This window comes from Trachypithecus francoisi, unplaced genomic scaffold, assembly GCF_009764315.1.
Source record: "Trachypithecus francoisi isolate TF-2019V2 unplaced genomic scaffold, Tfra_2.0 Contig01579, whole genome shotgun sequence".
Classification (NCBI taxonomy): Eukaryota; Metazoa; Chordata; class Mammalia; order Primates; family Cercopithecidae; genus Trachypithecus; species Trachypithecus francoisi.
Window position 1 is genome coordinate 11,800,538 of NW_022681442.1, and position 552,073 is coordinate 12,352,610.

At 48.5% G+C, this 552,073-nt stretch overlaps 7 protein-coding genes, 3 long non-coding RNA genes and 1 pseudogene across 33 annotated transcripts; 4 read left to right on the forward strand and 7 right to left on the reverse strand.

Annotated features, from left to right (window-relative positions):
• Positions 1-14,585: 14,585 nt before the first annotated feature.
• LOC117069842 lies at positions 14,586-15,436 on the reverse strand (annotated as a pseudogene).
• A 34,227-nt stretch (positions 15,437-49,663) lies between these two features.
• TIAL1 (TIA1 cytotoxic granule associated RNA binding protein like 1) lies at positions 49,664-72,392 on the forward strand. Of its 9 annotated transcripts, none has more exons than XM_033181221.1 (13): positions 49,664-50,258; positions 53,199-53,260; positions 58,744-58,840; positions 64,330-64,479; positions 64,715-64,769; positions 64,931-65,018; positions 66,933-67,008; positions 68,095-68,203; positions 69,348-69,443; positions 69,549-69,633; positions 69,877-70,000; positions 70,330-70,469; positions 71,289-72,392. In XM_033181221.1, the coding sequence occupies exons 3-13, from the start codon at positions 58,829-58,831 to the stop codon at positions 71,413-71,415; spliced, it is 1,062 nt and encodes a 353-aa protein (XP_033037112.1). In that variant the 5' UTR covers positions 49,664-50,258; positions 53,199-53,260; positions 58,744-58,828; the 3' UTR covers positions 71,416-72,392. The 9 variants fall into 9 exon arrangements, with proteins under 9 accessions (XP_033037112.1, XP_033037126.1, XP_033037165.1 ...); XM_033181235.1 differs by having other exon boundaries at positions 64,381-64,479; XM_033181274.1 differs by lacking the exon at positions 53,199-53,260 and adding an exon at positions 66,405-66,472.
• Positions 72,393-101,835: 29,443 nt separating this feature from the next.
• Positions 101,836-144,196, forward strand: RGS10 (regulator of G protein signaling 10). Its single transcript, XM_033181288.1, has 5 exons — positions 101,836-101,994; positions 116,783-116,901; positions 118,411-118,497; positions 128,139-128,282; positions 143,812-144,196. Exons 1-5 carry the CDS (start codon positions 101,946-101,948, stop codon positions 143,956-143,958), a joined length of 546 nt encoding a protein of 181 aa, XP_033037179.1. The 5' UTR covers positions 101,836-101,945; the 3' UTR covers positions 143,959-144,196.
• A 36,131-nt stretch (positions 144,197-180,327) lies between these two features.
• On the reverse strand, positions 180,328-186,392 carry LOC117065912. The gene has a single exon (XM_033181350.1). It carries the CDS (start codon positions 181,664-181,666, stop codon positions 180,623-180,625), a length of 1,044 nt encoding a protein of 347 aa, XP_033037241.1. The 5' UTR covers positions 181,667-186,392; the 3' UTR covers positions 180,328-180,622.
• Positions 186,393-186,536: 144 nt separating this feature from the next.
• GRK5 (G protein-coupled receptor kinase 5) lies at positions 186,537-437,006 on the reverse strand. 6 transcript variants are annotated; one of them, XM_033181314.1, is made up of 17 exons: positions 436,566-437,006; positions 315,596-315,691; positions 262,006-262,118; positions 246,052-246,129; positions 219,329-219,429; positions 217,491-217,583; positions 212,595-212,658; positions 211,502-211,642; positions 206,182-206,372; positions 202,600-202,637; positions 200,267-200,356; positions 198,560-198,768; positions 193,824-193,961; positions 189,369-189,506; positions 188,899-189,030; positions 187,439-187,549; positions 187,052-187,191 (listed from the first exon to the last, which is right to left on the reverse strand). In XM_033181314.1, the coding sequence occupies exons 1-16, from the start codon at positions 436,615-436,617 to the stop codon at positions 187,487-187,489; spliced, it is 1,737 nt and encodes a 578-aa protein (XP_033037205.1). In that variant the 5' UTR covers positions 436,618-437,006; the 3' UTR covers positions 187,052-187,191; positions 187,439-187,486. The 6 variants fall into 6 exon arrangements, with proteins under 6 accessions (XP_033037190.1, XP_033037214.1, XP_033037224.1 ...); XM_033181299.1 differs by lacking the exon at positions 187,439-187,549 and having other exon boundaries at positions 186,537-187,191; XM_033181323.1 differs by lacking the exons at positions 187,439-187,549; positions 436,566-437,006 and adding an exon at positions 337,781-338,033 and having other exon boundaries at positions 186,537-187,191.
• Positions 308,375-309,591, reverse strand: LOC117065925. The gene is made up of 2 exons (XR_004430102.1): positions 309,261-309,591; positions 308,375-309,210 (listed from the first exon to the last, which is right to left on the reverse strand). It is a non-coding gene; the product is annotated as an uncharacterized LOC117065925 (long non-coding RNA).
• LOC117065920 lies at positions 330,104-357,459 on the reverse strand. The gene is made up of 3 exons (XR_004430100.1): positions 353,624-357,459; positions 350,748-351,405; positions 330,104-330,724 (listed from the first exon to the last, which is right to left on the reverse strand). It is a non-coding gene; the product is annotated as an uncharacterized LOC117065920 (long non-coding RNA).
• On the reverse strand, positions 431,780-436,559 carry LOC117065931. The gene is made up of 2 exons (XR_004430108.1): positions 435,885-436,559; positions 431,780-434,454 (listed from the first exon to the last, which is right to left on the reverse strand). It is a non-coding gene; the product is annotated as an uncharacterized LOC117065931 (long non-coding RNA).
• Positions 437,007-463,521: 26,515 nt separating the features above from the next.
• On the forward strand, positions 463,522-474,666 carry PRDX3 (peroxiredoxin 3). Its single transcript, XM_033181485.1, has 7 exons — positions 463,522-463,624; positions 465,229-465,361; positions 468,094-468,235; positions 468,946-469,081; positions 469,937-470,040; positions 473,053-473,218; positions 473,876-474,666. The coding sequence occupies exons 1-7, from the start codon at positions 463,589-463,591 to the stop codon at positions 473,927-473,929; spliced, it is 771 nt and encodes a 256-aa protein (XP_033037376.1). The 5' UTR covers positions 463,522-463,588; the 3' UTR covers positions 473,930-474,666.
• Positions 474,667-476,205: 1,539 nt separating this feature from the next.
• Positions 476,206-506,159, forward strand: SFXN4 (sideroflexin 4). Of its 4 annotated transcripts, XM_033181463.1 has the most exons (15): positions 476,690-476,839; positions 478,164-478,229; positions 480,019-480,093; positions 481,348-481,374; positions 481,478-481,532; positions 482,631-482,656; positions 484,333-484,386; positions 484,470-484,526; positions 484,664-484,729; positions 485,969-486,044; positions 487,555-487,670; positions 496,145-496,230; positions 497,614-497,731; positions 502,379-502,469; positions 505,593-506,159. In XM_033181463.1, exons 1-14 carry the CDS (start codon positions 476,729-476,731, stop codon positions 502,454-502,456), a joined length of 1,011 nt encoding a protein of 336 aa, XP_033037354.1. In that variant the 5' UTR covers positions 476,690-476,728; the 3' UTR covers positions 502,457-502,469; positions 505,593-506,159. The 4 variants fall into 4 exon arrangements, with proteins under 4 accessions (XP_033037361.1, XP_033037368.1, XP_033037345.1 ...); XM_033181454.1 differs by lacking the exon at positions 505,593-506,159 and having other exon boundaries at positions 476,210-476,839; positions 502,379-502,784; XM_033181470.1 differs by lacking the exons at positions 484,664-484,729; positions 505,593-506,159 and having other exon boundaries at positions 476,206-476,839; positions 502,379-502,784.
• A 473-nt stretch (positions 506,160-506,632) lies between these two features.
• DENND10 (DENN domain containing 10) lies at positions 506,633-537,496 on the reverse strand. Of its 8 annotated transcripts, none has more exons than XM_033181394.1 (10): positions 537,370-537,496; positions 536,628-536,867; positions 531,922-532,138; positions 529,063-529,142; positions 524,537-524,685; positions 521,909-522,020; positions 520,172-520,272; positions 515,136-515,243; positions 512,451-512,545; positions 506,633-508,149 (listed from the first exon to the last, which is right to left on the reverse strand). In XM_033181394.1, the coding sequence occupies exons 2-10, from the start codon at positions 536,804-536,806 to the stop codon at positions 507,973-507,975; spliced, it is 1,218 nt and encodes a 405-aa protein (XP_033037285.1). In that variant the 5' UTR covers positions 536,807-536,867; positions 537,370-537,496; the 3' UTR covers positions 506,633-507,972. The 8 variants fall into 8 exon arrangements, with proteins under 8 accessions (XP_033037285.1, XP_033037295.1, XP_033037315.1 ...); XM_033181404.1 differs by having other exon boundaries at positions 536,612-536,867; positions 537,370-537,454; XM_033181424.1 differs by having other exon boundaries at positions 531,922-532,118; positions 536,612-536,867; positions 537,370-537,450.
• Positions 537,497-552,073: the final 14,577 nt, after the last annotated feature.

Genomic DNA, 552,073 nt, shown 5'->3' on the forward strand with positions numbered 1-552,073 from the left:
GCAACCTCTGCCTCCTGGGTTCAATCAATCCTCCCACCTCAGCCTCCGAAGTAGCTGAGACTACAAGCATGCGCCACCATGTCTGGCTAATTTTTGTATTATTATTATTATTATTATTATTATTATTTTGTAGTGATGGAGTTTCACCATGTTGGCCCAGGCTGGTCCTAAACTCCTGAGTTCAAGCCATCCACCTGCCTTGAACCTCTCAAAATGCTGGAATTGCAGACAATGAGCCACCGAGCCCAGCCCAAGACTGACATTTAAATCCATGGACTTTGATTCCAATGAAGGATTTACGAAGGGAGAAAAAAATCTGTGGACTTTAAGTAAAGCAGATTGACCTCCATAATATGGGTGGGCCTCATCCCATCAGTTGAAGGTCTTTAACAGAACAAAGACGAACCTCCCCAGGTAAGAAGTTCTGCCAGCAGACTGCCCCTGCCCCTTCCCTAAATCACTAGTTTGCCCACCTACCCTGCAGACTTTGGATTTGCACCTCCATAATCTTGTGAGTCAAGTCCTTACAACAGATCTCTCTATTTACACATCCTCTTGGTTCTTTTTCTCTGGGAAACTCAGGCTAATATAACTCCTAATGAATTGCATGATCTTCGTGGTGATATCTGACATTATCCGAAGGAAGCTTCCAATCAGAGAGACCTTGAACAGGAACTGGAGATTTAAGCAAGATTCCAAAGCAAAGTCAAGTTTGACTAGATGGAGGAAGAAGGAAGTGCCTTCTGGGTAGGGAAACACATTTGTAAGAGCAAACATATGGAGCTAGGCCCAAGCAGGAGACCAATCTTGGGGTCACAGGTGCTCTGTTACCTTCCCCATAGCAGCTGCCACAGTTGCACCTGGACACTTGTTAGTGGCAGTATGTGTTCAATGCCTGTCTCTCTCCTTAGGCCATAAGCTGGTATTTGGGGCACATATACATTCCTCATGCCTACCTAGTTCCATTCTTCACACGAATTGGTGTTGATTAAATATTATGAAATGAATGAATTCACTTTGCCTTCCTGCTGAATTACAGTCAATAGCAGAATTAATTCCCTACCCTTTTCCAAAAACTGTTACAAAATTGGCAATGATGGTTATGAGAATTGCTTTTTCCTAATGGGGGGTCAATTTTATTATTTTCTATTTCAAAATACATCCTTGTAAACAATTCAGATAATGCATAAAAATACAAAAAAGAGTATCTGTAATCTCATTGCCCAGAGATGAGTTGAGAAATGAAATAACATTAAATTGCCACTGACTGTAAAATGTGGTGTCTTGTTGTTGCCACATTATCGGATCTTTCCTTGCTCCTGAACTGAGACCCTCATATTTATTGAGTGCTTGCTGTGTGTTAGCCAGTGTGTAGGATCTGAAATACAAAGGTAAATAAGGCAAGCATAGGGTATTCCTGGCTTCTGAAAGTATCTAGTTAGTTATCTAGGCCAGGTTGGCGTGGTGGCTCGTGCCTGTAATCCCAGTGCTCTGGAAGACTGAGGCAGGAGAATTGCTTGAATCCAGGAGTTCAAGACCATCCTGGGCAATATGGTGAGACCTCATCTCTATAAAAAATCTTTTAGGCCAGGCACAGTGGCTCACGCCTGTAATCCCAGCACTTTGGGAGGCCGAGGCGGGTGGATGACCTGAGGTCAGGAGTTCGAGACCTGTCTGACCAATACGGTGAAACCCCATCTCTACTAAGAAATGCAAACATTAGCCAGGCATGGTGGCAGGCGCCTATAATCCCAGCTACTTGGGAGGCTGAAGCAGGAGAATCACTTGAACCCGGGAGATGGAGGTTGCAGTGAGCCGAGATCGCGCCATTGTACTCCAGCCTGGGCAACAGAGCAAGACTCTGTCTTGAAAAAAAAAAAAGGGCCAGTTACAGTGGCTCACGCCTATAATCCCAGCACTTTGGGAGGTCAAGGCAGGTGGATCACAAGGTCAGGAGATCGAGACCATCCTGGCTAACATGGTGAAACCCTGTCTCTACCAAAAATACAAAAAATTAGCCAGGCATGGTGGCATGTGTCTGTAGTCCCAGCTACTTGGGAGGCTGTCTCAAAAAAAAGAAAAAAAAATCTTTAAAAAAATTAGCTGAGTGTGGTGGTACACACCAGTAGCCCCAGCTACTCAGGAGGCTGAGGAGGGAGGATGGCTTGAGCCCGAGAAGTGGAGGCTGCAGTCAGCCAAGATTGCACCACTGCACTCCAGCCTGGGTGACAGAGCGAGGCCCTGTCTCAAAAAAAGAGAAAATTTCCTGGAATCAAAGCTTTTACGGACTCTGGTGTTTCTGTGTCATCTCTTGGCTGCTGGACACAGGCTCTTTTTGCTGTGCTTGAAAACACGTTTTTCTTTTCCCAAGCTGTGGTGAACAAACCCCTCAGAACATTTCCCCAAAGCCATTTCCATTTGATAGAAAATGTGTTGTTAGATTTTTGAAGAATTCTTTTCATTACTTCCCCTGGGTCTCTCCGGAAACTTGGCCTCAGTTTAATGATTTTCTTGGTTGTTGTTGTGTCTAAAGATCACATTCTCCTACCAGGGAGCAGCTGTTTACCCTGACAGACCAAACTGGCTTAACTTTATTACTTTTCACTAACAAAAAGAAACATTGTTCTTAGTAAGTAGAAAGAATATTTAACACCATTTTCCTTATTTATGTTTGGTTTGTTTGTTTGTTTGTTTGTTTGTTTTTTAGAGACAGGTTCTCGATCTGTTGCCCATCCTGGAGTGCAGTGGTGGAATCATAACTCACTATACCTTGACCTCCTGTGCTGAAGTAATCCTCCTGCCTCAGCCTCCTGAGTAGCTTGGACTGCAGGCGTGCACCACCACATCCAGTCGATTTTCTTATTTTTCATAGAGGTGAGGTCTCATTATGTTGCTCAAGCTGGTCTCAAACTCCTGGCCTCAAGCAATAGTCCTGCCTCAGCCTCCCAAAGTGTTGGGATTACAGACATGAGTTACCATACTCAGCCTTATATTTTGATTTTTTTAATGTTAATAATTTTTAAGTACATAAACGATATATAAAACATATGCTTGTTAGAAAATGTATTTAAAATTTTAGGCCAGGTGCGGTGGCTCACGCCTGTAATCCCAGCACTGTGGGAGGCCAATGTGGGTGGATCACCTGAGGTCAGGAGTTCAAGACTAGCCTGGCCAACGTGGTGAAACCCCATCTCTACTAAAAATACAAAAAAATTTGCTAGGCATGGTGGCACACACCTGTAATCCCAGCTACTTGGGAAGCTGAGGCAGGAGAATCGCTTGAACCTAGGAGGCGGAGGTTGCAGTGAGCCGAGATCATGCCATTGCACTCCGGCCTGGGCGACAGCAAGACTTTGTCTCAAAAATAAAAAAAATAAAATAAAATATTAAACAATTGAATAAAGGAAGCTTATCATCCAACAAGTCTTGGTCTGGCCTTTTTGTTGCTTTCTTTTTATTTTATTTTGTTTTTATTTTTTTTCCATTGTCAATATTCAATATGATGTTGCTTTCTTTTGTTGTTGTTGTTGTTTTTGTTTTTTCGAGACGGAGTCTCACTGTGTCACCCAGGCTGGAATGAAGCAGTGAGATCTCAGCTCAGTACAACCTCTGCCTCCAGGTTCAAGTGATTGTCCTGTCTCAGTCTCCCAAGTAGCTGAAAGTACAGGTGTGTGCCACCACAACTGGCTAATTGTTGTATTTTGGGTAGAGATAGGGTTTCACCATGTTGGCCAGGCTGGTCTTTAATTCCTGACTTCAAGTGATCCACCTGCCTCGGCCTCCCAAATTGCTGGGATTATAGGCATGAGCCACCACGCTCGGCCCTTTTTAGGGTTGTTCTTACAGGGTATAGGCATGGAGCTTAATGCACTTTCACCTGGGGAAAACTTGTTATGATTTTCCAAAGTTCCTCTGTTCCAGATTAATTTCATTCAAAACCTGTGGATTACAGCTGGGTGAGGTGGCTCATGCCTGTAATCCCAGCACTTTGGGAGACCGAGGTGGAAGGATCTCCTGAGGTCAGAAGTTTGAGACCAGCCTGACCAACATGGTGAAACCCCGTCTCTACTGAAAATACAAAAAAATTAGCCAGGCACGGCGGCGTGTGCCTGTAGTTCCAGCTACTCGGGAGACTGAGGTAGGAGAATAGCTTGAAACCCAGAGGCGGAGGTTGCAGTGAACCAAGATCGCGCCACTGCACTCCAGCCTGGGCGACAGAACAAGACTCCGTCTCAAAAAACAAAACCAAAAACAAAAACAAAACCTGTTGATTACTCATCCAGCTATTCTGTACTGTTGTTTGGCCACAGGATGCCAAGACCTACTCTTGAACTGGAGTGGCAATCTTTGCCCTCAAGGACTCTATACCTGGCGAGGCAGCCTGTGCCCTCAGGGTTAGGACTGGTAGCCCCAGGACTATTTCAGGCCTCAACACTAGGCTGGTAAAGGCACATTTTGAAAACTGGGGATAGTGTTTGCTAGTTAGTGGCAGCTCACTGTATGTGCAAATGGCAGGTGGGTCCAAACGCAAAGACCAAGGTGTGCTTGTGCTGGACTCAGTCGCCAACACGATGTGGGAGAGGAGGCCAGTAATATGGTTCTTTCTCTTTTTTTTGTCTTTATTGTTAACATTAAGGGCAGAACTAGATTCTACAGTTAGAATTTTAGAAAATGTATTGCTTTCTCTCTAGTTACAAAAGCAATTTGTATATACTCTATCAAAGTTGAATGGCTGGATGTGGCGGCTCACACCCGTAACCCCAACACTTTGGGAGGCCAAGGCAGGAGGATTGCTTGAGTCCAGGAGTTTGAGACCAGCCTGGGCAACCTAGGGGGAGATCCTGTATTTACACAAAATAAAATTTTTAAAAAATTAGCCAGTTGGCCAGGCACAGTTGCTCACGCCTATAATTCAAATACTCTGGGAGGCCGAGGTGGGCAGATCACCTGAGGTCAGGAGTTCGAGACCAGCCTGACCAATGTGGTGAAACCCCGTCTCTACTAAAAATGCAAAAAAATTAGCCAGGCATAGTGGCACATGCCTGCTACTCAGAAGGCTGAGGTGGGAGAATCACTTGAACCTGGGAGGCAGAGTGAACTGAGATCACACCACTGCACTCTAGCCTAGGTGACAGAGCAAGATTCCATCTCAAAAAAAAAAAAAAAAAATCAGCCAGGCATGGTGGCATGCACCTGTAGTCCCAGCTACTTGGGAGGCTGAGGCAGGAGGATCACTTAAGCCTGGGAATTCGAGGCTGCAGTAAGCCCTGATTGTGCCACTGCACTCCAGCCTTCCTAACAGAGCAAGACCCTGTCTCAAATAAATAAACAAAAATTAGAAAATACAGAAGTCACAAACAAATGAAAATCTCACAAATGGGTGGGAACTCTTAAGGAGACACGATTAAGGTTGATATTGGGAAGAACTTGCTAACAAGTAGGAGTGAGCTCCTGGTCACCGGCCGTATTAACAGAGCAGAAGACCGGATTGTCTCAACCTCTACAAGGACTTGGGGCTCTGATTTTTGTGATGGGAGCGCCTGTCCTCAGCCTACTGGGTTCTAAACGGCATGTCCCTTTGCCCCCATAGAGCAAGAAAAGGCAGAGTGAAGCAAGGCTGTGCAGAATGGTGTTTGCAGAGTGGGTTATAGGTCTCAGGCTGGGAATGCCACTATTTATTCATTCATTCGTTCATCCATCCACCCAATCTTTAAGTATTTATTGAGTGCCTCCTGTGGGCTGGACACCACACCAAACTCTGGGGATGTTCTGTGAACAACACAAACTCTGACACTTAAATTATACAGATGATAATTTTGGTGCAATTGTTAACACGAAGAAGGAATAGAATAAGATGCCTTGAGAAATTAAATACGGAGGGAACCCTCCAAGTCGGGAGGTCGGGAAGGCATCTTGAGGAAGTCACATGGAAACTGAAGCTTGTTGGATGAGTGGGAGTTAGCTGGGCAGGAAGAGTGTGGGGAGAAACGACGCCACTGCAGGTGTGAAGGTCTGGGCTAAGGGACCTTCAGGGAATGAGACAAGGCCACTGAGAGAGGCACATGCTGAATAGGGCTCTGGTTGATGAAGTAGGCGAGGCCCGGGGAGCCTCTATAGGGATGCAAGAATTTATCCCAAGAGTAATAGGAATCACTTGCAGATTTTATTTATTTATTTATTTATTTTTGAGATGGAGTCTCACTCTGTCGCCCAGGCTGGAGTGCAGTGGTGCGATTTCAGTTCACTGCAATCTCCGCCTCTCGGGTTCAAGCGATTCTCTTGCCTCAGCCTCCTGAGTAGCTGGGATTACAGGTGCCCACCACTAGGCCTGGCTAATTTTTGTATTTTTAGTAGAGACGGGGTTTCGCCATGTTGGCCAGGCTGGTCTCGAACTCCTGACCTCAGGTGATCTGCCTGCCTGGGCCTCCCAAAGTGCTGGGATTATAGGGGTGAGCCACTGCGCCCGGCCCACTTGCAGAATTTTAAGCAGAGGAGTGGCGTGATCAGGTTTGTGTTTTTAAAAAATCATTTGGCTGCCATGTGGAGAATGCCTTGCAGGAGGGTAACATTGGAAGCAGACTCCAGGTTCCCATATAAGTTCAAAGACCAGAGGGCAAGGCAGAGGGGAAAAAAAGGTCAACATGAACGTTTCAGGGAGAGATGATGTGGCTGGGGCAAGAATACGTTTGATTGAATATATATTAGTGTCAGGCACTGTGCTCAGCGATTTACCTGCATGATCTCCTTCAATCCTCACAAACACCTATGAAATAGGTATTATTGGCCAGGCGTGGTGGCTCACGCCTGTAATCCCAGCACTTTGGGAGGCCAAGGCGGGCAGATCACGAGGTCAGGAGATCGAGACCATCCTGGCTAACACGATGAAACCCCGTCTCTACTAAAAATGCAAAAATATTAGCCAGGTGTGGCGGCGGGCGCCTGTAGTCCCAGCTACTTAGGAGGTTGAGGCAGGAGAATGACGTGAACCCGGGAGGCGGAGCTTGCAGTGAGCCGAGATCGTGCCACTGCACTCCAGCCTGGGCGACTGAGCGAGACTCCGTCTCAAAACAGAAAGACAAAAAAAGAGAGAAATAGGTACTATTATGATTGTTGTTTTATAGGGACCACTGAGGCTCAGAGATGTTAAGAAACTTGCCCAAGATCACACAGCTGGTGAATGGAGAGCCAGGATTTGAACTCCTGGGGTTAATTACCAGCCATAACAGCATGCCCCTTGGGCTCAATTATCACCCATACTGGACAGAATCAGATCAACTCAAACTATATTTCAGAGTAAGAAGCAGCAGGCCAGGTGCCATAGCTCACGCTTGTAATCCTAGCACTTTGGAAGTCTGAGTCGGCAGATTGCTTGATCCCAGGAGTTCGAGACCAGCCTAGGTAACAAAGCAAGACCCCCATCTCTACAAAAAACACAAACATTAGCCAGGCAGGATGGCATGCACCTGTAGTCCCAGCTTCTCAGGATGCTGATGTGGGAGGATCACTCGAGCCCAGGAGGTTGAGGCTGCAGTGAGTGCTGGACTCCAGCCTGGGTGACAAAGCGAGACTCTGTCTCAAAAAAAAAAAAAAAGCAACAGAACTTGGTGATAAATGATTAGTTCTACCTAGTATCATTGGGACAGCTATTTCAAAGTGAAAATTTGTTGTAGGTATACCTTAAAGAGAGGAAAGTTGCAGATCAGTAAATTTACACTAAAGTAATAATAATAATAGCAAACATTTACACAGCACTTTCTCTGCGTTACGTAAAGTTCTTCTAAGAGATTAATTCTTAGAGGATTCACTTAATCCTCTTAAGAGCCCTAAGAGGGAGGTGTTATTGGTATCATCCCCATTACACAGACAAGGAAACTGAGGTACATAGAGCTCAAGGAACTTGCCCAAGGTCACACAGTAGCAAGTCTCACAGGTGTATATAAGCCCCGGCAGGCTGGCTGGCTGCAGAGGGTGGCCTTTTAACCACAGGCCATGCAGGTTCCAGGGGCTCCTGCAATGTAATGGTCCCCCTACCTGAGGCCAGACCTCACCAGAGCAACTCATTTCTCTGAGTACAAGAGCCCAGGAGTGGCTGTGTGTGATGGCTCACGCCTGTAATCCCAGCACTTTGGGAGGCCAAGGTGGGCAGATTACTTGAGGCCAGGAGTTCGAGACCAGCCTCGCCAACATGGTGAAACCCTGTCTCTACTAAAATATAAAAGTTAGCCGGGCGTGATGGTGTATGCCTGTAATCCCAGCTATTCAGGTGGCTGAAGCACAAGAATCACTTGAACTCGGACAGCAGAGGTTACAGTGAGCCAAGATTGCGCCGCTGCACTCCACCCTGGGAGACAGTGAGACTCTGCCCAGGAGCTTGGTTTTTCCTCTGAAGTCATGCTACAAACATGGTCAGCAACATATACAATTAGCCTTAGGATTTTTTTTTTTTTTTTTTTTTTTTTTTTTGAGACGGAGTGCTCTGTCCCCCGAGCTGGAGTGCAGTGGCCGGATCTCAGCTCACTGCAAGCTCCGCCTCCCGGGTTCACGCCATTCTCGTGCCTCAGCCTCCCAAGTAGCTGGACTACAGGCATCGCCCGGCTAGTGTACTTAGTAAGACTTTCATGTGTTCCAATGGTCTCGATCTCCTGACCTTGTGATCCGCCCGCCTCGGCCTCCCAAGTGCTGGGATTACAGGCTTGAGCCACCGCGCCCGGCCTTTTTTTTTTTTTTTTTTTTTTTTTTTTGAGATAGAGTCTCACTCAGTCACCCAGGCTGGACTGCAGTGGTGAGATCACAGCTCATGTGTTCAAGCCATCCTCCTACGTCAGCCTCGCAAGTAGCTGGGCCCACAAGTGTACACCACCATGCCTGGCTAATGTTTTTATTTTTTTGTAGAGACAGGATTTCACTATGTTTCCTAGTCTGGTCTCAAACTCCTGGGCTCAAGGACTCTTCCTGCCTTGGCCCCCCAAAGTGCTGGGATTACAGCTATGAGTGCCCATGTCCAGCCCCGCCTGAGAACATTTAAATCATAAACCTTCCAGACTGGCGTACTCAGCCTTCACTCTCTTAGGTAGAAATCCCGAGTCTGCTGTAAGCTGCTCATTGGAATGGCCTAAACTGAAAAAAGGGGTTTCTTTTCCAGATGTTATTTTCTGAATTGGCTGGGAAGGTACTGGTAGGAGGATGAGAGGTTATTTGATAAGGAGTCCACAGGGAGAGTTTTCTCAGGCTTCCGATGAAGTATTTTCGTTTTGCAGATGTGGCCGGCTTGGTGCTTAATAAAGCTTTGCTTAATTTGGATGCCTGTGGAATTATACTTGGAGGGATTGCTATTCAAGGGAACCAGTGGAGGGGCGGCCGTTAGTTCCTCACAAGCTTGGATGTCTTTTTGTAATAGAGAATACAGCTTTCCAAAAAAAATCACAGGCAGCTCCTCGTGAACTGGACTCTGAAGAGGGGAGGACGCTTGGGTGCCTCCTTGGATCCGGCCTCCCTTCTGAGTTGCTGTCACCCCTGGAGCCATCCACGGTGGTCGTTCCTGTTTCAGATCCTTAGAGGTCTCCCCACTGCTCTCGGGTAGAGCCCAAGCTGTTTGCTGGTCCCACCAAGCTCGTCACAGCATCACCCTACTGACCCTGCCAGCTTTCCTCCCAGCTGTCCTGCTCCCCAGTCCCACCTACAATGTCTCACCTTCTGCCAAAATACCCTGTGCAGGTTCCTTCCTGCCAGAAATGCCATTCTCCCTTCTCTTCATCTGGTAAACTCCAGCTCATCCTTCAAGGCCCTGGCAGAAGTTTCTTGGGGAGACTTCTCCATGGACCCCAGGTAGAGGGAATCAACACCCATAGTGCCATGAGTGATCTAGTACAGCCTTATCATGCACAAATTGGTTATGGCCTCGCTAAACAGAGAGGCCAGGGATCAATTTATTGTCTTCAATTTTCTTTCCTTTTTTTTTTTTTTTTCTGAGACAGAGTCTTGCTCTGTCACCCAGGCTTGAGTGTAGTGGCACGATCTCAGCTCACTGCAGCTTTTACCTCTTGGATTCAAGTGATTCTCCTGCCTCAGCCACCTGAGTAGCTGGGATTACAGGCACACACCACCATGCCTGGGTAATTTTTGTATTTCAGTAGAGATAGAGTTTCACCATGTTGGCCAGGCTGACCTCGAACTCCTGACCTCAGGTGATTCACTTGCCTTGACCTCCCAAAGTGCTAGGAATTCAGGTATGAGCCACCGTGCACCCCGCCCGTTTTTCTTTCTTTGCCCTATCTGTGGCCCCTCCATCCAGCACGATGCCTGGAGAGCAGTAGCCATATGGGGGAGGCCACACTTCCCAAGCTGTATCCCACCTATTATTTCATCTTAGCAAGACTGTCCTGACCACAGCCCTAGGGTAAGGTGCCCATGTTTTGGACCATGTGAACCTTGCTTCCCCTATGCCTGGGCTTAGAGTGGATCCTTGGAAGCCAACCCATAGGCTGGCATGTGACCTGTGATGACCTGAGAAAAAAAAGATGAACCATCAGGTTCTGCTTTTAGGCATGTGAACTAAGAGACATGGGAAGAACTGGCAGGAGAAGAGAGAAGGGGTGTGGCTGAGTCACATGAAGAGGAAGGAACAGGAGGAGTGAAGATGTGGGGATGGCTGCCACTGTAGTACCTTGAGCTGCCCTGGCTCCCGGAATGCCCTCCAGCTCTTGTCTCTGGGAAGCTTGGCTGGGCTGTAGCTACTGTTCTTGATTTCTGAGATCAGTTCCCTTTTGTGGTAGCCAGCCTCCAAGATGGACCCATGACCATCGCCTTCTGGTATCGTAGCCTCCCACACTGAATAAGGTAGACTGGCATGACCAATAGGATATTCCAGATGAGATGGTTGTGACTTCTAAGACAAATCATAAAAGATACTGCAGATTCTGCTGTGGTCTCTTGAATCACTACCTCTGAGGAAAGCCAGTCACCATGTTGTGAAGACACTCAAGCAGCCTTGTGGAGAGGCCACATCCAGGAGGAGCTGAGGCCCTCACTGACAATGAGCACCAACTTACTACGCATGTGCGTGAGCCACTGTGGAAGTGGATCCTCCCACCCCAGTCAAGCTAAAACCACTCAGCAAGCTGCTCCCAAATTCCTGATCCACAGAAACCTGTGAGATGGTGTTTGCTGTTTCCTGCAGCTAAGTTTTGGAGTAAAGTATTAGGCAGCAATAGATAACTAATATACTTTTTTGTTTCTTTTCAACAAAAATTCTTTGTATTCGCTTGTGTATAAGCACTTGCTAGTTGCTTACTGCTGACGTGTGGTTGGAGGCCCGACTACATACTAGAGGCAGTTTATGCCCTGGAATTAGCAGCTGCTCCACTAGAAGCATAGAAGAAGAAATCCCTCTCGCGCTCTCTCTCTCTCTATATATATACACACACACACTATATATATGTATACTATATATATTATATAAACCAGTAACACATTACCTAGTTTGGCTGTGTTACCATTATTTATTTTATTTTATTTTTTTGAGATGGGGTCTCAGTCTGTTGCCCAGGCTGGAGTGCAGTGGTGCGATCTTGGCTCGCTGTGACCTCCGCCTCCTGGGTTCAAGCCATTCTCCTGCCTCAGCCTCCCAAGTAGTTGGGATTATAAGCGTGTGCTACCACGCGCAGCTAGTTTTTTATATTTTTAGTAGAGATGGAGTTTCACCATGTTGGCAAGGCTTGTCTCAAACTCCTGACCTCAAGTGATCCACCTGTCTCGGCCTCCCAAAGTGCTGAGATTACAGGTGTGAGCCACCGTGCCTGGCTGTATGTTAACTTTTTTTTTTTTTTTGAGATGAAGTCTCACTCTGTCACCCAGGTCGGAGTACAGTGGCACAATCTTGGCTCACTGCAACCTCCCCTCCCGGGTTCAAGCAATTCTCTGCCTCAGCCTCCTAAGTAACTGGGATTACAGGCACCTGCCACCATGCCCGACTAATTTTTATATTTTTAGTAGAGACAGGGTTTCACTATCTTGGCTAGGCTGGTCTTGAACTCCTGACCTTGTGATCCATCTGCCTCGGCCTCCCAAAGTGCTGGGATTACATGCGTGAACCACAGCGCCTGGCCCTACGTCACACATCTCATTTGACCCTCTTAGCAATTGACATAGATATATTATTCTAGATCTCAGATATAGTTACAGCTACAGATTAGCTTTATCTTGAGAACTTTTGCATTAATGCCCAGATAAAGCACATTTTGCAGTTTTTTTCACTTAAATATAGGATCAATATGTTCATTTATGCAACAAATATTTACTGAGTTCCTACCATGTATAAGAAGTGTGAAGACATAGAAAGAAAGCAAACATTAATCTTGCCTTCAGGGAATTTATAATCTAGTAGGAGCATTAAAACATGCACATAAATATCACCTCTGTTGTGAGGCAATAGAAAAAAAAAACAAGATATACAGAAATAACTAAAATTATGCAGAAACTTCTAAAGCCCTAACCCCTGGGACTGGGCAGTGGCCTTGTCCTGGGTGTGTACTAAAAGCTTTTTTTTTTTTTTTTGGAGATAGAGTTTCACTTTTGTCGCCCAGGCTGGAGCCCAGTGGTGCAATCTCAGCTCACTGCAACCTCCGCCTCCCGGGTTCAAGTGATTCTCCTGCTCAGCTTCCCGAGTAGCTAGGATTACAGGCATGCACCACCACGCCTGGCTAATTTTTTATGTCTTTTTAGTAGAGATTGGTTTTCACCATGTTGGCCAGGCTGGTCTTGAACTCCTGACCTCGTGATCCATCCACCTCGGCCTCCCAAAGTGTTGGGATTACAGGTGTTAGCCACGGCGCCCAGCCCATAATCCCCATTTTACAGACAAAGAAATGGAGGCTGGGAGATATTAATTAAGCCATTCCTACGCTTTTAACTGTATCACTCTATTATCTGCAAAAAAGATAGTAAAGAAAGGTAAAGATTGGTGTCCATGTATTTTCTGTTTTTTAGTATTGTACTTTATTAAATACAAAAATATGCCACAAAATGTATTTAGTGACAACTACCAGAAAAGTACAAAATCATTTAATAACTGGTTTTCTACACCTTGATTTGTCAAGAAACTCATAAGTAAATGGAAGGTATCTAATAAGTACTTACTGCAGTTACTTACTGGAGTGAACAGTTTTGAGAACAAGAAGAAAACCTGTAACTCTGAAAATGGTTTTTTGTTTCTTTTCTTTTTTTTTTTTTTGAGACTGGGTCTCTCTCTGTTGCCTAGGCTGGAATGCAGTGGCGCGATCTTGGCTCACTGCAACCTCCACCTCCCAGGTTCAAGCAATTCTCCTGCCTCAGCCTCCCGGGTAGCTGAGACTACAGGCATGCACCAGCACACCCGGCAAATTTTTTATTTTTAGTAGAGACGAGTTTTCACTATGTTGGCCAGGCTGGTCTCGAATTCCTGACCTCAGGCAATCTGCCTGCCTCGGCCTCCCAAAGCACTGGGATTACAGGCATGAGCCACTGCACCCGGCCTGAAAATTATTTTACATCCCATTCATAGATCTCTTCAAAAGGTCAACTTTAAAAATAAATCACATAAAGAATTGTTTAAACTTGTTTGATGATGCTTCAACTTCAGAACATTTGCAAAGAAATCACATGTAAAAGCAATCATCTCAATACAATTAAATGTTAGTTTAAAAAAAAGTTTCCTTTAAAACAGTGGTTCCCAAAATTTAGCATGCGTCAGAATCTCCTGAGGGAAGCTTGTTAAAATATAGAACGCTGGCCTCCTCCCCAGAGTTTGCTACAAGTTTGCAGGTGGTTCTGATGCTGGTGTGGGCACAACTCTTCGAGAAGCACTGTTTTAAGACCTAGTCTCTAGAATTCAAACTAATAAGCAGTGCTCATATGCCTTTGCTTTTTCTAATAGTAAATAAATAAAAGAACATTTCAGGTAGCTGCATCAAACTTGAAGTCTTTAGACTCCTGAAATGTTCTACTGAAATAGAATATATAATTTATTAATCTTGGCTCACAATCATTCCCATGAGTTCAAAAGACAGAATTACAGGACAGTCCTGAATAATCTAGGACTACATGAAAACATTTATTTACATGTCCTCTACAAAATGCATTTACAAAACACATAGCAACTATTAGGGTATACGGACTTTGTTTCTATCTTCCCCATGCTTCTTCTCTCTAGGAAATCCAATATGAAATTATAAAGAGTACTGTACTGAAGTCTGGGCGCGGTGGCTCACCCCTGTAATACCAGCACTTTGGGCGGCCGAGGTGGGTGGATCACCTGAGGTCAGGAGTTCAAGACCAGCCTGGCCAACATGGTGAAAACTCATCTCTACTAAAATATAAAAATTAGCCAGGCACTGTGGCAGGCACCTGTAATCCCAGCTACTGAAGAGGCTGAGGCAGGAGAATCGTTTGAACCTGGGAGGCGGAGGTTGCAGTGAGCCGAGATGGTGCCACTGCACTCCAGCTTCAGCGACAGAGTGAGACTCTGTCTCAAAAAAAAGAAAGAAAAAAAAAGTACTGTACTCAGAATGAGAACTTCATCTATCAATACACACATAAATAACAGTGAATTGTCATACTCGAGACTCAGATTCAAGAACTTCTTCATCAGGGGAGCAGTAATATTCCACAAAATATATTGGTCCATCTTCGTTTCTAATCATATACTGTAATGAAAGGAAGCCTCAATTATCTGTCTGAATAGATACCTGACAAGACAGGATGAATGCCTTTGTAGAGGGTTGCAGTAAGTAAATCTTGTATCTGTTGACTTGGGTCTGATTATAATGAAATGCTTCCATCAAATCAGAATCTTTGGGGTAGTCAAGGTGAGAACTTCCTACATTTCCAAAAGTAGATAACCTGAAACAAGGCTTGTCAGGAGACATAGTAATTTGTAGGACCTCACTTGTCATATCCAATTCAGAAAAAGCTTCATGGAGCCCCTCTGACTGCAGAATTTTATCAATCACATTAATGCTGTAGAAATTAAAGTCCAGGTCCCTTCAGGTTCCTGTGTATTGATTTTGCAGACTGCCACCACTCCTCCTTCTTCCAGGAACAGCATCAAAGGGTAACCATAACCTTGCTAACACATCCGAAGTGCAGTTCAAGTCTCTGGCATAGGACTTGATCCAAAAATAGATAAACAGTCTAAAAGGACAATTAAATTAATTCGAAAAGTAACAGACTCTTCCTGAACTTTAAGTTCTTGAAATATTACAGCCTGAATAAACGCATTTGCTTGCACACATTTTGCATTTTCCAATGTTACTTTGATTCCATTTTTAGTTGCGAAATATGTGCCACATTTTCGGAAATGACCAGCTTTTAAGATAGTGGAGAGATTCCTAACGTTGTCAAGGCTGGCCACAAGGCTGTACTGATCATTCTCGTCTTGGATCTGTTGGGTCAGGAGGGGCATCGCCCATTGCACATTCGGCCCCGAGGGATGCTCCTGGGGCCTGCTCCTGAAGATCGCAAAACACCTTTGCAGGGGGATCTGGACGCTGGAGAGCCCCTCCCCGCAAATTCCCTGAGGAGGGGCAAGAGCTGCAGGAAACCGCAGAGGAAGTGAAGCAGCTCCTGCCACTCTTCGTATCAGCCCTCCACCTCCCGTTCGAGCATTTTCTCGTAAAGATAATGAAGAGTTAGTTCATCCAAAGATAATGATCAAATTAGTGGAGGGCCTCTTGAAAACAATCTGTTCTAAACTGAAGTCAACTGGGTTCTAGCCACAAGTTGCTTTTACTACTCCTCCCCTTAGACAGTTGGTGGTTTTTGCCAGAGAAGCCCCACTGTTCTCTGTTGGTGCAGTCATTTTTGCACGACTCACCAGGCAGTTTATAGCACAGTTTAGAAACACCAGGGATAGCAGGATTACTAATCATGCTGTCTGCTGATGTAAACTCTATTTGGATACAATAATGTTTTTAAATAACCTCAAATACAATTACCACCATGAGGATGGGGCTGGTTGAATGACTACAGAAATATCATTCAGACAGTTCATTAACTAATTACAGAGCACCACAAACAGAGCCTGCTGCCAGGGAGGGGCCATGGGGATGATTCACAGGGCTGAGCTCAGGGGCCAAAGCGATGTTCAGTTCTTTTCTGGTGCTGGCATCACAAGGTGGCACTCTTGACTGTGAGAGAGAGGCTCTTTCCTCCTCTCCTGTCTCTCTAGCATCTGTGGGAAGGTGCTACGGGAGGCACAGAAATACATGTCAGGGTCACAAGGCTTCAAAAAGCTCTCTTCCTTTCCCTTATCACTCACTGCACTTGTAACTGAAGACAAAGTCTCAGGCCGTGTGCGGTAGCTCCAGTCTGTAATCCCAGCACTTTGGGAGGCCGAGGTGGGTGGATCACCTGAGGTCAGGAGGTCAAGACCAGCCTGGCCAACATGGTGAAACCTCATCTCTACTAAAATACAAAAATTAGCCAGGCATGGTGGCGGGCCCCTATAGCCCCAGCTACTCGGGAAGCTGAGGCAGGAGAATTGCTTGAACCCAGGAGGTGGAGGTTGCAGTGAGCCAAGATTGTGCCACTGCACTCCAGCCTGGGTGACACAGCGAGACTGTGTCTCAGAAAAAAAACAAAAAAACAAACAAACAAAAAAACAAATCTCAGAGAGCTCTGGGCAGGCAGGTTGCTGGTTGCCTATTTAGTTACTGAAGCTGTTGTCTTTTGCTTTCTTGAGGGGTTTGAGCACTGCATGGAAGAAACGTTTATTAGGGACAAATGGGCCCCACTGCCGTGCTGCCTGGGAGCACTTGCCAGAGGATCTTGGGTCTTCACTACACAGGACAGGAGTGACCACCCGCCAGCTGGGCTGGTTGTAGTGCCAGCACGTGGTGGGGTTAAAAAAAATCATTTAAAGTTACAAAAGTGTTTGCAAAGCATATGGGAGCCCTGCTACTTTGGGCAAGCCTCTCTTTGAATCTTGGTTTCTTCAACTGTAGATGGGGTTAGTAGTAGTGGTATCCACCTCAAAGAGTTATTGGATCAAACGATATAAAAAATGTGAAGTGCTTAGTATAATGTTTGGCAAGAAGCCAGGGCTCAGTAAATGTGTAGGCCCTTGTTCTCATTGTCACTGGGCTTCATGTGCACTTACATGTGGCCTTCAGAGGAGAACAGATTCAGATCTCTGTTCCTTAGCCCCAAGCATGCACCTGTCAGCATTCAGGCCCATGGTGATTTGGCCAGCCTTGTAATGATACTAAAGACCGACTACTCAGAATGTTTCTTCTGAACTTTCAAAATCAATGACAGTTGCACACTATCTCCTTTGGAGCAAACGTCCCCCCAGCAGACCCTCTCCCCACCTTGCTTTGAAAAAAAGCATCATTTAAGGGAACTATAACGGAGCTGGCTGGCTGTACTACCTTATTTTTCTATTTCCCTCCAAAGTGAATGCCAGACATTTCTAGGCCAAAGACAGAATTAACATTTCTCAGCCTAGTAAACACACCCATCTGGATTCAACACGGGGAGCACCAGCACTCCAACCGTTTCCTGTAATCAGCTTGAAGGATCCAGGGTATAAGCTTGAAAATTAAATTCTAGAAGTGATATTTCCATCCTGGAAGCTGTTTCAATTACAGTTTCTTGCAGATGAACCTCGGATAAACGGCAAACTTACAAGTCTTGGCGCAGATGTAATGAGTCTGCACGATGGGAACCTGGCCATGCTACAAGGAAGAGGCTGCCTGGAGGCTGAGAACACAATCGCTGGACAGAACGACAAACCTGCACTGAGCACCTGTGGCGCTGCAGACATCCGGTGAGACTCTGAGAACAACAGGGAGCCAAACGTGGGCCCCATCCTCAGAGACTTTTGGTCCAGTGGAGGAGATGTATTACTAGGCCATTTCTATGTAATCGGCTAGGATGGTGCTCAACCCTGGTGCTGTGAAAACATTAGCCCAGCTTGGGGTTGAGGAAGTGATCCCTGAGCTGAATCTCCATAATTAAGTAACAGTGAGTTGTGTGAAGTAAGGTGGAAAGGATATTTGAAGCAGGGGTAAGAGCAAGCAGAGACCCAATAATATGGAACAGGGGTGTGTGTGTGTGTGTGTGTCTATGCATGTGTATCTGAGTCTAGCCAGCCCAGTATTCAAGTACAAGAAAGGGAGTGCCCAGGAATTAGCTGGGTATACCTTTGCCCTTCACCATCATTTTTAGCATCAGAAAGTCCTTCAGAAACTGCCCCAAAATCCTGGGTTCAAGACACCAGATTTTTTTTCTTTTTTTTTTTTTTTGAGATGGAGTTTCGCTCTTGTTGCCCAGGCTGGAGTGCAATGGTGCAATCTTGGCTCACCGCAACCTCCGCCTCCCGGGTTCAAGTGATTCTCCTGCCTCCGCCTCCCTAGTAGCTAGGATTACAGGCATGTGCCACCATGCCCCGCTAATTTTGTATTTTTAGTAGAGACGGGGTTTCTCCATGTTGGTCAGGCTGGTCTCGAACTCCCGACCTCAGGTGATCCGCCCACCTCGGCCTCCCAAAGTTCTAGGGTTACAGGCATGAGCCACCGGACCCGGCAAGACACCAGATTTCTAGGGTGTGAGATTCAGAGCCCAGTGAGTCTTCCCAAGGTTTGCAGAGGCCAATCTTTCGCATTTCTAATCTTTAGATTATAGTGGGGTTGCAGTATTACTAATAGAATTAGGGTTCAGTGGGTGTCCAAACAGCCAGTCCATGGAAGCTGAGGAATCTGAGCCCAGAGGGAAACTTCAGGACACACAGCAATCAATCCTGGAACATCTCTGAGTTTCAGGACAGTTTTGGAGGTCATTAGGGAGGTAGCAGTGGGCTGATCTGATAACAGATGCCACCTTGCTGACTGTTCTTCCAGTATGAAAATGACTTGGGAGCACAACGGAGGCTCCTTTTGAAGGCTGGTCCATGAAGCAGAAGCCTCTGTTCTTTTTTCTTTTTCAGAGACAGGGTCTTGCTCTGTCACCCAGGTTGGAGTGCAGTGGTTTGATCACAGCTCACTGAAGCCTTGAACTCCGCAGCTCACGTGATCTTTCTGCCTCAGCCTCCTGAGTAGCTGGGACTACAGACATGCACCACCACACTCAGCTAATTTCTTATTTAAGAAAAATTGTTTAGAGACAAGTCTTACTCTCCTGTCCAGTCTGGTCTTGAACTCCCACCCTCAAGCGATTCTCCCACCTCAGCTTCCTGAGTAGCTGGGATTACAAACGCAAGCCACCACGCCCAGCCTTGTTCATTTTTTATATGTTGCACAGTGTATTATTCCTTTTTACACTACTGATAAAAACATACCTGAGACTGGGAAGAAAAGGGGGGTTTAATTTGACTTACAGTTTCACATGGCTGGGTTGGTCTCATAATCATGGCGGAGGGCGAAGGGCACTTCTTACATGGCAGCAGCAAGAGAGAATGAGGAAGAAGCAAATGCGGAAACCGCTGATCAAACCATCAGATCTCGTGAGACTTATTCACTATCATGAGAACAGCACAGAAAAGACAAGCCTCCATGATACAATTACCTCCCCCTACCTGGGTCTCTCCCACAACACATGGGAATTCTGGGAGGTACAGTTGAAGTTGAGATTTGAATGGGGACACAGCCAAGTCATATCACACAGTTTGGGTGAAGGATGCTTAATAAGGGAGGGTGCAACATGCAAAAACTGTGACATCTGGCTGCCATCAGCTCCTCCGCCAGCGCCCCAGTGTGGGAATTAGTGGAGTGCCAGACAGTCCTGAGTTCAAGTCAGTCCTAACCTTGCAGTTGTTTGTGAGACTTATACCACTTAATTTCACAAAGTGCCCAATTCCTTGCTGTTTGAATGGGGACAGTCAAGCTTATGGGTAGTTGTGGGTGTCAAATGAATGTACATATGAGGTCTGGCATCACAATGAGTGTTTTAATGGATTTTATCCAGATGCCTCCAGATGCTGTTGGATAAAAGGTTGCAGCTAACAACTGACCTTGATTTTTCTGGCTACTTGGGGGGCAGTGCTACCCTTCAGTTTGAAGGCTCCCCTTAGTGTCACCATGGTGGACGGTGGGGTCAGCCCATCCATAATTACATTCAGAAAACCAGAGGCAGCAGTACCTGAGGGCCTCCAAGTTGATCTTTCCTACTCCTGCTTCTACTAAGCTCTGCCTATGAGGCTTCTCAACCACCTCTCAACACCAAACTATGAGAAAAAGGGCGCCGGCCTAGAAGGGGACATAACTTGAGTTTCTTTTTTGTTTTTTTTTTTTTTTGTGAGACAGGATCTTGCTCTGTTGCCCAGGCTGGAATGCCGTGGAATTATCACAACTTGCCGCAGCCTCCATCTCCCAGGCTCAAATGATCTTCCCATCTCATTCACCTCAGTAGCTGAGACACCAGGTGTGTACCACCACACCCAACTAATTTTTCCTTTTTTGTAAAGACAGAGTCTCACCATGTTGCCCAGGCTTTTCTCAAACTGCTAAACTCAAGTGAAGCTCCTGCTTCAGCCTCCCAAAGTGCTGGGGTTACAGGCGTGAGCCACTGGCCCACTGCACCTAGCACAACCTGGGTTTTCATTCACTGCCACAATAGAACTTGGCACTGAACACTTCTATTGCCTCTCTTGGTTTCAAAATTCCAGAAGGGAAGATTTTAAAATATTTAATGGTGTTATTTTTATTTTAGAAGTAATGCAGATTCATTTAAAAAAGAAAAACCCACCACGAATAGTATAGAATGCTGAAATTGAGTCACTTGACTTCTCCTGGCCTCAGTTTCCTAATCTATAAATGGAAGATAATAGCAATACCTTCCTCTTAGGGTTATTATGTAGATTAAATGGAGAGTAGGAAAGGCGCAATGCCTGGCACAGAACAAACATCTGATATATGGTAGCGATTACCATTATAGCGATTGTATATCCAGAGATGACTTAGAGTTTCTTTCCAAAAATAAGCCATGTTTACAAGAAATACATTTGCACAGAACACTCATACACAGAGAGATGTTATACTTAATGTTCTGCAACTTGCCGTTTTCACTTAACAATAATCTTGAGCATGTTAATGCCTATTAATTCCCCACACTCTTAAAATAATTGGGCAGTATTTTGTTGAATGGATATACTGTAATTTATATGACCAAAGGGGAACATTTAAAATACATAATTACATATTTGCTCAGAGGTTTTATAGTTGAAAATACAGGCAAACAACCATTTGAATAACTCAAACACATTTTCAAAATTTACAAATGTTACGAACTGGACCCATGTTATGTACAAACAGCACTGCTGAGAGACAGACTGGAACCTCAAATCAAAAGCACTGTGGGCCAAAATGGACAAAATCTAATGGGGCAGGTTAAAAGCAGTATAAGTTACTATACTTACTCCAGATTCATTTGGAACAGAATGGAACATTAAAGGAGGTGTAATAGTTGTTTGTTCAAGCTCTTAACTACAATATAAAGGGACCAGTGATTTTACTATTATATTTTCCAACTGGCTTCCCAGCACCTCGAATTCAATCAGTGTCCTGCTGCGCAGAGGTATTTTGAAATGTGCCAAGTTTTAATTGAAGTGGAAGTGCATGAAAGCAGAGTTAATACCAGGAGCAACAGGGAGTCGAATTTATGGAGGAAAACTGTTGCTAGCTCTGCATTTCCACTCCTTTTGGCTGCTGGGGTCAGTTGAAATTGTGACTGTAGACTGGATGGTTGGGAGCTGAGCCACACTGGGTCACAGGTACAGCTGTGGTAATTCTGCCGGGCTTTGGGTTTTCACAAAGAGGCATGCTACAGGGTCCAGCGGCCTAGGCCGAATAGCCCCTGGCATGCCTTTCACCCATTACTATGATGCCTACTGGATGCACCAGGTACTGTGCTGGGACCTAGAGGTACAATGGACAACAGGAGACTGGTGAAGCTTAGATTTTAGTTGGGGAGACTGACACAAACAAGCAAGCAAACAAAATAGATAGAGCTTATATATGAGTCCATTTTCACACTGCTATGAAGACACTACCTGCGACTGGGTAATTTACAAACAAAAGAGTTTAACTGACTCACAGTTCCACATGGCTGGGGAAGCTTACAATCATGGCAGATTGTAATGATTGATCCTCCCATCTCATTCACCTCAGTAGCTGGGACAACAGGTGTGTACCACCACGCCCAACTAATTTTTATTTTTTGTAAAGACAGAGTCTCACCATGTTGCCCAGGCTTGTCTCAAACTGCTGAACTCAAGTGAAGCTCCTGCTTCAGCCTCCCAAAGTGCTGGGGTTACAGGCGTGAGCCACTGGCCCACTGCAGCACTTCACATGTGCTGAAGGGAAAGCAGACACATCTTACTATGGCAAAGCAAGAGAAAGAGAGAGCTCAGGGGAAAATGTCACTTTTTTTTTTCTTTGAGACGGAGTTTCGTTCTTGTTGCCCAGGCTGGAGTGCAACAGCACGATCTTGGCTCACCGTAACCTCCGCCTCCGAGGTTCAAGCGATTCTCCTGCTTCAGCCTCCCCAGCAGCTGGGATTACAGGCATGCACCACCACGCCTGGCTAATTGGGAAACTGCCACTTTTAAAACCATCAGATCTCATGAGACCTCACTATCACGAGAACAGCAAAGAGGAAACTGCCCCCATGATCCAATCACCTCCCACCAGGTTCCTCCCTTGACTTGTGAGAATTACAGTTCGAGATGAGATTTGGGTGGGGACACAGAGCCAAACCATCTCAGTTTATAATTAGCACTGTGAAAGAAATAACCAGTGATGAAATAGAGAGTAACAAGGGGAATAAGGGGAATCCACTTTCCATAGGAAATGAGGAAGGTGACGCTGAGCAGTGATTTGATAGATGAGAACAGCCCAGCTCTGGGAAAGGAACGTAGAAAGAACAAGGGCAAAGGCTTTCGGGTGGGAAAGAGCTTTGTATATTTGATGAACTGGGGGAAAAAAAAAACCCGGGAGGCTACATCAGAGTGGGGAAAAGGAGAAGAAACTAAGGCAATAGGCCATATCCTGCAGGGTTGTATAGACCACAGCAAGGAGTTTGGATTTCATTCTGAATGCTATGGGAGGCCACAGAAGACATTAAGAAAACAGTGGCATAGGCTGATTTCTATCTTTTCAAAAGGATCACTTGACTGCTGTGTGGAGAATGCATTGAAAGGAGGTAGACCAATGGAGAAGACTGCAGTTTCCCTTGCAAAAGATGATGCTGGTGGAGGCAGAGGCTGCAGCAGCAGATGTACAGCTGTTATCAGTCGCCTCCGGCAGGCCAGAGCCTTCGAGAGGCTTCTCCGGTAGGCTCCAGAACACAAAGGTTCTCCAGGGGTTCCCAACTAACTCACTCCCCAGTGATCTCTCAGGCAACTGCCCGGTGCAGAGGTCTGGTGCAATAGGGGTTATGGGACATATTAAGACAGACACCTGTCTTACTGGAGAGACCAAACATCCCCACATAAGGAATTAAATTATAAAATGCCAGGCCTCCGGCATTGGTGACCAAGAGCACTAGAGTTAGAGGAAGGAGAGATGAGTTATCATCACCACCAACACCTGTCTTTGGAACCCTTGGCAAAACTATGAACTCTGTATAATCACCTGGTATAGGAAAGGTCTATACCACCTTTCTTTTCCCCAGCCAGGAATACAGACCAATGCCATCTCCCACACTGAATATACCCAGACCCCTTTGGCAGCTTTAGCTACCCCCAACACACATCTGTTTTTGTTTGTTTGTTTGTTTTGAGACAGAGCCTGGCTCTGTCGCCCAGGCTGGAGTGCAGTGGCGCAATCTCTGCTCACTGCAACCTCTACCTCCCAGGTTCAAGCAATCCCCTTGCCTCAGCCTCCCGAGTAGCTGGGATTATAGGCGCCCCCCACCTGTAATCCCAGCTACCATGCCTAGCTGATTTTTATATTTTTAGTAGAGGCGGGGTTCCATCATGTTGGCCAGGCTCAAGACCACCAGGCTGGTTTGGAACTCCTGACCTCAAGTGATCTGCCTGTCTCGGCCTCCCAAACTGCTGGGATGACAGCCGTGAGCCACCGTGTCTGGCCTACACCTGCTTTTTAAAGAGGTGCTAAAACCCAAATGGATTTTTTTGTTTTTTTAAGACGGAATCTCCCTCTGTCGCCCAGGCTGGAGTGCAGTGGCATGATCTCTGTTCACCACAACCTCCACCTCCCAGGTTCAAGCGATTCTCCCACCTCAGCCTCCAGAGTAGCTGGGATTACAGACATGTGCCACCACACCCAGTCCCAAATGGATTTTTAATGTTTGGCCTATGGTAAAATAGATATTTAAGGTCCAGCTCTCCCTGGTGATTTTTGCCAGCAACCCTCTGATGCAGGTGAACAGAATGCCTACATCACAGGCTCGGGACTAAACAAGTGCTATGTAAATTCAGAGAAGGCAAACCCCTGGGCAAAGCACCTTGGAGAGGCAGGCCTGGGGCTGAGCTTTGACATGTGTTTTAGAAGCTGGATTTGAGGATGCAGGGCATCCAACACATGAAAAAAAAACCACACACACATACACTCAGGAGTGTTCAGGAAACAGTACTGGATTAATCTGGATGGAGTCAGAAGCTTATGTCTTTCACAAGGGGAAAAGCGGTAGAGCTGTGGTACCAAAAAAATAAAAAATCACCCGGGCATAGTGGCTCATGCCTGTAATCCCAGCACTTTGGGAGGCCGAGGCAGGTGGATCATGAGGTCAGGAGATCGAGACCATCCTGGCTAACACAGTGAAATCCCATCTCTACTAAAAATACAAAAAATTAGCTGGGCGTAGTGGTGGGCACCTGTAATCCCAGCTACCTGGGAGGTTGAGGCAGGAGAATGGCATGAACCTGGGAGGCAGAGCTTGCAGTGAGCTGAGATCATGCCACTGCACTCTAGCCCGGGTGACAGAGCAATAGCAATACTCTGTCTCAAAATAAATAAATAAATAAATAAACAAACAAACAAATAAATAAATAAATAAAATCATAAATGCCAGTGTGATTATTTGAAATATAGGTGGTTGGGGGCACCAGGCACAATGGCTTGCACCTATAATCTCAGTACTTTGGGACGCTGAGATGGGAGAATCACTTTAGCCCAGAAGTTCAAGATCAGCCTCAGCAACATAGCAAGACCCTGTCTCTACAAAGAATTTTTTAAAATTAGCCAAGCATAGTGGCATGTGCCTGTAATCCCAGCTACTTGGGGGGCTGAGGTAAGAGGATTGACTGAGACTGCAGTGAGCTATGATTACGTCACTGCACTCCAGCCTGGGGAACAGAGTAGGACCTGTCTCAAAAAAAAAAAAAAAAAGGCTAGGTGTGGTAACCCATACCTGTAATCCCAGCACTTTGGGAGGCTGAGGCAGGTGGATCATTTGAGGTCAGGAGTTTGAGACCAGCCTGGCCAACACGGTGAAACCCCGTCTCTACTAAAAATACAAGAAAAATTAGCCAGGTATGGTAGCGGGTACCTGTAATCCCAGCTACTCAGGAGGCTGAGGTAGGAGAATTGCTTAAACCCGGGAGGCAGAGGTTGCAGAAAGCCCATATTGCACCATTGCACACCAGCCTGGGTGACAGAGCAAGACTCCATCTCAAAAAAAAAAAAAAAGAAAAGAAAAAAGAAAAAGAAAGAAAGAAATATACGTGGTGGGTAGGGAGCCATTCCACTGTTAAGCAGGGTGTGACTTTTCTCTCAGATTGTTTTGAAGACCTTCTCTTTGTCTTTGGTGTTCTCCGGCTTTACTATATTGTGTTGGGTGTGGATTTCTTTTTATTTATTTCACCTAGTATGTATTGTGATTCCCATTGTTATGGACTGAATTGAGAATTGTGTTCCCCTCCCACCACCAAATTCACCTATTGAAGTCCTAACCCCCATGGCCTCAGAATGTGGCTGCATTTGGAGATAGGGTCTTTAAAGAGGTAATTAGATTAAATGAGGTCAGCAGGCTGAGTCCTAATCCAACATGACTGGTGTCCTTATAGAAAGAGATTAAGACACAAACCTACACAGAGGGGAGACCACATGAAGACACAGGGAGAAGACGGCTACCTGCAAGCCAAGGAGAGAGATTCAGAAGAAACCAACCCTGCTGACACCCTGACCTGAGACTTCTAGACTCCCAAGCAGTAAGAAAATTAATGTATGTTGTTCAAGCCACCTAGTCTGTGGTGCTTTGTTAGTTCAGCGCTGGCAAATGGATACCCTGATATCTAAGGATGCGTGTCTTTTACATTCTGTAATGTAAGGATGCATCTAAGGATGCGTGTCTTTTACATTCTGGAAAATTCTCAGCTGTTTCTCTTTGGCTATATTTCCTCTTCAGCTGTTTGGCTCTTGTTCTTTTTCTCTGCCCTCTCCTAGCCTGCAATCTAATGAATATTAAACTTATTCTCTCCTCCCTGCCCCATGACCTCTTCTGTGTTTCCCACCTCCTTCCTGTCCCCGTTGCAGGCAAGGCGATTTCTTCAGATCTCTCCTCCAGTTCACTCATCTTCTCAATATCTGCATCAAATTTGGTGTTTGTTTGTTTAAACAATTGTTTTACATTTTTAAAGTTTCATTTCTTTTTCAAATCTTGCCTTTGGCCAAGTGAAATGGCTATGCCTAATTCTAGCACTTTGGGAGGCTGAGGTGGGAGGATTACTTGAGGCCAGGAATTTGAGACCACCCTGGGCAATATGGTGAAATTCCCCGTAGCTGTAGAAAATTAGCCAGGTTGGCCGGGCGCGGTGGCTCAAGCCTGTAATCCCAGCACTTTGGGAGGCCAAGATGGGCAGATCACGAGGTCAGGAGATCGAGACCATCCTGGCTAACTTGGTGAAACCCCGTCTCTACTAAAAATACAAGAAAAATTAGCCAGGTATGGTAGCGGGTACCTGTAATCCCAGCTACTCAGGAGGCTGAGGTAGGAGAATTGCTTAAACCGGGAGGCAGAGGTTGCAGAAAGCCCATATTGCACCATTGCACACCAGCCTGGGTGACAGAGCAAGACTCCATCTCAAAAAAAAAAAAAAAAGAAAAAGAAAAAGAAAAAAGAAAGAAAGAAATATACGTGGTGGGTAGGGAGCCATTCCACTGTTAAGCAGGGTGTGACTTTTCTCTCAGATTGTTTTGAAGACCTTCTCTTTGTCTTTGGTGTTCTCCGGCTTTACTATATTGTGTTGGGTGTGGATTTCTTTTTATTTATTTCACCTAGTATGTATTGTGATTCCCATTGTTATGGACTGAATTGAGAATTGTGTTCCCCTCCCACCACCAAATTCACCTATGAAGTCCTAACCCCCATGGCCTCAGAATGTGGCTGCATTTGGAGATAGGGTCTTTAAAGAGGTAATTAGATTAAATGAGGTCAGCAGGCTGAGTCCTAATCCAACATGACTGGTGTCCTTATAGAAAGAGATTAAGACACAAACCTACACAGAGGGGAGACCACATGAAGACACAGGGAGAAGACGGCTACCTGCAAGCCAAGGAGAGAGATTCAGAAGAAACCAACCCTGCTGACACCCTGACCTGAGATTCTAGACTCCCAAGCAGTAAGAAAATTAATGTATGTTGTTCAAGCCACCTAGTCTGTGGTGCTTTGTTAGTTCAGCGCTGGCAAATGGATACCCTGATATCTAAGGATGCGTGTCTTTTACATTCTGTAATGTAAGGATGCATCTAAGGATGCGTGTCTTTTACATTCTGGAAAATTCTCAGCTGTTTCTCTTTGGCTATATTTCCTCTTCAGCTGTTGGCTCTTGTTCTTTTTCTCTGCCCTCTCCTAGCCTGCAATCTAATGAATATTAAACTTATTCTCTCCTCCCTGCCCCATGACCTCTTCTGTGTTCCCACCTCCTTCCTGTCCCCGTTGCAGGCAAGGCGATTTCTTCAGATCTCTCCTCCAGTTCACTCATCTTCTCAATATCTGCATCAAATTTGGTGTTTGTTTGTTTAAACAATTGTTTTACATTTTTAAAGTTTCATTTCTTTTTCAAATCTTGCCTTTGGCCAAGTGAAATGGCTATGCCTAATTCTAGCACTTTGGGAGGCTGAGGTGGGAGGATTACTTGAGGCCAGGAATTTGAGACCACCTGGGCAATATGGTGAAATTCCCCGTAGCTGTAGAAAATTAGCCAGGTTGGCCGGGCGCGGTGGCTCAAGCCTGTAATCCCAGCACTTTGGGAGGCCAAGATGGGCAGATCACGAGGTCAGGAGATCGAGACCATCCTGGCTAACTTGGTGAAACCCCGTCTCTACTAAAAAATACAAAAAATTAGCCGGGCGAGGTGGCGGGCACCTATAGTCCCAGCTACTCGGGAGGCTGAGGCAGGAGAATGGCGTAAACCCGGGAGGCGGAGCTTGCAGTGAGCTGAGATCTGGCCACTGCACTCCAGCCTGGGCGACAGAGCGAGACTCCGTCTCAAAAAAAAAAAAAAAAAAAAAAGAAAATTATCCAGGTGATTGTTGGGTGCAGTGGCTGACACCTGTAATCCCAGCACTTTGAGAGGCTGAGGCAGGCAGATCATCTGAGGTCAGGAGTTTGAGACCAGCCTGACCATGGTGAAACCCCATCTCTACTAAAAATACAAACAAATTAGCTGGGTGTGGACCCAGCTACTTGGGAGACTGAGGCAGAATTACTTGAACCCAGGAAGCAAAGATTGCAGTGAACCAAGATCACGCCATTGCACTCCAGCCTGGGCAACAGAACAAGATTCTGTCTCAAAAGAAGAAAAAAGTGTTCATGTAATTAAAGAATAAATACAATTGTTTGGGCACAACGGCTCATGCCTGTAATTCCAGCACTTTGGGAAGCCAAGGGCAGAAGGACTGCAGGCAGTTTGAGACCAGCTTGGGTAACATGGCAAGACCTCCATCTCTCAAAAAAAAAAAAAATTAGCTGGGCATGGTGACACGCACCTGTAATCCCAGCTAGTGGAGGGCTGAGATGGGAGGATCACCTGAGCCCAGGAGGTGAAGATTGCAGAGAGCCATGATTGTACCACTGCACTCCAGCTTGGGCATCAGAGCGAGACCCTGTCTCAAAATAAGTCAATATAATTGCGATAAAGTAGTATTTTAAATAAGAAAATAATAGAAGCACAAACTCAGAACCTCTGGTGGCAAAACAGAAGAGAGAGAAGGAACATATAGATATCAAGTGTGGGTGATACATTCATTCTTAGGTTGGGTGGTGAATTCCTAAGAATTCAATTTATTCTTGACAATGTCATATGTTTTATATGTATACATATAATATATATTATATATATTTATATAATGAGTAACATATTACATCTTGTTTTGAAATAGCATTTTGTTTAGGGGAATCAGAAAGGCCCATATTCAGTCAGACACAGTGGCTCATGCCTGTAATCCCAGCACTTTGGGAGGCTGAGGTGGGCAGTTCACTTGAGGTCAGAAGTTTGAGACCAGCCTGGCCATCATGGTGAAACCCCGTCTCTACTAAAAATACAAAAATTAGCTGGGTGTGGTGGCTTACACCTGTAGTCCCAGCTACATGGGAGGTGGAGATAGGAGAATCACTTGAACCCAAGAGGCAGAGGTTGCAGTGAGCCAAGATTGTGCCATTGCATTCCAGCCTGGGTGACAACAGTGAAACTCCATCTCAAAAAATAGAAAGAAAGAAAGAAAGAAAGAAAGAAAGAAGGAAGGAAGAAAGAAAGAAAGAAAGAAAGAAAGAAAGAAAGAAAGAAAGGAAAGAAAGAAAGAAAGAAAGAAAGAACCATATTCTACCTCTGGCCAATCACATCTACCTAGACCTAGTTCCAAAGCAGGCAATGGAGGGTAAATGGAAGGCCAGCCAAGGGATTGCGGAACGTTCCTCCAAACCCCACTAGAGAGAGTGGATAGGCTGGGCTGGACCCACAGCTGCCTACTGTGCCTGAGTTGATCAAGCTGTGAGGACTGTGTACTGGTTCCAAGGTTGAGGGTTTGCTTCCCTGATGCTCAGATTTCAGTCTCAGATGCTGGTCTGTGATATGGGACAAGTCAGTTTTACAGGGATCCGCCATCGTTTGGAAGAATGGATGCAGAGAGCAAGACCAAGAACAACACATCCCCTGGAGCCACGGCAGAGCTGGTGCAGGTCTCGGGAGGAGAAGGGAGAAGGAGGACACTCACTCTCCAGCGAGGGTGCCAGCTGCCCTTCAGTGCTCCTGTGAGGTGGCATCAGGGGATCCAGGGAGGAAAGCCACACCCTCATCCGAGGTCCCTTTTACTCAGTAATTGTCAGGTGGCCAGTGGAGCCCACTTCAGAGAAACTCCCCTTAACTTGAAATCAGGCATGGGGTGGGAGGAGGACAGGAAGGGGCCCTGTATTCCTGCTTCAAACAAGGCAGTTCCTGTTTAACATTTTATTTATTTTATTTATTTATTTATTTGAGACGGAGTCTTGCTCTGTCGCCCGGGCTGGAGTGCAGTGGCCGGATCTCAGCTCACTGCAAGCTCCGCCTCCCAGGTTCACGCCATTCTCCTGCCTCAGCCTCCCGAGTTGCTGGGACTACAGGCGCCGCCACCTCGCCCGGCTAGTTTTTTGAATTTTTTTTAGTAGAGACGGGGTTTCACCATGTTAGCCAGGATGGTCTCGATCTCCTGACCTTGTGATCCACCCGTCTCGGCCTCCCAAAGTGCTGGGATTATAGGCTTGAGCCACCGCGCCCGGCCAACAAGGCAGTTCCTGTTTAACATTTTAAAAATCATATTAACACAGTTCCTGGAGCCTATAATACATGTTTCCTTGCTTCCTTTCCCTTCCCCTCAAGGAGCCTACCTTCTCTAGGACGAAGAGCTTACCCAAACTTTTTGATCACGACGGGTGTCGAGGTGCCCTTATTCCCCGCTGGGCCAGCAGGCTGGAGGCTGTCTCCTTAGGGACAGAGCTCCCTCTGCTGGCTCACCAGTCACAGCCTTCAGGATGCAGAACAGAGCCCTTCCCCCGGCAACATCAGCTTCAAATAATTGTCATCATAACCTGTGACTATCTGCTTCTCAGAGAGGGCAAACATCTGTTGATATGTAGCTTAATAGTGATAATATGGAGTATGGCAAAGGCTGGAGAGTCAGCCAGGGCCCGGTGCAGCAGTGACCTTTGGCATGCTTCTTAATTTCCTTGAGCCTCACTCTTCTTGTCTTTAAAGAGGATATAATGGATCCGTGTATCAGTCAAGTTACAGTAAGGGAAACACAAATTATGGTACAGATGCTCCTCAGCTTATGGGTTTATCGGGATGCTCCACCTCCCGATAAACCCATTGAATATTGAACATATGCTATATAGGAATTCAACTTTCAATATTTTCGACTGGGTTTATCCCATATAACCCCATTGTAAGCTGAGGCGTGTCCTGAATGCTATTGCTTTTGCACCATCATAAAGTCGAAGAATCATAGTGGGGCACTGTGTGTAGTTGTTTTTTGTTGTTGTTTTGTTTGTTTGTTTTTTCGAGACAGAGTCTCGCTCTGTCGCTAGGCTGGAGTACAGTGGCGCAATCTCGGCTCACGGCAACCTCCACCTCCTGGGTTCAAGTGATTCTCCTGCCTCAGCCTCCTGAGTAGCTGGGATTACAGGCATCCACCACCACACCCAGATAATTTTTGTATTTTTCGTGTAGAAGGGATTTCACCATGTTGGCCAGGATGGTCTCAAATTCCTGACCTCAGGTGATCTGTCTGCCTTGGCCTTCCAAAGTGCTGGGATTACAGGTGTGAGCCACCGCACCAGGCCGTGTAGTTTATATAACAGACAGAATGGGTGAAACCGTTGAACATATGTTGGGGGACTGGGGAAACAAATGGGTATTTGGGGGTTACAGAGAACAACTATAGGAAGCCTGGATGACTCAGAGTGCAGTTTATGCCATGGGTGCAGAGGGGAAAGGAAGGAATGAGGTCCCGAGAACAGTTTTTTCCTGTCCCAAAGGAGATAATAGTGGCCCCCAATGGGCAGAAAGGAAGGCTCAGAGGGACTTACCTGGATCTGACAGGTTGGGCCTGTGAGGGAGGCCTCACACTCTACCCCTCTCGAGGAGCTATGAGGGTGTGTATACAGATTGCTGTGCTCCTTACACAGTGTGTAAGGAGAGGAGCGACCTTACATTACTTTGCTCTGACGCTGCTAATAAAGACATACCCAAGACTGGGTAATTTATAAAGGAAAGAGGTTTAATGGACTCACAGTTCCACATGGCTGGGGAGGCCTCAAAATCACGGCAGAAGGCGAATGAAGAGCAAAGTCACATCTTACACGGTGGCAGGCAAGAGAACTTGTGCAGGGGAACTCCCGTTTATAAAACCATCAGATCTTGTGAGACATATTAACTATCACGAGAAGAGTATGGGGGAAACCGTGATCCAATTATCTCCACCTGGCCCTGCCCTTGACACATGGGGATTATTACAATTCAAGGTTTGGGTGGGGACACAGAGCCAGACCACAGCAGAGCTACATGTCCATCTCAAAAGCCGGGAAGAGCCTCATCGGTGTCTAGCAGGACACAGCCAGCACACTCAGACTGGGGAACTGAAAAGAATGTAATCAAGGGTCTATTTACCAAAGTGCAGGCAGGCCAGCAACAAGGGAGGGCTGGCCCAGCACTCTGAGATTAGTAAGAGCTGGAGCTGTTAACTACCACTCTTAGTTCCATCACATATTCCATGGTGTGAACAATACATAAGACTATTTCTGGTTTTATGCTATTATGGATCGTGTTGCTGTCAACATTAAATATTTATTTTACTAATCCCTTTCCTGAAAATCTTTTGTTATCACTATTGTCTACAGGATAAAACTCAGTGTGACTTATTTGGCTGCATCCTATAGATTGCTAAATATTATTCCATTGTTTAGATGATGTACCACAGTCACTTTTTGTTTTTGTTTTTCTGAGACAGGGCCTTGCTCTGTCTTCCAGGCTGGAGAGCAGTGGCGTGATATGGTTCACTGCAGTTGCAACCTCCCCAGCTCAAATGATCCTCCCACCTCAGCCTCCTGAGCAACCGGGACCACAGGCAAGTGCCAATACACCTGGCTGATTTTTTTTTTCTTTTTCTTTTTTTTTTTTTTGAGATGGAGTCTCACTCTGTCACCCAGGCTGGAGTGCAGTGGCGCGATCTCAGCTCACTACAAGCTCCACCTCCTGGGTTCCCACCATTCTCCTGCCTCAGCCTCCTGAGTAGCTGGGACTACAGGCACCCGCCACCACACCCGGCTAGTTCTTTTGCATTTTTAGTAGAGACGGGGTTTCACCGTGTTAGCCAGGATGGTCTCCATCTGACCTCGTGATCCGCCCTCCTCGGCCTCCCAAAGTGCTGGGATTACAGGTGCGAGCCACCGCTCCCGGCCTTTTCTTTTTCTATAGAGACAGGGAAGGGAAGGACCTTACTAGAGCCTGGTGAGCTGTATAATGACGGCTGCAGGGGTTGTGATATGGGTGCCCTGCCAGCCCACTGTGGCCACCCAGCAGGCAGGAAGCTGGGGGAATACTGTCCTCTCTCTTTTCCCTCCTTCTTGCCAGTATTAGAATAGCCAGGTTACATAGAAAACACTTATGCTAAAAAAAAAAAAAATGCTTGTTGTTTTTCTGCAATTCAAATTGAACTGGGAGTCCTGTGTCTTTCTGGCAAGCCTAGCCAGTCCTCCTCATTGGCTGGACCCAGACAGAAGCCACAGCATGAGAGAACCTATAGGTGCAGCCAAATAAGTCACGTTGAGTTTTATTCTACAGGCAATAGAGATAATCAAAGATTTTCAGGAAAGGGATTAATAAAATAAACACTTTATTATACTTTATGTAATATTCACAGCATCATTATTCATAATAGCATGAAACTAGAAATAATCCGATGTACTTAGAACCACAGCCACATGCAATAACATGAATTTTTTTGTTTTTATTATTTATCAAGAAGGAAGAGACTTTTTTTTTAAAGATGGGCTCTTGCTCTGTTGCCCGGTGATATGGGTTGGTTGTGTCCCCACCTAAAATCGCATCTAGAACTGTAATCCCCACAATCCCCACATGTCAAGGGCGGGACCAGGTGGAGGTAACTGGATCATGAGGGCGGTTTCCCCATGCTGTTCTTGTGATAGTGAGTGAGTCTCACAAGATCTGATGGTTTTATAAGCATCTGGCACTTCCCTGCTGACTCTTATTCTCTCTCCTGCTGTCCTGGGAAGAGATGCCTTCCGCCATGGTTGTAAGGTTCCTGAGGCCTCCCTAGCCATGTGGAACTGTGAGTCAATTCAACTTCTTTTCTTTAAAAATTACTCAGTCTCTCTGGGCACGGTGGCTCACGCCTATAATACCAGAACGTTGGGAGGCTGAGGCAAGTGGGTCACCTGAGGTCAGGAGTTCGAGACCAGCCTGGCCAACATGGCGAAACCCCATCTCTACTAAAAATACAAAAATTAGCTGGGTGTGGTGGCTTACACCTGTAGTCCCAGCTACTCAGAAGGCTGAGGCAGGAGAATGGCGTGAACTCAGGAGGCGGAGATTGCAGTGAGCCGAGATTGTGCCACTGCACTCCATCCTGGGTGACAGAGCAAGACTCTGTCTCAGGAAAAAACAAACAGAAAAACCACCAGAGTTCCATCCATAAGTTACCCAAACAAATCACCTTTTACCAACAAACTGGATTTGTCTGCCTTGTTCTTTGTATCTCTGCTCCGTCTGTGTTTGGGGGTCACTTTGAATATACAGTCGCCTTCATGGAACAGTTTTTTGTTTTTCATTAAAACACGAATGAAATTAAAGAAGGGCCACACATGGACTAATGATGACAGTATGTTGCAATCCAAGGATTGTGATAAAACCAATTTTGTGCACCTGCAGTCCATTTTTTTTTTTTTTAAGGGAAAAGGAGAGACAGACTAGTGGCAATATGGATTCTATTTTGGAATGGGAAGAGACTAATGGCATGACCAAGCGTGGTGGCTCATGCCTGTAATCCCAGCACTTTGGAAGGCAGAGGTAGGAGGAACACTTGAGGTCAGGAGTTCGAGACCAGCCTGGCCAACATGGTGGAACCCCCATCTCTACTAAACATACAAAAATTAGCCAGGTTTGGTGACACGCACCTGTAGTCTCAGTTACTCGGGAGGCTGAAGCAGGAGAAACACTCAAGCTCAGGAAATGGAGGTTGCAGTGAGCCAAGATTGCGCCACTGCACTTCAGCCTGGGCAACAGAGTAAGACCCCATGTCACAGGAAAAAAAAAAAAAAGAATAATGGCGTGAAGAACCAGGAAAGAAAGGCATTCCAATAATCAGTGAAAATGATAGACCAGTAGACCAAGGTAGTAAAAGTAAAGATGGAGAGTGGACAGATTTATATGACAAATGAGAGGGGACATGGGCAGGACTTTGTGATGAAATGAATGTAGGGAAGAAGGCAGATGGTGGAGACGGCTGGTATTTCTAGTTTGTGATAATGATGTCTCATTCATCAATCTAGGGAATGCCTGGGCAGAATTTTGAGGGGGCTAAACAGCCCAGGGGGACAATTCAAAATTCAAGTATGGAGCTCAAGAAATGGAGAGATAGACCAGGCGCGGTGGCTCACACCTGTAATCGCAGCACTTTGGGAGGCTGAGGCAGGCAGATCACAAGGTCAGGAGATCGAGACCATCCTGGCTAACACGGTGAAACCCTGTCTCTGCTAAAAATACAAAAAAAAATTAGCTGGGCGTGGTGGTGGGTGCCTGTAGTCCCAGCTACTCCGGTGGCTGAGGCAGGAGAACGGTGTGAACCCGGGAGGTGGAGCTTGCAGTGAGCTGAGATGGTGCCACTGCACTCCAGCCTGGGTGACACAGGGAGACTCTGTCTCAAAATAATAATAATAATAATAATAATAATAACAAAAGAAATGGAGAGATAAAGACTGGAGAACAATTTGTATGTAATACTGATATCCTCTCTGTCCCTGTATCAGACCCTGGACCAAGCATATCATTCCACTGAATTTTTACAACAATCCTGTGATGCCATTATATATGTGACAGAGGAGGAGACTGACTGACTAAGGAAACACTGAACAGTATTTCTTAAGCTGAAGGGTCCAGGTGAGATCAGAAACTCTTAGGTTTGTAATGGTGCCAGTTGGCAAGGTTACCCAATTTTTCTCTGGCAGTTCTTGACAGCCAGTGCAAAGGAGTGAACAACAACAACAACAACAAGAAACCCTAAAAACTAAGGTTAGGGATTTGTGGTAAAGGATAAGGAGGTGAGAAACCAAGGTAGCCAGTGAGAGTTTCTTTTTTTTTTTTTTCTTTTTGAGACAGAGTTTTGCTCTGTCACCCGGGCTGGGGTGCAGTGGCACGATCTTGGCTCACTGCAACCTCTGCTTCCCAGGTTCAAGTGATTCTCCCCTTCTCAACCTCCCAAGTGGCTAGGATTACATGTGTGCACCACCATGCCCAGTTAATTTTTGTATTTGTAGTAGAGATGGGGTTTCGCCATGTTGGCCAGGCTGGTCCTAAACTCCTGACCTTGGGTGATCCACCCGCCTCAGCCTCTCGAAGTGCTGAGATTATAAAGTTATGAGATTACAAGCGTGAGCCACTGTGCCAGCCCAGTGAGATTTTTTTTTTTTTTTTGAGACGGAGTTTTGCTCAGTCGCCCAGGCTGGAGCGCAGTGGCCACTCTTGGCTAACTGCAAGCTGCACCTCCCGGATTCACGCCATTCTCCTGCCTCAGACTCCCAAGTAGCTGGGACTACAGGTGCCCGCCGCCACGCCCGGCTAATTTTTTGCATTTTTAGTAGAGACGGGGGTTCACCATATTAGCCAGGATGGTCTCGATCTCCTGACCTCGCGATCCTCCTGCCTTGGCCTCCCAAAGTGCTGGGATTACAGGCGTGAGCCAACGTGCCCGGCCGAGAGTTTTTTGACTGATGATGCTGTTAGGTTCCTGGTCTAACAGACTGAAATCAGGGAGCAGTTGAAGGACCATAGGAAGGAGCTCATTAAGACCTTCTAAGGATTTAGCAGATTTCCAGTCCCCAATCATCACAGACCACAGATGTGGGGATTCTGCTTGTCATGTAGATCAGAAACTTGTGATTTTTCTAAACCATTCAAAATGACTTGAATACTACAGCCTCTGACAGCAGAAGCCGAGATTGCTATAGGCTGTGTTTCTGACATATCTGTGACGCTCACTTGTCTTATTTCAAATTTAGACCCGCCTTTCGCCATTTGTGTTTTAGTTGCATGAGTTTTTGAAAGGGGGGCCAGCATGAAGCACGGTATGACAGGAGGAGTTAGTTTTCCCACCAATGCAGCCATGTTGACACTTCTCCTTTTTTTAGATTACTTTTAATTTTATCAAGTCTATGTACCTAGTTTAAAGAATCAAGTAGATCTATAGGGCTTTGTTAGGAGAACCAGAAATTCTTTTCCTGGAACCTCTTCCATTTCCTGTTTCCTGTTCCCTAGGGTTATCTACTCTCAACTATTTTTCTTTTCTTTTTTTCTTTTCTTTTTTTTTTTTTTTTGAGACGGGGTTCTAACTATGTTGCTCAGGCTGGAGCGCAGTGGCATGATCATGGCTCCCTGCAGCCTCAAACTCTTGGGCTCAAATGATCCTCCCACCTCAACCTCCTGAGTAGCTGGGACTACAGGCACATGCCATTGTGCCCAGCTAATTCTTTTTTTCATTATTATCTGTAGAGAACAGGTCTCACTATGTTGCTCAGGCTGGTCTTGAACTCTTGGGCTCAAGTAATACTCCAGCCTTGACCTCCCAAAGTGCTGGGATTATAGGCTTGAGCTATGCTGCCTGGCTACTACTCTCAACTCTTAACTGGATTTTTAGTGTACACCTTCCTATCTTTGAATAATTGCCACAACTTGATTTCTCAACCTTAGGTATTATTGACTTCCCATCATAAAATATAAGAATTTATCTCTCTCTTATTCCTCATCTACCACACGAACTCACACTCCCTGTCCACCCATCCTCCAGTGTGTCCCACATTACAATTTTGATTAGCTCAATAGCCCATGTGTGTTTCTTTTGGTTTTTGTTTTTGAGACAGAGTCTCATTCTGCCGCCCAGGATGGAGTGCAGTGGCATGATCTTGGCTCACTTCAACCTCCACCTCTCGAGTTCAAGAGATTCTCGTGCCTCAGTCTCCCGAGTAGCTGGGATTACAGGCGCCCACCACCATGCATGGCTAATTTTAGTATTTTTAGTAGAGACGAGTTTTTGCCATGTTGGCCAGGCTGGCCTTAAACTCCTGATCTCAAGGGACTGGCCTGCCCTGGCCTCATGTGTATGTTATTATGACCCGGTAAATGCTATCCACAGCTGAGCCAAATAATGCAACACAATTACTTTTCCTTTCCTATATAACTTTCATCTTAAAGAGTTAGTAAATTTCGGCCGGGCGCGGTGGCTCATGCCTGTAATCGCAGCACTTTGGGAGGCCGAGGCCAGCGGATCACAAGGTCAGGAGATCGAGACCATCCCGGTCAACACGGTGAAACCGCATCTCTACTAAAAAAAAATACAAAAAATTAGCCGGGCGTGGTGGCAGGCGCCTGTAGTCTCAGCCACTCAGGAGGCTGAGGCAGGAGAATGGCGTGAACCTGGGAGGTGGAGCTTGCAGTGAGTGAGGTCCCACCACTGCATTCTGGCCTGGGCGATGGAGCGAGACTCCGTCTCAAAAAAAAAAAAAAAAAAAAAAAAAGGCCGGGCACGGTGGCTCACGCCTGTAATCCCAGCACTTTGGGAGGCCGAGGCGGGCAGATGACGAGGTCAGGAGATCGAGACCATCCTGGCTAACATGGTGAAACCCCGTCTCTACTAAAAAAAAAAAATACAAAAAAATTAGCAGGGCGTGGTGGTGGGGGCCTGTACTCCCAGCTACTCGGGAGGCTGAGGCAGGAGAATGGCGTGAACCCAGGAGGCGGAGCTTGTAGTGAGCCGAGATCGCGCCACTGCACTCCAGCCTGGGCGACAGAGCAAGACTCCGCCTCAAAAAAAAAAAAAAAGTAAATTTCTTATTTTCTGTTCACTTGGTTTTCTAGGTACTTATTATTAAGATATCCCCAAATTATCCCTCAGTTGTTTGCTTTCCTTTCAGTAAGATCAAATAAATTAGGTATTTTTAAAATTCAATCTTCTTGAACAAATCTCCATCACAGCCTTTTAAAAAGTAGTGGTATCGGGCGCGGTGGCTCACGCCTGTAATCCCAGCACTTTGGGAGGCTGAGGCGGGAGGATTACGAGGTCAGGAGATCAAGACCCTTCTGGCTAACACAGTGACACTCCCTTTCTACTAAAAATACAGAAAAATTAGCCAGGCATGGTGGCACATGCCTGTAGTCCCAGCTGCTCGGGAGGCTGAGGCAAGAGAATCACTTGAACCCGGGAGGCAGAGGTTGCAGTGAGTTGAGATCCCACTACAGCATCCAGCCTGGGTGACTCTGTCTCAATAAAAAAAAAAAAAAAAAAAAAAATTAGTGGTAAAAAACATATAACACAAAATTTACCATTTTACTCCCTTTTAAGCATATAGTTCAGTGGCTTAAGCACATTGGCATTGCTGTGCAACCACCATCACCATCCATCTTCCAAACTCGTTTCATCTTCCTAAACTGAAGTATCATACTCCCCAGTCCTCTTTCCTCCAATCCCTGGCAACCACCATTCTACTTTCTGTTACTAGGAACTTGACTAGTCTAGGTACCTCATACAAGTGGAATCATATAATACTTGTCCTTTTGTGATTGTACCACTTAGCATAACGTCCTCAGAGTTCCTCCATGTTGTGGCAAGCATCAGAGTTTCCTTCCCTTTAATGGCTGAATACTATTCTACCACAGGCAAATATCAGCATTTGTTTATCCATTCATCCATTGATGGATGCCTGCATTGCTTCCACCTTTCAGTTATTGTGAATAATGCTGCTGTGCACATAAGTTGTCTTAGTCTATTCAGGCTGCTGTAACAAAATACACTAAATGCAATAGCTTCTATTTTATTTTTCTGCCCTCTGAACAAATGGATGCTTTTATTTTTTGTTTTGTTTTTAGAGACGAGAGTCTTGTTCTGTTGCCTAGGCTACAGTGAGGTGGAGCAATGATAGGTCATCGCAGCCTCAAATTCCTGGGCTCAAGTGAGCCTCTTATGTAGCTAGGACTACAGGTGTGCACCACCATGCCTGGATAACTGTTGTTTTTTTCTTCTTTTTGTACAGATGCAGGGCCAGATGGGGGGGCGGGTCTTGCTATGTTGCTCAGGCTAGTCTCTAACTCTTGGTTTCAAGTGATCCTTCTGCACTGATCTCCCAAAGTGCTAGGATTATAGGCATAAGCCACTGTGCCCAGCCTGGATAGCTTCTAAACAATAGAAATTTATTTCTCACAGTTCTGGAGACTGGATGTTCAAGATTAAAGCACCAGAATGATTGGGTTCTGGTGAAAGCTGTTTTCTGGTTTGTGGATGGTTTGAGTGCAGTGACACAATCATGGCTCACTGCAGCCTCGATCTCCTGGGCCCAAGCAATCCTCTCGTCTCAACCTTCTGAGTAGCTGGGACTACAGGCATTCACCACCATGCTTAGCTAATTTTTTTTTTTTTTTGAGATGGAATCTCGCTCTATTGCCCAGGCTGGAGTGCAGTGACAGGATCTAGGCTCACTGCAACTTCCACCTCCTGGGTTCAAGCGATTCTCCTGCCTCTTGAGTAACTGGGATTACAGGCACCTACCACCATGCCTGGATAATTTTTGTATTTTTAGTAGAGACGGGGTTTCACCATATTGGTCAGGCTGGTCTCAAACTCCCAACCTCAGGTGATCTGCCCGCCTCAGCCTCCCAAAGTGCTGGGATTACAGGTGTGAGCCACCACACCTGGCCTAATTTTTTATTTTCTATAGAGATGGGATTTCACTATGTTGCTCTGGCTGATCTCAAACTTCTGGGCTCAAACAATCCTCCCGCCTCAGCCTCCTAAAGTGCTAGGATTATAGGTGTGAACCACTATGCTGGACTTTGGGGTCTTCTTAATAAAAGCACTAATCCCATTCATGAAGGCTCCACCTCCATGACTTAATTACCTCCCAAAGTCCCCACCTCTAATACCATCACCTTGGTTTAGGTTTTAACATATGAATTTTGGGATGACACTCAGAAGATAGCAAAGGAGGTACAAATGTCTCTTTGAGACCCTGCTCTCAATTCTTTTGGGTATATTTCAAGAGGTGGAATTGCTGAATCATATGGAAATTATATTTTCAATTTTTTGAGGAACTGTCATACCGTTTTCCACAGCTGTTAGACCATTTTACATTCCCACCAGCAGTGCACAAAGCACTCTAGTTTCTCCACATCCATGCCAACACTTGCTATTTTCTCTTTTGGGTTAGTAGTAGTCATCCTGGTGGGTGTGATGCTCTTTCCTCTTAGTCGTTTCTTTTCTTTCTTTCTTTCTTTTTTCTTTTCTTTTTTTTTTTTTTTAAGGAGTCTGGCTCTGTTGCCCAGGCTGGAGTGCAGTTGGCTCACTGCAACCTCCACCTCCTGGGTTCAAGGAATTCTCATGCCTGAGCCTCCCAAGTAGCTGGGATTACAGGCATGTGCCACCATGTCCAGCTAATTTTTGTATTTTTAGTAGAGATGGGGTTTCACCATGTTGGCCAAGCGGGTCTCAAACTCCTGACCTCAAGTGATCCACCTGACTCCCAAAGTGCTGGGATTACAGGCGTGAGCCACCACGCCTGGCTCCTTTGGTTGTTTTTTATCAAGTTTTTAGATAGTTCCTCTTCTGACTTCTTACATGTTGGCACCTCCAGGGTTCTCAGTCCACTCCTCGTCCATGCCTTCCCCAGGGAATACTTTCTCTAATACTAAAATTAAACTACGCCTGCAGATTTATTACTCCCAAAGCCAGTCTGAGTGAGCTCCAGACTGCTATATCCATTTATACAATAGACAACTTAAAATACATGCGCCACAAGCAAGTACAAAACCAAATGAACTTTCCCTACAACCTGTTTCTTCTCCCATATTCCCTGACTCAATAAAAGGCCCCAGTCTGGGCCAGGCATGGTGGCTCACGCCTTTAAACCCAGCACTTCGGGAGGCCGAGGTGGGCAGATCAAGAGGTCAGGAGATCGAGACCAGCCTGACCAACATGGTGAAACTAAAAACACAAAAATATTAGCCGGGCATGGTGGCACGCACCTGGAATCCCAGCTACTCAGGAGGCTCAGGCAAGAGAACCACTTGAATCTGGGAGGTGGAGCTTGCAGTGAGCCCAGATCGCACCACTGCACTCTAGCTTGGGTGACAGAGCAAGACACCATCTCAAAAAAAAAAAAAAAAAGCCCCAGTCTGGACAGCCAGCCAAGCCATTAACATGGGTGTTGGCCAGGTGCAGTGGCTCACGCCTGTAATCCCAACACTTTGGGAGGCCAAGGCAGGCAGATCACTTGAGTTCAGGAGTTTGAGACCAACCTGGCCAATATGGTGCAACCCCATCTCTACTAAAAATAGGAAAAAAAAAAAAAAAAAAAAAAAAAGCTAGGTGTGGTGGCGTGTGCCTGTAATCCCAGCTACCAGGGAGGCTGAGGCAGGAGAATTGCTGGAACCTGGGAGACAGAGGCTGCAGTGAGCTGACATCACACTACTATAATACAGCCTGGGCAACAGAGTGAAACTCCATCTCAAACAAACATGGGAGTTATCTCAGTTTCCCCTTTCTCTCATCCTTCTGCCCTGTCCTCTTGTATCCATAATATTCAGACTCTTCTCACTGATACTGCCTAAATCCACTCAATATATACCTCCTTTTCTCTTACTTGGACAGTTGAAATAATCTCCCAGAAGTTCTCTCAGCCTGCTATCTTTCATTCCTATAATACCCCACACTAATGCTTGAGCTATCCTGCTACTATACAGATCTGATGTCACTCCTCTGCTTAAAACTCCTGAATATATATGGAAGAGTGACGGACCAAGAATAGCCAGGACACTTCTAAAGAAGCGCAAGAAGAAGACATACCCTACCAGGATGAGAACTTATTATGAAGCTATAGTTTGGTATTGGCACAGGCATAGACAAGTTGGCCAATGGAGTAGAACAGAGTCCATAATAATAATAAACTCAGTATAGATGAATCTCTGGTATCCCTCATGGCCATGAAGCTGTGCTGCTCAGACCTCCCTCCAAGAGAACCTGTTGCAAGGAGTGTAGTTAGTGGATGGCCTCCAAGTGCTGTGTCTTCATGTCCATGGCAGTATTCAGGTGACTACTCTCCCAGAGCAGGCTCTCCCAGAACTGCTTTCAGCCAATGACTGATATTGTGGAGGTACTGGAGCTAGAATCCGTGGGACTCCTCTAGGGGGCAGTCTTTGCTCTGGGCTCCCCACTGGGCTAGCCACCGCTTTCTCAAAGCCGCACCAAGTCTGAGACAATTCCCATTCAGCCCTCCTTCCTGCCTTCTCTCTTTTCACAGGTGTCCAACCTGAACTACGGGCATCCTGACTATTCCATTTCCCTCCTCCTTTCATTTTTTTTACAAGATTTTCCTTCAGTCCATCTCTTGCACATCTAATTTCTTGTGATCTTCTGCTTAAAGGACTCAAATTGCACAATAACACAGGGAGCATGTTAGATCAACTTAGTAGAGGGTGTTCCACAGAGCTTGAAAACAATGTTTATCCATATAGAAAAATTTAAAATTGGACCCCTACCCTACACATATGCAAAATTTAACTCCAGGTAGATTAATGACTCAAAATATCAAAGTTTTATTTTATTTTTTGAGACAGGGTCTCATTCTGTCACCCAGGCTGGAGGGCAGTGGTGTGATCTGGGCTCACTGCAACCTCCACCTCCCAGGTTCAAGCGATTCTCGTGCCTCAGTCTCCTGGGTAGCTGGGACTACAGGTGTGTGCCACCATGCCTGGCTAATTTTTATATTTGCAGTAGAGATGGAGTTTTGCCATGCTGGCCAGGCTGGTCTTGAACTCCCGATCTCAAGTGATCCATCCACCTCAGCCTCCCGAAGTACTGGGATTATAGGTGTGAGCCACCACACCCAGCTCAAAGTTGCATTTTTTTATTTATATATTTTTTATCCTCCTGGGCTCTCTGAAAATATCAAAGTTTTAAAACTCTTAGTTTCTATGGATGAGTATATTTTATAATGTATAATTTAGACCTTGAGGTAGGGAAACATTTCTTTTTTTTTTTTTTTTTAGACGGAGTCTCGCTCTAGCCCGGGCTGGAGTGCAGTGGCTGGATCTCGGCTCACTGCAAGCTCCGCCTCCAGGGATTACGCCATTCTCCTGCCTCAGCCTCCCGAGTAGCTGGGACTACAGGCGCCCGCCACCTCGCCCGGCTAGTTTTTTGTATATTTTAGTAGAGACAGGGTTTCACCGTGTTAGCCAGGATGGTCTCGATCTCCTGACCTCGTGATCCGCCCGTCTCGGCCTCCCAAAGTGCTGGGATTACAGGCTTGAGCCACCGCGCCCGGCCGGAAACATTTCTTAAACAAAGACACACATACACTCAAGATAAAGAAACTTGACCATTTTAAAATCAAAAGCTTTTGTTCATCAAAACTATTTTATTTTCTTTATTTATTTTGAGATGGAGTCTTGCTCTGTCACCCAGGCTGGAGTGCAGTGGAGCGATCTTGGCTTACTGTAACCTCTGCCTCCCAGGTTCAAGCAATTCTCCCACCTCAGCCACCCAAGTAGCTGGGATTACAGGCACATGCCACCACTCCTGGCTAAGTTTTGTAGAGACGGGGTTTCACCATATTGGCCAGGCTGGTCTTGAACTCCTGACCTCAGGTGATCCACCTGCCTCAGCCTCCCGAAGTGCTGGGATTACAGGTGTGAGCCACCGTGCCTGGCATCAAAAGCATTTTAAAAAGAGAGGGACAAGTTACAAACTAGGAGAAGATATTTGTAATATACATATGTAACAAAGAATTAGCATCAAAAATTCCTAAAAATCGAGAAAAGCACATATAACCTAATAGAAAAATAGGCAAAAGATATCAACGGGCATGTTTCAGAAGAGGAAACACATATGGTTAACAGAATATGAAGAGATGTTCAACTTTATTGAGTAAGTAAAAATTAAGACCACATTGAGCTAATACTTCGATTGTCAGACTACAAAACTAAGTATTGAAGAAAATGTGGATCTGCTCACAGAGCCTCCTAAACGATGCCGATGGGAATACAAATTTGTGCATTCACTTTGGGAAAAATGTTTGACGTTACCTATCAAAATTGAGTGTTCATATACCCTGTTACCTGACAATTTCACTTTTAGGTATAGATCCAAATAGATCAAAGAAAAGCTCTTGCACTCCCTAGTGGTCTAATGGCTGAGGGGTGAAAGGCTCTTCCACAACTATCACAGGAGACACGTACAAGAATGTTCATAGCTGGCTGGGCGCGGTGGCTCACGCCTGTAATCCCAGCACTTTGGGAGGCCGAGGTGGGTGGATCACCTGAGGTCAGGAGTTCGAGACGACCCTGGCCAACATGGTGAAACCTCGCCTCTACTAAAAATACAAAAATTAGCTGGGTGTGGTGATGGGCGCCTGTAATCCCAGCTACTCAGGAGGCTGAGGCAGGAGAATAGCTTGAACGCGGGAGGCGGAGGTTGCAGTGAACCGAGATTGTACCACTGCACTCCAGCCTGGATGACAGAGCAAACTCCATCTCAAAAATAAAAATAATAAAATAAAAAAAAGAAAGAAAAGTTAAAAAGAAAAAGAATGTTCATAGCAGCATTATTCACAGTAGTAAAAACCTGGAAGCAACCCAAATATCCATTAATGAGAAATCAGACAAATGCAGTGTATTTACACACTGTAATATCATATAATAGTCTAAATGAATGAATGATATCCATAAAATATGGCTGAATCTTATGTATGGTACATTAAGTGAAAAGCAGTTTCAAAAGATTACAAGGACATAATTTTTTCCTTTGTAATAGACTTTACTTTTTAGAGCAGTTTTAGGTTTATAGAAGAATTGTGCATGAAGTACAGAGTTCCCATGTGCCCTCTCCCCCATGACAAACATGGTTTCCCGTTATTACTGTTTTATATTAGTGTTAACAAGTGTATCAATTGATAATTGATACATAGACTTCAGTTAATCATAATGTATCAATATTGGTTCATCAATTCCAACAAATGTACAACTGAGGAACCACTATTGATATATTATGATTAACTGAAGTCCATAGTTTACATTAGGACTCACTTTATGTGGCACAGTTCTATGGGTTTTGACAAATGAATACGGTCATGTATCCACTGTTAGAGTACCATAGTGAATAATTTCACTACCAGTAAAAATGCCCTGTGCTTCACCTAATCATCCTTCTCCTTCCCCGATCCCCTGGCAACCACTGAGTTTTGCCTTTTCCAGAGTGTCATATAGTTAATGTTGTAGAGTATACAGCCTTTTCCAACTGGCTTCTCTTGCGATATACACTTAACATTCCTCCATGTCTTTGTGTAGCTTGATAGCTGTATTAGTCTGTTTTCACACTGCTGATAAAGACATATGCCAGACTGGGAAGAAAAAGAGGTTTAATCGCACTTAGAGTTCCACATGGCTGGGAAAGCCTCAGAATCATGGCAGCAGCAAGAGAACATGAGGAAGATGCAAACGCGGAAACCCCCGGTGAAACTCTCAGATCTCGTGAGACTTATTCATTACCACATGAACAGTAAGGGGGGACCGCCCCCATGATTCAAATTATCTCCCCCCGGGTCCCTCCCACAGCATGTGGGAATTATGGGAGAACAATTCAAGATGAGATCGGGTGTGGGTACAGAGTCAAACCGTATCAATAGCTCTTTTTTAAAAAATCACTAAACAATATTTCATTGCATGGATGTACCACCTTGTACGACAGTTTATCCATTCACTTATATCAAGGACATTTTAGTTGTTTTCAGTTTGGGATGATTATGAACAAAGCTGCTGTAAACATTTGTGGACGGGTTGTTTTCAGCTCATGTGGGTAAGTACCTAGGTATTATGTTTAGTTTTGTAAGGAACTGACAGACTGTCCTCCTAAGGGTCTATAACATTTTGCAGTCCAACCTGCAAAGAATGACAGTTCCTGTTGCTTTACATACTCATCAGCACTTGGTGGTGTTAGTGCTTTGGATTTTAACCATAATAATTTCACTACCAGTAAACATGCCCATTTTAACCATTCTAGTGTGTAGTGGGTATATTCTTTTTATTAAGTTAAAAAACAACTCAAATATACATGTATATACAAATGATTTTTAGGACTATATACATGTGGAATAAAACCTTGTAGAAGGAAACCAAGAAATAGTAAAGACAGGATTCAGAAAGTTGGTTACCCCAAGCAAAGGCAGGGGTGTGTGTTAGTGTGTGTAGGAGGCATAGCATAGATACAGATATAAACTCATGTCATTATAACTTTTGAGTGTGGTGGGTTTGTGGCTATAATTAAACTAAATTAATAAAGGTGGGTGAGGCAAACTGAATAATTGTCCACCAAAGATTTCTATGTCCTAATTCCCAGAATTTGGGAATGTTATGCTAAAAGAGCCTTTGCAGATGTGATTGAGAACCTTGAGATGAGATCATCTTGGCCCAAAGTAATCACAGAAGGTTCTTGTAAATGAAAAGGGGTGGCAGGAGAATCACAGTCAAGACAGACGATGTAAGTACAGAAACAGAGAGGAGAGAAGATACTTCTTTCCTTGAAGATGGAGGATGGGGCCAAGAGCCAAGGAAAGCAGGCAGCCTCTGGAAGCTGGAAAAGGCAAGGAACCAGACCTGCCAACACCTTGATTTTAGTCCAGTGTAACTGATTTTGGACTTCTGACTTCCAGAATTGTAAGATAATAAATTCGTGTTGTTTTAAGTATCTAAATTTGCAGTAATTTGTTACAGCATCAACAGGAAACCATGACAGTGGGCCAGGCATGGGTTAATGAATTGGATTATAATTAAATCCAGTTCTACACCTAGGTCCAATTAAAAAAATAGACAAAACCTTTGAGTGGCTCCTCACTGCCTGGAAAAGCTCAAATCCCTCAGCATGAAACAGATTCTTGACAACACAGTTCTACAACGTCCTCTCTAGCTTTAGTTCCCTCCCCCCAAACCCCAACCCCAACCCCAACCCATACATTTTAGCCATGGGTCCTGGCATGAGCCCTTTTGTTGTTCCCGTGGACTCCCATGGGGCTCAACTCCTTTGCCGTGTCTCTATGAAGTCTTTCAGGTTGAAATTTCCTCCCCTGATAATTGACAACATAAGGGCTTGCTGCATGGTTAATTCGGCTTTCAAGATTAGGATTCAGTGGCACGCACAGGCACCGCCACTTGCAGAGGTCGACGTGCACTTAGTACATGTTGGCAGAAGCAACTCTTAAGCCATTACTAACCGGGACAGTTAAGTTCCGGCAATGGACTGAAAAGATCTTTCTTCATCGCCACTCTTCACTAAGCTACAAGACCAAGTACTTTCTCCTGAAGGTACTTAGAGGAGGAAAAAAGCACACCAAGAACTGTTGTAGGGGGTGAGAAGACAAATTCTACAGGGCTGCAGAGCTAGTGTGAACATGGCTTCCCTCATCTTCATCCAAAACTGCGTTCCTAGCCCATATGACTGATGTCTGTGCATGTCTCTGCCCAAGGATTTTTTTTTCTTTTTTTCTTTTCTTTTTTGTTTGTTTGTTTGAGACGGAGTCTCACTCTGTCGCCCAGGCTGGCGTGCAGTGGCCGGATCTCAGCTCACTGCAAGCTCCGCCTCCTGGGTTTACGCCATTCTCCTGCCTCAGCCTCCCGAGTAGCTGGGACTACAGGCGCCCGCCACCTCGCCTGGCTAGTTTTTTTTTTTGTATTTTTTTTAGTAGAGACGGGGTTTCACTGTGTTAGCCAGGATGGTCTCGATCTCCTGACCTCGTGATCCGCCCGTCTCGGCCTCCCAAAGTGCTGGGATTACAGGCTTGAGCCACCGCGCCCGGCCGTGGATTTTTTTTTTCCAACTCCAAGAATACGGGGGGAGTTGGGCAAGTCATTATAATAGAGGACTGCTCTTCTTACCCCATTATCCGATGAGATACTGGATAGGGAAGCCTCTGAAACTTGTAAGGCAATTTGCAAGCAGGCCACCTGCTTGTATTTAACAAACAGGCTAGAAATACCTATGTGTGGGGAAAATGCGTCCCCAAAACACCCCAACCCCTCCGGGTCCCCGCCAGCCCAGCCTCTCTCCTGACTGTCGCGCGAAGCGGCGGTTGACTAACGCGGGCCAGCCGTTCTGATGAACACAGGAGGGCCGGACGGGCCTGCTGGCTCGGACACCACGCGGAGGCAGAGCGCTGCCTGAGCCGCAGTTGAAGAAACCGCTCTCGGGCTGGACGAAGGCGGAGCAGCAGCTCAGACTGGGCCAACAGAAGAGCCTTACAATGCCTGGAGCAGTCCGAGGACAGCCCCCGGCGCGAGGCACTCTGGGACTTGTAGTTCGCTTCCCAGACAGCGCTTTTTCCCACTTGGTCTCCCCGCCTTTCAATGTCGCTTTTATTCTTCCCTTCACCTCCTAGCCCGCCGACTTCCTGGTCGTCGCACGTCCTCAGGTATGACTACACTACCCAGAAGTCTCCCCTTCGTGTCCCAGCGCGGGCGGGCGTCGGCGGTTCCTCTGGACTACAGGTTCCAGAAGTCCTATGCAGAAGTGCTTCCCTCTCTCATTTCCAGGACCACAATTCCCAGAGACTTCGGCTTCACGGCGTTTCTCTTTTTGCCCGATCTCTCCTGGAGCTGGCTGGGCTTCGGCCGGCCAGAGGCCCACAGCAACGACGTGATCCGTCGTGAGCGGGTCCCAGGGTTTCCTCGGCGGCCCTTTTTTCTCTCCCCTCGGTCGTCCCCGTTGCAGGCTGTCGCGGCTGGCCTGAGCGGTGACCTGGCGGGTCGCGCCTGCGCTCTGCCCTGTTTCCTGCCTGGCTGGTGGCGGCGGCCATTTTGTTCATCCTCCTCCTCCTCCTGCTCCTCCTGGTTGGAGCGCAGTGTCCGGAGCGGGCTGGGGGGAGAGAGCCCGAGAGCAGGGTTCGGTACCTTTTCCTCTGTCCCCAGCCGGTGCCCATAGCCCCCCTCCCCTTCCTCCCCACCCCCTCCCCTCCCCAGCCCTGCCCTCCCCCTTGTCCCGGGATCGCTCCGTCGCACCCACCATAATGGAAGACGACGGGCAGCCCCGGACTCTGTGAGTACCCGAGACGAGGGGTGCCAGGCGCCAAGAGGCCCCGGCACCGCGGGACGCTAAGGGAGGGAGCAGGAGAGACTGGGTCGAAGCCGGGACTCTAGGCGGCTCCCTGACCAGGGCGGCGTGGACGCGAAGTGCATTCCTCATCTGTCCCCTTTTCCTTGGGAAGGAAATCCTCCCTTCCCCCAAACACAGTCACTTCCTGGGGTCTGGGGCTTGTCTCGACCTTTTTCTCTGGCGCCCTTTGCATGCCCTCCCTAGGCCGGGTTTCTGCACGGCTGAGGCTGTCAGGCCCAGGAGAACTCCTGCACCCCCTGCGCGTTGGGCACCCTGGGCTGGGCCTGGAGCTGCCGGTGCCCACGGGGAAAGAGCCTGGCGGGGGTGGGATTGGGGGTGGGCCCTGAGGTACTCACTCCTTACACGTCCTCAGCTCGAGTCGCTCCCAGCTCTTCTCCCCAGCTAAGCTCTCGGAGGAAGCAGGACACTCTTTTACCACTCAAGCCCCTTCTCTCTTTATGCCCCACGTGCCCCCGCCCACGCTGTCAGAAACACCCGCCTAGCGCCCGCTACTTTTGAAGTGCATAAGGGATACGTTTTGCTGCCCGAGCATCTTTCCCTTCTTGGATAAAGAAGTTTACTTTGAGCGCTCCCTACGCTAAACTGACAACCAGTTGTTAAACTCCTTTTGCACTCTAGGTGTTGCCTCTTCCTAATCTGTTTGTGCGTCGAAACCGTCAGAGTTGGCTAAAATTATGTCTTCATCCGCTATTTGATGTGTGTCTTCTGAACGCTTTTTCTCCTGTCTTGCTCTTGCTTTTTACCTGAAGCCCAATCTAATGAATGAATTCTATCTTACAACCACTTAATTCTGGTTTCCTTCCTTTCCCAATGAAGACTGATGACTCAGCATTTGCATTCCTTTCTGAGTAGTGTGGCACTCCTTCTGCATCTTTTTTTTTTTAAGTCTGAATAGTTTTTAATTAAATGTTTAAGTTGGGCACCCTAATTTCCCGGCCTCTTCAGGTTCAGCACTCCTACCTTGAGTACCAAGGAGTCAGATCGCTGCTTTGTTTCTCTTGCCTCTCCTGGTATTGATAGGATCATAGTCCACTTGGCTCTGCTGTCTGATGGGGAAATTACTTTTTGGGGAATAGATAAGGTGGATGGGCACTCGAGAAGTTTGACTAGCTTCACATCTCTTCACTCCTACCAAAGAAAGGATGCTCAGTAAAGAAGACAGATGTTCAATATTGATAGAGATTTTTTTGTGTGTGGCCTTGTACGGGAATAAATGTGTTCTCTAACGTCTCACTAAAGAATCCATCCCGTTTTGAGAATCTGAGGCCTACTGAAGCACATCAAATGCTTCAATGAAATGCTTGTTTAGTAGAACGTCTTTGTGTTTTGTGTTGTCTTCCATTTCTGCCTTCTCTCCCTAGAAGAAAGAATTGGGACACACTTAAAATTTGTCCTTCAGGCCAGGCGCGGTGGCTCACACCTGTAATCCCAGCACTTTGGGAGGCCGAGGCGGGCAGATCACGAGGTCAAGAGATCGAGACTATCCTGGCCAACATGGTGAAACTACGTCTCTACTAAAAATACAAAAATTAGCTGGGCGTTGTGGTGCGCACCTGTAGTCTCTGCTACTCAGGAGGCTGAGGCAGGAGAATCGCTTGAACCCAGGAGGTGGAGGTTGCAGTGAGCCAAGATCGCACCACTGCACTCCAGACTGGTGACAGAGCGAGACTCTGTCTGAACAATTAAAAAAAAAAAAAAAAGAAATTTGTCCTTCAACATCTGTTGAAGCCAAGACTTGGTGTTGAGTTACAATGTGTACTTTGATATAAGCATCTGGGAAAGCTAGACTTAAAGACTAGCCAACATGTATTTAACAAAGATAAAAGTTACATCATATCTAAAAATCTGAAGTGTCATCATCACACACTGAATGATTGATAAATACTCATGGCAGGTGTCTCATTTACTGTATTTCTCTGTTCCTTACCAAGAGGAATGTCTGGTTTTGTAGTGCTCAAGAATGTGCTTTTTTGATGTCTTTTATTTATCTTTGCATCTGCCTTGTCTTCATCCCTATCAGTTTCTCCAGGAGACTAATAAGCTAACTTCTTTGTCATTTATTTCCTTCCTCTACCTTCTCTAATCTCTTGTTCTTTCTTTGAAACAGTTAAGTTGTCTATGTTTACGGTTCTCTAAAACTGTGACGTGTGTTCATATGAATAAATAGACATCTTAAGCTCTGTTGTTTTGTATGTCAGTACGTGTTTACTATTCTGTCTTCCTTTTTCCTTCTCCCACCCTTTCCCATGGGGACTTTTTCTTTTTCTTTCTTTCTTTCTTTCTTTTTTTTTTTTTTTAAGAGAAGGACTACTACATCTTCCTAGGTCTTATCCCTGCAGCACTTAGGTCACTGCCTGGAACATAAGAGGTACTCAGTATTTCTACAATGATTGTACTTCTTTCATTAAATTAGTATTAAGTTCTTTTTTAAAAGTCCTGGTTGAACTAAGGTTGTAGGCACACATTACTGTCACACGTGGTGCAGTCTGTTGACTTTGATATATTTTTTAAAACCTTCAAATGTAAAATCTTGAGATAAAAACAAGTGTTTCACAGTTGGGATTTTTATTAGAGTTTAATACAAATAATGCATAGTAGTTTTTCTAAGAGTACGTTTTACATATTCTCAAAGGGTTCTACTAGATATAAGTAACATGATGAAAACTTTGAACATGATTTTAGACATTGATGTCTAGTAGGGTTTTATTTTGTTTATGGAGATCTTATATTTTACATTGTGAGCTATGGATTAGGTTTTTCAAGTGGCCAGTATGTTTTAAAAGAATGTGTTCTTAACAAAGCTTATCTTAAATTGTTTCCTTAAGATGCCTGTGTGTTACTAGTGAGGTTTTTTTCCTGCAGACACACACAAGCTAAGACATATGGTTCTATCTTCAGAAAACAATATGGTGTTTAGAGCCTAGGTAGGTCTTTAAATATTCATTACCTACAGTATTACTAATTTATTTGATGGTATTTAAAGTGGCATAGAATTGCTTTGATGTTGAGCCTAAATTTCTATTTGTCATATAGTTGCTTTAAAGGTCTGTTTTCTGATGTTCTTCATTCTCATTTGACATTTATTTTGGGGTATTATGCATTGAGTAACTTGTGATCTAAAAAAACAAACAAGAGCATGCTGTGTAATACTGGTGTTGGAACTGGACTGTCTGACACCTGCCTTGTGGGACACACGTTTCAGGCTTGGGTTGTGTGTAGCTTTGTAGTGCAGTGATTTGATCCATGGTATATCTGAATCTACAATATGACACTAAATTGTAATAGTTTTTTTTTTTTTTTTTTTTTTGAGGCGGAGTCTCGCTCTGTCGCCCAGACTGGAGTGCAGTGGCCAGATCTCAGCTCACTGCCAGCTCCGCCTCCCGGGTTCCCGCCATTCTCCTGCCTCTGCCTCCCGAGTAGCTGGGACTACAGGCGCCCGCCACCTCGCCCGGCTAGTTTTTGTATTTTTAGTAGAGACGGGGTTTCACCGTGTTAGCCAGGATGGTCTCGATCTCCTGACCTCGTGATCCACCCGTCTTGGCCTCCCAAAGTGCTGGGATTACAGGCTTGAGCCACCGCACCTGGCCATGATAGTGTTTTATTGTACCTTATTTTCTTCGTCTATCTGATGCACCAAAATTGCTAGGAATTCATGTAATACCATGTTATGCAATCCCTTCCTTTAAGGCAGTTCTTTCTTCCTGGAAGTAAGCTAATGATTTAGAGTATAATCTGAATAAGAGCAAAGCAGAAGAAAATTCTATAAAATATTACAAAATTGACTGGCTATACCATGGATTTGTCTATTCTGTTGCTATAATCAAGCCCCTCATTCAAATTCAACTTAATCATATTCTTTGTTTCTTTAAAGTAAGAGTGTGTGTGTGTGTGTGTGTGTGTGTGTGAATATCTCATATATATAGTTGGTCAATTTAGTTGTACCTCCTGCAGCTCTCTTCCATCATGCCTTCTTTCTAAAATGAAATACTGTACTGACAAATTGAACAATTAATTAGAGATCTATTGAAGAATATTATTGCAAAATCTCTTCTTGTATAGGACTTGTCAAGAACAAAAGCAGAACTGTTACGGAAATTTAGGTATAGTTTTTTGTGTGAAAATGCTGATAATTTCAGCCTTGGTAGGGCTACTCTTTTCAGAGTGAGAGCACATTCAGTGTTGAAAAGTGTCATTAGTCTTGTGAAAGGCATGATATTCTTAACTTAAAATTCTGCCCAGTCAGACACAAGAAGTAGTTTGGCAATGTGAACTTCTGCCTACTGTGAAACTGCTAAGTTTCTAGCCTCAAATTGGATTTTAACCCTGATGCTAGGGATAAAGGTGTCATTTTCAGTTTTTAATGCTTCAGTCCCTACAGTTCCTGTTCTTAGAAGACAAAATAGACTCTAAGGTATGCCTCTTTTAAATTTTTTCCTTGAGTTAAAAATCATTCTGGAATTTCCTAAGTGTTTACTCTTTGAATTGACCTCTCAATACAAAAATTGGAGCCATTTGTCTTTTTTCTGTTATTTCGTATATGTTCTTTAGGTAGAAATTATATATTTAAAGACTTGGAACTTTAGGTTGACTACTTCATAACCAGAGCAGAAAGAAAGTGAAGTGTAGAAGCTGTAATTTGGAAAGAATAAAGATATCATTTCAATAAACTACCAAGAGATGATCTTACTAGGTCAGGCATTGAACTTTGTCTTAAATATTTTTGTTAGTATTTACTTTGAGACAGATTATTTTATGATAATGTGAAGGTACTTACAACAGAATAGAATAGTACTTTAAAAGCTATACAATACGTCTCAAGTGTTATGATGCATGAAGGCAAATGTAAATGAAAAAGCAATCTGAAATTTGGGTACAAGAACTCAGTAAAAGAAAAGGCAGTCTGAAATTTGGGTAAAGTTTAGGTGAAATTATATAGTGAATCATGGCTTTTTAATCCTGGTAAATTAAGATATTGTGTGTGTTGTTATGGAAGGTCTTTCATGTTAGTTTTTGAAATTGAGTTTGCTGCTTAACAACTTTGAGTGAAGATAATTTGAAAAATAGGAAACCTTAACACTGGATCTTTTAATAAATATTTCATGACATTCTAAACTTAGATATTAACATTTTCATCTTTGCCTTCAGTGCTAGAAATGTAAATTAATGTATCTAAATATGCCTCTAGAAATTCTTCAAGATCTGTAACTGACAGGAAATAGGTTGACTTGGAATAAGGGTTTATTTTTGTTTTTCAGATGAAGTTTCGCTCTTGTTATCCAGGCTGGAGTGCAATGGCATGATCTCAGCCCACTGCAACCTCCGCCTCCCAGATTCAAGCGATTCTCCTGCATCAGCCTCTCCCAAGTAGCTGGGATTGCAGGCGCCCGCCACCACGCCTGGCTAATTTTTTGTATTTTTAGTAGAGACGGCGTTTCACCATGTTGGCCAGGCTGGTCTTGAACTCCTGACCTCAAGTGATCCACTCTGCCATGGCTTCCCAGAATGTTAGGATTACAGGCGTGAGCCACTGCACCTGGCGTAATAAAGATCTTATTAAACAGTGACAGCTTTTATTGTGACTATTAGATACAGAAGGTAACTAATGCCCATATAGTTTTTCCTGAAGAAATCGATGTTTAAACAGTAATGGAAATAGAAAACTATTTAAAATGTGTTATATTAAAGTGGTAATTCTATTTTAATTTGTTATTAGCTAGCTTCAATACGTGAAAATGAGTTTTATCCATCCTTCTTTTCTCTTAGAAATGAGCTAACTAGTCTTTTAGGCAAGGAACCTAATGTTTAGAAGCTCAAGATCACTTGTTCGTTTTTCTTTTTTTTTTTTTTTTGGAGATGGAGTCTCACTGTGTCCCCCAGGCTGGAGTGCAGTGATGCGATCTTGGCTCACTGCAACCTCCGCCTCCCAGGTTCAAGCGATTCTCCTGCCTCAGCCTCCCAAGTAGCTGGGATTATAGGTGCGCGCCACCACACCTGGCTAATTTTTGTATTTTTAATAGAAATGGGGTTTCACCATGTTGGTCAGGCTGGTCTCGAACTCCTGACCTCATGATCCGCCCGCCTTAGCCTCCCAAAGTGCTGGGATTACAGGCATGAGCCACCGTGCCTGGTCACTTGTTCATTTTTCTTACAGATAGGTCTACTCTGTACAAAAAGAAGTCATTTCAGAGATACAGGCTTACAAACCCCTACGAGTTAAGAAGGGGCAAGCAGTCTATGGCTGGCTCATAACCCAATAACCTTTTACTCCTGCTGGAAAAAGTGTGTCACTACATTTGCCTGCTGATGGATCGGCCCTTTAAATTAGGAGGAAAAGACGGCACAGTGGACGTAAACCAGTTTGTCACTTGTTTAGTCCTCTATTTAAGTAATATTGGATGTGTGTTTCAATTTTAGAGCAGGTACACTAAGGTTATTAGTGCTCATTGCAATAAAATTCTTAACTGGAAAATTGCTACTAATTCTTAATTGGATCTTTTCAGTTTTTTAGGTAACCTAAGCTTTCTCAATTTTTCCCTTTGAGTATTCCATCTTAAAGCATATTGTGTATTTAATGTGGCAACTATGTTGCAAGTCTTATTTTGGTCTTAATACTCAGTTTCCAGATGTAATATATTACAAGTAGAAAAAGAAATTTACTTTCCAGAATGAACTTTGTTAAATTTTACAGATATTATTGGTTTATGAGGTTGTTCATAACGGATGCAAATTTGAGGAATTATGCATAGAATACCAGAAAGACTTAAGTGTTTGGCAATTTATTGAGATAAATTAAGATAAATCAATAGAACAAGACATAAACCAAGGTGGTCTTCTCTGCGTGGTGAAGTAGCATTTTTTCCTTTTCTTTTTTAAACTTTCCTGTATTTTAAATCTTTTACACAAAACACATACATTCAATTTGTAATTAGAAAAAAAAAACCCAAATTTTTAAGTGTCCATAGTCAAAAGTATACCTGGATTTGTCTTAATTTTTCTCTGAATTTCTTAAGAAATCTTTGTATTTGCTTTTTTATCTACATTAAGATATATTTTGTTGGCTGGGCATGATGGCTCACTCCTGTAAATCCCAGCATTTTGGGAGGCCCAGGCGGGTGGATCACTTGAGGTCAGGAGTTTGAGACCAGCCAGGCCAACATGGTGAACCCCCGTCTCTACTAAAAATACAAAAATGAGACGGGCGTGGTGGTGCACGCCTATAGTCCCAGCTACCTGGGAGGCTGAGGCAGGAGAATTGCTTGAACCTGGGAGGCGGAGGTTGCAGTGAGCCGAGGTTGCAGTGAGCCGAGATTGCACTACTGCACTCCAGCCTGGGCGACAGAGTGAGACGCCATCTCAAAAAAATGCATATATATTTTGTTGATTCTGATGCATTTTAGACTAGGAAATTTTATATTTTACCCTGCTCTCCTAAAATGAAATAGTGAAGACATCATTGCAAGTAACCTACTTAGCCAAAACAAAACAACAAAAACCCTCCACCCTCTGTATGTTTTACTATAACTTTACTCTGATTCTGTTCTTTGTTCATGTAATTGCTTTGGTTGGGAGTCTAAGATAAACTCACTTTATGTTTAATATCCTATTACAATCAGGTGTTTTAATGAATTAGTATTTGTTGTATTTGTGTGTGTGTGGTGTGTGTGTGTGTATATGTTATAATATTTTTAATTAGAAATTGTAGTTATCTTGAGACCGGTTTAAAATTTTAACAATTAGAATAAGATGAGAAAATTATATCCAGGATACAGAATAATAATGCCATTGGGGTATACAAGATCACGTTGAATAAGATGAGAAAATTATATCCAGGATACAGAATAATAATCCCATTGGGGTATACAAGATCACGTTGATTTGTTTTTTAAATGTCTTTCAGAGTGGTATTTGAGTGGCCTAAGAACAATTGTTATTTTCCTAAATAAGGGTTAATCTTACTTTCATAGGATCAGGTTTAATTGGAGAAATTTTATTGAAAACAGAGGAAGTTAAAGTGAAATAAAAGGTGACCGGGCGCGATGGCTCACGCCTGTAATTCCAGCACTTTGGGAGGCCAAGGCGGACCGATCACCTGAGGTCAGGTGTTCAATACCTGTCCGACCAATACGATGAAACCCCGTCTCTACTAAGAATACAAAAATTAGTCAGGCATGGTGGCATGCACCTGTAATCCCAGCTACTCGGGAGACTGGGAAAGGAAAATTGTTTGAATCTGGGAGGCGGAGGTTGCAGTGAGCTGAGATCATGCCATTGCACTCCAGCCTGGGCAGGCAGCAAGAGCAAAACTCCATCTCAAAAAAAAGAAAGAAAAGGTGATGAATTAAATGATAACACAGTAGAGCCAGAGCTAAAGGAAAAATTGCTGATAACATATTTTTTTCTTGTGCAGATACGTAGGTAACCTTTCCAGAGATGTGACAGAAGTCCTTATACTTCAGTTGTTCAGTCAGATTGGACCCTGTAAAAGCTGTAAAATGATAACAGAGGTAAGATCTTCCCAGTTCCATGTGCTGACAATTAGCATCATGGGTTGGTTAGCATGATTTTAAAATTGCATTATAAGCCTCAAGTTATTCTGGTGGAGAGATTTGTGTTGTGTTGACTTATTACTTTGCTTTGGCTCACAAACTAGGCTTAGAATGGAGTTTTATTTGAGAGGGCAAAGTTTCTGTGCTGTTAATCTCAAACGGTCATTCTTTGTGGTATGGTTATCTTGAAGTGATTCTGCTTTTAGAACACTATTAGAGCTCATTTCAGAGTGGTGAAAAACTGGAAAGTATTTCATACAATTCCCATAAGAATGTTAACGATTTGGACGGTGTATGTTCATGTGCGGGAACACGAGGTTATGTGTGTGGTGTGCAGTACTGTTTGTTTCTTGTGTCTGTAGCAAATACTTAACCTTTTTATGCTTTCCTGCTAAGACTGTAGCAGCACCCGATGAGTCATGTTTTAGGCTTTTTTTCCTTGTCTTTTTGTTCATTGATCAGCTTTTTTTTTGTTTGTTTTTGTTTTTGTTTATTTACTCTGTACTAGATACTGCAGTAAGTGCTAGAGATACACTGGTGAATAAAGATAGTTCCTTGTCCCATAGAATTGTACAGTTTAGTAGGGAGACAAAGGAGTTAGCAGGCACTTAGGATATAGGATAATAAAGGCTCCAGAAGCAGACAACTTAAAGTGCTGTGGGAACAAATGGGTATCCAGCGCAGCCTGAGGTCAGCGCATGGCTTGTTGGAGGAGTCACTGCCTGGGCGGAAGCCTTAAAAGGATAGTAGTACATACTGGCTAGAAAGGAATTGAGGGAAGAAGGGATTCCAAATAAAGGGAACTTTGATCCAGGTTGGTAGGGAGAGCAGGAGTGCTTAGGGCAGAGAGGGAAAAATAGAACCCATAGCATTGTTGTAGTTTAAAATGGGATTAGTCAGAAGAGATGGCAGAAGTGTATGGAAAGGGCTAGAAACTGTGCTGAGAAGTTTGGTACTGAAACGGAGAACTGTTAAAAACCTTTAAAGTGCTTTGGCCTTTTGATTGTCTTTCCCAGCTAATGACAATCATCATTTTGTTCTGGTGTATTATGTTTTTCCTTCCTGCCTTTAATTATTTGTGCTTTCATCGATCAGAAATTTCCTTTGCACTAGGCACTCTACAAGGTACTGGAGATATAATGGAGAGACAGCCAAATGAGTTCCCCAGGCAAATGGGGATGTAAGCCATGAAGAGAATAAAACCGAATTCTGTGATGATTGGAGGATTGGTGCTATATAGGCTAGGTGATGAGAGATGTCACCTCTTTGAGCTGAGACAAATAACAAGATGGTGCTATCTGTGGTAACAGCTGGAGGCAGAGGAAACAGCAAATACAAAAGTCTTGAGTTGGTAATGAACTTGTGTTTGTAGAATCAAAGACTGATGGCTAGAGTCTGGTGAGGGATGGAGGGAAATGAGTCTAACTAACAGCAGGATTCAGAATCACAGGGCATTATGAGCCATGGCATAGTTTGAGTTTTACTCTGGTCGCAGTGGCAGACCAGTGGAGGGGCTTAAACAGGGGGATGAGGTGCCAAGATTTGCATTTTTAAGCTTACTACTCTATGTAGAGAATGTCTGTTATATGGATAATAGATTATAGCGGGCAAGAGCAGAAGGAGAAAAACCATCTGGATTTACTTCACTAGTCTAGGTAAAAGATGATGGAGGCTTATTCTCAAACGTGCTAGCTGAAGTCAAGATAAGGACAGAGGTTGATAGATTTGGAATATATTTTGGAGGTAGAATTGATAGGACTGGATTGGCTGTGGGACGTAGGGAAAGGAAGAAATCGGGAAATACCCTAAGATTCATGTTAATGCAGTTGCATAGGTGGTAATGCTATTTATTTGCTAAAATGGGGGTGACGTGATGGATGTCACCACAGGGAGCGGTGTTAATCAGGAATTGTGTTTTGGCAATGTTAGATTTAAGACATGAGTTAGACATTGAAGTGGACGTTAGATTAGGCAGTTGGATAAAGTGGTTTGGAATTCTGGAGAGACCAGTGCTGAAGCTTGCAGTGGTATTTGAAGCCATGGGACTAGGTGAGTTCACAGAGAGAGAACGATGGTAAAGAAGAGCACAGAGGCCATGAAGTCTGAGCCCTGGACCAGCTCAACATTTAGAGTTTGCATAAAGGAAGAAAGATCCTACAGTGACGAAACAGGAAAACCAGAGTGTGGTAGGATACAGAGAAGAGAATGTTTAAAGGAGGATGGTGGTCAACTGTAGTGAATTCTGCTTGGAAGTAAAGATTAGGATGGAAAAGGGATCACAAATGCAGCAGAGAGGTCATTGTTGAGCTCAACATACAGTTTCAGTGGCATGGTTGGCTTGGAAGCCGACAGGAGTAGGTTTAGGAGAGAACGCGTTGTGAGGAAGTGGGGAAAGAGTCACTAGAAAATTTTTGAGAAACATTTGATAAAGATTTATTTTAACAGTATTTTTTAAAACCCCATGTATACATATAGCTATTTGAAGGGTAGAGGGACTCGAAATGAATTTTCATAACTTCTGTATTCTAGAACTCTTAGATTTGAACTTGTAAAGTCTCATATTTCTCTGTCTTGACATTTATGTCATCCAACAAAAATTGGTGACAACACTAAATAAGGTAGGGATAAATGATTTTTTTTTTTTTTTTAAGAGACAGGATCTGACTCTGTCGTCTAGGCCGGGTGCAGTGGTGCCATCATGGCTCACTGCAGCCTCCAACTCCTGGGTTCAAGTGATCCTCCCACCTCAGTCTCCCAAGTAGCCGGGACACCACCACTACACTTAGTTCATTTTTAAATGTTTTTGTAGAGATTAATTTCACCGTGTTACCCAGGCTGGTCCTGAACTCCTAGGCTCAAGTGATCCTCCTGCCTCATCCTGCTAAAGTGCTGAGATTATAGGCATGAGCCACTGCACCCAGCCATAATTGATTTTTTTTTTTTTTTTTTTGAGACGGAGTCTCGCTGTGTTGCCCAGGCTGGAGTGCAATGGCATGATCTCGGCTTACCGCAGCCTCGGCCTCCTGGGTTCAAGCGATTCTCCTGCCTCAGCCTCCTGAGTAGCTGGGACTACAGGTGCGTGCCACCAAGCCCCGCTAATTTTTTTTTTTTTTGTATTTTTTAGCAGAGACTGGGTTTCACCATGTTGGCCAGGATGGTCTTGATCTTCTGACCTTGTGAACCGCCCACCTCAGCCTCCCAAAGTGCTGGGGTTATAGGCAGGAGCACTTTTTTTGTTTTTTTTTTGAGACAGAGTCTGGCTGTGTCGCCCAGGCTGGAGTGCAATGGCACAATCTTGGCTCACTGCAACCTCTGCCTTCCAGGTTCAAATGATTCTCCTGCCTCAGCTTCCTGAGTAGCTGGGATTATAGACATCCCACCAAACCCGGCTGATTTTTGGAATTTTTGGTAGAGATGGGGGTCTCACTGTGTTGGTCAGGCTTGTCTCGAACTCCTGACCTCAAGTCATCCAGCTGCCTCAGCAGGTGTGAGCCACTGCGCCCAGCCCATAATTGATTTTTAGGATGTCACTTGGTGGTGTAAATAAGAAGCTTCCAAAGGGTATAAACTCTAATACAGAGTATCTAGCAGCTATTTAGTTTTCTTTCATAAATTTCATTTCAGTATGTGAGAAATCCTTTTTCCCCAATAGTTTTATGATTTTTTTTACTTTAGATGTTATCATAGATTTTAGCTTTCCTTATATAATACAAATATATATTATTGATTCTAAGTCAAAATTTTTTAGAGTTTTAGTATCTCTGATAGTTGGGATGTGACTTAGAAATACATGGTGTCTTAAATTAGGTGAAATGCAGTGTGATGTGAATATATAAAATATGTGATATCAGTGAATATATGTGTATATGTACATGCACGTGCATATGTTGATTGGGAGCTGGCCTGCTATTAGATGGATTTGAAATTGGTATTCACGAGTAGACTAGTTTCCTAAAGTGTATGGGATTGTCATAGATCTACCATTGGACCCCTGTATGTTTTGCTGTGATTATCAGTGTTTTCCTTAGAGATCATTGGGGCAAAAGAGATAGGAGTGAAAGGAAAACTCAACTGGCACAATTGTAGCCTCTTACTTATTTTGATGTCCTTTCTTCAATGAATATTTATGGTAAATGTAATAACTCTTTTACAAGAAGAATTTACATGTGTGTTTTAATTTGAAGTCTTCCCCCATTTCCTTTCTTTACCTCTTAAGAACAGCATTCACGTGGCTACAACAGTAGGATTTTGTATGAGAGCCCATAGTTTTGTTGTCAGTATTAACGATCCCCTTTTTTTCCCTCAAGGAAATGCCTTCTGGTTCCTTTGCCACTATTGTTTAGACGTCTTATTTTGGATTTTTCTTCTAAAACTTTCCTGGAATGAAAAACTGTGGTTGTTGAAAAGATCTTTATTTTATCTGGTATATTTATCCCTTGTAAGTCCAACTAGAATTCCACATTTTAAATATTATTCTTATAGGGCATTTTACATTGAATAATGATAACTGTTTGTAGCCTTACATAAAAATATATACTTGTACAGTTGTGCAGCTCTTCAGTATAGGTTGCAGTTTCATAGAAATTCGTTTCCAGTTTGGTTGTCAGGTGAGAATGTTGCTATAGCTTAGGTAGTACTACTTTCTTCACATCTTTATAAATGTGTTTTAGGTAACTACTGTCAAGCATAGGGTTGCAGAATATATTTAATATAGATTTTTTATATGGTGTTTTTATTATGTAAAATTGTAGCTTTGTCTTGGAATATTTTATTCAGATACATTTTCAGAACCTCTTTTCTTGATCACTGCTGTTGTTTCTCTGATCTTTGGAAAACCAAATTCAAAGTATATAGAATCTTCAGTACATTAGACTATTTTGGAAGGTAGGGAATTCATTTCAGTCGCTGGTTGTAAAGCTTAAATTTTCCTGTTTTTATTTTCATTCTTTCCATATCTAGAAAAGAAATCAATAAAATTCAGTCTTTGTAGCAGTATAGAATTCCATCATTTGTAGTATTGATCCTAATTTTGATCAGGAGTAGTTTATAAAGTTGGTTCATTCTGTATTTCTGTATCCTGGGATACCACTTATAGAGGATTATGATGCATAAGTAGAACATATTTTAAAAATAATGTTGGAGAAGGAAAGCAATGGTAAGGAGTGGTCCTCATCAGATCTGAGTTTGAGGTTTTGTTTGGTTTAATATAAGCTTCTATTTTATGTTTAACAGACTTCACCAGAATTCTTTATTTTCATTTAATACTGATGCTCGTGATTCTACAACTGCTTTTATAGTTCCGTTTGAGTTCAGTAGTATTCTGAGGTGCAAAGTCAGGTTTAGCTTTAAATCTTATTTTAAAAGTGTTAGGCTTTCATAAGCTTATGCAGTCTCACCTTGTACATTCCTAGCTATCAGTAATGTTTTTTCCTGGATTTTCTTCTCAGCAACCCGATAGCAGAAGGGTCAACTCTTCTGTTGGATTTTCTGTTTTGCAGCATACAAGCAATGACCCATATTGCTTTGTGGAATTTTATGAACACAGAGATGCAGCTGCTGCATTAGCTGCTATGAATGGGAGAAAAATTTTGGGAAAGGTAAGATATTAGGATGATGGCACCTTATGAGTACATATATTTGCATGTCAAACTAGTTTGTATTTTTTCTAGGCAAATTTTTGAACAGATACTCGGCTGCTGAGTGATGGTTTTGCTTTATTCAGCTTAGTGCTTTTACAAAAATAGCCCTGCTTGATAAATGATTTGATAAGTGGTAAGTGTTCTAACTCATGACATGCCTAATAATTTTATTAAATATAATCTTTATTTTTAGGAGGTCAAAGTAAACTGGGCAACCACACCAAGTAGCCAGAAAAAAGATACTTCCAGTAAGTACTCCTGCTGCATTTTACTGTGGAAGAGTTCTGAAATTATCCAGGAAGCATTACCAGCTTAAATAGGGTTTTTTTTTCCCTCCTCTAGAGTTGCCTTAAAAAGGTTTTAGTGGCTGACTTCTTAAGTATTTGATTACCAAATGCTCTGATTTCAGATCACTTCCATGTGTTTGTTGGGGATTTGAGTCCAGAAATTACAACAGAAGATATCAAATCAGCATTTGCCCCCTTTGGTAAAATATCGTAAGTATCATAATCAGTACTACACTCAGTTGTGATAGGCAGAATTGTATATGATTAACTTGTAATTGAATTAAGATTTTCTTTCTCTAGTTAGTATGGTTTTGTTTTGTTTTGTTATTTTTTATTTATTTATTTTGGTTTGTTTTGAGTAGTGAATGTTGTTGAAAATGTTAATGTCATTTCAGTGTCTTGGGGTCTCGTTTTCATCTAATCCTGTGTATAATATGTTAAAAAAATTTAAGTGATTCTGTTTGTTATCTTTGAAGCAGATGTTTGAATGGTAAAACTTATAAAGTCCAGCTTTTTTGTCATGTGTTTTCAAAATTTGGTGGTTTAGGATAATGAGTTAATCAAAAGTAAATGTGATTTATACTGTGTAAGAGTTCAATAACTTTTATAGGAGGAATTTATAAATGGGAGAGTAGGTAAATCCTTGAATATATTGTGATTAAATTGGAAATGTTCATGTTTTATTATGATAAATGTGTTTTTGATATTTTAGCTGTAAGTGAAAAGTACTGTTATACTATTAAAATGTTTCAATGTATGAGTCATAAATGTGGGTTTAATTAGATGTTTTTTGTTAGTGATATTTGATTCTACTAGTTAAGAGGCAAATGTGGTTTGATTTTTAACAACATTTATGCTCAGATTTTACTGTTGTTACTTGGTAAAAAAAATATATTGGAAAACTAAAAATGATTATGAATTGTAGAAAATGTTTATCATAATTTATCTTTCTGATTAAAATCAGTTTATTTTGTATATTTCCTGTAGATTTAAATTAAACATCTTAGTACTACTTTACAGGAAAGTGTTTCAACTAAGAACAACAATATTTTCTCTATTCAATTTGTTGTTCTATAGACTTAATTTCTTTAAAAGATTTAATTCTTAACTTTCTGTTTTGATATTTGCTTTGCTTTTTAATCTAAATGTGGTAAGTAGTACTATTTTAAAAATCAATATAAAAATAATACAGGTTGCTGTTTTTCAATCTTTATTTATACCTGAGACCTGCAGTTTTTCTTAAGTCCAAGTCACAATTAAAAGTAATAGCATTCTGGTTATTTTGCAGAATTGCTCATAAGAATGGACAGGATCTTGAAGGCTAACTGCAAGGAACTGTGCACACTGGAACTCAGTTGTAGATTTTTTTTCTCATTTCTATTTATTCTTATTATACATTATTTATATATACATATTTTAGTATTTACATTTTAACATTCTATATTCAGTGGAGTTCTATATTTCCAATCATTTAACTTACTCACTAAAATTTCTGTGTAAATTTGTTGTTTTCGTACTGGTGTGCTTAGCATTGTTGTTAGTTTTTTATTCTCCTTTCTTAAATTTCTGAAAATGTCAATTTTTCAAAATTTACAGCTGCCCAAACTCCAAAATGATGGTAGAGAATTGACCAAGAAAAATAAAGAAATCTGTTAACAGGCCATGTATGCCTTTTTAATTCCTATTTTTTCCTCTTTTTCAATTTTTTAATATTTCATATATTTTGTATCACTAGGCAGAAGACATTTAACTATTTAGAGATTGCATGGTAAAGTAGTTAGTATTGTTACAGTAATTTATAGAATCAGTAAACCTTAGAGGACACTAGTAAATAGAGTATTAGAAAGGGAAACTGTTGTTCCTATTAATCTTCAAATTTGAGCATTTAGTTTAGAAAGCACAGGCTATTTGATTAGGTTGCATGTTTATTACATGTTTTTGTCCTACTGCTTTTTTCTAACAGGTAAAGAAGCATTAGGGAGAGTTCAGGAATGGTTGTAGTTAATTAGGGCTAACTGGAATTTTATTTTAAAAATGCTCACAATACAGTGTGTGTGGTTCCTTTTAGTTTTTATTTTGAGGGTGGCTCTTACTTCCCTCATTTAGCTGTGCTTCTTTTCACAGGGATGCCCGGGTAGTTAAAGACATGGCAACTGGAAAATCCAAAGGCTATGGTTTTGTATCTTTTTATAACAAACTGGTACGTTCTTCCATTTCAATTTATATTTTTTAATACTAAATTTAGTCATTAGTTACTTAATGTATTGCATCTGAAACTTGAGTATACTTGAATGTTAACTGCAAACACAACTTTTATGTAATGCTATGTATGTTTAAATAATAGAGTATAATTTCATTCTTTCATAAACTCAAAAATAAATAGCTAGAAAAAGAATGATTATACTATAAGGAAGATATTTAAAATTGTGTTTGTACATTGGTAAAGGTCAGATGAATTTAGAAGTAAAGCCCAAGTCTAGGACAGATGAGCTAATCTGAGAATTTAGAGAGTAGGTAAATTATATTCAGTTTTAACCGTGAAAATCTCAGTTTTAACTCTTCCTTTTAAATTATTATTGATACTCTTATATGACTGGGATATTAGTGACTACAGCAAATTATATAAATAAAAATTTAAGCAATTCATCTTGATTTTTGTATATATTCTTTGTAGAAGAGGTACCAAAGTAAGCATTTGTGTTAACTGTAACATTAAATAATAGAGTGGGCTTTGATTTTAAAGCAGTTTCAATAACTTAAATCACCTTTTTTTTTTGTTGAGATAGTCTCACTCTGTTGCCCAGGCTGGAGTCCAGTGGCGCCATCTCAGCCCACTGCAACCTCCGCCTCCCGGGTTCAAGCAATTCTGCTGCCTCAGCCTCCCGAGTAGCTGGGATTACAGGCATGTGCCACTAAACCCAGCTAATTTTTATATTTTTAGTAGAGACATGGTTTCACTTGTGTTGGCCAGGCTAGTCTCAAACTCCTGACCTCAAGTGATCCTCCTGCCTTGGCCTCCCAAAGTGCTGGGATTACAGGTCATCTACATTTTATTGAAGTGGTAAGATAAAGGGCCAGAGTATCTGTTTTAGCTTAGATTGAATCACTCAAGTTCAAATCATTTTCTAGTTGGTAATAGTTCAGTTTTGTTTTGTTTAGGATGTTTAGTGAATTCATCTACTGATTTGTTTTGGATCCAGCAGTGCCGATGCTTTATTTAATCGTACTGAGTCTTATTTATCACTATTTTCTTTGTGATTGTACTTTCTTTCTTTTTTATCCATAGGATGCAGAAAATGCGATTGTGCATATGGGAGGTCAGTGGTTGGGTGGTCGTCAAATCCGAACCAACTGGGCCACACGTAAACCACCTGCACCTAAAAGTACACAAGAAAGTAAGATATATCCACTGTGTGTGTTAAAATTATAGATTCTTCACAAAATCATGTATCATGTATTCATCTAGTCTCAATTTCTGATTTATTTATTTAAGAGACAGGATCTGGCTCTGTTGCCCAGGCTGGAGTGTGGTGGCGTGATCTTGGTTCACTGTGGCCTGAAACTCCTGGGTATAAGTGATCCTTTCACCTCAGCCTCCTGAGTAACTGGGACTACAGGGACGTGCCACCATGCCCAGCTAATTTTTAAATTTTTAATAGAGACAGGGTCTGGTTATGTTGTCCAGGCTGCACTTAGTATTTAATTAGTGTTGCAAGACGCTAATTATTTCACTTTATATTTCGTTATCTGTAAATAATTGGGCTATGATATAAGTATTTTTGGAGCTGTGAATCACCTGATTTTTTTTTTTTTTTTTTTTTTTTTTTGAGGCGGAGTCTCGCTCTGTCTCCCGGACTGGAGTGCAGTGGCCAGATCTCAGCTCACTGCAAGCTCCGCCTCCCGAGTTTACGCCATTCTCCTGCCTCAGAATCACCTGATTTTATAGATCAAGTCTGTGTCAAATCATAGCATCAATAAAAATTATATTTTCTCCTCCCATTGAGGTATATCTTTTTTTTTTTTTTTTTTAAGGCAGAGTCTCACTCTGTCACCCAGGCTGGAGTGCAGTGGTGTGATCTCAGTTCACTGCAACCTTTGCCTCCCAGGTTTAAGTGATTCTCCTGCCTCAGCCTCCTGAGTGGCTGGGATCACAGGGGTGTGCCACCACACCCAGCCAATTTCTGCATTTTTAGTAGAGATAGGGTTTCACCGTATTGGTCAGGCTGGTCTGGAGCTCCTGACCTCGTGATCCACCCACCTCAGTCTCCCAAAGTGCTGGGATTATAGGTGTGAGCCACTGCACCCTGCCTTAATTTTTGAATTTTTAGTAGAGACAGGGTTTCGTCATGATGGCCAGGCTGGTGTCGAACTCCTGACCTCACGTGATCCGCCCACCTCAGCCTCCCAGAGTGCTGGGATTACAGGCGTGAGCCACTGCGCCCGGCCTGAGGCATATCTTAATAGTATATAGTAATTAACAAAAGATAGTTTTATAGTACCATATAACAGTCAACGTTTTTGTTTTGTTTCTGCATACAGACAACACTAAGCAGTTGAGATTTGAAGATGTAGTAAACCAGTCAAGTCCAAAAAATTGTACTGTGTACTGTGGAGGAATTGCGTCTGGGTTAACAGGTACAATGTTTGGTTTTCTAATCACCTCTGAGGAGCTTCATCACTATTCTTATGAATTTCATGATACACATCAGCCATGTTTTATTTGTATGTTTTGTTTTATAGATCAGCTTATGAGACAGACATTCTCACCATTTGGACAAATTATGGAAATAAGAGTTTTCCCAGAAAAGGGCTATTCATTTGTCAGGTAACACTCTACTTGAAATATCATTATTACTCATACATTTGATTCATTCCTTTCACTTACGTTCCCCAGGGTATCAGTGTCTGTTATTTTAGTGCTTCTTTGCAATATAGAAGTTTAAGCTACCTACCATTTATTTTAGAAAAAAGTACCAACTTGCAGGTATAAACTGATGAGTCTCCATGTTACTTACTGTGTTAGGTTCTTAAAAAATAAAAGACAAAACCTATCATTTTTCTTTCTTAGATTTTCAACCCATGAAAGTGCAGCCCATGCCATTGTTTCGGTGAACGGTACTACGATTGAAGGACATGTGGTTAAATGCTATTGGGGTAAAGAATCTCCTGATATGACTAAAAACTTCCAACAGGTAATTCGATTTTTCATAGCACTTTTTAAGTTTCCATCTTACATATCACATAAAAAGCTTTGGAAACTCTGTAAAATAAACAATAAAATAAAGCATATAGCTACTTTCAGTTGATTGTATTTCAAAATTGATTATTTGCGGTATTAACTGAATCTTAATACTTTCTTTTCACAGGTGTCACCACCCCAATAAACTTAGACAATGATAAATAACAGAGTCCTATTCACATAAGGGTGCTTACTTAGTTTTTCTCTTCCTTGTCTCCCACTCTTTCTTCATATACGGTGTTTCTTACGTGTTCCCTAAAACAATAATTTGCTTTTTCCTAGGTCGACTATAGTCAGTGGGGCCAATGGAGCCAAGTGTATGGAAACCCACAACAGTATGGACAGTATATGGCAAATGGGTGGCAAGTACCGCCTTATGGAGTATACGGGCAACCATGGAATCAACAAGGATTTGGAGTAGAGTAAGTTGTTTGGGTTTTTCCAGTATGGAAATACATGGTTCTGACAAAATAAATAAAAGTGTGGTTTCCTAAGGAGAATCTATTTTAATTATATACTTTGAGCTATTTGGCATTATGAGCATTATAGAAACAAATCTAACAAAATATGATTTATGAGGCTAAGGAATTACTTCTCATTACCTAGGTGGAAAGGAGGGGGATTGGGATAACATTTAGTGTGTCCTATGATCCCTGTAAGCGGTTGGTAGAATTTGATTTACATTTCTGATACACTTTTATTTATTTTTGCATGTGAAAGATCTTTGTCCAGGTATATGCAGAAGTTTGATGGTTTTATGCCTATGTGGTATGTGTGAGAAATCTGAGGTTTGTATGATACAAAGTAACTGCCTTTTTTTTTTTTTTCTTTTTGTTGATAAGAGTGGGTTCCTCCTTTGTAATTCCCCCACCCAGGGCCAGCCCATACCTTTATTTTCTGATTTCTTCCTTTGAGAGTCTTTCCAACATGAACTTGTATTTTTAAAATTTGTTATGTAATAGATGATGTGTTGAATCATTCACAATTTTTAAAAAATTAGTTTGCAGATACTCCTTAGACATCATTGTGCTAAGTTGTGGTTATCTTAAAAATATCGAAGACTAATACTGGAATATGTATTCTACATATATATCATGTATTTCTTTGATCTATCTATTTGTTGTAGGTGTGTTGATTTCTGGTTTTCTATTCTGTGATTAGGCTCTGCTTGATTTTTGTGTAAATACATATGTGATTTTTTCTTTCTTGTGTTTGCTGAAGATTTTTTTTTTTCTTCCAAGTCAATCACCTTCTGCTGCTTGGATGGGTGGATTTGGTGCTCAGCCTCCCCAAGGACAAGCTCCTCCCCCTGTAATACCTCCTCCTAACCAAGCTGGATATGGTATGGCAAGTTACCAAACACAGTGAGCCGGGACTCTTAAAAAAAAATTGTAATTCATGATAGGCTTCGATTTCCTGTGACACTTTGAAGACATGAAAGTAGACATCGGAAAATGAAAATATTTATTTTAAAAATTGAAATGTTTGGAACCTTTAGCACAGATTTGCTTTGGTGAAGGACACATGTCTTCTAGTTCTGCCTTTTTAAGTTTTTGTTCATGATGGATATGAACATGATTTTTCTTTGTGTACAAAAACTAAAATAAAGTCAATAAAGACAATTCTGACTACAAATTTTGATATAATAGGAAAAATGGCTAATACATTTTGATTCTTAGATACTATTCCATTTTTATCTTGCTGTTCAGTATTTTAACTCACTGTGTTTTTAAAAGAGCAAAAAAGGGAGGATCGTGAAAACCTGGGAATCACATATAAGTTCATCTTGAATCCTGATACTCCCCTCCCCTTCCCTGAGGTGGACCACATTTGAAGTCAGCAGAGAAAAAGTGTGATATTCAGAAGAAATGCGTGATTTTGGAGTCGCTTTGGAGGAATATTTTCTTTCTCTATGCCTAAAGAAACTGAAGCCAGACTGAAGTTTTGCACCCTAAAAAGGAACAGCATTGTTTGAGTTACTTGAGCAAATGTCGGTGGTCCACGTTAAACATATTTTTAAAACTTCCAAAAGTGTCGATTATTAAAATTGTAGTATATTACATTTCATTTTGGGGGGAAATTCCAAGTATGGTGTTTGTATTAAAGTCAGACAGTCATACTTGTGCTTTTACATGAAGTTTAAATGATACACATTGTAAATATTCAATAACTACAGTGTTTAAAAAGCATGCTTCAACATAGAAGTAGCAGCAATGTAATCATTTGAAGTAACACTTAACACACTCCACTGCATTGAATGCAGTGGATTGATCAGAATGTTAAGACTGACATTTCCAAGGTTGGCTACTATGTAAAATTAAAATTACACAAATTGTGCAGAAAAAGCCTTAATTTTAATTTCATACATATCTTTGATGCATTAGTATGTTCTAAAATGTCACTGGGAATTAGTTTTGTTTTTTTGTTTTGTTTTGTTTTGTTTTTTGCTTCACATTACTTGGTATGTAAATACCTTGATTAAAACCTTATAAACCAATTTCAAGGTTACTATAAGTTGTATAGTACAGGTGTTTTTTAAAAATCTTGGGGTGTTTTTAAAAATTAAGATATATTTTGCCCAATAATTTTTTTAACAAGATTGCTAAAAACATCTTATTTAGACACTTCAATGTACCAATTTATAATTGGATATTCAGTTTAAATAGTACACAGAGTTGTGGCTTTTATTTTCAATTAATTTTTTCCTTGTGGGCAGTGTGCATGGTATCACAAGCCTGAGCAGAGGCTTAAGTTGTATGTGTGCAGAGTTTGTAAAGGAATCAGTTGGAAGATGCAGAAGACTGAGGTTTGCTTTCAAGGTATTTTTCAGGCTGTGTGGGTAAAATTTGCCTCAAATTTCTATCAAACAGGAATGTAAAATAGATAAAATCCTATGTATTTGAATTGTCAGAGCTAGGGAGTGCAAATGTCTTGGCAATGTATTCAAAATACTGGCCTGGGCACCAAAGAGTGCCTTTTACAGTTACGTAGTAAGATGCAATTGGTACCCACAAATAACTTTTCTAAACATTTGAAGTCTTACAGTTAGCTTTAAAATAATGATGATTTTATAAATTGGTGATCACAATAATTTTGGTATTACTTTCCTCCTTTTCTCACTTAGCAATATAGCCAAATGTATTCAACATAAAAATTCATAGGGTCTGAAGTTCATAGTTGGGCCAAATTTTTTTATGGCACCTTAGTTTTTACCATAATGGTCATCTATTACACTCTTCTGTTATAAAATATACCCTTATTTCTTTTGTTTATAGTATCTTTGAGGAATGTTTTTGGAAAAGTTAATTTATATTTTATAGGGAGAACACTCAATAAATTATGTTAACTGTGCCCCCGAGTTAAAAATTTTATGAATATATGTGAAACTTGAACAACTGAAGACTTTTTTTAATTGATAAAATTAAAAATGCTTAGTATGCCTGTTTTGGTCTGCCAGTAAATTAAGTAGCTTATTGAGATAACTAACAGCTAAATATAGCTGTAGTGTTTCCTGACTGTATATTCTATGATTTAATAAAAATTATCCAGACTAGTTATATTGCCACAGTAAACATGTGACTGAAGTGTCCTTCATCTTAATCTGAAAGAGGGCAAAATTTCATGATCAGTTAATGGGAGTTATTTCATATTAAGTGTTTTTTTTTTTTTTTTTTTTTTTTTTTTATATAGAGTCTTGCCTTGTCACCAGGCTGGAGTACAGTAGCAAGAACTTGGCTCACTGCAACCTCCGCTTCCCAGGTTCAAGCGATTCTCCTGCCTCAGCCTCCTGAGTAGCTAGGATTATAGTCACGTGCCACCAGCTAATTTTTTTGTATTTTTAGTAGAGATGGAGTTTCACCCTGTTGGCCAGGATGGTCTCAATCTCCTGACCTTGTGATCCGCCCACCTCAGTCTCCCAAAGTGCTGGGATTACAGGTGTGAGCCACAGCGTCCGGCCTTTTTTTTTTTTTTTTTGAGACGGTGGCTTGCTCTGTTGCCAGGCTGGAGTGCAGTGGTGCCATCTCGGGTCACTGCAACCTCCACCTCTCGGGTTCAAGCGATTCTCCTGCCTCAGCCTCCCAAGTAGATGCGACTACAGATGCACGCCACCATGTCCGGCTAATTTTTGTATTTTTAGTAGAGACAGGGTTTCACCATGTTGGCCAGGATGGTCTCAATCTCCTGACCTCATTATCCACCCGCCTTGGCCTCCCAAGGTGCTGGGATTACAGGCATGAGCCACTGCACCCGGCCATTAAGTGGTTTTTAAAATACAAAGCTACTTATCCAAATGAAATGTACCATTTAAAAACTATGACTGGGCCGGACACAGTGACTCAGCCTGACCAACATGGTGAAACCCCATCTCCACTAAAAATACAAAATTACAGGCGTGGTGACCCGTGCCTGTAATCCCAGCTACTCGGGAGGCTGAGGCAGGGTAACCGCTTGAACCCAGGAGGCGGAGGTTGCAGTGAGCCAAGATTGCGCTATTGCACTCCAGCCTGGGAAATCAAGCGAGACTCAGTCTCAAAAAAAAGAAAACAAAAAGTGCAACTGTAGCCAGCCATGGTGGTTCACACCTGTAATCCCAGCACTTTGGGAGGCCGAGGCAGGTGGTAGATCACCTAAGGTCAGGAATTCGAGACCAGCCTGGCCAACATGGTAAAACCCCGCTTCTACTACAGATAAAAAAGTTAGCTGGGTGTGTTGGTGAGCGCCTGTAGTCCCAGCGACTTGGGAGGCTGAGGCAGGAGAATTGCTTGAACCTGGGAGGTGGAGGTTGCAGTGAGCCGAAATTGCACCACTGCACTCCAGCCTGGGCGAGAGAGTGAGACTACCTTTCAAAAAAAAAAGTACGGCTATTAACTTGACCCAATGCTATCTTGATCCAGTTTAAGCCTAAGAATCGTTGCTCTCCACCCCATTCATCAAAAACATCAGCAGAGATTTTTTTGGCATGCAAGGAAATGTTTCTTATTTCATAATTATTTTGAGATTTATTTTGGTGATGTGTTTCTGACTGCCATATTCTTTGTTCTAATAATTTCTCTACTAGTATTTCCACCCCCTTCCCCCGTGCCATTCCCACTTGATTTTTATGTCTGCTGGCAGTGAGAGGCTAAAATGGCCAACTTAAGCCAAAGCTGTAAACAACAGTTGAAGTAAGTCTTTCAATAAAGACTAGACTATATGATAAGTGGCTTTTTCTTATTGTCGTTTATTACATAATTATTCTTCCAGGCTGCTATGAAATAAGCAACTAGGTTTTAAGTTTTCAGGAAGTTATGTGGAGTATGTATGTAGTCAGGACCTATTTCCATGTTCTATGTAAGTGTTAACATGTCCATTAGCTTTGTTGAATTAAAATTATCTCTGGATATGAAGGAGTAGAAATTTGCATCCTTCTAAAAATGCATGCTCTGTTTCATATTAATATGGTTAAATTCATTAATTTGGAGTCCTCAGATATGGGAACTAATTTTACTGTCTGGGTTACTCTTTGGTAGTATCTATGAGTAAAGATTATGCTTGACAAAAATAATTTAATAAATGTTTTAGGTACTGACTAGTATGTCCAAATTAAATTTTCCCCATTAAAAGTTAGCATTTGGGCTTCTACTTAATACATTATAAACATTGACTTTGCAATTTTATTACGTATTGGAAAGATGCAAAACCTATTTCCTTTAGACTTTTACTAGTTTTTATAAGCCTTCACTCTTACGTGGTCTAAATGAGGGTTTTGCTTAAATGTGTGTTCTGCTATGTTCAGTAATAAAATGTTCTAGTAATTGGCCAGGCACAGTGACTCACACCTGTAATCCCAGCAATTTGGGAGGCCAAGGTGGGCAGATCACTTGATGTTGGGAGTTCGATACCAGCTTGGCCAGCATGGCAAAAACCCATCTCTATTAAAAATACACAAATTAGCCAGATGTGGTGGGTGTGCCTGTGATCCCAGTTACTCGGGAGGCTAAGGCAGGAGAATCGCTCGAAGCTGGGAGGCGGAGTTTGCAGTGTGCTGAGATTACATCACTACATCTGTTTGGGCAACAGAGCAAGACTCTGTCCCAAAAATTAAAATATTATAGTGATTATGTTTAAATAGGTTGCTGTAAATTAGATTGACACATCAATTCCATTTCCAAACAAGGAAATTATGTGAATATAACTTAAACTTTTTTTTTGAGATGGAGTTTCGCTCTTGTTGTCCAGGCTGGAGTGCAATGGCGCAATCTCAGCTCATTGCAACCTCCGCCTCCCGGGTTCAAGTGATTCTTCTGTCTCAGCGTCCTGAGTGGCTGGGATTACAGGCGCCTGCCACTACGCCCAGCTAATTTTTGGTATTTTTAGTAGAAACGGGGTTTCACCATGTTGACCAGGCTGGTCTTAAATTCCTGACCTCAGGTGATCCACCCGCCTCGGCCTCCCAAAGTGCTGGGATTACAGGCGTGAGCCACCTCACTCGGCCAACTTAAACATTTTGTTGTTCCAGCTGGGCATGATGTGGCTCATGCCTGTGACCCCAGCACTTTGGGAGGTTAAGGTGGGAGAATCTCTTGAGCCCAAGAGTTCGAGGCTACAGTGAGTCATGATTGTGCCACTCCAGCCTGGGTAACAAGAGTATGAAACTCTGTCTCTAAAATACAATAAAAAAAATTTGAAATGCAATAGTAGTATGAAACCTGGGCTCCTATTTTCTACTTACTGATTTTATTTTGAAAGGTAGCGCAGATAGGCCAGGTACTATAATTCATAAGGTACTTTGTGCAAATATTTCTTTTATGGGCAAAGATGACTTTTGGTTTTGGAATTTCTAAATGTGAAAGAAATTTAATTTATATTTAGGAAATAGGAGTAGATGAAATCTGTGTATAATTTGTTATTTTTATTTTAAGGGGAAAAAAGGCATTGATAGCAATTGATGTTTTTATAGAATTAAGCTTTTGTGGCCGGGCGCAGTGGCTTACATTTGTAATCCCAGCACTTTGGGAGGCCAAGGTGGACTGATCAAGAGGTCAAGAGATCGAGACCATCCTGGCTACCACAGTGAAACCCTGTCTCTACTAAAAATACAAAAAATTAGCCGGGTGTGGTGGCGGGTGCCTATAGTCCCAGCTACTCGGGAGGCTGAGGCAGGAGAATGGCTTGAACCCAGGAGGCAGAACTGGCAGTGAGCCCAGACCATGCCACTGCACTCCAGCCTGGGTGACAGAGTGAGACTCCGTCTCCAAAAAAAAAAAAAAAACTACTTTTATTTGGGGGAAGAGAGAGATATAATCTATATAACTTTGATGGTTTGGTTTTATTTTTATTTATTTATTTTTTTTTTTGAGATGGAGTCTGGCTCTGTCGCCCAGGCTGGAGTGCTGTGGCCGGATCTCAGCTCACTGCAAGCTCCGCCTCCCGGGTTCACGCCATTCTCCTGCCTCAGCCTCCCGAGTAGCTGGGACTACAGGCGCCCGCCACCTCGCCCGGCTAATTTTTTATATTTTTTTTTAGTAGAGACGGGGTTTCACCGTGTTAGCCAGGATGGTCTCGATCTCCTGACCTCGTGATCCGCCCGTCTCGGCCTCCCAAAGTGCTGGGATTACAGGCTTGAGCCACCGCGCCCGGCCTGTGGTTTGGTTTTTAAACGAAAATATCAGAGTAACAACTGACAAAAGAAGTATATTCAATAAATTATTTCCTTTCGAACTCAAAATACATATGCTGAATTTTGTCTTTTCCAATTTATTGCACTTTTAAGATTTCACTAACCATTGTTTCTCTGAGATGTTCCCCTGGGAGTGATCCATATCTAATAACATCTTGGAGTCAGCTTGGAAAGTTTGCAAACATGAATAAAACTGAAGTGCTTTTGGATAGCGTTAGAGGAAATCCAGGGCGACTATGCTGGAAAGTAATCTCAGGAGTGAACTGTCCAGTTGTTGATCTTCCAGTGGGGCTTAGCTTGCCCATGGGTCTCCTCTTTTCACTTTCCTTCCTTCTTGGGAACTGACAAGAGTTTTGCAAAGAGCCTGGTTGTCATGGTGCTATAGAATTATGGCATTGTTAAGGTAAACCAGATTTTGCTGTATAAAATCAGCAGATACCATAACTTGCCCAAGTGTAATTTTTTTTCCTCGTCCTTTATCTTTCTTCCTTAGGTTTTGGTATACCAGCAAAGAGAAGTCTGAAACCGTCTAGACAAAAAAAGCATGAAATACGTAGCCATATGCAACTGTGTGTGTTCTGAGAATTATTGTATAAATTTCAGGTTTTCACATTCAGTTCACTTTACTGGTTACAAGAGTTGAGTTGTTCCATATTGGGTTTGTATGATTGCATTTGGTCATAAAAATAAAGCTAATGTGTAAGTCTTAACAGCTTTTTTAAAAATGAGAACTACCCATTTAATCATCTTAGCTTGCTACCTTTTGAAAAGGACTAAACTTGAAAAACATTTTTAATTTTCTCTGACTAGGTTATATTTTAGCAGATGGCATAACTCATACTTTGTTTAATAAGGGTTCAGACGGGGGAAAAAGTGACGAAGGATGATGAAGGAGGGATAAAGTCCTTGATTCAGGAGCACATTGACGTGAGACTAGACAATCCTGGGCAGGTATAGTAAGCCATGAATGGATAATCGGGTGGGGTGTTGATATGTAATATGTCCTGGTTTAAGACTGCACACTTTATCAAGACTAGATGACTTACCAGGAGACTTACCAGCCTATTGAAAATAAAATATTACCAACACGTTTGCTGATAGATGGCCCTGATAGTTTCTTTTCAGTTTCCTTTAAGGTATAAGTTTTTATTTAGCAATATGGGTTCTGCTTGTGTATTAGAATGTTGAGCAAATGGTACTGTTTTACAATAGCTACTTTTGAGCATTTTCAGTAAAATGACAGGGATTAGGACGTCCTTTAAAATCCACATTTATTATACCCAGGGTTATATTTTATTTTTTAAAAATGGATAACTTCATTCCTTGGTTGAAGCTCCCCAAGGGCAGGGAACTTGGTTTGTTAACCACAAATTCTAGTACTTGTAACAGTTCTTGGCATGTGGTAGGTGTTCAGCAAATGTTAAATGCATTAATATGATAAAGGAGATGAAAGTAACATGTATTTTAGTCTCCCTCTTGAAACCAGAACATTACTTTGTGTTCTATTTGAGTAGAACTTGATCAGAATTGGTGGGGTGCTTGTGAAAATGTAGATTCTGAGACTCTGCAGTTGTGGTTGAAGGTAGTCTGAAATAAAATTAATTGGTCTGGCGGGGCACTGGTGGCTCACACCTGAAATCCCAGCACTTACGGAGGCCAAGTCAGGTGGATCACTTGAAGCCAGGAGTTCGAGACCTGCCTGGCCAACATGGCACAACCCCGTCTCTACTAAAAATACAAAAATTAGCCGAGCATAGTGGCACACGCCTGTAGTCCCAGCTACTCGGAAGGCTGAGGCAGGAGAATCACTTGAACCTGAGAGGCAGAGATTGCAGTGAGCTGAGATTGCACCGCTATACTCCAGCCTGGGCAACAGAACGAGACTCTATTTCAAAAAAAATAATAAACTGGGGCCGGGCGTGGTGACTCATGCCTGTAATTCCAGCACTCTGGGAGGCCGAGGTGGGTAGATCACCTGAGGTCAGGAGTTCGAGACCAGCCTGGCCAACATGGTGAAACCCCGTATCTACTGAAAATACAAAAAAACTAGCCAGGCATGGTGGTGTATGCCTGTAATCCCAGCTGCTCAGGAGGCTGAGACAGGAGAATTGCTTGAATCTGGGAGGTGGAGTTCGCAGTGAGCCGAGATTGTGTCACTGCACTCCAGCCTGGGCAACAGGGCGAGACTCCATCCCCCCAAAAAAAAAAAATTGCCTGGGTTCAGTGGCTCATGCCTGTAATCCCAGCACTTTGGGAGGCCAAGACAAGCAGATCACTTGAGGCCAGGAGTTCAAGACCAGCCTAGCCAACATGGCAAAACCCCATCTCTACTAAAAATACAAAAATTAGCTGGGCATGGTGGCACATGCCTGCAGTCCCAACTAGTCTAGAGGCTGAGTCAGGAGAATTGCCTGAACTTGGGAGGTGGAGGTTTCAGTGAGCTGAGATCGCACCACTGCGCTCCAGCCTAGGTAACAGAGTGAGACTCCATTTCAAAAAGAAATTTAAAAAGTAATTAAATTAATTGGCCTAGATTTCTTTTTTCTTCCTGGCTTGGGAGATTAAACCTGCTAGTCATGGTTACACATTTTTTCACAAAAACTAGGTTTTGGGTTTTTTTTCCAAAAGTACAGATTTTTTTTAAAACCTAGGTTTTTTTGTAGTTAATGTTATCCATTACTGGTATGCAGTGTAGTTTGCCAAGCATCTTTCAGCAGTGCTTAGGCCTGGGCACAGTGGCTTACACTTGTAATCCAGCGCTTTGGGAAACTGAGGTGGGAGGATTGCTTGAGGCCAGGAGTTCAAGGCCAGTCTGGACAATGTAGTAAGACCGTCTTAAAAAAAAAAAAAAAAAAAGCCAGGCATGGTGGCATGCCCCTGTGGGTCCCAGCTACTAGGGAGGCTGAGGTGGCAGGATTGTTTGAGCCCAGGATTTCAAGGCTGCAGTGAGCCCTGGTTGTGCCACTGCACTCCAGCCTGGACGACAGAGCGAGCCTCTGTCTCAAAACAAGAACAAAGATGATTAGGATGCACTCCTAATGGGAATGTGCTGGGTGTGTGCCAGGTAGGAACCATAACTACTTCTGTATATCATTCTTCAAGAATGTGGGTGATTCTAGGCCATGTTTTAGGAAGAGGGGCTGCTAGCATAGCAGAACTGGTTTCTGGACAGGCAGCATCTGAGTATAACGGACAAAAATGGAACTAGCCATGGGAAGTGACACAGTTGAGATTCTCAAAGTGGAAATATATATATATATATGTATGTAGCACAGACATCTGAAGCCAGCATGTGCTTCAGCATATTTGCTGATAAACTAGTTAGATTAGAAGGAAGTTTCTTAATTGTTTAAGTGAGAATAAGATAAGTTATAAAAGACTTGTAGCAATCCTAGGAAAACAGTAGGCAGTTTAAGTGTTGATGTTTGACTGTTTGATATTCCCCATGTGAAGGCTACTTAAAGTAGTATGTTATTTAGAATTTGGTTTGCCCTTTTTGGGGGGCTGGAGTGCAGTGGTGTGATTATGGCTCACTACTGCCTTGATCTTCTGGGCCCAAACAATCCTCCCAACGCAGCCCCCCAAGTAGCTGGGACTACAAAGGCACACCACCATGCCCAGCTAATGTTTTATTTATTTTTTTTGTAGAGACAGGGTCTCCATATGTTGCCCAGGCTAGTCTTGAACTCCTGGGCTCAAGCAGTCCTCTTGTCCCAGCCTCCCGAAGTGTTGGAAATACAGGTGTGAGCCACCATGCCTGGCCAGTTTGCCCTTGTATCATGAAGGATAAATGTTTCTTGAATGCCTTATATATTGTTTTTGTTTGTTTGTTTGTTTAGACACAGTCTCCATTTGTTGCCCAGGCTGGAGTGCGATCTTGGCTCACTGCAACCTCCACCTCCTGGGTTCAAGTGATTCCCCTGCCTCAATCTCCCAAGTAGCTGGGATTACAGGCACCTGACACCACGCCTGGCTACTTTTTGCATTTTTGGTAGAGATAGGGTTTCACCATATTGGCCAGGCTGGTCTTGAACGCCTGACCTCAAGTGATCCACCCACCTCAGCCTCTTTCAAAGTGTTAGGATTACAAGTGTGAGCCACTGCACCTGGCCATATATTTTGTATTCCTAATCTGGTTAGGTCTTAAATTAGTACTGTGGTTCTATTTGTGCTGTCAAGTATGAAGATTTTAATTTTTAATATACTTGGAAGTTGCCTACATTTATTCACAGCTATTTATAGGCTTACTCAAATTTACTAACTCTTTCAAGAAAATGCTTTGTTTTGATATTAGTTTTGCTGATGATTGTATTATACTTACTAAAGTGGTTACAAAATGGAAAATCGGAAACAAGAACAAAAAACATAAATGGATCACTTTATGGTTCTTCTTACCCTAGTCTAAACCAACATCTAACCGGGCATGGTGACTCATGCCTGTAATTACAGTCCTTTGGGAGGCCGAGGCAGGCAGATCTCTTGAAGTCAGGAGTTCAAGACCACCCTGGCCATCATGGTGAAACCCCGTCTCTACTAAAAATAAAAAAATTAGCCAGGCCTGGTGGCGTACACCTGTAATCCCAGGTATTCAGGAGGCTGAGGAAGGAGAATCACTTGAACTGAGGAGGCGGAAGTTGCGGTGAGCCAAGATCATGCCATTGCACTCCAGCCTGGGCAACAGAGCGAGACTCTGTCTCAAAAGAAAACAAAACAGGCCAGGCGCGGTGGCTCAAGCCTGTAATCCCAGCACTTTGGGAGGCCGAGACGGGTGGATCACGAGGTCAGGAGATCGAGACCATCCTGGCTAACACGGTGAAACCCCGTCTCTACTAAAAATAAAAAAATTAGCCAGGCCTGGTGGCGTACACCTGTAATCCCAGGTATTCAGGAGGCTGAGGAAGGAGAATCACTTGAACTGAGGAGGCGGAAGTTGCGGTGAGCCAAGATCATGCCATTGCACTCCAGCCTGGGCAACAGAGCGAGACTCTGTCTCAAAAGAAAACAAAACAGGCCAGGCGCGGTGGCTCAAGCCTGTAATCCCAGCACTTTGGGAGGCCGAGACGGGTGGATCACGAGGTCAGGAGATCGAGACCATCCTGGCTAACACGGTGAAACCCCGTCTCTACTAAAAAAATACAAAAAATTAGCCAGGCGAGATGGCAGGCGCCTGTAGTCCCAGCTACTCGGGAGGCTGAGGCAGGAGAATGGCGTAAACCCGGGAGGCGGAGCTTGCAGTGAGCCGAGATCGCGCCACTGCACTCCAGCCTGGGTGACAGAGCGAGACTCCGTCTCAAAAAACAAAAACAAAAACAAACCAACATCTTCATCCAGACTACTACAGTATCTTCCCATCTGGCCTCTACCATATATATATACTTGAAAAATTAAAATATTACACAGAAAAGTATACATCATACGTGTACAGCTCTGAATTTTCTTTTCTTTTCCTTTTTTTTTTTTTTTTTTTTTTTTTGAGACGGAGTCTTGCTCTGTCTCCTGGCTGGGGTGCAGTGGCCGGATCTCAGCTCACTGCAAGCTCCGCCTCCCGGGTTTATGCCATTCTCCTGCCTAAGCCTCCGGAGTAGCTGGGACTACAGGCGCCCGCCACCTCGCCCGGCTAGTTTTTTGCATTTTTAGTAGAGACGAGGTTTCACCGTGTTAGCCAGGATGGTCTCGATCTCCTGACCTCGTGATCCGCCATCTCGGCTCCCAAAGTGCTGGATTACAGCTTGAGCCACCGCGCCCGCCCTTTTTCCTTTTTTTTTTTTTTGACTGAGTCTCACTCTGTCGTCCAGGTTGGAGTGCAGTGGTGCGATCTCGGCTCACTGCAACCTTCACCTCCCAGGTTCCAGCAGTTCTCCTGCCTCAGCCTCTCAAGTATCTGGGATTACAGGCACATGCCACCATGCCCAGCTAATTTTTTTGTATTTTAGTAGAGACAGGGTTTCACCTTGTTGCCCAGGCTGGTCGTGAACTCCTGAACTCAGGCAATCCACCCACCTCAGCTTCCCAAAGTGCTGGGATTACAGGCGTGAGCCACTACCCTGGCCTGAATTTTCATAAAGTGAACGCATTCATGTAAATGGTAGCCAGATCAGGAAATATGACCATTGCCAGTAGCCTGCAAGACAGAATCTTGCTCTGTCACCCAGGCTGGAGTGCAGTGGTGTGATCTCAGCTCACTGCAACCTCTGTCTCCCAGATTCAAGCGATTCTCCTGCCTTGGGCTCCTGAGTAGCTGGGACTACAGGTGTGAGCCACCATGCCCAGCCAATTTTTGTCTTTTTAGTAGAGTTGGAGTTTCGCCATGTTGATCAGGTGAGTCTTGAGCTCCTGGTCTCAAGCAATCCACCTGCCTCACCCTCCCAAAGTTCTGGGATTATAGGCATGAGCCATCGGGCCTGGCCCCAAATGCTGATTCTTCTAAAGTTATTTCAAGCATGATTTATGTGGCACACCAATAAATTGGCCCAACTATTTTATAACTGTCTCATACGCCCCTCCCTACTTCCCAGCATTTCACAAGTTATCACCCACCTTATTCTGCTAGTTTTCACCAATAGCTTTTGGCAGTTTCCAAAAACCAATTAGGTCCACAAAATATTGTTCTAAAAATGTCCAAGAGAATGTGAGTGACATTCCAAAGACGTTTGGGAGAAGTCCTGGGCAGTGGCAGCTGCCCAGTTGACTCAGTGGAGTGTGAGTGATTACACTGAATGGGACAACACTTGTTACAGTGTGATTATTTAAAACAAACAACCCACTCACCCCAGAACAGTGTTAACATGTTATACTCACACCTTACATGTGTGGGTGTCTGTGGAGTGTGCGTGCACATGTACACTTTTTTCTTTTCAGAGGACATTTTTATATCTAGATTTGAAGTTTTTTTTGTTTTTTTTTTTTTTTTTGAGACAGCATCTCACTCTGTCACCCCTGCTGGAGTGCAGTGGCATGATATGGGCTCACTGCAACCTCCACCGCTCCGGTTCAAGTGATTCTCCTGCCTCAGCCTCCCGAGTATCTGAGATTAGAGGTGCAAGCCACTACGCCCAGCTAATTTTTGTATTTTTAGCAAAGGGTTTCACCATGTTGGTCAGGCTGGTCTCGAACTCCTGACCTCAGGTGATCCACCCACCTTGGTCTCCAAAGTGCTGGGATTACAGGTGTGAGCCATCTCGCCCAGCCTGTATCTAGATTTGAAAGAAGAACTGGGTGAAGATTTTTGGAAATCGTAAACTCCTTTTTCCTTAACATTTAAAAATAACACAAGAGAGTGGCTCATGCCTGTAATCCCAGCATTTTGGGAAGACGAAGCAGGTGGATCACTTGAGGTCAGAAGTTTGAGGCCAGCCTGGCCAACATGAGGCTGAGGCAGGAGAATTGCTTGAATCCAGAAATTGGAGGTTGTAGTGAGCTGAAATCACACCACTGCACTCCAGCCTGGATGACAGAGAGAGACGGCGTCTAAAAAAAAAAAAAAAAAGAAAAAAATAGAAGGAGGGAGCAATTTACAAAGCAAACACCTGAAACTGATTTTTTAAAAATATCTTTTTTTTTTTTTCTCATGGGTTTGGGTGCAGTTGTGTAAAGATTTGTCACCAGGAGCCCAGAGATCTGAATTCTAGCCTTGCTTTTTCACTTTCACCTCTGCTGTTGAGCAGTTCTCCAAATCTGAGACTCAGTTTCTCCAGCAATAAATTCCTATATCACAAGGTTTAGTGAGCATCCAAAGAATATATCTGTGAGTGGTACTTTTCAGTCCATGAAGAACCGTCATTTCACTTACAGTTGGTGTTCCGCCTGCCATTAGAGGCAACCTGGGGTGGTGATTAAGGCCCCTCCAAGGTGTTGTTTAATAAGAACAGCATTTAAAATAGTTCTTGGGTCCAGGCATGGTGGCTCACACCTATAATCCCAACATTTTGTGGGGCTGAGACAGGAGGATTACTTGAAGCCAGGAGTTTGAGACCAGCCTGGGCAACAAAACGAGGACCCCATCTCTACAAAAGTAAAACAGCCTGGCGTGGTGGCATGTGCCTATAGTCCCAGCCACTTAGAGGGCAGAGGTGGGAGGAACGCTGGAGCCCAGGAGGTTGAGGCTGCAGTGACCTATGATTGAGCCACTGCACTCCAGCTTGCGGGGTAGAGCAAGACTCCATTTCTAAAACAATGTTAAAAATTAAAACATAAGATAAAACAGTGCCAAGTACATAGTAAGTACTCAGTGAAATTTAGCTGTTACTGTTATTGGTGATACCACCAAGTCCTCTCTTTTGTTATTGACTAGGCAAGTGGTGACGACTAGAATTTTAAAAAAGTTTTGTTTTCATTAAAATAATATATCTGTATAATAGTCTAAAAAGTCAAAGTGTACTAAAAGTCTTATGAAAAAACAGCACTCCCAGCTGGGTGCGGTGACTCTCGCCTGTAATCCTAACAATTTGGGAGGCCGAGGTGGGCGGATCATGAAGGTCAGGAGTTCAAGACCAGCCTGGCCAACAATACAAAAAATTAACCGGGCATGGTGGTGTGCACCTGTAATCCCAGCTACTCAGGAGGCCGAGGCAGGAGGATCGCTTGAACCCGGGAGGTAGAGGTTGCAGTGAGGCGAGATCACACCATTGCACTCCAGCCTGGGCAATAGAGTAAGACTCCATCTCAAAAACAAAACAAAATGAAAGAGACAAAACAAAACAAAAAACCCTAGCACTCCCTTTCACCCTCCCCTCCCAGGCCTACTCCTCAAAAGTTACCCATTTTCATTCTCAGCTGTTTCTCCTAGTATTTGTCTCCATTTATCTGAGCAATATGCATATGTTACTGAATCTCTTTTTTTTTTTTGAGACAGAGTCTCACTCTGTCGCCCAGGCTGGAGTGCAGTAGCGTGATCTCTGCTCACTGCAAGTTTCGCCTCCCGGGTTTCCACCATTCTCCTCCTCAGCCTCCCGCGTAGCTGGGACTACAGGCGCCTGCCACCATGCCTGGCTAATTTTGTTGTTGTTGTTGTATTTTTAGTAGAGATGGGGTTTCACTGTGTTAGCCAGGATGATCTTGAGCTCCTGACCTTGTGATCTGCCCGCCTTGGCCTCCCAAAGTGCTGGGATTACAGGCGTGAGCCACCGCACCTGGCCTGATTCTTCTTTTCTTTTCTTTTCTCTTCTCTTCTCTCTTTTCTTTTCTTTTCTCTTCTTTTCTTTCTTTCTTTCTTTTCTCTTCTTTTCTTTCTTTCTTTTCTCTTCTTTTTTTCGTTCTTTTCCTTCCTTCCTTCTTCCTCCCTCCCTCCCTCCCTCCCTTCCTTCCTTCCTTCCTTCCTTCCCAGTACCTGTAACTGGGATTACAGGTACAAGCCATCACATCTGGCTAATTTTTGTATTTTTAGTAGAGACGGGATTTTGCCATGTTGCCCAGGCTGGTCTCAAACTTCTGGCCTCAAGTGATCCACCCGCCTAGGCCTTCTAAAGTGCTGGGATTACAGGCGTGAGCCACCATGCCTGGCAGAATCATATGGTTTTCAATACAGTTTTTCAAATTCAGGGTCATCAAAGGAGGCTTCTGGAGGCTTCTCTCATGCTTCCCCCAGCACCGGCTGCCATAGTCCCACTGCACTCCTGTTACCCTGACCAGGACTCTGCTGCTCTCCCAGGTTGGGCCCTTGTTCTCTGGAGCCTGTGCTGCCCTCTCTTTTTGCATTTACTCCTTCTATTTTTTCAGATGAGGACTTCGTCTGTCACCCAGGCTGCAGTGCCGTGGCATGATCTCGGCTCACTGCAGCCTCAACCTCCAGGGCTCAAGCAATCCTTGAGGCCACCTCAGCCCCCACCGCACCCCCCAAACCCCCGCCCTAGGAGGAGCTGGGACTGCAGGTACGCACCACCACGCGGAGCTAATGTTTGTGTTTTTGTTTTGGAGACACGGGGTCTTACTATGTTGCCCAGGCTGGTCTCGAACTCCTGGGCTCAAGCCATCCACCTGTGCTGAAATTACACTGCGCCGGATTTTTTTTTTTTTTTTTCAGGATATCCCTCAAGCTTTCTACCTTTCCAGAAAGTCCAGTGACATTTTGATTTCTGATCCTTTGTGTGTGACCTGTTTTTGCTCTTTGTAAATTAACAGTTTTGTTGAGATAGAATTTATATACCAAAAAACTTGCCTATGTAGAGCACACAATTAAATGGTTCCTAATGTATTTATGGGGTTGTGAAACCATCAGCATAATCTAATTTTGGAACTTCGTCATGATCCAAAAAGAAACCATGTACCTATTACAGTCACTCCCCTTCTTCCCTTGTTCCCAGCTTAGGCGATTGAGAATTTACTTTTTGTCGCTACGGATTCGCCTATTCTGGACTTGGCATAAATGGAATCACGCAGCATGGGATGTTCTCTGTCATGCTCTTTCACTTAGCGTAACATTTTCAAGGTTGAGAGCATGAAGGACGCTCCACTCCAAAATATGCCTAATTGGTATATCGATTATTTCCAGTTGCAAGTCTTGGAGAAATGGTGGCTTCAGAAAGGACCAGCTGACCTGCCTCTTCCTGCATGCAGCAAGTGGTAAAGATTCCTCTGGGAGGGGACCCCTCTCCAAACCAGAGAGAGAAAATAGCCCTTATCACCAGAGACTGGAACTGAGGACGGCAATGGACCTGAATAAACGTACTTCATGAACACTTGTCTTCCGCCTTTTTTTTTTTTGAGACGGAGTCTCGCTCTGTCGCCCAGGCTGGAGTGCAGTGGCCGGATCTCAGCTCACTGCAAGCTCCGCCTCCCAGGTTTACGCCATTCTCCTGCCTCAGCCTCCCGAGTAGCTGGGACTACAGGCGCCTTTCACCTCGCCTGGCTAGTTTTTTGTATTTTTTAGTAGAGACGGGGTTTCACCAGGTTAGCCAGGATGGTCTCGATCTCCTGACCTCGTGATCCACCCGTCTCAGCCTCCCAAAGTACTGGGATTACAGGCTTGAGCCACCGCGCCCAGCCCCTATCTTCCGCCTTTTTACACCCCCTCCTGTACCTCCTGGTGGATCTCCTAGAACATTTTATCACCCTTGCCAGATTTTCTTTGTCCTGTTTTTTCCTCCTCAAATTTATTGTTCTTTGTCTAAAAAGTATAAAAGCATCTTGCTCTGCAGAGTCTAAGTGATGCAGAAAAAAAAGCATCTTGCTTTAGCCACTTCAGACTCGAGTCTCTTGTGAAGATCTCCATGGACATGCCAAACTAATAAAATGTGTATACTTCGCTCTTGTTAATCAGCTTGGTGTCAGTTTGGTTTCTAGATCTAGCTGAAGAGTCCACTAAGAGCGAAAAGGGGGATTAAAGGTGACCACTGGCTCCCCCGCGAGGCTCATCCATGGTGTAGCATATATCAGTATCGCATTCCTTTTTACGGTTGAGTAATACTCCATGGAATAGACGGAGAGCTACCACGTTTGTTTATGCATCGTCAGTTGATGGACATGGGTTGTTTATGCTTTTCTGCTACGGACCTTTGTGTACAAGTTTTAGCGTGGACATATGTTTTCATTTATCTAGAGGACACATGAAGAAGTGGAATTGCTGAGTGATATGGTAACTCCACATGGAGCTTTTTGAGGAACTGCCCAAGTGTTTTCCAAAGGGGCTGCATCATTTTCCATTTTCAACGCATATATAATTTTACAAACAGGGTATTGAGATAAAATGACATACAGTGGAATGCACATATATAAACTATATAAGTTTTGACATGTGTACACTTACAAAACAATCACCACAGTCAAGATAGTGAACACATCGACTCAAAATAACCCTTGTGCCTCTTTGAAATCCGTCCTTCCAGCTGGGTGCAGTGGCTCACGCCTGTAATCCCAGCACTTTGAGAGGCCGAGGCAGGCAGATCACTTGAGGCCAGGAATTCGAGACCACCCTGGCCAACATGGGGAAACCCTATCTCTTAAAAATACAAAAATTAGCTGGGCTGGGCACGATGGCTCACGCCTGTAATCCCAGCACTTTGGGAGGTCAAGGTGGGCAATCACTTGAGGTCAGGAGTTTGAGACCAGCCTGGCCAACATGGTGAAACCCTGTCTCTACTAAAAGTAGAAAAATTAGCTAGGCATATTGGCGCACACGTGTAATCCTAGCTACTCGGGAGGCTGAGGCAGGAGAATTGCTTGAACCCAGGAGGCAAGATTGCAGTGAGCCGAGATGGTGCCACTGCACTCCAGCCTGGGTGACGGCGTGAGACTCTGTCTCAAAAAAAAAAAAAAAAAAAACTAACTGGGCGTGGTGGCACATGCCTGTAATCCCAGCTACTCAGGAGGCTGAAGCAGGAGAATCGCTTGAACCTGGGAGGCAGAGTTTGCAGTGAGCTGAGATCACGCCACTGGCACTGCCCCCAGCCTGGGTGACAGAACGAGATTCTGTCTCAAAAAAACAAAAAGAAATCCATTTTTCCCATCACTCCCCTACCCCTACTCCCCATTCTCCTCCAAACAACCACTGATCTGTTTCTGTTACTGTAGTTTAGTTTGCATTTTCTAGAATTTTACATAAATGAAATCATACAGTATATATCTTTTTATGGTCTTTTTTTTTCATTGAGAGTAATTATTTTGAGATTCACCTATATTTTTGAATGTGTCAATAATTCATTCTTTTGTATGTTTATACCACAATTTGTTTATCCTTGCAGCTGCTGACGGACATTGGGTTGTTTCCAGGTTATGACAACTCAAGCTGGTGTGAACACTCATGTAGGAGTCTTTGTATGGACACATGTTTTCACTTTTCTTGGGTGAAATACCTAAGAGTGGAATGTTTGGATGATATGATAGGTGTATACTTCACTTTTTAAGAAACTTCTAAGCCACCTTTGAGAGTGGCCACACCATTTAGTATTCCCACCACCAATGTGCTCTTTCTAAGTTTTTTTTGGGAATTATCTTTGTTTGGAAATGTCATGCAGGTGCACCTTGTTGTAGATCTGACATTGTGCCCATTATGGGCTCTTTCCATTTGGAGATGAATTTTCTTCAGTCTGGGAAATTCTTTCTCTCCTCTCCTCTCCTCTCCTCTCCTCTCTTCTTTTCTTTTCTTTTCTTTCAGATGGAGTCTTGCTATGTTGCCCAGCCTGGAGTGCTGTGACTATTTCATAGGTAAGATCATAGCACACTACAGCCTCAAACTCCTGAGCTTAAGCAGTCCTGCTGCCCCAGCCTTCTGAGTAGCTGGTACTACAGTTCACACCACCATGCCCATCTCAGTCTGGGCAATTTTCTTGAATTATATCTTTAATTTTCTCTTTAACATTTTCTCTGTAATATCTTTCTGGAACTCCTATTACTTGAACGGATTCTCCAATCTTTCTTCCTTTCTCTCCTTTTGTACATTTCTTCATCTGCTCTAATTTTCAGGAGATTTCTTCACCTTTATCTTCAAACTCCTGTATTGAAACGTTTTGTTTCTACTTCATTTTTATATTCCAATCTTTCTTCTTTTATGAATGGATGAAATAGCTTCTCTCTCTCCCTCTCTGAGCTAGTTAGAGTATTTTTAAAGATTCATGCCTACTCTCTCTCGTCTTTCACCTGAATTCCTATTTTCTGTTTCTCTCTGTCTCTCTCATTAGAGACGTTCCTTAAATATCTGTGGTCTTTGCATAGTCCTCATTCTTGAGAAGGAGGTGTCCAAAGCTCTTTGGAACTGTGTGTGTGAAAGAGGCATGTGGATTGTGTATCCCTCTGCAGTTGGCCAGTGCTAACTCTGGAGAATGTTAACTGTTAATTTCCATTGTGTTTTTGTTTTGGTTTTTATGTTTATTTTTGGAGAGATTAATTTTTTTTCTAGTACATCTGGCTGCTGGGGAAGGGGCTGAGGAAGAAGGGGCTCCCAATCCTTTGTGCAGACCTAGGCTTAACGCTCTCTTTGACGCCCACAGCTCATCTGCACCCTTAGCTCAGCCAGTGGTTCATAAGTCCAGAGCTTCTGTGCCTCACCATTTCCCAAGATAATTATTTCCTAAGGTAGGTGGCGGGGAACTGAAGCCTCCTTATATAGACTTCTATCAATTCCCCCTTTTCAGTCCTTGCCTGTCCTCTTCTCTGAGGTCTGTGCCTTCCGGTCAGGAGCTCCTCTGAGGCTCTGCGGGGTGAACTGGCTTGTTCTCACTGTCACACCCTGCCTGCATTTAGGTTGTAACTCCTTCCTCTTGTTAAGTGTTTCTGCTTCGCCATCTCCTTTCCAATTGGCTGAAATCTCTCACCCATTATTGTCTCCTTTTTCTTTTCTTTTTTTTTCTTTTTTTTTTTTACGGAGTTTCGCTCTTGTTGCCCAGGCTGGAGTGTAATGGCGCAATCTTGGCTCACTGCAACCTCCACCTCCCAGGATCAAGCGATTCTCCTGCCTCAGCCTCCCGAGTAGCTGGGATTACACCTCCCGAGTAGCTGGGATTACAGGCACGCACCACCATGCCGTTAATCTTGTATTTTTAGTAGAGATGGGGCTTCTCCATGTTGGTCAGGCTGGTCTTGAACTCCCAACCTCAGGTGATGTGCCCGTCTTGGCCTCCCAAGTACTGGGATTACAGGCATGAGCCACCGCGCCTGGCCATGTTGTCTCCTTTTACATACACCTTGCCCAGATGGGTTTATACCTTATTTTATTTTTGTAGAGGCAAGGTCTCACTATGTTACCCAGGCTGATCTCAAACTCCTGAGCTCAGTGATCCTCCTGCCTGGACCTCCCAAGGTTGGGATTACAGGTGTGATCCGTGCCTAGCCTCTACCTTATTTTTTCATTATTATTATTATTATTTGAGATGGAGTTTCACTCTGTGTCCAGGGCTGGAGTACAGTGGAATGATCTTGGCTCATTGCAACCTCTGCCTCCTGGGTTCAAGCGATTCTTGTGCCTCAGCCTCCTGAGTGGCTGGGATTACAGGCACACACCACCACACCTGGCTAATTTTTGTATTTTTTTGTATTTTTAGTAGAGACAGGGTTTCACCATGTTGGCCAGGCTGGTCTTGAACTTCTGGCCTCATGTGATCCGCCCACCTCGGCCTCCCAAAGTGCTGAGATTGCAGGCATGAGCCACCATGCCCAGCCTTAATGCCTTTTTTATCATCTTAGTGGAGTTTGGGGAGAGAGGAGATAAGTATTCCTTCTCTTGATTCATCAGCACATTTTTGTTGAGTGTTTACTCTGTGACAGACACTCTTCTAGGTGCTAGGACAGCAGGGAAAAAAACAGTGACAATTCCCTGCCTCCACTGAGCCCACATGCAAGGGAGCATGTAATGCAGCGGATGTGGGCTGCAGGGAGAGGCAAGCAGTGGACATACTAAGTGAATCATAGTCTGTTAGAGGGCCATTCATGCTTTGGAGAAATGTGGCAGGGATGGAAATAAAAGGTGTGAAAGTGCAGGGGGAGGGGCTGCTATTTTAAACAGGATGGATGGATGAGAGACCTCACTGAGAAGGTGACATTTGGATAAAGACCTGGAGAAACTGGAGGACGATGCTATGCATGTGCCAGGGAGGAGTGTTCCAGACAGAAGGGACTTACGTGGGTCATGAGGAGGGAATGCATGGAGGAGTTTCAGGGATGAGGAGGAGCCCTGTGGCGGGGTGAAGGAGTAAGTGGGAAGGCCAGGAGTGGAAGGATTGGAGACTCAACTATGTGGGACCTTGCAGGTCTCTGCATGACCATGGGCAACCTCTCTGGGCAACGTGGGGAGCAGCTACAGAATTTTGAGCAGAGGGTTGACATGGTGAGATGTCCCTGGTTTTGAAAGGATCACTCTGGTTGCTGGGTTTGGAATAGGTGATGGCAAGGTCGCCCTTAGGAGGCACCTGTGGTACTCCAGGCAGGAGATGGTGGCTTGGGCAAGGGTGACTACAGTGCAGATGGAGATGATGGCTTGGGCAAGGGTGATTGCAGTGGAGATGGAGACAGTGGGAAGTGAGGGATTCTGCATGTATTTCGAAGGATTACTTGATCACTAGTCAAGAGGCATGAGAAATGATCCCAAGACAATTGTCTGAGCAACTGGAAGGTTGAAGTTGCTTTTAATGGAGGTGGAAGAGTTGTTCTGTTTGGATGTATTCCTTTTCAGGTGTGCCATCAGACGTCCAAGAGGAGATATCAGGTTGGAGATAGAAAGGTGGGAGTCCTGCCCCTTTTCAGCAGGAAGTAGCCAGAAAGAGTCATCATCCAACACTCCCTAACAGCAGTTAGGGTTACCACTTCTGAGGGGGGAATGATACAGGAGTTAAGAAGAAATTACTCAGATAGTGAGGGTATGGGAGTCCTCAGTGAGGTTTTCCTTTTTAAGAAAGCAACCCTAAAATCACTTCCTATCAAAGAGCAGCCTGTAAAATCAAACTGCAGACATAGACAAGCAAGCTGGATGCTGGCACGGGTGAATGCCGGCAGGAAGAAAGCTACCTGGGACTAGGCATGTTCAAAATGGCGGCTCCATCTTCCCTTGTCTTTGCCAGCCACATGTATATAAGGAGCAGACAGGATGTCACCAGTCAAGTGGAAAACTCATTTGTGTAATAGCGTTAGGGTGGGGTGGCCAGCCTTCCCTGTGCGCTATGTAAACGTCACATCTGATCCAACCAGTCTGTGGGCCCTACGTAAATCAGACACCGCCTTCTCAAGCCTGCCTATAAAATCCGGTGAGAACCCCCCACTGGCTGGTCTTTCCTTTCGGAAGCCCCTTTCCCTCCTAGAGAGAGAACTGTTCTCCTTCTCTTTCTCCTGCCTATTAAACTTTCCGCTCCTTAGCCCCCTGCCCCCCAAAAAAGGTGGGAGTCCTGAGATGGGAAAAGGGTATTTGATATAAACTTTGGATGATAACAATGTACCAGTGTAGGTTCCTTGATTGTACAAATGTACCTCTCTGGTGTGGGAGGTCATATGCTATGAGACGCTATGCGTGTTTGGGGCAGGAGGCACGTGGAACTCTACTGTCTGTTCAGTTTTGCTGTGAACCTAAAATTGCTCTAAAAATAAAATTTACTTTTGCCAGGCATGGTGGCTCACTTAATCTCAGCACTCTGGGAAGCCAAGGTGGGCGGATCACGAGATCAGGAGATGGAGACAGCCTGGCCAACATGGTGAAATCCCGTCTCTACTAAAATACAAAAATTTAGCCAGGTGTGGTGGTGCACACCTGTAATCCCAGCTACTTGGGAGGCTGAGGCAGGGGAATTGCTTGAACCCGGGAGGCAGAGGTTGCAGTGAGCCAAGACTGTGCCACTGCATTCCAGCCTGGGTGACAGAGCGAGACTGGGTCTCAAAAAAATAAAAATAAAAGTAAAATAATAATATAATAACATTTACTTTAAAAAACATAGTATTATAAAAATCTAGCCGGCTGGGCATGGTGGCTCACGCCTGTAATCCCAACACTTTAGGAGGCCGAGGCGGACGGATCACCTGAGGTCGGGAGTTTGAGACCAGCCTGAACAACATGGAGAAACCCCGTCTCTACTAAAAATACAAAATGAGCCGGGTATGGTGGCGCATGCCTGTAATCCCGGCTACTCGGGAGGCTGAGGCAGGAGAATTGCTTGAACCTGGGAGGAGGAGGTTGCAGTGAGCCGAGATCGAGCCATTGCACTCCAGCCAGGGCAACAAGAGCGAAACTCTGTCTCAAAAAAAAAAAAAAAAAAAAGTAGCCATGCGTGGTAGCATGTGCCTGTAGTCCCAGATTATACCACTGCACACTCCAGCCTGGGCAACAAGAGCGAAACTCCAGCTAAAAAAAAAAAAAAAAAAAATTAGCCATGCATAGTGGCACGTGCCTGTAGTCCCAGATTACACGACTGCACCCTCCAGCCTGGGCAACAAGAGCAAAACTCCAGCTAAAAAAAAAAAAAATTAGCCATGCATGGTGGCATGTGCCTGTAGTCCCAGCTACTTAGGAGGCTAAGGAAGGAGGATCGCTTGAACCCAGAAATTCCAGATGAGCCTGGGCAACAAAGGGAGACAGATCCCCATCTCTGCAATAAATAAATAAAAATTAGAGCTAGGCGTGCTAGTGTACGCCTGTGGTCCCAGCTACTGAAGAGGACTGAGGTGGGAGGAGAGAATTGCTTGAGCCTGGGAGGTGGAGGCTGCAGTGAGCCGTGATTGCACCATTGCATTCCAGCCTGGGTGACATTATGAGACTCTGTCTCAAACAGACAAACCAGATAAAGAGTGCTGTACCAGGAAAACTGCCTGCCCAGGAGTCGGGAAACCTAGTATCACATCGTAGCTAAACACAAGTTCAGCTGCTGTCTGAGCCTCAGTTTCCTGATCTGCAGCATAATATGCTGATCTCCAAGGATCCTCCAGCTGTGATATGCCAGGAATGTGGGACTTGAAGTGCAAGAGAGATCAAAGATGGGAAAGGCAGCCAGTGTCTGCTTGCTCCTTCCATGGGAAATTAAGAGTTTTAAGAAAGCAAAACCAATGTTGTAAAAATGAAGGCTCACCCAGGAGTGGGTAGCAGTGAGCTATGATTGTACCACTGCACTCTAGCCTGGATGACAGATGGAGACCCTGACTCTTTGTTTTTATTTTTGTTTTTTGAGATGGAGTCTCACTCTGTCACCAGGCTGGAGTGCAGTGGTGTGATCTCAGCTCACTGCAGCCTCCACCTCCCTAGTTCAAGTGATCCTCCTGTCTCAGCCTCCCGAGTAGCTGGGATTACAGGCACGTGCCAGCACGTCCAGCTAATTTTTGTATTTTTAGTAGAGACAGAGTTTCACCATGTTGGCCAGGATGGTCTCAATCTCCTGACCTCATGATCTGCCCCCGTCGGCCTCCCAAAGTGCTGGGATTACAGGCACGAGACACCTCGCCCAGTGAGACTCTGACTCTTAAAAAAAGCTGGAGTGGGGGGAGTTGGGCGGGGACCAGATGCTATAGCTCACACCTGTAATCCCAGCACTTTGGGAGGCCAAGGTAGGAGATCAGGAGTTTGTGACCATCCTGGGCAGCATAGCAAGACCCCATCTCTACAAAAATAAATGAATGATGGCTAGGCACAGTAGCTCACACCTGTAATGCCAGCACTTTGGGAGGCTGAGGGGCAGATCACGAGGTCAGGATTTCGAGACCAGCCTGACCAACATGGTGAAACCCTGTCTCTACTAAAAATACAAAAATTAGCCGGGCATAGTGGCATGTGCCTGTAATCCCAGCTACTCAGGAGGCTAAGGTAGGAGAACCACTTGAACCTGGGAGGCAGAGGTTACCATGAGCTGAGATTGCGCCACTGCACTCCAGCCTGGGGGACAGAGCGAGACTCTATTTCCAATAAATAAATAATAAATAAATAAAATTAAAAATAAAAAAAGAATGAATAAATGCATACATACGTACATATATACATAAGTAGCAGGGTATGGTGGTGCACTCCTGTAGCCCTAGTTACTCAGGAAGCTGAGGTAGGAGGATTGCTTGAGCTCAGAAATTCAAGGCTGCAGTGGGCCATGATCACAGCACGACACTCCAGCCTGGGCAACAGAACAAGTCCCTGTCTCTGAAAAACAAAACACAAAACCACAACAGAAATGAAGCCTTATATATTTTTGTGGCATTAAACCCAGCAGAGATTTCAACTAGTCTCTAATTAGTGATTTTTCTCTGATTTAAAAGCACATACACTGCAGAAGTTTGCAAAACAGGAAAATGTAATGATGAAAAGTAAAATAACCCATTATCCTATCATCTAGAGATACAGTCTAGTAATATTTAGGTGTAATTAACTGCTAGCTCTCTATGTATAAACATACCATATTCTCCTCTTCCTCAACACTGAAAATTTTCTGTGTATTTGTATCCTGATTTTTTCAATGAGAGCTTCGTCTAAGATTCTTTCATTTTTCTCTTTGCACCAGTTTTTTCCACCAAGTTCCAAAGATTTTTCACAGTTTTTTACAACTGTTAAATATTCTATCACAAGAATAGGTTATACCTTAGTCATTCTCTTAGTGGGCATTTTTAGCTACTGTAAATAACACTGATAAAAAGAAGTGTTATGTTGTTTGATTGTGCACGTAAATGTTTGCATCATTTGTTTTTCTTTTGGCACAAATTACCAGTTACAGAATTATTCACTAGTCCAAGAGGTATAAACATTTTGAAGACTCTTACATATGTTGTCAAATACATATCTTAACAAATCTGCTTCTCTTCCTTCTAGATAGTTGCAACAATTTACTTTCCCTCCTTCACAGCGTAGTAACACTGACAGTGTTACTAACCCTGCCAATTTCCTATAACTGAAAATAAATCCACTTTTGACTGGCTGTATGATAAAGTTTATCATTTATTAAAACATCACTGTAGGGGGAGTAAGAGTAATTAAAATTCCAGTAATTTTTTTGTGTGCCTACATGTGCTGGGCACTATGCCAGATGCTTTTTTGTTTATTGCTATCGAACACCACTTGCTTGGAGTGTAGGTGACACCTCTCCTTGCCCTGACCCTTGAGGCTGCGATGTGTTTGAGGACTCAGGTGGTGTGTCCACACAGCTGGTTGCTGTTTGCTCAGGATTAGTACCCAGGTCTCTTGACTTTAAGTTGGCCACTTACTCATTTTACTATAGCTTGTCTGCCTCAACTGGCCTAGAATTGTTATATAAACTCTGGTGATGAGAGGCTCTAAAATGTATTCACAGCTTACCAATTTTTTAGTTTCTGGGTAGAATGAAAATATTGAACTCCAAAGCCAGTAATCCCTCTGAAATCTTGCATTACCAGAAGACATCCGGGTCTCTTGCTTCTTGCCTGATGTGAACGCCCTTGAACCAAAAGTGAGATCAGCAGGGGCAGAAAGGGGCTAAACTGCTTATCCTCTTCTTCTGCACACTGGCTACCACAGTTTGTTTGTGAAGGCTTGACTTAGGAGGCTAAGGAGGGAAGATCACTTGAGAGCCCAGAAGTCAGAAATCAGCCTGGACAACATAGTGAGACTCTTGTGTCTACAAAAAAAAAAAAAAAAGCTTCAGAAAGTGCATGCTGGACTTACAGGAAAAATGCCATTTGGATGGTGAGCACCTTCAATCCAGTGCAAATCACGGTTGGAACTTAATCGTGTGTGTGTGTATGTGCGCATTTGGCAAGTTTTAGGAGTTAGGAGGCTTTATACTTTTATACGTGGTTTTTTGCACAGTGCACTTTGAAAACTGGCTTTTGAAACTTTAGACACGTAAAACAGTTATTTACAGCAATTTCATGAGGACAATCTTTCAATGTCCCAGGCAAAAATTTTAAACTGTGTACATTAAACGTTAACCATGCATTTTTTTTTTTTTTTTTTTTTTTGAGATGGAGTCTTGCTCAGTCACCCAGGCTGGAGTGCAATGGCTAGAGCACAGTTCACTGCAACTTCTGCCTCCTGGGTTCAAGCAATTCTCCTGCCTCAGCCTGCTGAGTAGCTGGGATTATGGATGCCCGCCACTATGCCCAGCTAGTTTTGTATTTTTAGTAGAGATGAGGTTTCACCATGTTGGTCAGGCTGGTCTCGAACTCGGGACCTCAGGTGATCGGCCTGCCTTGGCCTCCCAAAGTGCTAGGATTACAGGCATGAGCCACCACGCCCGGTCTTTTCCCCCTTTTTTTGGAGACAGAGTCTTGCTCTGTCACCCAGGCTGGAGTGCAGTGGTGAGATCTCGGCTCACTGCAACTTCCTCCTTCAGATCTTGGCTCACTGCAACCTCCTTCTCCGGGGCTCAAGTGATTCTCCTGCCTCAGCCTCCTAAGTAGCTGGGGTTACAGGTGCCTGCCACCAGGCCTGGCTAATTTTTGTATTTTTAGTAGAGATGGGGCTTCACCATGTTAGCCAGGCTGGTCTTGAACTCCTGACCTCAGGCAATCCGCCTGCCTCCACCTCCCAAAAGTGCTGGGATTACAGATGTCAGCCACAGCGTCCCGCCTTAACTATGCATCTTAATTTTTGTACTTACTATCTGATGTGCTAACAGGACAGTAAAAGTGATTTAAGGCTGCTATATTTTCCCTTTATTTAAGAGATGCCTGGGATTCTCAGCTCAGGAGGGATTCATAGCATGTTTTAAGCCACACCAGTGTTTTTCAGGAGACGCTAGGGTGGACTTGGCAACTAGCATAACATTGAGCTGCTGTGCCTAACTTTTACCCCTGTGTGCCAGTGTGCTTATTTCCTGTTAGGATTACTTGTAATTTCGTCTCAGGGAAGTTTTCTGGGTGGGTGCGTTGCACCAATTCCCTTGTTATTGTTATAAGAATGCAGTGATAGCCGGGCGCGGTGGCTCCAGCCTGTAATCCCAGCACTTTGGGAGGCCGAGACGGGCGGATCACAAGGTCAGGAGATCGAGACCATCCTGGCTAACACGGTGAAACCCCATCTCTACTAAAAAAATACAAAAACTAGCCGGGCGAGGTGGCGGGCGCCTGTAGTCCCAGCTACTTAGGAGGCTGAGGCAGGAGAATGGCGTAAACCCGGGAGGTGGAGCTTGCAGTGAGCTGAGATCCGGCCACTGCACTCCAGCCTGGGAGACAGAGCCAGACTCCGTCTGAAAAAAAAAAAAAAAAAAAAAAAAAAAAAGAATGCAGTGACCTCACTTGGATCCAGGACTCTGCCAGGATTTAAAATCCTGCTCTTCCGAAAGGTGAAACTCTTACCTATAGTTAAGTATCACAGCTTGATCCCATTACAATGAGATGGAAGTTTGTCTGGGCCCGGAGCAGGCCAACAACAGCAGTTTTAAAAGCAGAACGCCCCCCGCTGGGTCTAACCCTGTTCTTGGTCACCGCGTTCGCTTCAGGAGCCTGGAAATCCTCTTGTGGCAGAAGTGGGAGAGTGCTTGGAAATGCCTTGAGGAAAACGACTTTTAAGGGGGAATAGCGGGGAGCAAAACACGAAGCAACCACCGGACACACTTGGGGTGCAACTGGGGCTGTGGGGTGGGTAGACGGAGAGGGAAAGTGAGCAGAACTGGAAGCTCAGAATAGAAGATACAAAAGAAAGTGCCAAGTAGTGAAAAAAAACTGCAAAAGGACGGGGGGGATGGGGGGGAGGGCGGCTGGGGAACAGTTTAGAAAAATAGCAATTAGTACAGCTAAAAATAAAGACCAATTTAGAGACAAAGCCAGAGACACAAGGAGAAAAATAAAACTCGCCAGAAAGACAATTTCTTGCAAACCAAATGTTCAAGAAAATGGGGGCTAATGACATCCCCTCTGGGGCTGCTCTGTAGAAGAAATGAAATAATAGGAGACCGTGGAGCGCGCAGCGCCCAGCAGGTGACGCCGTGGGGGCCTGAGTGGTCCCGGTCGTGGAGCCTGAAGGCCCTACCAGAGGCTGTGCCCACGTGTCCCCATAGTTCGAGAAGTGTCCCGAGAGTGCGGTATGCGGGACAGAGCACCGCCCGGCGCTGGAAGCGGGGGGTTCCTGCGGAATTCTCTCAGGTCTCCCCGAGTCCTGGCGCCCGCGCGGCACAGCCAGGGGAGAGGGCGCCCACCCGCGGCAGCTCGGCTAGCTCAGCGCAGCGGCCCTGGGGACGACCCACACGCATTCGCGGGGCGGGAAGGCGCAGCACCCACGAAGTCGGGGAGCAGCCAGGCCCCGGCAGGCGGGGATCCTGGTGACGAGGAGGCAAAGGCCACGGGCCGGGTCGCGCCTGAACTCTACAGAATAGCGAGGCCTCGGTTTCCCGGCCTGTGACCCAGGAGGGGACTCCGCCTGCCACGCGCGAAGGCTCGCTGAGAGCCCCGAAGCGCGGTGCGCCCGCGGCGCCGTGCCCGTTTCTCCCGGGCTGCAGGGAGAAGGCGGGAGACCGCGATGGGCGCGGGAGCTTGAAGCTGGGCGGGGCCGGCCGGGGCGGCATCTCGGGCGAGGGCCAGGGACCCCGGGACGCGCTAACCGCTTCTGCTGGGCTACTAAGTTCCCGACGACGCGGGCTCCCTCTGGGCCAGTGCACCCCATCCCAGGCGCAGGATAGACTCCTGGCGATCGGGGGTCACCCCGAGCTGCCCTGCCCCGCCCGGGCACCCCGGAGCGGAACCGCGAGCCCCCACCGGCGGGGGCGGGCAGGGCGCACGGAGCGCGCCACGCGGCGCCTGGCTAGGAGGAGGGCGGCGGGCGGGGACCTAGCGCTCCGGGGCGGTGCTGAGCCCGCTCCTCCTCCTCGCCCTCCTCCTCCTCCTCGCCTTCCTCCGGCTCAGCCGCCGCGCCGCCGGGCTGCTCCTGCTTCCTCCCCGGGCGCCCGCGGCGATGTTCAACCGCGCCGTGAGCCGGCTGAGCAGGAAGCGGCCACCGTCAGGTAAGCGGCTCCAGGGGCCCGCGGGCTGGGGGTCGGGGCGCCTCTTCGCCCGCCCGGCCTCCTGCCCTCCCTCCTGTGCTCGGGCGCGGCTCGGCGGTACCTCCCAGACTGGAGCCCGGGCCGACCGCACCACTTCTCCCCGCTGGGTCCCGCACCTTCGCTGTCCCAGCAGCGACGGGAGCGCAGAGCTCCTCCGGGCGCCCCGGGGAGGAAGTTTGGCTGAAAGAGGAACAGCCACAGTTTTCTTTTTAGTGATGGTCTGGGAGAAAAAGGAGCGCCCAAATTCCCCAAACTTTGGAGGTGACATGGGGCTCCAGATTCTGAAAGCAGAACGGCGCGCGGGCTTCTCCCTCAGTGGCCCTCTCCGCCTCCGTTGCGGGCGTGGGTGGAAGGGTGCCGAGCGCCCGGGGGAGCACGGGGGGACCTGGGCATCCGACTGTGCGTCTGGGCCTGGGGCGCCGGGGGCCTTCGCTTCTGCAGCAAGGAGCCGAAAGATGCGATCGCGAGGGTGACGGAACCCCAGGATGGAGAAGGGCACCTCTGCGGTCCGTGCCTGCGAAGTTCTGACATTACGAAGGATTCGCCTTGGCTGTCACTCTGGGCCAGCCTGAGCCACGATCTGGGGCAACTTGATAGGGCAAAGACCCCACGGTGAAGGTGGAGCCAGGCCCTTGGTTCTGGTCCTTCTACCCTTTGGCTCATCACAATAGCTACGACCTGTACAGGCCTTCGGGTGCGCCAAGGGCTTTCTCCACCGCGTTGGGTGGACTCTCCCTTCACCCCTAGGACACCCTGGTGCGCGAGAAGGGAACGGAAGCCAGGCGCTGTTAGGTAACTTGCCCCAGTCACACCCAGCAGGTGATGGGGAGCCTTTCAAACCCAGGTTCACCTGACTCTGGAGTTCGGAGGCTTTGCCGGGCTTCCCACGCCAAGATTCACTTCTGCTTGGCGCTCAGAGTCCGAACACGTTGGTGCATTTCCTTTCTGCTCCTGATATTTTATGAGGGACATTGTGGTTTAGAGACTGGGACCAGACTGGCTAGATCCGAATCTCACCTTCGCCATATTCACCAGCCATGGGACCTCTCTGCAGAATAAGGGTCTGCAAGATGGGAATAACAGTAGCTACTCGCCTTTTTAAGCACTTAATTGGAACCTGTCTCCCATCCATCAAGTTTTGCAAATTATTGTATTTAATATGTAGGATTTCGTAGGGTTGTTGTAATGATCTTACATTGTTGCCCGGCACGTACTAAGTGCTCCATTAGCGTTAGTGGGCATGTAAACCTTTTTGTGTTGCATGTGAGTAAAAGAATTCCCTTGTGGGTGTTAATGTTAACTATTCTCTATGGTTGGCACAGGCCTGTGGAGTGCTGCTCAGAGCCTGGACTCGAATTAAACTCTTGGTTCTAACCTTGACTCTGTCATTCAGCAACACTAGGCAAATTACCTGATCTCTCTGTGCCCCTGTTTCAATGATGTGCTGGAACTGGCTCAAACTGGCTTGCAAGAGCCACTTACTAAATATTCAGAAAGTTTGGGAACTGGTTGCTAAACCTTAGGTAGCTTGAAAGTAGTTATGATGGGATATTTACATAATGAAAATCAACAAAGCTAAAAATGAAGGCTTCATTTTGACTCAGGAGAGCTGATTTCTAGCACACCTCTGAATCACTTTCTCCATCTGCAAAGTGGGTTTCATAGGATTATGGGGTTACTCAAAACCACATGAAGCCCCTAGTACAATGTGTGGCACTTAATAAATGTGTAATAATTATTAGGTTTTTCTCCCTTTTGCCTATTATAAATACAGCTGCTATGAATAGCCCTATACACATTACTTATTACTTTAGATTACTTTTGGGTTGAAGACTGACAAATACAACCATTGTATCCTGGGAGATACATGGATTTGGGGTGATTTTGCATGTAGCCATGTTGCACCCCAAAAAGACTGAATGCAGTTTTAGGGAATAAATTGTTTCAGGGCAACAAATTTTAAGCCTCATGAAATGTGGTTACATCACTGATAAAAAAGCAGTCTCAGGCCGAGCGCAGTGGCTCACACCTGTGATCCCAGTACTTTGGGAGGCTGAGGCAGGAGAATTGCTTGAGCTCAGGAGTTCCAGATAAGCCTGGGAAACGTGGCAAAACCCCGTCTCTACAAAAATAAAAAAAAAAAAAATTAGCCAGGCATGGTGGTGCGTGCCTATAGTCCCAGCTCCTTAGATGGCTGAGATGAGAGGATGAGCCTGAGAGGCTTGAGCCTGGGAGGTTAAGGCCGCAGTGAGCTTAGATCCTGCGACTGCACTTCACCCTGGGTAACAGAGTGAGACTCAAAGAAAAGGAAGGAAGAAGGAAGGAAGGAAGGAAGGAAGAAAGAAAGAAAGAAACATCAGCCACTAAACATTGTGGATTGGTACTGGATGCCTCGACTCCAGTAGCCTGATTTTCTTTGGAATTGTAGGTGTAGGGTCTTTCCCCATTATGGAAAATAACGGAAGTTCTTACCTGACTGGTCATCACCACCAAGCCGTGGGCAAAGAAGAAGCCTAGTGAGAAAGGGGTCGTTTGGGCCTGGAGGCGGAGGTACTGAGAAGACAGCCAAGTGATTTTTGGGACCCTGTACTGATTTTTTTTTTTTTTTTGTAATTTTGAATTTTTTTTTTTTTTTTTTTTTGAGACGGAGTCTGCCTCTGTCACCCAGGCTGGAGTGCTGTGGCCGGATCTCAGCTCACTGCAAGCTCCGCCTCCCGGGTTTACGCCATTCTCCTGCCTCAGCCTCCCGAGTAGCTGGGACTACAGGCGCCCGCCACCTCACCCGGCTAGTTTTTTGTATTTTTTAGTAGAGACGGGGTTTCACCATATTAGCCAGGATGGTCTCGATCTCCTGACCTTGTGATCCGCCCGTCTCGGCCTCCCAAAGTGCTGGGATTACAGGCTTGAGCCACCGCGCCCGGCCTGAATTATTTTTCTTAAAGAGGATTCTCAAATTGTATAAACTTCAGGTTCCACAAAAGCTGGAGCTGCTCCTGCAGGACCCCTGATTTGGTCCTGGTTGTGGTCCTGCCTTCCCCAGCACTTTCTATTTTACACTTTTCCTACCTTTCAGCAAAATCTCACTGGAGACACTGTCTTTCTGCGGAGGATTTGGAGTTCCTAACCCCTCCTTCCAAGGTTCAGAGTGGGATTTCCTTAGTCTTCTTCCTGAGGTTTCTCAAAGTGTGTTCCACCCGTCCTGTGGGTTCAGGAGGGCCTGGATAAAGTCCAGCTTCTCAGGCCTCGCCCAGACCCACTGATTCAATCTTGGGGACGGTAGGTAGGTGGGAGGGTAGGGTGTGTCTTTGACAAGCACCCCAGGGAATTCTCAGGCCAGTGAAATGTGAGGGTCCCCCAACAGGATTCTGTCCACTCACCCTGCCCAGTTATCAACCTTGCATTGTTGGTAATTGAAATATGCCCATCTGAGATGCCAAGCTGAAGCCACCTGACTCCCTACCCCTGCAGCTGCACCCAGGGGTGACCTCTTAGGGGAATTCCCACCCTGCCAGGCAGGCATCGGCCTTCCCCTCAGGCCTGTCATGCAGGATCCCATTAAACCCTTGGGAACAGTTTTAAGTTTATGGCTGAGCTTGTTTTATTTCAAGATGACAGTTTGCATAGCAATTTAATGTCTTTGTTTTAACAACCCAGCTGCAGGGTAGCCTTGGCAGCTGGGGCAACTTTCTCTGCAGAACATCACTGGCCCAGGCCTGCGGGGAAAGAGGTGCCAGCTGACGGGTGTTGTTTTCTGTAGGTATGGTCAAGCCCATGAGCCAGCTGAGCCTCTGGGACCTGCTCTGGTCACCACCTAGTGCAGCCCATAGCCTGGTGGGTGTGAGGTGCTCACTGTGTTTTATCTGCATTGGCTGATTTGTATTTGATGTGATGCCGCCTTTCTTCATGGTTAGAAAATGTAGATGCCTGGCATGGCCATTTCCTAGGGCTTCCTGGGTGAAGTGAGTCACTTCCCTCCCTGGGTTGAGTGAGTCCCCGGACGCTGGGCTCTGGGAACCTGCTGCTTAAACTGCACTAAATTTATGCCCCCAAGTTTCTTCTGCTTCCCCCAGATAGCTCTTCGCTGCAGCAGCCCGGGGGTGGCAGCAGGAGCGGAGGAGGCCCTGGCAGGCAGAAGCAGTGGCCCCTTGATAAGAGCTGTCAGGCGGCATCCGCTGGAGTGAGACAGTCCCTTGCAGACTTGTGGGGACAAAATTTCCCTTCCAAGCAAGTTCCCATCTGTCTAGAGCCCTGCTAAGCACCCTCAGGTCCACCTCGCTGCCCCACTGCCCAGTGGGGGGCCACTTATCTGACTGAGTCCTTCCCAGCCCCATTTTTCTTGCTCCCTAGTCTACCCTGGAGGGACTGGACAATACCCGCTCTGTGCCTTTGCTCCCCCAGATGTCCTTTGTCCTGTCCCAAAGCCTGGGTCTCCCTGCTCCAGTAGACCCAACCTTCGAGGCCTCGCTGTCTCCCACCCTTGGCACTTGACAGAGCAGCTTGTCTGAGCAGGAGGAAACCTTTTCATTTCTCCCTGGAGGGCTGCAGAGGCCACTAAGGGGCAGGGACTTGTCCAGAGCCACCCATTGCAGAGGGGCAGAGAACTCAAGTCTTGGACCCAAGTCCACGGCCACCTAAACACAACAACCGTTTAGCGACTTTGCTAAAATATGTTTAGAGAATGAATGTGGAGCTGACAACTTTCCTCCCTTCCTCCATCCCTCTCTCCTTTCCTTCCCTCCCTCTGTCCCTTCCTCCCTCCCTCCCTTCTTTCCTCCCATCCTTCTTTTCTCTAGTCAGGACGTTAGAAACAAACAAAGCAATCATCAAACACCTTTATCATTTCACATAGAAACGGACATTTTAACACCCCCAATAGTAGGAAAGATATAATCTCAGGTAAAGAGCTGTCCAGGCCGGGCGCGGTGGCTCAAGCCTGTAATCCCAGCACTTTGGGAGGCCGAGACCGGCGGATCACGAGGTCAGGAGATCGAGACCATCCTGGCTAACACAGTGAAACCCCGTCTCTACTAAAAAATACAAAAAACAAGCCGGGCGCAGTGACGGGCGCCTGTAGTCCCAGCAACTCGGGAGGCTGAGGCAGGAGAATGGCTTAAACCCAGGAGGCGGAGCTTGCAGTGAGCTGAGATCCGGCCACAGCACTCCAGCCTGGGCGGCAGAGCGAGACTCCGTCTCAAAAAAAAAAAAAAAAAAAAAAAAAAAAAGAGCTGTCCTGATCCTCTAGAATCTTCTAGAGGTTGTCGCTCCTGGGGAGAGACACTGGGTACCCGAGGAGAGAGGTGTGAGGAAGACTAATTCACCACACTCCCTTTTGTATGTCCTGAACTGCGATCTTTTTCAAAGCAAAAACAAAACAAGCAACCCAAGACTGTCCTTACTCTACCAGCACAGCTCGCTTGGGAAATATTTCCTTGTCTTCCTTCTCGTTTATTCGTGGACTAGTGAAGAACACTTCCGACCAGTCCATGGCACTGTGGGCAGGCGACCACCGGGGAACTTCTGGCCTCCTCTCCTCAATTCATTTTAAGTTCCATGAGAAAATGGGCCCCACCTTTCATTTCTGGCATCTTTCTCTGTGTTTCTCTCTCCCGCCAGAAAACCTGGGGTTGAATCCCAGCTCATCCACTTCCTTGCTTGCTTCTTTGTAGCAAATTTTTTATCTCACTGTGTCTCCGTTTCCTGATGTATAAAATGGGGCCCATGAGGAAACCAGCTTCCAAGGATTGTTGTAAAGTTTCGAGACTTGTAAGTGCTCAGTAAATGTCAACTTTTTTTTTTTTTTGAGATGGAGTTTCACTCTAGTTGCCCAGGTTGGAGTGCAATGGCATGATCTCGGCTCACTGCAACTTCTGCCTCCTGGGTTCAAGCCATTCTCTTGCCTGAGCCTCCTGAATAACTGGGATTACAGGCATGCACCACCACGCCGCCTAATTTTGTATTTTTAGGTTTCTCCACACTGGTCAGGCTGGTCTCAAACTCCTGACCTCAGGTGATCTGCCCCCCTCGGCCTCCCAAAGTGCTGAGTTTACAGGCGTGAGCCACCACACCCGGCCTCAACTATTTTTAATAGCTATCCGTCCTCCTTTCTGTGCCCTCTACCCTTAGCCTGGTGCCCAACTTTGCTCATTCCTTAGCAAATATTTATCACTATAAAATATATACTTGAGTACCAGACATCATGCTGACCCTGAGGAAGACGCAGCCCTTGCTTTCAAGAAATGCACCATCCACCTGACTGACCTTGGAGGAAAACGTCATTTACTTTGCCTCCAGGGAGGGTGCAGGACAGATTGAGCAGAGTAGGAGAGTGAGGGCAGCTTTACGCAGAAATGTCAGGCCCCAGAGGACACACAGGGGCTTCTGGAAGTGGAGAAAATCGATGACAGGGTCTTTGTTTTCAGGCTAGGGCTGCTGGGCCATTTTCATTTTTCTGGCCTTTGCCTAGAAAGTAGAGAGTCTAGGGAGACTACAAATAACAGTTTGGCGTTCTTATTTCCTTCCCTCTGGTAGAAACTGGAAACCAGTGGCCATCTGTTGTTTAGTCCACTTAAAAGAGGATGTTGAGGCTTGTTTTTTCTTCGGACCCAAGGGTGCTCGGGAGCCCTCCAGTCTCTGCCTTTCTCACACAAGGCGTCTCTTGGAAGGCAGTGGATTGTTGGTCTGCGTGGAACTTCTCAGGTGGACCCCAGAGCATGGAACGTAAGGAATGGCCCCTACCCCTTTCCATGTCGGCAGTCGCCTTGGCCCTGGGTGGGGCAGGGGCTGGGAAGAATGTGCTGTGAGGACACAGAGGTGCACAGGTGACTTTGGAAGGGCCAGAAGGAACACTTGGCTTTCTGTGAGGCCGGTGCCCTCGTGTGAAAATGCCACGATGCCCTTTCTGAGTGGAGACAACCCTCTTTCATCTGCTTTCCTTCTCCTGACTTGGATGCTGGCTATTACTATGATTATTGAAAAACTTTTTTCACTTTTGATGTTATTTCCTGCTAACCGCGGTTCAATCAAATCTCCCCAGCAGGGGAATTGCATGCAGGCGGGGTAGTTATTCTCAGCAGCTAGATACTGGAGCCGATAAACACTTAAGTAATATTTAGAGACGATGTTTCCATGACCCAGTTTCTCTGGAGCCTTACACAGATCACCAGTTGTAACAAAATGACTCTCTGATTCTAAATTGGGAGGACTTTTTAAAAAATGTAATACACTTGATGTGGCACAGGTGACAAGAGGTTTTAAATAAGTTTTGTGGGGTGTGTACTTTCTTTGAAACTTCATTACAAAATAGAGTATTTTAAAGGTGCACGCCTGTGCATGTGAGTTGTACCAAACCACTTTGGAATTTAGGGTTAATATCTCTGCCTTTTCCTGGACTTGAATGTTTAATAGCCTGTGAGTTTGAGGGAGTCCTTAGGACAAACCTTCTGAGGATGTAAGTTGACTCTGCTGTTGAGGAAACTGGATAGTGAGATATTACTAAAATATTATTTGACTTGGAGAAATTGTCTATGCAGGATAATTACACAGACCTTCCTGCAGATTAACGGCAGAAATCCATGCTGTGAACATTCATCTCTGATGAGTGTTACAGATGCCTTTTGAGTATGGATTTCCAAGGAATTAATGTCTGGAGAAGGTCTCTGTTAGATATGACATCATAGCATCTATAAATAATGCATCATAAAATAAGCTCCAAGCAACCAGCCCCAGCCATCTGCACTGTGATGCTTCACCCATCCTTGAAATAATGGCTTTTACTGACGCCAGAAGCCACATAGGACAGCATAAGCATAAATGGAAAACGGATATACATTGTGTTTGTGTGCTAGATGATTCCACCTGGTCTTATGTGACTTTTTTTTTTTTTTCCCTGCATGGATTGGACTCTTACCCAGTTTTCTGTTTTTTTCCCCAAAGTGTGATTGTTCTTGGTCTCTTAAAGGCTGTTGTGTTCTGGTCTCTGAGTACAAAGATCAGCAGATATAAAAACTAAAAATGGCAGTAGAGCCTTTGGTAAAGAGCATGTACTCTGGAGCAGGAGCACCTGGATTTTGATTTCCCATTTTCTAGCTGGGACCCTTGTGAGTTACTGTGCTTCAGTTTCTTCATCTGCAAAGTGGAAATAATACTAACCACATCAGTAGGTTATTGTGAGAACTGAATTATTTAATTCAGGTAAAAGCCTGGAACAGTACCCAGCACGTTGTAAATCATTTGCAAGTTTTTCTTTTTATTTTTTGAGACAGAGTCTTGCTCTGTCACCAGGCTGGAGTGCAGTGGCATGATCTCGGCTCACTGCAACCTCCGCCTCCCGCGTTCATGCAATCCTCCTGCTTCAGCCTCCCTAGTAGCTGGAACTACAGGTGTGCACCACCACACCTGGCTAATTTTTTGTATTTTTGTATACATGGGGTTTTATCATGTTGGCCAGGATGGTCTCGACCTCTTGACCTCGTGATCCGCCCGGCCTCTCCAAGTGCTGGGATTACAGGCATAAGCCACTGCACCAACCTTTTTTTATTTTTTTTTTGAGACAGTCTCGCTCTGTCATCTAGGCTGGAGTGTAGTGGCACAATCTCGACTCACTGCAACCTCTGCCTCCTGGGTTCAAGTGATTCTTCTGCCTCAGCTTCCCAAGTAGCTGGGACTATAGGCACCCACCACCACACCCGGCTAATTTTATATTTTTAGTAGAGACGGGGTTTCACCGTGTTGGCCAGGCTGGTCTTGAACTCCTGACCTCATGATCTGCCCGCCTCAGCCTCCCAAAGTGCTGGGATTACAGGCATGAGCCACGGCGCCTAGCCTTTTTTTTTTTTTTTTTTTAAAGACAGATTCTTGTTCTGTTGCCCAGGTTGGAGTGCAGTGGTGTAATCTCAGCTCACTGCAACCTCTGCCTTCCAGGTTCAAGTGATTCTCCTGTCTTAGCCTCCCGTGTAGCTGGGGATTACAGGAGTGCACCACCACACCCGGCTAATTTTTGTATTTTTTGTAGAGACATGGTTTTGCCATATTGCCCAGGCTAGTCTTGAATGCCTGGCCTCAAGTGATCCACCCACCTCAGCCTCCCAAAGTGCTGGGATTACAGGTGTGAGCCACCATGCCTGGCCCATTTGAAGTATTAACCATTATTATTAGCTAATGACAGATTAGTCTGAAAATAAATTTGCTGAAAAATATGCATTTTTGCATGCAAAACATTTGAAGATCTAAAATGATTTAAAGAGCCTAGAAGCTAAGAAAACAAAACAAAACACCAAAAACTTTTATTCAAAAGTTTTATTCAAAACTTTTATTGCAAAACTGTTTTATAGCTGAACTAAACAATGACAACAAAAATCAAACAGCATGATAAAATTGAAACAGACAAATGTCACAGGCAGGTCTTCCCTAGCTGGAGAGATCGTAAAACTGCTGAGAACATGCTTGACATTTTTTCCACCTATTCATATCAGTCCTGCTTTCTTGTGTAATCTGTCTGAAACGGAAGCTTTTATCAATAAAAAGGGATAGAAGAATATTGGAACTTTGTGGATCCAGGTACCAGAAGTTGGGCACCTGGGAAATCTTGGTTTTGCTTTATTCTTAAGTTCAGAAGTAAACCTGTTTTGCTATTGAGAAAGAGTATTTATTTCTTCTAATATTACTAGACTGGTTGTAACATTTATGTATGTATGTATGTATGTATGCATGCATGTATGTATTTACTTACTTACTTTAACCTGCTTCCCCTTCCCCCTTGGTTGTAACTTTTTTTCTTTTTTCTTTTTTTTTCCCCTGAGACAGAGTCTTTCTCTGTCACCCAGGCTGGAGTGCAGTGGTGCAATCTCAGCTCACTGCAGCCTCCGCCTCCCGGGTTCAAGCAATTCTCCTGCCTCAGCCTCCTGAGTAGCTAGGATTACCGGCACGTGCCACCACGCCCAGTTAATTTTTGTGTTCCATGTTGGCCAGGCAGGTCTTGAACTCCTGACCTTGCGATCTGTCAGCCTCAGCCTCCTAAAGTGCTGGGATTATAGGCATGAGCCACTGCGCTGGGCCTCTTTTCTTTTTTTTATGATTTTGTTTGTTTGTTTTTTTGTTTTATTGAGACAGCATCTGGCTCTGTCACCCAGGCTGGAGTGCAGTGACGCATTATCGGCTCACTGTAGTTTCTGCTTCCTGGGCTCGAGCAATCCTTCCACCTCAGCCTCCTGAATAGCTAGGACTACAGGCCCACACCACGATGCCCAGCTAATTTTTTGGGGTTTTTTTGTTTGTTTCTGTTTTGTTTTGTTTGAGACAGAGTCTTGCCTGTCACCCAGGCTGGAGTGCAATGGCACCATCTCGGCTCACTGCAACCTCCACCTCCTGGGTTCAAGCAATTCTCCTGCCTCAGCCTCCCTAGTAGCTGGGATTACAGGTACCCACCACCACACCAGGCTAATTTTTTGTATCTTTAGTAGAGACAGGGTTTCACCATGTTGGCCAGGCTGGTCTCGAACTCCTGACTTTGTGATCTGCCCACCTCATCCTCCCAAAGTGCTGGTGTGAGTCGCCATGCCTGGCCTAATTTTTGTATCTTTTGTGGAGACTTTTTGTTCAAATGAAAACAGACACATAAACCTAATATGCAAAAATGATTAGAGTATGAAATAAAGGGTGGGGGTTGGCGATTGTCTAACAGTGAGGTCAACTCTCTTAACTCTCAGACACTCTGTTGGCTAAATGATAGTCTACTGTGTGTATTTATTTGCAAGACAGTGTGACAGTGAAAACCCAAACATGGTCTGGTTTATTATGGAAAAGAATGTCCAGAGTTTTGGAATCCTTTCAGACCAAGGTTGAAAACTTATGGCCACAGTGGTTCTGCCATGGCAAGAGAAATTTGCAGCTGCCTAGATTGTTCCTGGAACAGTGAACTTGTGTCTCTAGATTTATTTACTTAAGAGAAGATCTGCTGGGGAAATGGAGTAAATTGTCAAACTGTGTTCTCTGGGCAAAGAGCAGAAGAGTAAATTAGTGGAATGTTTGGCAGAATGAACCCTGCTGCAGAAATTTCTTGTAATAATGATCTTTTAATTGGATTTATACTTTGTTGGAAAGAAACTCAGTGTTCAGGAGCTTGCCACTGCGGCATTTACAAAGAGAACAGGGAACTAATTTAATATCCACGAACTGGAGGGTCACTTTAGAAAAGCATCAGCTCCATTTGGTGATGTGTTTAAGTGAGTTTGCTTCATGGTTAGAGGAAAGGATTTGCCCCAAATAATTCTCTTATGTACTCTATTGCCAATGAGCACTGAAGCATGGTCCCTGCCGGGTTTCTGCTTTATTGATGATTGATTGATTGATTAAGACAGGGTCTGTCATCCAGGCTGAAGTACAGTGGCCCAATCATGGATCACTGCAGCCTTGAACTCCTGGGCTCAAGCTATCCTCCCGCCTCAGTCTGTCAAATAGCTGGGACTAAAGGCGCATGCCACTATGCCCAGCTAAGTTTTGTATTTTTTGTACACACAGGATTTCACTATGTTGCCCAGGCTGGTCTCGAACACCTGAGCTCGAGTGATCTGCCCACCTGGGCCTCCCGAAATGCTGGGGTTATAGGTGTGAACCACCGTGCTCAGCCTAGTTTTTAAATATTTTATAGGGATGGGGTCCCACTATGTTGCTCAGGCTGGTCTTGAACTCCTGAGATCAAGCCATCCTCCTGTCTCAGCCTCCCAAGTTGTTTGGATTATAGGCGTGAGCCACTGTGCCCAGCCAGCCTGGTTCTAATTTAGCTCATGTCATCTGGTGAATGTCTAAAATCCTGGTAGTTTCCCCAAGTGCTTGGATTCGGAGTCCCAGGGGGATCAAGAAATCAACATGTATTTTGACCTCCCATAGAACATCAGAGATCACAGGAGCTGTCACTATTCAGTAAGTCCAGTGTGCTCTGATACAGATTTTCTCCAAAACCATTTTTAGCTGTGTGGCTCCCTAGCTGTTTGCAGCAATTAATATTTAGGAGACTTTATTTTTAAAAAAAATCATGTAGAAGTGATTTACTTTGCTAATTTATTTATTTATTTATTTATTGAGACAGAGTCTTGCTCTGTCACCAGGCTGGAGTGCAGTGGCGCGATCTCAGCTCACCGCAACCTCTGCCTCCCGTGTTCAAGCGATTCTCCTGCCTTAGCATCCCAAGTAGCTGGGATTACAGGTATCCACCACCATGCCTGGCTAATTTTTGTATTTTTAGTAGAGACAGGGTTTCACCATTTTGGCCATGATGGTCTCGATCTCTTGACCTTGTGATCTGCCTGCCTCGGCCTCCGAAAGTGCTGGAATTATAGGAGTGAGCCACCAAGCCCGGCCTTGCTGATTTCTTAATTAAAAGTTTATTTTCTCTTAGATTCGAACTTTTCTTTAATAGAAATATGTCTCTAGTTTAAAAAAAAAAGTCAATGAGGAAAAAGTGTTAGTTATGGAAGTAGTTTGCTTGATGGATGGTTATTTTAGGGATGGGGAGAAAGGAACTCACATTTGCTGAGCGTCTGCTGTGTCCCAGGTGTGCTGCTAGGTGCCTAATGAGCTTCCATTTTTGAATCCTTATGATAACCCAAGAGATGGGGGATGATTTTCAAATACACACAAGAATTTTGCCCAAGATCCCATAGTTTTGAATCGAGGAAACTGGTTCTGTTTTGTTTCGTTTCATTTGAGTCGGAGTTTCACTCTTGTCGCCCAGGCTGGAGTGCAGTGGCACAACCTTGGCTCAGTGCAACCTCTGCCTCCCAGGTTCAAGTGATTCCCCTACCTCAGCCTCCCAAGTAGCTGGGACTATAGGCACCCACCACCACACCCGGCTAATTTTTGTATTTTTAGTAGAGACAGGGTTTCACCGTGTTGGCCAGGCTGGTCTTGAACTCCTGACCTCAAGTGATCCACCCGTGTCAGCCCCTTAAAGTGCTGGGATTACAGGCGTGAGCCACCGTGCCTGGCCAGGAAACTGGGTTTTGAACCTGGCCCCATCTGAAGTGACATTCCATGGTTCTTCCTTGACTCCAGGAAGGGATCACATGACACAGAATGAGGCCTGCTTTCACTGTTCCCTCTCCCACAGGTAGGCAAGCGGCTGAAGTGTGTTATTTGGAGATTGCCCATCCCCCACAGGAGACTTCTCAGTGTCTTGAGTCAGAGCGTGCGGTGGAAGATGTGCAGATGCAAAGAGTTTTCATCCATTTTCTCTGTGTACGGAAATGTAAGAGGGTTGCCAAAAACCTCAGGCATCAGGATAAATGATATTTATTTATTTATTTATTATCATTATTTTTAGATGGAATCTTGCTCTGTTGCCCAGGCTGGAGTGCAGTGGTGTGATCTTGGCTCGCTGCAACCTCCGCTTCCTGGGTTCAAGCATTTCTCCTGCCTCAGCCTCCCAAGGAGCTGGGATTACAGGTGCCCGCCACCACACCCAACTCATTTTTGTGTTTTTAGTAGAGATGAGGTTTCACTCCTGACCTCTGGTGATCTGCCTGCCTTGGCCTCCCAAAGTGCTGGGATTACAGGTGTGAGCCATTGCACCCAGCCTATAAATGACATTTAATGCAGTGTTTTAAAAGATCAAAATGAATGCAGAAACATCCGTGATGAACAAAATATCGAAGTTTAAATAAAGTCAGGAAAAAATAACAGTGTAATGCTGAGCCATACTGGACCCTGAAGCAAAAGGAAAAATCAGTATAACTCATCCTGTCTTTATTTAAAATTTGGAAAATTTGGGTATTTTGTTCATCATGGATTTTTTTAGCACAAATTTTGATTTTTTAAAAAAGTATTGCCTGAGAAACTGGGCGCGGTGGCTTATGCCTGTAATCCCAGCACTTTGGGATGCTGAGGTGGGCGGATCACCTGAGGTCAAGAGTTCGAGACCAGCCTGGCCAACATGGTGAAACCCCATCTCTATTAAGAGTACAGAAATTAGCTGGGCGTGTTGCTAATCGCCTATAATCCCAGCTATTCGAGAGGCTGAGGCAGGAGAATTGCTGGAATCTGGGAGGCAGAGGTTGCAGTGAGCTAAGATTGTGCCACTGCACTCCAGACTGGGTGACAGAGTGAGACTCTGTCAAAAACAAACAAACAAACAACAAACAAACAAGCAAACAAAGCTATTGCCTGACATGACATTTATCTTGATGCCTGGGTATTCTGGCAACCCTCTGACATTTTGCACCATCATGTGGATCCAATCCTGCAATGAGTTTTTTAATCTCTATGCCAGGTAATGAACTAGGTGCTGGAGGTACAAGATGAGGACATATAGGAGCCTTCAGACTAGTGGGAGTCAGTCATGTAAATAGTCACAAGAGAGCATCATAATTGTAAGTCTGTGCACAAAGCGCCATGGGGAAGCAGTTGCTGTTGAATCACGGTTCTCTGGGAGGACGGTTTGAGGGCAACTTGAGGGCTGCCGCCGAATTGGCCAGTGGACATGAGAGTAGGGGAAGGATTTGGTGGGAAATGGCAGGTCCCTTCATCCCTCTGAGCCTCAGTTTACCCCCATCTGTAAAATGGAGGAATTAGTAGTACCTGCCTTACAGGGTTGTGTGACAAGAATGAGTCCATCATGTTAAGCAGCTAGAACAGAGCCTGAGACATAACTTGGTTTATATCAGCCGTGATGGTGATGGCAGTACCGACCATTGCATGCAGACTTCTTAAAATGACAGTGTATTTTGGCCACATACGCAGTCTGAACTTTGCTTTGCAGACATCCACGACAGCGATGGTAGCTCCAGCAGCAGCCACCAGAGCCTCAAGAGCACAGCCAAATGGGCGGCATCCCTGGAGAATCTGCTGGAAGACCCGGAAGGCGTGAAAAGATTTAGGGTTTGTCTTTTTCATTGTTAATCCGGATGGATGCCGTATGTGCGGAAGTTCTGATGCGTGCAGGGGAGAAATAGGCCATTTCAGCATTTTGTACCAGCTTAGCACTCTCTATGCTAGCTTGAGAGTTTAGTACTGTCAGTCCCAGCTTGAGGGTGAGACTTTCTCATCTGTCATGACTGTGTTGGCAACGCTGTCACAGATGGGCAGTGTGTTTCTGGTTTTTGTGTAGTGAGGTGGGAGGGGTACAGGGTGGAGGAGAGAGAAGATACCGTGCCCATTGGTGGAGTCTGTATGAGGAATTCTCAGCTCTGGGTCTCTCTGATGTGAAGGCTTGTTCTCTCGTGCTTGGAGGATTCTCAGAATGCATTGTTGACAGAGTGAGAGAGACTGGCAATGCGAACTTGGCGAAGGGACCTCTGAGAGCAGGGCTGATGAATGGGGAACTGTCGATGCCATCCAGAAATAACTTTTCTGACCAGCAGAAGCCCCCAGTGCCAGATGGAAGACCACATGTGTATTTCAAGAATGAGTCCTGGTCACTTCTGTCTTTAAGTCTTGGGTCAGGAATAGGATGAGTCCTCATGCAGTTGGTCCCTGTTGGGGCTCCCAGGGAGGGAGTGGCATGTGGTACTAGGCTTCTAGTTCCTGGTCACCAGGCCACTGGGAGCAGTGTTTGCAACTCAGGAGGTCTCTGCACAGCAGAGTAGCTGGCAGTGCCATGGACTGCCCAAGATCGGCCGTAAGAAAACACACATACCTCCAACTTAAAATAGTTTGTGTCGTGGTGTCTTTACACATGCTTAATGTGTTTTCTTTTCTTTTGTTTAAAAAAAAAAAAAAAGAGCGTGAGTTTAGTGGCATGTACTTTGTTGAAACACTCTCCGGAAGGAACCAATATATCTTCCACTTTAATTTACTTTTTGGTAATTTATTGTCAGCTTAGAAATATGAGTAAATTCCCGCTTCATTTGTACTCTTCTTTACAACGTCAAGACCATTAAGGTCGGCCGGGCGCGGTGGCTCAAGCCTGTAATCCCAGCACTTTGGGAGGCCGAGACGGGCGGATCACGAGGTCAGGAGATCAAGACCATCCTGCCTAACACGGTGAAACCCCGTCTCTACTAAAAATACAAAAACTAGCCAGGCGAGGTGGCGGGCGCCTGTAGTCCCAGCTACTCGGGAGGCTGAGGCAGGAGAATGGCATAAACCCGGGAGGCGGAGCTTGCAGTGAGCTGAGATCCAGCCACTGCACTCCAGCCAGGGCGACAGAGCGAGACTCCGCCTCAAAAAAAAAAAAAAAAAAAGACCATTAAGGTCAAATGCATATGAAATTATAGCTTTAATGTTAAACATACTCATTTGCTTTTCAAAGTAGGATTTTCAATGGGTAATTGGACCATGCTCCTCTGTTGAATTTTGCCAAATCAGTCTTTGAAGGGAAATGCCATTTGTTTTATTATTTTTTTTAGAAGTAGAATACTGTGTGACTCTTTTTCTTTGTATCCACAGGAATTTTTAAAAAAGGAATTCAGTGAAGAGAATGTTTTGTTTTGGCTAGCATGTGAAGATTTTAAGAAAATGCAAGATAAGACACAGGTATTTCCTCCACTCTGTAATCACTTTCTTGATAATCTTTTTCCCTTTCCTTACAAAGTTACAACTGCCTTTCCAATAGATTCCGAAGTTGCCTAAAGAATCCCAATTCATATTAGTTTTGGGGGAAGATTTAAGCTTCAGATTAGGTATCTTGTGTTGATTAAATATTAATCTTTTTAAAAGGGTGAGTTAACCCATTTTTAAATGGAGCTGTTCAAATGGATCAATATTTAAAATAAAAATAACAATTTATGTCATTTAGAGTTCCTCATTGCATAGAATTTTTTTCTTCATGAATAAGTTATGAGGATTTTTCCCCCAGATTTTGATATGTTATCATTTTTGGACATGGTAAAACGATACGTAGATGCGTAATGATAAAAGCACAAGGTGCATCAGAGGGATTGTCAATTATTCAGAATATCGTACTGAGCGTCCCATAGTTGGCGAGCATCCTGTGGAGAAAGTCTCGGACTGTTCTCCTGGGTAGATGCCTCCTCTTTGCCTTCATTCCTAGTGTCAGCTGGTTGGGTATAAGGGAGGGTAGATGAGATTATGGGGAAGGAGGCCTGTGCCCTGGGTGGGTTTATGAGGCCTGGCCCTGCATCTTTCTAAGAGGCTGCTGGCTAAATGCCTGCAGGAGCCAGTAAGTCATGTGAATGAAGGAGGCTTCTGGTGTGAGGCTGGAGGGAATGTTGGGGACTGGGGCCAGCTAAGGACATTCTGTCTGCCTGCACAGGCTGCGGCTGGTGGTTTAGGGCCTGTGGCTGTCTGGGCTTCCCCTGCTTCAGGTTCTGTCTCCGCCAACTTACTGACGGTGATCTCCTAGATCTTTGCTTGCCTTGGGACCCTGGGGCCTTTCTTCCCAAGGCATCTCTTATATTCCACCTAGTGCTGCCTGTTTTTCTAAAGAAGCTGGACATTTGGATCCTTATGTGAAACCAGATGATTTTTAAATGTTGGAACTAATTTTAAAAAAATTTAAAACCTTGCCTGCCAAACAAAACATACCCACGGGCAGATGCGGCTTGTGAGTTGCCAGTTTTTGAGCCTTCGTCTCCAAAAGCTGGAATCCATGGGCCAGGAGCTGTGAGGCGTTTGCAGACAACTGCTTGGAAAATGTACATCATGGGTTTATTCAAAGGCCTTTCAGGGCGCAGACACACATCCCCCCAGATGGCACAGCACGGCCTTTTCTCTGCCACCTTCCTCTCCGGAGGTGGCAAGGGAGGATTCTAAGATGGATTCTCTTTGACTTGAATGTCCCAGGCCCACCTAGAAAGCCATTGCTGGGTGTGACGCTTGCGTTTGGCTTTCTGACTTTTTCTCTCCTCAAGGTCTCCTCTGGATGACGTTGGCCAGAGCCTCCTGGGTGGAGAGGGGCCTCAGGGGAAAGTGAGAAGCAGGTGGTGCGAGATGCTTTGGAATGCTAGGATGCAGGCTGAGGGCCTTCAGAACAAGAGCCTCGTCTTTGTCCTTTGTCCCCAGCACCAAGGACAGGGCCCGGGGACCACCATCGATAAATGCTAGACTGTGCCACTGCTGCGACCAGCCTCACCATAAAATCCTAGCTCAGAGTCAAGCAAGCAAACAGATGTCTATTCCCCTGCCTTATTCTTTCGAGTATTAGAGGTAGGAGGGGCCTGTGGGTGGGCCAGTCCGCCCCTGCTGTGTAGACAAGGAAGTGAGGTCCCCACACCATGGCAGAGCTAGGACTTGAACCAGCTCCCTGAAGTCACCCGTTGTTCTCTGCACCACCATGCTGCTCTGTGCTTCTGTTCAGTTGAATTCCCCAAATCTTTGTGAAGTGCCTGCTTGGTGCCTGGCACTGAACAGGAGGCAGCCCAGGGACAGACAGGTGAGCGGCTCCAGGGAAAGGGTGCCTCGAGCGGAGCAAGCCTGTGCAAGTGCGATGAGTGTAGAGATGGGAAGCGCTTGTGTCGTGGGAGCAAGGCCGGGGCAATGGGGAGGGATCCAGGGGAAGTGGCTTTTTAGCTGAGACTTGGCATGGAGATCGGGAGGGCGTTCCTGGGAGCAGGGACAGTGTGTGGGCAGGCAGGGCTGGCGAGAAGAGCTGAGGGAAGACCACAAGGGATGAGTGGCATGTTTGAGGGGGAGGCCGCTGTGCTGTGCTTCAGGCTGACAGGGCAGCCACACCTGGGAACCTGGGTGCCAAGGTGAGCAGGACTGGAAAGCCCCTGCAGGACTTCAGTGGAGTGGTTGGAAGGAGGGGTCAAACTTTCCATGTGCCGCTTCCAGCCTTTCAGGTCAGGCAGGTCTGGAGTTGGGTTGCTCTGCCCTGTCCACATCCTAAAGAGAGAGCTTCCAGAACGGGCAGTCCCTTTCCATGCCTGTACCCCTGACATCCAGCACAGGACTTCTTTTCTTTTTTTGAGACAGGATCTGACTTTGTTGCCCAGGCTGGAGTGCAGTGGTGCGATCTTGGCTCACTGCAGCTCCTCCTCCTGGGTTCAGGCGATCCTCCTGCCTCAGCCTCCCTAGTAGCTGGGATTACAAGTGTGTGCTACCATGCTTGGCTAATTTTTGTTTTTGAGTAGAGACAGGGTTTCACCATATTTGCCAGGCTGGTCTCGAACTTCTGACCTCAAGTGATCTGCCTGTCTTGGCCTTCCAAAAAGCTAGGATTACAGGTGTGAGCCACTGTGCTCGGCCCAGCATAGGACTTCTTGAAAGTCTGTGTCCTTAAGCCTGGAATGCACCTGGCAATTGCTTTGGTGCAGAGAATGCCACCCTCCTGTCACTGCCTGAGAATGCAGATTGGGTGGAGGCATTGGTGACACCTGGGGTGTTTGGCCTGGAGTGTTTGGGCTCTAGTGTAAGTCATTGTTCCCATTCGAAGATGCAGGGATATGATCTGAGTGGCTAAGCAGCAGCTCGCCCGAGGCTGGGCACAGTGGCTCACACCTGTAATTCTAACACTTTGGGAGGTCGAGGTGGGTGGATCACTTGAGCCCAGAAGTTCGAGACCAGCCTGAGCCACACGGTGAGACCTTGTCTCTACAAAAAAATACAAAAAAAAATTAGCTAGACACGATGGGTTGTGCCTGTAATTGCCTGGGGAGGTCAAGGCTGGAGTGAGGTATGATTGCGCCACTGAACTCCTGCCTGGGTGACAAAATGAGATGCTGTTTCAACAACAACAAAAAATAATTCAGAGCCACATTTCTGACTCCAGGCATTCCCTAGTGAGTCCCACTGCCTAGGAAGTAAAACCAGGCAGTAAGCTCTAAATTACTACAGAAAGTGTGGGGCAGCACAGGCATCGGGAGAAGTTGCCTAACTGAATTTCCTTCTTTGTTTTTGTTTTTGTTTTTGTTTTTGAGGTGGAGTTTTGCTCTTGTCACCCAGGCTGGAGTGTAGTGGTGTGATCTCTGCTCACCGTACCCTCCGCCTCCTGGGTTCAAGTGATTCTTCTGCCTTAGCCTACCGAGTAGCTGGGATTACAGACGTGTGCCACCACGCCTGGCTAATTCTTGTATTTTTAGTAGAGACGGAGTTTCACCATGTTGGCGAGGCTGGTCTCAAACCGCTGACCTCAGATGATCCGCCTGCCTCGGCCTTTCAAAGTGCTGGGACTACAGACGTGAGACACCGCGCCTGGCCAGTTGTTTTTAATCCTCTGTTGTGCACTTAACCTAACTGGATTTCACAGTCAAACTTATCACATCTGTTCCAGCAGGGAGACCATGGGGAGGATTTTTCTCTCTCCAGTTGAGGGGTTGATACAAATCCCACTCTCGCCTCCGTTGTTTTAACACCAACTTTGCGTATCCATGTCATTTACTTGCCTGTCTTCTGGGTGGTTTGTTTTCTGGGATCTGGGAGTGGGGGACCTCTTCTTCCCCACTGTCTCCGAGAGTCTAGACCCATGCCTGACACGTGGTGAACTTCCTTCCTCTTTGTAGGACGAAGGCATTCCATTTCCTGGATCCAAGTCCTCTTCTCTCCTGAGTCATTCCCTCATTTTGGAAACAGCACACGAGAATGACTTCTTCCCTCCAGAATGACTCATGAGAGAAGAGCCCAAAACACAGCCGGCAATAGCTTCCAGAGAAGGGGGTCTGGCAGGTAGATAGGTAAAGACCTTGTTGAGTGGAAATGTTATTTTTTCCCTTACTCTCCTACTTTACTGATAATCCGACAGAGCGTAGAATTCTGGGGTGAAACACACTTAGAAGTTTGAAGACATCGTCCCTTAGTCTTCTTTTTTTTTTTTTTTTTGAGACGGAGTCTCGCTCTGTCGCCCAGGCTGGAGTGCAGTGGCCAGATCTCAGCTCACTGCAAGCTCCGCCTCCCGGGTTCCCGCCATTCTCCTGCCTCAGCCTCCCAAGTAGCTGGGACTACAGGCGCCCGCCAATGCGCCCGGCTAGTTTTTTGTATTTTTTTTAGTAGAGACGGGGTTTCACCGTATTAGCCAGGATGGTCTCGATCTCCTGACCTCGTGATCCGCCCGTCTCGGCCTCCCAAAGTGCTGGGATTACAGGCTTGAGCCACCGCGCCCGGCCTAGTCTTCTACTTTTGTTGAGAATAGGTAATTTATATGTAAACTGTTGTGTTTTTTTTCTTTTTTTCCCTCTCTGGGATAGTACAGGATCTATTTTCTTTTCTTTCCTTTTCTATTTTTCCCTTTCCCTCCCTCCCTCCCTCTCTCTTTCTCTGCCTCTCTCTTTCTTTCTTTTTTTGATGGAGTTTTGCTCTTGTTGCCCAGGCTGGAGTGCAGTGGTATGATCTCGGCTCACTGCAAACTCTGTCTTCCAGATTCAAGCGATTCTCCTGCCTCAGCCTCCCAGGTAGCTGGGATTACAGGCGCCCTCCACCACACCCAGCTAATTTTGTATTTTTTTTTTTTTTTTTTTTTTTTGAGGCGGAGTCTCGCTCTATCGCCCGGACTGGAGTGCAGTGGCCGGATCTCAGCTCACTGCAAGCTCCGCCTCCCGGGTTTACGCCATTCTCCTGCCTCAGCCTCCCAAGTAGCTGGGACTACAGGCGCCCGCCACCTCGCCCGGCTAGTTTTTGTATTTTTAGTAGAGACGGGGTTTCACTGTGTTAGCCAGGATGGTCTCGATCTCCTGACCTCGTGATCCGCCCGTCTCGGCCTCCCAAAGTGCTGGGATTACAGGCTTGAGCCACCGCGCCCGGCCTAATTTTGTATTTTTAATAGAGACGGGGTTTCGCCATGTTGGTCAGGCTGATCTCAAACTCCTGACCTCAGGTGATCCACATGCCCTGGCCTTCCTAAGTGTTGGGATTACAGGTGTGAACTACCACGCCCAGCAATTTTCTTTTCTTTTTGAGACAGGGTCTCACTCTGTCACCCAGGTTGGAATATAGTGAGGTCATGGCTCTTTGCAGCCTGGACCTCCTGGGTTTAAGCAGTCTCACCATGTTGCTTAGGCTTGTCTCAAAAGAAATCCTCTCTCCGGCCGGGTGCGGTGGCTCACGCCTGTAATCCCAGCACTTTGGGAGTCCGAGGTGGGCGGATCACGAGGTCAGGAGATTGAGACCATCCTGGCTAACACGGTGAAACCCCGTCTCTACTAAAAATACAAAAAATTAGCTGGGCGTGGTGGTGGGCACCTGTAGTCCCAGCTACTCGGGAGGCTGAGGCAGGAGAATGGCGTGAACCTGGGAGGTGGAGCTTGCAGTGAGCTGAGATCCGGCCACTGCACTCCAGCCTGGGCGACAGAGTGAGACTCCATCTCAAAAAATAAATAAATAAATAAATAAATACATTTTAAAAAAAGAAATCCTCTCTCCTCAGCCTCCCAAAGTGCTAGGATTACAGGTGTGAGCCACTCCACCTGGTCAGGATCTTTTCATCACTAGTATTCTAAAACTCTTCAGTCAGGGGCTTTGGAGGCAGAGGCGGGGTTCATTCATTGTGTGAATTCTTTGTGGAGCCTTGTAATCTGGAAATGTGTAGTTCCGGGAAATGGTCTTATGTTGTTATTATTATTATCATCATTTTGGTAACTTTTTTTCCTTCCATTGTCTCTGGTCTCTTTTCCAATGATGACCTTTCACCAATGCATTGAGCCCTTAATTTCATGTTTTATTCTTCTAAAAATTTTTTTTTTGGCTTTTGGAGATTTTGACTTTATCTTCAGATCCTCCTATTGAGTTTTTCCTGCTTTTTTGTTTTCTCCAGACAAGGGCCCTCTAGTCTGTTCCTGGGGGGCCACAAGGCTGATATGTTCCTAAACTAAACATATTTCTAATTAACTATATCAGGAGAAGTTTCCTGGGGGGTCTATATTTGGAATTTCCCTGAATCCCTTTATTCTGTTTGGCATCTCATTCTTGCCATCCTCTGTGCCTCTGCTCTGGAGCCTCCCTGGGTCTGTTTCTTTAGAAAAGAAAACTCGACTCTTCTGTTGAAGGTGGGGAGGGAGCCACCTGTCTGCTCAGGGTTGGTGGTCAGGGTGGAGGACCTGGAGGTCTGATGGCTTCTTTCTGCCGCCCTCATCAATTTCATTGGGCTACCTGATGCCCTCGAGCTCCTGCCGTCTCTAGACGCGCTTCTTGTTGGCACCCCCTCCTCACCCGTGCAGGGCCTTGGGTTCGTTCTTCTGGGTCTCTGCAGAGTCATCTGCTGTTCCTCCGACTGCTTCCCATTTCCGGCCAGTTCTTGAAAATATTCTCATATCATTTATTGGATATTTTCTTTGCCTCATTCTCTTTCTGAAATTGATATTAGTAAAGTTAGTGTCTTGATCTTTTCATTTTCCTAGGAATTATCTCCCACATTCCATCTCTGGAAGAAGACGGGGTGGAGAGGAGCCGGAGGCCAGCAGATGGGATGGGAGTGGGGTTCGAGAGCTGGCGTCTGGCTGAGCATTGTCACAGCTGAGGCACTGCCAGGCCTCGAAGAAGGGCCCCAGCCTTGTGGGGTGCCTGGAAGGTGCTCACTGGGGTGCAGGTGCTTCATGGGCAGTCCCCGAGTTGATGAGCCCAGGTGGGACCCTTCTCCAGTGCCTGCCAGGACAGCCTCAGATGCTGGACACTTCAGGTCTCCCAGGGAGAAGGGGGCTCTCTGGTCCAGGCTGTGGCCAGCCACGTGTGTCAGGGCCGTGGAAGAGAAGTCGGCCATCCTTCCAGGCCACAGACACAGAATCAACTCCACCAGCTTTGTTCCTGCCCTGACAGTAGCTAGAATAGGGTTAACAAAGCTCTGGAAAAATCTACCAAAATAGCTCCAGAGACTGGTTCTCTTTTCTGCTCATGTTCCCGGTCTGGACACCAGGCCTTCCCGTGACTGGCCTGTGGTCGCTGTCTCAGGGTTTCCCTTTTCAGTCACACTGCCTAGCTCCGCCGAGATAAGCTGAGCCCTGCAGCCGCTTACGGTCCGCATCTGGTCAGCCAGGGCCTCGACCCCGACACTGTTGTCACACAGACTTGGGAGGGACAGCCGGTGGGAGAAGGCAGGGCTGAGGTCCTCAAGGCTTGTATACCCGCAGTCACTGGAACCTACTTCCTTTCTCCCGGCCCCTTCTGCCCCACCTCAAAGACTCAAGCCATTCATTGCACTTTTCTATTTCAGATTCACTCAAGATATCCTGGATTCATGTGTGTATGTGTGTGCGTGTGTGCACGTGTGTGCGTGTGTGTGTGCATATGAATGTTCAAGGGCAGGGGAGGTCTAAAGTGATTTCTACCCCCAGACCTCTGCATGGAGTTTGCTCATCTGCCTGTCTGAAATTCTCCTTTCATGAAGTGGCTTTAAAACAGGAAGTGGTTTTCCAAAAGCGTCGCTTCCTGACGGAATGGGGGTGGTGGGAGGGAGGCGGTGGCTTCATGGAGCTGGTGGGTCTTAGAGAGGACAGCAGGGCCAGCTCCTAAGTGCCACCCCCTTGGGTCTCGAGGATGGCCCCCAGAGCTGTCCCTTAGACAGTCACGATTGTCTGGAGAGACTCCTGTGTCACTGAGTCTGGCATCGATTCATTGCTCCTATTGACAGTAAAGGCAGGGTGGACAGCATGGCTTTCAGTGTTCACCCAGCCTGGGCCATCTCCCTGCAAGTGCTGGCGAGGCTTGCTTTCTCACAGAACAGGACATGGCCAGGCCGCGGCTTCTCAGGATCTTTTGTCCTCAGTGCCCTGAACTGAAAAAGGGTTCCTCTTCCTTCCTTTCATGCACCAACTATCAAAACCTTCTGGTGGTTTCCTTAAGGGCAGAAGGTTTGCAGAGCTTGGGAGTTCCCAAACCAAGCGCCACAGCACACGTGGAGCCCCAGGTGGGCTCTTGGAGAGAAAGGCAGTTTTCAAGGCCCCCCTGCACACATATGTCATAGCTGTGTGGCTGCATTTTAGAGGCATTTGTTGTCTGCCTTGCTCTGTAGGGTAAGGTCATGCTTTAGAGTCTAACGTTCAGAGAAACAGCCCCATTTTTGCTGTTGGCGAGGTATGAGCACAGGAAGTCTCCTTTCTCTAAAAGAAAACTGAGCCCTCAGGGGAAGTTCTGGAGAAGGCTCCTGCGGCCGCAGCCCCGCCCTGAGGCGTGCTGTCCTAAAGACACAGTTCTTACTGTGAAGTCACCTCCTTACCATCCGTGAGTGCTCCTGAGCCCGCCTCGGTTAGTTTCGGGTGAAACAGGAAGCCAGTACCTATCAGGGCTGCTGCTTCCCAGCAGGACTGCACTCCGGACTTGAGGGCGGGCAGCGAGTGTTTTCTCCACTGCCTGTGCTCAGTATCTCGTTACCTAAAAGGAAATCACCCTGCCTGGGAAGGCCGCAGACTGCACAACCTGGAGGGGCCAATGTGTCTTGCAGAAGTGGAACTGAACAGAATTCAGAGGCCTTGGAGCCAAACAGTCCTAAGGCTCGCAGAAGCTCTCAGATAAGCCACGCCACTTCTCCTGACCTCTGTGTCCTCATGGGGAAAGTGGCACTAACAGGAAAATGCCCTTTGCTGCATGTCCAGGGGATTAAGGAAATGGGATGCCTCCAAGCAGGTGTCTGCAGCCTAGTGGGCACTGGAAAACTGGTAGGGATAGGCGTACGTACTTTCACTTGATTTTTTTTTTTTTTTTTTTTTTTTTGGAGATGGAGTCTCACTGTGTCACCCAGGCTGGAGTTCAGTGGTGCAATCTCAGCTCACTGCAACCTCTGTCTCCTGGGTTCAAGCAATTCTCCTGCTTCAGCCTCCCGAGTAGCTGGGATTACAGGTGTGCACCACCACGCCTGGCTAATTTTTGTGTTTTTAGTAGAGATGAGGTTTCACCATGTTAGCCAGGCTGGTCTCGAACTCCTGACCTCAGGTGATCCACCTGCCTTGGCTTCCCAAAGTTCTGGGATTACAGGCGTGAGCCACTGTGCCCAGCCACAGGATGGTTGTAAACGGTACTGAGTGCTGTCTGCGGGCCAGGATTCTTTCTGTCATGGCTTCTGGATGGTTAATGCAGCAATTTTGTTCCAGGAGATGTGGCTGCGGGGTAGGGGCTTGGCAGTGCAAGTTCTCCCATATAGAAATTCTCTCTAGAGTGGCCTGAGAGCCCCTGGGCTGTGGGGGGTGCCTTTCTCTTGCCACAGCAGCTCCTATGGGCCTGGCTGGATGGGAGAGCAGGGCTCAGGCTGGGAAGGCTGTGTGGGCAGATAGCACACAGGCCCCATCTGTCTCCTCCAGATGCAGGAAAAGGCAAAGGAGATCTACATGACCTTTCTGTCCAGCAAGGCCTCATCACAGGTCAACGTGGAGGGGCAGTCTCGGCTCAACGAGAAGATCCTGGAAGAACCGCACCCTCTGATGTTCCAGAAACTCCAGGACCAGGTAACCTGACTTCCCTGCCTGTGCCTTGATTTGAAAACCTGCATTAATTCCAGGCCTGGAAGAATTTAGTGAAACATCCAGTGTTAGACTCCCGGGAAACCGTCTCATCCGGCCGGGCAGACTGAGGTACATGGAGGGGCCGTGGCTGGGGACAGCGGGGACTGGAATCCTAAGCTCGAGATTTGCCCCACAGGAGTCTCCCCAGGCCTGTTTACTCTTGGTCTACACACAGTTTGGACCGGCAGGTGTATCTGCCTTCTCAATCCAGATTAGAGCGGGGGCTGGAGCTATTTGAGGAGCCTGTACTGAGAAAGCAACCTATAATTGCTGAAGGTAAGAATAGATGGAAAACTCCTATAGCAAGCAGGAGAACTCAAAGTGGCAGGAGAAACAGGCTGTTTCTGTGCAAATATCCAGACACTGCCACATACTTTTAGTGGCCCCATACTGTAAGCTGTTAATAGTTCGTCATGTAGCCCGAGTCATGATGAAAAGGTTAGCATCGGGCAGCATGTTCTATGTGAATTCTGATTCACATTTGGCTATTAAAGGAAACTTGCAGCGGGCCTCCTGGAAGTGGTGACTTTGAGCCAGTAGGAAGGATGCATGGGCATTGATTTGCCGTGGCAAAGGGAGTGGAACGTATGGTGAAAAGGCAGTTTTTGTGACTGTAGCCATATGGGGATATCGACCCCACCCTGGTCCTCAGAATCTTTTCAAAGCTCCCTGAGACACTCTAAAGCGCAGCCAGGGTTGAGAACCTGTACAGACCACTGTGCTCTCGGTATTCTCAATAATGACAACACTAAGTACCATTTCATTTTTGGTTTGGTTTTTGTTCTTTTGTTTTGGAGACAGAGTCTCGCTCTGTCGCCCAGGCTGGAGTGCAGTGGCACAATCTCCACTCACTGCAAGCTCCGCCTCCCGGATTCATGCCATTCTCCTGCCTCGGCCTCCCGAGTAGCTGGGACTAGAGGCGCCCGCCACTTCGCCCGGCTAATTCTTTTGTATTTTTAGTAGAGATGGGGTTTCACCGTGTTAGCCAGGATGGTCTCGATCTCCTGACCTCATGATCCACCCACGTTGGCCTCCCAAAGTGCTGGGATTACAGACGTGAGCCACCACCCCTGGCATTTTTTTTTTTAGACCGAGTCTTACTCTGTCTCCCAGGATGGAGTGCAATGGCTCGATCTTGGTTCACTGCAATCTCCGCCTCCCAGGTTCAAGTGATTCTCTTGCCTCAGCCTCCTGAGTAGCTGGAATTACAGGTGCCCACCACCATGCCCGGCTAATTTTTATATTTTTAATAGAGACCGGGTTTCACCATGTTGGCCAGGTTGGTCTCGAATTCCTGACCTCAAGTGATCCACCCACCTCAGCCTCCCAAAGTACTGGGATTATCAGTGTGAGCCACTGCACCTGGACTTTCTGGGTTTTGTTTTTTTTGAGATGAAGTCTCACTCTGTGGCCCAGGCTGGAGTGCAGTGGCTCCATCTCCACTCACTGCCACATCCACCTCCTGAGTTCAAGCGATTCTCCTGCCTCAGCCTCCCTACCAGCTGGGATTATAGGCCTATACCACCACGCCCGGCTAATTTTTTGTATTTTTAGTAGGGATGGGGTTTCACCATGTTGACTAGGCTGGTCCCGAACTCCTGACCTCAAGTGATCCACCCGCCTTGGCCTCCCAAAGTGCTGGGATTGCAGGCGTGAGCCACCACGCCTGGCCCTAACTACCATTTAGGACTGCCCATTTGAGCCTGATGCCACACTTGGTGTGTACTGTCTCATTTTATCTCCAGTGAGTATTATCATTCTCATTTTGCTGAAGAGAAAAACAAGGTTCAGGGAGATTAAGTGGTTTGTTACCATTAAGTCATGCAGGGAGCAGAAAGTGCTGGAAGCCAGATTCCTTCTCGTCCATCTGCCTTCAAAGACCATGCCCCCCTGTGACCCCTGTGGCCTGTGTTGCTCTGCCAGGCTCCTGGGCAGCCTCTTGATGTTTCTCCAAGCTCGGTGAGGCCCCTGGAGCAGAGGGATTGGAAAGGCTTTGTGAATGCCAGTCATCCGACTTCCCAGGACTGTGGGAGCCAAGGCAGGATGAGGAATGGGAGAGTTCTGACTCCATGCGGTAGCACTGCAGGCTCTGAGAGATCCAGCTCGCCTGCCCAACAGCTCAGAACGGAGCTGGACCTTATGACTAGGCATTCCCCTTCAACTCATTCAGTGGGAGGCTTAGCCAGCACAGAAAGGAAGAAACACAGGGGACAGAGGCTGATTGGTTTTTTTTTTCCTTTTTTTAATGACAAAGAATTTTATTTATTTATTTATTTATTTATTTATTTATTTTTGAGACAGGATGTCCCTCTGTTGCCCAGGTTGGAGCACAGTGGCATGAACATGGCTCACTGCAACCTTGGCCTCCCAGGCTCAAGTGATCCTCCCACCTCAGCCTCCTAAGTAGCCGGGGCCACAGGTGTGCGCCACCATTCCCAGCTAATTTTTGTATTTTTTTTGTAGAGATGAGCTCTCATTATGTTGCCCAGGCTGTTCTTGAACTCCTGAGCTCAGGCGATTCTCCAGACGTGGCCTCCCAAAGTGTTGGGATCATGGGCAAGAGCAACCACGCCAGCCTCAGAAAAATGTTTAAAAATAATTTTTATCCAACTGTAAGCATCACACATGCTCAAGAAAAAAAACTTGGAAAACAAAAATATAAAGAAGAAATCATTTCTTTATTGCATGATTGCACACTTGGAGATAACCACCAAATAACATTTGATCTGTAGACTTTCCATCTTTTTTTCTATAAATAACACGTATGCACATGCCCCTAACAGATGTGGCCTAATAAATGTAATAATAATATATGTGTTTATGCACACCAAACAGATGTGCAGTCCAAACTGTTGAATGTAAAGCAAGTACTGTTATACTCTGTTGTTAAAAGCCTTTTCTTGGAAGGTTGGGCTCAGTTGCTCATGCCTGTAATCCCAGCACTTTGGGAGGCCAAGGCGGGTGGATCACCTACGGTCAGGAGTTCCAGACCAGCCTGGACAACATGACGAAAACCCCTCTCTGCTAAAAATACAAAAATTAGCCAGGTGTGGTGTTGGGCGCCTGTAATCCCAGCTAATCCCAGCTACTCGGGAGGCTGAGGCAGGAGAATTGCTTGAGCCTGGGAGGCTGAGGCTGCACTGAGGCGAGATAGTGCCACTGCACTCCAGCCTGGGCAACAGAGTGAGACTCCATCTCAAAAAAAAAAAAAAAGAAAAAAAGAGTGTTTTAATTGGATAGAGAGAAAGAGCCATGAACTTTCCTTCCAAGGCATAACTGGGTGAAAACAAGGTATTTGGAATCAGAGCCAATTTCACAGTGAGTCTCCAGGTGAACGGCCCCTGGGTTCCATTTTCCTTTGAAAACTCTGTCTTTCTGGGTCCTTGCTGTAACTGTCAAAATGCGTGCTCAGCACTAGCCCCGGTTTTTTTGTTGCAAAGGCTCCCTTGAGAGCTCTGTTTTCCTGAGTGAAGGAGATTGAAGCTGAGGGGAACATGTTTGGAGCCACAAGATTTCACGGAACTTTCAAAAGCCTCTCCCGCGGCTTTGGCTTTGCTGAGCGCTGCTGGGCTTCATGGTGGAGGCGCAGAGCAGCACCCGTGTGTTCAGCACCGCGCCCTGGGACTTAGCTCCTCATCACCACGTGCGTGTCGGGCTCCGCTGCTCTCTGAGCTTCTAGGAGGGCAGCTCTGACTTTGTAGGGCGCAGCTGGAACCTAGAAGGACGGGAAAATCTTCCCTGAGCCCCAGGCTGGATGAGCCCACTCCCATGCACCCTGTTTAAAGGAGAGCTTCAAGAGTTTTCAGTCAGGTCCTGTTTATTCTTGCTTTGCACACAGTTCTAACAGGTTTTTTGGTTCATAGCAGATTTGAAGTTGTGGTAGAGACTATGGAGGGATGAGCAGCAAGAGGTGACCACTGACAGCTAGGGAGGACACAGAAATGACACTGAGCACAAGCACGGCACCGAGGCCTGAGCCCCTGGGCGTGGGGACCTCCAATGCCACATGCCACACCATGGGCATCCCTGTGCTATTGGACAGTGACATGATAAGTGAGCCTGGTGACCCCAAACCATCCAGTAGAAGTTAAATTGAGGTCAGCATATTATGTGAAGAATGCATTATTCATTTTAATGAGCACTTCATCACAAACATTTTTTTTTGGAGACATAGTCTCGTTCTGTCACCCAGGCTGGAGTACAATGGTGCCATCTCTGCTCACTGCAGCCTCCGCCTCCCAGGTTCAAGTGATTCTCCTGCCTCAGCCTCCTGAGTAGCTGGGATTACAGGCGTGTGCCACCAGGCTAGGCTAATTTTTGTATTTTTAGTAGAGATGGCATCTGACCATGTTGGCCAGGTTGGTCTCAAACTCCTGACCTCAAGTGATCCACCCGCCTCGGCCTCCCAAACTACTGAGATTACAGGTGTGAGCTACTGTGTCCAGCCAAAGGCATCTTAAGAGAAGCTTGAGGGGCTTAAAACTTTGCTACCTGGGAAATTCATGTAAGCGGCAAGATGGTTCTCTGATTTAATTCAGTTCTACAAGCTTGGTGTGCCCAGTCCTTTGGTGGCCAAGCCAGGAGAGGCAAAAGGTGGTACTGTGGGTATTTCCCTAGTACGTTAGCCTAGAGTCAGAGGCTGCTGTTGGACAAATTTAGGTTGGAGGAAGCAGGAAGGAAGGGGGCTACCTTACAAAAAAATTCTTCAGGGAATTACAGTTCCTTACAGTGTCTTTTCTTTAAAAACATCTATTCCGGCCGGGCGCGGTGGCTCCTGCCTGTAATCCCAGCACTTTGGGAGGCCGAGTTGGGCAGATCACGAGGTCAGGATATCAAGACCATCCTGGCTAACACAGTGAAACCCCGTCTCTACTAAAAATACAAAAAATTAGCCGGGGTGGTGGCGGGCGCCTGTAGTCCCAGCTACTCGGGAGGCTGAGGCAGGAGAATGGCGTGAACCTGGGAGGCGGAGGTTGCAGTGAACCGAGATTGCACCACTGCACTTTAGCCTGGGTGACAGAGTGAGACTCCATCTCATAAAACAAACAAACAAACAAAAACATCTATTCCTGGGAGATTTGATTCAGTCCTGGTTGGTCTGCTGGTTTGTGGATTTGTTGTTTTATTCATTCCTTAATGCTACAATTATGAATTGAGGCCCTACTCTATACCAGGGACTGTGCTAGGAACTGTGTGTACAACAGGGAAATCAGCATCCACCCCACCAAGGAGGGCAGAGAAAGATCAATGCTAAGAAGGAAATGCAGCAGGAGATGGGCTGAGAGGGACTGGGAGGGGCCTGCTAGGGTCAGTGCTCAAGGAGGGCTCCCTGGAGAGGTGACTGGGACCTGAATGGCAAGTGGGATCTGGATGAGAGGACCTGGGAGCCAGGACCTTCCAAGGAGAGGCAAGCGCAAAGGACCCCAGGCAGGGGTAGCAGGTACGTTGGGGGTCAGTGTTGTCATCGGAATGCAGCAAATGAGGGGGTGGGGGAAGCTCAGGTGGGAGGGACTGGCTGAGTCAGGCCCCAAGGCTGTGGCAGACAGTTTAATTGCAGGGATGTGAACAGTGGCTGTTTATAGAATGTGCTGGTTGGGCTGGTAACTCTTGGACCTCTTAGAGCCTGAGCACCTTGGCTCAGGTCCCTAGCTCAGGGCTGTGCCTGTCCCACACCAGCTGGGCAAGAGAAGGTGGATGGCTCAGTGCGGAGCCAGCTCTATTACTAGAAAGTCAGCTGTGAAACCCTGACCTCCTGACCTTGGCTCACCATTTGTATGGTGGGTGGGAGTGGCCTGACCTCTGCCCCTCCCCACTTTCCCCTTCCCCCCTCCCCCTGTCCAATACTCGCTGGATATGGAGCTGCCAGATTCATCACCGTTGTGACAGTACATGAGCTTGGCCCTGAGCACCAGAGGCAGAAGTGGGGGCTTCTAGTCCAGCCTTGCCTCTGTCTGACCCCAGGAGGGTTCTGTTTCTTACTATGGCTTCCAAGTCCTCATCTGTAATATGGGGCTTTGGGCAAATCCTCTGCTACCTCTCTGAGTTGTGCTGCAAAGCAGTGTATGAGCGTTCAACGCCCTGGTGTTAAAAAGTCTCTCTCTGATAACCACAATCTTATTTCCTTAGATCTCACTCCCCCTGCTGCCCCTACCCCAACTTCTTTGACTTTATTTATTTATTTTTGTTGAGTCAGGGTCTCACTCTGTCACCCAGGCTGGAATACAGTGGTGTGATCTTGGCTCACTGCAGCCTTGACCTCCTGGGCTCAAGCAATCCTTCCACCTCAGCCTTCCAAGTAGCTGATACTGCAGGCAAGTGTCACCAGGCTCAGCTATTTTTTTATTTTTATTTTTTGTAAAGATGGGGTCTCACTGTGTTGCTCAGGCTGGTCTCCAACTCCTGGCCTCAAGCAATCCTCCCGTCTTGGCCTCCCAAAGTGTTGGGAATGGAGGCATAAGCCACTGTGCCCAGCCTTCTTTCACTTTAGAATTTAGTTACTGTGAGATTGCAGGCAAGACTTGCTCCCTCTCTGTGCCTGGCTTTTCTCATTTGTGAAGCGGGGGTATTCATGAACTGACCTCAAGTGATGTGCCCACCTCAGCCTCCCAAAGTGCTGGGATTACAGGCATGAACCTCTGTGCCCCGCCTATTTTAATTTTTTTTATGCTGGGGCTCCCCCTGTCATCCAGGCTGGAATACAGTGGCACCATCATGGCTCACTGTACCCTTGACCTCCCAGGCTCAAGCCATCCTCTAACCTCAGACTGCCGAGTAGCTGGGACTATAGGCGTGTGCCACCACGCTTGGCTAATTTTTAAAATATATTTTTCTAGGGGTGGGGTCTTACTATGTTGCCCAGGCCAGTCTTGAACTCCTGGGCTCAAGCAGTCCTCCAGCCTTGGCCTCCTAAAGTGTTGCTGTGATTACAGGCGTGAACTACAGTGTCTGGCCTAAAATTATCTTAAATTGTTAAATTAGTACATGCTCATTGTTAAAATAAAAAAAATTCATGTGTCCAGGAAGGTATGAAGTGAAAAGTTAAGATCCCCCAGTGTTGCCCCTCCCTCTCTCTCCCTAGCGGGAAATCAATGCCATCATTGGTCCTTTCAGGCTCTACTCAAACATTGAAGAATGGAACACATTAAAGTCTGCTCAGTGACTTACAGTTGTTTCATATGAAAGATTTAAAACAAAGTTCTCCTCTGGCATATTTCTTAGCCCCAGTTTACACATCTTTCTTGCTCAGAAGCCTTTGGCTTAAGTTCTATAGCACAGCATGGTCTGGAACAGCCATGAGCTTGATGAAGATGGAAAGGTCCAGATCATTGCACATGGCAGCTTCGTGGCTTTCTCAGTCCATGGAAGAGAAGGGCATAGGTTTGGGGGAGTGGGGTGCTCATTCTTCTTCCATGAATATCACAGGTCCCCATGCCTACTCTTAAAAGCAGATTTTGGGCCGGGCGCAGTGGCTCATGCCTATAATCCCAGCACTTTGGGAGGCCGAGGCAGGTGGGTCAGCTGAGGTCAGGAGTTCGAGACTAGCCTGGCCAATATGGTGAAACCTCATCTCTATGAATAATACAAAAAAATTAGCTGGGCGTGGTGGTGTACACCTGTAATCTCAGCTACTCAGGAGGCTGAGGCAGGAGAATCACTTGAACCCAGGAGGCGGAGGTTGCAGTGAGCCGAGATCGTGCCATTGCACTCCAGCCTGAGTGACAAGAGTGAAACTCCATCTCAAAATAAATAAATAAATAAATAAGCAGATTTTGTGTCTATTAGGATGCCTTCCCCAGGCTTTGGTTCTGGTGCTAAACTCTAGCCTGGAAAAGCAGAGATGAGGTGGCCTTCTCCACTCAAAAAGAAGTCCTTAGCCTCTGGTGCTTACAAAAAAAAATGGAAAACCAGCACTTTGGGAGGCTGAGGTGGGTGGATCACCTGAGGTCAGGAGTTTGAGACCAGCCTGGCCAATGTGGTGAAACCCTGTCTCCACTAAAAATACAAAAATTAGCTGCACATGGTTGCATGTGCCTATAATCCCGGCTACTTGGGAGGCTGGGGCAGGAGAATCGATTGTACCTGGAAGGGAGAGGTTGCAGTGAGCTGAGATCATACCACTCCACTCCAGCCTGGGTGACAGAGTGAAACTCTGTCTCAAAAAAAAAAAAAAAAAGGAAAAGGCTTGGGTGAGATGCCAGCGCCAGCGCTCCCAGCCACATCCTTGACAGAGAAAGGAGCCGTGAATGGGGTCCCTTTTTAGCAATGCAGTTTCTTTTGAGTTTCCCCAGAAAGTAAGAGGTGAGAAATGCTTCCTTTTTCAACATAAGTAAGAGGGGTGGACCAGCTATTGAGGGCCTGGGAGGGTGAGAGAGGGGCTGTCCGGCCTGTGGCGGACATTTGGGGGCCCATTCTCTACCCTTCTCTATTATTTCTCCAAACGGGACCTGGGCCTGAGTGCCCCTGCATGACCCTGCTCCCCTCTCCTGGGTGGTGGCAGAAGCTGTGGTGGTGGCCAGAGCAAGGGACTTAGGATGTGTCAGTCTTATGGGTGCCAGGTGACATTTGCTCCAAAAGATCAAACGCAGGGCAGAAATGGGTATTTTCCAGCATGCTCCGCCAGAAAAGGCAGGTGTGGTTTTTTATTCAAACGGAAGGGAGGTTGGCTGTCTGTGTACACCATCGCCATCTGCCTCACAAGGGTCAGGGCGGGAAGGGCAGTATTCGAGATACTTTGAGATGCTTCTTGCAACTTTAAAATGGTATTTGGTGCTGGGCACGGTGGCTCACGCTTGTAATCCCAGCACTTTGGGTGGCTGAGGCGGGAGGATGATGAGGTCAGGAGATTGAGACCATCCTGGCCAACATGGTGAAACCCCATCTCTACTAAAAATACAAAAATTAGCTGGATGTGGTGGCACATGCTTGTAATCCCAGCTACCTGGGGGGCTGAGGCAGGAGAGTTGCTTGAATCAGGGAGTTGGAAGTTGCAGTGAGCCGAGATCGCGCCACTGCACTCCAGCCTGGCGACAGAGTGAGACTCTGTCTCAGAAAAAAAAAAAAAAAAGGCATTTGGGGGAAGAGGAGGGGAGAGTGGCACTCAGAGGAGCATTCAACTCCCCTTCTGATGGCAAAAGGCAAAATTAAAATGCCTTCACCCCCAGCAGAAAGTGAGTCATGTCATTTGGGCCTAGAATTGGAGTCCTATGGACTGCAGAAAAAAGCGAACCATCGGCTCCACACGTGTGACGGCACTGAACCCATGAGCTTGGGAGGGGATTTCATCCAAGCAAGGTCTCTCTGATCCTGTTGTGTCCAGACTCCTTGTGGATTTCCAATCCCACCCCTGGCACACTGTCATCTCTGGCTGGTCTGTCTATGAAGCTGGAGCGCCATGCAACACAACAGAACCTTCTGTGTGGCCCGTCCTGGTGCCCTGGGGCAAGGGCTGACTTGAGCTGCTTCGTCTGCTCATCTGCTCTCTGCCAGCTGCCCTCAGACCTCCTCCTGCTGCAGCCCGTTCCCACTTGAAAGGGAGGTGGTCTTTGCTTGAGGGGGTGGGTACATGCCTGTTTGCGCCTTGCCCCAACAGCCTTGTCAATGCCCAGCCACTTCTGAGGGCTGGAGGGACAGGAGATTCCTTTTTTCTCCCTTTGTGTCTCCTCGCATGGGTACACAAGCCCGTCTGTAGTCCATGTGTGTGGAGAGAGGACGCATTCTAGAGCCACAATTCAGAGACGGCGGTGTTTCCACCTTCTTTCAGCGATTTTCATGTAAAAATGAAACCAAGTTCTTAAAGCAAATATGATATCCCACTAATTAAACTTGCATTGCCTTAAGGAATGATGTTTTCTTCTCGTGCCTGAAATAACATGGTGGAGGGTTTTGAAGAGAAGAGAGGATGCGTGTTTTGTTTAGGTCTTCTGTACTTGTCTTCTGAGAAGTGTTAAAATACTTATTAGGCTTGAAATGCAATGAATGGAGACAGACGCAACATTCACAGAGGGGCCTCCAAGGCTGGTTGAGCTCCTCGTTTTTACACAGCTGAGTATGCGTCAGGGGGACGTCCTTTCCTGGAGCGGCACATTTTGAACAGTCTGAAGTTGGAGCACTGCATGGATATTTTCCTTCCAGGAAGGCAAATCCTGCTTCATCATGGCCATGTCTGGGATCTGGAGAGGAGGTGGTTTGGTGATATAAAGACCTGGTTTTGCAGGACGGTTATACAAAGTTGCACATCTGCAGGAAGCCTCCCTCCTCGTTTTTGTCCGAATCTCACTTCCAGCAGCCTGTAGGACTGGATCCCAAGGCAACGATACTAAACAGTTTACAGTCCAGGCCTGCAGCTCGCAGATGTGGGGCTGCCAAAACCCCAAACCTTGCTGAGCCACAGCTGTCTTGGCCAAAAAAATTTTTTAAAAAGATACAGAATGCAGCTCAGCAGCCAACTTGAGTTTTCCGCTTCACCAGCAGCCGCTCGTTGGATGGATGGCTGCCTCAGCTCTGCTCCCGTGTCTTCCAGTCACCTGCAGCCTCCCACTTAGCCCAGATGGCTCCATTTTCTTCTTTCTCTTCCTTATGGACACTTAAGGAGTCTGACCATGTTGTTCAGGTGCCCATCACAGTCTAACCCTGGTGAGGTCATTTCTCCCCCTCAGGGAGCCCTGCTTGTTGGAACTGTCTGGGACCCCTAGGCCCATCTCATTTTCTGTGTTTGAGCAGGGGTGAGGTAAAATCAAAAAGATGACTCGATGAGCCTCCTTGGGCTGTTGTAAGCAATGACCCCAAGCCAAGTGGCTTCAAACAGCAGAAACGCATTCGCTCAGCAGAAACATTGAAAATCTGACATCACGGTGTTGGCAGGGCCCTGTTCTCCAAAAGGCTCTGGTGGGCGGTGGCGGGGGGGTGTTGGGGTACTTTCTTGCCCCTTCAGCTCCCAGACTGCTGGTGGCTGCTGGCACTCCTTAGCGCTCCTTGGCTCATGGCTGCATCACCGATGTCTGCCTCTGCCTTCACATACCTTCTTCCCTCAGTGTGTCTCTCTGTGTCCCCTCCTCTTCTGATAAGGACACCCAGTCCTTGGATTTAGGGCCTACCCTAAATGCAGGGTGATTTCATTTTGAGACCCTTTTCCAACCCTCTTTTCAAATGAGGTCAATTCTGAGAATCCAGGTGAACATAAGTTTAGGGGAGCACCACTTACCCCACTACTGACCTTTAGGGACATTTCTTTCTCACTTAGACACATGGATACACTCTTAAATAATGTATTTGGAGCCAGGTGCGATGGCTCATGCCTGTAATCCCAGCACTTTGGGAGGCCTAGGAGGGTGGATCACCTGAGGTCAGGAGTTTGAGACCAGCTTGGTCAACATGGTGAAACCCCGTCTCTACTTAGCTGGGTGTGGTGGCGCACGCCTGTAATCACAGCTACTCAGGAGGCAGAAGTGGGAGAATCGCTTGAACCCGGGAGGCGGAGGTTGCAGTGAGCCAAGATTGCGCCACTGCAGTCCAGCCTGGGTGACAGAGTGGGACTCCATCTCAAAGAAACAAACAGCAAAAACAAAAAAGAACGTATTTGGGATCATTGTTTTTAGACAGGGTGTGTTTTTAAAATTTAGTATCAGTCATTTAACATTCATGGGCAGTTTTCCATGTTACTCTCTTTGCAGCCCTCGTTTTTTTTTGTCCTGCCATGCGAGTGGCAGATGGCCTCATGGTCAGGAGTAGGGGCTCTGGAGCCTGCCAGAGCTGGCCTCCCGCCCTTCTCTTTTGTTCACTGTTATGAGTTGACCTGTGCTCCCCTCCCTAATTCATATGTTGAAGTCCTAAACCCCAGAATGTGACTTTATTTAGAGATAGACCTTTAAAGGGGTAATTAACATTAAACGAGGACATGGAGGTGGGCCCTAATCCAATCTGACTGGTATCCTTGTAAGAAGAGGAGGTAAGGATACACATGCACTGGGGAGAACCCTTGAAGACGCAGGGAAAAGGTGTGGTCTGCAAGCCAAGGAGAGCGGCCTCAGGAGAAACCAACCCTGACGGCATCTTGACCTTGGACTTCTAGCCTCCGGAACTGTGAGGAACCCCTAAGCCCCTCGTGTCCTCCTCTGTCAAATCAGGGTCTTCAGAGTGCTGGAGGGAGGACTGAAGGAAAGAATGCCCACACGCTGCCTAGCGCGGGGCTGGAGGGCACAGCAGCTGGGTACTAGCTGGATTCATTTCCCCAGCCTCTGCTGCTGCGCAGCGAACGGTTTCTGTTCAGTCAGTGGTAAACATTTACTGGACCCCAGTTACAGCTCTTTTCCCTATGACAGATGAGGTTCTGGCCAGTACCTGGGCACACTATCTCTGGCCGCTTTCTTGGAAGAAAGTTGTAGGTGCTTTTTTTTTTTTTTTTTTTTGAGACAGGGTCTGACTCTATCACCCAGGATGGAGTACAATGGCGTGATCCTAGCTCACTGCAGCCTCAACCTCCCCAGGCTTAGGTGATCCTCCCACTTCAGCCTCTTTAGTAGCTGGGACTGCAGGTGGGTGCCACCAAGCCCCGCTAATTTTTATATTTTTAGTAGAGACAGGATTTTGCTATCCCCTCCTCAGCCTCCCAGAGTGCTGGGGTTTCAGGCATGAGCCACCGCGCCCGGCCTTAGTTGCATTCTCCATCCTCTAAGTCACCTTTGCTGAGCCCCATCCCAGGAGCACCCTGTTACTGCATGCTCCTGAGCCAGGCCCAGGGGGTCCTTGGCCGGTGGCAGTCAGAAGTCTGCCTGCGCACCCCATGTCGAGCAGTCGGGCTTCCCACAGCCCAGGCACATGCAGGCTTTGGGAGTGACATCCTCTCTTTCTCGAGCCTGTCTGGGTCCAACGGCCACAGCCACCTCCTAGTCACTGCAGCAGCATGGGAGATGGGCAAGGGCTCTCAGAGGACAAAACCTCTGCCTGAGGGACTTCTGTACTTGTAGGGCATTTCACACCTGCCCCAGTAGGGAGTGGCCCTTATGCTCTTAATAAATAGTTTGCAGCCCCCTCCCCTCAGGCTTGCTGGCAGCCTCCCGATCTCAGGGTCGAGTCCTGCCAGCCCGGTGCAGTCCCTGAGCTTCCTCCCAGCTGAAGCAGCCCTCCTTCCCTCCCCCTCCTCCTCTGCCCTAGGTGCCCCCAACGCCAGCCTTTTTTCTTCTCTACTTTGAAGTCTGAGCCTCAGAGCCACTACAGGCAAACAGGATGTTCCTCTCCCACGCGCAAAGACTTCACACGAGATGTCTGGGTCGCACCGCATCCTGCTCAGAGTGGCAGGTCCCATCTGCGTGGACCTGGGGTGGGAGTGGGCACAGGACTGAGGCTGGGTGCCAGCCGGGACCCTGGTGCCACTGGTTTCATTAGTCACATTTGGGCATTCATTGCAAACTTTGAACTAGGTAAGCCTCGAAAAGTTTTCCTTGGGGGCTCTTGTGCTTGGAAGGGCTGAATAAGGCAGGTGGTGACGCTTGCTTAGCACCTTGGTGGGACACCCTGAAGGAGTAATGGTGTTTCTCATCCCCCACCTCACCCCCGGCTATGATTTTTGTATCTTCTGGGATTAAATTTTTTTTTTTTTCTGTAAACCTCAGAAAATTACAGTCACACCTGGAATTACAGGATGGCTACAAGATAGATGACTGCTCTAGCGTGGCATGGGACAGGGCCTTAAGGAGGCAGGGCCTTGCTGAGCAGCTGGACAACTCGGGCAATACTAGAAGGGCACCAGGAGACGGGCAGGCGCTAGTTTAACAGTTTAAAGAAAACCTAAAGTCCCAGGTCTTTCTCTGGGTTGTGGACTCTGTTTATAGCACAGTGACTCAGGCGGTTCTGCTGTGGTTGAAGCCATCTTGGGAAGATGAAGGTGTAAAATTTGAGGGTTCCAGTTCCCTCCTGAAGCACCTCCTATCTGCCAAGCAGATGTTCTGAGTCCTTTGAGTCCCTCAGATGTTTATTTATTTTTTATTTTATTTTATTTATTTATTTTTTTGAGACAGAGTCTCGCTCTGTTGCCCAGGCTGGAGTGCAGTGGTGTGATCTCAGCTCACTGCAGCCTCTGCCTCCCAGGTTCAAGTGATTCTTCTGCCTCAGCCTCCCAAGTAGCTGGGGTTACAGGCATGTGCCACCACGCTTGGCTAATTTTTGTATTTTTAGTAGAGACGGGGGTTTCACCATGTTGGCCAGGCTGGTCTTGAACTCCTGACCTCGAGTGATCCACCTGCCTCCACCTCCCAAAGTGCTGAGATTACAGGTGTGATCCACTGTGCCCGGCCCCCTCAGATGTTTCATTTATAAAATAGTGTATGTGTGTTGGGAGAGGGCAGCCTTAAAATATGTCAGGGTTTTACCATCCACTTGACAGCCCCGTCTGGCAGTCAGCGACATTCTAGACATCTCTGGAACTTTCCACTTGGTTGTTCCGTGTACCAGGGTGAACTGTGTGGATTTTTAGTTGCAGAGTATACTGAAAGTTAAGTGGAAAGGTCTGAGAGGGAGAGAGAGAGAGAGAAAGATGAGGGGTAGGAAAGAGATCAACAGCTGGAAAAGGCTTTGTGCTTCTCCTTTCCCTGCCCCTTTCCTGGGACAAGGGAGGAGGGCAGATGGCACAGGATTGGGTAGGAGTGGGGGAAGATGAATGCTGGTCACAAGGACCATGGCCCAGCAGAGGTTCAGTGGCGGCCAAAGGAAGCTACGGTGCCTGTGGGCAGCCTTCTGAGTGTCTGCTGTACCGGCAGGGGCAGCTCTCTAATCTGGGGCACTTCAGCTCTGTCCAGTGTCTTCTTCGCTCACCTGACATACCTTAGACTTGTTTCATTCTAGGGATGTGCTCCCCAGCCTGTCTGATGGCACAGATGTTGGCCTGCTGCAGCTGGCTGCTCTGTTCTTTATTTGGGGCCTGTTCCCGTGCTAAGATCATAGTTTGACTGTCCTGCCCTGCAGTGAGCATGCCTCATTTTGACTCTTGGCACAATAATAGGTTTGTTTGAGATCTCGGATGCCAGACTTACTGGGAGTCTTAACAATACTGGCATCATATGATATATCAGTGATCTTTTTAACACCACTGCCTCTACAGAAATGGTTTCTATCCGGCTGCCTTAAGCTCTTGGAGAAATACGTCCTTGTGTTATCTAGGCAAATAAAGGGGAGAGTCTTGAAGGACTTCTTGGTACAAGGGTCTGAATTAGTGCTGTGTGAATCTATATTTCCGTGGAAAATAAAGGCATATTTGTTCATGTGACTGTGTATATATTCCATTGAGATGATTGCATAATGACCAAAAATCTCCAGGAAATCTGCCTTGTCTAGCAGATGGCTTATTTGAGCTTTCTTAGTGTGTTCTTTGCACGTATTAGTATTCTTTGGCACATGGTAGGTATCTAATACTTACTTGATGAGATGATTTATGGCCTGGATTAGCCTCAGCCTTGAGATTCTTTTTTCTTTTCCTCTGTAGATCTTTAATCTCATGAAGTACGACAGCTACAGCCGCTTCTTAAAGTCTGACTTGTTTTTAAAACACAAGCGAACCGAGGAAGAGGAAGAAGATTCGCCTGATGCTCAAACTGCAGCTAAAAGAGCTTCCAGAATTTATAACACATGAGCCTCCAAAGAGCCAGGACTGGCAGCTTTAAGAAGCAAAGGAACTTCCTCTCAGGACCGTGCAGGGTTTATCATTGCTTTGTTATTTGTAAGGACTGAAATGTACAAAACCCTTCCATGGGATATGTGTGTTTTATTAACTGCTTCACCAGTAAATTTTGCATGATGGCTAAGCTAACATAAAAAAATAATAACTTGGAAGTTTTAGTTCACAAAACAGAGATTCCTTCAACACTGGACACGTTGAGCATTTTGTAGCTTAATTAAGCCTCGTGTAAGGCCGCAGGGTGAAACACATCACTACCTTTTACCTTGTAAGTGTTTGCTCTACCTCTCTGGTGAGTGGATGCATGTCCACACGTCACTTGGTAAATTAACTCAAGCATGCGTTGATCCGGCAAACCCAGGCTACTGGGGATATTGTCTGCCAGTCGCCTTTTGGGTTAAATATTTCTCGAGAGCAAGTTCAGGGCTGGAAAAAGAAAATGAATCACTGACAGCCTCTAAAGATTTGGGAAACTTGTGTGTGAGTGTCATCAAAGGGTTATTATTTCTTGTGTGTGGGTTGGTCCCGGTTTTGACCACAACCCGTGACATTTCATGCAACGCAGATAAATAGTTCATCTTGACAGAAACAAGATCTCAACCAGGAAGGAAAAGACCCACAAGTGGGAAATTGTTCAGGGTCCCCCTGGCGAGTCAAGGTGTTGTTGAACGGCATTGTAGCACAGGCACGTGCCGAGGGTGGAGTTGGTGAGGCTCTTCCTTTCTCCTGTACCCATCGCAGACACATCATAATCCTTTCCTCTTTGCTCCCACAGAACTTACTAACTCTGGCTTGAGACTTCAACAGGAAAAATAAATGCTGCCTTTCAGCCTGCTCTTCTTGGGTGGGGAGACGGCGAATGGGCCACGCTTGGGCCCGGCTGTCCCCGCCAGCCCAGGAACTCCACTTTTAGAGCAGAGCCTACCAGGGCCAAGGTCAGGCTCAGTTCCCTTCAGTGAATTGTTCCTGCTATTTGTAAGGGGTTGGGTGCTGCCACCAGGCCTTTTCCAGGATGTTTGCTAAGCCCTTTCTATTTGTACAAAGTGACCAGCTTCTGTTGCGTATGAGTCTCCCAACTCAGACTTTCCTGTTTGCAAAATTCCCTAGTGTTGAAGGTGGCTGTATAATTTATCAATCAAACTAGGACACTTTTCTGAGAGAAGAGGGGTTGAGCTTAATAATTAGACTGGGATAATGGCTATTACAAGCCCTAATCTGGTTCTATTCTGGGTCGCAGTTACCCTACTGATGGCTGTCCCCGACATGAGCTCTTGGGCAGCCACCCGGATTCCCTAGCCTCGCTGTCTAGACGCTGTGGTCAAATGTTTCCTGCCTTTCCATCCAGGGCCTGGGAAAGGGATGGCCTTCAGGGAGCTGTTCACCGCCAAGCACTAAATAACCCAACGACATTCATCAGAAACAGCAAACACAGGCTTCTCCACCCTCCTCAGGTACTTCCCAGACAGGCCTACTCTGCACCTGTCTTCTCTCTGCCTATTTCCAGAACCTAGGAAGGAGATGGTGATACTGAGAATGACACCCAAGGGCCCCGTGATCAGAGAAATTCAGTTCATTGTCAAGCAGAGCAGATTGGCGCTTTATATATGTATGTATGTATGTATTTATTTTTGAGACAGAGTCTTGCTCTGTCACCCAGGCTGGAGTGTAGTGGCTCGATCTTGGCTCACTGCAGTCTCTGCCTCATGGGTTAAAGCGATTCTTCTGCCTCAGCCTCCTGAGTAGCTGGGATTACAGGCACATACCACCATGCCCAGCTGATTTTTGTATTTTTAGTAGAGACGGGGTTTCACCATGTTCGTCAGGCTGATCTTGAACTGACCTCATGATCCTCCCGCCTTAGCCTCCCAAAGTGCTGGGATTACAGGCATGAGCCACCGCACCAGGCCTATTTTTTAATTTTTGAGATGGAGTGTCACTCAGTCTCCCAGGCTGGAGTTCAGTGGCATGATCTCAGTGCAACCTCCGCCTCCCAGGTTCAAGTGATTCTTGTGCCTCAGCCTCCCAAGTAGCTGGGATTATAGGCACCCACCACCATGCCCAGCTAATTTTTGCATTTTTAGTGGAGTCGGGTTTTCGCCATGTTGGCCAGGCTGGTCTTGAACTCCTGACTTCAAGTGATCTGCCCCCTCAGCCTTCCAAAGTGCTAGGATTACAGGTGTGAGCCACCGTGCCTGGCTAGATTGATGCATTTTTAAAGAGTAAAGATTAAAAACAACACAGGTTCTCTAGCTCAGCTTTCAGTTTATTAACCGAATGCAGTTCAGTTATTCAGGGATGCAGGGGCAACTCACTGCACCACTGCAGACGTAGGGAGTCTTCAGGGTGACCTGACTGGCTGCCTTTGGAGAGCCTGTCGTGGGCAGGTCTCAGAGACTGAAGGTGGGCTAGGAAGCCGCTCTCTGGCTTTTCCCCTTTTACCAATGGGCGCAGAGACCCTTTGAGATAGCCGTCTCTTTCTAAGAGTTTGAATAAAACAAATAGCCAGTGTTAGCCAGAAGATCAGCCATTAAAAGAATATTCTTCCCCCTGCCCCTACTTAGGAGTTGCCTGAAAAGCTGAAAGGCAGCGGGGTGGTGAGCCTCAGAGCTTAATCACTGCTTACTCCTACTAGTGTGAACTCACGCCACTCCGTCTGGCTTACTCCTGCCTGATCGCCTACATCTATGCCAGTCGCAGCACTGAGGCATATGCAGAATTTAGTGTCCTGAAGCAATTGCAAACATGAAGCTGAAGTGTAGGGGATCCACATAGCTAAACAAATGCTTTTACCCAGCCCTTTGCTTTCATCCCTATGCCCATCCATTCATTGATTAGGGTTGAAATTGTGTCTTCGGCTGCGTGTGGCGGCTCACACCTGTAATCCCAGCACTTTGGGAGGCCGAGGTGGGTGGATCACCTGAGGTCAGGAGTTTGAGACCAGCCTGGCCAACATGGTGAAACTCTGTCTCTACTAAAAATACAAATATTGGCCGTGCATGACTGCACATGCCAGTAATCCGGCTACTCAGGAGGTAGAGGCAGGAGAATCACCTGAATCAGGAGGCGAAGGTTGCAGTGAGCTGCACTCCAGCCTGGGTGACAGAGCAAAACTCTGTCTCAAAAAAAAAAAAAAAAGAAATTGTGTCTTCAATGTGCCAGGGACTGTGCTAGGTGCCAAGATTCAGGGGGGCAATAAAGCAGCAGTGACGAGCTGTGCTCCAGCGGGGTTTACAGATGTATGAAAATACAGGTTTTCTTACCATTCAGGCCTAATGAGGCCAACAGGTCAGGAGACAACTGCCATTGGAGAGACAATTTGTTACTCACAGTTCCTAAGCAGAGGCGGCATGCAATAATCACGCAGGGCCACGTGGGGGAAGCACCAGGGTCAGGAGGCAGCCCAAGGGGAAAACATGGGCAAGAGCCTTTACTGTGGTTTCTTTGGAAAAGGCAAGCAGGGTAAACAGGCTTCAGATGGGCTGGTTTGAGTCATTTCAGCAGGTTCTGGGGTATAGGGACTGTCCCTAGTTGTCTGGCCAGACTCTGGGGTGCTTAAGGCAGATGGGTAATGGCCTCCAGTGTGACAGCCTGATCAAGGAGGCATCTGGGTTACATCTCTGGATTCATGGCTTTGCACATTAAAGGCACACTCAGTTGTTTACTATCTCTAGGAATTAGGGGGCCCTGCCTGGGAGGGGCAGTGTCTCCAGTGTCAGCAAGGCCCCAAGTGAGCATTGGAATAAAAAGACATGCTAGAGGCCTGGCACAGTGGCTCACGCCTGTAATCTCAGCACTTTGGGAGGTCAGGGCAGGCAGATCACCTAAGATCAGGAGTTTGAGACCAGCCTGGTCAACATGGTGAAACTCCGTCTCTACTAAAAATACAAAAATTAGCTGGTGTGGTGGCACACACCTGTAATCCCAGCTACTAGGGAGCCTCAGGCAGGAGAATCACTGGAACCTGTGAGGCAGATGTTGCAGTGAGCCGAGATCATGGCACTGCACCCCAGCCTGGGCCACAGAGCGAGACTCCGTCTGAAAAAAAAAAAAAAATGACATGCTTAATACAGCCATCTGCAGGGGTCTCAGACTCCCAGCCAGCAGGGCCGTAGATGCATTTTGCTGTTTCATGGGGTGTAAGTTTTAAATCTTTTTGCAAATGCCTGAGGCAGAGTGTGATTGTAATCTCTAGTTGGCTGCAGGTCCCACCGTTCCCTATTGCCTTACCTTAGACCACTCCCATATTTGTGTTATCTGCTGGCTCCATAGTTTGTACTCTGATTTCTAGTTCCCATGTGCAGAGAGCACAGCCTGGATGGCCTTTGCAGTCATTCATTATACCTCCAAATCCACTCTGCTTACTTGCTGGCTTTCTGAGAGTAAGTTGCACACCGTTTCTAACCTTGGTCCTGCACTGCCCCACCTTCTCAATTGCAGAACTCCCCTCTGAGGTGTGAGGGGAGTCACATCACACTTGTGGAACCCCTTTCCAAGTGCTTCTTTCCCATCATGTCATCGCAAACCCTTAAAAAGTGGGGGGACAGCTATTCCTCCTGTTTTAGAGATGGGAACACCAAAATGGATGACATGACACCTGAGCACATGCTTGTGAGTGGCAGAGGCTGCGACAGGAGCCAAACCTTCTGTCTTCTACCCAGCTCCCTTTTTGGTCCATCCTTTGCCTGGACAGGGCCCCTGAGAAGTCCAGGGCTGGGGTGAACATTGGCCTTTTGGGAAAGATGCTCATCCACTCACACAACAGATATTTAATGTGCACCTACTACATCCAGGTCAAATACTAGACACAGGAATGTAGGGGTGAAAGAATGAGGCATTAACCCTACTCTTGGAGAGCAACTGGCCAGGAGAGGACATGAGGTCTGCACCAACAACTGCCATCAGAAAGAAAGTGACCAGCCCCTGGGAGAGGGACCGATGGCTGGTTGGGCTCATCTCTTCAGTTTACGAGTGGGGTTGTTTTGCCTTTCCCATAAATGTCAGGATGTTAAGCTTCATGTTGACACTGGCAGTGAAGTGATTCTTTCAAACAATGTGAGCATGAGTGCTCTGTTCTTCAGGGGATAAGCTTTTTACTTCAGTTTTAAGTGAACTCCAGACAATAAAGTGACAGTCAGTTAGCTAAGTTCCCCTCATGGCTTGCTAATGAGGACACGTGTCCTTTTGTGTGTGATAGAACTAAGGGCTGGCCGGGCGCGGTGGCTCAAGCCTGTAATCCCAGCACTTTGGGAGGCCGAGACGGGCGGATCACGAGGTCAGGAGATCGAGACCATCCTGGCTAACAGGGTGAAACCCCGTCTCTACTAAAAATACAAAAAACTAGCCGGGCGAGGTGGCGGGCGCCTGTAGTCCCAGCTACTCCGGAGGCTGAGGCAGGAGAATGGCGTAAAACCCGGGAGGCGGAGCTTGCAGTGAGCTGAGATCCGGCCACTGCACTCCAGCCCGGGCGAAAGAGCAAGACTCCGTCTCAAAAAAAAAAAAAAAAAAAAAAGAACTAAGGGCTGATTAATTGGTACCCAACTCTCAGGCCATGGCTCTGAATTTGGGAGGATGCTTTGTTTACAAGCTTTGCAAACTACTCATGACTCACATTCTGTCATTATTTACTTTCATTTTGGCTGCAGATGTTCTAGAACTTGCATTTGTTTAAGTGCGAAATGGTCTTGTAACATTAGCTTCCAGGATTTTAAAAACTGTTTTCTTCACCAGGTTAGTTGCGTCCAATGCAGTGAGTCCTGTAAAAAGTCTGGTGCCCGGGCAGGGAGGGAAGAAGCTTCATGCACAGCCGGAGCCAGGGGTAGAATCACTGTGTTGAAATGGTCCCTAAACCTTGGGCAGAGCCCAGGCCGTCCCTTGGATTGCCACAGACACTATAAGCTTTGCAAGTTCTAAGTTGCCCAAGTCTCTGAGTGCAGATCAGGAGCTTGAACAACTTTGCACTTGCAGGTGAGAGTCTCAGGGTGAGGGTCTTGCATGGGTGCCCTGTGCTGCACGCTTGTCTAGAGGAGCCCTTTTCCTGATGCCCACAAGGCCACTGGGTAGGGGCAGCTGGAAGTGGCCTGATAGTCTCCTCTGTCCTGCAGTTCGACATCTGATCATCAGTAAGTCCTCTAGATTCTTCTCCAAAATATAGCTTCACCGTGTCCATGCCTCCGGTCTCTGTGGCCACGGGCCCTGACCAGGTCACCTCATCTCTTGCCCGGAGGATCCTCCTCCTAGCTAGTCTGTCTGCCTCACTCCACACCCCTGCTCCTCATCTTCATCTAGTATCCTTTTTTTTTTTTAAGAGACAGGGTCTCAGTCTGTTGCCCAAAGGGGAGGGCAGTAGTGTGATCGTAACTCACTGCAGCCTCAAACTCCTGGGCTCCAGTGATCCTCCCACCTCAGCCTCCTGAGTAGCTGGTGCTATAGGCACACACCACCACACCTGGCTAATTTGTTTTATACATACACACACACACACATATATATATATATGTTTGTTTGTTTGTTTTTTATAGATGGGGTCCCCCTATGTGGCCCAGGCTGGTCTTGAACTCCTCACCCTAAGCGATCCTCCAGCCTTGGCCTCCTAGAGTGCTGGGATTATAGATGTGAGTCATTGGGTCTGGTCTAGTATCCAGCTTTTAAAAGAACAAACCTGGCCATACTGCTCACTCTGCTTAAGCCCCTTTTGTGCCCTTGTTCTCAATGTAAAAATTCAGATCATAACCGAGGCCTGGGAGATGTAACTCAGCCCCACCTCACCCTCCATCCTCCGCAGTTGGCCCTTCGCAGCCTCGCAGGCCTGAAGCCGACTGGGAGCAAGGCAGGATATTGCTTCCCGCAGCCTTTGCCTGGGCCACGGCCAATGCACAGAGTGGCTTCCTCCTGACCCTGGTGTGGCCCGCCCCTTCTCATCCTTCAGGTCTCAGGCTCTGTGTTAGCTCCTGAGGAGGGGACCAAATCCCTCGAGGCAGCCCCTCCTCCCTCATGCTCCTGCACAGCCCCTTCAGAGCCCAGGTCTGACTGTTAGCAGTTTGGGCCTCTCCCAACAAGAACAGGGACCAGGTCTCTTTCCTGTGCTCCCAGCAGCCAGCCTGGTGCCTGGCCCGGGGTAGCCACAAGCAGGCACTCCAGAAATGTTCCTGGAGTGAGCAAATTAATACCACATGGGTCAGGATCTAAAATTTTGGTTGACCTCATTCACAGCCTGCCACTCCAGGGTTGCCCATTGGTCATGGCCGATCCAGGTCATTGTCACAAAAACACAGATCGGAGGCCAGGTGCAGTGGCTCATTCCTGTTATCCCAGCACTTTGGGAGGCTGAGATGGGCAGATCACTTGAGGTCAGGAATTCTAGACCAGCCTGGTCAACATGGTGAAACCCCATCTCTACTAAAAATATAAAAATTAGCTGGCAGTGGTGGTAGATGTCTGTAATCCCAGCTACTTGAGAGGCTGAGGCAGGAGAATTGCTTGAACCTGGGAGGCAGAGGTTGCAGTGAGCCAAGACTGTGCTACTGCACTACAGCCTGGGTGACAGAGTGAGACTTTGGCTCAAAACAAAAACAAAAACAAAAACAGATTAGAGGGAGAGAAGCCCACCCTTTCATGAGCACCTCCCCTGTGCGCAGGAGGTGTGACTTCCACTGTGTCAGTGGAGAAGTGAGCTCCAGCAGCATTGAACCTGCACTAGGCCAGCACGACTCATAGTTAATGGGGCTAGGATTGGAACCCAGGTCTTTTGGATCCCCACAGCCCACTATCCATCACTACGCCAGGCTGGGCTTATCCAGCTCAGGAAAATCTTTGGTCATTCCAGCTAGAAAATGTGACTGTGTCTCTGTTCTCCCAGAGAGAAGGCTGCTACCCAGCCAGTCTCGTCCCATTCTAGCCTTTCTTCTATGGGATACACAGAGAACCCCGGTCCCAGTCAGGGAGACAGAGTCAATGCTTCTTTAAAAAGCCTCGTTTGTGTCTGCAACCAGTTTTGCTTTTTGTTTTTTTTGTTTTTTGTTTTTATCCTTTAGGAATATATCATGAGCATCTTTCCACGCCAATAAACATAATTATATACAATCCAAAAAAAAAAGTCCTGTTTTGAGATTATCTAGGAAAGATAAATGTTTCCCTTGTGCTAATTCCAGCACCGTTTATATGCTGCTTTGCAACACAGGCAAACTGTTTTCTTCTTCTTTAAGCATTTAAACTCTGTTTTTTAAACTGTTATGGCATGCACATCGCGAAGAGTAACAGATGTCTGCCTGGTAGACTTGTTTCCCAGGAAAAGAATCTGCTGCTTCTTGGTCTCCAGAGGAAGGATGACTTTGCAAGTATGTGGCTTTCGGTCTCCTGCTGCCCCTCTCACCCCCATAAGAATGGGGGAAGAAATAGAGCGCCGCAGGCTGCCTCATAAATATCTGTGTCTACAGATCCTGGCTGATTGCAGAGGCAGAGGTGAGACTCTGAACTCCCAGGAGGCTGTCCCTGTCCCTCCTAGAGGGAGTATTTCTCTTTTTTCCTAAGGGAGCGGGGTCACTCATCATGACTTAAAAACATGAAAATGTGGGTCCACCTTTACTAAATTTGCAGGTTTCCCCAGAACCTTAGCACTAAAAGAACTACTGACAGCTGGGCGCGGTGGCTCAAGCCTGTAATCCCAGCACTTTGGGAGGCCGAGACGGGCGGATCACGAGGTCAGGAGATCGAGACCATCCTGGCTAACACGGTGAAACCCCATCTCTACTAAAAATGCAAAAAACTAGCCGGGCGAGGTGGCGGGCACCTGTAGTCCCAGCTACTCGGGAGGCTGAGGCAGGAGAATGGCGTGAACCTGGAGGCGGAGCTTGCAGTGAGCAGAGATCCAGCCACTGCACTCCAGCCCGGGCGACAGAGCAAGACTCCGTCTCAAAAAAAAAAAAAAAAAAAAAGAACTACTGACAACTATCATCATCATTATTATTTTTGAGACGGAGTCACGCTCTATCACCCAGACTGGAGCGCAGTGGTATGATCTTGGCTCACTGCAACCTCTGCTTCTGGGTTCAATAAATTCTCCTGCCTCAGCCTCCTGGTAGCTGGGATTACAGGTGTGCGCCACCATGCCGGCCAATTCCTGTAGTTTTAGAAGAGACGGGGTTTCACCATGTTGGCCAGGCTGGTCTCAAACTCCTGACTTCAGGTGATCCGCCCACCTCAGCCTTTCAAAGTGCTGGGATTACAGACATGAGCCACTGTGCCTAGCTTCATTGTTTGTTTATTATTATTATTTTACTGTTGGTTAGCATGAGAATTGTGGTTATGTTCATGTCATGAAGTTCAACTGCCTAAATTTTATCCCAGCTCCCTCACTTATTAGCCCTGTGAGCTTGCATAAGCCACCACGGATGTTTTCAAGCTCAAATTTTCTCATGTATTAGATGGGATAATATTGGTCCCTATGCCTTAGTCTGTTTCAGCTGCTGTAACAAAATACCTGGGTAACTTATAAACAACAGATATTTATTGCTCACAGTTCTGGAGGCTGGGAAGCCCAAGATTAAAGACACTGACAGATGAGGTGTTTGGTGACAGCCTGTTTCTCATCAGTGGTGACTTTTATGTCCTCACATGCTGGGCACATGCTCGGCTGGAAAGGACAAGCAAGTTCCCTAGGGTCTCTGGGTACTGATTCCCATTCATTCAGGTGTCGACCCAGAGCCTTCATGACCTAATCACCCGCAAAAGGCCCTGCCTCTTTTCTTCTCTCTTTCTTTCTTTCTTTCTTTTCTTTCTTTCTTTCTTTCTTTCTTTCTTTCTCTCTCTTTCTTTCTTTCTTTCTTTCTCTTTCCTTCTTTCTCTCTTTCTCTCTTTTTTCTTTCTTTCCCTTTCTTTCTCTCTCTCCCTCCCTCCCTTCCTCCCTCCATCCCTTCTTGCTTGCTTGCTTGATGGAGTCTTGCTCTGTCACCCAGACTGGAGTGCAGTGGCATGATATGCGCTCACTGCAACCTCTGCCTCCTGGGTTCAAGCAATTCTCCTGCCTCAATCTGCTGAATAGCTGGGATTACAGGCATGCACCACTACCCATGGCTAATTTTTGTATTTTTGGTAGACAGGAGGTTTTGCCATGTTGGCCAGGGTGGTCTCGAACTCCTGACCTCAAGTGATCCACCCGCCTTGGCCTCCCAAAGTGCTGGGATTACAGATGTAAGCCACCATGCCCCAGCTGGCCCTGCCTCTTAATATCATCACACTGGAGATTAAGTTTCAACATGTGAATTTTGGGCAGGGGTGGGGGGCGGCACTACATAAAATCCAATGAGATAATACATGCAATGCGCACAGCACAGTGCCTTGCACACAGCAGCTTAATAAACCTTGGTGATTATTATGAGGCCACCAAACCAGGGAGAGGTCGTGTGATCTGCCTAAGGTGTGCAGGGAAGGGTAGCAGATTCCTGGCTGGGTGTGACTCCTGGCTCCTTGCCTGGGACTCTTTCACTGTCCCCCCAATCCCCCGCACACACATGCACACGATGTTACCCTGCGTTCAGGTCGCTGATGGATGGGCAGCCAGCTGGACCTGAATGTCATTCAAATGATTGCAGGCTCGAAACCAGGGGTGGGCGGGGGGCTTTCAGGAGAGAGTTAGGGCCCAGAAGGGGACATGCAGGCGGAAGCCAGAGAAGTGAGAGGGAAATCTGGGTGGTGAGTGCCCCAGCAGTGTAATATGGCTCCATTTCCAACCTGGAGCCAGGTTGTTGCCTCTCCAGACATTTTGCGTCCGAAGGAAGGGGAAGGGAATTCAGTAGACACTCTTTGGAGGAGCCTCTTGGACCTTGGTGACATTTTCTTGACAAGAACCATGGTTTCCCAGGGCAGAGCTGCCCACATGCTTTTCTGGGAGGCCCCGGGCTCCCCAGGCTCCTTGGAGTAGAAGGAAGTCTGGGGACCCCCGAGAGCCTGCCTGAAATTCCTGGCTTGAGCTCACGGGGGAGCTGGTGAGCTGTGGAGGGAGGGAGCTCCCGGGCTTCTCGCGGGTCCCTGCAGCACGGGAGGACCCCCCAAGGCCCTGGGCACCCATCTGGTCAGACCGTTCCCCCCACCAACTTTTCTCCTTCTCTCCCCCAGAAGGGTGACCTGGGGAGACCCCTTCCCCAGAGACTGGGACTGGGCAGGAAGGTGGGGCGGCTGCTCCCATCCTTTCTGGTCCCCACGGTTCGGGCAGTTCATCTTCCGGCAGGAAGGTGAGGTTTTGAGGTACTTCCTGGGCTTGCACTGACGTTTTCATCTGCCTCCTTTCATTGGTTTTCGACTACCACCCCTGGACCCACCCCGCCCCACTCTCTACTTCGGCCTTTGCTGGCTCCAAAACCCTCTCAAATATCCCACAAGGGCCATTAGTGGGAGACCTTTGTTCATTTCATTCATTTTTTAAATCAGTGCTATATATATATATTTTTTTTAATGCCCAGAAACAGTGTTTTGATGTGAGTTTATTACTTGAAGAACTGCAGGGTTTTGTGCAACAAACTGCCTGGTACTAAAGTTGTATTAACAAAGAGATCAAGAAATGACTGGCGATGTGCACAGAGGCTTAAAGGTTTAATATGGCTGAGATACTAAACTTCTCTCTTTCCCACCACTTTATTTTATTTTTATTTTTGAGTCAGAGTCTTGCTCTGTCACCCAGGCTGGGTGCAGTGGCATGATCTTGGCTCACTGCAACCTCCACCTCCTGGGTTCTCATGCCTCAGCCTCCCGATTAGCTGGGATTATAGGCGCACACCACAATGCCTGGCTAATTTTGTGTTTTTAGTAGAGATGGGGTTTCACCATGTTGGCTAGGCTGGTCTCAAACTCCTGACCTCAGGTGATCCGCCCAACTCAGCCTCCCAAAGTGCTGGGATTGCAGGCGTGAGGCACTACGCCCAGTCTCCAATCACTTCATTTTAAAAGTGTATCTCCAAATCCTTGTGTTCTACCTCAGGGTGGTTGTTCCAAAATGTTTTATTTCTGAAGCTTCCCAGATAAGAGGCTACAGTTTCACTCGTTCCTCCCTAGCTCACTGAGATGCATTTTCTTCTTCTTCTTTTTTTTTTTTTTTGTGGTGGTGGAAGGAATTTTTTTTTTTTTAACTAAGACATATCTAATTTCAGTAAAGTACACAAATCTTAAGTGGACAGCTCCGTGGATGTCTCCATTTGTCTACACACTCATAACTACCACTGCATTCAGCTATGGAATATTTCTAGCATCTGGGCTGCAGGGTATTTTTGTTGTTATTTTTTGTTTTTTTTGAGACAGAGTCTCATTCTGTTGCCCAGACTAGAGTGCAATGGCACAATCTCGGCTCACTGCAACCCCCGCCTCCCAGGTTCGAGTGATTCTCCTGCCTCAGCCTCCCAAGTAACTCCTGACCTCAAGTGATCTGCCGCCTTAGCCTCCCAGTGGGCTGGGATTAGAGGCATGAGCTGCTGCACCCAGCCTGGGGTGCAGTGTTTTTTTGTTTGTTTTTGTTTTTTTGAGATAGAATCTCACTCTGTCACCCAGGTCGGAGTGCAATGGCATGATCTTGGCTCACTGCAACCTCTGCCTCCCGGGTTCAATCGATTCTCCTGCCTCAGCCTCCTGAGTAGCTGGGACTACAGGCACATGCCACCATCCTTGGCTAATTTTTGTATTTTTAGTGGAGATGGGGTTTCACCATGTTGGCCAGGCTGGTCTTGAACTCCTAACCTCAGGTGAGCCACCCACCTCAGCCTCCCAAAGTGTTGGGATTACAGGTGTGACCCACTGTGCCCGGCAGTTTTTAAGGGACACTGTGTTTGTCTATTTGGGCTGTGGTAACAGAATACCTTAGATTGAATGGCTTAGAAGCAATGGACATTTATTTCTCACAGTCTGGAAGCAGGGAAGTCCATGACCAGGGTGCTGGCAGATTCGGGGTCTAGCAAGGACCAGCTTCCTTCACAGATGGACGTCTTCTCCCTATGTCCTCACATGGTAGAAGGGGTGAGGAAGCTCTCTGGCGCCTCTTTGATAAGGGCACAAATTTCACTGGCCAAGTCTCCAGCCTCATGACCTCCCAAAGGCCCTACCTCTTAATACTTTTGCCTTGGCTTTTAGTTTCAACATGAATTTGGGGGTGAGGACACAAACATTCTGATCATAGCAAGCATCTTCTTGAGAAGTCCACCCAGCGGAACATTCGATGTGAGCCGGGAGCTGTGGTGATGCTGGGGGCGGGGTATTGAGGGTCCTGGGCCTCCCACTGTGCCGTCATGCTGCCGTCCAGCTCTGGTGTCTCAGTTCTCAGCAGATGGATAATCCACAAACCCTGTCCTCACCTCCTCGTCCAGCCGTGTGGAGTGAGAAGAAGGCAGCCCCTCCTCCTCCATGCATGAGCTTTTTGAGGTTGTACTCTGATTTTTCCCCTTAGGGAGATCGGTTACTTCACAAAACCTTCGGCAGCCAAGGTGCCATTTTGCCTATGCCCAGTTCTGTGGCAGAGTTGGGAGGAGTTTCAGTGGAGTTGTCCATATTTTTGTATTCCTACCTATTCAGTGCTGACAAATCATTTTGCTCAGTTTGCCACTAACCCATCACTTTTAACAAACTTTTTATTAGGACAATTTCAAAATATTCCAAAAAGTAAAAATACAACCATAACAAAAGCATTGCCTTGACTTAATAATGAACACTTTGCCATGTTTCATTTCTCTGCTCATATTTTGCTGGCAAACTATTTTAAAGAAAATCAGACATAATGCTTCACCTAAAACAAGGACATTAGGAGTCAGTGGGAATCTAAAACAATCAAACAAGGAAGTAAAAAGCAGAATGGCGGTCCTCAGAGGCTGGGAGGTGGAGAGAATAGGGAGACATTGGACGAAGGATACACGGTTACAGTTAGAAGGAATAAATGATAAGTATTTAAGGTGATGGATGTGTTAATTAACTTGATTCAATCATTCCATGCTCTACACATATATCATATCGTCACTGTTTACCACATGATTATATACAATTATAAAATTGTACAATAAAATGAACAAAATGAACAATAATTCCCAATATCATCTAATATCTACTCAGACTTCCCAAGCTATAGAACATTGTGAAATGTCCTTTTTTAAAAAAATTATTTATTTATTTTGAGACAGAGTCTCACTCTGTCATCAAGGCTGGAGTGCAGTGGTGTGATCTTGGCTCACTGCAACCTCCACCTCCTGGGTTCAAACAATTCTCGTGCCTCAGCCTCCCGAGTAGCTGGAATTACAGGCATGAGCCACCATGCCCAGCTAATTTTTGTATTTTTAGTAGAGATGGGGTTTTACCATGTTGGCCATGATGTTCTCAAACTCGACCTCAAGTGATCCACCCACCTCGGCCTCCCAAAGTGCTGGGATTACAGGCGTGAGCCACTGCACCCGGCTTTTTTATTTTTTTTTAATTGAGGATCATTCACATAGGTGCGGAACATCCATGTGGCTGATCTTAGTGACTCAGTCTCTCGCTCCTCCAGAGGTCAAACTGATACCATATGGCCCATGTCTCTAACCATAAACTACACTGCCTGCATAAACTATCTGGCATGGCCCAGGCCTCAGCATGAAAAGACAGTCTGATTAGACTGGATATTCTGAGGGCCTAGATGTCGTCTCCCAGGAGCCCGTCAAGGGCCAGACCAGTCTATGGAATGTGCAGGGTTTGAACACTCCATGTTTTCTGTATTCAAAGCCACGCACAACAATGTTTTGGGAAACCCTGATAGACACCCATGCTCTAGGGCTGCATTCAGTTAGGTCCTCAGAATGTAAAGGGGGCCAGGCACGCTGGTTCACACCTGTAATCCTAACACTTTGGGAGGCCAAGGCAGGTGGATCACTTGAGGTCAGGAGTTCAAGACCAACATGGCCAACATGACAAAACCCTATCTTTACTAAAAATACAAAAATTAGCCAGGTGTGGTGGTGGGTGCCTGTAATCCCAGCTACTTGGGAGGCTGAGACAGACGAATCACCTGAACCCAGGAGGCAGAGGTTGCTGTGAACCAAGGTTGAGCCACTGCACTCCAGCCTGGGTGACAGAGCAAGACTGTATCTCGCAAAAAAAAAAAAAACATAAAGGGCCCCGGAGGCCAGCCTTCCTACAGTCTGAGTAAAGATAGGTCACCTGACTAAGCGCCATTTTCATGTCTCCAGTGGTTGGAGACCTTATTCGTGGCTCTGTTAGAGGCGGGCAAGTACAGATCCAGCAAGTAAATCTTTGAGAATGTTTCATTCCACAGGAAATATGTAACTCAGCAAGTTTTCTGCTTTTGTTCCCCGCCCCCCGCCCCCACCAGCTTAGCTATTAGAAAATAGAGGCCAAACTCTCTGCCAGTGCCTGACTTGGCTTGGGTGCCTGGAGCTGTTCACACCCTCCCAGTCCCGTGGCCATCTCTGCTCTGTTCCACCCATGTACGTCTGACTTTACAAGTTATTAACCCTCAGGCCACCTCAGGGATTTTCACCATCAGTTTAATGACCGCAGAGGTGGATGAGATCTTTGGGAGCAGCCCTGGCCAGCCCTCCTGGCATAGATGGGAAGCAGGCTGAGGAGGGATGGGGATGCCCATCCTAGCTGACAGGATGGAATGAGGACTGTCTTTGGACTCCCAGTCCAATACTCTGTACTCCTCAAAGCCCTTTCTTGGTCAGGAGCCCCCACCCTCAGGCCCTGGAACCTTTCCCTCAAGCACACTCCAGATAAATCTTGTTGGGGAATAAGGGGCCATTGCAGTTTTAGGGCAAACACAAATGAGCTGTAAAATGTCTCATCCTCAATGTCCCCATATGCGTTAGGAGAAATCCTCTTTGACCAATGTATTAGTCCGTTTTAACACTGCTATAAAGAAATACCTGAAACTGGGTAGTTTATGAAGGAAAGATGTTTAATTGACTCCCAGTACTACCTGGCTGGGAAGCCCTCAGGAAATGTACAATCATGGCCATAGGGGAAGCAAGCACGTCTTACATGGCGGCAGGAGAGAGAAGAGCGTGTGAAGGAGGAACTGCCAAACACTTACAAAACCATCAGATCTCGTGAGGACTCACTATACCGAGAACAGCATGGGGGAACCACCCCCATGATCCAATCACCTCCCTCCCTCCACACATGAGGATTACAGGTCCCTCCCCTGAGACGTGGAGACTGCAATTTGGGATGACATTTGGGTGGGCACACAGAGCCAAAGCATATCAACAGAGGCCACTCTCAGGGAAGACAATGGGAAAAAGCAGGAAAAGAAGGGCTCAACCGCTAATGAGAGATTCATTTCAGTGGCCACTGAATGCCCCTCACCAACGCCGTAGCTGGCCAAGGACATCTCATGTGACAGTCACTGAGCTCCAGGCTGTGCCCGACCCAGAGAGGAGCAAGCCCAGCCCTGCCCTCAAGTTCCTCCAGCAGCTGAGAGGGGAGAGGAATAAGTAACACATCTTCAGGGCATGACTTGCTGCCAGGATGAGTTTAATGGTGTTACTGCAGTTTTTCAGGGATATGGGGTAACACTAATTTTTATTCCCTACTACACCCCACACACATCAAATGAGGCCATTTTCCCCAGGTCTTGATAGGTAGGAGGAGTTTGGGGCTCTTTTTCTATGAAAAATCAATATCTCCTTGGATAATTATTAAAATTATAAGTTGAAGCCAGGTACAGTGGCTCACACCCGTAATCCCAACGTTTTGGGAGGCCGAGGCAGGAGGATTGCTTGAGCCCAAGAATTTGGGACTAGTCCTGGCAATATAGTAAGATGCCATCTCTACAAAAATTAGCTGGTTGTGGTGGCATGCTCCTGTGGTCTCAGCTACTTGGGAGACTGAGGCGGGAGAATTGCTTGAGCCCAGGAGGTCAAGGCTGCAGCAAGCCATGAGCATGCCACTGTACTCCAGCCTGGTCAACAGAGCAAGTCCTTGTCTCAAAAATAAATAAACAAATAAATAAATAAATAAGATTATAAATGGAGACATTGGGACCATTCTATGATCTTTATTCCTTAATAATAGGAAGAATAATAAGAATAACCCTTATGTTTATCAAGTCCTTTCCAGTTCACACATACATTGTTTCCACTAAAACTGAAAATGGCCTGTGGGCCCACAGAGCAGGGAACGTTAGCTCCACTGTCGAGGTGAAGAGGTGGGGTCACAGGCCGAGTGAGTTGCTCAGGTCCCTGGGTGGGAAGTGCTGGCAGAGCCACACCCTGCACCCAGTTTTTATTGGCAGGCCCGGTGAGCAGTGTGTGTCCCAGTTGCCTCCATATTCATGCCTTTCCAGCTCCCTTCTTGAAAGTAACTCGCTGATCAAGTTTAAATCATTTTCCTTGAGATAGTTATCCGCTTAAACATTTTGGGCACCTGCTGTACACCAGGGACGGTGTGGACACTTCTGTGCCACCTCCTCTGACCTCCCAACACCACCACTGACCACTGGGAGTTGGGTTTGTGGGATGGGAAGGCTAAGGTGCCCTTCGGGGAAGGTTTTCTTGGAAAAAAGTCAAACATGGTCTGCTCAGCCTCAGGGGGTAGGAAGGGGGTTCCCGCTCACAAGAGGCATTCCAGCAAAGGCTGAGTGGTCACCTGTCAGGATGTTGTAAGGGGAATTCAGACATCACCGGGGACTGGGCTGGCTGGACCCCGAGGCTTCCTCCAGCTCTGAGAGGCTGTGCATTTACATTTTGGAAGATGCTTCTCAAGAAAGATAGGAACTCCGCCGGGCGTGGTGGTTCACACCTGTAATCTCAGCACTTTGGGAGGCCAAGACAGGTGGATCACCTGAGGTCAGGAGTTCGAGGCTAGACTAGCCAACATGGTGAAACCCCGTCTCTACTAAAAATACAAAAATTAGCCAAGCGTGGTGGTAGGCGCCTGTCATCTCAGCTACTCGGGAGGCTGAGGCAGAAGAATCGCTTGAACCCAGGAGGCGGAGGTTGCAGTGAGCCAATGTTGCACCTCTGCACTCCAGCCTGGGCAATGACAGCAAAACTCCATCTCAAAAAAAAAAAAAAGAAAGAAAGAAAGAAAGAAAAAAAGAAAAAAGAAGTATAGGAACTCAAATCTTCATTTTCACTCTGAGGGAACATAGGAAATAAGCTTGAAAGGGAGATCCAGGAGATTTAAAAAAAAATACTCAAAAAGGCACGATTTGTTTTGATGCTTGTACAGGCGTTTAAGTTTGAATCCAGGAGAGCTTTGAGGACACCATCAAATGAAACAATGGCAGTGGGGTACTAAGTATTAGGCTGCGAGCCTTCCTCTGTTACCAGCTGCCTTTGAAAACCCCATCATTGCCAGCTGGCTTACATCATCCCCGCCCATGGAAGAAAGGCCAGATAAAACTAAATGATACAGGAAGGGGGAGAAGAGGGAAGGGAGAAGTGAAGGGGGTGCTAGGGTGGCTGCCAGGGTGAGGGGCATGGATAGGAGAGAAATGAGGATTTTAATAAACTCCCAAACCAGGCGCAGTGTCTCACGCCTGGAATCCCAGCACTTTGGGAGGCTGAGGTAAGAGGATTGTTTGAGCCCAAGAGCTTGAGACCAGCCCAGAGTGTGAGACCCCTATCTCTACAAAAAATAAAAAATTAGCCGGGCATGAAGGCACATGCCTGTGGTCCCAGCTACTTGGGAGGCTAAGGTGGGAGGATTGTCCGAGCCTGGGAGTTTGAGGCTGCAGTGAGCCATGACTGCACCACTGCACTCCAGCCTGGGTGACAAAGTGAGATCCTGTCTTTCAAAAATAAAAATAAAGGCCGAGCCAGTGGCTTGCACCTATAATCCCAGCACTTTGGGAGGCCGAGGTGGGTGGATCACTTGAGGTCAGGAGTTCGAAACCAGCCTGGCCAACATGGTGAAACCCTGTCTCTACTAAAATGCAAAAATTAGCTGGGCATGGTGGCACACGCCTGTAATCCTAGCTACTCAGGAGGCTGAGACAGGAGAATTGCTTGAACCCAGGAGGCAGAGGTTGCAGTGAGCTGAGATTGTACCACTGCACTCCAGCCTGGGCAACAGAGTGACTCCTTCTAAAAAAATAATAATAATAAAATAAAAATAAAAATGCACTAAAAATAAAAAAGTTAATACATTATCAGAACTTGGTATTGAGCTCTCCTTCAGAGTGTTGGGAAAACAGAAGAAAAAAACACTGGACTGTGCTTTTCCAGCTGCACAACTGCTCGAGACTGAACCATGTGGGTTGCTGGAGCATAGAAGGGTTACTTCATTGATCCTTGGGCTGCGTGAGGAGAGAGGCCTGGGGAACTGCACTAGGGAGGAGTTAGTGCTCGCTGCTGCAGGAGGTGGGGTTAAGAGGCTTCTTATTCCCTTGATTTACCTTAGGAATGGCACTGTCTTTGTGGCTGCAATTCCTGAGGCTCTTCCTTAACGATGACCCCACTCCTTAGATCACAAAGACTTCCCCTTCCAAGTGGCCTCCCTCCAGCCTCACAGCAAGTCTAGAAATAGACACACCAGTATCAATGTGCCCATTCAGCAGACAGAAAAAGCACGACTCAGAGGCATCATGTGACAGCTACGTCAGGGACACGGTGGCATCTGGGCTCGCTTTATCTGACAGTGAATCGGGCACCACTGCCTGCCCCATGGATGCCAGGCTCTGTCCATCTGAACTTGGATCAGATTGAACTTGGAGCTGGTTTGGCTTCACTGTTCCCAGAGCAACTCTCAAGTAACTTTGGAATTCGGGCTGAGTTGCCACTCTGGTTTCTTTCTGTGACTTTCTTTGCTTGTTGTAGGCACTTTTAAAAGACCCATTGGATTGTTTGTGAAAATGAGCGAGAGTACATTTGCCAAAGCATAATGTGGGTGGCGGCATTCTGCTCTCCATTCTGCACACACAAAGAAATGATGCTGCTAATTACATCTGTCCTGTCTGGCTGTACCCGTCTGCCTCTCTGCCTGCCTCAGCACTGTGGCTGTTTACGGTGTTCCCAGCTCAGACGTGAGAGGGAGGAGGGCCAGGGAGTCAAGGGCTGTATTCTTTCCACAGTGTTCACACAGAGGCAAGAAAGGCTGCTGAGGCTGAAGTTCTGATTTCTCCTTTTTTCAGTTGTTGATGGGAGTCGGGGTAGAAAGAGAGGAAGAGGCTGCTTCTTGGAAGCAAATGGTGGAGGGAAGGCGCCTGAATTACAGCTGAGAAATGAAACCTCTACAGTTTAACTTGCAGCAAGTTCAAAGGATGTGTTAGGAAAAATTGCAGGTGCTGATTCTGTGGTATGTGGGGTTTAGATGTAAAAAATAAGTAAACAAACTAACTTGGTAGCTCATCTGAAAGACCGCTTGGCTCATAGATCACCCCTTCCAACAAGAACCCCCTTCTATGGGTCCAAAGGAGGCAAGGACGATGGAAAGAGGCAGACGGAGGGAGAGGGGACGATCACATCTATTTTGGGGGAGAACGTCAAAGGGAACTCCATAAAGACCCGTCCTGTTCACCCAGCTTTCTCTGTAGAAACATAGCTGAGGACTGGATCTGCCATCACATCAGAGATGGGGCAGGAGGAAATAATTTTCTGATGTTCCAGTTTTGCTCAAGTTCAGGCTCTAGAAACCACAGTTTCTTAAGAGGTGGAACCAATTCACTGGACTTTTTTTTTTTTTTTTTTTCTGTGATATAGGAAAAAAGGTTCCAAGATGCTACAAACCCTGCAATACTTTAAGTATCCCAGAGGTCAGCAGTGGGAGGAGGCTGACTGACCTCTTTACTTCTTCAGTTCAGATGCTTAGGGGCAGAGGTCATGTGACACCTGACCACAGAGAGACCTGCAGTGAGCAGGGGGCTCTGGTGCCCAGTCCTGTGACCTTTCCTCTGCACCTTTGGGTCTATGTAGATTGCAATTTCCTGCTCACCCTGTCTGGGGCATCCCCTGCAGTGCTGACTTGTTTAACCGTTGGCTGGTGTGGCCAAGCGTGCAGCACACAGGCTCTCCTGCCCTGAGCATGATTCTACATGAAGCTTTCCAGTGACCTCCCTTTCTGCCATTTATTCTGTGTCTTGCAGAATAGCTTTGATTCACAATGAGTGACAAGGATCTATAGGAATCTGGAATCTGTGGCAAAGAACAACAGGGCAGGGGACAGCATCAAAGGTTAAAAAGACTGGAGGTGCCTTTTTGAGATGGTTTAAGGAATGGACTAGATCCATGGCCTCATAGGGAGAAGTGCAAGCCTTTTGTCATCATCAAGGTATCATGACCATCTCCAAAGTGTGTAGGATGAAGCCGCCTGTAGGAAAGGTGGCGGGAAGAACTGGGAGCCGGAGATGCAATATGCCCATGGGTTTGAAGAGAACCAAGGGCTGGAAAAGACAGGCTTGCAAAGGATCTCAGCTGGAGTAACCTAGCACCATTAACCTGCCCAGCTGCCTCTCTGGGGGAGGCACCCTGCCATTTATGAAGCCAGATGGTGTGTATTATACTCATAAGGAAAACTACAGAACAGAGTTCGAAGGCGTCAACCACTCACCGCAATAAATATAGCAATAAAGGGCTAATATCTAGAGAGTGTAAAAAACGGTCAAACTCTCAAACAACAAGCCAAACAATCCAGTTCGAAAATGGGCAAGAGACATGAAGAAACATTTCATTGAGGAGGATATGCAAATAGAACTGAGCCTGCGAAAAGATGTTCAACATCATCAGCCATTAGGGAAACGCAAATTGAAACCACAGTGAGGCACACCTATCAGAGTGGCTAAAATAAAAAACAGTGACAACACCAAATGCTAGTGAGGATTTGGAAAAACTGGATCACTCTTACATTGCTGGTGGGAATATGAAATGGTAGAGCCACTCTGGAAAATATGTTCACAGTTTCTTTAAAACCTGAACATACAACTACCATGCAACCCAATGGTTGCTTTTCATTTTTTCCGAAGAAGTGAAGATATATGGACTGGCAACAGTGGCTCATGCCTGTAATCCCAGCACTTTGGGAGGCTGAGGCAGGTGGATCACTTGAGCTCAGGAGTTAAGAGACCAGCCTGGGCAACAGGATGAAACCCCATCTCTACAGAAAAAAAAAAAAAAGAAGAAGAAAAAAATATTAGCTGGGTGTGGTGGCACACACCTGCGGTCCCAAGCTACTCGGAAGCCTGAGGTGGGAGGAGCGCTTGAGCACAGACAGTCAAGACTGCAGTGAGCTATTACTGCGCCCCTGCACTCCAGCCTGGGTGACAGTGCAAGACTTTGTCTCAAAAGAAAGAAAGAAAGAAAAAGAAATGAAGATATATGTTCACATTGCTGGGGTTCAGAAACAGATGCTTCAAAATATGGCGTGTTGTACATGCTGAACTGAAAAAGGAGTTTCAAGGTCTCTCTGACTGCTCCACCCCAACCGTTCTCCAAAGCATTGGATTCTCTGAAGTTCCCTTATCTGCCTGAAGTCCGGACCTACCAAAGAAGCAAACAGTGCCCTCTGATCCTTTCTCTGAGTTTTCACGAACTAAACCCACATAGCAAGGAAGGAATTCTCTTTTAACAAACCTGGGTAGACCCAACAGACTTTGCCCCAGATGCTTGTCTGTTCCTCAAGCCCATTGAATTCTCCGTAGGAATCCTTTATTGGCCCTCAGAAAGTTTCTCCTCTCTCCCTTTCCACAACCGACTTTGCCAGCATCCAAGCCTCCATTCTTTCTGTAACCTCAAGATGGTGTCTAAGCTTCTGCACTCTCCCGGGGGTTGGGTCTTTATTCTGAAGGCGCCTGTGTCCCATAAAACTATGATCAAGTAAATTTGTACAACTCTTCTCTAATGAACCTGCCTTTTGTGAGTTGATTCTCCAGAGGACCTTCAGAGGACAAAGAGGAAGTTCCCTTGGCCCCAACAACACAAAACCCTATACGCAAATGCTCACAGTAGCTTTATTTGTTAGAGCCAAAAACTTGGAACAACTCTGATGTCCTTCGCCACATGAATGGTTACACAAGTTGTGTCCATCCATTCCACGAATACTACACAGCAATAAAAAGGAACGAGTTATTGACATGTGCAAAAACCTGGTAAATCTCCAGAGAAAGATGCTGAGTGAAAAAAAGACCATCCTTACAGGGTACACATTGTATGATTCCATTTCAAGAGCTTTCTTTTCTTTTCTTTTCTTTTCTTTTTTTTTTTTGAGATAAGGTCTCAACTCTGTTGCCCAGACTGGAGTGCAGTGATGCAATGATGCTCACTGTAGCCTTGATGTCCCCGGCTCAAATGATCCTCCCACCTCAGCCTCCCTAGTAGCTGGGACCACAGGCATGCCACCATGCCTGGCTAATTTTTTGTGCTTTTTGTAGAGATAGAGTTCAAGGGCATTCTTGAAATGACAACATTTTAGAAATGGAGAACAGATTAGTGGCCACCAGGGGTTAAGGAGGCAGTGGGGGCAGAAGGAAAGTGAGCGTGGTCATGAAACAGCAACAGGAGGGACCCTCGTGGTGACGGACGTGCTCTGTGTGTTGAGTGTCTGTGTCAGTATCCTGGTTTGGTACACATGATGTTGCACCAGAGTTTGGTGAGATGTTGCCCGTGCAGGGAACTGAGTGAAGGGCACAGAGGATTGTTCTCTATTACTTCTTACCACTCATGTGTTGGGGAAAGAGTGGGCATCAAGTTCAGGGGCCCCAACTTTTCTAAGGAGAAACTGTAAAATTTTTATTTCATCAGAGGCTTAAGGCCGTCAGGTGGGGAGGGGCCTAAAGCCTCAGTGAGGGTTGGGTAGAAGTGGGGGTGGCTCCCTCTGGAAATGCCCAAGATACTCACCCAAGAACCTCCAAGCAGGCACGCTGGTAGTACTGGTTTATTCTCCTTATGGGCAAGGTGAGGGCCAGCCTGATGGTGACGTTAGGTCAGCTCGGAGCACACTTTATTCTCAAGCCATGGAGGTCCCACTTCCAAGAGCCTCACCACTTCCTCTCCCTGCTCCCACCACTCCTGGCTAAAGGACAGAGGAGATCCTTCGTCATGGGCTGAGGTTCTAAAGCCTTGCATCAGGCATGTACCTTGCTTCACCGAAATTTCCCTTGGACACGCCCTAGGCAAACACTCTGGTGCAGACCAGCATGACTGGTTTCCCTCTGCCTCCCCGGCTCAGGGGACACATTCTTGGGTCTTAGGGCAAGGGCCTTGCCCAGTGGTTGGCCTCTGTGGAGGGCCTAGGCTGGGTGAAGAACATGTATGGGTAAACATCAGAATGACATGCAGTGGTGAGATGTTTTCACCAAGTGGAGCAGTGAGAGTAGCCGACTGGACTCACATCTCCAGTTTTTACTCACTTAGGGGAAATGTGCTCTCTGTGTGAGATGGGACATGCAATTGTCTGGACCATTAAGACAGGCATTTCTCTTTCTGCAAAGTAGGTACAGCTGAATCTCCTAAGTAGCTGGGACCAAAGGCATGCAACACCATGCCCAGCTAATTGAAAATTTTTTATTTTTTAGAAATAGGGTCTCACTATGTTGCCCAGGCTGGTCTTAAACTCTTGGGCTAAAGTGATCCTCCTGTCACAGCTTCTCAAAGTGCTAGGGTTACAGGTGAGAGGCCATGGGGAGGGGATGAAGGGCTTTGAGAGGCTCGGGGATGCCCAGGTTACCTCCAGCCCAGTCATGCCATCTCCCACCCCAAAATGCCTCTCGGGTGCTTCCCAGAAGGAAGCAAATCTGGCTGTAGGTGACATTTCTCCCTCACTGACATCCGGTTCTTTCACTGATATGGGGTGTGTTCCCTCCAGGCCCTGTCCGAGCCCCTCCAAGTATGATGTATTAATCCGTATTCATGCTGCTGATGCCCTAGACTGGGCAATTTATAAAGATCCACGTGGCTGGGGAAGCCTCACAATCATGGCAGAAGGCAAGGAGGAGCAAAGTCACACCTTACATGGATGGCAACAGGCAAAGAGAGGGCATGTGCAGAGATACTCCCCGTCATAATAACCCCAGATCTTACTATCGTGAGAATAGCCCAGGAAAGATCTGCCTGCATGATTCAATTACTTCCCACTGGGTTCCTCCCACAACATAAGGGAATTCAAGATGAGATTTGGGTGGGGACACAGCCAAACCATATCATATGGGGACATACGAGTATTTCCCTCAGGGTTTGGTGGGGTGTCAGGCAGCACAGCAGGGATGTGGCTCCCAGGGTCCTACTGCACCCCAGCCTTGTAATCACTGGGGAAGTCGAAGCTCAGAGACTTACCTGAGGGGGCCTGGTAGGGGCAGGATCAAGACGGGGATCAGGCTTTTCTTTTTTCTTTTTCTTTTTTGAGACAGAGTCTCACTCTGTCACCCAGGCTGAAGTGCAGTGGCGTGATCTCGGCTCACTGCAGCCTCTGCCTCCTGGGTTCAAGCAATTCTCCTGCCTCAACCTCCCAAGTAGCTAGGACTACAGGCACGTGCCACCATGCCTGGCCAATTTTTTGTATTTTTAGTAGAGACGGGGTTTCACCATATTAGCCAGGATGGTCTTGATCTCCTGACCTCATGATCTGCCCTCCTTGGCCTCCCAAAGTGCTGTGATTACAGGTGAGAGCCACCATGCCCAGCTGGGTATGGGGCTTTTCAATTGCCAAGGCAGCAGTAGGCACTGGACCACCAACAAACAGAAAGAGAAAGTAGCAGAGGTGGTCCCACCTCCGTCTCTCGGGGGCCATCTGCGCCAGCTTCTCTCACTCTTCTGCTTCCCTTGGTGAGTGAGGAGTTCTCCACTTCTGCAGAAAAACTCCTTCCTCTTGGGGCCAAAGGTCCCCTTGCCAAGCAGGTGCTCAGAGCTTTACATTTCTCCCATTAACAAATCAGTTTATTAGTTGAGGAAACAGACTCAAAGTTAAGCGACTTGCCCAAGGTCACACCATCTAGTAAGTGGCAGAGCTGGGATTCAATCCCAGGTCTCTCTGGGTCCAGAGCTGGAGCTCTCAGTGAACATGTATGCCACCTGGAAACCATGGAGGAAGCCTGGAGAGTTGGACATATGTAAGAAGAATGAGCAAAACCCAGGGACTTAACTGTTTAAATTTAATGTTGAGAATTTTTGTATTGCTGGGAAACATAGTCCTTCCTGACCTCATTGAACAGCTGTCAGTGATGGGGTGGACTTAGCGCTTCTACCCTGTGCCCTTTCATGTGGCTTGGCACATTTTCTCTATGTCTGTGTCTTCTTTTCCCTCCCAGACAGTAAGTTCCTTGAAGGCCATGCAAAAGGTCCAGAACTTAGCACTTGGTAGTCCCTCAGTCAATATGTGGTGAATGAATGAGGAAATGGTTACCTGTTAGAATTCTAGAGAGGTATGTTAGAAAGGTCTGAGCAGTCCTCAAGACTACAAGCATATACACAGCCACCATTTCCCCTCTCATGTCCATTGCAGACATCACTAATCAATCAAGTCATTCTTTTTCACCAAGATGCCTGGGAGGTTGCAGCTTCCCGTCCTCTGATGCCCATGGCCAACGGCTGATGCAGAAGGATAACACTCGCTGTTTGACCTCTGAGCTGTAATTTATGCTCTGAAGGTCCTTTTGGAGTTAGGTTGAGGCTGGGCTTCTCATGAAACCACATCTTTCCCCAGCTTCCTCCAGGACCTGTCCTGCTTTCCTCCCTCCCTCAATAAATCACTTGCATCAGAATTTCCATCTCAGGTTCTGCTTCTAGAGAACCTGAGATAAATAGCAACATAAATATCATATTTTGAGTAATCTCTTCTAGAAACACCTTCAAAGACACACCCAGAAATAATATTTTATCAGCAATTAATATTTGGGCATCCCTTATCCCAGTCAAGTTAACATATAAAATTAACCATCACAACGACCACCTTTGTAACTCAGCCCACCTCGGCTTAGCCTAGCACCCACCAAACCATCACCAGTCCTGCCCAACCACAGCCAATCATTTTGCGTTGTTTTATTTTGAAATCCTGGATCTCATGTCGTATCATTGGCAGATATTTCGATGTGCTTCTCCAAAAATCATGAACTTAAAAAAACATAACCACCATACTATTGTGACATCTAAACAGTGGAGTTTCTTATTTATTTAATTTTAATATTTTTATTTTTTTATACACAGGTTTCCTTCAACCAAAAAATTGAGTTATTTAAATATAACACAACACTAAACTCCCCAATAAAAAGAATGATAAATTAGCACTTACTATTTGCAGCATTCCAAGTTCACATCGTGTCTCATTGAAACCATCCACCTGCCCTCTGAAGTAGTGATATGGTTCAGCTGTGTCCCCACCCAAGTCTCACCTCAAATTGTAATCATTTTCACATGTCAAGGGCAGGGCCAGGTGGAAATAATTGAAGCATGGGGTAGTTTCCCCCATACTGTTCTTGTTGTAGTAAGTCTCACAAGATCTGATGGTTTTATAAATGGGAGTTCCCCTGCACAAGCTCTCTTGCCTGCCACCAGGTTAGACGTGCCTTTATTTCTCCTTTGCCTTCCACCATGATTGTGAGACCTCCCCAGCCATGTGGAACTGTGAGTCCATTAAACCTCTTTCCTTTATAAATTACCCAGTCTTGGGTATGTCTTTGTTAGCAGCATGAGAACAAACTAATCCAAGTAGTAACATATTCTTAGGCACTGTCCAAAATTTTAACACCTGCTACCCACATAGTGCCTATCCTTCTTCCCGGGTTTAGTCTATATTTCCTTACATATATTTTTGAAAACTTTTAATTTTGAAATATATTACAAATATACTATCTTATAGGTTCACAACAAGTTGCAAAGTTGGTACAGAGAGGACCCTTGCACTCTTCACCCAGCTTCCCCTAACGCTTGCATCTTACATTGCTAGGATCCAACAGCATGGCCAGGAAATGGACACTGTTCCAACTGGTTCAATGTGTGTGTAGTTTTATGCTATTTTAATACATGTGTGCATTTGTGTAACTGCCACTGCAATCAAGGTACAGAACTGTGCTATCACCACAAAGATCTCTCTCATTCTACTTCTTTATAATCATACCTCCCTCTACCCCACCTATCCCTAGCCCCTCCAATTTGTTCCCTATCTCTGTAACTTTGACATTCTGAGAATGACGTATAAATAGAATCACATGGTATGTGACTTTTTATTTTTCAGACAGCGTCTCACTCTGTCAACCGGGCTAGAATGCAGTACCACAATCGTGGCTCACTGCAGCCTTGAACTCCCGGGCTCAAGTGATCATCCTGCCTCAGCCTTCTGAATAACTGGGACTACAGGTGCATGCCATCACGTCTGGCTAACTTTTTTTTTTTTCTTTTAGAGGCAGGGATCACGTCCGGCTAACTTTTTTTTTTTCTTTTAGAGACAGGGTCTCCCTGTGTTGCCCAGTGTATGTGACCTTTTGAGGCTGACTTCTTTCACTTGGCAGAATTCTCTTGAGCTCCATCCACATTGTTGTGTCTCAATAATTCATTCCTTTTTATTAACTGAGTAGTAGTCCATGGTATGGATGGACCACAGGCTAGTTAACTATTCACCTACTGAAGGACACTTGTTTCTCCCTGCTTTATTGCTTTCTCCTTGGTGTTTTTGACAAGCGTACTATATATTTATTTACGTGTCTTGTTTGTTTTCTCCCCTCCCCCCGTATAATGTAAGCTCCATGAGAGCAGGGACTTTTGCCTAGTTGTATCCCCAGTGATACAACTTTTGCATCGTTGTATCTCTGGGGCCAGGAACAGTGAACGGCATGTAGGAAAGAGCTTAAGAAGCCACTGGTGGAGTGAATGTCGAATGAATTTTGCAGACGAAGAGATCTAATTCCAGGGAATGTAAATACCTTTTCTAAGGTCATTGCACCTGTTGGTTGCAGAGCCTCGTCTTAACCTGCTCTCTTGGCTCCAAGCGCCTCCCCCCCCGCCCAGCCGCATGCGGGTCCCGATCTTTCTTCTCCCTGGCCAAGCGTGGGCAAAGCCGGCTTCTGCTTCTGTGTTTCTTTTGGCTTCAAGGATGCTGGCAGGGTTTTCCAACGGAACTTTACTGACAACCCACAAAGCCCAAAGGGAAATAAACAAGGGAAATCTGAGGGCTTATAAAGTGTTGAGCTTATAAAATAAATTCTTTTCTTTTCTTTTTTTTAAAAAGGGATATTGTATTAGTTTCCTGTGGCTGCTGTAACAAATGACCACAAGCTCAGTGGCTTAAAACAACACCTCCTTATGACCTCACAGTTCTGGAGGCCAAACTCCAAAATCCAGGTGTTGGCAGGGCTGGAGGGCAGCGCTGGCAGGTGGGGAAAGGCGGTTTGTGAACCATAACACTCTTTGACTTATATCATACCAGCATACAGTACATTAATAGCACATTTAACATGTCCGGGTGTGGTGGCTCATGCCTGTAATCCCAGCACTTTGGGAGACCGAGGCAGCAGTGTGGCTGCTCAACTCAGTCGCACTCCACAGTCAGAGAGCGCTGGATCCACAACCCTCGCCCTGCAGCTTCCTCCGTGTGTGGCCTTGGGTGAGTCACTTTAGCAACCAGGTCAGCGTGCCCATCTCCATAGCGGCTGCCACTGCCCACCTTGCCAGGCAGTTGTAACATCACTCGAGACCACAGGAACACAGCCACTGTTTCTTGGCACTTACCACCTCCAGGCCCCTGGTGAAGCGCTCCTGCCAGGTCACCTCATGAAATCCCCATGACGACCTTGCTGGAGGGCTGTTATTGTCCCCATTTTAGAGCAGAGGCGCTGAGACTGAGACACCGCAGCTGAGCCTACTCCCAGATGTTCTCACTTAGCGGTGTCCACCGGGGCCACCACCAGCCTAGTTTTGCAAATTCTTCAGGTGACTGTGGTGAGCAGCAGGGTTGAGAACCTGGGCCCCGGCTTGAAACCATGAAGCACACCCTGTGCTCCCCCAGCCAGTCTGTCCCTCCTCCCTCACTCTGTCCCTCCTCCCTCGCTGTGTTCCCTCCTCCCTCGCTCTGGTCCCTTCTCCCTCACTCTGTTCCCTCCTCCCTCGCTCTGTCCCTCCTCCCTCGCTCTGTTCCCTCCTCCCTCGCTCTGTCCCTCCTCCCTCGCTCTGTTCCCTCCTCCCTCGCTCTGTTCTCGCCTCCCTCGCTCTGTTCCCTCCTCCCTCGCTCTGTCCTTCCTCCCTCACTCTGGTCCCTCCTCCCTCACTCTGGTCCCTCCTCCCTCACTCTGGTCCCTCCTCCCTCACTGTGTTCCCTCCTCCCTCACTCTGGTTCCTCCACCCTCGCTCTGGTCCCTCCTCCCTTGCTCTGTCCCTCCGCCCTTGCTCTTTTCCCTCCTCCCTCTCTCTGTCCCTCCTCCCTCACTCTGGTCCCTCCTCCTTCTCTCGGTTCCCTCTCTCACTCCCTTCCAGGCTCCGCCTTGGGTACCAGGACTGACTTCTGCCATGTACAAGCCAGTGGTCTTGAGACCATGTCTGTGTCTTGTTTACTCAGCCCTCACACGGGCGTGCTAGCTGGCCTGCCTCCCCTGCAAGGGTGCGTAGGGAAGGCAGGGAGTAGTCAGATCTGCCATTCTCTGCCTGCCTCTGACTGAGGCGAGTTGGGGGGCACCCCTCCTCCCTGCTATCCCAGGAGTCTTCGTGACTTCCCCGGCTGTGTGCAGCCCCCTCACTCTCCTGAGACGTGCCTGCTGTCCCAGTGTAAGTGCCCAGCCCACCCTGCTCTGCTGGCCATGGCTGACTCCATGGTGGTTTGAGGGGCACCTTCCCAGCTTGGGCCAGAGGATGTGAACTTGGGAGCTGGGGGCAGATGGGCTGTGGGGCCACCGTGTGTGCTGGGAAGCAGGGAAAGCCATTCTCAGGTGTAGGACGAAGGAGAAACTCAAGAGGCCTGTCGACGGCCGTGGACCCAAGAGAGCTGAGAAAGAGGGCCGGTCAGTTCTCACCAGCCTAGAGTTCCAAGTGAGACTCCAGTGCATTTCCTTTTCTCTGAAGCTCTTTGCACTCACGATGAAGAGACTCAGTGAAAACAGAACCACTCTAGGACTGATGGCAGGGCAGGCAGCAACCCCCCTGACAGAGACCTCAGTGGCAGGAAAATGGTCGCCTCCAACTTCCAAAGAATACTCCATAAAGCTGAGACAGTAGGGCCATTAAAGCCCCCATCCAAGCAGAGGCAAAGGAGCCACTCTCCTCCCAAACCAGGCACCGTGTAGTAACAACTAGAACTCTAGCCACCCAGCCCTGGGCTTTCCCCAAGGAGCCAAGGAGGATGGTGTCCAGCAGGAAAGCTGCTGGTCAGTTTCTGGGCTGCCTTGGGAGTGTGGTTGGTTTCTGGGCCACCTTGAACTCCCTGGGGTAGAACCTGAGAATCTAAATGTTGAACGTGCTTTGGGGCAGGATCTGGTTAAATGGCACATCCTGATTCAGAAGGTGTCAGCGGGGCCTGAGGGTCCACCACCTGACAAGTCCCCAGGAGAGGCTGCTGGTCTGAAGAGCACACCTGGAGAAGCTAGGGCTTAGCTGAGTCTGATGCTCAGGCTGGGCGTGGTGGCTCATGTCTGTAATCCCAGCACTTTGGGAGGCCGAGGTGGATGGATCACTTGAGGTCAGGAGTTTGAGACCAGTCTAGCCAACATGGCAAAACCCCACCTCTATTGAAAATACAAAAATTAGCCAGGCATGGTGGCAGACACCTGTAATCCCAGCTACTTGGGAGACTGAAGCAGGAGAATCACTTGAAGCTGGGAGGTGGAGGTTGCAGTGAGCCAAGATCGCGCCATTGTACTCCAGCCTTGGTGACAAGAGTAAAACTCTGTCTTAAATAAATAAATAAATAAAACAAAACAAAAAAAACAACTGGGAACCCAGGTTGTCCAGCTGCCCACTGGCTCCCTATTTTACAGAAGGAACATTCCTCCCACTGCAAGGCCCAGAGAGCTGGGGGTGCTGGCTGGGTTGAGGACTGTTCTCCCAGCGGAGGAAAGGAAGCCGGCAACACAGAGCAGAAAGCGCACGGACTCTGAAGCCAACTGTGAGTTTCAGCCTCTCATTTGCTTAGTCAACTTGGACAAGACACAGAGACCCTCTGAGTCTCAGTTTATGGAGCGTTGTTTGTGAAGATACTGAGACTTGGGTAGATGGTGACTGTTTATAAACACCACTTCTTGTTTACTAATTGCAAAAGGAAGTGCTTGCAGCCCATACCCAGCTTGGTGCCCTGGCTGTGCCTTGGGAAGCTCTCACTGTGTTACGGGAGCTGTGAGTCACGTGTGAGCAAAGAGGGGCAGCACCCGCTGGCAGGACCATGGCCACGGCCAGGCTCGCTGGGCAGGGTGGATGTCTGGGTGGGTGGTTCCTCCAACAAGCAGACCACAGGGCCTGGCCCAGCAGCGAACTGCTCATGCCTCCTGATGACAGTGCACCTCTGCCTGCCGGGGAAGCTGGCCTGGCCCAGGAACACTGAGGACACCCAGGCTGTTAATTCTCTTGCAAATTACTTAGTTACTCTGAGTGGCTAATGGACCTAACCCGTTTGTTACCTCCTTCCGGGTTAATTCTGACAACTCAGAAAAACAAGCATTTTTAAGAGAAGTTTTTTTGGTGTTTCTCCATTAAAGGAAATATTTGGCTTCTCTTAGAAAAAGCAAAAAACATCCCCAGTGGGTCCCCATGAGGCTGGGTGGGACTTCTCAGTGCCTTACAGGACCTCACAGGAAGGAGGAGGTTTGCTCCCAGAGAAACACACCAGCCTCAAGTGCACGCCTGCAGTGAGCTTGCAGGAGCCTTGGGATGCCCAGGCTAAGAGGAAGGAACCCTCACCCCTTCCACTTAACACTTTCTCCTTCACAGAAATGGATTCTCACTCAGGGACCAGTCTGTGTCTGGAGCTGGGTGGAGAGCCAGCTGCTGCCTTGGGGGCTCACAAGTGGTGGCCGGAGCAGAGCTGGCGGCTAGGTCATGGGGTCACCTGGCTAGAACCTTCTCCCGACAGCGTCCCCTCCCCTGAGCCAGGTCTGGGCGGCATGCAGGTGCGCAGGCGAGTCTGTGTTGGGAGTTGAGCCCTAAGCTCCTCTCCTTTCTGCCGAGGGCTGGGGACAAAATCTCCTTCCAGGGTTCTCTGGTGCCCTGAGGGGACTTCAGCTTTAATTCTAATACTTCTCTCTTACTCCCTGACTCACTGTAGTTATCCAGAAGGAGTAGTAAAAACCTGTTCCAACCTGAGTGTCTTTACCAGATCCTTAATGGCAGAAATGGAGTCACTATGGTGACCAGCATTGGCCCAACCCTTCTACGTAGAGTTCAGAATGCGCACTCTGTCCCACATCATTGCATTGGGTACTGCCACACAGAAGTACTTGAAGGCCAGGGGCTGCCATATCAAAAGCTGTAGACCTTGGTTAAATAACCATCCTCCATTCCTGATTCTGCTGGGCTAAGTGTCACTTGCATAAATACAAGATACCAGGCAAAGGTTTGGACATTCTCTGGGGAAGGTCTGCTCTGCACAGGTGCTCCTTTGTAGAGGCTTATGCTCCACTGGGTCTGTATATGGAGCATATCTTGTTCACAGGACCATGGCCAACCATCCAACCATTCATCCACTTTTCCTCTCTTCTATCCATCTGTCCATCGAGCCATCCATTCATTCATCTATTAATCTATCCATCCACACATCCATCCATCTACCCACCTACTCATCTTTTTATATATCCATCCATCCATCCATCCATCCACCACCACCTACCCACCCTTCTTCCTTCCACCCACTTAACCATCCATCCATCCATTCATCTATCCATCCATCGACTCACCCACCTTTCCTTCCTTCTATCCACTCATCCAATCCATCTACCCACCAACCCATTTTGCTTCCATCCATCTAACCATCTATTCATTCATAGTCATGGATCTTCCTTTCCTTTTCCTTCCTTGCCTGCCTGCCTGCCTGCCTTCCTTCCTCCTTCCTTCCTTCCTTCCTTCCTTCCCACATTCCTTCCCTCCTTCATTCCTTTCTTCTACCCATCCATTCAGTCATCCATCCATCCTAGAACATCTGAATAGCATAACTCCAAGAAGTACTAGAGTACAATGTAAATGGTAACCCCAGTATTTTTCAACCTTCATTCATCCCTTCATTTGTTATTATTATTTTTAGAAATGGCAATTGTTTTTTTTTTTTTTTTTTTGCAACAGAGTCTTGCTCCGTCGCCCAGGCTGGAGTGCAGTGGCATGATCTTGGCTCACTGCAACCTTTGCCTCCCAGGTTCAAGCGATTCCCCTGGCTCAGCCTCCTGAGTAGCTGGGATTATAGGCTCAACAGGTGTGCGCCAGGAGTTCAACTCCTCCTCCTTGAGGCCAGGAGTTCAAGACCAGCTTGGGTAAGATAATGAGATCCCAGTTCTGCAAAAATCTTTAAAAAGTTAGCCGGGTGTGGTTGGACACAGCTGTAATCCTAGCTACTCTGGAGGCTGAAGTGGAAGGATTGCTTGAGCCCAGGAATTAGAGGCTGCAGTGAGCCATGATTGCGCCACTGCACCCCAGCCTGGGTGACAGAGTAAGACCCTGTCTCATAAAGCAAAACAAAACAACAACAAAAAGCCAAAACAAGAGATTATCCTCACACTTTTGTTGTCCAGGAAAACAACATGCTGCAAAAAACCACCTTTCCCCATATGACTTTGCATTAGTCTGTTCTCATGCTGTTAATAAAGACATACCCAAGACTGGGTAATTTATAAAGGAAAGAGGTTCAATGGACTCACAGTTCCACATGGCTGGGGAGGCCTCACAATCATGGTGGAAGGCAAAGGAAGAGCAAAGGCACGTCTTACATGGTGGCAGGCAAGGGAGAGTGTGTGCAGGGGAACTCCCCTTTATAAAACCATCAGATCTCATGAGACTTATTCACTATCATGAGAACAGCATGGGAAAGACCTGTCCCCATGATTCAATTACCTCCCACTGGGTCCCTCCCACAACATGTGGGAATTATGGGAATTACTATTTGAGATTTGGGTGGGGATATAGCCAACCACATCAGACTTCCATAAGGCCCAGGGATGTCCCCCTTATTTATCTATGAAAGGCCAGTCACAGACCCTCCAAATTTCCATTCTTTGCCTCATAAATGATTAGCGGAATGGCCTGTTCCCACTGATCCATGGAAACAAAATGCTTGCTAGCCAGACTTAGGTAAGTTTCACTCCTTCCTCCTGGACCCTAAACTTTGACCAACTCTCAGCCTGAGCCTGCAGGCAGCCCCTCCAGAGCAGAGACCGCCTCAGGGTGACATTTTCTGATCTATTTATCTGATCATATCACCCTTGCATCCCACTTGCCACACCTGGCTCTTTCTAGCCTTGTTCTCTCTACAAAAGAGATCATCTTTCCACCTAACCCTCAAGACCCTTGCAGATGGCATGGTAAATCCTTCTCCATTTTGCAGTGGTCTCCATCCCAGCCCCTGTTGCAATAGCCACTTTCCTCCCTTGCAAAAATCTTTCAAATAGGTCTCTCCCCACTGGGTCTGGATTTGTGTTTTATTTGACACGTGCTTGCAAAGTCAAATCTATAAGACAAGGCACATTTCTGAGCAGACGGGCTTTTATATCTATCTCCCACTCTCCTACCCTGGTGGCTTCCTTCTCCCTATAGGAAACTTTTTTCCTTTTCTTGGTTTATCTCTTCATTAAAAATACAACAGTAGCATTCTATGTTGTATCCTCTTTCCTTTTGTTTAAGAACAGTGGTAGCCAATTGTACCCACCTGCTTCCATTTGCAGGTAAGAGCCTCGCCCTCTTCAGCCCTCTGTGACTCTGAAAAGCCGTCAGCAAGGAGACCAGCGGCTGCTTTGCCCTAAGGGTTCTCGATGAGATGAAAGTGCTCTGTAAATCAGTGGGCCTCAAACTGGAGTGTGCACCTGTCATCTGGGGGGTCCTGTTCATAGATCCTACCCAGACTCCTAACTCAATAGGCTTGGCGCAGGGAGCAGGAATCTGGATCTCTCAGAAGTTCACAGGGCTGCTGCTGCCGCCTGTAGGGGTGAGGGTGTCAGACTTTGAAAACTACTGGTATCAGCTCCCCTCAAGGGCTGGGCAAATGTTGGTGAGTATTAATAAAACTTCTGTACCACAGAATGCAGGACCCGGTTTGACTATAGACCCAGCCTGCCATTCCGTTTGGGCTTTCTTTCTTTTTTTTTTCTTTTTTGGGGACAAAGTCTCACTCTGTCCCCCAGGCTGGAATGCAGTGATGCAATCTCAGATCACTGCAACCTCCGCCTCCCGGGTTCAAAGGATTCTCCTGCCTCAGCTTCCCGAGTAGCTGGGATTACAGGTGCATATCACCACACCCAGCTAATGTTTGTAGTTTTAGTAGAGTCGGGATTCCACTATGTTGGCCAGGCTGGTCCCGAACTCCTGACCTCAGGTGATCTGCCCACCTTGGCCTCCCAAAGTGCTGGGATTAGGCATGAGAAACGGTGCCTGACCAGGTTTGGGGCTTTCTAAGGCCTCTCTACTCAAAGTGTTGTCTGAGGACCAGTGGCTTCACCCAGGAGTACTTAGAAGTGCAGACTGTCCCCTACCCCAGACCCGCCGAGTCAGATTCTAGTTTATCAAGATGCCAAGTGAGTCGGAACTCCTCAAGCGTGACAGGTGCTGCTTCTGCACCTTCTGGTTTACCTGCCAGTAGTGGATGCCTCTAGAGTGCAAACTCTAGAACTCACCCCATGGCCTGCTGAATGGGTTTTTCCTGCTTTTTCCCCCAAGACAGTTAAGCCAAGTCCCCATGACAACTGGCCCACGCCTGGACAATGTTTGGCTTGGCGAACTTCTGGGCAAAGTGGTACCAGGAGCCCTGCCATGCTGTGGTTCAAGGGTCTATTCCCAGGGCCCCAGTTCTCCCTCCTCTTCACGGTCTCTGGGGATGGCAGGTGGATCCCAACGGCCTTAAGGACCATCTCCCAGAGGGCTTCTGGCTTGGAGCTCTCTGGGGCCTGGGGATGATGGCTTTGAGCCTTTCCTGAAAATGAGTTAGATGGAGGTTCTTTTGGTCCCCTCACCAAATCCACGGTTGTCTGGTGTGGACAGGATGAGCATGGGCCTGAAAGGTGTGGAGGTGAGAGGTGGGTGCTCCTCCTGCCCAGCCCACTCCATCTGCCTGGGAAGGGGCCAAAGCTGCTGGGCAGGGCAGTGTAAATGGTGAGGGGGGGGCTGGAGTCATGCGGCTGGAGTTTCTCCCGCTGACACCCTGCTTGTCCCAGGAGAGATGGCAGCTTCTGTCTGCCTGGAGGCTGGCTTGGGCAGTGGAGGCTCAGGAGTGGTGAAAGCCCCAGAGACACAGCTGGGCCCTGCGGGGAGATCCTCCCCGTCCCTGTTCTGAGATCAGAGCATTTCCTGCTCCGCCACTGTGTCTTCTGCCCTTGAAGGCTTCCCATATGGTTGGCAAATCCTCGGCCATGAGTTCCCTCCATTCTTCTATCCTGGGAGAGCCCCTTCCTCATCCCTCCCTCACTGCCAGCCGGCCCCTCTTTCTCTCTGTCCAGTTCCACAGGGTCCCCCAGTAAGCAGATTCTTCCCCAGGCTCCAGGCCTGGCTGGAGTGTGGCTCCAGGCAGGGCTGGGTGTGAATGAGTGTGAGGTCAAGGCCAGGCCTCTGCTCAAAGCCAAGGCCTCTGTGCTAGGTGGCACACGAGTTCCCACTGAATCCTCCAGCAGCCCCATCACTGAGGTGTGATCCCATTTACAGATGAAGACACCGAGGCTCAGAGTGGCCTGTTTATGGTGATATCATCAGTAGGGTGTCGGCTGAGTCCAAGCCCTGCTCATTCTATTTATTGTTGTTTTTTATTTTTACCTTTATTTTAAACATGAACATCTCAGAGTAAGCCCTGCTCATTCTAACAGCTAAGGCGAGCAGGTGGAGGGAGACAGAAGAGGTCTTGGGTCCCAGATCGGGAATCCCCATTCCAAAGTGCAAGGGCCACTGTGCCTCACTGGCTGCCTCATGTTCCAGCATGTGCCTGGCATGGTGAAGCCTGGAGAGCCACAATGGCTCCCTCTGCAGAGCCTGCCTCTTCTGTATAAAACCAGGCGGTGGGACCTACAAACGTGCCGTTTGGTGTCATGGTGCTGGCACTGACTCGAACCCTTGTCGCCCAGCTCCTCCTCGGTGCCAAGTGGCCAGAGCACTTCTAGAACCATTTGCTGGGCTTGAGATCAGAAGCCAATGGCTTGGTAAGAATTCAGGTTTTCTTGGGCTCTGCCCACTGGAGCTGGGCCATCTGTGGGTAGTTCAGGGGGTGGTCGGTGTGGGGTCCGGATTTGGGTGGGTTCCACTGTCAACCTTAGGAAAGGGTTAACCCAAAGGCCACAGGTATCTTGGGGACAGCTGTCGTATGCAGAAGAAACAGAACAAGAGCTCAGCAGCAGGAGAGAGACACCATGCTATTTCAATTAAGGAATTTATTTCTCTTTTAAAAACAACAAGAGTGGTTCCATCTAGATCCAGTGGCACTGTGACATGGTAGACGGAACACACAGAGTTAGAGCAGTGGGAGAATGGAAGCCGCTGCCTTCAGGAGTGACCGCCACCATGGAAGTTTCCATTCATGAATGTCCAAATCTCCCTGAAAAAATTAGAAAGTTTTGGATGCTAGAAGGATTATTATTATTTAACAACACCAACAGCCACTAAACTCTTCTAATTGAGAACACTTGCTTAGGGACTGTTACAAAAATGACTTCTTGATGGACTGGGGAAAGATGTCTAGATTCCACTTCGGGGGAAGTGTCTTTCTCTGCCAGGGAGAGCTGGCTTTTCAAATGTTTTCAATCACTGTCTCTGGCACAAGCCTTTACGTTTAGGCCAGGTGAGACATCCCCGGCCTGTGCAGGGTCTGACTTGCACACGCTGAGCTTCAACAGCTGGGTGGTGCGGGGGGAGGGCAGGTGCAGAAGGGGTCTCTGGGAGAGGAGGCTTTGCGATCATGGTCTATTGTGATCAGGAAGATGGAAGCTCTCTGTGTTCGTAATTCACACAGCGATGTCACTTCCAAATGTACAAATTCGTCATACTCACTATCTTTCCACAGCCAGGGCTAAACAGTTTGAAGATCCCATCTCAGAGTGTTGGGTTATGAAAGCAGGAGACCACCTCTTGGAAATACAGGTATTCAGAAGGATATGCATGCACACCAGGGGACCCCAGAGGACAGCTGAGTGTCACTCAGGCGTTTCCTCTTCTTCTCAGAGATTTCCGATTATCCAGGAAGCCACCGTCCCCTTTGGCAAGGCCTGGGATGCCAGGCTCAAGGAGGTTGCAGTGCCCCCTCCGTTTTGAGGGTAGCGGCTCAGTGTGGAAGTCGATGGGTAGCTGGAACTGACAACCGAGCCTTTGGGGAAAGGACAGGGTGTGGAGGAAGAGGAGGGATTTCTACAGGGGGGCCAGGCTCCCAGGAGAGGCAGGGAGATTTCCCGGCTTCAGGAAGGGAAGGCCTTGGTATCCCCAGGGGCTCACCTGGGCTCTGATCCTACGATGCTGTCAATGCAAAGGCTGTGTGTGTCCCCAGGACTCCCCACCACGATTTGTCTCGGCAGCCGCTTGCCGATGTGTGTATGACCCAGGCCGCACAGCTGTGTCTGTGGGGCAGGCCAGGCCTCCCCGCTCCCGCCCCTCCGAGCAATGCCTTTCAGGAAGCCTCCTGTGGCTGCGCAGGACACAGCAGCAGCGAGCAGCCCTGGAGCCCTGGGTTCCTGGCCAAGGAAGAGGCGAGAATGGGCTGCTGTGGGGTGCGAGTGCATCCTCCGCAAGGCGGGGACTGGGTCTTTTTGCTATTCTGGGTGGTATTCTGGGTGGTATTCTGGGTGCCCCCAAGGGACTCAATAAACACTTGTAGGTCATCATGGTGACCACGGCAGAGGCCGCCTCTGTCCACCAGGGACAGCAGCTCATCTCCTGAAATGCAGATGCAGAGACGCTTCTAAGAGACCCCATGTCTCACCTCGAAGGCAGGGAGTCAGTGAACATCTGGTGAAAACAATGTCATGCCTGGAGCAAGAAAGGCTCTTCGGTGAAGAGCTCAAATGCATTCAAGAGAGTTAAATCCGTTCACTGTCCAAATATGCCTTATCCTGGACAGGTGGATGGGCGGAAGATGTTTGCTTTTCATTTTAAAATACCTTTTCAAAAAATGGCCGCTATAGGCCAGGGACAGTGGCTCACGCCTATCATCTCAGCACTCTGGGAGGTTGAGGCAGGAGAATAGCTTGGGTCCAGGAGTTCGAGGCCAGTCCTTGCAACATGGTAAGACCCCCCGTCTCTACAAAAAAATTTAAAAAATTAGGCTGAGTATGGTGGTGCACGCCTATGGTCCCCGCTACCTGGGAGGCTGAGGCAGGAGGACAGCTTGGGCCCAGGAGTTCAAGGCTGCAGTGAGCCAGGATCATGCCACTGCACTTCAGCCTAGGCAACACAATGAGATCTTGTCTCAAAAAAAAAAAAATGTGGCTACAGAAAACAAGGTTAGAGGAGGGGAAGGGACAGGACTGGGGACTCAGTAGGGAGAAGGGCACTGGTCTAAAGACTTCCTTTCTCTTGCCACAAAGCAATGCATGAGCCAGAAGGAATAGGAGGCTTTAATAGGCCAAGTGACTCTGCCCCCATCTCCTCTGGGCACTCAGGGAGGGCTGGTGGTGAACATGATGGAAGACTGAAGTTATCATAGAACCCACGCACAGGTCTTGTGATAGTGCCACCAGAGCTCTCGTGACTAGAAACATGGTAGCCACACTTCTGTCATCTTTCTTGCTCCTTGGGGATTCTCTACTGCAAACGGACAGGGCACTGGTTTTCAGGAATAAAAAGAGGCTGCTTTCCAACACCAAGAATCCATTTGGTAAGGACTGAGCTGCTATGAACTGGGTAAGAGGAACCAACCTCCTGGATGGGTGGCTGGGGTGGTGGCTTGGGTTGGTGACCGTCCTAGGACGATGGTCCTTCTTTTCATCAAAAAAGGAAGTTCAGCAAGAGCTTGAGGATCTTAAAATACCGTTCAAAGAGCTTTCCACTTCCTTGGAAAACTTGGATATGGCTGTATTTGTTTTGTATTCAGCCCAAGAAAGGTAATGGAAGGAGCCTCATAAAACCAGAGGTGGTCTTGAACAAAAAAATACTGCATTAAAAAGATCTGAGGGAAGCCCAGCTAATTCTTCTCCCCCATTTCTTTGTAAAAGGACCTCAAAATGATCAGTGCCACAGGCCAGGACTCTTTCAGCAGCACGCCCCAGAACCCAGGGGTAGAGTCCGGGGGGAAGGCACGGAAACCGGGCCTCGCGGCTGGTGTGCTCACGACTGTCCTCCCCATGACTCATGCTCCAATGCTGCCTGCGTCACCCAGAAAAATGTGTTTGGGATGATCACCCTCAAAGCCCCGCTGACGGCCACAGCAGGGGTGCTCACACTCCAGGGTCATCAGAGTGATCTGGTGAGCTTTTACAAGATGCAGGTTCTTAGGCACCACTCCCAGGCATTCTCATTCTGTGGTTTGGGGTGGAGCCTGTGAGTCCGCACTTTGACAGGGGGTGCAGGTGCAGCCAGGGCAGGGTCCGCATGGTGAGAGACCCTGGCAGCTGCTGGGTGGCAGAGTCAGATACCAGGGACTCAGCCAGGCAGGGGACAGTGAGATCAAATGTTCACCCTGTCCTGGACGGGAGGTGGGAGCAGACTGGCCCCTGGTCACTTCATGGAGGCAGTAGGAGGTGGCCAGCTGCTCCCTGGGGATGGACAGCCCTGCTACAAGGGTCTAGGGGCTGCCTTCAGAGTCCCCTGGGCTGGTAAAGCCACCAAGTCCTCTGGGTGCTCCTGCCTGAAACTTTGAAGTGTCCGATAGATCTTGCCTCTGCCCCACCTTCCTGGGTGACTTTGTCTTGAGCTCCTGGTGGCCCGGTCTCTCCTTGGGCCTCTCGTTTGCCCGGAGAGACTGCCCCATCCGTGCCACAGGGGCCAGCACATTGGTGGGGCTGTGAAGGTCTCGAAACCCTGTGTACGTTTCAGTGACACGCCAGGTCCCTGGGCCAGCCTCCCTCCCCGCTACAGACTCAGTGGTGCTCCGTTAGGATGAGTGCACGGACTCACCTCCTGATGCTCCCACGGGCCCTGAGGCTTTGGGACACTTGGGGTTTCCTGACGAATCTTTACGATCCTATGCTTCTGTTAAAAATAGAACAAAAATCCCCCAATGCAAGCCTCTTGAAAACAACTGGCTTTAGCAGTCAGGACCTGCTTAGGAGGAAAGAGGCCCATCGCCCCCCTGGCTGTAAACATCTGGATCTGCGTGCCAGCTGCTTCCGGAAGGAAGAACAGACAGAGGTGGGTGCAACGGTGGCTCGGCGTGCCCCTTGAGGAGAAGGGCTCAGCCCAGACGACTCCGAGGGCCCCAGGAGAGGACATTCTGGCTGGGAGGGAGAAGTCCCACGTGTGTCTGGAACATTTAATTCAGATCGTTCCAAGCTGACAGAAGGGTGATATCAATGTGAGGAAATGGCTCCAGGGATAGATGTGGGTAAATACAAGCAATCCTTTAAAGGTGAAGTGTGAATCACTTTCTACATTTAATAAAGACATTTTCTCATTTGAGGCTCTGGAAGTCTTGAGTCACATTTGTTTTTTTTTTTTTTTTGGTAAACCCCTCCCCGCTAAAATGCCTCGGAACACATGGCTTAACAGTGGCTGCACAGAAAATATACACCCTCAAAGTCTCACTTTCTTTAAATACAAATATACAAAATGTAAACTGAGACAGTAGAGAAATTTACAAAACTTTTCTTTAAAAATCATAAAGACAAAATTCAGTTCTAGTTATGACGCTATTAAAATACGTGCAAGTTGTCGTATCCAATTGGATTTCTATTGCAATGTTCACCAAAGACAAATCCAATCCACCCCGGCTGGGGCCGCCTCGGAAAACAGACCTGAGTGGAAATTTCTTTGAGAAACCTCGAGGTTCTACGTCGACGGGATGGACGGCCTCCTTCCCCAGCTCCTGGGGGGCTCCCCTGGCAGCCCCACCAGAGCAGAAGCTCCAGCACTTCCGCTTCTAAGGAGAAGGTCTGGGCTGGCTCCACTGTGGACTTCAAGGCCAGAGCCGAAACTAGCTGCTTCCGGTGGAGTTCGAGCTGACGTGGTTTGAGTTTATGTGGTGATTAAAATTGGTCTTGGAGCTGGGCGAACTCTTGGAATTGTTCTGATGCTGGGGTTGGGGTTGGGGGAGACAGGGGATGGAGAGAACAGAAGTCAGTCTTGGGAGCCCTGGGGAGGGGCAGGGGCTGCCCCCACCAGCTCTAACCCTTGCTTTTCATGGCCTTTGGAAGTCTCCCCTCAAAGCCAGGTGCAAGGGCCACCCCTGGAGGCACAGGGCTTTATCTGGTAAATGGGAAGAGCCAAAGAATTAACAGAACCTCCCATCAGGGTGGAGGCGACCCCCCAATAATATCCACCTTGCTTAAGCCTGCAGGCCTAGGGTTACACTGCCCGAGCTGGAATTCTCAGTCTGCCCCTCCCTCGCAGAGTGGCCTTGGGCATGCAATTCCGTCTCCCAGTTTCCTCTCCTGTAACACGGGAGAAGAGCAGCTTCCGCAAAGGGTGGCTGGGAGGATACAATGGGGCCTCGTATGCAAAGGGCTCTAGCGAGGGCCCACCTGGGAAAGATGCGTGGTCGTTCCCATTCCTCGGGCCCTCCCTCTGCATCCCGTGTGTGATGGGCCCTTCATGTTGCAGAGGGGAGGAGGAGGGAGGCAAGGAACGTTTGCTTCACAGGTGCTGGTGCCCACACCACGCTAAGGGCCGCCACCCATGGCTCTAGGCAGCAGGCATTTCTATCCTGATGTTTCAGGCAGGCAAACTGAGGCAGGAGAGGTTCCGTAAGTTTCCACATAACCAAGAAGTGTCAGGGCTGAGTTTGAACCCGGGTCTGTGAGACTACATGGTAATTTCTCTTTCTAGGACCCAGGGTGTTCTCAGCGTGCCCGGCCGTGAAGGGAGGGAGGTCATTCTTCCTAGAACTTCCATTTTACTTGATGGAAGCATTGAAGTGTTATATTTTTATATTATCACTGGCCTAGTGTGCCTATCCTGGAGCTGGCTCTTTGGCGAAGGGAGGAAGGAGCAGAACCAGGTGGGGGAACCTCCGAGGCTCCAGGATGGGTACACTGGACCACAGCTTCCTCAAGGGCCAGGCCAAGATGGGGTGTATGGTGGCCCCCTTCACGGTGTGGGGTGAGTTGGGGGCCCTTCCCCGGCATTTCCTCCACTGGCTCACACCAGCCCTTACCCAGGGCCAGGCTGTGACTCGTTTCCCAACAGCCCTGTCTCCTCTGGCTGCCAGCTGGAGGGCACAGCACTGGATGGGGGCCATCCCAGGAGCCGGAAGGTTCTGCGGGATCAGCTTCTACCCCCAGTTCTCCCTGAGCTTATGATGTTCAGTCTTTACATGACTGAGGCTTCATAAGGACCAGAGAGGGCAGCGGTTCTCAACCAGGGGTGGCTGTGCCCCCCCAAGGACATTCAGCAATGTCTGGCGCTTTTATGGGCTGTCATGACTGGGGAATGGGGTGTTGCTGCATCTGGTGGGTGGAGGCCAAGCTTGCTGCCTCAAATCCTGTGATGCACAGGACAGCCCTGTGACAAGGAATTAACTGGCCCCAGGTGCCAATAGTGTCAAGGTGGAGAAACCCAGAGGGAGGGTGAATTTGGGCCGGCTCTGCCCTTCTGCCGTGGGGATCCCATCAGCTGCAGTGGGTGTCAGGGGCCTCAGACATATCAGTTACCCTCCAGGCTGCTACTGCCCCAGACTCCCGAGCCCTCCGAGGATCTCTCCTGTGGGTCTTCTGGTTTCCCATGGAAGTGAGCCAGGGGTCTCGGGGCTGGCGCCGGGACTCGCCAGGCACAGGTGTCTCACCTGACGCTTGAAGATTCTCTGGAGCAGCCCTTTCTTTGGCGGCTCCGGAGGGTGATTTCTGTTCAGATCTGGCGAGAGGGTACCATTAGGTCCAAACACGTTCAGCTCCTTAAAGCATTCTGTTTCTATCATCTGGAGGGGCCGTGAGAAAAAACACAGGCCGTCACCTGGGGTGGTCAGGAAGCCCAGCAGCAGAGCCACTGGGGCTGACCCCTCCCCTGGCCTCACCTGCCCATGAGCCACAACCCTTCCAGGTCTCAGGGGCTGGGCGAGGCTCCCCCTCAATGACTGGCCCGTGGTGGCCACAGCTCCCTGCCTGGCCACTGACAGCTTTTATGTGCTGCCTTCATGGAGAAAACAGAAACCACGCGCTCATCCTCCTGCCGCCAAACTCATATTCCTGACGCCTCCTTCCCCCCGTCAGTCCCTCCCTCCCAACCAGTGCCAAGCAAGTGGCCTACCCCGCTCACCTCATTTTGCCATGGGATGGACACAGAACCCGTGGAGAACTTGGAGTAGAAGTCGTCATCTGTGTGGTCCAGATTGACGCCCTTCACAGTGGAGAACTGCTCGATGTCCAGCACGTCCTTACAGTACACAGCGCGGGGCTGCCAGGGGCACAGGGCTGGTCACACATGTGTCCTGCCTGCGGCTCCAGTGGCCCCAAGCCCAGGCCTTGGGGTTTTAACGGGGGAGCAGAGGGGAGTCTGCCCAGGACCCACCCCTAGAACTGCTGTGGGTGGTGGCTGGAGGGCGTGTGGCTCAGGGGCAGGTGAGTCCAGGGGAGGGGTTGGCCCCAGTGGCTTGGCTGGGCTTCCTGTCCACCTCGGATGATGGCCTGTGGTTGTGTTTTGCAGGATCCCTCCAGGTGAGAGTGCCGCCCTCCCTCAGATCCATGAAAGGGACGCTGGCAGGGGTGACACAAGAGCTCGGGGCACCTGGGTGCCCAGTCCAGGGCTCCTTTTGCCATCGCTCCCTTACCAGTATGGGACAGACATGGGCTGCAGTCCCAGCAGCGGGGCTTATGAACTCTGGGGAAGTCTCATATCCCCTGAGGCCTGTGTCCTGTTTCCTTCCCGGCAAAATGGGGACAACAAGGTCCCTCGTTGGGGCTGCTGTCAGTGCTGGCCACCGAGCCTGGCGCCCGTAACTGGGAGCTGGTATTATTATTGTACCAGGGCATATCTTTTACCTTACTCATCCTCAACTGTGCACTGGGGGCCTGCTCTATGCCAGGGCAGAGATGAACCTGGGTGGACCTTGCCCTCTAAGAGTTCAAGGTTGGTGCGGGGAGGCTTCCCAGAGGCCCTGGAGATGAGGCCTTTACACAGACGGCCCCAGGTGGGGTGCCAAGGAATCCCTAGACCTGGTGACACATCTGTCACTGGAGGGTAGAGGCTACCTCCTGCTCACAGTCTCCTGACATGTGGCTAATTCGAAGGCTGTGCATCAGTGCACCAGCTCAGTGAGGGTTCCGCCATGCCAGGAAGGTTCTAGCAATGGTCTCAGGGCTCGGCACTTTCTGGGACTCTCCCCTCCGGTCTGCGCTGGTCTCCAGCTCAAGGCTCGAGGCCATGCTGTCCCCAGCAGAGCAAACCATGGGCCCAAGTGCATGTGGGTGGAAGCAGGGGTGGGGGCAGGGGTGTCCGGGTGCTGAGCTGCCACGCTTCTCTCGTTCCCAAAGCCCGGGGTGCACGCCACCGTGGAACTCAGCGGACTTTTAGCTGGAAGCAGGACCACATCATTCACGCGGTCAGCGCAGAATGAAAACGCAGGGCCCATGTTGCACATTTAGAATTTTAAGATGGCAACAGAGGGCACGGAGCCAGGTGTGGGGCCAGGGTGCCCTAAGGGGTGCCCAGGTCAAGCTCACGAAACTGGCCCTGGGTGGCTTGCAGAGGAATGTTAGAAATGAGCGTATTTTAAAAATCTGTAATGGAACAGGAAGTTATCTTGCACACCCAAACTCCTCTTTCATGGCTATTATTTCCTTGCAAAGGTTTCCTTTTAAAATACGTTGATTTTTATTTTTAAAAAGTGTCAATGGAAGTGAAAAAGATGATGTCACTAACAGCGCTTGTGGTTTAGGAACGTGGCAGCAGCCCTGACAGTGGTGTGGGGACAATTGTGGAGGCTGGTGGGGATGACCATTGGGGGCTGGCAGGGACAACCGTGGGGGCCTGGCGGGGACGACCATCGGGGGCTGGCGGGGATGACTGTGGGGGGCTGGCATGCAGCCTGGGGAGGGCCAGTGGGGAAAAGGCAAAGTCCCCAGCTCACAGTGACTTCACACTCCAGGGCCTGCAGCCTTTGCTCACCTGAGGCCTCAGATGCCAGGAATAGGGGCCCTGGGCCAGAGGGTACACGGTGGGGGGAGGAGGGCACTGGCGGGCTGCTCTGTGCACCTTGTCAGGCTGTGCGCCTTGTGGGGCTCTGCTACCTCATCCTCCTAATGCCCTGATTCGAGATGGCCAGCGTCACTCCCAGAGTGACCAACTGTCCCTGTGTCCTGAGGACACAGGACTTTCAGTGCTAAAAGCAGGACAGTCCCAGGCAAAGCAGGACAGTCAGTCGCCCTGATCCTCAGAGCCGCCTCCTTCCACACGCTGCTTCTGGGGCCCAGAACACTCTTCTCCAGCCGTGCCTGGGTGCACGCACGGAGGCCCTGCTACTCTCCAATCTTCCTTAAGGCTACCTGTTCTCTTCTCTTGTGACTCATATTTCTACTTGTATTTAAGGGGTTTTGCTGACAACCCTCCTCCTTTCCAGACTGGAAGTTCCATGTAGGAAACAACCAACCGTTTTGTGCGCCGTGGGATCTCCCTTGGGGCCTGGCATGGGACCTGGAGTGTGCTGGAAGGTAGAGAAATAGTTCCAATGCCATGACTAATCTCAGCCCATCACCATAGCAACAGGTAGCCCAGAGGCCACAAGGATGGCCACCCGGGTTCCAAACCTTTGCCACACCCCCAATCTGGGTGCCCACATCCTCTCTAATTTCGGACATCAGCCCAGTGGCACAACCATGATGTTCATGCAGTCATGCTATGTGGTTTCCTGGAATACCAAGGAGTGGCCGCTCCCAAAGCCCTCGACACTGAAAACAAACGACAAATAAACAACACACCCCTGCGCGTGGCACTTCTCATAATAGTGACTCTCAACCCTGGCTGCACACTAGAACCAGCTGGGGAGGTTTCAGAACTCCCAAAGCCGAAGTCTTACCCCAGCCTCCCTGGGCGCCGGGTCCAAGGCGAGTGTTGCTCATGCTCCCCCCGCGGTTCCCCAGGCAGCCAGAGTCGAGAGCAATGCTGTGATTACCATTCTCCCCCTGCCTGCTCAAGCTCATCTGGAGATTTGAGTTGGCAGCATTCCGTGACTTTCGCTATTTTTTTTTGAGATGGAGTCTCGCTCTATCGCCCAGGCTGGAGTGCAGTGGCACAATCTCAGCTCACTGCAACCTCTGCCTCCTGGGTTCAAGCGATTCTCCTGCCTCAGCCTCCTGAGTAGCTGGGATTATATGTGCGTGCCACCATGCCCGGTTAATTTTCATATTTTAGTAGAGATGGGGTTTCACCATGTTGGTCAGGCTGGTCTCGAACTCCTAACCTCAGGTTATCCGACTGCCTCAACCTTCCCAAGTGCTGGGATTACAGGCATGAGCCACCACGCCTGGCCCTACTCTTTACATTCTCAGTGGCCCCCATGTTTCTCCAAAAAGCATTCCCTGATTACCCATCACACCCCCCCCGGCCGGACAGGGGCTGTGGTGTGGTTGCCATGGATACTGATCTGCACCCAGCAGCTTCCCAAGCCCGCTGCTGTCCCAGAGGACCAGGGGAACCCCACCTACAGGGGGTGCCAGAGTTCCAAGGACGGTCCCCACCCGTCTCCACTCAGCGCGGTACTGGTAAGTGATAACCACTGGTTCTGCGGGAGGGGGATGCAGAGGCCCCGATTTGTAGCATTTGCAAATTGCTGCTGTGCAGATGCCACCACTGGGATCTACTGTAAGCTGCCGACGCAAAGCCACTGGACACGGAATTGGGAAGAGATGTGCATATGAGCTCTCCGGAGATGCGGTCATTCGCCTGCAGCACACCACTGGTCCCCTGGCCTCCACAGCCCCGGCCCAGCCCCCACTGCCAGCAAGGGGTCATCTGTGGGAGCGTGGCAGGAGCTGAGACACAGCAGGCCTTCCTGGCTTCTGACTCCCTGACTTCACAAAGAGCAGGCCCCGAATTCACAGCTCGTATCCCACACAGATTACCCAGCCTCTGCCTGGTCTGCCTCTCTTGGGCCTCTGATCCAGCTGAGAGCTCATGATTTATTGACCATGCAGGGGACTTTCAAGGACAGTTCTACCTCAGCTGGAATCTTGCCTCACACACCGACTGGTGGACCTGGGGACCTCCTGGGAAGACACGACTCCTTGCAATGTAAGCTGCTGGGGGAGGGGCCTCTTTTGTTCCTGCCTGGCCCAGAACCTGGCGTCTGCAGTAGGTGCTCAACACATGCACGCTGAACTGAACGTGGTGGCCCTCAATGCTCTTGGAAGCATTCCCCGTTCAATTCTCACTTCACCCTCAAATCTCCCAGGCAGGCGGGAGGCGTGAGTGTTACTGGCTTCATTGGTCAGGGAGGAAACGAATGCTTAGAAGGAATCTGTCCCGGACTCCCAGACCCGGGAAAGTGCCCAAGTCTTTGGAAGCCAGTGTGGGCTCCCCGGCCCGTGCCTCTTCTGCACTGCCTGGCGTGAAGTTCATCTGCAGCTTAGGCAAGGAGTGGCTGGGAGGGGACTCTTTGGTCCCCACAAAGACACGATGTGCCCCACACTCTGCACCAGCTCACTGTGAAGCAGCATTGGGGGGCAGCCCTGGGTACCCTGCGAAGGGAGCTGCTGGGGGCTGGGGGGTGTTACTCACGTCTGGAACGAAGGGAGGGTCCAACATCCCGGCTTCTAAGCGCTTGAAGTTCATGTTCCTGAAGAAGGGGTGTCTCTTGACCTCTGCAGCCCCCTCCTCCTGGCAGCCCAGCCTCTGCTTTGCATCTTTGGTGAGCAGCTGAAACAGAGAGCGCCCCATGAAGCCACTGGGCCTCTCCTCCTGCCTGAACCTCCTGCCTCCACAGTGTCTGTGCCATGCACAGGCACCCAAGACATGCCGCCCCATCCTGCAAAGGTCTCGCTTCAGGGCTGCCTCTGAGTCTTGGCATGCATCTGTGCTCACACCTTCACAGCCTGCCTAGATGCCTGATGGGCCAGGGGAGCAGGAATCTTGTGTTTCTCCCAGGACTACAGACCTCGTTCCTGGGTTATGGTGGGCACTCATTAATGGGTGTCGAGTCAATGTCACCTCTTCTGTGTAGGGTAAGCAACAAAAGGTAAGGACTGTGTCGATAGTTCTCTTTTGTTCACATACTCGGCTAATTTGCAGACTTGCACCTCCTGGGGGCGAGCCCCTTCCTGGCAGAGAGAAGACACGGCCGAGGGACTTGGCCTCTAGGAGTGCTCAGACTCACGGGGGGCTAATCATGCTCAGAGGACACATCAAGGTGATACAGATCGGGCACCCCGGGGCCAGGAGGCATGACTGGCTGCCAGCTGGAGGTCAGGGAGCTGCATGGGGAAGGGGTATTTGAGTTGAGTCTTGTAGGACAGATATGGTATGTGGGTATGGGGAGGGGTACACAGGTAGAAGGAACTGCGCCAGCAAAGCAGAGTGGCAGGGCGTGCAGGGTGTCTGGGGAATATCCAAAACACGTCTGACTTAGAGAGCAGGGGGAGGGTGTGGAGATGGGCCAGGGGGAGGGGCTGGTCGGGGGAGATGATGGCGGATCAGAGACGGGGAGGGGGAGGGGCTGGTCGGGGGAGATGATGGCGGATCAGAGACCGGCCAGGGAGAGGGGCTGGTCCGGGGAGATGATGGCGGATCAGAGACCGGGGAAGGAGAGGGGCTGGTCGGGGGAGAACAGAGACCGGGGAAGGAGAGGGGCTGGTCGGGGGAGATGATGGCGGATCAGAGACCGGGGAGGGGGAGGGGCTGGTCGGGGGAGATGATGGCGGATCCTGCAGGCCGGGTCAGGTGGTAGGATTTTCATTGGGAGGTAGAAGGAGCCAGCGATGGCTGAGGTAGGGGAGTGTCTTCATCAGAACCAAGAGGCAGGAGGGTTACCAGGAGAGGAAGAGGCTTTGGGAGCAGACACCTGGGTGAGATGGGATGTGGCTATGAATGAGGCCAGAGGGCTGGACCCACGCAGGGGGCCTCAGCTGGCCGTGGCCGGCCACATGACCGCAGGGCCCCGGCCCCTGACCCGCACCCCCAGCGCCCCAGCCTTGTGATTCTCTCTTCTCCTCTGCCCCACTGAGTGCTGCACCTGTATGCAGTTGGTGTCTACTAAATGTCTGCTTTGTGGCTAAAATCTGGAGGAGCAGCCTGCATGGGGGGAGGGGCACAGCCTTGTTTTTTCCCAGTGCCCCGTGCGCTTTGCTCATATTCATCCCACGTACACTTCCTGCCGGCTGCTGTGGGGCAGGCGCTGCGCTGGCTGGGGATGCTGGGGAGAGTGAGTAGCCAGATCGGCCTCCTGGGTCTCAGGGTCTGGAGGGGGCTGCCCCCCAAACAAAGGAATCGAAGGTGGTATCAGGGCCAGCACCAGGTTCCACCCTTGAAAGGACTAAGCAGAGAGCTCAGTCGCTCACGGCGTCACCCTCTAATGACCCCATGGGCCACCAGGCTGGCAGCTCAGGGTCTGGTGCTCATGCCTCTGCTTCTCTCTCTGGGGGCCTCACTGTTTAACAAAGCTCAAGCATTGGGCTGGGCTGGGCCCAGGTGCTGCACTGTTCTAAGTAGTCCCTCAGAGGCAAGTCTCCTTCTGCAGAGGCTGCAGTGGCTGGCCAGGAAGGTGGCACAAATGAGGGCGAGAAAGGCGAGGGGTGGGCTAGGTGAGCCGGGCCAGGCTATGCGTCAGTTCCTGCCAGGTGGGACGGCAACCAGGGCCTGAGGCTTCTGCTTGTCAAGAGAAGCCAGAAAATCCAGGTTATTATATGAAATCTCCACATTTTAAAATCTTGGCAATGAACCTACCATTTACTTCTTTTGAAGCACCCTGTGCAGGCTGAACCAAACACCCACCTACGTGTTGCCGTTTGAAACCCTGGCATCCGGTCAATGGTTTGCAGCCATGTCGTCAGGTAAGGAGTTTGCAACCATGCTATCAGGTGGACACCAGGAGAAGTAAGAGGAAGAGAAGGTGTGAGCTGGGATGGGTGGGGCAGGCAGAGTGGGCTTCCTGGAAGAGGAGTACAGATGGGCTGGAAGGACAAGTGAGACCAAGATGGCTGAAGGGCAAGAGGGAGCTGGAGGGGAACTAAGGCCCAGTGCTGGGACTGAGCAGAGGCTTGGGGAAGATGGAGGCTGAGGTCTGGGCCCATGGACTGGGCTCAGGGGAAAAAGGTGAGATGTGTGAATTTCTGGGCTCCAGAGGAGGGGGAGCGGCTTCTGTGGCTGCTAAGGTAGAATGGGGGACAGACCTGGGGGCCAGAGATCAGCTTCCTTGCTGATTGTGGAGGGGCCCTTTTGGGTAGGCTGGGCTGGAGCCACCAGAGCCTAGAAATAGCCCTGTGAACCCGGGGCCTGTGAGCTCTCCTGGCAAGTCAGGCTCTGTAGTGTCCTGAGCTGCCGCCAGCTGGAGGGGACAAGGTAGGTCTGGATGCCAGAGATGCTGCAGTCAAGGGCATGAAGGAGGCCTAAGACCAGACTCCCAAGACCCAAGATCATTTGTAAGGGAAGCCACAGCAAGGCCAGAGGCTTCCAGAGGACAGTGGTTTTGTACCCACCGGACAGGTCCTCTGGGAGCAGCAGGCTTTCTCTCAGTGTCCACCAGGGGGCAGCAGAGGGACAGCAGCGCCCTGGTCCAGGGTGCCGCGGGAGATCCCAGCTCCAAAGCCAGGGGCCAAGGTGGGTGACTGGGGTCCGGGGGTGAGACTGGGGCCCTTTCCACCTCGTCATCCTCTTAGTATGTCCCATATCCCTGCTGAGATCTCTCAAGACCTGCTTCTCTGATTGCCTGGCCTTGACCTGGGACATTCGGTGATGCTCTGCCCACGGCTGTCTGACCCTGTCTTCTTTCCCTTGTCTAGTTTTGTCGCACCTGACAGATATCTCCCAATGAGACAGCCAAGTATGGCTCGCACCCACGTTTCCATGTACTCGACCAGTGCTGCACTGCTCCTCTGGTTCCCCCACCCTAGCCCTGGCTGCGATGACGATGTGGCTTTCCCTGAGGCCCCAGCTCACAGCGGGCCAACAGCTGTGGGATTAGGGTATGGGTCTGCTGTACACACAGGCCTTCTTCCCACAGCTCTGTGATGTGAGGATGAGGCTGGTGACAGGAAGGGGCCAAGCACAGGTGTTTGACTGCAGGAGAGGGGCCTCTGGGGTGAGGAGCTGAGCCAGACCCTCCTGGGGCCGCTCGCAGCGCAGCCTCAGGTCTTCCTGAGCAGAAGCACTGCAACTTTTAATCAACTCCCGGGCCTGCTGCTTCCTAAACTCTGGGAGTTGCCTGGGTTGTCAACGCACACGCTGAACCTGCCCCAAAGTCCCTGCAGATGTGGAGGGGTGGGAAGTGTGGTCCCCCCTCCCAGACCCGGCCTGCCCATCTGTGGCTCCGGATACACGGGGCTCCAGGGAAAGAAGAGGAAGTCTGGCTGGCAAGTGTGGAGCTGGGTGCTCTGGCCCTTCCTGTCCTTGTAAGGGTGGCATTAGAGGGCAGCTGCTTGCAGTGGGGGTGCCAGCACAGCTGTGCTGGGGACCATAAGGAGGAGGGCCCCAAGGGGGCACGGCTGGACTTGGGGGCTGAGAGCCAGGCAGGAGCAGGAAGTAGCCATCTCCCCAAAAAGCCACTAGTCCTGGTTCCCAGGAAAGGGCCTGAGGGCCGGTGTCAGGGGGCCCAGGGGCAGGGCGGGCACGGGCAGACTCCACTCCCATATTCCCCACTTCCAATGGCTCCTGTCACTCCTTTATCTGGCTTCCAGTCCCCACATCTGGCCCCACCCACCCAGCTTGTGTAATCATCACTCCCACCATGCCCTGCCTTTGAGTGGGTCAGACCTCACTATCCCTAGACCCCGCCACGCAGGAGCCAGGCTGGCGTGACCAGCAGTCCATCTAGTGGTGGAAAACTTTGTTATAAGATGTTTAAAGACTGAAATCATCACCCCTACCCCCTGCAGCTCTTCGTCTTAAACCAACACCTTGGGATCCAGAGGTGGGAGCAGGAGGCCCAAGGGCAGGGGCAGGGGCTTGACTCAAGGTTGCTTTGTGTCTAGAGCACCAGCTCAGACAACCGCTTCTCCGCCCTGTGCAGACCCCCACAGGCTGGATGTGAGGGTGTTCCACACTGTCCCCCTCACCCCGCTTCCCTTGCTTCCTGGGTGTCCCTGACCCACCCAGACTTTCTCCTGGAAGCCTCCACTGACCACCCCAGTCCGCAGCAAGGAGTGCCCTCAGCTCTAGCTTGCTGGGCTGCACCCGCCACCACACCCTAGCATGCTCAGATCCCTGTCCCTTCAGCCTGTTTGCTGTTTTGGGGACAGACTGCGGCCAGGCCCAGGGAGGGGAGCCCCCAGCTTGAGGGTGACATCTGGCCACCAGGAACTCACCATCTTGCAGATGGACTCGGCCTCCTCGGAGAACTTGCGGGAGTACACCTCTTCGGTCTCCAGGACCCGGCGGTCCACCTCCTCCCGCTTCACCTTCTCCTTGCGGCCACGGAATGGCGACTGGCCCTCGATCATCTCATAGATGAGGCAGCCCAGGCCCCAGTAGTCAGGGCTCAGGCCGTACCTCTGGTTGTTCAGGACCTCTGGAGCTGGGGGCAGAGGAGAGGAGAGAGGAGTGAGGAGTGGGGAGACAGCTGGTGGCGCTGTTCACAGAAGGCCTGGAGGTTCATGGCTGGGACAGTGGCTGCCACCAACTCCTACCCTGCCAACTGCGGTAAATACCACCTTCTCCAGGGAGCCTGCCCTGATGACTCTCCTCTGTGCCCCCGAAGGACTCTGATTGTAGCTTTAGAACTCTGACCACTGTGGATGGAGGTGTCCTGCACTCTTGATGTCCCCTCGCCTAGAACATGAGCTACTTTATTCACTACTGTAACAAGTATGACACCTGTGACACCTGGCCCAGAACAGGTGCTACTGGTATATTTGTTTCAATGAATAAAGGTATATCTACCCAAATTACAGATGATCTTAAATGTATCTGTAATTCAAACAATCTCTTGCTATGTCTTGTCTACCACTTTGATAAAGCGAATTACAGATTCACCATAGAAATACAAAAAAGATAGTTCTGCATCATCAGCACGTATGTCTGGAGGGAAACGCATCCACACACGTGCTGGTTTGCACACGAAAGCCTGGGCAGACAGATGCATGGAACACTCTGCAAAAGGAGACCCAGGCAAATGCACACACAGGTAGGCAGATCTGTCATCCACCCATCCATCATCTATCCCATCCGTCCATCCATCCATCCATCCATCCACCCGCCTACATCCCTATCATTCGTCCATCAGCATTCACGTGGGCACACACACTCTCACACACACACAGACACACACCCCACAGGTTGCCAAATGTCATACAATCTGAAAAGGGCCCTCTAGCACCAGAGACAAAGTACACCTCCCATGCAGCTGCTGTTGGCACCAGCCTGACCAGAGGGTGGCAGCGTGCCTGGTCCTCGGAGCTCTCTGGGGCCCCTGCCTCTCAGGGGAAGGAGGGTAGGCATGTGAAATGCACAGAAGGAAGCCCAGGGCGTGCCCCAAATTGGATGGGGGATTCTAGGGCACAGGACTTAACTCTGGGTCTCTTCCCTGCAACCCCCAGGACTCTGGTCTCAGAGCAGACTAAGGAAAGGCGTCAGGAACCCAAGGCTGCTCTCTACTGGAATCATGCTTGGTGACGCAGCAGCTGTGTGCGCCTCTCATTTGGGGGCTCTTCTGAATCACCTCCTTCCTCTCAAGGGTCTCTCCTCCTAGACCTCTGCTTCAATGTGGCCTCCCCTAGCAGCGCTGTGTGCGAGGTCCCGACCGCTAAGAGTGGCTTGGCTTTGGACACAGGTGGGGCTGGGACCTGGGAGTGCAGAGAGCTCAGAGCAGTCATCACATCTGGGGCCTCTGTGCTCCCCCTCCCCGTGGCTAAGGCCGCCCCCAGCAGCCCCGCAGAGACTGTGACTCTGCGTGTGACCAGCAGTGCACAGAGACAAGCGGCTCTGCGGGCAGGCTCTGGGGGCTCGGCTGGCAGTGAGCAGGGGCGGCCCCAGTGGGTATCGGGGTGCGTTGACAGAGGCAGCCCAGCACTCACCCATGTAGCCAACGGTGCCCACCCGGCCGCGGATCAGGTCTCCGTCGGGGATCTTCACAGCCAAGCCCAGGTCTGAGATCCTAATGTGGCCTGAGGGGGACAGCAGGGTCAGTGCGTTCCCGGGACAGCCGCATGGGCGCCGGGCCTTGCTGTGCGCCCGTGGGCAAGGCACACACGCTCTCGGCACTCTCATCTGTCCGGGGACAACAGGGACCCCAATCTGCCATCTCAGGGTGACCACAGCCCCTTGGGAGAGTGCAGGTGTGGAGGACACAGGAAAACGCCCACTCTTCAGGAGTGGAACATAAAGATGCAATAGGACTCCTGGACCCGGCTGGACGTTGACCAACCCGCCTAGTCAAAGGCCGAACGCGCTTCTTGGAAGGCTGAGGTCACAGAGAATCTTGGCTTGGTTCTGGGATTACTTCATGGGAAAAATGTGAGGTCCTTTTGGCATTCTGCAACAATTTGCTTAAGGGGAAAAAATTATAAAACAATTTGGGAAGCAGCTCCCAGGCCTGCCTTGCTGGTCTCCGGAGGTTGGTTGTTTTTCACTTTAGAGAAACGAGAAGGGAAAATGTCTGGTCTGACCCGGCAGAGCCTGGAGATGAATCTGAGCTCACAGCCCAGCACTGACCCCGAGAGCGGGAGACGCCAAGCTTAGCTCCACTTCGGCCTTTGTCCCTCCCACGGCCCACCTGGGCAGGGTCACAGCCACAACTTACCCCCGCAGGAAGGAGCACATCCCCTTCCCTTCCCTGCCTACAGGCAGCAGGGCCCCATCCCCACCCCTCCAGCCTAGATGTCAACAAGGGCCAGTGTCGAGACTCCATCAGGCTGTAGCTGCATGGACTCCCTGGCTCGGTGGGGGCTGATAGTCGGGACAGCAGAAGAGCAGTGTGGGCTTTGTTCTGAGACCAAGGGAGGCACTGGGCTCATCCAGAGACAGCGGCAGGCCTGGGCCCTCCGACCGCCCCTCCACAGGGCAGTAGCCCATGCAGACCTGTCTTCAGGTCATCAGCGACCTAGTTTCTCCCCTCCCTCTACTGGGGACTGCCAGGGTGTGGGGCCTGCTGGCCTTTCTGCCCTCGGCTCCCCACTGATGCTGCTGGGTGACTCTGGCAGGATGGCTCCCCTGAGGCTCAGTTTTGTCATCTGTAAAATGGGCACAGAGATGCTGTCTTGACCTTCTCTGTGCAGGTGGGAAGATCTAGTCAGATCAAAGGTGTGGAAATCACCCAGGCACAGTGGCTCACGCCTGTAATCTCAACACTTAGGGAGGCTGAGGCGGGCAGATCATTTGAGGTCAGGAGTTTGAGACCAGCCTGGTCAACATGGCAAAACCCCCTTTCTACTAAAAATATAAAAATTAGCCAGGCATGGTGGCACATGCCTGTAATCCCAGCTACTTGGGAGACTGAGGCAGCAGAATAGCTTGAACTGGGGAGGTGGAGGTTGCACTGAGTTGAGATCACGCCATTGGACTCCAGCCTGGGCAACAAGAGTAAAACTACATCTCAAAATAATAATAATAATAATAATACAAAAACTAGTCAGGTGTGGTCGTGCATGCCTGTAATCCCAGCTACTTGGGAGGCTGAGGCAAGAAAATCACTTGAACGTGGGAGGCAGAGGTTGCAGTGAGCTGAGATCATGCCATTGCACTCCAGCCTAAGCAACAGAGTGAGACTCTGTCTCAAAAAAAAAAAAAAAAAAAGGTGTAGGAACTATTTTCCAGGTGTGAAGCTACACAGCTATGAAGGTTACTGGGGCTGTTCTTGCCATTCAGTGCCCACAGCCAAGAGAAAATAATGATGGTAACGCACAAGCATAATGCCTAAGACATTCACAGCTGGCTAGACTGACAAGCAACTCCCTCTCAAGCTGTCGCGTAGGAGCCTCACCACAACCCTCTTCCCTCTGGGTGGGCAGGGCAGGGCAGGACGCTTTGTTTCCATTTCGCAAACAAGATGAAAGGTGGAGAACTTAGTGGAAGTTAAGTATTTGCCCAGCATCTCCGAAATTCTGGACTCCTTGCTCAGTGTGCTGTAGAGACCGCGCCCAGCCAGAAGTTATTTGAACACTTAGAGCCTTATGATCAAAGGGAATTAAAAAAACTCTGAATTTCTATGTCTCTCTGAACACTGCCTGTTCACCAAGCAAGAGCTCTGTCCATGCTCACAGCTTTCTCTCTTCTCCAGGTACCCAGCACTGAGCAGTGGGAGTGGGGCCTGTGGTCAGTCTCTCCAGCCCTCTCTGAGAATCCCTGGGAGGCCCTTTGCTTTCTCTGGGTTGCGATGCTTGCCTCAGCTATCGAGTAGGAAAAGACTTACCATAATCATCTAACAGGATGTTTTCAGGTTTCAGATCTCTGAAAGGAAAAACAACAAGCATCAGAGTGTGGGCATTCTGGGCAGGTAGGATGCACTGGCACCTGGCTGACCCCTCAGGCTAACCAGGCCTAAGTGGCCACAGGGTGTTTCCTTCCCACCTTGTGGCTCAGGCTGTCTGGTCTGAGTCAAAATGATCTTCAGCTCATTTCTCTCCTTCCAGTAATTTAAAGCAACACTGCTGTTTACCACAGGCATTTTCCAACCCTGGAGGGTGACTGGGAAAGTTAGGAAAAGGCCAGTCATGGCCCCTGTTCACACATCAATGACTCTAGGGCTGAGGATACTTCTGGTGGGGTAACAGAGCCCCTCCAAGGCTGGCAAGACCCTGCAGGTCTCAGGAAGCCCTGAAGGCAGAACAGGGCCTGGAGTGAAGGGAGCTACGCAATTGGGAAGAGAGGATCGAAGGGGAGAAGGTGGGGGTACAGGAAAAAGACCCCCTTTGGGATGGGGCCTGTAGGAGACTGGCACATTCCCCAACTCCAGCTACACTACAGTGCTGGAGAAAGCACAGCCATAGGGCACGGTGCAGGTGTGGCTGCCTTATCCTGTCCCTAATGTCTCTTCTCTTGATGATGGAATCTTGCTCACAAGAAGGGGAGCCTCTGCATTCCCAGGATGGGGGGAGAGCCAGCAGAGGAGCTGGTTTTATAGGAAAAAGTCTTCTCTATGGGTAAAAGAACAGCCAACAGGAGTGTGTGCAACTCATTAAGCCATGGGGCAAACACTACACAGGATCTGGATGGAGGCTCCAGTTCTCAACCACTCAGCTTTGTTTATTTAACTGATGGCAGCTGTCCTCAAGCAGAGTGGTTAATGTACCCAAATCCAGCCAGTGAGCCTCATCAAATGATAATTGGTGTTTGTATATCCTTATTTATCACAAAATACTTTTGTTGCTGTTGTTATTTAAACGGCATTCTTTCGATGTGTTAACGATTCCAAATAAGGGCAGGAGCCATCATCTCAACAAGCCGGCTGCCACCAGGCTAGCATGGCAGCTCACTAGTGGGCGCTGGTCAGAACTGAGCCCAGAGAGAGGCCGTGGCAAGTGGTCACAGTCAGGGAGGAGGCACTGTGGTTCTTTTTGCCCCTGGAAGAAGAGAAGCTGGAACTTGGAGGGCTTTCTTTTTTCTTTTTAAATAAAAGGCAATCAAGTAGAGAATTCTTTGTCCAACCCTTAGGGAAAATTTTCCGACTCTTCACTTGAATGAAAACAAAATAGAAACATAAATGGGGGGATGGTATGGGGGGAAGAGCATGTCATCAAGACCATTCTTTCTTGTTTTCAAAACCTTCCTGGTCCCAAGATGAGCTCCATTGTAAAGGTCTTCAGACTGGGCTGTGTGTTGGGGTCTGCCAGAATCAAGCAGGAGGTTCCCTCCTGTCCGAAGTTTTAGGGGTTTGGATTTCTTTGCATCAGGATGCTCTGTCCTGGCATCTTTTGGGATTTCCCTCCCACCTCCCCCTTCTCAATAACTCTTCTCCAAGTTACAGAAGAAAAGCAGCTTCCTCCCCTCCCGAGTATGACTATAGTGACCCACTCCAGATGTCAAAACCCCCAGTTCCAAAGAACTGATTAGAAATGAGAACTACTTGGCTGGGCGCAGTGGCTCATGCCTGTAATCCCAGTACTTTGGGAGGCCAAGGAGGGTGGATCGCGAGGTCAGGAGATCGAGACCATCCTGGCTAACACCGTGAAACCCCGTCTCTACTAAAAATACAAACAATTGGCCGGGCGCGGTGGCTCAAGCCTGTAATCCCAGCACTTTGGGAGGCCGAGACGGGTGGATCACGAGGTCAGGAGATCGACACCATCCTGGCTAACACGGTGAAACCCCGTCTCTACTAAAAAATATAAAAATCTAGCCGGGTGAGGTGGCGGGCGCCTGTAGTCCCAGCTACTCGGGAGGCTGAGGCAGGAGAATGGCGTAAACCCGGGAGGCGGAGCTTGCAGTGAGCTGAGATCCGGCCACTGCACTCCAGCCTGGGCGACAGAGCAAGACTCCGTCTCAAAAAAAAAAAAAAAACTAAAAATACAAACAATTAGCCGGGCATGGTGGTGGGCACCTGTAGTCCCAGCTACTCGGGAGGCTGAGGCAGGAGAATGGCGTGAACCCAGGAGGCAGAGCTTGCAGTGAGATCGCACCACTGCACTCCAGCCTGGGTAACGGAGCAAGACTCCATCTCAAAAAAAAAAAAAAGGAACAGTTATTTTATTTTATTTTGAGACAGAGTCTTGCTCTGTCACCCAGGCTGGAGTGCAGTGATCCTGACTCACTGCAATCTCCAGCTTAAAGCGATTCTTTAGCCTCAGCCTCCCAAGTAGCTAGGACTACAGGCATGTGCCACCACGTCCAGCTACTTTTTGTATTTTTAATAGAGACAGGGTTTCACCATGTTGGCCAGGCTGGTCTCGAACTTCTGACCTCAGGTGATCTGCCTGCCTCAGCCTCACAAAGTGCTGGGATTACAGGTATGAACCACCATACCTGGCCAGAGAAGTTGTTTTAACACTTAGAGGCTTATGGTCAAAGGGAATTTCAAAAAAACTTGTATGTATCCATATATTTGTTTTAGGGCCTTATGGTCAAATGGAATTTCAAAAACTCTTATATGTATCCATATATTTGTTTCAGAGATGTACACTCATCAATGAAAGACTTTCAGGCAAAAAATATTATTAACATTCTGGGGGGATGGAGAGAGTGAAGGAAATGATAGAAAATTCCTCATCACTAAAGAGCTTTCTGTGCATTTTTTGGATAAATGCAGGTGCAAATCAATTCGCGACAGCAACTAGAGATTCCACTGGATCCCCTGAAGAGGGTAATGTAACTGCTCAATTTCAATATAGTAAAAATTGCCACTATTTCAATACGATGGAATATTTCAAATGTCTACTTAAAATGCAGTGTCACAGAGATTTTCAAAATTCTTCCAGAAGGACTGGGAGAAAAATCTGAAGGGCACTGCTCCTTGTAAGTGGAATCTGGACCCCCGGCCCTACAATGTCTAGGTCCCTATAGGATTGGGGTGGGGGGGAGAGGAGGTGAAGACCAGAGTAAGCTGAGGACAGTGTGGGGTGGGACAATGGGCCACTCTATTCTGCTTGTGGGCAGTGACCCCACCCAAGTCTTCCCAGGGCTGATCCCAGATAGCGGCCACCAGGCCCCTTCTGACCTTCCCCGGGTGCTGGGATGGAGGCAACTGGAGGGAGCAATGGTCACGGCCCATTCTCCTTGACTTGAAGGAACAGTCAGTTTCGAGAACATCATTTCACTTGCTTGACTTCCCTAAACTTTGGAGGCTGGAGAACACTAGCCAGAGGGTGGGTGACCTCGCTTCCTCAGTGCCGGGGGCCCCAGGTTCCTGGAGTGGAAAGTCTGTCTGACTCTGCACCCTCCCCTGGTGCTGACCAGGGCTGATTCCCAGAGCGATGGCGACCACCTGCCCGAGGGTGCGGAGGTGCTGGCCCCACCCTCTCGGACTTAGACTTGGAAGGCCTTAGTGCCCTCCACTCACCGGTAGACGGTGTTCTCGCGGTGGAGGTCCTCTAAGCCGCAGAGGATCTCTGCCGCATAAAACAAGGCCCGCTCCTCCTCGAAGCCGGGGTTGCCCATGTTGTAGATGTGGAACTTTAGGTCGCCCCCATTCATGATGGTCAGGACCAAGCACAATGCATCCTTGGTCTCGTAGGCATAGGCGAGGTTGACCTGGGAGCGCAAGAACAGTGCCATGAAGAGGTCATGAAAATGGCCACTCACTTCCGCTTCCCTCCTCAGGATCCTGGGAACTGGGGTGGGAGGGAACAAAGGAGCCTCGCCCTGCTCCCCTGCACCCAGATGGCCTCTGCAGTGACCCTGTCTACGGCCTCTTTGGCTGATAAGGGGCTCACACCAGCTCCTCCTATTCAGTGGCTCAAGGTGAGAAGGCTAAGGTGGGTAGGGCAGGCTGGCACCCCGACCTCCCAGTGAATCCAACAGGATGGCGTCTGTGCTCCCTCCACAGAAGCACATGTGTGCATCAGCTGGAGAAGACTGGATGGTGCCTTGTTGGCTAGTCAGAAAAGCAGGGCTCACCTGCCCTTCTAGCTGTGGAAGCCATTATCACAGGGCCAAGTGAGGGTGAGCTGGAGGGGCAGTGGGGCTTTGGGAAGTGGAACACAGCCTGGTAAAGGCTTTCTCTTGCATGCAGGATGTGCCTGGTTGATGTGGTTTGGCTCTGTGTCCCCACCCAAATCTCATCTCGAATTGTACTCCCATAATTCCCATGTGTTGTGGGAGGGACCTGGTGGGAGATAACGGAATCATGGGGGCAGTTTCTCCCATACTGTTCTTGTGGTAGTGAATATGTCTCACAGATCTGATGGTTTTATAAGGGGAAACCCCTTTCACTTGGTTCTCATTCTTCTCTTGCTATCGCCACGTAAGAAGTGCCTTTCGCCTTCTGCCATGATTGTGGGGCCTCCCTAGTCACGTGGAACTGTAAGTCCTTTAAACCTCTTTCTTTTATAAATTGCCCAGTCTCGGGTATGTCTTTATCAGCAGTGTGAAAACGGACTAACAGAGTAAACTGGTACCAGTGGAGTGAGGCAGTACTGAAAAAAATACCCAAAAACGTAGACACGACTTTGGAACTGGTAACAGGTAGGGGTTGGAACAGTTTGACGGGCTCAGAAGATAGGAAAATGTGAGAAAGTTTGGAACTTTCTAGAGACTTGTTGAATGGCTTTGCCCAAAATGCTGAGAGTGATATGGATAATAAAGTCCATGCTGAGGTGGTCTCAGATGGAAATGAGGAACTTGTTGGGAACTGGAGCAAAGGTGACTCTTGTTACATTTTAGCAAAGAAACTGATGGCATTTTGCCCCTGCCCTATAGATTTGTGAAACTTTGAACTTGAGAGAGATGATTTAGAGTATCTCACAGAGAAATTTATAAGCAACAAGGCATTCAAGGGGTGACATAGGTGCTGTTAAAGACATTCAGTTTTATAAGGGAAGGAGGACATAAAGGTTTGGAAAGTTTGCAGCCTGACAATGCAATAGAAAACAAAATCCCATTTTCTGAGGAGAAACTCAGGCTGGCTGACTAAATTTGCATAAGGAACAAGGAGCTGAAAGTTAATCCCCAAGACCATGGGGAAAATGTTTCCAGGGCATGTCAGAGGTCTTCACAGCAGCCCCTCCCATCACAGGCCCAGAGGCCTAGGAGGAAAAAGTGGTTTTGCAGGCTGGGTCTGGGGTCCCCATGCTGTGTGCAGCTGAGGGACTTGGTGCCCGGTGCCCTGCATCCCAGCTGCTCCATCCGTGGCTGAAATGGGCCAATCTAGAGCTCGAGCCATGGTGGAAGCCCCAAGCCTTGGCAGCTTCCATGTGGTGTTGAGCCTGCGAGTGCACAGAAGTCAAGAATTGAGGTTTGGGAACATCTGCCTAGACTTCAGAAGATGTGTGCAAACACCTGGATGCTCAGGCAGAAGTTTGCTGCAGGGGCAGGGCCCTCATGGAGACCCTCTGCTATGGCAGTGCAGAAGGGAAATGTGGGGTCAGAGCCCCCACATGGAGTTCCTACTGCGGCACGGACTATTGGAGCTGTCAGAAGGGGGCCACCGTCCTCCAGACCCCAGAATGGTAGATCCACTGATAGCTTGCACCGTTTGCCTGGAAAACCTGCAGACACTCAATGCCAGCCCATGAAAGCAGCCAGGAGGGAGATAGTACCCTGCAAAGTCACAGGGATGGAGTTGCCCAAGACCATGGGAACCCACCTCTTGCATCAGCATGATCTGGATATGAGACATGGAGTCAAAGGAGATCATTTCAGAGCTTTAAGATTTGACTGCTCTGCTGGATTTTGGACTTGCATGGGGCCTGTAGCCCCTTTGTTTTGGCCAATTCCATCCATTTGGAACAGCTGTGTTTACCCAATGCCTGTACCCCTATTGTATCTAGGAAGTAACTAACTTGCTTTTGATTTTACAGGCTTGTAGGTGGAAAGGACTTGCCTTGTCTCAGGTGAGACTGTGGACTGTGTATGGACTTTTGAGTTAATGCTGAAATGAGTTAAGATTTTGGGGGACTGTTGGGAAGGCATGACTGGTTTTTAAATGTGAGGTCATGAGATTTGGAAGTGGCCAGGGGTGGAATGATATGGTTTGGCTGTGTCCCCACCCAAATCTCATCTTGAATTGTACTCCCATAATTCCCATGTGTTGTGGGAGGGACCCAGTGGGAGATAATTGAATTGTGGGCAGTTTCTCCCATACTGTTCTCGTGGTAGTGTATAAGTCTCACGAGATCTGATGGTTTTATAAGGGGAAACCACTCTCACTTGGTTCTCATTCTTCTCTTGCCACCGCCATGTAAGAAGTGCCTTTTGCATTCCACCATGATTGTGAGGCCTCCCCAGCCACGTGGAACTGTAAGTCCTTCAAACCTCTTTCTTTTGAAATTGCTTGGTCTCAGGTATGTCTTCATCAGCAGTGTGAAAATGGACTAATACACTGGTTCACCTGGCAAGGGGCCACCAAGAGAGAGGGGTCTAGCCCTCTGCTGGTGGAGTCCAGACACCCAGGGCTTTCTGAAGCAAGGCCATGGTGGTGTGGGAGGGGCAAATTATGCCAGAAGGTAATCCTTCTCCATGTAGGGAGGTGGCACACATGAAACTCGGCCATTGAGGGCCAGGCTAGGAACTGGCTGCGCCATAAAACTGGTGCATCAACATCAGCTATTTTTGAGGAAAGGAGACAAAATGACAGCTGAGGATGAGTGAGATCATGGGGACCGTGCTTCTGCTGCAATGGCTACAGCTGTCACCTTCCTCCCACATCTGCCCAGGTGGTCACTGAGAAAGGGCTCCAGGAGGTGACACTGTGGGAACTCCCTGCCAGGGGCCGTGGATGGGGCACAGTTAAAGAAGGTGCAGCCATCGTGACTGAAGGCTACTAAGACGTGCCGCCCAGCTTTGTGAGTCACACGATCCTGTTCCCCGAGCAGGACCCACCAGCGCCGTCCGCGGCCAGAGCCAGCACCATCCCTTCAGAGACAAGGCTCCCCAGGCAGCATCCAGGGCTTCCTGCTGAAGGGGCTGGCGGTGGGGAGGAAGGTTCTGGACTCAAGGAGGCCCGTGGCTGAAATGATGGCTGGAGTTAGCCTCATCCGCCTCATCTTCACATACCATGGCACTGCCCACACCTGCACCCCAGACAAGGCTGGCAGCTGAGGGTGGCCTGGGATGAGATCCCAAGATGCAAACTTCCATCCTCTTGGACTGCCACTGGTCTATAGTGTTTGTTTGTTTGTTTTACGAAGTCTCACTCTGTCACTCATGCTGGAGTGTGGTGGCACGATCTCAGTTCACGGCAATCTCTGCCTCTCAGGTTCAACTGATTCTCATGCCCCAGCCTCCCAAGTAGCTGGAATTACAGGCGCCCACCACCATGCCCAGGTAATTTTTGTATTTTTAGTAGAGATGGGGTTTTGCCATGTTGGCCAGGTTGGTCTGGAACTCCTGACCTCAAGTGATCTGTCTGTCTCGACCTTCCAAAGTGCTAGGATTACAGGTGTGAGCCACCGTGCCTGGCCCTCTAGTGGTTTAAAGATGGAAAACAATTTCCATCCATGGGGACTGACTATACGGATTATGCTTTATCTCTTCAGGAGAATGATGCCCAACTTTAAAAGGGGTATGAATTAGAGGTCTGGATGGAGAAAAAGATCTACAATGTAAGGGAAAAAATTCCTCCATAAGAGGTACAGAAGATCCCATTGGCTAAAAATAATAGAGCCTGTACATGAATAAAACATGTCTGGAGTGATTAATCAAAGAGGGAAGCTTTTCGTTTTATTGTGTATCCTTCTGTGCTATTTAAATTTTTACCTTGTGTATATATTGTTTTTAATGTATGCATGTATTTATTCTTAGAGATGAGGTCTTGCTGTGTCACCCAGGCTGGGGTGCAGTGGCATGATCATGGCTCACTGTAGCCTCCAAGTCCTGGGTTCAAGCATTCCTCCTGCCTCAGCCTTCTGAGTAGCTGGGACTACAGGCACGTACCACTGCACCCAGCTTTATTTTTTATAACAGCATGTCGCAGAAGGTTTTAGAGCTGACCAAATATCCGTGCACTTCACATTTCCCAGCCTCCCCTGAAACTAACTTGTCTCTGTGCTGACTGGTTCTGGCTGGCAGACTGTGGGTGAAATTGAGGAACATCTGTCCAGTAGAGGCAGTGGGAAGTCTCTGTGTGGAACCCCTAGCACTCACTTTCAAGGCTCCAGACGGGGCAGCTGTTAGAGGGAGGTGGTTGGCCCAATCTGATTGGACTTCAGGTGAGTGACAGATGAACCTCTGCTGTATTCAGCTACTTAGGGTTTGGGGCAAATGTGTTACTGCAGCAGGGCCCAGCCTAGACTGACTAACACAGCGTACACAGACTTGATAGTGCCATTCCAGGATGCTGGTACTAAGGTCCCCAACATGATGGCACCAACCTAGAGGGTCTGTGGAACCCACAGCTCCCAGGCTGGGCCCAGGTGAACTTGCTTTTGTCCACTGAGGAGTTTACAAAGTGGTCCAGGAGAACAGAGGCGTCAGTCTCACACACAGCGGGGAGGCAGGCACTGGCTGGCTCTGGGGATGGGACAAAGCCAGCCACAATGGACCACAAGAGGCCTTGTGATGGAGGAATGTCTTGCTGCCTTTCTGTAGCTCCGCCCTGTCACTGGCATTCCCCTTCCCTGGGGTGGGGACCTGCCGCATTAGAGGATCACACCCTTCCGGAGGGAGGGAAACCCCAGTCCACAGAAGGGCGAGCCGGTCCCTGGGCCCAGATGCTCACTCACCACAAACTGACTGTTGACCTTCTCGAGGATCTGCTTCTCGTTGAGGGCCATGGACTCCCCTTTCCTCTTTTTGATCCTCTTCTTCTCCAAGCGCTTGCAGGCGTACATTTTCCCCGTGGCCCGAACCTGGCAGGCACAGACCTGCAGTGCAAGAAAGAAATCAGGGGGGCAGGAACACTAGAGGCCTGTCTCTAGCTCCTCCAGGGCCTGGACCACAGGGCTCCCAGGTGGAGAATGGATGGGGTCAGAGCCGGCCCTGCCTGGTTTCATGGGTGCTCCAGGCTCCCAGGACCCCATGATGCCTGGCCTGGGACCCACGGCTGTCCTGGGCCCTTGTCCTCCCTCCTCCTCCCCTTCAAGGATTCCCAGTCCTGGAAGGGGCAGAATGAGCCACTCACACCAAGGCTTAGATAACTGACTGGGGCCCCAAGGACTGTCCCATTCCCAGGGCAACTGAATTTTCTCCTAGCGGCTGCTGGTAGAGAAGTTTGTTTTGGGAGTAGGTGATAGGAGATCCTCAAGAACCCTGACTTTATAATCCAGGTAAGTGGGAACCAAAGCATTTGGGCTCAAGTCTTAGTTCTGCGCCACATTTTCTGCGTGCCTTTGGCTGGGTCACCTAATCATTCTGGACCTCAGCTTCCTGATCTCTAAAATGGGAATAACAAGTCTTGCCTCGCGTGCTGGGAAGATCGAAGATCGGATAATGTACAACGAAATCTCGAATCTTGCATGACAGCGTCATCCAGGCACTGAGCAGCCAAGGCTGCCCAGCCTCCTCATGCCCTCACATCTCCTCCCCACACACGACCAGGGCGGCCCATTTGTCCCCTGCAGGCTGGACCCTGCCCGAGGCTGGCGGGAGAGCCCCTCTGTCTCACCTGCCCAGCTCCACACCCTCCTTCCACCTTAGACACACCTGATAGCCCCAAGGCCACTGACTCTCCCCCACCCTCACTGCCCCCGGGGCCCACACTGCGCCGCTGGCATCCCCGGGGGAGCCCTGCGCCGACCCTTTAGGTCCATCCAGAAGGGACAGGAAAGGTGACTTGAATATAAGAACTTTCCATTAAAAACGTGAATGTTCACTCACCTCCCCGAAGCCCCCTTTTCCTAGCACTCGGTACTGCCTGAAAGTGTTTTTGGTCACCGGTTGCCTGGAAGAAAGAAGAGTCCCACACTGCACACTGGTCTCACGGTGCCAAGACGCAGAATCCACAGGAAACAGCGGCACATTGAGAGCAGCTGGGGTGGGGTGTAATTCCGGGAGCCCCACAGCAGCCCCAGGGACCCCCCAGGTATCAATGCTGGAGACTGGACCTTCAAGGACTTAGTCTGAAGCTGAGTGTTCAAATCCCAAGCCCCCCGGCCCCCAGCCCCCAGCCCCCTGCCCCCTGCAAGCTGGGGGATGCACAGGCCTCGCTTGCTCAGAAGGCTTGAAAAATGTGAGCACAGAGGTGCTTGACCACACTTTCCACGTGGTTCTCCTCTCTCTGCAAATCATGTGGTGAAACTCAGAAGTAAGCTGTGCCTTCTGTGCAGGGAGGGGTGGGGGCCAGGTGCCACAGAGGACCAGCAGCCCACAGAGGACATGGAGAAGGTCACAGCCCTCCCTACACCTGTGCATCTCAGCCTGCCCAGCAGGATGGCAGTGCTTCCTGTCCTGGGCACAGCCTATTCCTTCCTACGGGCACTCCTGCTGCTGGCCCAGGAGACCTGGCCTCAGGAGGGGGCAGAGGCTGCTGATCTTCAAATCATGTCCTGGGGATCTTTACCATTGATTCCCAACCTTTCCACCACTGAGGACCCTTTATTATATTTCCCACAGAGATGAGGAACATGAGAAGATCCTGCCTGCCAAGACCGGACTGGAAGTAATGATCGCCTTGCGTCTTCCGACTCCTAGTTTTAATGAGCCAAAGCCATTTATGACATTGAATCAGACAAAACTTCTGATTATGAGGCATGATGGCACTTTTTGGACTAAACAAAGACACGATCTAGTTGCCATAAAGGACATCCTGGTGCAGAGGGCTTGTGGTTTGCATTGCTGGTCTGTTTGGCTACAAATAATCAGCTTAAAACGTGAAAATTGGCTCTTGGCTCTCCAGGACTATTTTTGAGCACTGCCCCTAAACTCCTCAAAAGTCCCGACCAAGGCAGCGGTTGGCTAGAGGCTGAACAGGGCCAAAGAACTGGGTCAGCTGAGGATGACCAGGGAGCCTTCAGTCACCCAGCAGCTCTTGAACGAATGAGTCTTTCCTGGAAATGACATCTGCGGCACTACAGCCGCACTCAGGACAGCCCCGAAAAGCCAGGGTACTCTCTGGCACTCTGTCTTGAATTTGCATGCCATGGCTCACTTCTCCCTTCAACAGTGCTTCCTCAGGACGCAGGGCCCAATCCTCACCGAAGCACAGAGCTGCCCCTCTGCAGGTCTCCCGCTCTTCCTCACATGAGCAGCTGGGCAGTCAAAGGGAAGACCTGCCACACGCCTGCCTTTACCATGTGGCCCTGGGAAGCCTTCCCTGCAGCTGCCCCCGAAACTACATGAAGGCTACTCGCCTAACAGTTTACGACGCATGGAGGGGAAACGGTTGGTCGGCATCTCCACAGAACTCCTCTGCTGGGGGAAATGAGTGGAATGCAAGTTCCCAGGAATTTCTTGGTTAACCTTGGGAGGAAAAAAATCCCTTGACTATTTCAGCAGTGCAGCACGAACAGGGCAGGATCTTGTGCAGGGTGCTATCCATTATGTAGGACATTCATTCCTAGGCCAGGGTCCTGATCTACAGGCTCCAAAAACTTAATGCCTTCAAAAGGGTAAACTCTTAACTTCTTTGCAATCAGGCCACAGATTAAAAAGGACAATTTCTCCATTTCATGTGCTTGGTGCAGATAAGAAAAAGGAAAGCCAGTGACCACTGACAAAGGCTGCTATGGGAACTGGAGTGCTGGGTGGACCAAGGGCCAAGGACTTGGGAGGGGGACTCTGGGTTTAGGTTCCAGCCTTGCCAGGCCCTTGCTGAGTGGCCCAAGGCTGCTCTAACTCCTCTGAGGAAAATTATCATGAGAAGGCCTTACATCCAGTGGAGGGCTCTTTGTAAACCGGTGTGTCAGATGTCATTATTTGAATTCCTAGGAATAAAGGACGTACCTTGCTCTGGGGATCTCTATAGTAACAATACCTACTGCTCCAAGAGTGCATGGGGGCTTGTATAATCCTCACACCAGCTCAGGGAGCAGGTATCATTATTATCCCCATTCTGCAGATGAGAACACGGAGGCTTCAAGACGTGAAATGAGTTGCCCAAGGCCCTGGCTGGTAGTGGTGGGCTGGAGTTGGGGTCTAGGCAGCCCATGCTGCGTATCCTGACCCCACACTGCCACTCTGGGAAGGTACGCACAGATTGGGGTTGTGTGTTGCACAGCCCAGGGCTCCAGAACGGGGCGTGGGCATGGTGAACACAGTTCCACTAGATTGCCCTGTAATTGTCAGAATCAGGACTGACCCTCCAGCAAGAGTTGATTGTGCCTCCCAATATCAGACCTGGTGAAGTGGGGCTAATGGCAGTGATGCTGATGATGGCGGTGATGCTGATGATGGTGGTGATGCTGTTGATGGCGGTGATGCCATTGATGGCAGTGACGCTGACAATGGCGGTGATACTAATGATGGTGGTAATGCTGTTGATGACAGTGGGATACTGATAACAGCAGTGATGCTGATGATGGCGGTGATGCTGATGATGGTGATGATGCTAATGATGGAAGTGATGCTGATGATGGCAGTGATGCTGATGATGGCGATGATGCTAATGATGGAGGTGATGCTGATGATGGCGGTGATACTGTTGATGGCAGTGATGCTGATGATGGCGGTGATGCTGTTGATGGCAGTGATGCTGATGGTGGTGATGCTGATGATGGTGGTGATGCTGATGATGGTGGTGATACTGATGATGGTGGTAATGCTGTTGATGGCAGTGCGATATTGATAACAGCAGTGATGCTGATGATAGCAGTGATGCTGATGATGGCAGTGATACTGATGATGGCGGTGATGCTGTTGATGGCAGTGATGCTGATGACGGCAGTGATGCTGATGATGGCAGTGATACTGATGATGGCGGTGATGCTGTTAATGGTGGTGATACTGATGATGGTGATGATGCTGACGATGGTGGTGATGTTGATGAAGGTGGTGATGCTGATGATGGTGGTGATGTCGATGAAGGCAGTGATGCTGATGATGGTGGTGATGTCAATGAAGGCGATGATGCTGCTGATGGTGGTGATGTCGATGAAGGCGGTGATGCTGATGATGGTGGTGATGTTGATGTAGGTGGTGATGCTGTTGATGGCGGTGATGCTGCTGATGGCGGTGGGACATTGGTAACAGCAGTGATGCTGATGATGGTAGTGATGGTGATGATGGTGGTGATGGACGCAACAACTGCATTCAGCAGTTTACTTCCTGTGGTCAAATGGCTGAGCTTTGCGGAACACCTGCCTTGTTCTAGCAGGTATTGTGCTTATCTTATCTCCCCCTCAGCCCAAGCCCACAATGCAGGCACAATCATCCCCATTTTACAAATGAGGACACTGAGGTGTGGAGATGTGAGTGACCCTTTCTGAGGCCCCTCCTTGGGAAGAGGCAGAGGCGGGACTCGGACCCAGGCTGGGGGCTCTGGTGCCTCCAGTAGATGTCTAGGCCAATCCTTTGCCTCTCAAGCTCTCCTGGAGCCATGATGTGCCTGTGCAGAGTGGACAGCGACCATTAAGGAGGCCATCTCTGGTCACGCTGTCATCCCCACTAGTCAGGTGGAGAGAAAGCAGCCATCCATGGCTGCAGAGCCCAGGGCTTTCTGCTGGGTTTCTGGAAGCAGGCAGGGAAGGGCTGTGAATGGGGCTCAGAGGGGCTCCTGGCCTGCAGCTGCCTGAGTGTCTAAGGGGCATGCAGCCAGCTGTGGGGCTGGCAGACAGCAGTGGATGGCTCCTTTCTCACCAGATGCCCCCAGATGGCTGTGCGTGCCAGGCCTCTGGGCTGTGGGAGGGGAGGCTCCCACCCTCGTCTGCCAGCTCGGCCCAGCATGTATTTTACACAGGCATCGCCCCACTCTGCAAATCCTGGGCCAGTGAAGGTGGCAGAGCACTGTGCTGGGGGCTCGGGGCCACGGCCTCGTCGGCAGCACTGCTGGCTTCCTGGGTGATGAGCTAAGTCAGGTCCTATGTTCTGCTTCCTCATCTGTCACAGCGGGGACACAACTGCCCAAGTCCAGCCACATATGGACGAGTACTTTGAAGAGAGTAAAGCGGCAAGCACACAGGAAAAGATGCTTGGTCTCCCCCATTATTAGAGAGACCAGAAAATAAGCAACAAGGAAGCTGCACTGCTCGCTCACTGGGTAGGAAAACACGAGAACAGTGTTGGTGAAGCTGAGGAGCAGGCACTCAGGCACTGTTGCACTGGAGGTCAGGGGCAGCTGTTTTGGATGGCAGCTTAACAGCACTCACAGTTTAAAATCAGGTGCCTTCTGACCCAGAAATTCCTCTGCTAGGAATTTCTCTGGATGTACTTGCAGAAGTACTTAAAGATTTATGTACAAAGCCACTTATTACTTAGGGAGGGCTGCACACAGAAAAATGGAGAACCACCTCAGTATCGATCAACAGGGCACTGGATTAAATCAAGGATGTGCAACTACTCCAAGGAATATGGCAGCTGTTTATTTGCTAGCAGAGAAAGAGTCCCAAAGACAGTGAAGCAAAAAAAGTAAGAACAAGATGCCGTTTACGTTTGTGTGTGTCTGTGCACTTGAATAAGCATATGGCACTTCTAGAATACACAACTTAATTAACAGGGGGAGTTGGGTTAATTTTGTTTTAACCATGAGCCCATGGGAGGTAACTGATTTTTATATGAATTCTCAGATGAAAAATGTGTACCCTCTGCCTCCCTGATCTGTATGGGGTGTTGTGGACTCACCTTTCCAACCACTTCCACTGGAGAAAGCGGTCAAAATACATGCTGTCCAGATATTCGTGGAATGGTTCTCTCCTCAGGTACTCGTGGACAGACCTGGCGCAGATGGAACAAGAGGATGAACATATTATAATCCCAGTCTTCAAGCACGGAGGCAAAGTTGTATCCAGCTTTGGAAATGCAAGCAAACAGGGCTCTCAACCCATGCAGACGCAGCACGTCTGGCCAGAGGTCCTGCCATTCTACTGAGCATTGTGGGAACCTGGTTGGTCCTGCCAACACTTGTTGGGCACCTGCCATGTGTTGGATACTGTTCTAGGTCCTGGCATACAGCTGGGAGCAAAGGGTTGGCATTGTATGTGGGACACAAACAGCGAACAGCAAACATGAAATAAACAATCCCAGAGGTATGTCATCATGAATGAGTTTGGGGGGACTGCGAGGGTAGAGGGGTCTCTCTGAAGAAGTGACCTTAAGCTGAGAACAGATGAAGACTTAACGAGGTGCAGGGAGGGGCTGGGAATCAGGGGTGGTAGGTGGTTGGGGGAAGGGTGGGGCCGCAGCCCCTCAGAACTGCAGCTCTGGATCTGGTCTTGGACTAGCAAAGCCACTGGGAGTTTTTTTATGCATGCAGCGGAATTTACTGGTCACCCGCTGTGGGCCAGGCGCCAGGTTGAGCCCTGGGATGCCGTGGATCTCTATGGATCTTAGGCCATCAGGGCAGGTTCTGAAACTGCCTGCAGGTAGCTTCTTTCCTTTAGAAAGTGGCCACGCTGAGTAATCTAGCACAGGCACTCAGGGCCTGGGGAAGGGAGGGGACTGCGGCAGGTGGTGCACGTCAGAGGCTGTGTCCTGCCAAACCTGAAAGCCAACGTTGGGAGCCAAGATGGCCATTCCCTCAGGGTCAGGGTCACCAACCAAGACCCCACCCACTGTCAGATCTGACTCCTGGGCAGCTCCAAGAGAGTGGCAACCAAGCTTGCTCTGCCCACCAGGGCCTCTACCCAGCACCTAACCCAGGGCTTGGTCCCAGGACACCCCTCCCAGTTCCCCTCTAAGTGTATGCAGGTTACTGTTTTTCTTGTATAAACTCCATGAAAGCCAGGACTGGGTTCTTGTTCACCTTGGTATCCCCTAGCACCCAGCACAGTGCCAGGTACACAGTAGGTACTCAATTGATGTCTGTGGTCCTGAAGAAGGGCACACAAAAAGCCTCTAGGCTCATCCAGCTATGTGGGGTAATCTGGCTTTGGAGAGCTTCTACGAGCGTGTGTGTGTGTGTGCACCTGTGTCAGCAAGTGTGTGTGCACTTGTGTGTGTGTGTTTGTACTTGTGTGTGCTCCTCGGTGCTCATGCCTTCAGTGTATGTGTGTGCAGGATGGGGTGGGGTTTAGCTGGTACTGTGCTGGCAGCATGGCCATTGACTTGTCTCATCCCCTGCGGGGTGGATGTGCCACCTGCAGACAAGGTGACAGAGTTCGGCTGAGAAACGTCCCCGCAGCAGTAGCACTGGCTCTGGTTGGTGGCAGTGGTAGGGGTTGAGGACCCTGGGAAAGATCTCCAAAGCACCCAGACAGGGTCAAATGTTTGCACATTCCTCTGTCTCAACAGCCTGGAGAGCCACTTGCTTTCAACACCCTTAGCAGCATATGTTTTCTTTGCACTTGGCATCTCGGTATCTTTTTCTCTTCACGGGAAGTATACAAACAGTTGGTATAACTTGGCTGAAGCTGTCAGGCACGGAAGACCTGCCTCAGTGCCCTGTACGGTCAGGTAGAGAGCTGTGGCATCCCATCTCTGGGCAGCCCAGGGAGGACAGGCCAGGTGGCTGGGGCACTTACTGTGCACAGGCAGAAAAGAGTTCTTTGCACGGCTTTTGCAGGAGCTTCTCCTCCGTCTGGGAGACCAGGTCTCGGCCAACTTGGGCTATGAAAACAGGGGACTGGAAGAAGGAAGGGAAGGGAGGTGGTCAGGGAGGAGCCAGCAGCAGTGCGGCCAGGTTTGCCCACAGGTGTTGGGCCAAGAACCAGCCAGGCTCCAGGTACCTGGCAGCCCGTCTCTGCCCCAGCGTGTGACTGGCTGCCCCCTCCAGCCTGCACCTGGCTCAGGGGCTACCTGGACACCGGTGATCTGGGGAGGTGGCTGAGCTGGAAGGTGATGAATTAAGCCCAGGTTCAGGGTGAGACTTCTGTCTGTGCCACTTATAGGCTGTGTGACCTCATGGAAGTCACTTGGCTTCTCTGAGCCTCATTCCTCATTTGCATAACATTGATAATGACAGTTCCCATGGCCTGGGCATGTAGTCAGAGCTGACAAGGTGTGCAAATGCTCCCAACCATAAGGGGCTGTGCAGCATGACCCAGCCCATCATTAAGCCCCCAGCAGGCTTGGTGATGCCCCTTGGCCGTGCTGGGCTTCTTTCCTCCGAGGGCAAAACAGAAGATGAACACCTGCCCAGCCTCGAGGTTCATGTGTGAAAGGGTTTGGATCAGGCCCAGGTGGACAGGCAGGCTCAGGAGGGAGGAGGGGGTCAGGAGGGGAGGGGAGCTGTAGCCCCGGAGCTGCAGGCCTGGGTTTGAATCCCAGATCTGTAACTCGCAGCTGTGGCCTTGGTCTTAACTGCTCAGCCTCACTCTTGTCAGGAAGACGATCGGGAATAGGAGCTTCTCTCGGAGCAAATCAATAAAAACTTCAGGTAAGGCATTTGGCCCAGATCTGGCGGTAGTAGCCAGCATGAAATAAACGTCACCCCCATTGTTTCTTTCTCTTTCTAGGTTAAGCTGCTGGCCTGAGTATTTTAAGTTTGAAAGGACATTTCCAAGAGTTGCTGTGTCCTACCCAGGAGTGGCAGCCGCATCTGGAAGGCAGCTCCACCCAGGGCAGGGCTCACCCTACCCCGTCCCCTCCTCCTACCATTCACCCTCTGCCAGCTGTTCCCAGGGGCTGACTCACCAGCTGGGCTTTGAGATGGGTTTTTAATAAATTACAGGGATAATTGAGAAAATTGCTGGGAGTGGGCTCAGAAAGATAGGGTGTGGACACAGCTCTCTCCCAGAAGGATGCTGAAATCTGAAAGCCTTGCCTCCTCTTCGCTATGGGGCTGATTTGCTAAGTCCACCGGATGGTTTCTCAGGGCGGGGAGGTGTCAATCCCCGGGGGTGGAGGGGACGCCTGAGGCGGCAGCTGGCCTGTCCTTGGTGAATGAAATCAGTGGCTTGTTTTCTGTTCCCCACGGTTCTGAATGTCCAAATCCCTTCCTTCCTTCTTTATTTCTTTTCTAGGCCCAGCTCTCTCTGAGGCTCCCCCCTGTCCTCAGGGTCTCCCCACTGAGCCAGGCCTGAGAGGCTGCAGCTTCTTGGGGGGCAGTCTGGGGGGCGGATGCAAGCTGCTGTGACAGTGAACACCGCTTACCCAAGCGCAGGCCAAGCCATTCCCACCAAACAGCAGGCTCAGAGCACATTTCCCAGTTACCATCAGCAGCCTGGGTAGCAGCTGCTCTCTCCGACCTGCCTTCCCACTCTGCCCCAGGAGACACAGAAGAGCAACCCACAGAGCACGGGTCACAACTTTTGCAGAAAAGATGCTTGATGTCATGGGAGGAGCCCCAGGCCAAGAGCCAGGAGCCTGAGCTCTGGCCCAGCCTCTGACCTTAGCCATTTTATGCCTCCGTCTCAGCCTCTGAAACAGGAAGGAACTGCCCCAGAGATGCCCAAAGGGTCCTTTGAGATTTGGGCATCGACAACGGAGGGCTTGTGCTTCTAAGACTTAGAGAACTTTCTTGGGAATTCTGGCAGCTGAGTCTCTTGGGAACCAGTACCTCCAGGCTACTTCAGAGCAACTGAATATCAGAACAAATTCCGAGGCCCTGGGCAAATCTGCTTCAGGAAGGAGAGCTGATGGCTTGGCCCCCCATAGTCCAGGACGGCCCAAGGCCTGGCACAGAGCTGGTGCTGGCTGTCTGTTCATGAGCAAGACCATACGTGTTGTGCCAGGATATGACCTTGAGCCTGGTGTGAGTCAGCAAGGACCAGATAGAGACGTCAGCAGGGTGGGCCACGGGGAGAAGCAGAACGGTTAGAAGGGGGACCTGAGTTGCCCACCTGTGTGCACTCTGCAGGGTTCTGCCTTTGTTTCCACCTAGGAAGGACCCACCCTTACCCACCACAGGCACAGCCTGGTGCCGGGCAGGGGTAGAATTAAAAGATGAAGATGAAGCCAGGTAGGACTCAGTGGGGTCACGCCTGTAATCCCAGCACTTTGGGAGGCCAAGGCCAGAGGATTGCTTGAGGCCAAGAGTTTGAACCAGCCTGGGCAACATAGTGACCGCCTATCTCTACCAAAAAAAAAAAAAAAATTAGCCAAACACGGTGGTTTGCCTGTAGTCTCAGCTACTTGGGAGGCTGAGGCGGGAGGCTTCCCTGAGCCCAAGAGGTCGAGGCTGCAGTGAGTTATGATCATACCACTGCACTCCAGCCTGGGCAACAGGGTGAGACCCTGTCTCAAAAAAAAAAAAAAAGAAAAGAAAGAAATAAAAAGAAAAAGAGATGGAGCCAGTGTGGTTTTGACTTCAAAATACTTTTTCTCCAGTAAGACAGAAATGATATAATATAAGGTATAATATCCTAACAGAAAAGTTCTTATGCCTCTCGGTTGTACTGTACGTGGTAAAGTACAAAATGGGCTGGCTGAAATTCAACGGCTTTCAAAGCTTCTTTCTCCTTGTTTTGTTTGTTTATTTTAGTAGCAAACTTTTCTCCTCCAAATGAAATTTATTCACAGACCCAATATTTAAAACCTATAAAAATAATTTAATTGGTAACAATAGTTTACATATATCGAAGGCTAATTCTAGTTAGGTCCTGTGCTAAACACATTGCTTCATTAATTCACTGAATCATACCCTGAGGTATCTATTATCATAGTGCCCATTTTGCAGATGAGGAAACTGAGGTTCAGAAAGATTAAGCAATTTTCTCAGGGTCACCTGCCAATAAGTGCTTGAGTGGGGATTTGAACCTAGGTTGGGTGTCTAATGAGTGAGATCTGGCTGGAGGGAGTGGGCTGTCTGGGCTACCTGTGCCTCCTCTCACCTTATCCCCTCAGGACCCATGAGATCTGACCCTAGCCCCCGGTACTCTGCAGAGCTCAGCATGAGGACCAGAGTGCTGTTTGGTCCCATAGCAGAGGCAAGTGGCACAGCTCAAGACAATGAACTCCATGGCTCAGAGAAGGGAGGGGCCATTGTGAGCTGGGCTCATCTGGGAAAGGCTTTATGGAAGACGGAGTAAGGGGCAAAGCAGAATTTGACCCTCCTACCTGCAGGCGGGGACAGCCAACTGGACTCCCTTCTCAGCAGATGTGAGAAGGGGATTGTCCAGGGTCTAGAGGTGACCCAACTGTGTACATGAAGTCACACCACTCTCATACTTTGGACTGGCTGGCGGGGGATCTCTGCCCAGAGGCAAAGCCCTAAAAAGGGAGTTAATGAGTGGGCAATAATGTTTGGCTTTACAACCATTGGCTCGACTTGAAGAGATTAAACGATTCCAACCAAACGCCATTTCAAGTGCCTCCAGGGAGTGACACCTTTGCCACTAAGATGGGAATAAGAAGCTGCTGGCCAGTGTGTCTGAAACTAAAGCCCAAACCTGCCAGGAAAGTAAGAAGTGAGCATTTGCAGTCGGACATTTACTGTTTGTATCAATGGAACCAGAGGATGTCTGGTCCTTCCCCTCCAGTTCAGAAAAGTCACTTACAAAGACAGACCCTTTAAGAAGGTCCTTCGCTGGCTGCATGTCAGATCAGATACACTGTGTAAGAAACAAGGCACCCATAAGCTCAGAGGGCTCTAGGGTTCTGAGTAACCTCAGCTCAGCACATGGGATCCATTCTCTGGGTCTTTTAAAGGCAGGAGAATTCCATGCAGTTTCACATCCCTGTCTGGTGGGCCCGTAAGGTGGGCTGGGGAGGGGAGAATCCCACAGGCCAGGTGGGTTCTGGAGAGAAATGTTACCCTCACTCCACTGAGGACTCAGGCATGTCAGGAGAGCTATGGCTGGGCAGCACTCTGGCTCTTCCAGCAGGATGTCCCTCTGGGATGGAGCTGAGGGTCAGGGTGCCACGCTTCCCCCGTCAAAGATGTCCCTTGAGTGTCTAACCACACAGAAATCCAAGCGTGAGGGCCTCAAGGCCTGTAGATGCCTGCAGATGTGAAGGCAGCCAGGTTGGAAGGGGTCTTGGTGGTGTTCGTTGGTAAAATTCCCCCAGGGGTCCGGGACCCCCTCAGGTCACCAGGTGGTCTCCTTAAACAGCTCTTGCTGCAGACCTTGACTTTAACACAACGGTGAATTTGGGCACCAAGCTTCCTTTGAAAGGTATCAAGTTAACCGGAAGAAGCAGGGGAGTTTCTCTGCTTGAAGACCCCCCCATGAATGCCTGCCCCTTGTGGCCTTGCACAGCCAAAGCTACCCTGTGGTCAGCCTCAACGTGGGGAGCCAGCCTGGCCCTGCCAGAGTCCACTCTGATGACGGTCAGGGTGACACCCAGCTACCCCTGAGGAGGGCTCTGTGACCATCTTTCTGGGACAGCTGAAGACACCAAGATATGCCCCGGGGACACAGCTGTGTAGCCTGGGGTGCTGGACAGACAGCTCTCTCCCCTCTGGCTGGGTGAGAAAGGCCTTGCCTGCCACGAGGAACCGTGGGCTGTGAGGACCCCTCTGGCAATCAGTCCCCAGTGCTGAGCTCCCCACCCACTTCTTTGGTGAAGGACCCTCCCCTTCTGGTCCCCACTGAAGCTGGGGAGGGACAGAGGTGACCTTGAAGCTGGGGGTACTTTGCCTGCTCTGTGACCCGGTTCCTCTGTATAAAAGCCCCCTTCACCTGGAGGTAAAAGAACTTGCTCTGCCTCTCTGTTGGGATGGGAAATTGACCTTGAATCCTCCTCCTACAATGGAGGAACCTGGAGCGGCACTGGGCCGGGGGGAGCCAAGGCTGCCTGCTGTTCCAGCGAGCAGATCAGACAGAGCTCATGCTGGTCTGCAAATCCCTTCAGGACCCACGACAACTCACCCCTTCTTCCCACCTCGTCCCTATGGCCCAGACTCACCCTCTGCTCTATGCCACTGGTTCTGGGGATCCAGGCAGTTCCTGATGTCCGTGATAACCAGAATGTACCTTCTCAGGCAGCAGGAGATGACGCTTGCCTGGGATGTTTTTCTGGACACCACAGGGCACTGAGAAAAGCTCTTCCCACCACTTGGAACGTAAGTAGGGCAGACCCCCCACCAAAATGGATGAAGTACGCCTAGGGTGGCTTCGCACCTTCACTCCTCTCTAAGCCCCTCCCCTCCCTTTTGTCCTCATCTCACGCACCCTCCACTGCTGTGACTTTAAACTCTAACATGCCACGTAGGTCACCTCTCGCATCTTCTGTTCCATCAGAACAGAAAGCTCTGGGATATCCAGGCATGGTGTGGATGACGTATTGCTGACCAGTAATGATTCAATGCACAGGAGCCTCGGAATTTTCAAAGATGAGACTGTCGGGGTGGCAGTCTGGTTGGAGAGAAGAGCTAGGGGCCTGTCCTGAAGCTGTGTTTGTATAGCAATGGGTTTAGAGTGAATGGGGTGACTTGCTGGCTAATCCCTTGCCCCTAGTACCCCTTGGTACAGCAACTGCTCAATGCCTCACCCCTCCCAGGTCAGCTGCAGCTTCACAGGTGCCATCTGTGCTTAACCTGAAGTAGGAAAGATCTGGGGTATTTCAGGCACTGAGGCAGGCTGGGGAGGAGGGGTGCTGAAGAGGAAGGCAGGGGCCTGGCCTGGGCATGAAGCCACCCCAACGAGCACCACACTCTGCACGATCCAGGAAGCATATGTGGGTCACCCACCACACCCAAGGCTGATGCTCAGACGCCCACCCACAGCAGCGTTACAGAGGCGTTACACCCAAGTGCAAGGGCAGGCGACAGCCCAACCCCAGCTGTGCCTCTGCCCATTCAGCCAAGGCCCACAGGGCAGGCCATCCACAAGGTGGAGCCATAGCTTCCCTATGCTCCTTCACCCCACCAGCCTGCCAGCCTTCTGGTCCCTAAAGACAGGAGGCCAGGTGGGCACACCTGGAATAATTACCAACTGACTACAATCTCAGACCAGAGCAGTGCAGCCTCTGCAATAACAACTGAGGGAAGAAGGGGATCAATTTGGCCGGGCGCAGTGGCTCACACCTGTAATCCCAGCACTTTGGGAGGCCGAGGTGGGTGGGTCACCTGAGGTTTGGAGTTCGAGTCCAGCCTGGCCAACATGGTGAAACCCCATCTCTACTAAAAATACAAAAGTTAGCCGGGCATGGTGGCGCACGCCTGTAATCCCAGCTATTTGGAAGGCTGAGGCACGAGAATCGCTTGAACCCGGGAGGCAGAGGTTGCAGTGAGCCGAGATCACTGAGCCACTGCACTCCAACCTGGGCAACAGAGTGAGATGTGGTCTCAAATTTAAAAAAAGAGAAAAAACAAAACAAAACAGATCAATTCGAGAGGGAGCCCTGGAGAGGTAACACAGGCCTGGACCTTGAAGGAGAGAGAAGCTGGACTGCAGGGCCAGGGCCTGGAGGTTGGAGCCAGCACTGAATAGAAGGGGAGACGCTGCTTGGAGTCAGACGGACTAGTGAAGATCACGGGAAATAAGCAGGAACGGCTGACAGGGCATGCTGCCGTCGTGTGAGGCTGACCCTCTCCTGGGGCAGCCACTGGTGGCTGAGTCATCAGCCCTGAGGATGACGTCGCCAAGGCGGCTGCACCTGCTCTCCCGGCACTGCTCCCTGCCTCCGCACCATGAATGACTGACATGAGGAAGGGACATCATTTCCTGCATCAGTGAGAAACTCCAGATGTTTGAGGCTCTGGTTCCCAAAGCATCTCCCTGCATTAACATCCCTTGTTTCAAGTGTCAGAGTGGAGATGGAATCAGCTGTACTTGGCTGGTGTCCTTGGAGGCACCCAGGGATGGAGGGGGACTGAAAGGCCATGAAATCAACTCAGAGCTACACCTGGAGGCCTCCCCAGGAGCCACCAATAATCCTCTGTCCCGTGTCACCCGGGGAACTGTCCGGAAACACAGGCCTGACACTCGTTCAGAATTCAGGAGTGTGATGGTGCAGGAGGAGGGGGAGATCAGAGGACTCTCCAGGAAAGACCCCTCAGGGCTTAGCCCTTCAACCCACTCACGGCACAGATGGGGAAACTGAGAGAAGGGGTCCCCTCCACGTCACCTGCTGGCCCATGGTGGAGCCAGGATTGGCACCTCCAACTGGGAGGCATGGATCTGAGTGGTACAAAGCCCTTAACCAAGTGTCCTGAGCCAGCCCTCTAGGAAGGACATGGCTTTGGCCTCCTTGGCCCCAGTCCAAACCAGCTGGTCCCCATTTCACAGCTGGGAACACTCACATCCAGCAATCTCAGCCCTGGCATCTCTGCCACCCACTGCCTCCTCTCCATCTCCAGCTGGCTGCCCTGGTTTGGAGGATTCTCTTCTCTTGCTTGGACTACTGAGGAGGCCCCTCACAGGTCTCTGTTATTTTTGCTCTTTCATTTGACACAATGGCCCCCAAAGGAGTTTTTCTGCACCACACAGCATCAGCGGCTTCCATTGCCTATAGGACTAAGTCTAGTGGCTTCTTAGACCTGGCCCCTGACACCCTGCCTGACCTGCTTCCCCTTTCTGTCCCCTCCTCTCCAGTGCTCTGGCCCCACACTGGCTGTTTCCTGGGCAAGCTCCAGCTTTCTGGCTACTGGACCTTTGCTTGGTGCCTTCATTCCTTCCCACCTCTTCATGGCATGTCCAAACCCCACCCAGTCTTCAGGACCTGCTTCCGACGTAACCACATCCAAGATGATCCTCCCAGCAGGCAGGACCTTTCTTCCAGCCCCACCTCCTGGAGACAGCTCCTGCAATCATCCTCATCATCACTGCCATCACTGTCATTTCTTTTTTCTTCTTCTTCTTTTTGAGATAGGATCTCACTCTGTCACCCAGGTTGGAGTGCAGTGGCACAATCTTGGCTCACTACAAGCTCCACCTCCCAGGTTCAAGTGATTCTCATGCCTCAGCCTTCCAAATAGCTGGGATCACAGGCGCGTGCCACAATATCCGGCTACTTTTCGTATTTTTAGTAGAGACAGGGTTTCACCATGTTGGTCAGGCTGGTCTCGAACTCCTGGCCTCGAGTGATCCACCTGCCTCGGCCTCCCAAAGTGCTGGGATTACAGGCATGTGTCACCACGCCTGGCCATCACTGCCTTTTCTTGAGCACCCACTTATGATATGCCAGGTCCTAGGAGCTTTATGTGGAGTGACCTTGTTTAATCTTTTTAAGATAGGTCTTATTATTCTTACTATCCCCACTCTACAGGTACAGAAATAGGCTCAGAAGTTAAGTAACTTGCTCAAGGGCACCTAGTTGGCCTGTGAGCAAAGACAGGATTCAAACTCAGGGAATCTAGCCAGAGAACCTCATCCCTGAGCACCAGCATGTACCCCAAGGACGCCACATTCCTTCCTAGACAGTGTGCAGGAGGATGTGGCATTGAGGAACAAGCCCTCCCGGGAGGCCCATGGGGGCTGGATAAGGAGGTGCGGTGGACTCTGCGTGTTTTGACCAATGGTGTTTGTATAGTGCTGTCATGCGTCACACACACGCGCGCGCGCGCTAACGTCCAACATACGCTTCAACAGAGGAAAAAAACCCGCTGAGGAGCTCCGCGCTCGTGAGCCACGGCTCTGTCAGTGGACAAAAGGTCGGCCCGGGAGACTGTCCGCTCTATCTCCAGACGCAAGCACTTAGGGCTTAATGATGTGTGTATTTTCATATGTGGGCCGCTGACATTCCCATGTAAACTATTTGCAATTTCCCAGCGTGGACAGGCTCAGCTTTCAGGCAAGCTGACCAGGAGAGAGAGGACACTCTGGAAGAAAGGGGCTCCTGGGGGTCCCTTTCCTTCCACACAAGGGGGCTGCCCTGTCCTGCCGTCACGGGGTGGAGGTCATTGTTTATTGGGGGGCCACCCTCATTTCTCCTCCAGGGCAGGAACAGAGGAGGGGCACTCCCACAACTATGCCCTGGCCACCCCTTGACCCTCCTCGAGGGGATCTGCGTCAGCTACGGGAAGCCTGGCGTGGGCGGGGGCAGGGGTGGGAGTCGGGTCTCCAGCAGGAGCCAGGGCTGGAAGCTGCTGTGGGCGCCTGAGGGACAGGCTGGCCCAACAGTCACGGCCCCTGAGAGAGGCAGGCGTTGTGCTGGGCCTTGATGTGGGTTTTCTCATCAGTTTTTACTTCTGTTGCTCCCGGGAACAACGCTGTGAGGTGGGGGCTTACTGTTCCGGGGTCACAGATGTGGAAACTGAGCCCTAGAGAGCTCTGTGAAGAGGAGTGTGGCCTCATTCCTGCTCATCGGGATGGAGTGCTGCAGGGCACTAGGTGTGCTGTGGGGGTTCCGCAAACGCCCACAGACGGAACACTGAGTAAGTAGCGGACCTAAGACTCAAATCCAGGCCTGCCCAGTTCCAAACCCTGCAATCTCTCCACTCCGCTTTGCTGAATGAATTGATGATGTTCCTGGCACATAGTAGGTGCTCAACATGCTTGTTGGGTAAGTGTGTGTGTGTGCGCACATGCCTGTGAGGATGAGTGTCAATGTTCACAGCAGGAAAGAAGGAGATAGAGAATAGCAGGTCTGCCCACCAGAAGGTCCTTTATGGAGTCATCTGGTCCACCTCCTGCTTTTGTAACATGCTGGGCCAATCACAGTTCTAAGGAATTTTCTTAATTAAAACCAGACGGAGGGGCCGTGGCCATCTCAGGCAGAAACTGTAGGATAGGGCTGCTGGGTGGGGGAGAAGTGTCCTGGTTTGGGGGTTCCCAGCCTAGGTCCCGCCGTGTCAATCTCATGGTTTCATTTGACCATAGGAGAGAATGCCCTCCTCCTCATCTCTGCAGTAAATTCCCCCTTTGTTTGAGCAACTTGGAGGTAAGTATCTGCCACTTGCTGCCAAGAATCCAGACAAATTCACCATCTGTAAAATCAGGGGCTTAGGCCAGGTGAGCAGGAGGCCTCCAAATGCTCTTCACATGGCCAAGAGCTCCCCTCGTCTCGCCGAGCTCCAATTCCATGAGCTCACTCAGCCCTGCTCCCCCAGCTGCAGCGACAGGGTCCTGGGCTGGGGAAAGCAGAGGGTGGTGGGGCAAATGGGGGCTGCTCCAACCCTAAACCCTGGCTCGCAGTTACACATGCTCAGACAGTCACAATCACAGAAAAAGGTTTGCTGAGCAGCAGGCGCAGAGAGCATTTCCTCACTTGAGGGTTGATTTAAGGTCTGGCTGACAGGAAGAAAAAGCACCATTCTTCCACCTTTTTAATCAAAACCTTCAGGGCCATGTGGAAGAGCCACCGCTGTACACCCTCATGTCCGTCTGGAGTAGTTCCTTTCTCTGTCCATGGCCAGGCAGGAGACGTGATCCACAAGCCCCAGACAAGAACAGACCAAAGGAAAAAAGGCAGGGTTTTGTTTTCGGGGTCACTGGGGAGAAAACAAATCAGCCCAGCCACACGCTCACCAGCAAAGTGCTGTGGCCTGTCCCTCCCTCCACCCTGGGTCTGATGCCAACATCCAGCAGCTCTCAGCCCAAGCACCCCCAGCTCTTCACCAGGGTGTCCTCATGGTCAGCCCAGGCGATGGACGGCATGGGCAGAGACACACTGGACCGGCAACCTGTGGGTAGAGGTCCTTGTGATCAAAGCTGGAAGGCGCTCACTGTGCCTCTTTTGAGTTCAAAGGAAGGTGATGCTTACTGTTTCCCATGAAGGTGGGCACAGCCTCCAATTAGAAGTGGACTGAGGCTGGGTGCGGTCGCTTACGCCTATAATCCGAGCACTTTGGGAGGCCGAGGCACGCAGATCACCTGAGGTCAGGAGTTCAAGACCAGCCATTATGATGAAACCCCGTCTCTACTAAAAAGACAAAAATTAGCCAGTCGTGGTGGTGTATGCCTGTAGTCCCAGCTATGCCGCAGGCTGAGGCAAGAGGATTGCTTGACCCCAGGAGGTGGAGGTTGCTGTGAGCCAAGATCGCACCACTGGACTCCAGCCTGGGTGACAGAGCAAGACTCTATCTTTAAAAAAAAAAAAAAAAAGGCCGGGCGCAGTGGCTCAAGCCTGTAATCCCAGCACTTTGGGAGTCCGAGACGGGCGGATCACGAGGTCAGGAGATCGAGACCATCCTGGCTAATACGGTGAAACCCCGTCTCTACTTAAAAAAAAATACAAAAAACTAGCCGGGCGAGGTGGCCGGCGCCTGTAGTCCCAGCTACTCGGGAGGCTGAGGCAGGAGAATGGCGTAAACCCGGGGGGCGGAGCTTGCAGTGAGCTGAGATCGGCCACTGCGCTCCAGCCTAGGCGACGGAGCGAGACTCTGTCTCAAAAAAACAAAAAAATAGAAGCAGATCTGCAATGAAGCTGAGGAGGCCGAAACTTTAGGGTTTTGTTTGTTTGTTTGTTTGTTTTTTTGAGACGGAGTCTTGCTCTGTCGCCCAGGCTGGAGTGCAGTGGCCAGATCTCAGCTCACTGCAAGCTCCGCCCCCCGAGTTTACGCCATTCTCCCGCCTCAGCCTCCCAAGTAGCTGGGACTACAGGCGCCTGCCACCTCGCCTGGCTAGTTTTTTGTATTTTTTAGTAGAGACGGGGTTTCACGGTATTAGCCAGGATGGTCTCGATCTCCTGACCTCGTGATCCGCCCGTCTCGGCCTCCCAAAGTGCTGGGATTACAGGCTTGAGCCACTGCGACCGGCCTTGTTTGTTTTTTAATTGAGACGGTGTCTCGCTCTGTCACCCAGGCTGGAGTGCAGTGGTGCGATCGCAGCTCACTGCAACATCCACCTCCCGGGGTCAGGCAATCTTCTTGCCTCAGACTCCAGAGTAGCTGGGACTACAGGCATACACCACCACGCCCGCCTAATTTTTATATTTTTAGTAGTGATTGGGTTTCACCATGTTGGCCAGGCTAGTCTCGAACTCCTGACCTCAAGAGATCTGCCTGCCTCAGCCTTCCAAAGTGCTCGGATTACAGGCTTGACCCACAGCACCAGGCTAAGGGCTCTTTACTTGTAGTCCTGGGAGCTATAGAATGCTCTATCTTGGGAGATACAGCATTTCTACAGAAGCACTTCCGGGAAATTGAGGTCACAGATGAAAAGGACCTGAATCTCCAAGGCCTCAGTAATTTGCTGTGATTTCTTTTCTCATTCTCAATATTCACTTTTGTACCTAACCTTCTATTCTTTTTCTTAAAAAACATGCTCAGCAAGTTATTTAAGCTTCAGTCTCCCCTCAAAGAAACTCTGGATCTTCCCTTGTCTCCAGCTCTCCAAGGGGTCTCTCCGGGGCCCTTCCAGAGGCCATCATGCCTTTAGGAAGATGGCATCCAGTCTGCCATTTTTATCTTTCCTTGATGAACAGCCCAAAGACCTAGAGTCTAGGGGGCTCACAGGGCTCTCTGGAGCCTCGTGTGGCTGGTGGAGGAGAAAGCGGGAGTGACACCGTGACACAGTGTTCAGAAGTAACCGGCATCCACGAAAGGCCTGTGACTCCATCATGGTGCAGACACACGCCACCACTCTTGCAACCTCCTGAATTCTTTGACTGAGGATCTCTTGTACCTCTTTTGTGGTGACCCTGAGGGTAGCTGGTTTTTCCACCAGGCCAGGAAGAGACTTCAAGGCATGGGAGCTGTCTTTGTGAGCAGAGGTGGAGGTGGGGCCACTGCTGTGACAAGTCAGAAAGCTTCTTCAGCTAGGGTCCATCAGTCATACAGGTTCCCTGAGTGCCCATCCCGTGCCCAGGCCCTGAGGTCCACCCTAAGGACCCCAGCTACCAACTCTGTTAGCCGATGGCAGGAGTTCAAGGTCAGCAAGGACTGCAGGCTGCAGAGTGCAGGTCACAGCCCTTCAGCACCCAGGAGAGAGCACTCACAGAGGTGGCCTCTTTACAAACAGGTGGCTCCACGGCTGTGGAGAGGTTTGATCATGGCCCAAAGGGTAAAGGGGGTTTGGCCGGAAAATAGGGAGGACCCTTCTATCCTCCAGCTCATGCCGTTTGTGCACTAGGAAGTCTTCCTAAGACTCGGGCTCTGGATGAATTCACTTTTCCTAATGGCAGAACCGACACTTTTCTAGACGCCTTTCAGACGGCAGGGTTGCACTGAGGATCACAGGCAGACAGCAGGCTCGGGGCTACGAGCAACCAAGTGAGGGTCATGTGGCTGGGAAGTGCTGGAAGCAAGCTCTGCCTCGGGGCTACAAAGGGCCAGGGGTGGTTCCAGCCCCTTCACAGTGCCCTGCTGACCTGGTCACCCTGAGACCCAGCGTGTCATGTTCTCTGGGCCAACAAAGTAAAAAAAATCCAGCCCTTCAGAAATAGCTGCAGCCCTTCAAGAAAAAGAAAATGGACTGGGTGTGAAAGACCCTGACCCACAATTCCTTTGCTATTCCAGTGGCTTCACAGAAATAAGAATGAAGGGTGCTTAGGGGTGGGGAAGCGAGGGAGGACATCTTTAAACACTGACAGAATTTAACTGGGGGCCTGAGAGCTGGGCAACTTTAATGAGAAGGAAAGGCAAATACACAGTGACCCTGACCCAGACCCCGACCCTTTACGTCAAAAGCAAAAGACGATAATTAACAAAATGCAATGTGCCCGGACATGGAGTGAGAGGCCAGCTGAGTTCTGTCAATTTGATAATCCCTGGTCATGACCCGCAGGCCCAAAGTGTGCAACAGGAGATGACGTGCTGTTTACACAGGCCGCGCACGAGGGGGCTCGCGGGACCGGCGCAGCTGCAGGAGCAGCAGGAGGAGTACGATGCTTCCTGGCCCGTGGTTTGCATGCAGCCAGCTCCACCTGGGCCGATGTAACCACACGCAGGTCACTGACACATGGAGCCCAGGCCCCAAGATGCTGGGGATGTTCACGACAGGGAAATGGTGGGGAGTGTCCCTCATTCTTTGTGCGTGAGAAGCAAGGGCAGGGCCCGCCAACTTTCCATCTTCCAGAATACCCACCACCCTCCTCAATCTGAAATCGTGTTGGATTTTTTCTCCCGTGAAGACTTCATTCCGTGGGGCTGGGAAATAAAGGGGCAGGACGGGGGCGGGGCGGGGGGGGCGGTGCGCAGGAATCTCCCAAGAGCCAGGAAATTCAAGAGAACCTGCCCCCTACCTCAGACACATGATGCCATTTCTCAGCCCAAGGTCCGTGGATGGGGGGGCCTGCCAAGCCACAGGGACCAGGATCACTGCCCACCCAGGACAGAGTTGGGGGTGCCCTCAGGAAGCCTGTGGCTGAGTCTTCTGTCTGCCGCCACTCCAGAGAGGCATTCTGGGCAGGAAACACTATACACACACATTAAGGACAGGGTCAGAGGCAGAGCCAGCTCCGCCAGCATCAAAGGAACCTCCAGTTTTCTGACCTGGAAGGTCACGAGAAAGGAAGAAGGACCTGGACGGGCCTGCCCTGGCCCGCTGTGAGGAGCTCCGGCAAGGCACATCAGCCTCAAGGGCGTCAGGAGGCGCCAAGATGAAATCAGACTGTGGGCAAAGACAAGCTGTTTTCCAGGAAAGGTTGGTGAGGGGTGGGGTGTGGCTACTTGAAGGACAATTACACAGTCATGAAATATGCCGCGCGGGAGACTGTGACGTGAGAGATGCTAAGGACACAGTGCAAAGTGGAAGCCGAGGCTCAGGTTGGGGGCCAGGAGCTGGGCTGGGCCCCGGATGGCGCTGGCACACCCAGCCCCTGGACGCCAGCCCGACCCCGCCTCTGGGGCCTGCTCATTCCCTGGCCTTGCCGCCCCACCCCCTGCTACACCTGGGAAGCTGATTCAGCGGGAACTTTTGTCTTTGGTTAACTTTCAAGAGGACAATGCAGAGGAAGAGAAAGATCACAGGCTCCAGCACTGCACAGGCCAGCTTACATCCCACTCTTTTCTTGCTCTTTTTCTTTCATTGTGGTAAAATAGACATAACATAAACTTCACCATTTCAACCATTTTAAAGTGTACAATTCAGTGGCATTCATTATGTTCATCATGGCAACCGTCACCTCTATCTTGTTCCAAAAATGTGTATCATCCTAAACAGACCCTTTGTACCTGTTAAGTAGCAACTCCCTACTCCCTCCCTCCCACCAGCCCCCTGGTAAATGCTAACTTACTTTCTCCCTCTATGGATTTGTCTATTCTAGATACCTCATAGAAATGGAATCAGAGAATATGTGGCCTTTTACGTCTGATTCAGTTCACGTAATGTTTTCAAGGTTCATCCACACTGGGGCATGTATCAGTGCTTCTTCATTCCTTTCTGTGGTATAACATTGCACTGTAGAGACAGACCACTTTTGCTTATCCATTCATCCGTTGATGGATACTTCAGTTGTTGCCATTTTTTGGTCATTGTGATAATGCTGCTATAAATATTTGCACACTAGTATCTGTTTGCATCCGTGTTTTCTTTTTCTTTTTTTTTTTTTTTTTGAGACAGGGTCTTGCTCTGTCACCCAGGCTAGAGAGCAGTGGTGCGATCATAGCTCACACCGCAGCTTTGAACTCCTGAGCTCAGGTGATTCTCCCACCTCAGCTTCCTGTATAGCTAGGACTGCAGGCACACACCACCATACCCAGGTAATTAATTTTTTTTTTTTAAGATGGAATTTCACTCTTGTTGCCCAGGCTGAAGTGCAATGGTGTGATCTCGGCTCACCACAACCTCCACCTCCCAGGCTCAAGCAATTCTCCTGCCTCACCCTCCCAAGTAGCTGGGATTACAGGCATGCGCCATCACACCCGGTTAATTTTGTATTTTTAGTAGAGACGGGGTTTCTCCATGTTGGTCAGACTGGTCTTGAACTCCCGACCTCAGGTGATCTGCCCGCCTCGGCCTCCCAAAGTACTGGGATTACAGGTGTGAGCCACCACGCCCAGCCCTCCAAATTTTCTTTTCTTTGTAGAGATGGGGGTCTCGCTGTGTTGCCCAGGTAGGTCTCAAACTCCTGGCCTCAAGTAATCCTCCCGCCTTGGCCTCCCAAAGTGTTGAGATTACAGGCATGAGCCACCATGCTCAGCCTCCCTGTTTTCAATTCTCCCAGTTTCACCATGATGAGCTAAAGAACTCTGACTGCCTGGAGTAAAACAAGGACAACAGTGTCTACTACATAGGAGAGTCATGAAGATAGAATGCACTAAAGCTATAAAGCATGTAGCATACAGTAGGTGCTAAATTAATATTTTCTCCCACCTCCTCCACTAAAACCCAGAGAGTTAATGACTTAGTGCTTAACTAGTAGAACTTCTGGCAACAGCCAACTTCTCTGCTTTGCACAGACATTACAAATGTCTCAGCATTTAGACACTTACTGGCTTAAAGAAAGAGCGCCTCAGAGGAATTGAAGCCCAGCTGCTGGCCATCCCCAGTGGGAGTAGGAAAACCAAGTCAGGAAGCATCCCTTTTGAGGCCTCCTCTCCTTATTTCTAGCACAGAGTTATAGAAAGCTCCACAAGGAACATTCCAGTCTCCTCTTCCAACCTGGGTCTCTCTGGGCCTCAGTTTATTTATCTAGGAAATGAGGAGTTTAGCTCAGCTCCATGGTGTTTAAACTGGGATCCACAGAACCCTAAATGTTCTCCTCAAATTCAGAGCCTGGGGAAGGGGAAGGAGAAGGGAGGAAAAAGGGAAGTCCAGCCCCCTTGGGGGTCAACCACAGATCTTTTTTATCTGTTTGCATGCTGGGAATCTGTAGATAAAACTGCGTGCAGGGCCCAGAACTGGGCAGCCCCTGAGATTTCCCTGGGCACCCAACCTGAGTGAGCCTCCACTTCTTGTTATTTTACATGGCTGTGATGAGGACTTAGCAAAACACGGAATATAAAGTTCTAGGCTACAGTAGTAGCTCAATAAATGCTAGATGTCCCAGGACAGCTCATGAGCACACATGTGGCTTGATTTGTGAATTCCTCTCTCTGCTGCTCCCAAAAGTGGAAGAGGAAGAGGCCCAACCCCCATCCCTTACTACTGCTGCTTGAGAAAACTCCTGGAAGTCCCTTTCTCAAGTTTTCTTTTCAATCCTCTCCTGCCCTCCAGCCTGTTTGCAGGGCTGTGGCAAGAAGCTGGAAAGGCTGGTAGATGGCCTAGCAGGGGCAGCTGCCCAGCCAGACCCTCTGCCCACGTCAAGGTGGACTCTGAGCTCACTGGATTAATTAAAAACAGGATAGAGATCCTGTTCCAGGGGCTGGAAGATGAGGGCCGAGCAATCTCAGCAGAGATGAAAAGCTGGGTCCAGGGCTGGTGTCTGGGACCCCAAAGCCCCACGGAGAATGGGACAGGTACTTGGAAGGGAGCCATTTGCCCAAGCCCCCCATATTTCACACCCTTGGTTGCCCTGGAGACCATGAATTGGTTGGATGAACAGGCAGACTCTAAGCAGGACCAGGGCCATGGACCCCAGGAAGGGAGATCAGGAATGAGCCTGACTCTCAGTCCAGTGTGCTTTGCCCTAGGTCATGCTGTCTCTACCACAAACAAGCCAGCATTTCCATTTCCATAACGCACCATAGCTGGGAAGCAGAGAGTTAGCCCAGCATCTTCTAAAGATGATGAGAGGTCTTAGGAAGTACAGGGACACAATTAGATAATATTGAATCACTCAGTGAAAAAGTGATTCTCTTCGGATCTCCTGCAAGCCTCCCATCATGAAGTAGAAAGTCGCAGGCAGTGCTACCGTCTTGTCATCAGGTCTCCCACATTCACTAATCTCCTTTAAAATGACAAGGATGAAGCCTTCAGGCTCACAGCCTCATGCAGGCAATATAGTATCTAGCTTGGATTTAATCTTAATTTTTCCAGTTACCTTTATGTATGACAAATCAATACTGGTTCTCCAGGCATGTTCCTGGTACAAGGTTTCCTTTTAAAACGCATCTATTTTAAGTTAAAAGATGAGCTGATTTAAAGAAAATCATTGTAGGCCGGGCGCGGTGGCTCAAGCCTGTAATCCCAGCATTTTGGGAGGCCGAGACGGGCAGATCATGAGGTCAGGAGATCGAGACCATCCTGGCTAACACGGTGAAACCCTGTCTCTACTAAAAATACAAAAAACTAGCCGGGCGAGGTGGCGGGCGCCTGTAGTCCCAGCTACTCGGGAGGCTGAGGCAGGAGAATGGCGTGAACCCAGGAGGCGGAGCTTGCAGTGCGCTGAGATCCGGCCACCGCACTCCAGTCTGGGCAACAGAGCAAGACTCCGTCTCCAAAAAAAGAAAAGAAAAGAAAAGAAAGAAAATCATTGTATAGGTAACTGTTAAGGGTAGTCTGCAAACATGGCCAAAACCACACAAGTGCTAGAGGATGACTGATGGCCACAAGCTCAGGTGAGCACCATTTTTATCAGCCCCATACTCAGTTGGGGAAACTGAGGCTTCAAGGATGCAGAGCTGGAAAGTGGCAGGACAGGTTGTACGAGGTCCTAGGGACAAGGATGAAGCCGACTGCCTGTGCCAGAGGCCGAGGAGCTGTGTGGGTTTGCTCGGCCTCCTGATGCTGGTGCCTGGGTGGGGGTGGGGAGCCAGAGGAGGGAATTTGGAGTCGTTATTATTTCCTTTCATTCAAGCTCTTGACTTTATAAAATGTGGATGTTTTCCAGAGAGCCCAACAAGCACTACGAATAGATTTCTTTTGTGTAGAAACACAGGCTGATGGGTAACTTCCCCCTTCACAAGAACCAACTTCCCTGTCTTACCCTATCATTGTTTATTGAAACAAAGAGGCAGCCCTGCATCTATGGAGGGCTCAGAGAACAATATCCTGCCTGCAGACCTTTGGCAAGAAATGCGCTCTAAGAGCTGCCTGCACAACGGCCTTCCCAGTACCCCACGGAGGGATGCCATACCAGTTCCTTAGAAGCCTGCCCCAACCCACCTGTCCACCCCCTTGTCCAGGAAGAACCCACACAGGCCCTTTCAGTAGGACCAGGCACCAGGTTTGAGCTTCCCCTGGAATCCACTGATAGTCCCTAACAAAGCCACATCAAAACTGGCACCTCCTGCCAGACCTTAGTAATTGGGATGGGGCACTGCAACCACAGAGACCAGCACTGTTGCTCACGGGCCCAATTAAAATGAGCCGCAGCAAAATGTCCTACAAGTAACACGGCCAAAGCAGGTCATGCAGGTGCTTCTCCATTTTGGACCAGCCTTTTCTCTTCCCAAGTTTCAGTTACCTGATCTGTAAAATAGGTACACTAATACCCAACTTGGGGAGCTGCTAGGAAGTTCCAGGAGCAAGTCTGTAAGAGGCCAGTGTGGTCCTAGGAATGGAAGAGCTCAAAGTCTGGAGAATGTTGTCATGTCAACTAGGATAAGGGGCTGAATGTCCAAGAAGGACCAGGCCTGGCCCTGATCTTTCCAATAGGCAGTGGGGCTCTCGTTCTTCAAAGGAAGACCAGGTCATGGGGCTAAATGTGCATTAGGATTTCTTTACTTTGTTTCCATACACACCCTTTCCCTTCAAAAACTGAGGCCTTCTTACAAGGACAGATAAGACAAAATGAAAACAAGTCATTTAAAAACAAGTTACAAAAATGAAACCTGAATGTCATCAAAATGAAAAACCTTTGTGCTTCAAAGGACACCATCAAGAAAGTGAAAAGACAACCCACAGAATGGGAGAAAATATTTGTAAGCCATATGCTGATAAGGAACTTGTATCCTGAACATATAAAGAACTCTTCTGACTCGACATTAAAGACAAACAACCCAATTCAAAAATGAACAAAGAATCTGAATAGACATTTCCCACAGAAGATACACAAGTGGCCAAAAAGCACAAGAAAGGGTGTTCAACATTATTAATTATTAGGGAAGTATGAATCAGAATCACATCAAGACACCACTTCACACCCACTAAGATGGATAAAATAAAAAAGACAGAAAATAACAAGTGTTGATGAGGTTGTGGAGAAATTGGAACCCTGCTGGTGGGAATTTAAAATGGTACAGTGCTTTCAAGAACAGCCCAGCAGTTCCTCAAAAGTTTAAACATAGAGTTACCTTACGACCCAGCAACTCTACTCCTATGCATATACCCAAATGAAACATGTCTACACAAAAACTTGTACCTGCATGTTCATAGCCTTATTATTCCATAAGAGCAAAAAAGTAGAAAAAAGTAGAAGCAGGTTGAGCACGATGGCTCACGTCTGTAATCCCAGCACTTTGGGAAGCTGAGGTGGGTGGATCACTTGAGGCCAGGAGTTCAAGATCAGCCTGGCCAACATGGCAAAACCCCGTCTCTACTAACAATACAAAAATTAGCCGGGCATGGTGGTGGGCATCTGTAATCCCAGCTACTTGGGAGGCTGAGGCAGCAGGATCACTTGAACCCGGGAGGTGGAGGTTACAGGGAGCTGAGATCACACCATTGTACTCCAGCCTGGGTGACAAGAGCGAAACTCCGTCTCAACAACAACAACAACAAAAAGGTAGAAATAACACAAGTGTTATCAACTGATGAATAGATAAATAAATGTGTTATATCTTTACAATGGAATATCATTCAGTCATAAAAAGGAGTGAAGTGCTGATACACGCTACAATGTGGATAAATCTTAAAAACATTATGGTGCAAAAGAAGCCAGTCACAGATGGCCACATATTATGTGATATTCCATTTCTATGAAATGTCTGAAATAGGCCTAGAGACAGAAAGTAGATTAGTGGCTGTCAGGGCCTGGGAGGAAAGGGGAACAGGGAGTGACTGCTGACAGGTACAACAGTTTCTTCTTGGGGTAATAAAATACCCTGGAATCAGAAAGCAGTGATGGTTATATGATTTTGAGTCTTTTTAAAACCATGGAATTGTACTTTAAAAGAATTAGTTCTATGGTATGAGAATTATACCAATAGATCTAAAAAAAAATGGTATTTTTGTTTTGTTTTGTGTTTTGAAATGGAGTCTTGCTCTGTCACCCAGGCTGGAGTGCAGTGGCGTGACCTTGGCTCACTGCAACCTCCCCCTCCCTGGTTCAAGCGATTCTCGTGCCTCAGCCTCCAGAGTAGCTGGGATTACTGGCATGTGCCACCACGCCCGGCTAATTTTTTGTATTTTTAGTAGAGACGGGGTTTTGCCATGTTGGCCAGGCTGGTCTCGAACCCCTGACCTCAGGTGATCCACCTGCCTCGGCCTCCCAAAGTGCTGAGATTACAGGTGTGAGCCACTGCGCCCGGCCATAGGTATTTCAAAAAGTCATCTGTAATGGTGGATGAAATATAATTCTGTTTCCACTTATGATTATTGTTATTACAATGGGAACATTTCCTGGGCCACCTCAGCTCAGAGTGACCCTCCCCTCTTCTGAACACCTGTCATCTGTAATCTCAGCTCACACCTGTAATCTCAGCACTTTGGGAGGCCGAGGCTGGCGGATCACCTGAGGTCAGGGGTTCGAGACCAGCCTGGCCAACATGGCGAAACCCCATCACTACTGAAAATACAAAAAATTAGCTGGGCGTGGTGGCACATGCCGGTAATCCCAGCTACTCCGGAGGCTGAGGCAGAGAATCGCTTGAACCAGGGAGGGGGAGGTTGCAGTGAGCCAAGGTCACGCCACTGCACTCCAGCCTGGGTGACAGAGCAAGACCTGTATCACTTCTGGGCTGTAGAACTAGAGGGTAGAAGGTGAGCTGCTCAGCTCTCTTCAGAGCCCAGCACACACTCAGATCCAACTGTGGCCCGCTGGCCAGCTTCTGCGAGCTAACAAACCTGAGACCATCCCTAAGACACGCCATGCTCATGGCTGTCTAACCAGCACCAGAGACGAGCCTGCCACGTGATGCTCTTAACTTGGGGGTTGAGGGACGGGAATGTACAGAGGGAGGCTTACTGGTGTGCTCACCTAATATTCCACATGCTCCTCTCCCTTTCCCAGCCTCCCCACTGGCCATGGACTGCGAGAGGAAGTGATGAGTGTTGCTTCTGGGTCAAGAACTTAAAAGCTGCTGTGCTTCCTTCATCCCTCTCTTCCCCTGTGGCACTGACCATAAGACGACACATTCAAGATGGTGGGTCCACAGGAGCAGACAGGATCCCTGAGTCACCCAGGGAGAAGGACCCAGAAGAGCTGATGACTTAATCGGATGATGCATGAGAAAGAAATTAACCTTTGCTGGGAGAAGCCCCTGAGATTTGGGGGTTTGTTGTGGCAGCTAGTATAAATCATCCTGATTGACGCACTGCCTCTGTCCAGCCCTCTGCAGCTGGAGGCCCTCTGGACCCTTCCCTGGCCTCTCACACTCCACAGCTGGCAGTTCCATGTCTGAACGATTTCCTCATTCAACAGCCTGATTTTGAAGGCAAGGAGAAGGTGGGGAAAGGCAGATGACAGGCACTGCTGCCGGGCATTGAAGATGCCCCAGCTACCATGCTCAGTACTTGCTGCTTTTATTTATGATCCTCATGGCCCACACCCTTGACAGACGAGGAAACTGAGGCACTGAGAGGTTAAGCAACTTTCCCAAGCCCATGCAGCCCAAAGAGGTGACATCTGGCTTTGAAACCAGGTCTACCTGACCTTAAAGCTCGCCTCCTTCTCAGCACTCTGCTGCCCTTCTGTGAGCTCTCCAACAGCTCTCAACCCCTTCCAAGCCCACCCTTGACTAGCGCCCTGTAACACCCCCAAAGCAAAGCTGGCCGTGTGTGGGCGACCGATGCAGGATTCCAGGCAGTGTCTATGGAGTAGGCTTTGCCTCTTGGGATAGAAACTTCAGGCAAGGGTTGGTAGGGCATCCTCCATGGGGAGGAGAACGGAGCTCCAGGCATAGACATTGCTTAGACAGGGGCTTTTTATCCTGGCTTCCAACAATTACAAGATGGCAGACACCTCAGGATGTGAGCTCACCAAGCGTGGCTCCCCAGAGACATGAGGCAGGAGAGCTGATGGGCCCATGGAGGGTGGCTTCCAGAGCTCCCCTCTGTATTTCATTTCAACCAACTCACATTGATTGAGAACCATGTGTCCAGCGTCATGCTGGGGCGGGGACACAGAGAGCAGATGCCACTGTCTCCATCCAAAGTGAATCCCCTTGCCTCTACCGAGAGCAGGTGGACCTTCCCACAGCCCTCATCCTGTGCTCTGTCTTTCCTGGGGACACCTCCACCCACCCAGAGACTCAAGACAAGCCCAAGGGCATCGTCCTTCTGCCGTTTTGCAAGGCGCTTGTTCCTCCCCATCCTCAAGGCTGCAGGCCCAGCTTGGGGACCTGGGGCTGCTCCCCAAATGGCCTCTTGCCTCCAGTCCTTCCTCATCCCTCTTATTACTCCTCCATGTAGTCAGGGGGATCATCCTAAAATACAAGTGGCACTCAAAGCACTGGCAGCTCCACACTGCCGCCACCTCAACATGGCTTCCCAGTTCCTACAGCCCAGACAGGCCCCCTCCCCATTCCCACCCGCACAGCACTGCCCACCCTGAGCCCTTTTCTATCTCTGTGCCAAGGTTTCTCAACCTCAGCCCTATTGATATTTTGCCCCCAGGTAACTCTGGGTAGGAAGCTGCCATGTGCACTGTAGAATGTTCAACAGCAACCATGGCCTCTACGCATCAGATGCTAGGAGCACTTCCCTCCCCCACAACTCTGTCAATTACAAGTATCCCTAGACAGCCCCAAATGCCCACTGCACTGCACCCATGAAGGCCGCTCCTCCTTCCCCTTCTTTCGTGTCCAGCTTCCTCCTCCACATCCTTTAAGATCTGATTCAGCAGCATCACCTCCTGGAAGGCTCCCCTGGCTCACCTGGGCTGGGCTGGGGCAGCTTCTCCAGATCCCCCACTTCCCTGAGCACAGCTCCACCACTGCTCCCATCACGGGGCATTTGGTTAATCTGCTTCTGTGTTGCCCCCACTCTGAAGGTGGGCTCCTCGAATCCCCATCATGGGGCACCGAATCACAACAATGGAACAGTGTGTTCAGAGACCACCCAGGTGAGGGTAATGGGCTCTGACGAGAGGCGGAAGAGGCTCTGTGCAGCTGGGGATGTTGGGGCTAAGCAGGGATATAGAAGCGAGAAAGACAGAGTAGAGGACAGTGCCTTCCAGATAAAGGGCCTTCTGGGGCACAGCCTGAACAAAGGCCACAAAGTATAGACATCCAGGTGAGCCTGGGAAACGGTGTGGCCAGAGCCCAGTGTGGGGCTGTGGGAGCGGTCCCAGGATAGGATGCTGGAGCAGAAGGAGGTGTGGGCATGAGGCTCTTGGATGTGTTCTGTAGCCCAAGGTGTGCCGGAAACTGAAAAAAATGTTATGGTCAATAACTTTGGGAAATGCTTTGGTAACAGTTAAAGAGGTTTCTTTCTTGCAGGACTTCTCAGAGCCTTGAATATGCTCACATGCTGAGTGAATCCACCAGGGGAGATATGGCATTACAGTGCTGCCCACATGTAACTGACCACAAAGGGCTTTCTTTCACAGAGCCTCTCCACTGGCCACTCTCCCATGGTCTACCCTTTGGAAAGCACCACGCGGAACTGAGACACACGAGCTACATACTGAGGAGGGGTCCCAAGGCAAGGACCATCTGGGCTTGGGGACAGTGGCTTTGGGGTTGGTCAAAGTCCTCTGAGCCAGTGCTGGGGCCTCAGTCACTCACTCAGCTCCTCAGCCACCACCTTGCTTCGCTGCATCTGGGGCCCGGGGGCACGTGAGAAGTTAATCAGGCTCCGGAGCAAACTGTTATGGGGACGGTTAGGGGAAGGAATGGCAAAGTTTATTGTAGGAAAACAGTTGACCCAAGGCACGGATCGACCACCTTCCTCAGAGGCCTCCCTGGCCGTAACAAATGGTGTGGCTTAAAGTTTTTAAATTGAGGAGAACTTAAGGGAAAAAATGTGGGCAGGCTCTGAGGCACCTGTAAAACCATCTGAGCTGCTGGGGGAGTCTGGGCCCCATCCCTCCAGGAGATGGAGGCAAGGTTGAGCAGAGGTAGGGAGGTCTGGAGAGTTCAGGTCAGAGGCTGCCAGCAGGGGCTTCTGGACAAGGCTGGCCACAGGGTGACCCGGTGGCAGCCCTCATTGGCTGCCCCAGTGCCTGCCTATACCCTGTTCTTGGCTAAGCCACAAGAGCCTATCCAGCCAGCAAGGTCGGGCAAAGGGAGCACTCCACCCTCACTGCAGATCAGAGCCAGGCCGCAGACAGTGGGAGGACGGTGCCTTGTCCAGAGCAAACTAGCCCCATTCTATGCCTAGAAGTGTTTTATAAACATAAATTCTGTCATTTCTGAAAAGTACAAAAGGGCTGGGGGTGTTTGCAGCTCACAGAAAGAGAAGTGCATGGATTATGATGGACGCAGAAGCAGAGAAACAGCAAGGGGAGGCAGCAAGGTGATGGTGACTCCATGTGCGTATTAGGGATGCTGTCCAGCAGGCTGTTCAGACTAGGGCATGACAAAGGGCAGCACTTCTGGGCATGAGGCTGGGCTCACCCTGCAAGGGCAATGGCCACCACCAACTGCTGATGCTGGAGAAGAACGAGGGCTACATTTGGTACAAGAGGTGCAGGGGGTGGGAGGACTGATGGCCAGGACCTTCCACAGGCTGTGGTGACCTCAGTCCACTGGTAGCCTGGGACGGGCACCAGGAGGTATACCCTTCCGGGGAGCTAGTTGGTCCACAGGGTCCTGAACAGGGTGAAGCCACCAATGGCCCCAGGGGATGGGACACATGCAAAGCTATTCCCACACAGGTCTCATCTCAGGCTCCCAACACCTCCAGGAGGTGAGTCTGGCAGGAAGGCCCCTTTTAAGAAAGGGAAACAGAGGCCCAGGGAGGGAATGTGACTTGACCAAGTGGGCAGAACTACTGACACCAGAACACTAAATGGGTTGAGAACACACTTCTGTGAAGGTGAGTCAAGAGGAAGCAGATCTTGGAGAACCGAGGCTGCTGGACCCCGAGGATGGTGGTACCCCAATGCTTAAACCATTCAGTGGCTGCCCCTGACCCTACAGAACACTCCAGAATATGTTTCAGAATTCTCTCCATTCTTCAATGTAGCTGGGCACCCCCTTTCCCTCCCAATCAACCCCCAACACTTCCCCTCCACGCCAACCTCTCAGAACCGCTCTGCTGAGCCCTTCCTTCTGGGCACTTCTCCTCCTGACCTTGGCCAGGCCTCTATCTGCCCTACCACAAATGGTTGGGTGTGGGCACAGGGCAGCATGGTGACCCTTGAAGGGGATGGGCCCCAAGAAGCAGGCATCCCGCCCCTACTCCAGGCCTGGCCTAGACCATCCCTATCTTGGCCCTGCCAGTCTTGGGCACTCTCTGGGGGAGGATGAGAACTGTGGATCACAGGAGATCAACAACAGCCACCAGCACAGCACTTAACAGCTCTCCCATGTGGCTGGGCACAGACTTAGGGGCTCCTATTTTTGGATAAGGCCTCCTGTGCTACCTGCTGTGGGGTTTGGAAAGTTCCTTACCTTTGGGGTGAGGTATTTGGTCATAATTTCCTTCCCTTTCTCTCCCAGTTTTTCATCTGGAGTAACTTCATATTCTGCCTAAAACAGAAGGAGAAAAAGAACAATAACAGCTTTGCTCATGAGCTTCTTACGATTACAGAACCTCACAGCCCCTGGAGGAAACCCCCTAGAGGCCACCTGACCAATTCCCTTCTCCTGCAGGGCAGGAAGCCAGGGGGAAAGACCTGGCCATGGAGCCCCGATGTTCAGTCCAAACTACTCTGTCCTCTCCCACAGATGCTGGGTCTCAGGATGGCAGTGCTCCACACAGACGACATCAGAATCAGCAGGGAGCCCTGAGCAAACACTGATGCTAGGTCCCACAATAGACCAATGAAACCAGGCTTTCCAGTGGGTCATGAGGGCTGGCACCTGGGCAGCTGGGGTTGAAGACCACTGACTTAGATGAATCAAAGGAAACTACTGGAAAAATAACAGCCTACCAGACTGGAAGGCCACCAAGAAGCTGCCTTAGGTTACTCAGACCTTATAAGCTGTGTGATCTTAGACAATTTGCTTAACCTTTCTATAAAATGCAGATGGTACCAGCACCTAAGTATGCAGTGATTATACAGACGGAAGTGATCAAGCTCTTGGCCTGGGGCCTGGCCCATCATAAATAATAATAAACAGTTGCTGTAGTTACCACCATTGTGATTATTACACCTTGCAAGGATAAACAATAATGTGGATGCCTGGTCTTTTCCAGCTTTTCAGTTTACAAAGTGAACATACACAGGTTTTTAAAGATGTTCTTGTCTGAACCTCGAAACAGTCAGGGCAGTGACACAGGAGAACAAGGGCTGCCATCCCACCCAGTTGTCTGTAGGTGGAGATCCCGAAGGCCCACGGCGGGAAGGGACTTGCGTAGGGTCGTGCAGCGGGAGGTGGCAGGGCTGGGACTTGAACCTCCAAGCGCAGGGCTTCTCTTCAACCACATCACAGAATTTAGGACTCTGATAACTAGCCAAGCCAGGGGGCCCAAGCTCTAAAGATGGGAGGTCTCCAATAAACAGACTTTTTAATTTTCCTGAATCCCAGAGGGGCTCCTTTGCTCACATCTGACGCACTTGCCACGTGGAGAAAGGGCCTTGACTCAATAAAAAGCCTGAGTAAGCGTCCCTTTCTCATTTAGACAAAGGGGCTAATTACAAATTGTTTATAACCATTTCAAAATCCACCACCCAAGAATTTGTCAGCCTCTGTCCAAACGTACAGCTATTTCAAAAGAGACAGGAAATGACGCTGGCACAGACGGACTCGAACTCCTCCCCGGGCGTCCCACCATGCAGTCAGATGTCTGTCCGGCCCTCAGGGAAACCTCACACCTCAGTGTCTAGGGTCCGATTCCTCTCAGGCCACTCAAAGGGAGCACGCAGGCGGCACTCTAGCGACCACAGAGGCAGCCAGGCTCATTTCCATCTACAGTGAGCAAGTGTCCTTGTCTTGCCCTCTCTCTTCCAATGGAGAGCCAAGATCCAGCGATTTTCTCCCATGGAGAAACATGAACACTACAATCATTTAGATCACAGGGAGATAGGGCGGTGTTTCTTTAAGGAATCCCACCCCTCATTTTATAGGGCTGGACACAGAGGCTCAGAGAAGTCAGGGACTTGCCCAAGGTCACAGCTGCCAGGCTGGTGCGCTGGCCTCTGGATTCCCACTGGGCCGTGTGGTCAGAGCCTTTCTCCCCAGAGGTCAATTCCTCTTCCACATCAAGATGAGCCTTGAGGGACTGGGGATTTCTTGATGATTTGACTTGATGGATGAATTCCTGAGATGCTTTAAGGTGGGTGGCTCTTTCTTCTTGACTTTTTCCCGTTATTTTCTCCCTCTGTGCTCCCTGACGATCGTGAGTGTGCATGTATGCACACACACACATGCCCACACACAGACACCCACACACACACATACCCACACACAGACACACGGATACTCACATACACCCACACACACGTGTGCCCACACATACACAGATACATATACTCTCACACACAGACACCCACACACACACGTGCCCACACACAGACACGTGGATACTCACAGACACCCACACACAGGTGCCTACACATAGACACACAGATACACCCACAGACACCCACACACGTACCCACACACACTCACACACCCCCATACACCCACACCCACACACAGACACACACACACACGTACCCACACACACTCACACACCCCCATACACCCACACCCACACACAGACACACACACACGTACCAACACACACACACACCCATACACCCACACCCACACAGACACACACACACACGTACCCCCACACACTCACACACCCCCATACACCCACACCCACACACAGACACACACACACCCACACACACACCCCCGTACACCCACACACAGACACACACATCCACACACACAGACACATACCCACAGATACCCATCCACACCCCCACACACCCACAGACACACACAGACACAGACCCGCACACCCCCCCCACACACACACACCCACACACACGGATACACACCCACACACACGTGCCCACACACAGATACGCCCACACAGACACCCACACACCCACACCTACCCACACACAGATACACACCCCATACACAGACACCCACACCCACACACACTCAAACCCACACACAGACACCCCCACACACAGACCCACACACTCACAGACACACACACCCACAGATACCCACCCACACAAACACCCGCACCCCTACACACACATGTATAGACACACAGACACCCACACACAGACACGCTCCCCGCATGGAGTGCTGATGCCAGGCTCACCCTACATGGCAGGGGATTATTATATCTACATGGTAGGTATTATTAGTTCCAATTTGCAGATGAAGAAACTAAGGGTCTGAGAGGTTCCAATACAGCACAGCTACCAAGCAACAGGGCCGCAGTGGTGTCTCCAAAGGGGCTGAGCACTCTAGAGCCAGCTGCCTGCTGTTTGCCAGAATGAGAAGCACCCAGGTCCTGCCTCCCCTGGACAGCCCGCCGTTGGTCTGGCACCATGGGAATGTAGCTAGACTGCTCTGCAGGACCCAGGCCCTGGGCAAATGGCCGGCCATCATTTGGGGTAACTCTATACCATCCAGAACACTAGATTTGCACTGTACCAAAATACATCTGTGAAGGTGGCTCTATTTAACCAAATGGAGGCCTGGGGCTCACTAATCAGCCTCAATAACCAGCTAAAAATACTCTTGCTGTGGGTGCTAAAACCCACGTTAAAAAAATAACACCCCTTTCAGGTCAGCTGCCTCCCGACAGAGGCCCCGCCGGTGGACGGGCATGCAGGTGGCAGTGGGAGCACACGGGGACAGGCCTCCCATGCTGGGATCAAAAGGCCTTTCTCCGAAGAGTCCGTGCCAGGCCACCACTTGAAGAGCATTTGTGTTGGGAGGCAGAAAACGGATGGAAGGCCTCCAGCTGGGCTTTTCACACTGATTAAAACACCTAGTGACAGGCCATGTCTCCACAGTGACTCCCTGAGGGGAGATGAGAGGCCACCTACAGAGGAAAGGTACCATGGTGGCTCCCCTGGATGGGCAGAGCTCAAGGCAGATCACACTCCACAGGACTGGGGCCACCCCAGAAACCACTGCTCTGAGGACACCTTTGCCCAGTGGTGGGAGAAAGCTTCAACCAGCTGAACCCAGCAAACATAAGCAGCAAGTAAGAGTTTGTGCCAACAACCCAGAATTTTATAATGAGATGTAGCTCAGGAAATAGCAGCCAGACAATGATTTCAATGAAAAGAAAGGTAAACCGTATGCAAAGAATGCCCTCGTGACCTCCATCTGCAAGAGAGTCCCTTCCAACCAGAGAGGGAGATGGGCCTTGTCCCCTCCCCGAAACACAGGCCTCTCTGCTGTTCTGATCATTTAAAGCTCTCTTGGCCAGGCGTGGTGGCTCCCACCTGTAATCCTAGCACTTTGGGAGGCTGAGGCGGGTGGATCACCTGACGTCAGGATTCGAGACCAGCCTGCCCAACATAGGGAAACCCTGTCTCTGCTAAAAATACAAAAAATTAGCCAAGCGTGGTGGCGGGTGCCTGTAATCCCAGCTACTTGGGAGGCTGAGGCAGGAGAATCGCTTGAACTCGGGAGGCGGAGGTTGCAGTAAGCTGAGATTGCACCATCGCACTCTAGCCTGGGCAACAAGAGTGAAACTCCATCTTGGAAAAAAAAAAAAAAAAAGCCCTCTCCCTGCCCAGAGCTCCGTTCTAACAGCCAGGGTGCCAGGGAGCATCCACAACCATCCATAATCCAGATACGTGCCAGGTGCCAACAGGGAAGACACCACCGAATGAGCCTTCTCTCTGCATTGTGATTTACACCAAACACAGGGGTGGCCTTTGTGGGGAGACGCCGCTCTAACACAAAATGCAGACTATTACATTGAGCTTAAGGAACAAAGAACTTTTTCTACATCTGTGCCTCCCAAAGAGTGGAAACATCTATGTGCATCTTAGTTTACAGCCCTCATACTTCATTCTCTTGGCCTGCCCTAATTGCATCATCAATCTCGGAATCTGCCAGAGAAAATATGTCCTGGCTATGAAGACACATTTCCTTCAGATGCTTTTTAGAACCTGCCACGTTTTCAAAGAAGTCGGCCCTGGTTTAGAAAGGGCAGTCTGGGCTGAACTCCTCTCGGCCTTGGACTAACTTTAGATGGCACCTCCTTCTCCCAGGAGACCTTCTCCTGCCCTGACAGGAAGATGAAGTCAGATGCCGTGAGGTCTTGCCACCTCCAGCTTCTGTAATTATCGATGTGGTCAGCTTTTCCAGAGTCCTTGAGGCAGGGACAAGTGACAGGCCTGGTCAGCACAATGTTCACCATGTACCCCGCCGGAGAAACACCTGGATCCACCCCCAGGGCCCCAGCTTCTCATTTGTGCTGACCACGTGGGCCGCCCCTCCAGAGCCTCTCTAGCCCTCTCCCACCCTGCTGTGGGGGTGGAGCGGTGGGGTGGTTTTCTGCTGGCTCTGTCCCCGCCTGGCCACCGCAGGCTCCTGGACCCTGTTTTCCAGGCCCAACTCCTGTGGGCAGCCTTCTCCCACAATCCCGCATCAGTCCCTTCCCTTGGCCCCGCAGGTCAGCAGGTGGTGGAGGCTCAGGGATGCTGCATCAGCAGCTACTGATTTCCCTCCCCTGCCCACGCTTTGTAAATGGGCCCTCGTTAAATTCCTCCATTCACACATGGGGCTGGCCATCCGTTTTCTGCCAGGACCTGGCTGATGCCCGGCACGGTGCTTCAGACGGGTGGGCACTGGCCTTGCTTCCTTTCTGCTCCCCAGTGAGAATGGCGAGCAGTGCATGAAGGGTGCGTTCCCCCAGGGTCAGACAGACCTGGTCAACCCCAAAGCCTGTGCCTGCCCTGGCAAAGTGTTCTGTAATCTCTGGCTCCCATCTTATTGGCCCTCTCAGGTCTCAGTCAGGAGGGATTCACTGGCCCATCTTAGGGCAACAGATGGGATGGAACCAGAGAAGGGAGGGAAGAATGGACTCTTGTCCACGTTGGGTGGAGAATGAAAGTGGCAGGAGTGATCCCAGATTTCCTGAGGTACCACAGCCACCAGCTTGTGAATTGTGGCCTGGCCAGAGGCAAACACTGAATAGAAGGCAGGAGGGAAGGGGGGGCTGCATCTCTCCACATGGTGGAGGGGACACGCTCACCTCTTTCAGAGGGAGGGGACACCCATGCCCCTCTCAGGGGAAGTGATAAGCTCCCCAGTGGCATAGGGTGACATGGTTTGGCTGTGTCCCCACCCAGATCTCATCATGAATTGTAGCTCTCACAATTCTCATGTGTTGTGGGAAGGACCCGGTGGTGGGAGGTAACTGGATCATGAGGGTGGGTCTTTCCGGTACTGTTCTCAGGACAGTGAATAAGTCTCACGAGATCTGATATTTTGTTTGTTTTTTGAGATTTTGAGATGGAGGGAGTCTTGCTCTGTTGCCTAGGCTGGAGTGCAGCAGTATGATCTCAGCTCACTGCAACCTCTGCCTCCTGGGTTCAAGTGATTCTCCTGTCTCAGCTCCCAAGCAGCTGGGACTATAGGCGCATGCCACCGTGCCCCGCTAATTTTTGTATTTTTAGTAGAGATGGGGTTTCACCATATTGGCCAGGCTGGTCTTGAACTCCTGACCTTGTGATCTGCCCATCTTGGCCTCCCAAAGTGCTGGTTACAGGTGTGAACCACCGTGCCCGGCCCGATCTGATGGTTTTATAAAGGGCATTTCCGCTGCACATGCTCTCTTCTCTTGTCTCCCGCCACGTGAGACGTGACTTTCGCCTTCCACTATGACTGTGAGGCCTCCCCAGCCACGTGGAACTGTGAGTCCATTAAACCTCTTTCTTCTGTAAACTGCCCAGTTTTAGGTATGTCTTTATCAGCAGCCTGAAAACGGACTAATACAGAGGGGCTGTGCCATCCCGCTTCCTGTCTGCCCCATCACTCATCCCCTAAGAGCTCAGCCCTGAGTGGCTGCCCCCATCCTCACCCCCACCAGCTGCTTTTCCTCCTTCCCTCTCAGAATTGTTTCTCTGTCCCCACATCCAACCAAGGATCCAAAGGCTACAAGGAAAGGTCTTTAACTTTCCCCATTACTCTTTTTGTTCTAACTGAAAAGAATCCAAGCCTAACCTAGTTCAACAAAACTGGAAGTTTTGGCTCCTGGAATCTGAGGATGAGCTGAACAACCAAATTGTGGGGAGAAAAGAAAAGCAGCTGGGCCCAGAGCCCAGAAACCAGGGACACAAGCACTTCTGAAGCCCCCATCGTCTGTGTGTTGGGGGGGTGTGTGTGTGTGTTCTCACGATCTCTGGGTGCTGACTGGCTTGTTCCAGTGTAGGAAACATGGCAGTTTCCAGTTCCCAGGGTTTTTATTCCTAGCTTTCTCTAGCAGGGAAGAACTTCCCCTTGAGGTCATCAATTCCAGAGAAAGGACTTGTTGGCCCGCCTTGGCTCACAGACTCCCTCCTGCTCCAGTCAACTGCAGCTTGGGGGTGACATCATTAAGAACATGGCAGCTTCTAGAACAGCCATGTCATTTGGGAATACGGGTGGGGCACCCAGGAGACTGGATGATCCCACAGACGTGCACTATATAAACCCATTTTAGAAGTGGCACTTTTTCAAGATAGCCCTGCTCCCAGGGTCTGGCTTCCTAGCTGTTCTGACAGTCTCTATGTGCATCTGAAAAACTATACGCACCCTCCACTCTCCCCATTTTGGAGGATCACACCAGTGAAAGAAAGACGAAGACAAATACTGAATTCTCATAAACAACAGAAGCAGAATACTTAGTCCCCAGTGAGGCAGAGTGGATCATTTCACAGTAAAATTTAAAATGATCAGGCACAGGTGACAGGTGACAGCCCACTAATTTTATGTCATCTCCTATAGTCTAGGCTAATTAGCAGCTAGGAAGGTCTCTTAGCATTTCCTCTATGAGATTTCATTTGTTGTAACCTCATATTTGTAGTTGCCTGCCTCCAAGGTGGCCTTCAATAATCCTTGCCTCGTTATTCATGCTCTTGGAAAGTCTCTTTCGATACGAAACAGGGCTAACCGGTGCCACCAGTATGATATTAGGGAACTAGTGTGCATGCTCTAAGGTTAGGTCATAGAGGGCACTGCAGCTCCTACCATGCTCTCTTGGATTGCTCGCTCCGGAGAAAGACAGCCATGTTGTGAGGATACTCAAGCAATCCCACGGAGAGGCTCCCTCCTCCCAACAGCCAGCACCAACCTGCCAGGCATGTGAATAACTGTGGATGCAGATCCTCTGGCCACGGTCAAGCCTTTAGACGACTGCAGCCCAGCCAACTTCTTGATATCTCCTCATGAGAGACCTGAGCTAACAACACCTTGCGAAGCCATGCCCAAATTCCTGACCCAGAAAACCATCACATAATAAAGACTGACTGTTGTTTCAAGCCACTATGTTTTGAGGTGAACTAATACTACGTGGGCCTCAGTGGCTCACGCCTGTAATCCCAGCACTTTGGGAAGCCAACGTGGGCAGATCACTTGAAGTCAGGAGCTCAAGACCAGCCTGGCCAACCTGGTGAAACACCATCTCTACCAAAAATACAAAAATTAGCTGGGCGTGGTGGCGCACGCCTGTAATCCCAGCTACTATGGTGGCTGAGGCACGAGAATCACTTGAACCCAGGAGGCGGAGGTTGCAGTGAGCTGAGGTCGCCCCACTGTACTGCAGCCTGGGCGAAAGAGTAAGACTCTGTCTCAAAAAAGAACAACAACAAAAAAAACCCAAAGCTAACACTGAACAGATATTTTAACTTGTAGCTGGTGTTGCTTAATTCACTTCCAAATTTTCCTTGGCCAGGTGCAGTGGCTCATGCCTGTTATCCAGCACTTTGGGAAGCCAAGGTGGAAGGATCACTTAAGGCCAGGAGTTCAAGACCAGCCTGGGCAATACAGTGAGACCTCATCTCCTAAAAAAAATTTATTTAATTAGCCAGGCATGGTGGCCTGCGCCTGTAGTCCCAGCTACTTAGGAGGCTGAGGTGGGAGGATTCACTTTGGATCCAGGAGTCTGAGGCTACGGTAAGCTATGATCATACCATCACACTCCAGCCTGGGCAATAGAGTGAGACTCCATCTCTTGGGAAAAAAAACTTATTTTTTTTTTAATCTTTCATTTAACCAGAAAGCAAGCTGCACAGGGCAGGAACTTAGTTCCCCTGTTCATTGTGTTCTCCCAACTGCTAGAACAGAGCCTGGCACATAGGAGATGCCCCATAAATATGCACTGGGTGGATCTGGTTCTGTATCTGCCAAACATCCTCCAATCCCAAAGAGAAGAGACCAGAACACACTAAGTCTCACCCAGGTGTGGAGACAAAATGGTTTCAAATGAGCCAGCATGTGGTCAAGGCTCCTAGGGAACAGGTTAGAGAGAAGTCCCTCAGTCTCCGAGGTCCAAGACCCTTTGGCCTGTGGGGGCTGACACTAGCCTAGACCCTCTTCAGTCCCCTGACCTGCTGGGCAAGCTCTTTGCCCTCTAGAGACCAGACCTAGTCATGGTTTAGGTCACTGACTCCATTTCTTGCTGAGAGGGCAGCTGGCAGTGGCAGGAGAAAAGTCTTTCTCAGGTTCCTGGAAGACCCTTGACAACCAATACAAAAGGCCAAACTCCCTCTGCAGTCTAGTAAATGATGCACCAACAGTTCTGCTACCCAGAAAATCACCTGGGCTCTCTTTAAAAAACAGCTGCATTCTTCCACTTGACTTGAGAAATGCAGACATTAAGACTGTGCAGAAGGCTGGGCACGGTAGTTCATGCCTATAATCCCAGCATTTTGAGAGGCTGAGGCAGGCAGATCACTTGAGGTCAGGAATTCAAGACCAGCCTGGCCAACTTGGTGAAACCCCATCTCTACTAATAATACAAAAATTAGCTGGGTGTGGTGGTGCACACCTGTAATCCCAGCTATTCAGGAGGCTGAGGCAGGAGGATCGCTTGAACCCAAGAGGCGGAGGCTGTAGTGAGCTGAGATCGTGCCACTGCACTGCAGCCTGGGTGACAGAGTGAGACTCTGTCTCAAATTAAAAAAAAATAAATAAATATTGTGCAGGAGAGGAGCCTTTCCCAGGGACTATATCAGAGTCCAGCGAGGACAGGTTATTTTTAAAAGCTCCACTTGGTAGAAATTCAACAGAGAGATGGGAATGGCATGGATGGTGCCAGCCGAGTCAGGCAGAACCCGGGGCGCTACTGTAACACCAAGGACACTGCCACCTCCTCCCTCCTCTGGGTTCCGGTCAGGATGGAAGAAAAAACGGACCTTAGACGAGAAGTTACGCCAGCCCTGGAAAACTCAATAAAATCTCCGTGCGTAAAAGAGGTGTTCCAGAGGCTGGTCATTTGACGTCAAGATGGGCGATGAAAAAGTCTCGCTAATTCCCAGGGATGCACATGAAAACGCAGAGGGGATGGGGTCGGCCTCTCGTGAGTGGCAGCTTCATTAGGGCAGATGTGAAGAGCACTGGACGCACTGACGCAGGGAGCCAGACTCACATTTCCTTTCCAAAAAACAGCTCTTGGTTCAGGCCCAGAGAGAGCGAACGACGGCACGACCAGAATGAAAATGGGCATCCACAGGATTTTTTTCCCCCTTTTCAAACTGACTATAAGTGTCTAACAAAACACATGGCTGGAAAATTCCACCGGCTCCTAGGCTTAGCCTCACCCAGCTCTGCCTCATCAACTCTCTAGATGGCTCCCAAAGCTGCTGCTGCCTCCTCTTTTCCAAATGGGGAGTAGTGCTTGGTCCGGGGCATCTTTTGTCCTCACGCTTCTCCATCCACGTGGATTTGTTTCCTTAGTGAGCTCCTCCAGCCCAGGGCTCTCTAACACCAGCTCTATATATGTTGACAACTCCAAGGCTGGGCACAGAGGCTTATGCCTGTAATCCCACCACTTTGGGAGGCCAAAGCAGGCAGATCACTTGAGCCCAGGAGTTTGAGACCAGCCATGGCAACATAGTGAAACTCTGTCTCTACAAAAAATACAAAAATTAGCTGGGCGTGGTGGCGTGTATCTGTAGTCCCAGCTACTTGGGAGGCTGAGGCAGGAGGATCACCTGAGCTCGGGAGGCAGAGGTTGCAGTGAGCTGAGATCATAAGACTGTGTCTCAAAAGTAAATTTTTTTTTTAAAAGTTGACAATTCCCAGTTTTCCATTTCCAGCCCAGACCTTTCTCATGAAGCCTGACTTGAACACCCATCTCCCCTGGAGCTTCTCCACTCAAGCAGCTGGTAGACATCCCAAGGCATGTGTGCCTGAAGCGGAGCTCTTGATTTTCCCCACAAGGTGACCCTCCCACAGCCTTTTCCTAAATCCATCTTTCTATTTGTTCAGGTCAAAACTTTGAAGTCTTCCTTAACTCTTCTCTCATCCCCAGTCCATCAGAGAATACTGTTAACTCCACCTTCCACACAAGTCTCAAATCCAACCACTTCTCACCACTGCCAGGGGCTACCATGCTGGCTTGAGCCACCAGCTGCTCTCACCTGGACTGCTGCAACAGCCTCCTAGCAGATCTCCCTGCTCCCACCTCTGCCCCTCAAAGCCTGCTCCCAACATGGAAGCCAGAGGGATCCTTTAAAAACCTAAGGCACAGATGGGCATGGTGGTGCACACTTGTATTTGCAGCTACATGGGAGGCCAAGGCAGGAGGATCACTTGAGCCCAGGAGGTTGAGGCTGCAATGAGCTACGAACCCACCCCTGCACTCCAGCCTGGATGACAGAGTGAGACCCTGTCTCATTAAAATAAAACAAAACAAAACAAAACAGAACCAAACCCCAAGTCAGACCATGCCACTGCTCTGCTAAAAACCCTCCAGTGGCTCCCCCATTTCTCTCAAAGTCAAAGTTCTCTGATGGCACAAAGTCCTACATGATCAACTTCTCTCCTACCCCCTCTGCCCTTGCTCCCTCCCCTCCAACTGCAGACACTCGTGCCTGCAGGCCTTTGTGCTGGCTGTTCCCTGCCTGTAATGCCCTTTCACCACATATTCACTTGACTAACTCCTCCAGCTCCTCCTGGTCCTCAATCAAACGTTGCCTTTTCAAAGACTCCTATGCTGACCATCCTACTTCATGATACGACCAGCCTCCCCATATCCACACTCCCAACCTCCTTTAACCTGCTCTAGTTCTTCTTTTTCCATCCCAGTTCTCACCTTCAAACATTCCCTGTCATTGGCTTATTATGCTCATGGCCTCAGAGGCAGCATGATGCTGAGGAAGGAGCCTGGACCGGGAGCCAGGAGACCTGAGTTCTGGGCCTACCTCTGCCCCTCACACGCTCTGTGACTTTAGGCAAGTCACCAACCTCCAGTGGGCCCAATCTGAGCATCACTCAGCTGCTAGGTGTGGCATTGCGGGCTGAGGATTCACAGACCATGGGCCACGTCTGTGCCACCAAGAGGCTTGGCTAGTGGAGGAATAGGCACACAAACCCCTCCATGGCTACATTCACTGAGCCTCAGTGCTATTCCAGACATGGTTCTGAGCAGTAAGAACTCATGGAGTCTCTACCTAACAGCTCTCCCGTCATCAGATACAGCTATATCCCCACTTACAGATGAAGACACGAAGTACACGAGGGGTTAAACACCTGCCCATGCATGGTCTCACCAAGAGATGGTGGCAGAGCCACGCTGTCCTGGCATCCTGTCTCTGGAGCCTGCACTCTCCATCAGTGCACCTCTGCCAGCATGGGGCAGCAACGTGGCCCAGGTGCATGTGAGAAGCAAGTACCCACAGCAGAGGAGCACAGGAGAAGAGACAGGAAGAGGGAGATTGGGAGGACCTCTGTGAACAGGGGACAGAAGGACAAGCAGGCATGTGCCAGGCAAATGGACTATGGGGAGGATTTCAGGCAGGGAGGCCTGAGGGAGCTAGGGCCAAGAGGCTTGAACTCTCCTGGCAAGTCACAAATGCCAGAAGTGGGTAGTGAGGCCAGAATACACGGTTGAAGAAAGACTCCGGGAAGGTCAAGGGTGAAAAGGTGGGCAGGAGCTGATGCTGGAAGATCTGGTAAGTTAGCTTTAGAACCCGGACTTTATCCTAGATGTCATTACTTTCCAACCCTGGATATACACTAAACCCCTGGGAGATTTGAAAAATGCCAATAGGTGTTAGAATGGATGGCTAGCCTAGTGCTAATAAGCCTTGTGCCAAACTATGGCCTGCAACTACTGTGTCCCAGTAAAAGGAACCACAGCTCCTCCAAAAAACAACAGATCTAGTATAAGATGAGCCCAGAACCCTGCGTCATATCAGACAGCAAGGAGACTACTGATAACTGCTGGAGTCCAGCCAGGGACTCAAAGCCAACCCGGAGAGGCCCCCACTAGCCAGGGATGAGACCATGAGCATCAGTCAGGATAATGACTACGGTGCAACAGTACACATGCAACATGTCTAAAACCACGAGTTAAAAACTCTAATTCGTTACTGCTACTAGAGGATGGTAGTGAACCAGTTTGGTATTTTAGAAACACTAATGCGAGAAAAGAATCAACCATTTCCTCTACGAACTTTACCACTAGGTCACCACATGGTCATCAAAAGGAAGTGCCTCTGTTGGCAAATGAAGACAGAATGACAGAATTAGAATGTTGCCATGCTGCAAGCCCTTGTTAATTAACAGATTCACATACAGACTAGCAATAGCTGCTACCATTTCAAAGAGAAAGACAACCAGATAGTATATGCCCCCGATGAAAGAACATGAAACCACTGAGGAAGTCAAATCCCACTCCACACGCAAAAAGGGAAACTGAATTTGGTCAAGTTTCTAGATCCAACTAGCAATGCATAAGAAATATAGACGAGCCTGGCCGGGTGTGGTGGCTCACGCCTGTGGTCCCAGCATTTTGGGAGGCTGAGGCAGGTGGATCACGAGGTCAGGAGATGGAGATCATCCTGGCTAACACAGTGAAACCCCGTCTCTACTAAAAATACAAAAAAATTAGCTGGGCACGGTGGCGGGAGCCTTCAGTCCCAGCTACTCGGGAGGCTGAGGCAGAAGAATGGCGTGAACCTGGGAGGCGGAGCTTGCAGTGAGCTGAGATCGCGCCACTGCACTCCAGCCTGGGCGACAGAGTGAGAGTCCGTCTCAAAAAAAAAAAAAAAACCTGAAATATAGAGGAGCCTGTTAAATGAAGCTTGGGGATAAGAATACAAAATTCAGACTGTGGAAAGCTCTTCTGTAGGAACAACAAATGTATTACAAAGGGGGATGGATGGTTAAGGGGGAGCCTAGAGTCAAGAAAACATCAGCCGATCACAATGTGTGGACCTTATGCAGACCAGTTCAAACAGATACACACAAAATGTACGAGAACGCTGAAAATCTGAATGCTAACGTTTGATGATAGTAAAGAATTTTTTAAGCTATGATAATACTATTTTTTAAAGAGCTCTTATTCAGAGATACATACTGAAAAGTTCACTGGCCGGGCGCGGTGGCTCAAGCCTGTAATCCCAGCACTTTGGGAGGCCGAGACGGGCAGATCACGAAGTCAGGAGATTGAGACCATCCTGGCTAACATGGTGAAACCCCATCTCTACTAAAAAAATACAAAAAAAACTAGCCGGGCGAGGTGGTGGGCGCCTGTAGTCCCAGCTACTCAGGAGGCTGAGGCAGGAGAATGGCGTAAACCCGGGAGGCGGAGCTTGCAGTGAGCTGAGATCCGGCCACTGCACTCCAGCCTGGGCGACAGAGCGAGACTCCGTCTCAAAAAAAAAAAAGAAAAGTTCACAGATGAGATAATATATGAAATTTGCTACAAAATGTTACAAAGTAGAGGATGGAGGAATGGATGAAAGAAGACTGGCCATGAGTTCATAATTGCTGAGGTGGGGTGAAGGGTGCCTGGGGGTTCATTACACTATTCTGTCGACTTTACTTTTTATAGCTTGAAATTTTCCATAATAAAAAGTTATAAAAATACTAGGCCCCACCTCCAGAGATTCAAATTAATTGGTCTGGGCTTCAGCTCAGGCTCTGGTGTGTTTTTAAGGCTCCCCAGGTGTTTCTAATGCCCAGCCAAGATTGAAAACTACTATAATCACTCATACAAGAGGCGCCAAGAATCTGCTCGAAGCCCAAGGCAGAGCCTCCCCTAAGCCCAAGGCAGAGCCTGCGGAGGGGAGGGAGCTGGCCTGGGCAGGGTCAAGGAGCCAAGCACATGAGCCTTGATCAGGCTGGGGAAGGATGAGGAGGGGAAGGCATTAAAGAGTGCAAAGATTTCAGTCTCAGGTGACAGTAGGGTGCTGGTCACTGGGACAGGTAATGTCTCAGGGCTGGTAGCTTTGGGGTCCTGGGAGAAAGTGCTGAGTGCATTTGGGACTTACTGACTTTAAGGTGGCCTTTGTGACTTCAGTGGAGATGTCCAGTGGGCAATTTGGTTTTGTGAGTCTAGAGATGCACATCGAGATCCTGAAGCAGATACTGACTGAGACTTGAAACCTTAAAGGGTTGTCCCCCATACTGAGATAGAGGTCAGGATGGCTGCAGCCAATGGTGGCATGAGGGCTTTTAGGAAACAGCAGCCTCTCAGCCCCTGCACCTGGGGGAGAGGGGAGGGGCCTGGGTGACTTCACGCCCTTCATGACCACTCCCCATTCCTCCTCCTCCCCTCTTGTCCTCCTTCCTCAGATAGAAACCCAAGGGCAGTTGGCTGAACCAAGAGGAACTCCTGACTATTCCCACAACCTGTCTTAAAAACCCCTGCAATCAATCAGCATTTGTTAAACAAATGCATAACAAGCACATCTGAAGGAAGCCTCCATGGTGTCAGGCATGTCACCCATGCCAGAGCCCAGTGGAGCCATTGGCAGTCAGACCAGCTTGACAGCCATGCACTTCATTTGACATTTATTGAGTGCCCACAGATGCTGGGCACTGTGTGAGGCAGGTGTGAACAAGAAGCCAGCTCAGGGTCCTGCCCTCAGGGAGTTTGCATTCTAATGGGGAAGCAGACAATAAACAATTGTACAAACTCACAAAAGCTGTGGAATTCTACAAAATGGGTTCTCAGCTGGAGGAAGGGGCCACCAGATCCAAGAGCTAGGCATAACTTCCCCAGGCCCTGCCTCCCATAATAACCAGACTTCCAGAATCAAAGAGCTGATAGGGCTCCACTTTACAGCAACAGCAACTAAGGTCCAGAGGGGAGGGGCCCACCCAAGGTCACCCATAAGTTTAGATCCTGAGACAATTTTGCATTCCTAATCAAAGTCTGTAGTGGGAGTTTTGTAAGCACTCTTCTAAACCATGAGGTCTATCTTTTCCTTTGAGCCAAAACAATCACTGATCACAGAGGACCACAGGACCACAGGAGCAGGAACTTACCACGGAGTCCAGGAACTGAATGTAACACTCCAACCCAGGCCTGGTTTCACAAAACTGCCGGAAAAGCAGCCTCCCGATTGGCTGCTTGTCACATAAACTGCAGTAATCTCTGTCTGGAGACAAGAAAAGAAGAATGTGATGAGACCCAGGAGAAGGCCAGGCAGGGCCTTCCTGTCATTCCCTCACCTGGGCTCAGAGCCCTAGATGGATGGAGTAAGGTGACTGGCAAACTCTCAGAACCCCTTCTTCATTTCATGGTCTCTGCAGACTCAGAGAGATGTCAGTGTAGAAGAAGGCACCAGTGATGACCCAGCCTCCACTCCCCACTCCACGCCCCCGGTCCAATGCTCTGATTTCTGTATGGACATGCCAGCAGTTCTGAGGACTGTGATTCCATCTCCTTGGTGGCCATTAAGCACATCACATTCTCTGATTACAGTGACTGCAGGCCTGTAATGTAAGCCAGTTGAATCAGAGTGGACCGCAGACTGCTTGGGAACACTGGAGCAGAGGTGCTCTCTTCCTCTGGAGGTCATGGTGAGTGGGTGTGAGGCCAGGTGCTGCAACAGTGTTCTTGACACTGCAAGAGAAGCCGCTATGAGGATGAGGCTGACACAGCAAGGAGGTGAGAGCTGGGACATTACAGGAAGTAGAGTTGGTGCCCTGGTGATGTCATGAATCTCTGGATCAAACCATGCCTGTAGCTCAAACCACATCTGAAAAGCTAATTTATGAGACAACACATTCTCCTTGTTTAGGGGAGTTTGAACATTTTTAGAAATTACTTGTAATTCAAAGCATCCTAATGGATACAGTTTTTAAAAATCATTTTTGCCCAACTGGAGAAAAGCCCAGTCTTAGGATGCTTCAAATTATGAAAACCCTGCCTTTTCCAGTTAGGCACTAAAGGCACGGAGACAGGAAGTCACCCGCACTTACCCACTCAATAGCCAAGAGGATTCTGAAGAGGAAATACTGCAAGACTCCCACCAAGAGGCCCAGAGACCACGGTGCTAGCCAATAACTTGCTGTGTTACTTCAAACCATTCACTTGCCCTCTCTGGGCCTCTGTGTTCTCTGAAAACCAGAAGGGCATGCTGTAGTTGGGATGGGGGCCCCTTCCCTTTTGGTTCTTCCTGCAGTGATGCTAAAGCCTCTCCAAGAAGTTCTCTCTGACCAGGAAGATACTCAAAGGAACCAATGAAACATGCCGCCTCGGGCTCTCTGGAGCACGGAACACTAGGCCATCGATTTTGCAGCTGCACAGGACACAGTCGGGTGAGTTCATGGGAAACTGGGAAGAGGGCAATACAGCCTGGGAAGGAGAGCAACTTGGGGGAAAGGGATGACTACAGTCTACCTGGTGTAAAGGAGCTAAGATACCACCCCCCTAGAAAGGATTTCTCTTGAGATATGCCAGGCAACAAGGGGATATGAACACAATCACTGCGCTGGCATACTTGGATTCTTAGTCTCAAAATGCTTATCCATTGGATGTAAAGCTAAGGCTTGCCCAGAGAGAGGATCTCGTGGTAGCTGTAAGTGTCAGTGTGGGCTCCACAGTGAAACCACCTTGGTTTTAAATCCCAGCCCATTGCTCACTGCCTGTGTAACCTGGGGCAAGAGGCTTGACACTGCCCCTCAGTTGTCTAGTTTGTAAACTGGGGACGGTAAGCGGACCTAACTCCTAGGGCCGTCCTGAGGAATAAATAAGACAATACATAGAAAGCACTCAGACCAGACGCTGGCACATTAATAAACCCCATTTCTCATCGTTATGGATGTGATCATGGGTCTGTTCCATCTCCCTTTCCTTTAGGGAACCTCCTTTCTCCCAGTCTGTACCAATTCAACCCGTGCCTCTGAATCTAAAAAGGGAGCTGACACCTCCCATGCTACGGAGACAGGCACGTGACTCAGTCATAGCCAATCAAAAGGCCTCTGTCTCCTGACCACAGTGCTAAGGTCACGGATGGACACGTGACTTAGTCATAGCCAATCAGAGGCCTCTCTCTCTGGCCATGATGACAGGTTCAAGGGTGGCCATGACTCAGTTCTAGCCAATCAGGTCAGGGCCTGTGATCCGTGGGGGCCCTGGAGTCCTCCCAGTGCTTTTGCCAGACCTTCCAGGAAAGACACTGTCTGTTCCCTGGGATGCCAGGAGGGCTCTTCGGGATGACTGCTCAGCCGAGGGCTGCTGAGACTGCCTTCCCCCCACGCAGCGAGAGCCCACGGAGGACGTAGCAGGCATACAAGCGGAGCTGAGCGGAGAGAGGAGCCCTGAAGGCAGCCCCTCCCTCCCGGGCATTTATTCACCGCACGGGGACACGGGGACACGGCGACACGGCGACACGGCCTCAGCACTCCACCGTCTGCCTCCTGGAATGGAAAGAGCGGCGGCCAGGCCCACTTCTTTCATGGGTAACCTGCCTGAGGGCAGGGTTTTTTTTTTGGAAGAATTCGCCAGATCTAAGTAGCGTATGTAGAAGAAGGCACTCTAAAACGTTTCATTCTCTCCCGAGTGAGTATTTGGATCAGCGTGGATGAGCACCCTGCCAAGTCCCCTCTTGGCCCACTCCCAAATGGTTTTGTGGCTCCAACTAGCCCTGGACTGCAGCCTAAACTCTGCCCTTCAGCCGTGGGCGCAGTCTACACCGCTCCCAGCACAGATGGTTCACAAATAGCCACTTCAACAAGCATTTAGCCTCAGTGTATGCCAGGTTCTGATGGGGAGGGGTACCTAGGGATGTGGTCCCAGTCCGCAGGGAGGTTGGACTCAGACTGGAGAGGTCAGCAGGAGTGTGTGTGGGTGAATAGACAAGATCTCAAGTGACAGTAATAAAATGTCAAGCTAGATGAGTGTGATCATCAGCCACAGTAGGGAACCTGGTCTCAGCGCCTGTGACAGGTCTGCAGCCTGCACCTGTTAGCACAATGCCCTGCAGATACAGCCTGCATTCCCACTGCCTCCCACTCAACACAATCCCCCAAGGGGAGGAAAACAAACCTTTGCATCTTTTCCCAATCAGCCGAGCTTTTCCCAGCACAAACACAGAACCAAAGTAAAGTACCTTGTGTCAAATTCCATTTTTATTCAATTATGGGAGAGAGCACCATGCTGCTTATGTGATTTAAGCAAGGTACCCCTCTACCCCCCACCTTTTCCAAAAGCAGTTTTGAGATTTCGTGTGCCATATTGTGATCCCTTAAGGGTTCATCTGACAGATTTTTTTTCTCTCCATATGGCATGTGCTGTCAGTATGGAAACAAGGCTGTTATAAACTCACAGCACAGTAAACACCATGCGATTCCGACACAAGCTGTCAGCACCTCAGTTCCGAGCCTCTCCCAGCTGTAGAGAGGATCCCAGGCAAAAAAAACTACTCGTTGGAAGCCTAGAGAGAAATAAAAGGACCAGTAATGATCTTTTTAGATTTTTTTCTTCACCTCAAATAAAGATCAACGGGCCCATTTTCTGAGCAAGCACACACACAAAAACTTCCCAGTGCAACATTTACAGTTCCTACAGAAATGGATAAGGAGGCCACAGAAGAAAGAATACGAACTTGGGAATGATCAAGGAGACAGGAGGAGGCACAAATCAAAGTTCTTGATGTATCCAGAGTAAACTCGAGGTGTAGGTTGCTTCTAGAAAGTCAATGACATTGACATTGGAAGCATGAGAAGCTCTACCATACATGCTTGGAGTGGACCCTTTCTGATCTGTTTCAACAGAAGCTGGCAATGTTGCTGAAATCCAGCTTGGAAGGGGGCCTGCCCACAACCTTTCTCCTAAGTGTGGTCTGTTGGGGTTGGTGAGGAGAAACACCCATGACAAGGGCAGAAGACTTTTCTCTCTGTCTCCAAATCTCTTTAGGGGTGGGAGAACACTGGGATGCTGTACACACAGGCACACACACGCACGCACACACACACGCACACACATGTGCACTTGCTCTTCTAGAACATGGAACTCTGGCTTTCCATGTGCCTCACTGATCTTTTCCTCCAAGCCAGAAAGAGGCTGCTTTATGTAAGACATCTGGGAGTAGTGGCCAGGCATGGTGGCTTACGCCTGTAATCCCATCACTTTGAGAGGCCGAGGTGGGCGGATCACCTGAGGTCAGGAGTTCGAGATCAGCCTGGCCAACATAGTGAAACCCCATCTCTACTAAAAATACAAAATAATTAGCCAGGCATGGTGGCAGGCACCTGTAATCCCAGCTACTTGGGAGGCTGAGGCAGAAGAATGGCTTGAACTTGGGAGGTGGAGGTTGCAGTGAGCCAAGATCGTGCCATTGCACTCCAGCCTGGGTGACAAGAGTGAAACTCTGTCTCAAAAAAAAAAAAAAGACATTAGGGAGTAGGGTATGGGGAGCTCCTCGGCCCCTAAGTACCCACAAATCATCCAGCCATTCTAACTTTGTTATTTTGGGTCCTTCATTCACTCAACAAATTCTCTTCCAAGGTCTCTTGCTTTTTGATACTGGAAGTTTCCTTTGATGTTAAGGATATCTTCTTGCATTCAACACATGGGGATATGTGGGTGGGTCAGTGGAAAGGGACACATTTATACCCACTGACAGGTTACTGATCCAGCGACAGGTTTGGAATTAACAGCTGGCCAAGAATGGAAGACATCATCTCTGTGATGTGACATTTGGAAGAGGAAGGTGATTGGGAAAGAGGAAGGGTCTAGAAAGCCCATCATAAGTCCCAGGGCACTGAACTGTGCCCTTAACTAAGGAGCAGAGTGCCCTGGGAGGAGCTAGGCCCGCTTATGCACACAGGAGGGTGTTGGGAGATATACTGGGAAGGCAAGCTGGACTCACACAGGAAAGGGCTGGACTCTCAGGCCTAGGAGTCTGGAATGGATTCAGTGTCTCACTGGTAAATCAGTAACTTAGAGCAAAAATGATTCATGTGCAGTCCACAGAAAAGAGGAAAAGAATGGGGTGGTGGCAAGTCTGAGATATTTACAGAGCAAGTCATTGGTTTGGGAGCTATTGTGGCCTGCAGGCTTAGGCCCCGGCTTTTGGGCAGGGAGGGTACCAGCTCCGGAGGCTGGGCTCCTGCTTTAGTGAGCAGCTGGACTCAATTGGCTTCAAGAAAATGACATATGTTGTTTGTTTCTTCAAGGGATTGAAACTCCCCATCTCCCCAGCATGCCCACAGCTGGCCGGGAAGGCGGGATCGCCACACCTTCCCGCAACACACTGAATTCCAGCCTTGCACTCAGACAGAGCCATGTCTACCCAGCAGGCAGGCCCTTTAGCAAGGTACCAGACACTTGCTTCGTCCTTGTCCTTAGCAGTTTGATCACTGGCCAGCGTGAGAGGGAGGCACATTCATGGATAACGCTGGTAACAATGTCTATGTAATAGAACTGCATAAGTCAATTGGGAAGTACCTTATCACTGGAAGGTGTCATGGCAGAGGGGGCAAGACATCCTCTCATGATGCTGGATCAGTTTCAGGGATGGTGCCCACGGAGAGCACACTAGAATACGGGAATGGGCAGGCAATGCAGGCAGGGGGAGAAGCTGAGTCCAGGTGAAGAAGAGGGAAAAAGGTCAAAGCCAGAGAGAATGGGGCTTGAGGTTGGGAGGAGGGGCAAGGAGAAGCTACAGTGGGGAGGTGAAACCTCCAGGTGAGATGCCAGAAGGACCTGGAGGGTGTGCTGAAGTGTGGGAGAAGGTGAATTAGGACAAGAATTCTGGGCTAGGTCTGAGACCGCCATAGGATGTCACTGAGTGAACCTTCAACACTGGCTTAAAGAAAACAGACAGAAAGTGGTAGGTCACTTAGGGAAGGGAGGCAAGGCGTGAAGCGACGATAACCAGCAAGTAGTGTTAAGTGAGTGGCCCCCGGCCGGGCGCGGTGGCTCAAGCCTGTAATCCCAGCACTTTGGGAGGCCAAGACGGGCGGATCACGAGGTCAGGAGATCGAGACCATCCTGGTTAACACGGTGAAACCCCGTCTCTACTAAAAATACAAAAACTAGCCGGGCGAGGTGGTGGGCGCCTGTAGTCCCAGCTACTCGGGAGGCTGAGGCAGGAGAATGGCGTAAACCCGGGAGGTGGAGCTTGCAGTGAGCTGAGATCTGGCCACTGCACTCCAGTCCGGGCGACAGAGCGAGACTCCGCCTCAAAAAAAAAAAAAAAAAAAGTGAGTGGCCCCCAAGTGTATTAGGCCATTCTTGCATTGTTACCAATACCTGGGCCTGGTTAATTTATTAGAAAAGAGGTTTAATTGGCTCATGGTTCTACAGGCTGTACAGGAAGCATAGCACTGGCATCTACTTCAGGAGAGGCCTCAGGAAGCTTACAATCGTGGTAGAAGGTGAAGCAGGAGCAGGCATGTCACATGGCCAGAGGAGAGCTGCGAGGGAGGTGCCACACTGCAACAACCAGATCTCACCAACAATGAGGGATCCGCCCTCATGACCCAAACACCTCCCACCTCCAACATTAGGGATTACATCTCAACATGAGACTTAGGCAGGGACAAATATCCAAACTGTACCAGCAAGTACACTTCATTGGTAATGAATGTAACTGGCTGAAAATCCACATGCTAAGACACATGCACATACAATAAAGCAACACATGTCTTGGGGGCCTGGGCACAGCCAACTCACTTTCAACTCTGCCTTTCCCAGGACAGGGCTGACACCTGCCAAGTTGTCAGCCAATAGAGGGTATGTCAACCAACAGAGGGTACGTCAACCAACAGAGGGCACAGCAAGACAAGGGGCCCCTGTCCTCACCACCTTCACCTGGTGAGCTTTGGGTGCTTGGGAGAGACCTTGCTTGCCTCTTAGCCTATTCTCATTATAAGCCACTAAAGATACCACACCCCAGGCCTGTTGCCAAGGACACCATAGTGGATAAGCGCTGGGCAGGGGTTGGTCTCAGCTCTACCATCAATTCTCTGTGTAACCTTGGACAAGTCACTTCCCCTTTCTTGGTCTCAGTTTCCTCATCCATAAAATAAGGGGTTTCGAATAATAACCTCTAAGCCCCTTCTCAACCTGGAAACCTTCCTGGGGTGCCAGCTTCACATGCAGATCATTACAGGGACTTGGACCAGATTCCAAGGTCAACCTTGCAGGTCGGTTTTAACCAGGATTCCAAAACCTGTTTCCATCCAGCCCCAATAGGGATTCCTGATCTGGCATCTCACCCCCTGGTTCTAAGACAAGGAAGGGTAGGCAAACTTTTCTGTAAAGGGCTAGTAGGAGATATTTACTACTAGCCATATGGTAGTAGTTTGAGGGCCATATGGTCTCTTCACAACGATTCAGCTCTGCTGTTGTAGCGAAAGCCTCCACAGACAATACGCAGGCACACCGTCTTACAGGACTTCACTTTATTGTCTTTTGCAGATCTTGCATTTTTTATATGAAGTGAAGGTTTGTGGCAACCCCGCGTCAAGCAAGTCTATCCGCACCATTTTCATTTCCCAACAGCACGTGCTCACTTCCTGTCTCTGGGTCACATTTCAGTAACTCAAAATATTTCATAACTGTGAACTCATCCCACCTGGGAGCCTACTGAAAATGCAGATTCTCATTCCCCCCACCCCACTTCAGACCTACTGTATTAGTCTGTTCTCACGCTGCTAATAAAGACATACCTGACTGGGTAATTTATAAAGGAAAGAGGTTTACTTGACTCACAGTTCCACGTGACTGCGGAGGCCTCACAATCAAGACAGAAGAGCAAGGGATGTCTTACATGGCGGCAGGCAAGACAGAGCATTTGCAGGGGAACTCCCCTTTATAAAACCATCAGATCTCATGAGACTTATTCACTATCATGAGAACAGCATGGGAAACACCTACTCCCACAATTCCATTACCTCCCACCAGGCCCCTCCCATACATGTGGGAATTATGGGAGCTACAGTTCAACATGAGATTTAGGTGGGGACACAGCCAAACCATATCACCTACTGACTGAATCAGAATTTCACTGGTGGGGCCCAGAAATCTGTGTTTTAACATACTCTCCAGTTTAAAGCAGTGCTTTTCCAACTATCTATGGGAAAAAAAAAGTTTTTTAAATTTCCAATCCATCCTGGACTGATACTTCTGTAAAACTCATATCGTCCACAACTTTCCATGTCAGTCTGACAACAGCCAACTGCTTTATAACCTGTTCTACAAGATGAGTCTGCTGATCACACACCTGGATGCTACGACCACATCGAATTGCTATAAGTGTTTCTAAGCATCTCTGTACTTATCACAGAGTAGTAAAATCAGTCCATGAACCACACTTTGAACAGCATTGCTCTAGAAACACAAGGTCTTGTTTTCCTTTCTTTGGAGAGTCATCCCTTCCCCTATAATAACTCTTTGGGTAAGGCCAATACCAAGCTCGGAGATGAGCACAGGGCCCAAGCCTTACCAATCTTGAGTCTTTACTTGAACATTTTTTGGCACTCTAAGGAAGTTACTTTTTCTTTATCTGAAGTCTTAAACTCTTAGGATCATGTAAGCCTGGAGTTGCTGGTGGCTATCTTGTGGCCATATAGGAAGAACCTGTCAGAGAATGACGTCAAAACTGTAGCAAGTAGAATAATAAATAGCGTCCTGATGATGTTTGAGACCTGGATCCAGCCATACCTGAAGCCACGAGATTTACCCCTGGACTTTTCAGTTACATAAACCAACAGACTCCCTCTAATCCTTAAGTTAGTTTGAGTTGGGTTTCAGTCCCTTGCAATTTATTGTTGCTGAGTAACAAGCCCTCAGACTTAACGAGTATTTGGAAGACTCAAAATGAAAACCTATATGCAAGGGCTTTGCAGTAAAGTGCTACACTGTCAGGACACCAGAGCAAGATGGGGCAGTACTATTAAAGAACTTCTGTCCTCAGCCTCCACCACGAAGTTGGATCCTCGTGGATATTCTAGAAGGCCTATATCTACGGCTAATGAGGACATAGTTCAGAAACACCAAAGCACTACCCACCCTGCTTGTATCCTAAAGGCAAGCAGGGTTGCCTTGCTTGGGTGAGGACTTCTCCAGAGTTAGCAGAGGGTGGGGAACAAGCACAGGCTTGGGTCTGAATCCTACCTCCATCCTCTAGGTCAGAGGTTTTCAGCAGGAGGAAATTTTGGCAATGTCTGTAGACATCTTTTGTTTTCACAACTGTGAGGTTACTACTGATTAATGGGTAGAGGCCAGGGATGTGCTAAATACTCCACAATACACAGGACAGCTCCCTGCCACACAGAATTATTCTGCTCCAAATGGCAATAGTGTCACCGGAGTGGAGCAGCTCTGGATGGCTGTGTGGTCTTGGGCAAGTCCCTTTACCTGAGGCCATCAGAGTTAGCTGGTTGCTGCTGGAGACTGGCAACGATGCATGTGAGCACCTGGCCCAGTCTCAGCACACATTAGGTCCCACAGAAACAGCAGCCATTGGACAGATCCTATCTCCTCCATCAGACTCAGGAAATGATGGCTTTTACTTCTCCGAAGATTGAGAGAGCAGATAGGAGGTAGCTGGTGAAAAAGGAGCCTTGACTCTCCATTAGCACCAAAGCAGGCAGGAGTTCCCCACTGTCACTGAGCCCTTTGGCCCTGAGATCTGGGAGGGCAGGGCAGGGCAGGGAAGGGCTATGCCAGCCTGCTTGCTCTTCCTTCAGGGCTCCTTCTCGGAAGCAAGCCACATGTGTCCCACCAGCACATGCCTGAGGTTCAAATCTCATAACCCAATCAATTCCTTCAAGACTCATAACCCCCAGCGGACTGAGAAACAGGAATGATATTGATAGTGAAGATAAATAAATGCTGTCACTGTTTTCATTCTTTTCGAGTGACATGAAATGGGAACATACTTTCTTAATTAAAAGCCTGCAGTATGTGGACTCTTGGAGGGCAACCAGAGTTTCCCAACAGGAGGCGGCGAGGACACAGGCAGCGAGGGCAGCCCAGCTCCCCTCGGATGGTACAGCCAGGCCCTCCCACCGGGCTAGGGGAGCGTGGGCGGCCATCCCTGGAGACAGGGAGCGGGGAGAAGCGGCAGCCCGGGTGCGGGGAAGGCTGTCCACCTCACTGAAACCTGCTTGGGACTGTGTGCATTGTTGCCCCAGGCACTCCTAGAGCTTGGGCCAAGGAAAACACATGTTCAAATTCAGAAGTAAGAGCAAGAACGGAATGCGGCTTCCTGAGGAAATGGAAATGCTAACACGGGGCCCTTGGAAATGAAACCACATGTTGATTGTAAAGGTTGTGGGGCCAGGGTGGGGCGGTGAGGGGGGAGCAGGCGGCGGGGGGAGGTTGTCCAAAGGGATGCTTGGAACCATCTCTCCACCAACTGAAGGTTTATTCTATTTTATTTAACTTCGTTTTCCCAAAATACCAGGTTACTGGGGGGCTGTGGCGGGGGAGGGGGTCCCCGATAGATCCTAATGCAATTAGGAAACGGACATGGGGAGAGAGGATCAGACAGAGGCTGCCAGCCCTCCACTCTGCCGTATTTCAGGTCTGAAACAATAAACAGAGAAGTGATTCGAAAACAGTTTTCTCTTAAAAATTCCTGCCAAAGCTGGAAAAAACAATCGGGCGTTTGCTCCGAGGAAAAAGCTCTCTGACGTTTGAAAGGCGAGATGGCATCATGGATAACGGCAGAGCTTCCCAGCCCACCCCTTGGAAGGCGCAGGAGAGGAAAAAGGAAACATTTGGTATGTGGTTAGCAACAGCTGAGTGGCCTTCTATTACTTCAAGAAAGATGCTTTTGTGTGAATAAAAAATGACATATGGCGTGTCACACAAACACACCCAAACCGAGCCCTACCATCTTCCTGTGCCGTTCGTCCCCCTTGTTCTGGGCTCTAGTTTTACTGGATGTCTTGTGCTTCTCACATGTTTCTGTGGGATCAACATTCTTAAGCCCAAGTCTCACAAAGTTTGGTGGCACTTGGAGAAGCCACATGTGAAACCACTGAATCGTAGGGTATCTGGGCCTGGGTTGCCAGGCAGCGGGAGTGTGGGGGGACAGCAGGGAGGACAGAAGGCTCTAGTCTGTGGCTCTGTGGAAGGAAGAGAAGGGTGGGTGGAAGGGTGCTTGTGCGGGTCCCTGCCTCTCTGATGAGGGTCCAGGTCTCTGGCTTGAACCCATCAGATGTAGTCAAGGAGGTATCCAGGAGTCTGGGGAAGGGCTGGGGGCTGAGATGGATAAGACATGGACTATACCATCATCATGAGCAATAATGGAGCCCCCAGAGTCAGGCAGTGACCTCTATCATCAAGGACAAAAAAGGCAAACAATTTAGATATCTCCTTGCAGTGGGAAGGGGCAAAGAACTGGCTGGGTAAATGGAGGGTCGGGGTGGGGGTGGACTGAGGGAACAGCAGGGCCACATGGCAGGTAGATCCTGATGCTGGACAGGCAGTCGCTGGAAGGGGCCTGGCATATAGGAAAGAAGGTCCAAAGCACTGTGCCCTAAGCCCTCTCCTCTGCCCAGAAGCCCGGCAGGCTAACTGCAACCTCCACTTCTGTGCTAGCCTGGGGACACCAAAGAGGCATCCGCAGAAAAGGCACCTGGCGCATCAGCAGTGCTGGTGCTTTAAGATCCGGGGCAAAAAGGAAGCACACCCATGCGTGACCTGTGGTTGTTTCTGTTTTTCTAGATTTTCAAGTTTTTACAAATGAGGGGAAAACAGCTCTCCTAAAAGCACAGCTGCAAAATCACTGAGATTAGGAAGAGCCTGGAAAGCAAAGAACTTTGACTGCCAGACAGCTCTTTTCTGTGCAGGGCCTGGGGAATGCACAGGTGCTCAGAAGAACTTCGAGTTTGTTTTACCCTGCATGGCCTGTGACGGGACCTTCCAGTGAGCTGGGACCGGGCACCTGGGACAGCCTTGGTCAGTGGTGATCACTGTTTGTGTCTTGAACACCCAGGGCCTTTCTTCACCTATGCTCTATCTAAAACCACCTGGGACGCCATCCACTTAGAAGGACATTCTTTCTATAACCTTTTTTCTCCTTGTAAAGAGATTTCATCCAGATACATGCAGTTTTAGAAAGTGAAACTCCTAGGCCACACCAAGACCAACTGCACCAAATCTCCAGGGCATCAGTCTTTTCTTAAAAAGCTCCCTAGGGGATTCCAACACTGCATTAACTGTAAGGTCCAGTTCACCATTTTATCCCCACCACCTGGATCAGTGCCAGGAGCACAGGTGTTTATCTAAAATGAATGAATGATCGCACAAACCAACAAGCAAATCACTGTGACAGGGAGGCTACACGCTTCCAAACTGGGGAGTATACATCTCTAGCCCACATTCTCCTGATGCTCGGCCAGAAGTGAAGGCCTCCCTGAACCAAGTGGATGATGAGGGCTGTGCCTAAGGTGGCTTCTGTCCAAGGGAATGAAAGGGTCGGCATGGCTCCTAGGGCTTAGGTCTCTGGGCGGAGGCAAGGCTGGGCCAGGCTGCCTGCTGCTTGGAGCTACAGCACGGTAAGCCCAGAGCCCCCAGAAGTGAGGCGGTCTGAGCCCAGGGGCCCTGCACGTCCCTTTCCAGAAAGCATACTGGTGCGTGGGGCTGGGGCTAGGAGATTGGACTTTTTGCGTCCAGCTCCACATCTGACCCTGCATGACCTCAGACCCATCATTCTCTCTGGATTTTGGTTTCCCCTTTTACAAAATAGGGCTGATGAACAAGGGGGGCTTAAATGCCTCCCATTTTGGTAGCTTCACAGCAGGGCTGTGAGCCTGGTGGGAATGGAGACATCACAGGGCACGGGGGCTTTCTCCAGCATCAGAGCCCCAAGCAGGGTTCACCACTGCTGGGGATCTTTAAACCCACCCAGCTGCCATCCCCTCCCACCACCACCACCCCGCACCCGCCATGTGGCAACGGCTGGAGCAACACAAGCATGAGTTTAAAGGCAGCATTTCCCAGAGGCCTGGGGCTCTGAGGGGCACCAAGGAGCCCTGGCTTTCATTTCAGGAAGCCCGGGAGTCGTTACTTCCTCTCAGTGCGTCAGTCTCTCCCAAGTGCATTTCAGGTTGACTTCATACGGGGCCCGGGGTCTGGCTTCACCTGGAGCTATGAGCTAATCAAGCAAAAGCCACAGGACGGCAGGGCCAGGAAGTGGCTGGGCAATCCAGGGACCAAGGCAAATAGCAGCTTCCAGGCAGACCTGGCTCTTCCTGCCCCGGCCCTGCCGAGGTGCCGGGCTTCTTCCTGGGCCACTGGCTGGGGTCTAGCGAGGATCACAGCTGTGCTGGCCAAAAGCAGCTGGAGAAATGAATGCCTCGGAAGGTGGAGGCAACTGATGGTCTCCTGAAAGTCCTGATGTCTCAGGGTCCCAAGACGCTCAGCCACCCTTAATCCTCCCGACATGATCCCCATCAGGGGCTCAGCCAGCCCTGACATGTGCACTCACGGCGACAGGAAGCACTTCACCTGCAGAGCATCCAGTACTCTTTCTCAACACTGTGCTGCAAGGCCATTCCCATTTCGAGACCAAGCCTATCTTTCTGGAATACTGCCCTTTGGCCATCATTCTTGGGATGTAGAGGACAAATGTTCGAAAGCAATTATTCTGTGCTTCTAGAGTCTTAGATACAGCTCCAGTTCTCCCAGCCAACCATGTGACCACACCCTAACCCTGTCTGCCCAAGAACAGAGCACAGTGGGTTTAACTCGCTGGAACCCAATCTGGGTCTTTGGTGATTAAATGTCAAATGACATTAACTCTTGCCAAGCCTCCTTCCATCTTTGCTCAGCTTGGCCCCAGACTCAAGAAGGGCTAGGACTGGTGTCCTGAAGGAAGAGATGGGTGTTTCACAGGCACACGAGCTCACCAATGCCCACACCCCAGATGAGAGATGGGGGAGAAGCACATTGCTTCAGCAGAATCGAACACAGGGAAGGCTAGAGCTTAGCAGAATTCTAGCTCATGGTGTCGGGATTTTTGACACGGATCTTTATAGAGTTTGGTAGAGCTGGTTTTCAGAAAGAAATGAGCTTTGGTTCAGACAGTGGCCTTTCCACTTTGCCACCTGATATATAACAATAATAATGATAATAGAAATAATAACAGCAAACATGAACGGGGTGCTTCCTGTGCACCAGGCACAATGCTAGACACACTACATGCATGTCTCATGCAATCCTCACAACAGCCCTCCAGAACAGGTGCTATCATCAGCCCATATTTTAGATGCCTAAAATCGAGACACTGAGAGGAAAATGGCACAAGGTCCAGGGCTAGCAAGAGGCAGAGCTGGGATGTGAACTCAGTTCTTGCTGACAGCAAAACGATTATTCTGCATCTTTTAACTTTTAAGGGATCCACAGCAGCAGCAGACAAAGACTCAGGACCTGAGAGGTGGATGACATCACGCCAGTGGCACCACTTGGCAACCTCTAGCGGTCCACGGTGGGGAGGAGGCACCCCTGTCACCTGGATGTACCAATGACCTATTGGTCAATCAAATTCCTCAGGTCCAAGGGTACTCCAGCCTCCAGGATAGAAAGACATGGGAAAGATGTGGCAGCTCCGGGGCTGGCTATTAACTGGGCCTCAACATCCACTGGCTGGGCCAGGAGAATGATCTGAAATGTCCTTCCTTCCGTTGCTCTTCCTGAAAAGCTGAGCTGAGTAGCCGCCCCTCCCCTGCTCTGAGTTCCTTCAACTCTGTGAGCTGCACCACACGTGTGATCATGTAACTGATGTGCTGTCTCACACCTTTGCCGGCTGTCCTGAGAGCTGGCCTTGCCTCCCCAACTAAGCTGTAAATTCTCTCTCCTCCGCCACCCCCTTTGCCTCCCCTGTAGGGCCCAGGACAGTCTGGACACTTATGAGGTCACCAGTAAATATGCAATTGATGAAAGCAGGAGCAGCCATGAGAAAGCTATTCACCAGGATCCTGTTTACACTTCTTTTGTCAAAACAAATCCGTTGCTCCTTTAAGGGTGTGTCTTAAAGTCCCTGGTGTCCAGAAGTAAATGCTTGGCTTTAATAGGGTGTTGGAATTGCATTTCACAGCACATTCCTGTGCTGAGACCTACGCCGGGGCAAGTCCTTAAGCCAACAGGACAGAAGCCCAAATGGGGCAGACCCAACTTGGAGCAGGCAGGGACCAGGTCGCTTTGTTTCCTGCACATGCTGGCACCCAGCACAGAACCTGGCACAGAGCCAGGGTGCAATAATGTTTGACCAGTGAATGAATGAATGAATTCACGACCCAACACATCAACTGCAGCCGATGGCTGTATTATAACACACTTGTTTCCAAAGTTCTCGCTGTACTGGCCCAGGCTGTGAACTGCTACATAGGAAGTAGAGCGCCTTCTCTGCACTGACATCCTCATCCTTTACGGCCCAATAATGTCAGAGCCTAAGAAAGGGTGTGTTGAGGGGAACACAGTTATAGAGCTTGTAGAAAACTGAAAGGAAAGCTGGTCTGATGGCCTCATCTTCCTGGTGGGGAAACTGAGGCCAGGTAGGGGAAGGCTTTTGTCTTGTTCATCACCCCAGGGCATGCTTAGCCTCCTGCCCAGCTGCTCTAGGCCCTAGATCATTATGAAGAGCGTGGGGAGGTCCTTTATTAAAATGGAAGGACCCTCACCCAAGGGTCCCACCCAAGCCTGGTACAGAGACCCCTATTTAGGTCTTTCCAAACCCCCTCCCAGGACCTGGCATTTTAACCACCGTGAAGCATAGCTGCTTCTGTCAGCCTGAAGGCCTGTGATCGATGCCACACAGGTGTCTCACATAAATCTTCAAGGGCTGTCTCTGCATAGAGCCAAGTAGACGTTTTTTAATCATCAAGAGGGGGAAAAAAAAGCAGCATGCCTCATGCATTTTCATTTTCATCTAAGTAAAAGAGCACAATCAATTTGTCAGCATGCAATAGCACTGCTTGCCAAATACCACTTATTTTAAACTAAAGCTTTCTCAGCTATACAAATAGAGAATACAAGCACGGAGAACCTAAAACATGTGCGTTTCTCTCCTTCTTTTTCTTTTAAAAGAGTCCCACATATCTCATAACTGTCTAGACCTGGTAAGCTCCGTCTCAGCCTGGGGCGCTGCTGCTCCTTGTTAATGCTTTTCTCTTCCCCCTGGACTACCAGGCTTGAAACAGATTTGTAACTGATGCTAAACCTGATAGGTAGCTCCTCAGTTATTCAGCACAAGAGAGATACCTGGGAAAAAGAAAAAAAAAATTGGGATGATCAAAGAATATGATTGTGGTGAAACCCTTATTTCTAACTGGCCTAAAAATGTAACCCATAATGGCTGTTTTAAATTACTCCTTGCCAAGAACAACGTTCAGATGATTGAAAAATTCCAAACTGGAACCTCTTATGCTTACTTATTTTTCCTTCTGCGCACCTGCATGGAGAAAAGCTTTGCTCAGAAAATACAGTCACAGAGACAGGCAAACTTTAAACTCCTCATATGCAGTATGCTGCCTTTGAAAGCCCTTTGAGGACACCTCCATGGGGCCCTGGGTTCTGAAAGGTCAGACTGTAACTGCATTTTGTACTAGATAAGTCAGGGCCAGCTAAAGTGGGCAGCTGGGGTACAGCAGGAGGGAGGCAGAGACCCTTCCTTGCAGACAGCCTTACTCGGGGGCAGCAGCTGACAAATCCGGACCTACAAGCTGTGCAGCCAAATTCAGAAAGTATATGGCATGGCCCAAGCAACCACCACCAGGACAGAGATCCAGTTCCTCCCAAAGGTGGCTTCTTACAAAATTTCCATTCTGGAAGCAAAGCTCACAGATGTCCTTCAATCTCGGGGTCAAGCCCCGGGAGCCAACAGGATAACCTGAACCTCTGTTCCAGCCCAAAGCAGTTGCAGAGCTCCACCCCCAAGGGAATCCCTCCAGACCCAACTGCCTTCTGGCTGTTGATGTCTCAGTTCCCAGCCCCCTTAGACTCGCATCCAGGTTTGCTCAGTTCATTGGGCTGGGGTTGGATCTGCAAGACTGGCTCCCTTCTCCCTCCCTTTCTTTAAGATGGATATACTGAATCCTGCTTTGAGCCCTACACTGTGTTAGGCCCAGAGAACCCAAGGATCGGCAGAAATACCCATCACCCCTGCCCAAGGTCTAGCTCTGGACTCTTCTTCCTTGATACTGACCTAGATGTCCTCCAGGAGGAGGCAGTGAAGAGGGAGAGGCGTGAACCCATGCATAATCCTCCTGGACGCATATCCCAGCTCCACCTCTGGGACAGAAACACTAGCTGTCACCCAATAGCTGTTCATCATGTTTTCTACAGTAATAGGTCTCCTGTTCGTAGCTCCAAAAGAAAGACTTCCCAGCCACCTCTGCAGCTAGGGGTGGCTGGGTGACCAAATTTTCACCAATGGAATGTGAACAGAAACAACAGATCCAAGTTAGTTCTCAGTAACATCCTTAAAGGGAAAGGGTGTGCCCCTTCTTTCCCTCCCTGGCTTCCCTCTTCCCAGAGGCTAGAATGTAAACACAGTGGGCACCATCTTGGCCCATGTCAATGAGGGCAACATCCTAAGGCCAGAAAGAGACTGGGAACTGAGTGACCATGCAGACAGTTTCCATAGCAGCCCTAGTAGACCCCAACCCCAGCACTGTTCCATGAGGGAGAAACCGGCTTCCACCTTTTTTAGGCCAGTGTTAGTCTAGGTCTTTGCTACAGCAGCTGAACCTATACTGTGCCTTCTACAACCACGTACTAGCTGCATGACCTTTTCTCAGACTTACTTCCCTGATCCTAGAATAGAAACAATAATAGTGTGCCCTACATAGCAGGTACAGATCAATCAAGGCACTTAGCACAGCTCCTGGTGCAAGGTGGGTCCTCAGAAACTACTGTTTGTTTGTGTGCTTGTCACCCAGGCTGAGGTGCAGTGATGCGATCTTGGCTCATCAGAACCTCTGCCTCCCAGGTTCAAGTGATCCTCCTGCCTCAGCCTCCTGAGTAGCTGCGATTACAGGTGTCTACCACCACTCCCAGATAATTTTTTTGTATTTTTAGTAGAGGTGGGGTTTCACCATGTTGGCCAGGCTGGTCTTGAACTCCTGACCTCAGGCCTTGAATCCACCTGCCTTGGCCTCCCAAAGTGCTGGGATTACAGGCATGAGCCACTGCGCCCAGCCAAAAAATACTCTTTATCCACTAACATCCTTGCCAAAATCCCCTATACCTACCTTCTTCACTTGCCAACCAGGAAAGAATGTGAGCACAGGCTGCCAATAAGGGGTTAAATGGAACTGAGTGTTCACCAGCTTAGTCTCATCTAGTAAATCTGGATGAGTTTCAGATGCTCCTTTGCCATGGCTTTGGAGACACAGATGTTGCTTCAAACACAATGTACCCACCTGATCGTTAGTCTGACCCATGGGGCTATAATAAGGCTCCAAGGGTCCCATGCTCCTTGGGCAACCCCGGCACTCAGCAAAGAGAGGAGCTTCCCAGTGGAATTAAGGTCCCCAAATCTCAAAAAGCATGTGTTCAATTCTCAAGGTGGTGACCTGAAATGCAGAACCTTCTTCCTCCCTGTGAGACACTATTTAGTCTTCCTTCCCTGCGATATCCTGGATAAACCATATTGAAACGACGTTTTATGAAGAGTTATAGTTTAGATGCAGGAAGGCTCTGAAGTCAACAGAACAGTCTCTGCTGTCTATTACATAAAACAAACACCCTGGTTCCAGGAACTCAAGGTAACACATTAGGAATCACATTTGTTTTCCCAGGATGGAAGAGCTGTGCAAAACTGCCCTTGTCCTGGCCACATCAGGCCATTCAGACTCAAGCGTCCTGGGGTTCCCCAAGGGCACAGGCAAAGGGTGATCCTAAACTGGCTATGCCAGCACCTGGGATGACACTGACTTACTTACAAGGGACAGGAAGTTTGGTGGTGAGCATCAGCTTAATGCTCCAGGCAGACCTCCAGCCAATTTTGAGCCCAGGCTACGGCTTTATCTAAATGATTCAACACCAGATCATTACAGGGATACTACTGCTTCCTAAGAACTGACTTTATTCTTTAAAATATGATTCCTTCTTGTAGTATTATCACCTCCAATAGTCACAGAGTATGGAGGTGGGACAGTCTGCAGCTGGTGAGCACACTTCCTAAGGTCAAGGCTGCCTTCCAATTCTTTTTTATTTTTATTTTTTCTTTTTTTTGAGATGGAGTCTTGCTCTGTCACCCAGTTGGAGTGGAGTGGTGTGACCTCGGCTCACTGCAACCTCCACCTCCCAGGTTCAGGCGATTCTCCTGCCTCAGCCTCCCAAGCAGCTAGAATTGCAGGTGCACGTCACCACGCCAGCTAATTTTTGTATTTTTAGTAAAGACAGGGTTTTGCCATGTTGGCCAGGCTGGTCTCGAACGCCTGACCTCAAGTGATCTGCCTGCCTCGGCCTCCCAAAATGCTGGGATTACAGGCACGAGCCACCGCGCACAGCCTTTCAATTCTGAACCCCCCTCTCCGCCTCCCCCACTGCTGGGCACCCAGCATAGGCCCCTAGCCAGGATTCCTCTCACGTCTCCTCAGTGGCGTGCAGCACAGCTGTCCTTTGAAATCCGCTTGGCTGATTGCTTAATTAACTTCTTCCCTCACCTTCAACATAGAATTGGAGCACAAGTCCTGGTCTGTCTTATTCATGGCTGTGTGCCCCAGTGCAGAGAACAAGGCCTACTATGTGGCAGGTTCTCAGAAGTGAATGAATGAATGAATGAATGAATGAATGAATGGTGGTCAGGGCTTGCTGAGTAAGAGAATGGTTGAATCATGATGGCCTCGAGGCCTCCCCATCTAGGCAGTCAGACAGCAGCAAAGACCATCAGACATCCGAGTAGGGTGGAGATTCTGCTCAGGTTCCCGCACCAGGCGCCCAGACACTCACAAGTGTTTAGCACCTGCCATGAGCCGCACCGCTGATGCTCCATTCTCTCCCTTCATTCCACTGTAGGGTGGACAGCATTGCCCAGTCCTGCTGGACAGAAAACCGGGGCACAGCCAGTTTAAGGAACCTGCCCAAGGTCACAGTGCATCAGTTGAGGAGCTGGGATCTGTGTCCAGGTCTTTTTGGCTCCAAAGCCCACAGTACTCCTGGGGAGCCAGAGCCCACCTAGCCAGGAGACCTTCCCAGAGAGACTCACCCTTGGGAATCAGAGGGAGGGAAGGCAGGGACTAACACTTCCCTCAAGAGGAAACCACCGTTTCCCACCAGAGAAGCAGCGACCACAGGCTCAGAACACTCAGGGCCTCCCTTGGGCAGGAAGGGAGCTGTGTTCCCAGGGTTCCCAGCATCCCCACAGGTCCTGGGAACAGAGCATGACTCAGAGCAAAGGGCCCCGGGCCGGGTACGGAAGAAGAGAGAGGAGGGAGGAGGGGGACGGGCAGCCCATCTTCTCCTAACTTAGCCTCAAAGCACTTGACCATGGAGCTGTGAGAGGGGCTGCTCCCACTCACACAGGCTCCTCCCACTCACACAGGCTCCTCCCACTCACACAGGCTCTGCCCACCCACACAGGCTCCTCCCACTCACACAGGCTCCTCCCACTCATACAGGCTGAGGCCTGAGCTCTGAGAAGCCACCCACTAAGCACCCCCAGAACCCCACCAGGCCCTGTGTGCCATGCCAAGGCACAACCAAAGAGAAGCCAAAGGCACACTCTGCACCCAAGAAATGGACACAAGCTCTGACTCTGCTTTGGAGCAGGGTCGGGCACTGTGGCCTCTACAGAGGAAATATGAGAAACAGGAAGTTCTACCCAAAGAGCAGAGTCCTTCAGCCTCCTTCAGCCTCAGCCTCCCTCAACTTCCTTCATCCCCTCAGCCTCTTCGGCCTCCCTCCACCTCCCTCCGTCTCCCTCTGCCTCCCTCGGATTCCCTCAGCCTCCTCAGCCTCCTCCTACCTCCTCAACCTCCCTCAGTCTCCCTCCGCCTCCCTCTACCTCCCGCAGCTTCCCTCTGCCTCCTCAGCCTCACTAGCCTCCCTCTGCCTCCCTAGCCTCCTCAAGCTCCCTCAGTCTCTTCAATCTCCTCAACCTCCCTTCAACTTGCTGGCCAGGTACCCACTACAACCTTACTCAGAACCCGAATTTGCCCCGGACTCTGCATGAGACTTGCTGCGTGAACCCAAACCTCTGCCCTGGGAACATCACTGTCATGCCTTAAACACAGGGATGGCAGGAACTTGAATGTTCTAAGTGTGGCAGTGCAGATTCCCTTGAACACCTGCATCCAGGGTATGAACCAAAGAGGGGACAGAGAGCAGATGACGAAGGCAAGCAAATGTATACAAAGGCCACTGTGTGAGATGCAGTCCCAACTTAGTTCAACTTAACCAAACATTATCTTCCCACAGCAGCCAGGGCCACAGCATCCGGGGCAGCTGCCACATGCAGTGGTCCCCTCTGCAGATCTTTGTTCTGAGGAAGGCTTCGTGGGTGCTCAGCTCGATTTCTGGCCTTCGCTGCCTGGCCCTGCCCACCTGGGATCCCATTCCCTTCCACAGAACGACCTGAAAATGCTACCTGCTTCGCCGCATCAACCCACAGCTGCCTTACTGGGCCATGCAGGATCCGGAGCCTCCCCTCCTGCCATATCCATGGAGAGAAAGTGGCTCCTGGAAAACAGCTACAGCTCGTCTGAGTTACTGGTGTGGATTACATGTAGAGTTCCCTGAAACAGGCCCCCGTAAGTGCATGTCCTACCCCAAACCCTGCATGTGTGTACACACATCTCCTCCAGGAAGCCTTCCTGGATTGTCCCAGCCCCACCCCTGGGCTCCTGCACAGTCTCTCCAAATGGTTCCTCTGATGCACAGCAGCAGCAACCCCCCTGCTATGACCTAGGGGATTCCAAACAGTGGAGGGGGCTCAGGGTGTGTTATGAACTGAACTGTGTTGTCCCTAAATTCATATGTTGAAGCCCTAACCCCCAATGTGACTATATTTGGGGGTGGAGCTTTGGGGAGGTAATTAAGGTTAAATGAGTCTTCAGGGTGGAGCCCTACCTGATAGGGCTGGTGTCCTTAGGAGGAGAGGAAGAGATACCAGAGAGCTCAGAGGAAAGGCCAGGCAAGGACACAACAGGAAGACAGCGATCTACAAACCAGCAAGGGCAGAAGCCAGCCCTGGGGCACCTGGATCTTGAGCTGCGGCCCCCAGAACTATGAGGAAAGAAACGCCTGTTGTCTAAGCCACCCACTCTGTGGTATTTTGTCATAGCAGCCTGAGCAGACTAATACAAAGTGCATGATCCAAAGGGCAAGGCTTGAGGCTCAGTGCTGCCATTTACAAGCTTGGTGACCTCTGAGGAATCCCTGGGCCTCAGTTTCCTGGTCTCTAAAATGGGGCTGCTGACTCTGCCCTGCCTGCCTCCCTGAGAGGCCTGTGGAAGAGGAGCGGATGAGGGCACAGACAGGATCATGATTTGGGAGATGGAAATACACCATGAACCCCTCAATTCCTGGGGGCCAGGGAACCAGGCCCAGAAGAAGGCGGCCAGGCTGCCGGCACCACCACTCAGCATCTGGGCGACCCCAGTCAAATCACATGGTCAGAGCAGCCACTGTTTGCAGAACATTCACTACACCCCGGACACAATCACTCTGTGTCCTTGGCTGAGTAACGGGAGGGGATCCTCTTCCTCATGGGGGTGATTGTCAGATGCTAACATGAGCACAGCATCTGAGCCAGGGCCAGCCATGCATGCTGCATGGATACCCCAAAACACTGCCACCCTTGCCCTCACCTACCTGTGGCCCAGGGACTCTCACTGGTGCTCCAGGAACTCAGGCAAGCTGGCCCCTTTCTCCCTCCCCACTGTACAATGGGGAAACCAGCCGGGGCCTTGGAAAGAAGGGGCCAAGCCATTTCGGGCCATCCGTGATGCTGTCCAAGGCTCACATACTTTCCATACTGAGGCCTCTCCCCTTTGGGTGTGATTGACGCAGCCACCCCGAGAGGACCAGGATCTGCTCAGCAGACGCTGCCCACCCCTGGCTCGGGAGGCTGCTGCTGCACCTTGTCCAAAACTCAGTCCCTGTGGGGCCAAGGCATCTGAGTCAGGAAGCGTGCCCCACCACCCACCATCACTCTGCCAATGGCATGGCTAATGTTGGAGAAGACCAGAGACATAAAGGGGGCACAAAGGGAGGGAGACTTAACTACGTGGCCAAGAATGCAGGCTGCAGAACAAGAAGTGGGGAGTGAACGTGGGGACAGCCCTCTTGCATAGAAAGAAGCTCATGCAGAGCTGTCAATGATGGGGCCAGCAGGCCTGAGTGTGAGCCGCTATTGCTATTGTTGAATGGACTTCAGTCAGAATTTCCCTGGCACCTGGGCGCAGGTCTCTGGAAGGCAACCAAGCCAACAACAATCCAGACTAATGCTTCCCTCACTCCACTCCCCAGGAGCGGGCAGCAGGAGGCAACCAGGAAGGCATGCACCAGGATGGAACGATATCCACCAGAGTTACCCGCTTCTCATTATCAGCCACAGCCTTTCCAAACATCTCCCTGACCCCCGTTCCCACGAGGGGCTTTGCCACAGGTGTCTCAGCCTCCACCTCCCTGGGGACAGAATCACAGATACAGCAGAGGCCCTTCAGAAGGCACCTTCTCTAGTGCTGAGGGAATTTGCCTACAACAAGGGAAAGCCACAGCCCACCCTGCCTCCCATTTGTGGCTTTATCTTTGGAGCATAAACAAGCTTCACCTGCACTTACAGTTATTCCTTACACAGCCCGGCTCTGTCATTAAAATAAGAAACACACCACTTCCAGATCACTTTCATCACTTTGATAGGGCAAGGTGTTGGCATCACTTCACTTCGCTTGGGCTCCAGGATCCAGTTGGCCCCCAGCCACCTTCACACCTCACTTTGTTAAGAATTTTTTCTTCCCTAGCCTGGGCCTCACCCACATGCTGTTCTTTGGTGGGCAAAGACATTCCCTGCCTTCTTTGACAGTGCCACAGAGGTAGCATGAGATAGCTCAGCATTGGTCAGTTGCTAAAGAGAGGGCTGGCAGAGCAAATTTTAGTAAAGCAAAGCCGTTCTTTTATCAGTTTTAAGAAGAGTTCCTATATGAGAAGACAAAGCCTCCTGTAGATTGCATTGAAAACTTGTGAGAAAAGGGATTGGTGGTGGCTTGGGCTGAGCCTGCTAGAGACTGAAACATACAAAAGGGCTGCAGTTCTATTTTGTTGTTGTTGTTGATCATTTTCTCTATTCTTGGCACCTCCTTTTGGATGGTTCTGGGGCACATGTGGGGTTAAAGGGCAGAGGAGGAACTGGAAGGGCCCAAAGCCTGTGTAAAATTGGATTTAGGTAATGCTGGATATAGAAATCCAGGCACAGTAAAGGGGATGATATTATTGGGCATCAGGAAGATAGACAAACAAGACTCTAGCTAACCCAACCTCAGAAATCAGACAGGATGCCAGAAATCAAGAAAGCATGAGCACGAACATGGTAAAAATATAAAATTCTGGGACTAGAGACTGATTCTATAAAGCCTTGGAATTACTTATTTCTTAGAAGTCCAAGGTGATTGTGATTCTACTCTATGCACCAGATTCCCTGATGGACCATTAACATTCAACTTAACTAAGGAAGAAGGTCTAAGCAGATGAACTGTCATTATGTATTTTGTAAATTGCCCTCCACACCCTGAAAATTTGTTTTGTCTAAGAATATCATATAATGAAATACTCTGCCTGACAGAATGTGTTCTTATCTATGTCCTTTAGTCTGAATACAGTATTTACTCTTGCTAGTGTCTGGTTTCATAGAGCTGGATTGTAATACCATTGTTGTTCATTATGTGTCGCTGTCTAATGCAAGGTATGCATGACCCAGTCTTGAAATTCCTCCAGATCAGGGTTCTTAGGCCTGCAGAATGTATTATCTTACTTTATCAGTTCTCTAGATTTAAAAGTTTCTATCTTGAGTTATCTTAGAGTGAAAAAATATATAGAATCGGTTGTTTCTCAGGGCTCAGGAAATGCTATTTAAGTTTCATTGTTTCTATTGTCCTTTTCTTCCCTCTACTGCAGTGACTCTGAAACTTTATGGACTCAGGACACTTTGACACCTCTGTGAATTATTGTAGATCCCAAGGAGCTTTTGTTTATGTGGGTTATACTTATTAATATTTTCCATATTGGAAAATAGAACTACCACATGACCCAGCAAGCCCACTTTGGATATATACCCAAAGGAAATAAAATAAGCACCTCATAGAGATACCTGTACTCATATGTTCATTGCAGCATTATTTATACCAGCAGTATTATTTATACTAGCCATATATGGAAACAATCTAAGTGTCCATCAACAGATGAAAAAATAATGAAACTGTGATATACTGTTGGCATTCCTTATCCATGGATTCTGCATCCATGGATTCAACTAACTATGGATCAAAAATATTTGAAAGGAAATGGATTGTTGTGTCTATACTGACCATGTACATACTTTTTATTTTTTTGTCATTATTCCCTAAACAATGCAGTATAACAACTATTTACATAGCATTTACATTGAATTAGGTATTAGAAGTAATCTAGAGATGATTTAAAGTATACAAGAGAATTACGTCGGTTATATGCAAATATATTATTTTATATCAGGGACTCGAGCATTCATGGATTTTGGTATTCTCGGGAGGTCCTAGAGCCAATCCCCCATGGATAACAAAATCCATACATTCTCAACTCCCATAGTTGACCCTACAGAACCTGAGTATATGAAAAGTCAGCCTTTCTAATACTCACGGTTTTGTGTCCCTTGAATACTGTATTTTCAATCCATGTTTGGTTGAAAAAAATCCTCATAAAGGTGGACCCACACAGTTCAAACCTGTGCTGTTCAAGGATCAACTGTACAATGGAATATTATTCAGCCTTAACAATGGAGGAGATAGGCTGGGTGCAGCTGCAATCCCAGCACTTTGGAAGGCCAAGGTAGGAGGATCACTCGAGCCTAGGAATTTGAGACCAATCTGGGCAATATGGCAAAAAACCTTCTCCACAAAAAATACAAAAATTAGCCAGGCATGGCAGTGTACACCTGTAGCCCCAGATACTCAGGAGGCAGAGATGGGAGGGTCAACTGAGCCTGGAAGGTCGAGGCTGCAGTGAGCCATGATTGCGCCACTGCATTCCAACCTGAGTGACAGAGCAAGACCTCGTCTCAAAAAAAACAAAGGAGATGTAGGGCACAAAGTTGCAGTTATGTAGGATAAGTCTAGAGATCTAACGTACACTATGAGAACTATAGTTAATAATATTGTACACTGGAAATCTGCTAAGAGAGTAGATTTTAGGTATTCTTATCCCTTCTGCCCCACACCACAGACAAAGGTAACTATGAGAGGTGATGCATGTATTAATTTGCTTGGCTGTAGCAATCATTTCACTAAGTACATATAGAGCAAAACATCATGTTGTATACCTTAGATATAGACACTTAAAAAAAAAGAAATCCTTGAGATCACATGTATTTCAGAATTCAGAATTTATATGATATGTCATATATATCAAACATCCCCAAAATCAACATAGTAATATTTCTACAGAAAAATGAATGAAGTCACACTAATAAAGTATAAGTCGCCTCAAAAAAAAGAAAAAGAAAAAGAAAAAATGGATTGCCGTTGATTGGGTGGCTGCCATTTTGTTTCCCTCATATACAGGGTACTTCCAGGACAAAAGTGATGTGGGGAAAAAAGACACTTCCAAACAGCACCTGCATCATCAATCTAAAAATAAAACCAGTAGCAGTGATGCCATTTGCTAAAAATAATGCTTAGATGTACAACGACATTGTCAGGTAACTAGTCTGCGACCTCTGGGGCCCCACCACCTTTGGACACCTCTGAGGAGCTGACTGCTTTCTGAGTGCGTCAAATTCTCCCCATCTCACTCCACCCAGCCTTTGCTGCCAGAGGCCGGGGCTGAACCTACCGAATCCAAAGAAAAGGGCTGGCTGTTCATAGGGAAAGCCTGGATTTAGAGCTTTCACCAAAGAATATGGACTTTCTATTTCAAGAACAGAATGTCTAACAGTGTTGCCAAGGAGAGGCTCTCCAGGACCTGTTTCGATGGTAAGTACCGAGCCTACTGTAATTAGCATATTAATAGCAGTTTGATTTCTAACGCCCTATGAAACATCTCTCCAAACTTCCTTCCAAGACTATTTGCTTGGAGGTAATTACAGAACAAAGACAGATCCCTGGCTGAGGACAGCAGAAGCCATCTCTACCCATCTCTGTCTCCAACCAGCTGGAGTAAGTCTCCTGAGCAAGCAAACAGAGAAACGGGGGCTGTATCCCACCCCTGGCTCCCATTTCAGCCCGAACATTCTTTCCATGGTCTGGCATCCTGATTCCCAAAAAGCAGAAAGGGCATTTCATACCCAGATGAACCCAAATTGCAGCAGATAGGGCTTCTTCACATGAACAAGATTTGATCTCTGACCAGTCCTCGGAACAACACTGGCAACCCAGAAAGGCTCCGCTGATTTTAAAGAACTCTCCGAACTTTTGATATTTCTGGAAACTGGCCAGCATACCCTCCTGAGACAAGAAGTGAAAAGCAAAACCAGGTCCTCAGAGGAGAGAGAGGAAGGATGGAGCCCGGAGGGCCCACAGGGCCCAGGTCCTACTCTTGCCCGAAAGCTGTACAGACCTTGGGCCTGGTCACCACCATATGGGGCTCTGCTGAGCTTAAATGACACCAACCCAGGATTCGGGTGGAAAGTGGGCTTCTGCTCTAATTGCATCAGAGGGTGGCAGGTGGTGGAATGAGACTGGTTTGTACCAACAGTGACTCTTGTCTTTTCAGAAGGGTTGATGAGATGGTGGGCAGGGGCTGCCTCAGACAGGTGACATAATCACTGCAACTTTCCCCTCCAATTAAACACCAAATAAATGTGTTGAAGAAACCAGAACAGACCCGGGAGTTTATTGGGGCCACTCCAGAGGCAAGTCTGGTTAGAGCAGGCTTTTTCCTACCCACTCAACTGCAGTCTCCTTTATAGCTTCAAGGGAAGCAGTTCGATCTGCTGTAAGCACCTTGAGGGCAGGATGTTTGTCCTCCACTCACACATGCTGAGCACACAGTGGGCAGCCTCCCTAATAACCAGGGCCAGCCAATGAGATGCAAGGATAACTTGTTAGTTTTTGCTTCCGGAAAAGCTCCTTCGAGGAGCTCACTCATTGGGAGGAATGTACATTTACCCTTTCCCTCTTTTCTTTTTCTACTTCTTTGGAACAAGAATATTGTAGCTGGAGCTGTATCTGCCATCTTGGATCATGAGACACCTAGTGGAATCGAGAGATGAAAGCAGCCTAGGACCCTGATGCCACAGAAGAGCCAACCCGTGGCCTAACTCAAGATTTCATTTATATGAGGAAAAAAATGTTTAAGTCACTGTAATTCAAACCATCCAGCCAATAATTATGGGTATCTGATCCATGGGACATTCTACCTTACCACCCAAACTTCCCTTGCTAAAGCCTACCACTCAGTTGAGGCCACCTCCCCTAGGAAGCTTTCCTGGATTACATTCTGCAAAGGGAAGGATCACTTTTTTCTTTGATCAATTGCCATATAGCATAGTGGCTAAGAGTTCAGGATTGGGAGTTGACAGACCTGGGTCCAAAGCCAAGTTCCCTCACTTACTAGTCATGTGACCTTGGACGAATCATTTCACTTCTTTGAGCTTTATGAGCTTTTATCAGCTGTCAGTTGGGACTACTATCTGACACAACCATTATCCAGGGTTTCCCAAGGACTGGATGATGACAGAGGTAAAGCCCCTGGTAACCAATCAACACAAAATACACCTGAACTTACTTTTTCCAGATACCAGCCTTTCATGAGCTGCCGTCATGGTTTTTATCTACCACCTATAATAGTGTCTTAGTCCATCCTCACTCTGCTGATAAAGACATACCCAAGACTGGGTAATTTATAAGGAAAAAGAGGTTTAATGGACTCACAGTTCCACATGGCTAGGGAGGCCTCACAATCATGGCAGAAGGGGAAAGGCACATCTTACATGGTGGCACACAAGAGAGAATGAGAGCCAAGTGAAAGGGGTTTCCCCTTATAAAACCATCAGATCTCGTGAGGCTTATTCACTACCACGAGAACAGTATGGGGAAACCGCCCCCATGATTCAACTATCTCCCATCAGGTACCTCCCACAACATGTGGGAATTATGGGAGCTACAATTCAAGATGAGACTTTGGTGGGGACACAAAGCCGAACCATATCAAAGAGTTACCACCATTATAGTATTTACTCAATATCTTTCTTTAACTTAGGTTGTAATTAACTGCCCCTCCTGTCTTTTTCCAACTTAGTCTTTCTAAGTAATAACATACTGGAATTACTGCTGCAGTGGCTGGATTTTTTTAATGACATACATTAAAATAAATGCATAACACATTCCATCCACTTCCCAACATGATTATGACGTATTCAGGAATAAAATGCAGATGCCTCTTTCATTCCCTATTGACTAGGCTCCCTGAGGGTGGGGCCCAGGTTGCACTTATCTCTGTGATTAGCCCAGTATCTGCAACACAGTCAGAGCCCATTGAATATCTACCTAATGGGTGAGCAGACATTCTCCCACAGCCCTATCAGAGACCTGGACAGCAGGCCCAGCCAAATTCCATTCCAGCATTCTGAGGGCTGTCCAAATTCTTTTGCTGTGCTGTATGCATGTTCTATCAAACGTTACACACTGGAAGTAGACTGTCAACAGAGGGGTCTACAATTGTTTCCACAAATGTGTCCACGAAACTCAAACAGCTTTTGCTGTAATGAGATTTGATCTACTCCATGGCACCCTGGCAAGATCTGAACTGACCAGTAAAACGTGGCAGGGACTTCACAAAAAAGGGGTTCTTCTCTGCGCTGGACAAATAAAACCTTCTGAAAGAGGGTTGCACCACTTCGATGGCCGAAAACATTCTTGTGAAATGTTTCCATCAGGGAGTGCAAAGCAAGAGGTGGTGACATTCTGAAAACACCAGATCCCAAATAAAATGTGAGCTGTGACAAAGATGCTGCAGGATCCAGCTTCGGTGTCAGAGACACTTTTGAGCAATGGAAAAGTTTTGATGGAAAATTGTGCACTTGGCCTGCTAAGAAGTAACCAAGTAAAATGTTTCTTGGCGTATATTAAATGTTTTATTTGGCAAGTTCATGCCAACTCAGACTTGAAGGTAACTTACTTCTCCCACCACCTCACCCTCCCATGGCTAAATGCCACACTGAAAAAATAAGACAGGTGTAGGCAGTAGCTGCTTGGGACCAGAGACTCTAGGACGCACATGTGAAAGGGGCTGGAGCTGGAAGGTTCCATCAGAGACGGCAGCCGGCACTGGCAGCAGGCCCATCCAGCAGTCATGGGCTGGGCCTCCAGCCATTTCCCGGCCTGTGTCCTTACCTCATCCTGTGGCACATTCTGGCCATGAGCTGGTCACACCTGTGGTTAAGCTGTCATGGCTCAAGCTTTGCCTATAAGTGGGTGACCAAGGCGATTTCTCAGAGCCTGGTCCGTAAAACAAGAATGAAAACTTGGGCTCAAGGAGTGTGAAAAGCACTTTGCAAGCTGCACAGCAGCCCACACCCTCCACAGGGAGGGAGGACAGGCACACTCGGAGCAACAGCCATGGCAGGTGCCCACGTATGAGCAACCACCAAAGGCAGGTGGTAGTTCTGAGGATGATAGGAGGCCTTCCTCCTCTTCCTTCCTCAAGCGTAGGAAGTGGTGGCCACTGAATCAGTCCTGGATGGGAGATCCGGCTTTCGCCATTCAGACCTCGCTGGGAAAAAAGCTGGCTGCTGGCTAATGACCCCAGAAAGGGCTGTCACCAGGCCTACAGACAGGCAGACCCAGTGCCCACCCCTCGAGACCATTTCGAGGCCTGGTGAGCCATGTTCCCCACCCGCAGGCCCCAGGCCCTCCCCTCCCACACAGGGGGTGCCCATGGAGACCCCCTGGGGACGTGTTATTTATTTGTTCCACAGTACAGGTGAGTAACTGCCTCCAAAGGCATGAGGGCTTGTCCAAGGCCATCTAATAAGTGGAGAGACAAGGAACTGAACCCAGGCCTGCTTCCAAGGTACTGCTTTACTTCCACAACCACTGGACAGTGTCAGACACAGAGCTGGACATGGCATCACCATGGCCACCTCCCAAAGCCATGCCTCTGCCTTCAGCAGCTGTCCTCGCTCTCTGCTTTTTAGTGATAATGAAGCCGAGGAAACCCAGGCTTGGCCGACTGCAAATCCTGCCTCTCAGCCCCTCCCTGCCTCCCTCCCACGCTGACCACAGCACCCTCCTTCCTCCTGCCTCTTTTCCAGCAGGTCACTGGCCACGAGCTCTTCCCTGAACACAACAAATCCACAGTGTTTAAGCTCTCCACCGGGAGCTCATTCTTTCAAATTCTATTTTATGATGGCCAGGGTGGGTGGGAGGAGGGCGGAGGGTGACGGAAGATTGCCTAACTCTCATTTCTTACCAACATCTTGAAAAAATGTCTCCTGCTGCTGGCCAGGACTTCAAGAGTGGCCCTCCTGTGGTGGTGGAGGGTGTGAGCAGAGCAGCCCTGTCTCCTGGCCACCCCCAGCACTCCTATTTATACCTCTCAATGGAGCGATCTCCTTTTTTGGACAAGGATGGAGAAGAAGAGCACAGCAACAGAGCTGGCCTCCCAATGCTCTAACTTGGGACACCTGGTCCCCCCAAAGCACTCACTGGTGGCCCGCCTCAGTATGCTCCCGGCTGCTTCCTCCAGAATGGGGAGCTGCCAACTTTGCCTGCCCAGCAAGCCCTGGCATCTTCCAGGCTGGTTGTAGCACAGCCCATTCCCTAAGCCACACAGCATCGTCCTGCCTAGAGTAGACCCACCTTCTAGAGCCCTGGAAGAAGGACATGCCCATTGCTGCCCAGCACACTGGCCCACCAGAACTCATTCTGTTCTCATTCCTCAAGGTCTACAGGGTAGGTGCCCTACATCCATTCTCCAGAGAGGAGGAGCAAGGCTCAGACCCGCCTGCTTCCTGGGCCGAGCAGGGAGCTGCTTCTCCCCTTCGTTTCTAACGCACTGACTTACTCATTGCCCGCTTACTTCCCAAAGTGATCCACAGCATCTTCCAAGAAAGGCACATGTTCAGTTGTTCCATAAAAGACAAAGAACAGGAAACAAACAGCAAAAGAGGGAGAGGAAAATCAAATAAGCTCCCCCCAAGACATCAGATGAAAGAGAGCTTTGCTTTTGACATCAAACTGGGCTGTGGGCTTCCCAGCAGTTTGAAGAAAGAGGGATGCCTGCGGGTGGCCAGCGGCGGAAAGAAACTCAAAGCCAGGCCCCTGGACTCCTCATGAAGCCAACACACCTAGCAAGCACCTACGGTGTGCAGCCACTGTGCTACACGCCGGGGCACCAGCGACCGAGACACGGCCCTGTCCTTGAGGGAGACACAAGGGCTAGGACAACGATGGCAGATGAGAGAAGCCCACTGTTGGGAGGTCACTCTGTCCCTCCTTCATGGAGAAGGAAAGGTGGGGGAGGTATCACTGGAGGAGAAAGGGACAAGAGGTGGCAGCCTCGGCATTCACCCCGTTGCAACCACGGCAGGTGAGGCTCCCTTCTCTTCATACCAAGCTGTGCCTGCCTCCCAGGGAAGGCTCCGGTCCCAGGAGAGCTCTTCCCTAATTCAGAGATGACTATCTGAAGCAAGGCAGACATGCCTACTGGTCCAGCAACTGGTTACTTCTCATGCAGGATGTGGGGGCCGGGAACTAAGCCTGGCTTAAGGCCCAGAACTGGTAAGTGGGGACCGTGGTAGAATTCAGAGCATCTGGTTCCAGCCCGGGACACTCTCCACAACACCCCATTGCCGTCCCAGCCTTGTCTCCAAGTCAGAGTCAGCTGACAGACACCATCTTGCCTTCAGGATACTTACAGTCTGGTGATGGGCATACACACACACACGCATGTGCACGTGCACACACACAAAACCCGCACATACTTGCAAACATACATGGACACATACGAACTTGCATGTACACACATGCACACACATGCACACTCGCAAACACACATGCATGTATACATGTGTATACGTGTAAATCTGCATGTACACACACACACACCTGCAAACATACAGGGACACATACAAACTTGCATGTGCGCGCGCGCACACTGCACACACACACTGCGCACACACACTGCACACACACACTAAACACACACACATACACAAAATACTGTGGTGTTTCATGAATGCCAGGCTGAGGACAATCTGTGTCCGATCAATAAGAGAGAATCCCTGCAGACTCTTCTGGAAGGCCAAGAGGCAACACAGTGCACGAGCCCAGGCCCTCCTCAGATAAGCCAGGTGCCGGCCACACCTCAACTGCTGGAGAAAATGAACTCAAAACATAGCAAATCAGTCTAATCTCCATAAGACTTACTTCCTTCTGTTCCAGCAGGAAGATTCTATCCAATGCCCTCCACCTGGGCCTGAGAGGAGGCCTGCCCAGCTCTGTCCTCAGAGGGGACCACTCTTGGGAGAGACTAACAAGAAAGGCCAGCTCAATCTGTTCAGCTTTCTGATCAACTGGTTTCTCCCGTTGCCTCTGCCAGGGCCTGGGGGACCCAGTGAGCAGGGAGGACTCCAGTCCCTGTAAGGTCCTCCTGGGAGGCCCAGGAGCCAGTCAGCCAGCCCTCTCTGATGGCATTCCATCAACGGATCAATTGCCATATAGCATAGTGGCTAAGAGTTCAGGATTGGGAGTCGACAGACCTGGGTCCAAATCCAAGTTGCCTCGCTTACTAGTCATGTTTCTCTTCTATAAACCTGGCCCCATGGGGCTTTTTCTTTCCTGACCCAGTAAATGATAAATCTGACTTAGGAGATCATGGTCAGTAAATAACTGAAGCAAATGCGGAAACCTTGTAGACTGTGGAGGTGTGAAGACAGGGCTGCCAGGCTAGGGGGTGAGCTATACCTGCTCCACGGAGGAGCTGCCCCTAGGGCTGCACGGGCATGCTCCAGAGGACCTCTTCCCGGCCCCGCTGCGGCAATGCTGCCTCATCGTTCATTCTTCCTTCCCCTTCCTCACTGACTCCCTTGCCTGCTCACTGGTTTTGTACACACTTCTGAGCTTCCGCAGAGCCCAGGCATTGTAACAGGGGCTAGGCTTACAAAGGTGGAGGAGGCGCGCACACCTTCTAGGAAACAGACTCCTGAAGCCCAGTCCTGCTCCCCACGGCAAGGGTTCTTTGGGAAGGTTTGATGGGGACACATGTGGAGCGCTCTAGGGCCTTGGGGGAGGGGTGGGTGGTTATTTGGGGCAGGGATCCACTGACATTGGAGGAAAGGTTTGGCCAGGTGGAGAGGATAGAGGATGCAGCTGTAGCAAAGACCTAGAAGCAAGAAGAAAATCTGTTTTTTCTGTTTATGCAGCTCAGACAGGTTAAGAAAGTCAAACAGCTCCTAAACAGAAGGGCAGAGATTTGACACCATAGCTTGAAAAACGTGCTATTACTCACCATGCTGCTGGCTTTCCCCAAGGGCCTGAAGTCTGCTGGCAGGGTGGGGTGAAGGGGAAGTATATGGTGAAGGAACCATAGGCAGTGGACAGACCCTTGATAGCTGCTAGGAGTGTCAACTTTGATGACTTCAGAGAAGTCAAGAACTTTCTGAGTGCTAAGAACAGCAAGCAAGAAGGTCATATTAAATGGGAATGAAGAAAAAAGATACCAGCTAGAAACAGAGGACCAACGAAGAGGCTACTGCACCAGTCCATGCAGGAAGACAAGTACCAAGGATGGAGAAGACGGGACGGATCCAACCCATGGGAGATTTCTGAAGTTTCTACCAGGTGTGGCTGGGAAACCTCTGTGGGAAACAGGAATCCAGGTAACGGATGAGTAGGAAGTTAACCCTGCAGCTGGAATGCGGGGCTCAGAACCATTCCTCTCAGGCTAAAGCCAAATGAGCACAAAACTGCTGACCCGCCAACCCCCAAGAAAGTGAGTCTTGTGTCTGGGCGCGGTGGCTCACACCTGTAATCCCAGCACTTTGGGACGCTAAGGAGGGCGGATCACGAGGTCAGGAGATGGAGACCATCCTGGCTAACATGGTGAAACCCCGTCTCTACAAAAAACACAAAAAATTAGCCAGGCGTGCTGGCGGGTGTCTGTAGTCCCAGCTACTTGGGAGGCTGAGGCAGAAGAATTGCTTGAACCCGGGAGGCGGAGGATGCAGTGAGCTGAGATTGCGCCACTGCACTCCAGCCAGGGCAATAGAGTGAGACCCCATCCCAGGAAAAAAAAAAAGAGAGAAAGAGAGAAAGAGAGAGAGAGAGAGAGACGAAGGAGGGAGGGAGGAGGGAGGGAAAGAAGGAGGGAAGGAAGGAGGGAGGGAAGGAAGGAGGGAGGGAGGGAGGGAGGAAGGAAGGAAGGAAGGAAGGAAGGAAGGAAGGAAGGAAGGAAGGAAGGAAAAAAAAGAAAGAGTGAGTCTTGTGGCTGGCTGGCCAAGGGAGGAGGCCAGGGGTGGGAAGCTCCCTCTGCACCCCACACGCACATTCTGAGGCCCATCAGCTCAGGTCATGATAACTCCTCACCAACACAAGCCGCACCTGGAATACGCCTGAGCTGATCTCTCGGGCTGGACGGCCCCACACACAGCACAGGCAAAGAGACGGCCAGTGTCACGCCCATCTGCCACCTTCCAAAAGGCCCTGCAGGGGGAGGGGAAAGAGAGGACAGACAGCAGGGGAGCGAGAAACCATCCCCAAAAAGAGCCGGGATGAGACAGGTGGGCAGCGGGAACAGCTGCCGGCTTGGAGAGCTCTGACAGGTGGTGCTGAAAGGCATCCTGTGACCGGGTGTCACAAAGAAAAACCTACTCTGAACTATCACAAGGACAGAAAACCAGACACTGCATGTTCTCACTCATAGGTGGGAATTGAACAATGAGAACACTTGGACAGAGGAAGGGGAACATCACACACTGGGGCCTGTTGTGGGGTGGGGAGGGGAGAGGGATAGCATTAGGAGATATACCTAATGTAAATGACGAGTTAACAGGTGCAGCACACCAACATGGCACATGTATACATATGTAACAAACCTGCACGTTGTGCACATGTACCCTAGAACTTAAAGTATAATTAAAAAATAAATAAATAAAAACACTGAAAATAAAATAAAACTGCTGCATAAGCCAAAAAATAAATATACAAAATAAATAAAAGGATTTGTCACCTCCCCCACAAAAAAAAAGTAAAAGAAAAAAGAAAAACCTGCTCTGGCCTGACACTGCAGGAGAGAGAAGCTCCCGCCACTCCTGCCTCCTGTGGCGTTACCAGAGCCTTAGCGCTACCGTCATCAGAAGCGGGGCCTGTTTATGGTACATCCCAGGTCCTGGGCTAGATACTTGAGAAACACTGTACACCGTGGGTTAATAAGAAGAATGTGGAGAAGGAGGAACTGCATCTCATATAGCCCGGAAGCCCAGCCTGCTCTGTCCGTGGCTTCCCTTTGCTCTCTGCTCTCACCCTGAGGATGATTGTAGGCAGGGGCTATCAGAGATGAACATTCACTGGCTTCCTACTATCTGCGGGGCAAGACCTCACCTTTCAGACAGGAGGCATGGCTGGTGTGCCTGGCCCAACCCAGCCTCCCCTGACCTTCTGCCTCATGACCTCTGCATAGAGCCCACCACAGCAGTATACACCTCCTCTCCCAAACGGGCCTATATTGTTCCACAGCACAAGGAAGCCATGGCCAACATGGAGGAAATCCACAGCCAGCATGGCCTCGACTCAGGCCCAGGTGTGAATCCAGGCTCCACTTGCTTCAGAGCTCTGTGCCTGTGAGCAACTTACTAACCTCTCTGAGTGTCTGCATCCTCATCCCTAAAATAGGGGTGGGGAAGGCAGCACCTGCCCCACAGGGCTTTGTAGTGATTGGATGAGTGTGTGTCTGTAAGGCACATAGCCCGGTGCCTGGCCCACAGTAAGCATCCAGGAAATGTTTGCTGGTTGGATAATGCTGAACCTCCTGACTCAAAAGTGTCCTCTCTCTCTCTGTCTCTCTCATCTATTCACTTGGCACCTTCCCTCCCACACAGACATCTCTGTTCCCCTTCCCCAACCCGCCCCTGGGCTCTTGGTACCGAGGATGGACCGTGGCAGCCACCCGCCTTGCACACTTGCACAGGGCTGTCACCCAGTATCGTGTGTTGGCCTTCTGCTGTCTTCCCAACTGGGAAGAGCTTCCTAAGGAACTCAGCTGATCCCACATCCCTCCCCTAGCCCCGCACTGGGACCCTCCACAGGATCTTGCCCAGGGTAAAAGCTAAATAGGGGCTCGTGGTTGGGATTGGCTGTTACCCCACATGTCTGCGATAGCTGAGGACCCTCCTGCCTGGAGGCAGAGGGATGAATGAGATGAGGGCGTTGGGGGGCTGCTTTTCAGGACCTCTAAGTCTGCCGAGAGTCAGTGAATAAAGATCCAAAGGGCAGGAATGGGGCTCAGGGAAAAGTGGTTACATAAAGGCCATAAATGTAGCCCAGCCTGCGCTGCCAAGAGCCACTTCTGAAAGCCGCTCCCCACCACCTGGCAGCACCCTGGCTCCCTGGCCCGGAAGAAGGAAGAAGGGCTTAACAGATGAATGAATGAACGAACAGATAAACTTAAGCTGGCGGGACCTGGCAACCACCAAGCAGGTGGAACCAAGAAGCAAAGCTCTGCACTGCACGGGACAGCTGATGACAACCACAATGAAGAATGCTGTGAGGAGGAAGAGGAAGACGGGAAAGCGGCTGCTTCATGAACACTTGCTGCAGGCCAGACCCTACACAGCCGTCCCCATGCAGGTCTTCACTTAATCCTTCAACACTCCGGTTCCCATTTTGCAGGTAAGGAAACTGAGGTTCAGGGAAATCTAATCACTTGCTCGAAGTCACAACAAGTAAGGAACATAGCCTGGATGAAACCCAGGTCCCTCTGATACTGGAGCTCATGTTCCTCACGGCTGTCTCCGTCCCAATCTAGCAGCGCCAGTTTGGTTTAGCAGCTCAATGGCTTTGTCCCAGCTGACCCGCCACATGCCTCAGGACAGTGTTCCAGCTGCTCAGCACTCCAAGGCTGTGGACACCCAAGCCTGATGACGGAGTCTTTTGGCAAAGCCATTCTCAGTGGCTTACTCTGCCCCAAGCTGGGCTCAGCCAAGGCCTTTAGCAGAGTCATGCCTGTGCCCGTCTCTGCCCGACCAGTCGGACTCCGGCAGCCAGAGAGGGCTGACGTGGCAGCTGCACCGGTGGGACATGCTCCCCATAACTCTCCCATGCCTCCCCTTGAGGTCGGATGGGGACCTGCAAGGGGAGAGAAAAGTGGGGTCACTGCCCTTGGCAGGACGTGCAACTCGGAATCTCTCTGAACCATTTCTGATAAAAGCAGCTACTTCAGAACTGACATGCGACAGCTGTTCTCAGTCCACGTTTCCAGGACTCTTAAAAGAACTCAGAGAGAAAAATAAGACCCACCAGCAATCAGTCTAGCACTTGGGAAGACTGAGTGTTTCTCCATCTCCAGGGGAGAACAAAATATCTAAACAAGATTCTACAAGTGCCTGCTACAGGGTAGACACTCATGCTGGGTGCCGGCAAAACAGAGTCAGGCAGACCCAGGCTCTACTCTCGCAGAGCCCATGGCCGAATAGAAGACGAAGGTGAGTCATCAGACAACCACAGTGGGGCCAGTGGCAGCATGAGGGTGGGGAGCAAACCCTGACCAGGTGAGGTCACCAGGGAAGACTTCCTGGAGGAGGTGACCTATGAAGCAGGGAACTAAGGTTGAGTTGATTACCAAGCAGGGTTAGGGAAGTGTATCCGGCAGAGGGAAAAGCCTAGGCAAAGGCCTGGAGAAAAGAAGAAACATGAAGGAATGGCTAAGTCAGGAGATGAGCGGCAGGGGTGAAGCCAAAGCTGCCAGCAAGGGTGGAGAGGCCGGGCCTGGTCAGCTTCAGCAAGACCTCTGGACTCTGTCCTGATAGTAGTGGAAAGCTACTGAAGCAGGTGGTGACGAGGGCAGACTGACATTTCAGAAAGAGCCTCCTGGCTGCTGCGCGGAGCTTGGTTGGAAGTGGGTGTGCCTGGAGGGAGCAAGGAGCTGACAAGTTCAGGCAGGGACAAGGGACAAGTGGAAATGGTGGAGATGGGGCAAGAGGGGCAGACTAGGAGATACTGTGGAGGCCGAGGCATCTGGACCTGGAGAGGGACTGGACGCCGCACTGCGCCAGGTGCCACATGGCAGGGCAGAGGGGAGGGGCAGCTCTGGGTAGCTGGAGGAAGCTGGTGAGGTTCGCCAGCATCAGAGACAGAACAGCTTTACAAGACAGGGTCACAGTTCCCCCAGGAAGACAGGAAAAGTACTCTGGCCATTTGTCCAAACAAAAGCTCACATGCCCACATCAAAACTGACCAGTAGTTTGCACAGCACTTTGCCAAGCACCTCTTCCAGTAACACCTTTGGCCGCTCCATCATCTGCTAAGGTGAGGAATACTGAGTCCCCATTTTAAAGATGAGCAAGTCAAGGTTAAGTGGCTTTCCCAAGGCCCCAGGACCAAGAGGTGACACAAAAACCTGGGTCTTCTGCCTCCCAGTCGAGGTGGGATTCTATAACCATAGGTTTCCATTTTAAATGATATCTGATGTCTGGGCAAGGAAGATGATAGTCGAGGCTGGTACAATTCTCTCCCTAGAAGCAGAACAAATTACGAAAGGGCAACAGACCAAATAGGTCGTTTTTATTTGGTCCTTTTAAAATTGTTTTGGAGCTGGGCGCGGTGGCTCACGCCTGTAATACCAGCACTTTGGGAGGCTGAGGCGGGTGGATCACAAGGTCAGGAGTTCAAGACCAGCCTGGCCAAGATGGTGAAACCTCGTTTCTACTAAAAATACCAAAAAAATTAGCTGGGCATGGTGGCGGGCGCCTGTAGTCCCAGCTACTCGGGAGGCTGAGGCAGAGAATCGCTTGAACCCGGGAGGTGCAGGTTGCAGTGAGTTGAGATCGCGCCACTGCACTCCAGCCTGGGTGACAGAGTGAGACTCCATCTCAAAAAAAAAAATAAATAAATAAAATAAAAACAAAATAAAATAAAATAAAATTATTTTGGAAATTTCAACCATGGACATATATTATTTTTGTAATTAGAAAAGAAATTAAAAGGTAAGTTTTGGAGCTGGGCATGGTGGCTCACACCTGTAATCTAGCACTTTGGGAGGCTGAGGTGGCCAGATTACTTGAGGCTAAGAGTTCAAGACCAGCCTGGCCAATACGGCAAAGCCTCATCTCTATTAAAAATACAAAATTTAGTGGGACGTGGTGGTGCACGCCTGTAATCCCAGCTACTTGGGAGGCTGAGGCACAAGAATCACTTGAAACCGGGAGGCGGGGGTTGCAGTGAGTGAGACTGTACCACTGCACTCCAGAATGGGTGACAGAGTGAGACTCTGTCTCAAAAATAAACAAACAAACAAACAAACAAAACAAACAAAAAAACACCTTTAAAGATGGTTCAGCATCAATTGTCAAACAGGAAAAAAAAAAAAAGCAGTACTCAAAATGCTTCAGGATTTTTACATCTTCCTTTCTACCACTGGCTGGAAGGGGCCACAGCTAGCAGCCAACAGTAGCTCATGCCCCTAGCTCTTTGCGGGGTAATTTTGTATTATTCTTTGGTTGTTGGTTTTGTTTTTGTTTAATAGAGATAGAGTTTCACTCTCATCGCCCAGGCTGGAGTGCAATGGTGTGATCTCGGCTCACTGCAACCTCTGCCTCCCTGGCTCATGCAATTCTCCTGCCTCAACCTCCCAAGTAGCTGGGACTACAGGCTCACACTGCCAAGCCTGGCTAATTTTTAGTATTTTTAGTAGAGATGAGGTTTCGCCATGTTGCCCAGGCTGATCTTGAACTCTGAGCTCAAGTGATCCACGTGCCTCTGCCTCCCAAAGTGCTGGGATTACAGGATTGAGCCACCGAGCCTGGCTAGTTTTTGTTTTTTAATTTGGAAGTTTATACTGGCCCCAAATATCCCACGACCCATGGCTTTTCTTCCCTGCAACCCCCTACTCCTGCCTTTTGGTTACTAGCTCTGGGGTGTTCAGAACAAGGGAGTTTAATACACCCAGGCAGACGTGGAGGGGAGACAGGAGATGCAGCTTTGCTGGGCCCTGCTGCCAAGGCACTGCTGAACAGCCTGAGCTCTGGGAAATAAATTCCGTAAATAGAGTCTAGGCAGAGACCATTAAAAGTGTTTTCCTAGCATCTCTTTATGGGGCAGAACGCTGTCACGCTCAGGCTGCTGCAGGGCGGCTGGGTTCTTGTGCTGGCTTGAGGTCCCCCGTACAAACGAGCTTGTTTTTCCCATTTTCAGTGAGGGCCTTAAAATAGACAGAAAAATCCGTCTCACACCTGCTGACTGTAGTGAATCGAGGCAGGCAAGCCAGGAGGAGGCTCACCAAACATCACCCACTTTGTCCATCCCCATCACACTTCAGGTTAATGGTGTCTGTGGATGCAAGTGCAAAGCTGGAAATGAACAGAACATTCCAGAGGAAGCAAACAGTACTGTAGAGGCTGCTGTGTTCTGGCCTTCAAAAAGACAGTGGACTTTCTTACCTTTGAGCCATAGATCAAAGTGTCACAATGAAGTACAAAGATGTTCATCTGAACATTAATTGTAATGGCAAAAACTAGGTGGAAAAAAACCAAATAGTACAATATATACATGTGATAGTTAGGAGAACTTTACAAATCACGTTTATTCTGGGTTCACAGGCAAGGGCTTATTTTCAAGATCGCTTAAAGGAAGAATTCACCAACAGGAAGTAAGCCATAGGCGGGGAGAGACCGGGGGCCTGGCTGGATGCTGGGTTGAAGGTACTGGGTGAGCTCCCAACGGCCCAGTGTGTCATTTCACCTGAAGGAGGGCAGCCCATGAGATGGGAAGTTTTGCGCTTTGCTCACTGATGTATCCACCATGCCTGACACTCAATAAATATGCATCAAATGGAAAAATGTACATCACATTTATGAAGATTTTAATGACAAGGGAAAATATGTTTGATATTATGTTAAGAAAAGAGGTACAAAACAAAACCACATGTACATGTATGGGGAAAAAAGCTAGAAGAAATTACATGAAGGTGTTAACTATGGCTCGATCTGAGATGTAAAATTAGGGGTGACTTTCTTTCCTTATAATTGTCTGTGTTTTTTAGCAAAATAATTTACCAATTGCTATGACTAAACCAATAACAAACAGGGAGATTGAAAAAGCTGCAACATGGCCTGAAAAACAATTGCTCCTCCCACAGACATTCCTGTGGCCACTGGGGAAGTGAGCAGCCTGGGATTGCGGGGGCTAAGTCCTCGCCAGGCTCGGGAGAGGAGTGCCCACCCTCAGACCCGTGGGAATCAGGATCCCCGACCCCTCTACCTTTAGTTCCACCAGACCACATGAGCAGGTGAATATGTTATGGGTTCAACTGGATCCCCTAAAGAAGACACAATGAAGTCCTAATCCTCATGACCTCAGAACGTGACCTTATTTGGAAAGAGGGTCGCTACAGAGATAATCGAGTTAAAATGAGGTCATTAGGGTGGGCCCTAATCCAATATGACTAGTGTCCTCATGAAAAAGGGGAAACTTGGCCGGGTGTGGTGGCTCATGCCTGTAATCCCAACACTATGGGAGGCCAAGGCGGGTGGATCACCTGAGGTCAGGAGTTCAAAATCAGCCTGGCAATCTGGTGAAACCCTGTCTCTACTAAAAATACTAAAAACATTAGCTGGGCGTGGTGGTGGGTGCCTGTAATCCCAGCTACTCTGGAGGCTGAGGCAGGAGAATTGCTTGAACCCAGGAGGTGGAGGTTGCAGTGAGCTGAGATCGCGCCACCGCACTCCAGCCTGAGCAACAAGAGCAAAATTCCGTCTCAAAAAAAAAAAAAAAAAAAAAAAGAGGAGGGACAGGGAAACTTACAGACAGACATTCACATAGGTAGAAGACCAACTGAAGATGAAGATGAAGACAGGGATAGGGCTGATGAGTCTACAGCCACAGAACACCAAAGAATGACAGCAAACCCCCAGAAGCCACGGGAGAGGCCTGGAACAGCTTCTCTCTCCCAGCCTTCAGAACAAACCAAACCTCCTGACACCCTGATCTTGGACTTCCAGCCTCCAGAACTGTGAGACAATAAACTGCTGCTGCTTAAGCCACCAGGAGGGCTCTCAGCCCTCCTGAGAGCTCCAGCTGCGGACAGGTCACCTGATGTTCCTCAAGAAAAACTAACGCAGTAGGGGAGACAGCCTGTCTTGGAGTCAAATCATGGGGAGACCTTGGTAAGTTACTTGTTTCTCTGGGATTCAGTTCACTTATCTGGAAAATGGGAGATCTGGCCTAGAACAGAGGGTTTCAAACTCAAATTTAGCCCTAGAATGAAATCTGACACGGAAGCCCCAATATAAAAGGTAAAACAAAGCCCAGTTGGGTAAAAGGCTGGTCTGGATCACACACTCTCCCTGCAGAGCAATCTCTGAAAACCACAACTCCAGGTGATCTGTAAAATCCCTGGCCCCACTCCATTCTAAGACTGTCCAAACAAGAAACCCACTGATAGTATCCCTGAGTATCTTACATGCACCTGAGCTCATGCCTTCTTCTTCATGGAGCTTCTGGCCATAGTGGGGAGGTGAGACTAACATCCCAAAGATAGCGGGGCCACCCTCCCCTCCTGAGAGCTCCAGCGGCGGACAGGTCACCTGATGTTCCAAACCCGACACATCTAAATTTATTTCACCCTCCAAGGACAAGCAGATGCTGTACCTTATCAGACCACAGCTAGGTGGCAGAACGACAGACATGACGCGCCCTTATCACCCCAAGGACAGCAATGACGTCTGCAGAGAGACTTGGTCTCCCTGACGATGAAATCAAGAGCTCACATGCCAGCCAGGCAGGCCTGAAGGGGACTGGGTCACCAAGATGTGTGAGACTCTGATCATCCTCTCAGGGACCCCAGACCCATCATGAGGCACAAAGCTAACAAGGAAAGGGGGAAACTGTCACCATTCCCTCTGCCCATCGTGGAATCAGGCAGGGTATCTAGTCTTTATTCATTTGATTTTTAATTAGACAAAGAACATGCCAATTCATTCTTTTTTTAAAAAAAAAAATGACCTTACAGATAAAGCCAATGTCCCCTCTGCCTTTCACGCCTTCCCTGGGGGTAACCATTGTTAGGACTGGGGGCTGCAGGCTTCTAGATAACACATGTCCTTTCAAGGAAACACACCAGGCCAGAGCAGGGGCCTGGGCAGAGTGTGATGCGTCCAGCTTCCCTGGGCAAACTGTGGAGCCACAGGGAGGAAGGAAGGCTGAGGACTGCAGGAATCAGGGCACGCTTCCAAGAAGAGGAAGCTCAGGCAGTGCTCCAGGAAGAGGAGGATTCCGATGACTCCAACGCAGCAGTCTCTGGGACACTGAATCCACTTCACCTCAGCACAAAAGCAGTTGGCCTCATTCATCATGTGTAGCCAATTCAGCTTCTCTGGGAAACTCCAAAACCCTCTCAAAGGGTCCTCAACCTCTGCCCTCAAACCACTACCACCGTGAGGCTGACGATGACAATGACGGTGCTGATGACAACGATGGCCTGTGTGCGACACTCTGCTGGCCCTCCCAGAGGCTCTACCAGGTTGGTGTTAGCGTCTCCAGTTTATACACAGAGAAACTGCAAACTAGAGAAAGTAAGCTACTTGCTCAAAGTCACAGGGCTGGGAGCAGCAGCACCACCACTTGATCTTGATGACAGTGACGGAGATCCTTCCATGAGCCCTCGCTGCTGGAAAAGGGTGGCCTTTGACACAGCTCCGGCGACTGCAGCAATGCCTAGCACAGAGGAGGAGCTTAACAAGTATCCGTCAGCCAGTGTCTGCTTTAAAGAACATGGGCAGGCTGGACATGGTGGCTCACACCTGTAATCCCAGCACTTTGGGAGGCCAAGGCAGGTGGATCACATGAGGTCAGGAGTTCAAGACCAGCCTGGCCAACATGGTGAAACCCTGTCTCTACCAAAAATACAAAATTAGCCAGGCGTGGTGGTGGGCACCTATAGTCCCAGATACTCAGGAGACCGAGGCAGGAGAATTTCTTGAACCCTGGAGGTGGAGGTTGCAGTGAGCTGAGATTGTGCCATTGCACTCCAGCCTGGGTGACAGGCTGACACTCTGTCTCAAAAAAAAAAAAAAAAAAAAAAAAAAAAGAACAAGGCAGTTGGGCACAGTGGCTCACACCTGCAGTCTCAGCTACAGCTACTCAGAAGATTGAGATAGGAACATTGCTTGAGCCCTGCCTGGTCAACATAGTGGGACTCTGTCTCAAAAAATATACATCAGAGAAAGATAAAGAAGGAGAGGAGGAAAGAAAGAAAGAAAGAGAGAGAGACAGAGAGCGGAAGAGAGGCAAGGCAGGCAGGGTAAGGCAGGCAGGCAGGCAATGTTGGGTGAATAACCAAGAACTAGGCTACTTCAAGGAAATCTTCATACTATGAAGATGGTTTTTTTCCCCCCCATGTTAAAAGAGTCTACATTTTCCTCTAGGAATCCCCCACAGCCTGGGGCTTCTGCTCCTGGAAACAGTTAAGGCTTTGGCAAGAGGCTCTCCCACAAGGCAACTCAATCTCCCCTGTCTGTCTGCGAGAGTTCGGGGCACCGCTGTGGCACGCCAGACGCAGCAGCTACTTTCTGTGAACAGCCTCCTCATAAACGTCAGTCCTGTTGGGGGGTGGGGAGGGGGCCTTGATTTATTATATAGCTTTTGGACAGTTCCTACAGAAATATTGCCAAACAGTGGAATAATCAACTCTTTCACTCAAGCCCCCTCAGACTTTTTTAAATGAAAGAATAAAGTACGCAATGAGCCTGAGCTAAATAAATAAAAATGCCACACTTTTGCCCAACAGACCTTTCTGCGTCACTGAGAAATATTTGCAGACCTCAACAATCTTTTATCTTTGTGATGACGTTCCAGCCTTCCAAGTTTCGGACATCCTAAGAACTTCTTTGATTTAGGCTCTCTAATGATCTCCCATGAACAATTATCCCATTAACTAATAAAGTCACTATTTGCTGTTTCAGCGAGCAGACGTTAGAGAACCCCTTCCTCCTCTCCCGGTCTGTCTGCCCTCTGCCAGTTCTGTTGAAAATCTGTGAGTTCATACCTAGGGCTCACACTGGAAGCAGAGATGTGTGGCAAGGAATCTCTCTCTTCTCTATTTTTTTTCTTCTAGAGGGTCTTGCTCTGTCACCCAGGCTGGAGCGGTGCAGCAGCACATTCAGAGCTCACTGTGGCCTTAGACTCCTGGGTTTGAGCAATCCTCCTGCCTCCGCCCTTCAAAGCACTGGGGTTCCAGGCCTGCGCCACTGCACCTGGCCTAGGAATCTGTCTCAATGTTCATGGCTGCCACTCACAGTCCTGGCTTCTAGGTTGAAGAGAAGGCAACATCCATCCACCCACTCATGCTGCTACAGCAATGAAGACGCCCAGATGGAGAGACCGTGGTCCAGGCCCTCCGGGAGCTCGCGGAGAGATCCCTTAGGAGGCCAGGAGGGACGCTACTTCCTCCAGGGAAGTGGGAGTAGACCTTTGCCAGGGTTCTGCAGCTCAGCAAACTGCTCCAGACCCTTGTGGAACTTTCTTGATTTGTCATCTCATCTTAATTTCAGTCGGTCTCCCACGCTCATTGGTGAATGAGCTCCGGGAGAGCAGCGATCCGCTCAGCTTCCCCGTGGACAGCACGTTTTCAGGGCTCACTAAACATGCATTGAATAAGCAGGGGAACTCGCCACACACACTTACAAGATACAATAGAGATAGAAACGTCCACCCCTTTGAGCATCTAAGAAGTCTCCCTGCTTTGAGTACTGGCTGGGGCCCTGCCCATATGTTTATGCAGCAATATGCTTATGGGGAGTTGCAAGGTGTCACTCCAGACCAGGGACCCGGCTGTCCTGGGAGGGTCACTCTCCCCTTGAAGCCTGTTTACTCCACCACCAACGGGTGGTGGACAAGATGCCCTCCAGTCCCCTGAGCTAAGGATTCTGTGAAAATCTGACATCACTGTGATCGTGACTCCGACTACAGCTTCAGAGGAAACCAACCTGGCCCAGGAGCCACCAGCTTCCCCTCCCCACTCAGTGGCTGTGAGACTGTGGTTGAGTCATGTATTGCGCCGAGCTGCCTCATCCGGATGGTGAGGATGGCCGGGGGGTTACAGCAGATGCTTCCTACAGTGCCTCCTAGGGCCAGACTTTAATTACTTTAAGTGTAAACTACTGGCTAAGGTTAAATTTGGGTACAGCAAACACACATCACCAATTTTTTTAAAAGAGCTCTAATTTCTTTTTCTTTTTTTTTTTTTTTGAGATGGAGTCTCACTCTGTTGTCCAGGCTGGAGTGCAGTGGCCAGATCTCAGCTCACTGCAAGCTCCGCCTCCCGAGTTTACGCCATTCAAAGAGCTCTAATTTCAAATATTTCACCTCATTCATTCCTTCATTCACCAAGTATTAACGAACCCCTATTATGTGCCAGACACTGTTCCCATAGTGAACCAGGCAAGACACAGTTGCTATTAACATAGAACATCTAGTCCAGTGTGGGAGACAGAAAATACACAAGTAAACGAAAAGATGACTTCAGACAGAGTTATGGGTAAGAACATTAAATAAACAGCACTATGGGAAAGGATGCAATTAGAGGGGGATATGGTTTCTTTTTAGAAGGCTTCTCTATGGAGATGATATTTGGACTGAGACCTTAAAGTCCCCTGGAAGAAAAAGTGTGAGGAAGAACATTCCAGGTAGAGAGAACAGCAGGTGCAAAGGCTCCGGGCTGGAGACAAGCGTGTGGTATTCAAAGGACAAAAGGGAGACCAGCTTGTGAACGGAGGAGGAGGGAGGGATCCAAGATGAAGGTGAGGGCCAGCGCATGTAGGGCAGCACAGGGAGGGCACTGCCAAAAGGACCATGGATAGGATTTAGGGAGTCCATGGACTGGGGTGGAGAGAAATGTCGTCTTTCTTTTCACCACCCTCTAACTGAAAATTTGCACTTCCTTCAATTATGAATGTAGACAACAACCTACAATAATGTCAGCAGTGCCCGGGACTTGTCACTGACAGAAATCAAAGATCCATTCCTATCAATTGTTGCAGATATCTGAAAGCTCACTCAGGTTCATGACAAGTTCAAAATTACAATAGCAGGCCGGGTGCAGTAGCTCACGCCTATAATCCCAGCACTTCGCGAGGCCGAGGAGGGAGGATCACTTAAGCTCAGGAGTTTGAGACCAGCCTGGGCAACATGGCAAAATCCCATATCTACAAAAAATACAAAAATTAGCTGGGTGTGGTAGTGCACATTTGTAGTCCCAGCTACTCGGGAGGCTGAGGTGGGAGGATAGCTTGAGCCCAGGAAGCAGAGGTTGCACTGAGCCAAGATCATGCCACTGCACTCCAGCCTGAGCAACAGAGTCAAACCCTGTGGCAAAATAAATAAATAGAAATCAATCAATCAAAATTACAATAGCTATTAAACCCACAGTTAGACCTTATAATTTAAAGTATTAACAAAGAAGCACATCTATTTCTGTATCATACATTTTAGAAGTATGTGGTAACTAAGCATACTTAAAAAGGATCAGTTTCCTCTGTAACTCTATGTATTCTATTTTATATATAAAAGCATTCTTCTGATAAGGGGTCTACAGGCTTCACCTTAGGGCAAAGTGCTTACAAGCCACAGTGAGGAGTTTGGGTTTTACTGAGTGGGATGGAGAGCTGTTCAGGTGGTTTCAACAGAAGAATGATTTCACAGGGTGCAGTTTTCATTTTTCAAAAATCACGCTGGCTGCTAGGTGGAGATGGTCTGTGGCTGTCCAGGGCAGGGCGGAAGGCAGAAGGCCAGGGCTTTAACAGACCACTGTTTGGGGCCATCCAGAGATGGCAGCATCCTGGGGTCCTCATGGGTTCTGTCCTCAGCTCTGATCAAGAGCCTTCTCATGGCACCACCTCACACCCCAAAGGGGCCCTGTCATCTTGGCAAAAAGCCTGCCCCAGGACATCCTCCCAAAGAACTTCAGAAACTGAGCTCATGTGTCCACAAGAAAAATAAATGTGGTATTGGCCACTGTTCGGTTTGTGTATTGGTCTAGGAAAGAAATGAGAATTTTATTTTAAAAAGCCTTCCAGCAGGACCCCAGCAGAGACTGGACAAACACCTCAGCGACGGACTGTAAACAGTGGGAAGGCCCAGACCCTGGCCCCGTGGCCACGAGCTGCAGCCCCATGGCTCACGTCAGCCTTCCTGCCCTTCCCAGGCCTCTCTCCCACGGCACTTACACACAGAGCCTTTTCAATACCCTCCGGCAGAACAGAAGAATCCATTTCCACACGCCAGCACGCACGTTCCTCACACCATCCCAGGGGAGTGGGCCCTGCCAAGAGGCCAGTTTATGGACCTAGAAGGACAGACAGGGCTGGGGCCCATGGTGGGGGAGTGGTCCATGGTTGGAGAAAAGCTCAGAGCCCAATCCTGTGCTCCCAGGTCCCCCACAGCGGAAGTGAACGAGGTGGGGCCAGGCAGACTAGAAGCTGAGGGACACTCAGGTGCTCCCAGGACAATACCTAGGAGCTCATGGGGAGGAGGCCTAGAGGGAGGAAATCTGGGAGTCTTTTTTTTTTTTCTGAGGTGGAGTGTTGCTCTTGTCACCCAGGCTGGAGTGTAGTGGTGCAATCTCAGCTCACTGCAACCTCCACCTCCCAGGTTGAAGCGATTTTCCTGCCTCAGCCTCCTGAGTAGCTGGGATTACAGGCACCTGTCACCATGCCCGGCTATTTTTTGTACATTTAGTAGAGGCAGGGTCTCCCCATGTTCGCCAGGCTGGTCTCTAACTCCTGACCTCATGTAATCCGTCTGCTTTGGCCTCCCAAAGTGCTGGGATTACAGGCAGGAGCCATCACGCCCATCCTAGATCTGAGAGTCTTAATTTGGAAGGAGGGCGCTGGGAGGGGCACCAGGCCTTGGCAGGGCGAGTTCATCTCAAAGTATGAGAAGCTGTGTCTCAGGGGAGAAGCGGAAAGCCAGGGTGCGCTGGCTGTTTGAATCCAGGACTAGGTTTGCACTGAACCTAGTCCTAGACTATGGACTGAATGGCTGTGTCCTCCCTGAAACAGACGTGTTGAAACCTAACCCCTAGCATGATGTTATTTGGAGGTAAAGCCTTTGGGAGGTGATTTGGTCATGAGGCTGGAGCCACCACGAATAGGATTAGTGCTCTTATAAAAAGAGACAAGAGCACTCTCTCCGCGCCCCCCCCGCCCCACTCCCCACCATGCAAGGATACAAGAAGATAGTCAACTGTAAACCAGGAAAAACCGGGCCCTCGTAGGACACCAGATCTGCTGGGATTTTCATCTTGGACTTCCCCACCTCCAGAACAATGAGAATAAATGTCTGCTGTTTAAGCCATCTAGTCTGTGGGAATGTGTTAGAGCAGCCCATGCTAAGACACAGGTCACATGAAGGAGGAAAAGGGGGCGCAGCGGCTCACACCTGTAATCCTAACACTCTGAGAGGCCAAAGTGGGCTGATCGCTCGAGGCCAGGAGTTTGAGACCAGCCTGACCAACATGGCAAAACCCTGTCTCTACCAAAAATACAAACATTACCCGGGCGTGGTGGCACGTGCCTGTAATCCCAGCTACTAGGGAGGCTGAGGCAGGAGAATTGCTTGAACCTAGGAGGCAGAGGTTGCAGTGAGCCAAGATCACGCCACTGCACTCCAGCCTGAGTGACAGAGCAAGACTCCATCTCCAGAAAAAAAAAAAAAAAAAAAGCAGAAAGTAGGTGTCTGCGTTGCTGGCATGAACTGTAGCAGAAATGTGACAGCTCTACAGTAGCCAGCTGTGCCAGCAGCTCCTAGCTCAGCTTGGCTTGGCTGCCCCTTTCCAGGGTCTCTGGCTAGAGAGAAAAGCTTTTCTGCAGGGGGAAGGAGGTTTTTGGTTTTTTGTTTTTTGAGGCGGAGTTTCACTCTTGTTACCCCGTGGTGAATTTTAACAATCCAGTTCCTCCCCAGAGAGCCTTTCACACTTGTGGGGCAAACAAGACACTGAGGAAGGGTGCTCTGGCAGAAGAGGACCCTTCTGTGCTCTGAGAGACTCTGGCCTGGAGCTCATTTAAATTCTGAAGTCAAAAGAGGCTTCTCTGAGGAACTGGCCTTCATATCTGGCTGTGCCCCACAGCACTCCTGGCATCACCACCTGCAGACAGTTTAGCCAGGGCCGGGAAGCACCACCCTGCCAGGTGAGTGTGGCTGTGCAGAAGTGCCCGCTTCTCACAGTGCTCCCCTTGGAGATGCTTTCCTCCTGTTGTAAGCTCTCACCTCCAACTCAACACCCCAGAAAGGTCTCTCTGAGCACCCCTGTGGCCCTGGGGATGAGTGCAAGACATTCCCTGGGGCCACCGCAAATGGGTTGTGAGATAACATCCCTCAGTTGGGAGAAGCTGGGCCTGGCATCCAGGAATGGCTTTCCGGGCAGCCAGCACACCCAGGATGAAAATGACAGAGAAGGCTCGGCTCACCGGAAAGGGGGTACTCGCTGGGCACACATGGATGAGTTGCCACCATGGCAACTAAGGTCTCCTCCCCAGTCCCACCCCAGGCCCTGTTCTCTCTGAGCCAAAATTAGCATGAAGAACAAAATGGGCCCCCAGGAGGAAATGGCCAGTCACCTGAGGGGTTCTCCCTGGCTCCCCTCTCTGAAGGCCCCCCGTAAAGTCTCAGTGGTCAAATCCTCCCCAGTAAGCTCCAGCCCCAGGAACACAACCCCTCTTCTCTTCCACCTGACCCCAAGTGCCCCCAGCAGAAAAGCATCAAGGGTGCACATGACATCCATGGCACCGTGGTGCCTGTGGGAACTCCAGAAAGCACGCCAGCGGGCAGAGGAGCATGGGCCCCTGGTCTCCCAACGAGGGCACCAGCTAAGCGCTTTACACACATGGTCTCATCTGATCCACTCCACCACCCAGTGACTGGGTTCACAGTCAGTGTTACAGCTGAGGAAACAGGCTCAGCAGGATAAATTAACTTGCCATGTGGCAGTAGAGAGGGCAGGATCTGAACCCATGTCTGCCTGGACCCAGAGCCCCAGATCCCTCAGGCCAGCTCCACTCTCGGCCGGAGAACACCATGGGGATTCTGATGTGCCTGGGATTTTAGGGATGGAAGGTGGGTCTTGAGGATGTTTCCTGACCCTTCAGGATCCCGCCTTGCTTCACCTGCTCATGTCTGCCTTTGTGGGGCGGGGCACAGATGGCTTCCTATCACCTATCAACGTGGAGTGTGGACTGAGTGGCCTGGGGCCAGGATGGAGCAAGCCTGGGAGTGGCAGGTGAGTCCCCTCGGCCCTGGAAACTGGTGGGCCCAGGCCGTGAAGAGGCCATTTAGAAAAGCTGAATAAATGGCTACACGTGGCCTCGAATTCCAGGGCAGGCACGGGGCAGCTCACCCCAGGCCCTGGGCAGAAGTCCCCAGAAGAGGTGGGCCTATGGAGTTCTGGGCGGCACGACCCCATGCCCAGCCTTCAGTGGACTTAAGTCTTCTTAAACGTGTTCAGCATGTCCATGATCTCTGACAATAATAAGCGGATGGGGAGCCCTCACGCGGTGACAGGGAAGGACCCACCCAGGGCACAGAGGGAAGAAGGGCCGGGACCCCAAACACTCTGGAGTAGGGCCTCACAACATGCCTGCCCCCTGGGCGCTCTCGCCCAGGCACCCAGGCCTCCTCACCATAGCTGTGTCCTGCATGGGACCAGGCACAGACCCACTTGGTTGGCTGCTCTTAGAGGTGCCTGGTGTGTGTGTGCTGGATACAGGGGCCTAAGCTGTGCCACCGAGCCCAGTGGCTCCTCAGGAGCACTGGCATCCCCAGCAGGTGGAAAGGGGAGCCCCACCTCACCCCACTCTCAGCTCCCAAAGCCTGGGCTGCCTCCCGAGGGCAGGACCCACAGGCTCCAGGAAGAAAGGGGAGAAGTTACAAGAGGGGGCTCTGTGCTGGGCCTGGCCCACCTCCACCACCCTCCCACCAGCTGTGTGACTTTGGGCCAGTTACAGAACCACTCTGTGCCTCAGTTTCCCCATCTGAAAGGTGAAGTGAAATATTAAATAATAGCACCTGCCTCAAAGCGTAACTGGGAGGAGGTCACTCTGCCCGGCACATGCCATGTATTCAGTGAATACTGGTTGGCTGTTTATGTCGATTAGCAAAGAGATCAGCCTGGAGCCCCTACCTGGAAGCACGATGCTGCGCCCACTGGTTGGCATTTGCCTCCCTGCACAGACGGCCTGGCAGCTCACCCGTTTGCCTCAATGCACAGATGGCTTGGCGGTTCACCTGCTCCTCGCTCCCCCCACGGCTCCCAGGCAGGACAGCTTACCTATGGTCCTTCGGAGGTCTTCACACTGGTTAATGTGAGGGAACTTCAGGATTTCCTTCCACTTCTTGCTTTTCCCTTTGCGCTTTCCTCCGCCCCCTGTAGAGATGGGGAAAAAGATTCCGGACTGAGGCTCCAGAGCCTGCGGCGCCCCCACAGTGAGCCTGCCCACCAGCCTCCTGGGCTCAAAGACAGGGACAGCTGTAGGTCAAGCCAGCGACACACCCCCAGTCCAAGACATACACATACACACACCACACCCCCCAAGACACACACTCTTCCTCCCAGGTGGGTTCTGAGCCTCAGTCTCCCATACAGTCCTGCCCGACCCCAATCCCCCAGCACTGAGGCCCAGGGCTCCCCTGCACCCCACCCACACCAGGCATCCCCCACTGCTGTTCCCCCACACCAAACCACAGCCTTCCCACAGCAGGGGCCAAGCCTGCCATGTCTGAGCGTCCCCTTTAGCTTGGGACATCCCTGTGGGGCGGAGGCCCAGGCAGGCGTCCATTGGCCCCGCATGGCCCTGGTTTTGTCCTCTTGCTTTCTGTGGAGAGTCTCCTTCCCCAGCTGGAGGCCAGATGTTGGGGGAAAAGGACTTCCGTTTCCACTTGTCAAGTACCCCCTTCTTCTCCCTCCTCACAAACCCCAGAGTCTCCGAGGCTGGAAGGAAGGAGGGACTCCTGAGGGACCCTGCCTGACGTCTTCCCCAGTGCACACGAATACTGAGCACGTGGATGTGATGAACATGCACACACAAGCATGTAATGCACACACATAAGGAACGTGCACTAGTAATGAACACATGTAATGCACAGACATGTGTAACGTGCAGAACCACATGAGGCGCACACAGGTGTTCCCATCATCCTCGCACTCCTGGTCCAAGGGATGGTGGACAGGTGTCAGGACGCACAGGTGCAAACAGCGATGGGGTGCAGCTCTGGGCCTGAGTGTCCCTGAGCCCACCAGCGTCTGGGCCTTGGACCTAGAGGCACTGCTGTGCCATGTGGCTGGAGGGCTCCTGGGGACCGAGGTGCTGTCACCCACCCTCCATCCTTACAGTGGCCCTTAGCCACCATCTGTCCATGACTCACCACAGGTCATGGAGACCTTTGTGCCCCTTGGTTATCAGGATTTTATGTAGCTCATCTGCTTGTTCCGGGTGGGTACGCAGCCCCTCCACTCTCTCACCCTTCCAGGAATCGGCTGGGCCGGACAAGGCCCCGTCTGCACACCAACAAACCCAGGGCAGCCCAGTGGCACTCAGCTCCAGCCCTCCCTGGGCCAGCCCAACCCGTCTCCCACCTTGCTCTGGCCCTGTGGCCGTCCCCTGCTGCCCAGGCAAGCCTGGACAAGAACCCACTGTCTCTGAGTCCTTGTCCATGAACTGGAGACAGTAAGGCCTTCCTCCCAAAGCTGGGAAAGGAGGGATAACAAGGTAGCGTGTGTTTAAAAGTAAGCACAGAACCAGGGCTTCTTAACTGTCATCCAAGCTATCCTGGAAAGCTAAGGTCATGGCCCTGATTAGCCAGTGCACCTGCTTCTGAGAATGGGACCAGAACTCCGCTCCTGGTGGCCAGGAAGCAGGAGAGTGTGCTGACGGGGAGGAGTCCATCTCTCTCCTCTCCTCTTACCGAATCTTCAACCCCACTCACGCCTCTCCAACCAGCCCCAGCATCCTCCTCTCAAATCTCCACAGACAGCCAAGGTCTCACGCTCCGAGGGACAGAAGGAATGCGTATTGGGCACCTGCCGTGGTGAGGCTCCATCTGTACATGACCTTGTTTAATCCTCAGAATGACTCTTTGAGGAAGAAATCACAGGGCCTGCTGGTGGCTCGACCCACACCACACTCACTCTTTCCGCCAACGGGGGCCACACACATAAGTGCCCACACATTTCATGCACACATAAACATACACATGCAGACTGCTCAGCCCTGTACTGGCCCTGCCCGGGGCCAAGCCCCTCACCTGCAGGCTTCACCCTTACTCTACAAGGCAGGAACCTTTTTTTTTTCTTTTTTTTGAGACAGAGTCTCAGTCTGTCACCCGGATGGAGTACAGTGGTGCGATCTCAATTCACTGCAACCTCTGCCTCCCAGGTTCATGCGATTCTCCTGCCTCAGCCTCCCGAGTAGCTGGGAATATCGATGTGCACCACCACGCCCAGCTAATTTTTCATATTTTCAGTAGAGACAGGGTTTTACCATGCTGGCCAGGTTGGTCTCAAACTCCTGACCTCAAGTGATCCGCCCATCTTGGCCCTCCAAAGTGCTGGGATTATAGGCATGAGCCACCGTGTCCGGCCAGCTGGAACTATTATATACCCAGTTGACAGATGAAGAAATCGAGGCCTGGGGGAAAGGTAGCAAGTCACCTATGGCCCCGTGGCTCACAAATGGCAGAGCCAAGATCCCAGCCTGAGCAGAATCCAGACTCTGGGCTCTTGCTCTTGCTGTTCTGTCTGTAAATCACCATTTTGGGTGCCCTGAATACAAGAGAAATTCTCAGAGGATCAAAGAGAAAGCTAGTGTCAGACTTCAGGAGTGACGCGGCAGCCATAACGGGAGCAGAAGCAAGGATCTAGTTGGGGCCGCAGCCTGTGAGCTCCCAGAAAGGCGGCAGGCTAGACCAGAGGCCCGCAGGGTCGCCAGTGTGTCCCTTAGGTGGCTTGTTTGTCTGCTTACTTGTTCACTGAACCAGTTGCCAACACTGAAAAATTAGGAGATTCCCAGATGAGGACACAAAGGTCTCAGAATGATATAATGGATGCTGGGGACTTGGGGGAAGGGTGGGAGGGAGGTGAAGGATAAAAGACTACACACTAGCTACAGTGTACACAGTTCACGTGACGGGTGCACCAAAATCTCAGAAATCACCACTAAAGAACATTCCATGCAACCAAACACCACCTGTTCCCCCAAAACTATTGCAATAAATAAAAATGAGATTTCACATCGAAATCCAGATCTTGGACATCTCTCCCACAGCCAGGCACCCCACATGGCAAGAATCAGCCGGAGCTGGGCAGCAGCTGCCCGGGGGACGGCACATGTGGCCTCCAGACGAGTCAATCCTCATCCAGCAGCTCTCATTCAGGCGGCCTAGAGGTTCTATGCACGCCCAGAGAAGGGCCACCCTCAAGAAATCAGCCTAAACCCTAGCTCAGCAGAGTCAGACATTCCCATCCCAGCAGCTGTTGAGGCCTGGGATCCCCTGCTCCTCATTCCCCTCACACACTACTGATTCTCAGACCTGCAGGCATGAAGCACCATTTTTTGCATGTGGCAAAATATGCATAACATAAAATGTACCAGTTTAACCATTATTTAGGTGAATGAGTCAGCGGCATGAAGGACGTTCCCATTGCTGTGGAACCATCACCACCTTCCGTCTCCAGGACTTTTTCACCATCCCAAACTGAAACTCTGAATCTATTAAACATTAACTCCCGTTCCCTCCTTCCTCCCAACCCCTGGCAACCTCTCTCCTATGCTCCATGTCTATGATTGTGACTACTCTAGATACTTTGTATAAGGGAATCCTACAATTTATGTTCTTTTGTGTCTGTTCTTTCACTTAGCATAATGTCCTGGAGCTTCGCCCATGTTGCAGCACGTGTCAGAACTTCACTCGTTTTGAAGGTTGCATAATATTCTGTTGTACGGATATACAATCTTTTGTTTATCATTCATTTGGGGACACACATGTGGGCTGTTTCTACCTTTTAGCTATTACGAATGACGCTGCTATGGATATTTGCATACAAGTATCTGTTCGAGTCCCTGCTTTCCATCCTTTTGGGTATATACTCAGGAGGGAAACTGCTGGATTATATGGTATATATGTTTAAGTTTTGGGGGAACTGATGAAGCACTCTTGACAATACAGATTGCTAGGCTGCACCCCAATCCTCTGTGACTAGACCCCAGGAATGTGACTTCTTACAAGGATCCCCGAGTGATTCTCAGGCAGCCAGTCTATGGAAACCAGGAGTCTACTTTATACATGCACACTTATAGATCTATTCATTAAGAAAGTTAACATAGGTTCACTGATTTGTTCAACCAATATGTGTTGAGCACCGATTAAGCGGCGAGCCCTCTGCAGGTGCTGGACGCAGTGTTGCTAGCAGGGAAGACAGACATCAAAGGCATTACTTCAGTGGTTCCCAACCCCAGCGAAGGCCTCCCAGGGAACATTTGGCAATGTCTGGAGACATTTTTAATTGTCACCACTGGGTGGAGAGGTGCTACTGGCAGCTAGTGGGTACAGGCCAAGGATGCGGTTAAACATTATGCTGTGCACAGGACAGCCCCCTGGAACAAAGAATGGTTGGCTCTAAAATGTCAAGGGTTGGGGCCAGGTGTGGTAGCTCATGCCTGTAATCCCACCACTTTGGGAGGCCAAGATGGGAGGATTGCCTGAGCCCAGGAGTTCAGACCAGCCTAGGCAACATAGCAAGACTCCATCTCTACTAAAAATAATAAAATAAGTAGCTGGGCATGGTGTTGCACAGGATTGCTTGGACCCAGAAGTTCGAGGCTGCAGTGAGCTATGATCATGCCACGGCACTCTAGCCTGGGTACTTTCAAAAGAAAAAGTAAGTCAAGGGTAGGGATGTGGAAAAATGCTGCTTTACTTAATGACCATTTTGACCAACACTTAGGAAAAGAACAGGGGTTGGAGGAGATCTGTTAGTGATGGGGCAGCTGTGGAGGCAGTGGGAAAGGTGAGCCACTTGGAGGCAGCTCCAAGCCAAGGGTGCCGACTCTCCAGCTACAGCCTGGGCTCACTTTCCTCCTCAATCCTATTTCCTCAGCTTTCAGAATACGGCAGGGAGACGGTGGTGGGCAGGATAATGCCCTAATCCCTAGAACCTGTGAGTACATTAGGTTCCATGACAAATGAGCATTAAGTTTGTGGATGAAATTATGAATAATGATAGGGACATTATCCTGGATTATCCAGGTGGGCCCACTGTCACCAAAAGGGTCCTAAAATGTAGAAGAGGGAGGAAGAGCAGCCATTGTCAGAGTGACGCAATGTGACAAAGACTCACCAGCCATTGCTGGCTTGGAAGACGGGAAGGGGCCGTGAGCCAAGGCATGCAGGCCAGAAAGGATTCTTCCTGGAGCCCCTAGAGGGAACACAGCCCTGCTGATGCCCTAACTCACCGAGACTGTGTCAGACTTCCAATCTCCGGAACGGTAAGATACTAAATGTGCGATGTTTTAACCCACTTAGTTTGTAGTAATTTGTTACAGCAGCAACAGGAAGTTAATACAAGGATGTTCTCAGCAGGGGATCCCCCTAAATGACAGCAGGCACCCAGAATGGCCTCTCACCTCACATCTGGCTTCTAGTTCCTCTAAAAGTCCCTTGAAATAAATCCAACCTTCCATAACTCAGATGGGCTGGGAGAAGGTTCCACTTCTTAACAAACAAAACCTGCCTCAGAGAGGGCACCAAGTCTAGACAAATGTTTGACTCTCAAGCTGCTGCAGCGTTGTGAAGCTGCATATTTGATAACTGAAGTATTGGCACTGCTTATTATTTCATAGGACTTGATTGTTGCTCTGTATCCTGAGAGGGGGCAGGGCCCAGTCATGCCACTGCAAAAATTCCTCCTGTGTCCTGGCCCTATGACCCCAGCTGCCCTAGGCCCACCTCCCTGCTGGGGAGGGGTGTTAGGCCTACAAGGAGCTGGGGCCATCACCTCCCACCTCCCCTGTGCTCAGGTCCCAGCAGCAGGAATGACCAGTTCCCAGGCCTGACCACCCACAGGCTCAGCCTGTTCTCCTTGGCCCGGTTCAGGGCCTCAGTAATCGTCTTCCTAAGCTTTATTTCCCTCCCTGCCTCTGCTCTCAGGGCCTTTACACTCACTGTTCCCTCTGCCAGGAGCACCTTCTTCCTACCTTTCTGAATGTTTCTCACCCACAGTCTTTGCCTGAATTTTGCCTTCCTGGAGGTCTTGTCTGACCCTGGTTGTGAAGCAGGCCCAGTCTCCATGTGCCATGGAAGTGTGTGGGAAGCACTGGTCGGTCAGTCTGTCTCTCTCTGCTGAACACGCACATCAGCTTACAGATCCATTTATCCATTCTCTCAACGCATGCGGCACACTTTCATGGACTCATTCAGCCTCTATGGGCAGAGTGACTGCTGGACTCCCAGCCCTAGCCGACAACTCTCATCACCACCTGAAATCCTCCCACTTATTTGTTTCCTTGCCTGTCATCAGTCTCCCCTGCGCTGATAGCGGACCCGTGGTGTCAGGGACACCTTCTCCTTGTTCTCTTTGTTCTCTGTCACCTTCTCCTTGGTCCACTGTAGATGCCCAAACTGTATCTGCTGAGTCATGCTTTAGGTCCAGCCACCTGGCAGCCCCTCCAAACCCTGTATGCATCATCGCTTCCCCCTACTCTGACCCTGCAGGTGTGGCTTTCTCTGCCAAGAATGCTTATTCTTCAAGCTCCAGCTCTAGTGTCCCTTCTCGTGCTGCCCTGAAGAGGCAGAGCCCCCTGTTTGGACCACAGCTCTCTCCCAGCTCAGGTCAGACCTGCTCCTGGGAAGTGGGGGTGCAGCGAACACTTGCTTAATTGCAAACTTCCATTAAGTTACTTGGCTGACTGGGTAAAGGCATGAGTGCTTGCAGGAATAAATGACAACCTCCCTCCTCCCTCCCTGCCAGCCTTCTGGGCTGAGCACTGACCTCTGGGCACTGTACCTTCGGCCCTCATTCAGAAGGTACTGACCCTATTCACAGATGAGAAAGCTGAGGCTCAGGGAGAGGAATTAATGGAGCCAGGGAATAAGCCACACACTCAGGCAGGAGCAAGATCTGCTGGCACTGGCTCGCCGCTATTTCCTGTCCCGAGGAGCCTCAGGCTTTATTTGCTTTCCCGAAGGATCCTCTGCTGTTCAGGGTTTACCTTCCAGCTACCAGTAACGAGTCAGGGAAGAGGACGTCGTTCCTGACCTCATCCAGCTCATTCCATGCATCAGAGAGCAAAGATGAGCAAGACAGCTGGGGTTGTAGCCAGGCAGGTAGGGGAGGCTGCATGGAGAAGAGTGACCCCGCCAGGCAAGGGAAAATGGCAGTGACCGAGGCCCAGGGCCAATCAGGGGGGCTCTCCCCTCTGGGGAAGGCACCAGAGGACCAAGGTGGCCTTGCGTAGAAAGGAGTCCAAGACAAAACCTGGAGAAAGGCAGACAAAAGCAAGATGGGGTGTTCCCTGATTCACGGCTGCCACTGGCCCTTTAGAGGGGACAGATTCTAAGGAGGGCATTGCTTGTCCAATCCCACTCTCACTCCTGCTTTCTCCAGCCCCGGGGGCTCCCTCGGCTGCCAGCTGCCAGCAATGTCCTCCAGCAGGTGCCCTCCTGCCAGGTTGGGGAAGTGTGTTAAGGGGGAGGCAGGGCAGGAGGAAGGAGAGTGGTTAACAAAGTGGGGTGGGGGCCCCACAGGAGGAGGGCATGTCCTAGCAGGGAATGGAGTGCCCCATGGAAGGCAGAAGCAAAGTAATAATAAAAAGCCACTGATCCTCAAGCATGGGCCAAGCACTCGTCTCAGTGAGTTATTGAGAGACTAATGCGTTTCTTTCCCTCTTGTGGCTATCCCCAGGGAAGAATAAAAGTATCATTCCCCCCAAAAAACTGCCATGGGAGAAGAGGCTGTCTCGGTGGGGGAAGAAACTGACTTGCTGTTATTCTTGTTGCCTTTGCTGTTTCTGAGAGTGGTGTTTGTGCTTTCAAGGCAGAGGCGGAAATGATCTGGCGTGGAGAACAGAAGGGAGAAGCTGAGGCTGGAGGAGGTGCGGCGCTTCTGGGGAGGGCAGTGGGATGACCTGAGCTCCAGGAAGGCATTGTTCCCTGTGGCAGTGTCAGCCCAGTGGGATGTGGCTGGGGTGCAGCGATGATGAGTTCCAAGCAGTGAGGGGCCTACAGCCCCTAGAGCCCTGTCACTACCTGGCACTGTGGAGTGGAACTGCCAGCCCAGCCCCTTCCTCCAAAGGACACTGGCAAAACCAGTAATAGTGGTGATCTGGACGGGCTAAGGTCTAACTTACTGGGTTCCTTTAAGCCCAACGGCTTCACATAGCATCCTTGGGAGGGATGGAATAGACCTTTGCAAAACAATTGACCCTGGACGGCTTGTGTGGCCTTTGCTGTACTCCCAGAGTCAGGGAATTTGTACCAGTAACACGTCATCTAGTTCAATTCCCACACCACCCTGTGAGCTAGCTCCTAGTATTGAACCCATTTGACAGATTCGGAAACAGAGTCCCAGAAAGGAAAGAACCTTGCCTCAATCAGGCAGTGCTTATCATAACCTGAACCAGGGCTCAGCTGTTCTGATTCGTAGTCTAATGTTCTTTTCCTCCCTGGTGACAAATGCGCGATTGATCAGAGAAAGGTTCCACGGGGGAAACTAAGGAAGGTTCTATGCATTTGTTGGAAGGAGCTTCTTTTTTGCCCTTAAGTCAGTGGTTCTCGGTGGTCCTTGGACCAGCAGCATCAGCATCGCTGGGAGCCAGTTAGAAATGCAGCTTCCTGGGCCCACCCTGGACCTACGGAATCAGACACTGGCTAGCATGGGTGACTTAATGAGCTCTGCAGGTGATTCTGGTGCACTCTCACTTTGAGAACCACTGCTGTAAGTCAAGAGAAAGTCCCTGAAATCAGTGAGAAAAAGGATGACGGGACCACTCTTTCTAGGAATTTCTTCCTCTCTGACTTGTTAGTTCTGCCCTGTTTACGTCTTCTAAAAAGGACCCGAAGAGACACACACAGGCTTGGAAAAGTTGACTGAAAAATATTCCTCCCAGCTCCAGAATGCGGTGATCCTGGGCTCTGACTCTACAAGGTCGCTGCGTCCTGCCTGACTTGAGTCAAGCATTCTTCTCACAGTAGGATGCCTGGCAGTCATAAAGCCATTACCAAGGCCACTCACAGGGGCAGGAGGACAAACCGTATGAGGCCCCTCCTATACCAGAAAGCCTAAGGGAGACTGCAGGGAGAGCACCGCTCAGTTGCGGCCTTGAGGGGTCCGGGCCAGTGAGATGGCCTCAGGGGCCACTGCCCCCCACTCTCCCCCAGGCCCTGATCATCTCCCTGTGAAGTTGGGCAGAAGTCACCTCAAGTCTCACACCTATTTTGCGTGCACACACACACACACACACCCTGTCTACTGAATGCCTCTTTGCCTTCTGTTGACCCTTGGACCTTTATTGTTGACAAATCCCAGAGAAGAGAAAGTCATCCCTGGGGATGGGAAGGCAAGATCCACAGTGAACCTGCCGTGCTTTCTGGACCCTGAGTAAGTGGGTGCCTGTTTTCCCATGGGCCACACCCCTCTGGGGCAGACTCCTGGTATCCCCACAGATCAGGACATACTCACATCTTTGCACAGGCCCCAACTGGTCATAGTATAATAAAGAATCTGACTGGCCTTTGTCCCTGGCTCCTGAGAGGTGGCCTCTAAGTCCTTGGAATTTTCTGAGTAACAGGAGTGTCTTTTTCATTCATGGTAGGCCCCTGAAGCCCTATCTGAGTTTATGCTAACAAGATGACTCATGGCGGGGCTGGCCATGCCAGAGAGACCAGTCATGGGATTAGAAGGTTGAGGCTTTGAGCCACGTGATATCACCCAGACTTCCAGAGAGACAGGGGGCCAGAGATTGGGTTCAACCATGTGCCCAGGAATTCCATCAATCATGCCTAAATAATGATGTTCCCATAAAAACTCCAGACACTGAGGCCTGGGTGAGCTTCTTGGTTATCACACACCACACGTGCCAGGAGGCTCCAATAAAAACTCCAGACACTGAGGCCTGGGTGAGCTTTGAGCCACGTGATATCACCTAGACTTCAGAGAGACAGGGGGCCAGAGATTGGGTTCAACCATGTGCCCAGGGATTCCATCAATCATGCCTACATAACGATGTTCCCATAAAAACTCCAGACACTGAGGCCTGGGTGAGCTTCTTGGTAATCACACACCAATGTGCCAGGAGGTGGCACATCCATGGCAGCTTCACATCTGGGACCCTCAGACCTTACCCTGGGCACCTCTCCCTGTCACTGGTTTGGGTATCTTTTTGCAATAATAAAACTGTAATTGTCAGTATAGCGCTGCACTGGGTTCTGTGAGGGAGTCTAGCGAATTATCCAACCTGAGAGCTTCAGGGGAATCCCTAAATCTGTTGCCATGGTCAGAAATGCCAGTGGCCTGGGGACTCCCCAGCCTTGTGGCAGGTGCCTGGAGTGAGGGTGGTCTTGTGGAGACTGTGCTCTTCATTTGTGATGTCTGCACTAATCCTGGGTAGTTAGAACTGCAGCTGTTGAGGCTGCTATGTCTTCAGAACCCGTCAGCCCAGCTCACTACCCATCTCCCAGAATCCTGATTCTAAAGGCTCAAGGAGCAAATCTGATTGGTCAACTCATCTTTTCTCTCCAGGCCACATGTCATGGGTCACTCTACAGTCTGAAACAATTCAATGGGTCTGGTCCTCGTATGGAGAGGGCAGGGTAACACGGCACGGCCACCCCAGCTCTCAGCTCAGAGCAGAAACCCCTAGGTTGGGGCCAGGCATAACCAGAGGCAGCAGGAATGGGGCCACAGAAACTACCACCCCTATTTCCAGAATATTTGGGGGCACTGCTGGTTAAAGGCACAAGCACATGGGGTAGTGAGGGGCACAGGCTACAGAGACCCCAGGACTTCCCAGCAGAAACTGGCTTGTGGTTCAGAGAAGTCAGCATTATGCTATTGCAGGGGGCCACATTTGTTAGAAACCCAAATTATGTCATGAATCGGGTCTTTCGACTATGAATTTGGAGGGGGAGGAAGGAAAGCCCTGAAAACTGGAGAAGCTGCTCTCAACTGAATCCGTCTGGGGGGATCTCAGGTGTCGCAGTGACTGCATGCGGAAGGATCACTCTACTGCATTCCCAGCCACAAAAGGCCGATGACTCATCTGCAGTCGAGTGGAAAGCAGTGTCACAATTCCACCTGCGATGTCTGCAGGACTAAAGACTCCATCCAGTTCTTTTCTACCCAGGTGGGCTTTCAGGACTCAGCTCCCAGTGTGCTGCCAGCAGGGCTGGATTTCCAGAAAATGTCACCGTGGGGAGGCTGTGGGTGTTCTCAGAGTCAGATCTGGCCTGGGCCAAGTGGAGGCGGCCAGTTGTTCTGATGAGAAGGGGTTACCCCTGTGTCTACTGCCTTCTGTTCCTCCCTCCCCTCCACTGATACTTATTTTCCATCCACCTGGGCTCTGCCACCTTTGCCACCCCCAGAGTGACACCACCAGCTGAAACTGATGAGGTGGGCATGTGGCTTCTCACTGATTCTAAGTCTCTTTTCATCCAGCTCCAAACAAGGCGAGATCCCAATTACAGGGTCTGATCAGGGGCTGCGTCACCAAGTGACTCAAGCCTTTTCAGAAGCAACATGACTCCAGCGAAGTGTATTTGAGGTGACCTCAGCCTGTAGGGGACTTTCTCCAATCCAGTGCACTTGGCAACCACTGTGAAAGGGAGACAGGCCCCTGGTTTCGGGTGGGGGTGGGAGAAAGCACCATCCCTCTAGCCTCAGTTTCGTCATCTGAGATCCAGGGCAGGGTGCAGAGCCCCTCTGTCAAGAGTTTGCTTTAAGATCCCCACAGGTGAGACACATGACGAGGAGCCCACTGAGTGGGCCAGGCAGGGAAGGGATGGAGTGGGGCAGATACAGGCCAAGGGTCTCGTTCTGTCTCCACAGCTCTTACCTTCTAAGAATAGCCAGCCCCCGGCTGAGTCCCTGACTCGGTGCACCTCCTCTACACAGCCTTTCTGCACACTCTCCAGAATCAGGGGGAATCCAGCCTCAGTCCTCATCCTGCCCTCAGTTCCTCCATTACTGTACTGCCCCAAAGTGCTGGAGCTGGGAGGTCAAGGTCTAGAGGTGTCAGGAAGAGACTGCTCCCCGTAACTATCCCCTGATTGAGAGGTTTAGAAGAAAACAACATGAAGGGCTGCCAAAACACCTGTGACCCGGAATATCTCGAGATGGGGCTTGTGCAGTGCCTCTGGATGGCATAGGTCCACTGTTTCCTGGGGCAGGAAGCATCAGGAGCTTTTAGGCGCCACAGTCCTGCTGCCTGCGAGTGTGTCCAGCACTTTCCTAGCTGAGCATAGGACCCCAGGTGGCAGGCAAGAGAGGGAAGTGGGGTGGTCTGGGGGACACAGAGCCTTTCCCTGTCCAAGGGTGCATTCCGCGGCTGGCACCACCAGCTTCACCACTTGGTGGAGACTGGCTCTTTTCACATGAGGAGAATCACTTCAGAGACCTAAGGAATGGGTCGAGTTGTGCAGAATCCAGCCCCAGGTTCCATTCATAAGGCTGACACTCTGATGTGGGCACAGCCAGGCGAGGGAGCAACTGCCAGAACTGCCAGGCCAAGAGGCAGCGAGAGTGGCTGGAACCCTTTCCGGGCCTGCTGGCCGCCTGCGGCTCAGTCAGGGGCTTGCTGTGCGCAAGGATTCCACCCAAAGCGGGGGCAAAAGGCACGGGCAGATGGTAACTGGGCCGTCATACACCCCAGCCTTCCCAGCGGCTCTGTCCTCTACAGGAGCGGACATGGGGAGCAAAGACACAGTTCTCCTGACCCCAGAAAGTTCCCTGTGCTGCAGTTCTCAGCTATGAGTGTCTGAAATGTCTTGGCTGGATGGTGTTAGGCGCATGGGGCGGCTCAGGGCATCTGGGGCCTGCGGTCTGTGGGCAGGTGCCAGCACCTCCAGGCCCCTCCTCACGGCCACAACACAGTTGGGGTTTCCAGAGCAGAAAAACCTCAGCCTCAACCAGAGGGATCCCACAACCTCAAATGAGGAAAACCAAAACCAACACCAGGCTGGGTAACTGGTCATCATGGGGATGGGGACAGGGCCCCTTCCAGCACATGGGGCCTGAGAGAAAGGAGCACTCTGGTGTGGCCCCGGGGGAGGTGGAGAGACTGGGGACAGTCCCTCCCAGGAAACCCTTCCAGGGAGGGCAGTGCTGACACCAGGCCACCTCCCCCACAAAGGCTACCTCCCCTCCCTGACAGTTGCACTATTCACCAGGACACAACCATCCACTGCCTCATGACATCTTCACTGCAATGTAAGCAGGTGTCACTGCACTGCTATCTGAGCCTTGCTACATACCACCTGTGTGGCCTTGGTTAAGTCCCTCCGTGTTTTCTCCTGCAAACTGAGACATTGCTGCCCACCTGGCATTGCTCTGTTAAGGATTAGCACCATATGTAAGATACCTAGCACCTCATAGGTGCCACTAAATGTAGCCACTGCCACCAGCACTACCATTGCCACCATCATTACCACCTTCCCCATCACCACCTTCCCCATCACCACCACCACTACCATCCCCACCACCATCATCACCACCACCATTACTACCATCCCCATCACCACTACCATTACCATCACCATCACCACCATTACCACCACCATCACCACTACCATTACCACGACCATCACCACCATCACCACTACCATCACCACCACCAGCACCAGCACCACTACCATCACCACTACCATTACCACCATCACTACTACCATTACCACCACCATCACCACTACCATTACCACCACCATCACCACTACCATTACCACCATCACTACTACCATTACCACCACCATCACCACCACCATTACCACCATCATCACCACCACCATCACCACTACCATTACCACCATCACTACTACCATTACCACCACCATCACCACTACCATTACCACCACCACCACCATTACCACCACCATCACTACTACCATTACCACCACCATCACCACCACCATTACCACCATCATCACCACCACCATCACCACTACCATTACCACCATCACTACTACCATTACCACCACCATCACCACCACCATTACCACCATCATCACCACCATCACCACTACCATTACCACCATCACTACTACCATTACCACCACCATCACCACCACCATTACCACCATCACTACTACCATTACCACCACCATCATCACCACCACCATTACTACCATCCCCATCACCACTACCATTACCGCCACCATGACCATTACCACCACCATCATCACCACCATCACCACTACCATTACCACCATCACCACCATCACCACTACCATTACCACCACCATCACCACTATCACCACTACCATCACCACCACCATCATCACCACTACCATCACCACTACCATTATCACCATCATCACCACTATCACCACTACCATTACCACCACCATCATCACCACCACCATTACTACCATCCCTATCACCACTACCATTACCACCACCATCACCATTAACACCACCACCACCATTACCACCACTATCATCACCACCATCACCACTACCATCACTACCATCACCACTACCATTACCATTACCACCACCACCACCATCACCACCATCACCACTATCATTACCACCACCATCACGACTACCATTACCACCACCATCACTATCACGACCACCATCACCATCACCACAGCCACCAGCACCACCATTACCACCATTACCACCACGATCACCACCACCATCAGGCTCTGTAGATGACAGAACTGAGGACATAGAGCTGGCAAGGGACAAACAGCAGGTCTCAAGACTAGGTCCTCTGACATCTGACTCTAAGTTCAGCTATGTCTATACCCTACTATGCTACACACACACACATACACACACACACACACACACACACACTCCCAGAGCTTCCCCATCAGCATGATGACAGCGTCTGTCCCAACATTGCCAGGGGTACCACAGGAAGCAGGAAGTCTCACAGGGGCACCATGATTCGGCACATACTGCCTCCCTGACTTCATCTCCTCCCACTCTCACCTCTCCTCACTCCATTCCAGCCACACTCTTCTCCTCAAACACCCCAGGCATGTTCCTGCCTGAGGATTTTTTCCGCAAAGGGCCAGATAGGGTCTCTGGGTCACAGAGACAGTGTGTAGACAAATGAGCATGGCTGTATTCCCATAAAACTTTATTTACAAAAACAGGCAGTGGCTGGATTGGGCCCTCGAGGTACAGCTGGTCTCATTTTCTCTGCTCTGGCTACTCCCTCTTCCTGGAATCCTCTTCCTGCTCCTTGGGAGAAAACAGCCGCGGGTTAACAGTTTTGGCCTACTTGCAGCTTTTGCACAGCTCTCACTTTCTCCATGAGGCTGACCCCGATCACCATTAAAAAAAATCATTTATTGAAATGAAATTCACTTAATATTAACCATTTTAAAGTGAATAATTTAGGCTGGGTGCGGAGGCTCACGCCTGTAATCCTAGCATTTTGGGAGGCCAAGGCGGGTAGATCACCACACGAGGTCAGGAGATTGAGACCATCCTGGCTAACATGGTGAAACCCCATCTCTACTAAAAATACAAAAAGAAAAACTAGCTGGGCATGACAGCGGGTACCTGTAGTCCCAGCTACTCGGGAGGCTGAGGTGGGAGAACGGTGTGAACCCAGGAGGCAGAGCTTGCAGTGAGCGGAGATCGCACCACTGTACTCCCGCTTGGGCGACAGAGCAAGACTCCGTCTCAAAAAAAAAAAAAAAGTGAACAATTCAGTATTATTTAGTACACTCACAGTGTTGTGCTTCTACCACCTCCATTTAGTTCCAAAACATTTAAAACATTTCTGTCACTAGAAAGGAAAATCCTCTACTCTTTTTTTTTTTTTTTTTTTTTTTGAGACAGTCTTGCTCTGTCACCCAGGCTGGAGTGCAGTGGTAGAGCGATCTCAGTTCACTGCAACCTCCACCTCCTGGGTTCAAGCGATTATCCCACCTCAGTCTCCTGAGTAGCTGGGATTACAGGCATGCAGCACCACGCCCAGCTAACTTTCGTATATTTAGTAGAGATCGGGTTTTGCCACATTGCCCAGGCTGATCTCAAACTCCTGAGCTCAAGTGATCCACCTGCCCCGGCCTCCCAAATTGTGGGGATTATAGGTGTCAGTCACCATGCTCAGCCTCTACTCACCCTTTTTAATCCAACAACCTGCCCCCACCCACTGCCCCACTGCCCCCATCTTAGGACCCCTCTGCCTTTCTTTTACTGTTAATTTCTAATTCCCAGGCACACATCACCCTGCAGCAAGCATTCTGTGTGGCCTCCTGAGTTATTCTGCTCATTGCTTCCTGCCAGTCTCTGCCTCACCTCCCGCTGGAATGCAGACTTCATGGGAGTGGGTATCCCAAACTCTCAAACACCTAGAACAGTGCTTGGACATAGCAAAAGCTCCATCAATCTCTGATGAATCAATGGATGGATAAACAGATGGGGGAGGCAGGACTGGAAGGGAAGAGACGATTTCCAAATGGACTTAGAAACAACAACAAATAAGCCACACTGCACACCAGAATCTCTGAGCCTCCATTTGCTGCTCTGAAAAAGGGAATATAACCACCTTCCCAGCAAGGCGGAGGGTCCGCGCAGCCCCTCCCCTTTGTGTGCCTCTTCCCATCTCACTGTGTCTGTTGACCCAGCCCTGGATCAAGAGCCCCTTCTTCTAGGGCAGTGCGGAAAGAGAAGGGGCTCCCAACAGACAGGGAAGGCTGGGCTGCTGACTCCTCTGTCCACAAGCTGAATAACCACAGGCCACTTCCCCAACCTCTCTGAACCACAGTTTCCTAATTGGTCTAATAACCAACTGCCCTTTGTAAGGGTCGATTCGAAAATGTGCTTGAAGCCCTTGCACTGTATGAGGCACGAGGCGGGCAATCATCCCATTTTAAGCCCTCTTGCTCTGCATCCCAACTGCCCAACCCCACCCCGCCTGGGGCTTCCTTCCTTTTCCCTCTATTCCTCTACATCTCTTAGGAGAAAGCAGACCCCTAGTCCTCTTTCAAACACTATTGATCTTCTTAAAAACGTCTTTTCCCGGCTGGGCGCGGTGGCTCAAGCCTGTAATCCCAGCACTTTGGGAGGCCGAGACGGGCGGATCACAAGGTCAGGAGATCGAGACCATCCTGGCTAACATGGTGAAACCCCGTCTCTACTAAAAAATACAAAAAACTAGCCGGGCGCCTGTAGTCCCAGCTACTTGGGAGGCTGAGGCAGGAGAATGGCGTGAACCCGGGAGGCGGAGCTTGCAGTGAGCTGAGATCCGGCCACTGCACTCCAGCCTGGGCGACAGAGCGAGACTCCGTCTCAAAAAAAAAAAAAAAAGTCTTTTCCCAAGAAGTAGCAGAATTGGAAAAAAAACAAAAAGTTCTTTCCAAGGAAATAATTTTTTAATGTATTTTTGTGCTCACGATGTTTTTGCCCACTCTGGTTTTCACAGTTGAGAAAAGTCTGGCCACAAAAATTGACTGTTCACTACAAGAGTAATCCTCTTCTCGCAGCAAGGCCCAAATTTGGTCATTTTTACCCCATAATGTTTTCTCTGGGTTAAAGAGGAAGAGAAAGCCAGGGGAAGGGAGGTGAGTGGACCCCTGAGAAACGCTCCTGGCAGTTGTAGGCCAGCCCCTGCTGCAACTGTGGCAATTCCGTTGGAGAAATAAACAGGACTACTTGCTCAGGAAAAATACCCCAATTTTTCATAGGATACTCACAAAAATATTTGCATTTTCCTGTAAGTACTAATTACTTTTGCTCTCCCCAGAATTTCTGCATCCCCTATTTCAAAGAAGCTAAACAAACTCTGTAGAGATCCTGGCCAATCAAAACCTGCTCAGCACTCAGGTACATTACCATGTGGACATGATCGTGTACACACAAGGCCTGGGAAGCCTGCACCACTGAGACGCTAGGATGAAACAGGCCCTGGCCTTCATGCTCCACCTCCATAGTCTCTGGGTCTCATGACCCTACAGTAAAGTAGATTTGTTTTGCAGAGGAGGAAACAAGCCCAGAGAGGACAGGGGTCTGGGCACACAGCTACTGAGAAGCTGAGCTGGGATTTGAGCCTAAGAATGCCTGGCTCTTAACTCCCAGTCCACGCTGACTCAAGGGACAAGCAAGAGCTGGGTGCTAAGAAAGCTCCCCCAAAGTCTGAAGCCACGAAAGCACAAAACCAGCACAGCACAGAGGCACCTGTAGAGAGGATTCCAACACAGAGATGAGGTCTCCCAAACTGGATCCAGGAAAGAGTTAGTGATGCCCACCTACCCTGACCCCAAGCACGCTCCTCCTGAGGGCCTCCCACCTCAGTTCACAGCACCACCATCACCCAGTCACTTGGCCCAAACATCTAGGTGCCATCCCTGACTTCCGCCTCTCTGCGGCCTCTGTAGGAAACAACCTCCAGGACGGCCCCAGAGATTCCTGCTTCCTGCAAGGTCTCCTCCCACACTGATGAGCCCAGAGAAAAAGGTGGGCTGCCAGTCTGCAGGTCCCACGGGTCCTCATGATGAATCCATGAGCTACTGAGCCACATCCCGGGGAAGGTAAAGGAATCCCATTTTTTTTTGTGCTCCTGGACAGGACCTGAGAGCCTCACCTTGGGGTCTAGAGAGCTCGCACTTGTCCTTAAAGATCAGCTCCAGATTGTATCTCTATGGAAAGAACTTAAATTACAGACCCATTGAAGCACTTCCTGGGGTGCTATTTACCCCCAATATCAGTAACGCTGAGGCCAGAACTGTCCCTTCCAAGGTTCCTTTAAAACCCATTGCAATGCAGTGTAATTCCTAAGAGCTTTGGGATCAGCCAGGCCATGGTTCACATCTGGTCTCTGTCCATAGCTGTGTGACCCTGGGCAAGCTGCTTACCCGCTCTGAGCTTCAGATTGTTCAAGCCTAAAATGGGGAGACACCATCCTCTTAAGAAGGCTGCTAGGGCCTACGTGAGATTGTGGTTAGCACCAGTTAGCACTCAGTAAATGTGAGCTGTCACCACTACTCTGCCCTGAGTCCTGATCTCACACAGTGTCACAGGACCTGGGGGTTGAAAGGGCCCTTCCTTGTCCTTGATTCAACCTTCCTCAATACTCCCATTGGACCCTGCATTCCCAGCATGCTTCCCTCCCACCAAGGCCTTACTGAGCTCAGCTCTGCCTCCCCTTCCCTCCACCGTGCAGACTCATACCGAGGACCTCCTTGGTACTTGGTACGTGGCCCCTGCCCTACAAGAACTCACAGGCTCGTGGGTGGCACTGACCCATGCCAGGTGACAATACGAGAGGAAGAAGGGACTGAGGGGGCACTGGGGAGGTGCAATCAACCCTGCCTGTAGAATCAGGGAAGACTTCCTGAAGGAGGTGACCCTTGGGCTAAACCCTCTCTTCTTAGAGACCACACAGTCCCTCATGCACCAGCCCTGCAGGGATGTGGCAAGAACTCTAAAGGTGGCCCCAGTTTCCATCCAGGCTCAAGAGCCTGGGCCCTGGGCACCAGCCCTCCCAGCCTCAGCACCAGCTTCCTCACTGGAGGGAGCTCCCAGAAGGGCCCTGGGAAGATCTGCCTCCCTCAGGGAAGAGTCCTCTCCCTTCAGCTCCATCTGGGAAGTGGGGAGAAGGGGGAGAAGGGGGCCGGCCGGCAGGCCATCCTGCCAGCATTCCCCAAATCCATACAGGGCTCCCCTGCCTCAGAACTGAACTTGCCCAGGATCTCAAGCTAACACTAAGATCCTCCCCCTGGCCCCCTGGAACCAGGAAGCAGCTGGCCTGCAGGTCGGGGGTGAGGGCAGGCCTGAGCATGGCAGCCACAGTGCCTATGCAGCCGTTTTCTCTAATCCTCGGAATGACGCGTAAGAAAGCTCCCCCACCGCATGGCACAGGAGAAGACACCGAAGCTATGAAGAAGCGAGCTGACTGGCCCAACGTCACTGGGAAGAAAAACACATGCCTCCTACCTTTGTCACCCCGACTATGTTCGTCTTTCCCTTCAAGCGCCTACGGCCAAGGGAAGCCCCATGGATTGGGCTGCTCCTGGGGAGGAGTCAGGGGACCCAGAGAGGATTCTGAGGGGGCACACGCCTGGCCCACACATCACAGATGACCCCACAGATGGCTGTACCGAAAAGCCCTTGCCACACACAGAGTTATTTCCAGTCACTTCTACCACGAGCACACAATTTCAGCAGGGCTACAGTATGACACCCATTTTGTAGATCAGGAAGCTGAGGCCGGGGCAGGGTGAGGCATGCCTGGGGTGCATGGTCAGTGATAGGGGCCTGACCCTGATCCAGATCCGAATAGGAGCTGCTGTGGGCACAGCTCTGGTACCCAAAGATAAACCCGGGCACTTATGTTCCTGCAAGGACCTGGGGAGCAGGCTTAGACCCAGCTCTGACCCCGCAGGCTCAGCCTACAAAGATGCACAAGCACACAGTGCAGACCCGCCATGGCTGCCCACTCCCAGGGGACCAAGGACGATGCCTGGAGACGTGGGTGCTCAGATGGAGCCTCACAGAGGCAGGGCATAGGCTGGGGCCCCAGGTTCCCCATGACCATTTCTCTCTGTACTCCCCCCACCTCATTCCTTCGACACAGCAGAGCAAGCTGGGGCAAGGCAGTGGGGCTTAAAAAGGCTTCCCAGAAAATGCTTCTTGAATTGTAAAATGGCCAACGAGGATGCTGTTGGGAAGATGAGGTTTTTATCCCTCAGAATTCAAAATCCAATGTGTATGCAGAAAGGAGGGCTCGCCACCAGGAGACCAGAGTAGGGCACGGCTGCATGAGTTTCCTCTTGCTTCAGTAACAAGTTATTAATAGCACAAATAGAGTGCTGTAGACACAAATGTATTATCCTACAGTTCTAGAAGTCAGAAGTCTGACTTCTGCTAAATCCAGGTGTCGGCAGGGCAGTGTTCCTTCCAGAGGCTAAATCCAGGTGTCGGCATGGCAGTGTTCCTTCCAGAGGCTGCAGGGGAGCATCTACAGGCCACCTGTCTTCCTTGGCTCCATTTATGGCCCTTCTTTCACCTTCAAACCCAGCAGTCGCTGGTCAGGTCTTTCTCAAGCTGCATCACTCTGAACTCCTTTTCACAGGCACAGTCAACTCTCCCTCTAAGCAGGTCCCTTGTGATTTCTCTGGGCCCACCTGATGTCTCTGGAGAACCTCTCCATCTCAAGAGCCTTAACTTAACCACATCTGCAAAGCCCCTTTTATCAGGTAGGTAACATATTCACAAGCTGCAGGGATTCAGATATGACAACTTTAGGGGACCATTATTCAGCCTTAATCATGCAGTGATTAAGACTGCATGCTCCAGGGCCAGACTGCCTGGGTTTAAACCCAGCTATGTAATTTACTAGCTGTGTGACTCCAGGAAATTCACTTAACCTCTCTGTGCTTCAACTGACTCCTTTATAACCTCATAGATACAGGTGTCAATGAGCTGATGCACGTAAAGCATTTACATAGTTAAGAAAGTTCAGTGAGTAAGGGCTGCAATTATCTCCTACTCTCCACCCAACTCAGAATGAATGACATCAGAGCCGAGAGGAACCTTTGGTGATCACCCACACCTGCCCCTCCCTGATGGCTGGAGACACAGCGGCCCAGGGAGAAAAAGTGAGCCATCCAGGTCACACAGCATTCTTTCAGGCAACCCCCAGTACCCTATAACTGTACCTGGCACAGACGAGCTCAAAGAAGCATCCCCCATGGCTCCCCAGTGCCCTGCACCCAGTAGACGCTAGAGGACACTGCACCCGGTGAGTCACCTGCAGCGAGAAGAGGGGAAGTGCTCCCCAGCAGAATGTCTGCAGGAAACACCTGCAGGTGCAGCGGCCCCGGCCACATTCTCACACCCCACCCACCAGGCCCAGGGGCCCAGGTAGACGTGACATCTCTTTCCCCAGGAGATGTCAGCAGAACAAATCGTGGCTAGGGACACCAAAACCCATGATGAGGGCCAAGAGAGGGTGCTCTGCCCCACAAGTGTCAGCCAGGACCCCGGCTTCCTTCCCTCGCTGTGTAATCTCAGTGTGGGTCTGGACACATCCCCACTCTGGGCTTCCATTTCACATCAAAAAGCAGGACCCAGAATGGCTCAGTGGCTCTCAATCTGCAACCATGGTCCAGGAGCCCCTGACCAAGTTTCAGAAAATCCTAGAAGAACCGCGCATGCACCCCAAGCTGAAGCACGCAGGAAGCTTGCTCATCCAGGCACTGAAGTTCATCAGTGTGTGCGGTTCAGGCTGAACAGACTCACACAGAGGTGTCTGCAATCAACAAAACGGGGGAAACAGTGACTCACCTCACACAGATGGCCTGTTAGCGGCAAATTTCTCCACAGACGAATCATCACAGGTCCTTGGCAGAGCCTCAACTAGACTCTGCTGTTTCCAACCAGAGAGGGCTGACTCACCCAAAAGGCTCCCCCCTCCCCCAAATCCAGCCCAGGTGGGCACTGCCCCAGTGGTTCGACTCCCTCACCATCACATAGTCCTCCAGCTGACACCCAAGATTCCCAGGGAGGCCTTCCAAAGGCGCAACACGGGGCCTTTCCACGGTCTCACGGGTGGCTGCGAGCAGAGATACCGGAAGTACAGTGGTGAGGCCATCACTTGCTTCCTCACTGGGAGTGATTTTCTGCCTCAGGGCCTTTGCACATGTCATTTCCTCTGCTAGATACACACTTCCAGAATTACTTTTTTGCAATGAAACATTTCAAGCTTACAGAATGAGAACAAAATTTCTTTAAATCTGCATATCCATAGATTTTGTCAAAATAATTCCTCCATCCACTCTCCTGCTGAGAGGTTAGGTCTTCCAGGTTTTTACCTCTCCACTGATGTTGCTCTGGGCACTTACACGTGTCTCCCAGGGAGTGGCGCTTTACTGCTTTTCACTGATGTCTTTATTGGGTTTCCACCCAAGAGGACAGGGACTATGTCCATTTTGCTCGTCAGTGCCTAGGACGTTTGCCTGGCACACAGCAGACCTCTGACAGGTCTGTGAACGAGTGAATGCTCGAATGTGAGTGAAAGAGAGACGTCACCGCAGAAGCAGATCATGCCGAGCCCGTCTTTCCCCAGGTCTCTGAGATGAACCTGACATGTCCTCTGCCGGCCCCTTGTTCTGTCAGCGAAGAGAGGAAAGGCAAGGGAGGGGACCACGGGTTCCCACAGCCTTGGAGGACCATGGGACCCTGGAGCTCAGAGCCCAGGGAGGTGGAAGGTCAGAGATTCTAGGTCAAGTCCTCACTGCCAGCCACAAGGTAAGACTAAGGAGACCTCATCTGGGCTTTCCTGCAGCTCCCCACAGCCAGACACCCAGGATTTTTCAGAAAGAGGTGTCAGCAAAAGAAAAACTGCAGGGAGAGATGGAAAGAAGACAAGGGAGGGGGTGGGAGAAGAGAGAGGGAAGGGAGAGACTAAAGAAAAACAGGGAGGGAAGAAGGAAGGGAAGAAAAGAGCAAGGGAGGGAGGGAAGGAGGGAGTTGCCCAAACACCCCTCATTAAGAGAACAATTGCCTTTCTGCAAATGCCCTGCTGGTCTGCATCTGCGTGCACAGGGCAAGCACCTCTGGGTGGGGACTGCATGGGGTCGGTTCTCATGCCCCACCCCTAGAGAGAGACAAGCACAGAGCCAGCCCTTGGTGGATGGCTGGTGAGTAGGCAGGATGGGGTGCTGGAGACAGTGTTGGGTGCTGGTTATAGACTCCCTAAATCGGGACTGAGGGTCCTGTGGGTGAGCTCAGCCACTCACTAGGTGGGTGACCTTAGGCCAAAAACTCTTTAAGCCTCAGTTTCTGCATCTATGAAATGGGAAGAAGAATGTCCATGTTGCCACCTAGGGTTGTGAGGAATGACAGGGAAATGCACAGAAGTCCGTGCACAGTGAGCACTCAACAGACAGCAGCAAATTAGCCGTGCATGGTGGTGGGCGCCTGTAATCCCAGCTACTCAGGAGGCTGAGGCAGGGAGAATTGCTTGAACCTGGGAGGCGGAGGATGCAGTGAGCCGAGATCGTGCCACGGCACTCCAGCCTGGGCAACAGAGTAAGACCCTGTCTCAAAAAAAAAAAAAAAGCAGCTCACACAGCTGGCATACTGTTGTGGCCCTGCTTTCCCCTCGAGGTTCCAGGCGGAGGTTTCCTTCCTCCACAGGCCACCTCATCCCACTGCTCTGGCCCTTCAGCCAGGGCTGCTCTAAGCTGCCTCTTGGTCATGTCTCTAGATTTGTGCTGCGTCACTAAACACAGTCAAGATAAAGCCCAGGTTCTGAGTTTTCCAACATCCCCAGCACCAGGTAACACCACACCCTCCGCCTTCTGGATCCAGAAAGGCAGGTGAGTCAACCTTCCCAAGATGATCCTGAAGACACAGGGCCAGCACCACCCTGGCGTTTTAGCATGGGCAAGGACCCTGAGTCTGGCTGTGGGGACACCATGCAGTGGGAGATGAGTGATCAAAGGAGCCCTAGTTGAGCCCCAAACCCAGGGGACAGCCGGGGTCCTTCACTTTCCCTCCCCCACCTTCCATGCCACACTGGGTTCATCCCCAAGTCTGGGCTCTGCAGTGAAATCCACACCAGTCCCCCTCCCTGTGTCCCCATGGCTGCTACTGGACCAGGCCAGCATCTTCACCTGAACCAGCCTCCTCCCCGCCCACCTCCATTCTTACCGCCTTCAAACTATCTCCCCCCAGCAACCAGTTATGCAAATCCAAAGCAAATCATGGAATTCTCTCTCTTGAAATCCTCCAATGACTTCCCGACAGGTTTAGAATCAAGTCCAAATGGCTTCTGTGACTCCCCCACAACCACTATGCCCCAGGCCCGCACTCCACTCCAGACACTCTGAGCTCCTCCCGGCCCATGAAGACCCTTGTGGCTTGTGCTCATCGCCCAGCCTTCGCCCTGCTGGCTGTGCCCCTGCCTGACCATCCCTTTTCTGACAACTAGGTCTCAACTAATATGACCTCCACACACCCACACTTGGAGGCTCCCCAGGCCTCATCTAAGGTAACACCTCCACCTCCACTGAGTCTATCTCATTCTCTCATCTAATCCTGCTGCACCTCATCCACTACAGAATACTCATCACTATCAGACATTATTAGTTTACACATGTATAAATCATCTGTTTTCAGATATAACATGATCTCGTCCACCTAGTGTTTTACTCTCAATTCACCATGCTGCCCCGGGGCAGAGCCGGCATATGAACTGGTCACTGCTGATCCTAGAACAATACCGGACACATGGTTCACCCTCCATGAGTGCACCTGTCCGTACTCCTGCTCACTGTGCAACCTCACGAGGGTTACTGACCCTCTCTGAGTCTTGAGGACCCCCTCTCTAAAGTGCAAGATATTGGATCCATCAACCTTTAAGCCATCATCTTCCTTCAGGGATGGAGGAGGGGAGCAGATGCTCTCACTAGCACTACCTTTGCCCCAGTGACAGCATGCATATACAGCAGTAGGGCAGGGGGTGATGTTGGTCACCTGGGGACAGAAGCTGCTCCAGAAGCCCCTGGCAGAGAGGCCCCAGGGAACCCCAGGCCTCTGTGTGGAAGGAACCCGCCAGGCCCCCACCCTCTCCTGCGGTTCCCAGGCTCTGCAGCCTCTGCTCAAACACCTGGACAGTCCTGCTTTCTGGCCCCAAGAAGTATTTACATTTCGATTAAGTCTGGTTGGAAACTACCAGGTAGGCTGGCTTGAGGCCTGACACACCCCAGCCAGTCGAACTGTAATAACAAGGTGCCCCGGGGAGCAGGTAGAAATGTGGGGCTGAGGGAGGAATCGCCACTCTCCAGAGGCTCCTTCGCAGCCTGCGAAGACAAAGTACAACCAGCTCCTGTGATCAGAGGTGGTCACTGCTCCAGTAAGCCCCAGGGTTCTGCTCTGGAAAGAAACAGCAGGGCAAGGAGCTCAGGGCACCACACCCAGACACAAGGAGCCTGCCCCCTGCCCTCGGGCTCCTCTACCAGGTAGCATCACCCAGGAAGCAGGATGTGACCCTGTTCCAAGCTGGGGACTTGCACAAAGTCACATTTTTATCCTGGATATATTCTGAGGACTCTGCTAACAAGCTACCACTGTGAGGCCTCCACAGGCTGGGAAGAAGCCCAGCTATTCATTTTACTAGCTTCAAGTCTCCTTGAAAGTGGGATTCTGGAAGCAGTAAACGACACCTTAAAGGAATGTGGATTCCTGCATCCAGAATTGCCACTGCCCCATCACCCACTCCCTGCCACCCCACCTGCAAGGGAAAGAGTCCAGGAAGCCAACAATGCTTTAGAAATGCAGCTTTCCTTCATTCCTTGGTATTTTCATAAGGAATCAAGTCTCCTCAGCAGAAAGTGCAATTCTGCCCATACTACCTGGTGCTACAAAAGCAGAAAGACTTCATTAAGTGAATGAGCTCCAAAAGATGGCAGTGGCTGCCGGGAATCCTGGAACTCAAGACAGGGTCCTGGCTCAATGAACAGGGAGTCCCACAATTGATTATTAATGTCTGCCATTGGCCTGGCAGGGGAAAATGCTACCCACGCTAAGTGTTTGCTATTCAGGGATCAGAAAAGCAGCTAAAACAGCACTTCCGGGAATTCAGAAAACCCAGGTTTTGACTGGTAAGGAGGCATGGTCAAAGTGACTCAAAAGGAGAGCCAGGGGCTTCTGGAAGCCTAAAGAGAAAGCTGCTGGCAACTTCTCGCACAGAGGACAAGTCGTTCCTAGAAAAGTCAAGTCACTTCGTCAGCAGCCATCGGATAGGGCGTGCCCTAGAGCCACCTCTGTGCTGTGGGTAACACCCCTCCCACCTCACATCTGGGATGTCACTCCCAGATCCTTGAAGCAACACAATTCTAGACAGAATTGTGCTAGAAGACAGAAGGGTGTTTGACCTTTAGGGCTCAGAATAAAAGACCCAGAGTTATGGACACAGTTTGCTGTAGCAAAGGAGAGGTGGTGGTGGTGTGGGTCTCCCTGGTGACAGACGTCCCATTTAAAAAGAAGAGAAAGGAGGCTGGGCACAGTGGCTCATGCCTGGAATCCCAGCACTTTGGGAAGCTGAGGCAGGCAGATCACTTGAGGTCAGGAGTTTGAGATCAGCCAGGCCAACATGGTGAAACCCTATCTCTACTAAAAATACAAAAAAAAAAAAAAAAAAAAAAAAATTAGCCAGGTGTGGTGGCAGGTGCCTGGAATCCCAGTTACTCAAGAGGCTAAGGCAGGACAATCGCTTGAGCCTGGGAGGCGGAGATGAAATGAGCTGAGATTGTACCCAGCCTGCGCAACAGAACAAGACTCCATCTCAAAAACAGTAATAATAATAAAAAGAGAAAGGAGCAGCCAAAGCACAGAGTGAGCAGTGGCTTCGTTAGTTGGATGGAGGACAGGCCTGCCCAGCAGGGCACCGCTGACATTTTAGGAGGACACTTTTGCCTTTTTGTTTCCAGCTCAACGTGGGCCTGAGGCAGTCTGCCCGGGCCTCCGGCTGGGGTCACAGTTTGAGAAACACAGCAGTAACATGGATAATTACAGGGTGGGAAAGTGGGGGAGCCCAGCATCCCTTTGCTGCTGTCCAAGGGGTGACTTCCAGAAAATGCCCAGGGTAGAAGGAGAGATTCTCCATTTCGTTTTTTTTTTTTTTTTTTTTGAGATGGAGTCTCGCTGTGTCGCCCTGTCTGGAGTGCGGTGGCGCGATCTCGGCTCACTGCAAGCTCCACCTCCTGGGTTCCCGCCATTCTCCTGCCTCAGCCTCCCGAGTAGCTGGGACTACAGGCGCCCGCCACCACACCCGGCTAATTTTTTTGTATTTTTAGTAGAGACGGGGTTTCACCATGTTAGCCAGGATGGTCTTGATCTCCTGACCTCATGACCCACCCACCTCGGCCTCCCAAAATGCTGGGAGTACAGGCATGAGCCACCACGCCCAGCCAAGATTCTCCATTTCTACAGATGAAAAAAATATGTGGAAATTAACTTCTGTTGCAGCATGAAAGATTTATGTGAGACTTGTGGGGAAAGTTCTAGAACATATCACGCTATTTTATGTAGGTCTCAGGGTCTGGAGTGTCCCCTGGAGATCCAGGGGAGACCTCTGGGGGCAGCCCCAGCCCACCTCCGCAGACTTTCCTGACCTTGGCAGGTGGCTTCAGCTCCCCAAGCCTGGGCTTCCTTTCCAATAAAACAGGAGGAACAGTCCGCACCCTATGTACTTCATGGAGCTGCTGTCAAAACCCACTATGAGTGGAGACAGTGGAATAGGACTCAGCAGCGAGAATGAACCAAACACAACTGCACGCAGCCACAGGCCCAAATCTCAAAGACAGCAGTGAGTGAAAGGAGCCAGACTCAAAAGAGCCAAGGCTGCATGGCTCCTTTCGCCCAGAGTTCAAAGGCAGGCAAAACTAACCCACATCGTTAGAACCACCCCAAGGCAGATGGGGCCTGGAAGGGGCTTCCGGGGGCTCCTGGGGCCGTAGAAGACGTGTTTCTTGACTAGGGTTCCACAGGGTACATACTTTATCACTTTATGAAAAACCGTATGTCTATAGGTATGTCTGTGGGTTCCGCACTTTTTTTTTTCTTTTGGGACTGAGTCTCGCTCTATCGCTTAGGCTGGAGAGAAGTGGCACGATCTCGGCTCACTGCAACCTCTGCCTTCTGGGTTCAAGCAATTCTCCTGCCTCAGCCTTCCAAGTAGCTAGGTTTACAGGCGCCTGCCACCACGCCCAGGTTTTTTTTGTTTGTTTGTTTTTGTTTTTTGGTGTTTTTTGTTTTTTTTGTTTTTTTTTGTTTTTGCATTTTTAGTAGATACAGGGTTTCACCATGTTGGCCAGGCTGCTCTCAAACTCCTGACCTCAAGTGATCCACCTGCTCCGGCCTCCCAAAGTGCTGGGAGTGAGCCATTGCGCCCAGCCAGGTTCTGCACTTTTTTATGTAAACAGCACGACTTGATTAAAAGCAAACCCCACAGAAACAGTCTGGAAGTCCTTTGTAAACCTCAAGATCAAGATATTCATAGATATTCATAGAAGGACTTGCCTCTTAAAACACAAATGCTACTGATCTCTTGGGAATGAAAGGCAGGTGAGATCGTCTCCCAAAGTCCTAGTTCCGCCTGTGATTAGAGGGAACCTGGGGGAAACTTTATTCTCTTTCCCAGTTCTATGCATTTCTAAGCTGGGTGACTATCTGGGGGCAAGAGGAGACAACCTCTGTCCTTTCCCAATGGCAAACTGATGTCTTTCATTAGACTGAGTTGCCCCTTGTGCCATCCACCACACCCCCAATATACAGACTGCTTACCCACTTCTTATACTGGCTCTTTTGCCTCTTGGGAGATGCACTCTGGTCTGTGAGCAATGGACAGCAGTGCAGAACCTAGACTGAGGGTTCAACCTTGTGGCTAGTCCTTTAGAAGGTAACACATCGGTCTGCAAATAAACCAAATTTTGCATCCTGCGAAAAAGAAGATTTATATTCTCCTTCCTTGCTGGCCCACTTCCTGCACACCTCTCCATTTTAAAAACATATTTGCCAACTCTTGTAAAAACCTGTGGCACAGTGGCACCCAGGGTCATGAGACATGCAGACTTTTCCACTCAGCAGCAACATTTTTCTTGAGGAAGAACAACACTTTAAGTTTAAAGAAAAATCCAAACTCCGAGCCACCAAGCCTTTTGCAGCGAGTGCTTGATGCCAGGGAAGCTGAGTACACCAGGAAGAAAAGGCTGCTTCCCCTTAAGAACATATGCTTAGGGAACATCACACACTGGGGCCTGTCATGGGGTGGGGGGAGGGGGGAGGGATAGCATTAGGAGATATACCTAATGTAAATGATAAGTTAACGGGTGCAGCACACCAACATGGCACATGTATACATATGTAACAAACCTGCAGGTTGTGCACAGGTGCCCTAGAACTTAGAGTATAATTTTAAAAAAAAAATCTGCTTAAATGAAGGGTCTGTGACACACTGCAGGCGGAGCCAAGAGCCCAGTACGCTACTCCAGACTCAGTCACTACATGGTCAAGGGCACCTTCAACCCATTCCTTCTCCACACTTCCTTCTTGTAGAAAATGAGGCCTTGAGGTAGAGCAGCGGTTCTCAAACTCTTTCAACAGGACCCTGCAGGGTTCCCTAGTGACAACTCCCCCACCCCAGAACCACTAAAGTGAGGCACAACAGCTTTCTAAGACATTAAGCAAGTTTGGAAACTACTGAGTTAGATGAACTTAAGGCTCCACAAAGGAAACCCAGGATTTCACTGTCTCTCCTGGTATGAAAGATAAATTTTTTTTTTTTAATTTTTTTTGAGATGGAGTCTCGCTCCATCACCCAGGCTGGAGTGCAGTGGCGCAATCTTGGCTCACTGCAACCTCTGCCTCCCGGGTTCACGCCACTCTCCTGCCTCAGCCTGGTATTATAGGTTCCCACCACCCTGCCTAGCTAATTTTTTGCATTTTTAGTAGAGATAGGGTTTTGCCATGTTGGCCAGGCTTGTCTCAAACTCCTAACCTCAGGTGATCCATCCGCCTCGGCCTCCCAAAGTGCTAGGATTACAGATGTGAGCCACTGCGCCCGGCCGAAAGATAAATTCAAGCCTCCTAGGCCTCTGTCAGAAACTGACTCCAATATTCATTTATTCATTCTGTTGGTCAGTGAATACCTGCTATTCTTGGCACTGAAGATGAAAGAGGAGACAGGGCCTGGTCCCCGTCTCCCAGGGTGGTAGGAGGTGAATGTGCCAGTCTTTACTTTAGTAAGAGGTGTGACTCAAGGAGGGTTGAATGTGCAGACCACAGGGAGCAGCGGGGAGCTCTGCAGAGAGAGTCAAGGAGGCCCTATGGCAGGCAGTGTTTGAGCGATGGATGAAGATGGCCAGGGGTGGGGGATATAGCTGGGGGTAAACGGAATTCCTGGCAGAGGGAACAGCATGTGCAAAGGCTCAGTGAAGAGAAAGCAAAGCTGAACATGCCAGAGCATGGAAAGAAAGAAGGGTGCCTAGGAAGTGTGGGGCTGGAAGCATGGCAGGAAGAGTAAGAAGGGGGTCCTGGGCGAGCACTGAAGAAGCTGATCTGACCACTCTTGATAACAGGATTTGGAGATTAAGGGAGGGGGTGTTGAGACAGGCTCCCAGGCCATTTGTGGATGCAGGATGAAAAGGAAGAGTACATTCAGAGAGAACAAAAACAACACTAGCAATAACACCTATTGAAAATGCTAAGTTTGAGATGCTGAGAACACCCCGGCAGAGTCAATGGCATCAAGAGAGAGATAATGTGCACTCGAGGTGAGGGACTCACGGCCATCGGTGGGACCAGAAACAAAAGCATTCAAGAGCACGGCGGTGGAGCTGGCTTCTCTGCCCACCAGGGCTGTGACCAGGTAAGAAGCCTCAGGTCTCCACTCTGTTTCCTGTTAACCTGAATAATTCCCACTAGGCATCAGCTCCCCAGAGGTAGGAACATATCTGCCTTATTCGGCACCTGGAATTGTGCCTTGCATATAGTAGGAGCCCAAAAATCTTGGTGAATGAATGAATAAATGACCAAATAGTACTGACCTCAGAGAGCTGCATCATGAGGATTAAACAAGATATGTACAGTGCCGAGCATAGCACCTGCCTGCAGTAAGTGCTCAATAAATGTTAACTCTGAGTAGAGATACTTCCCCCTCAGAATGCTGAGGCCTGAGCCCTGGGGTGTCAATAATTCTGGAAGAAACATAGCTAGAAAGACAAAGTGAGGTCCCAGTGAGGGTAGGGCCCTGAACCCCAGCAATAAGTGAATTTCAAGCAAAGACAGTGAGTCAATTTCAAATGCTGCTCAGAGATCATAAGGTTAGAACAAGAAGTTTCTACTGAGTTCAGCCCAGAAGTCTGCTTAGTCTGTTTTGTGTTGCTGTAACAGAATACCTGAGACTGGGCAATTTAGAAACAACAGTTTACTTGGTTCATGGTTCTGGAGGCGGGGAAGTCCAAGAGCATGACTCCAGCATCTGGTAAGGGCCTCCGCGCTACATCACTCCATGGTAGAAGGCAGAAGGGCAAGAGAGGGCAAGAGCAAGAGAGCAAGAGGGGGCCAAACAACAAGAGTAGGTTGTAGGTTGTTATAACAACCTACTCTTGTCACAACAAACCCACTCCTGAGTTGACAACATGAATCCATTCATAATGGCAGAGCCCTCATGGTCTAATCACCTCTTAACCAGTTCTACTTCATAGTATCACCACAATGGCAATCACATTTTAACTGAGTATTGGCAGGGACATTCAAACCATAGCAAAGTCTTTTGCCAGAGCAGCCTGGTGGAGGATGAGAGAGAGACATCTGACCTCTGTACAGTGGGGAGGCCAGACTCTGCACTCCTCTGCAGACTGTCAGGGCTCCTATACAACAGAGGTGGTAATGATGGTGATAGTGATAGTGATAATGGGAAAAAACGCACTAACATTCGCCAGACTTTCTAAATGCCAGGTCCCGTTCTAGGCCAACACTACAGCTTCATCACATTTCATTTTCTCACCATGACTTTGAAATTACACCCAAGAAAGAATAAGATCTCCCCGGTAGCTTCTGTTTCCAAACCAACCCCACGGCAGAGTCTGGGCCCATACTAGTCCCGACTCCTTCCTCCAGTCTCCACACAGTGTCCTGAAGGAGGGAGCCCATAATGACACCAGATCCCTTTGGAAGCTCCTCACTGAGGCTGATCTCCTGGCTGGCCAGCTCCCAGAAGGCTCCTATCTTGGTGTGAGGGGAGCTGCCAGCTTCAGCTGTGGCCACCAGATACCAGGACAGAATCCAGATTCTCACAGGTCAGATGGCTGCCTGCAGGGTGACCAGTGTGTCCTTCTGCACAGGAGCACTGGGGTGGGGCCCTGCGCTTGGACTCAGTCAGTCCTAGGCTCTGTCCACAGAATGTGCTGCTTGTGGACAAGTCACCTCACTTCTGGCAGCTTTAATTGACTCGTCTAGAAAATTAAGATTATATATACAACTCCCCTCAAGGGTTGTTCTATGAGAGCTGCAAAACTGATTTTAGGAGGAAAAACTCCATAATATGCCAAAGCCATGAGAGATGCTCATCAGAGTCTGTCAGCCATGGGAACCATTTCCTATACCAGCAACCAGAATTAATAATGCACCATGACGTCATCTACAGCAGCCTGCACTTTGACCAGTCATTCCAGGACCTCCTCCAAGAAATCTTTTCTGCCACCCATGCCTGCTCTCCCCAGGCACAACTAAACATCTCTTCTTCCATCTACAGCAGAACTTTGTGGCAGACATTGAACAGTGGCTGTTCACCAGCCAGTGGTTCCTCTCCCTTTACTCCTGTGGACAGAGTCCTCCTCAACTACAGAGTCAGAAAAAGCCAAATATTCACTTGTCCGGCCTACCTTGCAGTTAGGGCATTTTCTATGTGATCTGGTTCTGGCTAGTAGAACCGATGGAGGGCGTCTGCTGGGGAGCTTTAGGAAAGGTTATTTTCCTCAGAGAGATAAGAAGAGAAAAAGTCCCTTCTTCAGCTGAACATCTAAATGGGACTAGATGTGATGCCTGGAACTGTCGCAGCCATTTTGTGACATGAAGGGACAAGCCTGAGAACCAAGCCAGTATGTCGAGGATGCTGGTGGAGAAAAATAAGAAGAGCCTGGGTCCTTGATGGCACTGCTGAGCTGCCAAGCTGGTCCTGGAGCCACCTAGCTCCAGACTTCTTATGATGTGGGATGATAAACATTTGTTATTGTTTAAACCATTTGTAATCAAGTCTTATTTCTCTTGAAGCCCAAATCATCCTGATGGGTTTTCTTTTTTTATTATTATTTTAAAATTTTTTTCCCTTAAGTTATTGGGTGGTATAAGTAAGTTCTTTAGTGGTGATTTGTGAGATTTTGGTGCACCCATCACCCAAGCAGTATACACTGCACCTTAGTATTTTATCCCTCACCCTGCCCCACCCTTCCCCACAAGTCCCCGAAGTCCATCGTTCTTCGATGCCTTTGCATCATTCTTATGCCTTTGCGTCCTCAAATCTTAGCTCCCACATATCAGTGAGAACATACGATGTTTGTTTTTCCATTCCTAAGTTACTCCACTTAGAATAATAGTCTCCAATCTCACCCAGATCCCTGCAAATGCCATTAATTCATTCCTTTTTAATGGCTGAGTAGTATTCCATCATATATATATATACATACACACACACTCACACACATATATACATATATCACAGTTTCTTTATCCACTCATTGATTTGACAGGCATTTGGGATGGTTCCATGATTTTGCTCCTATAAATATGCGTGTGCAAGTATCTTTTTCATATAATGACTTATTTTGCTCTGGGTAGATACCCAGGAGTGGGATTGCTGGATCAAATGGTAGTTCTACTTTCACTTCTTTAATGAATCTCAACACCATTTTCCACAGTGGCTCTACTAGTTTACATTCCCACCAGCAATGCCTGATGGATTTTCCACTTATTTATTCAACTGATACCTACTGAGTGCCGGCAGTGTCCTGCCCAGTGCTGAGTCTAGGGCCCCACAAACAGGATATGTTCTCTCCCTTTAAGATGCCTGTGATCTGATGGAGGGACTGGCAGACTTTTTTTTTTTTTTTTTGAGACTGAGTCTCACTCTGTCCCCCAGGCTGGAGTGCAGTGGTGCGATCTCGGCTCACTGCAACCTCCACCTCCCAGGTTCAAGCGATTCTCCTGCCTCAGACTCCCAAGTAGCTAGGACTACAGGCGCGTGCCATCATGCCCAGCTAATTTTTTGTATTTTTAGTAGAGACGGGTTTTCACTATGTTAGCCAGGATGGTCTTGATCTCCTGACCTCGTGATCCACCCACCTCAGCCTCCCAAAGCGCTGGGATTACAGGCGTGAGCCACCACGCCCAGCCAGCCACCATGCCCCGCCCAGACTTTCTCTATAAAGAGGCTTTGTCTTTGCAGACCACATGATCTCTGTCAAGACTACCCTGTTCTGCCATTGGAGAGAAAAACAGCCATAGGCAATATGTAAAAACAGGCATGGCTCTGTTCCAAAAGAACTAAAGAACTTTATTTGTAAAAATAGAACTGGCCTAAGGGTCACAGTTTGCTGGCCCCTGTCCTAGAACCTCAGGAGTTCTAGAAATTCTATGTCTCCCCCTACCTCCCTCCTCCTTAGCTCTGCGAGCTTGAGCAATGAGCCTGGCCACACAGAGTCTAGACCCAAGTCTCCTGACCATGGGCCCACACCTGATTCCTACTTACCTTGTGCCTTGGGGTGAGTCTTGGCCCTTTCCTGAGAACAAGAGCATTTGAAGAGAAAAGCCCAGAGGTCCAGCTTGATAGGTGGCTGGCGGCAGGTATGGGTCAGGACAGTGGCTGACAGCAGGTAGGGGTCAGGACAGTGCCTGCCTGGGAAATCCACTTTGGGATTCAACATTTCCCTGCAACCCAGCCCCTCACCCCAACTCCTAGGTCCTGGCAGAGGAACGGGGGGACACGTCTAACCAACTGAGGTGTGGTCCTCACCCCCGAGAACACCTGCTGGGTTGGATCAGGTCTTATGGACCCATTAAAAGTGGGTATAGTCTCACCTTACCCAGAAATTGAGACTAGGACAGGTTCTGAAATATGCTCGAGTGGCAGAGCAGAGATTTGAACTTGGGTCTGTGAAATGTTCTCACCACCACACACGCCTCTCACCCAGATCCAGGTACCCTTTCCTCCCTGCAGGAGGGGTCAGAGGCAAATAAATACACATGCGTCCCCTCACACCATGAAAGCAAGTGGAGAAGCTGAGCCTCCCTCATTTCACAGTTCCTGGGTCTCTGTTTTTCCCCGACTCCACAAAGCAGAGGTGGGGGTGGGGGTTGAAAATGCTCAGCTCCCAGACCCCAGGGATTAGCAGGTGATTGTCAAGCATCTGAAAAGACACAGAGTGCTCTTGTCAGTATTAGACCATAATAGTTCATACTCACCCCCTTCATCTGAAGGCTTCTATTTCAGGTTTAACGTAACAATAGAGTATTGTTCCTACTCCAGACTCGGGTACCACCCTGAGGCGATGGCAGCACCCACCCAGCCCCATACTGGCACTGACTGCTGCCTCGGGGCAGAGGCGGCACCACCCAGGCATCCAGGCCATCATCCACTCCCTCCTGATTCCCAGCAAATCTCCTAGGCAGTGACAAGAGGGCCCAAGGTCTATGCGGAAGGAGGAATGTACAAAGAAGCCAATTTGCCTGATACTTGCTGCCTGGCACTCCACAGTCAACATAAACTACCCTCCCAATGACCATGGCCAAAGGTCACCAGAGTGACAGCCCCATGGCTGTGCACTGGGAGGTCAAAAGATGGAGGAACAACAATCACTTAATACACAGAGTGTTTGCTGTATACCCCATCTCTTCTCCTCAATTGTATTCAAGCTTTGCATTCAAGGTTTTACAACTATCCCATAGTAGAGCTTAGCATTGTTAGCTAAAGAACCAGGCTGGGTATGGCCGGAGAAAAGCACCCTGGATCAGCAATCAGAAGCCTGAGTGCAGGCTGGATGCACCTCTGTGTTACTCTCCAGGCCTCACGTCTCTCTTGTTTTTTTGTTTGTTTGTTATTATGGTTTTTTGTTTGTTTGTTTTTGAGGCAGAGTCTCGCTTTATGTCCCAGGCTAGAGTACGGTGGCACAATCTCGGCTCACTGCAACCTCCGCTTCCTGGATTCAAGCAATTCTCCTGCCTCAGCCTCCCAAGCAGGTGGGATTACAGGTGTGCACCACCATGCCTGGCTACTTTTTGTATTTTTAGTAGAGATAGGGTTTCACCATGTTGCCCAGGCTGGTCTCAAACTCCTGACCTCAAGTGATCCACCCACCCATCAACCTCCCAAAGTGCTGGGATTACAGGCCTGAGGCACAGCATCCAGCTGCCTCAAGTCTCTTGTCTGTTAAATGGGACATAAAAATATGTCCCCCACCTGTTTCACGAGAGTGGGGTAAGATTCAAAGGAGAGAGTAAGCCACTTCCTGGCTGCATAACCTTAAACAACAGCTTATACATGGCTTCTTCAGGTCTTAGCTCCTTTGTTTATAATATGGGAACAGGTTCATACTGCTCCGGAGTATGACAGGAGATGAAACCACCAAATGCTTAGTGCAGTGTCTGGCCCAGAGCTTGAAGTTTCCCAGTATTCAATGATTAGAGGATGCTTTGTAAAACATAAAGTCAACACGCAGTTTGGCCTCCCATATCCACAGGCTCTGCATTCGTGGAGTTAATCAACCATGCATTGAAAACATTTGGAAAAAACAAAACTGTATCTGTACTGAATATGTACACACTTTTTCTCTTGCCATTATTCCCTAAACAATGCAGCATAGCAACTATTTACATAACATTTACATGATATCTAGAGATGAGTTAAAATGTACCAGAGGATGTGTATAGGTTATATGCAAATACGACACCATTTTCTATCAGGGATTTGTGCATCTGCAGACTTTGGTATCCTCAGGAGGTCCTGGAACCAATCCCTCACCGACACCCAGGAACAACTATGATTGAAGAGTCCTGCTCCTCACCCTATCCCATCTAGCACACGGCAACCTTAAGTTTGTGTGCAATTTCAAATGTACTTAGGCCCTGAGGGTAAGAATCAGGTTTGGGGAAGTTTAGGGTACTGAGTTTTTTTTTAATTATCTGAAAGATCCCCAAAATAGCCACCTGCCCAAGGCAGTCAACCCAGAAGCAATGAGCAGATAAACGTGGGGGCTGTCCCTGTGAAGCCAAGGCACCGTGTGGCTGTGACGAAGGAGGAAGAGGAGGAGAAGGGAGAAGAGGAGGAGGAAGAAGAAGACGAGCAGAAGAAGAAGGAGGAGGAGGATGAGGAAGAAGAGGAGAAGAAGGAGGAGAATAAGAATACAGAGGAGAATGAGGATAAGGAGGAGGATGAGGAGGAACAGGATGAGGAGGAGGAGGAGGAAGAGAAGAAGGAGGAGGATGAGGATAAGGAGGAGGAGGAGGAAGAAGAGGAAGGAGGAGGATGAGGAAGAGGAGGAAGAGGAGGAGGAGGAGGAGGAGGAGGAAGAGGAGGAGGAGGCAGCAGCAGCAGTTCCTTTCTGCTCCAGGAAGCAGCTCTGTACCTACCAGTGCCCGAGGCAGCCATGGTCACACCGTCACACCCAGTTCCAGACTGAACAAAGGATCCTGCCAGGGGCCAGAGGGAGCCTGCACCCAGACAACTGTTTTTCCAAGGATGCCAGGCCAAACACCCAACCCTGGGTGTAGCTAAACGGGTCTAGCTGGTTGTAGCTTCACCGCGTCTCCTGCCGAACTGGTGATACCGCAAACCCAAAGGAGCCCCGCTTCACCGCCAATGGCAGCTCTCAGAAAGTAGAAGAGATCAGTCCACAGGAAACATGAAGATCATGGAGAAAAATGTACACCAGCCGGATCACCCCATACCCTGCGGCCGGCTCCAGAGCCTCTAGCACATCCCCCATTCCAAATTCACCTACCAATCTAATGTCCGCTCATCCCTCAAGGACCAACTTGCAGAAGTCTTGCCCCTCTGCAAAGCCACCCACTACTACAGAACAATCTGTCTGTCCCTCCTGTTCTCCCACAATCCTCCTCACTCCATCCTGGGCTCATTCGCTGAATAATCACACTCCTGTCTCTGACTTGGACAGGCAGTGGCTTTGCTGCCAGGAACACAAGGATGGAAAGCAGCCCCTCCTCAGAGGAGCCCAGCCCAGAAGATGAGACAAACAAGGAAGAGATGATTATGTCTCAACACAGGGCTGTTGTAGGATCTACGTGAGCAGAAGGCTACACACACACAGAAGGGGAAACCCCAGCCCAAGGAATCTAGAGGCTCCCCAGAGGTGGGATGTCTCAGAGGGACTCGGAAGGACAAGTAGGGGGCCACCAAGCAGAAGAGGACAGGACAACATTCTAAGCAGAAAGGTTTCCAGGGGCTGTGTGAGTCCTTGGGAATGGCTGGATTGTGGGGTGCCTGGGAAGGGAAGACAGTGCCTGCCTTCTAGAGGCAGAAGTTGGAACCACTTTGTGAAAGAGAAACGGTCAGATGTGGCTTTAAAATCATTACGACGTCAGCAAAACCAGGAGGGATAGTATTTTAGGGGCTACTGCAAAAGTCCAAGAGAGAGAAGAAATGAGACTGAACCAGAATAACGGCCGTAGAGGTTAGAGGTGACGGCCATAGGGAGAAGGGAACAGATTTTTTCTTTCTTTTTTTTTTGAGACGGAGTCTCGCTCTGTCACCCAGGCTGGAATGCAGTGGCATGATCTCAGCTCACTGTAACCTCTGCCTCTCAGGTTCAAGCAATTCTCTGCCTCAGCCACTCGAGTAGCTGGGACTACAGGCACCCACCACCATGTCTGGCTAATTTTTGTATTTTTAGTAGAGACAGGGTTTCACCATGTTACCCAGGGTAGTCTTGAACTCCTGACCTCAGGCGATCCACCCACCTTGGCCTCCCAAAGTACTGGGATTACAGGCATGAGCCACCACGCCCAGCCGGGAACAGATATCTTCCAGGAGCTGTTCAGCAACTGGGGTCCTTATTACTCAACCACTACTAAGCAGCTGCTCCTTGCAAGTAGCCACCAGCTTTCCTAGTTCTCTACTCTCAGCCGCTAAGTACAGCTGACCATAAAGTTTTAAATAGCATACATTTAAAACAGTGTGAGTTTTAAATAGTGTGTGTCAGGAGTATCCTGACACATAGGTGTTTGACCTCCCTAACCCTGATAGGAGCTGAACAAAGAACATGGTTATACAAACTAAAATAAAAACCAAAGAACCACACCTAGGCTACCCCAACAAGGTCAGAGGTAGCTCAGCTTGTGCCTAAGATGAAACGGCCTCCAGGAAGACCATAAGCAAACCACTGCTGGGCCAGGAGAGACTCAGGAAGGGGGTGGCACGTGCACAAAGACCAAGAAGGCAAGAAGCCATATGCTCCTCCGGGCTCACCGCTCACCACTCATCTCTATCCAGGTGGCTGTGTGACTATGGCCAAGTCACCAACCCTCTCTGGGCCTCAGATCCTGCATCCACCAGCTGGAATTGAGGATCTGTGATATGCCCATAGGCAGCCACCATCTTCTGAGCCCCACAGTGGGAAGAGAGCCACAGGCAGGTCAGGCGCGGCCTCCCAGCCTGCCCAGAACACCGGTTCCCAAAAGCAAAGACATTAAGCACTTCCTGCCAAGGGAGGGAAATGCTTGTTTACAGCCCTTAGCTGGTCCAGTCCTAAGTCTTCAGAAGGAGAGGGAAAGGTGCCCAGAAATCCTTGATCACAATGACCAAAAGAACTGCAGCCTCAACATGCCAGAATCTCTAGAGGAGTTTGAGCAGGGGCCGCAGACACGTGGCTCCGGACCTCCTCAGCTCCAAAAACAAACAAAACAAAAATCTTTCTTCTCCCTATCCCCCAAAGCCTTTCTTTTTTAAATAAAAAAAAAAATCTTGAAAAATCAGTTTCTGAAAATAAAATCTGCTCCCTTACCATATTTTCTCATGAAGTTAAAAATACAAGTGTTGGAGGGGGAAGGAAAAAAAAAAAAGTTTTGCTTAAGGTCAGAAGGGGAAAAGGCATGTTTTTTGAAATCTTGAAAAATAAACAGACTCAGCCCTCTTGTGCAGGCTCTCTGGGAATGTGACCTGAGTGCTGCTGGGGGTTGGAAAGCCTTTGCTTAAAGAAAAGTTCAAGGGCACACCCAAGGTTGGAGGTTAGTAGCTCAGACACCATGTTCCGCATTCCCCTCCAGATGACCAGCCGACCACCACTGGCACATGGGCGTCCAGGAATGGAGTGGCTGAGGCCGGGTGGGTGAGGAGGGGCAGGGAGGAGGAAGAGCAGCCGGCCTGCTGCCCTGTGAATTAACTACCCCCACTCCCCACACACACCCAAGCCAGTCCATGCTGAGGGATGCTTGTCCAACCAGAGGCAGGGTGTGGGGTCACGTTCCAGCCAGCCAGGAGCCCACCATGTCGCTGCAGCAGTGGCACAGTAAGGTGCGGCAGAGATGTGACCCTCCAGGGCAGGGTCACAGACAACACGGGATGGTCCCTCAGCTTGGCCTATCGGCCTCTCAGCAGTAGCTAAAGAACCCATAACAAAGCTTTGGGGAAACAGGGAAGCAGGACTCGGAGGCCACCCATCCAGTCGATGCCTACTTATTAAGCACCTACTATTTGCTAGACCCTGAACCGGACACTGGAACTACAACAAGCAAGACAGACAAGGTCCTGGCTGGCATGGAGCTTAGGTTCGGGTGCTTGGAGCCCCCCCACTTTCTCCTCCCCCTGCACCCCCATGCCCTGTCCACAGACCTTCTGCCACTCCTGCTGGGTACTGATGTGTGTCGAGGGTAAGCCATGGCATTCCCTACCTCCATCAGGGCTCATAAACTCCAGGGAGGCTCTGCAGGCAGAAAGGGTGGGAAGGGGAACAGAGCCCACACCATCATCTCTAACATGAGGTGCAGGATGGCTGGCCCCAGAGGATGTGCCCAGTTTCATGACTGCACACCCATGGCCTCCCAGCTCTGGGCTGACCCTAAGAGCAGAGGACACAGGCACAGGCCGTTCCTACCTGTGAGGTCCGTCCAGCCCAGAGAGGGGGAACCGAAAGCAAAGGGTTAGGATGAACCCAAGGCCAGCAGGGAGGAGCGGGAATGAGCAGGGCTTTGGGATCAGACAAGCTCTTTGGATCTAAGCCTGTTTCCTGGCTGTGTCTACCTGGGCGACTCGCTTCACGGGGGAGCCTCAGCGCCCTCTATAGTATGGGGGAGATGACCGTGCCAGCCTTGCACACACCTCCCACGACCACATAGCCCTGGCGTTTGATATGCCGCAGTCATAGCCGTCCTCCTCTCTGTGCTTTTTTTTTTTTTTTTTTTTTTTTCAGACGGAGTCTCGCTCTGTCGCCCAGGCTGGAGTGCAGTGGCCGGATCTCAGCTCACCGCAAGCTCTGCCTCCCAGGTTCACGCCATTCTCCTGCCTCAGCCTCCCGAGTAGCTGGGCCCACAGGCACCCACCACCTTGCCTGGCTAGTTTTTTGTATTTTTTAGTAGAGATGGGGTTTCACCGTGTTAGCCAGGATGGTCTCGATCTCCTGACATCGTGATCCGCCCGTCTTGGCCTCCCAAAGTGCTGGGATTACAGGCTTGAACCACTGTGCCCGGCCTCCTCTCTGTGCTTTGCCAGGAGCGGACGGCAGTGTAGTAGTGGGCAGGAGGTTGGACTTTGCCAGAGGAAAGCCAAAACAATTTAAGAGGTGAGATGTCAGTCGAGCTAAACCCCAGAGATGGAAATATAATTTCTACAAGAAAAAAAAGAAGAGAAAATAATTCTAAGCCCAGAATGAAAATAGGCATTTTTTTTCCTTGAGGGCCGAATTATATTTCCTTACCCTGAAATGAAAGATTTGTGATGAATTATTAATGATGGATGGGCAGATGTAGCTTTTCACTCCCTTCTTCCTCTCTTCCCTTTTTTCTTCCTTCCCTCCCCTCCTCCCTTATCTTCTCCCTTCTTTCCTCCCTTCCTTCTTTCCTTCCTTTCTCCCTTCCTTCTTTCCTTCCTTTCTCCCTTCCTCTCTCTCTCCCTTCCTTTCTTCCCTCCCTCCCTCTTCTCTCCCTCCCTTCCTCCTTCCCTTCCCCCTCTCTCCCTTCCTCACTCCCTCTCTCCTACCCTTCCTTTCTTCCCTCCCTCCCTCTTCTCTCCCTCCTTTCCTCTCTTCCTCCTCTCTCTCCCTCCATTTTTCTCTCCTTCCCTCCCTTCCTTCCCTCCCTCCCTTCTCCATTCTTCCTTCCTTCTCTCCCTTCCTCTCTCCCTCCCTCCCTTCCTTACTTCCTTCTTTCCTCCCTCCCTTCCCTCCTATTCTTCAATGTAAATTTATTGAGCATGTGCTCTGTGCCAACACTGTTCTAGACACAGGGGGACACATTAGTGAACCAGACAGACAGGACATCTCCTGGACCTTACATTTCATCCTCACAACTGCCCAGAGTCATCACCAACGCCATCTTACAGACAAGAAAAAGAATTTTACCAGCAAGCTTGTCATACACACTGAGCCTTTGAGCCCAAACAGATAAAAACAATCGGCCTTCACGCCCTGACCCCTCACCTCCCCACCTTTTCCACCAAAACCTCTGCATCCAGTCAAGGGAGTGGGTGACCAGCCCCAAAGCGACCACTTCCAAGGGGTGCCTGCATGGCGGGCTGCAACAGGGGAGGCGGGCTGACTGGAGGCAACAAGCTTCCCAGCCCTTCATTATTCCTGCCAGCCACTCCAGAACAATCTTTTCCCTTCAAATTACAGCAAACTGAAAAGCAGAGTCAACAGAGGCCCCCAAAGTCCTGAGAGAATTGAACTTGCCCTGCTAGCTTAAGGAAGGCTGATGGTGGGGGTCCTGGGGCCCTCCAGACCCCCATGTGTGACTCTATATTGTACAACCAACAATTAGACGGTACTGCAAAATCCAACCACAGACTGCGGCGAGAATGAGTCCAAAAAATCTAACATACAAAAACACTCTTTTTCCCAAACAAGGGGGCAGATTTTGCGGCAACTTGTGCAGTGAAGATTTTACTTCAAAGGACTTAAAGCACTTTGGGAACTCAATTAATAAGAGGGATCACTATAACAGTGAGCTCAAATTGCCCCGATGAAATAGTTAAGAGTCGTGGTGGTGGCTGCAGGGTACAGGGTGTTCATTACACTATCCTCTCTGTTTTTTGAGCACATTTGAAATGTTTCATAATGAAAAGTTTTTAAAATCCTGATAAAGTAACACAACACCTGAAGGCTACAGAATACAAGAAATGAAAGTAAAACATTCACAGTAGGGCTAATAAAAATGAAAGTAAAACATTCACAGTGGGGTTCATAGAAAGAATAACCCCCTGGATCTGTGGGGTGCTTTGCTCTGTACGTTCCACATGCAGCATCTAATATGAGCTTGCAAGGAAAGCAGGGGTTATGAGCCCCATTTTGCAGACAGGGAAGCTGAGACTTGCCCAACGACATTCTACCAGGAAGTCATGAGGTGAGGACTGACCTTGACCACAGGGGCCCTCGCGTGGACTTCATCCCTCCCTACCCTGGCCCCAGCACTCAGCAGCTCCCTGCTCCCCAGTTCCTACCTCCATGGATATGGCTTTTATGAAACAGGTTTTATTGTTGTTGTTAAAATCTTTTGCCTGCCACCACTCCTTTTACCATGCCACCGCCCCATTTCTGCATCACACAGCGCGGGCTTTTAAGAACGGTGCCCAGGGTCCCCACAAGCAGAGTGAAGCTGATGGCTCACACAGCATCCATCTTCCCTGCTGGGCCTTTGGCCCCAAGGCTTGTTTGGTCAATGGACAGTCCTCAGTATAAAACATTTCCAGTGGCATAAATTAAGGTGCAATGGAACACTTCCCCAGGACAGACTTAACTGTTACAAACCCTGATTTGCCTTTTCAGAAACTGTCTGGGCCAGGACTGGCCACAAATTTCTCCAATCTCTGCCTCCAACCCAGGAATCGAGCCTTGGGAAGCCTGGCCCAGGGGTTTCTTCTTACCACCCACCCTCCCACTGGACCCAGGACCAACCCAGGAAATGCTTTAAATGACAGTTTCTTTAACCTCTTTTATTAGAGACCCATTTGAGAAAACACGAGTCCCTTAGTGCTCCCCTGCCTCCACCAAAGTCTGTCCTTGTCGCCCCTAGTACTGGCTGCCCCCAGCCTGAGGCACCCTGAGAGATGCCAGCCAACGTGACCCCATGAAGAATGGGTCTGATGACTTCACTCTAGACACCAGCCTTGAGATCTCCTCTCTTTGCATCCTCAGAACCTCTGTTATGTCTGAAACCTCATAACCTTTCCTGAGGAACACATCGTACCTGTTCTGGGCTCCGAGAGTGTTGCAACAGCCCTTGGCCAAAAGCAACAGAGCTCAGAGCCAGGTCCCCACGCAGACTGGCAAGCCCTCCGGGCAGCCCAGGACGGGGAGCTCAGATGCCTGTGCTCTGCACAGCCCTGCCCAGGGCCTCCCCTCCATTTCCACGCAAGGCCCCGGTAAGACATCCCTTTGCCAAGACGGCTGCCTTGCACCCAGCACTCACACTTGGGAGAGACCCGCGGTGCCACTGGGAGCCCAGTACACAGGCTCGGGCCTGACCCTCCACTTCTGTCTGTTAGGCCCTTTCATCACCTCCTCATGCTTCCCACACCTCCAAATGGCTAACAACTCCCAGTATTCACCCACCGACGACTGAGACGCCACAGCAGTCTGTTCTGCGCCAAAGCCCCTGGACACAGTATCTGCGGAGCACTCAAGATGTGGCTGGTGCAAGTTCAGAGGTGCTACGAGGCAAGATACACTGGACTGGAAATGCTTAGCATAGAAGAAGGAACGTAAAATATCTCATTAATATTTTTCATATTGATGATGTACTAAAGTGATTATTTGTATATATCGAATTAAATAGCCAGGCTCAGTGGCTCACATTTGTAATCCCAGCACTTTGGGAGGTCAAGGGAAGAGGACTGTTTGAGGCCAGCCCAGGCAACATTTCTACAAAGAAGGAAAGGATTTTTATATCAATGATATGCTAAAATGATAACCATTTGCAGATACTGGATTAAATAAAATATACTATTAAAGTAATAATAGCTGTTCCTCTTTTATTTTTCTAAAGGTGGCTACTAGAATTTTTTTTCTACTTCATAAGAGGCTCACGTTTATTTCCATTGGACAGCGCAGGCCTAGACAGTGGCTCTGACATACGCCATCTGGGTCCAAACCTCAGCTTCCTTGACTGGTTGTTTGATGTTGGGCAGGTTTCATTTCCTACCTGTACCCAGTTTCCTCCTCATCTGCCCACAGGGGATCCGAGCACCAAAGTACACTGCCCAGAGCTGGGGAGGAGTCACCGAGATACACAGATGTGCAATGACCACAGTCCCTGGCTCTCGATCCATCTTGGCTGTTCTTGCTCATTCAACAGATATTTTCTGTCTTCCTATGACACACCAGGCTCTGGGGACACAAAGATGAACCCTGAAACATTCTCTTGCCAGAGTTATCCCCAATTTAGGCTTTGAAGGGCCAGGCTCACGTCTCAGCTTTGCTATTACTTATGTGACCTTGAGCAAGCCACATTTTGGGGAACGGGGCTCATGGTCCCATCTGCAGGGTGACCCTTGATGACTCTGGGATCTCAGGGAAACCAGCAGCATTAGAAAGCAGAAGGAGGCAATGTTCCCAGAGGGCAGGTGTCTGAGCTGGCTCCACCCCAAGGCCTAGCCTCCAACGGCACTTGCATTTTTTGCCAGAGACCCCGTCAGCACTGGCCAGGTAGTACAGAGCCCAGGCATGGGCGTTCCTGAAGCCTGGAACTCAAGGCCTCAGGAACGTGTATGTCTCACTGCCTCCCTACGGCCTCACTCCTATGTCCTCATTTCCCAGCCTAGGAGAAGGACTTGCAGGGCTTGGAGGGGTGCGGGTTAGGCGACGAGGCGGGAATGGGGTGTGGATTCATTTTCACAGAAGCCTCAAGGTCAAATACGTCATCTCATCTCCAAATGTGACCATGCTCCGCTGCAGGGCTGGGGCCACTCCCATCCCATCACAGGCCCACCCAGCCTGAGCACACTATGAATTAATATTTCCTATAAATCCTAGCATTACCTTGTGACTAGACTAATTATATTGCTGTGTTGTTTTTGTTTAAAAAAAAAAAAAATCCTGACAAAGGTTACTAGTTTAAAATATCATAATATTAATATTTATAGTTTTCTTGTGGCATTTTAAATTTTTTAATGAACTAGGAGCCTCAAAACAAAACCAAAAAACTGAAAGCAGGCCAGGCCCCTTGTCAGCTCTGAAAGGCCCTGAGATGTGCCCCAACTCTGCAGCAGGACCAGGCCCCAGTAACACAGTAACTCGAGGCCTAGAGAAGGGACTGGACAGGCCAGCAGCCCAGAGAACCCGACAGCATCAACTGGGCGACTGTCACTCCTCAGGCCTCGCCTAGTCCTGCTTTCTCACAAGGCCTCACCTTTAAAACCAGACATTCGGCCGGGCGCGGTGGCTCAAGCCTGTAATCCCAGCACTTTGGGAGGCCGAGACGGGCGGATCACGAGGTCAGGAGATCGAGACCATCCTGGCTAACACGGTGAAACCCCATCTCTACTAAAAATACAAAAAAACTAGCCGGGCGAGGTGGCGAGCGCCTGTAGTCCCAGCTACTCGGGAGGCTGAGGCAGGAGAATGGCGTCAACCCGGGAAGCGGAGCTTGCAGTGAGCTGAGATCTGGCCACTGCACTCCAGTCCGGGCGACAGAGCGAGACTCTGCCGCAAAAAAAAAAAAAACAAAAAAAAAACAGACATTCATGTTGGGCAGAAGAAAGTGCTCAAGAGCTTCTAGAAGCCTCCCTGAAGGCTCTGGGGCCCCGCCAACCCTGGACCCTCCTGACAACTCCTGGGTTCTCACCTTCACTCCAGGTAGTTCTGTGATCAGCTGCTGACCACCAGAGCAGGAAGCTGTCACAGACCACCAGAGCCAACACTTCATGCTCCAGGGGAGAAATCTGGACCCACAGAGGGCCTTAGTCCGTCTGCTCAATGGTCCATCTGCCCATGAGCCCATCCAGGGCCACAGCACACCTCTCCCGCCCCAGCCAGAACCAGAACCTGATCTAGGAGCTGAGGACACAGCAGTGCAGACACATCAGGTTGGTGAGGGAGACAGACAAGGAAACCAGACTGTTACAAGACAGACTGGTGAGATGGGCTGCCAAGGGAAAGGGGAGAACTAATGGTGGGAACAGCAGTTCTGGGGCCAGAGAAGTATCTCCCATCTCAGCAAGAGATAGTTCTGCTGCAGTCTGGAGCTCCAAGAGGAACTGGCCTGGTGAAGAGCTGGGAGAATGGTCCAGGCTCAGGGAAAAGTTTGTGCAAATCAAGACTGTAAAAGAGAGAGCCCAGTGCTCACTCAGGGCACTAAAGTAATTTAGGGCCCCAAAATGTGAGTGGGGGAGGAGCAAGTGAAGTCAATGGTTTGGAGTGTGCAGCTTGGGTCTGCACTCGAGGAAGAGATGCTGTGTGAAAAGGCAAATCACAGCAGGGCACACTGGCATGGGGGAGATCACACAGAAAGTGACAGTGGCCAGCGGAGCAAGAGACATGGAGCAAGAAGGGGAAGGCAAAAGGGGAGGGCAAGGGACAGATGCCCAGGAGGGAGGTCACCAATGTAATGAGAAACAGGATAGGCTCAAGAGATGACTCCAGGATTTCTGCTTGGGTGACAGGCCACTGAGGCTGTTGTCTGTGCAATGAAACCACATCTTAGAAATAAGAGATTTGGTCTTTACCAAATTCATCCACAAAGCTAAGTAGCAGCCTGGTTCTCCATCACTAGTTCACAGCAGGAACATTCAGCCAGCTTCTCAGCCACCTCGGGGGATCGGATGACCTGATGGCCTGGCTCGGGGATGGCAGTGCTCAAGGGCACGCTTCCAAACGGGCAGGGGCCCAAGAGAAGAGGCAGCCAACCACCACCCCGGGAACCTGGGGCAACCTGCCAGCTTCAAAGGCTCAGCCGTGCTAAGACCCGAGGTTGGCCAGATCCCTCCCTGTGAAGAAGATGCCACCACAGGAGAGGCTGATTGCAGAACAGTGGCTTGGATACAGGCTGTGTGGTCACAAGCACCCGCATACAAGCACCAGGAGTGAGCCGTACACAGACGTGGCCAAAATGAACAAGCCATCACCACTTCTGGGTGCTCGACACCTAATGGGAGCTCAAGAGCAGGGGAGAGGAACAGGAGAGCTCGGGGCAGAGACTGCCAACCCAGGGAAGTTAGTAAAGTAGGGTTGCGGGGGGGTCCCTGGCCAGACCCACAAGAACTGCTTTGGGAGCAGCCGGGAGGGGCAATTATTCCCCAAGGAGGCAATGAAGGCAGGATGTGCACAGTCCCTGGGAGGAAGGGGAAGGGGTGTCCATGTGAGCAGAATGACTCAGCCCAAGCAGGGAGGCAGCACATGGTGGCAAATCCGTCTATATAGAGAAGATCCTTGTGCTGAGGACAGAGTGAGAAAAGTCCTGAAAGCAATGGGCAGGCCCTGGGGCTTTACCCTGTAGAAAACGGGAAGTCAGAAGGGTGTGGTGGCTAACACCTGTAATCCCAGTACTTTGGGAGGCCGAGGAGGGTGGATCATGAGGTCAGGAGTCTGAGCAGCCTGACTAAAACGATGAAACCCCGTCTCTACTAAAAATACAAAAATTAGCCAGGCGTGGTGGCACATGCCTGTAATCCAGCTACTCAGGAGGCTGAGGAAGGAGAATTGCTTGAACCCGGGAGGCAGAGGTTGCAGTGAGCTGAGACTGGGCCACTGTACTCCAGCCTGGGTGACAGAGTGAGACTCCATCTCAAAAAAGAAACAAAGGAAGGAAGGGAGGAAGTGAGGAAGGGAAGGGAGGAAGGGAGGAAGGAAGGAAGGAAGGAAGGAAGGAAGGAAGGAAGGAAGGAAACGGGAAGTCATTGCCTCCAAAGCATTCTAGGAGAAAAATAATTTCGCAGCGCCTCAAAAAATTAAACAGGGAATTACCATAGCATCCAGCAATTCCACTTCTAGGTATAGTCCCAAGAGAAGTGAAAACAAGGACTGGAACAGGTACTTATACACCAATATATTTCCATCCTGAGACCCCTAAAATAACAGTAAAAGAATAAAACACGTATCAACTATCAACCTACAAAGGCTGAGAGATGGGAGAACGAACGACAGCTGACCGGAGCCATCAGAACCACCAATGAAGGATGGCAGAGGGATGGATGGGTGGGCACTGGCCTTGCTGGCTGGAGAACCGACATTCATGTTCCTGCAGGTAACAAGACCAACAAGAAAAACTCCATTTGTGAGCCTGAGGCAACAAGTGTGACAGCACATAGGCTCAGAGAATTGATTCTGTGTGTGTTACGGCACTAACTTTTTATTATCATGGCCTCATGACACTCATGACACTCAGACAAAGCATGTTTGCGATAATCCATTACTAAGCATAATTTGTCCCTGGACCAATTTTTAAGTTGCTTTCCCCCTTCCCTGCAGCTGTTCTGCACAGCCAGAGAGAAGCCTCCAGAGATAAGGGTACTAAGGCCTCCAACTCCCTGGGCACAGAGCAGGGGACTTCCTGATGCCTGTAGGTAAAGCCCCAATACCACAGGCCTCTTGTGTTCAGGGCTCTTCCCATTCTGGCTCCAGTGCAACACTCTAGGCACTGGGTTTGTAGGGTTCCTGAGACAGGAATTCAAGGATGAGAACAGCCAGTGCAACCAGGTCGTAGGCATCACTTGCCCTCCTTCTCCACCACCACCCCACCCTCCAGCATGTGCAAACCAGGGGATAACTTCTCCAGAGACACAACAGAAACTTCACACTTTCCCAGGGCTGCTCTACTTTTCACATGCTCCCCCAGAAAATGGAGTAGGCTCCTCCAGGGAGAGCACTCACTAGAATGCCAGGCAGTTACTGGCATGCACATCAGCGCTGCTGCGTGGCTCTTTTCGCCCTTGGCCACAGAGTGCCAGAGGGCTGCAGGCCACCGCCACTCACTCCTTGAGAATCACGGCACATTTTGAAGGCCACGCCACTGACAGGAATGAGGAGCTCTTACTGCTGTCACCGGAGTCAAGTTGGTCTTAACCATCCACTCCCACCCCCCTAGTAGCACCCAGCCCTCCTCCTTCCATCTTCTTTCATCAGAAAACTGGATCTTCCCACCTGCCCTCCCCCAGGATGCTGAGCTGCACAAGGGGAAGAACCATCCAGCTCATCTTTCTATCATGTACACCACACTCAGGGCTCAGCGCCTGTGATAAGCAGAATTGTAGGTCCCCAAATTCCTGTGTTGAAGTTCTTAACCCTTAGCACCTCAGAACATGACTGTATTTGGAGAAATTCGAGGACAAGGCCTTTAAAGAGGAGATCATGCAAAAATGAGGCCATTCATTAGGCTGCGCCCCAGCCCAATGTGACCGGTATCTTTATAAGAAGAGGTCAAGGGCTGGGCGCGGTGGCTCACGCCTGTAATCCCAACACTTTGGGAGGCCGAGGCGGGCAGATCACGAGGTCAGGAGATCAAGACCATCCTGGCTAACATGGTGAAACCCCATCTCTACTAAAAAAACACAAAAAATTAGCTGGGAGTGGTGGCACGCCCATGTAGTCCCAGCTACTCAGGAGGCTGAGGCGGGAGAATCGCTTGAAGCCGGGAGGCGGAGGTTGCAGTGAGCCGAGATTGCGCCACTGCACTCCAGCCTGGACAACAGAGCAAGACTCCATCTCAAAAAAAAAACCCAAGAAGTCAGGACACAGAAAGACACCAGGGTGCAGATGCACAGAGGAAAGAGCATGTGGGCTCAGAGCAAGAGGGCAGCCATCTGCGAGCCAAGGAGGGAGGGCTCCAGGGACCCCAACCCTGCTGGCACCTGGGCCTTGGACTTCCAGCCTCCAGACTGGGAGAAATTAACGTTTCATTGTTAAAGCTCCCTGCAAATGAATACAGCACCTAGGAGGGGGCAACGAATGGGTGGTAGGTGGAAGGGCTAAGAAGAAAAGAGGAGGGGGAGGGAAGAGACGTGCTCGGACCTGTCTCTTCTGAACATCCGATCCAGGCTGTCTCTTCAGTGGGCCCAAGTCAAACCAGCAGTCAGCCCAGAAACAATCCCCAAGGCATTGACACTTTCACCAGGAGGCCACGGAAGTCAGCTGCCTCTTTAAGGCCTCCCCATGGGACACAGCGGCATTGGATAAGGGACTCGCCACACAGCTTGCCAGCCCTAGAGAGAGTCAACGCATCTGCTGTGGCTTCCTAAAGGCGGGTATGGAGAGAAAGAGCCTGAGTGCTCCCCCTCTGCTTCTCCAGCACCCCAAGCAGAGGGGCGGCCGGCACTGAGGTGCCAAGGCCAAGTTAGCCCTGAGAGAACAGGTGGAGACGGGCGCATAGGAGCCATCGCTCACGGCCATGAGATCATCTCGGGAAGGGAGAGGCCACAGGAGAATGGCCGGGGAAACTTATCTAAAAACACCGATTCCTTGTCCCAAAGAATAACCACTTTGGAAAACAGGTTGTCAATTTCTGGAAACGTGAAACCTATACCTACCGTATGATCCAGCTGTTCCCAGGTATTTACTCAAGAGAAAAGGAAATCTCTGCCCATAGAGAGACTTGAACGCAAAACTCCAGGGGCTGTATTTGGAATAGCAAAAAACAGAAGCAACCCACCTGCGCAAACAATTGAGAGGATAAAGAAACTGTGGTCTATCCATACGGTGGGCCACTACCCAGCAAGGAAAAGGAATGAACTGCTGATACGCCAAGAGTGCAGATGAATCTCAAAATCCTCACGCTGAGTAAATGAAGGCATGCGAGAAAGGGCACTTACTATACGATTCCATCTATAGACAAATCCAGAAAATACAAGCGAATCCAGAGTGGCTGAAAGCAAGATCAGTGGCTGCTTAGGGTCTAGGGGACAGGAAGGGATGGCAGGGCAGGATTAGAAAGGGGCATGAGGAAACGTTCAGCGGTGATGGATAACTTGTTTGTGGTATGTAGATTCACATGGGTATGGATATGTCCTAACTTCTCAAATCACATTCTTTAAATATATGCAGCTTACTGTCTGTCAATTATACTCAATAAAGTGGTTTTGAAAAAATGCGGATTCCTGGGTCCCAGCCTGGAGAGTCAAGGCCCGTTGTGGCAGGGGTGTTGCAGAGAGCAGAAGACAGGGAGAGAGGTGCAGCCTCCACTGACACCCTGGAGCAGGGGCTCTGGGCTGCTGCCACCACTGGCTACTTCTGTCCCTTACAGAATGCATGCAGAGATCAGGCCTCAACATCAACAATTATTCTTCCTGGGAAACTACAGACATCATTTTTATTTTGACATCAGGAAACCCCTTCGTGTCCTCCACAACTAGTTTGGAGAGCCACCGGGAAGCAAAAAGGTCACGTAGTCAGCCAGGTACTGGGTGTCCCCACCCAGCATGGTCGTCTGTGGGCTCTCTTGGGGGTCTGGCTGAAATGATCAAGGTGCAGCAGCACCCAACAAGAGAATCCCAACCTTCTGGGTCCATGACCCACTGATGCTACACTTGAAGACATGGAGGTTACAGATTTGTTCACCAAATTAGGCTAAAACGTGGTCACATGATTCAGAGGTTTGGCCAAGGCATCGGATTTTCCCAAATCACAAAGGCAATGCATGGATACAGGGATATATTAACTTCATGTGCACATATAAATTGTACAGAAGTGATGTGTGACATGATAATAATTAATCATGGTACGACCCTTGTGAACTGCAGCAAGCTATTCCTCTTTCACAGAAGAGCCCTAGAGGGGAAGTGAAGACTTGAGTTCAGGTCCCGCTGTGGCAGGACTCCCAAAAGTCCATCCCTGCTTTGACTTTGACAGTTGAATTCCATCTGCTCGGAGTCTTCTACCTTACCCTGCTAGCTGTGTTGCTAAAAAGTCAAAGGCAGCTTCAAGAAAACCAAAAACACTCTCTGATTTCACTTTTAAAACTCACCATTTACAAGAGTCTGAGCTGCATGCCTTCACAACAAAACCCAGCGTATCCCAGCTCTGAGGTATGAAACTTTAACCGGGCAAACAGAGGAGGAAGGACACTGAGACCTTCTTCAAACCCAAATGATTCTCAAAATCTCCTGAGGAGCTAGCACAGCTGTGGAAAATTGGGTCCCTGTCTGCGTTTGCAGCATTGCTTAGCGAGACAGTCCCCAAACTCCTGCGGCCCTCCCTTTCCTCACTGATGTTGAATTCGGAACACTAAGCACATAATACTCATTTTTACACTTGCTCAGCCCTCCCCTTCCTCCAAACGTTGCATTTTTCTTTGAATGAGTAATTTCTGAATGCCTTCCAAATGCACCCATCTAATTTTTTGGCGTCTCATTGGGGTCATCAGTCAGAAACAGCAGCAGCCAAGAGCACAGTATGTCATGACTTTAAAACGATTACTCTGTGTGTGTGTGTGTGTGTGTGTGTGCGCGCACGCGCGGCACGCGTGCATGCACACAAGCATGCCTTAGAGAATTCAGACTGGACCCCAGTTCCAAAAGTCATCATTTATCATAGGAAATAAAGGGTTTGCTGTTTGTTTTTCTTCCCCTGTATCAATTCTCCTTCATAGTAAAGTGTAAATAAAGGAAACACAGAAGTGAAAGGACTGGCAGTCTCAGGAAGTGATAACAGCATCTGAGGCTTTCACCTGGAGGCCTGGTATCCAAGCCTGCCTGAGGTCAAGGAGCCAAAGTGGTTCCTTTCTCAGGAGGCCCTGATCCTGTTTTCTAGCAGGTCAAGTCCAGGTCACTGCTTGGAGAGGAGAAACCCAAGATACTGATCAACCATGTGCCCTGTCACTGTACTCCAGGCGCTTATCCAGTCTGAAATCTCACAGTCAGGAACTTCACTCCGGTGATAATAAAACCATCACGCTCATGATGTTAGTAATAGAGGAGCTGCCACCTACAGAGCTGAGCCCATGTGCCAGGAACCATGCTCCTGGGCCTACACGCTCTCAATCTTCCCCAAACCCAGAGAGGCTGGGACTCTCAGGAGCTCATTTCACAGGTGAGGAAGCTGAGTGCTTAGGAAGCTAGCATGTGACTAAGCCAAAATTCAAATCCCAGGTTTTACCTGCTTTGCAAAATTGCTCTCTCCAAGAAAGTTTAAACTAAAAGGGTCTTTGTTTGCACAGGAACTCTCTCATAACAATAGGTACCTATAGGCCACCAGTGCCCCAGGCCACCCAGTGAGAGGGGGAACCAAGGCTGGAACCCCTGGGTGCTGACTCCCTGATCAGTGTTGCACCCAGAAGGGTCCAGCTCCCTTAAAGGATGTGAGAGCCCCTCAGCTAAGGGGACAGAGAAACCAAAAACTCTAACTTCATTCAACAGGCAAAAGTGAACGACTCCCTTTGCCTCCAGCTGTGGGCAACAGTCTAGAGGGAGAAATACCCAGCCTGCACCTCGAGAGGCACAGCAGCGTCACTGAATAGAACAAACACCAAAGAACAGCCAAGTAAAGTCAACTGTCCAGAGTCTCCCAGGTTTCTGACGACCCAGACACCCTTTGTAAGACCAAGGTAAAATGCCGAGTTCACTGGCTGGTCACCTTCTGAAGGAAGCACAGGTGAGTGCCCTACAGAAGCTGGGAACGGAAGCTAACGCCTGGGATCCCTCTTGCACGCCTCTCGCCAGTGTGCTTTTCCTGCAATGCCCATGTGCAGCCCCATCCCTGAACACTTATCACTCGCTAGCTGTATTTCCCAGTCTTGTCAGGGTCAGACATCTCAAAAATAAGTATGGTTTATGTTTCTGTACCATCAGGGAAACCACAGTCTCCCAGGTCACCGGGTCAGTGTTCTAATCCCAGTGCTGGCCAGCGCCCACGTTCCCCTCTCAGCAGCATGGCTGGGTTGGGACCACTCTCCAATCAGATGCACCTCAGGGCTCTCTCAGTTACGACACAAACCCGGCTCTAATGAGCTGAAGTTTAAAAGAATACATAGGCCAGGCGCGGTAGTTCATGCCTGTAATCTCAGCACTGAAGTCCGGAGTTTGAGATCAGCCTCGCCAACATAGTGAAACCCCATCTCTACCAAAAATACAAAAATTAGCCGGGCATGGTGGCATGTGCCTGTAGTCCCAGCTACTTGGGCGGCTGAGGCAGGAGAATCATTTGAACCCAGGAGGCAGAGGTTGCAGTGAGCTGAGATTGCACCATTGTACTCCAGCCTGGGTGACAGAGCAAGACTCCGTCAAAAAAAAAGAATATGTAGGATTGAGGGAAGGAGACTGCGCAAAAATCTCAACAAGAAATAATGGTGACAGCACTGAAAAACCCCAGGTACATGGCTCAACCACTTAAATACCATTAAACAAATCACAAAACTAGGGCTGCAAAGTAGGTGACCCATGGGGACAAAGCCTGGGGAAATGAGTTCTCTGTGTGAGTCAGAGCCATGGCCCATCCACACTTGTGGCCTGAGGGTGCCAAATGTCTCAGCACCTTGGGAGGGCTTGAGAAAGCCTGGGCTGGAGCATCTGAGGCTGGCACCCTGGCCCAGACATCCATTACACCATGAGTAGATCATGGATGAGTTTATGCAGAACATGTTTTAAATGTCACACGTAGCCTGCAGCTCCTGGGCTCACCCTCTCCTGACCTGCTATCCCAAGGCAGGGCAGCAGAATCCCACAAGGCAGCTCCATTTGGAAGAGACCCGATCAAAGCCCCCTTTTTTATGCAACCTATGACAACCACAACTCCCGACACCACCAGCCTCAGAACAGGTGCCAATGGACACATCTGAAAATTGCCTGCTTTATGCCTACAGTGGAGCTGCCGAGGCACCTTCTGGAAATCCACATTCTGTCTACTCATGACCCCATGTAATCTCCTGCTCTCCTACTGGTTCTCTCAATGAGGTTTAAGCCATCGCCAGTCTGGTTTTGTTCATATTCCGAGGCATGGAATACGACTGGCTTGAATGTGGTATTGAAGGGGACTGTTATCTTTGGTTCTGTACAAGAATCCTAGAAGGACTGGGAAGGACTTGGAAGGCGTCAGAGAGGCACTGTCGCTTCCCTGCCAAGGGGCTAGCCAGCTTCTGCTTGAAGCCTGCCCACAGCCAGAATCAACCCTCAGCCTGCAGAGGTCCCTCCACAATGGGCTGGCCTCCCTGTCCTCCAGGTCTATCAATGAGAGAACAAGGGACACAGACAACTGTGAGTATCTGACAGGTTAGGCCTTAAGGACCATGATGCCTCCTCTGCTCCCCACTCCAGATTCTGTAGTATTTCCAATGCCCAGCTCACGGGTCAGGGCAAAACCCCTACTATGTAAGGCTCTGGGTTAGGCCCCGCCCAAGCACTTCACAAACACTGGCATACTTAATGCCCACAGCGATCCCATGAAGCAGGAATCTCATCCACTCGATTTCTTTCTTTCTTTTTTTTTTTGAGATGGAATCTTGCTCTGTCGTCCATGATGGACGACATAATCTCGGCTCACTTGCATAATCTCGGCTCACTGCAACCTCCGCCTCCCGGGTTCAAGCGATTCTCCTACCTCAGCCTCCCGAGTAGCTGGGATTATAGGCACCCGCCATCATGCCCGGCTAATTTTTGTATTTCTGTAGAGACGTGGTTTTGTCATGTTGCCCAGGCTGGTCTTGAACTCCTGACCTCAGGTGATCCACCCACCTCAGCCTCCTGAAGTGCTGGGATTACGGGAGTGAGCCACCACGCCTGGCCTCATGCACTCAGTTTCACACATGAGAAATGCTCTGAGAAACAAGTAGCACATCTAAGCTCACACAGCTGGTGACAGCAGAGGCCAGGATGCAAACCCAGGACCGTCCCATTCAGCACCTATGCCCTGAGCTACCACCCCGTTCAGCCGGCCAGGGTCCCATACAAGGCAGAAGTTCAGAGCATCTGGAACCATCTCTGCTGAACAGGCATCACCACTGTATCTAGGAGGGCCGCATCAGCCTACAGGGCCAGAAATCCAGGTTCTATTCCTAGCTCCAGTGGGCCCACAGGAAGGCTCTTCCCAGCAGAGTCATGAGACTGTGGTGAGCCCACAAAACAGGGCCCGACAGACAAGGAATAAGAGTAGGCATCATGCCAAATGATTTCCACAGATGAACTCCTTTAGCCTCCCAAGTACCTAGGAGGTGAGTGCTGTCTTTACAGACGAGGAAACACACACACATTAGGCAAGCAGCTTCTCCAACGTCACACAGCTAATCAAAGTGCTGGAGCTGGAACTGGCAACTCCAGAGTCACGCTCCAGAGTCCACCTGCTGCTAAGCCTCGTCACCAACCTAGTGCTCACACACCTGTTTTTCCCTGACGAGTCAAAGGCCCAAGTTCCCCTCTTCCATTGCCGAAGCTGGCCACAAACCCCCACACACACCAGCCCAGCACTGATGGGGTGAGTCATTTACAAGCTCCGGACCATCCAAGGTCTTCAGGTTCAAGGAGCTGGTGACTCAGTGAAGCCGCCCCGTCCAGGGCTCCAGATTCCTCTTTGTCAAGTGTGCAGATCTGTATATGCTAAATGTCTGTTTACTAGAGCTAAACAAAGAAGTCCGTGCAGGCAAACAAAATCTGTAGGAAACACATTGTTTCAGCCAGTCTCTGGGACGGCAAACAATAGAAGGCAAAAGAATACGCAGAGAACTTGGGAAAGAGAAACTGCCTTGGAGTTCCCAAACCTGCAGACCCTTGATTGTGTTGGCAGCTCGAGGGGATGAGAGAGCCTCCAAAGAGCCCAGGCATGTCTGAGAGGGCCTCTCTGAATGACCAGCGCCCAAAGGGCGTGGAGGATGTGGTGTACACGTGTGGCCCAGGCAGGTTTCCGGTGAACACTCCCTCCCTAACGGCGCCGGCGCCACCCCAGGTCCTGGTGCTATCTGACAGCGAGAGTTTACTTACGAAAGCCCTGTCTGCCATTCACTCACTTCTAGGTGGGTCCTGTTATTATTATTAACAAAGATAAGATTACGACTAATAATAACACTCATGACATTTAAATGCATTTCATCCTATCGCTTCAGCCTTGCTCTCTGAGGTAGGGTAGAGTTCAAATTCCATATTTGTGTTCCTCCAGGGGCCAGCATGCCAACTCACTCAAACGCAGATGAAATTTCCAGAGCTTTCTTAAGAATGAAATGGGTTTTTTTCCTTTGCACTAGCGTGCCAAGCACATTGCAGTTTGAGCTGCTGGAAGGAAAACGCCTATTGTTATACCTACAAAAGCGGTACTTGTACTTAACTCTTAGCTTCACACCTCTCAGGAGAAACTGCTGAAAATCTCCTAGAGACTGCCCCCCAGCTAATTTGTGCATTCTCCCAGCATTTGAGGGTCTTCTGCTAAGAAGGCTGTGAGCCGCACGACGGACCTGCACCTGCACAGAGCAGCTTATGGGCCTGTCATGGAAGTGAACAATTGTACCCTGGTTTCTTAGGGGATTGGTTCTGGTGCTCCCCTCAGATAGCACAGCCCATGGATGCTCAAGTCCCTGATATAAAATAGTGTAGTCTTTGTATAAAGCCCATGCATATCCTCCCATACACTTTACATCATCTCTAGATTACTTCTAATCCCTAAAACAATGTAAGTACTATGAGTATACAGTTGCTATAACATATTGTTTAGGGAATAATGACAAGGAAAATGTTTGTACATGTTCAGTACAGACCCAAGTATCCTTTTATTTCTAAATATTTTCAATCTGCAGTCAGTTGTATCCACAGATGTGGAACTTGAAGATACAGAAGGCTGACTGGACATCAGTGAAGGTACGATTACACATTTTGGTGACAAGTGGCAAAGAGATGAACAGGGGACTGTAATCAAGAATGGCAGGGCTGGCAGTGGGCTGCAAAGGAGCCCCGCTAGTTATGATGCAAATGACAGGCCCCCTGAGAAAGTAATGTTTATGCCCAACCCTAAAGGCCAACGAGCAGTGGAGAATGGTGGAGAGGAGAGCACAGGACTCCAGGCAGAGGGAACAGCAATAGGAAGGTACATTCAAGGTACTCCAAGGAGGCTGAATGGAGGAGCAGACAAAGTGGGGGGGACTGGCACAAGGCTCCCTCCCTCCCAAAGGCCAACATCTCAGACTTTGGAGCTGACTGGCCCCCTCCCTCCCAAAGGCCAACATCTCAGACTTTGGAACTTACTGGCCCCCTCCAAAGTGGTTCTGAGAAAGAGGCTTGGAAAGCAAACCTTTTTTTTTTTTTTGAGATGGAGTCTCCATCTCGCAGACTGGAGTGCAGTGGTGTGATATCGGCTCACTGCAACCTCTGCCTCCTGGGTTCAAGCAATTCTCCTGCCTCAGCCTCCCAAGTAGCTAGCATTACAGGAGCGCACCACCATGCCTGGCTAATTTTTTTGTATTTTTAAGAGAGATAGGGTTTTGCCATATTGGCCAGGCTGGTCTCAAACTCCTGACCTCCGGTGATCCACCCGCCTTGGCCTCCCAAAGTGCTGGGATTACAGGTGTGAGCCACTGTGCCCAGTCATTATATCAGTCTTGACCCTAACCCTAACCCTAACCCTGACTCCCCAGGATGAGATCATGTAAAGCTCTCTGAACAGGGCCTATGCACGGAAGCCTCATAATGTGAGCCTTTATTGCTGTCATTACAGGGCTAACCACACGGGTGCTGCTACCCCAGGAACCCTCAGCTGCATATTCAGGGACTATGGGACGTCCTCAGGAAATCCCTTCCATGGGTTTGGGGGCTCCCGACATCCACCTGTACCATTCTTGCTTCTCACAGGAAGTAGGCCACAACTATTGTCTATTGTTTGTTCTCCAGCAAGTCACCCTGTCAGAGACGAGGCTCGGGCTTCAACAAGGAGGGAGAACGTGTCAGGTCATCAAACTTCCTGTGAAAAGTCCCTCTTTGTTTAGAAAAGATGCTGGCTTGTTTCTATGTTTCTGTTAGAGAACAAACAGAAAGTTGCCCGGGAGAGTCTAGAATGAGGTAAGAGAGTTCCAGTCAGCCAGTGGCAGAAGCCCCCAAATCTACCCTGAGCAGGGAGCAGACGCCATTTAACTGTGGCGGGGAGGCCCACGGGAAACAGACACCATCTCCCTCTGGGCCCCGAGGCCCATGGGGACTCTGCTGCAGGATGAAGGCACCCCCTTTGTTATCTATACCCAAGTCACCCCAGGAGTGAGGCCAGCTGGCGCCTGGGCCGTAGTAGATGATCGATGAATCCCACCTTGAGATCAAGGCCTGGAGACAGGGCCAGGGTAGCATTTCTTAGGCACTAAAGAGGCAGCACCAGCCCAACCCTATTCATTACTAACTCGGTCTCTCCTCAGTGTCCTGAGATGACGAGAATGATAATGACGATGTTGAGGACAATGAAAACTGCCATAACAACTACTGTAACTGCAAACACTCGGTCAGCATTTATCACCTGCCATGTGTTAATGATTCAAATCTCAAGAACCCTATTACTGTACCCATTTTACAGATGAAAACACAGAGACTCAGGGAAATTAAGCTGTCGGAGGTCACATCCTAACTGAATCTCAAAGGAGCTAAGACTCAAATCCAGTCAGCCCAGCATTCTGGCATTCTAACCACTAAATCACACCTCGTCTTGGGGAACAAAAGTAGCAAAAGGAAGGAGTGGCACAAACTGTGGCAGGTCCTCAGACATCAGGACCATCTGCTGAAACCAATGGGGCTGCCCAGGGGCAGAAGGAAGCTAAGCTGGGGCTTCTCCGCCAGTGAATTCTCTTTACACTGGAAAACACTGCATGCAAAAACCAGAAAAACACTGCAATGGGCTTTGTTTTTAAAATAATCGAATTATGTGTACTCAATTTAACACAAAGGTTGTTCTAAAGTTGACTTTGTTCATTCAATTTTCCCATCTGCTGCTTTAGAAGTTGGTGAGGAATAAACAACAAACACAGAAAATGTCTCCATCTGGGAGAGTGCATGGAGCTGTGGGCGAAGCCAGGGTCCACAACAGAGACTGAGTACAGCCGTCTCTACCTTGTTCCTTGCCATTTAGTGACACACCCTGCAGGTCCCAAACCCCAGTGGGCTCCAGAAAGGATGCTCACTGGGAATCAGCACCAACAAGGGAGACTTTGTCCTCCTCTTCCTCTTGTCTGCAGGAATTGTCTGCTTTTATCCTTCTCCTCAGGGGACCCTGTTTCCTGTGAGGTAGCGTCTAGGGTTTTGGACCTGGCTGGGCGGTAGGGCGGGGGGGGAGGGGGTGTGGAGGAGCTGGGGTGGGGAGGACCCATCTTCTGAAATGGAAGCGCCGCCCTGTTCCACTCCATGTCACTGTTTGTGTGGCTGAGCCAGCATGAAACTCCCAACCAAAACCACAGCTTTAAAAACACGTGCAGAGGTCACCTAAGCTGCCTCCCACCTTTCCCAGAGGGCAGCTCGGGTCCACGAGCGGTGCTGGATCTCCTTGCTATAGAACCTAAGGCTGGTTCAGTTTGGTGCTTTTATTGCCTATCTACCTGCCATGTCCTCAATCCCTAAAACAGGGCCTGTCCGCTCAGCCTCCAGCCCCTTGCCATCCTGTGGAGAGGGCTGCCCAACCCAGGGCGGGAATCCTTTGCCTGGCCACTGTGAGGAGTCTGCTGTCCAAGACCCTGTTATGACCCCACAAGTATGACCCCAGCCCCCAGACTGGCAATCTGACAGCAGCAGGAGCCATCTAAACCACTGCCAGACAACAAAACACAGCCAGGCATTGTCCCTCACGCCTGTAATTCCCGTAAGCCCACACTTTGGGAGGCCAAGGTAGGAAGATCGCTTGAAGCTGGGAGTTTGAGACCTGCTTGGGCAACATAGGCAGACCCTGTCACTGCAAAAATAATTTTTTTTTTTTTTTTGAGACGGAGTTTCTCTCTTGTTGCTCAGGCTGGAGTGCAATGGCGCAATCTCAGCTCGCCGCAACCTCCGCCTCCCGAGTTCAAGCAATTCTCCTGCCTCAGCCTCCTGAGGAGCTGAGATTACAGGCGCACACCACCACGCCTGGTTAGTTTTTGTATTTTTAGTAGAGACGGGGTTTCTCCATGTTGGTCAGGCTGGTTAGAACTCCCGACCTCAGGTGATCCGTGCACCTCGGCCTCCCAAAGTGCTGAGATTACAGGCATGAGCCACAGCGCCTATCCCTACAAAAAGAATTTTTGAATTAACTGGGCATGGTGGCACATGCCTGCAGTGCTAGCTACTCAGGAGGCTGAGGCAGAAGGATCACTTGAGCCCAGAAGTTCAAGGCTGCAGTGGGCTGTGATCACACCACTGCACTCCAGCCTGGGCAACAGAGCAAGACCCTATCTCCAGAAAAAAACCTTCCCCTCACCACCCAATCCCAGCAAATGGCCAAATCCAAACCTAGTGGGAAATTAGCAGAAGCAATAAGAAAAAGCAGTGAAGGCCTCCTTGGCTCCATGAAGAATCCACATTCCCCGCTTCCTCCTCCAGCCACAGGATTAGACAGTGGGCTCCCTTGGCCAGCCCCACCAGCTTTACAATTTAAACTTCCTCACCTTTGAAAATACACAAGTTATGGAGGGAAGGAAAAGCTCATTGGAAGGTAGCTGGGTGTTTGGGAAGGGCTCTTCTTGATAACAACCAGCATCGTTTCTTGTTTTTTTTTTTGATGGAGTCTTGCTCTATTGCCCGGGCTGGAGAGCAGCAGCGCCATCTCGGCTCACTGCAACCTCCACCTCCTGGGTTCAAGTGATTATCCCGTCTCGGCCTCCCAAGTCGCCGGGATTACAAGAGCACACGCCATCATGCCTGGCTAATTCTTGTGTTTTTACAGAGACTGGGTTTCACCATGTTGTCCAGGCTGGTCTCGAACTCTGACCTCAGGCGATCCGCCCGCCTCGGCCTCCCAAAGTGCTGGGATTACAGGCGTGAGCGACCACGCCCAGCCGGCAAGCATCGTTCCTAAAATAGGTGAAGAAATCAGACTGCACAGTCCAGGCCTGCAGCCTCCTCCAGTAAACTCCCCAAGACAAAGGGCACAACCTCAGGACAGCCTCCTGGGGGGGGCCACGGATGCCCTCTGTCTCCTGGTGGCCTTAGGTTCAGCTGAAGGGATGGGGGTCCTCAGAGAACCTCTCTATTAGTGGGGCCCAAAGAGGGAACCAAGGCAGCTCAGTCCATGAAAGCAGGACCCAACACAGATCCCAGGGACTGGACTTCAGCCCCAGGCAGGGACCCACTTCAGCCCCAGGCAGCAGCCATAAAGGTCTCCTGGCATTGAGTGTAGCTGAGAGGGCATGTGGCCAGCTGTTCTGGACAAGAACCTGCAGGGCCCAGGGTTTCCCTGGAGGCTCCAGAATGCCTGGAAATATGCATATGCCCTTCCAGAGGAAGACTACTTGCTTTTAGTACAGTGGAGCACAGGCACTTACTCCAATGGAGGTTGAGAACTCTGCACTGATCAGCTCAGGCTGCCACAGACGGGGTGGCTGAAACAACATGAATTTATTGCTCGTGAATCTAGAAGTTAGGAAGTCCAAGATCAAGGTGCCGGCCCATTTGGTTCCTCAGTGCAGGCCACCTTCTAACTGCATCTTCACGTGGTAGAGAGAGCGAGCTCCGGTCTCTCTTCTTCTTCTTCTAAGGGCACTAATCCCATCACAGAGGCCCCATCCTCACGACCTCATCTTAACCTACTCACCTCCCAGAGGCCCCACCTCACATTGGGGGTTAGAGACTCCACAAATGAATTGGGAGGGCACAAAAACATTAGGTCCATAGCACCAGTTTTAGGTCAACATCCTTGATCTGTCACTCACCTGCGGGGGAGCCTCAGCAAAGGCCTCCTCTACCCTAAGCCTCAGTTTCCCCATCTGTAAGCGAGGCTGGTAATACCTGACTCAGAAAGGAATTAACAAGATAAAAACTAAGGAGCAGAAAACAAGGAGTACAGACCCCAGCGCCTGAGCAGGATCCCAAAATTAAAGGCTGGTGGGGAGCACTTTGAGATAAGAAACATGAGCTTGATTCATGTGGGAAGGCTGCTGGGTTCCTGGCAACACAGGTTAAGATGAGGCAAGGCTGCTGCCTGCCCAAAGAGGCCGCTGTGAGCCCCAACCAGCCCAGCATGGAGTAACACAAAAGGATGAAAGCTGTCTCTGAGTTGGCCTTCCCAACAGGACACTGAGCTCCCAGGTCTGTGCCTTGCTCTATGGACCTTAGTTTCCTGAACAAATGATTCTCGTTGGTCAGATGACGGTGAGGCACATCACGCCAAGTTACTCAGGGCACCCCCCGGCCAGGAGTGGGCAGGGCATGTAGTGGGTGTTGTTTTAGTCTACCCAGGGTCCCTCCCACTGCTGAAGAAGCATCCTACCCCACTTACAATGCCAGGCTGCTGATCAGGGCCCTGCTACCCACACAGGACTCAGATCTCACGAAGCACAGAACGTGAATCCCTGTCCATGGCGATCAATTTCAGATGTGTACACAAAACCCAAGCCCCAATGAGAATCATGCCTTGATGTTTAACATATAGCTGCTGGGACAGGGGGTCTTTCTTGCTGAGGGAGAGCTAACTTTAAGGAGAATGCAGCCACTGGCCATCTTTACCGTCATGGGGAGAAGGATGAGCGGTAGTAGGAGAGAGAGGCCAACGCTCAGAGAGCAGCAGAGCCAAGAGCTGTAGGAAGCAGGAGGCAGGAAACAGAGTAGGACAAACACCAGATGGTGGGACTTCAGCCCCACCCAGGACTCAACTTCCCAAGCACACGTGCCAACAAATGCCCTGGAGGTTTTTGTTTATTTGTTTTGCTTAAGTTAGTTGGAGTTGAGCTTCTGTCACCTGTAATGGAAAGAGATCTGCCTAATGACAGTCACCTTGCTGGAATTGAGCAGAACTAGGCTGCAAAAGGACACAGAAACAAGTTGCAAATGTCCATGGAGAGCATTCAAGGTGGCATGCCAGCGTGCGGCTCCTTCCGATAACAACTACAGACTTTCTTGAGGAGCATCACATTTGAGAAAAGTCATGCTGAGAACCTCTCTCCAATCTGCCTCCTGCCTGCCATCTGTCTTCTCCTGCAGAATGTGTGTCAGGGAAAAGGAAAAGACCCACAATTAGTTACAACAAGGTTTTATTTATTTATTTATTATGTTTTATTTTTGAGACGGAGTCTTGCTCTGTCACCCAGGTTGGAGTGCACTGGCGCGATCTTGGCTCACTGCAAGCTCTGCCTCCCGGGTTCATGCCGTTCTCCTCCCTCAGCCTCCCGAGTAGCTGGGACTATACAGGCACCTGCCACCACGCCCAGCTAATTTTTTTGTATTTTGTTAGTACAGATGGGGTTTCACCGTGTTAGCCAATATGGTCTCGATCTCCTGACCTCATGATCCCCCCATCTCGGCCCTCCAAAGTGCTGGGATTACAGGAATGAGCCACTGCACCTGGCCTCAACTAGGTTTTAAGACTTGGAGGAGAGGGGAAGAGAAGAGAGGAGAGAAAAAGCTAAGAACATGAGTGAAAAGAGACAACTTCTTCTTTGTCCAAGCAGACTGAGACATTTAACTCAGAAAAGCCAAAGAATCATCCATCCCTGTTTCCCAAGCTGATGGGCCTGTATAACTGTATTCCAGAAGATGCCAAGAGATGTTTTACACACACACACACACACACAGTGAGATTCCATGCTTAAATGTTAACCAAACCCTGTTAATACAATGAAAAAAAAATATTTTGTATTCCACTGCAGGACTTCTCAGAGCCTTTGATATAAGAATGTACATTGTGGACTGGGCGCGGTGGCTCACACCTGTAATCCCAGCACTTTGGGAGGCGGAGGCAGGCAGATCACTTGAAGTCAAGGAGTTTGAGACCAGCCTGGCCAACATGGTGAAACCCCATCTCTACTAAAAATAGAAAAACTAGCTGGGTGTGGTGGTATGCACCTGTAATCCCAGCTACTGGCCGAGGCAGGAAGGCCGAGGCAGGAGAATGGCTTGAACCCAGAAGGTGGAGGTTGCAGTGAGTCGAGATTGCACCACTGCACTCCAGCCTGGGTGACAGAGCAAGACTCCATCTCAAAAAAAAAAAAAAAAAAGAATGTACATTGTGAATCTCCAAGAAGACATAGTACAAAATATTTCCCAACAACTGTGACCATAGAATCCTTTTCCTCAGATGTGTCTATTAATATCTCCTGTAATGGGGTGCCATGGAATAATTTTTAGATGCACATGTAATGAAAATTCCTTATTTACAGATGGAGAAAGCAATGCTCAGAAAAGTACAGTTACTTGCTAAAGATCACAAAGCCAGCAAGTCAGTGGCATAGCTTGAGTAGGAACCCTGGTTCCTTGACTCCCTGTCCAATGCTACTCGAAGTTCCATCCCATTATAATTAATTTCAATCAGGCATCCCTTGGTCATTTCCTGAAGACAAGGCAAAATAATATTAAAACTAAAGTTAGGTCGAGTGCAGTGGCTCACACCTGTAATCCCAGCACTTTGGGAGGCTGAGGTAGGCAGATCACGAGGTCAGGAGTTCAAGACCAGCTTGGCCAACATGGTGGAACCCCATCACTACTAAAAATATTTTTTAAAAAATTAGCTGGGTGTGGTGGTGTGCACCTACAGTCCCAGCTACTTGTGGGGCTGAGGCAAGAGAATTGCTTGAATCCAGGAGGCGGAGGTTATGCTCAGCCGAGATCATGCTACTGCACTCCAGCCTGGGCAGCAGAGGGAGACTCCGTCTCAAAAAAAAAAAAAAAAAAAAGGTAAAGACATTCAAATATAATCTTCAGGCTGCACAGAACCCTATTTGGCTCTGACTTCAGAAACTCACACTTAGGCTGCTGTCAGGGGCACCACTTGTGCTGCTGAATTCTAAGAGAGTACTTCAGACCTATTTCCTGGTGGGCTGATTGGCTGCCAAGTGTCTCTATGTGTGAGGAAGAAAATCAGTAACTCACACACGTACATCTGACAACACAAAATAGGTATTGTACAAATGTACAGAATGCAAGTGAGTTTCCAAAAATAAAAATGTAAATGTATTAAAGATAGCTTCATGAAAATAATCGTATCAACATCTCATTAGGTCAATTTTAACTTCACTGCCTCCAATAATGATATTTCCCATTTTTAAAGCAGATGGTTAAAAAATGTTAAAGATTCAGAATCACAAATCAGATATTAATTGGCTTTTTAAAAAACTGATCTCAAGAGAATGTTCTATCACATTATTCAGTGGAGAGAAGAGGCCAAGAACATGACAACTTATGTTCATAGAAAAAGCTGTTCATGAATGCTTATAGTGGCTTTATTCATAATCGCCCAAAACTGGGCCCATGTTCTAGAACTATGCTGTCCACTATGGTAGCCGCTAGCCATACGCAGCTATGTGAATTTAAATCTTAATTTGTTAAAATTAAATGAAATTAAAAACTCAGTTCCTTGGTAGCACAAGCCACACTTCAAGCACTCGATGACCACACATGGCTAGTAGCTACCATAATATACAGAACATTTCCATCATCACAGAAGGTTCTATTAGACAGCACTGCTCTGAACTCTCTGACCTACCTCCCTGGTCACAGCTGGTTGGCCCAGGGCAGGCCACTTGACCCAAGGGCAGCCAACAATGACTGGTGTGCCTATCAGATGACTTAAATTGAGGGCTCTGTCCAAGAGAAAAGCAGTGACTAACTCACCAACCAATTTTTCTCTCTTTGGGGAGTCAACAGTTAGCTGGTAGTGGGAACACATGAAGAGAAACACAATAAGCAGAAAGTACGATGCAGAGACGGAAGCCACCAGTAGACAGAGCCAAGATGAAAGAGGGTGTGTCATGGAAAGAGGAAAGAAGGAACCGCTATCACCTGGGGAGAGTGCCCTGTCACTGTTGCACCTGGGCCAGACTTCCAAATACCCTTCACCTGAGACTAGCTGCGAAGGCCAGTGAAGCCAGCTCTCCCTGAGACAGTGAAGCCAGCTCTCCCTGAGAACCGGGTGGGTTGGAGTGCCAGGGAATTGACAAGACTCCCGCAGGAGTCCTCAATGACTGACAGGGGATGGATTCTAGAAACCAGGTTTCCTGCCTGATGACACACCCTTTACCAGTTACCTTCCTTTTCCTCTCCCCTCTCCACTCTCCTGCTGGGGGGTAGGGGAAGTTTCCTGGCACTGCCCCCCGATAAACTACTTATCCTCAAATCATTGCACCGGAGTCCACTTCTGGGGAACCTAAACTAAAACATGCAAGGGAGGCAGAGTCTTTGTTCCTTGCAACTAAAATGCCAAGCCCATATTGGCTCTGATCAATTTGAGAGCCTAGAACATAAAGATAATGAATACTCATGCATCACTGGTGAGAATGCAAGATGGCACCGCTCTTTGGAAAGCAGCTTGCAAGTTTCTTATAAAATTAAACATACACCTACCATGTGACCCAGCAATCCCACTCCTAGATACTTACCCAAGTGAAATGAAAACTTACGTTCACAGAAATAACTGTTCCTGAATGCTTATAGTGGCTTTATTCATAATCGCCCAAACTCGGAAACAACCCAAACATCCTTCAACTGGGGAAGAAACAAACCCTGAACTCTTGCTCAGAAATAAAGGGAAACTGATACACATAACAACATGGACAAATCTCAAATACATTATGCTAAGTGAAAGCAATCAAACTCAAAAGGCTACACTCTGTGTGATTCCATGTACATGACATTCTTGTACAGACAAAAAGCAGACCAGTGGTTGCCAGGGGCTGGGGCTAGGAATAGGAGGTAACTACAAGGGCATCTGGGGGAGCTTCAGGGGGCGATGAAAGTGCTCCTGATTGTGGTGGTAGTTACATAACACCATGTGTACTAACTACGCGGTCGGTGTACACAGTTACAACACGCAGAACTATGCACCTTTAAGAGGCAGATGTATCTAAATTACATTTTCACTAAATAAATGGCAAAAAAAATAAAAGAGAATGAAGGTAACACTCTGAGCAAGGATCCCAAAACATGATCTTAGACTAGCTGTACTAGAGCCCGTCCTTGTCACAGCCAGGGCATGGCCATAACTGAAGAGCTGCACACAAGTCAGAGGCAGCCCATCCACAGCGCCCTTTCAGCAGTGGACGCAGCCACTTTGCCCCAGCACTTTTGGGGGGTTTGTTTTGTTTTGTTTAGACAGAGTCTCGCTCTGTTGCCCAGGCTGGGTGCAATGGTACGATCTCGGCTCACTGTAGCCTCTGCCTCCCAGATTCAAATGATTCTCCTGCCTCGGCCTCCTGAGTAGCTGGGACTAGAGGCACCCGCCACCACACTTGGCTAATTTTTGTATTTTTAGTAGAGATGGGGTTTCACCATGTTGGCAGGCTGGTCTCGAACTCCTGGTCTCAAGTAATTCACCCATCTCAGCCTCCCAAAGTGGAGGATTATAGATGTGAGCCACTGTACCCGCTCCCTGCCCCAGCACTTTTGAAATAGACGTACTCCCTCCCACCTGCGATGGTGCCACCCTCACCGAGGCGTGCCGCCAGGGGAGTTATATCAGATAGGGGGACCTATGGGAGAGAATGTTCTCTTTTCCATTTCAGAATCACTGCTTCCGTGTTTCCAGAAGTCACTTGGAAAACACGTCAAAATACCCAGCCTACAGGTGGAGAACGCTGACCAAAGTTTCCACTAGAGAAATTAAAAAAAGAACACTCCCCAGAGAACTCAAGGAGACAGCAGGAAGCTGTAACTGAAGTTAAAATGAATGGAGCATCAGTGAATGCGTGGATTAACAAATTGTGGTACATCCATCCAATGGAATATTATTCAGCCACAAAAAGGAATGAAGCACTGATGCAGGCTGCAACATGAATGAACCTTGAAAACACTATGCTACGTGAAATTAACCAGATACAAAAAGCCACATATTGTATGATTTCATTTATGTGAAATGTCCAGAATAGATAAATCCAGACAGTACCCAGATTGGCAGTTGCCAGGGACTGTGGTAGGGGCAAGTGGGAGGTGATCACTATTAGATTCAGGGTTTCTTTTTGGGGTGATGGTGATGAAAGATTTTTGGAATTAGATGGTGGTGATGGTTGCACAACATTGTGAATGTATAAAGACTATTAAATTTACACTTCAGAGTGGAGAATGTTATGGTATGTGAATTCTCTCTCAATAAAAAGAGGGGGGATGTTTTGAAGCAAAATATTCATTACCAGAGACACAGCCACTACCTCAGAGATAGAATAAAGAGGTGATGGGGTGAGGGGTGGGGTGCGATAGAGGTGAGGGGTGGGGTACTGTGGCCCAGGGCCTCCCCCTCTCGCTCCATGCACCCAGACAGCAGCAGGAAATACAGTGTACGGGAGGCAGCAAGGCCTGGTTGTTACTCAGCTGTGTGAGCTCCAACAAGTTTCCTACATTCTCTGAACCCCGAGGAGCCTTTCTGCAAAGAGGAGAGAGGGTCTAGAGGATGGAGGATGAGGGACCAAGGGACAAGAAGTGGCTGGCAACTACTGGAGCCAGGACTCCAGACTCCCACCTGCTGGTTTCACACCCCCTCCCAAGCTCCCAGACTGGTGCTGTGCAGTGTGTGTGTGGGGTCCACCAGAGCGAAAGGCAAATCTGGCTGGGAATGCAGAGTCTCCAGGGGATTCGAGGCCACTGAAGGGCCAGCTCTGCAGGCAGCAGAGAGGGTGGCTCTAGGAGGCTTTCCCAGGATGGTATGCAGTGGAGGCTGGGCCAAGACTGGGATCCACTCCTGACAGAGGACTGTCAATACCAACTCTCATGTCTTCTATTTGCAAAGGGTTTCAAACTGGTTTGCTTGAATAACTAGTTTACACAATGGTTGCAATAACTTCACAGTCACATCCAAATTACTAGGAAATGGAAGTTTAGCAAAGTGAGAGACTATAGCCCAAGCCAGCTCCTGTGTCATTCCTCCTAGAAGCCTTCCCTGGATGCCTCAAGTGGTTGTTCCCTGAGCCCAGAGCCCTCCTTGCACCCCAGCTTCTCCTACCTGGTCAGCTCTTGAGGGCAAAGCCAGGCCTTGCTCGTCTGTGTACCTACGACTCCTAGCACAATCCATGACAAATGACGGCTCGAAGCAAGAGGGGACTAACTCACCACCTTATCCCTCAAGGAGCCCATGTCTGGGAGAATGGGCAGAAAACACACCAGGACGGGGGCAGCAGGCATGGCGGGAAAGGACAGAGGCTCTGGAGTCTGGCGAGGCTGAAGTCCCACCTTTACCCTGACCTTGGGCAGCCACAGAGCTCTCTGACTCTCAGTGCCTGCTCCATGACTCTGTGATAATGAGCCAGCACGGTGTGTAGCACAAAGTGAGTATCTGGGGAAGCGTCCATGCCAGTGAAAATCATGCAAGAGCCTTTCCAAAACCACCACTCAGTCCAAACAGAAAGAGGCCCTGAGTGCAGAGGGACTGAAAAGGGAGAGGGCATTGGAGTTAGGCGAGGTCGATGTGACAAGGCTTCCTGGAAGGGGTGTCCTGTGTGTCTGCTTCCATCCTGCTGGTGACAAAGGGCCCTGCTATCCTGTGTTCCAAGTGGAAAGAGCCTGGGTCCCTGATACCCCTGAGAATAAGAGATCCACCTGTGGCCACAGCTGCTGTCCCTCCAGAAGCCTGTGCCACATCCCTCCCTGGATGCCATCTCTCCCAGCAGCTCTCTCCCCTCCCATCAGGGAAGTCAAGGCCACCTCGGGGCTTCCAAGTGGCTCATCTCCCGGGCTCTTCCCACCTGATGATCTTACCTGCACATACATACACAGAGCTGCCTGCTCTACTCTGTTTTTCCTTTTTTCTTTTTGAGACTGAGTCTTGCTCTGTCGCCGAGGCTGGAGTGCAACGGCGCGATCTCGGCTTCCTGGGTTCAAGCAATTCTCCTGCCTCAGCCTCCCGAGTAGCTGGGATTACAGGCACCTGCCAACACGCCCAGCTAATTTTTGTATTTTTAGTAGAGACAGGGTTTCACCATGTTGGCTAGGCTGGTCTCAAACTCCTGACCTCAGGTGATCCACCCACCTCAGTCTCCCAAAGTGCTGAGATTATAGGCGTGAGGCACCGTGCTGGCCTATTTTTCCTTTTTTTTTTTTTTCTTACAAAATACATCATACATCCCAAGGTCCCTGTTTTGATATGTCTCTGCCTGTGAATCCCACCTCCTCCTGGAGAAATAGTCCAGAGTCATCCACTCTCAGATTGCTGGGCTGGGCACCTGACCCAGGCCGCAGGGCCAAAATGACATCCTCTGTGCCCCAGCCATCAACTCCCACCCCTTTTCCCTCCCCGTACTGGCCAGAAATAAGACAGCCACACCCGCTACACATCCCATGCATAGTTTCTTGTTCCAAGCTGCCTTTCCCATTAGCCTGTAAGCCCCCTGAGCACAAGGACCAGGTCTTCCTGTTCTCCAGTAAATTCCCAGCCCCTAAACAGTATTTAACACTCAGAGTTGTTGAATGAATAAGAGCAGAGTACAAAAAAAAAAAAAAAAAATCTAAAACTTGTCACAATACACTGTCTGAAAACTTAAGTAGAGCAGAACAGACCAAACCCTTCTCTGGGGATCAAGAGACAGGATTTGAGTTCTAGCTGTGCAACCCTGGGAGGGTCACAGGTCCTCTCTGGCCCTCAGTTTCCTCCTCCTTTAAAAGAAGCCACTGGGCCAAGATGACCTTTTAGGCCCCTCCAACTCAAGTACTGGATGTTTCAACTCAAGTACCAAAAGCATTTTTCAAAGGCGCTTAGAATTACAAGAGTCCCACTTCAGGGGACAGTCACCGGCCCAGCAGGCCTCATGTGTGGCTCATCTTTCCCCGCTGTGGTATGGTTTGGTTTAAAGGCAAAGTCAGAGGAGACACATCAGCCCTGTTGACTAAAGCGTAATATTTTCCATCAGGTGTCACGGCTTTCTGTACTTTCTCCTTTTCCCCTGGGGAGTCTCAAAAAGAGTCCACGTGAACATCTGAAAGTAAGTGTGCCCCATGAAAAAGCATGCATGCATGCACATGTGTACCCACACACACCCCTGGGGCAAAGAACCACCAGGAACCCAAACACTAAACAACCTCCAGCCTCCCTCCCCAGGCAAAGCTCCAGAAGCCGTATCTGGGAGACACTGCATTTTTCTGGAATTGTATCATCACTCACAACAAAGTTCACTCTCAGGCCTTGCATCCACCGGGAGCTGGGTTGGGCTGCCCAGAGCCACAGTGAAAAAAGAGCTGGCCACTCACACCATTTTTATGGTGAGCCATGACCTCCAAACAAGCTGGGTGTGCGCCGGGCTGAAGCCCTGGTTCCAGCCGTGGTGGGGCAGCATCCTGCAAGCACATCACGGCGCCCTAAGCTGCAGGGCTTAGACCCAGGCAAGAGGCATGAAAAACCCAGCGGCTACACGGAGGAGCCTAAGCTTCTGATTTAAATATAAAAGGAACAGACGGCAGGGGTGGTGGGGAAGCTGGCTTGTCCCTCTTCTCTACAGGCCTGGCAGGATCCAGGGGGCTCTGGAGATCAGTGAGTTAGGAGAAGATATCAGTGACCTGATATAATTCCTTTTCCAATGCAATGCTGAACTGGAGATAGTTCACAGATGCTCCAATCTTCCTTGCTTGTCCTTCAAATTTTGGACTCTATCAAGGGCCTCTGTAATCTCAATAGACCCTCAGATACGAGCTCATGGGGGCCCTGGGTGGTGTGGACACCCTCTGTCATCCCTGTGCTGTCACCACTGAGCCACCAACTCTCCCTCATCAGCAGATTAGTACAGCAGGATTGAAACCAGCCTTGAGCACTAAGGGGGATTATCAGGAAAACCAGGGCACCATCCCCCCTCCAGTGTGGCTAGGGGATCCTCTGTAGTCCACACTGGCCATGACCCTCACCCTCCAGGATCCATCATTTTCCCTAAGACCACCTGGCCTTTGGAACACTTGGTTTACTGGCCCCAGGGGAAGAGGATGACTGACCTGATACATCTGGGCAAGTTCCAAAGTTCAAAGTTTCAACCATGGCCTCATCTCTCAATTTGTTCAGGGAAGAAAAATGCTATTTATTGAGGTATCCTCTAAGACCCATAAAAATGAGGCAAAAGCCACAGAGTGACCCCAAGCCCTTCACAGACACTTGCCCCCAAATCAGGAACTCGGGACTCAAAGCAAATTTAGGAAGGCCACATTTCCATCTCTTAACAGCACCATCTTTGTCTACAAATCAGGAGAAAAATAGAAAGGTAGAATGTTCTAGTTGGAAGTCAGCTTTATGAGAAACATGAGGACCAGAAGGAAGATAACTATTTGCACAAGATCATGCTGCTACCCGGGGTAGAACTAAAACCATGCCCAGGTCTTGAGACACCTGATCCAGTGCCCTTCCCCGCCTCTCCAGCATAGCCCTCTGCACCCAGCTCAAGGTTCTGGCCCATCCACACGGCCCAGAGAGACACTTCTCCCCAACCCCCTGCCCTGGAAAAGGGCTGCACGCTGGCCCCTAGGATCCAGCTGAAAGCCTCTCCTGGCAACTTCACCCTGTCTTTGCCCTTCGGGTTCCAAAAGGAGAAACAAGACAGCTCTCTGCCCATCGCAGGCCTGGGCTGCCTGGAGGTCAGAGCTCAGTGATCCATCAACTGTTGACTCCACTAGGACCTACAGCTGGGGCTGGCAGGCTCACCCCACTCAGATGGTTTCCCTCTGCATGGCTGTCTCCAGGATGGTCCTGCTACTCACACAGCTGCCCCTACCGGCACGAGCACGCCACGCAGGCCAGCAGCAAGAGGGACGGTAAGGCAGAGTGAAGACATATGCCTGATGTAGACGTCAATCACCTGAGCCAGAACTGTACTTGGCACATCTATCCAGATGCAGCAATATCTCAAGGCAGGGAGGGTGGGATGAAAAGAAGAAAACCCAGTTCTCATCCTTAGTGGAAGGGCTGAGGATTGGATATGTACAGGGCGGAGAAGCAGCTTGCAAATTCTAGACCACCAAAATCGAGGCCAGTGGTTCTCAACTGGGAGCAATTTTACCCCCAAGAGGACATATGACGAAGTCTGGAGACATTTTTGGTTGTTATAACTATGAAGCTAAAGGCCACGGATGCTGTTAAACATCATCCAATGCACAGGCCAGCCCCCACGACAAAGAATTATCCAGCTCCACATGGCAATGGTGTCAAGGTTGACAAACCCTGCTTTAGGTACGTAGATGCTAGAAGGTTTTTTGTTTTATTTTCTTTCCTCCAGACATCTTTCATCATCACTCTAGAAGATAGCAAGAAAATAATGTGGGAATATGACAATTACAACTCCAGATAAACGTTCGCAGCCTGTCAGAATGGAAGCCTGGGCTTCCTCCCCTGTTCCAGTGACTCAGTAACTGAGGCTGCGGAGAGGAAGGCCAAGCCTTTGGGAGACAGCTCCAAGGAAAGACAGGCTTAAGCGAAGTTCTGAGTATGTTCTTGAAAAGCTCAGGCATCACGGAAAGGCCTTGGTGATGCCATAAACATCCAGCTTGTGCTGCCTTTGAAATCTGATTAAACAAGAAATACTCTTAAAGGGCCTTTTGGATATAGTTTGCTTTTTGTTTTAACATGGTTTTAATCAGGGAATTATGGCTCTTTCTTCCTTTAGGAAATTCTGTCAATGGTTCATATTCCTTGTAGAGAACTACTGTCTATGCAAATTAAGATTCCGAGTTTTAAATTCAAACAGTTTGGGAGCAAGCAGCGTTTTGCTGTTGTTTCTTAATGTCAATGTGAGAAAAAAAAAAAAGTGAGGGGAGGAAAGAATGCAAATGTTCGTCATTGAAAACACACACAAAACCAGAAACATTTTCCCCTCATGCACAAGGTCAGGAGTCTCTGGGTGAATGAAGCTGCTTCATGTTTTGCAGACGCGCTGATGGAACAGGGGAAATGCTGTTGCAAAGGCCCTCGATAGGAGAACGTGGAGATGCCTAGAAATAGACATTTCACCCAACAACGGGTTATCTATGAGAACTGCATTGTTCTCAGTGTGACTGGGCAGCATAGGCTATGGCATCTGGATACGAAAAATATAGTAACATACTCTATTACACATCCTCTTCACTCAGAGCAAGAGGAGATAAACACAGGTCATGACTAAGCCACTCTCTCCAACGTTCACTTCCAATTTGGTGTGTAGCTCTGATCCAGTCATCAAGGTGCTGACTTAAGGAAAAAGGGTGCATGGAAAACGTAGTGTAGGGCCAGGCACAGTGGCTCTTGCCTGTAATCCCAGCACTTTGGGAGGCCAAGGCAGTAGGATCATTTGAGTCCAGGAGTTCAAGACCTGGGCAACATAGTGAGACCTTGACTGTACACACACACAAAAAAGAAAATGTAAATGAGGCGGTAGGATGGCTGAAGCCTGGGAGATCGAGGCTGCAATAGGTTGTGATGACGCCACTGCACTCCAGCCTGAGTGACACAGCGAGATCCTGCCTCAAATAAAAGAAAAAGAAAAAAGAAAAAGGAAAAGAAAATGACTATCTCTCACATCGCCTTACCCTTCCTGGAATGAGGGAGAATGGCACAGAGAGCTGTATGAAGGTCCCCACAACTGGGTTCAAACCCTACTTCTGCAAGTAGCTCTAGGACCTGGAGCAGGTGATTTAATTTCTCTGAGCCCCTCAGTTTCATCTGTAAAATGAAAATTTACAGGTCAAAGGCTTAGCACAGAAGAGACTCTCGCTCAGCAAACAATGAGCATGTTCTGATCTAAGGCTTTCCAGGGAGATTCACCCCACAGGTCCGGACACAGCACTCCCAGACTCTGAAGAGCCTCTGTGGAGGTGAAAACCCAACTCTCTGAAGATTCAGTGTTCTTATCTAAGCCCTAGTCCCTATCCAGAGGTGCCAAGAATGCAGGAAAGCAGAGGCTCCATTGTTGGGAGCACGACTTGGTGGGACCGTTCTGGAAGACAATTTGTTAAGACCCTTCACCTTTAAGCCTACTGCTGGGTATCTGTGACATCCTCGCACATGTGCACAAAGAATTATGCACTTACAACAATAACAATACAGTAATAGTAGCTAAACTTTTTTGAGCATGTAAAAAGTTCAAAGTCAGCTGGATGCAGTGGCTCACGCCTATGATCCCAGCATTTTGGGAGGTCGAGGCAGGCAGATCACCTGAGGTCAGGAGTTCGAGACCAGCCTGGCCAACATGATGAAACTCTGTCTCTACTAAAAATAAAAAAAAAAATTAGCTGCACATGGTGAAGCGCACCTGTAGTCCCAGCTACTCAGGGGACTGAGACAAGAGAATCGCTTGAACCCGGGAGGCGGAGGTTGCAGTGAACCGAGATCTTGCCATTGCACTCCAGCCTGGGCAACAGAGTGAGATTCCATCTCAAATAAACAAATAAATAAATTAAATTAAATTAAAAGTTCAAAGTGTTTACATACACTTCATATATATTTGATACATGATATACCTGGTGTGTTTGGCACATATTTATTTGATATATGTACTAAGTAACTTAGATAACCCTATAAAGTAGGTATTCTACATATGGTATTTGATAGATATATATAAAGTCACTTAACTCTACAAGGTAGATATTACTAGTATCTACTTTCTGGGTTTTGTTGTTGTTGTTGTTGCTGTTTTGTTTTTTGTTTTGTTTTTGAGACGAAGTTTCCCTCTTGTTGCCTAGGCTGGAGTGCAATGGCACGATCTCGGCTCACTGCAACCTCCCCTTCATGGGTTCAAGCGATTCTCCTCCCTCAGCCTACTGAGTAGCTAGGATTACAGGCACCCGCCACCAAGCCCGGCTAATTTTTTGTATATTTAGTTAAAGACGGGGTTTCACCATGTTGACCAGGCTGGTCTTGAACTTCTGACCTCAGGTGATCAGCCTGCCTCGGCCTCCCAAAGTGCTGGGATTACAGGCATGAGCCACCGCACCCGGCTAGTATCTCCATTTTAAAGAAAAGAAAGTTGAGACATGGAGAGATTAGTAACTTGCCCTAGGTCGGAGGTCAGCAAATGATTTTTATAAAAGGCCAGATGGTAAATATTCTAGGTGGGCCATATGGTCTCTGTCACAGCTACTCAATTCTGTGGCGTGAAAAAAGCCCTAGATAATAGATCCACAAATGACCATGGTGTTCAACAAAACTTAAGTTAATGGACACTGAATTGTGAATTTCACACTGTTTTCATATATTGGGAAATACTTTTCTTTTTATTTTATTTTTTTAACCATTTAAAAATGAAAAAATCAGTCTTGGCTCACAGGCCCTACAGAAACACAGCGGGGTGGGTTTGCCATGGAGGCTATAGTTTGCCACCCCCTGCCCTAGGTCACTCTTCTAGTCTAAGTCCTGTTTCAAAGCCAGGCAGTCTAAGCTCCACAAGGCACATTCATAATCTCATGCTATCACTGCTTCATTTGGTATCAAAAACAAAGGGTGAGGAAACGGTTCAATAAATTAGGAACAGAATTCATATTATGGAAAGCACTGAAGGATTAAAAAAAACGTAATCTGCACATGGGTCAGTGTGAAGGAACTCTAGATGTGTAAGTGAAAAAAGCAAGCTGTACATCAACACACACATCATGACCCTCTTTTTATGTATCAAAAATAAAGACAACAGCTAGGCATAGTGGCTCATGTCTATAATCCCAGCACTTTGGGAGGCAGAGGCAGGAGGATTGCTTGAGCCCAGGAGTTTGAGACCAGCCTGGGCAACATGGCAAGACCCTGTCTCTACAGCAAAATTTAAAAATTAGCTGGGTGTGGTAGTGCACGCCTATAGTCCCAGCTCCTTGGGAGGCCAAAGTAGGAGGATTGCTTGAGTCCAGGAGGTCGAGGCTGCAGTGAGCTATGATCGCACCAGTGCACTCCAGTCTGAGACCCTCTCTCAAAAGAAATTAGAATAAAAATAAAGCTAATTACATATTTGTGTGCATATGGATATAAACACTTGTTCACCGACATACAAACAGTCAGCACTTAGAAAGATGTCTGGAAAGATTATCACCAAATGTCAGCAGCCAGGCAGGGTAGGGGGAGACTTTCATGATTGTCTGTATATGTATGTGCCTCTATAATTTGAACCTTTTACATCCTTCTATTATGTGTATCATAAAAGAAAATGATTGCGGTACTAGTTACAAGTGACCAGTTGCCAACATACTTTGAGCTCTCTGAGCAGTTTCCATGTGGCCCCCTCTAAACAAAAGCTAGTTACAATTAATTATGGCAGGACAAAGACATTCTTTCCAGAGGGCAAAACAAACAAACAAACAAAGGTGGCATAAACTATAGTAAATAAACATAGCTGTGTCTCTTTGACCATCACCAGTGATTTTGTTTTAATTGCTATTTAACATGTGCATGACCTAACCTTCTCCAGACACTATTAACCTCCAACCCCAGGATGTCAGTTGTAAACAAAGCCTTCAAGGGTTTCATCTGGTGTGTAACAGTCCAGGCATAGCTTTCCTGACTGTATAAACTTTAATTTATAAAGTTATTTTGGTTTGCTCCACTGGCATGAACATAGCTGAAGGGGGAGTCATCGACTGTGGAAATGAGATTTCTCTCAGTGCCAATTTTTAAATCCAGCCTCCAGGTCATCGTAGTTTTCTGGATGCTTCTCACAGTCACATTTTTTGTTTGTTTGTTTTACATGAAAGAGTACATTCCCTTTCCCCAAGCCAGGTTTACCATTTTCCATTGCTCTTATTAAACGTATCTTATTCTAATGGAATGTTCTCAGAGTTTCCACCCTCCGCTGGCCTGGGTAAGAGAGGTCTGGAGTTGGACGCCCCAGGACGGACAGTCACTCAGACGCCTAGCTCCAGGCCGTTGCCAAGCACCACCTAATCACAACTGCAGAAAGCAATGGGGTACAAAATCCCATCCTCAGGCCAGGGCACGGAACTGACCCCAGGATCCCAGATTCCTTCTCAGATCTGGATAGACCCCAAGAGGCTCTCAGCGAGGCCTTCTGTGCCAGTTAAAACAGCAGCTGGTTGAAGCAGAGTCTCAAGGTGTGGAAATGCAAATCCACGAGGAGACCAGCCCTTCTCAGGTGACATTCCCATCAGAGATGTGAGGGCCTTCTGTCGACCGAATAGTGAAGGTTTTCAATCCCAAGCAACACCTGCTTTGGAAGGTGCAGGAGGGAGTTTGAAACCTCAACTAGGTATGCCATGCTAATCCCAAATTTGTGCATAACTGTATGCACTGCCATACAATTCCAGCTGATGTTTGAACTGGGTCATCTCACTGTGGCCTCCAGACACCACTTCTTGAATGTGGCCATGACCAACATCCTTAGCAGATTAACTTGCGATAGAACCTTACTTAACCCTTAACCCAAGGCAATCTTAATTCCTCTTCTGTGATGGGATCAATTTTATGTTTTCCAAATGCTTCCCATCACATCAGGAACAAAAAATATACTATTATAAAACGTCTAATAGTATATTAACTATACTAATATATATATATAATAGTATAATATACTATTATAAAATGTACATTATTTGATATACACAGTCAGCCCTCCTTATAGGTTCCACATCCATGGATTCAACCACCCTTGAATTGAAAACTCTTGAGGGGGGGAAAAAAGCCATCTGTACTGAACACACACAGACTTTTTTCTTGTCATTATTCCCTGAACAACACACACATCATGACCCTCTTTTTGTGTATCAAAAATAAAGACAACAGCTAGGCATAGTGGCTCATGTCTATAATCCCAGCACTTTGGGAGGCAGAGGCGGGAGGATTGCTTGAGCTCAGGAGTTTGAGACCAGTCTGGGCAACATGGCAAGACCCTGTCTCTACAGAAAAATTTTCTACAACTATTACACAGCATTTACATTGTATGAGGTATTATAAGTAATCCAGAGATTAGAGTTTGGAGGATGATGTGCATAAGTTATATGTGAATACTATGCCACTTTATATCAGGGACTTGAGCATCCACGGATTTAGTATACAAGGGGGGCCTGGAACCAATGCCCAAAGGATACTAAGGGATAATTGTATATTTTTATTGTGATTTTAAAAAACACAACATGAGATCTGTCCTCTTAACAAATTTATCTATTTATTTTATTTTTTGAGACAGAGTCTCGCTGTGTCACTCAAGCTGGAGTGCAGTGGTGCGATCTTGGCTCACTGCAAGCTCTGCCTCCTGGGTTCACGACATTCTCCTGCCTCAGCCTCCCAAGTAGCTAGGACTACAGGCGCCCGCCACCACGCCCACCTAACTTTTTTGTATTTTTCTAGTAGAGACGGGGTTTCACCATGTTAGCCAGGACGATCTCAATCTCCTGACCTTGTGATCCTCCCGCCTCCGCCTCCCAAAGTGCTAGGATTACGGGCATAAGCCACTGTGCCTGGCCTTAACAAATCTTTAAGTGCACAGTATGATTAACTATAAGCACAATGTTATACAGCAGACCTCTTGAACTTTCTCATCTTGTATAATAGAAACTTTATACCCACTGAGCAACAATTCCCCATTTCCCTCTCCCCTGGCAATCACCATTCTATTATGAGTTTGACTACTTTAAATTTCTCACATGAATGGAATTGTGCATTATTTGTTCTTCTGTGACTAGCTTATTTCACTTAGAATAATGTCCTACAGGTTTATACATGTTGTGGCTATGGCAGGATTCCCTTCTTAATAAGGCTGGATAGTACTCCATTGCACGAACATGCCACAGTTTTTTTTATTCATTCATCTACCTATAGACTTTGAGGTTGTTTTCACCTTTCGGCTATTATGAATAATGCTGCAATGAACAAGGGAGTGCAAATATCTCTTTGAGATCCTGATTTGCTTTTTTTTTTTTTTTTTTTTTGAGATGGAGTCTTGCTCTGTGGCCCAGGCTGGAGTGCAGTGGCCAGATCTCAGCTCACTACAAGCTCCGCCTCCTGGTTTTATGCCATTCTCCTGCCTCAGCCTCCCGAGTAGCTGGGACTACAGGCGCCCGCCACCTTGCCTGGCTAGTTTTTTTTTTTGTATTTTTTAGTAGAGACGGGGTTTCACAGTGTTAGCCAGGATGGTCTCGATCTCCTGACCTCGTGATCCGCCCATCTCGGCCTCCCAAAGTGCTGGGATTACAGGCTTGAGCCACCGTGCCCGGCCCCTTTTTTTTTTTTTTTTTAAGACAGAGTCTTGCTCTGTCACCAGGCTGGAGTGCAGTAGCGCGATCTCGGCTCACTACAACCTCCGCTTCCCGGGTTCAAGCGATTCTCCTGCCTCAGCCTCCAGAGCACCTGGGACTACAGGCACACGCAACCACACCCAGCTAATTTTTTTGTATTTTTAGTAGCGACAGGGTTTCACCATGTTGGCCAGGATGGTCTTGATGTCCTGACCTCGTGATCCACCCGCCTTGGCCTCCCAAAGTGCTGAGATGACAGTCATGAGCCACCACACCCAGCCTTGAATTCTTTTGAATAAATACCCAGAGATTGCTGGACCATGTGGTAATTCTACTTTTAATTTTTTGAGGAACCCTCATACTATTTTCCATAGTAGTTGACTGTGCTATTTTACATCCCCACCAACAGTGCACAACGGTTCCCATTTCTCCACATCTCCATCAACAAGCTATTTTTTGTTTTTATTATAATAGCTGTCCTAACAGGTATGAGGTGAGAGCTCATTGTGGTTTTTCGGGTTTTTGCTTTGTTTTGTTGAGACAGGGTCTCAACTCTGTTGCTCAGGCTGGAGTACAGTAGTGTGATCACCGCTCACTGCAGCTTCGACCTCCTGGGTTCAAATGATCCTCCCACCTCAGCCTCCTGTGTAGCTAGGACTATAGGCCCAAGCCACCATGCCCAGCTAATTTTTTGTTTTTTCTGTAGAGATGGGGGGTCTCACTTTGTTGCCCAGGCAACACGTTGAGGTTTTGATTTGCATTTTTCTAATGATTAGTGATATTGAGCATCTTTTCATATACTATAGTCATTTGTATATCTTCTTTGGACAAACGTCTGTTCTATTCCTTTGCCCATTTTTTAATCAGGTTTTTTGTTGTTGTTGTTGTTGTTATTTAATAGGAGTCCCTCATATATTTTGCATATTAACTCCTTATCAGACACGTGGTTTAAAAATATACAATTTACTTTAGAGCAGTGTCTTATGGTCCATTAGAATATAAATTTTTCAGTCATGTTTATATCAAGGGGATGGCAAGATAAGGCCTGTGGGTCAAATCTGGCCCAACACCTGTTCTTGTAAATAAAGTTTTATTGGCACACTGTCATGCCCATTTGTTTAGGTATAGCCTGTGGCTACTTTCAAATTACAGTAGCAGAGTTGAGTACCTGCAACAGAAGCCATATGGCTCATAAGCCTTAACCATTATCATCTGCCCTTTATAGAGACAGTGTACTAAACCCTGATATCTACTATATGATCAGGCTCAAAAGCATGTCTATTTTGTCCCCAATCATAACATGACAGAAAGGACACCTCTGGGTCAGATTATGCTCTTTTATAAACTGTGATTTTTGTCACTGAAAACAACTATAAAATCCAGGCTCCTACTACTCAGGCAGAGAAGTGACTGATGAACCACTGGGTCCTATCAGGGATGCCTTGTGCTCACACGGTCATGGTTTTCACTGTGTGGCACTCCTTCATCCTCCTCTTCAGTAACAGCCATTCCACGTGACCCCCACCATCCTTCCCAAGAGAGTCCTTTCCATGACTTTCCTGCTGGTTTTCAGAAAAGAAGCTCTATTTGCCTTGGGGTTGTTAAGCAAGCTGTTCTTTGACCCCCTGACCCAGCCAAGAATTAAGCAGAGGAAAGACAAGCAGAGCTGAGAGATAGGGACAGAAAAAAGAAAGAAAAGAAAAGCAAAACTGGGAACATTGTTTGAATCCTTGGATCCAGAAGTCCAGGAATACTCCCAGACATATGAGTCAATAAATTCTCTTTTTTGTATAAGTTAATTATATTTGAGTTGCTATCACTTGCTGTCAAAGGGTTTCTAAGCACTATAGTCGGGATTTTTTAATGTTCTACTTCTTGCATTTATGAGTTTATATATTATTTTTCATGATTCTATATTATTTTAATAGGTACATAACCCACCAGATGGGACAAACTCAAGCTGGCCACGTAACCTGCCGACACAGTGCACACCTCCCTGGGTGCCACAATCCTGCTGTATCAGTTTACTTTCCGAGACAGAGTCTTGCTCTGTCGCCCAGGTGGGAATGCAGTGGCGTGATCTCGGCTCATTGCAACTTCCACCTCCCAGGTTCAAGCGATTCTCCTGTCTCAGCCTCCCAAGTAGCTGGGATTACAGGCACACCTCCATGTCCAGCTAATTTTTGCATTTTTAGTAGAGACGGGGTTTCATCATGTTGGCCAGGCTGGTCTTGAACTCCTGATCTTAGGTGATCCGCCCACCTCACTCTTCAAAGTGCTGGGATTATAGGCGTGAGTCACTGTGCCCAGCCTATTAGTCCATTTTCACACTGCTATAAGAACTGCCCAAGACTGGGTAATTTATAAAGGAAGGGGGTTTAATTGACGCACAGTTCAGCATGGCTGGGGGTGGGGCCTCAGGAAGCTTACAATCATGGCAGAAGGCAAAGGGGAAGAAAGGCACCTTCTTCACAAAGTGGCAGGAAGAAGTGCCAAGCCAAGGGGAAACCTCATAAAACCATCAGATCTCATGAGAACTCACTCACTAGCACAAGAACAGCAAGGCGGAAACCACCCCCATGATTCAATTTTCCCCACCTTGTCCCTCCCTTGGTATGTGGAGATTATGGGGATTACAATTCAAGATGAGATTTGGGTGGTGACACAAAGCCTAACCATATCACTGCTTTGGTGTATCCTGTGTGTAGCAGACACACTGGGCACCATGATGCCAGAGCAGCTCTTGGATGCAGGATAGCACCCTCAGCCAGCCAGGTACCCAGTTCACTGACAAGCTCAGGTGTGGCCAGTCAGGTACCAGTGCTCAGCAAGACTGCCTTCCTGACGTCAATGCAGCACAGCCTGTGGGCTTTCAGCTATGAAAAACGTACATCATTCCTGCCCCGCTCCGATTCCATCCCTCAGAGCCGAGACTAAGCTAGATCAGGCTCCCCACCTGGCCATAAAACTTATCTACTCAGCGCTCAATCTCTGGTCACTTAGTCATTATTCTTCTTTAATAGAGTGTAAGTTATTAACAAAAGGGACCAGAATATGCCACCCCAAAATATACCGTTTTGGCATAAGAATTGTTTTCAGCTGAAGGCAATTAGCTTTCTGCCCTTCTTTCTGGCTAAAAGCAGGGCATAAATTTCTACTTGTAAAGATGTCTCCCTCCTCCCCCACAGCAGGAAGAAAACTAGACAACTCTTAGCACCTGAGACAACTCTTACTAAACAACCCTTATTTACCACACATTTCCTCCCCTTACCTTCCCATGGCTCCCTACCCTCCAGAAGCCCAAAACTCCTCTTCTTTTTTAGCTTAAGACGGTAAATCCTAGCTGCCTCCTTGAGCCACATTTCTCCGTGAACTCCAGTGCCTAAGAATCCAATTAAATCTATTTTTTCTCTTGTTAATCTGTCTTTTGTCAACTTCATTTGTAGCCCCCAACCACTGAACCTAAGAAGGCGGAGGAAAATGGAGACGTGTGTGATTGGCAGGCTATTCCCTCTAGCAGGCAAGCTCCACAAGCAAGGCAGAGACCATGTGCCCAGACACCCCAACTGTCCCAGGGCCTGGGCACAGTGAAGGGCTCACTGGGTGAATGAATGAACATCCCCTGTGTGCCAGCCACTGTGCCAATTTTCACAATTATATATAACACTACCATAAATTCTCTTTCTGCAGCTATGTCAGCTTCATTTTCGGGAAAGGTGTTCTGAGAGAAGTTTGCAGTTAGCGGTGTGGGACAGAATTGAAGACAGACCGGCGTCAGGAAAAGCTAGTTGAACATTTTGGCCAAGTCTTATTGAACCTGTCAGTTGCTGACAGGGCTGGGAAGAGAGTGCACTAAAGGCCATCTGGCATGTGTCCCTGACACAAAGGTGTTCTAGGGTCACTTCCCCTTTCACCCATAGGAAACGGCAGTCATTGTGAGCACACAGGGGCCACAGAGCCAATCCCTCACATGGGCATGGCTCACCCCAACTCACGGTAGCCTTCGCTCTTCTCCATTTGGTTCTCACAGAAGCCGGGGGGATAGGGGACGGCACCCTCCCCACATCACAGATGAGGAAGCTGAGGCCGGAGGAGGAGGGCTATCTGCTACAGGTCAGTCCACCAGGAAGCACGCAACAAGGGACTAGAGGAAGGATTTGTTTCCAGTCTCTGATCTCCACCCTTTGCAATAGTCCACAGTCAAGGACAGAACAAGTGGCCCTCAGCAAAGGGCTGAGAGCCCCCGGCACAATCCTCCCTGCTCCGACCTCAGGGCCCTTTGGCCTGGGCATCTGCATTCCTGGATGTTCTAAATGTGCAGCATTAAGTCATGGTCCTTTTGCCTTTCAAAATTGCTCCTGGCTGGGCATGGTGGCTTGAGCCTGTAGTCCTATCTACTTGGAAGCTAGGGAGGCTGAGGCAGGAAGATTGCTTGAGCCCAGGAGTTCGAGTCCAGACTGGGATATGTGGTAAGACCACGTCACTTAAAAAAAAAAATGCAGTCTATCCATCTGACAAATGGCTAATGTCCAGAATCTACAAAGAACTTAAACATATTTACAAGAAAAAAACAACCCCATAGAAAAGTGGGCAAAGGATATGAACAGACACTTCTCAAAAGAAGACATTTATGTGGCCAAAAAAACATAAGAAAAAAAAGCTCATCATCACTGGTTGTTAGAGAAATGCAAATCAAAAACACAATAGATGCCATCTCACGCCAGTTAGAATGGCAGTTATTAAAAAGTCGGGAAACAGATGCTGGAGAGGATGTGGAGAAATAGGAATGCTTTTACACTGTTGGTGGGAGTGTAAACTAGTTCAACCATCGTGGAAGACAATGTGGTGATTCCTCAAGGATCTAGAGCCAGAAATACCATTTGACCCAGCAATCCCATTACTGGGTATATACCCAAAGGATTATAAATTATTCTACTATAAAAACACATGCACACGTATGTGTATTGCAGCACTGTTCACAACAGCAAAGACTTGGAACCAACCCAAATGCCCATCAATGATAGACTGGATAAAGAAAATATGGCACATATACACCACAGAATACTATGCAGCCACAAAAAAGGATGAGTTCATGTCCTTTGTAGGCACATGGATGAAGCTGGAAATCATCATTCTCAGCAAGCTAACACAGGAATAGAAAATCAAACAACGCATGTTTTCACTCATAAGTGGGAGTTGAACAATGAGAACACATGGACACAGGGAGGGGAATATAACACATTGGGGCCTGCTGGGGGGTGGGGGTAAGGGGAGGGACAGCATTAGGAGAAATACCTAATGTAGATGACGGGTTGATGGGTGCAGCAAACCACCATGGCACATGTATACCTATGTAACAAACCTGCATGTTCTGCACGTGTATCCCAGAACTTAAAATATAATAATAATAATAAACCAGGCCAAGCGCAGTAGCTCACGCCTGTAATCCCAAGACTTTGGGAGGCTGAGGCAAGCGGATCACCTGAGGTCAGGAGTTTGAGACCAGCCTGGCAACATGGCAAAACCCCATCTCTACTAAAAAGACAAAAAATTAGCCAGGCATGGTGGCAGGTGCCTGTAATCCCAGCTACTTAGCAGGCTGAAGCAGGAAAATCACTTGAACCCAGGAGGCGGAGGTTGCAGTGAGCTGAGATTGTACCACTGCGCTCCAGCCTGGGTGACAGAGTGAGACTGTGTATCAAAAAAAATAAATAAATAAACCTTCTGCTCCTTAAGGACCTGCCCCATGTGACAGAAGGCAGCTCTTGTCACCCCAAAGCCCCAGCATGGGAAAGGCCCTTAACTAGGGAGTTCTTTTATTTATTTCGTTTCTTTTATTACACCCGACTTGACTTTTAAAATAAGCTTCTCAGTAACAAAACCCCCTTCCTCTCTTTCCAGCAAGGAGTCAGGTTTTGAAGGTTGCACAAGTCATTTAGATTACAAAAAAGAAAACTATATATATAATTAAATGAAAAATCATGTTTCTCTAATGCCTTGGCTTCAATACCCTCTCTTCCAAAACAAAGTTTTCTGCTGAGCTTTTTCTGCTTTTTCATGGTAGAGTAACCATCAAGTTTATTGCCCAAACAGGGACCCTTTCAAGAACGAAAGAGGACTCTGTTAGTCCTGACACTGACCATATGACCACCCTTCTCCGGGGTCATCATTTCTCATCAGAGCCCAGAAGAATGTGGCTAACCAATTCCAGACGGCAAATTAGAATGTATCAATCTCAGGCCTTGAAACAGTCAACCCCAGTGCAGTTCACTTTTAAGTAAAAGTAAGATTATCTTTGCTGGACTCTCTGGCACTGAAGCTCAGGTTTGATGGCACGAACCCCACATGTCTAAGAGAAGGCGATGTTTTCCTGCTCGTTGTCCAAGAAGCCAAAGGATCCAGGGATGCTTTATTTCTAGCAGTAATCCTAATGTACTAAGACTAAATGCAGTTCCAGAAATTTCTCAGGTGGGTGAGGGGTGGGGTGTATAGTATCAGAACAAAGAAGGCTGGGGAGACCATTGGGTCCATCCCAGTGCCGGGCAGGGCCACACCCTCCATTCCAGATGAAATCAAGTATCTGCTCTTCATTTTAAACCTCCAGAGGAAATCGCGCCACCTCCCTGGATGAGCCAGTCCAAAGTTTAAATGAGATCTTCAGCGGAAAGCCCCCCACTTCCTGTCCACCCTCCACCCAGGAAACTGAGAAAGTCTGACCCTCCCGGCTGTCACCAGCACAGCAGAGGGCAGAACTGTCTGTCACTCAATCCACTGTGAGGGGCTCACTCTCCTCTTCAGACCAGAAAACCCTCTCTGGACTCAGGAAATAGAACATGAAACAGAAAAACATGCACACAGAAAGCAACCTCCTTCTTCCCCAGATCAGCACCCCTCACCCTCAAGCCCTGTAGTTCCCAACCAGATTGTAAGTTTAAAGACAGGAAATGCAAGAAGCAAGGCTTAGAGCCCTTTCCATCCCTTAACTCCAGCCCCTTCCTCCATCCCTGCCTCTCTTGACAGACAGACAACCCGTTAACAGCTGGCCCATAATAGTCTTTCCTGTAAGAACATGTAAACAGCATCATTCAAGCTGAAACGTGGGCATTTCCCAGTGCACTTGCTTCCATTTCCTTTGTCCTTTCTATTTTCCAGCGTTCCCATGGGGAGCGGGGAAGGCTGAGATGGAAGGGTCTCTCTCTCTTCCCCACCCCCACCCCACCCCACCCCACTTGACCTGCCCTCCTCAGTTCTCTCCCTCCCTCCAGCTTCCTGAAGCTGAAAGGCCTTCAAGCCCCTGAATATTTCTTCTATCACTTAGCTTTCTGTATCACTATTCATTTCCTTGAAGAAAGCCCTTCCCTTTAATATGCTGGAGACTCCAAGTCAATACCTGCCATCTCTTCCATTCCAACATAGTCCTACTTCTAAGAATCCATATAGGGTTTTTGCCTCTTCTCAGCATTAAATAACAAAATCAGTGCCTATTGAAATTATGTTTTAAGTCAATCCTGTGCTGGCCAAAGTGCTTATTTTTTCAAATGAGAATTTGTTCTTTTCAGAACACTCGCACAGTTTGTAAGGCAAATACAGGCCAGGCAAGATAGCTTACGCCTGAAATCCCAGCACTCTGGGAGGCCGAGGCAGGGTGGGCAAATCACTTGAGCGCAGGAGTTCGAGACCAGCCTGGCCAACATGATGAAACCCCATCTCTACTAAAAATACAAAACTTAGCTGGGCATGGTGGCACATGCCTGTAATCCCAGCAACTCAGGTGGCTGAGACACGAGAATCACTTTAACCTGGGAGGCAGAGGTTGCAGTGAGCCAAGATCGTGCCATTGCACTCCAACCTGAGTGACAGAGTGAGACTCCATCTCAAAAAGACAGGTCCTAGACTCCCATTCCTTGAAGCCTAGTTTCTCTGGAAGCTGTGGGCTTCTGGGACACTTTCTAGAACAATCTTGTTTTTCAGAAAGAAAATAATCAAGAATTCGGGTTCACACTACTATAATGTACTTTATTCAAATTCACTTTACAGCCAGCTTTTTGAAACATCTATACGAGATACGATGGGCGGTGACCCTTTCTCAACAACAACAAAAAAAACCCTTAACTAGCTCACAGGCCCCTGTGATCGAGCAAAAACCAGAAACTCAAAGCAACAGGCCTACAAAGCAAAGTCCTACACCTTCCTTCCCAAAGTCATGGCAAGGGAGTGGATCCTGTAAAACAGGGACACTGGGAATGATAATGGCACAATCCTAATAGGATCACTCTAAGGATGAAGAAATAAAGCATTCTATGCTACAGAGTAGTGGTTGAGGTATTAATGTCACCTGTGTGACAGACAGGGCAATAGTAAGAAGTCTTAAAGGGCAGGGTGCAGTGGCTTATGCCCGAAATCTTAGTATTTTGGGAGGCCGAGGCAGGTGGATCGTTTGAGTCCAGGAGTTTGAGACCAGCCTGGGAAACATAATGAGACCCAGTTTCTACAAAAAAAATTAAAAATCAGCCAGGCATGGTGGTGCACGCCCATAGTCCCAGATACTTGAGAGGCTAAGACAGGAGGATCACTTGAACCCAGGGGGCCAAGGCTACAGTGAGCTATGATCACGCCACTGCACTCCAGCCTGGGTAAAAGAGTGAGACCCTGTCTCTTAAAAAAAGAAAGAAAGAAAATGAAATCTTAATGAACCAGAGAAAATGTATAAAGTACTTAGTACAGCGTACAGCATACCTTAACCGGTCAAAAGGCAGCTCTTAATTCCGACAGTCTCCCATGGTTGGGGCTAAAGGTGACCTGGAGGTCCCAAAGGGTGGAAGCAGGGTCTCCTCTGGGCAGGCCACTGCAGTGCCAACTCCACACCCTCTGGGAGGAACCAGGCACTGCACCATGTGGCTGAGGCTCAGCAAGCTCCAAGCCAGGCCCTGAATCCTTTGCCTGCATCTGCCTGGTCCTATCACTTCCTGTCCCGGTGGGAGGGACTTTCAGGCTTTCCAGAAGGATGGCAAAAGCTGAGGTTAAGGCTGAGGCTGCAGCAAAGGGGGTTCTTTGGCTTCCTAGACTGGGCCACCTGGTCTAGGTGACCAGGGCTCCACCCAGGGGTTTGGGCCCCTGAACCATCTGGAACTTTGCTATAAACCTCCGTTAGCCTTTGGTCATCTGCCAGCCCCTCAGGAACCTCCTGGGGCAGAATCCAGGTGCTCCTAAATTCACCATTTACACCAAGTACTTATTGAGCACCTGTCGTCTACAGACATACACAAAAAGAGCAATAAAAAGACACAGGCCCTGTTCCCATGAAACTGATGGGCTATCAGTCCCCAAGTCCACCTTATTTCTCAAGTAAATCCTAAATATAACACGTCTCCATAAAGGAAAAAAAGAAAAGTGTCAGAAATTACTCAAACAGATGTCCCTGTACCTTCACGTTCCAATGATTCATGCTTTTTGTTATTGAGCCAATTCATGAGCTTCATGGAGTCTGAACAACCCGTGTGTGCCTTGTAAGGGGCCCTCAATGAAAAAAAAATTGGTCACAGACTCCCACTCTGCAGCACTTGGGACACAGCCAGTCAGCCCACAAACAGCAGTGCATTTGCTTTTCTCTTCACCGAGGAACTCATTTACATAGACTTGATGGTGTGATTTTGTTTCTAAACCTGGCTCTTTTGCTTTAACGTTTTCCAATTACTTACTTACATGCTAGTGAGTTCCAGGATATGGTTTTCCAGGGATAATAGGCAAATCAAGTTGCCATTATTCTCTGTTCACCCTGTTCCTCCTCCTGATTTGTTTCCTTAGTATAAATCTATACATGAAGAACATCACCACCGATGAAAGCCACATTTAGAAATTACACTTATCCCAGTCTGGGCAACATGGTGAAACCCCATCTCTACAAAAATACAAAAAAAATTAGCCAGGCCTGGTGGTGTGCACCTCTATTCCCAGCTACTCAGAAGGCTGAGGTGGGAGGATCACCCAAACCTAGGAAGGCAGAGGTTGCGGTGAGCTGAGATGGTGCCAATGCACTCCAGCCTGAGCAACAGAGTGAGACTCCATCTCAAAAAAATTAATTAATTAGGGCCGGGCGCGGTAGCTCATGTCTGTAATCTCAGCACTTTGGGAGGCCGAGGCAGGCTAATCACCTGAGGTCAGGAGTTTGAGACTAGCCTGGCTTATGTGGTGAGATGCTGTCTCTACTAAAAATACAAGGTGTGCACCTGTAATCCCAGGTATTCAGGAGGCGGAGGCAGGACAATCACTTGAACTCAGGAGGCAGAAGTTGCAGTGAGTCGAGATCGTGCCACTGCTACTCTAGCCTGGTGACAGAGCAAGACTCTGTCTCAAAAAATAAGAAAAGAAAGAAAACAGGAAAGGGAAGGGAAGGGGAGGGGAGGGGAGGGGAGGGGAGGGGAGGGGAGGGGAGGGGAGGGGAGGGGGAAAGAAAAGATTACAGTTATCACCCATTCTTGGCTTCCAAATTAAATTTAAGACACATTATCATTTCAAATCCACCTGAAAAAAGTAACCCCCAATTGTACTTTTGCCTCCTACTGACAGTGGAACTTGGGCAAGATTCCTAAGTCTTCTGTGCCTCAGTTTCCTCATTTATAAGATGGAATTAACCAGTGTACTTGCCTCATAGGTTTGTGGCGGAATTGAAATAAGACACGTAAAGTAAGAATGAACTACTTTTAGTAATATTTTTTGTCAACACCAACATGAGGAACGTGGTGGTTAAAAAAGCACAGACTCAGTGGGCTGGGTTCAAACCCTGGCTCTTCTATCAACAACTGTGACCTTGGGAAAGTTCAGGAACCTCCCTGAGCTTCTGTTTTCTCATCTGTGGAATTAAGATAAAAATAATATTTACCTCCAAGGGAGGTTGCAAGGAGGCTCTGACATGCATAAGCAGTGTATTAGGTTTACAGCTATTGTGGTGATGACGAAACCAAGGCTGATAGGAGGTGGCACCCAGCCTTAGAGCAGCTGGCTATATCATACGTTTACAGATATGCCCAGGTTCCCACAAGGAAATAGATGCGGGATCAAACCAACGTGTGTGTGGACAGAATCCACGTCTGGACTCACATAGCTACTGTTCCTAACACTTTGGGTTCACATTTCCATGGTGACGGGATGTTTGTTTCCTAATCTTTCTTTGCTACAGTTGGAGTCTCACAAGGGCAGCCAGGTTGAGGATTGTATTCTTTGTGGCAAATATCAAATGCACCTGGCCCTCTGCTCAAGCAAAGCCTGGGACAAAGGTGCACATCCAGCCTTCCTTGACTCAGGGTGCTGGCTCCTCCTGACCCAGGCCCCATTTCTCTGGCCTGCTGTCTTGGGCTCTTTAAGGCAGGTATCCCCTAAGGATGTGACTTTTAACCCTGAATGAGTCAGGATCCTTTGCCTGTAAGTCGCAAGTCACAAGTTCACCCAAACAGGAAGCCAGGGGGGTACATTTGGCCCCCAGGATGGCTGGACACCAAAATGAAACAATGCAATAAGGACTCTCTAGTTCCCCAACCCCATCAGCCTTTGATTCAACATCGTGCTATGCTGCCTTTATTCTCAGATAGGCTGTGGCAACGGCCACCAAGAGCTCCAAGGTCCCCTCCACCAGCTTGGCAACCCCAGCAGCAGAAGAGCAGCCCTTTTGGAACTAAGAATCCCATTCCCATCCCCATCCCTGAGGCCAAGCAGAGAATCAAGGGCTGCACAGCCAGGGCTGAATCATGTGCTCACTGATGGAACCAGTGAGACATTATCTCCACCCAACCTTGTGAATTAAATACAGGGAGGAGTGGCCCCCCAAGAAAAATGGAGGTGCTGTTGCCAGAAGAAGAGGGGGTAGATGTGGGCCAGAAAAACAACAGAGACTGTTGGTTCCCACATTTCTTCAAAGCTGCTGCCAGGTGTTTGCCGCTGGCATGGAGGAGCCCTTCACCCTCCAAGACTCCACACTGGCCATTTGGCCACTGAGGGAGGCCCAGATCATGCTGACACCTTTCCCCAGAGCCAGCCACATCTCCTGACTGCCCTGCAGCATTACCTGGGTGCAAATACTATAGTTTTTTAAAAAATCTTTTAACTGACACATAACTGTATATATTTATGGGGTACATGGTGATGTTGCAATTCATATGATGTACAGTGATCGGATCAGGGTAATCAGCATATCTGTCATCTCAAATGTTTAGCATTTCTTTGTACTCATGTATTAGTCTGTTTTCACACTGCTGATAAAGACATACCCAAGATTGGGCAATTTACAAAAGAAAGGTTTAATTGGACTTACAGTTTCACGTGGCTGGGGAAGCCTCACAATCATGGCAGGAGGCAAGGAGGAGCAAGTCACATCTTACATGGATGGCAGCAGGCAAAGAGAGCTTGTGCAGGGAAACTCCCCTTTATAATAACCATCAAATCTTGTGAAACTTACTATCACAAGAACAGCATGGAAAAGACCTGCCCCCATGATTCAATTACCTGCCACCAGGTCCCTCCCACAACACATGGGAATTCAAGATGAGATATGGGTGGGAACACAGCCAAACCATATCACTTAGGAACATTGAATATCCTCCTTCTAGCTATTTGAAACTACATATTAGTGTTAACTATAGTAATCCTACAGAGGTATAGAACACTAAAGTTTCTTCCTCCTATCTTGCTATTAATTTTGGGTCATTAAATAAACCTTTCCCTATCCTCTTCCCCCTACCCTTCCCAGCCTCTAGTATTATCTGTTCTGCTTTTTACTTCTATGAATCAACTTTTTTTAGCTTCCACATATAAGTGAGAACACATAGCATTTAACTTTGTGTGCCTGGTTTATTTCACTTAAAATAATGTCCTCCACTTCCATCCACATTGGTGCAAATAGCAGGATTTCCTTCTTCAGGGCCGAATAGATTCCCATTGTGTATACAGGCCATATTTTCTTTATCCATTCATCTGTTGTTGGATATCTAATTGATTCCATATCTTGGCTATTGTGAATAGGGCTGCAAAAAACATGGGGGTGCAGATGTCTCTTTGATGCACTGATTTCCTTTATTTTGGATGAATGCCCAGCAGTGAGATTGCTGGGTCATATGGTAGTTCTAGCTGTAGTTTTTGGAGGAACCTCCATACTGTTCTCCATCGTGGTTGTACTAGTTTACATTCCCACCAACAGTGTATGAGTTCCCTTTTCTCTACATCCTCGCCGGTATTTGTTATTTTTTGCCCTTTTGATAATGGCCATTTCTTTTTCTTTTTTTTTTTTTTTTTTTTTTTTTTGAGACGGAGTCTCGCTCTGTCGCCCGGGCTGGAGTGCAGTGGCGGGATCTCAGCTCACTGCAAGCTCCGCCTCCTGGGTTTATGCCATTCTCCTGCCTTGGCCTCCTGAGTAGCTGGAACTACAGGCACCCGCTACCTCGCCCGGCTAGTTTTTTTTGTATTTTTTTTTACTAGAGACGGGGTTTCACCATGTTAGACAGATGGTCTCAATCTCCTGACCTCGTGATCCACCCATCTCGGCTTCCCAAAGTGCTGGGGTTACAGGCTTGAGCCACCGGGCCCTGCCGATAATGGCCATTTTAACTGGGGTGAGATAATACCTCATTGTGGTTTTGAGTTGCATTCCTTGATGATTAGTGATGTTGAGCTTTTTTTTTTTTTTTTTTTTTTTTGAGATAAAGTCTCACTCTGTCACCCAGGCTGGAGTGCAATGGCACAATCCTAGCTCACTGCAACTTCTGCCTCCCAGGTTCAAGCGATTCTCCTGTCTCAGCCTCCCAAGTAGCTGGGATTACAGGCATCCACCACCGCGCCCAGCTAATTTTTTTTATTTTTAGTAGAGACGAGGTTTCACCATGTTGGTCAGGCTGGTTTCGAATTCCTGACCTGAAGTGATCCACCTGCCTCAGCCTTCCAAAGTGCTAGGATTACAGGTGTGATCCACTGCACCCGGCCTCAGCATTTTTTATTGGCCATATTTGTATGGTCTTTTTTTTATGTCTAGATGTTTAATTTTTTGATTTTTGTATAAGTTATTGCAGTACAGTAGTATCTGGTTACATGAGTAAGTTCTTTAGTGGTGTGTATGTCTTCTTTTGAGAAATGTCTGTCCAGATCATCTGCCCATTTTCTAATAGGAATGGTTTTTTCCTGCTGAGATGTCTGAGTTCCTTGTATATTCTGGGTATTAATCCCTTGTCAGGTGAACAGTTTGCAAATGTTTCCCCCAATTCTGTGTGTTGTCTTTTCACTCTGTTGATTGTTTCCTTTGCTGCACAAAAGTTACAGTGTTGTCCTTCCACTCATCACCATGTCCTATCAGGTGTCAAGTGCTATAGATTTAATCTCCCGAAAGCTGCTCCTACCCACCCCTCTCTCTCTTTTTTGCAGAACCCTGGAAGCCCCCATAATACTTCCAAGAACCACTTCCCATTTGACCCTACAGCCTCTGCGCCAGATCTGGTGTCTTCAAGTACAGGTAGAACAGCCTCCTCTGCTCAAAAACTCTCAGTGGCTCTTTTTTTTTTTTGAGATAGGGTCTCACTCTGTCACCCAGGCTAGAGTACAGTGATGTAATTACAGCGCACTGCAGCATCCCTGGGCTCATGTGATCCACCTCAGTCCTCCCCAAGTAGCTGGGACTACAGTTGCACACCACCACACCTGGCTAATATTTTTATTTTTTGTAGAGATGGGGTGATATGGTTTGGCTGTGTCCCCACCCAAATTTCATCTTGAATTCCCACATGTTGTGGGAAGGACCCAGTGGGAGGTAACTGAATCATGGGGACAGGTCTTTCCCATGCTGTTCTCGAGATAGTGAATAAGTCTCATGAGATCTGATGGTTATTATAAGGAGGAGTTTCATTGCACAAGTTCTCTCTTTGCCTGCTGCCATCCTAAGGCATGACTTTGTTCTTCCTTGCCTTCTGCCATGATTGTGAAGCCTCCTCAGCCACATAGAACTGTAAGTCCATTAAACCCTTTTTCCTGTTTAAATACCAGTCTCAGGGATGTCTTTATCAGTAGGGTGAAAATGGACTAATACATGGGGTCTCATCATATTGCCCAGGCTAGTCTGGAACTCCTGGGCTCAATCCCACTTTGGCCTTCCAAAGTGCTAGGATTACAGGCATGAACCACCGTACCTGGTCGGCTCTTTTTTGCCTAAAACCTTAACTCCCAACTTCTAGCCTGACACTCAGAGACCTCCCCATATGACCCTACTCTTCTGCAGCCTTCCTGCTCCCTGCTCCCTGCTCCCCCACAACTACTCCAGGCTCCAGACAAAGAGAACCACCATGAGCTGTTCCCAGGTCACCACCATTTGGCTCTCCCCAGTGCCAAGAACCTTTGTCCCTCACACACTCTACCCCGTAACCTCATAAGATGGAATTCTCCCCCAGCACAGGCTGGAGGCTCAAATCCAAGCTCCAACACCTACCTGAATGTGTCCTTAGCCTGTCAGATTTGTCATGTGCAAAAGATAATGAAATCTAATGCACTGAACTTTAGTGAAAAATACATCTGTCTCTATAAAGCCTCTTTCACAGAGCCTGCACCAGGTAGGGGCCCTGTAAATGGTGTCTTCATACCACCAGCCACCTGTCCTCAAGGCGCAGCCCAAGACCACTTCTCTGATGAAAGCTTTACTGATCCCCTGCCGCCCATCAAGGCTGCCTCTGTACTTAGATTACTTTGTAATGGAGCTGATCATGTACCTACCTTGCCCCCAACCAGGCTGGAAGGTCCTGAAGAGGAAGAACAGAATCTCACATCTTTGCATTCCTGAAGTGCCCCGGCCAGCATTACACATCCAGGAGGTCTTGAATCACGTCAGTTCAATTGACTCTGATTTTGCGCATGCTAAAGCAGCCCTGCTCATTAGTTGGTCATTAGTTCACTAGACAGAGATAACAGGAATCTAGCCGCCACTGGGCACATCCCTGGTTAAAGGAACAGACAGTCAGGGTCTTTCTTCATCAACTGCCCAGCTTGTCAACCAAGGATAGGAGTGCTCATCTTCCACCAACTGTCATTTTATTATAAAATAATGGTGGTTACTGTTAAAACAAACACACAACACTGCACACCCAGAAGAGTCCAGCCTAACAAAGCCAATGCCTTGGAGGGTTTTTTATAAACCCCAACCCAGCACAGGGCACTGGGAAAGGTGCCAGTCTTCTCATTCCTCATTCTTGCCCCTTACTCTCCAGCTCCAAAATGGTCACTTTATGCATCAAGCCTAACAAAATTTGATTTTCTGAAAAATCAAATTCACATTTGAAAGACAAAGACATGTCATCATCTAGCAGAGTCAAAACAGTATGTTAGATGCGTTAAGGCATCTGGCCTTAATGATGTGTATTTACAGTCCACCAAAGCAGTCAGTCAATAAATGGGTCCAAGAGTTTCAAGAATCCTTGAAGTAACACAGCTGGAAAAATCTTAGAATCTCCCATGGAGGAGTGCTAAGAAGGCCAACCGTTGCTGAGATTCAGAAGACCTGGCATGTTTACTTTTTTTTAAGGATTTTATTTCTGTATAGTCCTGTCAAGTGGCCTTACATTTACAAGGCATTGTCATTTCCCCTCCCCCAAAAAAGACATCTTCTTTCTTCTAATTATTAAGTGTAATGCACATTCGTTGTACATAATCTGGGTTTTCCTAACCCCTACTCACTCTGTTATAAGAACAGGTCTCCATAATTCTTTTTTCTTTTTTTCCCAGAGACATGGTCTCACCCTGTCACCCCAGGTTGCAGCACAATGGCATGATCACAGCTGACTGCAGCCCTGAACTCTTGGGCTCAAATGATCCTCCCACCCAAGTAGCTAGGACTACAGGCATGCACCACCACGCTTGGCTGATTTTTTTTATTTTTTTATTTTTTTTTAGAGATGGGTTCTCACTATGTTGCCCAGGCTGGTCTTGAACTAGATCTCCATAATGTTTTGTTTGTTTTGTTTTTTGAGACAGGGTATCACTTTGTCACCCAGGCTGGAGTGTACTGGCACCATCATGGCTCACTGCAACCTCCAACTCCCAGGCTCAACATCCCACCTCAGCCTCCACAGTAGCTGGGACTCCAGGCTCACACCTCCATGCCCAACTAATTTTTTTTTTTTTTTTTTTTTTTTTGTAGAGATGGGGTTTCACCATGTTGCCCAGTCTGGATTTCCATAATTCCTTTTTTTTGAGACAGAGTCTTGCTCTGTCACCCAGGCTGGAGTGCAGTGGCCGGATCTCAGCTCACTGCAAGCTCCGCCTCCCGGGTTCACGCCATTCTCCTGCCTCAGCCTCCCGAGTAGCTGGGACTACAGGCGCCGCCACCTCGTCCGGCTAGTTTTTTGTATTTTTAGTAGAGACGGGGTTTCACCGTGTTAGCCAGGATGGTCTCGATCTCCTGACCTCGTGATCCGCCCGTCTCGGCCTCCCAAAGTGCTGGGATTACAGGCTTGAGCCACCGTGCCCGGCCTGATTTCCATAATTCTTAATGGTTATGTATGAGTCTACTGTTTGAATATGCCAGGATTTATTATATCGATCCTTTACAGATGGTCATTGGAACTGTTTCCAATTAACCTCTACTACAAACATCATCTACTGAACAACATCCTTCAGGTCATTTGTACACTAATTTTTTTCTTAAGATAAAATCTTAGACATGGAACTTCAAGGTCAAGGGTTACACAATTTTAAGCCTTTTGATACTACCAAATTGTTCTGAGACAAAGACTTACCAATTTACACTCCAGTCAGCAACAAGATCGTAATGTTTGAAAGAACCTATTTACCCACACTTTTTAAATAAGCCATTATCAATGTTTTAAGTTTTTGCCAAACTAAGATTCTACATTATCTTTGATTTCTAGTGAGATTAAGCATCTTTTCGTGTGTAGTGGATCCCTACATATACCTGTCTAGCCAGGACTTACTTTTTTCCTTAGAAACTACCTTCCCATTTACTATCTCCATCCTTCCTGGTTGTAACAAGAGCTACCACATTTGTTTGTTTCTTGTTATTGCTGTTTTTCGAGACCAAGTCTTGTTCTGTCACCGAGTCTGGAGTTCTGAGGCACGATCTCAGCTCACTGAAAATCTCCACCTCCTAGGTTCAAGTGATTCTCTTGCCTCAACTGCCTCCCTAGTAGCTGAGTTGACAGGCGTGCGCCACCATGCCCAGCTAATTTTTGCATTTTTAGTAGAGATGGAGTTTCACCATATTGCTCAGGCTGGTCTCAAACTCCTGGGCTCAAGCAATCCACCCACCTCAGCCTCCCAAAGTGCTGGGATTACAGGCATGAGCCACCGTGCCCAGCCTATTATATACTAAATTTTTACATACACTAGGGTTTGCATCTGGACTTCCCATATTATTTACACTTTTTATTTGGTCTCTGTGATCAATAGGGCATTATTCCTATGTGATGATAAAGAAAGAGAGAGGTAGGCCAGGCGTGGTGGCTCACACCCGTTATCTTAGCACTCTGAGAGGTCAAGGAAGGCGGATCACCTGAGATTGGGAGTTAAAGACCAGAGTAGCCAACATGGTGAAACATCTCTACTAAAAATACAAAAATTAGATGTGCTGGTGGGTGCATGTAATCCCAGCTACTTGGGAGGCTGAGGCAGGAGAACCGCTTGAGCCCAGGAGGCCAAGATTGCAGTGAGCCAAGATCGCTCTGCACTCCAGCCTGGGCAACAAAGCAAGACACGATCTCAAAAAAAAAGATACAGGCTAGGCACAGTGGTTCATACCTGTAATCCCAGCACTTTGGGAGGCCGAGGCAGGTGGATCATTTGAGGTCAGGAGTTTGAGACCAACCTGACCAACATGGTGAAACCCCATCTCTACTAAAAATACAAAAAAAAAAAAAAAAAAAGCCAGGCATGGTGGCAGGCGCTACTCAGGAGGTGGAGATAAGGGAATCTCTTGAACCCGGGAGGCGGAGGTTGCAGCGAGCTGAGATCGCGCCACTATACTCCAGCCTAGGCAAGAGTGAGACCGTGTCTTAAAAAAAAACAAAAAAAGATACCAAGAGGCAAAGTTACCAGCCTTGGCCTCTGGCAGATTAGCAACAAAGCTAAGACAGAACTCACATCACTAGTCTCCACGTTTTGCTACTTCCAGCTGTAGAAAAATTAAGCAGAAGAGAATCAGCACGCTTGAACTCGGGAGGCAAAGGTTGCAGTGGGCCGAGATTGCTCCACTGCACTCTAGCCTGAGTGACAGAGTTAGACTCTGTCTCAAAAATAAAATAAAATTAAATTAAATTTAAAAAAAAAAGAAGAAGATGATGATGCTGGGCACAGTGGCTCACCCCTGTAATCCCAGCACTTTGGGGAGCCGAAACGGGCGGATCACAAGGTCAGGAGTTCGAGATCAGCCTGGCCAATATGACGAAACCCCTCTCTACTAAAAATACAAAAATTAGCCAGGCGCGGTGGCTCATGCCTGTAATCTCAGCACTTTGGGAGGCCGAGGCGGGCAGATCATGAGGTCAGGAGATCGAGACCATCCTGGTCAACATGGTGAAACCCCGTCTCTACTAAAAATACAAACATTAGCAGGGCGTGGTGGCGGGTGCCTGTAGTTCCAGCTCTGCAGGAGGCTGAGGCAGTAGAATGGCATGAACCCGGGAGGTGGAGCTTGCAGTGAGCTGAGATCACACCACTGCACGCCAGCCCGAGCGACAGAGCAAGACTCTGTCTCAAAAAAAAAAAAAAAAAATTAGCTGGGCGCGGTGACACACACCTGTAGTCCCAGCTACTCAGGAGGCTGAGAAAGGAGAATCGCTTGAACCCAGAAGGCGGAGGTTGCAGTGAGCCAAGATCACACCATTGCACTCCAGTCTGGGTGACAGAGCGAGAATCTATCTCAAAAAAAAAAAAAAAAGAAAATCAGCAGTCCTCTCCAAATCAGCCTAAACTATGAAATCTGAGCACCAGCAGTCAGTATATGGCGGGTATCTAGACAAACCTTGCGGGAGAATGCAGAAGTGGGTGAGGATTTGCCAGGAGCCCACAAGAGTGCTTGGTAGGGCCCACTGCCTTCCCAACCTCTTCCCCCATGTATGACAACAGTGTCCCCGACAACAAGCCTTAAAAGGTACGTAATACCTATCACTCTCTCACTCTTTGTGGCATGTCTTCATGTCCACATGGCAATGTTTCCATCCCTCATGTCTAGATGGAAAATTCTTACATTTTCTCAACAATATTTACTTACTGTTTTCTTTGGCCAGATGAAGTACTGTGTATTTTTAAACTTTCCAGGAAGACAGTTTATTAAGATAATACAGTGTAGGGTAATCAAACTGTTTATTTTTTACTTTTGATTTAATCTTCCTTTCTGTAATCTACTAAAGAAAACACTAGAATCATGCATTTGCCTTTCTTGGCTTGCGAGAATCAGTTAAATTAGCAGCAGTGGGTTTTTTTCCTGTTTATTTCTCCTACAAATGTCACCCCTCTTGGTTCTCATTCTTTCCTTGGGGTAATTTTTATTTTAATGTGTAATGCCTGCTCTTCAAATTAACATCAAATTTTATTCTAAAGTACCCACAGTTGAATTATCAGTGGAAAACGTACCCGCAAATTCTCAGGATTTGAAGGGTAAGAAGAGCCCCCAGGATCACCTGGCCAAGCTGCACATTTATGCAGCTGAGGAAGGTTTCACTTGGAGAGGAGCCACAGAGCACGTGAGTGGCACATTCCCCGACTGAGCTTTCAGTGGAATGGAGACACCTTGCCTCAATGCACAGCAGGAGAAGATACCATGTTACTTCGAAAATTAAAAAGTGGGTGACTAGGCCGGGCGGGGTGGCTCACACCTGTAATCCCAGCACTTTGTAAGGCTGAGGCGGTTGGATCATCTGAGGTCAGGAGTTCAAGACCAGCCTGACCAACATAGTGAAACCCCGTCTCTACTAAAAAAAAATGCAAAAGTTAGCCAGGCATGGTGGCGGGCACCTGTAATCCCAGCTACTCAGGGGGCTGAGGCAAAAGAATCACTTGAACCCGGGAGGCGGAGGTTGCAGTGAGCTGAGATCGTGCCACTGTACTCCAGCCTGGGCGACAGAGCAAGACTCCGTCTCAAAAAGTAAAGTAAATAAAATAAAAAATAAATAAATAAATAAAAAGTAGGTGACTTGATCCCACTTCTGGCAAGTTATTAAGCCTTGAGCTTTGCCAGATGTTAGCAACAACACCATTCCCTCCTGCTAACAAATTCTATCCTAAGGTTGGTATATGCCTGTTACTTGGCTACAATGCACTATGAGAGCACACTCTGGGAATCTGGAGGGCCGGGTTCTGGCTTTGTTTGTCTGTTTGTTTTTTAAGAGACAGGGTCTCACTCTGTTGCCCAGACTGGAGTGCAGTGGCTATTCACAGGCACAATCATGGCACATTGCAGCCCAGAACTCCTGACTCAAGTGTTCTTCCTGGCTTGGAAGTAGCTGGGACTACAGTTGTGTACCACCGTGCCTGACTCGGGGTTCTGGTTTTAGTTTTACAGTGGGTATCATAGTTGTCTTCTAATATTAGAAGGATCCCCTCAGGCAAAGAGTGGTGTATTTATCCTGGATACCTCCAAAGAGCAGAACCAGGACCTAATGGGTTAACATGGCGCCAGGTATAGCAGGTCTTGATAGGCAGACTTGGGTTTACCCTTAGCATCTGGTTAGTTCCAGTAAGATACAAACAAAAAGCCCTGGTGCCAGCCCTCAGGAAGTCTACAATTTAGTGGGTGAGGCAAGAAGTCTATCATTCATGTATATATGTATATAGATGTATATATGTATATAGATGTATATATGCATATAGATGTATATGCATATAGATGTATATATGCATATATATAAAATATATAATAATATAGATATTTTTAATCCAGTGGTTCAAAATGAGATAGGCTGCTTAGAAGAAGGTATGAGTTCTCCATCTCTAGAAAGATTTGAGTAGAAGACAGAAATCAACCACCAGGGAACCTGCAGACTCCTATTTGAGGACCCGGTCAAAGTACTCTCGATCTCCAATATAATCTGGGAAGGCACTCAGAAAACCCACCAGCTCCAGGGTTCTACAGAGCAGCAGTTCCCATGCCTGGTTCATCCTCAGAACCTCCTGTTTTAAAAATACAGGCTCTTCCCCAAGAGCTGCTGCTTCGGTACAGGCAGGGCCTGTGTTCCAGGGTTCACTGTGTCCTCCAAAGAAGATTATATTGAAGTCCTAACCCCCAGTACCTCAGAATGTGACTGTATTTGGAAATAGGATCTTTACCAAGGTAATCAAGTTAAAATGAGGTCATTCAAGTGGGCCGTGATCCAATAGCACTGGTGTCCTTATACAAAGGATAACTCTGGACACAGGGACAGACACACAAGAGGAAGAGGCACAGGGAGAAGACAGCCACCAACAAGCCAAGGAGAGAGGCCTGGAACCGATCTTCCCCGGGTCCCTTCAGAGGGAGCATGGCCCTGCGCACACCTTGATTTCAAACGTCTGGCCTCCAAAACTGTGCGACAATAGATGTCTGTTGTTCTAAACCACCAAATTTGTGGCACTTTATTAGGTATCCCTAGGCAACACACAGCCTGGGGATGGGTGTTAGAGTTGCAGAGCTGCCCTGGAGGAAAATCCAGGCCAGGGGACTCATCCTGCATTGGAGCCTCTTTCTGCTCCTGCATGGCCACCCATGTGGGCCCCTTTTGGCCCCCAGATCTCTTCTCTGGGGAAGGAAGAAGCTGGCTTCAGTGTGAGGAGCTCCCTCCCACGCTCTGACAGGACACGGAGCCTGCAGCCTCAGCACCCGGTGAAGGGGCAGCCCTTCTCCATGTAGAGCGAGCTCAGACATCTACAAATGTTTCCAGGAAGAAAATGCCACTCTCCTCCAGTTGTTACAAAACTCATGAAGGCCATGGGGCTCTGGACTATGCCCTCATGCCAAGCTTATCTCAGAGGGAGGCAGAGCAGGAGGCGGGGCCACTGATTTGTTTTGTGTCATGCTGTTTTTATGGGCGTTTTCTATTCTCAGGTGAATAGAACACAGAGCCCTAGTCTAGGTAAAGTCCATGCAAACCTTTAGTCAAAGCAGTTACCAGAGGAAGAGCTACAGAATTCCACAGAGGAGGATACTGTGCCAGATCAAAGACCCGGCAAATGACCTCAGGAGAACTGACAGCAGCACGGGCGGCACTTGGAGGGGATCAGGAAGGGGCGTCCCTTCCTCAAGACACTTCCTGCCCCCCGACCTGATACATTTACGAATCTACCAGCTTTAGGATGGGAACAATGCCTCCCTAGAATGGTACAATGTACAACCAAACGCAAAAGCCCTCAAATATGAAAAATGAAGCAATGGGCTAGCACCACAGGAATAAGGGGAAGTGGTTCCTTGGTACGTGATCTCAGAAAACCACTTCACCTCTCTGAGCTTGATTTCCTTCTTTCTCAAATTAGAATAATAATAACAGCAACAGCAAACACAATTTCCAGACCTACTGATCCACAGTGAGAGATCCGGGACACCTTTTCAAGGCTGTGGGCTTGTTCTCTGAGTGTACCCCCTGCCTGATTTACACATGCAAAACCCAAAGGCAACTGAAAAGTCATCCACAACTAAAGTCTTTGACTAAACTCAACCTTAATTTCCCTAATTCAAACTTTGAATACCATAGAAAAGATAACTGATTACTCAGAGGTGAGGGATGTTAAGTCCCAAAGGTCTCAGAAATGTCATGTCGCATGTATCACGCTCCTTTCTCACAAGAAAATCTGCATTGTACATCCCTAGGGTCACTGAAGCCTGTTTCACAAATTATTATGATTCTTCCCAAAGAGGAAAGGGGATGTTATTAGGCAGCTACTCCCACAGGAAAAAAACAGAAGTCTTTAAAATAAGTGCATAAAGATGAATATATCATGAGTAGGATATTCCTTTATATTATTACTTTAAAATTAGATCATTTAAATGGCCCACTCTAGGGGCTTGGTTAAATATATTATTAAACTAGTCAAAGACAATGAAAAACATAGACCCCTTTAGAACTGGATAACCCCTAAGAGTCTGCTAGAACATACCCAGCATTCCATTGAAACAGCATTCAGCTTCCAAAGTCTTTCACAATTTTTCCTGACACCCATCCATTTCATGGGAAACTATAAACACAGATATGGAAAGGCTCTGCAGCACATTGTGGACTGAAAACAGCTGCAGAACAGTGTGCACACTGGGACCCATTTGGTGTAAAGTTCTATCTAGATGTTCGTATGCGCATATACAGAGATTTAGGAAAACGGTCACCTACATGCTGATGCTAATTATTTCTGAGTGGTGGGATTGGTAGCAGGGGCGCATGGGAAGAGAGAGAGACGTTTTACATGGTCCTTTGGACTTTTTTTTTTTTCCCCGAGATAGAGTTTTACTTTGTCCCCCAGGTTGGAGTGCAGTGGCACCATCTCAGCTCACTACAACCTCTGCCTCCTGGGTTCAAGCCATTCTCTCCCTTCAGCCTCCCAAGTAGCTAATTTTTTTGTATTTTTAGTAGAGACGGGGTTTCACCATGTTGTCCAGGCTCTTCTTGAACCCCTGACCTCGGGTGATCTGCCAGCCTCGGCCTCCCAAAGTGCTGGGATTACAGGCGTGAGCTACCACGTCTGGTCTGGACTTTCTTTAGTGAGTACTACCTTTGCAAATTTTTTTTTTTTTTTTTTTTTTTTTTGAGCTCTAGTCTCACTCTGTCACCCAGGCTGGAGTGCAGTGGCGTGATCTCAGCTCACCACAACCTCCGCCTCCCAGGTTCAAGCGATTCTCCTGCCTCAGCCTCCTGAGTAGCTGAGATTACAGGCGTGTGCCACCACACCTGGCTAATTTTTGTATTTTTCGTAGAGATGGGGTTTCGCCATGTTGGCCAGGCTGGTCTCAAACTCCTGACCTCAGGTGATCCACCCACCTCGGCATCCCAAAGTGCACAGTGCTGGGATTATAGACGTGAACCACCATGCCCGGCCTCTGAAATGTTTTTAAGCTACCAAAAACACAGCAAAAATACCAAGGACCATGATACAGAACAGTCACCACTAGCTGCTGAAGCATAAATTAAGAGGTGCACCTGAAGACTAGCCCTCGCCTCCATAACCCATGGAACCAACCAAGGAAATCGGGTTTCTCCTTCCTTAATTTATATTTTGCTATATATTATAGAGAATTAAGCTTTAATTTGTAAAAATCCCTCTAATTGGATACTGCTGAAGGGAACACATCTGGGGCAAATATCTAGGCCTGGTGCATTCCATCCCAAGCAATGGTTAGTGGTTTGGAGAATGAGTGTGCGGCAAAATAACCAGTGGTTACTAATTATTATATATCACAGGGCTTGGCACCATCCATAAAGCCTCATCATGTTGGCCTCTTCCTCTTCAGAGAGGATTACAGAATTGACTGTTTAGAAATTTTTCCTCCAAGTTAACATACGTTTTCCTTGTCTTAATTGGATCCAGCCTCCCTGCCCATGAGCAGAAAGGCAATTTTTCTTTAACGATTACATCCTTCAAATGCCAGGTCATCAGCCATCCCCAGGTCTGGAAGGATCAAGCTGCTTGGCTTCCTCTTTTCTTTCCATTTGCTCAGTCTCATTCTAGCAGTGCTGTGAAAAGCATGTGAAGCTCACATCCAAAGTTACCTTCGATTTGGCCAAAAAAGGGATGAGTGTTATCGGCATGAAACATCTCCTCCTACTCACACAGAGCCTCAGAATTGGGGAGAACTGTTTGCCCCAAATGTTCGGTGTAATGCAAATATTTATTTCTTCCAGTACGACTAAAACAAACCACTTCCAAATTAGGGGGGAGGGGGAGTTTTCCAAACATTTTTCACAGTTAAGACAAACATTTGGAAAACATTTTCCGATTTGCCCTATAACCTTAGTTAACCTTTCTTAACCATGTTGAATCATTTCCTAATATACCATTTATTGTGACCCCAAGGCTATTTCTTGAGGATATCACTTTCTCGGCTCTCTTCTTCACTATCACATAACATAAACACAGGTTGAGTATCCCTTATCTAAAATGCTTGTGACCAGAAGTGCTTTGGATTTCTGATGTTTTTGGATTTTGGAATAGTTGCATTATACTGGCTGAACATCCCAAATCTGAAAATCTAAAATCCAAAATGTTCCAATGAGTCAAGTGTGGTGGCGTGCACCTGTAGTCCCAGCTACTTGGGAGGCTGAGGCAGGAGGATCACTTGAGCCCAGGAGGCCAAGGCTGCAGTGAGCTAAGCTATGATGGTGCCACTGCACTCCAGCTGAGGCAAGAGAGTGAGACCCTGTCTCAAAAAAGGAAGGAAGGAAGGAAGGAAGGAGGGAGGGAGGGAGGGAGGGAAGGAAGGAAGGAAGGAAGGAAGGAAGGGGGGAAGGAAGGGGGGAAGGAAGGGGGGAAGGAAGGAAGGCAGGCTCCAATGATCATTTTGTATGCATCATGTTGGCTTTCAAAAAGTTTCAGATTTTGGGCCGGGTGCAGTGGCTCACGCCTGTAATCCCAGCACTTTCGGAGACCGAGGCGGGTGGATCACGAGGTTAGGAGATCGAGACCATCCTGGCTAACACGGTGAAACCCCCTCTCCACTAAAAATACAAAAAACGCCCAGCACACGCCTATAGTCCCAGCTACTTGGGAGGCTGAGGCAGGGGAATCACTTGAACCTGGGAGGCGGAGGTTGCAGTAAACTGAGATCACACCATTGCACTCTGGCCTGGTGACAGAGCAAGACTCTGTTTCAAAAAAAAAGTTTCAGATTTTGGATTTCAGATTCTTGGATTAGGGATACTCAAGCTGTGTAGCATCAGTCATTCATTCTGGAAATATTTTTGAACACCTACTATGTTCCAGGAACATATTCATCGGACACACACCCTCCCTAATCTGTGACAGCAGACTTAGTGGCATCAATCCACGACAGCATTTGGCTTGAGAAAAGTTGGATGCTCAGGTATCTTTTGCTATTCAAGTCGATGGCCCAATTCTTTGTCCTCACTCCACCCCTATTCTTCCTAGAGCTAGGAGTTCCTTCTCCCGGGATGTTATCTACATATCCCAACAAGCTCCTCCTGAGAGTATTAACAGAAAACTTTAAGACCAAGCAGGACCCATTTCTGCACCAGCCACTTAAAGCTGTTCTTCCTGGGCCATTTGTCGACCTTCTCCAGCTTGTTTCCATGTCAGAAGCAGTGCTAAGACCCATGCCAGGATGGAATTCCATTCTCAAATGAGGTTTCATAAGACTTTTCATCAGACATGCAAAGCAATTACACTGGCTGGGTTCTCTCCATCCAGCAGTTGGGTAATTCTATCTCCTACCCCCACCCCTTCCCTTCCCGGAGTGGGTAAGTTCAGAGCTACACCTTCTCTGCAGGAGCAGATCAAAGGCATGGCTTCCTGTGCCCTCATCATCAGGGACTGACACCCAAGTTGCCTTCCCACCAGGATCTCAAGTCTGACCGTGGACCCCCAAGGAATTTTACGTGGCTCTTACACACTCCCTTTCCTCACAAAGCAACATTAACGCAACACACACACACAAAGAAGTTGACGTGGTTCCTAAATGCAAACACTCAAGGTTACCACTGAAAAATGGCAAGGGGTTCATCCAGAGACAGCTTTTCCGGGGGAAAAGGCCACTTCATATCCTCTCTTTGAGGAGGAGGTGGGGATGCCCTGCAATCTGCAAGAAAAACCCTCCCCCTCTCTAACCCCCTACTTGGGTAGTAAGTAAAGAAGGCTGCAGAGACCTGAGCCTACACATAAGGTGCCACTGTCACGCAGAGACAACTGAGGGCAAGAACCTCCTAAGGGGCAGTAAGCGGCCAGGGAAGCACGGCGCAGGGCAGATGGGAGCTGTGCGTGGCGAGCCAGCAGAACTAGCGTGCCCACTGCCCACCTCTTGCCTCTGCCACGGAAAGGAGGTGGTGCTGCTGCCAATGATGTGGCCCACACCTAAACTCCCACGGCTGTCCCCACCACCACCACCCATGGGGCTTCACATCCTGTCCCTCGGGGGCAATTCGTTGGCCACTAGCCCTGCTGAGGGGAAAAAGAATGCAAGAGGCTGGCCTTGCTTGTCCCATGTGTTGGTAGGAGGGGCCCAGGCAGCGAGTGAGTACAGGTAATGGGCCTCCAGAGGCGATCATACCACATAGGTACATATGTGTGTACAGGCACTTATGTATGGCATGTATGCATCCTGACCTGTCCTCAAACACAGATTCAGTTGTATTGATACACAGTTCGACTTTCAAAATGGAAACATCTACTTTGAGGATTCACCCATCAGTCATTTACAACCTAGTAGGAATTACTTTACCCAGTTGCTCTCAAACTGGCTGTAGCTGAAATCACGGTCTGAGAGGGAAATTATATTCCCAATTTGCCCCTTTTCCCAGGGAATCTGACAAAGACACTCTTTCTCCTCCACAATTACAACCTCATGGGTATTTACACTTAAAAACCCTACCACCTCGAGAAGAGTTTGTTGTTTGGGCATATATTACGAAAGGAAGGAAGAAAGATTTATTTTGGAACATAAAAGCACTTTGGAGGGTAGGGGAGATCCACTTGCAATTGCTCCCCAAAAGTCCACAGTTCAAGTGACCTTGAACAGGTGACTCCCTTTCTTTATTTTTATGTGTTTTTTTTAATTATTATTTTATCTTTTAGATGGAGTTTCACTCTGTTACCTAGGCTGGAGTGCAGTGGCACAATCTCGGCTCACTGCAACCTCAGCCTCCCAGGTTCAAGTGATTCTCCTGCCTCAGCCTCCCAAGTAGCTGGGATTATAGGTGCCCACCACCCCCTAGGTAATTTTGTAATTTTAGTAGAGATGGAGTTTCACCATGTTGGTCAGGCTGATCTTGAACTCCTGACCGCAAGTGATCCACCCCCCTTGACCTCCCAATGTGCTGGGATTACAGGCATGAGCCACCATGCCTGGCCATGTTTATTTTTTTATTTTTTGTAGAGATAGGGGTCTTGCTATGTTGCCCACACTGGTCTTGAACTCCTGGCCTCGAGCAATCCTCCTGCCTCAGCCTCCCAAAGTGCTGGGATTACAGGCGTGAGCCACCGCGCCTGGCCATTTTTATTTTTTTATTTTTTGTAGAGATAGGGGGGTCTTGCTATGTTCCCCATGCTGGTCTTGAACTCCTGGCCTCAAGCAATCCTCCTGCCTCAAGCCTCCCAAAGTGCTGGGATTACAGGTGTGAGCCGCCGCGCCTGGCCATTTTTTTTTTTTATTTTTTGTAGAGATAGGGGGTCTTGCTATGTTCCCCACGCTGATCTTGAACTCCTGGTCTCAAGCAATCCTCCTGCCTCAGCCTCCCAAAGTGCTAGGATTAGGCATGAGCTGCGGCGCCCGGCCCTGACTTCCTTTCTTGCATCTCAGCTTCCCCAACTGTTAAACCAAGGGTAACCTCTACGCAGGAAACAGAGGACAGGGCAGTAGATCAGCTGAGAAGGCTCAGGGAAGCCGAGGCACCAGCAGTTTTGTGGCCTCTGCCACTTCAGGACAGAGGAATGTTCTTATCTGTTTATCTCAGCTTATCTGTTTATCCTTGCTTTCTGCACAGGACCCAGAAGTTGTCCTTGGGGTTCATTTCATCATTACCTTTCTAAAAAAATTATTGATATTCCACAGATTACAAGTTCTTAGAAACACGGTAGGCCCTATCAAAATTGGCCTAGTTTAGGAGGATGTCACCAGTTGACTCAGATAGACTCCCTTGCTTCGGACAGCAGGGAACAAGCAACGAACTGCTTTATTGTTTCAAATACTTACCTTCTTTCTAAGTGTGCTCTGAGTTATGGTTAAAATGTTTCAAATCTCTACTTAAAAAATACCAAAAACTAGCCGGGCGACGAGGCGGGCGCCTGTAGTCCCAGCTACTCGGGAGGCTGAGGCAGGAGAATGGCGTAAACCCGGGAGGCGGAGCTTGCAGTGAGCTGAGATCCGGCCACTGCACTCCAGCCTGGGTGGCAGAGCAAGACTCCGTCTCAAAAAAAAAAAAAAAAAAAAAAAAAAAAAAAAAAGTTTCAAATCTCACAAGAAACAGTTTTTAAGGAGAAATTATTTTCAAGTGGATACAAGAACAGTGAGTTTCTTTGGCATCTTTAAATATACCTTCCTCCTGATATCTCCCCAGTTCAGAAAAAATGAAAACCCTTAAAATGGTTTTGCCTGTCTTCACCCCCATTTTAGATCACCTGCCTGTGGAGGTTCTTTCTAGTCCTGCTGTAGATCTGCCACACTTACGCAACTTAATTGTTTTTTGTTTTTTAAATAAAATGACTGCTTTAAAACATCCCCACATTAGGAATTTCAGGAAGGAACATGGGGCTCTGTATGTGTCTGTATCATGCACTTAATTTGAATCAGGAAAGTCAGTTGCTCAATTTAGGCAAATTTCCCAACAAGATATGAAAAAGGGGGTGGGGGAGGATATGGTAGCTTAACCCCCCCACCCCTGCCACCATCCATGATTGTCCCTGACCTGAATTTCCTCTTAGGTGAGTCAGTCCCAACTTCCAACCCCTGCCTTCACCCCTCCTCCATGGTGCAGCCCCTCCCCTTCCTCAGTCTCTTCCTCACTCTCCGCAACCCCTCCTCTATTTTCTCCTCCTATCCATTTCCCCCTCTCATCTCTCTTTTTCCCTCTCCTCCACACTGCCTCTCTCCCCAACTCCCTGCCTCTCACTGCTTCTTTTAATTTTCCCTAATTTTTCATGTCAGAAGTCATGGGGTTATCATACTCACTAAATGCACAGAACCCTCCAGAGAAGCTCTGTCCCAATGAGCTTTCTGCAATGATGGTAATCTTCTATATGCATGGTCCAATACAGTGGCCACTAGCCACACGTGGCTACTGAGCACTAGAAATGTGGTTTGCATGCTCCAGGAACATAATTCCTAACTTTAATTAATTTAAGTATAAATAACAACATACAGCTAGTGGCTGCCACATTGAACAGAGCTCCTGAAGAGGAATAGGTGCCTTTAATCTTTTCGGTCATTCCCTGTGACAGGCTTATGTCAAAGGACATACCCACGCCAATGCCAACAGAAAGCCAGAAAGGAATGCAGCCTCCACCATCTTCACTCCAGAACTGTAGCCGCTCCACTGCCCAGGCCTCTGCCCTGAACAACTGCTCTGCCTGGAAGGTGCCATGGCACACCAGTTTTCCTCCTGGATCTTGGCATTCCCCAACCAAAGGGTCTTTTTGTCATTGTTTTTAATGTTTCCATGTCTAGGAACAGACCTTCATAAAAACACAGAGTTGGCCAGGTGTGGTGGCTTCAATATTCTGGGAGGCCAAGGTGGATGGACTGCTTGAGCCCAGGCATTAGAGACCAGCCTGGACAACGTGGCAAAACCCCATCACTACAAAAAATGCAAAAATTAGCCAGGGATAGTGGCACCAGCCTGTAGTCCAGGCTACTCAGGAGGCTGAGGTGGGAGGATCACTTGAGCCCAGGAGGTCCAGGTTGCAGTGAGCTGAGATCGTACCACTGCACTCCAGCCTGGGTGACAGCAAGATCCTGTCTCAAAAAACAAAACAAAACAAAAAACCCCATAGTGCCCCAAAAAATTAGTTGTCTTCCAGATTCAGGTCTATTCTTCAAGTATAATCTTTAAATTATGCTTAAATCACATACTGGTCCCTCAGGCCATTGTCCAAATTCTAGGCACAGCAGAGTCAACACAGTCTACACAGGTGAGTAGGTCACACCCCAGTAAGCCTCAGCAATTCGGGGGGAAAAAATCCAGTTCTGTTCACACCTAGTTGACCAGTTAAAAAATGTCAAAAGAGACCGAGTGCAGTGACTCACACCTGTAATCCCAGCACTTTGGGAGGCCAAGGCCGGCAGATCACCTGAGGCCAGGAGTTTGAGACCAGCCTGGTCAACACAGTGAAACCCCACCTCTACTAAAAATACAAAAATTAGCCAGGCTTGATGGCGAGTACCTGTAATTCCAGCTACTCAGGAGGCTGAGGCAGGAGAATCACTTGAATCCCGGAGGTAGAGGGTACAGTGAGCCCAGACTGCGCCACCGCACTCCAGCCTGGGCGACAGAGCAGACTGCCTCAAAACAAAACAAAAAACAAACAAAAAAACATGTAAAAAGAGAATGGCGGTGCCCACTTGCATCTTTTCACTCATTTCACGCTGTATTTATCTAAGGCTGACACCCAAATGTCACCTCTGCACTTGGTCCTTCAACAACCAAATGCTGAATAAATAAATTTTATCCTTGTAAGACTTTCAGAAGTCTATTCAAGAATGGTTTCCTCAAAATGAGAAATGGGGTGGGAGAAGGGTCCAGTCAGGAAGTAAGGACTTTCTCTTTTAAAAGTAGCATGGTTGCCGGGCGCGGTGGCTCAAGCCTGTAAAGTAGCATGGTTTTACACAAAATGAAATGCTTCCTCCAGTTTTTGGATGGTAATAAAAGGAATGACATTATCTCTGCCCCCAAAAAATACATCTTTTCAATATTTTGAATATTTTTAAATAAAAATTTCCACTGAAATATAACAGGATATGTTTTAAAGTAGAAATCAACCCTATTACTTAAGGCCATCATACATTTTAATTTTTTATTTTTATTTTTTGAGAGAGTCTTACTCTGTCACCTAGTCTGGAGTACAGTGGTGCAATCTTGGCTCACTGCAATCTTTGCCTCCTGGGTTCAAGTGATTCTCCTGCCTCAGCTTTCCAAGTAGCTGGGATTACATGCGGGCACCACCACACCCAGCTAATTTTTGTATTTTTAGTAGAGACGGGATTTCACCATGTTGGCCAGGCTGACCTCAAACTCCTGATCTCAGGTGATCCGCCTGCCTTGGCCTTCCAAAGTGCTGGGATTACAGGCATGAGCCACCATGACCGGCCCATTTTAATCATGTAAAATCAAGCCTTCATCCCTTTGTCTTCAATATTCTCTTCTATCCCATTTGTTTGTTTATTTATTTTTAGAGACAGGGTCTTGTCTCTTGTTGCCCAAGCTGGAGGGCAGTGGCTATGCACAGATGCAATCCCACGGCTGATCAGCACGGGAGTTTTTACCTGTTCTGTCTCCTATCAAGCCAGTTCACCCCTCCTTAGGCAACCTGGTGGTCCCCACTCCCAAAAGGTCACCATATTGATGCCGAGCTTACTGCAGATACCCAACAGGCATAAGCTCACTCCAGACCAGTACTCCTGGGCTCAAATGATCTTCCTCAGCCTCCAGAGTAGCTGGGACCACAGGCTGTGCCACCACACTCAGCTCCACTATTCTATTTCCATGTGAGAAATGGGTGCTGAGGGTTGTATGATCGAGGAAATTCCTAATTATCTTCTCAGTGTGTCACCTGTTGGCAGTCACTTTCTGTTTTCTCAAGTTTCACCTCTGAGTTGCATGACCTATGGCAATAATACCTTTTGGTAACCAGAAGACTTTTTTATTTCAAAAATGTCTAGACATTACAATGCTTTATTTTGCACTCCAAACATACTGGCAACAAATATTAACTTTAAGTATTGCCCACAGTCCTGGATAGTTTTATTTAAAGCATCCCAGATATGGATTGAACAGCCCTTGGTAAAGGTGAATTTGGTTAAACATTGAGCTTGCTCCTGAAATTCACTTGGGCATTCTGGAAGTCTTCAACCCAGATCCAAAGGCTATCATTTAGCAAGCCACTACAAGAGTTATAGCTTCTGAAGACATAATTTAAACAAAGATTAGTTTGGGCACTGGAAGAGTCCAGCGCTTTGGAGTTTCGAATCTGACAAGCAGCAGCTAAGCTACTGAAAGATGAGAGCCTTGTGGGCATTTATCTGATGGTTTTTAAAACAGGCAGCCAGATTAACTACCATCATCATTTGAAATCTTTAAGAAAGCAAGGCCTTCTGAAAACATTGCTTTTGGTTTCTCTGCCTCCAAGTTGTCAGTACTGAAAAGGAAACTTCAAAAAAAAAAAAAAAAAGAAAGGCAGTTTCATTTAACGGCATTGTGTTTAACAGGCCAGGCTGCTTTTACCCACACCGAGTTGCCTTCACCAGGATGAAAGCTGTCTCTTGGTAAGATTAACATTAAAACTGAAGGAGAAGCTTCCGGGTGGAGTACGTATGCCTCACGTATGCCTTCACATAGCAATCTAAATAAGACGGCTTTGGGCTTCAGAGACGTTCCAATGTTCTAATAACCTAATTCACCGTGTTTCGGTTTTATCACCATGAATTAAGGGTGCAAGGGAAAGAGGTCCAGGGCTTTCAGGCGTACTGTGGAATGCCAAGTCTGTCCACGGCTAGCTTGCCCCACCAGGGCTGGATGCTGGCTCACTCCTTCCTCCTGCCCTCCCTAACCTCTCCCAGGCCCCTGGGGTGCTAATCTTGATCATCAGGAAGATCCAGCCAAGTCACAGAGTTACCTGAGAAAACGGTTCCCGTGTATTCTAATTTTTGGCAATGGTGACAAATGGCAAAGTTGTTACAGTCCTAACTTCTCAATTCCTGTGCTTGCTAGTGCCTCAGGCAAATGTGATCAATATTCATTCAGATACCTTTATTGATCAGATATGGCTACTGCTGGCCTGTGAAGAAAGGAAAAGCAGAGCCTTGCAAAATTTTTTCTCACCACTGTTTACTCAGAAGAAAGGCAACAGATCTAGAAGATAAGAAAAACACAAAAACCTTTACTGCAACAATAAAACCAAAAAGAAACGCACAAAAGGCACTCAGCAAACTCTCCTTCTCACTGTTATTTCAACATTAGCTGCCTGCCAATTTCCTGAGATTCTGAAATGTAAATAAATAGATAGATAGAGTTAGTCTGGGCCTCTTTTTCATGAAATGCTTAATCACTTAGCTCATTTCCATAAATTGCCATGAATTCAGTCTCAACTTCTTTCTTTTTTTCCTTAACCACTTTTTAGGAGAGCAATCTCAAGTTCCTAAAAGTGATCGACTTGATGTTTTCTCATGAGACCCAGGACAAATAAACAGGCCCCAAAATACATTTCCGTGGTTTAAAATCTTGAACCCATACCTCTACCTTTTCTTATTTTAAAATAATTGTCACAAGGGTGGAGGTTGCTTGCTATATTTTCTAATTACTAACAATCCATCATTTTACTCTAATCCACTTACAGGCTTTCTATTTTATTGCTACATTAATGCTTTCCACTTTATATTATGTCTTATTACGGTAAGACTTTGAAGATACAGTGAATTGAGGAGCCATCTGTCTTTAAGAATGCACAATAATAAGAAAAGATAGGCCCCAGTGTTGTCTACCACCATGGACAACTACAAATAATTTTACAGCATTTGCAAAGTGTGCCTGTCTTTCTTCAAGGTCTGTTTCTCTATTGTTTGGGACAAATGTGACTTTTACTTGAAAGTCAAATTTTAAATTGTTTATGGTGTATTTTGTTAAGTGAACTAAATAAAATTTCACATTTGTCAATTATATTTCTCATCTGTAACCACTGACAAGAAACTTTAAGAAGTGTTTTTAAACCTTTTAAACAACTCAGATTTTTTAAATGTACTGGTTTTATATTAGATATTTCACTAAACTGACTGAAACTGTCATTTCTGAATATTTAGATAATATGGTTATTTGGAGAATTACTAAGTTTAGTAAAATAAATTCAAATATATGAGAACTGAGAAGAAAAAAATAAACTGCTTTAATTTCTAAAACTGTCCATACTAATTAGGATATATGGGCTCAAGTCTCTAATAAAGGCCCAGCCAAAAGAAACTGGAAGCACTTAAAATCATGGCTTTCCTCTAGGCATAAGTGAGAAAGAGGGGGAGAGATGCAAATTTTAAATGAGGTTTCCATTAAATGATTAATTTTTCTTGTTCACGTGTCTGTCTCTCCCAGCTTCCGCAGGCCCTCTCCATTTCCAAGGCATCATCAAGAGCTATTTTCTCACCATGAGATGACGACCAAACTCTCACAGCAAAATTGAAAAAGCCTTTAAAAGGAAAAAAAAAAGTGAAAGGCACATTCTTGAGCACTTTCAACCACTGTAATTCTGCCCCAATGGGAGTCGGTCACTTCACACAAGCTTCCAGCCTGCAGCTCTCTTCCCCAGGGCTCTGGGAAAAAAAAAAAAAAAAAAAAAAAGCAATTTGTTGGCCTAACTAACAATATCAGACGGCAAATTCACGTTGGTGAAAAAATACTGGGGAGAACAATTTGGAGGGGGACGGTGGAACTGATATCACTTTGCCCACCCTAAGCAAAGCATTATAAAACAAGCAACGAAATGTTCAGGGAAGAAAAAAAGCATTTCTCAGGCAAACAAATACCTACAGCAGCAAATGTAGGGGGCAGATTCCCTGGGCAACAGGAGGAACCAGCAAAACTTGCAAGGCTCCAGTACCATCAGACCCAGTGATTTCCCAAGAAATAATTTCAGAATGGAGGGAGAGTGAAAACTTTCCCAGCCCCCGAATCCTGAGATATACAACCGTGTCCCACCACTAGGTGGCCAGCTGCAAAGGCTGCAAGAGTGGCGGGGGAGGCGGAGGGCTGTTTCCTCTGCTTCCTCCCTTTCAGGACCATTCCCCAACCCAGGGAAGAGCCTACCAGCACCCACCTTGATCGCATCCACTAAAAATGTCAGGTTAGGAAAAAAGAAAAACAAAAACAAAAAACCACACACACACACACACACACCACACACACACAGAGCTCAGGCCTTAGACCTGAAGTCACCAAGTAACAAGCCTCTGCTAAAAATTTATTCCCACCAAAGCTAAGCAATGGGAGAGAGATTAACCTGTATATTTTAAACTCTGCTGGGGTTTTTAAAGCACTGCCTCCCTTCAGGGCTTCTGAAATAAACCTTCTTGCCCACTAGCTGCTTTAGAGTGACAAGTGACGACGAAAGTAAGACACAAGACACGAATGCTGGGCTGAGTTGCTGAAACGCTGCCCACGGAAGGCTATGCATCACCTACCCCCACAGTGTGTAGGGAGCCACAAGGTGATGGAACCGGCTGAATAAACACGAATCGTTTTATTGCTGGCCAGAAAGTCTTCCCTTCATTCATCAAAGTGGGTGAATGAAAATATTAAGTAGGTAAAACATTTTCATGGACTGCTCACCAAGTATCCTTCTAAAGTCAAGCCCTTATTCAGTCTGCCTCCTACCTTAAGTATCAAATAAAGCCTTCTCCCGTGAAAGGCAAAAACCTCTTCCCCTTTTATGAAAAAGGTCGCACACTAGAGCTCAAATCTTGACCAGAAAAAAGAAAAAGATACTACATAAATTCCAGGTATTCTTAAATATATATGTTTACATGTACACAACACAATCATTTTAGGAAGCATCTAAGTTTCGGCCTCCCCTCCACCCCCCGCCTTTTTTCTGTTTTTCATCTCAAGGCAGAGTCAAAATACGTGTTCTTAGGGTTTGACTCAGGATCTTACACACTCCATTTAGACAATATTTCCTGCCAGCTAAATGCAGGAAATCTAATGATTTGCATAGAAAACATATCTAAAGCACCAGCACACTTACCTTTCTTTTCTTAACTGAGCCAAAATCTAACAATTTCAGTTATCACACTCCCAGAAAAGAGAAACCTGAAATACTGAATTATTTTCTAGGTGATCTGTACAGCCATCCTTTGATTATTCTATGAAAAGGCTAATTCCTCAACATCTGACTTTGCCTTTAAAAGGCTTCCTTCCACACGACGGGATTTCCCTAAGAAACATCCCAGCGGATGGTTTCCAGCAATAGTCTATATCAACTCAGCCTGCGCAGGCAAAGACTTGGCTTCTGCTCATTCCACCCCCGCCCCCCGAACACACACACCAGTTCACACAGAACCATCCCGGGCCGACTTGAAACGCTATTTTATGTGCATGTTTGCTCGTCGCTCCCCGAATGAATGCTTTTCCAACTGACCTTTCAACAGCTGCCGAGATGGCACGCTCTGCAGGGCGAGCGCTGGAAACTAGGAGATATGTTAGCATCCAAATCCCTGCAACCTTCTCAGCCCAAGTCCAGATTCTCTGAGCCTCAAGGCAAGAACCCTGAAGGGTCTGCAGAGCCGCTCTCCGAAGTGTCCTGTTCGCGACCCACTCGCCGGCAGCGGGCATCCTGCACGGGCGCAGCCCCAGCCCGCACGCCGCCCGACACCCGCACCCCGGCCCGCGACGGACGCGCCGGGCACGTACCGGCCCTGCCTCTTACCTTCCCTGGCTTTCAGCAAGACCGTGTTGGCCACGATGTTTTCCAGCTCCATTGACAGTCGGCGGTCAGCAAGAGAGCCGGCCGGCGGGGCTGTCAGCGCCTAGGGTGCTGCCGCTGCTGCTGCCGCTGCTCGGGCTGCCGCCGCTGCTGCCGGAGCCGGGGGAGCCAGCAGCCCGCCTTGCCTACCGCATTATTCCTGCTCTCAGCCCAAGAGTTTCCCCCTCTGCAAAGAGGAGCAGCCGCCGCCGCCGCCGCTTCTTCCTCCCTCTGTGTCCCCCCTCCCCCCTCCCTCAACACGCTCCCCCCCACCCCCCACCCTCCGCGTGTCTCTGTCACTCCATTCTCCTCCCCTCCGGCTCCCTCGGATGCTTTAATGCCTCGGATGCTTCTGCCTCCCCTCCGTCCCTCCCGGGGGTGTGGTACTAGCAGGCTTGGGCGGCCGCACTGCGCAAGCGCCGGCCCAGGCGCGCCTCCTGCCTCGGCGCTCGCGGCGCAGGGCCTGCTGGGAGCTGGAGTCCTCCCGGCCGCGCGGCGCCGGGGCTGAGCTGGGCTGGCGCGCGGCTGCTGGAGCGGGGACCCGCCCCGGGACGGCACCGAAAGCGAAGGCGGGCACCGCCCGGCCGACTGGCGACTCAAAGGCGGCCCAGCCGAGCCGAAGTCCCCACCAACCCCCGCAGGCTCCCGCTTGCCCCCTTCCCGCCCCGCCGCCAGCCCGTAAAGCGAAGTGCTCAGGCCCCGGTGGTAGCGCGCGAAGCGCCGCGGTTCCGCAGGAGCCAGTGCGGGTCTCGAGCCGTGCTTGGAGTGGGAGGGCCGCCAGCTCGGCCACGCGCCACAGCCCGCTTCCTCAGGTCCACACCAGGCCCGCAAGGGGCTGAGTCCCGGGTCAGTGACGCGCGCCCAGGGTCCCCGCACGCTGCGGCGGCCGGCCCGGCCTGGCCCCTGCCCAGCGTTTCCCACGCGGTGCCCCGGGCCGCGGACAAAGATGCACTTTGTTTCCTCGGAGGGCGCGAAGGACTCTGCGGGTCGGCGGCGACCCGGCGCTGGCTGCCTGCGCTGCCCTCGGCGCGACCCGAGCGCCCCCGGGCGGCCGCGGGGCGCAGGCGCGGGGTCTACGCGGACCGCGCCCGGGGCTCGGGGTCCACCGTGGGAAGCCGCTCGTTCTGTGAATAAACTGCCTTCCAGCACACCCGGCCAGCAAGTCCAGGAGCCTCCCTGCAGCCAAACCCAGCTAGATTAAGTAATAAAAACGCAGACGGAGTCGCCGGAGTCTCCGCCGTGGGGAGCGTTAATGAGTAACAGCCAGGCCAGCGCCGAGCCGGCGTGGGATTAACGTTTTTAAATTCCGGTCTTATTTATTTTGGGGCTCTTAGCTCCTTCCAGTATTATGCTCAGAACATCAGACTCCTGGTCTGTGATCAGCCCTGTTTTCTCGCTCCCTCCGCTCCGAAGGCCCCACTTCTGCAAATGGGCTGTCTTCGGTCACCCGGGATCTGCCACGAGTGTCCTACGGCTGGGGGCGGGGCAGGCAGGCAGGCCCCAAAGAACAATGAGGCCTTTGCCTCCTCTGCATCCTGAGGGCCGGATATCCGTTCAGAAGCAGACTCTGGGCCTTCTCTGTCCAGAAGGAGGAAACCCTCTGTCCCCAGGGCTGCCAGGAAGTCGCAGGGAGGTGCCGAGAGAAACAGAGAACAGTTATTATGTATTGGAGAATATAAAGAAATCAATAAACCTTCCAGGCCTTGGAAACTGGTCACTGATTCTAACAACCCAAGATTATCTTCTTTCCTGGGGCAGTATACCCACCATCACCCCTTTGTGGTGTCTAGACTTGGGTCAGTGAGTCTCCCTGGGCCTCATTTATCTTATCTGCAAAATGGGGGCAATAACACTTTACCTGTCAGAAAGCGGAGGGCTCAGCGGGTAACTTTTCAGGCACCTACCACTCCAGGAATTACTGTTCTAAGCAATCCAGGCTTGGTCTTTGCTGCGTATTCACATACCTAGAGCCCCAACTTTTAATGAAAGAATCTCTCTCAGATAGCGAGACCCCTGAAGTTGGCAGCTCCTAGAGCCCTCCACCAACCACAGGGGTCACTTGCTGGCAGCATAGGGCCTGATGAAAACCGAAGTTTGTTTATTCGGCTAACAGTAAAAAAAGAAAGAAAGAAAATGTTTGAATGCCTTTAGATGGCTTATGCACCATAACAATTTTCTCAGGCTGGGCGCAGTGGCTCACGCCTGGAATCCCAGCACTCTGGGAGGCCGAGGCGGGCAGATCATGAGGTCAGGAGATCGAGACCATCCTCGCTAACACGGTGAAACCCCGTCTCTACTGAAAATACAAAAAAAAATTAGCCGGGCGTGATGGCGGGCGCCTGTAGTACCAGCTACTCGGGAGGCTGAGGCGGGAGAATGGCGTGAACCCAGGAGGCGGAGGTTGCAGTGAGCAGAGATGGCGCCACTGCACTCCAGCCTGGACTACAGGGCGAGACTCCGTACCCCCAACCCAAAAAAAACAAAAAACAATTTTCTCAAAGGTTGTTTTTGTTTGTTTTTTTGTCTTTCTTTTTGAGACAGTCTGTCATCCAGGCTGGAGTGCAGTGGCCCAATCTCGGCTCGCTGCAACCTCAGGTTCAAGTGATTCTTGTACTTCAGCCTCCCAAGTAACTGGGATTACAGGTGTGTGCCACCATGACTGGCTAATTTTTGTATTTTGAGTAGAGACGGGGTTTTGCCATGATGGCCAGGCTGGTCTTGAACTTTGGACTCAAGTGATCCACCCGCCTCTGCCTCCCAAAGTGCTGGGATTACAGGCATGAGCCACCGTGCCTGGCTCAAAGTTTCATGAGCATACAAATCACGAGGGATCTTGTTAAAATGCAGATTGCATTTGGATAGATCTGGGGTGGTTTCTGAGATTTTGCTCTTTCTAACAAACTCCAGCGTTCTGTCGATCCTCCTGGTCAGTAGACCACACTCTGAGTTGAAAAGCTCTCTAGTTTACCATAACTCCCTGTTCTTATACCCAGCCCAAGTCACTAGTGATTTTATCTATCTGGCCTGTATAGACATTTAAGTTTTCCATCCTGGGAACCCCTGCCTCTCCCTCTCATTTTACAGATGTGAAATAGACCCAAAGTAAGTGAGTTGGCATGGTCACTCAGCAAGTTAGTGTTAGACTATTTTTTTCTCCACTACAAGCTGTTACATCCTGCCTACTCAAATAAATGATTGTACATCAGGTTTTTGTGCCTCTAGGAGGAAATTCAGACATTCCAATGCAGGAATGGAATAATAATGGCTAGCATTTACTCAACACCAACTGTGGGCCAGGCCCTTGTGGTCTTTTAAATGGATTATCTCCTTCAACACAATATCCAGATGAGGTAGGGAACACAGGCCTATTTTACAGACAAAGCACCAGGTTAAGAAAGGTTTTATGGGCCTGGCGCGGTGGCTCAAGCCTGTAATCTCAGCACTTTGGGAGGCCGAGACGGGCGGATCACGAGGTCAGGAGATCGAGACCATCCTGGCTAACACGGTGAAACCCCGTCTCTACTAAAAATACAAAAACTAGCCCGGCGAGGTGGCGGGCGCCTGTAGTCCCAGCTACTCAGGAGGCTGAGCCAGGAGAATGGCGTGAACCTGGGAGGCGGAGCTTGCAGTGAGCTGAGATCCGGCCACCGCACTCCAGCCTGGGCGACAGAGCCAGAGTCTGTCTCAAAAAAAAAAAAAAGAAAGGTTTTATGGATCTGAGGCTGCGTGGTGGCTCACACCTGTAATCCCAACACTTTGGGAGGCCGAGGCGGGCGGATCACCTGAGGTCAGGAGTTCGAGACCAGCCTAACTAACATGGTGAAACCCCGTTTCTACTAAAAATACAAAAATTAGCCAGGTGTAGTGGCAGGCGCCTTGTAATCCCAGCTACTCGGGAGGCTGAGGCAGGAGAATTGCTTGAACCCGGGAGGCAGAGGTTGCAGTGAGCCAAGATCGTGCCGTTGCACTCCAGCCTGGACAACAGAGTAAGACTTTTTTTTTTTCCTCAAAAAAAAAGGGAAAGGTTTTATAATTTGTCCAGAGTCACATAACTAATAAGTATAAGACCCGGGATTTGAACCCGTCAGCCTGACTCAGAGTTGGTGCACTTAATTTCTGGTTTGCACAAGCTAGCCAGCACAGCTTGGTTGTAACTGTTCTGTGTGGCTGCCAGGATGAACTTGTATTATAAGAAGACAAAGCATGTGGTTGACTAAATCACTAAGAATTCAAGGGGTTTTCCATTTCCCTCTATAATTCCACCATTATGGCTTTATTCCTTTCAAGTAACTGCACTAGCAACTCGTGGTCTTCTTGAAAAATGGGTTTGATTCAAGGAAGAGTAGGCAATTAAATATCAATAGCTAAGTAGGAAATCATTGACAGCCAGCGGAGAGCAAGAAGGGAAATCCAAATGGAGGAGTGGGGGTGAAGATGGAGGGATGGGAATATGTCAAAGACAGCCAGCTTCAGACTCCACTCAGGAGCAGCTGAGCCAAAAATGCAGAAGAAGTCAGATGCAGTGGCTCATGCCTGCAATCCCAGCACTTTTAAAGGCTGAGGCAAGGGTGTGGGGGTTGGGGGGGATGGAGATCGCTTGAGCCCAGGAGTTCGAGACCAACCTGGGCAACATAGCAAGACCCTGTCTCTACAAAATAAATCTAAAAATTAGCCAGGTGTGGTGGCACTGAGCTATGATCGCACCACTGCACTCCAGCTTGGTGACAGAGTAAGACTCTCTCTAAAAAATAAAAAAGCGAAAGAAACAGGGAACCTTCAGATTCTTCTGTCAGCACCTGTATCTGCCATGAATAAAGCTGCTAGGTCAGAGTTCTTGCAAATAGAAGTCTACTATGCTGGAAAGCCACAAACCTATCTGACTTCTAAAATATGGATTCCTTTTGCCTGAATAATCAAATTGGCTTTCTGAATAGTCCAGGAACTGAAGTTTCCATCCTTTTCCTTGACTCAAAGCTTTCTAATCCTCAGGAAGCAGCTGCAGATAGAGCTTCCATTCTCTCATTTATTCTGTTCTTCAGAGTTTACCTTTATGTGTCCAGCCCTACAGGGAGTTCAAGGCAATTTCCCAGAGAGCTCACCACTGGGAAGGAAAACACACCGGATGCAAACAACCTCCAGACAATGGAATAAGGGCCATTGTGGAGACATACACAAAGGACTTTGCAAACAGGGGAAGAAGTGATTTCAGGCACCAAGAGAGGAGAAATGTGAGCTGAAAGCAAATCTGGAGGCTTGAGGTTTCCAGTTAACATTTCCTCCCCTCTGAATTCCTTTCATCAATGGACCTCAGTGGTTACCAGTTGGACGTTAAAAGTTTTACTATGCCTGGGCATGGTGGCTCACGCTTGTAATCCCAGTACTTTGGGAGGCCAAGGTAGGCGGATCACCTGAGGTCAGGAGGTTGAAACCAGCCTGGCCAACATGGTGAAACCCCTGTCTCTGCTAAAAATACAAAAACTAGCCAGGTATGGCAGTGTGCGCCTATAGTCCCAGCTACTCAGGAGGCTGAGGCACGAGAATCCCTTGAACCGTGAAGCAGAGGTTGCAGTGAGCCGAGATGGTGCTACTGCACTCCAGCCTGGGCAACAGAACGAGACTCTGTTTCCAAAAAAAGAAAAAAAAGTGTTAATATGTTGTAAACTGCCTATTGCTCTTCTAGTGACTTCATATTTTTCTTTTTTTTCCTTTTCTTTTTTTTTTTTGTTAAGATGGAGTCTCGCTCTGTTGCCCAGGCTGGAGTGCAGTGGTGCTATCTCGGCTCACTGCAAACTTCGCCTCCCGGGTTCAAGTGATTCTCCTGCCTCAGCCTCCTGAGTAACTGGGATTACAGGCACCCTCCACCACGCCTGGCTAATGTTTGTATTTTTAGTAGAGGTGGGGTTTCACCATATTGGCCAGGCTGGTCTTGAGCTCCTGATCTCAGGTGATCCACCCGCCTCGGCCTCCCAAAATGCTGGGATTACAGGTGTGAGCCACCGTGCCTGGTCATTATTTTTCTTTAAAGTCAGCTCACTTTGAAAACTTTAATTCATCCTAACCAATAATATTTTGTGAAATCTGAGGAGTAGTAGGAGTCTCACGCTCGAAAAAACCGATCTTCAAGCAACACGTGGTGTCTTTATAGCCTTTGGTTTCCAGATGAACTGGGCGATCTTAATGAATCAATTGGCTTTGCCAGGTGATTGTTACTTATACACATCTAACCACCTAGCTTGGTCACGAGATTTTGTGGGATCATTTGTCTTGCATCAATTCTCAACTGCAAGTTCAGAAAAGAAGATTCTTGCTGAAATACACACGCCTGCTGATTGTCTCAGCCACATGTGGTTGCCAAACTCCCGTCACTACAGCAATTTAACACAGTCTTCTTTAATGAAAAGGAAAGTCCTCCTTCCCTGGTGCCATGTTCAGTTAGGAGGGTTCCCATAGTAGATGTGTTACAAAGTTCAATGAGACGGCTTTTCAGTCCATGCACCTCTCTCCAGTACCTATCCCATTACTGTACCCAGAACCTCATCCAATCCTCCAAGGTGGTACTGTGGAAAGACATTGTTACCTCCATTGTATATAGAGGAAACTGAGCCTCAGAGAATTAGGAGGTCTGCTAATTCTCTGGTCCCAAGGCCAACTGATTAAGTGGATGGTAAGGCTAGTTATTTAGGTGTCTGCTTTCCCTACTCAAAGATCTAAAGCGTGTTTTTTCCATCTTTTGATTCCCTTCTCTATCGAACCTAGTACATGCGTGACACAGTGAGCATTTGGCCATATTTATTGACTTGTACCACATATGGCATGACTCAGTCTCACCTGGGCCTCTGGGCTGCTAAATTTTGCTATACTAGGTAACTATCAAAATTCCCATATCTCTGCCAGGTCAGATTTTAAAAGGCAAAAAATTAGGGGAGATTAGTCTCCTGTCAGAGGTCAACGTGTTATAGAAAGTCAAGGGCAGACTCTCGGTTCCTAGAACTTCCAGCTCTCTGATGGTACCTCTGACCTCAAACCTGGCATCACCTATAATCAACCCAGTAGTTAAATTGGTCCCAGAATTTTAAAGGAAACTAGGCAAACCAACTTCGATTCCATTTTCAGACTGAGTAAAACACGAGATGTTTAACCCAAAAATGGCACACAGAAAGTTGGGCATTTTTTTGCTTGGTTCAGTGATGAAACAGTCAATAGATTTAGATGGAGGAAAAATGTTCAAATTGGCAAGGAAATTACAGAGTAAAGATATACAAATCAATTCTGTACTTTCTTTTTTTTTTTGAGACGGAGTCTCGCTCTGTCGCCCAGGCTGGAATGCAGTGGCTGGATCTCAGCTCACTGCAAGCTCCACCTCCTGGGTTCACGCCATTCTCCTGCCTCAGCCTCCCGAGTAGCTGGGACTACAGGCGCCCGCCACCTCGCCCGGCTAGTTTTTGTATTTTTAGTAGATACGGGTTTCACCGTGTTAGCCAGGATGGTCTCGATCTCCTGACCTTGTGATCCACCCGTCTCGGCCTCCCAAAGTGCTGGGATTACAGGCTTGAGCCACCGCGCCCGGCCAATTCTGTACTTTCAAAGTAGGGGAAGGAAAACTAACCTCTTCTCCAGTAATTTGTACTAATATTTATATGTTTTTTTGAGATGGAGTTTCATTCTTGTTGCCCAGGCTAAAGTGCAATGGCACCATCTCAGTTCATTGCAACCTCTGCCTCCTGGGTTCAAGTGATTCTCCTGCCTCAGCCTCCCAAGTAGCTGGGATTACAGGCACCTGCCACCATGCCCAGCTAATTTTTTGTATTTTTAGTAAAGACGGGGTTTCACCATGTTGGACAGGCTAGTATTGAACTTCTGACCTCAGGTGATCCAGGAGCCTCGGCCTCCCAAAGTGCTGGGATTACAGGCACGAGCCACGGCACCTGGCCCCTTTTCCAGTAATTTACTTAAAAGCCAATAATTTCCTGTTAATACAGGTAAGGAAAGAATCCAGACCATCACTTGTGTTCTCTTTATGACCAGCATCTATTAGGTGATGACATGCCTAAAGCTAGTCAATTGTTTTGCATGGTAGCCTATATTGGACATACAGATACGATCTTATCAAAGGTACAACTCCTTCTTAAGAGAGGAGAAGGAGGCAGGCTGAATTAAATGCAACATTAGGAGCCCTTATAACCAGATGACTCAAAGGTGAAGTGGGCTTACAGGGTCTCAACCCTACTGCTGTGATAGCATAAACTTTCTTTTTCTTTCTTTTTTTTTGAGAGGTAGTTTTGCTCTTGTCACCCAGGCTGGAGTGCAGTGGCACAATCTCAGCTCACTGCAACCTTCACCTCCCGGGTTCAAGCGATTCTCCTGCCTCAGCCTCCTGAGTAGCTGGGATTACAGGCGCCCTCCACCACATCCGGCTAATTTTTTGTATTTTTAGTAGAGACGGGATTTCATCATGTTGGCCAGGCTGGTTTCGAACTCCTGACCTCAGGTGATCCACCCACCTCGGCCTCCCAAAGTACAGGGATTACAGGCGTGAGCCACTGCACCCAGCTATGTAAACTTCCTCTTGCTCCAGAAACTCTGAGTCCAGTTATTTTTGAAGCCTTGGAATAAAGTGTTTACTGACCTAATATAGGCCATTATATGCATGTGAATATTTCATTGCCCAGATAAAAGGGGGATATATTTTCACCCTCATTGAAGTCTCAGCTAGCCAGTTATATGCTAAATGTAATGCATTGCACAGACTGATTCTTTTTACAATTACATAAAATAGAATATAACATCTAATTTACCCAGTTGGTTTGGAGCAGCTCAAGTCCTACCTGTAGTGGCATCGCAGAGCAAAGCTGTGAGTTGATGTGCTATAGAAATGAGCTTGTGCAGGAGCAGTTAGATACAGTTGGAGCACTCACTCCAAGCAGCTGTCATAGTCTCCTCCATGGAGAGAGGATGCCACCTAGCATGAACTCTGGAGAGCTGCAGCCGGCCCCCAGATGGCAAAAGCAAGCTGCAAGCTCCGCAACCTTCGTGTGCTCCAGGATACCAATGAGTCCCCTTCAGTCCAGGCTGAACGTGACCTCTGTTTTGGGGGAGGTGGGAGGCAGGCCAGCCTGGGGAGACACTGGTTAATGTGTGTCCCAGTCCTTTAGGGCTGCTAAAACACGCATCTTAGACTGGGTCATTTCTAAACAATAGAAACGGTTTGCTCATCGTTCTAGAGGCCAGAAAATGCAAGATCAGGGCACCAGCAGATTTGGTGTCTGGTGAGAGCTCGCGGCTTCATGGATGGTGCCTTGTTGCTATGGCCTCACATCACAGGAGCAAAAGAGCTCCCTCAGGCCTTTTTTATAAGGGCACTAATCCTATTCAGGAGGACTCCATTCTCATGACCCAGTTGCTCTCAAGGCTCCACCTCTTAATACCCCAGGATGGCCAGGATGGGAAAAAAGAGGCAGGATCAAGGGTGCCCCACACGGTGTCCTCCCAGGCGAGCAGATCTTGCATCACAGGGGAGGGAGGAAGGAGTATTTCAAAGGAGAAAAACAGTCCCTAAGGGGGTCCCTATGGGGCTAAAAAGGTGATAGAATTTGTAGCTCACATCCTGCTTTATGTTTGCCTTATCAACATTGTAATTTCTGTCTGTTATTTCTAAGTCTTTAGTTTAAAAGGACTGCCTGTCCTAGCTGGAATTGGAGAATTGAGAGAAAGGCGTGTGATCCTCCAGACACCCAGAGGTAAGTACACGGAGAGCAGCAGCAGCCCAGAGAAGCCCCTGGAGCTAGGGCTGGAGGGGACCCAAGAAGCAGGTGTGTGCAGTGAGCTGGATACCCAAGGTAAAGAGCCTGCCCAGGATCCATACGAATGAAATGGAAAGTTTCTCTGGGGCTCCCAAGAGGTCCTGAAAATGAATCTTGCTAGTCCGGGCAAGTAGGGGCTCTGGTTGTTGGACTTTTGGATACCAACGTTAGTGACTTTTTTGGTAGCTGCAATGAACTGAATATGTTCCCCCAAAATTCAGATTGAAATTCTCATCCCTAATGTGATGGTATTAGGAGGTGGGGCCTTTGAGAGGTAATTGAGTCATGAGCATAGAGCCTTCATGAAAGGGACTGGTGCTCTTATAAAAGGGACGCCAGAGAACTCTCCCACCCTCTCCCCACCATGTGAAGATACAACGAGAAGTCAGCAGCCTGCAACCCAGAAGAAGGCCCTGATCAGAACCTGATCATGCTGGTTCCCTGATCTCAAACCTCCAGCCTCTGGAACTGTGTGAAAGAAATTTCTGTTGTTAATAAGCCACCCAGTCTATGGTACTTGTTACAGCAGCCGGAACTAAGACAGTAGCCCAGTATGTCAAAGCAGAACCTGACAAAATAAGGTCGCATTGTTCAAAGACGTGTGACTTCCTTCCTTTGACATTTATTGAGTGACTATTAAGTAGGAAGCATGGTCAGGCACCACAGAGATGAGTCAGACATGCAAGCCCTTTTTTTTTTTTTTTTTTTTTTTTTTGAGGCGGAGTCTCGCTCTGTCGCCCGGACTGGAGTGCAGTGGCCAGATCTCAGCTCACTGCAAGCTCCGCCTCCTGGGTTTCCGCCATTCTCCTGCCTCAGCCTCCCAAGTAGCTGGGACTACAGGCGCCTGCCACCTCGCCCGGCTAGTTTTTGTATTTTTAGTAGAGACGGGGTTTCACCGTATTAGCCAGGATGGTCTCGATCTCCTGACCTCGTGATCCGCCCGTCTCGGCCTCCCAAAGTGCTGGGATTACAGGCTTGAGCCACCGCGCCTGGCCTCAAGCCCTTTTTAAACAGCTTGTAGGTGTTTGGGGCCAACAAGTTACACATATACAAGAAGCCGGACTAGAAGACAGATCGACATGAGAAGTACAGACTGCTGTTAAGAAGGGTATTTTAAACTGTTTGGATCCAGCGTTGGCAAAAATCTCCTAGAAATTGCTGCTTTCACTCACTGTGGAGGGAGTGTAAACTGGCACAGCCTTTCTGGAAGGCAGTTTGGCAATACATAACAAAATCATAAAAACACACCTAGGGGCCTGGCATGGTGGCTCACACCTGTAATCCCAGCATTTTGGGAGGCCAAGGTGGGCGGATCACGAGGTCAGGAGTTCAAGAACAGCCTGACCAATATGGTGAAACCCTGTCTCTACTAAAAATACAAACATTAGCCAGGTGTGGTGGCACACGCCTGTAGTCCTAGTTGCTCGGGAGGCTGAGGCAGGAGAATCGCTTGAACCTGGGAGGCGGAGGTTGCAGTGAGCCAAGATAACGCCACTGCACTCCAGCCTGGGCGACAGAGAGAGACTCCATCTCAAAAAAAACACAAAACAAAACAAACACCTAGCCCTTAGTCATAGCAATTCCACTTCCAGAAAAACACCCTAAAGGCCGGGCGCGGTGGCTCAAGCCTGTAATCCCAGCACTTTGGGAGGCCGAGACGGGCGGATCACGAGGTCAGGAGATCGAGACCATCCTGGCTAACACGGTGAAACCCTGTCTCTACTAAAAATACAAACATTAGCCAGGTGTGGTGGCACACGCCTGTAGTCCTAGTTGCTCGGGAGGCTGAGGCAGGAGAATCGCTTGAACCTGGGAGGCGGAGGTTGCAGTGAGCCAAGATAACGCCACTGCACTCCAGCCTGGGCGACAGAGAGAGACTCCATCTCAAAAAAAACACAAAACAAAACAAACACCTAGCCCTTAGTCATAGCAATTCCACTTCCAGAAAAACACCCTAAAGGCCGGGCGCGGTGGCTCAAGCCTGTAATCCCAGCACTTTGGGGGGCCGAGACGGGCGGATCACGAGGTCAGGAGATCGAGACCATCCTGGCTAACACGGTGAAACCCTGTCTCTACTAAAAATACAAAAAAAAAAAACCTAGCCGGGCGAGGTGGCGGGCGCCTGTAGTCCCAGCTACTCGGGAGGCTGAGGCAGGAGAATGGCGTAAAACCCGGGAGGCGGAGCTTGCAGTGAGCTGCGATCCGGCCACTCACTCCAGCCCGGGCGACAGAGCAAGACTCCGTCTCAAAAAAAAAAAAAAGAAAAAAAAAATGTGATAAGACCGTGTACAAAGATTTGGCTACAAGGATGTATAAAGATTACATGATTGATTATAAAATGAAGAAAAAGTTGAAACAACACAAATTCCCAAGAGTAACAGATTGGTTAAGTAAATTACGAAACAACACTTCAGTGGTATTCCTGCCAAAAATGTTTAACCTGAATCGAATCAGGAGGAAATATCAGACCAACCAAAGAGGAGATGTTCCACAGGGCCAGACCGCGTTCCTCAACAATGTCAAGGTCAAGAAAGATAAAGAATGACTGATGAACTGTTCCAGATTAAAAGAAACTAAAGAGGCCAGGCCGTGACTCACACCTGTAGTCTCAGCATTTTGGGAGGCCAAGGCAGGCAGATCACTTGAACCCAGGAGATTTAGACCAGCTGGCCAACATGGCGAAACCCCATCTCTACAAAAAATATAAAAATTAGCTGGGCATGGTGGCATGTGCCTGTAGTCCCAGCTACTCAGGAGACTGAGGTAGGAGGATTGCTTGAGCCCCAGAGGTCAAGGCTGCAGAGAGCTGTGATTGCACCACTGCACTCCAGCCTGGGTGAGAGAGCAGGACCTTGTCTCAAAAAAAAAAAAAAAAAACACACTAGAGACAAGACCACTAAATGTGCCATGTGTGATATTGCATTAGATCATGGTAGGGAGGTGAGTGGCTACTATGAAGGATATTGCATTAGATCATGGTAGGGAGGTGAGTGGCCACTATGAAGGATATTTTTGGGACATCTGATTAAATTTGAATATGGACTGTGCATTAGCTAACAGTATATCAATGTTAAAATTCCTGGTTTTGAGCATTGTAATAGTGTTATTATATAAGAGAATATCCTTGTTCTTAAAAAATACACTGTCAAATATTGTGGGGCTTTAAAAAGTGAATTAGGAGGCTGGGCGCGGTGGCTCACGCCTGTAATCCCAGCACTTTGGGAGGCCGAGGCAGGCGGATCACGAGATCAGGAGATCGCGACCATCCTGGTTAACACGGTGAAACCCCGTCTCTACTAAGAAATACAAAAAATTAGCCGGACGTGGTGGCGGGCACCTGTAGTCCCAGCTTCTCGGGAGGCTGAGGCAGGAGAATGGCGTGAACCCGGGAGGCGGAGCTTGCAGCGAGCCGAGATAGTGCCACTGCACTCCAGCCTGGGCCACAGAGCCAGACTCTGTCTCAAAATAAATAAATAAAATTTAAAAAGTGAGTTAGGGCTGGGCACAGTGACTCACACCTGTAATCCCAGAACTTTGGGAGGCCGCAATCACCTCAGGTCAGGAGTTCATGACCAGCCTGGTCAACATGGCGAAACCTGTCTCTACTAAAAATACAAAAAATTAGCCAGGCATGGCAGTAGGTGCCTGTAATCCGAGCTACTCAGGAGGCTGAGGCAGGAGAATTGCTTGAGCCCAGGAGGCAGAGGTTGCAGTGAGCCACCGTAAAAAACAAAAAAAAAGTGATTTAGTTATTTAATCTGCAAACTAGGATAGGCATCAGAGAGTTTGAAGAAAGAAACCATGATTTAAAAATAGTTCGGCCAGGCACGGTGCCTCACACCTGCAATCCCAGCACTTTGGGAGGCCTAGGTAGGCAGATCACCTGAGGTCAGGAGTTCAAGACCAGCCTGACCAACATGGCAAAACCCCATCTCTATTAAAAATACAAAATTAGCTGGGCATGGTGGTATATGCCTATAATCGCAGCTACTCAGGAGGCTGAGGCAGGAGAATCACTTGAACATGGGAGGCAGAGGTTGCAGCGAGCTGAGATTGCGCCATTGTACCCCAGCCTGGGCAATAGGGCGAGACTCCATCTCAAAAAAAAAAAAATGTATATATATATAGTTCAAGGTAACAGTAGTTTTGTGATAGAACACAGAGGATTAACCACTAAAAGAATGATGTTGATGATGACTACCATCGGCATTCAGGGAAAGAATGTGTCGGCTGGGGGTGTCAGAATTGGCTGCACAGTGAGAGTTTAGCTGGGCCTTCCACCAGATTCATCTGAATTTTCTAGGAGTCTGCTATGTGCCAAGCACTGTGCTAAGTGCTACGGATATAGCAGTGAGCAAGTTAGGCATGATCCTTGCCCTGTCGGAACCCAACCAGTACCCAGTAAATAGATAAAGTTATTGCAATTTTAAGTTTCCAGTAAAAGGAAACAAGCAAAGGCCAAGACAGAGACTAATATTGGGGAAGTCTTCTTGGGGAGGATGCCATCAAAGCCAGGAACTAAATAATCAAGAAGAGCTAGTCAGATATGCATGGAGGGTAACAGCATGTCAATCAAGAGGACCGCATGTGCCCAGGTGAGGGGTAGCTTTTGGGGAGGTGGAAGTAGACCAGTATGGCTAACGCAGGGATGGGGTCCAAAGGAACCCAAAAGGAGATAGCTGAAAGGAGGCAGGCATGCAGACCTGCAGGGGCACGAGCCACGTAGGGCCTTGTACAAATGTGTGCTTTCCTCTAATGAGATGGAAAGCCATGGAAGAGTTTTAAGTATGAGATGAAACACTGGTTGGTGTTTTAAGAAGCATCACTGTTGATGCTGGGCAGAGAATGGACAGAAAGGAGGCAAGAGTGAGAGCCAGAGGCCAGTTAAAAATGGGAGGGGGAAAGGGAAGCTGTCAGACAGGGGCAGTCCTCATGCTTGGACTTTTGCAACGTCCCAGATAAAGTTCCACGTACCATTACAGAGAGAGACTGACGGGACTGAAAAAGACCATCCCACGCCTATTAGTCTGGTTCTCATGACCAGTGCTCCTGGCCTGAATAAATATTTCTACCTAAGTCCTATAATCAACCTGTGGGGAGCATTTCGTATTACAGTTTTTGTTGTGCTGTGTCTCAGTGTAGGTGTCCCTAGACCTGGAGATAAGGATTCAAATGCAAGTAGTTTATTTGGGAACGAAGGTAAGGGAGGGGAACTAACACAAGGAAGGCAGCCAGTGAATGGCATGTTGTTACCTCCATGGTGACCAGGACTGGATCTGTGGGAAGACCCTGGGAAGCACATGCCCCAGATTGTCCACTCAAGAGGCAAAGGAGCTGGGGTATTTCTACACGAATTCCCTCCACCCAGCCGTTGCTGAGGGCTGCAGGCAGCGGTATAAATTCCCAAGCACTTCTGTCTTTCCTCAGGGGTGGGCAGACCAGGTTTCTGCAGTTATGTAGAAAGACCCCCACACAAAGATGCAGATCCTGGCGGCTGGAAATCTCTGGAGCCCAAAGAAGTGGCAGGGTCTGAGGATACCAGAGAGATGTGAAAGCTATACTCTGTGTTGTTTCACTTTTAAAATAGACCTCTGCCATATGGTGGCTCACGCCTGTAATCCCCGAACTATGGGAGGCCAAGACAGGAAGATCTTTTGATGTCAGGAGTTTAAGAACAGCCTAGGCAACATAGTGAAACTCCCGTCTCTACAAAAAAATATTGTTTTAATTAGCTGAGGTGGGAGGATCCCTTGAGCCCAGGAGTTTGAGGCTGCAGTGAGCCATGATTGTGCCATTGCACTTCAGCCTGGGTGACAGAGTAAGGACCTATCTCAACAAATAATAACAATATAATATAATAGACCTCACATGATGGAAGTAATCTTGCCTCTTGACAGTCAGGAGAGCCTCAGAAGCTGTGAACGCATTGCATGAGAAAAACGATGGTGGCCTGGACTGAGGTGGAGGCAAATGTAGGTGGAGACAAGATGGCGTCTCCTTTGGGTGCTGCTAGCCAGCAGTGGGGAGGGAAGGGTGGGAACTTTAGGGGATAAAAGACATTTTTTTCTCATCCCTCTCTAGATTCATGTCTGAGACCCTCTATAACCAAAGACGGAGTAACAAGAGAAAAGCATACACATTTATTGAATATGTTTTACGTGGCATGGAAGCATCCACAGATGAAGACCCAAAGGAACAGGGAACCCCATGCCTTTTCATGCTTACTTTTGATGGAGTGGACAGTCATGCAGGAGCAGCAGTATGACTGGACAAAGGAGATGTGATCTAATGGCAATAAACTGAGGGAACTTAGAAGGCCTGTTTTTTCGTATTCCTCTCTGTATCCCTGTATCTCCAGACATAAGGACATTCCTGTCCTCTGAGTACAGGCTGGGCACCCCTGGAATGAGGGCCTTCTTCAGAGGAAGGTCAGAGGATTCTTTCGTGGTCAGCTTCAGAGAAGAAGGGCAGGAGGAGGTCAGAAAGTGACCTTCTTACTTTTGCTGTTTTCCAGATGCCATGGTGCTATATTTTGGGTTATGGTGTTCTGAACCTCATCAGAATCAAGATGACTCCTACTCTCTGGCTTGAATGATTGTATGGACAGTGAGGCTATGTACTGACCTGGGGAGGTTTGGGGAAGTCGGTGGCGGGGAACAGATTCGAAGAAAGCAAGAGTTTGAGGCGCATAAGAAGCATCTGTGTGGAGATGTTGGCAGGCGGCACTCAGAGGACAGGCCTGGGCTGGAGTCACAGCTCTAAAAGATGACAGGTTGCCAGGAGTTGGAGGGGAAAGAGGGATAAATGGGCAAAGTACAGAGGATATTTAGGGCAGTGAAGGTGTTCCATATGATAATATAACGGTGGATACGTGTCCTTATACATTCGTCAAAACGCATAGAATATCCAACACCAAGAGTGAATCTGAATTTAAACTTGGGCTTTGAGAGATAATATGGCACATCACTGTAGAGTCAGCAAGTGTAACAAAATCTACCATTGTGGTTTGGGATGCTCATAGTGGGAGAGGCTGAGAAGAGGGGCTTTGGGAGATCTCTCTGTACTTTGCTCAATTTGCTGTGAACCTGAAACTGTTCTAAAATACAAAGTTTGGCTAGGTGTGGTGGCTCTCACCTATAATCTCAGCACTTTGAGAGGCCGAGGCACGTGGATCACCTGAGGTCAGGAGTTCGAGCCCAGCCTGGCCAACACGATGAAACCCCGTCTCTACTAAAAATACAAAAATTAGCTGGGCATGGTGGCACGAACCTGTAGTCCCAGATACTCGGGAGGCTGAGGCAGGAGAATCGCTTGAACCTGGAAGGCAGAGGTTGCAGTGAGTCGAGATCATGCACTGCACTCTAGCCTGGCAACAGAGTGAGACGCTGTCTCAAAAAATAAATAAATAAATAAAGTATTTTTAAAAGGGTGGAGGCTGGGCGCGGTGGCTCACGCCTGTAATCCCAGAACTTTAGGAGGCCGAGGCGGGCGGATCACCTGAGGTCAGGAGTTCATGACCAGCCTGACCAACATGGTAAAACCCCGTTTCTACTAAAAATACAAAAAATTAGCCAGGCGTGGTGGTGGACACCTGTAATCCCAGCTACTTGGGAGGCTGAGGCAGGAGAATCACTTGAACCTAGGAGGCAGAGGTTGCAGTGAGCCGAGATCATGCCACTGCACTCCAGCTTGGGCAACAAGAGTGAAACTCTGTCTCAAAAAAAAAAAAATGGTGGAGGGAACAGGCTGCAAGGAGGAGAATAGCTCAGAAGTAAGCAAGCCAAGGTGTACCTGGGGGTGGGCAGAGAGGGCGATGACTCAGCCTAAGGAATTCAACTGAGGCCTAGTGGGTGGCACACACTTCCCAATCAGCCTATGAGTGAGGGTTTATAAACCATATATGGAGACAGACTCTGAAAGGTGAACGAATCCATGGGGCTTTGAATCAAGTACATTTCAACTCCTTCCAATCCTGGGCTGCCTGCTTTTGACATTAACTTGGAGCAGCACAAGACCATGCTGGAGAAGGCTGGGAGTAAGTTTAGAAGGGAAGCCTCGGCCGAGTGTTGTGGTTCACACCTATAATTCCAGCACTTTGGGAGGCCAAGGCAGGAGAATTGCTTGAGCTCATGAGTTTGAGACCAGCATAGGCAATATAGAGAGACCTTATCTCTACAAAAAAAATTTTAGGTTGGGCGTGGTGGCTCACGCCTGTAATCCCAGCACTTTGGGAGGCCGAGGCGGGTGGATCACAAGGTCAGGAGATCGAGACTATCCTGGCTAACACGGTGAAACCCTGTCTCTACTAAAAATACAAAAAAATTAGCCAGGTGTGGTGGCGGGCACCTGTAGTCCCAACTACTCGGGAGGTTGAGGCAGGAGAATGGCGTGAACCCGGGAGGGAAGCGGAGCTTGCAGTGAGCCGAGATCGCCCCACTGCACTCCAAACTGGGTGACAGAGCAAGACTCTGTCTCAAAAAAAAAAAAAATTTAAATTAGCCAAGCATGGTGGTACACTCATGTAGTCTCAGCTACTCAGGAGGTTGAGGCGGGGGGATCACTTAAGCCTGGGAGGTTGAGGCTACAGTGAGCTATGATTGCACCACCGCACTCCAGCCTGGGTGACAGAATAAGACTCTGTCTCAAAAAATAAAAATAAAAAATAAACAAAAAGAAGACTCGGCTGGGAGACAGGGCTTGGTTCTGAGACTTCATCTTCCCCAAACCCAGGAGAGAGCCAAATTTGGGGCTCCTCTTCAATGGGGGGGGGGAGAAGAAAAACAAAATGTATGTTTTTTTGCCGTGGAAAGAGGAAGAACTCAACAAAACCCAGAGTCCTGCTTGCCATCTCTAATTGCAGCCCCAGCTACCAGAAAGTTAGCTTGTGGTTCCAGGGGAATATTTTCCTAATCATCATAAAAATGAGCATATATCTTTTCATTTGCCTCCCCCTCAACTAGGTCCAATTATTTTTCCCTACCAAACTGAAAAGGGAGAATTTCAGTCATTTTCTACTCTTTTACTCATGAGAATAAGGCCAGTTCATCTCCTTCTCCCTCCCTTCCTCCCTCCTTCCCACCCTCCCTCCCTCCTTTCTTTCTCTTTCTTTCTTTCTTTCTTCTTTCTTTCTTTCTCCTTTCTTTCTTTCTCTCTGTCTCTCTCCTTCCTTCCTTTCTTTTTTTTTGTTATCTTTTTTGTTGTGGTTATTGCTGTCTCTTTCTTTCAGGGGAAAAATGTGTGTTCTTGTTGCAATAGCTGGAGAAAGCTGAATAATTTTTTTTTTTTTAGATGGAGTCTCGCCCTGTCGCCCAGGCTAGAATGGAGTGACATGATCTCGACTCACTGCAACCTCCGCCTCCTGGGTTCAGTCGATTCTCCTGCCTTAGCCTCTCCAGTAGCTGGGATTGCAGATGTGCACCACCACACTTGGCTAATTTTCGTATTTTTAGTGGAGACAGAGTTTCACCATGTTGGCCAGGCTGGTCTTGAACTCCTGACCTCAAGTGATCCTCCTGCCTTGGCCTCCCAATGTGCTGGGATTACAGGTGTGAGCCACCGTGCCCAGCCAAAAGTTTTTTTTTTTTTTTTTTTTCCAGAATATGTGTAGAAAACACGTTTCGGCCATCCTGCTGCTTATTGATTCACTTGATAAACTTGCTCTGGGTAGTTGGTGCGAGCCAGGAGTTAGCTGAGCCTTGGGACTCCAAGGATGAGTAAGACCTGAGCTCTACCCTCAAGAGGTTCACAGTATGGTTAAGACCTAGACAAAGCAATAGAAAATTCCAGACAGGAGCTGGGAGTGGTGAGAATGAGAAGGGCATGGTGTTTTCTGGGCCTGGTGTTTTCGAGGCACCTGGTAGGGGTCTCTAACCAGGACGAGCTGGGAAGGCGGTCAGGGAACGCTTGGCAGAACAGCTGCTCCTTCCTCCTAAGGCTCATATTGGTGATCAAAAATCAATCATGGTTATCTTTTGTTGGAATGAACAAAAGGGGAACTCTACTAGTCCTACCAGAAGAAGTCATTTGCCACAGCCCGAGACTAGCTGGACACTTTGCAAATCTTAACAGGCCATTGGGAGGCTCTTGCATGAAATTCCTTCTAGGCCTCTGGGTCAGAGAGTCTAGGGTATTTCATTTCTTTGGCAGAGATCAGCAGACCAGAAGGCCTACATGTACACTGGAAAGCCCCCCAACCAAGGAATCCCCGTATGACTTGAGGTAAACTATTTAACCACAGGCAACTGCCTCAGCTTCCTGTTTGGTCAAGAAGTGATAAGCAGTGAAACTTCATCTCCAATGGCCAAAAGCCCTGGGAATCGTGCTGCTGTGCTGGGCCTCTCTGCCTGGTGTGAAGCAAACAATAACGCTTTGTTGAGCCTGCCTGAAATGCCCATATGACGAATGATTGTTGAATGCTTGAGATTTATGGAGATAAAAATTACAAAATGTCTTAGCTTGATTTACATGGATGGAAAAAGCAAAAAAGATACCTATGAGGCAGTGCATTTTTAAGATGAAAATTAAACCATACATTAAACAGAAAATATTTAAAATGTCAGGCACAAGTTAATACAGTGGAAGTTAACTCTTTCTCCATCTGACAAAGAGAACTTTTTTCAAAATCGGACCAGGCTCTTGGACACCCCGGATGGAGTGCTATGGTGCGATCTCAGCTCACTGCAACCTCCACCTCCCGGGTCCAAGTGATTCTCCTGTCTCAGCCTCCCGAACAGCTGCAATGACAGGCGCCCACCACCACGCCCGTCTAATTTTTTTGTATTTTTAGTAGAGACGGAGTTTCACTATGTTCGCCAGGCAGGTGCTGAACTCCTGACCTCAGGTGATCCGCCTGCCTCAGCCTTCCAAAGGGCTGGGATTACAGGCATGAGTCACCATGCCTGGCCAAGATGTCTTTCTAATCAGAGCTAAAATCCATCTCAGGTAGATGGGGGTTTGATAGGTATCTAACCATTGTGGTCACCCTTATTCCTCATAAGTTAGCTTGCCTTATTTATTTATTTATTTATTTTTTAAGACAGCGTGTCACTCTGTCACCCAGGCCCTTATTCCTCACAGTTAGCTTTATTTGTTTATTTATTTATTTATTTTTGAGACAGCGTATCACTCTGTCACCCAGGCTGAAGTGCAGTGGTGCAAACATCGCTCACTGCAATCTTAACCTCCTGGGCTCAAGCAATCCTCCCACCTCAGCCTCCCGAGTAGCTGGGACTATAGGCATGCACCACCATGCCCAACTAATTTTTTTATTTTTTTGTAGAGACAGGGTCTCACCATGTTGTCTAGGCTAAGTCTTGAACTCCTGACTTCAAGTGATCCACCTGTCTCCACCTCCCAAAGTACTGGAATTACAAGTGTGAGCCACCAAGCCTGGCCCATAGTTAGCTTTAAAAGAAAAAACTGCACTGGGAGCAATGGCTTATGCCTATAATCCCAGCACTTTGGGAGGCGGAGGCAGGCGGATCACGAGGTCAGGAGTTTCAGACTAGCCTGGCCAATATGGTGAAACCCCGTCTCTACTAAAAATGCAAAAATTAGCTGAGTGTGGTGGTGCATGCCTGTAACCCCAGCTACTTGAGAGGCTGAGGCAGGAGAATCACTTGAACTGGGAGGCAGAGGTTGCAGTGAGCCAGATGGTGCCACTGCACTCCAGCCTAGGTGACAGAGTGAGATTCCGTCTTAAAAAAAAAAAAGAAAGCTGAGAATAGAGTGGGCCCCGAAATGATGAAAATCAATTGCAGGGGTGGAACCTATTAGAAATGCTCAGGCAAAAGAGCAGAGCGTACTGCATCAAAGGACAGCATCCACAGTCAGGCCTGGCGTCGGGAAGTGGAGTCCTTGAGACATTTCACTAAAGGACAGATGGTCAGTGCTCCTTCATGTCCTGACACAGCCCACCTTTTTAGTACCATCTGCCATTATGTCCCATCAAGCACACTGTGCTCCAACAAAGACGGCAGGAGGTTATACAACACTGCTTTAGGAGTTGGGGCTCTGGCCTCACACCTGTAATCCCAACATTTTGGGAGGCCAAGGCAGGAGGATCACTTGAGCCCAGGAGTTTGAGACCAACCTAGGCAACATAGGAAGACCCTTCTCTACAAAAACTAACAAAATGAGCTGGGTTTGGTGGCACACACTTGTGGTCCCAGCTCCTTGGCAGGCTGAGGTGGGAGGATTGTTTGAGCTCAGGAGATTGAGGCTGCAGTGAGCCATGATTGCACCATTGCACTCCAGCCTGGATGACAGAGCGAGACCCTGTCTCAAAAACAAACAAACAAACAAAACAACAAAAACAAAAAGGAATGGGGGCTCTGCAGTCAGCTTTCAAGGTTTAAATCCTGGCTCCTTCCCTTTCCAGCTGTGGGACTTTGGACAAATTACTAAACCTCCCCAAACTTCAGTCTCCTAACCTTGGAAATGGGGACGATGAATTAAAAACTGTACCTGTGGCCAGGTGTGATGGCTCACACCTGTAGTCCCTACACTTGGGGAGGCCAAGGCAGGAGGATCACTTCAGGTCAGGAATTTGAAACCCACCTGGCCAACATGATGAAACCCCATTTCTACTAAAAATACAAAAATTAGCTGGGTGTGGTGGCACGCACCAGTAATCCCAGCTACTTGGGAGGCTGAGGCAGGAGAATCACTTGAACCCGGGAGGCGGAGGTTGCAGTGAGCTGAGATCGTGCCATTGCACTCCAGCCTGGTTGACAGAGCGAGACTCTGTCTAAAACAAAACAAAACAAAAACAAACCGAAAAAGCACCTGTGTCACAGGGTTTGTGCAGATGGAATAGAGAGATACTGCATTCAACCCAGAGCGTGGCCCCACGGTGTGGTCACTGAAGATAATAGTAAACCAAAGGGACAGAGGTCACTCATCACTTCCACCTGCCATCTTCCCCTTCCCCTTCCCCAAGCAGCAGGACAGATGATGTCTCTATGAAGCCCTTCTTGGCCCCTTTCTCTAAACTATGATAGCGCTTCACTTGCACCTCTCTTTTATATAATATAACAAACACTATATGCCTGCTGCCTGTGTTAATGCCTTTAAAATATGAACTCATTTATTCCTCACAAAAGTCCTTGGGGGAAGCACTAATATCATTTCAATTTTACAGATGAGAAAATGTGCAAAGTAACTTGCCCAAGGCTACGTACCTGCAGCTAGCAGAGCTGGTGTGTGAACTTCAGCTGTCCACACTCAACCATTATGCCTCTTTCATGCCTCTTAAAATGCTGGATCTTGGACTAGGTTTTTAAAATGATCTTATCAGTATTCCTCGGATACATACACAGTTCCTTGGCAGTAGGGTCTGAGTGATCCTCTCCAGTACATGTTTATTAATGATTCAAATCACATTGTTGGCTGGGCATGGTGGCTCACGCCTCTAATCCCAGCACTTTGGGAGGACAAGGTGAGAGGATCATTTGAGGTCAGGAGTTCAAGACCAGCCTGGCCAACATGGCAAAATCCCGTCTCTTATAAAAATATAAAAATTAGCCAGGTGTGGTTGTGGGCACCTGTAATCCCAGCTACTCAGGAGGCTGAGGCAAGAGACTCTCTTGAATCCAGGAGACAGAGGTTGCAGTGAGCTGAGATTGCACCACTGCACTCCAGCCTGGGCAACATAGCAAGACTCTAAAAAAAAAAAAAATCCCATTGTTAATTGATGCAATTTTTATCCAATACCAGAGGGCTCTCTACCTGGAACCTAACAGGACAGGAAACAGATTACTCCAAAGGCTAAAATGGGCAGGAATGATGCAGGAAATCTCTCTAACTGAAGTCAGCGGCAGGTGAATGAGGCTACATGGAAAACGGAAAGTAATGTTACCTTGAAGCAGCCAGGCGCAGTGGCTCACACCTGTAATCCCAGCACTTTGGGAGGCCGAGGTGGGCCGATCACCTGAGGTCAGGAGACCAGCCTGACCAACATGGAGAACCCGTCTCCACTAAAAACACAAAATTAGCCAGGCATGGTGGCGCATGCCTCTAATCCCAGCTACTCGGGAGGCTGAGGTAGGAGAATCACTTGAACCTGGGAGGCAGAGGTCGCAGTGAGCCGAGAACTGAGCCGAGCTGGGCAGCAAGAACAAAACTCCATCTCAAAAAAAAAAAAAAAAAAAAAAGAAAAGAAAAGAAAAAAGAAAGAATTGCCCTAATATAAAATTAATTATTTTAAAGTTTACAATTCAGGGATATTTAGTTAATTCATTATGTTATACCCACCTCTATCTAGTTCCAAAACATTTTCATCACCACAAAAGAAAATTCTGTACCTATTAAACAGTCCCGGCTGGGCGCATTGGCTCACAACTGTAATCCCAGCACTGTGGGAGGCCAAGGCGGGCAGATTACTTGAGGTCAGGAGTTCGAGATCAGCCTAGCCAACATGGCGAAACTCCACCTCTACTAAAAAAATACAAAAAAAAAAAAAAAATTAGCTGGGCATAGCAGTCACACCTGTAGTCCCAGCTACTCAGGAGACAGAGGCAGGAGGATTGCTTGAATTTGGGAGGCAGAGGCTGCAGTGAGCTGACATCGCACCACTGTACTCCATCCTGGGCAACAGGGGGAGACTCAAAAATAAATAAATAAAATAAAACAGGGGGAGTCTCAAAAATAAATAAATAAAATAAAAAATAAATAAATAGTCCCCATCCCAGCTCCTCCCAGTCCCTAACAGTTGCTGATTTGCTTCCTGTCCCTTTGGAATTACCTATTTTAGATGTTTCATATAAAAGGAAACATACACTATTTGTTCTTTTGTGTCTGGCTTCTTGCACTTAGCTAATGTTTTCAAAGTTCATCTGTGTTGTAGCATGTATCAGTACTTCATTCCTTTTATGGATGAATAATATTCCATTGTAAACTACAGTACGGTCTTTTTGTTTGTTTGTTTTGTTTTTTAAGATGGAGTTTTGTGCTTGTTGCCAAGGCTGGAGTGCAGTAGTTTAATCTTGGCTCACTACAACCTTTGCCTCTCAGGTTCAAGTGATTCTCCTGCCTCAGTCTCCCAAGTAGCTGAGATTACAGGCATGCGCCACCATGCCCGGCTAATTTTGCAATTTTTAGTTGAGACGGGGTTTCACCATGCTGGTCAGGCCGGTCTTGAATTCCTGACCTCAGGTGATCTGCTCACTTCAGCTTCCCAAAGTGCTGGAATTACAGGTGTGAGCCACCGCCCCCGGCATACAGTACGATTTTGAGCTCTAAAATGATAATCTTCTTTTCTTTTCAATCATCTGCTTAACACAGACATAATTAAAACCAATTAAACAAACACAAGGAAGGTGTGAGGTCAAACAGTTGAAACACGTGCGTCCCCACACGTTCAAGGCAGTCCTTTCCACATCTGGGGACTGGTACCCAGGGTGGCACCTCGTGATACCTGAGATGATTTTAGAAAATACACTGGGCGGCCGGGCGCGGTGGCTCACGCCTGTAATCCCAGCACTCTGGGAGGCCGAGGTGGGCGGATCACCTGAGGTAAGGAGTTCAAGAACAGCCTAGCCAACATGGTGAAACCCTGTCTCTACAAAAATACAAAAAAAATTAGTGGGGTGTGTTGGTGCACGGCCGTAATCCCAGCTACTCGAGAGACTGAGCCAGGAGAATCGCTCGAACAGGGGAGGTGGAGGTTGCAGTGAGCTGAGATTGTGCCAGTGCACTCTAGCCTGGGCGACAGAGTGAGACTCTGTCTCAAAAAAGAAAAGGAAAAAAAAAGGCCGGGCGCAGTGGTTCACACCTGTAATCCCAGCACTTTGGGAGGCCGAAGCAGGTGGATCACAAGGTCAGGAGATCAAGACCATCCTGGCTAACATGGTGAAACCCTGTCTCTACTAAAAATACAAAAAAATTAGGCGGGTGTAGTGGCGGGCGCCTGTAGTCTCACCTACTCGGGAGGCTGAGGCAGGAGAATGGCGTGAACCCGGGAGGTGGAGCTTGCAGTGAGCCGAGATCACGCCACTGCACTCCAGCCTGAGCGGACAGAGCGAGACTCCGTCTCAAAAAAAAAAAAAAAAAAAAAAAGGGAAGAAAAGGGAAACCAATTTAAAGAAAATAGTAAGTGATATTTGGTGATAAGAAGACTTGAGAAACTAAGTTGGTAATGGAATGACTAGTGATTGGAAAATGCCAACTCAGACCAGGTGCAGTAGCTCAGGCCTGTAATCCCAGCACTTTGGGAGGCCGAGGTGGGTGGATCACTTGAGGTCAGGAGTTTGAGACCAGCCTGGCCAACATGGTGAAACCCCATCTCTACTGAAAACACAAAAACTTAACTGGGTGTGGTGGCAGGCGCCTGTAATCCCAGCTGCTCAGGAATCCCAGCGACTCATGAAGCTGAGGCAGGAGAATCGCTTGAACCCAGGAGGCAGAGGCTGCAGTGAGCCAAGATCACGCCACTGCACTCCAGCCTGGGCGAACAGAGCGAGACCCTGTCTCAAAAAAAAAAAAAAGAAAGAAAGAAAGAAAAGAAAAGAAAAAAGAAAATGCCAGCTCCAAGATTGCAATTTGTCACACTTACTGTAAGGCCACCGTGTGCTTTTTATCTGTGTTTGATGTGGTTGCTTCAAAGTACCACGCTCACCACTGAACGCTTTCGCTTTACTAATTGACAAAAAACAAATTTTAAATTTGTCCCAATTTTCCCAATTTTGGGAAGAGAGGCCAAATGGAAGACCACACACAATTCCAACGGTTTTCAGGCCAGCAAAGCCTTGATGTGTCTAGCCCACTTAGCTTATTAACGGACTAAAACTGCATTTGTAATTAATTTCATTTCATACAGAAGCCAGAAGTCTCTCTCTACCTGAGGCTGAAATAAGAAAGGGATCCTGTCACAGAAATAGTAGACACAGTAATCCACACAAGGTTAACAAAACAGTGGGAAATACAGAAAAAAATACCTAATTCCCCGCCTGGATTCGTTCTTTTTAGGTTGGGGCGACAGTAGGAAAACCACGTGTCACTTGCCCAAGCATTCAACCCTAAAGGGAATTCCTCCCTCAGGGTCCCCAGGAGGCAGGGAGGCGGGGGCTCCTCCAGCCCAGTCCCCTCCTCCGGCCCCGCCCCCTCCCCGCCCGCAAAGGCCCTGCCCACCACCCCGTAGGCCCCGCCCCTGCGTCGCTGGCCACCCCACGGCGCCCGAGTGCACTGAAGATGGCGGCTGCTGTAGGAAGGTTGCTCCGAGCGTCGGTGAGTGGCTGTCGGCTGGGGACAGGCGCGGAGACATTGGTGGCTTCGGGAACGTGCTTCCCAGGCAGGATCCCGCGCTTCTGGGCATGAGGGCCATTTGCCCTTCTTGGAGGGTTTCCGCGGGTAACGGACCCGGAGGCCTTCCCCGGGGAAGATTCCATGCGCCTGCGCAGAACCACCCTTCTCAGTCCCTCCTCGCGGTCTCTTCCCCGAGTCCCTCCTCGGCGTCCCGGGTCCCCAGGCCCGTCTCCACTTAAGGTCCTGACCCTGCTTCTGCCACCGACCCTGTGACCTTGGGCAAGCACCTTCGCCTTTCTCAGCATGTGTACTTAAGATGGAAAGAACGATGCCTACATCAAGGCGTTGCTATGAACAGCCCCTTAAATACTGGATAAAAACGCGCAAAGTGCTGAACAAATCACAAAGGCGTTCCCTCCCAATCCCTCTCCCGCGTGTTTCTGCTGCTGTTTCCTGCTTAACTGGGGGCAATGCGTCGTGCTCTTGTGGTACACGGCTTTCTCTGGTGGGGTTCAACACACTCCCTTTCGTTCTCCTGAGTCATTTTGAACATTAAAGTTGAGCAAACCGGCAGAGTGCGGTGGCTCATGCCTGTAATCCCAGCACTGTGGGAGGCCGAGGCGGGCAGATCACTTGAGCCCAGGAGTTTGAGACCAGTCTGGACAATAATAGTGAGACCTTGTCTCTACAGAAAAAAAAAAAAAAATAGACGGGCGTGGTGGTCAGTGCTCCTGGGGAGGCTAAGATGGGAGGATCATTTGAGCCCAGGAGGTCGAGACTTCAGTGAGCCCGGATCGCGCCGCTGCACTCTAGCCTGGGTGAAAGAACGAGACTGTTTCAAAAAAAAAAAAAAAAAAAAAGTTGAGTAAACATTTCTCTTGAGCCTTTTCCAGACTCCCAGAGACTGAACTTGGCTCTACTTGTTTACTGGTCGCTGGTGCTGGCGGGGCCTTGTTTTTTTCTGAGGAAAACCTTGACATGGTAGAACATACTCAGCAGATAGTGCTGGGAAAGTCCTGCCCAAGTCCCGTGGCTTTTGAACCCTGTGTTGCTTTTAAGCGCATGGAGTTTGATTTTTTTTTGAGACGGAGTATTGCTCTGTCGTCCAGGTTAGAGTGCAGTGGCGCGATCTCGGCTCACTGCAACCTCCGCCTCACAGGTTCAAGCAATTCTTCTGCCTCAGCCTCCCAAGCAGCTGGGATTACAGGTGCCCACCACGGCGCCTGGCTAATTTTCGTATTTTTGGTAGAGATGGGGTTTCACCATCTTGGCCAGGCTGGTCTTGAACTCCTGACCTCGTGATCCACCCGCCTTGGCCTCCCGAAGTGCTGGGATTACAGGCGTGAGCCACGGCGCCCAGCCGGTCTTTGTTTTCTTATAGGTCCCTTCTACCTTCCAGTCTCCTGGGAGAAGGAAGCAGAAGGGAGTGTTAAGAATGTGCAGACCCAATCCATGCTCTTAGAGTTTGGGGTTTGCTGTTTGGTTCACAGGAACAGGGACAGCTGAAACCACCCTTGGCATGATGCCCTTGCAGCCTTCAGTCACCAGTACAGAAAAACTTTCTAATAAAAAGTTTCTCTTTCCAGGTTGCCCGACATGTGAGTGCCATTCCTTGGGGCATTTTTGCCACTGCAGCCCTCAGGCCTGCTGCATGTGGAAGAACGAGCTTGACAAACTTACTGTGTTCTGGTTCTAGTCAAGCAAAATTATTCAGCACCAGTAAGTGTTATGTCATGTCTTGGCTGGAGCCAGGTAAAGGAAAAATGAACCATGGTCTTTGGACAGCGGCTCTGAACCCTGGCCATATGTTACACCCACCTGGGAGCTTTCAGAAACACAGCACTGCCCCAGTCCCACCCTAGACACATTAAGTCAGTCTCTGGGGTGAGACCAGGACATGCTGCGTGATTCTAGTGTGCAGCCAGGGTTGAGAATCACTGAGGCAAACTGCCCTTGTCACATTTCCATGTTGGTTGCCAGAGCTTCTAATCCACTGTGTTCAGGAGGGGGTTACTGGGAGCTCAGATGCCTTCTGGATCTACTGTCTGAAGAGCTGTGAGTGGTGGGCAGCCTCTGGAGACCTGAGAGGGCAGCTGCTCTAAGATTCAAACCTGTGTACTGGCCCCAGTTGGCCACTTAGGAACCAGACCTGTTTGATGGTATCTTCTGTAATCTGAGTGAAATTTAGCTGTTTCTTGAGATTTACATTCCCTTCTCTAGAATATGGGCTTTCTTAAGATCAGCCTCAGATAATGAGTGGTATTTGAAAATATCTTGTCTGGATTTGACTAGCCTTTGAAAAAGCACGTATTTAATATGTAATGGTTTGGGAGCATATATATTTTAGTAAAGCCTTTGTGGGCTAAATATTCTAAGAGGTTTTGCAATTTTACTACCCTGGAGCTTTAAAATATTTCTAGTAGTGATGTCATACCACAGGCTTAAAATTTACTCCACTGGTTTAAAATCCCCATCCCCAGCAGCTCCTCCTTTTTCTGTTCGTGGCAGTCTCAGGCATTTTGACATTGGAACTACTCTGTCCCTCATTCCCAGGTAGAAGCAAGTCCTTTTCAGTTTTGACACTTCTCTTGCATCCATTCCTTTCTGTTCTTTCTGCCCCATCCGTCCCCTCAATATGCGTAAGATCACTGAAATCGAGGCTGGGCGCGGTGGCTCACACCTGTAATCCCAGCACTTTGAGAGGCCAAGGCAGGTGAATCACTTGAGGTCAGGAGTTCAAGACCATCCTGGCCAACATGGTGAAATCCCGTGTGTACTAAAAATACTAAAAAATTAGCCGGGTAGGTTGTGTGCTCCTGGAATCACAGCTACTTGGGAGGCTGAGGCAGGGAGGCAAAGGTTGCAGTGAGCCGAGACTGTGTCACTGCACTCCAGCCTAGATGACAGAGCGAGACTCGTCTCAAAAAAAAAAAAAAAAAAAAATCACTGAAACCACCTCCTAACGTGTCTCTCCCTTTCTCCTGCTCCTCTTTCCCTCCTGCCAGACTAATCTTTCTAAAAACCGCCATCTCGACCAGGCACAGTGGCTCACGCTTGTAATCCCAGCACTTTGGGAGGCCGAGGCAGGCACATCACGAGGTCAGGAGATTGAGACCATCCTGGCTAACACGGTGAAACCCCCTCTCTACTAAAATGACAAAAAATTAGCCGAGTTTGGTGGCAGGCGCCTGTAGTCCCAGCTACTCAGGAGGCTGAGGCAGGAGAATGGCATGAACCCAGGAGGTAGAGCTTGCAGTGAGCCAAGATCACACCACTGCACTCCAGCCTGGGCAACAGAGCAAGACTCTGCCCTTGACTCTTATCTTTTCTGTTAAGAAGACCCAGCAGGCCAGGCGCGGTGGCTCAAGCCTGTAATCCTAGCACTTTGGGAGGCCGAGACGGGCAGATCATGAGGTCAGGAGATCAAGACCATCCTGGCTAACATGGTGAAACCCCGTCTCTACTAAAAAATACAAAAAAAAAAAAGAAAAAAACTAGCCAGGCGAGGTGGCGGGCGTCTGTAGTCCCAGCTACTCCGGAGGCTGAGGCAGGAGAATGGCGTAAACCCGGGAGGCAGGGCTTGCAGTGAGCTGAGATCTGGCCACTGCACTCCAGCCTGGGCGACAGAGCGAGACTCCATCTCAAAAAAATAAATAAATAAATAAATAAATAAAAAAAGAAGACCCAGCAGCCTAGTATTTAAGTATTTAAGGATTCTTGCAACATGGCCTTCAACCATTCCTGCCTGCTGCCTCCTCTTCACTCCGTACCCTTAGACACTCTCTGTTCTCATTAGACTGTGCCACAGGCTGCTCCAACACATGCCCTGTCTTCCTTCCTGCTATTTCCTCCATGCCATCTGCCCCATCCCATCTAGACTTGACAAAATCTGAACCATATTTAAAATCCATCTCTAGTCTCATGTCTTCCTTAATTCTATCCCTACCATCTTTGTCTTCCTTCTTTTAAGTTTCCATAGCACTTGAAGTTGAATTTGTGCACAATCTAAAACTATAGAAGGAGAAATTACAGTCGACCCTCTGTATCTGGGTTCTGCATCTGTGGTTGGTTGAATCGAAATTATTGGGAGGGAAAAATGGATGGTTGTGTCTATACTGAACACAAATACTTTTTTCTTGTCATTTCCTAAACAATACAGCTTAACAACTATTTCCATAGCATTTACGTTGTATTAGGTATTATGGGTAATCTAGAGATGATTTAAGTATAATGGAGGGTGTGTATAGATTATATGCAAATCACCATTTTATGTAGGAGACTTGCGTGTCTGTGGGTTTTGATATCCTAGAACCAATCCCCCACAGGTGGCAAAGGATGACTGAAGCGAGTGTTTTGATTTATACTACTAATTGTCATGAGAAGTTTAAATGAAATCATCAGTGCTTGACATAGCAAATGATGAACTACATATGAGTGTCGGTTTTTTTCAGGTTCCTCATACCATGCACCTGCGGTCACCCAGCATGCGCCCTATTTTAAGGGTACAGCCGTTGTCAATGGAGAGTTCAAAGACCTAAGCCTTGATGACTTTAAGGGGAAATATTTGGTGCTTTTCTTCTATCCTTTGGATTTGTAAGTGTAATTTCTATGATGCTTTCATGTCATTCTGAGAGCAAGCACATATCCTGTTCCCGCACTGAATTGTCTACCCCTAGATACTCTTGAGAAAGGAAGGATTCTGTCTGACCCTTTCTCACCCCTGGCCTTGTTGATTACAGCTGGGATCTGTAGCTGGTTTACAAGTGATAAACATGGACCGGGCGCGGTGGCTCAAGCCTGTAATCCCAGCACTTTGGGAGGCCGAGACGGGCGGATCACGAGGTCAGGAGATCGAGACCATCCTGGCTAACACGGTGAAACCCCGTCTCTACTAAAAAATACAAAAAAAAAAAAAAAACAAGTGATAAACGTCAGGGGTGGGATGGTATGACCCTGTGCTCTGGAGCAGTGCTTCCCTAAGCCAGTGTATGAAAGTTTTCACTGGTCTGGGAAAAATGAGAAAAGTAGGCATAATGATTTTTTTTCAAAAAGCAACTTTATTGAACTGTAATTTTTTTTCTTAAAATGTATGTTCTCTTTCCCCATTTTTTGATACAATTCCTAAAATAAAAAGGTGAGGGGAGGTAATAGTACTTTTGCCAGCGCAACACTATAGTCCAGTGAGGACGGTTAACCATTTTGCCTTTTTTACCCTTAGCAAGTTGAACTAGTTGCTAGACTACTAGTTGTTAAAATCCTTGCTTTTGAATTATTTAATGAGAATGTCTGTCCTTTTTTTCCAGCACCTTTGTGTGTCCTACAGAAATTGTTGCTTTTAGTGACAAAGCTAACGAATTTCACGATGTGAACTGTGAAGTTGTTGCAGTCTCAGTGGATTCCCACTTTAGCCATCTTGCCTGGATAAATACGCCAAGAAAGGTATCGCATTGCACCCCTAGCTTTTCCTCTTACGAACTTGCTTGGAAGAATCTAAATTTCTAGCTATGCTGCTGGACTATCAAGATTAAATTACTCAAGGGGTTTTTTTTTGTTTGTTTGTTTGTTTGAGACAGAGTCTCACTCTGTTGCCCAGGCTGGAGTGCTGTAGTGCGATCTTAGCTCACAGCAACCTCCGTCTCCCGGGTTTGTGCCATTCTCCTGCCTCAGCCTCTCGAGTAGCTGGGACTACAGGCGTCTGCTACCATGCCCGGCTAATTTTTTTTTAATTTTTAGTAGAGATGGGGTTTCACCATGTTAGCCAGGATGGTCTTGATCTCCTGACCTCAAGATCTGCCTGCCTAGGCCTCCCAAAGTGCTGGGATTACAGGTGTGAGCCACTACGCCCGGCCAATTAAATAAAGAATTAGAAAAAGCACTTGTAGTCCCAGCTACTCAGGTGGCTGGGGTAGGATGATTGCATGAGCCCAGGAGTTTAAGGTTGCTGTGAGCTATGATCACGTCACTGCGTTCCAGCCTGGTGACAGCGAGACTCTGTGTCTAAAAAAAAAAAAGCAATTTGAAAAGGGCTATAGTATTAGCCAGGTTTAAATCTTCCTTATGCTCCTTTCTAGCTGTGACCTGGAACAAGTTACTTAACTTTTTTGTGCCTCAGTTTCCTCATTTTGATGATACCTACTCCTGGGTGGTTTCGAGGAGGCAGTAAGTTAATAGCAGTGCTTGGCCCATTGTTCAATTACTGTTCCCTGTTGCCATTATCGTTGGTCTCAGACAGTGTGGTACACAGTCAGGAATGCGGCGAGGCCGCGCTAACAGTCGTGTTTGCGTTTTGATTAGAATGGTGGTTTGGGCCACATGAACATCGCACTCTTGTCAGATTTAACTAAGCAGATTTCCCGAGACTACGGTGTGCTGTTAGAAGGTCCTGGTCTTGCGCTAAGGTAAGATCTTGTTTCTGATGAACTTAAGATTATTTTTCATGTTTAGTATCAATTCTACTTCTTAGGGGATTTATGTAGACCTTGGTAAAGCATTTTTAAAACCAGAAGATCCTGGCTGGGCATGGTGGCTCATGCCTGTCACCCTAGCACTTCAGGAGGCCAAGGTGGGAAGGTCACTTGAGTTCAGAAGTTCAAGACCAGCCTGAGCAACATAGTGAGACCTCGTCCCTATTATATTTAAAAAAGTTAAAATTCATCATAATCAAAAAATCCTTAATTTTAGTCTTTCATAAGCACTGATAAAATGCCTCTTGCAAGGGTTGGCGGTCTCTCAGAAATGCTGAGACATGCGTGTCCCCTCCACCATCTTGGGTCTGTTTCTGAAGAAGGCTATCTGCGTCTTGAGGCCACACTGCTCCATACTCCCTAACTCTGTGGGAGCCACTTCCATGGGGACACACACCTGACAGTGAAGCCATCAGACTCTTTGCAGAAGGGGAGACTAGCAGCGTAAGAGGTGGTCTCTTGGAATGGTGACCATGTTCAGCCCTGGAACCAAACAGTCCTGGGTTTGATTTTTTTGTTTGTTTGTTTGTTTTGTTTTGTTTTTTTGAGACGGAGTCTCGCTCTGTCACCCGGGCTGGAGTGCAGTGGCCGCATCTCAGCTCACTGCAAGCTCCGCCTCCCGGGTTTACGCCATTCTCTCGCCTCAGCCTCCCGAGTAGCTGGGACTACAGGCGCCCGCCACCTCGCCCGGCTAGTTTTTTGTATTTTTTTTTAGTAGAGATGGGGTTTCACCATGTTAGCCAGGATGGTGTCGATCTCCTGACCTCGTGATCCGCCCGTCTTGGCCTCCCAAAGTGCTGGGATTACAGGCTTGAGCCACCGCGCCCGGCCAAACTCAGCTACTTCTAGTAGCTGTGTGACTTTGGGCAAGTGATTTGATTTAACCTTGTTGAGCCCCAGCTTTTCCATGACTAAAATGAGGAGGTACCTCACAGGTGGGGGTGAGGATTAAATAAGTGACACAGCTAGCGTTCTTAGCATAGTTACTGGCAGCAGCTGTTAGGATTTCTGCCCCAGAATGTCATTTCTATCTGTATTCAGTCCCTTATTAAACCTTTATTCCTTTGAGTGTGAAAAGCTTTCAGTCCTCAGCAGCTCCACATTCAAACATAACCTTCCTGGGAGGGATGAGAACTTGGGCCTTAGAACTGGCATCTTGAAGTCTGCTGAGAATAGGAGTGAAGGAGGGATTGGGCAGAACTTGACCTCCAGGAAGGAAGAGAAGGCCCTCCTTTTGATGTGCTGTGCCCCAGTTTTGCTGGGGGCTGGTCAGCTTAAAGCCCCTTCACCTGCCTCTCTTGCAGGTGATCTCTGGTCTGCTTTCTTGGGTTACACCTTGGATTTTAGTGCTGGGTGGCATCTTAGAGTTTGGGCCTTTTTCTCTCTCTCTTTTTTTTTTTCTCTTTTCGAGATGGAGTCTTGCTGTGTTGCCCAGGCTGGAGTGCAGTGGCGCGATACCGGTTCACTGCAACCTCTGCCTCCTGGGTTCAAGCAATTCTCCTGCCTCAACCTCTCGAGTAGCTGGGATTACAGGCACGCGCCACCACACCTGGCCAGTTTTTGTGTTCTTAGTAGAGATGAGTTTCACTATGTTGGCCAGGCTGGTCTTGAACTCTTGACTTTGTGATCTGCCTGCCTCGGCCTCTCAAAGTGCTGGGATTACAGGCATGAGCCACCGCACCTGGTGGGCCTGTTTGTTTGTTTAACTGTAAAGAGATTATCAAAAGAATGCCTAGGTCTTTCAGAATTGGCAATGGCCAGAGAAAGGGTACTGGCTATTTTTCTTCTACGGTCCCCTTCCCTATGAGAACTCACTAATTTTGCAGTTACTTCCGTACCCATTTTAATATCGAGATTAACAAGAGATAGAAGCTGAGTCTGGCTTATAAGACTTTCGGGAGTCTGTGGCCCTGCTCTGTCCCAGCTCTGCCTCTGCTTCTATTGGTGGACTTCAGCTGGCTGCACCCTCTGGGAACAGTTTCACCTGAAACTCCAGGCCCCTAGTGCCAGACCGAGGGTGGGAGAAGCACCTTTTTACCCCGAGTTTTCTCTAACCTGCCTTTTCCATGAGTGATTGATACCTGGAATTTCCACATCCTTTTAAGACAGACTGTTAAAATCTGTAGGTTAAATAACTGGACACAGTGACACACACCTATAGTCACAGCTACTTGGGAGTCTGAGGTGGGAGGATCAGTTGAGCTAGAAGTTCAAGGCTGCAGCCTGCTGTGATCACACCTGAGAATAGCACTCCACTCCAGCATGGGCAATATAGTGAGACCCTGTATTTAAACTAAACAACCAAAAAAACTTCTGGGCTAAACATATCTGCATCTGTCACAGTAGCACCAACACAGAAGATAAACACAGACCACTGTGGTAGCGTGGTTCATCTCATTACATGCTGCTACGTGATTAAAAGTGATTGGCATGGTTTTCTGTTTTGCATAAACTTACAGCCTGTACATTCTTTCTACAAAGATTTTTCCCATGGGATTTCCCCCCATTTACCCAAGAATTCATTCATAATAAACAGTTGTTGAATCCAGATAAAATACGTATCTGTCTCTTCCCATTTGCCTATGAATTTCTTGCCAAGATGTGATACAGTAGCTCAAAGAATGCTTGCCACGTCACTAATAGTCTTCGCTCTCTCTAGTCAGTGACTTTCCGACACTGTGACATTCAGGGCACTGTGTGAGTTTGTAAATGTGACCATACTGCAAGCTTTTTATGGTGACTTGGTTCAGTACTGCCTTTGTTAAAGCATCTGTCGTCAGTAAGAGATGATAAACTTTTTGCACAACAGTGAAAACCCTACCTTTAAGCATATGATTATGCTTAATAAATATTTTATTAAAAGAATTAAAGATCTAAAGGGGAAGAAGTTAGACTGTTCTAGTTCTGGTACTGTTGAGGCACTGATGAGGATAAATGATCATGCAGAGGTCTCTTCATCATTGACCCCAATGGAGTCATCAAGCACTTGAGCGTCAACGATCTCCCAGTGGGCCGAAGCGTGGAAGAAACCCTCCGCTTGGTGAAGGCGTTCCAGTATGTAGAAACCCATGGAGAAGTCTGCCCAGCGGACTGGACACCGGATTCTCCTACGGTAGGTTTTTTTCCCCAAAAGCAGTGAGGTCCGTGTTCTCTCAGCCGGGAGAGCTATTGACCTGAAGTATCCACAAAAGGGAGCAAGCGTGCAGATGATGTACAAATAGGTGAAGCTGCTATGGGATAGAGGGGGTGGGGTGGGGAGGGGAGCCAGGAACCAATTATCAGAGACAAGCAGACCTTTGTTTTTTTTTTTTTTTTTTTGAGACGGAGTCTTGCTCTGTCGCCCAGGCTGGAGTGCAGTGGCATGATCTCAGCTCGCTGCAAGCTCCGCCTCCTTTGTACACGCCATTCTCCTGCCTCAGCCTCCTGAGTAGCTGGGACTACAGGCGCCTGCCACCACACCTGGCTCATTTTTTGTATTTTACTAGAGACAGGGTTTCACTGTGTTAGCCAGGATGGTCTCGATTTCCTGACCTCGTGATCCACCTGCCTCAGCCTCCCAAAGTGCTGGGATTACAGGTGTGAGCCACCGCGCCTGGCCTAGAGACAGGCAGGCCTTAATGAAACGTTGATCTTTGTGTTTTAAAGGAAATCTTTAAAAGTTTAAAGAACTTTAGGTTAAAAATTGGGGGATTGCCACTCAGTTTTGGGCATATTTACCATATTATTATGGTAAAGTCACAGTTACCTAATTAAGCTTTTGTATTTTCAGATCAAGCCAAATCCAGCTGCTTCCAAAGAGTACTTTCAGAAGGTAAATCAGTAGATCGCCCATGTGTATCTGCACCTTCTCACCCCAGAGAAGAACCACAGTTGAAACCTGCTTTTGTCATTTTAAAGATAGTTATTTGTAGAAGGCAAGGAACCAATTATGCTTGTATTCATAAATATTACTCTGAATGTTTTGTTTTTGTAATTCTGGCTAAGACCTTTTAAACATGGTAGTTGCTAGTACAAGGAATCCTTGTACGGAACATAATTTGCCTATATAGAAAGCGATTGTTAGATCATGTCTTCAGTGGAAACACTCTTGTCTTAGCCTTACTTGAATCTTGCCTATAACAAAGTAGAGCAACATGCACTGAAAGCATCTGATCAAGGGTCCTGAAATTTTCATCTTGAATGTCTTTGTATTAAACTGAATTTTCTTTTAAGCTAACAATGATCACCATTTTCAATTAGCCGTCTAACTCTTGCAGTGAATGTTTATGTGATTGAAGCAAATGTGAATCATATTATTTTAAAAGGTGGCAGAGTGACTTAACTGATCATGCATGATCCCTCATCCCTGAAATTGATAGTTTATGTAGTCATTTTACTTATTTTATTCACTAGCTAACTTTGTCTATGTATATTTCTAGATATTGATTAGTGTAATTGATTATAAAGGATATTTATTGACTCCAGGGATTGCATTTTGAAATTACAATTATTTTCTTTGCTGAAGTACTCATTGTAAAACATAAAATAAACATATTTTAAAATATTTGCATTTTACTACCATTAACTGTTGGATCAGCTTATTCTGGGCTCTCCTTTCCTTCTCAGATTACTTCAACAAATATTTAGTGAGCATTTACCTCAGGGACCACAAAGAGAATAAGATGCTGGTTCCACACTCAAGGAACTCGGTTTAGGGGCAAGACAGATAGGGAAACATTTACTCATTGTTTCAGTAAATCCTTGAGTGCCTACCCTGCACCAGGTGCTGTTTTCAAGGCACATGAGGGAACAAAGGACAAACCCCTGCTTTTAAGCTCTTACATTCTACAGGGGAAACACAATACATGTAGTAAAAGTAGAGTGTTTGGAAGGAAAATAATGTGGAGTGAAGCTCTGGTGAAGCGGAGTTGTAGGTGTTCTAGATGGGGTTGTTAAGGAAGGCCTTAAGGGAAAGCCTGTCTCTCTGGGTCCATTTTCTGATCCGTAAAATGAGGACAATAATTGTACCTATCTCGGGGTTTTGATGAGCCTGGAGGGAGAGAAAACGCATAGAAAGTGAGAGTGTTACTGGGATAAGAGGCTTCTAGGTAGAGGGCAGGGAAAACACAAAGGCCCTAAGGCAAGAGTGGACTCAGAGGGGATGCAGATTTACTAGTATGCCAGTGACTAGGGCGGTGGTGGGGGTCCCAGAGTGCCTTTTGGCCAAGCCAAGGACTTGACGTTCTGTTCTGGGCTGGGGAATGTCAGGAAGGATTTGAAAAGAAGAGTGATACCAACTTGTAAGATAATCACTCTGGCTCCTTTGTTAAAGACTGGACATAGCGGTCCAAAGTGGGGAAGCAGGCCAGTGGGCCAGCTTTGTGACATCCTGGAGGGTACAGACAACAGAATAGAACAGCACGCTACTACTGCACCGGTGCTTAGATGGATTTCTGCGGCATAAGGGTAGAAGTGGAGGGGACACCTTACTCAACTGGGAGGGTCAGGGAAGGCTTCCTGGAAGAGTTATCTCTAAACCCTTGGAGGTTAAGAAAAGTGAGCTAGGCAAACTGAGCAAATATAGAAGCAGAGTCACACAGGCCTGAAGGATGCCATGAGCCGATTTCCTGTTCCTGGAGGGGCAGGGCAAGGGAAGGAATTGGCCCGCTGGAGGTTAATGGCCAATACTGAGCACTTAGAGCTCAGTGCTGTGTTAGGGATATTTTATTTCCTTTGATCCGAAACAAAACCCTGAGATAGGTACAATTGTTATCCTCATTTTGCGGATGAGAAAATAGACTTTGAGATACTGACTTGGCGAGGGTCACACACCTAGGTGGTGTGCTGGGTCCCCCAGTCCAGGACTCCGGAGGCCCCCTGAATGACCTAGGCACACTTGTGGCTTCCATGAATTTAAGTGCGCACACACAGCCCCCACCCACTCCTGTTCTAGGGAAGGGCAGGCGGGAGGAGGGAGGGAAGGCGGGTTTTTCTTTACAAATGGTCCCTATTTGGTAGTCAACAAACGGAACGGATTTGCCCCAACACTAGGGGAAAAAAATAAAAACAAAAAAAACCTGTCGGGCTGAGGGATAGTGCACTGTGCCCAGGGCCCTATACTGGGTTTGATGCTCTGGTGTGACTCTCTTGAAATTCTCAGTATCTTGAATAAGGGCACCGCATTTGACATTTTCACTGGGCTGAGCCCATGATGCCGCCGGCCTGACTGCGCAACACCATGCACCCTGGAATTCGTGGGCAGTCGGAGGGATTTTCGAGGGTAATGACCACGGGTAGGGCGCGGTAGGTGAGGTTGGGGAGGGCCTCACTCACAACCTTTGGGGATCTTCGCATTAGGTGCTGTGTTATGGGGTTCCGATATTGACCCCTTGGGGCCTGGAGACGGCCCAGCTCCCCAAAGGTGCGGAGCAGGGCAAGCAGGGTTGGGAGGACATGGCCTGTGGGAGAGCTGGGCTCGCCGGAACAGTGGGCGCGCAAGGGCCCCGAGGCGCGGTGACACGGGACGTCGGGCGCGCGGGCCTGGGGCGGGAACTGCGGGTGCGCGCGGCCCGGGGCGGGGCTCGCCGCCCGGCTCCTCCTCCGCGCGCGGCCTGGCGGTGGCGGCCACTCTAGCCAGCGCAAGATGTCCCTAGAACATGAGGAGGAAACGCAACACGGGCTGCTCCTAGGAAGCAGCGACGCCGTCCCCGCCTTCATTGAGCCCAACGTGCGCTTCTGGATCACCGTGCGCCAAGTACGGCCCCGGGCCCCGCGCGGCTGGGGGCGGGGAGGGGGCGGGCCGGGCCGCGTGGTGTTGGGCTGGCCCGGGTGACCTTGGCCAGGCCACGTGGGCGCCCCCTGTCTCCGTTTCCTTGTCCCGGAGTTGTGCCGGTACGCGCACCACCGGCCTTCACCCCTTAGGGCGCGGGAGGGGACGCAGGGGAAACCCAAGCTGCCCACGACCACAACGTCACCGTACAGATCGCCCTCTCGGAGGGGCCCAGTCGGCGCAGGTGGCTGCTCCCTACTCCCTGAGCTGTGGCTGAGCAACAGATTGGGGAGAAACAGGCCCTCCCACCTTGGTAAGCCCAGCCACTCTCAGTGAGACCCCGAGGCTTTGGGAAGCCACCCGTGGACAGGAAATAAGCAGGACTCACCTCCCTGCGGTGTCTAGGGCAGCGCCGTCCAATAGAAATACAATGTGAGACTTACAGGCAATTAAACATTTTCTAGTAGCCACATTAAACAAGATAAAAAGAAAAGGTGAAATTTTTAACAATACAGTACATTTAGCCCAGCAGGTGCAAAATACTAACATTTCAACATGTAATCAGTAAAAAACATTCCTGAGATATCTTACCGCTTTTTTGGTGCAGTCTTCCAAATCCGGCGTTTGTTATACCCGCAGCACGTCTGGGTTCAGCCGCGTGTGGCGAATCGGAGAGCAGGGCTTTAGGGGGTTCTCTTTTAGGCCTCTCCTAAAGTGGGGTCCAGCCCTGTTTTTTTAGATGGGGAAATTGAGCAGGGACAGTGAGCTCCGGTTGCTCCAGCAGAACCAGGGCTTAAAGCCAGAACCACTACAAAGTTTGGGGTTTGCTGGAGCAAACCTTTCCCCAGGGTGACCCCAGCTGCACCATTGAGCCCTTAATGGGGCGTCCATCCTTTGTCACTGGAGTGAAGCCTTATAGCAAGCAGAGAGTGAGGCCACAGATTCTGAGATCTTCTAGGCCGTTGCTTCGAGGTCATATGTGAGATATGAACATAGGACCATTTGAACCCCAAAGTCTGGGATTTTAACCCTCAAGGGCAATTGATACTGAGAGGTTAAGGGCACACACTTCTGAATCATTTACTGGCTGTGTTACCTTGAGTACATTCATGAGTCCCTCTAAGCCTCAGCTTCCTCACCTGGAGAATGGAGAGGTTGGAAGGATCCCAGGAGATGATGCCAGTAAAAGGCAGATCACAGACCCTGGCAGGTTCTCAAAAAACAAAAAAACAAAAAAAACCTGCTGTTACTATTATGTCTTTATTTTTCTGCTGCTATTAACCTCTCTGTTGCTTTTCTCCCTCATAAGTCCTTTATTCAACGACTTCTTCAATGGACAGAATTATTAGATCCTACAAATGCGTTCATTTCAGTTGTAAGTATTGTCTTCAGAGCTAATGAATTTCACATTTTATTTTGAAACTTAAAGACTGCACGTCCCTTTTTTTTTTTTTTTCCAGACGGAGTTTTGCTCTTGTTGCCCAGGGTGGAGTGCAATGGCACCGTCTCAGCTCACAGGAACCTCTGCCTCCCGAGTTCAAGCGATTCTCCTGCCTCAGCCTCCCAAGTAGAGATGGGGTTTCTCCATGTTGGTCAGGCTGGTCTCAAACTCCCAACCTCAGGCCCAGCCCACATGTCCCTTTTAAAAGCAGTTGAAATAACAATCTGCATATATTATTGTGTTTATTCCTTCTGAATGAGCTTGTCAGATTGGAAGGGGTAAAGAAAAGCATACATCTGACCATGTGCCATGCCTCGTGCCTTTAATCCCAGCACTTTGGGAGGCCGAGGCAGGTGGATCACCTGAGGTCAGGAGTTCGAGACCAACCTGACCAACATGGTGAAATCCCCATCTCTACTAAAAATACAAACGTTAGCTGGGTGTGGTGGCAGGCGCCTGTAATCCCAGCTATTTGGAAGGCTGAGGCAGGAGAACCCAGGAGGCAGAGGTTGCAGTGAGCGGAGATTGCACCACTGCACTCTAACCTGGGTGACAAGAGCAAAACCCCATCCAAAAAAAAAGAAGAAAAAGAAAAGCGCACATCTGTTGAACAGGTAATATCAGGCCCAGGCCGGGTGCGGTGATTCAGAGAGGAACAAATCTTCCGCATGATGGAGGACAGACTGGCTAAACTGGTCACATCCTGGGCGACAACAGTGAAATTCCGTCTTTGAAAAAAAAAAAAAGAAAAGAAAATGTAATAAAATTAGAAGCAAATATAACCAGATGTTTACAGTTGTTAATTCTGGGTGAGGGGATTATAGTGTGTAGCCATTCTTTGTAATTTTTGTATTTAATTATTTTTTCTCAAATTAAGAAATGGAGGCTGGCTCGTGTCTATAATCCCAGCACTTTGGGAATCTGAGATGGTAGGATCTCTCGAGAATGAGAATTTGAGACTAGCCTGGGCAATCTAGCCTGGGCAATACAGCGAGACCCTATCTGTACAAATAAAAATGTAAGGTTAGCCAGGTGTAGTGGGTTGTGCCTGTAGTCACAACTAATTGGGAGGCTGAGGCAAGAGGATCACTTAAGCCCAGGAGTTCGAGGCTGCAGTGAGCTGTGATCACACCACTGCACTCCAGCCTGGGCAACAGAGTGAGACTCTGGGCCGGGCACGGTGGCTCACGCCTGTAATCCCAGCTCTCAGGGAGGCAGAGGCGGGAGGATAGCTTGAGCCCAGGAGTTCGAGACCTGCCTGGGTAATACAGCGAGACCCCGTTCTCCACAAAAAGGAAAAAAAAAAAAAAAAAAAAAGACAGAGTGAGACTCTGTCTCTTAAAACATAAGAAAAGAAAGAAAGAAAAAGAGGTAAGACTGAACTGATTAGACGTGGAAGTGGGTGAGGGAGAAAGACTTCCAGGTTTCTGCATAGCCAGGGGATGGTGGTAACCATTCAGTGAGACAGTTGACATCAGAGAGTGGGGGAGGTGACAGCACGATTGCGGGCAGCTGCTGGAGCATCTAGGAAGAGGGAGGCGTAAATCTGAATGGCACTCAGGGCTATCCTAATGGCTAGAGAGCCTAGAGCACCTTGTGGCTTGAAATCAGGCACGCAGTTGAAGTCCAGTGCATGCTAGTGAGTAAGCTGGTGATTCCTACATCTGGGGATACACCTGAACAATTTGAGATCATTACTTGATTTCTTGATGTCTAATTTTAGGAAAGTATAGAAAACTCGAGGAAACTATTGTGCACAAATGAAGATGCTTCCAACCCTGCCTCAGGGGACCAAAGGGTATGTTTCATGTGCTCAGGTCTGGCTGGTTGAAGGCTGGGTGTAGCTGCCCTCAGATGATGCTGCCTGCATGGTCAGGTGGAATTTGGCCATTAATCTCTGTCTCCATCTCTTTTCTTTCTTTTTTCCTTCCCTTGGGAGCCACTGTTCTATTGGCTATTAACGCTGTCATTGTTATATACTGCCCAGAGGACCCGCTTTGCAAAACTGGGTTAGTTTTTTAAATGTAGTTAGAATTCTGTCCCATAAACCAGACAACAAGATTCCTCCTATGCCGTGGACTTTTGTGGGGATCCCCTGCGGCTGATTCCTGGAGGCCCATGGCAAACTCCAGAATTCAGACAGGGCTCTGACGTCAGAATTCATTCTGCACTGCAGGCAGCAGTGTTGCTGCTGATAGGCTCAAACGAGCCTGTCGAGGTTCCTTATCTGCCTCGCAGTGTGTGGGGCTTTCTGGAGCTCACAAACACCAGTTCCTCAAGGCAGCCTATGGAGAGCTCACATATTGAACTTACTTTTTCTAAGAATGTGTTGGGGACCCTGGGCTGACAGCTTGGCTCTGTTGCAAGTAACTTGGCTTATGGCATGGTGTGTCATCAACACACAGCCTGCTCTGCTCTGAGCCAGAGGCAAGCCGGATTCAGGGACTCATCTGAGGGATAAGTTAGGTGTTGGTCTTCTCCAAGGGTAGAGACAGGACTTTTTAATGTTCTGGTCAGTTTCTCTGTGTGGCTCATCTCTGCTTGCCATTAGTTCATTTGTTGATTCATATGATCCATTTATTTTGATTTGTTCTGTCAATGTGGTAGAAAACAGCTCTGGTCTTCACTTTCTGAAAGTTAGAGCAAAGGTGGTCCCAGAAATGAGACTGGCAAAGAGATTCTTTTGTGCTGAGCCACCTTTAAAAGCCTTTTTTTTTTTTTTTTTTTAAGGCTGGGTGTGATGGCTTACCCCTGTAATTCCAATGGTTTGGGAGGATGACTTGATGCCAAGAGTGCGAGACCAGCCTGGGCAGTATAGTGAGATCCCATCTCTACTGAAAATTAAACAACTAGCTGGGAATGGTGGCCTGAGCCTGCAGTTTCAGCTACTCAGGAGGGTGAGGTGGGAGGATCGCTTGAACCCAGTAGTTCGAGGCTGCTCTGCAGTGAGTGAGGATTGTGTCACTGCACTCCAGGCTGGGTGACAGAGCAAGACCTTGTCTCTTAAAAAATATTTAAAATGAAACAAAGCTATTCTTTTTTCTCCTTTAAGATACAAGAAGCTTGGAAGCGGAGTCTTGTAAGTTTCAGTCCCTTCCTAATTTTTAGTGTCCTAAAATAACAAAACCAGACATCTTTGCATCTCTCCTCTTGCATCTAACCTTGCATCTCTCCTCTTGAAGGCCACAGTGCATCCTGACAGCAGCAACCTGATCCCCAACTTTTTTCGACCTGCAGGTGAGTTGGCTCTAATTTTCAGAAGTGGATTGGGAAGATGTAGTTTCTAACACTTAGAAAACTCTGCCTGCTGGATCACTTGGGGTCAGGAGTTCGAGACCAGCCTGGCCAACATGGTGAAATCCCGTCTCTACTAAAAATGTAAAAAATTAGCTGGGCATTGTGGTGGCACATGCCTATAGTCCCAGCTACTCGGGAGGCTGAGGCAGGAGAATTGCTTGAACCTGGGAGCCGGAGGTTGCAGTGAGCTGAGATTGAGCCATTGCACTCCAGCCTGGGCAACAAGAGTGAAACTCCATCTCAAAAAAAGAAAAAGAAAACTCTGCCTGCTTTGCTTCAATTATTTTTCCCCCAGCAGGATTTCTTTTTTTTGTTTGTTTTGAAACAGAGTCTCGCTCTGTCACCCTGGCTGGAGTGCAGTGGCACAGTCTCAGCTCACTGCAACCTCAGCCTCCCGAGTAGCTAGGATTACAGGCACCTGCCACCATCCCCAGCTTGTATTTTTATTTTTAGTAGAGACGGGGTTTCACTACGTTGGTCAGGCTGGTCTCAAACTCCTGACTTTGTGATCCGCCCATCTTGGCCTCCCAAAGTGCTGGAATTACAGGCGTGGGCCCCTGTACCCAGCCATGTTATAGTAATTTTATGTACATACTTTATTATTATTATTATTATTATCATTTTTAGAGACAGGGTCTCACTCTGTTATCCAGACTGGAGTACAGTAGCACCATAATAGCTCAAAGCAGCCTCCAACTCCCAGGCTCAGCTGATCCTCGTCTCCTCAGCCTCCTGAGTCTCTGGGACAACAGGGTCATCCTGCCATAACCTTCTTTAAATGTTTTGTGGAGATGGGGTTCTCACTACCTCTACAAAATGGAGGCTGGTCTCAACCCATCCTCCATCCTCAGCCTACCAAAGTGCTGAGACCTTGACTCATCATTTTATTAGAAAAAAAAAGAATGAGTGGAAAAAGTCCTTTGAGGTCTGTGCCTTCTGGAAGCTGGGGAAGAGGTGCTCAGGTGGGTGGTCCCCTTCTGGCTCCCTCTGCCTGGGCAACTGTGGTCACTGACACCTCCTCTCTTCTCTTCCTGCCAGCGTTCCTGCCTTTCATGGCGCCCACGGTGAGCAAGCAGACATTCGCCGTTAGGAGACTAGGGGCTTGGGAAGATGGCCACTCTCCTCCTAACCTCGGCTGTGTCCCTCCAGCTCCAGACCCCTGTCCCATGACTGCCTGATAGATGGTTGTGGACCCCCACTGATAACCCATGTCCTTGTCTCCACTCCTTCCCCCTCCCCACACCCTCCCAGTCAGGCATCCGGGCCTCTGGAAGGCCACAGCTTGGCAAGGTCATCCCTTTGCTGAACACCAAGTATGCGCAGAGCACTGGAGAAGCGGCCAGTGAGTTAGGATGCGCTCCCTGCACGAACCCCTCGCCACCAAGTCCTCCTCTAACACAGCCCCTCACCTGGGACCTGGCATTGTGCCCATGGGACCTGGTATTGTCCCCGTGGGGCTTTCCCACCTTAGTCCTCGGGAGGTGCTTTTTGTTGTGTTTTTTTGTTTGTTTTTTGAGACAGAGTCTCGCTCTGTCACCTAGGCTGGAGTGCAGTGGCACAATCTCAGCTTGCTGCAGCCTCTGCCTCCCGTGTTGAAGCAATTCTCCTGTCTCAGCCTCCTGAGTGGCTGGGATTACAGGCGCCCGCCACCACGCCCAGCTAGTATTTTTATTTTTAGTAGAGACGGGGTTTCGCCATGTTGGCCTGGCTGGTCTCGAACTCCTGACCTCAGGTGATCCACCCACCTTGGCTTCCCAAAGTGCTGGGATTACAGGCATGAGCCACCATGCCTGGACCGTTTTTTGTTTTGTAAAATATGGTTTTGCTCTGTTGCCTAGGCTGGAGTGCAGTGACGCAATCATAGCTCACTGTAACTTCAAACTCCTAGGCTCAATCGATACCCCTATTTCAGCCTTCTGAGTAGGTGGGACTACAGGTACTCGCCACCATGGGGCTAATTTTTAAATTTTTACCAGAAACAGAGTCTTGCTACATTGCTCACGCTGGTCTTGAACTCCTGGGCTCAAGGGATCCTCCTAGTTTGGCCTACCAGAGAGCTGGGATTATAGGCTTGAGCCACCACTCCCAGCCTAGGAGGTACTTGTCCACACCACAGGCTGGCTCCTGTCTGCTTTCCCTAGCAAATATGTACAACTTCTTCTTTTTTTTCTTTTTTTTTTTTTGAGACGGAGTCTTGCTCTGTCTCCCAGGCTGGAGTGCAGTGGCACGATCTTGGCTCATTGCAACCTCCACCTTCCAGATTTAAGTGATTCTCCTGCCTTGGCCTCCTGAGTAGCTGGGATTACAGGTGCGCACCACCACACTCGGCTAATTTCTGTGTTTTTTGTAGAGACAGGGTTTCACCGTGTTGGCCAGGCTGGTCAAGAACTCCTGGCCTCAAGTGATCCTCCCACCTCAGCCTCCCAAAGTGCTGGGATTACAAGAGTGAGCCACCACGCCCAGCTAACAAATGTGTACATCTTAGCCATCCTGCTGGACTAAGGCCCTCGAGACGGCCTGCTGTGTGCTCCTGGATGTCCTTAGAGCCACTAGTTTGGTGCTTGGCAGGTGCTCTCACTCAACCTTGTCTACCAACCGGCAGCCCCTGTACCCACCGCCAGCTTCTCCTGCCCCAGCTACCGGGGGCTCAATTCTCTGTCTTCCCTGGGAAGTTCTTTGCTGCTGCAAGTTCTCCCTCCACAGAAACACTTGTAACTCTGTTCCACTTTCTTCTTAAAAGGTATTTTTGTCAATGATGCCACCAAAAGGGATCAAGTCCGTGATTTTACCTCAGGTAGCCATTCTTCCTGTTTCACGATTACTAAATTCTGTGATGCTTGAAACCAAACTGCGATCCATTTGCCTCTCTCTCGGCAGGTTTTCCTCTATACCTACATGACAGCGTTCAACAGCATCAATGGAAACAGAAGTTATGTGAGTTTTATAAGACACAGAGGGTGTGGGGTTTTGTGTTACTTCTTTTGGAATTTGTTGTATGTATTCGTTTTAAAATTATCCTTGCGGGATAAAACTGTGATATTTGCTAAATAAGGACTTTTTTTTCTCCTTAGACTTGTAAACCAGTAGAAAGATCATTACTAATGGCGGGAGCCTTTGCTGCTTCAACCTTCTTAGGAGTAGGTATTTTTAGAATCTGTCAAATCTTCTTTATTCCTCAGAATCCAAGAAGCTTTATTTATTCTAGTTACAAATTTATGTTCCAGTTTAAACAATTTGGAAAGTATGAATGGGAAATAAAAGTTGCCTGTAATCCTATTATCCCAAAATAATCATGTTAATAGTCTAAGTTTCTAGGCATATACATGGTACTGGTATCTTTTTATTTTTTTCTATTTTCTATTTTCTTTTCTTTTTTTTGAGACAGTCTCGTTCTGTTGCCCAGGCTGGAGTGCAATGGCATGATCTCGACTCACTGAAACCTCTGCTTCCTGGGTTCAAGTGATTCTCCTGCCTAGCCTTCCAAGTAGCTGGGATTATAGGCACGCGCCACCACACCCAGCTAACTTTTTGTATTTTTTAGTGGAGAAGGGATTTCACCATGTTGGCCAGGTTGGTCTCAAACTCCTGACCTCAGGTGACCTGCCCACCTCGACCTCCCAAAGTGCTGAGATTACAGGCGTGAGCCACCACGCCTGGCCAGTACTGTTATCTTTTTAAAAATTGTTATATAAATTGTGTGTTATAAATATGTTATATAAACTGTGTTATATAATTTGTGTATTGCTTTGGATGTCAGGACACTGTACTGGTGAAAGATGGAGATGTTAGCATCAGACAAGCCTGGGCCTTCATCATGGCTCAAACCTTTAATGGCTCTGTGACTCTCGACAACTTTCTTTTTTTTTTTTTTTTTTGAGATGGAGTCTTGCTTGTCACCCAGGCTGGAGTGCAGTGGCGCAATCTCGGCTCGCTGCAAGCTTCGCCCCCCAGCTTCACTCCATTCTCCTGCCTCAGCCTCCCGAGTAGCTAGGACTACAGGCGCCCGCCACCACGCCCGGCTAATTTTTTGTATTTTTAGTAGAGACGGGGTTTCACCGTGTTAGCCAGGAGGGTCTTGATCTCCTGACCTTGTGATCTGCCCGCCTCGGCCTCCCAAAGTGCTGGGATTACAGGCGTGAGCCACCGCACCTGGCCAACTCTCGACAACTTTCATACCTCTCTCTAAGCCCCTGTTGACTCCTTAGATGAACAGGGAGAGGACCTCCATGTTGCAGGAATTTGAAAAATACATGAAGGGCACTGGCAGCGGTCTGACCTGTAACAGGAACTAGGTCAGGGCGGCCTCTCTGCTAGTGAGTAGGTTCTGCTGATTTTTCAGTCCCATGAAATAATGATTTTTCTCTCTTCTTTTCTAGGTAGTGCCTCACTTTATCCAGATGAAGTATGGCCTGACTAACCCTTGGATTAGACTCTTACCTGTGGTCTTCCTGGGTGAGCAGGAAGGGCTGGAGCCTGCAGTCTGGGCGGGGGCTGTCTTTGTGGTCTGTGAGCCTTCCTTCATCTCCAGAGGCTCCTGGCTCCCTTGGCACATTGTGACTGAGGACAGGTGGCCTTTGCGGCCCTGCAGGCCCCCAAGCCCAAATTAGGTCTTTGCTCTGAGAGGTGACATTTTCTGTAAATACCCACATTAATGGCCAAAGAATGAACACAAGACTGGAAATGCAAATTACAGTATTTTCTTGAGATGGAGTCTCGCTCTGTCACCCAGGCTGGAGTGTAGTGGCGTGACCTCGGCTCACTACAACCTCCGCCTCCTGGGTTTAGACAATTCTCCTGCCTCAGTCTCCCGAGTAGCTGGGATTACCGGCATGCGCCACCATGCCCAGCTAATTGTTTTTTTGTATTTTTAGTAGAGACAGGCTTTCACCATGTTGGCCAAACTGGTCTTGAACTTCCAGCCTCAAGTGATTCGCCTGCCTCAGCTTCCCAAAATGCTGGGGTTACAGGCATGAGCCACCATGCCTGGCCCTACATTTTAAAGATTATCTATATAAACGTTCTACATACATTATTTTACTGAATCCCGACAACAACTTATGGATAGGAAATATTATTATTCCTATTTACAGATGAGGAGACTGAGGCACAGGGAGGTTAAGTAACTTGCCTAGAGTTACACAGCAAGCAAATGGTTAGTATAGGGATTCCAACCCAGTGGGGTGACAGATATTAGCTGAATATTTTGACTCTGCCAGCCTGCAAGATTACTATGTCATGCTCCAAATTTGGGTTCGGGAATCATAGCAGTTTGAAGAGTTGACAGACTGATGTCAGTGATGAAATTGAGGAAATGGTGTTATAGAACCCTTACAACTTTGGCCGGGCATGGTGGCTCACACCTGTAATCCCAACACTTTGGGAGGTCATTGTGGGCGGATCACTTGAGGTCAGGAGTTCGAGACCAGCCTGACCAACATGATGAAACCCCGTCTCTACTAAAAATACAAAACTTAGCCGGGCCTGGTGGCGGGTTCCTGTAATCCCAGCTACTCTGGAGGCTGAGGCAGAAGAATTGCTTGAACCCAGGAGGCGGAGGTTGCAGTGAGCTGAGATCGCACCATTGCACTCCAGCCTGGGCAACAAGAGTGAAACTCTGTCTCAAAAAACAAAGGAAACCTTACAACTTAAGCAAAGATGAGGGATATGTTTCCAGGATCCCAGGGTTTCTCCTGGAATCCGGTAAGGAAGCAGGGGTGCTGGAAGCTGGTCCCAGGCTGTGGTCAGGATCCAAGACGGAGTGGCCAGCAGCTCTGAGCCTACTTCCACAGCCCCAGGAGAGCACCTGGTTGGCCCAGCCTGTGGCAGGTGTCCACCTGAGGGTCGAGAAAGGCCAGCTGTCAGAGAAAGAGGCTTGCAGTGGGCAGACACCCAAAGAGATGTTCCTTTGCTGGAACAAGACTCAGCCCCGTGTTGGGTGTTCTTTACTTCTTTACATCTACAGTGCAAGCCAATGGGATGAATGTCTACATGTCCCGAAATATTGAATCCATTAAAGGGATTGCCGTCATGGACAAGGAAGGCAACGTCCTGGGCCATTCCCCAATTGCTGGGACAAAGGTAAGAGACATGATGGAGCTAGAGCTGCTTGCCTTTTGGGCAAAGACTTGACTTTTCTGTTTGGAAGCCAGTGACAAATTCATGTCTGCTTTCAACCTTTCGTTACCCATCTTTCCTTAGCGTGCTGAGAGATAAATTTTTCATTTTGCCCCCTGATGTGTAAAGGATGGGGCATGAGTCTGGGTTCTCTGGAGAAACAGAACCAATGGGATATATGTACATAATCTTTCTTTCTTTTTTTTTTTTTTTTTTTTTTTGTTGAGACGGAGTCTCGCTCTGTCGCCCAGGCTGGAGTGCAGTGGCCGGATCTCAGCTCACTGCAAGCTCCGCCTCCCGGGTTTACGCCATTCTCTCGCCTCAGCCTCCCGAGTAGCTGGGACTACAGGCGCCCGCCATCTCGCCCGGCTAATTTTTTGTATTTTTTTAGTAGAGACGGGGTTTCACCGTGTTAGCCAGGATGGTCTCGATCTCCTGACCTCGTGATCCGCCCGTCTCGGCCTCCCAAAGTGCTGGGATTACAGGCTTGAGCCACCGCGCCCGGCCGCTATAATCTTTCTTTCTGAGACAGGGTCTCGCTCTGTCGCACCAGCCTGGAGTACAGTGCTGCAGTCTTGGCTCCCTGCAACCTCTGCTTCCCTAACACAAGCGATCCTCCCACCTCAGCCTTTCAAGTAGCTGGAACCACAGGCACACACCACCACACCTGGCTTATTTTTGTATTTTTAGTAGAGACAGGGTTTCACCATGTTGGCCAGGCTGGTCTCGAACTTCTGGCCTCAAGTGATCCACCCACCTTAGCCTCCCAAAGTGCTAGGATTACAGGCGTGAGCCACCATGCCTGGCCCCCAATTCCTTTTTGAAATCTCTCAAAGAAAAGCATGCACCTCTGTCTCCATTGTCCCTCCCATTCACTCCTGAGTTTAAGTGATCCTCCCACTTTGGCCTCACAAAGTGCTGGGATTACAGGTGTGCACCTCCACACCTGGGCAGTGCTTGTCTATTAAGAGATTTGTTCTAAGGAATTGGCTTGCACAACTGTGGGAATCTGCAGAGCAGGCCTGGAGGCTGGAAACTTGGACAGGAGCTGCTGCTACAGTCTTGAGGCAGAATTTCTTCTTTGAGAAACCTCAGTTTTTGCCTGTAAGGCCTCCAACTGATGGGATGAGGGGCCCACCCACATTGTGGAAGGTAACCATCTTTCCTTTTTTTTTTTTTTGAGACGGAGTCTTGCTCCGTCGCCCAGGCTAGAGTGCAATGGCGTGATCTCGGCTCACTGCAACCTCTGCTTCCCAGGTTCAAGCGATTCTCCTCCCTCAGTCTCCCGAGTAGCTGGGATTACCAGCTACCACCATGGGATTACGTGCATACCACCACGCCCAGCCCATTTTTATATTTTTAGTAGAGGTGGGGTTTCACCATGTTGGCCAGGCTGGTCTCGAACCCCTGACCTCAGGTGGTCTGCCCGACTTGGCCTCCCAAAGTACTGGTTACAGGTGTGAGCCATCACGCCTGGTGGTCACCTGCTTTTCTTAAAGTCAGCTGATTGCAGATGTGCTCCATGTCTGCAGAATACCCCTACAGCAACAACTAGATGAGTGCTGGATTAAATAACTGGGTACTGTTGCTATGGTGACCCATGAGGCTGACTGCCATAGACAGGCGTCTGACAAGTGCTGGGCACCTCTGAGAGTGAGATCCTGTCCTTCAGGTTCAATATCTGCCCTCCCAGTGTGTGCTGATTGGAGGCCACTCCCCTCCCAGCCTGCTCTGCACTTACAGAGGTCAGTGGACACGCCTCTCTGGGGTTAAGAGAAACCCGGCTTCTCCCACTTCAGCAGATGTCCTTATTGTCTTCATTGCTAAGGACTACTTTCGTCAAGAATGGATTTAGAAAATTGAATTTTCTGATCCAAAACTCCTTTTCAAGGCCTCAATTTTGAATGCTTTTTACTATTAGTTTCTTCTTTTTTTTTGAGACAGGGTCTCCTGTTGCACATGCTGAAATGCAATGGTGTGATCACGGCTCTCTACAGCCTCAACCTCCCAGGCTCAGGTGATTCTCTCACCTCAGCCTTCCAAGTAGCTGGGATTCTAAATATGCACCACCATGCGTGGCTCATGTTTATGCTTTTTGTAGACGTGGGGTTTCGCCATGTTGCCCAGTTGTGTCTCAAACTCCTGGGCTCAAGTGATCTGCCCACCTTGGCCTCCCAAAGTGCTGGGATTGCAAGGGTGAGCCACTGGGCCTGGCCAAAGTATTCTTTCGTTCAGTTCAACACAGTGACTACTGAGTGCATTCAGCTGTGAGAACCTAGTATAGTCTATGGTGTTTTCATTTTGGGTGTAGACTTCTACAATAATGTTTTTAGCAGGTGAGATCTTTTTTGGTCCCTGTGAAATGACTTTAGCTGAAGACTTTAGTTGTTTGCAAATGACATATCAAGCAGAGTGGAACAACCCTGATACAAAGTGAAGAGACTAACCGGGCTTCTGGCAGTGGGGGATCCAGGGGACTCCCTTAGCCAGCCAGGGTACGTCCCTCTACTGGCCAGCATGTTGGTAGCAGAGGAGGTCAGAAGAGATGGCTGTTCATTCCATCGGTAAATATGTCATTATTCAGCTCACTAAACGTATTACTTTAAATCCTATCACTGACTGACAAAGCTGAATTATAAACCATCAGATACATGCTTAATGGCATTTCCACTAGACCATCTAGTAGCATAGCTCCTTACCTAAACGAATTGTGACAGAGACAAAATAATTATAAGTAACAGAGAAATTGCTGCCAGAAAGAAAATAGGTTACAAGTTTGAATTGAAGGTTCTGAACCTAATAAACCAACCGTAAGTTGGATCACTGGCAGTCAGTCAGGAGTTTGAGACCACCCTGGCCAACACGGTGAAACCCCGTGTCTACTAAAAATGAAAACATTAGCCAGGCGTGGTGGCGGGTGCCTGTAATCCCAGCTACTCGGGAGGCTGAGGCAGGAGAATCGCTTGAACCTGAGAGGTGGAGGTTGCAGTGAGCTGAGATCATGCCATTGCACTCCAGCCTGGGCAACAGAGCAAGACCCCATCTCAAAAACAACAAACAAACAAAAACAAACCACCCAGGACTGCATTTGTGCTTTCCCCTGGGGAAAAAAACAACACCCGAAAGAGATATTTTTTCTTTTTGAGACGGAGTCTCGCTCTGTCGCCCAGACTGGAGTGCAGTGGCGTGATCTCAGCTCACTGCAAGCTCCGCCTCCCGGGTTCACGCCATTCTTCTGCCTCAGTCTCCCGAGTAGCTGGTACTACAGGCGCCCGCCACCTCGCCCAGCTAGTTTTTTGTATTTTTAGTAGAGACAGGGTTTCACCGTGTTAGCCAGGATGGTCTCGATCTCCTGACCTCGTGATCCGCCCATCTCGGCCTCCCAAAGTGCTGGGATTACAAGCTTGAGCCATCACACCCGGCCGAGATATTTTTTCAAATACCTTTATTGAGGTATAATTTACATACTGTAAAGTTTACCCATTGTAAGAGGAAAGTTTGATGAATTTTAGTGAATTTAAAACAATTGTGCAGTCAGGCATGGTGGCTCACTCATGCCTGTAATCCCAACACTTTGGGAGGCAGATCGCTTGAGTCCATGAGTTCGAGACCAGCCTGGGCAACATAGCGAAACCCTGTCTCTACAAAAAAAATTTTTTTAATTAGCTAGGCATGGCGGGGTGCATCTGTAGTCCCAGCTACTTAAGAGGCTGAGGTGAGAGGATCAACTGAGCCTAGGAGGTTGAGGCTGCAGCAAGCCATTATTGTACCACTGTATTCCAGCCTGGTTGACAGAAAGAGACCTTTGTCTCAAAAAATAAAAAATAGGCTGGACGCGGTGGCTTATGCCTGTAATCCCAGTACTTTGGGAGGCCAAGACAGGCAGATCACCTGAGGTCAGGAGTTTGAGACCAGCCTGGCCAACATGGTGAAACCCCATCTCTACTAAAAATACAAAAATTAGCTGGGCATTGTGGTGCATGCCTGTAATCCCAGCTACTCAGGAGGCTAAGGCTGGAGAATCACTTGAACCCAGGAGGCAGAGGTTGCAGTGAGCTGAGATTGCACCACTGCACTCCAGCCTGGGCAACAGAGAAAGACTCTGTCTCAAAAAATAGTACTAATAAATAAATGAAACAGTTGTGTGACCATCACCACAGTCCAGTAGTAGAACATTTTCATCATCCTAAAAATGTCACAAATGCCCACTCCTACCCCCAGCCCTAGGGAAGCACTAATCTGCTTCTTTTTTTCTTTTTTTCTTTCTCTTTTTTTTGTGAGACAGAGTCTGGCTCTGTCCCCCGGGCTGGAGTGCAGTGGCCAGATCTCAGCTCACTGCAAGCTCCGCCTCCCGGGTTTACGCCATTCTCCTGCCTCAGCCTCCCGAGTAGCTGGGACTACAGGCGCCCGCCACCTCGCCCGGCTAGTTTTTTTGTGTGTGTTTTTTTAGTAGAGATGGGGTTTCACCATGTTAGCCAGGATGGTCTCTATCTCCTGACCTCGTGATCTGCCCGTCTCGGCCTCCCAAAGTGCTGGGATTACAGGCTTGAGCCACCGCGCCCGGCCTCTTTTTATTTTATTTTTTTGAGTCATAGTCTCGCTCTGCCGCCCAGGCTGGAGTGCAGTGGTGTGATCTTGGCTCACTGCAACCTCCGCCTACCAGGTTCAAGCAATTCTCCTGACTCAGCCTCCTGAGTAGCTGTGACTATAGGCGCCTGCCACCACGCCCGGATAATTTTTTGTATTTTTAGTAGAGATGGAGTTTCCCCGTGTTAGCCAGGATGGCCTCAATCTCCTGACCTTGTGATCCACTGGCCTCGGCTTCCCAAAATGCTGGGATTACAGGCATGAACCCCCGTGCCCGGCCACTGACTTGCTTTTGTGTCTTCTTAGTTTTTGCCTTTTCCAGAAATTATACATAAGTGAATCACACAGTAGTATTTTGTGTCTCGCTTCTTTCACGTTTGAGATTCATCCATCTTGTACCACATGTTGGTCATTTGTTACTTTTCACTGCTGAGTAGTATTCCGTTCCTGGATGTGCTGCATTTTGCTTCTCTATTCCACAGGCGGTGGATGTTCTGGTTGTGTCCAGCCTTGGGTTATCATGAATCAGGCTGCTCTGACATTCACTTGCACATCTTTATGTACATGTGTGTTTGTATTTCTCTGCAACTCCATGTGAACTTAAGATGTTACTACTGCTGTGACGTATTCGTAAAGCTGAAGAGGAGAATGAGAGCAAATTTTTTTAAGTTTGTTTATTTATTTATTCATTTATTTATAGAGACAGAGTCTCCCTCTGTCACCCAAGCTGGAGTGCAATGGTATGAACATGGCTCGCTGCAGCCTCAACTTCTTGGGCTCAAGCAATCCTCCTGCCTCAGCCTCCTGAGTACTACAGGTGTGCACCACCATACATGGCTAATTAAAAATATATATATATTTGTAGAGAGGGGGGTCTTGCCATGTTGCCCAGGCTGGTCTCAAACTCCTGGTCTCAAGTGATCCTCCTGCCTTGGCCTCCCAGAGTGCTGGGAGGTGTGAGGCACTGCACCCAGTTTAGAGCAAATATCGAAACGGCAAGTTACTCCCAGCGCCTGCTGCCTGCCAGGCTTGGTGCTAGGCTCTGGAGAGGCACACCCTGACCAGTGAGCCCCGTCTCCCCAGGAGCCCCAGCCTCCCAGCGGGAAGATAGCCTCAGGCCTGACTGGCTGTTTGGAGTCCATCTCACCAGAAGAAACTTCAGTTTTGGCATGAGGGGCATATTGGGGTCAAAGAAAAGCTTTACTGGCCTGCTTTACAAAAAAAAAAAAAAAGGCCGGGCGCGGTGGCTCAAGCCTGTAATCCCAGCACTTTGGGAGGCCGAGACGGGCGGATCACGAGGTCAGGAGATCGAGACCATCCTGGCTAACACAGTGAAACCCCGTCTCTACTAAAAATACAAAAACTAGCCGGCGAGGTGGCGGGCGCCTGTAGTCCCAGCTACTCGGGAGGCTGAGGCAGGAGAATGGCGTAAACCCGGGAGGCGGAGCTTGCAGTGAGCTGAGATCCGGCCACTGCACTCCAGTCCGGGCGACAGAGCGAGACTCCGCCTCAAAAAAAAAAAAAAAAAAAAGTCTTTTTTTCTCTGAAGAATAAAGTGTCTGCAACTGTGCACAAGCAATAAGCATTCTTCTATCACTTCCCTGTCCGCAGAAGGTTATTTCCTTTAGCTAAAATTTCGGAAACTGCGTAACCAGCAATATCTGATGGTGACAGGGCACTGTTGGTCCGATTTCAGGTGACTCGTGGCTGTTGTTCCCCCTACTGGCCCTAAGCCACTCCTTTGCACACAGCGCCTCCTAATGACGGCATCTCACCTGGAGTGTCCTCCCCATACAAGGGACGAAGGGAGAGAGGCGGGCCTCGCCCCACTGACACGGACGCACAGCACACCAACAGCCATTTTTCCCTTCCAGAAGTCAAGCAATTTTACTTTATGTCCCTGAGACTTTTATTTTATTTTTTTTCTTTTATTTTAGAGACTGAGTCTCACTCTATTGCCCAGGCTGGAGTGCAATGGTGTGATCTCCACTCACTGGAACCTCCACCTCTCAGGTTCAAGTGATTCTCTTGCCTCAGTCTCCCGAGTAGCTGGGATTACAGGTGCCCACCATCACGCCCGGCTACTTTTTGTATTTTTAGTAGAGACAGGGTTTCACCATGTTGGCCGGGCTGGTCTTGAACTCCTGACTTCAGGTGATCTGCCCACCTTGGCCTCCCAAAGTGCTGGGATTACAAGCGTGAGCCACCATGCCTGGCCCCTGAGACTTTATTTTTAAAACAGCCCTCCTCGGCTTCCTCTCTCTTGTCGGGGGAAAGGCATTCCCTGCGGAGGTGGAACCGCACAAGCCTGACTGTCGCCCGCAGCAGGGCAGAGGTGTGAGCAGAGAGCAGGGGCTGGCCAGTAGGAGGAGCCTGGGAAGGTAGGTCAAAGCCAATCATGGGAAGCTGGAAGTGGAAGGACAGAGTTCCGGGAAGGATAGGTGCAGGTGTGCCTGCTCCTCTTGGGTAGACCATGTGCTGTTTGTGGTATATGTGTCTTACCCACGGGTGGGTTCTAAAGTTAACATGCTAGCTACTTAGGAGGCTGGGGCAGGAGGATTGCTTGAGGCCAGGAAGTCAGGACCAGCTTGAGCAACATAGTGAGACCCCATCTCTACAAAAAATTCAAAAAGTTAGCTGGGTGTGGTAGGGTGTGCCTGTGATCCTGACTACTTGGGAGGCTAAGGTAGGAGGATCGCTGGAGCCTGGGAGGTCAATGCTGCAGTAAGCCGTGATCGTGCCACTGTACTCCAGCCTGGATGACAGAGGGAGACCCTGTCTCTAAAAATAAATAAATAAATAAATAAAAGTAGTAAAAAAGTTAACGTGAGCTGTTTCATAGTCAAAATTTCCCTTACAAGTCCCTTAAAGTACCCTTGAGGGTACGTAGTTTTGTGCATATTCACCCATACAGTAAATTGTATGTGTAAATGTTTAATGTATGGAGTAATGTACATTATAGAAAAGATTGTAAAAATGTTATAACCTGTACATAACACAGTTTTATAGTACAACACTTTTAATTCGCTATGAAACGGGTACAGACAGGCGACCTCGTGTGGGTCCCATGCTGTGCCCGTGTCCTCAGAGCTGGGCATTTGGAGGCTCCCCCACTGGCAGGTATGGGAGTTGCTGCCGAGCCAGGTCAGGACAGGCCAGTGGCAGAGATTTGGCTTGGACGGGAAATACGGAGTGAACCTCCGTGGCAAATCCAGCATTTCCACCGAGGAACGATTTGGTTCTCAGTGAGGGTCTGTCTGGAAGCCACCTTGCTTGTACTTAGTGGATAGTTTATTTGGGGTCGTTTGGCAGACGGATGGAGACGACTGTGGAGTCGAGGAGGTAAATCCCCTCCTAGCTATTTCTGGCACCAAGTGCGGCCGACCTCCACACACCTGTATGTGGAAAGGTACGTGGAAGGGATCCCCTCCGCCTCTTTCCACGGGCATCCTTTTTCTAAGTGAGAAGGGAGGGTTGCTGTTGCCTGTCTCTGGCAGGAGTTGTGGGATCCCTAGAAATCGTCTTGCTCCTGTACTAAGCTTCTTTTTTGAGACAGAGTTTCACTCTGTCGCCCAATCTGGAGTGCACTGGCGTGATCTCGGCTCACTGCAACATCCGCTTCTCAGGTTCAAGTGATTCTCGTGCCTTAGTCTCCTGAGTAGCTGGGACTACCGGCGCATAACACCACACCTGGCTAATTTTTGTATTTTTTGGTAGAGATGGGGGTTTCACCATGTTGGCCTGGCTGGTCTCAAACCAGCGACCCACCTGCCTCAGCCTCCCAAAGTGCAGGGATTACAGATGTGAGCCACTGTGCCTGGCCTAAGCTGTTTTCTTTTCATTTTTGCTAGGCTGTTAGAGAAACAGCAGCATCCAGGACAGTGCTGTTTGGGACCTCTGCTCTGATTCCTGAAGTCTTTACCTACTTTTTTAAAAGGTAAGAGTCATGGTCATATCCCCAGGTAGGGATCTGAAAGTCAAATCCTTATAAAAACCTGTCAGATACTGACCGTGGTAGAGGGTGGAAAGAGTAACCTTCCCATAAACACACATCACAGCTCAGACAGTCAGATTGATTGTGGCAGACATGGAAATCCAGGTGTGTGGATTCCACCGAATGGGGAATCCAGCCCAGGCTCTGCCTCCAGTTACCCCGCGTCCTTGACGTGTCCAAGGACCTTTCACGGCCATTTCCTCACCTCTAGAATGAGGGGCTTGGATGACGTGCACGTTCCCCTGGCTCTGATGTGCTATGACTATTGCTCAAGCCCGCCCCTCTGCACCCCCATTCCAAGCATGTTTTAAATTAGCTTCAGTGACTCCGGATTCCGATTGATCCCTTTGAAGAAGGCAGAAATGGTCTATGAGGTGGAGGACCTGGGCATCCATCAGGGTTCCTGTGGCCCCCAGTATGAGAAGCCTAACCTGCGAGAGCTCAGGCCCGAGGGGAGATGTGGGGCTTTAGGGCCGGAACGGGCAAGGATTGCAGACCATGGCAGCTTGAACAGAAGCTCCCTTGCTGGGTGCGCCTCCCTGTCACCCTCGTGTGTATTGGTTCCTGCTCTCCTGCCAAACTGGCTTCTTCATCTTGATGAGGGACCCGTTTGCTAGTAACTCCCAGCTCATAGCCTCACAGCCTCCTGATCAGAGGTGGAATACAGCAAACCCGAGGGGAGGCACGAATGTCTTCCCCTCAGGGCAGACTCCTGGGGAAGGGTTCTGTAGGCCTGAGTTGGGTCGTGTGCCTGAGCTGCAGTGTGGCGAGGCTGGGAATCGCCTGCTAGGACCACACACAGAGCACATTTCCAAGAAGGAGGGATGGGATGGCGCGGTGGCTCACGCCTGTAATCCCAGCACTTTGGGAGGCTGAGGTGGGCAGATCACCTGAGGTCAGGAGTTTGAGACCAGCCTAGGCAACATGGTGAAACCCTGCCTCTACTGAAAATACAAAAATTAGCCAGGCGTGGTGGTGGGCGCCTATAATCCCAGCTACGCAGGAGACTGATGCAGGAGAATCGTTTGAACTCAGGAGGCAGAGGTTGCAGTGAACCAAAATCACACCATTGTACTCCAGCCTGGGCGACAGAGGAAGACTCTCTCAAAAAAAAATAAGAAAACAGGCCTTGATCTAGCTGTTCAGGTACAATAAAAAGAAAAAAGAACAGGCCCTCATCCAGCTGTTCAGGTGCACTAAAAATAAAAATTAAAAAACAAAACAAAGCAAAAAAAAAAAAAAAAAAAACAGGCCCTGATTCAGCTGTTCAAAAAATAAGCCCTGATAGTTTAACATCACTAGTGAGCCATGCCTTGTCTCTTACAGGACCCAGTTTTTCCTGAAAAACCCAGGGTCATTGTGGATCTTGAAACTGTCTTGTACTGTCCTGACAATGGGACTGATGGTGCCAGTTTCTTTTAGTATATTTCCACAGATGGGACGGGTAAGTGCCCCCATTCCACTTTTCTCTCAAAGTTTTTATTTTGTGGTTATAAGAGTAAAGTAAGTTATTCTTACAAATCTGCAAAGTTTATAAAAATATAAAACAAGACCAGGTGCAGTGGCTCACACTTGTAATCCCAGCACTTTGGGAGGCCAAGGTGGGAAGATTGCTTGAGCCCAGGAGTTCAAGACCTGCCTAGGCAACATAGTAAGACCCTATCTTTACAAAAAATAATACACAAATTAGCTGGATGTGGTGATGTACACCTGTTGTCCCAGCTGCTCAGGAGGCTGAGGTGGGAGGATCACCTGGTTCCAGGGTTGAGGCTGCAGTGAGCCGTGATTGCACCACTGTACTCCAGTCTGGGTGAGAGTGAGACCCTATTTCAAAAAAATAAAATAATAAAACAAAATACAGTTGACTTTTGAACAACTTGGGGGTTAGTAGTCAGAAATTCAAGTATCACCTTTGACTCCCTGAAAACTTAACTATTAATAGCGTACTGTTGACCGGAAGCTTACCAATAGCATAAAAAGTCAAGTAACACATATTTTATATTCTATATGTGTTATATAATGTATTCCTACAATAAACTAGAGAAAATAGAATGTTATTAAGAAAATCAGGCCGGGCGCGGTGGCTCACGCCTGTAATCCCAGCACTTTGGGAGGCCAAGGCAGGTGGATCACGAGGTCAGGAGATTGAGACCATCCTGGCTAACACCGTGAAACCCCGTCTCACCTAAAAATACAAAAAGAATTAGCCGGGCGCGGTGGCAGGCGCCTGTAGTCCCAGCTACTTGGGAGGCTGAGGCAGGAGAATGGCTTGAACCTAGGAGGCGGAGCTTGCAGTGAGCCGAGATCACACCACTGCACTCCAGCCTGGGCGACAAGAGAGAGACTCCATCTAAAAAAAAAAAGAAAGAAAATCAGGCCAGGTGCAGTGGCTCACGCCTGTAATCTTAGCACTTTGGGACACTGAGGTGGGCAGATAACTTGAGATCAGGAGTTCAAGAGCAGCTTGGCCAACATGGTAAATAAAACTCCAGCTCTACTAAAAATACATACATTAGCCAGGTGTGGTGGGGCCTGTAATCCCAGCTACTCAGGAGGCTGAGGCAGGAGAATCGCTTGAACCTGGGGATGTGGAGGTTGCAATGAGCCAAGATCATGACATTTTACTCCAGCCTGGGCGACAGAATGAGACTCTGTCTCAAAAAAAAACAAAAAAAACATAAGGAGGAAAAAATATATTTACTGTTTATTACATGAAGGTGAGTCATCAGTTTCAGTGAGGATCAAGGTCTTCATCCTCGTCATCTTCTTGTCGAGTAGGCTGCGGAGGAGGAAGAGGGGTTGGTCTGGCTGTCTCACGGGTGACGTAGGGGGAAGAAAATCAGTGTATAAGTGGACCTGCATCGTTCAAACCTGTATTATTCAAGGGTTAACTGTAATGATATTTATATTTAATTCTATCCCTCAATTCTCTTAGTGCAGTTTTGGGTTCTGTTTTTCTTAACAATATTTCATAAGCATTTTTTTCTGGGGCATAAAAAGAAATGTTTTAAAACTACTTAATTAAAGAAATTTTAAATACTCCAAAATGTTCTCTAACTACACCCTCTCCAATAGAACTTTCTGCAGTGATGGAAATGTTCTATAATAGATTGGTGCTGTCCAATATGGTAGCCAAGAGCTACATGTGCTACTGAGCACTTCAGGAGAGGCTGGTGTGACTAGGGAACGGAATTGTAAATTAAGTTAAATTTTAAATTAGGTACTCTTGTGTGCTTAGTGGCTATTGGACAGCCCAGTTCTGTAGATAATTTATAATATAATTTATTATGAGTCAGACTGCCTGGACTCAGATTCCAGCTTCTCCACGACCTTGGTCAACTTGCTCCATTTTCTTATCTGTTAAAGAGAGCTGCAGATAATGGTATCTCTGCCAAGGGTTGTTGCTTAGTAGGCAGCAAGGACATTTTTTTTTTTTAAGTCAGAAAGCCAGTTTTTTTAATTTCCAAAGCTCTGCCATACATTTCTAGCAGATGTCAAGGACATTATTGATGCTAGCAGATATCAGCAATTTCTTGGCTAAATATTTTAAGTGCTTGTTTCTGTCACTATAAATATATATGTCCTCAAAAGCATTTATATTTATGGAATGATCTTGTTCAGGATCCACATTTTATAGGTTTAGGTTTTAGGATCATTCATTCAAGCAACTTTGCCAGCACAACGTAGACGTTTCCAATTATTTTAGACAGTTATGCTTCTTACTATGCTATGGGCGAGGGGTTGAGGGGTGAGGCAACATCTCAGAATAACATTTCAGGCCAGGCACGGTGGCTCATGTCTGTAATCCCAACACTTTGGGAGACCAAGGTGGGAAGATTGCTTGAGGCCACGAGTTCCAGACAGCCTGGGGAATGCAGTGAGACCCCGTTTCTACACAAAATGTTCTAAAAATTAGGTCGGGGGCTGTGGCTCATGCCTGTAATCCCAGCACTCTGGGAAGCCCAAGTGGGAGGATCACTTGAGCCCCGGAGTTCAAGACCAGCCAGGGCAACATAGCAAGACCTTGTCTCTGCTGACAATAAAAATTTGGCTGGGCATGGTGGGTCACACCTGTAATCCCAGCACTTTGGGAGGTGGGGAGGATCACTTTAGCTCAGGGTTTGAAACCAGCCTGAACCTCATCTCTATTCTGAAAAAAATTAAAAAGAAAAAAAAAATAATAATAATAATTAGCCAGGCATGGTATGTGCCTGTAGTCCCAGCCACTCAGGTAGCTGAGGTAGGAAGATCACCTGATCTTTGGTCAAGGCTGCAATGGGGCCAGAGAGTGAGACTCTGTCTCAAAAAAAAAAAAAAAAAAAAAATGAGTGGGGTGAAGTGGCACACACCTGCAGTGCCAGCTACTCAGAAGGCTGCGGTGAGAGGGTCACTTGAGCCCAGGAAGGAGAGGAAGAGTTTATCCCCAGTGGAGGATGGGAAGGGCTGAATGGGCATGTGAGGCTGCAAGGAACAGGCAGGATGCTGGGGGCCAGGTGGCAGGCCCTGCACAGCCAGGCCGAGGAGGTGGGCAGCAGGTGAGTCATTCAAGGTTGGAAGGGGCAGAACTCCAGAGGCCAGAGTGGAGGCAGGAAAGGGAGTCAGTCACACACATGACCCCAGATGCCAAGACTTGCTTGCTGGACTTTGAAAATATCCTGTTGGGGTCGGGCGTGGTGGCTAATGCTTGTAATCCCAGCACTTTGGGAGGCCGAGGTGGGTGGATCATGAGGTCAGGACATGGAGACCATCCTGGTTAACACGGTGAAACCCCATCTCTATTAAAAATTCAAAATATTAGCCAGGTGTGGTGGCGGGTGCCTGTGGTCCCATCTACTTTGGAGGTTGAGGCAGGAGAATGGCATGAACCCCAGAGGTGGAGCTTGCAGTGAGCCGAGATTGCGCCACTGCGCTCCAGCCTGGGCGACGGAGTGAGACTCCGTCTCAAAAAAAAAAAAAAGAAAGAAAATACCCTGTTGGCTCAAGGCGGGCATGGAGGTGCTTAGATGAGATAAGGAGTTATTACTAATTTTGTTACATATGATAATGGCATAGTGACATGACATGAGAATTGCCTTAAAATACTCAAGGAAAAAACCCTACTGCTGGGTGTGGGAGGTGCTTGATGAAATGAGATCTGCAAATTGTTAATAGTTATTCCTGAGTGAGCACATGTGAGTTCATTACATTCTGTCCACATTTGTTTTTTGTTTGTATGTCTGAGACAGGGTTTCACTCTGTTGCCCAGGCTGGAGGGCAGTGGTATAATCATGGCTTACTGCAGCCTTGACTCCCAGGCTCAAGTGATCCTCTGGCCTCAGCCTCCCAAGTAGCTGGGACTCCAGGAACGTACCACCACACCTGGCTCATTTTTTATTTTTTGTAGAGACAGGGTCCCACTGTATTGCCCAGGCTGATTGCAAACTCCCCACCTCAAGCAATCCTCCTGATCTTGGCTCACTGGAACCTCCACCTCCCAGGTTCAAGCGATTCTCGTGCCTCAGCCACCAGAGTAGCTGGGATTACAGGCACCCACCACCACGCCTGGCTAATTTTTGTATTTTTTGTAGAAACGGGGTTTCACCATGTTAGCCAGGCTGGTCTCAAGTGATCTACCCGCCTCAGCCTCCCAAAGTGTTGGGATTACAGGCATGAGCCATTGTGCCCAGCCATCTTAAAACTTTTTAATGGAAAGTTTCAATTATAAACAAATATAGAGATAAGTAAATAACAATAATAGGCCAGAGGTGGTGGTGTGCGCCTATAATCCCAGCTACTCGGGTGGCTGAGCTACGAGAATCACTTGAACTTGGAGGGTAGAGGTTGCAGTGAGCTGAGATGGTGCCACTGCACTCCAGCCTGGGCAACAGAACAAGACTCTGTATCAAAAAAAAAAAAAAAAAAAAAGGTTTAAAAAGTTTCTTTACTACTTGGGTGATTAAAAAAAAGAAGGCTACATTTTCTGCTATAGATTAGACATTATTGAAAAAGATAGACTGTGAAATGGTGGCTTTCAGAAAATGATTTTTTTAACTTGGCTTCTACGGCAAGAAAAACTATTAATAGAAATATTGTGAATTTAACTATTTTTCAGATACAGAGCTGTAGTCATGAAGAGAAAATTCAGCCTTCAACAGAAGAAACAGAAATCTTTTATCACAGAGGGGTGTAGACATGAGTTTCAGGTGAATTTATGTGCTTCCTGCTTGAAAACCTTCACCTCTCCAGGTTCGGTTTAGAGAACTCTGCCAGAGGCCTTCTGGGGACCCCAGAGGTGTCTGTGCTGACAAGGAGACTTAAAATTCCACACTGAGATCACTCCCAGGCTGGCATGTCTGGGGTTTTTAAGGCTGGCTGGAGAAGACAGTGGGAGGGTGCCCCGTCTGACATCCCTGGGTTGCTAAGGAGAAGGTTGGAGAGGGGATCGGCCTGCGAAAGGATACTATGAAATCACTAATTACCTAATAAACCTGTCTCAAGTTGAGTATCTGAAGAAAGAACACACAGAGTCCACCGTGCCCAGGACACAGGTGTTCAATGGATAGGCCATCTCAAGTGGAAAACGTACCCCTGGGGCGCTGTTCATGGCCTCCAACCCCAAAAGCAATCTTGTTTCCTTACTCAGCGTCCTCCAATCTAGACAGCTGCTTAAAACCTTTGCTGCCCTCTGCCCAGTGCCTCCTTTCTCCTCTCTGGCAGAGGACCCTGCCTGCTCCGCCAGGAAACTGAAGTCAGCAGTGGAGCCCCTACATCCACACCCACACCCATCCTTCCTCCGTGCAAGGCACGAGTTCCAGGCTCTGGGCCCCTCTCTGCTTCCTCAGGGCTGTGCTCTGTAGCCTGTGTCTGCTGGGTCCTTCCCATAAGTGTGTAAACTGCTTGTCGGCCGGGCGTGGTGGCTCATGCCTGTAATCCCAGCACTTGGGGAGGCTGAGGCCGGCGGATCACCTGAGGTCAGGAGTTTGAGACCAGCCTGGCCAACATGGTAAAACGCCGTGTCTACTAAAAATACAAAAATCAGCCAGGCGTGGTGGTGCACACCTGTAGTCCCAGCCACTCAGGAGGCTGAGGCACGAGAAGCACTTGAACCCTGGCGGCAGAGGTTGCAGTGAGTCGAGGTCGCGCCATTGCATTCCAGCCTGGGTGACAGAACTAGACTGTGTCTCAAAAAGAACTGCTTGTCGGCCGGGCGCGGTGGCTCAAGCCTGTAATCCCAGCACTTTGGGAGGCCGAGACGGGCGGATCACGAGGTCAGGAGATTGAGACCATCCTGGCTAACACGGTGAAACTCCGTCTCTACTAAAAATACAAAAACTAGCCGGGCGAGGTGGCGGGCGCCTGTAGTCCCAGCTACTCGGGAGGCTGAGGCAGGAGAATGGCGTAAACCCGGGAGGCGGAGCTTGCAGTGAGCTGAGATCCGGCCATTGCACTCCAGCCCCGGGCGACAGCGCGAGACTCCGCCTCAAAAAAAAAAAAAAAAAAAAAAAAGAACTGCTTGTCACCTGCCTCATTAGAGACCGGATCTTGCTGTCACCCAGGCTGGAGTACAGTGGCACAACCATAGCTCACTGCAGCCTTGAACTCCTGGGCTCAAGGGACCCACCTGCTTCAGCCTCCTGAGTGGCTGGGAGTACAGGCGCCTGCCACCACACCTGGCTGTAGCCAGACCTTAAGAGTTGTCGCCCTCCGCGGTGGCTCAAGCCTGTAATCCCAGCACTTTGGGAGGCCGAGACGGGCGGATCACGAGGTCAAGAGATCGAGACCATCCTGGCTAATAGGGTGAAACCCCGTCTCTACTAAAAAAATACAAAAACTAGCCGGCGCGGTGGCGGGCGCCTGTAGTCCCAGCTACTCGGGAGGCTGAGGCAGGAGAATGGCGGGAACCCGGGAGGCGGAGCTTGCAGTGAGCTGAGATCCGCCACTGCACTCCAGCCTGGGCGACAGAGCGAGACTCCGTTTCAAAAAAAAAAAAAAAAGAGTTGTCGCCCTCACAGTCTCTGCCCCACTTCCCATTCTACTAAGTCTTCTCTCATCCGTGACCCACCTGAATGTGGCCCTGCCACACTGCTGGGCACTCAGGCTGGTCACTGAGCTGCTTACTTGGCTGCACTTTGCCATTTGGATGTCCCAGACATCTCAAACTCAACCCATCCAAACGTGAGAGCAGCTCTCCCTCCCAGTCTCAGGAACTGACACCACCACCTACCCAGGTGCACCAGACAGGATCACTGGAGGCGCCCTCTCCCCACCTTCACCCCAGCGTATTCAGGAGACGGGGCCCAGTACATGGAGTCTGGAACCCACGTATGCCCGCTGCTACCGCCCAGCGCAGTCCAACAGCGTCCCCTGCTGGCACTGCCTGGCCCATCTCCTGCCTACTCCCTCCGGTCCACGTTCCAGCCTGCTCTTCTAAATCACACCTGCTGAACAGTTTTTTTGTGTGTTTTGAGACGGAGTCTCGCTCTGTCACCCGGGCTGGAGTGTAGAGTGCAGTGGCACGATCTTGGCTCACTGCAACCTCCACCTCCTGGGTTTCATGCGCATCCGTGTGAAAAGACCACCAAACAGGCTTTGTGTGAGTGATAAAGCTTTTTAATCACCTGGGTGCAGGTGGGCCGAAAAGAGTCAGTGAAGGGAGATCGGGGTGGGGCCGTTTTATAAGATTTGGGTAGGTAGTGGAAAATTAGTCAAAGGGGGTTGTTCTCTGGCTGGCAGGGGTGGGGGTCACAAGGTGCTCAGTGGGGGAGCTTTTGAGCCAGGATGAGCCAGGAGAAGGAATTTCACAAGGTAATGTCATCAGTTAAGGCAGGAACAGGCCATTATCACTTATTTTGTGATTCTTCAGTTAATTCAGGCCATCTGGATGAATACATGCAGGCTTGGGCTCAGAGGCCCGACACTGGGTTCAAGTGATTCTTGTGCCTCAGCCTCCTGAGTAGCTGGGACTACAGGTGTGCACCAGCCACCACATTCAGCTAATTTTTGTTTTGTTTTTAGTAGAGATGGGGTTTCACCCTGTTGGCCAGGCTGTCACCTCCTGTCCTCGTGATCCACCCGCTTTGGCCTCTCAAAGTGCTGGGATTACAGGCATGAGCACCGCACCCGGCCTGAAAAGCCTTAAATGGCTTCCCAGTGCGTCAAGATCAAGCCCACATTCCTCACCACGGCAAGCCTTTCCCGTACTCATATCCTGCCACTCCCTCCCCTCCCTCTAGACCCTCCAGGTCCTCACATGGGCTGTGGTCTCTTCTCCGGACCTTCACACAGCTGTTTCCTCTGGTCTGAATAGATGTCTTCTTATGCTTCAGGTCTGACTTTGACATCGATCACTCCCTCTGAGAGGCCTTCCAGGATTGACAGCACTGAACTGGGTCTCCATCTGTGTGCTGATACCACTCTGTTTCACACATCACGCCTAGCACTAGCCGCACGACAGCAGCCTGTTTGTTGACCCTATTCCCCAAGCGGACTGTGCGCAGCACCGCGAGAGCAGGGGCTGCTGCCCATAAGGGTAGCCCAAAATACAACACAGGCATGGCCCAGAGTAGGTACCTCAACATTTGAGTCTTGGCCTAACGTTTCCAACGCACCCTACCCCAAATTACCAAAGAATTTATCCGTGGTTTTGTTTCCCCAAGGCCGGAATGACGGTTAATTTCCAAATCTGGTGAGGAGAGTTTCACAACAGCCTAAAAGGACAAAATCAGTAAATGGCTCAGTCTGACCACAAGCTGACACTAACCAAAATTAAAGTTAGAGAACAAGATGGGCAACAGCTGCAGGTGGAGGTTTAACCACTACCAGATGACAGAAATGTGAAGGCACCTTCCAAGGACAGGAGACTAAAGTTACAGAGGCAGCTCCAGGAGGGCGAGTGGAGGAGGGCTAGGGTGGGAGGAAAGGGTGTGTGGCGAGGGATGGCTTGAAGTTTTTTTTTTTTTGAGACCGAGTCTCATTTTGTTGCCCAGGCTGGAGTGCAATGGTGCAATCTCGGCTCACTGCAACCTCCGCCTCCCAGGTTCGAGCAATTCTCCTGCCTCAGCCTCCTGAATAGCTGGGATTACAGGCACCCGCCACCACACCCAGCTAATTTTTGTACTTTTAGTAGAGACGGGGTTTCACCACGTTGGCCAGGCTATTCTCTAATTCCTGATCTCAGGTGATCCGCCTATCTCGGCCTCCCAAAGTGCTGGGATTACAGGCATGAGCCACTGCGCCCTTGCCCATCTTGAACTTTCAGACAGGTCTTTTCATAATTCCCTAGTGCCCTCACAGTTTTTTTTCTCTGTTTTCTTTGGAATGAGCAGAATCAGAGAAAGGGGACAATTCATCACCCACCTAAAAGTAGTTGAATATCAAAATATTTCCATTTTATTTCTGCATCATAAATTTATAATTTTAACAACTTTGATCATTAGCTAATATAGTAATACAAAAAAATGAGGAAAAAGATGTTAGTATTTTTCATTTCCATAAAGTGCAGATTTAATTTTCAATTATTTGCCTTAGTAAACATCATCTTATTTCAGGTCCTCCCCTGCCCTCACTCAAAAAGAGAGGGTGTTTAATTTTTATTTAACAAATATGTAATACCAAGAAAAAAAAAAAATGAAAGATCCAATAATGTTTTTTGCAAACATGTTTCCAGGTAAGATTTCCAAGGACATCAGTACTGAGTGAAAGTAATCCCTTACAATCAACATGAATGACACACTAACAAGCACGTAATTGAGGCCTCCATGCTGATTTGGCAATTTTAAGGTCTCCAGTTGTGAAAAAGGTACATAAATGAATACAAACAGTTGGCTTGACATGTGGCCAAATTACTTTCACCAAAGTTGCTGGAAGCCTTTCTCTGGTTTTGGCCCCTGTAGGAAGTTAATCTCATATTCCCTTAGCAATAATATAAGGTCACTGTTTCAGTCCTACGCAGTGTTATATTCAATGGGCTTCTTAGTTTACCACATAAGGACTGGCACCTTTTTCAAAAGAATATTGCTAACAGGGTTAGATGAGTGCTAATGGCTGAACGTTTCCCAAACATCTGCGATAGTATAAATATGGATTATTAAAGTTGTCTACTCAAGTATAAAATATATGCAAAACTCTCATAATATAGGCAAAATGTTCAAAAGCCGGGAAAAATCTTTTTTTTTTTTTTTTTTTAACTTTTACAAGAAAGTGCAACTGCAGGCTCTCTTGAATGATCTTCTAGACAGTTCCACAGAAAACTTAGCAGTTGGGCTCAGAAAGTAGAGTTCCTCAGGAGGAATTAAAGTTCTTCCTAGAGTACAAAGCAACGTTTCAGGCAGCTTTCTGAAAGTAAACCATTAGCTTATGACTACACAGTGAGAAACTGGAATGTGTAATAATGAAGGCTTTCGCATTTGTCATAATGTGCTTTTTTTCTCTTACCCCAGGACCTCTAGCTGTTTTGTAATGTTATATAAAGTAGTAACAGCACTTTGTCCAGCACTGACAGCAGGCAGGAACCTAATCAGCTAGGAGAAAATCAGAAGTGTGTTCATGTGTTTCATTGTTTTTCAGGTCAAATCTCACTACCTGCAAATAAATCATTAAAAATATATAACAGTTTCTCTGTTATTTTCAGGACTTTATGTAGTTAATGGATAATCAGAGTGAAAGAGGGCTTTCTATCAGTCATCAGTGATACATTCTGTCACACAGTCAGATTTTCAGCATTTGTTCGGCTGCTGCTAGATGATAAAGGAAGTTTTCTGTTGCTGGTGGAAATCGTTTTTGCTTTAGTGCCTCCAAATTAAGGACTCTCTTTTCTCCATCAGCCGAAACTTCTGAAAATGGTGCTAGGTTGGTAAAGATTTCTCTTGTTTTTAGAGCAATATCCTTTAATAGAACAGGAAAATATGCAACATGTTAGTATCTGAAATTTGAATATTTACTCTGTAGAATTCTTCCTATTTTTTTCAGACTGTTTATAAAGTATGAAAAATGAGCTCGGTGTGGTGGCTCATGCCTGTAATTCCAGCACTTTGGGAGACTGTGGCACGAGGATGGCTTGAGCCAGAAGTTAGAGGCTGCAGTGAGCCATGATTTCACCACTGCACTCCAGCCTGGGCAACCCTGTCTCAAAAACGAACAACAAAAAAGGTAACTCCTTTTTTTGTTGTTTTTGAGACAGGGTCTCGCTCTGTTACTCAGGTTGGAGTGCAGTGGTGCAATCATGGCTCACTGCAGCCTCGACTTCCCAGGCTCAAGTGATCTACCCACCTCAGCCTCCTGAGTAGCTGGGACTACAGGCGTGCACCACCACACCCAGCTAATTTTTTAATACTTTTTGTAGAGATGTGGTTTCACCATGTTGCCCAGGCTGGTCTCAAACCCCTGGGCTCAAGCGATCTGCCCACCTCAGCCTCCCAAACTGCTGGGATTATAGATCTGAGCCATTGCACCTGGCCTGATAATTCTTTTTAAAGAAAAAAATTAGGAAAAATGAAACAAATTAACTTAAAAAAATCATATTTTTATTTGTTTTTTTACCATTTTAGCCATTTTCTGAGTGTGTAATTCAGTGGCATTAAGTACATTTGCAACGTTGCACAACCATCACCCCTATTTCCAGCACTTTTCACCATCACAAACAGAAACTCTGTACCCATTAAATAACCGCATTTCCCTTCACTTAGCTCCTGGTAACCTCTATTCTGCTTTCTAACTCTGTGAATTTGTCTGCTCTAGATAGCTCATATACGTGGAATCATACAACACTTACCCTTTAGTGTCTGGCTTACTTCATTAGCATGTTTTCAAGGTTCATCCATGTTATAGCATGTATCAGAATTTTTTTTTTTTTTTTGAGATGGAGTCTCGCTCTGTCCGCCCAGGCTGGAGTGCAGTGGCGCGATCTGGGCTCACTGCAAGCTCCGCCTCCCGGGTTCACGCCATTCTGCCTCAGCCTCCCGAGTAGCTGAGACTACAGGTGCCCACCACCTCGCCCGGCTAGTTTTTTGTATTCTTTTGAGTAGAGACGGGGTTTCACCGTATTAGCCAGGATGGTCTCAATCTCCTGACCTTGTGATCCGCCCGTCTCGGCCTCCCAAAGTGCTGGGATTACAGGCTTGAGCCACCACGCCCGGCCATGTATCAGAATTCTATTCCTTTTTTCGCCCCCCAACAAAAACCACATTCAAAACATTCCATTCCTTTTTAAGCTGAGTAATATTCTACTGTATATAAAGACTCCATTTTGTTTGCCCAGTCATCTGCTGAAGGACACTAGGTTGCTTCTGCCACCTTTTAAAGGCTACTGTGAGTAACACTGCTATGGATATTTCCATACAAGTACAGTCACGCACCACATAATGACGTTTTGGTCAACCAGGGACCACATATACAATGGTAGTCTCATAAGATGATAATGCGATAATGCTATATTTTTACTGTATTGTTTCTTTTCTTTTTCTTCTTTCTTTTTTTTTTGAGATGGAGTTTTGCTCTTGTTGCCCAGCCTGGAGTGCAATGGCACAGTCTCGGCTCACTGCAACCCCCCGCCTCCCGGGTTCGAGCAATTATCCTATCTTGGCTTCCCAAGTAGCTGGGATTACAGGTGCCCACTACCACACCTGGCTAAGTTTTGTATTTTTGGTAGAGACAGGGTTTTGCCATGTTGGCCAGGCTGATCTCGAACTCCTGACCTCAGGTGATCCACCCACCTCGGCCTCCCAAAGTGCTGGGATTACATGCATGAGCCATCAGGCCCGGCCAAGTCCCTACTTTCAATTATTTTGGGTATATACCCAGCAACAGCATTGCTAAATCATATGGTAACTCGATGTTTAACTTTTTGAGAAATGCTGCTATTGTTTTTTGAAGGAATCTCTTCCCAAAAGTCCTCATCTGCCTGGGAAAAGTAACCCAGCACCTGCCACGCAGGCTTTATTCCTTTTGGGTGGCTGAGGACTCACTAAAGCGCTCATTAAAATCATGTCTTCTGGCCAGGCATGGTGGCTCATGCCTGTAATCCCAGCACTTTGGGAGGCCGAGGTGGGTGGATCATTTGAGGTCAGGAGTTCGAGACCAGCCTGACCAACATGGTGAAACCCCACCTCTACTAAAAACACAAAAAAGTTAGCCGGGTATGGTGGTGCGTGCCTATAGTCTCAGCTAGTCGGGAGGCTGAGGCAGGAGAATCGCTTGAACCCGGGAGGCAGAGGTTGCAGTGAGCCAAGATCACGCCACTGCACTCCCGCCTGGGCAACAGAGTGAGACTCTGTCTCCAAAACAAAAAAAAAATCATGTCTTCTGGCCAGGCGTGGTAGCTCACGCCTGTAATCCCAGCACTTTGGGAGGCTGAGGCGGGCGGAGCACTGGCTCCAGTCAGGAGTTCAAAATTAGCCTGGTCAGGCCGGGCGCGGTGGCTCAAGCCTGTAATCCCAGCACTTTGGGAGGCCGAGACGGGCGGATCACGAGGTCAGGAGATCGAGACCATCCTGGCGAACACAGTGAAACCCCGTCTCTACTAAAAATACAAAAAAAAAAAAAAAAACTAGCCGGCGAGGTGGCGGGCGCCTGTAGTCCCAGCTACTCGGGAGGCTGAGGCAGGAGAATGGCGTAAACCCGGAGGCGGAGCTTGCAGTGAGCTGAGATCCGGCCACTGCACTCCAGCCTGGGCGACAGAGCGAGACTCCGTCTCAACAAAAAAAAAAAAAAAAAAAAAAAAAAAATTAGCCTGGTCAACGTGGTGAAACCCCATCTCTACTAAAAATACAAGATTAGTCAGGTGCGGTGCCAGGCACCTGTAATCCTGGTGCCTGCTACTCGGGAGGCAGAGGCAGGAGAATCGTTTGAACCCGTGTGGTGGAGGTTGCAGTGAGCCAAGATTGCACCACTGCACTCCACCCTGGGTGACAGTGAAACTCAACGAAGAAAAAAAGTAAAAAAATTATGTCTTCTTGTTTGCTGACATCATTAATTCATGCATCTATTTTTGAACCCTCACAGCATTCCCAGCATTTTCACTTGCCCTCCCCAAGGTCACATACATTATACTAAGTCATCTAGGTAGCACTTTGTCTGTGAACAACACAGTAATGCAAAACTCAAGTTCACATATGTTGCCGATATTGTAAGAATATGTCTTTACTCTAATGCTGGGGGATAGGTGGGCAGGGAGGATTCACATGGTAGGAAAGCAGCAGCCCCAGAGTCTCCAGTGTTCAGGTCCTCAGGGCAAGATCAGCCCACTCTTCCTGCTCACAGCTGGCCAGGCCATCAGCACTGCAGAGAAATGGCCCCTCTCATCTTTCCGCGGACATGTCACCTCCTTAGAGAGCTGGCCTACCCCTCCCCCAGTATTCTCCACCCCAACCCCTTCTGTCACAGCACCTAGCATGGGCTGTAATTATCTTGTCATTTGTTATTATCTGTGCATCTACTCCACTGAGGTACCGGCTCCATGAGGGCAGGGATTTCCTCACCACTGCATCCCCACTGCCAGTGCGATGCCTGACAAACAGAGCTCAAGAAACACTGAGTAAATGAATGGATAAATGGAGAAGGCACCAGCTTGGGCCGAATGAGTATAGTCTGCATATCAGAGGTGCCCCTGTGCCCCCAGGGAGGCACTTTTGCCCATTTGCCATTCCAGTTTTGGCAAGGGCAGAGCAGGTGCCCACTGGTCCACATGGACTCTGGTCCACGTGCCAGGTAGACCCCAGCAAGGAGCTGGCTCTGTATCTCACTAAGTGGGTCAGGAGTCTGACTGCATTTCTGTTGTCCTGGAGACACGCAAAGCCAAATTTCGACAATCTATCTAGTTCTCCATGTTCAGCAACAACCTCCCCTTTATAATTTGTTCCTCCAGGGAAATTCTCCTAGGAAGAGAAAATGCACTGGCTGGCCCAAAAAAGCCTTCCAGACCACTTGGGAGTTACATTTCTGTTTGCCAATGGTCGGTGTCAGCACCAGCCCCAGTGTATACCTGCCCTCGAGCCCAGTAACTAACTAGATCAGGCCAGCCTGCACCTGCTTGTCCATCATCGCTGTGGCCGTCTGCAAACCCACCTCTAAGCACCTGCCCGCTGGCCTCTCCCACAGCCTCCCACTCTGCTGATGTGCACACCTCTGCCGCACACCACCCAGCGACACTGGGTCAGGACTTTCAGTAAGTCAGAAGGTGAGGGAGTTACCTGTATCACCTGGCTGTCTGATTTCTCTGGATCTTCTGCAGACTGAACAATTAGCTGACCCATTTCTTTGTGCAGTTTGCCCATTGCCATGGCCTCTGGTGAGATCAAGAAGGTTAATATTTAGAATTTGACATAATAAAAAATAATCATGCCATCTATCTGAAAACTTGAAAGACCACACTGAGGAAATTTTCAAACAGCAGCTGACAACCTCCCACATGTCCATTTTATCACTAGCCACAAATATGACAACATGCTGGGAGGAAAGGCATAATATAATCATGATTTATGCTTCTTGGCCAACATAAAAACACATCACACCAAACCAGATTTCCCCTTTACACCCACCTGATCAGAACTTTTATTTTTCTTCCCAAAACATAATGAATAATTCTGACTACAACTAAATTGTGACTATAAGCCAAGAGCCTGACCTTCTAATCCAGCTCTTTTCAGTTAAGAAATTTATCTTTTTGGTGGGAATATTGTGAAAAGGAGTTTCCTGTCAGTTCTGCAGAAGACAGCTGGGCACTCAATTCGTTTAGGTCCTTAGAAATGAGCAAAGGAAGCCACCTAAGTTAGCTTGGTTACATACACTGCTACTGTCTGCACTGAGGCGGTTAGCAGAAACTTGTTTGTCACTTCAAGGAACAAACTCCATTCGAATGGTGCTGATTAGGAGGAGCCCATTTTATAGACACAGAGCAACACAGGGCAGCAGGCAGATGGCCACCCTTTCTGGTCCGAACGCTTCAGCGGCTTAAGTGGCCTTGGCCACAGCCAGTTTTCTTTCACTTTTGCTTTGCAAAAGGCAGTTATTTCCTAAAGATCTGAACCCATAGTTTGAATTTTTCACCATGAGTGTGCATTATGTTTGCAATTTTAAAATGAATTAAGGGAAAGTCAGTTATGGTTCTATTAATTTGAAGTTCAATAAAACCTCACATAATTGAATCTAACAATTCCCAATTCAATTCCCAATGAGTCAGCATTCAGCTGTCCCCACTTTTAGGAGAAAGATAAGTGACAAAACAAAGCTGTTAGCAGTAATCCCATCTAAAACTACTACTTGAGTAGTGCTCTGGGCTCAACACGCATTTAAGCCAATCTTTTCTACTTTATGTAGCTGTAATTTGGGACAATTTAAAATGTCTAAGAATGCCACTCTAACACTAGTACACCCTTTCCTGATCCTTAGCTCTAAGAACAGTTTCATTCCCTTGTGCTTACTGAGACATGCTTCAAAAATATTTTCCATACTGGAGTCACATTTAACCCTGTGTAGTGATAAATGTCTACAAATTCTTTGATACGCCTTTCTTCAAGAGGTGGAGACTTACTCCTTTCTCCTTAAGTGTTGACTAAACTTAGTGATTTGCTTCTAACAAATAGCATATGGAGGAAGTAATGGTGTGACTATCAATGTCTTTATCAATATAAGATTATAAAACGCACTGTGGCTTCCTTCTCTCTCGGGTCACTCACTCTCGAGGGAGCCAGCTGTCATATTGTAAGAACTCTCAAGCAGCCCTATGGAGAGGCCCATGGCAGGAGGAACTGAGACCTCCTGCCAATAGACATGCACGTTGAAAGCGGGTGTTCTTGCCCCAGTGGAGCCTTCAGATGACTGTGGCTCTGGGATATCGTGACTGAAACTTTCTGAGCCAAAACTACCTCTAGATAAGCCATTCCTGATCCACCAAAACTGTGAGATAAGTATTTGTTGTTTTAGAACACGATGGCTCACGCCTGTAATCCCAGTACTTTGAGAGGCTGAGGCCAGTGGATCACTTGAGGTTACGAGTTCAAGACCAGCCTGGCTGACATGGTGAAACCCTGTCTCAACTAAAAATACAAAAATTAGGCCAGGCGCAGTGGCTCACGCCTGTAATCCCAGCACTTTGAGAGGCCGAGGCGGGCGGATCACGAGGTCAGGAGCTCAAGACCAGCCTGACCAACATGGTGAAACCCCATCTCCACTAAAAATACAAAATTAGCTGGGCACGGTGGCGGGCGCCTGTAATCCCAGCTACTCAGGAAGCTGAGGCAGGAGAATCACTTGAACCTGGGAGGCGGAGGTTGCAGTGAGCCAAGATCGTGCCATTGCACTCCAGCCCGGGCGACAGAGTAAGACTCCAACTCGGAAAAAAAAAAAAATTAGCCGAGCATGGTGGTGCATGCCTGTAAACCCAACTACTCGGGAGGCTGAGACATGAGAATCACCTGAACCCGGGAGGCATAGGCTGCAGTAAGCCAAAATCAGGCCACTGCACTCCAGCCTGGGCGACAGAGCAAGACTCCGCCTCAAAAAAAAAAAAAAAGAAGAAAGGAATATTTGTTGCTTTAAACCACCAAGTTCTGTATGACTCAAAGACATTTCAAAATTAAGAAAATAAACCGCTAAGTTCTAAAGTAATACACTTTGTTTAAACACAAAAGTGGTGACACAAGATGAACAGACTATTTAACTTCTTAGCATATACTTTGCTTCGTAAGCACCTGGGATGTTCTGCTCATATGTCTATGTCTGTAGGAATAAATGTTGTGTTCTAGACATGGAAATATCCATCTTCAGCAGAGTGGGTAAGCCACCCCTCAAATATTGGTTTTAGAGAATCAGCCTAAAAATGTACAACTGTTTGGCTTATATCTTGTATCAAGAACAGAACAGAACAGAGAACAAACCTTTTGCAAGGGGAGCAATGGTAATCTCACTCTCTGCCAGATTCACAAACACATCATAGAGGTCTGGTCTGTTGCTCACCTCCAAGTCTACAAATCCAGCGATGTAACCTGCATCATAAACATGACCAACCTTACTGAAGTGGGAAGAAATATGGTGAACCCATAAAAAGAATTGGGTCTAAAAGCTCATCGGCTGCTCTCTTTCACTGCTTTATTCATTTGGGAACATTAGCTGCACCCTGTGGCAGTTACTAAGACTACATTATTATCAGTTGCCTGAAGAAATTCACACAACTCCAACTTTTCCAAAATCATCCGTCAGTGTCAAAGACAAGACTGAAGTAGGGCATTTACTTTCCAATGATTGCTCTTGGGGTCAAGAATGATGGCTGGGGCAGAAGGCAACGAGGAATCTCTTGACTGATATTCCCCCTTCAGGTCTTTGCCTTCAGGAAATCAATGCCAAATGCCTGGGTTCTCAGGTAGAAATGGCATCATCTTTAAGGATTCAGGGCAACTCAGGAATTAGCAGACGACTGGGATTGGTGTTAGAACAATGATTCCCAGATTTTTTTGATTTTGCAGAGCAATACAATTACCAAAAAAAAAAAAAAAAAAATTATCTGAGGAGTGACTGGTATGGTTTATCTGTGTTCCCACCCAAATCTCATGTCGAATTGTAATCCTCAATGTTGGAGGTGGGGCCGGGTGAGAGATGACTAGATCATGGGGGTGATTTCTCATGAATGGTTTAGCACCATCCCCTTAGTGTGGTTCTCATGATTGAGTTCTCACAAGATCTGGTTTAAAAGTATACAGCACCTTCCCCCACCTTCCTCCTGCTCCAACCATGTAAAACGTGCTTGCTTCCCCTTCACCCTCTGCCATGATTGTAAGTTTCCTGAGGCCTCCACAGAAGCTGAAGCCACTAGGCCGTGCGCGGTGGCTCAAGCCTGTAATCCCAGCACTTTGGGAGGCCGAGGCGGGCGGATCACGAGGTCAGGAGATCGAGACCATCCTGGCTAACACTGTGAAACCCCGTCTCTACTAAAAAATACAAAAAAAACTAGCCGGGCGAGGTGGCGGGCGCCTGTAGTCCCAGCTACTCAGAGGCTGAGGCAGGAGAATGGCGTGAACCCGGGAGGTGGAGCTTGCAGTGAGCTGAGATCCGGCCACTGCACTCTAGCCTGGGCGACAGAGCGAGACTCCGTCTCAAAAAAAAAAAAAGAAGCTGAAGCCACTATGCTTCCTGTACAGTCTGCAGAACCATGTGCCAATTCAACTTCATTTCTTTATAAATTACCTAGTATCAGTTATCAGTTTTTTTTTTTTTTTTGAGACAGAGTCTCGCTCTGTAACCCAGACCAGAGTACAGTAGCATGATCTTGGCTCACTGTAACCTCCACCTCCCGGGTTCAAGTGATTCTCCTGCCTCAGCCTCCTGAGTAGCTGGGACTACAGGCATGTGCCACCACGCCTGGCTAATTTTTGTATTTTGAGTAGTGACAGGGTTTCACTGTATTAGCCAGGTTGGTCTCAAACTCCTGACCTCGTGATCCGCCTGCCTTAGCCTTCCAAAGTGCTGGGATTACAGGCGAGCCACCGCACCCGGCCTTTTTGTTCATTTGTTTTAGAAACAGAGTCTTACTCTGTTGCCCAGGCTGGAGGGCAGTGGCGCAATCTTGGCTCACTGCAATCTCCACCTCCTGGGTTCAAGCAATTCTCCTGTCTCAGCCTCCTGAGTAGCTGGGACTACAGGCATAAGCCACCACGCCCGGCTAAGTTTTGTATGTTTAGTAAAGACAGGGTTTCACCATATTGGTCAGGCTGGTCTTGAACTCATGACCTCAGGTGATCCACCCGCCTCGGCCTCCCAAAGTTCTGGGATTACAAATGTGAGCCACCGTGCCCAGCCTTCAGTTATTTCTTTATAGTCAGTTATTTCTTTATAGCAGTGCAAGAACACACTAATACCAGGACCAATTTATCATTCCTAGAGTTTTACTTTAAAACACAACAGGTGGGGGCAGTGGCTCACGCCTGTAATCCCAGCACTTTGGAAAGTCGAGGTGGGAGGATCACTTGAGGCCAGGAGGTTGAGACCGTCCTGGCCAACATGATGAAACCCTGTCTCTACTAAAAATACAAAAATTAGCTGGTGGCCAGGAGCGGTGGCTGATGCCTGTAATCCTAGCACTTTGGGAGGCTGAGGCGGGTGTGCTTGAGCTCAGGAGTTCCAGGCCTGCCTGGGCAACATGGTGAAACCCCATCTCTACTAAAAATATATATATATAAAAAAAATTGGCCAGGCGCAGTGGCTCAAGCCTATAATCCCAGCACTTTGGGAGGCCGAGACGGGCGGATCACGAGGTCAGGAGATCAAGACCATCCTGGCTAACACGGTGAAACCCCATCTCTACTAAAAAAAAAATACAAAAAACTAGCCAGACGAGGTGGCGGGCGCCTGTAGTCCCAGCTACTCGGGAGGCTGAGGCAGGAGAATGGCGTGAACCCGGGAGGCAGAGCTTGCAGTGAGCCGAGATCCGGCCACTGCACTCCAGCCTGGGCGACAGAGCGAGACTCCACCTCAAAAAAAAAAAAAAAAAAAAAAAAAGAGAAGCCAGGGCAGAAAGACAAATTTTCCATGTTCTCACTTATTTGTGGGAGCCAAAAATTAAAACAATGGAACTCAGGGAGATAGAAAGTAGAATGGTGGATACCAGAGGTTAGGAAGGGTAGTGGGGAGAGGAGGAAAATTTGGGATGGTTAGTGGATACAAAAATATAGCTAGAATGAATAAGACCTAGTATTTGATAGCACAATAGGGTGACTACAGTGAATAATTTATTGTATATTTAAAAATAACTAGAAGTTGGCTGGGCACAGTGACTCACACCTGTAATCCCAACACTTTAGGAAGCTGAGGCAGGTTGATCACCTGAGGTCAGAAGTTTGAGACCAGCCTGGCCAACATGGTAAAACCATCTCTATTCTCTATTAAAAATACAAAAAAATTAGCCGGGCATGGTGTGCAGACCTGTAATCCCAGCTACTCGGGTGGCTGAGGCAGGAGAATCACTTGAACCTGGGAGGTGGAGGCTGTAGTATGCTGAGATTGTGCCACTGCACTCCAGCCTGGGCAACAGAGTGAGACTCCAACTCAAAAAAAACTAGAAGTGGAATCACAACGTTCCTAAAACAAAGAAATCATAAATGCTTGAGGTGATGGGTACTGCAATTACCCTGATGTAATCATTATACATATTGTAGGCCTGTATCAAAACATCACATGTACCCCATAAATACATATACCTATTATATACCCATAATAATTAAAAAGTTAAGATGAAAAAAAAAAGTCACTGGTAAACTTTTAAGACTAGAACTTTACAAGTTCTGCTGGGCACAATGGCTCATGCAATCCAGGCACTTTGGGAGGCCGAGGCGGGAGGATGACCTAAGGTAAAGAATTTGAGACCAGCCTGGCCAACATGGAGAAACCTTGTCTCTACTAAAAATATAAAAATTAGCTGTGCATAGTGGCAGGTGCCTGTAATCCCAGCTGCTAGGGAGGCTAAGGCAGAAGAATTGCTTGAACCCAGGAGGTGGAGGTTGCAGTGAGCCGAGATCACACTGTTGCACTCCACCCTGGGCAAAAAGAACAAAACTCCATCTCAAGAGAAAAAAACAGAACTTTACAAGTATAATTTAAAAATTTTAAAAGACGGGGTCTCCTGTGTTGCCCAGGCTGGTCTGGAACTCCCGGGCTCAGGCGATCACCCCACTTCGGCCTCCCAAAGTGCTGAGATTACAGGTGTGAGCCACTGTGCCCAGCCAAAAACAGGCTGCATTTTGATGATGGCTGAACAACAATGTGAATGTACTTAATGCCACTGAACTCTATGTTTAAAAATGGTTAAAAAGGTAAATGGAGCTGTGCGTGGTGGCTGACGCCTGTAATCTCAACAGTGTGGGAGGCCAAGATGGCAGATCGCTTGAGTTCAGGAGTTCAAGACCAGCCTGAGCAACATAGGAAGACCCGGTCTCAAAAAAAAAGGTAAATCTTTTTTTTTTCTGGAGACAGTCTCGCTCTGTCGCCCTAGCTTGGGTGCAGTGGCTCAATCTTGGCTCACTGCGACCTCCATCTCCTGGAATGAAGCGATTCTTGTGCCTCAGCCTCCCAAGTAGCTGGGACTACAGGCACCCACCACCAAGCCCGGCTAATTTTTTTTTTTTTTTTTGTATTTTAATAGAGATGTGGTTTTATCACATTGGTTAGGGTGGTCTCAAACTCCTGAGCTCAGGCAATCCACTCGCCTCGGCCTCATAAAGTGCTAGGTAGGGTTACAGGCATGAGGCACCGCACCCGGCCAAGAAAAGGTAAATCCTACCTGCATTTTACAAAAAAAAAAATTTTGTTTTTTTTGAGACGGAGTTTCACTCTTGTTGCCCAGGCTGGAGTGCAGTGGCGTGATCTCGGCTCACCACAACCTCCGCCTCCCGGGTTCAAGCGTTTCTCCTGCCTCAGTCTCCCAAGTAGTTGGGATTACAGGCATGCACCACCATGCCCAGCTAATTTTTTGTATTTTTAGTAGAGACTGGGTTTCTCCATGTTGGTCAGGCTGGTCTCGAACTCCTGACCTCAGGTGATCTGCCCACCTTGGCCTTCCAAAGTTCTGGGATTACAGGCGTGAGCTACCGCGCCCGGCCACAATTTTTTTTTTAAATTGAAAAAAAAAAAAAAATGTAAGGGCAAAAAATTGATTGCGTGTGCCAAAGAAATAATAAAGGATCAGTATTCCACTTAGGAATGCACAAAATAAAAACAAGTGGAATAAAATTAGCAAGGCGTGGTGGCACATGCCTGTAATCCCAGGTATTTGGGAGGCTAAGGTAGAAGAATCAAAGGCAGAGGTTGCGGTGAGCTGAGATTATGCCATTGCATTGCACTCCATCCTGGGCAACAAGAGTGAAACTCCGTCTCAGGAAGAAAAAAAAAAGTGAAACAGTTCCTCCCCTGGGATCCTCTTGTCTACCTGTGCACATCTGCAGGGCTTCCAGCTCATCGGCGTTGAGGTGCACGTAAGAGTGAAGGATGGTCCAGTCCTGTCGGTGCCACACCAGGGCAGGCAGAGTCCTGGGGAATCAAGGCAAGAACTCAAGTTGTTGCTCGTCCACACCTTAAAGACTCAGCCTGCCCCTTCTCCTCTTCCTGAGGAGGAAATGAAGAGGGTAGAGTTTATAGCTAATCAGGGACAGAGGTGAGACCAAGTCCCAAATGTGTTAACCTCTGGGCTTCAAATTAAAGCAATGCAATGTTTTATTATTTATTTTTTTGAGATGGAGTTTCACTTGTCACCCAGGCTGGGGTGCAATGGCACAATTTTGGCTCACCACAACCTCCACCTCCGGGGTTCAAGTGATTCTCCTGCCTCAGCCTCCCAAGTAGCTGGGACTACAGGTGCCTGCCACCACAGCTCGGTTAATTTTTGTATTTTTAGTAGAGATGGGGTTTCACCATGTTGGCCAGGCTGATCTTGAACTCCTGACCTCAGGTGACCCGCCTGCCTTGGCCTCCCAAAGTGCTAGGATTACAGGCGTGAGCCACTGCACCCATCTTCTATGCAATGTTTTAAACTCTGCTCTTGGGGATCAGATCAGCTACAGAAAGCTCAAGGTGAAATTTCAAAGGATCCCTGTGGTAGCAAGGAGTGATGCTTCTAAGGTTTTCCTCTGAACATCCCACTCTGGAGACTGCCATGGAAAGGGAGTCTGAAGGTAAAATTCAAAGTTACCTCTGCAAGCAAGAAATTTTCTGGAAGTCTCCCATTTATATTTAAAATTCTAGTAAAACTCACAAACCACATGTGTTTGTTTTCCTATGACACAGGTTTCTTTGAAAAAAACTTATGGTAGAATAATGACTTCAACAAGATGTATCAAATTTATCTGTGGCTTCATGAACCCCCGTTGCCCTGCTAAATATGTCAGAAGCTGTGACCAGTCCAGTTTAAGTAGCATACGTAGAGGGGGAAAAGGTGATGGGATAGAAAATATAGGCTTTTGGACCCAGAGTGGGCAGGGTAAAAGTTCTGGCCCTCTCACTGAAAATCTGATGCAATCATGATCATAACAATAATACCTTCTAAAGTGTGTCTTAGAGGCTAGGTACATGTTAAGCTAGGTACATGTTAAGCATCTTACACAAATTATTTCCAGTCTTTTTTTTTGTTGTTGTTGTTGTTGAGGCGGAGTCTCACTCTGTCGCCCAGGCTGGAGTGCAGTGGCCGGATCTCAGCTCACTGCAAGCTCCGCCTCCCAGGTTTACACCATTCTCCTGCCTCAGCCTCCCGAGTAGCTGGGACTACAGGCGCCCGCCACCTCGCCCAGCTAGTTTTTTGTATTTTTTTTTAGTAGAGACGGGGTTTCACCGTGTTAGCCAGGATGATCTCGATCTCCTGACCTCGTGATCCACCCGTCTCGGCCTCCCAAAGTGCTGGGATTACAGGCTTGAGCCACCGCGCCCGGCCACAAACCTAAAATATTTGCTGTCTGGCAAGGAAAAGTTTGCTAACCCCCTGCTCTAAAATAGTCATAAATAGTCCAAATCAGTGGCCTTGAACTACTAGAGCTAAAGAGACACTTCAGACCAAAGGTGGTATTTCACATGCTATTTATAGCAAATGTTCAACAGAACAGAGCACACAGTAACATCTAGTACCGCAAACTGTCTGCCAAGAAAGTTAACACTTTTTGATAATTAGAGATGATACCTGGTAAACTCCTGGACCGCTTCTATTTTGGGGTGATATACCACAATTCTTTTCTTTAGCATCAGTGCTGTGTGTAAGATAACAGTTTCCATTCCAAACTGAGATACAATGTCTTCAAGAAAGAGAAATTGTAATGTTACTGCATTACACATCATGTAAGGAAATAAAGGTTTATTTTTTTCTTTTTTTGTTTTTTGAGACAGAGTCTCACTGTGTCACCCAGGCTAGAGTGCGGTGGCATGATCTTTGCTCACTGCAACCTGCCTCCTGGGCTCAAGTGATTCTCCTGCTTCAGCTTCCTGGGTAGCTTGGATTACAGGCACAAGCCACCATGCCCAGCTAATATTTGTATTTTTAGTAGAGATGGGATTTCACCATGTTGGCCAGGCTGATCCTGAACTCCTGACCTCAAGTGATCCACTCACCTCAGCCTCCCAAAGTGTTGGGATTATAGGTGTGAGTCACAGTGCCTGGCCTACAAAATTATTTTTAATACAGAGAATTTAGGCAAATGTTGTAAAGCTTACAAACACTTTATTTAGTGGACGAGGGGATCTATCCTATGTCGGCTTCCCAGGACGTCTGCTCTGCCCCACATGAGACTCTATGGTGGGATGCAGAGAGGAAGCTAGATTCACAAAAAGTGAAACAATTGATGTGAAGGGGACCAGCACCTTTTTGTATCATTAAAACTTCCTGATTAAAAAATAGTAATAATAAAGTGTCTGCCAGGTGCAGGGTGGCTCATGTCTGTAATCCCAACACTTAGGGAGGCCAAGGTGGGAGGATCACTTGAGCCCAGGAGTTTGAGATCAGCCTGGGCAACACAGGGAGACTCTGTCTCTAAAAAATATTTTTAAAATATATGGGGCCAGGTGCAGTGCCTCACACTGTAATCCCAGCACTTTGGGAGGCCTAAGCAGACGGGTCGCCTGAGGTCAGGAGTTTGACACCAGCCTGGTCAACATGGTGCAACCCCATCTCTACTAAAAATACAAAATTAGGCTGGGAGCAGTGGCTCATACCTATAATTCCAGCACTTTGGGAGGCCAAGGCAGGTGGATCACCTGAGGTCAGGAGTTCCAGACCAGCCTGGCCAACATGGAGAAACCCCATCTCTACTAAGAATACAAAATTAGGCGGGCGTGGTAGCACATGCCTGTAATCCCAGCTACTTGGGAGGCTGAGGCAGGAGAATCACTTGAACCCAGGAGGCAGAGGATGCGGTGAGCCATGATTGCGCCACCCAGTCTGGGCAACAAGAGCGAAACTCTGTCTCAAAAAAAAAAAAAAAATTAGTTGGGTGTGGTGGCAGGTGCCTGTAGTCCGTCCCAGCTACCTGGGAGGCTGAGGCACGAGAATCACTTGAACCTGGAAGGCAGAGGTTGTGGTGAGCTGAGATCATGCCACTGCACTCCAGCCTGGCTGACACAGTGAGATTCTGTCTCAAAAAAAAAAAAAATTAGCTGGGCAGGGCATGGTAGTGTGCACCTGTAGTCCCAGCTACTCAGGAGGCTGAGGTGGAAGGATTGCTTGAGCCCAGGAAGTTGAGGTTACAGTGAGCTGTGATTGTACCACCACTGCACTTCAGCCTCAGTGACAAAGCAAGACCTTGTCTCAAAAGGAAAAAAAATAAGTCCATTAACTCCACCATGTCCCCCAGTATCATTACTTAAGTCCTTAAGTTAGCCTGACAAACACCTAACACCTCAACAGGGATGCTGAGAAAACTCAAAGAACAGTGGGATGAAAAGAAAAGACAGATGAGCACTGTGGGAGGACATGACAGAGCAGCCTCGCCTTCAGAGTTCCCTCGCCTCCTGCTCAGGGACACTGAAGTCTGTGGCTTTGGCCTGTGCTGTCTGCATTTTGGATTTTCCAGCTGGAACTTAAATTAGGAGCTTGGGGTCAAGGACTTGGGCTCTTCAGATGACAGAGACAACTGCTAAGATCTAAGAAAAGAAATGTAATCCATGAAGACCTCGAGCCACAAAATTCAGCTCACCAGTGAGAAAACATTTCTAAAATAGCCAATAGAATAATATGGAAACAAACACCACAAAAATCTGTTTTCCTGTGAGAGAATTCTAACTCAATAAGGAAATACAGGGGTTAAAGTTACCCTCTTGTGTACAAATGATATGAAAATATTATGTAAATGAAAATAACGGCCGGGCGCGGTGGCTCAAGCCTGTAATCCCAGCACTTTGGGAGGCCGAGACGGGCGGATCACGAGGTCAGGAGATCGAGACCATCCTGGCTAACACGGTGAAACCCCGTCTCTACTAAAAATACAAAAACTAGCCGGGCGAGGTGGCGGGCGCCTGTAGTCCCAGCTACTCGGGAGGCTGAGGCAGGAGAATGGCGTAAACCCGGGAGGCGGAGCTTGCAGTGAGCTGAGATCTGGCCACTGCACTCCAGTCTGGGCAACAGAGCGAGACTCCGCCTCAAAAAAAAAAAAAAAAAAAAAAGAAAATAACGTATGGAAGGATTAGAATTATCTATTCATCAGATAATTCTAATTAATCTAATTATCTAATTACTCTATTAGGAACAATAGGATCTAATGAGACTGTTCTTGGCTTAGGGATTTTGTCATTGGATGGGTTTTGTTTTTTCCCTTCTTACCTTTGATGGAGCCAGCCAGGTAGGCCTTTCGGACATCAAAATCCTTACTAAGGAAAGAGCCATTTTCTTCACTCTGGCATATCCCCTTTGTGAGAACTGCAATATAACTCTCCATCATTTTAACTGGGCTCCCATGTTTCAGGTACATTCTGTAAGAAAGGACAACAAAGCAACTATGCTTCCATTTGGCATAATCATATGGAGATATCTATGCACCCAGGCTGGTCCAGGTGCTTTCTCAAGAATCCGAAGCCACCTTGCTATGCCCTTCTGAATGCTTCACTGTTATTTTTTTTTGAGACAGAGTCTCACTCTGTCGCCCAGTCTGGAGTGCAGTGGCACAATCTTGGCTCACTGAAACCTCCACCTCCTGGATTCAAGCATTTCTCCCGCCTCAGTCTCCCGAATAGCTGGGATTACAGGTGTGTGCCACCACCTGCTAATTTTTGTAATTTTAGTAGAGATGGGATCTCACCATGTTGGCCAGGCTGGTCTCTAACTCCTGACCTCAGGTGCTCCACCCACCTCAGCCTCCTAAAGTGCTGGGATTATAGACGTGAGTTACCGCACTTGGCCTGAATGCTTGAATCTTTTCACGTAGAAAGTAGTGTTACTTCGGTGAAACGTTGTCTCTACTAAAAATACAAAAAATTAGCTGGGCGTGGTGACAGGCGCCTGTAGTCCCAGCTACTTGGGAGGTGAAGCAGGAGAATGGCGTGAACCCGGGAGGTGGAGCTTGCAGTGAGCCGAGATCGCGCCACTGCACTCCAGCTTGGGCGAGAGTGACGAGACTCCGTCTCAAAAAAAAAAAAAAAAAAGAATGTTGTGCACTTATCCTGTGTCTCACATTCCCAACTGGGGTTCTTAGTCATGCAACTCTGTTTTATTACTGAGATTTCCTTTGACAAGAAAGGAGTTTTATGCACTGTTCACAGAGAAAGCAGTAATTAGTTGTAGAACCCATACTTATTATTAGAGTTCCCAGAGGTAGCTACAATTAGCTAATTAAGAAATCAGGCCAGGCGCGGTGGCTCAAGCCTGTAATCCCAGCACTTTGGGACGGGCGGTTCACGAGGTCAGGAGATCGAGACCATCCTGGCTAACACGGTGAAACCCCGTCTCTACTAAAAAATACAAAAACTAGCCGGGTGAGGTGCCGGGCGCCTGTAGTCCCAGCTACTCGGGAGGCTGAGGCAGGAGAATGGCGTAAACCCGGGAGGCGGAGCTTGCAGTGAGCTGAGATTGGGCCACTGCACTCCAGCCCGCGTGACAGAGACTCCGTCTCAAAAAAAAAAAAAAAAAAATCAACACTCCTTTAGGTTTCTGATGATAAATGCACATTAGACATTCATCATCAAGTTAAAGCTTCCAGAAAATGCTGACAGGAAACTGGATGCATTTACAGCTCACATGTGGAATCCGTCTTTTCCCCTTGAAATCTCTTCCTGTGAGCAACGAAAACTAAATTTTGCTTGAGAAACATGACTGGGTCTATTTGAGCCTTTCAGGAGCTGGTGGGATAGAAAATCGGGAAGAAAATAAAACATATTTAACACAGATCACTTGAGGGCCGGGCACGGTGACTCATACCTGTAATCATAGCACTTTGGGAGGCCGAGGCAGGCGGATCATTTGAGGCCAGGAGTTCGAGACCAGCCCGGGCAACACGGTGAAACCCTGTCTCTACTAAAAACACAAAAATTAGCTGGGCCTGGTGGCTCATGCCTGTAATCCCAGCTACTTGGGAGGCTGAGGCAGGAGAATCGCTTGAAGCCAGGAGGAGGAGGTTGCAGTGAGTCAAGATCACACCACTGCACTCCAGCCTGGGCAACAGAGTGAGATTCCGTCTCAAAAAAAAAAAAAAACAAGACAGATCACTTGAAAATTATATTTATCACAGACTAAATGAAAAAAGCAAGTGTTTTAACTGCTTGCCACCTTTTGTCAATCATCACTGTTTTTAAAAAATTACTAATTCAGTTCACAACTTCAGGGAAAAAAGGTAAAGAACAAGGAATGTGGTGACCTTTCACACACATAAAATACATTCAAACCCAGGAACTCACACACAAGCTCACAAGGGGAGAAAAACTTCTCTGATAGGATATAAAAAAGGAGGTCACAGGAGTTACGTTGAGTGGGGGTCAGGAGGTAGAACTGGAGTCTGGGAACAGGAGGATGAGGGAGCTTAGTTTTCACTGTACAATCTCCTGTATTTCTAAGTGTGCTTTATTACCACCAACAACAAAAAAAGCAAAATGCCATTAACTTTCTAAAATAGAGGCTGAGCGCTGTGGCTCATGCTTATAATCTCAGCACTACGGGAGGCCGAGGCAAGAGGCTCACTCGAGGCCAGGAGCTCAAGACAAGCCTGGTGAACATGGTGAAACCCTGTCTCTACTAAAAATATAAAAATTAGCCAGGCATGGTGGTGGGCGCCTGTAATTCCAGCTACTTGGGAGGCTGAGGCACAAGAATTGCTTAAACCCAGGAGGTGGAGGTTGTAGTGAGCCGAGATGGCGCCATTACATTCCAGCCTAGGTGACAGAGTGAGACTGTCTTAAAAAAAAAAAAAATTATAAAATATAAACAATACACAGTAATAGAGAAGAGAAACATAAGGTTGGTAGGATAAGATGACTTCTTACATGACAACCCTGGGCCAGGAGAGATAAAACAGAGGGGAAAATCCCCCCAAAAGCACTCTACAGGAAAAGCCCACAGTGTGACCCAGAGGGCCTTGTTCAGATAGACATCCATAGGCTGCCACACCTGGCCTGGAGAGCTGACTGCAAGTGTGCATGAAACCCCGGTTCTCTAGCAGGGCCACTAGCTGCAAGCGACTAGAGGCTGAAGGGGACCACAGCAGTGAACCTGCAGCCACAGAGGGAATGAGGTTCCCTCCTGCGGGCTTCCGCTGCGGCTGTGAGCAGCAAGCTGTGTGTGGAAGGCACGCCTGCCTGCTCCTCTCACCAGAAACGGAGGGAGGCAACTCCCTGTCAACCTCACTGTCATAAAGAAAAGAAGTCTTTGCCTATGAGTGTGTGCATGTACATGCAGACCTGTGTGTGCGTGTGTGTACAAATACTTGGACGTGCATACATGCAAGAGCGAGCATAGTGCTGCATTAAGGGGCAGGAAGCAGAGGCGGCGGCTGGCAGTAGCTCCGAGTTCTCACTTCTCTTGCACCATGACGGGAGAGGAAATCCGGGATACTACAATGCCACACACTGCAGAAGATGAGAAACCATCTGGGCCTCCTTCTGGGCAGGAAGTGGGGTCTGAAGCAACTTTGGCTTTTGGACTCCAGAATATTTCCCAGTGAATTCAGTTGAGCAACCAAATGAAATGGGAGTCCAATGTTTGTTCAAAAATACCTCTGTAGTGTTTCAGTTTATGGCTTCTGGATAGCGTCTTTTCTGGCAATAATAATCTCCCTTTGTGTAAGTGCCACATTAGCAGACAGCTGTTTATCCACAGTGAGACATTCGCCTGGAATTTCTTATGAGAGTAGGAAGCTTTTTTATTCTGGCTGGCTGCAAAAATGGTGAAATCTCATTTAACCAAGATACAATCTAACTGAAACCCTTAAGTAATGAGAAGATAGTCTTATGATAGTTTTTCTCTTTATTTTTTTTTGCTTTTTCTGGTGTGTGTATATACATTGATGCACAAAAACAGCCAAAAGGCAACCATTTATTGAGTTTTTTTTTTTTTGAGACGGAGTCTCGTTCTGTCGCCTGGGCTGGAGTGCAGTGGCGCGATCTTGGCTCACTGCAAGTTCTGCCTCCTGGGTTCACACCATTCTCCTGCCTCAGCCTCCAGAGTGGCTGGGACTACAGGCGCCCGCCCCCACGCCTGGCTAATTTTTTGTATTTTTAGTAAAGATGGGGTTTCACTGTGTTAGCCAGGATGGTCTTGATCTCCTGACCTCGTGATCCGCCCACCTCGGCCTCCCAAAGTGCTGGGATTACAGGTGTGAGAGACTATGCCAGGCCATTTTAGATAAATTTTTCAACAATGGAGATGAAACTAAAACAGTCTAGCTGAATCATGACTAACCAATTAATCAGAATTCCCTAGCTTCTCAACATTCCAGCTAAGAAATGTGTTCCTGTGCTTTGGCATGATTCTTTCCCCTAAATGACTACACACACAGACCTTGACACACACGAACCAGTTTACCGTGTCATAAGGCACTTAACTTATCCAACCTACTAAGGGAATTCTAGACTAGAAGTGAACAGAAGTAACAGACCAAAAGTAGGAAGTGACTCAGAACACCCAGGAGCTACAATAGCTACACAAACTGCTTCTTCTCTTCCCCTAGATCATTTATCCAAATAAGAGAAGTTATCAATAAAGCAAAAGAGAAAGGCCCTCTTTACAGTCTGTGAAGGGCTACTCAAGACTTTGTTGGGGAGACACAAGGCTGAACTTTGCTTTCTCAGTGTAGAAATCTGCTATTTAACTATATTAAGGTCTTCATTTTGTATATTAGCATTGAATACAATTTTTATACAGACCTACACAATATCCTAGTGAAGGCAGCATACTTCTCTGGGTTAAAATCTTTGGTGGTCAGAACAATAGAAAAATGAGTCACCTGTTCAAAAGAAACAAAAAAAAAAAAAACACACTTTTTAAAGACACTTTAGCAGAATTTTTATTACTATATTCTAACAAACCTTTTGTTTAAAACATACAGTATTAAAAGAAAAAGACCAGCTGGGCGTGGTGGCTCACGCCTGTAATCCCAGCACTTTAGGAGGCTGAGGTGGGCAGATCACGAGGTCAGGAGATCGAGACCATCCTGGCTAACACAGTGAAACCCTGTCTCTACTAAAGAATACAAATAGCCGGGCGTAGTGGCAAGCGCCTGTAGTCTCAGCTACTCGGGAGGCTGAGGCAGGGAATTGCTTGAACCCAGAAGGCAGAGGTTGCAGTGAGCCGAGATCGTGCCACTGCACTCCAGCCTGGGCAACAGAGTGAGACTTTGTCTCAAAAAAAGAAAAGAAGCTTCATTTACTAAATGCCTCTATTATTATAAATTTCTGATAATCATATACCTAATATTTCCACTAATGAGACAAAATTCAGAATTTTAGAAATACAAAACTTTGAAGAGACACATTTAAAATGAAGAGTAGATAGTGGCACATGCCTGTAATCCCAGCTACTTGGGAAGCTGAGGCATGAGAATCTGCTGATCTCATGCTACTTAGGAAGCTGATCCTAGGAGACAGCTACTTAGGAAGCTGATCCTAGGAGACAGAGGTTGCAGTGAGCCGATATCATACCACTGCACTCCAACCTGGGTGACAGAGCAAGACTCCATCTCAAAAAAAGAAAAAATAATAAAATAAAAAGAACTTACTGAGCAATAAACCAAAGATTTCATTACATATTGAAACCTATCTTTTTGGCCAGGTGCAGTGGCTCGTGCCTGTAATTCCAGAACTTTAGGAGAAAAGACAGGAGGAACACTTGAACCCAGGAGTTCCAGACCAGGCTGGGCAACAGAGTGAGACCTCATCCCTACAAAAAATTTTAACACTACCAGGGCATGGTGATGCACGCCTGTGCTCCCAGCTACTCAGGGAGCTGAGGTGGGAGGGTCACTTGGGCCCAGGAGATTAAGGCTGCAGTGAGACATGATTGCACCACTGCACTGCAGCCTGGGTGACAAAATGAGACTCTGACTCAAAAAATAAAAATTAAAAATTGAAGTTAAAAGAAAAAAAGAAAGAAAGAAAATTAGCTGGACATGGTGGCACATGCCTGTAATCCCAGCTACTCAGGAGGCTGAGGCAGGAGAATGGCTTGAACCTGGGAGGCAGAGGTTGCAGTGAGCCGAGATCATGCCGCTGCACTCCAGCCTGGGTGACAAGAGCAAAACTCCCATCTAAAAAAAAAACACACACAACCTATCTTCTTGCAAATTTGTATTTTTTATATTTTGTAACTATGAATCTGCCTTGTCTTAAGCCTTCTACAGTTTCTAAATTGTTACCTTCCTGCTATTTTAAATGTAATTTCTTAAATTTAAGCTGGTATTCTAGTCATGTTTCAGAGAGTCCCACTATTGGCTATACATTAGCCCTAAAACAGGAAAAAATGTCTGTCTGGGTACATGCCAGAGGCTCAGCCGCTTTGTTCCAATATTCTACTCTTTGAAAAAACCTGCTGGTTGCTTGGGATTAGGAAAGTCCATGATTACCACATCCTAGTCTTCCACATGTCACACTGATACTGTTCATACCAAACAACACACCAAGAAAAGTCTACTTCATACTTGAGCTGCCTTAAACATCTTTTCTAAATTTTTTTTTTTTTTGAGACAGAGTTTCACTCTTGTTGCCTAGGCTAGAGTGCAATGGCACAATCTCGGCTCACCACAACCTCTGCCTCGTGGGTTCAAGAGATTCCTGCCGCAGGCCTCCCGAGTAGCTGGGATTACAGGCATGCGCCACCACGCCCGGCTAATTTTTTGTATTTTCAGTAGAGATGGGGTTTCTCCATGTTGGTCAGGCTGGTCTTGAACTCACAACCTCAGGTGATCCACCAGCCTCAGCCTCCCAAAATGCTGGGATTACTGGCGTGAGCCAACGCACTCGGCCTGCCTTTCTAAATTCTTAATTTATCCTGGCCGGGTACATCATCTGAGGTCAAGAGTTTAAGACCAGCCTGACAAACATGGTAAAACCTGTCTCTACTAAAAATACAAAAAATTAGCCAGGCGTGATGGTGGGTGCCTGTAATCCCAGGTACTCGGGAGGCTGAAGCAGGAGAATCACTTGAACCTGGGAGGCGGAGGTTGCAGTGAGCCGAGATTGTGCCATTGTACTCCAGACTGACCAAGAGAGAACAACTCCATCTCAAAAAAACAAAAACAAAAACAAAGGGGAAAAGACCACATATTGCTGTACTGCTCACCATTATATCAACTACAGGGTCTGTCATATAATAGACAATAATAAATATTTACAGAATGAATGAGAGTGAAGTGTGAAAGAGAATATTCCCAATGAAAATAATATTTAATATTTTCTTTTTTTTTTTTTTTTTTGAGACGGAGTCTCGCTCTGTCGCCAGGCTGGAGTACAGTGGCGTGATCTCGGCTTACTGCAACCTCCGCCTCCTGGGTTCAAGCGATTCTCCTGCCTAAGTCTCCTGAGTAGCTGGGACTACAGGCGCGTGCCACCACGCCCAGCTAATTTTTGTATTTTTAGTAGAGACAGGATTTCACCATGTTGGCCAGGATGGTCTCAATCTGTTGACCTCATGATCCGCTCACCTCGGCCTCCCAAAGTGCTGGGATTACAGGGGTGAGCCACTGTGCCCAGCCTATTTTGGTTTTTTTTTTTACCTTCATGCAATCATACCTTTTTCAAAATGGAAGACTCTGGAACTTCAATTGTTGTGATATAAAACCATGTTCTTCTGTACTGACCAAAGACAAAGAAATGGAGAAGTTTGTTTTCATCTGTAAGGCAGCATTTTCTCAGCAGCAGGTTCCTTAATGTGGCTGTCGTGGAAGGATAACACCACACCCACAGAACTTCTCCATTTGTGTCCTTTTCTACGGTGGAAAGATGGTCACTGTGAGAATGTCAAACAGCAGCAAGGAAGTGAATTGACTGGTTACTCAGAAACACTTAGTGGAATCAGTTTTAACACCCCATTTTACAAAGCAACTTAGAGTACTTGAGACCCCAAATTCCCACCTATCTCTACTGCTCAAATTATCCAGCTGTCATGATCCTGAATTACAGGCCACCTGAGTAAAAGTTTTTATAACAAACCATGAATGAAAATTCAGCCTTAGAGATAAGGTAGAGTGGCCGGGCGCGGTGGCTCAAGCCTGTAATCCCAGCACTTTGGGAGGCCGAGACGGGCGGATCACGAGGTCAGGAGATCGAGACCATCCTGGCTAACACAGTGAACCCCGTCTCTACTAAAAATACAAAAAACTAGCCGGGCGAGATGGCGGGCGCCTGTAGTCCCAGCTACTTGGGAGGCTGAGGCAGGAGAATGGCGTGAACCCGGGAGGCGGAGCTTGCAGTGAGCTGAGATCCGGTCACTGCACTCCAGCCCGGGCGACAGAGCGAGACTCCGCCTCAAAAAAAAAAAAAAAAAAAAGAGATAAGGTAGAGTTTCAGCTGGGCACGGTGGCTCACGCCTGTAATCCCATCACTTTGGGAGGCCAAGGCGAGTGGATTACCTGAGGTCGGGACTTGGAGACCAGTCTGACCAATCTGGAAAAACCCCGTCTCTACTAATAATACAAAAATTAGCCGGGTGTGGTGGGGCATGCCTGTAATCCCAGCTACTCGGGAGGCTAAGGCACAAGAATTGCTTGAACCTGGGAGGCAGAGGTTGCAGTCAGCCAAGATCACGCCACTGCATTCTAGCCTGGGCAACAGAGCGAAACTTGGTCTCTCCAGGGAGAGATGTTTCTTGGTTCCCTGACCGGGAACCAACAGGAGGGGAGTATTCCATGGAGACTGATAAGAAACTATAATTCCAAAGGTTCTTAAGTGCTTGAGATGGATCTGGATACCTTCAAGAGCTTCTCTGGGGGCTGAGTACTGTTTTTGCCTAACCGGCTGTGCCCAGGCTTAACTTCTATAAGTACGGGGGCTTAGTTGACTGCCACCCCTGGAGGGTTGTCTTCCGCCTACACTTTTGGCCACCGCTTAGCCAGAGCTGGTCTTATCTCTTGGCTCAGCTCAGTTAAGAAAAGTCTCCATTCCTCCTCTCGGGGGACCGTAAGGGTCATAATGACTCCCGTTCCAGGTCAGTTTAGCAGCAAAGAGCCGTGCTCTGTAAAAGAGATAGTGGCGCTCAGCTTGCTAAGCAAGTCCCTTCCCAACAAGGGCAAGGAACAGTCAGGCATGTACAAAAACTGGTGAATCACTTTATGTTCTCCTACAGTACAAGTCTGAGGCAAGCAGAAAGCTTGCTTTGCTGAAACCCTCATGGCTCCAATTATGTCAACAGTCTTTTTGGATAAGGGGGTGACTGGGGTGGTTACTACAGAATGTTCAGAACCGGTATCTACAAGAAAATCAATGTCTTTACCCCCGACTGTCATCCTGACCATAGGCTCTTTGGGGGCACTTGAGCCTGGTCCCCCTCAGTCCAATAAGCCTTCTGCCAGGTTAAGCAGGGCCCCTTCCTCCTTGTCTAGAGCCTCTTGCTCTGAGTCTCCTTGTTTTCCTTTTAGCTGAGAGCATTTGTTCTTCCAATGTCCCATTTCTTTACAATAAGCACACTGGTTACTCTCTGGTACCCCAGTTTTGGGTCGTAAACCAGCTGCCAAGGGAGGGGTTTTTCCCGAGGCTTCACCTCCTCTCTTGTCTACTCTGGGTGGCCTAGGGATATGTTTGTCTTGTGGAGGCGCAAGCACTGTGGGCTCAAGAGTGGGGAGCCTCTCTCCCTGGTAAGGGGAGGGCACCACTGGGATCAATGGTGCCATCTCCTGCAGTGGATCTTCTGATGTTGGGTCGAACAGAACTTCAGGAGTTGATTTCCCTCGGCAAGTGGAGCGGGATCCTTCCTTGGCTGCCTGTCCCTTTGCTACTAGCACTGCTGCTGCCTGCCCTCTTAGCCACTGTGAGGGGTCTAGCACCAGTTGTAACCAAGTGTCTATGTATGGGAACTGGTCTGAGTGTCCTGACTTACCAGTTACCTTGTGCCATACCTTAGAAACAAGGAACCTGTCCAGGCTTCCTTGTGATGGCCAACCCACTTCTAATGTTGGCCAATCTATTTCACACAAAGTTCTAAGTTTTCCTCTGTCATAGTAACCCCATAGTCTCCATTAAATCCCTTCTTAAGATTTTTCAACCTAGTTCCTAGCGGAGTGGGCTCACTTTGTGTCTGACCCATGTTTCCTCGAGACAAAACACCACGCTCACACCACATGCACACCACAAAACAAAGAACGGGTAAAAAGGGCGCACATACACCTTTTCAGTTTATACCAAACCAGAATCAAAACCAAAATCAGAGTATCCAGAAATCCGAGCCAGGTCAAAACCAAAACCAAAGTATCAAACAATTCAATTCAAGTCAAGTCAAAAACAAAAACCAAAGTATCAAGCAAGCAATTCAAGTCAAAAACAAAAACCAAAGTGCCGATACAGGCACGCCGTGGGTGATCAGGCCACGCTTCCACTCAAATGGAGTGGGCAAGTTCCAAAGACTAGTCTTACCAAGTTTCAGATGTCTGGACTTAAAGTGCCAGTTCCTTCCCGGTGTCCAGCCACTGTGTTGATCCTCCACGGGGCCTGCTGTGCACTGCTCTGAGGAGGCGTCCCACCGAGGCAAATGCCTACCCGGGAGCGCTCTCAGGATCCGCATCGCTCAAGCTGGCCAGAGTACCCCGAAGGGATGCTCTACAGGGCAGGCATAAGCTGCCTAAGGGGCTGCCTCGACCATCCATTAATCACCTCGCTTCCCGGTCAGGGAACCAAGAAATGTAGCAGGACGAGCCGGAGACAAAACTCCTCAGACACCGGATTAAAGAAGGAAGAGGTTTTTTATTCGGCCGGGAGCTCGGCTCTTAAGATGCGAGTCTGCTGATGCTCCCGGCCGAATAAAAATCCTCTTCCTTCTTTAATCCAGTGTCTGAGGAGTTTTGTCTGTGGCTCATCCTGCTACGCCAGCTACTCAGGAAGCTAAGGTGGGAGGATCACTTTAGCCCAGGATTCAGAGGTTGTCATGAGGTATGCACCACTGCATTCCAGCCTAGTCAACAGAGAGAGACCCTGTCTCTAAAAACTACAAATAAAAAATTGTTATTGAAACAGAACTACCATTCCACCCAGTAATTCCACTACTGGGTATCTGCCAAAAGGAAAAGAAATCATTATATTAAAAAAGACACCCACACTTTTTTTTTTTTCTCTTTAGAGACAGAGTCTCACTCTGTCACTCAGGCTGCAGTGCAGTGACGTGATCTCAGCTCACTGCAACCTCCACCTCCCGGGTTCAAGTGATTCTCCTGCCTCAGCCTCCCAAGTAGCTGAGATTACAGGGGTGCACCATCACACCCAGCTAATTTTTTGCCTTTTTAGCAGAGACAGGGTTTTGCTATATTGGCCAGGCTGATCAACTCCCAGCCTCAATTGATCCACCTGCCTCAGCCTCCCAAAGTGCTGGGATTACAGGCATGAGCCAGCACGCCTGGCCTCCTTTTTTTTTATTTCTTTTTTTGAGATGGGGTGGGGGATCTTGCTCTGTCACCCATGCTGGAGTACAGTGGCATGATCTCAGTTCACTGCAACCTCTGCCTCCTGGGATCAAGCAATCCTCCCACCTACAGGCACACCACACCTGGCTAATTTTTGTATTTTTTGTAGAGACAGGGTTTTACCACGTTGCCCAGGCTGGCTGCAAACCCCTTTTAAATTCACGTTAATGTGAATAATAAAAAAACTGCTGAGTTCAAAACATGATCATATGTCATCTTTTTATTTGCTATTAGTAAAGACAGTTTAACAGCCTTAGTTCAAAAGTACCTTCTGGAGAAACTAAGTTACTTAGGTTTTGTTTTGAAGCAGTTTGAAAATCACGTTAGAAATAAATACAGTAATCCGCCTGGATAACATGTCGGTATCCCATCTCCACAAAAAATACAAAAATTAATCGGGTGGTGGTGCACGCCTGAGGTCCCAGCTACTCAGAGGCCGAGGCGGGAGGATAGTTCGGGCCTGGGAGGTGGAGGCTGCAGACAGTGGTGATTGCGCTACTGCACTCCAGTCTAGATAAGAGGGAGACCCTGCCTAAAAAAAAAAAAAAAGAAGAAAGAAAGAAATACAGTAAGCGATTCCCACATAAACGCACTGCTTTGAGGCAGTGAAAAATAATCAGCATATTTCTTCAGTTTTGCTAAAGCCTAAGCAATGTTATTGTGCACTTAGGGAATAGAAAGAGTTTAGGGGTGTGCAAAAATCTCGGGAAAATAAAACTTTTTCGAAGGGAACCAAGGGGTTCCACCCCCTAAACACCGCACGAGGCTGCCCAAAGATCCCAATGTGATATTTTTTAATTATGGAAGATAATTACATTCCTCAGAGCTAACCGAGATTCCACCTCACACGACTGTGTAGAAACTCCTGCTTTATGCACAAGCTGGATCACATGATGCAGGAGCTCTCCACTGGTGGGGGTTGGGGGCTCTGGGCTACACTGCGAGGGTCCCACGCCCGGCTCTGTACTGCCTATAGTATGTCCGTGCACAACGACGGCCTGGGCCTCCATTTGCTCCTCCGTGAAGTGCGCGTCAGACGTTTCCCCACGGCCCCTGGGTCCTTGGTGAGAGCTAAAAGGAGACAACGTGTGTACTACGCGCAGCACCTGGCCCAGCAGTCTCCAGCTGCCCGGTCCCAGAGTCACCCGTGGCTCCGAGGCAGCCGCCCGCGCACGGCTCGGGAGAACCGGGCCCTATCTCCGCCGCGCCGCGCCGCCAACCGGCTGCTCCCGCCCGGCCTGGCCCTGCCGGCCCAGCGCCCCTCGCAGCCGCCCAGCCTGGGCGCGCAGGGGGAGCTCCACCCCGGGATCTTGGAGGTCCCCGGGTTCCCTCAGGCCGGAAGGGCCCCACAGGCGGCCGCGGGCGGGCGGGCGGGCGACGGCGGCGGGCCGGGTCCCCTGCGCCAAGGAGGCCGGGCTCCGCCGCCCCCAGTCCAGGCCCAACAGGGAGGGGGCCGCGCCCTCCTCATGCGGGCGGCGCCGGGGGCCGCGGGAGCCCGGGCTGCCCCAGGCCAAGGTGGAGCAGAGGCAGAACCAGGGTGCGGGCTTGCCAGGCAGGGCGCCTACGTCCTCACCGATCAGCCCGACTCCAAGCATCAGCTGAGTGTCCACCACTTCGGCCGCAGCCATCTTCCGCCGCCGGGGCGCGCAGCTCTAGCTGCCGCCTGCAGGAACCGCCTCTCACCCGAGCCCCGCCCGCCGTAGGGCCCGCCCCCATGACAGGCCCCGCCTCCCTCCCCGGTCCATCACAGGCCCCGCCTCCCGCCGTAGGACCCGCCTCCCTGCCGCCCCGCCCAATCACAGGACCATCAACCCCTCCGTCGGCCCCGCCCCACCCGCAGGCCCACCTATTCCAGCCCCAGTCCTACCTGTCAGGACGTGCTGGGTGCAGCTCCACTCCTCTTCTGCCCTTGGCCCTTCGCACTTGGAAACCTTGAGTCTCCGCAGCCTCTCTCAATTTCTCTAATCCAGCTCTTCATCCTTCTTCTCAATCCACTCTAATCTTTCTTCCCGTCTTAGGCTTTCCTTGTTCTACCTCTGCCCTCTAGTCAAGCTCAAAAGAACAGGTCACCTTGTTCCTAAAAAGGGGCGTCCTGAGGATGGAGGAAGGGTCTCCATCCATTCCTTCATCCAGCCATCCCCAAAACAAAAATAAAATTGAGGGCCTAATAAGGCATTAGGGATACCTTACAGGGCTGAACAAGACAGAGCAGTCCACTGGGGAAGACAGACAATTGGTGAGTAGAATAAATAAATAAATAAATGAAATAAAACAATTAGCTGGGCGTGGTGGTGTGTGCCTGTGGTCCCACATCCTTGGGAGGCTGAGGTGGGAGGATTGCTTGAGTCTGGGAGGCTGAGGCCACAACAAGCCGTATCTGTACCAGTGAACTCCAACCTGGGTGAGAGAGTGAGACCCAGTCTCAAAAAAAAAAAAAAGTACCTCTTTGTCCCAGTTTGCTGGATGGCAGTGCATCCAAAGCAGATATTTGAGGTGCAGATTGATACGAGTTGGTGGTGTATTGTCAAGTTTTTTTTTTTTTTTTTTTTTTTTTGAGACAGAGTCTTGCCTTGTTGCCCAGGTTGGAGTGAAGTGGCACAAACTCGGCTCACTGCAACCTCTGCCTCCCGGGTTGAAGCCATTCTCCTGCCTCAGCCTCCTGAGTAGCTGGGATTACCAGCACCCACCACCACGCCCAGCTAATTAAAAAAATTTTTTTGTAGAGATGGGTCTCACTATGTTGCCCAGTCTGATCTCGAACTCCTGACCTCAAGTGATGCTCCTGCCTTGGCCTGCCATCATGCTGGGATCAGAGGCGTGAGCCACCACACCTGGCTAATTTTTTTTTTTAGTAGAGACGGGGGGGGTTTCACCATGTTGGCCAGGCTGGTCTCGAACTCCTGACCTCAGGTGATCCACCTGCCTCGGCCTCCCAAAGTGCTGGGATTATAGGCATGAGCCACTGCTCTTGGCCTGTTTTATTTTTTGTAGAGATAGGGTCTCGCCATATTGCCCCAGCTGGTCTTGAAATCCCAGGCTCAAGCAATCCTGCCTTAACCTTCCAGAGTATTATATAAAACTTAACATATTTCGGCTGGGTGCAGTGACTCACACCTGTAATCCCAGCACTTTGGGAGGCTGAGGCGGGCGGATCACAAGGTCAGGAGATCGAGACCATCCTGGATAACATGGTGAAACCCTGTCTCTAATAAAAATACAAAAAATTAGCCGGGTGTGGTGGTGGGTGCCCGTAGTCTGAGCTATTCGGGAGGCTGAAGCAGGAGAAAGGCATGAACCCGGGAGGTGGAGCTTGCAGTGAACTGAGATCATGCCACTGCACTCCAGCCTGGGCGACAGAGCGAGACTCAGTCTCAAAAAAAAAAAACTTAACATATTTCAGCTATTATTCTGAGTTGAGTTGTGTCCCCTCAAAATTCATACGTTGAAGCCCTAACCCTGAGTACCTCAGAAAGTGACTGTATTGGAGGCCTTTAAAGAGGTGCTTAGGTTAAAATGAGGTCATTCATGGTGGGCCCTAAGCAATCTAATGGATGTCCTTATTAAAAGAAGAAATGTGGGCCATGTGCAATGGCTCAAGCCTGTCATCTCAGCGCTTTGGGAGGCTGAAGCAGGTGGATCTCAAGAGCTTGAGACCAGCCTGGCCAACATGGTGAAACCCTGTCTCTACTAAAAATACAAAAATAATTAGCCGGGCGTATTGGCAGGTGCCTGTAATCCCAGCTACTCAGGAGGCCGAGGCAGGAGAATCACTTGAACTCGGGAGGCAGAGGTTGCAGTGAGCCAAGATCGCGCCACTGCACTCCAGTTGGGCAACAGAGCGAGACACTGTCAAAAAAAAAAAAGAAGAAGAAGAAGAAACGTGAACACAGAGAGACACCAGAGGCCTGTGTGGACACAGGAAAGAGCATATGTGAAGAGGTAGCCAGAAGGCAGCCATCTGCAAGCCAAATAGAGAGGCCACAGAGGAACTAACCTGCCCACATGCCTTGATTTTGGATTTCTAGCCTCTAGAGATGTGAGAAAGTACATTTTTGTTGTTCAAGCCACTCACTCTGTGCTACTTCATTATGGCAGCCTGAGCAAACGAATGTAGCTGCCCTTAGGTAATTTAGAGGGTTGGGGGGTCATTTGATTTTGTATTCTTTTTGAGAAAGGATCTGACTCTGTTGCCCAGGCTGGAGGGTGGTGACATGATCTCCGCTCACTGCAACCTCTGCCTCCTGGGCTCAAGTGATCCTCCCACCTCAGCCTCCCAAGTAGCTGGGACTACAGGCACGCACCACCACGCTCTGCTAATTTTTGTATTTTTTGTAGAGATGGGGTTTCACCGTGTTGCCCAAGCTGGTCTCAAACTTCTGAGCTCATTTATTTATGTCTTCTTTATTTATTTGTTTATTTATTTACTTATTTTTGAGACAGGGTCTGGCTCTTTCACCCAGACCGGAGTGCAGTGGTGCAATCTCAGTTCACTGCAAACTTCACCCTCTGGGCTCAAGCCATCCTCCCACCTAGGCCTCTGGAGTAGCTTGGACCACAGGTGTGCAAAATAGCCTGGCTATTTTTTTGTATTTTTAGTGGAGACAGGGTCTCACTAGATTGCCTAGGCGGGTCCCAGGCTCCTGAGCTCAAGCAATCCACCCACCTTGGCTTCCAAAGTGCTGGGACTACAAGTTAGAGTCACTGTGCCTGGCTGGTAATTTGTATTCGATGTATATGGATTGCCTTGCCAGAGATTGTATTTCTGTGGGGGTTTCCTCCTTTTCTCTTGCAAAAGAGAAGCTGGCAAAACTTTGAATTACTGAAGGTAACCCCTCTCTTCTCTCTGCAGTCGAAGTGTGCACTCTTTGAGTTTGCTCAGTCTTCCTTGGCCAGCCACTCAGTCCCTTGTCTGGAATTAAAACATACAATTATGTCCCTTTGTGAGAAGGGTTTAAGAGGAAACATGCCGGGTGCGGTGGCTCAAGCCTGTAATCCCAGCACTTTGGGAGGCTGAGACGGGCGGATCACGAGGTCAGGAGATAGAGACCATCCTGGCTAACACGGTGAAACCCCGTCTCTACTAACAATATATAAAAAAAAATACTAGCCGGGCGAGGTGGCGGGCGCCTGTAGTCCCAGCTACTCGGGAGGCTGAGGCAGGAGAATGGTGTAAACCCGGGAGGCGGAGCTTGCAGTGAGCTGAGATCCGGCCACTGCACTCCAGCCTGGGGGACAGAGCAAGACTCTGTCTCAAAAAAAAAAAAAAAAAAAAGAGGAAACATGCCAGATACCCAGAGGAATACCAATACCACAGAGAGAAGGCAACAAGGGGTGTGTGTGCGTGTGGAGTCGTGGACCTCAGGACCAGCCCTAACTTCTTGCTCCTGAGGCAGCTTGTTCCCCTGAATGATCTGGGAGTTGGCAAAATCTCTGTTCACTGCAACTTCTGCCTCTCCAACTTAAGCCATCTTCCCACCTCAGCCTTCCAAGTAGCTGGGACTACAGGTGTGCGCCACCACGCCTGGCTAATACTTTTTTTCTTTTTCTTTTAGAATTTTTAGTAGAGATGGGGTTTCACCATGTTGCCCAGGCTGGTCTTGAACTTGTGAGCTCCAGCTATCCACCCGCCTCACGCTCCCAAAGTGCTGGGATTACAGGTGTGAACCACCATGCTGGCTGCTTCCAGTTGTTTAAATAAAAAGTCTCTTGACATTGGGATGCATTTTACAATTATAATTCATAGTGTTTTTTTTCCCAAGGGGTGTATAAAATAATGATACATGGCCGGGCGCGGTGGCTCAAGCCTGTAATCCCAGCACTTTGGGAGGCCGAGACGGGCGGATCACGAGGTCAGGAGATCGAGACCATCCTGGCTAACACTGTGAAACCCCGTCTCTACTAAAAAATACAAAAAACTAGTCGGGCGAGGTGGCGGGCGCCTGTAGTCCCAGCTACTCGGGAGGCTGAGGCAGGAGAATGGCGTGAACCTGGGAGGCGGAGCTTGCAGTGAGCTGAGATCCGGCCACTGCACTCCAGCCCCGGCGACAGAGCGAGACTCCGTCTCAAAAAAAAAAAAATAATAATAATGATACATGATCGTTGATAGCATTTCTAGATTTGATGAAACATGATAAACAGAAATGATGAGAAAATATGTTAAAACCATATGCCCGGCTGGGCGCGGTGGCTCACGCCTGTAATCCCAGCACTCTGGGAGGCCGAGGTGGGCAGATCACGAGATCAGGAGATTGAGATCATCCTGGCTAACACGGTGAAACCCCATCTCTACTAAAAATACAAAAAATTAGCCGGGCGTGGTGGTGGCAGACACCTGTAGTCCCAGCTACTCGGGAGGCTGAGGCAGGAGAATGGCAAACCTGGGAGGCGGAGCTTGCAGTGAACCGAGATCGCGCCACTGCACTCCAGCCTGGGTGACAGAGTGAGACTCCGTCTGAAAAAAAAAAAAAAAGAAAAATGCCCTAGATCTCCTATCCTTTTTGCTTCACCAAGATCATTTGTTGAGTCTTACAGAGACACATTTACCCCACAATACATGATATAATTATGTGTGGCATTTGGGCTTGGAGAGTCATTTTCCATTAAATTAGCAAGAACACAAGATCAGTAAAACTTGATTTCCTTTGCACATTGTGCAAATATTTGTAACAGGAAGCATTTAGAAAATAAATGAGGACTGGCCGGGCGTGGTGGCTCATGCCTGTAATAACAGCACTTTGGAGGCCAAGGTGGGTGGGTCACTTGAGGTCATAAGTTCAAGACTAGCCTGGCCAACATGGTGAAATCCCATCTCTACTAAAAATACAAAAATTAGCTAGGCATGGTGGTGGGCGCCTATAATCCCAGCTACTCAGGAAGCTGAGGCAGAGTGACTTGAACCCAAGAGGCAACGGTTGCAGTGAGCCAAGATCGCACCACTGCATTCCAGCCTGGGTGACAGAGACTCCATCTCAGAAAAAAAAAAAAAGAAAAGAAATGAGGATGAAGATGATGATGATGAACAGATAATAAAACAAAGGAGAGGGAGATGATAGTGGGTGCAGGAAAGATAATGAGGGGTGTGTCCAAGCTCCAGGGAGTGGGATGATACCTGGAATTGACATCTCCTTCCCTCCTATTTCTCCACATGTGCTGTCTCACCTGCCAGACAGGTATACCAGAGTGAAGGGAAAAGGTGGAGAGAATAGAAGGTAGAGAGAGCAGAGGCGACACATCCCCAACCTTTAGAAGTAAGAATGACCTCTGCACTGTCACAGACAGATGGAGCTGGGGTGTGGAAACAGACAACTTGAATTCCAACCCCCCTTGCCCATCTTAGCTGCAAATGTTGCCTATCTTTTCTGTGCATGTTTTCTCAGTGATCAAATGGAGCTAACCATACTTTCCTCCGTGACTCTCCCAATAAAGGTTTGAATCAGGGAAAATCTTTATGCTAGTTTTATAGATAAGAATAGTCTAATTTTATAGATAAGAATACAAAGGGTCCCCAAGACCACCCCCCAAATTCAATGATTCATTGGAAGGATTCTCAGGATTCAGCATATAGCTATACTCATGGCTATGATATACGTTTTTATTTTTGTGAAACAGGGTCTCACTCTGTCACCCAGGCTGGAGTGCAGTGACGCGATCACGACTCACTGCAGCTTTGATCCAGGCTCAAGTGATCCTCCCACCTCATCCTCCTGAGTAGCTGGGACTACAGGCAGGCACCACCATTTTTTTTTTTTTTTTTAAATATGTGCTCTCACTATATTGTGCAGGCTGATCTCAAACTTCTGGCCTCAAGTGATCCACCCACCTTAGCCTCCAAAGTGCTGGTGTTACACATGTGAGCCACCATCCCCAGCTCAGGGCTATGATTTATTACAGCCAGAGGATAGAAAGCAAAATCAGCAAAGGGAAAAAACACATGGAGTGATGTCTGGAGGAAACCAGGGCCAAGTTCCCAGGAGTATTTCCTGGTGGAGTCATATAGGACACACCTAATTCCTCCAGCAACAAGTTGTGGCAATACTTGTGATATTTATCAACCAGGGAAGTTTGTTAGAACTCAGTCACCAAGTAACTCAGTTTTTACTGGGGGCTAGTCACATAGGTACCCTCTGCCTAGCTCATACCAAATTTCCAGACTCTCATGAACCACATTGTATGTACAAATAGTTCAGGTATAGTCCATCACTCTGATCAGTTCCATCAGTTCTGGAAATGCTGGGAACACTGCAGAAGTCCAAGTTTCCAGGCACAGCCTTGGGCCAACCTGGCCAGCAGACTTTCTATGGATATCACCCTCAGGCCTGTCGTGTGAATTCTTTTTTGCACAGACTGCTCACTCCTTGCTCTGCAGAAAAAAAGTTACTGGCACTGAAGCAGATTTGGAAAGTGCCTAAACTGGCCACGTGGACAAGTGCACAAGGGACCCCAGCATCTTCCAGGTGTTCCAATCCCAGTTTCCTGTGAGTCAAATGTGGTTATTTTTCATCTTTGTTTCTGTAATTGGGTTCCATCATAGATTGGGCATGTGTCAGCCAAGGGAGCCATTAGAGTAGAAGTTTTTTTTTTTGTTTTTTTTTTTGATGGAGTCTTGCTCTGTTGCCCAGGCTGGAACGCAGTGATACAATCTCGGCTCACTGCAACCTCCGCCTCCTGGATTCAAGCAATTCTCCTGTCTCAGTCTCCCGAGTAGCTGGAACTACAGCTGCAGGCCACCACGCCCGGCTAATTTTGTATTTTTAGTAGAGACAGGGTTTCACCACATTGGTTAGGCTGGTCTTGAACTCCTGACCTCAGGTGATCCACCTGCCTTGACCTCCCAAAGTGGTGGGATCATAGGCACAGGCGTGAGCCACTGCACCCAGCCATTTTTTTTTTTTTTTTTTTGAGACGGAATCTTGCTCTGTCACCCAGGCTGGAGTGCAGTGGTGTGATCTCCACTAACTGCAATCTCCACCTCCCAGGCTCAAGCAATTCTTCTGCCTCAGCCTCCTGAGTAGCTGGGATTACAGGTGTGCACCACCACACCTGGCTAATTGTTTGTATTTTTAGTGGAGATGGGGTTTCACCATGTTGGCCAGGCTAGTCTCAAACTCTTGGCCTCAAGTGATCCACCCGCCTTGGCATTCTGAAGTGCCAGGATTACAGGCGTGAGACACCACGCCTGGCCAAGCTCTTTTAATTTAAGGGATTCAGTCTCACTTGGGAACTGGAAGGGGATTCAGTCAACTGCTCTGACACTCTGTCCTGACTTCTAGCATATGTGAGGCTTCCAGAACATTCACAAGATGCAGTCATCCTTCTTGTGTTCTCCAGAGTTTCAGGATGCTGGGTAGATCTCCAGCCCCAAGAAGCCCAGGTTTTGAGCCGTGTTGCATTTTTCTTTCCTTCCTTCCTTCCTTCCTTCCTTCCTTCCCTCCCTCCCTCCCTCCCTCCCTGCCTCTCTTCCTTCCTTCTTCCTTCCTTCCTTCCTTCCTTCCTTCCTTCCTTCTTTCTTTCTTTCTTTTCTTTTCTTTTCTTTTCTTTTCTTTTCTTTTCTTTTCTTTTCTTTTCATTCATTTATTTATTGAGACAGGGTCTTATTCTGTCACCCAGGCTGGGGTGCAGCGGTTCAATCACAGCTTGCTGCATCCTTAACCTTCCAGGCACAAGCAATTCTCCCACCTCAGCCTCCCAAGTAGCTGGGACCACAGGTTTGTGCCACCATGCCCAGCAATTTTTTAAAACTTTTTGTAGAGATGGGATCTCCTTATGTTGCCCAGTATGGCCTTGAACTCCTAGGCTCAAGCAATCCTCATGCGTCAGCCTCCAGAGTAGCTGGGACTACAGGCATGAGGCATGATGCCCAGTTAATTTTAATTTTAATTTTAATTTTATTTTTGTAGAGATGGGAGCCTCACTATGTTGCCCAGGCTGGTTTTCAACTCCTGGCCTTAAGAGATCCTCCCACCTCAGCCTCCCAAAGTGCTGGGATTACAGGTGTGAGCCATCACACCTGGCTACTATGTTGCCTTAAAAGAAATAGTTCATGGACTGGGCACCATGGCTCATGCCTGTAGTCCCAGCATTTTGGGAAGCTGAGGCAAAAGGATTGAGCCCAGGAGTTCAAGAGCAGCCTGGGCAACATAGCGAGACCCTGTCTCTACAAAAATAATTTAAAAATTAGGTGGGCTTGGAGGTACGCACCTGAACCTCTCTACACAGGAGGCTGAGATGGGAGGATCACTTGAGCCCAGGAGTCACTGGTTGTCATGAGCTATGATTGAGCCACTGCACTCCAGCCTGTGTGACAAAGCAAAATCCAGCCTCTAAAAAAAAGCAGTCTCTAAAAAAAAGAATATGACATAGTTCAGCAAGGAAAATGTAATTAAAATAATTCTGATCCTTATTTCCGTTTCCCAAAAAACATTAAAGAGGACAGAATTTATTACCTACAGTGAAATGTCTTAAAATTCCTTTCCCCTCAGATTTTTAAAAATAAACCTTTTAGGTTGGGGGTGGTGGCTCATGCCTGTAATTCCAGCACTTTGGGAGGCCAAGGCAGACAGGTCACCTGAGGTCAGGAGTTTGAGACCAGTTTGGCCAACGTGGTAAAACCCCGTCTCTACTAAAAATATAAAAATTAGCTAGGCGTGGTGGTGGGCGCCTGTAATCCCAGTGACTTGGGAAGCTGAAGCGGGAGAATTCCTTGAACCCAGGAGGCAGAAGTTGCAATGAGCCGAGATCACACCATTGCACTTCAGCCTGAGCAACAAGAGCGAAACTCTGTCTCAAAATAATAATAATAATAGGCCTAGGCCCGGCATGGTGGCTCACGCTTGTAATCCCAGCACTTTGGAAGGCTGAGGCAGGCAGATTGCCTGAGCTCAGGAGTTCAAGACCAGCCTGGGCAACACGGCGAAACCCTGTCTCTACTAAAATACAAAAAATTAGCCGGGCGTGGTGGTGTGCCCCTATAATCTCAGCTACTTGGGAGGCGGAGTCAGTAGAATCGCTTGAACCTGGGAGGCGGAGGTTGCAGTAAGCCGAGATGGTGCCACTGCACTCCAGCCTGGGTGACAGAGCGAGACTTCATCTCCAAAAAAAAAATACATAATAAATAAATAAAAATAAAATAAACCTTTCGAATAGCTTTAGATTTATAGAAAAGTTGCAAAGACGGTATTGAAAATTACCATATACCGCACCTGATTTTGTCTGTCATTAACATCTTATTAACACATCTGTAGGGTACATTTGTCACAACTAATCAACCAATATTGATACATTATTATTATTATTTATTATTATTATTTTTTGAAATGGAATCTTGCTCTGTCACCTGGACTGGAGTGCAATGGTGCAATCTCGGCTCACTGCATCCTCTGCCTCCCGGGTTCAAGTGATTCTCCTGCCTCAGCCTCCCGAGTAGCTGGAATTACAGGTACCCACCACCACACCCGGCTAATTTTTGTATTTTTAGTAGAGACAGGATTTCACCATGTTGGCCAGGCTGGTCTCGAAATCCTGGCTTCATATTTTGCCTGCCTCAGCCTCCCAAAGTGCTGGGATTAAAGGCGTGAGCCACCACACCGGCTTATTATTATTATTATTATCTTGAGATGGAGTCTTGCTCTGTCACCCAGGCTGGAGTTCAGTGGCGCGATCTCGGCTCACTGCAAACTCTGCCTCCTGGGTTCAAGCAATTCTCTGCCTCAGCCTCCCGAGTAGCTGGGATTACAGGCACCTGCCACCACACGCAGCTAATTTTTGTATTTTCAGTAGAGACAGGGTTTCACCATCTTGGCCAGGCTGGTCTTGAACTCCTGACCTCGTGATCCACTGCCTTGACCTCCCAAAATGCTGGGATTACAGGCGTGAGCCACTGTGCCTGGCCCTGGCCTATTATTATTATGGTTATTATAATCAAGGTCTGGCTCTGTCACCCAGTCTAGAGTGCAGTCGTGCGATCTCGGCTCACTGCAACCTCTGCCTCCCAGGCTCAAGCCATTCTCTTACCTCAGCCTCCCCAGTAGCTGGGACCAGAGGCACATGCCACCACACCCAGCTTTTTCTATTTTTATTCTTATTTATTTATTTATTTATTTTTATTTATTTATTTTGAGATGGAGTCTCTCTCTGTCACCCAGGCTTAAGAGCAATGGCTGAATCTCGGCTCACTGCAACCTCCACCTCCCAGGTTCCAGCAATTCTCCTGTATCAGTCTCCCAACTAGCTGGGATTATAGGCATGTGCCACCATGCCTGACTAATTTTTGTATTTTAGTAGAGACAGGGTTTCACCATGTTGGCCAGGGTGGTCTCGAACTCCTGACCTCAAGTGATCCACCCACCTCGGCCTCCCAAAGTGCTGGGATTACAGGCGTGAGCCACCAAGCTCGGCCTGACTTTGGCAGTTTTGAGGATTGGTCAGGTATTTTGTAGTCTATGCTTCCATAAGGACTTGTCTGATGTTTCTCTCATGATTGCACTGCATGAAACATTTTTTGTAAGGAAGATCACAGAGGTAAAGTGCCATTCTCATTAAGTCATATGAAGGGTTCGTCAAGGTGTTGACCTTGATCACCTGCCTGAGGTTATGTTTGCCAGATTTCTCTGCTGTAAAGTTACTCTTTTTCTTTTTTCTTTTTATTTTCTTTCTTTTTTTAAGACAGGGTCTGGTTCTGTCGCCCAGGCTGGAGTGCCATGGTGCCATCTCAGCTCACTGCAACCTCCACCTCCTGGGTTCGAGCAATTTTCCTGCCTCAGCCTCCTGAGTAGCTGGGACTACAGGTGTGCGCCACCATGCCTAGCTAATTTCTGTATTTTTAGTAGAGATGGAGTTTAGCCACGTTGCTCAGGCTGGTCTTGAACTCTTGAGGTAAAGTGATCTGCCTGCCTCAGCCTCCCAAAGTGCTAGGATTACAGGCACGAGCCACCACACCCAGCCAAAATATATCTCTTTTCCCTCTTTCTCTCACCTTATCCATTTCCTACATGAACCTCTCACCCCACTTCTCCAGGGGTCCTCCCAATTGATTATCACATCTACCTGATAAAGTATAGGTTGAATAAAGGAAGGGGGGCAACGTCCACCCACTGGTCAATATCAGAATACTTGCAGTTAAGGGGTAGAAAAAGGCCGTGTTTCATGTGTTGGTTGTTTTGTCCATCTTACATGCATATATGTGAGGATGATTTCTAAAAAGCAGTGCATCGGGGACTGTCCTAAGAGGACCTCACACTTTCTATACACTTTGGGAGGCCAAGGTGGGTGGATTGCTTGAGCTTGGAAATTCAAGACCTGCCTGGGAAACATAGGGAAACGCCCGCTCAACAAAAAAGTAACAAAATTAGCAAGGCATGGTGGCGCATTTCTGTGGTCCCAGCTACTCAGGAGGCTGAAGTGGGAGGATTGCTTGAGCCCAGGAAGTCGAGGAGGCTGCAGTGAGCCAAGATCATGCTACCATACTCCAGCCTGGGCGACAAGAACCCTGTCTCGGAAAAAAAAAAAAAAAAAAAAAAAAGAGGAAAGAAAAAAGTACTACATGTAGTATCTCATTTAAACCCCACCACACCCGTATTGTGGCTGTTTTGCAGTTGGGAAAACGGAGGCTTACAGAGAGATTACGTGCCCAATGTCACAAAGTAACAAATACTGCCAGGACATGTTTTTACTAAATAAACACTTAACTGAAGCTGCATTCCAATTTTCCTGCTTTGAATTTGCAGAACCCAAAAGGTCCAAATATGGCATGTTTATGGGATATGGTTTGTTATGGCAACAATAACAAGACTCCATCTCAAACAAAAAAACAAAAAAAAACCCTTTCATTGGCTCACTGTTCTGTAGGTCAGTTGTCTAGGAAGACTGTGACTGGATGATCTGCTTAGTGTCTTGCCAGGCTGTGAATCCAGGCACTGATCAGGCTGCATTCCTCTCTGGAGGCTCTGGGGATACGTTTGCTTCCAGGCTTATTGAGATTGTTGACAGAATAATTTCGTTGCAGGGGTAGGACTGAGGCCCCTGTTCTCTGGCTGGCTGTTGGCTGGAGGGCTTACCTCAGCCCTTGGAGATGCCTACAGTTTCTTGCCTTGGGTTCCTTGTGTGCGTGCTCACGCTTGGAATCCCTTCCTTTGCTTCTGACCTCTCCACATGGATGGATGTAAGAGGCTTACCTGATTGAGTAGGCCCCACCCAAATACTCTCCCCCTCAATCTTTAAAAAAAAAAAAAAACCCAGAACACTCATTGCATGGCTAATTGTTGAAATTCTTATTTTATTTTATTTTTGAGGACAGGGTTTCACTGTGTCACCGAGGCTAGAGTGCAGTAGCACATTCATGACTTGCCTCACTGCAGCCTCAATCTCCCTGGTTCACGTGATCCTCCCACCTTATCCTCCCAAGTAGCTGGGACTACACACACACACTACAACACCTGGCTAATTTTTTTGTATTTTTTATAGAGACGAAGTTTCATCAAGTTGCCTAGGCTGATCTCAAAATCCTGAACTCGAGCAATTTGCCCGCCTTGGCCTCCCAAAGTGCTGGGATTACAGGCATGAGCCACGGCGCCCAGCAACCTGTGTACAATTTTTAGGTGCATAATTGAACTGGTCCTAGTATTTTTCTTTCTTTTTTTTTTTTTTTTTTTGAGACGGAGTCTCGCTCTGTCGCCCAGGCTGGAGTGCAGTGGCCGGATCTCAGCTCACTGCAAGCTCCGCCCCCCGGGTTTACGCCATTCTCCTGTCTCAGCCTCCCGAGTAGCTGGGACTACAGGCGTTCGCCACCTCGCCCGGCTAGTTTTTTGTATTTTTTAGTAGAGACGGGGTTTCACCGTGTTAGCCAGAATGGTCTCGATCTCCTGACCTCGTGATCCGCCCGTCTCGGCCTCCCAAAGTGCTGGGATTACAGGCTTGAGCCACGGCGCCCGGCCCTTTTTTTTTTTTTTTTTAATCCCTGGAGCTCCAATTATACTTTCTCTTGTGCTTGGCCGAGTAGCCACATTTGCCACAGGTCAACTCTTGAAGTAGTAGGCCTAGAGCCACAGCGGATGCTCAATGCGTGCATCTTATTGCGACGCTTTCCAAAGAATATCTATCATTTCCTTCGTTATCTTCTGCTGCCAAGACCAAAGAACAACCTACCCTATTTTCCTCTTTCTTTTTCTTATTTTTTTGAGACAGGGTCTTGCTCTGTTCCCAGAGCTGGAATGTGGTGGCAGGATCATAGGTCACTGCAACCTTGAACTCCTGGGCTCAAACGATCCTCCTGCCTCTGCCTCCCAAAGTGCTGGGATTAGAGGCATGAGCCGCCACACCCAGTTTCTCTCTATCTTTTTTTTTCTTTTTTCTTTTTTTGATTTTTTGAGACAGAGTCTCACTCTGTCACCTGGGCTGGAGTGCAGAGGCGTGATCTTGGCTCACTGCAACCTCTGCTTCCCAGGCTTAAGTGATTCTCCTGCCTCTGCAACCCACAGCCTCCCAAGTAGCTGTGATTACAGATGTGAGCCACCACACCTGGCTAATTTTTGTATTTTTGGTCAAGACGGGCTTTTGTCACATTGGCTAGGCTGGTCTCAAACTTCTGACCTCAAGTGATTCACCCGCCTTGGCCTCCTAAAGTGCTGATATTACAAGCGTGAGCTACTGCGCCCAGCCCAGCTTCTCCCTATCTTAAAATCAATTGTGACAGATAACATAGCCTAATCACAAGAGTGATATCTCTCACATTTACAGCCCCAGGGACAGGGCATGTATACCAGGGATAGGACTCCTGGAGACGTCTAAGAATTTTGCCTACCAAACTCTCCATTCCTTTATTTATTCACACATCACACATTTATGGAGTACTTGCTCTGCACTGGGCATAGTTCTGGGAGCCGGAGATACAATGGTGAACAAGACACACTTGGTCCCTTAAATCTTACCATCCAGTGTAGTGAGACAGACAGCAACCAGACCTTGTCATCATGCAGTTAGAACCATCAAATATACTCTGAAAGATACTGACAACCCTTCGGGAGATAATTAAAATAGGTAGTCTTGGCCGGGCGTGGTGGCTCACGCCTGTAATCCCAGCACTTTGGGAGGCCAAGGCGAGTGGATCCCGAGGTCAGGAGATTGAGATCATCCTGGTTAACGTGGTGAAACCCCATCTCTACTAAAAATACAAAAAATTAGCCGGGCGTGGTGGCACATGCTTGTAGTCCCATTTACTTGGGAGGTTGAGGCAGAATTGCTTGAACTCAGGAGGCAGAGGTTGCAGTGAGCCAAGATCACAGCAC

Excerpts from the sequence above, each read along its gene's own strand:
- TIAL1 (XM_033181201.1), top strand. The coding sequence starts at position 50,230 with ATGGAAGACGACGGGCAGCCCCGGACTCT. Across the intron at positions 50,259-58,743 it reads GACGGGCAGCCCCGGACTCT|ATACGTAGGTAACCTTTCCA; the intron begins GTGAGTACCCGA and ends TTTCTTGTGCAG. Across the intron at positions 58,841-64,329 it reads GCTGTAAAATGATAACAGAG|CAACCCGATAGCAGAAGGGT; the intron begins GTAAGATCTTCC and ends TTTTCTTCTCAG.
- RGS10 (XM_033181288.1), top strand. The coding sequence starts at position 101,946 with ATGTTCAACCGCGCCGTGAGCCGGCTGAGCAGGAAGCGGCCACCGTCA. Across the intron at positions 101,995-116,782 it reads CAGGAAGCGGCCACCGTCAG|ACATCCACGACAGCGATGGT; the intron begins GTAAGCGGCTCC and ends TTTGCTTTGCAG. Across the intron at positions 128,283-143,811 it reads TCCAGAAACTCCAGGACCAG|ATCTTTAATCTCATGAAGTA; the intron begins GTAACCTGACTT and ends TTTCCTCTGTAG.
- LOC117065912 (XM_033181350.1), bottom strand. The coding sequence starts at position 181,666 with ATGGGGCTGCTGGAGGATTCAGTGGGAACTCGTGTGCCACCTAGCACA.
- GRK5 (XM_033181299.1), bottom strand. The coding sequence starts at position 436,617 with ATGGAGCTGGAAAACATCGTGGCCAACACGGTCTTGCTGAAAGCCAGG. Across the intron at positions 206,373-211,501 it reads AGGTCAACAGTCAGTTTGTG|GTCAACCTCGCCTATGCCTA; the intron begins GTGAGTGAGCAT and ends TTGCGCTCCCAG. Across the intron at positions 189,507-193,823 it reads ACCCTCCCTTCGTTCCAGAC|CCCCGCGCTGTGTACTGTAA; the intron begins GTGAGTAACACC and ends TGCCCCTGGCAG.
- PRDX3 (XM_033181485.1), top strand. The coding sequence starts at position 463,589 with ATGGCGGCTGCTGTAGGAAGGTTGCTCCGAGCGTCG. Across the intron at positions 463,625-465,228 it reads GAAGGTTGCTCCGAGCGTCG|GTTGCCCGACATGTGAGTGC; the intron begins GTGAGTGGCTGT and ends TTCTCTTTCCAG. Across the intron at positions 469,082-469,936 it reads GGATAAATACGCCAAGAAAG|AATGGTGGTTTGGGCCACAT; the intron begins GTATCGCATTGC and ends CGTTTTGATTAG.
- SFXN4 (XM_033181454.1), top strand. The coding sequence starts at position 476,729 with ATGTCCCTAGAACATGAGGAGGAAACGCAACACGGGCTGCTCCTAGGA. Across the intron at positions 486,045-487,554 it reads CTTACCTGTGGTCTTCCTGG|TGCAAGCCAATGGGATGAAT; the intron begins GTGAGCAGGAAG and ends TTACATCTACAG. Across the intron at positions 487,671-496,144 it reads CCCCAATTGCTGGGACAAAG|GCTGTTAGAGAAACAGCAGC; the intron begins GTAAGAGACATG and ends CATTTTTGCTAG.
- DENND10 (XM_033181394.1), bottom strand. The coding sequence starts at position 536,806 with ATGGAGGCCCAGGCCGTCGTTGTGCACGGACATACTATAGGCAGTACA. Across the intron at positions 532,139-536,627 it reads TCGTGTGAGGTGGAATCTCG|TGACCATCTTTCCACCGTAG; the intron begins GTTAGCTCTGAG and ends ACATTCTCACAG. Across the intron at positions 529,143-531,921 it reads AGTCTTCCATTTTGAAAAAG|GTGACTCATTTTTCTATTGT; the intron begins GTATGATTGCAT and ends TCTTTTGAACAG.